Below are 576716 nucleotides of genomic sequence, written 5' to 3' on the forward strand. Positions count from 1 at the left end.
AGCAATCCTTCATTTTAAGTACTAATTTAGTATTTCAGTATTCCTTCATGTTGGCATTATGTTTCAATGCCAAATTAATAATTAAAAATTTGATGAATACTGTCAAATGCATTCTATATGACACGTGGAACACCTACATTAGTTTGATACAAACTAATGTACACCATAATAAATACACCATAAGATACTTAATATCATTTCAGTGCATACAATGAAGGAAATTCAGGAACCGTAGTCAAGAAGCTCACCTGTTGAAAAAAATACACAAGATAGAATAAACCTAACAGGATATTTTCATCCTACATACTTTAATACACCAGTGTTCAGCTTTGAAAAAGTTTCTATTTCAATTATTATTACAGATGTAGGAATTAAGGTGTGATGGATGTTAGTATATCCCAAGGTATATGTAGTGATTAAATGATAATGAAACCATTGGAGTTCATCACTGTAAAGCAAGCACACTTGGAAATGTAGTATTGTTATTATTATCATTATGACTGTGTTGGGAGGGGGTCAATTAATCAATCAAGCCTGTAGCCCTCTGATAGAAAGATGGGATTTGTAATAAGAGGTTTACTATTGGGTGGCAGATGTGGCAGGCAGCCCAGACAACAAGCTTGGAATGGTGACCCACACATCCCACTGGCAACATTTGTGGCACTGGAAGTGGTATCCATATGAACATAGCTACTCGGCAGAATAGAGAATGGGAGACAAATAAGAGTGCATGTGTGAATGGGATTATAAAGCAGTAAACCCCCTGGGTTATGAGTCAGCTTTCATAATGTACCCATAATTTGAAATTCAGTTTTGTCTCCTTGCAAATGCTAATAATGTAACATGCACTGCTTATAATATATACAGTGGTAATAGTATAACAGTAAAGATGTTTTTATTCAATAAATAGACTCTTATATAGTATGGCAGGCAGCCACTAAGATGAGCCCCTAGTGATCTCCACCTTCTGGTATCCGCATCCTTGTGTAATTCCCTCCCCTTGAGCATGGGTTGGATTTACCGACTCTCTTATAATGAATATAATATGACAGAAGTGATGAGATGCCGCATCTGCTATTAGGTTATAAAAATGACTATAACTTCCAGGTCTGGTGCTTGCTCTTGGACTTAATGTTCTGGGGGAAGTCAGCTGCCATCCCATGAGGCAGCCCTGTGGAGAGGTCCATGTCAATGAGCTTGAAAGTGGATCTTCTAAGGCCTGCCAGTAGTTAATGTGAGTGAGCTTCGAAGTGACTTCTTCCATAGTTGAGCCCTGGGATGACTGCAGCCTCGGCCAACACTTTGATTGCAATCTTGAGAGAGACTGTGATCAAAACCCACCCTGCTAAGTTGCTCCTGGATTCCTGATCTAAAGAAATTGTGAGATAAATATTTGTTGATTTCAGCTGTTAAGTTGGAGATAGTTTTTTATGCAGCAATAGATAACACATATAGTATTATTTAGTATTTGACCCTTCAATTGCTGTATCCGAAGCTTCAGAAGTAGGAGTCATTATTAGGAGGGTCTGGTTTTCAGTAAGGAGTGGAAGAATAGGACTAACCATTTCCCTTCTCTTTGTTTACATGCTTCTTTCCGAAATGATTTATATACTATGAGAACATTCTGATGGACAGAGTGAATTTACCTGACTCAGGAAATTATGTGTTTTATGGAAGCTGCCTGTGGGATTTTGCACATGTCCCCTAAATAGTCAGGGTGCTGAATGGAAGTTGTTGTTACTGCAGGATTTCACAGATGCATTTGTCTTTGAGTATCAATTTTACAAACGATTACCACCTGGTCTATGGTGAACGGGCATTTGATAACCAGCAGGAGGTAGAAGTCGGCAAATGAACCACTTAAAGTTACGGTGCTGCCCAGAAACCCTCAAATATCTCGAATGCCCAGTGTAAGGATCCAGTTGCCTCAAGCCTCTTAGGGCTGTGGAGTACCTCATGCTCCATTGGCATGCTGGAGTAGTTACATTCGTAGCCAATTAGCAGGGTGGCACACACTCTGCCAAGAAGCCCCAGTCTCTATAGACCCTGTATAGAGAGTGAAATTAGCTGAGACAAATACCTGTTAATCCCCTGTTCTTGGCTGGCGTGGAACGCCTACTGTGCAGTGCTAATAGTTCTGGGAAATCCCAATTCCCAGTGTCAAGAGTTGAACAGACTAAGTCTGTTAAATGAAGAAATTTACAGCGCATTAGCTTTGATCAAAAAATTCTAGGTGCAAGTTTCTTAAACAAATGAAAGCTGCTTGGGAATACAGGTCACCCTTTCTGGGAAGCTTTGAGAGAGTTTATCTTCACTCTCTTCTTTCCCATGTCAGGGTCAGGGGCTAAAAAGTGGCAATTTGAGTGGCTGGACCTGGGGGCAGTAGAAAACAGTTTTATTGAGATGGGAGGAGAGAACTGAGTGATCATACCAGAGTTTTGTCCAAGGAAGCAGGGAACTTGGATATGGTTTTTGATCCTGAGAAATATGTGACCAAAATTGTAGGAGCACTTACAGCTTCCACTGAAGGCGCGTTTATACTTGTATGTGTAAGCCGCGCCCTCTGCTGGCTGCATCCAGCCATGTCCCCTGTCCTCCCCCCGCCGTTCCTGGGAAAAATGTGTTGTATTTTCCCATCTAGATTACGTTTTCAGTTGCATTCTATCAGCCCGATGCTACCGATGCAAAGAATGAGTCAAGAAGAATTTAAATCGTGCCTTGTACCGTAATGCATGTCACTCAAAACTGCATAGCAGTTTTCAGAGAAGGGTGAAGGATTTGGGAATTCTTGGGGGCACACTATAAAATTGCAGCTTGTAATTCCTTGGCTAAGTTCTCAGACATCTAGGTTCCTTTTATGCAGCATAGCTTTTAATTTAACCTTTATTCTGTTGTGGCAGGCAGAACAATTGTTCCTTAGTTCTAAGACAGGGATTCTTAACAAGAGGCCCATGAGCTTGAATTGAAATGAAAAAAAACAAAACAAAACCCACAACATTATTCTTGTGGGGATGTGTTGGTGTGGGTGTGATATATTTATTAAATAGTATACAGTATAGTGTGGACTATAGTATAATGGGTCTGTGGTTTTCACACGACTGGCAAAGGGGTCCATGGAACAAAAAAGGTTAAGAACCCATGGTTTAGGAAATGCTTTTAATTTTAGACATGCTTTTAATTCTTGGTTACAAGAAATATAAGGGACTTTGGTTATTGCCTTCAACTCCGGATGAAGGTAATGGAGAGTGGATGAGTTGAATCATGGTGAAAGAGAATGGGTGGGCTGATGAGACCAGTAAACCAGGCGATCTTATGCTCAAGTTCAACTAACCATTTGTTAAGAGTTTCTTGGGCATAAAGCACTACCCTTTTTTTTCCGAAAAAAAGCGAAGAAAGAAGTATCCATACTAGGGAAGGCAGAGGAGAAAATATAGCCGTGTCCCCTGAGTTGAGCTAAGCATGCTATGGGGAATGTTGGTGGTAGATGGTGCTGTAGAATTTCATTTCTGGAAAGGCATATTCAAAATGTATTCCAGGATGTTTGTGAAAATGAACCGACATCATCCTAATCCCTCTGGACATTGGCATGTATCATTTAATGCTCTCTCCCCACCCTCTGCACAGAGGTTGGCATTGTTTGGTGTAGCTGGCAGGACTAAGAACCATGACAAATAGCACAGGTGCTTTTATAAACTGGGATTAAGTCACAGTCAGCAGAGACGTACAGCTGAGCTGTTTGGATAACCCTCTACCTCCTCCAGTGGGCTTTAGTTGATGAAAGCATTCCCTAATAACTGTGGCCACTGTATGCTCATTCCATTTATCCCAATTCTCAAACATTAAATCTACAGCAAAGAAGTTTCTGTTTATGTCGGGCCGTGGAAAACTTGCTTTCAGGCTGAGACCATGCGTGGGGGATGTTAAACCCTTACAACAATGGATTCCAGCTACTCGTGTTTACTAAAAGCTAGGGATCAGGACCTATGCTGTTATTCTACAATAAGATATGGCGACTGCATAGGGCCACTCCATAGACATGTTTAATCTGCAATTTGTAGGCAATATAAATTTCTGAAACCTTTCAGTTGCTCTAAGCCTTGCATAGTAAAAAAAAATCAAATATGTCTCTTGCCGTTTTGATTTTAAAAATTGTATTTTGGCACCTTATCCTATATGTGCAATATATTCAGGTCAATGATTGTGTGATACCATAACCCTTATAATTTGAAAGTTGTCCTTTCTATACCAAAGTGTTTTCCAGTAACTCCACCATAATTGTTCGAAGCCTGGATTTCAGAGTCAAACAGATCTGGACTTGAGCTAATTCTGTACTTAATAGCGGTGTGCTTAGATAAGTTTTTCATGTCCCTGAACTTTAGTGTCTTTAGTTATAAAATGCAGATAATTATAGTACCTACTCACGGAATTGTAAGGATTTAGTTAAATTATGAATAAAAATTTAGCTAGATTCTTGACTCATGTAACTTCTAAAAATGTTAGCTGTATAACAAGACTCTTGGAATAAAATCAGAAACCATCTTTTTTTTTCTGTCTCCCATTGTCCCTTATTTTGTTTTGTGGAAGAAGTTCTTCTTCAGCCACTGGATGAAAATCTGGTCATCCGCCAAGATTTTTTTCCTGGAAAAAAGCAAGTTCTGAGGTGACTTTAATTTGCAAACTCAGTCTCAATTCAGTTAAAATTGTCTAGGCCCAGATATTCCAAACCTGATTCAACATTAAAGCTCTCTTTTTCCCCTTGCTTCTCCCTCCCCAAGTTGCTGCCCAAGGTTTCTAATCTTTTTAGAATTGGAGTGTGGAAAGGGGGGGGGGGTGGTGAGAAACAAGAAAGTTCTTATTTGCTGGCCCTGTTTCAGACATTTAAAGATTTTTTTTCCTTTCAGAGTATTTTCGTGGGTTCCACAGAGACTCCTTACTGGACCTTCGTTGCCTTCCTTGATTTGGGCAGTGCTTCTTCTTCAGCCAGCTGTCTCCATCACCTTAGTCTCTTCCCCGGTGATACAGCTCACAGCCTCTTAGTCCTGGTACCCTGTACCCTGGCAGGCTGCCCTCTTGAGCAGGCACATATCTGGTCCCTGGGATTTGTACATATTTGACTTGTCACTGGAGGGTAATGTCGTTACTTCCTGGAAGCAGCCATTTAATCTGATGTCTGCAGCTACTTTAACTTCCTAAAGTGCGAGTCAGCCACCAGTTATGTGTGCCATCAACAGTGAACACGTATTGAGCTCTCCAAATGATGCCCCTGGAGCCCATCTCGCCTGGCTTGGGAATAGGAGGTAGTGGCTCCCCCTCCCTTCCCCCTTAGAGGACACAAAGGTGAGACTCAGAATTCAGCCCACTCTAAAAAGTAAAAAACTATCCTCCTATCTACCTTACAAATTCTCTCAGTTTCTAACATGCCCCTATTATATCCTTGATGTGGGTGAAAATATCTACCTGGTATATATCTCCCTACTATGAAATGTTTTCATGGTAGTTTGTCTTAAAACACACTTTGGTATCTGATTTTTAGTGTCTCAGTCAGGGCTCCCAACTGAACATCCTTTTATAGCTATTATCTATATGAAAGACATTTGATTTGATTTATACTTTTCTCTCTCATCCAGGCCCCATTGTGACTAAGTGGTATATATTTAAAGAAAAAAACACAACCTTTTTTGGGGAAACTTAATCATTTAATTTTCCCAATTGCTGTTGGTTGGCCAGTTATTTTAATATTAACCACAGGGAAAATGATACTTACAGAAAATGCATTAATTTGCTATATTTTCAAGGTGAATTTCGAGTAGTTTTATAACATTTGAGTGTCTCAGAAATAGGATGTTCATTGAAGTTTCATAATAATGAAAAAATGAAGACAATATAAATGTATAAATCTAGGTTAGGGTAGTGACTAGATTGAACAATAGAATATTATGCTATTATTTAAATTAAATTATTTTGTAGAAGAATGTTTAATGGCCTGGGAAAATGGTTATTGTTCATAATAACTTGTAAATTAAAAAATTAAAAATAAATTTCCATAATATGTTTTTTTAAGTAAAAATATTCATATCTACACAAAGGGAAAAAGATTGTACAGGTATATATCAAAATGTAAATGGTGCTGCTTTGTAAGATATTCTGGGTGTATATTATGCCTCAATAAAAAGTTAAACGGAGAGCAGGAGGATTGCATCCAGTACCCATGTGGATTCTAAGCCTCCTCTTTTTTTTTTTTTTCCTTAAAGATTTATTATTTATTTATTTAATTCCCCTCCCCTCCCCCGGTTGTCTGTTTTTTTTTCTGTGTCTTTTTGCTGCGTCTTGTTTCTTTGTCCGCTTCTGTTGTTGACAGCGGCACGGGAAGTGTGGGCGGTGCCATTCCTCGGCAGGCTGCTCCCTCCTTCGCGCTGGGCGGCTCTCCTTATGGGCGCACTCCTTGCGCGTGGGGCTCCCCTACGCGGAGGACACCCCTGTGTAGCACAGCACTCCTTGCGCGCATCAGCACTGCTCATTGACCAGCTCCACACGGGTCAAGGAGGCCTGGGGTTTGAACCGCGGACCTCCCATGTGGTAGACGGACGCCCTAACCACTGGGCCAAAGTCCGTTTCCCTCTAAGCCTCCTCTTGACATAGATGTGCGATGGACACAACCAATCCAAGGTCCATAGAGAAAATGTGGCATTGGTGTGGGAAAAGTGGCCATGGTGGCTGCTGGGTGCGGGGAATGGGAGGAAGAGATGAGATGTGGAGGCGTTTTTGGGACTTGGAGTTGTCCTGGGTGGTGCTTCAGGGACAATTACCGGACATTGTAGATCCTCCCAGGGCCCACTGGATGGAACGTGGGAGAGTATGGGCTATGATGTGGACCATTGACCATGAGGTGCAGCGATGCCCAGTGATATACTTACCAAATGCAATGGATGTGTCATGATGATGGGAGAGAGTGTTGCTGTGGGGGGAGTGATGGGGTGGGGGTGGTGAGGTTGAATGGGACCTCATATTTTTTGAATGTAATATTTTAAAAAAATGAATGAAAAAAAAAGAAGCAGCCTTGGGAAGTGGATGTGGCTCAAGCAATTGGGCTCCCATCCACCATACAGGAGGTCCAGGGTTTGATGCCCAGGGTCCCCTGGTGAAGGCAAGCTGGCCCATGAGGCAAGCTGGCACATGTGGAGTGCTGCCTCATGTGGAGAGCTGGTGCAGCAAGATGACACAAGAAAAAGACACAGAGGAGAGACAATAAGAGACACTGCAGATCAGGAAGCTGAGGTGGCACAAGAGAATGGTCACCTCTCTCACAATCTGGGAGGTCCCAGAATTGGTTTCTGGAGCTGCCTAATGAGAACACAAGAGACACAGAACACACAGCGAATGGACACAGAAAGCAGACATTGAGGTGGGTGGAGAAAGAAATAAAATAAATTAATAAAAAAAGAGTTAAAAAGTACATGGCACTTCTACTTTAGTAATGAGATTGTATATAATTTTTATGCCTTCTGCCTATGTATACTTTCTAAAGTTTTAAAAATATGCATGTTTTTCATAATATTTAAAAGACAAATATTGCTTGAAATAATACTTGGGCACTTCCATGATGCCCTGGTATAGGGTGCCCAGGCTGGTAGGGCAAGGTGAACCAAAAATGTCACCATGTTTTTCTGTAACCTAAAGCTTCTTTGAAGATAAAGCAAAAAAAGTAAGACACTGTGGGAACATATGGAAGAAATTGTCATTGTAAATAAAAGATATCAGATCTTATGGTGATGAAAGACACTATGAAAAATATTTTAAATTTAAATTTTTGTATTTTATGTCATTTTCAATTATTTTATTATTATTTTAGTTTATTTTTTTGGCTTTGTTTTTGGGTAGGTTTTAGATCACTGAAGGGTCACAACTGTGGCAGGGGAGGATCACTGGTGTGGGGTGTTGCTGATGGGGGGATGTGTGGGAAGGGGTACACCTGGGGCATGTCTCTATGGCATATGACTATGTTCAGCTGGTCATGGTGTATTGTCTTGGTGGGTGGAGACCCACACAATAACCAAAAGAATATTGAATTCCCATCCTGGGATGTCCTGCTACATTCTCTAATAGAGTGGCAAGAATCCTGCAAGTACATGGGCAGTGCCTAGTGAAGGAGGACAGACCATTATGCTAGACCCTTGATATAGATTGTTGTACTTATGAAGCTTTTCTTGTGAAATTGAAACTTAGCCCAACATTATGTATTGCCTAAGAGTTACCTCTTGAAAGCCCCCTTGTTGCTCAAATGTGGCCTCTCTCTAAGCCAAACTTATCATATAAATGCACTACTTCCCCACTCCCCATGTGGGACATGACTCCCGGGGATGAGCCTCCCTGGCACAGAGAAATTATTACCAAGCGCCGACTAGGAATGCATCTGGAAAAAGATTTTGACCAAAATGGGGAAATATACAATACAAATGAGTTTTTATGGCCATAATAGACTTCAGAGTAAGGTGGGAGGACTTTCCAGAGCTTATGCTTATGCACATTTCAGCAGGATCTCACTGACTATCACAGTAAATAGTCCCTCAAAGAGCAGGGCTCCTGAGCACTCTAGAGACATCTGGACACTATAGGCAGGGCAGACAATCTCAGGAATTTGGCACCCATCAGTGAGCCTTACTTTGGAATTTATGTTCCCCAATGTAACAGAGTTAGACTCATTTATTATTTCCCTACACATGGCTCTTCTGCCCCTTTTATTTGAACTTATAATTAGCACTATACTCATTAAATATATGTCCCAAAGACTTAAGTCTTTGGTCTGTTCATGTTCCGGTTGAGCCCTGAATCTCAGCAGAACTGCACTACCTACTCTCCAGTTCATTGGACTCACCCAGCACAACTAACAAAAGGATGGTGATGGCCAACACCCATTCAAAAAAACAGAGTATCTACAACTGCAAGCAAGACAGCTCCATTCATCTGCCCTGTGGGATCTAAACTCCCTCTCAATCAGAAACAGAGTGGGCATCACAACCCCAAAATTCTCAAGACTGAGGAATGAACAAACATGAGGGCAGAATGCAACTATGGACTCAAGTAGACTGATTATTATTCTAGCAATGGAAGAATTTGTGTCATTGATATAAAGGCAGTGACCATCAGAGGTACTAAGGGGAGGGAGAGGGAAGAATAGGTGTAACATGGGACATTTTGGGGATATTGGAGTTGTTCTGAATGACATTGCAATGGCAGATACAGGCCATAGTACATTTTGTCAAAAACCTGTAAAAGCATTTGGTGCAAAGTGTAAACTATAATGTAAACTATTGACTGTGGTTAGTGGCAATTCTTCAATATGTTTTCATCAATTGTAACAAATTACCACACTAACAAATGATATTGTTAAAGGGGAAAAGTGTGGGAGGGGAAGGTGGTGGGGTATACAGGAATCCCCTATATTTCTGATGTAACGTTAATATATCTAAAGCTTCTTAAAAGAAAAAGAACAAATAACTGACATAAAATATATGAAGGTGGCTTAAAAAAAGAAAAGAAATGTCACCACAAAGGCTCTGGTCTTGCTGTGGGCCCTTCTGGGCCTGTGGGTAGTCTTCAACCCTCCAAGAACAGGCGCAGATCACTCACAACCATCAGCCTATGGTGGAACCTTCTCAGTCTGGCTCCGAACTGGGGAGGTTTGCTGTTGGGTTTCTAGAACTGTGTGGAAAACAGAAGCTGCTCTGAGCATTTGTAGTACTTTATGAATCAAGCCTTGATTGTTGATTTTCAGCCTAAGTGAAGCAAAGACTGAGGTGCAGTCAATGATTTAGCCAATTACTTTGTCATTTGCCCTCTCTGGCTCATGGATACCCAAAATAGCATAATTCTTTGCTGTCTGCCCCTAATATCTGGAAGAGCTAGAAAAGAGAAGAGTAAGAGTAATTTGTTGAGAGAAGGAATCTGCCCTGCCTCAGGCCTTTGTGCACCGTGTGCACTCTGCTGACCATTTTCTGAAGCTCTGCAGGTTCATGATTCACAGCCCCACATGGGAAGGGGAAGCCTCCAGGTTGGTGATGAGGGGAGCTTTAGGTCATACCTAGGAGCAAGCGATTTCTCCAGGGAGCCTTTGAAGGATTTTAAGCTGGTTGAGTACACAGTCATGATTACTCTTTAGGTGGTCATTCTGAGTTTAAGGGGGAACATTCAAGCATAAAGATCTACTAGAAGGTGTGGTGAGTTGAGGCCTAGATTAGAGTGGAGGAAGTATTGACAGGAAGACATGGGAAGACTTTACTGTGAATTATGTGGAACAGGAAACATAGTAACTGGGGTAAATGCAAATGTGGTGTGAGTTTCATTCAATCCTTTGAAAATATGGATGGACTGCCCCTTAGCAGGCATTGGGTAAATATTTATTAACTCTGTGAATGAATTTTAGCCTAATAAAGGAGTGTAGCAAGGCTCTTTATACAAATGTGTTGCACAGCATAATTGTAACTTAGCTCTAAAACCAAAAGGGCTATTTTTAAAAAAACAGTCTCTTTTTCACCACAGTGTGTTTTGCATGCTGCCTTAGCTGGTCAACGTAGGAGGGTCCCTAGGAGTTGGGGTAGTGATCCTAGTGGGTGGATGGCAGAGAAACACAGTAAAAAGAGCTTGTCGAAGTGACCACTTTCTTGGCTCACATGTTGTTTTGTCCCTTTGCAGTCACATTCTGCCAGCAGTATTGCTGTGAAAATGTAATAGTCTTGCTAAAAGTGGCTTTCTGTGTGTGGGCAGTGGAATGGAGAAATAGAAGAAATTTCTTAGGATGCCATTTCAGCCATGTGAATGAACATTTGCTCATGTACCTGGGATTTAAAGGAGGTTCTTTACTTCTTTCTGATGATTTTCATGGGAATTAGGGTTTGCAAGAATGATGAATGGGTGGGTTTGCGTCCATACAGCATAGCTGTCTTGAGTGAGGCCACTGTCACTGGGTATCCACGTTGGAGCCAGAATTCTCTAGTTTTATTGTATACACTTATCAGGGTAACCAGGTGTTTTAGTTTCCAAGGCTGCTCAAAGGAAATACCATGAAATAGGTTGAGTTTAACAAGGGGAATTTATTTGCTAAGTTTTGAGGCCAGGAGAATGTCTCAATCAACGCATCATCAAGGCAAGTCTTTCTTTTTGTAAACCAGCTGCCAGTATCCTTGGGTCCTCTGTCACATGGCAAGGCACACGGCAGTGTCTGTTGGTCTTGCTCTTCTCTTTCAGGTTTCATTGACTTTAGCTTCTTGCTTTTGCGGCTTTCTCTCTCTTTGTTTGAATTTCATTCAGGATTCCAGCAATAAGATCAAAACCTATCCTGATTGAGGTGGTGTATTAGTCTGCCAAAGGGGTGCTGAGGCAAAGTACAGAAATCTGTTGGCTTTTATAAAGGGTATTTATTTGTACTAAAAGCTATAGTTACAAGGCCCTGAAGAGTCCAACTCAAGGCTGCTTTCTCACTAGAGTCAGTTGCCACATGTTGAAGCAAGATGGTGGGTGATCTCTGCTTGGTCTCTCAGGGCTTCCTGTATCAGTCTCTGGCATAGGGCTTGTTTTTTTTCCAGGCCTTCTCAGCTGCTTAGCTGCACTGTTCTCTTCAGCTGCAAACTATCAGGCAAATGGCTCCTCTCCCTCCAGGGGCCCCAGGATTAAACATGACAGAGCTCTCTCTTGTTTCCTTGTGTCTTCTTAAGTGAGTGTCTGTTTATATCAGCCCACCAAGGGAGCAGGGACTCAATCTGAGTCATGCCCTACTGACATGGTCAAATCAAAGCCCTAATCTTAACAGGCAATTCAAGACATGTCAGCTGAATCTAATGCATTCAAAGGGTATCACACCCAGAGGAATAGATTAGTTTATAAACAGTTTCTCTTTTTTGGATTCATAAATAATCTCAAACTGCCACAGGTGGGTCACACCTTAATTGAAGTAGCCTCATCAAAAGGCCCTACTTACAATAGGTTTACACCCAGAGGAATGGATTAGATTTAAGAACATGTTTTTCTGGGGATACATATAGCTTCAATCCACCTTCCCAGATACTATCAAATCAGTGGAAAGGTGGAAAGGATAACCTTGTTCTCTCTCTCTCTCTCTCTCTGTACACACACACACACACACACACACACACACACACACACAGCCTATGTGTGTTCGCCTGAAGGAATATAAATACTTTTAACCAAGTGATGATGGAGTAGCTTAGAGCAGCTGAAGAAAGTAGTGAGTCCAGTGTTTTGAGGACTACTGACTTTCTACAGGGAGCTACAGATACATGTGGGGCTCAATTAAAACATTAATCCGGCTGTAAGCTGTGTTATTGAATGCAAGAGGAAACAAATTGACAAGTTGGCTTGTTTTTGAACAAAGCAACTGGCCTATGATGATATTATTTTGATGTATCTGGAATTATCATAATAGCAAAGTCCAACAATAAATAGAAAAATGAATGGCAGTGAGATTCCAACAGAGACCGTTTCTCTAAGAATAGGAGTCAGAATATGCACAATTGTATTCACAGGATCATTAAAATATGAATAAACAGCAGCAACTTTTTATTATACAGTGAAAGAACCTCCTACAGGGCACTGAAAATTGGGTGGTGTGTATTTAGTAAATTAAAACCAACAAGAAATGGCTATTTACCAGGATGCAGGAAGAACTCAGAGAATAATGGGGGGTTATCCAGGGACATAAATGAAACATTTATTATTAGGTGATATTTTAAAGGTTTAAAATTTTTAAATTATAAGGCAAAATTGTGAGAGGAAGAGAGGGAACGGTGAGAGATGAGACTGTAAAGTTTAGCTGGTGCTGAATTATGAAGGATTGGAACACGACAAGCCAATGGGAAGAAGAGGGAGGTGGCAGTTTCAGCAATCTGAGGGAGAGGCAATAATGGATAAAGTCGAGAGAAATAGAAGGATGTTGAGAATTCAATAAATATTTAGGAGACAGAATTAACAGATCGTGGTGCTTAAGGATGTGTGTGTGTGTGTGTGTGTGTGTGGCTGCATGTGTGTGTGAGTATGGTTGGAATCAAGTATGCCATTCATATTTCTGGCTTGGGCTTCTGAGTGTAATTAGATTCATAACGGCCCCCCCTTTTTTAATCCTCTCCCCCTTGTTGTTGTTTGCACTCACTGTCTGCTCTCTGTGTCCATTCACTGAGTTCTTTCCATGTCTGCTTGTCTTTTCTTCTCATCTTTCTCTTTAGGAGGGACCAGGAACTGAGACTGGGACCTCTGGTGTGGGAGAAGGGCACTCAATCGCTTGAGCCACCTCAGCTCCCTGGTCTGCTGCGTCTCTCACTGTCTCACCTCTACATCTCCCTTTGTTGTGTTGTCTCACCATGCCAGCTCACCTCAGTGTAGGCCAGCTTGCTTTCACTAGGGGGCCCCAGGAATCAAACCCCAGGCCTCCCATATGGTAGATGGGAGCCCAATCACTTGAGCCACATCTGCTTCCCCATAATGGCCCTTCTGTGAGGGTTCTTTATTGATGCATTTTTGTAGCTGAATCAAACTAAGCTGAAAGGTTTAACCTCTACTTGACCCTACTGCTAAATACAAGAAAGGGAATTAGAAGTACAGATCTTACTATGTAGAGAAGATGCAAACAGGTTTCACCTATTCAAACTAATAACATTATTTTTTTAGTCACTAATATAAGTTTTCTGTGAACATTGATTGTACATCTTCTGTGGACTGAAATAATGGGCCATTATGTAGACAATCAGTTTGATTAGCCAAATATTTGTGGAATACCCTCTATGTCCAAGGCACTGGTTGAGGTTCTTAGGGCAATATGAAGAGAGATAAGATCTTGACTTGATAAGATTTGTATTTGGGAATGAGTAACATCTACAGGACCTGGTGAAAGGTTTCTCGTAATTTAGGGCTTTAGGTAAGTGTTGAATCAATGGGAACGATAATAGGGTCTTTAGAAGTCAGGAAGAGGAAGCAGGATCCGTATTTCAAAGATGTTTGGATAGGAACTGCATTCGTAGAGTGTATGCTCTGGATGATGAGTCAATTTTAAGTCAGTTTCTTAGTAAAGTTGATGCGTTTGGACTGAATTTACTTTTACAATTGAGGTATAAAAAACCAAATCTCAATAGATTTTTTTCTAGATAATGTGAATTAATGGATTTTAAGCCAGTTGCAATATATGTAGGATGCTTTATTGCTAGCTCTTCTGCTTTTACCAAAACTCCTTAATAAAGCCCTATTTAATATTTAAAATATTTTTACTTATACTTGTTTGCTATCGTGAAAATGTAACCTACGCTCCCCCTTTTTGGTACAAAGCACACAAAATAATGTGGAGGCCTGAAGCAATTAACTAATTCACCTTTTCAGGATCTAGGTAAAAAATGTAGATATTTGTATAAAATATCCAGATAACTAAGGAAAGTTTTTTTTTCTCATTTGTTTTTTCTAGAGAGTTGTTACAAGATTAGCATTGGGTCAGAGCTCCCAATGTGACCTTGGTTTTCTCTCTCTGATTTTCCTTTGTATTAATGTGGGCACTTTCCATATAGAAAAGGAAGTTGGGGCTTCTCCTTTAGCCACTGTAAAAATGCTTTGATATTTGCATCTGATGACTATGGTGCCCTTGTTTCACTTCCTAAGGAAAAATAAAACCTCTGTAATATTTAGACCATTCCGGTAGCTGCTAATGGTGGTGACAGATAATCAAATAATGATTGCTTATACTTTACATGCATTTTTAAATTCACTCCTCATAACAACTCTGTAATGTAGGCACTATTTTTATCCCCACTTTACAGAAGATGAAATTGAGGAACAGAGTGGTTAAGGTATTTCCCAAGGTTACATAGCTGGTAAGTGGGAAAACTAAGAATAAAACCTGTGGAAGATTAAATTATTGTTCAAAAATACTCATGTTCTCATCCTCACCTCCAGGGAAGGAGTATACTTGCCAGACTCATTGATATTGGGCTTTACTATGTGACTTGCTTTGGTTTCATAGTAGGTGGAGTGTATTTTCCCATTCCTTGCCTTTGAGCTTGATGAGAGATTTGCTTTGGCTACTGAGATATTAACAGAAATGATGCAAGCCAAGACTTGAAATGTACTCATGTGATGGATTTTTCCCAATAGCTTCTACTATTGTTATTAGAAGAATGTGCCCCAGTTAACCCACTGATCCAAGAAAAGAGAGAGACCAGTTAAGCACACCTAGACCCATCCAACAGCTTTGCGCCAAGCCCAGCTGAGCCCAGTCTAGATCAGCAGAGCTACCCTAGTTGACCCACAGATAGGTGAATAAGAACAAGTGATCTTTTAAGCCTCTGATATTGGTGCAGTTTGTTATGCAGCAAAAGGTAACCGATACAGAGCCTAAGCAGTCTAAATCTTGGAACCTGCACTATTAATCATTACTTATGCATCAAATTCAGAATTATTTATACACATACATACATTTCTTAGTCCTCAGATTCCAGTTGTAATCCACTTATGAGTTAGGGAACATGCCTGCCACTCTAAAAACAATATCTGAGATAGATAAGTGAACACATTTTTGAATGACACAAATGGTTTCCATCTACAGAAAAGCAATGACAGGGAAGGAAATGAAAAACTGGGTATTTACAATAAAAATAACTAACAATGTGAAGAGGTTTGTTCTGCACCATTGGGCCAGAGATGTAAAATTTAGATAGAGATCTGGACAATAGCTACCTGAGCAATGACAGACTTAGTTTTTTCACCTTTTAAGATGCGTTGATCTTCTGCATTTAAAACAGGGCTGAGAAACGTGGAAAACAGGTCAAGGTCTTGGTTTGAGCTTGCATATGTTCAATCTCTAAAGCATAAAATAGCATGAGAAATTATATAGTTTAGAAATACAAAGTGATCACCTAGCCTCCTCCTGTGACTCCTGCACTTATTTCACATTGTGTTTTCTGAAACATATTCTGAGAATTTGGAATTTTGTGGGCATATAGATTTTGCAAATGCATGATCACTCGAAAATGTAGTGTTTCTTTATTGCAGGACTTCTCATAGGTTTTAATGTACTAAGATGCATTAGGAATCTTCCAGAGAGGGGTGGAACATGCAGCATTTCCCAGGCTATTTATTTGTCTATGAAGCCTTTGTTCAAGGCATAACTCCCAGGGCTGAAGTGATATAGAACATATGTTGGGGGATTTTGCTGTAACATATTTCTCTAATGAAATTCTATTGCTTCAGGGACCCTGGCATATCACATTCTCATAACATCCATTGAGATAAGTAAGGACTAGGCTTTATTGGATGGATTCTTCTTGATGCAGGAGAGCCTGCCTGTTTGAATCTATGTGGCAGTAAGTAAGATGTAGGTTCTGGCACCTGACTGGATGGAATCAAATTCTGTCTTTACCAGTTCATAGTGGAGTAAGCTTGGGTGTCTATGCCTCAGTTTATTCATCTATAAATATGAATGATAATTAAAGTGCTTAACCTCAAAGGCTTGTTGTGAAGACTTAATGAGATAATAACTGTGAAACACCTAGCATAGTGCCTGTTACATGGTAGGTGCTTAATAAACATTATCTTAAATTATTATATATCTGATCATGGACTTGTATCTGATCATGGACTGATCATGGACTTGTAATATATAAATCTTTACAACTCAGTTATGAAAAGAGGAATAGCCCAATTACCCAAAATAGGCAAAGGATTCAAATAAGCATTTCTACAAAGAAGATACACAAACGGCCAATAAGCACAGAAAAGATGCTCATCATTAGTCATTAGGGAAATGCAAATCAAAACTTCAGTGAGATATCACTTCATACCCAGTAGGGTGGCTATAATAAAAATGACAGATAATAACAAGTGTTGGCAAGGATGTGGAGAAATTGGAATGCTCATACATTGCTGGTGGGAATGTAATATGGTACAACCACGTGGGAAAACAGTTTGGCAATGCCTCAGAGGGTTACACATAGGGTTACCATATGACCTAGTAATTCCACTCCCAAGTATATACCCAAGAGAAATGAAAACATACATTCACACAAAACTTATACATGAAAGTTCATAGCAGCATTATTTGTAATAGCCTAAAAGTGAAAACAATTTAAATGTCCAAACTTATGAATGAATAAAGAAAATATGGTTTATTCATACAATGGAATATTATTCAGGCATAAAAAGGAATGATATTCCGATACATGCTACAACATAGATGAAATTTGGAAACATGCTAAGTGAAAGAAGCCAGTCACAAAAGACCACATATTGTATGATTCCATGTATAGGAAATATCCAGAATAGACAAATCCATAGAGACAGAAAATAGATTAGTGATTGCCTAGGGCTTGCGGGGACTGAGGGGAGTAGGGAATGATTGCTAAGGGATTCATGGTTTTGTTTTGGAGGGACAAAAATGTTCTAAAGTTATACTTATTACTAAGCGGAATGGCCAATGCTAGGTTGTGGGACGTCTCTCCAATCTATGGTAATATTTAGTATCAGTTGGACCGTTCTCATAGCTCTAGTTATGCTGTAATAGAACCAAGAAATCTCCAGAGGGCCTGACAAATGAATTGGAGTGGCCGAGAAGTTGCTCCCTCTTTCTATGATTATGGTAGAAATTGTTTTTTTTTGGGGTGTGTGTGGATGGAAAAGTCTTCCCTTCCCTTCTTCAGCTATGGGGTTACAGAAAAGTCCTGCAGAAAGTACAGAGTTCCCATATACCCCTCTCTCTCATACACAGTTTTCCCTATTTTTTTTTTTTACAAAAACTAGTCATTGCCTTTATTTTTTTTCTTTAAAGATTTATTTATTTATTTATTTAATTCCCTCCCCCCACCCCGGTTGTCTGGTCTGTTCTCTGTGTCTATTTGCTGCGTCTTGTTTCTTTGTCCGCTTCTGTTGTTGTCAGCTGCACGGGAAGTGTGGGCGGCGCCATTCCTGGGCAGGCTGCACTTTCTTTCACGCTGGGTGGCTCTCCTTATGGGGTGCACTCCTTGCGCGTGGGGCTCCCCTACGCGGGGGACACCCCTGCGTGGCAGGGGACTCCTTGCGCGCATCAGCACTGCACATAGTTTTCCCTATTTTTAACACTTTGCATTAGTGTGGTATCTTTGTTACAATTGATGAAACAATATTGTTATTTTATTAACTATAATCCATATTTTACAGTAGGGTTCACTCTTTTTGTTGTACAGTTCTACTCTGGTAACATATATACAGCCTAAAATTTTAGCCACTTTCAAGTATGCAATTCAGTGGTATTAGATATATTCACAATGTTTTGCTACCATCACCACCATCTATTACCGAAACTTTTCCATCACCCCAAACAGAGACTCTCTACCAATTGAGCATTAACTCACCATTCCCCACCCCAACCCTGGTCCCTGGTAACCTGTATTCTAGTTTCTGACTCTCTGAATTTGCATATTCTAATTAATTTAATATAAGTGAGATCAAACAATCTTTGTCCTTTTGTGAATGGTAGCGTTTGGGGAGGTATCTTTCTGTCTGATTACAGTCTTGGTGTTTGGGTGCTAAAGGGCATGAGGCAAAATGTGGATGAGGCCAAAGAGATGATCATGCCCAGGTGTCTTGCACCCCACTTCTTGTTCAGAGAATTTTTTGTCATTTTCAGATTGGCCTTTGGAGAAATTTCTCCTGTAGAGTCCACAGCTGGGAAGTGACTGTCCTTTAGTTTGGTTATAAGGTCCTCTCCCTTTGTCTCTGGAAGTGAACTAATTATTTCTGGTTTGTAAAATAGAATGTAAGATCACTTCATTTCAACCAGCTAGTGGCATAGCTGGGTAAAGTATAGTTTTAGATTTCAAATTCAGGGTTAGATTGGGAATTTTTTTTCTTTATGCCTCTCCCTGCCTGCCCCTCTCTCTCTTTCTCTCTCTCTCTCTCTCTCCACACACACACACACACACACACACACACACATTCACATACATTATTTATGCTGAACTATTTGAGGAGTTTGATGCAGGTATCATGACATTTACCCCTAAATACATCAGCTGGTTGATCTTAAAAATAAGGACATACTCCTATTTAACCACAATGTAACTATCACCGCTCAGGAAATTTAACATTCATAAAACACTATCATCAATATACAGACCATATTCAAATTGTTTCTCTTGTAGATTGGGAACATTTGGAGAGCAGAGGTCAATATCTTTTCTCTCTTTTTTTTCTTAGGTCAGAAAGCTATGTAATCTGTAACTGAAGACATGTAGATGGGTGAATTTTAATAAATGAAATCTGGCTGTAGGTGGTGAACTTGGTCTCTCACAGGCAATGACAGCATTGGTCATGGGTCTGCACAACGCAAAATCACAGTGTAGGAGAGTAGGACATTATGGAAATTATCTGGGAGAACCAATGATGCTGGCTCAGATGTGGCACAGAGAATTAAAGTGATCTCCACATGTCTCGAATCACCCAATGAGCTCAGAAGGGACAGCAGATGAGGAGTCCATGGTCCTGGTAACCTGGCAAAGGGCATGACCACTGGTCATCATCTTATTATCCCATTATTTTAAGCTAAATGTCCCCAGTTCAGTGAGTTTCTCTTTGTTTTTGTTTTGGCACACTTTCTGGCAGTCTTATTTAGGTTGTCTTTGTACCTATCATATGTTATTTTCTATTCAGTTGCCATCTCTCTGCTGGGGTGTAAGTTCACAGATTTGTTCATGGTTGAATCCTTAGCATAGACTTGGGTACTGCCCATCCCTCTGCTCACACTGTCACCTAGTGTGCTACCCATAGTAGGTGTTCAATAAATGCTTGAGGAATTGGATTGAACTGAATATGATATGTTCCATGTTGCATGTGTACACATTGGTACTTCCAAATGAGTTGCCAGTGACTTTCCTTTCCTCTTTTAGATTTCTTGGATCATCACTGGACTTTTACATACAGCATCTCTCTTCAACACTCATATTATCTTTGGTGTAATTTTTGACAGCTTATGAAATAGTGGGAATAGAAAGAGAATGAGTGATGATGTAAGTGGAAGTGAAAGAGATGCTAATACCAGGGGAAGTTGGTATTTATAAGCTGGTGTGAATTGTTGTGGTGGCAAAGCTACAAAGTCACCAATGCTTTTGAACAGCTCAGGTGACAATTCTCAACCCTAGTTCCATGTTCTTTTTTCACAGATGTGATGTTATGACACTAGAATGGTTCCTAGATCAAATCAGACTGGAAGCAAAATATCCCAAAGGCTTTAAACTTTAGTCCTAGGTGGCAGGCAGATTTGTCATGGATAATCGATGTGGCTGTCAGCTCATCTATTTTGTCATTTTAGAAAGCCTGCAAGACTGTGATATTTTAAAGGCCTGTCAAGTTTACTAGTTCCATGAGCCATAGTTGTGTCATTCAAATTATGCTTCAAAGACAAAAGTGGTGAAGGAGTTCAAGAAAAAGAGAAACTTTTCTCAGCACACGTTTGGGCGCACATAGATATCTAATGTAAGTAATGTAAGTTACTTTGACAGGGTACTCAAGAATGAAATTAAGGAAAGGAATGAATATAATTCCGGAAGCTCCTGAGGTCCAGGTCAGTAGAAACTAGAATCCATTATTTTCAAGATGGTGACTTTTGGTTGAAGGAGATTGAGGCCTTTTTCATTTGCATCATCAATATTTATATATGGATGCAAAGGCCATGCTTGTCACAGTTTACTCATCTTCATCAAGTGGTTATGATGTGATAGAGGTTTTTTCCTATTTTTAAATGGAGAACCTAATACCCTATTAGTGGATATTTGGGTTGGTTCTAGACTTTGGCTATCACAAATAGTGCTGTCATGAATAGCCTTGTGCATATGCCTTTTTGTATTTTTGCCAGTATATCTTCGGATAGATGTGGTATTATTGGGCCAAAGATTAAATGTATATGCAATTTTTAAAAATATAGCTCCCACCTGTAGAGATTGTATCATTTTGTATTCTACTAGCAGTGTATGGGAGTGTCTGTTTTCCCACATCCTGGACAACAGACAGTGTTGTAAAACTTTGGGATATTTGCCAGCCTGATAGGTGAGAAATGATTGGGGTTGTTTTAATTTGCATTTCTCTGTCGTGATTGAGTTGAATATCTTTTCGTGGTTAGGAGCCATTTACATTCTTTTTCTGGGAGCTGTCTTTTCATAGTTTTTGCCCCTTCCTTTTAAAAAAGTGCTGTTTGCCTTTTTCTTCTCTATTTTTAGAAGATCTTTATATGTTAGATAATAATCCTTTGTCTATGATACTAGTTTCAAATAATTTTTCTCCATTTGTAATTTGTCTTTTTGTGTGTGTGTGTGTATGGTGTTTTTTAATGCCATGGAAAAGGTTGGTTGGTTTGGTTTGTTTTTAAAAGATTTTTATGTAATCAAATTTATCTGTCTTTTCCATTATTGATTGTCGATTTCAAGTCATAGAGGGTTTTTCTCCTTTCCCTGTTTAGAGTGAATGCTGTATTTTACCATCCAGATTCTTTTTCTGGACTGAAGGACTTATTTCCCCATGTTAGAAGTGTGATTGGTTGACAGTCTCAGCTCTCAGTCTTAGCCTAGAATTGCCTTCAGCTGAAGGGAATTGTTTTGCTCACAGTCATGCTCCCCTACTCCCAGGGGGAGCTAGCATCCAGTGACAGATACTGGTTGTAATTACTTCCATGCTCATCTCTATCTCAGAGTCTGCTAAGGGAACATGACCAGCAACATCCAGGCTATAAAGGAATTCTCTCATGTTTTCTTCTAGTTCTTCTATGGTTTCACTTTCAATGTTTAAATCTGATTTTAATGTTAAATCCCAAATGGTTGGGATTTATCCTGGTAAACAGTATAAGGGTGGATCCAGTTTTAACTTTTTCCATATGGCTATCCAGTTATTCTAGCAACCACTTATTAGAAGTTAATCATTTCTCCACTGCTTTTAGATACTGCTTTTATCATACATTAAGTTTCCATAAACAATTGGGTCAACTTCTGGATTTTTTATTCAGCTGGCTTGGTTGTTTTATTTTTACCATAAGCAAACTTTTTTAAGTTATAGAAGCTTTGTAGAGTGTTTTAATACTTGAAATACCTGATTTGCTGGTAAGTCCTCCATTTACTATTCTTTTTTAGATTTTCTGGCTTGTTTGTTCTTTCAAATAAATTTTATAATCAATTTATCAAGCCTCAGAAAAAATTCTGATGATATTTTTAACAGGACTGTATTAAATTGATAAATTAACTTTGAGAGTATTGACATCTTTATCTTGTTAATTCTTCCTAACCAAGAATGTGATACGTCTTTCTACTTTTTGACATCTATTTCTGTGTTGTTCAGGAGTATTTAAAAATTTTTCTCACATACAATTTTTTCCCCTGCTTTCTCTTCTTTATTTTCACATAGAATTCTTAAGGTTTTGGGCAGATAATTTTTTTAAAAGATTTATTTTATTTATTTATTTCTCTCCCCCCTCATTGTTTTTGCACTCACTGTCTGCATTCTGTGTCTGTTCGTTTTGTGCTCTCTTTGTCTGCTCATCTTTTTAGGAGGCACCTGGAACCAAACCTGGGACCTCCCATGTGGGAGGGAGGCACCCAATTGCTTGAGCCACCTCTGCTCCTTGCTTGTTGTGTCTCTCATTGTGTTTCCTTGTTGTGTCTCCTTGTTGCATTGTCTCCTTGTGTCATTTTGTTGTGTCAGCTTGCTGTCTTGCTCATCTTCTTTAGGAGGCACAGGGAACTGAACTCAGGATCTCCCATGTGGTAGGCAGGTGCCCAACTGCTTGAGCCACATCTGCTTCTGGTAGATAATTTAAAAAATTATAAATGGGGTATTTTCTTCCATTATGTCTTCTAACTAGATGTTATTTTATATATGTAAGCTATTGATATTTTATGTTAATTTTATAACTTTCTACTTTATCAAATTCTTTGTTTGTAGTAGTTTTTCCATTGATTCTTTGGATTTTCAAACTATATTATTATACCACCAGAAAATAAAGATAGCTTTATCTATTTTTTTCAAAATTCTTATGCCTCTAATTGATTTCTCTTGTATACTTCAATTGGTTAATATTTACAGCACATTATTAAATAATAGTGGAAATAGTTGGTCTTATACCTGACCTTAGCAGGAAAGCCTCTAGTGTGTTTATATTACATAAGATGCTGGATTCATGCATTTTCTTTCTTTTTTTTCTTCCCCTCCCCCTCCCCTGCCCTGCTGTTTTTGCTGTGTGTGTCCATTCACTCTGTGATCTTCTGTATCTATTTCTTTTTTTGTCTTCTCTTCTTGTCTTTCTCCTCTAGGATTCGCTGGGATTAGAAACTGGGAACCTCTGATGTAGAAAGGTTCCCTGTCAATTGCGTCACCTTAGTTCTTGGTCTCTGTTGCGCTTCATCTTCGCTCTCACCTTTGTCTCTCTTTTGTTTCATCATCATCTTGCTGTGTGATTCACTTATGTAGGCACTGGCTCACCACGTGGGCACCGGCATGGGCACTTGGCTTGCCACGCGGGCACTTGGCTCGCCACACAGGCACTCATGTGGGCAATTGGCTAACAGTGTGGGCACTAGGCATACCACGCAGGCACTCATGCAGGCACTCAGCTCACTGTGCAGGCACTCAGCTCACCATGCAGGCACTGGCTTGCCATGCAGGCATGCTTTCTCTTCTCTTTTTCACCAGGAGGCTCTAGGGATCGAACCCGGGTCCTCCCATATGGTAGGTGGAGGCCCTATCTCTTGAGCCACATCTGCTTCCCTTTGTGCATTTTTTAATGTTGGGAAAATATTCATCAATCCTATTATGTTTATTAATTTACATGAATATTGAATTTTGTCAAATGCCTTTGAACACTAATAAAAATGATTGTATGATATTTTTTTTTGTGAGTGGACTTCTCAAAATTGCATTCCCGGCAAAAGCCCACCTGGTTGTGTTATATATATTTTTAATGTACCATTTGATTCTGCTTGTTAATAATTTATGATTTTTACATTGCAATTTATAGTGAGGTTGATCTGTAGCTTCTCTCTTTTTTTAAAGATTTATTTATTTATTTAATTTACTTCTCTCCCCTCCCCCCCCCCCCCAGTTGTCTGCTCTCTGTGTCCATTCGCTGTGTGTACTTTTGTGTCCGCTTCTATTCTTGTCAGCTCCCGGGAATCTGTGTCTCTTTTTGTTGTATCATCTTGCTGCATCAGCTCTCCATGTGTACGCGGCATCACTCCTGGGCAGGCTGAACTTTCTTTTGCGGTGGGCAGCTCTCCTTATGGGGCGCACTCCTTGCGTATGGGGCTCCCCTATGCGGGGGACACCCCTGCGTGGCATGGCACTCCTTGCACACATCAGCACTGTGCATGGGCCAGCTCCACGCAGGTCAGGGAGGCCCAGGGTCTGAACCTTGAACCTCCCATGTAGTAGGTGGATGCCCTATCCATTGAGCCAAGTCTGCTTCCCTCTAGCTTCTCTTTTTGATACAGTATTTGTCAAGCACTAAAAAAAATTGAGGTTTTCTTTTCTGGAAGAGTATAAGTAGCATTGGGATCATTTGATTTTTAAAGTTTTGGCAGAATTACTCTGGGAAGCCATCTGGCCCTGGTGTTTTGTGTGTGTGTATGTGTGTGTGTGTGTTTGTGAGAGAGAGAGAGAGAGAGAGAGAGAGAGAGAGAGAGAGAGATTCTAACTGCTTTATTTCTCTTTTGGTATTTGCTTTATTTAACTTTCTGTCTCTACTGGAGTCAATTTTGACAAGTTGCACCTTTGTTGGAAATCCTTTATAAGTGTATAAATATATAAATCAAATTTATTTGTAGAGAATTGGGGAAAATAGTCTATGAGTTTATAGAAAGTTATATTTTATTTGATTGTTTCTCCCTTGTCTTTTCTGTATCTGTATATTGTGCTTTTTTGTTCTTTTTATAGCTTTTGAGGTTAATTTCTTTATTTTCCCTTTTATTGATAGAAGTATCTAATGACATATACATTTTCTTTTGATTACTGTTTTAGCTGTATTCCACATATTTCAATATATTTTGTTAAAATTATTTTAAGAAATTTTGTAGTTTCATTTTGCATTTCTCTTTTCTCCCAGGAGTTATTTAATAATGTGCTTTTCGATTTCCAAGTGGTAAAGCCTTTAAAATTTTTTTTTGTTATTAATTTTTCTTTTTATTGCATTATTTACTCCCTGTGATGTCTGTTTCTTGGTTTTGTAACCAGACGCTGATAAGACAGATTTTCTTAAGCTTCATCCCTCCTATCAGGAAGATCTGCCCAAGGTGAATGCACTGTACAGGATTTTTCATGTCTTACTGGGTCTCTGTCTTGTCCTGGGCTTTTGCTGGTTTTGGAATTCTGCTGTTTACAGGAATTTGGTTTTCCCTTCCATTTCTCAGCAGGCCTTTGTCCCAGACTTTCTGTCTCTAGTTTTTTATACTCTTCATTGTCTCATGCTGCTTTTGCCTGGAGGACAAATTCTGGGAGGAGGGTCGCCCCAGGGAGGACTTTCACAATAGTCTTTCCCAGCCACAACAGGGCCACAGATCCATGAAGGGGTCGCAGACCAGTTGAGGGAGTCAAGAAGGGTGCCAAAAACTTCTCCAAGGACTCTCCAAAGCTGAGCTTTCCTTGCCTGCCCAGCAAATGCAGCCCTTCAACTAACTTTCCCCTGCAATCCTGAGGAAGCGCTGTGTCTTTAAATCTTCAATGCCTTCACTCCTGCCTGGGGAGGGTTGAAACAATGGCTGCCACTGTCTTTGTCCAGGGTGGGAGTGAAACAATGTCTGCTACCACCTTTGTCTGGGGTGGGTTGAAACAATAACTACCCTCAGAGTAGGATATAGCCATCTGAATTTGCTGATCAGAAGCTGTGATCTGTAATTGGCTGTGCAAACCCCTGTTCTTGGGGAAGGGGATTTTTATGTCCCTTTGTGTCATCAGCTGCTAGCTAGGGATTGGACCTCATGATGGCCAGAAGCAAGAGTGGGGGATGGGCTCTAGAAGCTGCCACACAGAGAGAGCAATTTACAATTCTTTACCATAATTTATCAGCCTCTTCCTCCTGCTCTTCTCTGGGTGCTGTACAGTGTTCTTCTGGCTTCTGGAATTTCAAAATAGTTATTTCAGGCAGTTCCTGCCTGTTTAGTAAGTGTTTTTGTAAAAGGACTTAGTCCTGGAGCTCCCTACTCTGCCATCTTCCCTGAAAGTATCTGTTCTTTTACCTCTTGTTTCCAAATTTCCTTTTCTTCAATATCCTTATTGATGAGTTTTTCTAATTCTGATTTATGCTGTTCTTTCATAACTTCTATCCTTTTCTGAGTATTTGAGCTTGTTTTGAAATATCAGGTAACAGGTTTTAATTAGTTTTGTGGGCATGACTTTCTGTCCTGCCTTCTTTGTAGGAATGTTATTTTATTCCTTATTCTATTTTTTTTTTGTTATAAATATCTCTGTAGAGAGTCAAATGTGAATGTGGTTTTCCTTAGTTTTAGAAGTAGGGGTGGATCAGGTCCCTTTTCTGCCTCTGCAGATTTACAGCTCTCTCTTCTGATGCTTTTTCAAAGTGATAAAGAATGTGACCCCTCTATTTTTATCTGACCTTCTCATCATTGGTGTCCATATTGTCCCAGCCTTGCTCAATTTGGATTTTGCTTTCAGCGTTTTATCCTGATTATGGAACTTTGTCTTGGGAGGGAGGTTGGATTTGTTCAATGGGCCCAGATTGTTCCAGCACAGTCATATCTTATTGTACCAACATCCCCTTGAAGGCACTCACCCACAAATTTAATCAAGCAGAATCCATTTCCAAGTTTGGTGGCCATTCTCTTACTGGCCTGCTGCTGTGAATATTTGCTGATTTTGGGGTTCCCTGTTCTAGGGACACCAGAAACCCAGTTGCCTTCCCTCTGCATTCTTCTAATGAGATGCTGAATCCACATGGATTATGCTGTTGGACTTTTGCCTCTGCTTGCTTCTATTTGGGGGATTATAGAGGATAACTTTGACCCTTAGTTTTGTTGTTGATGTTGCAATGTTGTCAGTGGGATTTTGGTTTTGCTAGCCTAATTTTTATGAGGGGATCAAGGAGATTAAAAAATGGTACCATTCTTGGTTATAGTATTGTCAACGTAATTAATGTCACTGAATTGTACAAAAGAAAGTGGTTAAAAAGGGAAATTTTGTGTTGCATATGTATTAGCCCAGTAAAATAAAAAAAAAGGAAGAAAAGGAGAACAAGGATGTGGGATTGAATAATTGCTAAAATTATGCACTGTTCCTCTTAGCATTGTATAGCTCCAATCCATTGATGACAGCTTTGGTCATATGACTTATTTTAGTAATGAAATATAAGTTATTGTGACATGCACCACTTCAGAAATGAAGCTATAAGAGAACAGGTCTGCCATACTCCTTTTTCCTTCCACCATGAAACCAGCAATGACCCAGATAGGGGCTGCTCATTCAATCTTAGTCCTGAAATAAAGATGTATAAAGGAGCCACCGCTGACCTGTGATGCGTAGAATAAACAAATAAACTTGGTAAAATACCTGTTGCCATTTTTCTTGTTTGTTTTTTTTCTAATATCAAGAGTGAAATGGTGTATGGTTTAATTTGTTGAACATTTTTCGATATACTTATTGCCCACGTGCATTCTTTTTTGATCATGTTTTTAAACCCATTGTTCTTTGGGGGTTAAGTTTTCCCCTTCTGATTTATTAAAGATCTTTGTATTATAGGTGTATTAACTCTTTATCATATGCATAAAAAAGAAGAGGTCATACTAGATAATAGTGGGTTCCAATCCAATGACTGTTGTCCTTATAAGAAGAGGAAATTTTGAACACAGGCACAGGGAGAACACTATATGATGATGATGGCAGAGTTTGCAGTAACATCTACAAGCCAAGGAACACCAGAAATTGCTGGAAACCTCCAGAAGCTAAGAAGAGATAAGGAAGGATCTTTCCCTGGAGCCTTCAGAGAGAGCATGGCCCTGCCAACACCTTGATTTTGGACCTCAGACCTCCAACATTGTGAGAGAATAAATTTTTGTTGTTTTAAGCCACCCCCCAAAACCAACCCATCAACCAAAAAACAAACAAAACAAAACAAAGTTGCCATCACCCATTTTCTCCTCCTATCCTCCTTTTGTCTTAGTTCAGGCCTTAATAATTTCACTTGAATTCTGTAACACCCTCTTACTGATTTCCCTGACTTCAGTACCTTCCAGAAAGTCTCTCTAAAAATGCAAACTGCTTTATTGTCTCCTTTGTATACAGGATAAAGTCCAAAATCTATGCAGCACAGCCTTTTAGGTCTCTTTAATTTTCTCGCTGCCCTTGCCTCATCTCTCGCCATTTCCTGTTTCACACCAGCACTGTCCTGGTTGGAATTCTTACACATGCCATGATGGTTCCTCACTTCTGGGGTTTTGCTTGTGCTGTGGCTTCTGACTATGATACGTTTCCCATTTTCTTGCCTAACTCATGCCTTCAGATCAGTTAGTGGCTTCCCTCCTTCAAGAGGAAAGTCCCTGGACCACACCTCCACTCAGCCCGAGTTAGTTACTTCTCCTTTATGCTCCCATAATGCCCCATGCACTTTTATTTCATTGCATTTACCACAGTATATTAACTATTAAATGTCCACCATCTCCTCATCACCTAGCTTAGCTAATGACTCGTTGAACTCAGACTTTGTCTTACTCATTTGTTTCTCTAGTACTTTACAAAGAATGGTTTCCTATAAGTAGTTGTAGAATAGATGAATGAATAAATGTTTAGTTGGATATTTCAGGTCAAATATGAGAGATACATATGGAAAAGGTGGCTTTCCAATATGTTTCTAGTCATGTGGACAGAGGAGTATCTGTTCTGGTTGCATGCATGTAAGGTTGGCTCTCCTCTGTGAAATGTTGCTTTTCTATAAGATTATGGCTAAATTCAAACTCTTTTCTCTCCAAGTTCACAATCTGGCAAGAACAAGACCATGTGACCCTATTCTAGGTTTATAGGCAGGTGTGTGCATGTTGCGAGGTTGTCTTGTTACTGACCAGTAGTATCAAGGTAAATGTAACATAGAACAGATCAATTCAAAGCGTCGTGAAAACAAATGCCCACACGTGTGTAAGTATGTGTGCGATCACAAATGTCTGAAGCCAGATTAAGCAATGACCTAAAACCAGTAAAACTGAGCAGTTCCTGGACAAACATCTACCAGTTGTTTGAGGGACTGAATTTATATTTGTGGAAGTAACACATACAGGATGAAGACAAAGAAGGTGAAAGGGAGGCACAGACCGCCTCCCCCCCCCCCCCCCCCGCTGCCCCCCCCCCCCCAGGCAACTTTTCTTTTCAAAGAAATGATGGCCGCCAACATCTGCTCTAGAGTGTCAGAGACCATGCCAAAGAATATGGAACTTCTCTTAAAAACAGCTTCAAGTGAAAATGAGCCTGTTGGAGGTTCAGGTCCTTTCTTTAACATACCATGCACGGGATCGGGCCTCTGAAAGGTTAATACCAAACAGGGCGAGGAATGTCTAAATGAAGGTGGATAGAGTTGGAGTCAATAAATAGGCAAATTAATATACTGGCATTTGAAGCTATTGTTTATCCCTAGCAAATGTTTAGGTGTTCATTTGGGAAGAATCTCAGGTATACTTGCCTTGAAGGCAAAGACCATACTGTTATCTATTATAGGTTGCAAATATATCTCTATAAATGCTAAGAAAAGAGAGTATAGAACGCTAGAGGAATGGTAATTTGTAAGCTGGGACCATGCTATACTTATGAAATTATTCATGTAATTGTCCAACCAACAAGTATTTGCTGATTACTCACTATGGCGAGAAATGCGATGAATGTAACAAATATTGTCAGCCCTTCACCTTGAGCTTGGGCATAATCTTCTTAGCTCTCTGCTACTTATCCCTTTAACTTCTGTAACAAATACCTTCTAACCTCAGCCTATGTGTTCATTTCTTTAGCTTTGGGACCAAAGGTAACTGTAGGCAGGAGAATTTTAAGGAACTCTACCTCAAGAGCCATGACCAAGGCTCAACCTTTATAGCGTAGGCTCTTCTGTATCACTGATTAATGGAGACCACTGGATGCAGGCTGCCATACTGTCTAACTTCAGACTGTGATTGTCAGGCCCTGGAATTCTGCAGTGCACAACTTGTGCAGCCTGACATGGTAGTCCTGCATTGGGAGCAATTCTTACTTCCTTGTCTTTTCCAGAGAATCTACACTAGAGTGTCCTTATGTGACGATAGTAAAAAATATGAAAGCATTGAGGCCAATTTCTGGTTTGTTGTATCTCACAGAATTCACAATTTTATGAGAGACTCCTTGTGTATTCACTTGTAGAGAGGGCAGGCACTGTATCTTGGATAACCTTGAATCTGACTGAAGGTGTTGATGAAATTGACTTGGAACTAGAGTTGAATAATTTACCTTCAATTCATATGGTTACAAACCTGTTGAATACAAATTTCAGTGCAAAGTTTTACCTTTTGGGGAAAAGTTCAGGTGCCCGAATGGTATTAGAGAAAGTGAATTGAATTTCAGGTTACATACTGAGAGAGTGTGAACATTGACATTTTGATTTATTTGTATCAAATAGCTTTGGCTTTGTCCACTTCAGTTATCAGTGTAGACTCAGGTGGGGACAAAAACTGAAAGAAAAAAATGTTGTGCATGTATCATTCTAGCTATCCAAGTTCTTAGTGCCAGTAAAGGAGCCAGGCTTAATTTTAGCTGTGGTAGTGCTGAAAGTGCTTCAGCCCTGTGGTTGATAATTATGGGGACTACATATTTGACTAGGCCATGTGTGCTATTTGCAACAGTAATAAAAACGTCACATAAAAGTCATCTAATCCATGGAAGCTTCCCACAGCTGAGCAGAGCTTAATCTTAATGCTCTGCTAGGGGTTGTAGGGGGTTGTTAGGCATTGGCGTGTGTTTTCCCAGTGATCCAGACCTTTTAATGTGTCTTCACAAGGTCACTAAATCTTCATGTTTAAATCCACCTGTTTATACTGTCATTCCATTTAGGTGTCAGTCTTTGAAACATAGGAACTTCATGTTCTTGCTTACTTGTCCTAGAGAAATGTTGCATATTAGGTACCCAAGAAATATTAGATATTCAAAAATATGATCCAGGCCAACTGGGATCTTTAAAACAGCATCTTCACTTGCCTTCCAGGGTTAAAATAAAAATGCTGTGCTGGTAAATTGCTTGGACCTGATGCGTTGTGTCTGATGGCCAGAGCAGTAGCAAATCTGCTGACAGGTTTGGACAGAAAAAAAACACACATTGAAATGGCTGTGCAATGCTTCTTCAGGGAAATGCTATTTTTAAAGAAATGAAACACATTATTTAGGATTTGTGGACGTTATCCAGACCTTTGAAGTTGGGAAGAAGATCTTAATTAGAAAGAAAGGGGAAGATTGAATGCTTTTATGGAGAACCCAACTTTAAGAGGTATGCTTATCATAGATGCAGATGAAATATATCGCATGCTGGCCACAGACCTTCTTTGACAAAACCAAAGCCTTTAAAGTTACTGGAGTGCATCTGTCCACAAGTTTGCCCAGCATCTAATGAGCTTGCATTAATCATAGAAAACTTGGAGGCAGTTCATAGAAGGACAATGAAGATGATTTAAGGCTTGGAAAATAAAACCCATAAGGAAAGGTTAAAATAATTCACATTATTAGCTTGGCAAAAAGAAGATGAGTGAGGATTCCAGTCAATGCAAGGTTATTCTTGGTGGGATAGCATGCTTAATGAGTACCTATTCCACAGGAATTTAAAAATTTCTCTTTTGGTGGTCTTATTATAATAATATATTCATAGGAAAAATTAGAAAACACACTTGAACAAACAAACTTTATTACACAGAGGTGCTTACAAAGCTGAAATGGAGAAGATGAGCAAACTGTCTGGAGCTAGAGTTTTCACAGATGGAAAGTACAACATCCTGTTTTTTTGAGTGTGTGGTATTTCTCGTAATCACAATAAGCTAATTGCTTGTGTACTTATTTATCTAATGTCTATCTTCCTGGCTAAACTGTAAGTACCACAAGGGCAGGAATTATGTTTGTCTTTTCACCACTGTGTTTTCAGAGTATAACACAGAGCCCATCACATAATAGGTGCTTAATAAACCTTTTGTGGGAAGCAGACTTGGTCCAGGGCGTCCGTCTACCAATGGGAGGTCCGGGGTTCAAACCCCGGGTCTCCTTGACCCGTGTGGAGCTGGCCCACGTGCAGTGCTGATGCGCGCAAGGAGTGCTCTGCCATGCAGGGGTGTCCCCAGTGTAGAGAGCCCCACGCACAAGGAGTGCGCCCCTTAAGGAGAGCCACCCAGCTCGAAAGAAAGTGCAGCCTGCCCAGGAATGGCGCCGCCCACACGGAGAGCTGACACAATAAGATGACGCAACAAAAAGAAACACAGATTCCTGTGCTGCTGACAACAACAGAAGCGGACAAAGAAGACGACGCAGCAAATAGACGCAGAGAGCAGACAACCGGGGCGGGGTGGGGGGGAAGGGGAGAGAAATAAATAAATAAATAAATCTTTAAAAAAAAATAAACCTTTTGTGCACACATGGGGTATATATATGCATGTAATTTTTAAAAAAAGATTTATTTTATTTTATTTCTCCCCCTACCCCTCGTTGTTTGTGCTCACTGTCTGCTTTCTGTGTCTGTTCATTGTGTACTTGTCTTCTTTTTTTTAGGAAGCACCGGGAACCAAACTGGGACCTCCCATGTGGAAGGGAGGTACCTAATCACTTGAGCCACCTCTGCTCCCTGCCTGTTGTGTCTCTCATTGTATTTCCTTATTGTCTCTCTTCGTTGTGTCATCTTGTTGCATCAGCTCACTGTGCCAGTCTGTCTTCTTTAGGAGGCACCCAGAACTGAACTGAGAGGCGCCTAATCACTAGAGCAACCTCCATTCCCTGCTTGTTGTATATCTCATTGTGTTTCCTTGTGGTATTTCTTTGTTGTGTCATCCTGTTGCATCAGCTCACTGCACCAGCCTGTCTTCTTTAGGAGTGTGTCTCACAGTATTTCCTTGTTGTGTTTCTTTGTTGTGTCATTGTCTTGTGTCATCCTGTTGCATCAGCTCACTGCACCAGCCTGTCTTCTTTAGGAGGCACCGGGAACTGAACCAATGAATCACCCATGTGGTAGGCAGGCACCAACTGCTTGAGCCACATCTGCTTGCCTATGCATGTAATTTTAAAAACAACACTGTGTTCACACTGTAAACATTCTTTTGTAACTTCCTTACTTTTAACAAAATATGTTGACAGCCTTTACATGTCATTCATATTGTATACCGTAAATTGAATAGAAGCAAGGTGTCCTGCCATACGCATGTATTTGGTATTTAGTGATTTGGGGACATTTATGTTGTTTCCAGTATTTCCCCCTTTCCAACAGTATTGCAATAATGATAGTTGTAACTAAATCCTTCTCCAGAGGATTTTAAAAAGTAGACTATTACAAGAGATGGCAAGATGTCATTCACTGAAGGTCTTGAAAACATGGCAAAAATTGATTTAGCCTATTTTGCTGCAGTCCTGTATGGAAGCAGGGAAATGAATTTGGTGACCTCAGCATAGAATTGTGCTTGAACCCCTATATATATTTTACATGCCTGTCTACTCTAAGCTACTCACACACTCATGTTACTCATTGGTATGGTGAGTTTGTAAAATTTATGGAGGAGGGAAATACATTCTTTTGAGATAAGAGAGAAAATAAAGTATTTAAAAAGAGGAATCGCAGTATCCATCTGCTTTTGTCATTTAAGACTTATCAGCATCTGAGTGGCTGGTAAATTGAATCATGGTCCATAGGAAAGTATTGACTATTTTCTCAGACTTAGCTGAGTGTACTCTTTTTTTTTCCCACTGAAAACCTCAAGCCAAGTTCAATTTTTTCTTAAAGATGAAAGTAGGGATTTTTAGAAAAATTGTTCTTCCCAAGGTGCTGACCTATTCAATTTTAAGGAAATGAGTGGTGGTTCATAAGGCAAATATGTGTGTAAAAATTTCCATCTTTTCAGTGACTTTCATGATCAATTTGGAGATGTGTTCTGGTAAAAAAAAAAACACCACATTCAAATGTGGCTCTCAAAATCTATATACCAGATGCTGTTTTCTTCAACTCACATGTTTTTTACATAGGACAGATTGTCCTAATTGTTTTTCTGTGATCTTGGCCAGCTTTCTGTGATTTGTTAACTACCGTAGCCACAAAATCTCTGAGGCTAAGTCCTTATTTTTGGCTTATGTCTCTACACTCCTCTCTTGATTTAAAAAAAAATTTCCCATTGAACTATATAGGTTCTTGGCTGCTGCTGGGGAATGATGGTGACTGTTCCCCTTCTTTGCCTTCTGAAATGTGTGTTATTCCCATCACTACAAGTCTTTCTTGGCATGTTTTTCTCAATCCACATACCCTTTGCTTAAACAAAGTTTTATGTGTCCCTAGATTCAGTATGACTTCCTTTGGGACCAGAAGTGGGGTGGCATGGGAGATGCTGCAGCTTTCCTCCTGTTTTGGGAATCACACCTCTTATTGCAAGAAGTGACATTCCAAAAGTTAGAGTTAGGTAGAACAGGCTGAGTAAGACCTAGTCAAGTTATTCAGCTTTTGAAGGTCAGGGCAAGCCACAAAGGAGAATCTGATTGAAGACAATGATTCACCACAGGGCATTTGCACTTGCTGTTTCCCCTTCCCTCATTTATTTTCATGACTGCCATGAACTCTGAAGGGTCTGAGGTTTTACCCTGCTTGCAAGCTAACAAGTAAGCCTGACATAGTTTCATGAATGCTGGCAGAAGACACAAGACTCCTGGGTCAGAAAAAAATGACTCTATTACAGCAATAGCAGTATCCAGTATCAGCATTTGCTTGCTGTCGTTCTCCGAGCCTCAGTTCCCACAAGGAGATAGGAAGAGGGCTAGGTGATACCAGCATACATAGTCTATTGTTTCATAGGAGAGGAACTCTGAAATTAGGAAACCTAAGCCTTTTAAAATGGACAGTAAGCATGCCTACCCTTTCCTCCAGAGGGAAGCATTATTTTTATTATACTGGAGAGTAAACAAACCTGATCTTTACTTTGGAAGGAGGCATAATCTCTACCTTCCATGGATATTCACTATATAAACATCCTTAAAATGATATCTAGAACAAAGGTAGTCAATGCCTGTACTCCCAAGTTGTGAAAAAACATGAGACCCATGGAGAATGGTCTCCCAATAATGACTTGCTCTCTTACTTCCTTTGGATCTCTGTTTAAATGTCACTTTGTCATTGAGGCCTGTCTGAGCATCTTATAACAATTAGTCACTTATAGTTACTTATATCAAATAACTACTTATCAGGAAGCAGATGTGGCTCAACAGACAGAGTGTCCGTCTACCATATAGGAGGTCCGGGATTCAAACACAGGGCCTCCTGGCTCGTTTGGTGAGCTGGCCCATGCACAGTGCTGCCACACGCAAGGAGTGACAGTGCACGCAGGGATGCCCCCACGTAAAGGTGTCCCCCCTTGCAAGGAGTGGCCCCAGCACAAGGAGAGCTGCCCCATGTGAAACCGCAGCCCGCCCAGGAGAGGCACCACACACATGGAGAGCTGACACAGCAAGATGACGCAACAAAAAGAAACACAGATCCCCAGTGCCTCCTGATGAGACTACAAGCAGACACAGAAGAACACACAGCAAATGGACACAGAGAGCAGACAATGGGGGGGAGGGGTAAACAAATAAATAAATCTTTAAAAAACATAGCTACTTATCATCATGTGATATACTCAACTGTGTATATTTAGTTGTTTGTTGTCTGTTTCTTGACCTAGCTGTGAGCTCTGTAGTGGCAGGGGCTTTGCCGGTTTTTGTGTTTTTTTTGTGGTACTGGGGAGTGAACCCAGGACCTCCTACATGGGGAGCAGATACTCAACCATTGAGTTACATCTGCTCCCCAGTGAGAGTTGGCTTTTCCATTTGTTTGTTTTTTGTTTTTAGGAGGTACCGGAACTTGAACCTGGGACCTCATGCACGGGAAGCAGGCACTTGACCACTTGAGCTACATCCATTTCCTTTGCATGTTTTATTAACTCCTGTTTCACCAGAGCCAGCACAGTGCCTGGAGCATGGTAGACATTTAGTAAATATATGAACGAATGAAAGAATGAACCAGTCAAGAAAATTACAAGAAAGGTCTATTTTTACTTTTCAAATATGAAATTATATTAAACATGCTTCTTCCCACTTCACAATCTGCTTGCCCCAGCTCAGGCTGGGTGCCCTGTTCTACACATCCAACTCTGTCTCAACTTCTGGCTTTCTGGCCTTTCCCTGGGATGGGGCCTTCTCTCTCCTGAACTCTTGTCCCATTCCACACCTTGACTCTTTACCCTGTGATCCTTTCCCTCTTACTGCCTTCTGTCCCAATACAGACTGTGGCAGCCTATTTAAAAATCAGTCAGGGAAGTGGATTTGGCTCAACAGACAGAGCATCTGTCTACCATATGGGAGGTCCAGAGTTCAAACCCAGGGCCTCCTGACCCATGTGGCGAGCTGGCCCACACGCAGTGCTGATGTGGGCAAGGAGTGCTGTGCCACACAGGGGTCCCCCCCGTGTAGGGGAGCCCCATGTGCAAGGAGTGTGCCCCATAAGGAGAGTTGCCCCGCATGAAAAAAGTGCTGCCTGCCTAGGAGTGGCACTGCACACATGGAGAGCTGACGCAGCAAGATGGCGCAACAAAAAGAGACACAGATTCCCAGTGCTGCTGACAAGAATCCAAGTGGACACAGAAGAACACACAGTGAATGGACACAGAGAGCAGACAACGGGGTGGGGGGAGATAAATAAATAAATAAATAATAAATAAATAAATCTTAAAAAAAACCAGTCAGTGGTGTGCTGATAAACCAGCTCCCTGAATAAAGGATTTGATTTGTAGCCTTTGCTGATTTTCCTGGTGTAACTACTCCTGCCATGGCCATTTCAAGATACCAGCAGTGTAACAAGTGAATTGTAAAGTTCCCTGAATATTTTTAAACAATTGGTTCCCCCAAGTTGGCAGGAGTTGGCTCCAGCACACCATCATAATAGGAAAGTAACAACATAGATGTAGTATCTGAGGTTATTTTTTTCCCCTTAGCCCAATAGCATAAAGGTTTAAAGAAAAATGAAGTCTGTGGGCCAAGCTAGTCCCTTATGCTGAACTGGGTTTCTTGTTACCCCCTATTCCCACATCTTCTAGGGCAGGGGTTCTCAACAAGGGGTCCATGAACTTGAATTAAAATTCAAAAAGTCATTCTTGTGGCATGTGTTGGTGCGGGTGTGAAATATCTATTAAATAAAACACAATAGAGTGTGAACTTAGTAAAGGTTCAGTGGTTTTCACCTGACTAGCAAAGGGGTCTGTGGCACAAAGAAGTTTAAGAGCCCCTGTTCTAGAGCAATGGTTCTTACACTATACCCTGCATCAGAATCACCAGGAGACCTTGTTAAAACACAGATGAATAAAATATGGATAGAATGGACTTACTGGTATTCTACTATAGAACTATTGTGACTAGTAATGGAAGAAATTGTAGCATTGATGTGGAGAAAGTGGCCACAGTAGTTGCTGAGGGCAGAGAGAGGGAAGAAGAGGTGTGATGTGGGGGCATTATCGGGACTCAGAGTTGTCCTAAATGATATTGCAGGGACAGATGCTGGACATTATATATCCTGCCATAACCCACTGATGCACTGGGGGAGAGTATCAACTACAATGTAAACTATAATCCATGTGGTGCAGCAGTGCTCCAAAATGTATTCATCAAATGCAATGAATGTGCCACAATGATGAAAGAGGTTGTTGGTGTGGGAGGATCGGAGTGGGGTGGGGATGGGGTATATGGGAACCTCTTATATTTTTTAATGTAACATTTTTTGTGATCTATGTATCTTCCAAAAAATACAATAAAAAAAATCAAGCCAAGTGAGGAAAAATATAGTCAAGCAAATATTGTAAAACAAACAAACACAGGTGGCTGGGCCCCACCCCCAGTGTTGTTGGTTCAGTAGGTCCGGGGTGGGCCCAAGAATTTGGGTTTCTAACAAGCTCCCAGGTGATGCTGATGTTGCAGGTCAGAGACCACTTTGAGACCCACTGCCCTAATAGGATCACTTGCCAAGCATTTTGTTCAAAATCTGTTTCTGAGTGCTAAGTGGAAGAGGCAAGTTGTTGTAAATAACTGGGCTGAGGAGAGGCAAAGCCACAGAAGAAAAGAAACTCAAGATGCAGTTGGAAAAAACCAGATGGGAGTGCTCAGTACCTAAAGCTCACTGCTCCTGGACTTTGAGATACTCAAAAGTGAGTTTCCAGGTGTGCATAAAGAAATAATTCCTTTATAACTCTGCTGAAGCCAGTTTTGTAGTATTGGGTTTCTGAAGGATGAGGTAGGTATGGAAATGGTCCTGAGGAGGGCATGAATTTTGAGGCTTGCCTCTCTTTTAGATGAAACTGAGCACTAGATCACTTACTTATGGGCCTGCATCTCAAACAAGCTTGAAAAAATTATTTACCCATCACCATGTGGTACTCATGCAAATAAGAGGGCTTGGGCAAAGAGGGAACACTTAGCCTTGATTAGATGGGACATATTAGCTTCCTGAAATTTTCTCACCTGTTTAAGCAGCTCTCAATCACAAATCTTGACAGGATAGACACTCATTGTAGGAAGGATTAACAGGGCTCAGCTAAACCCAAGGGGTATCACACTTACCCTAAATCTCTGGGGGATTGTATGGTTCTCCATATCCCTCCAAGATTCCAGTTGCAAAAGCCCTGCTCTCCCTTTGCATTTCTCTTGGGGAATGATCCTGTAAGGCATACTTGTTCAGAGCCTGGCAACTTGCCACTGATTTAACCCCAGGGCTGGTTAAATCAGGGACAATAGGGAAAAACAAGTAGGAATGTGATTCGACGCAGGGGATGCTGGTGGAACAGGATGGCAGTAAAAGCCCAGTTTTCCTGAGTTCTACAGTTTTGTGCTTTGCTAGGGACGAAACCTGTCCTTGGTTCTCAGACCCAAACAACTTTGTGTTCACAAGCTTTATTTGAAAGAGGTAGAGAGGAAAGAAGTTCATTATTAGACATCTCCCAGGCATGATAGCCTCTCTGGCTGAATTATTATTTTTCTTTGGGGGAAGAAGAGAGTCCAAACTTCTATCTTGTTGGGTTTCTATGCTCTACCTAGAAAAATCATATTGATCCCTCTAGGGGTTTCTCCATGACATCTGTGCCGTCACTGTAATTTAGTGAGGACACTTCTCCCCTGGTTGCCCGATGTCATCACCAGTCTTTGTCTAACCCAAAGTGTTCCTATTCTGCTTCTGGAGGGGCTGAACTCCAGGGATCTGGAAGATTTTGGGCTTCCTGGAGGAAGCCACTTGACCTTTTATCTGATGGGATCTGCAGCCTGTATTATGATCTATATGTCAAAGGATCCTCTCTTCCAGGATGGTTCCTTCAAGTCACCTTTTAGATTTAACTGTTAGCAATGCCAAAGTGCCTACACTAGTGGTTCTCAAAATGTGGTCCCTGGATCAGCCGTGTCAGAATCACTTGGGAATGTGTTAAAACTGCAAGTTCTCAGGCCTCATCCAGGCAGATCAGACATTCTGAGAATGGGACCCAGCAATGTGTGCTTTAAAATGTCCTCAGGTAATTCTGATGGCTGCCAAAGTTTGAGAACCACAGGCGTATATGAACTTTAGCTCCCACAGGTATTCTGTAGCAGCAGACAGTGGTAGCTTTGAGGCATCTGAGATGAGCTGTTTCTTGGCAGTCATCCTTTACACTCTGTTTGCATTTTAAATAATGCTCATTTCTTCCCTGGCATCTCTGCTTAATGATAAAGTGGCACTCTGCCTGTTTAAAAGGTAAGTGACACTGTTTCTTGGTAAGTATAGATGTAAAGGCATATAAATAAAGGGAAAAAAGCTCTTTAGTATCCATCTTTTAGCTACTATGATTGTGTGGCTGGAACATTCTGATTAACTCTTCCTTCCACTCCAAATTGGAACATTTCATGTCTATTATTATGCACTCTTTATACTGTCTTGAAATCCCAGCCTGTGCTTTGCAGAATGTTTTGTGACTGCAACATGGTGCAGGCCTTAGTTTCTGATGTGTCCTTTGGATCTGGATTGATTTAGTGACCCATATGGAGGAGCACAGGCCTGTTAGAGTCTGTGACTCACCATGCCCCAATATAAGGATGTGTTCTCGAAGGTCAATCCACTGGTTGTAGACATCAGTACGACCTGGTGAAATGCTGGCCTTGGCTATAGAGCAAGCTCTCATGACGTTTAGGGGTACACTTTTTTTTAACAGGCCAGCCATGTAATTAATGATGATGATAAAGTAAAATTTTGGTGGGCTAGAAAATGGGTGGGACTACTAAGGAAGAGAAGAGCTTTTTTGAAGAGACAGAGAATGAGCCGGAGATTTACTTAATAGCTGTGTAATTGTGAGCAAGTTACTAGAAGGAGACCTCTTAGTTGCCTTATCTTTCCTTCTCTGCATACACCTTTCCTTATTCACTGTCACATTTACCTTAAGGCAGTTATTCCCAGGAGAAAGCACTAATATCTTTGGGATTGGTCATTTGCTACCATCTTGGCTCCTGCTGTGATTCAGGGGCTGGGGGGTGGGGGGTGGAGAACAACCAGAGCACTAGGCTCTGGAGACACAGTGGCTGTGGGAAAGCATCTGAAAATAGGAGTGGGTTATAGTTGGTGCTTGCTTTTTTCACAGTGTGCTCAGGGCTGTCACAGAGTGGAGGGGAGGGCACCCTGTCCTAGGAATGCTCCTAGTGGCACATGTTGACTCTTAGCTGGGCCTTTTCTCTGTCTCTGAGAATCTTGTCTCCCAGCACATCTTTAGACCTGGGTCTTCAAGTAGGTGAGCGTACACAGATGTCTTCACAAACCTGGACATCTCCCTCAGGGGCCTCGGCAGGTTCTACTCTCCTCTTTGTTCACCATACTCTAATGTCTTGGGTTTTATTTCAAGGTCTTCTCTTACCTCAGGGCCCTTGTACATGCTGTTTTCTCTGCCTGGAATACTCTTCCCTCACTTTGGGCCTAGCTAGGGTTCTCTTACCCCCCAGGCATTAGCTCAAATATCACTTCCTCTGGAATACTTCACTGGCCTTTCCCAGACGAGGATTGTATCTCCACTCTGTGCCCTCATTGTACTTTGTCCTTCTGAATATTTTAACCCTTATATCTGCAGAGCTTAACACAGTGCTTGGCACATTGAAAGTGTTAGTATTTGCTGTTGAATAAGAAGTGACTGTTATGTGGATGGTCAGTGTTGAGAGGAGGGGAGAAAGAAACTGACATTGGATCCTTTTATTATATTCTCCCCCATCCTGGTTCAAATTCATCCCTGGGCCCCTAGGATAGAAGCTCTTCAAGGAGAGGAAACAGCTATAGTTGGAAAAAAGGGTGTGTGTGTGTGTGTGTGTGTGTATTTTCACAGTTCTTGTGAATGTCTTCACTTTCCTTCATATTCTATGGCAAGACAAGAATCTCTTATCCCATCAGCCCTGGGGACTCAATTGTTAGCTTGTGACTCTGTGAAATGTATTTACCCCCAAAACTCAGTTGCAAAATGGGTACTTTATGAATCTTAGAAATAAATGTGCACTTTATCTTTTTTTCTATTAGCAGGTGGGCGCCCCAGGAATTTCTGGGGATTTGAACATTTCTTTCACAACACTGTACGGGAAGTGGTTTATCATTTTACTTTGCCTTGATGTTCCTGGTAATAACATTCACATACCTAGGATAGATGCAATTGTTTAGCTGTCACCCCCAAACTTAGTCATACCATTGATCTGACATCAGAAAGTACTTATCCCATTGATATAGTGTCAGATGGGTGGTATAACAGTAATAATGGACTTTGATTGACATCTTGAGTTGACAGATGATCAAGTCTTATTTTCCTACAGCCAAACTGCTGACAAGCTTGGAACTTTTCCTTGCTCACACAGATCCCCTTGACCTTTAACTTCTTGTTACATGTGCTAAAGCCAGTCCTCATTTAATGGCACTGGGAAAGCTCCCAATTTAGCTTATTTAAGCACACAGAAGGAGAGTCTAGAATTATTTAAACTTAGTCAAGAGCATTGCACTTAAGAGGTAAACAGCAAATATGCATTGATTGGATGAGTAAATGAGTTTAAATTTATGGCCTGTGTACCAACAGAGGTGGTCAGGTGACACTGGCCATGGTATCTGAGGCATTCAGGGGTGGCTGTCACAGCAGCTGGGCCCAGCCAGTGTCAGCCATGACAAATATTCAGGGTCAGCTGGGGCACTGACCGGAATAAGGAGGGCAGGCAGGGCAGGCCCTTATATGGCTTGAAATCAGGGGTGCCAGGTAGGCCTTCGTGCCCGAGGTCCCATTTTTGCACTTTAGTTCTGTGGTTTAAGGAGTTGCTCCACAGTATGGTTCCCGGGCTAGTGGCATCAGCATCCTAGGGAGCTTGTGAGAAATAGCAACTTTTCTGCCTCCAACCCAGTCCTACTGAATCAGACGCTACCCTTTCACAAGATTCCCAGGTGATTCTCATTAAATTTGGAAAGGCACTGGTTTAAGAGTCTCAGCCCTCTTAAGATGCCAGTATCTTGAAGATGCCTTTGTAGGACTCCAGAAGTTTAGACTCTAGGTCTTAGGTCTTAGAAGTTCAGAGTTCTTCACTGTAAGCAACAGAAACATTCTTGGGATGAACTAAGTAGAAAGGAATTTATTAGAAAGACTACTGTGTAGCTTTCAGTATTACTGAGAAGGGTGGGAAACTAGGCTGAGAAACTGAAACAAGAGCTGTTAGCTAGGACTTCAGCCAAAACTAGGCCGAATAATCAGTTTGGTGAGGCTACTGCTGCCACCATCATCAAGGGTACTGCAGGTAACTTGGTGGTGTCTGCATCTACAGGCTTGCGAGTGTCAATTGGGTGCTTCTCTTCCCAGTTTCACAATTTTGCACTATGGAAATCAGCAAATGCTACAAATCAGTGCTTTTTTTCTTCTTCTTCCCCATGTCAGTTCATAAGCACACCACTGCATTGGGTCCTTTACTGGTACCACTGGCCCTGCTTCCCCCGGAAACAGGATGTTGTTGCTATAGCCAATTCAAGATGTATATCTACCTGTCCCCCTTTTATTATGCATCACTAGCCTGAGAGGTGTCATGTGACCTGGGTCTAGCTCAGTGTTTCTTATCCTTGGCTGCATAGTGGGCTTACCTGAGGAACTTTACAAACACTAGTGCTTGACTTTCTAACCCCAGGAATTCCGACTTAACTTTTTGGATGAGGAGTTCTCAAAGCGTGGTCCCTGGACCAGCAGCACCGGCCTATCAGGAACTTGTTAGAAATGCAAATTCTTGGTCTCTACTCTAGACCTACTGAATCAGAAACTCTGAGTGAGGCCCCGTGATCTGTATTGTAACAAGCACCTTTGTTACAATGATTCTGATAGAACTAAAGTTTGAGTACGTGTGAAGCAGGTGTTCAACCACTGAGCTACATCCGCTCCCCAGTGAGAGTTGGGTCTTTTGTTTGTTTGTTTGTTTTTAGGAGGTACTGGGGATCGAACCCGAGACCTCGAACATGGGAAGCAGGCGCTCAACCACTTGAGCTATACCTGCTCCCCTTTGATGTAGTTTTTTTTTTAAGATTTATTTTATTTATTTCTCTCCCCTTCCTCCCCATTGTCTGCTCTCTGTGTCCATTTTCTGTGTGTTCTGCATCCACTTGCGTTATCAGGTGGCACTGGGAAACTGCGTCTCTTTTTTGTTGTGTCATCTTGCTGCATCAGCTCTCCGTGTGTGAGGTGCCACTCCTGGGCGGGCTGTGCTTTTTTCACACGGGGCGCACTCCTTGCGTGTGGGGCACCCCTATGCAGAGGGGCCCCTGTGTAGCACAGCCCTCTTTGTATGCCACAGCACTGCACATGGGCCAGCTCACCACACGGGTCAAGAGGTCCTGGGGATTGAACCTTGGACCTCCATACGGCAGGTGGACACTCTATCAGTTGAGCCACATCCACTTCCCTTGGTGTGGTTTTATTTATTTTATTTTATTTTATTTTTTTTAAAGATTTATTTATTTATTTAATTCCCCCCCTCCCCCGGTTGTCTGTTCTTGGTGTCTATTTGCTGCGTCTTGTTTCTTTGTCCGCTTCTGTTGTCGTCAGCGGCTCGGGAAGTGTGGGCGGCGCCATTCCTCGGCAGGCTGCTCTTTCTTTTCACGCTGGGCAGCTTTCCTCACGGGCGCACTCCTTGCGCGTGGGGCGCGGGGGACACCCCTGAGTGGCAGGGCACTCCCTGCGCGCATCAGCACTGCGCATGGCCAGCTCCACACGGGTCAAGGAGGCCCGGGGTTTGAACCGGGACCTCCCATATGGTAGACGGACGCCCTAACCACTGGGCCAAAGTCCGTTTCCCACCCCTTGGTGTGGTTTTAATGCTAACTGGCTCCTGGTCTCTGGAGGTGCAAAGTCCAAGAAAGGTTCAGGGTGAGTTAGGTTGACTAAGGCCTGGGGAAGGAATTATATTTAGATTAAGCTGTGACTGGTCACACTTGAAAGGTATGAAAAAATGAAGTAACTTTAAAAAAAAAAGCCCTAAAATTTGAAAAGCCTTTTGACATCTATCTTTCTCTGTGATGTAAGTAGGACAAGTATGATTTAATTTTATGAAGAGGAAACTGAGGCTTAAACGGGTTTTAGAATTTACCCAAGGTCACAGAAATCATAGAGTGGCAGAACTGACAGGAATTTCCTTGCACATCACTATACCTAACTATATATGGGGTTTTGTAAAGAGTTAAAGCTATTATAAATTGTGTATTTTTTGTTTTAATTGGTGCTAACACTGATTAATATTTACACTTAGTGATTTGAATAAGAGTATGTATTTTTTCTAATAGAAAAAGAATAATTGACTAGAGCACAGATTCTCAAATTTGGGGGCAAACTGGAACTTAAAAAAAAAAAACAAACAAAAACCATTGGCCCAGAAATTCTTCTAATCCTTTCCTTACAGGATTTTTGTCCCTACTGGAATATCTGCCCCAGAACTGTCAAGTGGTGTTTATTTTAATTCTACTTTAGGTGCACTATTATTCTTATTATTTCGAGATGCTCTCTTTCTTCGTGAAATAAGGCTGTTAAAAATGTGTGCTTTGGGTATTTGAATAAAATAGAATTTTCATCTCCTAAAAGTAAGAGCCAAGAGAAATCTAGAAATATTTCCTTTCTGACTTGCATGCTTTTCTTCTAAGACTCCATGGCAGTAAATAAAGAACATTGGAACAAAAAAAAAAAAAAAAAAAAAAAAGCTCCACTGCAACATGTCTTGTCACGTCTGCTCACCCCTACACCTGATTTCAAATGTAAATTGCACGGCATTTAGCGCTAATGAAAATACTCTAGTGAAGGAAATTGTTAAGATTTTCTGGTGCTCCCCTAGGGGTAATATTAAAACCCCCGTTACTAACATCTCACTCCAAGAAGACAAAAATGTGCACTGAGAATACAAAAGCCCTGTTGGCATCTAAATGTGGGCCAATTAATTTGCTGTTGTCGACGTGTAGGTTTATGAGGAGATGTAAAAGTCGGACCCAGGAAAGCAGTTGAGATCCCCGTATTGCAGGGCTCCTTGACCCTGGATTTTCAATGCTTGCTTAATCATGGCATTCTGCTTTCTATTTATTTATACAGTTGCCTCAATGAACAAATTAATAATTATACAGCACATTGACAAACATGCCGGGTAATATTTGCCAGATTTTAAATTAATTTAATTCAAGGGCCACTTCATTTACAGGATTCATCCGCACATCAGGCATCAGCCTTACCTCGTTGCTATTCATGCAACACCAAGATTTTCATCTTCCCTCCCCCCGCTTCTTTTCTTCTTTGCAGACAAAGACAGCACAACTTGCCATGCCAAATAAATAGACACTAACTGGCAGGTGGAAGACAGATAGATGACAGACAAATAGGAATATAGATAAATGTGCAGATGACATAAATTTAGAAGGAAGGATAATAGCTGTTACTATGATATGTGGAAAACAATTAGATTCCACTAAAATCTTGTATTTATTTTCATTTAGCTCCAATTTGCAATTTATCTTCTCTTGTTTCACACCCACAAGCCTTCTTCACAATCTACAGACTGGAAATTCAAATGAATAGCTTCTAGTTCCAGAAATGATCACTCTTCTTGGAATTAGAAAAACCATGTAAAAATGGAACCTCATGGGCTTGGGTAGCCAGGCAAAATTCTGGGTTGCTTTGTGTATCAGTGAGGTTTGAAGGAAGGTTAATAATGAGAATGAATTGTGTAGAAGGGGCCAGTTACCTTTAGAAAAATTGCAGTTTCAACCACCAGCCATAAATTGTATTTGAGATTGTAAGAAAGAAAAAGGGCTTTTAAAAAACTCAACCGTGGTATATTGCCATATATACAGTTACGGCTAAAGATGAAACCTTGGCTAATAGGAAGGAATAACACCAAGAAAAGAAGAAATCCATTTTCATTTATATGGCTTTGTTAGGTATGTCAGCATGTAAAAATATTGACTGAGCCTGGGTTTCTGCCTTCAGTTCAGGAAGACCTAAGTGTCAAGCACAGTTCAGGACAATCATGAAATCTGATGGAGTCATAAGAGGTTAGCTCAGACAAGAGAACCATAAACCAGACCCCAATTAGTGAGTTTGCAAATTATTTTTCATGCTGCTGGCAGTCTAAGATTTGGGGAATTAGCTGGTCATAGTTGATTCATAGGCTTTATAAACAAATATAAATCAGTTGGCAGTTCATTCTTGGGAGAGAGAAAAATTTTTCCTCTCATATCGTTCACAGGGTGTTATGTATTCTGGGTACAGATTAAAATCTATCACAAGACTATTCTAAAGTTGGTCACCATTTTGAGTGAAACCATCACAGGATATGGTGCTTAATAATTTCTACCACCGAAAATACAAACATAGATTAGTGTTGTATGTGCGTGTCAAGAGACGTTTGCTTTTTCTCCTTAATGTATTTATTAATTATAGTTGGTTTAGTGTTTTTCTTTCTTTTTTGGTGGGGCAGGGAATCCACAGGGTGGTGTTGGTAAGAATAAATATTTTCTTTTGGGGGAGATAAATATCGAATCTAGGATTATGTTACAGAATCAGAGAATACTCTGCAAATGTGTGCAGCTGCTTGTCTATCCTTAGTTAATTTTTCTTAGAATACTTCATTTTTATTATCTAAAAAGAGAAGCATATTAAGGTACAATGCTGTAAGCTGGATCTCTTTTTTTTTTTTAAACGGAGCAACCATTTAGAGAAAATCAGGCAAAGATTAGGCAGATAATTTTAGTGCAAGCTGGCTTTTGCTTCAATACCTGAGATAATTATCTCAATCTCCTTTTTACTCTGCAGGGTCACAGATGTCAAAAGGCATTCCCACATGCAAGTTGAAATTGTTCACTACGTAGTCCAGAAATTATGTCTTTTACTAAAAAGAATCAGGTAGACCTATATGCCATAATAATTATAAAAATTATACTAGCATTTATTTGGTTATATTAATATGCTATTTGTATTAACTAGTTTTACTAATTACCTAATTATTGCCCGCTAAGGTAATTACTCATCTTGATTAAATGAATGTTGAAAGGTGAACGCATAGGCATGAATTTGGTAATCATTTTCCTATCTAGAATAATAATGCTGAGGGCAGATGCTCAATCCATTTAATACTCTCATTGATTGTAGAGCTAGAAGGAGAGTATAAGGCATAATTCATGAAACTAGTATAACTAAATAGGAGACTGACGCAAATAAGTATACATTAGAAACACTTAATGGTGTTTCTTTGATAAAAAGGAACATTAAAATGTATGGTTTGAAAGTCACTTTAGGAAAGATGTAGTGGAAAAAGCAAAAAAGATTGGTGCCAGATGGATCTAAATTTGATCTTTAGCTTTCTGTACCTTGGGGAAAGCAACCTCACCTCTTGGAGTCTCATTTTTCTATTCTGTACAATGCAGATATATTCAATAATTAACTTCTAGTATTATTGTCAGGAGTGAATTACATAATGTTTGTAAAGTGTCTGGAACTAAGGAAGCATCTTTTAACTTTACTGTGGTTTCTTCTAAAGTTTGGGTTTCACAACCTTGACCTATTGCTTAACTATTAATAAATCAAATTTTGAAATTGGAATTATTAGAATGATTAGTGATGTGAAGAAGAGAGGAGTTCCCATAATGAGTTTGCTTCAATGGCTGAACTCCAGAATCAGCAGCTCCCAAATGTCCAGGTTAAATGAGACAGGTATAAATTTCAGCATAGGTGCCACCTTTTTGACTAGAAGCACCATGAAAAGTGGAGACTGGTTGCTTTTGTTTACCTCTCTATCTTCAGTACCTATCATAAACCTGGTCTACAGCTCATGCTCAATAAATATTTGTTGAATGAAGAAAGGAATTAATGGATGGATCTTTATAGAGGTTTGGGTAGTAAATGTGTCATATCCTTTGTGATCACCATAGCGCTGAAGGTCACTTTTGAGAATGCACCTGTGTTCCTAGGACAATATGATGTTTTCCCGATGGGCAGCTTTTGCACGTTAGCAGCTGCAATGGACTGCTGTGGTTTACACCACCTAGCGATCATCACCATAATGTTCAAGGGGATAATGAATATGTCCTGTCCCCCTCCCATCACCACAAGTATGCAATTTGTTTCCTACGCCAATTCCCCTCTGCTAGTCCGCAGCCGTGGGCCAACGTGGCTGGCTCTGAAACCAGTCAGAGACTGGGACCCACTCACTCCAGAGGGGAGGACAGAAAAGCCTTGTTTAGGTGGTGCAAGGGATAAATGATTGGAACCTGTGGAACCTCATACTCCCCAAAGGAGTCCAGTGGGCAAGACTATCAAACAAATGAGAGTGCTTACAACCATGTAATAAACAACTCATGAGGACCATGTTCAAGCTCAGAAGAGAACCTGTCCCAGACTTCCTGAATTGATCTATCAGGAGTCAGAAAGTCAACTTTTGAGTGTCTTTTAAGATGGAGTGCTTACTGGGTGGACAAGAGGGACAGGCTAGTCCAGCAAGTATACTGGAGAAAATCTACACCAGACCTCTCAAAGATATTGATCACAAGAAAACCTAGAAAGTGTGAGCACCAGTAGCTGTAAATAACATGCTCTTGGTGATGATGCAAAGTTATCTGCAAATACCACCACCACCACCACCACCAATACATATGCATCAGTAATTACAGTTATCACCCCTAACCCTGATGGATGGAAATTTGGAATAAAAAACAAGTTTGGGGTTTTCACTTGGATGATTTGTTTCATGAATATTTTTCTTTTTTATAAAGTAACCGTTTTAAATAGCAAGACGTTCCTTAGTGTATTTGGTGGTGAATAGGTTTGCACACAACATTTCAGTGACACAATGAGACTCGAAAATGAGGTGCATCCTCACAGTTGCCTGAATTCTTGTCTCATAAAAGGTCATAGAGGGCCCTCAATCCATGAGTCAGAAACACTGCTGGCAATTAGTTTCTCACTTAACCTACTGAACTGTACTCAGTCTTGGCTTCCAGCTTTCACACTCACACAAACCGAGCAGGACTTTGCATTTTATGCAATACAAGCAGAAGATGAAGAATTACTTTTTCTGTTTTTTTTTCAAGAGCTTTTAGGTGAGATTCCAATCATTTCTAATGCCATTTAAAAGCCTTTTAAAGAACAACTTTCTCTTCCAATAATTGACAGCCGAGACAACACCATGGGGGAAAGGAGGTGGAGAGGGACTGAGGTGTAGATGTACTTGACTGAAAGAGCCTCTAAATTATGTTGTCAAAAAATTATAGCAACACCATTTAAAATGCTTTTCCCCCTATAAAGCTCTTTCCTCCAATCCTAACGTCTCCACTTTTGTTTGTTTTGTGCAATCCACCTACAAGGTGAGGTTATGTTGTGTTTTGGGGGTCACTTCTTACAATGTTAAGAATGTTGGCTGTGAGTGTAAGAGACAGACTGGATTCCTGTTAGCCGTCTATCTTTCAGGTATTCTTCTTTATCTGTATTGAGGTATTATTATCTGCTAAAAGTACTTTGAGTTTATAAAGCAGCCATGATTTGAATTCTACAAGAATGCTTTCCTTGGATTATCCTCTTGGAGAACCTGGGGAAGCAAGAGAAATGGGTAAACTAAAGCAAGAGGGACTTCATAATTCACTGTATTTAGAGCCCTCCCATGGTAGCTGAGTCACCAAGGCACTCCTCAGTCTTGAATGAGCATCCTCACAGAGAACTTTTGCAAATAAACCATTTCTATACTCAGCAAGTGAGCAGAAATGTTGCCATAGTAGGGACCTTTAAGCCAACGCATTAGGAGGAAGAAAGACCTTAGAGGGTTAGATGCTACTGCCTGGGTTTTCACATTCTCAGAGACCCCAAGATGCAGACTGATGAGAGTCATGTGGACTTTGTGCCCACCTCAGTGGCCTACTGGTTAAGATTTTCTGCATTTGACCATCCATCCATCCATCCATCCATCCATCCATCCATCCATCCATGAAACATTGACTTCTACTATATGTCAGGCTTTGTGATGCATACTAAGTGCTCTGTGTTTCAGAGGCTTATAATTTAGAAGCCCAAGGCATCACAGATTTGATGGTTGCCAAATGAAGTTCAGGACTTCCAGTTGTAATCTATCCCTTAACGCCTCTTGTCAATACTTTGACTTATTGGTTTACTCTTCTCTCAGAGTTATTTCAACCCTTTGTTACTCTCTTTGAGCCCAATCCCCATCTCTGAACTTGCACATTTTCATCAAAGCATCACTAAATTCACTCCCCTACCCCATATCTTTGAGAAAATCAAGGCCAAGAGGTTTGTGGCACACTGGCTAGTTATTCACCAAAACATTCCCCTATTCTTAATGGAAACACATTTTCCAGTTTCACTTGCAGGCAGGTGTGATCATATACTTGAATTCTGGCCAGTGTAATGTGGGAGGAAGTGATGTATTACACTTTTAGGCCTGGTTTATAAAACCCGCCATTTTTTTTTTAACTTCATCTTCAAATGCAATGGAGAGGACTCCTAAGGACCTAGATGGAGGCAAAGCCATAAAACATAAGAAATCGTGGTCCCTGAGTCACTGCTTGGAGGAGGACTGTCTGATCAGGAGCGTCTGCATTGGACTGTTATGGAGGGAGAAATAAACTTTTCTTGTGTTAAGCCAATGAAATGTTGGGATTATTTATTGCAGTAGTTAGCATACTGCTAATGCACGATATTATTGCACTCATTTTTTCCTCCATATATCTTACTAGTTCATACATGCTTAGGTCTATTATTCCTGTCTCTCCCTGTTCTAAAATGCAAAGTTCATGAAGGCAGGGGTTTTTATTTGTCTTGTTCACCGACATATCCCAAGCACTTAGAACAGTAGGACATAGTGGATAGTCAATAAATATTTACTGAATGAATGCATATGCCCAAGAACATCATCTCTTCTTTTCTGTAAGTCTACCTCTTTCTCTTTTAAGTCCTTCCATTATCAAATATTCCCTCCCCCATGATTCTTTCATTTTATCCTTTCTATTAGCTCTATTCACTCAATACTTGGTCTCTTTCATCTTTAAAACATACTTTCTACATCTGATATTTTTCTCTAAATATAGGTAAAAAATTACCCTTTATCTGTCCCTTCCTCCATTCCATCCTTATTAAAGAATTGTCTACAACCACTGTCTCTACTTACCCATCTCCTGTTCACTTTGCAAGTTACTGCAGTTTGGAACCAGGCCTAAAAGCTCACTCAAATTATTCCTGATGGGGTCAGACCAGGTCATTTGCCTGTTCTGCTCTCAGATCTATTCTTTGATTTCTCCTCCTTTATTTTGTAGGGAACGGCCACCACTGCCCTCTGACTTCCAGGTAGGTTTGGCCTACGGGAGGCCCCGGCAGAAAATTGTAGGGCAGGAAAAGGGGAGAAACCAGGGTATCTCTCCCTTTCTCTCCCACTACCTCAGATGTTATCTCTGGTGGTGTCTCCTCTTTGGCTCCAGCTCCCTCACACGTTCCCCCCCATCTGTGGCCTCAGTTCCTTTAAGGGAATATCATGGTGTTCCAACCTCAGCTCTGGGATGACCCTAGACCTGGGCTAAGGTAACACCACTCCTTCCATTGGCCTGAAGCTCTAGGAATGATGGTGGCTTCCCGTTGTATTTAATCTCTGGGTTGGTTCTTCATCCTCTTCTTGGCTTCTCAACCTTTCCATAACATGTATTATATTCCCTCTATTTGAAATTCCTAAGTAGCTTCTCTTTTCCTGATTAGACCCTGACTAATACAATCACCAATAATTTTCAGTCCTTATCTTATTTTATCTTATTTTAATGCACTTGACCCTGTTAACACCCTTTTAACGATGTAAACTCTCTCTGGCTTCCATGTTGTTTGTCACCCTCTTTTGGTTCTCCTACCCCTCAGACCATTCCTTCTCTGTTTCCCTTCTGGCTTCTCCTCTTGTGACCTCTCCTAAATGTTCCCCTGGGTTTTATCCTTATCACTTGACATTTTATCTTTGGGTCACCTTATCAGACTCAGTGGTGTTAATCAAGTGATTCTCAAATCCCAGCTCCTGTTCAGATGCCTTTTTGGAGCTTTAGACTTCTATATCCAACTATCTCCTAGCTCTCGCCAGCTGGGTGTCAGACTTAACATATCCAAAATGCTCACTAACTTGTCCCCCAAACCATCACTGCTTGTGCTTTCTTTCCTCATGAATGAAATCACACAAGAGCCAGGAATCCAAAAGTTGTATATGGCTCCTGATTCTCCTGTCCCAACCTAAGCAACCATGTTCTAACAGGTCTTTCTTCTAAGGTTATCTCTTGAGTCTTCCTTCCAGACACACATCTTTTCTTTTCTTTCCTGGGATACTAATATCTGCTTTGTTCTCCCTGTTTCTAATCTTACTTTATCTCTCCATCCATGCTCCATACTGCTACCAGAGAGAACTTTCTTAAAAACAAATCTGATCAAGATATTCTTTGTATAAAACCACTCAAAGGTTTCCACTGTCTCATGAATGAAATTAGGAGTGGTAAATAAGGGTTTCTAGTATTTCTTGGTTAATGGAACTATACATACCTGTCCACCACCTCCTTAAACAATTAGGGCCTGGAGGAGGCTCTGTTCCATGCATTCAGGGATCTTGGTTTCTCTTGTCTTGTGCATCCACTCTTCCCTAGGTCTGTGGAGTCTTTTCCATTCAGTTAGATGGTGGATGGGGAAAGAACTTGAGAGTTGAGTGTAAGAGGACCAGGTTTGGAAGTGGTGCACATCACTTATAATATTCTGTTGTTCAGAACTCTGTCACATGGCAACATCTAACTGCAGGGGAGGCTTAGAAATGTAGTCTGGTCATGTTACCCAGAAGAGGAGCACTAGGTGATTCTGCCAGAGTCAGGCAAAGAGGAACAATCTTTGCCGCATCATCCCTTAAGAACTAGTCCAGGAGTCATTCCTCTCAGTCTTTCCAACACAAGATAGGCACTCGTTCCTTTGTAACCGCCTTGAACCTTACTCACTTCAGTTGTGTCGCTTATCATGCTGTGTTTCAGTTATTTCTTTACAAGAGTGGTAATTGGGGACCCAGTGACTTGAAGGCAGGGAGAATGTCTTACTCCTCATGGCATCCTTGGTACCTAGCACAGTGCCTGGACTGTGGATGGTGCTCAATTAAAATTGCTTGAATTAATTATTAACTGAATTTTAATTGTTTTTTAAAAAATATTTTTGCTTCAGCAGTAGATATCTTTGTAAATTAACAAAATTTGCTAATTTCCATCAAGTCCCAATAAATTGTCTCTGTTGATTTTCTTCTCATATTAAGTCCTCTTTGGGGCCTGAGAGCATGTCAAAAGAATATAATTCTCCCCATCTAACTTAGCTCACTCAAGAATTAGGTTTTGGGGCTAAAGGGAAAATGCAAACACATTTTATCATTCAAACAGAAAGGCAGCCATTAATAAAGGCAGCAGTTGGCAGTTGAGTAAGGAAAGACCTGGGTTCAGAGCACACACACTGATAGGTCAGGCCTGAACTGGTGCTCAGTTCACATGTCCTGCAGTGGCCACCAGAAGGCAAATGGGATGGCTGTTGGAGGAAGGGATCTGTGATTCCTCCTGGACCATAAGTACTCTGGTTTGAAGACTGTTTAAGTGTGATTCATCTGGTGTTCTTCAAACGACCTTCTCTTGTATTCTGAACCAGGAACACATAGCTTAATGCAGAGAATTAAATTATTCTCTAATTGCTCTGTGTGCATATGTATTTTTTCAACTAGGCTGAAAGTTTGGAAGTATGTTTATGAAGTGTCTTCATAAAATGTTTTCATTTAAAACTCTTCTACCGTTTAGCCCAGTAGATACTTAGGGCACAAAGGGATTTTCAAAATCACTTGGTCCTGTGATCGTCAAGTCCTGATGCCCAGAATTCTGCAGAGGTGGGTTTAGGGGTTTGGGTTAGGGGAGAAGAAAAAAGGGGTGGTGGTGGTGAATGGGTCTGATGGGATAAGGGTAAGGCCTGTCTGTCTGGACTTAGCCCCTGCAGCTGTCCTTTGGCATACTAGGGTTCTGGATAATATTTATTTTGAAAACAGAAAAGAGTTTCATTTTAGCAACCCCTTGTTTTAGAGATAAGGGAACTGAGGCTGAGAGAGTTAGTCACATAACTTGTTAGTGGGAGAGTCATTGGTGGAAGCCAGATTCTCTACTTTTCTAACCAGTGACCTTTCCACAAAAGGACACTGCTTTTCTGTCACTACCTGATGTTTGGAAGCAAATCAGTTTGTTTGAGGATGACCGTGTAACACAACTGTACACAATATATTCTTATTTCAGATCATGGGAAATAACACACAGCTGTTCTAGAAAAAAAAAGATGTGCACCCAACAATGAGCAGAATTTAAGCCCTTGGCAACCATGAGAGGAAAATTTAATTTGCTTTTAAATACCATTTAGAGATTGTATCCAACAACTTAAGTTATGAAACATTAAAAAGGCAACGGCTGTAGAAGAACTTTATGAAGCTGTTCAATTTCTCTATCTGCCATTACGGAGAGCCTGGCTCAGCTCTATAAATGTCCGTTTACTGCACTCAGACATAAGTTAAAAATAAGAAGTAAGTTTGCAGATGCCAGGGCCTGAAGGGTGGGTCACGCCGCCCTTGTCCCTCCTGTAGTCAGAGAAGTGCTTGGGTTGCTTGGCGCCGGTCATATCCCTTCAGCAATTAGCCACAAGGTGGCCACAGCTCACCCCTCCACCTGCTCGGAAACGCTTCTGCTGCCTTTTCTTTTTCTTCTTTTTTAAAAGATGTCTACCATGAAGAGAATTTTAAGTATATTAAGCAGTGTTTTTGGAAGACAAGAATAAATATGATTTCATCTTTAATCAGTGAATTTATGGTTTATCATGAAAGAGCTGAATGAAAAGCCATGGATAATGTTTTCAGCTGAAAATGGATGTAGCAAGACTCGCTTTCTCTCTCTTTTAAAATCTCACAGGCAGTTTTATTGGCTGTTTTTTTTTAATCCTGAAATGAGGAAAGGAGATGATCTGACATCTTTAAAGAGTTCATCTATACTGTTACATAATTTTCTGGATTTTTCTGTTTGTTTGTTTGTTTGCTTTTTGTTAGAGCACATTCTACTGTGGAAAAGGTAGGGATAACAGGGCAAGTAAATTTATCACTGACAGTATAATGCATGTCTCAAGTGGTCACTTAGAAATTCTACATCTCTACAGAACTCTATTTCAGTTTGCTTATGGTAGTTCTAAGGGTGTGAGCATTAGTGTCTGGTAGACATAGGTGTACATCCTGGCTCATAAACTTTGGCCCTGAGGATTAGTTATTTAACCTTGTTGAACTGTCTCAGTTTTATCATCTGTGAAATGGGATAACAGTGCCTGCCTCACAGAGATTAAATGTGATAATATATGTGAAAACTTCTAGCATGCTGCTTGGTACATCATAGTCATTTAATAAAATGTGAGGAAAGCAGATGTGGCTCAAGTGATAGTGCTTCTGCCTATCATATGGAAGCTCCTGGGTTCGACCCCTGGGGCCTCCTGGTAAAAAGAAAAAGAGAAAGCGTGCCTGCGTGGTGGGCCAGTGCCTGCGCAAGTGAGTCGTGCAGCAAGATGATGACACAATAAAAGAGAGACAAAGGGGAGAGTCAAAGTGAAGGGCAGCAGAGACCAGGAACTGATGTGGCGCAATTGACAGGGAACCTCTCTCCACATCAGAGGTCCCCAGGATCGAATCTCGGTGAATCCTAGAGGAGAAAGATGAGAAGAGAAGAAAAAAAGAGAAATAGATACAGAAGATCACAGTGAATGGACCCAGACAGCAAAAACAGCAGGGCGAGGGAGGGGGAGAGAAGAAAAAAATAATAAAATGTAAGTTCTTCCTTCTTTGAGTACAGAGCTGCTATTTGAGATCAGGGTATTTAAATGGAGGTATGCTTGAATAGAGCTACACTGTATTAAATAAGTCATGCTCTATACTGAGAGCGTGACCTTCCAGGCTTTTCCTTCATGTCTGCTTGGATATTAAGATCCTGTGTGGATAGCAGAATATCTACATTATTTCAGCTCTTTCCCATGGGATAAAATGAAATTAGGGCTGGAAGGGCAAAAAGAAGTACCATTGACTTGAAGAAAAATTGAATGATTTTTTTTTAGAGAAAGAGCCAACAAAAATTGGGTGTTTGGAATGTGGGTAAGGAGTTGGGATGGCAGACAGCAATTTGATGGTCAGGTTTCATTGCCCCCCAAAACGATTGTTTTGGTTGCCAACTGAAGAGCAACACAAGGAAATGGCCTGTAAAAGTAGGATACATTTTTGTTGAAGGAAATAATATTAGGTTGACCCACATGAAATTGCCATTTTTGAAGGCCAAAATCGATCAAATGTTGGCAATTTCAAATGATTCAACCTAATATTTTGTCTATTAGAAGACAAACATTGGAATGAGTTGCTACCGGGAAGCTGTGGGATTTTTACTCCTGAAATTATTTGAAAAGAGACTAGACAAGAATTTGACCTGGGTGATTTTTTTTCTCTATTTTTTTTCAAATGTTACATAAAATAAATATGAGGTCACCATATACCCCCCATATACTACCCTCAGCAGCTAGCGTGGCCACTTTCTCCACATCACTTTCTTCCATTACTAGTCACAATAGTTCCATAGTAGAATATCAGTAAGTCCACTCTAATCCATACTCTATTCCTCCATCCTGTAGGGAGAGGGAAGAAGAGATATGATGTGGGGGCATTTTCGGGACTTGGAGTTGTCCTGGGTGGTACTGCAGGGACAGATGCTGGACATTGTATGTCCGGCCATGGCCCACTGGTTGGACTGGGGGAGTGTAAACTATGATATAAACCACTATCCATGTGGTGCAGCAGTGCTCCAAAATGTATTCAGCAAATGCAATGAATGTGCCATGATGACGAAAGAGGTTGCTGATGTGGGAGGACTGGGGTTAGGGGGGGTGAGGGGTATATGGGGACCTCATATTTTGTCTAGTCTCTTTTCAAATAATTTCAGGAGTAAAAATCCCACAGCTTCCCGGTAGCAACTCATTCCAATGTTTGAATACTTTGGAGGCAGCAGAACACTATCAGGAAAAGTCAAACCCTTTTTTAGAGGTCATTTATGTAGAAATATTGAATGATGTCCTCTCACGCTGCTTCACCCTTTACATCAGAGGTGCCCAACCTTGGCTGCACATTCGAATCACCTAGAGAGCTGGTAAATATTTGAATGGGTGGGCTTCAACCCATAGTAATTAATTCAGAATCTTTAGTGATGGACCAGCCTAAGCATAGGTAATTTTAAAGTTCCTCAGCTGATTTTAATATGCAGCCAAAGTTAAGAAACTTAGACTTGTGAAAATTTACCATCCCAGGGAGCAGATGTGGCTCAGGCATTTGAGCACCCGCCTCCCACATGGGATATTCTGGGTTCAATTTCTGGTGCCTTCTAAAGAAGATAAACAAACAATGAGCAGACTAAAAGCAGACATTGAGCAGACATCAAGCAAAAAACAATGAGCAGAAAACAAGTAAAATCAATGAGCAGAGAACTAGCAAAAACAAATGTGCAAGGAACAGGTGTGGCTCAAGCAGTCGAATGCCTTCCTCCTACGCAGGTTTGGTTCCTGGTGCCTTCTAAAGAAAAAACGGACAAGCAGAAAAAAAAAAAAAAAAGAAGAACAGAAACAACGAGCAAACAGACAAGGGACCCATGGAGGGGGTGGGGGTTGGAATTTACCAGCCCTTCAAGATTCTTTCATTTCTCTAGGTCAGTGGTACTCACACTCCAGCGTGCATCAGAATCTGTTGGAGGGCTCTTAAAACAGATTATTGGGCGCCACCCCCAGAGTTTCTGTTCAGTAGGTCTGGGGTGGAGCCAGAGAATTTGCATTTCTAACAACCTTTTAGTTCATGTTGATGCTGCTTATCCAGGGATTACACTTTGAGAACCATTGCTCTATGGTTATGTTACCTCTGATGGCTTCTTGCATTAAGCATTTCTGACATTAAGAATTTCTGACACTGTCCTTTGTCTTGATTTTCATTGCTACTGCAATTTTCTATCATTTCTTGCTCTTTTGCAATGATAAGCCCTTTCCTTTTAATTCTCATTCACTCATTCATTCATTCATTCATTCACCCATCTATCTAGAGACAAATCCCAAGAACCTGATGCCGCGGGAGCAATACTCTTGTCTCTTTCTTTTCCATTAGGCCCCTTCTTTACAACCATGGCTCTAGCTTCTTTGCTGCCTCCATTCCTATTCCTTTAGTTTGATTTAGTATTTGCCCTTGGAGGTTGATTTTTACATTGTCATGCATTTCATTGTGGCAATCATGGCTGCCTGTTGAGTTTATTATTTACTTATTTTTCCTGAGGCATATTCAGTTCCTCCCTCTCTGTGCTTAAGGGCTGCATATAGAGGGTTTTTTTTTTTTGAGGAAAAAGTAGACACAGAATAATGGCCAGTTGTTAACCAACAATGCTGGCGGCAGGGAAAACGTTTCTGAAACATACATCAGGTCTCCCTTTTTCTAGACGGTTTGCTCTCAGATGCAGAAAGGTGTATGGGGTAGATGGGAGTGGAAGAATGTGTTCTATTTATATGAGGCTCTTGTTTCTTTGTTTCTCTGCTCACTGACTCTCATGGACTAGGGATCCATTTAGCAGGAGACTTCTATTCCATGGTTAATTCTTCATGGCTGTATTCGTTTTCTGTTGCTGTGTAACAAATTACTGCAAATGCGCAGGGTTAAAACAACACTCGTTCATTATCTCATAGTTTCTGTAGGTCAGAAATCCAGGCACAGATTAGCTGAGTTCTCAGATCTGGGTCTCACAAGGCTGAAATGAAGATGTTGGCCAGGCTGAGTTATCGTTCGGAGGTGCTGCTAGAGAAGGATTGTTGTTGCTGTCAGAATTCCTTTCCTTGTAGCTCTAGAATTCGTGACATCTTGCCTCTTCAAAGTTTGCAATGGACAGAGAGAGTCTTCAGCTGCTTCAGGTCTCTGACTTCTAGACCCTCATTTAAAAGACCTACCCAATTAGGTCAGGCCCACCCAGGAGAGTCTCCCTTTTGATGAATGCAAAGTCATCTCTGAGAGACTTTAATTATATCTGCAAAGTCCCTTCACCTTGGCCATATTCTATTGGTTAGAAGCAAGTATAGGTCCTGGGAAGGGTATTATGTAAGGGCATAGGTCAATGGGGGGTGTGTGTCATAGAATTCTGCCTATCACAATGGCTTTAGTGAAATGCTATAAAAAGCTGCAGAGTTCCATAGATACTTTAGAAGTATTCTAAAGGTTCTGTTCATCCATAAGACAGTTCTGTAAGTTCTATTAAGTTATTTTACTCATCTACAATAAAACCGGTTCTTGATTTATTCTGTGCTACATCCCACTTTTATTTTCAGTATATTTTTAAAGAACCAATTATACATTATATTATTATCAGCAAATATAAAATAGCCAACCCATATCCATTTATTCCAAAATAAAGGGGATATTTCATCAGCTGTAACAAAGCTAGTCAGACTGAAATCCATCATAAACCACTAGCCAGATTCTTTTGTGTATATGTAACCAGAAGGATGAGCTATTATATTAACAACCAACCCACATGTCCCAGCCAAAGTGAAGTGTGAGAGCAATCTTGCCTAAGACAACTGGAGATGCATTTAGTGGCCCTAGAATTTTCCCATTCTGTGTAGCCTGGGACTCTCCTGGCATCAGTGTTCTTGATGCAGGTGTGACCTGACCAATGTGAAGCATGATGGGCTCTCATGCTGTGGGCACTGAGGACTGAGGAAGAATTGGGTGATGATGGGGATAATAGGGTGGTAAGAAGGAAGCATGGAAGGTGGGCAGGGTAGTATGGAGGAGCAAGGGAGAGATGTGGTGACACAGGTGGGAAAGATTGGGTCAGTGAACACCATCCCAGCTTTCCAGTGACCTACTTGAGATTTCCAGATACCCTGCTCTTCAAGAGACAGTTCTGAAGTGAGCAGCTTGGATCTTCTGTCCCAATGAATCCAATCAGTGGACCAATCATTTCATATTACTTCTCTCCTGGCTTTAGTAGCATTTTGCTTTTATGGTATGATTTTTAACTGAGGCATGGAAGCCAAGGTCTCATTTCATCACTCAGCAATATTTGGTATATTTAGTAGTATTTCTAAGAGTCTCTGGACAAAAATCTCTTCCAAATGCTACTGGAAAAGGTGGCAAGATAGGTAATGCAAGATGTCCTTAAACACACATAAAAGGGATTCTGATCCTTAGGTTGATAGATATAATTGCAATGAAACCCTATCAAAGGACATTTCAGTCTTCGTACAAGTATATTTTACTTCAAGAAGCCTAGATGGGGAAACCGACTTTGGCCCAGTGGTTAGGGCGTCGGTCTACCACATGGGAGGTCCGCGGTTCAAGTCCCGGGCCTCCTTGACCCGTGTGGAGCTGGCCCATGCGCAGTGCTGATGCGCGCAAGGAGTGCCCTGCTACACAGGGGTGTCCCCCGCGTAGGGGAGCCCCACGCGCAAGGAGTGCACCCATAAGGAGAGCCGCCCAGCGCGAAGGAGGGAGCAGCCTGCCGAGGAATGGCGCCGCCCACACTTCCTGTGCCGCTGACGACAACAGAAGCGGACAGAGAAACAAGATGCAGCAAAAAGACACAGAAAACAGACAACCGGGGGAGGGGAGGGGAATTAAATAAATGAAAATAAATCTTTAAAAAAAAAAAAAAAAAAAAAAAAGAAGCCTAGATGAGCCCCCACTCTAATGATTATTTATTAATGATACCAAAGAATCCTTTGTTGCTCAAAAGGATTCACTCAAGGGTTCCTTTAAATAGTGCCTTTAAATGTTTGTTTATAAACTATTAACTACTTGAAAGAGAAGCAGGAAAACTTAAACTGTTGGGAGCCACCGCCAGTTGAAGATTAATCCAAAATGTAGATAAAGCCACTCTCTGATTATAATGTAAGTCAATGAGAAAATATAATTAAATTTATAAAAATTTAATCACCACAGAACTCTTCAGAGCATATCTTTTGCAAGAAATGAGGTACACCTGTGGAGTGTTTCTCTCAGGCCTACAAATCCTTTGAAATCCGTCTAAAAGTCATGGTTCCACCTCTCTGTACTCAGCCCATGCATTTCTCATGAGCATTGTTTACCAATATGCCAATACTTCACTGCTTTGCATTTTGCTGCCCTCACAGTGCCTGGCAGGCCGCCCGGATCACAACAGGCTCCCTGGTAGTTGTTTGCCGATTTGATATGAGATGTTCCTTAACAGTAGGCTAAGCTCTGGGCAGCACACATATGGCTTGGGTAGGGTTGTGATAAGTCCTGCTAGGATTTTCAAAGTCATTTTTGAAGCAATGACTGGGGTTTACCCTTCTGGACTGAGAGAATATAAGCATCAACCTGAACTGAATAAATTCAACATGCTCCTCTCAAGGACTATTCCCATGGAACTTCAACCCTACTGAAGTAGAAAAGAAGGCACATACTTCTGTTTATTTATTATGTACTTATTTATTTATGCAGTTTTTTACTGGAAAGAACAGACATAGGAACCTGGATGAAACAAATGTAAAGCTTAATGAATTGTTATGAGACCAACACCCTTTTAAATACTATCTAAGTCAAGAAATAGAATCCTGCCAGTTACCTAAGATGCTCCAAGGCAAACCAAGTGTCCCAATTCAACCCCAGCCATTTCCCTCCTCATTACGAGTAACTACTATCTGGACTTTTATAGTAATCACTTCCTTGCATTTCCTTTTAGTTTTTATCATCCAAGCATGCCTACCTAAACTCTACAGCTTAGTTTTGCCTTTTTTAAAAAATATGTCTTTTTAGTATCTTTTGATCAAAAGATTCCCTCTCCATCCCTGCCTTTTGGAGAAAGAAGAGGTCGTCACCATGTGTTGGGAAAGCCAAGGACCACCAGTAAGCCAGCACCAGAACGTTTTGGGGAGAAAGCAAGCTTTACTGATATCTAGATTTTTGGACTACTTCCAACCTCAAAACCGTGAGCCAATAAATTCCCATTAGTTAAGCCAATCCATTGTATAGTATTTGTTATAGCAGCTGGGCAAACTAAGACATAAAATATCCCTTAATTACTCATTTGCTGATCTCACATCACAAAATTACAGTCTCAGAACACCAATAACAATACTACCCCACCAACATGATTACTAAAATAATTAATCTGGTATTTAAAATATATATTCTTCCTATTTTCCTCATTTTAAAACAGTTGCCCTGGAATCCAGTTGTTGGAGAATATAGTTATTACATTCGATACTCTCTCCCTCTTAATCCTTATTTAGTCTGAGTTTGTATGAGATTTGACCTTGATCCTTTTCTGTTGCTCATTTTTACCTGAGATTAGTTTTCCTATGCTTTTAGCAGGAGGCTTGTTCAGGGTAGTTTTTCTAACTTTACAGAGTTCACTCATCCTTTGTTTTCATGTAGTATATAAAAAAGTGGTGGCCAGCTCTTGACATAGAGGGGGACTGGACATAACCATCCCAGGGTCCATAGGATGGAGGAAGAGTATGGATTAGAGTGGATTTACTGATGTTCTGCTGGGGAACTATTGTGATTAGTAAGGGAAGAAATGGTAGTAGTGATGTGGAGAGGGTGGCCACGGTGGCTGCTGATGGTCGGGAGAGGGAAGAAGAGATATGGTATGGGGGCATTTTCAGGATTTGGAGTTGTCCTAGGTGGCGCTGCAGAGACAGATGCTGCACGTTGTGTGTCCTGCTGTGACCCACTGGGTGGACTGGGGGAGAGTGTGGACTACAATATGGACCACTGTCCATGTGCTGCAGCAGTGCTCCAGAATGTATTTGCTGGGTTCAGTGGATGTGCCACAATGATGGAAGAGTTTGTTGATGTGGGAGGTGTGGCGTGGGTGGGGTGGGGGATATATGAGGACCTCATATTTTTTGAGTGTAACATTTAAAAGAAAATAAAGAAGAAAAAAAAAAGTGGTGGCTGGCTTTCTGAGATCTGCTGGCTCTGCTTCCCCTCCTCCCCTCACTGTTAGCTGGGCTTTCTCTTTTCCTTGCCTCTACTGTTCCTGTTATGCTCACTTTGGTTTCTGTATTCAGCAGTTGCCCCTCATTGTCTCTGTCCTGAAAGGGAACTTTGGGTTCTCTTGTTCTCTGCTTTCTTTTGCCTCTCCCTTCACAAATATTGATACCATGCACATTCTGTAAGTGTTGATACTCTGTCCGTACCCTCTCATATTAATTTTGGGGGGAATTGCCTTGTCACCTAGTTTTGTTACAGATGTTGCCCATGGATTTTTTGTTTGACTACAATTTTCTTTGTCTATTTTTGTGTGTGTGGGGTGGAATTGGGAAGAATATAATATATGCCATGACTGCTGCTGTCTTCCCAGAATCCCTTACATTTATTCAGTACCACATAATTGGGATTTAGGAAATTTCTATTTTTTTCAAGCTTTTCCCACATGGACCAGTATTTGTTTCTAAATCAATGGAACGTCATGAGAAAGAGGATGGATTTTTGAAGTAGGCTTGGGGGTCAAATCTTGATACTAGTTGTATGATGTTGGACAAATTATTTCATCCATTCGAGCATCACTTTCTGCGTTGGCAAAGTAGAGAGAATATTTGACTTGTAGGGTTTAACTGAAGGTAAAATGAGAAAACGTCTATTCCTTCATCAATTCAAGAAATATTTACTGTTGGTTCTGTACTAGGTACTATTCTGGGCCCTGGGTAAATATCAGTGAACAAAATTCTCTGTCCTCATGGAAGGAGACAGACAAACAAATGCATATGTAAAATAGATAGCATGCCAGATGGTGATAATTGCTATGGAGAAAAAGAAAACAGTGCAGGATGAAAGGGTATGCTGGCTTTTTCTCAGAATTTAAACATGGTAGTTTGGGGAGATTTCACTGAGAAGATGACAGTTGCGCAAAGACCTTAAAAGGGCAAAGAAGCAAACAGTAAGTATCTGGATGAAAAGCATTCCAGGCAGAAGGAATGGCAAGAGCGAAGGTCCTGAAGTGGGAGGATGAGTGCTGTGTTCAAAGAATAACAAGGAGGCTAATGTGACTCAGGTGGATTGAGCAGGGGAATATAGTGGAAGCTGAAGTTAGAGAGGTGTCTGTGGGAAGGATATTGTAGGGACTTGGCTTCTGAAAGGCCTTCGGCTTTTACTTTGAGTGAGATAGGAAGAAACTGGAGGGTTTTAAGCAGAAGAATGACTTATGCTTTCAAAAGGATCACTCTGACTGCTGTATTGAGAATAAACTGTAGTGGGAAAAGGCGATAGCACCAAGTAGACAAAGCAAGAGGTAATAGTGACCTGGAACATGAAGTTAGCATTCAAAGTTTTGAGAAATGATCAGATTTGAAGGTAGAGCCAAGAGGATTTGTTGATGGGTTTTATATGAAGAGCTAGAGAGAAGAAGATTCAAGGAAGACTCCAAGTTTTGTTTTTTTTTTTTTTTTTTTGAGCAATTGGGTTGGTGTAACTGCCGGTTACTGAGATGGGGAAGGCTATGAGATGAGTGGGCTTTGTGGGGAATATCAGGAGTTCAGTTAAAGACATGGAGTTACTGAGTTGGCAGTTGATTATACAAGCCTGAAGTTTAGGAGAGAAGTCTGGACTAGAGATCATATTTGGAAATCGTCAGCATAAGTATAGTATTTCAAACCATGAGACAAAATAAGATTATCAAGGGAGTGGATTTAGATAGAGAACAGAAGAGTTCCTGGAGCACTCCAATATTTGGAGGTTGGTAAATTGAGAAATTGAAATTAGTGAGATAGGAAGAAGTCTAGGAGGCTCTGGTGTTCTGGAAGCCAACTGAAGAGAGTTCCTTTTTTCAAGGAGGAGAGAGTGATCAACTGTGTCAAGTGCAATAGAGAGACAAGTTCTGAGAATTGAGCACTGGATTTAGCAATGAAGGGCTGTTTGTGAGCTTAACAAGAACTTTCTGGGTATACATGGGGTAGGGTGGAGGTGGGGAAAAACCCTGATTGGAGTAGATTCAAGAAAGACTTGGGAAGAGAAATAGAAATAGGGAGAGCTTCCCCAAAAGTCTTTGCTATAAAGTGGAGCAGAAAAATGAGGCAGTGCCTGGAAAGATATGTGAGGTCAAGGTAAGTTTTCTCCTTCTCCTTCTTCTCCTTCTCCTTCTCCTTCTCCTTCTCCTTCTCCTTCTCCTTCTCCTTCTCCTTCTCCTTCTCCTCCTCCTCCTCCTCCTCCTCCTCCTCCCCCCCTCCCTCTCCCTCTCCCTCTCCCTCTCCCTCTCCCCCTCCCTCCTTCCCTCTCCTCCCTCCCTCTCTCTCTCTCCTTTTCAGGAATGATTCAGTAAAAAGGTGAAAACTGATGATGCCAAGAGGAAGGGAGAATTTCTGGAAAGATGTTCTTGATTAAGCAAGAGGAATGGGATCTAGTACACAGGTGGAGGGCTTGGCTTTTGATCAGAACATGGACTCATCCATTGCATGAGAAGAGAAGGTAGAGTATACATAAACAGATGTAGGTAGGTGAAGAGGGGAAGAGAGCTTGTAGGAGTTCTCTTCTGATTGTTTCTATGTTTTCCATGAAGCAGGAAGCAGGGCCATAAGCTGAAGAGGCATTGAGATTTGAAGAGAGAGGAGAAAGTGTGAAATAGATGTCTGGTGGTAGAGTGATGGGTGGGGGAAATGTAGTGGGAGTGCCAGCTTTACTAAGGACCCGCTTGAAGTAATTATGAATTTAGAGTGAGACCAGTCATTACAGTTGTGGATTTTTTTCCCTCTGGCAATGCTTACACTACATGGATGCAGACATGGCATCAGCAGAGATCTGGATTTAATAAAGTGTGGGATTTTGCTAGGCAATTAGGATGAAAAGAGAAAGGGGCAATGGAGTTGAGGATGGATGCAAGGGAGTGATAGTGATAATTGACCATGGAGTTTATGATGGTTAAGTGGGAAAATAAGAACATGGTGGGAAGTGAGGGACAGTGAAGGGGTGGTAGCATCAAAGGATTGGACATATGTATGGGGTAGAGGGATTATTGTGGGACTGGGTACTTGAGGGAGTGAGCCAGCAAGTTAGAAAGTGGTGTTTGGGGAGTAGGATAATTGAAGTTGAGATAATGGAGGGGTACTTTTATTGCTAATGAGAACAGTCTAGAGTACGGCCAAGGGAGTAGGTGGCTGGGAGAAGACAACAAGCACAGTGCTTGGCACGTAGTCATTTGTCAATAAAAGTTCCGTCCCTTTCCTATTCCTTTACTGCTATTTGATTAGAATACCATAAATCTGGGGCACTACTTAGCAATGAATTCTCTCTTAAAATGAACCAAAAAATCCAATAGCACCTTTAAAATCCATGACCTACATCCCTTTTTTCAGATCAGGGGTTTGTATCTTACTTTTCGTAAATTATGGCAGTTAGCACAGATTTTTGGCACTGGTGTTTCCTTTCCCACAGCCATTGCTAATATTGATCCAAGCATGCTTTCTCTTTCATATGTCCTTAGAATCCTTCTCAGCACAGCATCCAGATCTCTACTACCTACCAGTAGGAGTTGGCATGTATGAGTAAATCTATTTGCCACCCTTGATCTACTGAAAAGGCCATTAAGAAATTATTTTAGTTTATTGATTTGGTGAAACGAAATGATTTCTAAATAAAGGTCTTGAATCATATTTAATTTTCCATCAAGGGAATAAACACTTTCTTAGGTAAGCTAGGAAAGCAGCTTTCAATTTCGAGTAATGACATTTTAGGTGCATGGTTTCTACAATGCTGTGCTTTCTCTAGGACAGCCCATGTAAGAATGCACTTTTTTTTTTTAGATTAGCTTAATAAAAAGAAAATGGTAGGAAATTAGTTTCTCTAGGACACTTTTATACCAGATCATTATTATTAGTTAGAGTTTGTCCTAAAGAGTGGCACTAATTTGAAATGTTAGGTTTTGAGCATGTATTTTAAATCTTTAAATTATAACCATTCAGATAATTGTATTGGATTATTTTAGTTTTATCAGAGAAAGCAAAATGAGTAATGCTTTAGGAACTATTTGTGTTTCAGAGTAACTTTGGATTTTAAGTGACTAAAAACATGAACTGTGTCTGAGTCACTTTGCTTTAACTATATTTTGGGGGTTGCTTGATTTATTTGATTGCCTTGAACAGAACACATTTGTGTCTTAGAGATGGCTCACTCTCCCCCTGCTTTCACGGGGGTGGAGCACTTTGGAGATGCAAAGTGATTATTTTTGGTTTCATCAGTCAAAAGGAATAGAATGAGACAAAAAAGCATTAACTTTTTTTTTCACTTAAATTTCCAGCATTTTCAAAAGACGATTGCTTCTTAGGAAAGAATAGTGGTAGAGTTTGATTGCAAAATTATCGGAATAGTTGTTTTGAAAGTGATCTTTTTGCCAAAGGTCCAATTAAATCTTATTTAATGAGTGAGGAATAGTGCTATGTACTGTGGGGATTGCAGAGAAGTATTATTTACAGTTTCTGCATTCAGTGTTTTCCAGCCTAGTTGGGAAGTCATGCTATACTAACATGAAAATGCAACAACTATGCAAAACTATAAATGTGCAGTGCTAAATATGTATGACTGATGGTAAGGGCATATGACTTCAAAAGGTGGAACCATTGTAGCTCGAGTGCTCGAGTGGGTAGGAGCTGGGGGTAGAGCTATGAAGAGCTGGAGCTGGAAGTTTCTGGGCTTGTTTCCCTACTCTTCCTTCTAAGAGCTGTGAGAGCTCTGGCAAATTAATTATCCTCTCTAGGCCTCATCTCTCCCCTTCTACAAAAGGAGACAATAGAAAGGCCTATCCCAGAAAGCAGTTATATGGATTAAATGAGTTAGTACAAAAACATCACCATGTGTATTGACTCGGTTACCAGTGCGTAGCATATGGAAAGCAATCAATAAATCTTAGTCATTTTTAGGGAATAAAACTCTCGAGTTATTTTCTATTTTTTTTTTAAAAATTAGAGCAGTTGAATGTTTACAGTAAAATGATGCAGAAAGTACAGAGTTCCTAAATACCCACCTCACACACGGTTTTCCCAATTATTAATGTTTTGCATTAGCGTGGTACCTTTGTTATATTTGATGAAACAATATTATTGTAATTATACTATTAACTATAGTGCATAGTTTACATTAGGGTTCACTGTTTCCATTGTAGACTACTCTGAGTTTTTAATGCATTCTGAGAACATATATACAACCTAAAGTTTCTTGAAATGTTAACTTCAATTTTTAAAATTAGTCAACTAATTTGCTAAAATCCAGTAGGTTTGGGGAAACCATAGTTCTTTGTTCTCCCTTCTTTTTCATCTTCTTTCTTTTCTACTATGTTTCTTAGATCCTTCTTCTTCACCCAACTTGCCTCTTTCTCTGGCTTTGGTCTCTGTTTTCTTATATTTTTCTCAGATTCCCCTCCTGCCATCACCATCCAAAATTTAGTATTTTGTAAGAAATCAGCCAAGACTGAATAAGCATCCTTTCAGTTGGGTTTCAGCATCTATGGCAATACTGAAGTGCAGTAAAGGTATAGCCCAAAGCGTGTCTAGGATCCACTGGCCAGTCTGCAGACCGGCTGTTCCCTATCCTGCCCCTCTCTCCATTGGCCCTAGGATTTCAGGGGCCTGGAGGCAGGGTCAGTCAGCAGGCAGCACCGCTCTTAGTGTCCTTTGAACAGTCTATGCAGGTACTTATAGTTTCAAGTTCATCAAGAAATGGCACCAGGGTTTCAAAGATTCACTGTGCGAACACACCAATATGACATCAATAATGACCTGGGATATATAAAATGAGAAGATCCTTCCAGTTCCTTCCCCAGAGTGATAGCTAATTAGGAATCCCTTTGCATAATTTTTTGCATAATTTTTCTTTTTATATTTAATTCCCACACTTGTTTTTTTCATTTGCATGGCTCCTTATCATTAAAGACAACCCTTAAGTATCTTTCGAATTGATTACATAATGCTCCATCGTATTAGTGTTCCATAATAATGTTATTGTTCTCCTATTGTTGATTGTTGAAGTTGTTTTGGAGTTTTTCACTATCAACAAAACTGAAATGACAGTTTTGTGAATATGTATTAGTCAAAATATCAGATTATGGCCTTAGAATAGACTCTTAGAAGCAGAGTTCCTGGGTTCAAGAATGTGAACATTTTTAAGACTTTTGATAAGTATTGCACACTCACCTTCCAGAAGGTGTAGTTCCTCGCCAGCCCTGAATAATTGCTATTCCCCCTTTATTTTGTCAACTTTTGCTGTTTTGATAGGAGAAAATGGCATCTCATTGTTATTTTGAATTGTACAATTTTTCTTTGATCACTCGTGAGATAGAACATTAAAACATTTCCTGGTAAAATAAAGCCTTGGAGTCCTTACCTAATTGTCACATATGATGCTTAGAAATACGGTTTTTTGGTACTTGGACTCTATTTATTTATTTTTTAAAGATTTATTTTTTATTTTTATTTATTTCTCTCCCCTCCCCCACCCCACCCCACCCCACCCCAGTTGTCTGTTCTCTGTGTCCATTTGCTGTGTGTTCTTTTTGTCTCCTTCTGTTGTTGTCAGCGGCGCGGGAATCTGTGTTTCTTTTTGTTGCGTCATCTTGTTGTGTCAGCTCTCCGTGTGGGCGGTGCCATTCCTGGGCAGGCTGCACTTTTTCTTTCGCGCTGGGCGGCTCTCCTTACGGGGTGCACTCCTTGCACATGGGGCTCCCCTATGCGGGGGACACCCCTGCGTGGCAGGGCACTCCTTGTGCGCATCAGCACTGCGCATGGGCCAGCTCCACACGGGTCAAGGAGGCCCAGGGTTTGAACTGCGGACCTCCCGTGTGGTAGACGGACGCCCTAACCACGGGGCCAAGTCTGCTTCCCACTACTCACTTACTTTAGAAAAGTTTTACAGAGCCAACAGACTTTGAACCCATCTTCTCTTCTATCACCTGATGTTTTTAATGCCTAAACACTGACCTGTTTCTATTGTGTTCATGCTTTTCAAAATATCATCATACTTAAAACTATTTATGGAACTAGTTTTAACAAAGAGTGTAGGATGGAGAACCTTCTTCTTATGGAAGGAAAGGGTGAAGGCTCTCGCTAATCCTCTTTCTCATCTAATGTGTTCTAGGAGCTGTGTGAAGGACCTCAAAATTTTGGTTTCTGAAATCCTTAAGGGATGATTCATCTCTTTTAGGCTCAGCAACACTTTTCTAACCTCTGATCCCCAGGCAGCAAACTGTGGTTTAAATATGGCATCCCAATGAGTCAGGAAATGACTTCATTTCTTACTGAAGAGCTTTTCTCTGTAATGGGAAGCCCTGAAATAGATGTGTCTCACATCCCTGCTGCAAGCCTTTGCTGTCATTTAGAGGAGCTATTGCTCTATCAGAACTCACACTGAAGCCTATTATTCCAGGGAGACAATTTTGTTATAAAGAAGTGATTTGTTATTTTAAGGCTTGGCAAATGAGCGTATGAGGGGGGGAAGTTCATTTGGAGAGATGGCAATAACTCACAATGAGGTGTGCTTATACCTTACTTTGTTTTGTTTTACATAACGGGCCAGGATTTGTCACAAGCTGAAATTCTGTAAAACTAATTTATCAGGCTCAGTCAGCTTTTGCTCATTGCCCTTGAAAATAGACCGGCTTGTCTTTTATACACCTACATGTGATACTTCTTCTGTTACTTAAGTGGGACACAGTTGGAGGAAATACCCAACAAAGCAGTACAAATGCCTTGTGATCGTAATCAGGAATTGGTAGAAGTTGACACATGACAAAATAATTTGTACTAAGTTTTCCAAAGCCATGCTATGTCTCACCAGTGATTGCCTGTGCTGACTTATCATTTATTCAAAGTCTCATTGGAAGCAATTGCAGACATTTTAGAATAGGCAGTCAAAATAACAAGTCATTTAGACTGGCAATTATGCATTATATGTAGTTGTCCTTACTATTAGAAGATGACACTATTTTTTTTTTTAATTTTTTTATTTTTTATTGACTTTGTAATAATATTACATTAAAAATATATATGTGAGGTCCCATTCAACCCCACCCCCCCCCCCCCTCTCCCCCCCCCCCAACAACACTCGTTCCCATCATCATGACACATCCATTGGATTTGGTAAGTACATCTTTGGGCACCTCTGCACCTCATATACATTGGTTCACATCATGGCCCATACTCTCCTCTATTCCATCAAGTGGGCCCTGTGAGGATTTACAATGTCTGGTGATTACCTCTGAAGCACCATCCAGGGCAGCTCCATGTCCCGAAGACGCCTCCACCTCTCATCTCTTCCTGCCTTTCCCCATACCCTTTGTCCATTATGTCCACTTTTCCCAATCCAATGCCACCAGAAGATGACACTATTGATGCCACAACCTCCCCATGTGAAAAGCATGTGGCCGAAAGATTGGAATGTGCCTGTCAGATTCTTCCCCTGGGATCATGCACATAGTCTGTCATTTTGTTGTGAACTCAATTGGCAGCCTACAGGTGTCCCGGCTTTTCTTCCCCACCTCTTAGCCTCATGGTTAGGGCCTAATTAGGCATTATAAACAGGCAGAGAACATATTTACAAAGTCCATTCCACATTGGAATTGGTGAAGAGGGCTCAGTGAGGGTTGTAGGCTCCAGAGTGAGTCTTTTGAAAAAAGTTAATTAAATTAAATTATATTTTTAAAGAGGCTTTGGATTACATAAATGATACATCGAAAATATAGGGGATTCCTATATACCTCACCCCTCCCCCTTCTGCACTTTTCCCCTTTAACAACATCGTTCATTAGTGTGGTATGTTTGTTACAATTGATGAACACTTATTGAAGCATTGCCACTCACCATGGTCAATAGTTTACATTATAGTTTACACTTTGCACTGCACATTTTTATAGGTTTTGACAAAATATACTATGGCCTGTATCCACCATTGTGATGTCATTCAGAACAATTCCAATGTCCCCAAAATGCCCCATGTTACACCTATTCCCTCTGCCTCTCCCTCCCCTTAGTACCTCTGGTGGCCACTGCCTTTATATCAATGATACAAGTTTTTCCATTGCTAGAATAATAATCAGTCTACTTTAGTCCATAGTTACATTTCCCCCTTACGTTTGTCCATTCCTTAACCTTGAGGATTTGGGGATGGTGATACCTGTTCTGCTTCTGATTGAGAGGGGGCATAGATCCCATGGGGCAGATGGATGGAACTGTCTTGCTTGCAGTTGTAGATACTCTCTGATTTTTTGGGATGGGCATTGTCTGTCATCATCATTTTGTTAGTTGTCCTGGGCTCCGAGGTGATTCTTGAGCTTTGACCCACTGATGATGCAGTTGACTTGGCAGATATTTCCTTAGGGTTGACAAAACAGGGATGCTTTTTACTAAGGCTGGGTGTCCTTCAGAACTTTAAAGTGATCATGTCTTAGTGGAGACTGTGAAGGTGTGGAATTTATTTGTCAAATTTATATTTGTGGAATGTGGCGGTCTAACTGTATTAAATGTGTTGACTGATTTGCAAACTCGGCTGTCTCCTTAAAAAATCAAGTTGCAAAAGGCTGGATCTTTCGCTGAGAGGCTGAATTAATAAGGAACAGCTGGGGCCGAGTGATGTCATGTGCCACCTGCATGAAAGGCTGCCCAGAGGCTCACGCTAAGAGAGTGCTCCGGAGAAGAGGGTTTTAAACCTATTTTTTTTTTTTTGGTAAAAATTTATTTTCAGAGGATCATTTTCCCCAATGAACTCCTTTGCAAAACCCCAAAATATAATCACAAAGATCTAAGCTGACTCCTGGGGTAAAGTTATGGAGGGGAGCCCAGGGTCCATTCAACCTTCCCATCTTACACAACAGTCCCTGGAGTTCTGCCTTGGAATGTTGGGGAGCAAGGATGCCCAACAAGAGTGAATTCAGTGGTGGGATGCATGTACTCCAGAAAGCTGACAAGATCCATTTGGGTGTTGGAAGAAAATATTAGCAGTTCGGTTTATATTATTTTCCTCTCAACCTTAAAAAAATTCTGTTTGTATATGTATTATAATGTAATGATAGACTGATGCTGGCACACATAATTTATAAATAAACAGCATGGATTGAGGAAGCATGCTCAATTTATTTTTCGACAGAGACATTCTCAAGAATATCTGGAGGCTGCTGATCTAGAAGTCATGGGCACAGTGTAGATGTTCATGGACAGATTGCAAGGAAACTGGCTGAGTTGTTTGCAGAGTGAGAAGCAAGACCTCGTAACCAGGGGTGGGTGGAATTTGACATTTGGGCCTTGTAGCGGCTGAAGGATGGTCCCAAAGATATCAGATCCTAATCCCTGCAACATGTAATTGTTACCTTATTTGGAAAAAGGGTCTTTGCAGATGTAATTACATGAAATATCTTGAGATGAGAAGATTATCCTGTATTATCCAAGTCAGCCCTAAATACCCTCGTAAGTATCCTCATAGGAGATTGTAGAGAGATTCAGTGTGAAGACAGAGGCAGAGACTGGACTGGGAGAAACAAGTCAAGGAACGCCTATAGCCACCAGAAGCTGTAAGAGGCAAGGAGCAAATTCTCCCCTAGAGCCTCTGGAGGGAGTGAGGCCCTGCTGACATCATGATTTTGGACTTCTGGCCTCCAGCATGGTGAGAAAATAAATTTCTGTTGTTTAAAGCCACAAAGTTTGTGGTAATTGTTTACAGCAGCCATAGGAAACTAATATGGGCCTTTTCCCCCCATTTCACAACAGAAAATAAGTTGGGTCAATAGCCCCTAATGTGCTTCCCAAACTCAAGTGCCAAAGGGGCCAGGAAGGGATTTACTACTGAGTTGTGTTTTAGGGAAGGATGGTCCAAGTGGTGAACTCAAGAGGGTGAGCTAAAGGCAATAATTTCAAATGCTTTAAAAAATTTTTTAAAATTTATTTTTAAAAGATACATAGATCACACAAAATGTTACATTAAAAATTATAGGAGGTTCCCATATGCTCCACTCCCCACACTCCCCACTTTTTAAAAAAAGATTTATTTTATTTATTTCTCCACACCCCCTGCATTGTTTGCACCCACTGTCTGCTTGTTGTGTGCTTTCTGTGTGCTCATCTTCTTTTTAGGAGGCACTGGTAACTGAATCTGGGACCTCCCGTGTGGTAGGCAGGTGCCCAACTGCTCAAGCCTCTTCTGCTACCTGCTTGTTGTGTGTCTCATTGTGTTTCCTTGTTGTATCATCTCGTTGTGTCGTCTCGTTGTGTCAGCTTGCCATGCCAGCCTGTTGTGTCAGCTTGCCGTCTTGTTCATCTTCTTTAAGAGGTGCTGGGAACTGAACCTGGGACCTCCCATGTGGTAGGTGGGTGCCCAACTGCGTGAGCCATATCTGCTTCCCTCGAATACTTTTAAGACTCTATGCTGACTAAACTAAATGGCTGCTTTGGCTAATTTCTGAAAATTTCTCATCTAAGCAGAAACGACTCATCACTCATTGCTAAGCTCTTCACTAAGGCTTAAGTAAATGAAACCTAGCCAGTCTATTGGCTGGGTCCCTTTGAGTTAAAAGATAATAGAAGGAAGATAGTGTGACCCAAAGATTTTAGGAGATTCAATGGATCATATGTCATGGTCTGGCTTGCAGTCAGGCAATATACTGGCACAAGTCTGACTCTGATAGGAAAAAATTCACAAACTTTTTACCAACCCCAAATTTGCACTAGACATAACCCCTAATTTATAATATATTTACTCAGATCTGTTCCTCCCATCACCATGGCCACCCACATAATAAAAACGGGACTGGGAACTTTTCATTCCTGTGATATTCCAAATAGGGTAGGGCCAGGTTTATTGGCACCTCAGGCCATAGGTAAAAGATTCTAAGTTAGGATATTTTATATATCAGAGTATGTTTGTCTATGTATACCTTCTTCACAGGGGTAGCTAGTGCAAAGCATAGATGAATTCAGAATTTAGCTGAAATGCTTTAAGGTAAGAAATTAACAATTGAAAGAACAACAGCAAATGCTTCTTGGAGGAGATGAAGTAAGATTGAGAGCAGAAATGGGGAGAGACACTGATTATAAAGTTTTTGGCCCATCTGGGATCACATCAATTTTGTCTGAATTAGCTCTTCTATGTTTAATATTAGGCCTCTGGTGCTTCAAGTCTCTAACTTAAAAATTTTTTTCCTCTTCTTTATTTTTTAAAAAATGTTACATTAAAAAATATGAGGTCCCCATATATCCCCCATCCCCCTTACCCCACTCCTCCCATAACAACAACCTCCTCCATCATCATGGGACAGTCATTGCACTTGGTGAATACATCTCTGAGCACTGCTGCACCACATGGTCAATGGTCCACATTACAGTTTACACTCCCCCCCAGTTCACCCAGTGGGTCATGGGAGGACATACAATATCCAGTAACTGTCCCTGCAGCACCACCCAGGACAACTCCAAGTCCTGAAAATGCCCCCACATCATATCTCTTCTTTCCTCTCCCTACCCTCAGCAGCTACCATGGCCACTTTCTCCACATCAGTGCTGCAATTTCTTCCATTACCAATCACATATAACTTTAAACTATTAATTTTTTAGCACTAGGGCATTTTAGTGAAATTATGTACAATATATACTTTTATAGCTATACTTTTTATATCCATTCTTTTTGTAAAGCAAACACCCATGTTAATTACCACAAAGAGAACATTACCAGCACCCCAGAAGCCCCTAAATGTCCCTTCCCAACATCAGCTCCAACCCTTCCCTTATCGGATGTAACAACCATCCTGCTTTTTAAAAATAGAACTTTCTTGATTTTCTTTATAGTTTTATCATCTGTGCATGCATCCCTAAACAAAATAGTTTTGCCTCTGTTCAAGCTTCATTTTAATGGAATCATACTGTATGTATTTTTCTGCTTCTTGCTTTTTCTGCTCAACATCGTGTTTCCACAATTCATTCATGTTATTGTGTATAGCTCTAATTAATGAATTTTCATTGCTGTGTAATAGTCTATTGTATGACTGTATCACAATTTATTGATCTGGTTTATTGTTGGTGGACATTTGAGTGATATCTAGTTTTGGACAATTATGAACAATAAACATTCCTGTGTATGTATATCCTGGTGTCAAGAACATGCATTTCTCTATGTTACTAGATAAGGCCAAAGTGTTGTCTAAAGTGGTTGAACCAGTTTACACTCTCACCAGCACTATGTGAGTTGATGTTCCTCTACATTTTACATCCTTGTAAAACTTGATATTGTAGGGCAATTTTTTTGTCAAAATGATGTGATATCTCATTGCATTTTCTTGAATTACTAATGATTTTAACCACATTTTCATATAGACATACTAAAGTATGAATGCATATGTATATATAAATATATATATACATATATACATACATATGCATATACATACATTCTTTGGCCATTTGGGTTTCTCCTTTTTTTCTTTTAATTTTTTTTGTAGTAACATATATACAACTCAAAATTTCCTATTTTAATCAGTTTCAAGTGCACGATTTAGTGATATTAATTACATTCACAGTTTTGTGCTACCATCACCATCCATTACCCCAACTTTTTCATCAGCTCAAGCAGAACTCTGCATTCATTAAGCAATATCTCCCCTTCCCCTTATCCCCAGACCCCTGGTAACCTGTAATCTAAAATCTATTTTATGAATTTGTTTATTCCAGATATTTCATATGAGCAAAATCATACACTATGTGCCTTTTTTGTGTTTGGCTTATCGAAGTTCCTGTTCAAGCTTGTTTTTCTATTGGTTTGTTTGCCTTTACCTCTCTTATATGTGGGAGTTCCTTTTATGTGTGTTGCAAAAATATTGTCTCCTATTTTGTGACTTGCCTTTTTACGGTTTTAATTATATCTTTGATGAACAGAATTTCTTAATTTTAATGTAGTCAAGTTTATTGATAGTTTACTTTATGGTAAGTACATTTTTCTTTTTTTCCTTATTTCCAAAATTATACACGTGCATCACAGAAGCTTTAGAAACAAACAAAAAAAGAACAAATAATCCATAATTCTACCCCCCAAAGATAACCAGGGTTAACTTTTTTTTTTTAAGGAGGTACCAGGGATTGAGCTGGGGACTTTGTACTTGGGAAGCAGGTGCTCAACCATTTGAGCTACATCTGCTCCCAGCATGTCTTTTGATAATTTTTAATGGCTAATATCTATGGCATGATATTTCCTTTAAGAAGGATCACAGTTGTATATACTCACACAAAAACTTAGTGATATATAGATGTAAACATGTTCCCTCTCCTCAGAGAGCTTACAGCCTAATAAGTCAGAGACAGGCAAGTTTATAAATATGTGCAATAAAGTGTTATAGCTATGATGATAGAAGGGTGTACAGGGTACAGCAGAGGCCAAAGTTGGAAGTGTTCACTTTTACCTAGGTGGGCTAAGAATGGCATCATAAAGGAGGTGCCATGAGTTGAGCAGGTGGGAAGAAGGGAGAAAGAGCATGTCCAGAGGCAACAGAGGCATGGTATGAATTGTGGTGGTCAGAGAACTGCAAATTGTCTATTGTAGCTAGAATGCAGGTTGTGGGGGGAAGATGAGGCATGGTGAGAGGAAGAAATGAAGCTGAGATAAAACTACCTGACATTGGATGCTGGCCTCTCATCCTAAACTGCTGTTTCTGCGTTTCCCTGGTCTCCTGTCTTGTAGTGGAAACAACCCAACAATTTGACAGCCTTTCTTTATTATAGGGTAATAAGTTGTTTTGTTTCCTTAATCTTTGGCTGAAAAATCTTCTCCCAGTTAACTTTAGGTTTTGGCCAAGAAGAAATTCCGGGGCTTAGTAAGAGAAATAGATCCTAATGAATAGTTGGATGCAATTGTGCAGGAGGTAAGGCGGGATTATATCCCTGGGGGTTGGTATAGCGTAGTGGTTAGGAGCACAGGCTTTAGAGGCAGACACATTGAATTTGAATCTTGGCTCTGCCACTTCCCACCTTTGTGGCCTTAAGTCTCTGAGCCTCAGCTTTCTACTATGTTGGTAGGGAATGATAATATTTACCTGTAGGGTTATTGTGAGGATCCCATGTGATAATTTATACAAATCGCCTAGGAGAATATCCATCATTTTATACCTTACAAGCTGCTGTTGCTATCATCGATTGTCAAAAATATCTATAAATCAATCTCTCTGGGATACATTAAATATCATTTTTTCTTTCTTAAGGAATGAAATTGAAATGTGGCATGGTTGGGTTTTTCTCCTTTATAATTATTTGTCAGTTGAAATGTTTGTGGGAGTGGATGTGGCTCATGCAGTTGAGTGCCTGCCTCCCAACGGGAGGTCCTGGGTTTGGTTCTTGGTGCCTCCTAAAGAAAACAGACAGACAAGAAGCAAAAAATGAGCAGACAATGAGCAAAAACAATAAGGAGACAATGAGCAAAAGCAAACAAGCAGGGAGCAGATGTGGCTCAAGCAGTTGAGTGCCTCTCTCCCACATGGGAGATCCTGGGTTCAATTCCAAGCACCTCTTAAGGAAAAACAGACAGACAACGAGCAAAAACAATGAGCAGGCAATGAGCAAAAAAAAATATTGTTTGTATCAATGTGATAATGCACATAGTTTTCAAAACAAAAAAATGTTAAAAAGTTAATAATAATAATAAATCGGGGAAGTGGACTTGGCCCAGTGGTTAGGGCATCTGTCTACCATATGGGAGGTCCGCGGTTCAAACCCCGGGCCTCCTTGACCCGTGTGGAGCTGGCCCACGTGCAGTTCTGCTGTGCACAAGGAGTGCCCTGCCACACAGGGGTGTCCCCCGCATAGGAGAGCCCCACGTGCAAGGAGTGCGCCCCGTAAGGAGAGCCGCCCAGCGTGAAAGAAAGTGCAGCCTGCCCAGGAATGGCGCCACACACACGGAGAGCTGACACACAAGATGACACAACAAAAAGAAACACAGATTCCCATGCCGCTGACGACAACAGAAGCAGACAAAGAAGAACATGCAGCAGCAAATCAACATGGAGAACAGACAACTGGGGCGGGGGAGGGGGAAAGGGGAGAGAAATAAATCTTAAAAAAAATAAGAAGAGCAATCCTCTACTCTCCCTTTTCTCTCTTGATAGGCCTGCTGCTCATTGGCAATCACTTTCAACAATTTTAGCTGTTTCTGATATCCCTCTTTATTTCTAAATGATAAACTTAAGATATTTTTTGATTTAATGATTTTATAACAATAGTCTGCTAACTTCCTGCTATGGTAGATGAGAATTTTGTTATACCATACACACATATCTATATATGCCATTTACGCATCTCCTTTCCTCATTTTTCCAATATAGTTTTGTTATAATTTTTGGATAACCCAGGAGTCAATATTTGCATTATTATATCTATATAAATATTGTTTACCATGGAGCCGGCCAAATGATGTCTGTGTTAACCTTTCCTTTCTTGTATAGCTTACTGGTTTTCTTGAAGTTAATAACTGACTTGTTTTTACTTACTTTTCTTTAAACTCTTTTTTTTTTCCTGCAAGCTCCAACAGATCTGTTATGTACCTATTGAAGTCAGAGTCCAAATGGAAAACTAATCTGTTGATTTTTTCCCCTTGGAGTTCTCTCTTGCAGAAGCCTCCATCCTCTTCTAGTCTGATTACTTTTTAGACCACTTGCACAGCTGACCTGTTTGGTCTCCCTGTGGGCTTGAAACAACAGTAATTTTATTGTCTCGTAGTTCTGGGAGCTAGAAATCTGAAATCAAGTTGTTGGCAGGGCCATGCTCCGTCTGAAGTCTGTAGGGAAGAATCTGCTTCCTGCTTCTCTCCTAGTTTCTAGTGGTGGCTTCTGGCAATCCCTGGAGTTCTTAACCTCAGCTGTCACATAGCATTCTCCCCTTTGTCAGTGCCACCTCTCCCCTTCTTGTAAGGGCACCAGTCTTAGTGGATTAAGGGCCCACCTTACTCCAGGTTGACCTCATTTTAATATGCCTAATTCCATCTGCAATCATCTTATTTCCAAAGAAGATCACACTCTGAGGTACTGAGGACAGGACATCAACATGTCTCTGTGGAATACAGTTCAACCCATAGTAACTCCCTTTTGTGTTAGAACACGTTCTTCCCTCTGTTGCTTCCTAATAGAGGATGCATGTGAGGTAAATGTCTACAATTCTAATCTCACACGTTAGTTTGGCTGGGTTTAGAATTTTGTTTGCAAATCGTTTTTCTTCACAACTGTCTCCAAGAATCTCCTATTAAGAAGCTTTATGCTATTCTCATGTCAATCTATTTTGAATCTTGTCTTTTTCCTATTCTGAATTTTCAAAAGATGAAGCTTAATTTGTGTCTTTAAAAAAAAAGTTCATTGTACTGAATTCTTTTTTTTTTTTTTTAAAAGATTTATTTTTATTTATTTAATTCCCCTCCCCTCTCCTGGGTGTCCGTTTTCTGTGACTTTTTGCTGCGTCTTGTTTCTTTGTCCACTTCTGTTGTCGTCAGCGGCACCGGAAGTGTGGGCGGCGCCATTCCTGGGCAGGCTGCACTTTCCTTCGCGCTGGGCGGCTCTCCTTACGGGGTGCACTCCTTGCGCGTGGGGCTCCCCTACGCGGGGGACACCCCTGCGTGGCAGGGCACTCCTTGCGCGCATCAGCACTGCGCATGGGCCAGCTCCACACGGGTCAAGGAGGCTGGGGGTTTGAACCGCGGACCTCCCATGTGGTAGACGGATGCCCTAACCACTGGGCCAAAGTCCGTTTCCCTGTACTGAATTCTTGAAGGCTTCTTTTATTCTAGAGAATTATGTGTCTCAATTCTGGGACAATTTCCTATATTAGTACTGTGATTATTCCTCCTGGCCATTTTTGTTCTTTTTGTCTGGAATGACAATTAATTGAATGTTGGATCCTCTGGATTGATCTTTTTAGGTTTCTTGGTCTTTTTCCTTCTATTTTCCCTCTCTTTGTAATTGTAAATTCTACTTTCTGGGGGAAATCTAAACTGTTTAACTTAAAAAATACTTGGATATAAAATTTTAATTTCTCAGAGCCTTTTCTTGTTGACTGTTCTTTTTTGTGCCTGTTCTTGTTTTATGGTTATAATATCTTCTGTTATTCTCTGAGGATATTAATTATATTTTTTGATATTTTATTCTGTTCCCTGCTTTCATCATGTTTCCTCTGGGTTCCTTTTTATGCTTTGGCTTATTTATTCCTTTTTATTTTCTTCCTTCTTCACTTCCTTTCATTCTTTCATTTTTATGTTCTTTTACATTTCATATTTTGTAAACAGCTTTGAGATATATTTTACATACCATACAACTCACCTATTTAAAGTATACAATTCAGTGTTTTTTAGTATATGCAGAATGTTGTACAACTATCAACACAATACATTTTTAGTACATTTTCATCTCCCATTTAGCAGTCAATCCCTATTCTCTTTCCTCACCTCCCTCAAGCCCTAAGCAATCACTAATCTACTTTGTGCTTCTATAAATTAGTCTATTCTGGAAATTTTATGAAAATGGAATCATACAATACGTGGCCTTTTGTGTCTGGCTTCTTTCCCTTAGTGTAATGTTTGCAAGGTTCATCCATGTTGTATCATATATTGTACTTCCTTTCTGCTTATAAATATTATTTATGCTGAATAATATTTCATTGTATGAATATACCACATTTTGTTTATTCATTCATCAGTTGATGGACATTTGGGTTGTGTCCACTTTTGGGATATTGTGACTAGTGCTGCTACGATCATTCATGTAACAGTTTTTGTGTGGACATGTTTTCTTTTTCTTTTAAACAAATCAATTTTATTGATACATATTAATAAAGCATACAGTTCATCCAAAGTGTACAATCAATGGTGTTTGGTATAATCACATAGTTGTGCATTCATCATTTCAATCATTATTAGAGCATTTATATTATTTCTATAATAATAATAAACAAAAAACAGACAAACACACAACAAGAAAATTCCTCACCACTCAATCTCTCTCTGTTTCCCCAGCTATTTCTGGCTATTCTTGCACAATTATGTATTTTTTTATTAATATGTTTTATTGAGATATATTCACATACCTATGAGCTGTCCAATGTATATCATCAATGGCTTTTGTATAATCACAATGCTGTACATTCATCATCTCAAAAATTTTAGAATAATTTTATTACTCTATAAAGAAAGACTCCACACCTCTTAGCTTTCCTTCCTCAGTCCTGCATAACCACTAATCTAATTTCATCTTTATAAATTGATTATTGTTTACATTTTATATAAATGGAGTCATACAATATGTATGTGTCTGGTCTCCTTTACTTAGTATAATGTTTGCTTTTTTGTCTGATATTAACATTTTGTGGTATTAACCTACATTTGTTCAGCTTCAACGAAAATTCTTATATATGTAATTTTACCCATGCAATATATTCATATTTCACATAATATATTCATATTTCACATAATATATTTCTATTTCACATAATATATTTAGTTCATAATAGCGTAATCATACAGTATTTGTTCTTTTGTGTCTGACTTGCTTCACGCAACATAATGTCCTCCAAGTTCATCCATGTTGTCATATATTTCACGACTTCATTTCTTCTTACCACTGCATAATATTCTATTGGGTGTATACCCCACAATTTGTTTATGCATTCATCAGTTGATGGATACTGGGGTTGTGTCCAGCTTTGGACTATTGTGAATAACACTACTGTGAACATCAGTGTGCAGATGTGTATTCGTGTCACTGCTCTCAGTTCTTTTGGGTATTTACCTAGCAATGGTATTGCTGGATCCCATGGCAAGTCTATATCTAACTTCCTTAGGACCTGCCAAACAGTACTCCACAGTGGCTGTACCACCTTACATTCCCTCCAACAGTGAATAAGCGTTCCTATCTCTCCACATCCTCTCCAACATTTACAGTTTTCCAACTTTTGAATACTGGCCAGTCTAATAGGTGTAAAATGATATCTCAGTGTACTTGTGGTTTGTATTTTCCTAATTGCTAGTGATGTTGAACATTTTTTCATGTGTTTCTTTGCCATTTGTATTTCTTCTTGGACAATTGTCTTTTCAAGTCTTTTGCCCATTTTTGTTTTCTGATCAATTGATCTCTTTTTACAAATCTTTTATCTTTTTAAAAAAATATATAGATTACACAAAATGTTACATTAAAATATATAAGAGGTTCCCATATACCCTCCTCCCCATCCCACCCCCACTCCTCCCACATCAACAACCTCTTTCATCAGTGTGGCACATTCACTGCATTTGATGAATACATTTTGGAGCACTGCTACACAGCATGAATTATAGTTTATATTGTAGTTTACACTCTCTCCCACTCCATTCAGTGGGTTATGGCAGGATATATAATATACTGCATCTGTCCCTGCAATACCACTCAGGACAACTTCAAGTCCTGAAAATGCCTCCATATCACATCTCTTCTTCCTTCCTCCTGCCCTCAGCAACTCCCATGGCCACTATCTCCACATCGGTTATAGAGTTTCTTCCATTGCTAGAGTCACAATAATTCTATAGTAGAATACCAGTAATGCCCATTTTTTAATCAGCTAGTTTTTAATCAGATATTGGAGTTGTATGATCTTCTTATATATCATAGATATTAAACTGTTATCAGATATGTGATTGCCAAATATTTTCTCCCATTGAGTTGGCTGCCTTTTCACCCTTTTGACAAACTCATTTGAGGGGCAAAATGTTTAATTTTTAGGAGGTCCCACTTATTCTTTCTTTTGTTGCTCATGCATTGGGTATAAAGTTTAAGAAACTACCGCCTACCACAAGATCTTCCTATATTTTCTTCTAGGAGTTTTATGGTTGTTGTTTTTATATTTAGGTCCTTGATCCATTTTTTTTTTTTTTCAGTTTGGTTTTTTTTTTTATTTTTTTTATTTTTTATTTTTTTATTGACTTTGTAATAATATTACATCAAAAATATATATGTGAGGTCCCATTCAACCCCACTCCCCCACCCCCCCCTCTCCCCCCCAAAACACTCGTTCCCATCATCATGACACATCCATTGGATTTGGTAAGTACATCTTTGGGCACCTCTGCACCTCATAGTCAATGGTCCACATCATGGCCCATACTCTCCTCCATTCCATCCAGTGGGCCCTGTGAGGATTTACAATGTCCGGTGATTGCCTCTGAAGCACCATCCAGGGCAGCTCCATGTCCCAAAGACACCTCCACCTCTCATCTCTTCCTGCCTTTCCCCATACCCATCGTCCACCATGTCCACTTTTCTCAATCCAATACCACCTCTTCTATGTGGACATTGGATTGGTTGTGTCCATTGCACCTCTATGTCAAGAGGAGGCTCAAATTCCACATGGATGCTGGATGCAATCCTCCCATTTTCAGTTGTAATCACTCTAGGCTCCATGGTGTGGTGATTGTCCTTCTTCAACTCCATCTTAGCTGAGTGTGGTAAGTCCAATAGATCAGATTGTAGGTGCTGGAGTCTGTTGAGGCTCAGGACCTGGCTATCACATTGTCAGTCCAGAGATTCAAATCCCCTAAATATATCTTAAATCCCAACGTTAACTGCACCTCCAGCACATTGGCATGAAAGTCTTATGAAGGGAGATCCCATCTGAGTCCAGATTCATCACACATAAACACCATTTCCAAAGAGGGGCCATCTGCCCTGGTAGTTAACCCCATCGGCCATGGCCATAACTCTCATGGGTCTCTTTAGCCTTCAAAGGAACCAATATCTGGGGGTTGTATCTGCTTTATCTGTCTCTCTGACTCTGCTCAGTTGTGCATGAGGGCAATCCTTCTGCCAGCCTCCAGACTCTTTTTTAGAAACTCGTAGCCATATAAACTCATTTCTCCTTTCCATTTCCCCCTTACTTTAGGTCAAACAGCATTTTAAAGTCATGTTATTTTATGTAGACATGGATATTCTGCTGATCCACATTGAACCTTCCATATAAGGTCCTTTTCCAGTTGCATCATCAGTTAGTATTTGATAGTGATCCCTTGTTGCCAGGGAGGCTCGTCCCCGGGTGTCATGTCCCACGCTGGAGGGAAGGCATTGCATTTACATGCTGAGTTTGGCTTCGAGACTGGCCACATTTGAGTAACATGAAGGCTGACAGGAGGAAATTCCCAGGCACAATGTTGCTCTAGGCCTTGTTCTTATTTTAGGTTTATCAGCTCACAAGCATAGTCATTAGCATCAGGGGCTCACTGTTGAACCCTCACTCCCTCCAGGTCCCCGCCGCTGTACCTGGGAGACTGTCGCTGCTCCCCTAGGGACCGCGACAGAGCACCACTGGCCAGGAACCCAGTACCCCCCCTGCTGTGGTTTTTAATTGTTGCCACTATGAGTATATCCAATCATTACGATGCCCCCTCGATATATGTTCTGTACAGCTCCCTGTCAGCCATATATCACCTGTCATTGGTATCCCATACCAGTATCCCTCCATTGCCATTGTTGAGACACTCTGTGGTCCAGAGCTCCCCGAAATTTGAAGCCCAATATAATGTCATGGTCCCTTACTAGGGAATGGCATATAGCGATGGGTTTAAAGGATAGATAAAGAACTTGGATAAAGTTAGATAAAGAACTTAGATAAAGAATGTTGACTTGAAAAAATTCCACATCCTATCCTTTTTTTTTTTCCCCCCCCTAATTATTCAGCATTTCTTCACAGGAGTCCTAGACCACAGCAATGCATATATATAATATACAGCACTCCCATACATCCACCACAAAACCTTTTTCCTTCCACAGCGATACTCTTACACCCTATTCACATCATATTTACTTAAGGTGATGTACAGAGTCTGAGATATTAGCTTTCTAACAAGGTAATATCTGTGCTTACATTATGGTGCATACTTTAGGATACACAGTTCTTTACATTTTTAGTTATCCTATGTTTACATTATGGTTTACATTATCAGTCTGTCATCTCCTATATGTTATGGTGTAATATTACATGTTTTATATCCATCCTTGTGTACTCTCAAAAAACTCCTCTCTTGCCCCCCTTTTACTTTGGTTCCACACATTTAACGTCCATTTTCCCTTCCACCTTGGTGCCCACAGTGACAGCCAACCTCCGTTTCCTGAGGAGCCACTTCCAGAAATAGATGGAATAGTGTTCAGGGCCTAACTTGCTCAACTGCCCCAATGCCCTGGGAGCCACCCTTTCTCTCAAGGGATACAGTTCCCTCTATTTGGTGGCATTAGTCCTCCCCAGGATGTGGGTCCACCCCCACTCTCACTACTTGGGATTCTACCCCATGGTGTCACCCACTCTGGCAGAATGAGCATTTAGGCATTCCCCAGGAGCCCGTCCTGTATCAGACCCTCCCCTCCGAGCATTCTAAACAGGTAACCCTCTTTATTATATTTTGATATGATTTTCTCGGCATTTTACTCTCCACCACCTCCTGACCCTCTCCTGTGTTTGTATGCTCCCCCTTCCTCCCCCCACTTTTGGGCAACGTTACCCAACCATCCCTCCCCAGCCACCCTCAAACCCGTAAAGCCCCAACCAAAGGCAACCCCTTGCCCCCATTTTATCTCTTCTTTGTGTTCATACTTACCACCATCTCGTCTTAAATTCCACCCCTGCAGACATCGGCTCATATCCTTCCTCCACCCTCCGATTTCCTGTAAGCCTGTCGTTCAGTCTCTTGCTATCTAGGGCAGCTTGTTTATTTCATATCATTGAGGTCATGTAGTATTTGTCCTTCAATGTCTGGGTTGCTTCACTCAACATAAGGTTCTCAAGATTCATCCATGTTATCACATGTGTTTGTAGTGTGTTTGTTCTTACAGCCGAGTAGTATTCCATTGTGTGTATATACCACATTTTATTGATCCACTCGTCTGTTGATGGGCATTTGGGTTGATTCCAACTTTTGGCAATAGTGAACAATGCTGCTATGAACATTGGTGTACATATATCGGTTTGTGTCCTTGTTTTCAGTTCTGCTGGGTATATACCCATTGCTGGGTATTGCTGGGTCATATGGCAAATGTATGGCTAGTTTTTTCAGAAACCGCCATACTGTCCTCCAGAATGGTTGGATCCTTCTGCATTCCCACCAGCAGTGGATGAGTGTTCCCCTTCCTTCACATCCTCTCCAGCACTTGTATTCTTCTGTTTTTTTCATAGCTGCCAATCTTATGGGTGTAAGATGGTATCTCATTGTAGTTTTGATTTGCATTTCCCTGATAGCTAGAGATTTGGAACATTTTTTCATGTGCTTTCTTGCCATTTGTATTTCTTCTTCGGAGAAGTGTCTGTTTAAGTCTTTTCCCATTTTTTAAATGGGTTGTTTATCTTTTTATTTTCAAGATATAGGAGTTCTTTATATATGCAAGTTATAAGTTTCTTATCAGATATATGATTGCCAAATATTTTCTCCCACTGTGTGGGCTCCCTTTTTACTTTCTTGACAAACTCCTTTGAGGTGCAGAAGGCTTTAATTTTGAGGAAGTCCCATTTATCTATTAGTTCTTTTGCTGCTCATGCTTTTGGTGAGATATTCATAAATCCATTTCCTATTACAAGGTCCTGTAGATGTTTCCCTACACTGCTTTCTAAGGTTTTAATGGTCTTGGCTCTTATATTTAGGTCTTTGATCCATCTTGAGTTGATCTTTGTATAAGGTGTGAGATGGTAATCTTCTTTCATTCTTCTACATATGGCTATCCAGTTCTCCAGACACCATTTGTTGAATAGGCCACTCTCTCCCAGTTGAGAGGGTTTGGTGGCTTTATCGAATATTATGTGGCTGTATATGTGAGGTTCTATATCAGAGCTTTCAATTCGATTCCATTGGTCTATGTGTCTCTCCTTATGCCAATACCATGCTGTTTTCACCACCGTAGCTTTATAGTATGTTTTGAAGTCAGGTAGTGTGATTCCTCCAATTTCGTTTTTCTTTTTCAGTATGTCTTTGGCTATTCGGGGTCTCTTTCCTTTCCAAATAAATTTCATAGTTAGTTTTTCTAGTTCCTTAAAGAAGGCTGCGTTGATTTTTATTGGGATTGCATTGAATGTGTAGATCAGTTTTGGTAGGATAGACATCTTAATAATGTTCAGTCTTCCTATCCATGAACAAGGAATAGTCTTCCATTTATTTAGGTCTTTTTTGATTTCCTTGAACAATCTTGTATAATTCTCGTTGTATAAGTTCTTTACCTCTTTAGTTAAATTTATTCCTAAGTATTTGATTTTTTAATTTACTATTGTGAATGGTATTTGTTTCTTGATTTCCTCCTGATCTTGCTCATTATTGGTGTACAGAAATGCTACTGATTTTTGCGCATTGATCTTATAACCTGCGACTTTACTAAACTCATTTATGTGTTCTAGAATCTTCGTTGTAGATCTCTCAGGGTTTTCTATGTATAGGATCATGTCATCTGCAAATAATGAAATTTTGACTTCTTCCTTTCCAATTTGAATGCCTTTTATTTCTGGTTCTTGCCTCAGTGCTCGTGCAAGTACTTCTAAGACAATATTAAATAGAAGCGGAGACAGTGGGCATCCTTGTCTTGTTCCTGAGTTTAGAGGGAAGGAGTCTAGGATTTCTCCATTGTAAACAATATTGGCTTTAGGTTTTTCATATATACTCTTTATCATGTTCAAAAAATTCCCTTGTATTCCAATCTTTTGGAGTGTTTTTATCAAGAAAGGGTGCTGTATTTTGTCAAATGCTTTTTCTGCATCAATAGATATAATCATGTGATTTTTTTCCTTCAATCTGTTTATATGGTGTATTACGTTGATTGATTTTCTTATGTTGAACCATCCTTGCATACCTGGGATGAATCCCACTTGGTCGTGGTGTATAATACGTTTAATGTGTTGTTGAATATGATTAGCAAGTATTTTGTTAAGTATTTTTGCGTCTAGGTTCATTAGAGAAATTGGTCTGTAATTTTCCTTTCTTGTGATGTCTTTGTTTGGCTTTGGTACTAGGGTAATGTTGGCATCATAGAAGGAGTTGGGTAATGTTCTTTCTGTTTCGATGTTTTGGAATAGTTTCAGCAGGATTGGTGTCAGTTCTTTCCGGAATGTTTTGTAGAATTCACCTGTGAAGCCATCTGGCCCTGGGCTCTTCTTAGTTGGGAGATTTTTGATAACCAATTCTATCTCTCTGCTTGTGATTGGTTTGTTAAGATCATCAATTTCTTCTTTCGTCAATATGGGCTGCTTATGTGTTTCTAGGAATTTGTCCATTTCCTCTAGATTGTTATTTTTGTTGGAATATAGTTTTTCAAAATATCCTCTTATGATAGTCTTTATTTCTTTGGGGTCAGTGGTGATATCGCCTTTCTCATTTCTTATTTTGTGTATTTGCATCTTCTCTCTTTTTTTCTTTGTTAGTGTTGCTAAAGGTTTGTCAATTTTGTTAATCTTCTCAAAAAACCAGCTCTTGGTCTTGTTTATCTGTTCAAGTGCTTTCTTATTTTCTATTTCATTTAGTTCTCCTTGATCCATTTTGAGTTAATTTTTGTATAAGGTATGAGATAGGGGTCTTCTTTCTTTCTTTTGGATATGGCTATCCAGTTCTCCTTGCAACATTTGTTGAATAGACTGTTCTGGCCCAGTTGGGTGGGCTTAACAGCCTTGTCAGAAATCTTGAGTAGTATTGCTACTCCAGCTCTTTTTTGGTTACTATTTGCATGGAATGCCTTTTTCCAACCTTTCACTTTTAACCTGGTTATGTCCTTACATCTGAGGTGGGTCTGGTCTCTTGTATACAACATATAGATGGCTCATATTTTTGGTTACTATTTGCATGGAATGCCTTTTTCCAGTCTTTCACTTTTAACCTGGTTGTGTCATTACATCTGAGGTGGGTCTCATAGACAGCATATAGATGGCTCATATATTTTTTTAATCTATTCCATCAGTCTATGTCTTTTGATTGGGGAGTTCACTCCATTATCATTTATTACCCTAAACGCATTATTTACTTCATCCATTTTGTCCTTCAGCTCTCTGTTATTCTATGGTTCTATTGTCTGTCTTATTATCCTTTAGTTTACCCTTCCTAATAATATTCATTTCTAAACTCCTCTCCAAAACTCTTACCCTTGGTTTTTCCTTTCAGGCTGCTGCACTCCCTTTAGTATCTCTTGTAATTCTGGTCTTTTGGTAACATACTCTATCAGTTTTTGTTTGTCTCTGAAGATTTTGAACTCATCCTCATTTTTGAAGGATGGTTTTACCAGATACAGAATTCTTGGCTGGCAGCTTTTCTCTTTCACTACCTTAAATATAACCATATCACTTTCTTCTTGCTTCTGTGATTTCTCATGAGAGGTTGACACTTAATCTTCTGATTTTCCCTTGTATGCACTGCTTTGCTTTTCTCTTGCTGCTCTCAGAATCCTCTTTTTATCTCTGATATTTATCATTCTGAATAGTAGGTGTCTTAGGGTAGGTCTATTTGGATTTTTTCTGTTTGGGGTGTGTTGTCCTTCTTGGATATTGATGTTTTTGTCTTTCATAAGGGTTGGGAATTTTTCAGTCATTATTTCCTCAAATATTCTTTCTGCCCCTTTTCCATTTCTTCTCTTCTGGGACACTGATAATGTGAATATTTGTGCATTTCCCATTGTCATTCAATTCCCTGAGACTCTGTTCCATTTTTTTGATTCTCTTCTCTTTCTGTTCTGTCTTTTCCAGTTCAGATGTCTTGTCTTCAAAATCACTAATTCTGTTTTTGAGCAATTCATATCTGCTCTTATGTGCCTTTAATGTATTTTTAAAAAAGATTTATTTTATTTATTTATTCCTCCCCTTCCCCTGCTGCTTGTGCTTGCTGTCTGCTCTCTGTGTTCATTCACCACACATTCTTCTGTGTCTGCTTTGTTGTGTCATATTGCTGTGCCAGCTCTCCACAGCATGGGTCGTCAGCTCTCTGTAGTGTGGGCCAGCTTGCCTTCAACAGGAGGCCTTGGGAATTGAACCCGGGTCCTCTCATATGGTAGACGGGAGCCCAATCACCTGAGCCACATCTACTTCCTCCTTTAATAGCTATATATTTTAAAAAGATTTATTTATTTATTTATCTCTGCCCCCCCCCCCAGTTGTCTGCTCTCTGTGTCCATTCACTGTCTGTGTTCTTCTGTGCCTGCTTGCATTCTTGTCAGGGGCACCCGGAATCTGTGTCTTGTTCTGTTGCGTCATCTTGCCTCCTCAGCTCTCTGCGCCATTCCTGGGAAGGCTGCACTTTTCTTCGTGCTGGGCAGTTCTCCTTATGGGGCGCACTCCTTGCAGATGGGGCTCCCCTATGTGGGGGACACCCTGCATGGCACGACACTCCTTGCGCGTATCAGCACTGTGCATGGGCCAGCTCATCACATGGGTCAGGAGGCCCTGGGTTTGAACCTTGGACCTCCCACGTGTTAAGGTGGGTGCCCTATTTGTTCGGCCAACTCCACTTCCCACCTTTAATCTTTAATATATTTTTAATCTCATCCATCGTGTCTTTCATTTCCATAAGTTCTGCTGCTTTCTTTGCAGGCTTTCTGCTTTCTTTGCAGGCTTTCAAATTGTTCTTTATGTTCACCCAGTGTCTTCTTAATATCCTTTATTTCTTTGGTCTTGTTTTCTTTAAATTCTTTGAAGTGATTTAGAAGAGTTGTGTGATTATCACTGATTGGTTGTCTTAAATCCTGTATCTCTTCAGGATATTTGTTTAGTTCCTGTGGCTGGGCCATCTCTTCCCATTTCCTAGGATGGCTTCTAATTTTTTGCTAATGTTTAGACATCCGAATTGGTGGATTTACTCTGATGGCCAGTTTATCTCTCTTGCCTATTTTTTTTTCATAGCTGTACTCTTCTTTGATATTTGATTCAGCTTATTCTCAGTCTTTAAAATTGCCCAGCTTAAATTTTCAAAATTGGGCCGGGGACTCACTAATGGGGCACAGATTTTCTCCTAGGGGTAGGATACAGAGAGTACCATAAACAGTTTTTTTTTTCCCTATCTGATTGTGTCATCATCTTTTTGGTGTGTTGCTTCACTGCATAGGGGCCTGCGCCTCTCTGTGCAGGTCTGGGATGCTTTTTTCCTTTCTTTCTTTTTTTCACCAGAAGATCCCGGGGATCCAACCTAGGTCCTCCATATGGTAAATGAGAGCTCATATGCTTGAGCCAGAGCCACTTCCCCATAAACAGTTTTTGTCCATGCAATTTCCAGACCAGCCAACAGATGGCATTCATCAATGCACATTTCCACAGAGGTGTTTCGGTCTGGGCTTTCCTATGTTCCTGTGTTGAATCTCCAGAGTGGAGATTCAGAGCAGGCTCTGCAGGTCCAATTCACTGGAGAAAAGCTTCCTGACTCCCCCTCCCTTTACCCTTGAAACAGCTGACAGGGAGGAAGATGTCTGTTCCCCTCTCAGCTGCAGTGAGCCAGGGGTTTTACCTCAGCTTACTGTCTTGTGGGTGGGTGAGGGAAGCCCTTCCTTGCCCTGTGGGGGTTTGACAATGCACGTTTGTCATTTCTCATTCTTTGTCTCTCTGTCCCTCATCCCCCTGAGAGTTGTGTAGTACTGTTCTGGTGTGCTGATGCCCAAAGCAGGTCGTTTGGACAGCTTTTGTTTTTTTCTCTGTTGTTTTTGTGAGAGTATTAAGCTCTGTCTCTTAGTCCACTGCCATCTTCCCATAATTCCTCTTATCTTTTTACATTTGTAGAATCTTTCATCACGACCATTTTTTCATGTATGACTTTGGATATTTATGCCTTCTCTCTTTTTACTTGATCACACTCCCCAGGGATTATCAATTTTATTAGTCATTTGAATAATCAAATTTTGGAGTTGCTGCTCCTTTCCATTGCATACTTGTTTTCTATTTCATTAATTTCTTCTTTTTATTGTTTCCTTCATTCTTCTTTCTTTGGATATATTTTTCTGTTCCTTTTCTAATTTCTTTATATGCTTGCTTAGTTAATTTTCCATTTTGCCTTTTTCCTAATATATAAATTTATACTTGTAAATCTTGCTTTTGTTTCTTTTTTCCTAAATGCCACATGACCTTGTTGATAATGTCTTATATAGTCAATGTTCAATTACTTTGACCTCATAATTACCACTTTTTTATTAGAGAAGTTGAAGTTTTATGGAAAAATCATACAGAAAATACAGAGATTACCATTAATTAAAAAAAACTTCATTCTTTCATTATATACCTTTCATTTGGAATCATTTTTCTTTTGTTTTTGAATTATTTTCTTTCAAATTTCCATTAGTGAAGGTCTGTGGTGATAAACTTTATTTTGTTTGTTTTTATTTTGTTTGTTTATTTCATCCTCATTCTTTTTTTAAAATTTTATTTATTAATTTTTAAAAAAATATTTCATTCAAAAAATATGAGGTCCCCATTCACCCCCACCACCCCCACCCCACCACTCCCCCCACAGTAACACTCTCCCCCATCATCATGACACATCCATTGCATCTGGTGAGTACATCTCTGGTCATCGCTGCACTCCATGGCCTGGGGTCCACACCATAGCCCACACTGTCCCACGCTCCATCCAGTGGGCCATGGGAGGACATACAATGTCTGGCAATTGTCCCTGCAGCACCAATCAGGACATTTCCAAGTCCCGAAAATGCCTCCACATCTCATCTCTTCCTCCCATTCCCCACACCCAGCAGCCACCATGGCCACTTTTTCCACACCAATGCCACATTTTCTCGATTATTAACACAATAGTTCATGAATAGAATATCATTAAGTCCACTCTAATCCTTACTGTATTCCTCCTTCCTGTGGACCTTGGCTTGGTTGTGTCCATTCCACATCTATGTCAAGAGGGGGCTTAGATTCCACATGGATACTGGATGCAATCCTCCTGCTTTCAGTTGTAGGCACTCTAGGCTCCATGGTGTGGTGGTTGACATTCTTCAACTCCATGTTAGCTGAGTGGGGTAAGTCCAGTAAATCAGAGTGTAGGAGCTGAAGTCTGTTGAGGCTCAGGGCCTGGCTATCATATTGTCAGTCCAGAGATTCAAATCCCCTAGATATATCTTAAACGCCAGCACCAACTACAATTCCATTATAGTAGCATGAAAGGTTTGTGAAAAGAGATCCTATCTGAGTCCAGCTCCATCACGCAGATATACCAGCTCCAAAGAAGGGCCAACTGACATGGCAGTGAACTCCATCTGCCATGACCATAAAACCTGTGGGTCTCTTTAGCCCTCAAAAGAACCAATACCTGGGGTTGTATCTACTTTATCTGTCTCTGAGACTCTGCTCAGGTGTGCATAAGGGCAATCCTTCTGACAACCTCCAGACTCTTTTTTAGAGACTCATAGCCATATAAACTCATTTGTCCTTTCCATTTCCCCCTTACTTTAGGTCAAACAGCATTTTTAACTCCTGTTATTATATGTAGACAGGGATATTCTGCTGGTCCGCGTTAAACCTTTAATTCAAGGTCATTTTCTAGTTACGTCATCAGTTGGTACTTGGTAGTGATCCCACGGTGCCAGGGACGCTCATTCCCGGGTGTCGCTGGGGGGAAGGCATTGCATTTACATGCTGAGTTTGGCTTTGAGACTGGCCACATTTGAGTAACACGGAGGCTGTCAGGAGGGAACTCTTAGGCACAGTGCTGCTCTAGGCCTTGTTCTTATTACAGGTGTATTGTCTCACAAGCATAGTCATTAGTATCAGGGGGTCACTGTTGGACCCTCATTCCTTCCTGGTCCTTGCCGTTGCACCTGGGGGACTGCTGCTGCTCCCCTAGGGACCATGACAGAACCCCCCCCCCCCGGCCAGGAACGCAATACCCCCCCAGCTGTTGTTTTTAATTGTTTCCACTATGAGTATATCCAAACATTTCCATGCACCCTGGACACATGCCCTGTATAACTCTCTATCAACCATATGTCCCCTGTCAATAACATCCCATACCAGTATTCCTCCACTGCCATTGTTGAACCACTCTGTGATCCAAAACTTCCTGAAAAGTGAAGCCCAATATAATGTCAGGTTCCCTTAGTAGTAAAATGGAATATAGCGATGAGTTTAAAGGTTAGATATAGAATACATATTGATTTGGAAAAATTCTACATCCTATCTTTTTCTTTTCTTTTTTCCCTAATTATTGAGCTTCTCTTCACAAGAGCCTTAGATCACAGTAATTCATATATACAATATACAGTACTCCCACATATCCATTATAAAACCTTTTCCCTTCCACAGCGATAATCTTTTAACTTATTCATATCATATTTACTGAAACTGATGTTCAGATATTGAGACAATAGCTTTCAAACAAGGTAACATTTGTGTTTACATTGTGGTTTATACTTTAGGCTATACAGTTTTCTAAATTTTTTAGTTATCCTATGTTTTACATTATGGTTTACATTATTAGTCTGTCGTCCCCTATATGTTTTTGGTGTAATATTACATGTTTTATATCCATCCTTGTGTACTCTTGTGAAACACTTCTTTTGCCCTCACAGTTACTTTGGTTCCATCTATTCAATATCTATTTCCCCGTCCCCTTGGGGCCCACAGTGACAGTCAATCTTCATTTCTTGAGGAGCCATGTTCAGAGATACTTGCAACAGTGTTGAGGGCCTGACCCACTCAACTGCCCTAATGCCCTGGGAGCCACCCTTTCTCTTGAGAGATACAGTTCCCTCTTTTTGATGGCATTAGTCCTCCCCAGGTTGTGGGTCTACCTTCACTCTCATTATATGGGTCTCTACCCAATGGTATAACCCACTCTGGCAAAATGAGCATTCAGATATTCCTTAGGGGGAAACGGACTTTGGCCCAGTGGTTAGGGCGTCCGTCTACCACATGGGAGGCCCGCGGTTCAAGCCCCGGGCCTCCTTGACCCGCGTGGAGCTGGCCCATGCGCAGTGCTGATGCGCACAAGGAGTGCCGTGCCACACAGGGGTGTCCCCCGCGTAGGGGAGCCCCACGCGCAAGGAGTGCACCCATAAGGAGAGCCGCCCAGCGCGAAGGAGGGAGCAGCCTGCCCAGGAATGGCGCCGCCCACACTTCCCGTGCCGCTGACGACAACAGAAGCGGACAAAGAAACAAGACGCAGCAAAAAGACACAGAAAACAGACAACCGGGGGAGGGGAATTAAAATAAATAAAAATAAATCTAAAAAAAAAAAAAAAGATATTCTTTAGGAGTCTGTCCTGCGTCAGATTATCCCCTTTGAGTATCTTAAACAGGTAACTTTCCTAATTATATTTTGAAAAGGTTTTCTCAGCATTGTACTCTCAACCAACACCTGACAATCTCCTATGTTTGTATGTTGCCCCACCCTCCCCCCAATTTCTTGGGCAATTTTACCCATCCGCCCATCCCTAGCCCCACTCAAACCCCCAAAGCCCCACCCAAAGGTAACCCTATGCCCCCATTTTATCCCTTCCTTGTACACATATTTACCTCCAGCTTATCATAGATTTCACCCATGTAGATGTCAGCTTACATCCTTCCTCTACCCCCCGATTTCCTGTAAGCCTATCTTCCAGTCTCTAGCTCTCTGAGGCAGCTTGCTTATTTCTTATCATTGAGGTCATGTAGTATTTGTCCTTCAATGCCTGGGTTTCTTCACTCAACATAAGGTTCTCAAGATTCATCCATGTTATCACGTGTGTTTGTAGAGTATTTGTTCTTAAAGCCGAGTAGTATTCCATTGTATGTATATACCACATTTTATTGATCCACTCATCTGTTGATGGGCATTTGGGTCGATTCCAACTTTTGGCGATAGTGAACAATGCTGCTATGAACATTGGTGTGCATATATCGGTTTGTGTCCCTGCCTTCAGTTCTGCTGGGTATACCCAGCAGTCATCCTCATTCTTGAAAGATATTTTGTCCATGTATGCAATTCTAGATAGGCAGTTATTTTGTTTCAGCACGTTGAAAATATCTTTCCATTGTGTTCTGGCTTTGATTATTGAAGGTAATTCTTGATCTAGCTGCTATCTTTTCAACGATATCTGCCATCCTTTCCTCTGGCTGCTTTTAATGTTTTCCTCTTTGCCTTTGTTTTCTACCATTTCATTTTATATGTCTAGGTGTGGACATCTTTTTATTTGTCCTGCTTGGGATTCCCTTAGCACTTGAATTTGTCATTAGTTTTGTATAAGTATCAGTCAGGTTTTCTTTGGATATTGCCTCTGTTTCCTTCTCTTTCTTCTCTGATCAAATTATATTTTAGACTTTATCACTGCGTATTCCATATCTCTTACTCTCTTTTCTATACTTTTCACTATTTTCTTTTTATGTTGCTTTCTCTTTAATTTCTTTTGATCTTTTTTCTTCTTCTGCTCTGTTCAATCTGTTGCCAAATACATTCATTGAGTTTTAAATTTCAAAATTGTAATTTTTATTTTAGGAGTTACTTTAGAAATATACTCTTGTCACTTTTTAGGTAGTCCTGTTCCTTGCAGATATTTTCAATGTTGGCATTTATTTCTTTAAATATTGCTGATTTTAAAATCTGTTTCTTGGAAAGCAGATTTGGCTCAACTGATAGAGCGTCCACCTACCATATGGGAGGTTCAGGGTTCAAACCCAGGGCCTCCTGACCCGTGTGATGAGCAGTGCTGATGCATGTGCAGTGCTGATGCATGCAAGGAGTGCCATGCCACGCAGGGGTATCCCCCACATAGGGGAGCCCCATGTGCAAGGAGTGCACCCCGCATGAAAAAAGCGCAACCTGCCCAGGAGTGGCGCTGCACACACAGAGAGCTGATGCAGCAAGATGATGCAACAAAAAAAGAGACACAAGATTCCTGGTGCTGCTAACTAGAATGCAAGCAAACACAGAAGAACACACAGTGAATGGACACAGAGAGCAGACAACAGGGTGGGGTTGAGAGAAATAAATATAAAATAAATAAACAAATCTTTTAAAAAATCTGTTTCTGGCAATTTCAGTATCTACAGTCTGTGCATATATATTTCTGCTGTCTATTGTTTATGTTGTTTCTAGCTCATGTTGTTTTGTTTCCTGTGTCCCTTATCATCTTTGACTGTTTTATGTGTTACTGATCTCAAAAAATTATTTGTGCAGTTCTTTGAATCCCAGGATGGATGTGGCCCTTCTCCAGGGGAGCCTTGGATTTGATTCTTTGAGGTGTTCAGATACATTACTAGAGCTTGAGGTTCTTTGGTTGACCCAAGTGCGAATCCATTTGAGGACTTTTCTGTGGCACAACATCTCATGGATTGTTTTCCCTCATCATTTTTCCCTCTACCAAGACATTCTTCTCTTTAGTCTCCTGGTTTGGGAGCCAATGTGCAACCCTTTGTGATTCCACCTTAATATGAAGAGGTGTCCTATAAGACTTCCCACTCTGGGTTGGCCCTGGGCCTTGATTTCAGTTTCCTCTGACGCGAGGCCCAAGTGTGTAGTGTGGTATAGGCAAATGCTCTCTGGCAAAAGTGGTTTTGTGCTCTGGTGGTACCCTTACCTCTCTGGATACTCTTTCATCTAAAAATTAGTCTTGGAGTTTAGCTATGTGATACTTTTAAGGTGATTAACACAATTTTATACATTTTTTTTTCTGTTTTCAAAAGATGGTTTACGCTGAATGAAGTTGCTGTTACTGGAAACATGGAGTCCTCCTTTGGTATTTATGTTCTCTTTGAGTGTAGAATATTAGTAATTATATTAAGGAGGTATATATTTAATTTATAAGATATTATTATACATAATTCTTTAAACCTTGATGGGTTTAATTAATTCGAGTTCTTCTCAGTTCTCTTTTCCCCATGTTCAAAGAAACTCTTGCCCACCAGGCATGTTAACTGCCATTATGAAGTACTGACACCCTCTCTGGCTGATTCTAAGACTTTTACTATTTTCATATTAATGCAAATGAAATGATTATTTAGTGCTACTTCAGAAAGCAAAGAACCCATTTTCAGGAAAAAGCCAGGAAGATTTCAGCAGGATTGGAAATGAGTAAGCAGTAGCCCTGGCAGCAAACCCTTCTAGGTGTTCTGGCAATAAGAACCCTTTTTGGAAGGGGTGGATGTGGAGAACAAGCTTAGATAGTGGGTTTGGAGAGGGATATGCAAAATGTACTTGTGAATGTGAATTAATATTTATTTAGTACTTACTAGGTGCCAGACCAGTGTAAGAGACTTTGCATAGGCTATTTCTTTTAATGAAGTGCTAGAGGGAAAGGATACGTAAGACATTAGTCTTAAACTACTTAATTTTGTCTTGGAGGTGGTAGCTCAGCTGTTTTATTGCTTGGTCCTAAAACTATTTCTCACAACTAAGGCTCAAAGGGGAGGCAAATATAGAATTGCCACATCTGACTTTTGATGATAACAGATATGTCTCCATTCATAAATGTGGCAAAGAAGAACTCAAGGAATGACCTCTATTAAAGACCCCTCTGGAGCTGCTAATAACTAACAGAATATTATTTGTTTGAATTTCATTTTGTTTGCCAATGCATAATCTCTCTAAAACCTGGAAAAATTATTCAAATGCCAAAAGTGGGCAGTGAGAAGGCTTGGATCATCCTCAGATTGCATATTCACCTTCTCAACTGTTATCAGTTTATAAGATTCATTTTCATGGTGGCCAAAGAAGGAGCATAGACCACAGACCTCACAATCGTAATGTTTTGGATCCATGGATATGTAGACCAACGTAGAGTCCTTGTTATTCTCACTGATATGATATTTTTGAAGTCAGTCTTCCATGACCCATTCCCATGTTATATTCATTTGGAAAAGAATGTGATTTTGAAAGGGATTTATGTGCCTATTAATATTTAGATTGAACATGAAATTATTGGTTCTCTATAGCATGATATTATTGGTTCTCTATAGCAGTGTTTCTCAAAGTGTGGTCCCCCAGGCCAGCAGCATCAGTCTTACCTGGGAGCTTGGTAGAGATGCACATTCTGGACCCTACCCCAGACTTACTAATAGAAACTCTGTAGGCGGGGTCCACTGAGCACTGTTTTACCAAATCTTCCAGGTGATTCTAATGCATGCCCAGGTTTGAGTTGTTAACATTTCTGATGGGAAGTGGAAATTTTACATTTCAGGCCTGTGCTTTTAAAGGAATTATGTGATTCTACAGATTGACATCTCATTTTGGTAAACAGGTTGAGGATCCACATCAGGGAGCATCAGTTTTAAGTGCCATAGAAATAACTCAGAAAGAGTTCTGAAAACTGCTCCCTTCATCCCTATAAGAAATGTCTTTTTGGAGGGAAAATTTCATGATTTCCACTGAGTCATTTAAGGTAGTACTGGAAGAAGAACTTGGTTGCTACTGTGTGCCATTTATTTTTACAAATGCCATGTCCTGTATTTCCTTCCATGTTTAGTTCCTCTAGAGGCTAAGCTACATGGATAATGAAAGAAAGCCTCAAGTGACTGGAGCCTCAATTGCTTTTATTCTTTAAGCCTCTTTCTCCAAACCTTATCCAAAGCACAGGTGTGTGTGCGCGCACACATCTTTTCCTCCTGGAACCTCTTATGGTAGTAAACACCACATCTGCAGATGTAGCTTTGTGTAAACTTTGGTTCTGACATAGGACAGGATTTGTACTATAGAGTCTGAATGGATGAAATGGCAAATGCAAAATTAAATGTTAGTGAATTCAGTCTGTCCGTGAGCAATTGCTTTAGCTTTCAATGACTAAAGCCTTCTGCTTTTTATAGCATTTATTGGAGATAAAGAGATGGTTCTCAGGAGAATACTTGCTAGAAAGAAAAGACAGTGTGGCTTGCCTCTTCAAAAATTTCACCTCTAAACCTTAGGCTGTCCTACCTTCTTGCTGTTTTTGTTCATTGGTAATTCCCCTTGGATTGTAATCATCTAGTTCTCCCCTAAGCCTTCCTCAACCATGTGTTGAACTGCTAAATACTGCTTCAGCTAATGCCACTATTCAACATAGAGCAAATCCTGTGCAGTTTCTAAAACTGTAGAAAAAAAAACAACCCACCTTGGACCTTCCCTTGCTGTGAAGACTACAATGATTTTGCCTACAAGTTTTAGGTAAAGGCAGAAATCACACAGTGAACTTTCAGGAGCTCATTGATGGCATGTATTTTGTCTTGACAGAATTGGTCTCTCTTCTTCAATTGGTTGTAACACCATCACTATTTAGATTTGTGCCTCGATCTTTTACCTTACTGGAAAAAACGCTAGAGGCTTTATATACATCCTGTTTGACACTGCAACATCCTATGTAGTAAGCATTATTCTCTCCATTTCTCAGGGGGAACCTGGGACTTGGAGCAATTTTAAATGGTAGCAGTAAGCTTCTATCCAAGTGCATTCTGGCTCCGACCTCTACATTTCTGTATCTGCTTTGCAACTCTTGCTGTCTATCTAAAAGATTTTTTCCCCCAGAAAATTTGCATCGTGAAAACAATATTGCAATAATTATCTTTCTGGGGGACTTCCTTATGGTTGACTTTCTGCAGTTTATGGTTGGGGAATTGTCAAGAGAACATGTATTCTTAGTACAGGGTTTCCTGGTTTCCTCATTAAAGGACAGAAATCGAGCCCATGGGTATCAGTGGTGATCCAAGGGAGGAAGTGAAGGCATGAGTAAAAATAGCTATAGCATGATTAAGTGGAATTTTAATTAGTAGACCCTTGCTTGGAGAGTCATTTAATTCTTTGAAAAAATAATTATTACGTACCTATTATGTCGTCATTTTGATTCTCACTGTGGGCCCCTGGGGCATCAAGAGAGTGCTCAGCATTGCCAAAGATCAAGCCAAAGCTGTATCCAACGCAGTATTCAGCTCTTTCGTGCAGGTCCATTACCAACGCCTCGCCACCGATGAGCCCCCTCCCCACCGTCCTCTTCGCCCTCTCCGCCCGCGAGACCTACTCTAGCCACTCCCTGTCATTTCCTTCCCCTCTAATAGGGGTTCTAGGGCATCGCAAGGCCGCTTCGCTGGCAAGGCTCGGTGTGCGTCTAGCGCCGGCACGCACCGACCCTGAGGGCTAATGCATGCATCCTGGCCAGATGCTATGTCATTCGTCCATAGCCAGCCGGTTTTGCCCCCTTACCCCTCACCTTCCCCCGCCTATTCCCCTTTTCCCCTCATTATTTCCTTCTTAAAAACAAAAGGAGAGCAATTGTTACTGCCTCCCTCCACCCCTTCTCCCAGCCGTTGTTATCTTCCCCCTCCAGCCGTTGCAGTCCTTCCCGCCAGTCTCGCCCACATTGCTAGCGTATAATCTGCCTCCTTCCTTAGACACTGTTTACCGCATAGCCCTCCGCCCACTTCCACCTATCCTCTACCACCTTGTAGCTAGCCCGCCCTAGCTCCAACCCCTCCCTCCACCCAACCCTATATAACCAAGTGTGTTTCCGCAATAAAGCAGACCTGTTCCTGCGCTCAGGCGGTCTCCGTGGTTCCTTCTTAACCGCGCGTCCCCCAAGCCTGGAAGAACTGGTGCTCCTTTCAGGAGTACCTCCCGCCGGTGGTTTGGCAGGAGCGAGCCCCCTCTGACTTTTGGGCATAAGCGAGGCCGAGCCCTCGCTCCAGACAACACTATTATGTGCCAGGCATTGTTTTAGCATTGAGGATACAACTGTGAGCAAAACAGATAAAAACCCTTACTCCCATGGTGCTTACATTAAAAAAAAGATTTATTTATTTATTTCTCCCCCCTCCCCCCATTGTCTCCTCTCTGTGTCCATTTGCTATGTGTTTTCTGTGCCTGCTTGTATTCTCATTGGGTGGCTCTGGGAACCGATCCTGGAACCTTATGGAGTGGGAGAGAGGTGATCATTCTCTTGCACCACCTAAGCTCCTTGGTCTGCTAAGTCTCTTATTGTCTCTCCTCTGTGTCTCTTTTTTTTTGTTGCATCATCTTGCTGCATGAGCTCTCCTGCATGGGGCAGCATTCCTGTGTGGGGCAGCACTTCACATGGGCCAGCTTGCCTTCACCAGGATGCCCTTGGTATCAAACCCTGGACCTCATATATGGTAACAGGAGCCTCATTGCTTGAGGCACATCCACTTCCCTACATTTTAATAGGAATAGGAGAGAAGAAGCCTATACATAATAATGAAGTGGAAAATGTGGTATATTAGATGGTGTTAAGTAGGGATGTACCAGCATTTAGCTTCTGCTCCACTACTTGGCCAAAATTGATTTTCTCTTTGGCCTGTTGTAGTCTAAATAGCTTATTTCCTTCTTCAATGCTTCGATGTCATTTCTGGCACTCCTGAACTTGTGTGTGATCCTTGATCATGTGATTGCATAGATTACTGTCATATATAAGGAAAATAACATCATTAAAATAAAAAGGCACACCATTTGTATTTATTACTGGTTTCTAGTGTTCTAGATGCCTTGGAGTATAAAAGCTCCTTATATTGGATATGTTGATATATTTAAATTCTGTCATCAATTGAAATGTATATGTGGTATTGCAAGAATAAGATGCTACAATAATTATGGGTGAATGTAATAAGTATTAATATTTGTTCAAACCAATTATTAAGATCTTTCAATTTGTTAAGTAGGGATATTGATAGATAATATGAATAGTACGAGTGTGCCAGTCAGATAACTTTAGAAAGACCAGGAAATCCTTTTTTGACCAACAGATATTTATAAATTTTTAAATAAAAATACAAATCATTACACTAGATTAAATTATCCAACCATGATAATATTTTTCTTTTTTTTTTTGTGGTAACATACATGGTATAAAATGTACCATTGTAAGCATTTTTAAGTGTGCAATTCACTGGCATTAATTACTTTTACAATGTTGTGCTACCATCACCACCTTCCATTACTAAAACTTTTTCATCACCTAAAACAGAAACTCTGTACCCATTAAGCAATAACTCCCCATTATTCTGTATATTTCATGTGAGTGAAATCATGCAATATCTGTCCCTTTTGTTCTGACTTATTTCATTAAACATGATGTCTTCAAGGTTCATCCATGTTCTGTCATGTATCTGAACTTCATTCTTCTTTACTGCTGAATAATATTCCATTTTATGTATAAACCACATTTAAAAAATCCATTTATTGGTCAAAGGACATTTAGGTTATTTTCACCTTTTCACAATTGTAATTAAAATTGCTATGAACATTGATAGAAAAGTGTCTGTTCTAGATCCTGCTTTCATTTCTTTGGGGTGGAATTTCCAGGTTATATGGTAACTTTATGATTAACTTTAAAATATATATATTTTTGTTACAGAAGTTGTGAGCTTATAGAACAATCATGTAAATGTGTGGAATTCCCATACAACACCCCTTCACTAACATGCCATACCGTTGTGGAACATTTGCTAATGATTATGAGATAATATCATCTGACTGTTACCACTAACTATGGTCCACAGTTGGCATATTTTTTCCATATCCCCCTATTATTAACACAGTATATCTTTGACATTGATCCAAGAATATTCCAGTATTGCTGTTAACTATAGTCCATAGGTTATATTAATTATATTTTTCCCATGCTTTTCCACATTCTAGTTCACAGGACATTCTTGCATTTGTACTATTAACCATAATTCTCATCCATCTCTGCATTCACTATGTTACTCAGTCCCTAGATTATTCTCTAGCTTTCTTTCAATTGACGTTTACATCACTAGACTACCCCTTTCAGCTCCAATCCCATTTATAAACCAGCTGCTACTCACTGTAATATGTTATCATCAACTCTGTCCATTTCCACACTTTTTACAGTCAAGTTAATTAAAATGTCTACATACATTAAAGCATCAGTACTCCTTTGCAGTCCTCCTCTTATTTCCTAATAACCCATACTCTAGGTTTTAACCCCATGCATCTATTCATATGATTAACTTTTTTGGGGGGAAACGTCAAACTGTTTTCTACAGTGGCTGTCCCAATTTACATTACCACCAGCAATGTACATGAGTTCCAATTTCTCTACATCCTTGCCAACACTTGTTATTATTTAAAAAATAATAATAGCTGTCCTAGTGAGTGTGAAGTAATAGCTCATTGTGATCTTAATGTACATTTCTCTATTGATTTTGAGCATCTTCTCATGTGCTTATTGACAATTTGTGTATCTTCTTTGGAGAAATGTCAACTCAAGTTTTTTGTCCGTTAAATTTTTTTTAAAGATTTATTTTTTATTTATTTCTCTCCCCTTCCCCTCCCCCCCCAGTTGTCTGCTTTCTGTGTCCATTCGCTGTGTGTTCTTCTGTGTCTGCTTGCATTCTTGTCAGTGGCACCCAGAATCTGTTTCTCGTTTTGTTGTGTCATCTTGCTGCGTCAGCTCTCTGTGTGTCTGGCGCCATTCCTGGGCAAGTTGCTCTTTTTTCACGCTGAGCGGCTCTCCTTACAGGGTGCACTCCTTGCATGTGGGGCTCCCCTACGTGGGGGACACACCTGCATGTCACGGCACATGCACGCATCAGTGCTGCACGTGGGCCAGCTCGTCACATGGGTCAGGAGGCCCGGGGTTTGAACCTTGGACCTCCCATGTGGTAGGTGGACGCCCTATCCATTGGGCCAAATCCTCTTCCCTGTTAAAATTTTTTTTAATGATTGAAGTGATGAATGCACAACTATTTGATTATACTAAGTCCCATTGATTATACACTTTGGATGAATTTATGCTTTATTAATATTTATCAATAAAATTGATTAGTTAAAAAATTTCGTCCTTTTGTTGTTGAGTTGTAGGATGACTTTATATGTTCTGAATATTAAGTCTTTATCATATATATGTTTTCCAACTATTTTCTCCCATTCTGTAGGTTGTATTTTCGCTTTCTTGATACTGCACAAATAATTTAAATTTTGATGAGGTTCAATTTATCTGTTTTTCTTTTCTTGTTTGTATTTTTGGTACCGTATCTAAGAATCCATTGTCAATCCAAAGTCATCAATATTTCCTCCTATGTTTTCTTCTAATAGTTTTATGATTTTAGCTCTTATGTTTAGGTCATTGATTCATTTCAATATGATGTGGGGTAAGGTTACAAAATCATTATTTTGCATGAGGATATACAGCATCACGATAATCTTTATTGAATTGCTTGGTATAATAAAATTCACAGCATTAAAGAAAATGATTTTTAAGAATGTAATGACTATCCTGATCTGGTGGCTTTTGGGTTGACAAAATGCTTTCAAGGAGCAGGTCTTTATTTGCTCCATATATTCCCAAAAGATTATGTCTTGTTTGGTACTATAAAATTCTTACATTTTTTGTGGTAGGTTGAATCATTGGTCTCAATATTTCCATCCCTTTGCATGGCCTCAATTTTGAGCTTGGCCATTGACTTTCTTAAGCAAATGGAATGGTACTGGACATAATACAAGCAAAAGATTTGAAATGTACCTATGTAATTGACCTTGCTTCCTTGAGCTCTTTCCTTTTTACCTTGAGAAGAATATGCTTCAGGGAGCTCCTTGTCCAAAAAGGAAGTGGGGTGTCTGGAGCATACACGGACCTATCTCAATGCCTTGTGTTAAGCTGAAATTTCATATAGGTGGAAACCAGCCTCTATCAGTAAAGCATAGCTCACCCACAGATGCATAAGCAAGAAATAAATGCTTATTGTTGAATACAATCACGATTTTTTTGGGTATTTGTTGCACAGTATTATTGTGGCAGTAGCTAACAGAATCATTATTCTTACAGAATATTTAAGTCTTACTGATTAATTTTATCACTGAAATTATCTAACAGGTTGAAGTATTACTGGTTATATCTGCATAGGGTTGAATTTCTCAGCCACTTGGCATTATCACTTATAGGTCACCAAGGTGATTATGAGAAATCTTTATCTTTTGGGGAAAGGAAAGGTAATATCCTGTTTGAAACACTATGACTTTTTCCTCTGGCTTTTCGTACTTTTTCAAATAGTTTTTCTTTAATAGGGGTTTCACTTTTTCAGAGTTATCATCATCAGCTGTACATGAAAAGCAACTTTTCAAAAGATTGCTCAAATACACTTAGGGGTTATTCACAGTGTGGTGGATCCACTGCTTTTTAGACTTCAGTAGCTTTTTGCTCCTCAAGAGCTCATCTTGATTACTTAAGGGTTGTAGTTCTCCACTTTTTCTTTGCAAGAAACTGTTTCTGAGTAAAGCATAAAATCAAAGAAAAAATGTGTTTTATTTCCTGTGGTACTTTAGTATGGGGTTTGAACAACAAATTCTAGTCTTGGTAAAGGGAGAAAAATGCTTTGTTAATCTATTTCAAATTCAAAAGGAGTTGCATTATGAAATGTTCAGTTTCCCAAGTGACAGGAGAACTGATTCTTTTCCTGGTAAGGCATTGATAAATGGTTCAAATACATGAGGCTTCTAGTTTGCAAATTCATTCTGTATATATGATAATTTTTCAACATATTATGTAGAGATGAATTACACTGTTGTACCAACACTTCTGGAATGGTGTTCTGAGAAATTTAGGCTTCTTCAAAAGATGTTACATTTATTGTATCAATTTTTAAAAAGCAAGTTATATAAGGAATGAAGGAAGTGATTTATTTAACGTGTGTAGATTTTAAAATAAATATTACAAACAAAATTCCTTGATTAGTGTTTAGAATAAAAAATAATCATCCTTTGTCATAGGTGTCTTAGAGAACAAATACAAAGATAAAAACATAACATGTAAAATGATAGAAATAAACAACAGTATCATGAAATCGTATTTATATAGCACCTCAAAATAATTTTCTCTTTATACAAATAATACATAGTTATGGCAGAAATTACAGGTAAGTAAAGGGAAATACGGAAGAAAGGAGGGAGGGAGAGATGGAGGGAGAGATGGAGGGAGAAAGGAAGGGAGGGAGGGAGGAAGGAAAAGATTCTACTCCACCCCCCCCTCCCCGGGACATTCACTGTTAAATTTGTAGCATAGTCCACCAGCATATATATGTAAAATAGATAGTTTCCCCCCAAATAGGATTATATTATACACATTGGTTTTATAACAAGTCCTTTTATTTTTAAAAGATACAAGTCCTTATTTTTAACAATGCATCTTAAGCATTTGTAATATTACGACATATTCTTTTACAATATCATTTTAATGGATGCATATTTCATTATGTGAATGCATTGTAATTTAACCAATTTCTCACTGTTGTAATTTAGATTTTCTACAACAATTTGCTACTATAAAGAATACTGAAAAAGCATTTTTATAACTAAATCTTTGTACATATTCTTAGAAATTTTTCTAGGTTAAATTCTTATAAGGAATTGCTGCTCCAAGGTTAATGTACTTTCTGAATCTTTTAATAACTTTTTTTCCAAATTATTTTCCAAAAGTTTTTGGCAATGAATAAATTCACCAGAAACTGCCTGTTTCACTGCACTAATGTCAACACTGCATATTATGTATATATATATTTTGCCAATTCAATAACTAAAAATTATGTCTTTGTTTAATTTTTCATTAGGAAGGTTGAGTATTTTTCGTGCTTCTAGGTCATTTGTAGATCTTCCTTTGAGGTTGTTTCCCCATTTTTCTTTGCCCAGTTTTACTTTTGTGTATGTGTTTTTACCGATTTGTAAAAGGTCTTTGAAAGAATTCCAATAAAGCAGCTGTCTCACTATATCCAACTTAATGAAGGTGATTTTTTCTAACTTGAAATGGTTACAGTTATTTTTTCAAAAATAAAATCAAACACACAAATTTGAAATGTGTATGTCCTTTGACACTAGGTATACTAACCAATAATACCCTTATCATATGTGTGCAAAGAAACATGAGCAGTTTATTGCAGTGTTGTTAGTAAAAACTAAAACAATTTGCCCATTAGTAGAGGAATGGGTAAATGAAATAATCATATAATGAAATACTATACAGCAGTTAAAATGAATGAATCGGATCTACATGGACGATGTTTTATTCTTCATGTAAAATTTTGAAACATACAAAATGATATTCTGTTAATGAATATATAAATGTACAGTAAAATCATCAAAGTATACATGAGAATGATGTGCAGCAACCTGAGTAGCTGTTACTTTTGGGAGAGCGGGAAGAGGAAGTGGGAAAGGTCTTTTTTTTCTGAGAGAGAGATAGTGATAGACATATCTCTAAAACAAAAAAGACAAATGGTAAGTGTGTGTGTTATATGATATGCTGCACTTCTCCACATGTTTTGAATAAATCACATGAAAGTTTAGACTTTAAAAAAAGTGATAGGGAAGCGGACTTGGCCCAGTGGATAGGGCATCTGTCTACCACATGGGAGGGAGGTCCGCGATTCAAACCCCGGGCCTCCTTGACCCGTGTGGAGCTGGCCCATGCGCAGTGCTGATGCGCACAAGGAGTGCCCTGCCACGCAGGGGTGTCCCCTGCGTAGGGGAGCCCCATGCGCAAGGAGTGCACCCGTAAGGAGAGCCGCCCAGCGCGAAAGAAAGTGCAGCCTGCCCAGGAATGGTGCCACACACATGGAAAGCTGACACAAGATGACGCAACAAAAAGAAACACAGATTCCCGGTGCCGCTGATAAGGATAGAAGCGGTCACAGAAGAACACACAGCAGATGGATACAGAGAGCAGACAAATGGGGCAGGGGGGCGGGGAAGGGGAGAGAAATAAAAAAAAGTGATATATGCTTTTGTTGGAAAATTCACAGGATTATATAATGTAGAGAGTAGAAATTCTTCCATAATCTTCCTTTCCTGAGGTACCTGCTGTAACGACTTAGGGTGGAGTCTGCAGGCACATAGCCTTTTCCCAAGAGTATGAAATATAGATATGCAAACATTAGGTATGCTTATATGTGTGCACGTATATAAAATACGTATATATAGTGTGTATATGTAAATATGTTTAGATAGGAATTTTTAAATTAAAATGAAAATGAGATATATAATGCCAAGTGTTCTACAAATTTTCTTTGCCCCTTAGCAATCCTTAAGTTCAGCATTCCGCCAGGAACATTGTTGCCAGCATATCTCCTTGTAGACAGGTTTCCTATGCTCCTTCTTGTCAAAACTGATGGCTGAAAGTTTTATGTTAATCAAAATTGTGTTCATGGAACTTCAAATGTTATCTTGTAAGGCTTTGCTATATTAATTCTTTGTTGACTTTTTTCTTTAAAGTAAAGATTTGACCCAAATGTATCTTTTCTCATACACTAATTTTTCTCATAGTGGGTTTGTTCAAAATGAAGCAGTATTTCTAGTAAGTGCTAACAGAGAAATATGTGGCTACTTTCATTTAACTGCCACTAAGGAACAGGGCAATGGTTCCCAACCAGGGACAATTTTGTCCCCCAAGGGACATTTGGCAACGTCTGGAGGTAATTTTAGTTGTCAGGACAGGATGGAGGGTGGGCTATTGATATCTGGTGGGTAGAGGTTAGAGATACTGCTGAACATCCTACAATGCACAGGACAGCATCCCACAACAAAGACTTACCTGGGCCCAAATGTCAACAGTGCTGCAGTGGAGAAACCCTGTCCAAGAAGCTTCAGGGCCCTTCTGGGTCTAGCCAAAACTTTGGCTCCTCTGTGGCTTGGACTTAGTGAAAATGCTCTCCAGTGATAGACATGAATGTTCTTTATTTATGAGTACCATCTTTGTGTTGACTAGTTTGGATTTCAGCGAGTTTGTTTTCACTCAGCTTTTTAACTTGAAAACTGAGTGAAACTGCTCTGACAAGATGCATACTGAGGAGCTGGAGACTTCAGTGACACAGTTCCAGTGGTTTCATTTTACACCATGAGCTCTTTATGATTTCTCCAAGGACCTAGGATTTCTCAGCAATATAAAATTAAAATGAAGTAAGTGTTTGAAGGGGAAAATCAACATATTAGAAGTTAACCAGTAAGCAGGACTAGGTAAATAAAGACTAAGCTTGGGAACTGTGGTGTCCGTATATCTCACATGTGTGTTATGTTCCCAAAACAGGGGTTCTTAACCAGGGCTCTGTGAGCTTGAATTGAGATTCAAAAGAACATTAATCTTGTGGGGACTTGTTGGTGCGGGTGTGATATATTTATTAAATAATACACAATGCAGTGTGAGGGGTCCTTGGTTTTTACCTGACTGGCAAAGGGGTCCATGGAACAAAAAAGGTTAAGAACCCCTGCTCTAAAGTGAGAGCTGAGTCTGTGTGATGGGTAGTGATAGTGTTACCGGATTTTGTTTAGGTTCTTGGCTATGCTGCAGAAATGAATTTCAAGAGCACGCCTGGTGAGTTAGGTCAGTAATTTATTCAGGTAGGAAGGGAAGAGAAATGGAAGAAAATAACAGAGTAGGGGTCCCAGGTAGAGAGGAAGAGGGTGAAAAGGGATAAAGCAGGCCTATTTACAGGCTACAATTCTCTATTATAGGTTATAAATCCCCAGGTTTACTTGCGTGGCCACGTGGCAGAGGAAAAATAGTGAGAGCGGCCTGCAGAGGGCAGGAACGGGTCCAGAGGCAAGAGAGCGGAGCATGCGCATGTGCTCAGGCCTGTGCCTGGCTTTCAAACTGTTAATTATTCCACCCCTTTGCTAATGGCAGGGGAGGGGTTCCAGCTGTTTGCTGTTTTGATTGATTATTCCACCCATCAGTCCCCCAGTGAAGACCCAATGATAAAGTCCTTGGGGAGTATCTGGGCTTTTTCCGTTCTTCCGCAAGAAGTCTTTGTTCTGGATAGCAGAATTTTGGGGGTGAGGATCTTCCAGCAGCTAGCTGGGAGGTTACTGATGTCCACATGGACTCTTTGCCAGGTTCCAGATCCATCTATTAAGTCCCTATCTTATTAGCCTGCTTCAATAGGAAAGGCAGTAATCAAGAAATGCTGTGGGATCCTTTTCCTTAATTTTGTTTTTTAAAAATACAATTCTTTATAATACCGTGAAGCTTTTACTTCTATGAAGAATTTTTTTATTCTCCCCCCCCCACCCTGCAGCTTGCTTTTTGTCTGTTCTCTGTGTCCATTCACTGTGCACTCTTGTGTGTTTGTTTTTTTTTTTACTTGTCTCCCTTTTTGTTGCATCAACTTGCTGAGTCGGCACTCTGCGGCACTTGTGGGCCGGCAGCTCTCTGCGGCCTGTGGGTGAGCCTGCCTTCATAAGGAGGCCCTGGGACGCGAACCCAGGGCCTCCCATATGCTAGACGGGAGCCCAACTGATTGAGCCACAGCCGCTTCACTTTGGTGAAGATTTTTAAAAAGTGTTTTTATTTTTTTTTCTCAGTATGACTGAATTTATATGGAAGCAAGCTTGCTGAATTTATGCATTGAACATTTGTTGAATATCTTGAGATTCAAACATTTGTTGAATGTCTTGAGATTCAAGGCCCTACTATAGACCTTTAAGAAAAGTCTTTGTTTTCAACTTCAACTTGATTATGCTTTTAATTTCATATCATTAAATACCCTACAGAGTGTTTCCATAGCTATTATCTCATTTGACGAGGACGGACTATGAATGGAGACAGCTAGAGAGGAGTGGTATATAGCCTGTTTGTCATAGCTGGGCCATCAAATTTTAGGGAAGAAGTATTGTTTGACCTGTTGGGTTAAACTAAGGACTGTGGGAAAGATTGAAACTTTATTTAATATTATCTACTTCCTCTTTTGTCTTAAAGTTTGAGAATCAGCTGATGGAAGCCCAATGCAATGGAAAAATAGACTATAGAGTAAAAGGAACGCTGATACTCAATAGTTACTCTACGTTCATATTATGTGGCAATTAAAAATCATGGTGTAGAATATTTAATGATATGAACTCCAATTATAAGAAAATATCTACCATATGATCCCAGTTTTAGAAAGCAAAATATATGTGTATATGTGCATGGAAAAAAGACAGGAAGGATCTGCATGAAAGTATCAACAGTGGTTATATTTGGGTTATTGAATTACAGTTATTTTAAAAAGTTATATATAGAATAAGGGAAATTTGCTGAATTCCAAGAGCTGAAGATGTCAGGATTGGACTAAATGTACCAATATATTATATTGCACAACACTTTGGCTAATATAAGTTTGCGAGCTGGTATGTAGCTTAGGTCATCTGGGTACAGTGATCTTTCCTCTATGCCACACACGAATGAAGGGTAAAAGTTGAACCTTAGGAGGCCAAAATCGTAGGTAATAGTGAAGGCATTGGGGTCTAAATAACAAATATTTTTGTATTTATTTGTTCCACCAATGTTTATACTTCTACTCTATGTCTAGTACTGTGTTGGATGCTGGAGTGGTTATTTAAGAAATAAAAGATGTGTACATTGTAGTTTACAGTCTGGTTAGGGTAGCAAAGCATGGGCCTGTGAGTAAATTAGTCCCTTAGCTCTCTACACTATATCTCATGATCTTGTCTCTAATGAGGACAAATTTGATGTCTGTCTTCCCATTTAGACTCTAATTTCCATGAAGATGGGATATGGACATTTATCATTTTTCTTGGTATTCCCCCCATAGGCAGGCAATAAACATTTTTTGAATGAATGAATGGGTGACAATGTGAGAGTTTAATGGGGGAGAACCACGCAGAATGAAGTGGGTGGGGGAGGGACCTGGGGAGAGAAAGAATTTGGATCAGGCCCATAAAATGAATGTGATTAGGAAGGAGCAGTTCATGGGAATGGAAGGGAAAGAATAGGAAGCATCTGTTTTGTAGACCCAGGTGGAAGAATGAAGACTCCAAATGACTGAGTTTTGAATTCTGGGTAATGAGGAGAAAAAATATTGGTATAAGAGATTAACCAAAGGAAAGTGAAAGCAGAACTAAAAAGAAAAAAAATTAGAGACTACCTGAAGAAAATACATTATGGTTTTCTTAAAAAGGGAAAAATGAAGAAATACTCAACGTTGTGACTCATTTCTTTAGGAAAGCTTACTGTATGAGTCATATTATTTGAAGAGTTGTAATGAAATTTTAAATGCGTATATAGTCAATGCCTTTTTAAAGTTCCAAGAATATTTGAAGGTGTTAGATGTTCATTCTTTCCTTTCAAACTGTTAATAAAACAGTAATTCGAGTGTTTAATAATAATGTTTTCTAATTGCGAGATGCTGTCATGAGTGATTTTAATATACTAACTTATTTTATCCCCACAATAGTCCTTTTATTCTCATTTTACATTTGAGGAAACTGAGACACAGAAAAGTTTCAATAACTTGCCCATGGTTACATAGCTAGTAAGGGACAGACCTTGGATGTGAATATGGCAAGTTTGACTTCAGAGTGTGAGCCCAACCACTGAATTATGACTCTACTTTATTATGCTTATGTTACCAATAGATAGTAGCAGAAACTGTAACCACTAATTTTAATTTAAAATAAACTTAAATCTTGTTATATGAACTTGAAAAGGTAAGAGGGAAGTCTAGGACATTTGAAGAGTGGATAAATATATTAAGATGGTATAGCAGTTTGATATGGTTATGAATTCCAAAAATAGATATTGGATTATGTTTGTAATCTGGACTGTACCTGGGCATGATTGAGTTATGATTGGGGCTTTGATTCAGCCACATCGTTAGGGCATTGAGTCCCCACCCATGGTGGGTGGGGACTAACAGATAAAAGGCAAGGCAAAGGGCAGAGTTGAGGGCTTTTGATGTTGGAGTTTTGATGTTGGAGTATGATGCTGAAGCCTCATGCTGGAGCCTCAGGAAGTAAGCTCACAGAGGAAAGAGAAGCCAGCCCCAGGAAGAGAGGAACCCAGGAAGCTTGAACCCTTGAAGCCTTTGGCAGCCATCTTGCCCCAACATGTGAAAACAGACTTCGGTGAAGGAAGTAACTTATGCTTTATGGTCCGGCATCTGTAAACTCCTACCCCAAATAAATATTCTTTATAAAAACCAACCAATTTCTGGTATTTTGCATCAGCACGCCTTTGGCTGACTAATACAGATGGAATAGTATATAAAAGAATGGCAGAGACTTTTATGTGAAGGAGCATTTTAAACCATGTATATTTGCTTAGAGCAACCCTATATAATAGAAATATAATGCAAGCCATAAATATAATTATAGTCTTTTCAGTAGCCACATTAAAAAAAGGGTAAAAAGAAACAGGTAAAAATAATTTTAATAATATATTTTATTTAACCAAATACATCTAAAACATTATCATTTCAACATGTAACAAATATAAAAATTATTAATGAGATAGTTTGCATTCTTTTTTTCATCCTAAATCTTCTTAATCTGGATGGTATTTTACACTTAAAGTACATCTCAATTTGGCCTGGCTTCATTTCAAATGCTCAGTAGTCATATGTAGCTCGTGGCTGCCAAACTGGCCAGTGTGGGCTTAGTGGACTAAAGGTCTTAGGAGTGCCTCTCTTAGTATTACTTTTTATGTTTCCATGCATTATTCTGAGCTTCATTGCTATTTTTTTCATGTATACCACACACTGTCATTTAGTTCAGCTAAAATTTGATGTGCCTTTTCCAATGTGTTATGAAACCTGATGTGTTAATAGCAGAGCCCAGAAATTCTGGGCTTCCTGCTGCTTTTGAAACTGTATAGATTTTTCTGCATGGTGAATATGATCTTGTTTTTTGATGGATCATTGTTTTTGGGGGTGTATACAGATGAATCACTGAGTGCTCTTTATTTTGTTTCAGAGCCTCTGCTTCCTGCTTTCTTTCTTGCAAAGGTAGCCCTTTTGGGCTAATGAACCAAATTCACTGGTCTCTTTTCCTCCACAAAACGTCTTCAAATCTAATTCTACTCTCAGGTGCATTTCAGCAATATTGATGTTTCTTCTTATAGGTCCCTAAGATCCAAGTAATTAATGCCTGTGGAGCAGTTCTTTTCCCTAAAGCTGCTAAACTTCTGTGGTGTCTATTTGTCAGAAGTTAGATTGAAGTACACTTAGTGACTTAAATCTGAAATGAGAGCAAAGGCATGCAGTAATGATAAAAACAGATTACAGAAATGAAGCCTGGAAATTCCATAAATATTGTATTTGTGTTGTATAATTCTCTTAACCACCAACTGAAGATGAAATGCAGATTTATTTTAAATATAGGCTTTAGAAAAAACATACATTTCTTCACTTGAATTTTAGGAAGTTTTAGGTGACAAGAAGCATTTCAGGTGGTAGACCAGGTTAAATTAAACAATTTACTGAGAATCAAAACAAATGTTGAAAGAATGTTGTTTGTAAAATTAATTCAATCTGGTTTTTGGGATTAAGAGTTTCTTTTGTTGCAATGAGCAGCACTGAGGTGGGAAGAAACTGTAGCAATCTTGGTAAATTAGGTAAGAGGAGACTTTGCTTTGTCAATTAACTACTAAAACAAACGACACAGATTGTTATCTCAAGGGAGTTAAAAGTGTATGACTCTCTTACTAAGTGATCATGGGTTGCCAGGAACATTTTTTTGGGGATATCCTAACCCCCGTTCACTGAGTTTGGACGGAGTTTTGGGTTAGTCCTGCTACCCACTGGATGTCACTGTTGCTGCACCAAAAATGTCAAGTATTCGAGCATTTTTTTAGTCCCCCAAAAAGCTTCAATTAGGAATATCAGTGATAATTCTGTGAGATGGAACAGAGAAGACCAGTAGCTAGGTTTTCAGACTGATAATTGAAGTGTTAGTCTATATCATTTTTAAAAAATTTTCACCACAATACAGTCAATAAAATATTTTCACCTTGAGACTAGAGACTTTTGTGGAGTGACCAAGCTGTCGTTGATAACACAGTGGTGTTTTCATCATTTTGAACCAGGGCAGATGTTTTTACATCTGTTCCTTCTTGTCCCAATGAGAGTTGAAAGGAGTCTTGCTTGATTGAGTCCTTTTAGCTAAGGAATATGGAAATTATATCTTTTAACCTTGGTGTGACCAGATTGCTAAGTAAAAAGTAGAAGAAAATATCTTTCTTTTGGTTGTGAAAGTTTTCTACTCCAGTGGTATAGAATTGATCCAAATTAGAGCTCTCAAATCTTTTCAAGATTTAAGAATACATTTTTTTTTGTTATTTTCATTTTCTTCATTTGTCTGCATCTGGTCGGTTCTAATGCTATTCCTTTATTGGTGCGTAACAGACATGCCAAAATGTAGGATTCACAAAAAGTTATGGTTCTTGAAGTTTATTTACAGTTTCCAAAGAATTTAAAAAGTTATATGGAGTTTATATAGGAATAGTTTTAGATTTAAAATATTAGAATTGGAAATTAATATATTTACCTTTATATTACAAGATGACCTTGCCTATCTGGTGTTGACTTTATTCAGCTTTCTAACATATGCTATACTTAAGTGGTTCAGTGAGAATTTGATACTTTCAGCTAAACTCCTTGAGAGCATGTTGAGTTTTTCTTATTCCTTTCAGCATCTCCAGGGCTCAGCATGGTAGCAATCGCACAGTAGGTATTCAGTAATGCTGGCTGGATTGGATTTGACAACATGCTAAGCAAGGGGCTGTTAAGATGGAATAGTGGATGTCTCTTGTAGCTTTAGGGATCTTATAATCTCGATAAGAAGAAGGGATACTGACAGCAAACAGAACTTTTTTTTTTCTTTCTAGAATTACCCTTCATCACAGTACTTTGATCTTCACTGCATCCGCTTGTGGGACTTATCTGAGTGGTGTCACAAGGTGTTATAATTTAAAGAGAGACAACAGGTTGGGAGGAGACCTTGGATGAAAACACCAAATTCATCTATTTAAAAAATATATAAAGTATTTTAAAATGTCTTTATGTGAGCTTCTCACTTTATTGTTTAACCTTGATTATTTGAAGTTTCAAGGGTGGTGGGTGGATGAATCCCATAGTGCTTTGCTGCTCAATGTGAAGTCTCTTGATGGTAGCATTGCCATTACCTGGGGGCTGGTTAGAAATGCAGAATCTCAGGCCCCACTTCTGACCTACTGAATCAGAACCTGCGCATTAACAGGGTAGTTCATATGTTCATTAAAGTTTGAGAAGCACTGATTTAAGGTATCTATTATGTGAGCAAGAGGTCAAGGAAATGTGGAAGCCTACGCCTAGAAGAGAACAGAGATTTATTGTCAGAACAATAAATCCTTACAGCGCTGTGGACTAGAGAATGATTAATGAAAGGAAACAGAAATATTGTTAGTGAAATTTTTATGGAGCCATTTGGAAAGGGCTCATCAGCACGTCGAGGAAGCTGTTCTATATCCACCAAGAACTGGAAAAGGTGTGTAAGTCCAGACTGATCCTTCTACCTCTCCAGCTGTTTGATTTCCACAGGGAGCCTCCTCTGTTGATACTCTAAGATCAAATGTGATTTTTCTTTTTCTTTTGTCTCTCAACCCTGGAGCAACAAAAGCTATGATTTTGTTTCATTGCCAGATGATTCTTTGGGAAAAGAGGTTGCTCACTTTGTATATTAATATTTGCCAACTCAACTCGCCTCCTCCCATGGATTACTTTCATAATGAGAGGACCAAAGACCTGTGGATTCTGCAGAACCTTCATTTGACAAGATGCTTATGAGTGGTGATGCACAGATGGGCTGGGATGAGCTTAAATCACAACTGCTCACACACTACAGCTTTGTTTATTATTAATGCCATGGCAGACATTTTCCTTAGCTCTGGAACCGAATAAAGCAATAACCTCACCATAAGGGAGACAGGAATTGGAAGATAATAAATATTTATCACCAAATCTCTCTTTCCTAGCAACTGCAAATGGAAGAGGAAATGAGCAACTAATTTTTTTGGAGAAAGCCAGTGCCAGGAAAATAAAAGATTAAAAATTTCATTAATCAAATAGTCTGATTGCTGTGGGTTTTAGAAATCTCAATAGAGTTTTCCAATAGAAGGAGAAGCAATGATTGAACACAATTGAGACACTCTTTGGGACCCACAATCTTGGCCAGATGCCACTTGCAAAAAATGAGTATCATCTACCAGGAGTATTAAATAATAAAATCTGGTGGATCTATTCACAGAACTGTATTATTTTATTTGTTTTCCTGGGCTAAGTAAATAGTACAATGATGAAACATGAAACTGTATTGCCTGACACAGCAAGTTGACTTCATTTCAAGGAATTTACTAATAAATTGAAATTGTGTTTTAAAGATGATGCATAAATAGAGATGTGTTATATATATGATATTTCGCTTTTTTTTTTGCATGGAATGGTGCCCCTGAAGGAGTCTAAGTTCTTCGAGCTCTGTCAAACCGCTTAGCTTCTCCAGGACCAGGAAAAAATTTCCTCGATTTATGCATTTCATTCTCATTGTTTAATGCTAAAGGGGAAAAGACATAGAACAAAAACTGGGATTCTGGTCTCATTGTTGTAACTTTGGACACTGCCACTCTGGGCCTCAGTTTCCTCATTTGGTAAATGATAGGATTGACAATAAGGTTCCCTGAGGCCCCACTTTATTTTAGAATTCTGACTCTGCAACTCTATTGCTGACCTTGTTTCTGTTACCTGAACTCATATTCTTGACCACCCCTATAATTTCAGCACCAAGACTGTCACGAATGTATTTCTTACTTATAATCTTGTTCCTCTCTACTCTTATCTTCTTTCTTATTCACCTGAGCTATATTTTACTTTTATTTTGTATTCATCAGTAAGCCATGAAATAACCATGATGTGGCATCTGTCTCAATGGATACATAATAACTTTAATTAGGGCAAGGAGTGCAACTACTTCTGGTATCCTACTGTTTTTGTGTGTGTGTGTGGTATATTTGTTGGATGCTTCATCCTTTTGGGAGCTAGGTCCTCACTGAATGATGAAAGAGCAGAAATCAGGACGCTCCGAGGAAAGAATCCCATGGTTTCTTCCACAAAGGAGGGAAGATGAAATTGATGACTGCTAGAGGTGGAATAGAAACAAAAGCCATTAGTTCTAACCATCCCTTGTTCAGCATTTGTGATCTAATAGCTTTTGAGGTATTAACTGTAGAAATAGTTATTAATGGGAGTATTTATCCTTGTGCACAAAAGACAAAAGGATATACTGCACACATTTTGCATACCAAATTAGTAATTTTCAATACATTGGATTAAATAATGGTCGGACCTGATTTCGTGGGGTAAGTGAACTGCTCTTGGCACAGCAGATACTGCATTTCCCATTTTCCTAACTTTGTTCCTGACCATTATGATGCTAATTTAATGCCCTGGAGATACAATTTACCAAATAGTACACTAGTAGACTGAATAAGTTAGTGCACCTCTCAAAATGTCTGCCTTACACCCAGAGAGCAACTAATTCTTCGTATTATCACATCCAGTATATTGTAGACATGTCAGTATGGCCATCACTATCAACATTGCACTCTTATTGTTTCTCTTCAACCATGTTATGCTATTAAAATATGACTTGCTTAACCAAAAAAGGAGGCAGGTTTTAGAAATAAGGCATATCTATTCCTATGGATTAGTATGAATTAGAGCTAGATTTCTGATTTGCAAAAACATGCATATTTTAATATTAAAACGTCTTGAATTTAGTACCATGAAAGAGTATTTAATGGTATTACCAATGATGATCATTGAACCAAAATACAGATCTTTAATAGTGCATTTTCATGGGTGGTGATTTGAAATGAATTTATTCTCCAACGTTCATTCAAATACCTGTGTGCAATTCTGGGCCAGTATTCTGTGCGGCTCTTGAATTTTCAAGATTCATTTTCTAATCAGTGTAGTCATTTACTTCTCTCAGATGCTAGGCCAGGAGTAATGGAGTTGAGAGCATCGTTAGCTATGACATTCTGCCTTTTCTTTCATCCTTTTGGGAAAGGCAGGAGAAAGAACACCTTAGCATCATTTTTCTTCACCCAAAGAGGAAACAGGCACTAATCAACATTCAATTCTGCCTCCAAATTCAGCAACGCAATTGTCCACAGTGTCACAGTGCTGTCTGTCATATGGGCTCCGAATCATAAGGTCTTACAAGAATGGCAGGTACCTTTGGTGTATCCCAGGTATGACCTGATGTACTTGCCCAGGACCATCAGAAGGGAGCAGTGATAAATGATGGGCAAAGTGGTGGCATCTCCTTAAAATTCCCATCATACAGTGCAACTTAGAGCCTAACAAAATGCAAGCCAGCATGTTCTGCTTTTGCAAGGATAAAATCAACATGTTTGAAAAGATTTACATTTTCATCAAGGGAAAGAAACATGGTAGATTTAGATTTCTAGCATTTTATTGTAAGCAACAGCATTTGTAAAAATTACTCAAGGAATTGAAAAATCGCTGACCCTAGAGCAATATCAGAAAACCAGATGAGATGAAATCTGGGTTGATTTATAGTTTTCTAACATTTTTGAAAGTGCAATATGGAAGCCTAATTTTTATGCATCTTTCTTTTAAGTCCTTTGCTCTTCGGTAAAACTTACAATTTGGAAAGGGCAGGACCATGAAATTGACAGTGTCTGGCTAACTGTATCTGAGGTAAATTCAATCTTGTCTTGCCATATCTTTCCCGTTAAATCTGACTGTTCTCAAATGTCTTTCATCAATCTTTAGTGGTAACCAAGGAAACACCACAAATGGGACCCATCTCTCTAGGGGTTGGCTCCCTAGAATTTCTACTTCTGCTAGGATTTCTGTCCTCTCATCAATGCTTATGGTTAGATTAGTACTTTTCTTTTGATGTTTACCTTTTGGAAAGACTACAGGAGGGCTTAAGGATTGGTTTAGAATAATATTGATTTTGTCAAAATTTTCTTTCCTCAGGTTGATCATTATCTGGCATTTTGGAAACTCCAGGAACTGTTTATTATTCCTGGTAATAGAAGGGGGATAGAGACACATGTAATAGAAAACCACAAGTAACCCACAGATTATTTTAATTTGATTTTTAATTAAAAAACGCAGCGTTTTCATCTAAAATGTTCTACATAACTCCACCAATACTTGTCTGGACACCCATCAATACTTGTGGTATCTTAATTTTCCTCCATTCTAGGTTAGGTCTCTTTATTATGGGCTTTTATGGCACCAAAGTTGTTTCCTTTCATAATAATTACCACTTTGTATTTTTACATTCATTGATTATTGTCTGTCCCCCCTCTCCCCCCATGAGTGCAGGATAGGATCTGTTTCTCAACATTGTTGTGTCCCCTGTGGACTCAGGCAGTGCCTGGTACACACTGGACTCTCAACTCTTTGATAGAGGAATGGAATGAACACTGTGTATAGTCTTAATATTTCATAACAACCTTGTTAGGAAATAACAAAATAAGACATACTTCTTGAGAAAATAGTGGAAAAAGAAGTAACACATCTTCCTCTGATTACAAAATGATTTAAGACATTTTGGAAAATATGTAAAAGAATGCAGGGAAGTAGAAAAACTACCCATAATTGTACCATTCAGAGATAATTGCTGGCAACATTTTGGTGTATACTCTTCAAGTTCCTTTCCTTTGCCTGAAAACCATCCATGCATACGTATATTTCCTCTCTCCCACCTATACAAAATATAATATCGATGAATTACTTTTTACTCTGTTTGTATTGTGTTTCTCTGTATTTTATTGGTTGTAAAGTATTTCCTCAAATGGATTTGCTGTGATGTATTTCATGCATCTCTCTAGTGGAATGTATGTATCACAGAAGGCAGTGTAAGTGCAAATGTAGCTTCTATTTCTCTTTTTGAAATAAAAATAAGAGGGAAGCGGCTGAAGTGATAGCTCTTCTGCCTACCATATGGGAGGACCTGGGTTTGATCCCTGGGCCTCCTGGTAAAAAAGGAGAAGAGAAAGTGTACCTGCGTGACAAGCCAGTGCCTGTGTGAGTGCCTGCATGGTGAGCCAGTGCCCTGCACAAGTGAGTCACGCAACAAGATGATGATGCATCAAAAAAGAGACAAGGGGAGAGTCAAGGTGAAGTTCAGCAGAGACCAGGAACTGAGGTGGCTCAATTGACAGGGAACCTCTCTCCCCATCAGAGGTCTCCAGGATGGAATCTTGGTGAATCCTAGAGGAGAGAAAATGAGAAGAGAAGACAACGCAGTCAGCAAAAACAGCAGGGTGGGAGGAGGGGAAGGGGGGAAAATAAATAAATAAATCTGTCTTAAAAAATAAAATAAGAATAAGGAATTAATCAGGCTTTGTTATTATTTAATATATATAAGTTGACATGGGAACACCTGTTTGGTTTACATATGAGATGATTATAGGTCCTGTGTGACCAGGGGTGGCCAGGGGGTAGAGAGAATTCCACCATGAGGAGGACTTAATGATGGCTTACTTGTTTGTTGTTTTAGTCTATTGTGATGTATTTTTATTGACTTGTATGCTATTTATGACTTTATGATTTATGTATTAACTATACTATATATTAAGTAATCTATTGGTCTGTAAATGGACCAATACATTTAAGGGAATTCTGACAAGAAACTGAGGATTAAGACACTACTAATAATGCAATCACAAGTGAATCACAAGGAAATGGTAGAGCTGAACCTTCTGGTCCTTGTGTGAGTTCTTCCTTAGGCACATTGTCAGGTATGAGCAATGATGCCCTAATCACATCCGGCAATAGAATACCTCCTAGTGTTTATATGTATTCCCTCTCTCTCTGTATATATATCTGTCTTCAATATAAAAGGGATGTTTTCGTACTGAGTGAGAAAGTAATTGCTTTAAAAAACAAACTGGTATAATAGAGAGTGAATTTTGGAAATAGATGTGTTTGGGAATATTTCCCTCCTCATGAGATTTTTGTTGCTGAAAACCAGTGTCATATGTAATTTATTACACACACCCAAACGTTGGAAACAGAATTTTCTAACACCTATAAAAATCTGCCAGAAGAAGAGTACTGGTGGAATTTGAAACACTTTAAAAAAATATAAAATTTCAGCACGTTCTGACTAGTTTGCAAGAATAACAGATTAGCACTAAGGAAGATAGAAATATACTGGTTTATTTGCCTCAAACCTATTGTGTATATTGGGAATAAAAACAGGTATCATGATTTGGTAAACATGGACAATAACACATTTCTTTCACTTGTAAGTACATATTTTTGTGAAATATCTTTGTCAGTTACAGCAGCTGTTAAAACTAAGAATTACAATAAATTGAACTTAGAATCAGAATCACTGCATTACTTCAAATTACTGTCAAACCAAGATTTAAACAGATGAAGCAAATTCAATCACAACATTCTTCCTAGAACAGTTCTAGAATAATATTTTTGGGAGAGAAAACAGATGTTGTACCATTAAGAAATAATATAAAAATTACTACAAAATATTGTTCTTATAATGTTTACCTCTTTTGTTGTAATTTCTATTTTTGCAAAGGTCATAATGTGTATGATATTTTTCAGTTGTATGTTATTCATGCATAAAATAATTATAATGGTATATTTAAGGTATATTCATATACATATTTTTTTCAGGAGGCACCGGGAACAGAACCTGGGGCCTCCCATGTGGGAAGTGGGTGCTCAATTGCTTGAGCCATATCTGCTCCCAATTAATATATTTTTAATGGTGAGTATGCAGTAAATATTTATGATCACTGCCGTACATGAAATGGAAATTAAGGCAGGAAATTAATAGACTCCCAGAGAAATTATAGGTTGTAACTGCATGCAGTAACTAGCCACACCAATTCTCCCAAGAAAATATTCTGCTAAGCAGTTTTAAGCCTTCACAATTTACAGCAAAATACATAATCTCTTTGGGCATTAGGAAAAAAACCAGGCACCCCCTGGATCTTTATCATCTCAATACCTGATCAATTCAAAGATCTTGATTTTGATCCCTCAGACATTACCGCTTCATCTGTGATTTTCTTCACATTCCTCCATTTGCTGAATGTGCTCTTCATCTGGTCTTTTATTCCTTTCTGTTTGTCTTCTTGTTCATCCTGGACTCAGCTGCTTCAAAGCAGCCACAAACACCTTAAACCTTCTGGCCTCCCTAACCAGTAGATGTCATATCAATTTCCAAGCCTCACTTACCGGCACTCTTGCTCTCAAACTAGAGAAGTTATAGTAAGTGTATGCTTATATGACTCTGCCAAACTGTTTTCCAGAGTGGTGGTACTGTTTTACATCCATGTCAGCAATATATAATAGTTCCAGTTGCTCTGGGATCCTCACCAACAAGTCAGGTTTTTGTTTGTTTTTTTCCATTCTAATAGTTTGTATAGTAGTACTGTTCTTTGTTGGGGTATTTCATAAATGTCAATTAGGTCAAGTTGGTTGATAGTGTTGTTAAGGTCTTCTATATCCTACCTGATTTTCTGTCTACTTTTTCTATCGATTACTGAAAGATTATTGTAGAAATATCCATGTTCATTTATGGATGATCTATATCTCCTTTGAATTCTTTCTGTTTTTGCTTCATGTATTTTGTGGCTGTATTTTTAGGTGCATACACATTTAGGATTGTTTATCTTCTTGGTGAATTGATATTATTATTGTTATATAATGTCCCACTTTATCCCTGGTAATATATCTTCTTCTGAAGTCTACATTGATATTCATATAGCAACTCTAGGTTTTTTGATAAATATTTGCATGACATATCATTTCCCATATTGTTCCTTTTAATCTATCCACGTTATTATATTTAATGTGGGTTTCTCGTAAATAGCTTATAGTTGGGTTTTATTTTTTTATCCAATCTGACAGTCTGTCTTTTAATTGCTGTGTTTAGATAATTTACATTTAATGTAATTATTGATATGGTTGGATTTAGGTCCACTATTTCATTACTTATTTTCTGCCTCACCCCATGGTTTTTAAGTCCTCTGTTTACTCTCTCGTGCTTTATTTTTGAATATTTTTCAGTCTTCAATTTTAATTGATTTTTGACCATGTTTTCATAACTTTTAGTGGTTACTCTGGAGATTATGATATGCCTATTTAGAATGAATATTTTATCATTTCAAGCAAAATGTAGAAACCTTATAAACATAGACCTCCCTTTACCTAACTCCTTTATGTTATAATTGTTATATATAACAACAATACTTTAAACTATACATTATATATATAACAGCTATATGCTGTTATATACATTGACTACCCAATCAAATGTCCTCCCTTGGTAGATCCCATCCAGGATCATGTATTGCATTTAATTGTCATTATCTCTTTAGTCATTCTTTCTTTTTTCTTCTTTCTTTAATTGTAGGGACATAAGCACAATATAAACTTGCCCATCTCAACCTCTTCCAAGCATACAAGTGAATGGAATTTATCACATTCACGGTGTTGCAATACCCTCACCATTTTCCATTACTAACACTTTCTCATCTCCCAAAATGTAAACCCTACACCCATTATGAATTAACTTCCCATTTCCTCTGCCTGGTGCTCCTGGCAACCCTGCACTCCAACTTCAGTATCTAGGAGAGGGGTTTTTAACCTTTTTTGTTCCACAGATCCCTTCGTCAGTCACGTAAAAACCATGGACCCCATACTAAGTCCACACTATGCTGGGTATTATTTAATAAATACATCAAACCTGCAACAACACATCCCCACAAGAATAATGTTTTTTTAATTTAAATTGAAGCTCACAGACCCCTTGTTAAGAACCCCTGATCTAGGAGCTTGTATTTTCTCTGATTTTTTTTTGTAGTTACCATGGCCCTCAAATTTCACATCCTAAATCTATAACAGTCTCTTTTGCTTTGAAGCAAATTAACTTCATAGTACATATAAACTATATTTTTATATCCCCATCCCCCTAACTTTATGTAGTTCTCGTTACAAATTACATATTTATTATGAGTCCATTTCCATTTGCCTTTTAGGTCCTGTAGGAAGTAAAAAGTACAGTTACAAACAAAAAATACAATAATACTGGCATTTATATTTACCCATGTCATTACCCTCATCAGACATCTTTATTTCTTCATGTGACTGGCATCTGTTGTTTACTGTCCTTTCCTTTCAACCTACAGAACTCTCTTTAGCATCTCTTGTAAGGCTTGTCTAGTGGTTATGAAATCTCTCAACTTTTCTTTATCTTGGATCGTCTTAATCTCCCTCATTTTGAAAGACAGCTTTGCCAGGTATAGAATTCTTGGGTGGCAGTTTTTGCTTTCAGTACTTTAAATATGTCTTCCTACTGCCTTCCAGCCTCCTTGATTTCTGATGAGAAATTGGTACTTAATTTTGTGGAAGCTCCCTGTATGTAACACATTGCTTCTCTCTTGTGGCTTCAGAATTCTCTATTGTTGGCATTTGACAGTCTGATTATAATACATCATGGCATGAGTCTGTTTGGGTTTATCTTGTTTGGAATTAATTGAGCATCTTAAATGTGTGTGTTCGTGTCTTTCATTAAATTTGGGAAGTTTTAAGCCATTATTTCTTTGAAATATCTTTCTCTCTCTCTCTCTCTTCCCCCCTCCCTCCCTCCCTCCCTTCTTTCCTTCCATGATGCATATATTGGTATGCTTGGTGTCCCATAGGTTCTTCAAGCTCTCTTTACTTTTCTTCATTCCTTCTTCTTTCTGCCTCTCAGACGGAATGGTTTCAATTGTCATTATCTTCAAGTTCTCTTATTCTTTCTTCTGCCATCTCCACTCAGCTGCTGAACCCCTGTAGGGAATTTTAAATTTCTGTTACACTGGACTGCAGCTCTGTTTGGCTCCTTTTCATAATTTTCATCTCTCTACTGATACTCTGTTTTTCTTCATCTACATTTTGATTTTCTTCATTCTTCACGGTTTTCTTTAGCTCTTTGAGCATATCTAGAGCCTTTTTTTGAGCAAATCAATTTTATTGATACATATTAATAAAGCATAAATCCATCCCAAGTGTATAATCAGTGGTATTTGTTATAATCACATAGTTCTGCCAGATCCTTTATGTTCTTGGTTAAGTTTATTCCTAAATGTTTTATTGCTTTAGTTGTTATTATAAATGGATTTTTTTTCTGATTTCCTCCTCAGATTGCATATCAGTGGTGTATAGAAATGCTATGGATTTTTGCTCATTCAGCTTGTATCCCATCACATTGCTGAACTCATCTATTAATTCTAGTGGCTTTGTTGTGAATTTTTCAGGATTTTCTAGATATAGGACCATATCATCAGTGAATAGTGAAAGTTTTATTTTTGGGTGCCTTTTATTTTTTTTATCTAGCCTAATTATTCTAGCTAGAACTTCTAGCACAATATTAAATAACAAGACAGGGCATCCTTGTCTTGTTCCTGGTATCAGCAAGACAACTTTCAGTCCTTTATCATTGAGTACAATAATAGCTGTAGATTTTTCATATATGCACTTTACCATATTGAGAAAGCTTTCTTCTCTTCCTATCTTTTGGATTGTTTTTTATCAATAAAGAGTGCTGTATTTTGTCAAATGCTTTTTCTGCATCAATTGATAGGATCTTGTGATTTTTCTTCTACAGTTCATTAATGTGGTTCATTACACTAATTGATTTTCTTGTGTTGAATCATCCTTGCAAACCTGGGATAAAACCCACTTGATTGTGGTGTATAGTACTTTTATTGTGCTTTTAGATTTGGCTTGCAAGGATTTGGTTGAGGATTTTTACGTCTGTATTCATTAGAGATATTGGTTGGTAATTTTCTTTTTTTGTAGTATTTTTATCTGGTTTTGGTATTAGGGTGATGTTGGCTTCATAGAATGAGTTTGGTAGCATTTTTTTCCTGTTCAGTTTTTTTGGAAGAGCTTGAGCAAGATTAGTAATAGCTCATCTTTCAGTGATTGGTAGAATTCACCTATGAGCTTTTCATCTTTGAGAGATTTTTGGTTTGTTGAAGTCTTCTATTTCTTCTAGGGTCATTGTAGGTGGTTCATGTGTTTCTAGGAATTTGCCTATCTCATCTACACTGTCTATTTTTTTTTGCATACAGTTGTTCATAGTATCCTCTTATGATCTCTCTTATTTTCGTGGGGTCAGTGGTAATGTCCCCCCTCTCATTTCTGATTTTATTTATTTGTGACTTCTTTTTTCTTTGTCTTTCTAGCTAAGGCTTTGTTGATTTTGTTGATCTTCTCAAAGAATCAACTTTTGGTTTTGTCGATTTTCTCTATTGTTTTTTTTTTTGCTGTTGTTGTTCTTGATTTCATTTATTTCTGCTGTGGTCTTTACTATTTCTTTCCTTCGTCTTGATTTGAGATTAGTTTGCTGTTCCTCTTTCTAGTTCCTCCAGATGTGCAGTTACATCTTGAATTTTAACTTGCTCTTTTTTTAAAATTTAAGTATTGAGGGCTATCAATTTCCCTCTCAGCACTGCCTTTATGGTGTCCCATAGATTTTGTTATGTTGTGCTCTCATTTTCATTTGTTTGAGGATATCTGCTGAATTCTCTTGTAATTTCTTCTTTGACCCACTGATTATTTGAGTGTGTTGTTTAATCTTCATATATTTATGACTTTTTCTTTTTTCTATCTATTATTGATTTCAAATTTCATTCTGTTACGATCTGAGAAAGTATTTTGTATAATTTCAATCTTTTAAAATTAATTGAGACTTGTCTTGTGACCCACCATATGGTCTATCTTGTAGAAGGATTCATGAGCACTTGATAAGAATGTATATCCTGATTTTTGGGGGTGCAATGCTCTATAGATGTCTGTTAGGTCTAGTTCATTTATCATTTTTCAAACTCTCTGCTTCCTTATTTATCTTCTGCCAGATGTTCTATCCAATTCTGAGAGTGGTGTACTGAAGTCTCCAACTATTATTGTAGAGACATAGATTTCTTTCTTCAGCTTTGCCAGTGTGTATCTCACGTATCTTGGGTCACTGAGGTTAGGTGCATAAATATGTAGTATAATTATTTCTTCTTGGTAAGGTGCCCCTTTTATTAATATATAAATCCCTACTTCATCCATTATAACAGTTTTGCATTTAAAATTTATTTTGTCCAATATTAATATCACTACTACACCCTTTTTTGGGTTATTATTTGTATGGAATATCTTTTTCCAACTTTTTCTTTTTAACCTGGCTGTGTCCTTTCATCTGAAGGGTGTTTCTGTAGACAACATACGGGTGGCTTATTTTTTTAAGTCCATTCTATCAGTCTATGTCTTTTGATTGGTTAATTCAAGCCATTAACATTCATTGTTATTACTGTAAGGCATTGCTTACTTTATCCATTTTTTCCTTTGGCTTTCTGTTGTCATATTGTACTTTTGTCTGTCTTTTTACCCTTTATTTTTTTTGTCTTTATTCATTTTTTTAATATTACATTAAAAGAATATGAGGTTCCCATATACCCCCTACCCTCCTCACCCCTCTCCTCCCCCCATAGCAACATTCTCCTCCATCATCATGAGACATTCACTGCATTTGGTGAATACATCTCTGAGCATTATTGCACCTCATAGTCGATTGTCCACATCATAGCCCACACTCTCCCACGTTCCATCCAGTGGGCGATGGGAGGACATACAATGTCCAGTAATTGTCCCTGCCGCACCACCCAGGACAGCTCCAAGTCCTTAAAATGCCTCCACATCTCATCTCTTCCTCGCATTCCCCACACCCAGCAGCCACCATGGCCACTTTCTCCACACCAATGCCACATTTTCTTCGATTACTAATCACAGTAGTTCATGAATAGAATATCAGTAAGTCCACTCTAATCCATATTCTATTCCTCCATCCTGTGGACCTTGGATTGGTTGTGTCCACTCCACATCTATTTCAAGAGGGGGCTTAGATTCCACATGGATGCTGGATGCAGTCCTCCTGCTTTCAGTTATAGGCACTCTTGGCTCCATGGTGTGGTGGTTGACCTTCTTCAACTCAATGTTAGCTGACTGGGGTAAGTCCAATAAACCAGAGTTTAGGAGTTGACGTCTGTTGAGGCTCAGGGCCTGGCCATCATATGGTCAGTCCAGAGATTCAGATCCTCTGGGTATATATTAAACCCCAGCACCAACTACAATTCTGGTAAAGTAACAGGAAAGGCTTGTGAAAAAAGATCACATCTAAGTCCAGCTCCATCACACAGAAACACAAACTCCATGGCATTGAACTCCATCTGCCATGACCATAGAACCTGTGTTTACCCTTTAATTTACCCTTCCTAATAATCTTCATTTCTATACTGCTTTCCAAGTCTTTCACCCTTTTTTCCTTTCAGGGTGTAGCATTCCCTTCAGTGTCTCTTGTAATTTTGGTCTTTAGGTAGCATACTCTATCAGTTTTTGTTGTCTGTGAAGAATTCAAACTCTATCTCATTTTTGAAGGACATTTTTGGCAGATACAGAATTCTTGGCTGACAAAAACTCATACTTTTTTCTCACCTCCAGGGTTTCTGATGAGCAGTTGGCACTTAATCTTGTTGATGTTCCCTTTAATGTGATGCTTAGCTTTTCTCTTGCTGCTTCTAGAATCCTCTCTTTATCTCTGATATATGTCATTCTGAATAGTAGCCTTCTTGGGGTAGGTCTATTTGTATTTATTCTGTTTGGAGTACATTGTACTTCTTGGATATTGATATTAGACATGTCTTTCATAAGGGTTGGGGGAAGTGGATTTGGCTCAATAGATAGAGCATCCACATACCATATGGGAGGTCCAAGGTGCAAACCCAGTGCCTCCTGACCCATGTGGTGAAGCTGGCCCATGCACAGTGTTGATGCGTGCAAGGAGTGCTGTGCCATACAGGGGTGTCCCCCATGTAGGGGAGCCCCCCACACAAGGAGTGTGCCCTGTAAGGAGAGCCACCCCACACGAAAAAGTGCAGCCTGCCCAGGAGTGGGACCACACACATGGAGAGCTGATGCAGCAAGATGATGCAACAAAAAGAGACACAGATTCCCGGCTCCACTGACAAGAATACAAGTGGACCCAGAAGAACACACAGTGAATGGACCCAGAGAGCAGACAACTGGGGTGGGGGAAAGGGAGAGAAATAAATAAAAAATTAAAAAAACTTTAAAAAACTAAGGAGGGGGGGAATTTTCAGTCATTATTTCCTCAAATATTCTTTCTTCTCCCTTTCCATTCTCTTCTTTTTCTGGGATGCCTATATGCATATATTTCCATGTTGTCATTCAATTCCCTGAGACCTTGTTCCATTTTTTCCATTCTCTTCTCTTTCTTTTCTCCTGTCTTTTCCAATTCAGATGTTCTGTCTTCAAAATCACTAATTTTGTCTTTGAGCAATTCAAATCTGCTCTTATGTGCTGTAATGTATTTTTAATCTCACCTGTGTCTTTTATTCCCATAAAGTCTGTTACTTTTCTTTGCAGACTTTCAAATTGTTCTTTATGCTCACCCAGTTCTTCTTAATATCCTTTTTCTCTTTAGTCATATTTTCTTTCAATTCTTTGAATTGATTTAGGAGAGTTGGTGATTATCATTGATTATCTTAAATCCTGTATCTCATCAGCATGTTTGGTTTATTTCTTTGGCTGGGTCATCTCTTCCTGTTTCCTAGCATGGCTTGTCATTGTTCACTAATGTTTAGGCATCTGAATATGTTGATGCATTTACTCTTTTGGTCAATTTCTCACTCTTGCCTATTGTTTTTTCCCCCACAACTCTTCTTTGATAGGTGGTTCACTTTGTCCTAAGTCTTTAAAATTGCCTGACTTAAGTTATCAAAATTGGGCCAGGGATTCACTAATGGGGCACAGATTTTTCCAGGAGTTAGGGTACATAGAGAACCCAAAGCAGTTTTTGTTCATGCAATTTCCAGACTGGTCAGCAGATGGTGCTTGTTGACGCACCTTTCCACGGAGGTGTTTCCATCTCTGTTTTCCCGTTTTTTTTTTTTTTTTTTGTCTGGTAGGGCCATTTTAAAAAAAGTCATTGTGTGGTGTGTCAAAGGTCTGGTCCTCATCATTGATGGTTTCTAATCTTTAGTCTTCTCCTTTGCCTAGGCCATCACTTCCTGTTTCTTTGTTTGTTTTGTAATTTTTTGTTGAAATCTGGACATTTTGATATTTTAATTTGTTATAATGGAAATTTAGACAATCTGTTCTTTAAACTTATATCCAGCTAGTGGTCACACATTTTTAAAAGAACCTAAGAGGAGAAAAACCTTTTGTTATGCTTGCTCAGATATTTGTCATTTATGTCGCTTTTCCTTCATTTCCAAAGTTCTTAGTTTTATTCAGCCTGAAAATCTTCATCTAGCTTTTCTTTTAGTGCAGATATATTGTTGACAAATTCTCTTAGTTTTTCTTGATTTGGGAATGTCTTTATTTCGCTGACATTTCTGAAGGATATTTTCACTGAATATAGAATTCCATATTGACCTTTCCTTTCATTACTTTAAAGAAATTGCTCTACTATCTTGTTAATTTCATGGTTTCTGATGAGAAATTTGCAGTCATTTGAATTCCTCTATAGGTAATGTGTCATTTATCACTGGCTGCTTTCAAGGTTTTTTCTTTAGCTTTTGTTGGATTGAAAGGTGGCAGCTGAAATGATGAAAAACGTTTGGTTTCAAGAGACATATTGGAGGTATTAAGTAGACTTGGTGATAAATTGGAAGCAGGGAATGAAAGGGAGATGTAAAAGATTATTCCTTTGATTCTGGTTTGAGAAAAATGGATGGATAGTGCTGGAATAGGAAATGTTTGAAGACAGCCATGTTTGAGTGTGGAAGAAAGGGCATGGACTGTTACATGTTTAGTTTGGCCATATTGAATTTGAGGTGCATTTGAGACCCCTAAGTGAAAGAAAGGTCAATAGGCAGATGTATGTATACACAGTTTTGGAACTTACAGAAGAGCTTTGACCTGGAGATATAATTTTATGAATTATCTAAATAAAGGTGGTAATCAAAGTCATAGTTATGATTTTAGGTCGGGAGTAATGGGAAGAGAAGAGGGGCCCAAAGCCAAGTTTTGGATGACATTTAATGAAGATAAACTATGTAAAGGAGACTTAGAAGAAGCGAACAGAAAAGTAGAAGGAAAACCATAAGGGAGGTGTGTTTTGGAAGCTAAGGAAAGAGAGTGTGAAAACGTTTGTTGGATCACTCTGTCCAATGTTCCTGCAATATCAAAGAAGGTGAAGACTGAAAAATATCCCCTTTGAGTTTAGCAATATGGATGTCATTGGTACAGACCACACAGTGGAGTTCAGAGATGTGTTAACCAGGTTAGAATGAATGGAAGAATGACTAAAAGGTGAGCAGATAGAGTTCACAAGTACAGAGAACTCTTGGGAGAAGTTTTGATATGAAGGCAAAGCTGGCGATAAGTCAGTATTTACATGGAGGCTATGGGATAGAAGGAGGTGCTTTTTAAATGGAAGAAACTTGAGTTGTCTAGAAAACCTATGAGAAAGATCCATTTGGGGGGGTTTGCATATATAAGAGGAAGAAGGAATAATGAAAAAGTAAGTTTCCAGGGAAGGTCAGAGGAAAATGTGATCCAAAGCATCAAGGGATTGACCTTAGATAGTTGGAAGCCTCAACTCTTTTATAAAGGGTCACGTTGGAGAAAACATCCATGCTGGACACAGCTCTATGTGAGCTTCAATGTCTGGTAGCAGGCTGTTGAGGGTGTCCCTGTCTGGTGGGCTCTGTTTTATCTGTGAATAGTTGGTGAGGTTATGTTTTGAGCGTTGAGTGGGAGATAAGGGTGTTGGATGAGGAGACAGAAACTCTGAGGTTTGAAGAAACAAACACCATAGAGAGTGGGAGTGAACTGTTCAAGGAAGCATAAATACAAGTAAGCAATGGCTTCTTTTAAGTCTGTGCCTCAGGCATATTGAACATTTAATTCTTGCAACCTGCCATGCACTGCTTCTCCTCTGAACTTTCACCTATATCATTCCCTCTGTCTGGAATATTCTTCCAGCCACCTTTATCCAATGAATACTACTCATCCTTGAGGTTTCTATTTATATGCCACTTTCTCTAAGAAGGTTTCCCTGACCATAGAAGAGGTTAGGTGCCTCGGCCATGTGCTTCCATATCTACCTCTACCTTCTTCACCACAGTTCACAGTCTCTTAGTTGCTTGTCTGTCTGTCTGTGATTCCCACTAAAAGATAAACTCTGTGAGGTCAGGGACCATGCAGATAAGAATAATGATAACACGGTTAGCCCTAACCTATAGCACAGGGCCTGCCACATTATAGGCATTTAAGACAGAGTTGCTGAATGGATGAAGTGATCTTTGCTTGACAAGAAAACTGGCAACATGGCTAGGAGGAGAGTAGGACTCAATAGTGATCTAGTGTGGCGGAAAAGTATAGTCTGTAAGAAGTGCTGTTTCATTAACTTGGACACTGGCCACTTTGAAGTTCAGCATGAAAGAAAATATTGAAGAGATTTAAGAATGTAATTTTTTTCTTTACTGGCAGTAAGTGCTGGGGGGAGCCTGAACCCATGCTTTTCCTAGCTGCTGTAATAACCTGATAATGCTGAAAGGGAGTGGGGATGGGGCACTGCAGGTGCTACAGGGTGGGGCCTCTGTCATTCAGAATGAGGCTCAGATTTGCATGGGACAAAATGTGGTTTTGAGTCTTGGTGGCTGATTTCAACTCTGTTGTTTAATGTTGCTCATTATTCCAACAACCTGAGACTAACAGCTGGACTGTGTGGGCTGAAAGCAACTTTTCATTGCAGGCAAATATATTATGGCAGTTCTCTTGGAGAAATATCACTTGTTAGTTTGCAAAAATAAATCCTCCTTTTTGTCTTCATTCTTAAAAATGCCACGTTTTAAGATGTGCTGGCATATGTGTAAGATGAGGCAAGGAAAAGTTTAAACTAGAGGAAATGCTTTACAGTTAGGATGCCTCTTCCTTAAAGGCTGATAAACTGCAAGTGCCATTTAGTCATTGGATTTAGTTACTGTTGTGTATGCCTTGAAAACTCATTTACCTTCAGGGGATACTAGTTCATGGAGAAAACAAACTAGTACTGAGAATTTCAATTACTCTCCTAAAATATCAATAGCCTAGCAGTAAGAAAGCCAAAACATCAGGCACCTTTCTATACTGGATGTATTCTCAAGACATCTATAACGCTTGCAACAAACAGCAGGAAAGTAATAGCTGTAAATGTTACTTAGTGGGAAAGTTTGGGGATGGCAGTGCCTCCTTCCAGCTTCCAGTGTGAAACTGTGACAGGTACCCCATCTCTTCACAGTGAGGGCTTCTCTGCCTGTTTCCCCCAGCCTTTCCCTTTGTTCTCTTTCTTTTTTTTAAAAAAAATACATTATGACTCGTTTTTCATGGTGGTTGGACCATTTCCTAGGTCTTCAGTATTTTCTATCAGTATTTCTGTTTTGTCTTGTTCCTAAAGTGACTTATCTTCCTTTAGAAGACTCAGTTTCATGTTTCCTGAAGAGCACCTGCTAAGTTGGGCATTTTTAGTGTTTCCGGGTCTGTTTTACTCCTCCTCAGCAGCACGGTAATGTAATAAGCTGATGAATCCCCTAGGAGAGCTGTGTTTTCAGGGTTTCTATTTCAAACGAAGTTGCTTAATAAATGCTTTTAGGGTTTTTATTTCAAACGAAGTTGTTTAATAAATGCATTTTGGGAGGTGTAGGGATTGATTACTGAAAGCTTTTTTTGAAGTTATCTGTCTTCTCCGTGTGACAGCTCTTCAAAGAGTTTGGAATGTGATGAGAACTTGTTTCTGAGATCACTTGCCTCACTGGAAAGGAAAATTTCCAAAAAAGAGCATGGTTTCAGGGAAGTCCTGACTTTATCTTTGAACATACACTTGGTCATTCTCCGTGGCTAAAAGAAATGGACTCATACATAATATGAGGAAGGATGCTAAGTGTTTCCATTAATTCCTTTCAGATTTGGAAATGGAAAACGAGGAAATCTGTGGTAAGTCACATCTATAACTGATGGCAGTGATGTAAAACTCTTACATTTGAAACTCTTGACTCCAAAGGGCAGTTCTATATAACAAGTACTTATTTATATCCTGTACATAAAGAGTAGGTAGTATGTCATAGTGGTTGAAAAGGGGGCTTTGGAGCTAGAGGGTCTAAGTTTGAACTCTTTGGCTAAAGGTAAGCCATTTGACCCCTGTAAGCCTCTATTTTATCATCTGTAAAATGGAGGGAATAATAGTACCCAGCTCATAGGGCTGTTGTAAGGATAAAATGAGATTATGCAATTAGTTTGGCACTTAATACTCGTTCATATAATTTAACAGATTTTTTTTGTGCTATTTTCTTTCCAGCCACCTTCCAAGGAAAGTAGAGCCAGTTATATAAAGGGCTATTTATTCTGCTGCACAACTTGATAGTTTGGTACAAGCAAGTCTGGGATTAGAGCTGGGGACAATTAAAATTCTCTGCCCACCCCTTCCCTTTCACTATTCTCTTACTTTGTTTTATTGATATTCATAGCACTTATCACTATCTGACATTATATATTCATTAATTGTCTTCTGTCTACTCCACTAGAATGTAAGCTCCATGAGGGCAGGGACTTGCCTATCTTGATCACTGGGATAAATTAGCGTAATGGATATTTACTGAATGAATGAGTGAATGAATGGGGACAATTCTGGAGGGAGGATGTGAGGAGCAGAGATGAAAAAAGGAAAAAGGGGAAGAAGGCATTGAAAAGGCAAATGACCATGAGTCTCAGATATACTAATTTACTACTGAGTGGATTTCTGGTGGAAGCTGGTGAAGGAGTTGAGTCTTGTGTCCAGTTGTATGTGTCAAGAAACAGAGACAAAACATGGAAATCAGAATCAGAGGAACTTGGGAACATAAATTCCTAGTGAGCAGAAATTGAAGGGATTGTATTGGCCTTTCTCAGGTCATGGAAGTAGTAGGGTCCAAGCCAATTATACCTAGATCCTCAAGGAGCAGGGGGCCAGCTGACATCTGGTTTACATTTGCACCATGTATTCTTCTAGAGCCATCCTCCATGTCTCCAACACTTTCCCACATTATTTATATCTTTATCCATTTCCTCTGAATTTTGGAAAGATTTCTCGAACTCCTCTTCTAATTCTCTAATTTATTATAGTTTTCAGTGCCATACCGCCTGGCTCCAGGATGTTATTTTCAACTGAAAGCAAACTTTCCTGACCTTAGGTGGTTTGGTTTTTAGAGATGAAATGTCATTTCAAATGTTATTATAAATCTAAATGACAGATTTTTATATTTTTCTCCTTTTAAAAAAGAAGTATCAGTTATTTTGTTCTGAGTTCTCAAAGATTCTCCATATTTTGAACTATTCTCATTCTCTGTCTGTCTGTCTGTCTCTCTCTCCAGTACATTTTTCTATTTGTTCTAATGTCTTTGCCTAACCATTACTGGGATTGAGATATCAGATTGTGTGGATCCCTGTAAAATATTTTAATCCAAGACACAAGATAAAGTACATATTTTCCATTGCTTTCCCTTGATAAGAGTTTCATTGGACTGGAAGGAGTATAAAGGGTGTTTTAAAAAGGGGCAGATATAGGGCAGGAAAGTGGACTGCTGGGCCAAGTTCTTTTTCTTCCATGTTGTAGAAAGTAAGCATCCTGGAACACCTCTCCCAAGATCATGACTGTCCTTGTTAACAGTCTCCTAGAGCAATGTCCTTGCTTTCTTTATCCCCCTGTTCTGCCAAACTGAGGCTGGAAGTGATGTCCACTGTTTTCTTTCTGCCTCATATGCCAGCACTTGTGTACTTCCAAAAATATTTGAATGTTCTCTTTCCCATATGGCCCATAGCTGACCTTGCTCCCTGTTAGAGCTGCTCTGACCTCGGGAGCTTCTGTGCAATCACATACATTATTCCCCATTGGTTGTCTCACTGGTGATGCCTTTCCTTCATACAGTCCCATCTATACAATCTGCCACCCTTCCATGTTTCCAAGAGTTGATATAGATTTTTGTCGTATTTTATATTTCTTTGTTTATTTTAATGGGGATTTTTAAGGAAAAGAAGTTAATTGTATGGGTTCAAGTTGCCATCTTGAAAGAGAATTAGGAGAATGATAAGGCAACTGGAGAATTTATAGAGGTGGTAGGCCTTATAGAATGGAAGGACACACATAACTTGGGGTCAGAAAGTTCTGGGTTTCAATCCCAGCATGGCCTCTCTCTGGTGTTGTGGTCTTGGCTATTTGACCTCTCAGTGTCAAAGTCTCTTTCTTACATCTGAGGAATGGAAAACATTTGTACAGGTAGAAAGGTAGAGGGAGGGCATTAGATGCTGAAAACAAGAACAAAGGCACAAACATTGGAATGAGGGTGGTCTGTAGTGGTAAGAGCAAGCTGGATATTGCATATATTGTGGTTCCCTAGACTACATTCATTGTTATTCCTGGATGGAGGAGCCTAATATTTTTCAGGTGTCTACCCTCTTTTACATGACTTTTGTAGTCCCTCTCCTCTTGCCAAATTCAAGCATGGGCATGTGATACAGTAGCCAGTGAATTGTGTGGAGACATGTACTGTAGGGTCTTCTGGGAAAGCGCTCCTTATTGGTGAAAAGAGAACAAGAGGCAGAAATGCCTTTTTTTCTTCCACTGGTTATTGTTGCATGTGATGCCTTGAGCACTAGGAGAGTAATACTGTGGACCAGACCCCTCTCTGACATGGGCTGATAGGCCAGGGGTGTTAGAAAGGAGAGGAAGAAACCAGGTACTTGATGATATTGTAGATACACCGAATTAATCAATCCTATAATTTCTGTCTCTTCAGACTTTTTTCGGTTAGTAAAACCAGTGGAGTTATGTGAGTTTTTCTTTTCTTTTCTTTGCAGCCCAAAGCATACAGAATGATAAAAGAGAGACAAGTGAATATTTGATTGGATAATGGATGAAAGAGTGTGGACTTAAGAAGACAAGTAAAACGTTTCGCAGTGACCCAAATATGAAACAACAGGGACTTGACCAAAGTCTTGTACTAGAGGAAATCACTGTGTACTTTGTTTAGATTTTTCCTTGTTTTTTTCTGTTCTCCAATAAGACCTGGTGGAGAAGAACTTCCTGTTAGTGAGACAGGGCATGCATTATTTGGGCAAAGTCCTAGGTGTAAAAGATGTTATCAGGAAGCAGGTTGGTTTGTCAAGAGGAGAGAGGAATGACCAGAAATCAGAATATGGACGATCAAAGAATTCTTTCTGAAATGGAAACTTCACTATCCTTATCTGCACTGTCTCTACTATTCCTATGGGATGGACACATGGAAATGTAAAAACCAAAGGGGAAGGAGAAATTGTTGCTCCCTGATGGCAGTTGGGAGCATCATGCAGCACATGATATCGGCTTCTTAGCTTGAAAAAACTCTTGGGTGGGAAAATCTACTCTGCTGTGGACTTTGGATACCATGTATACCCACCTATGTGATATTCCTTTATGAAAAACTTATTTCTAATTGTCAGTTTGATATGAAAACCTGTAAACAGGTCATGCATTCAGGTCCCACGTTAAGCTAACTTGATATGTGAACATTTGGATTTAAAAGAATCTGATAAATTAAAACAGTTTTTCTGTTATTTAAAAATGTTGTCTAACAATTTACTTTAAATAGTAACTTTTTCTGGTGTACATTAAAATATAATTAAATTTGCAGTTGATTTTACTAGCAACATGTCTAATTTGTAAAGTAAACTCTAAAGAAAGTTATTTTCATGCTCAGTAAAGATGCATTGTTCTAAATAATGATTACAGTGGAGAAATTAGAAGGCACACACAGCTTTTACTCAGCAGGGAGTGTATTTTGAAACTCAATAAATTTAAGCTAATCTGATTTTTTTAAAAGCACAATTTCTTCTCTATACATAATTGTATCAGTTAGGGATTGCATTTGGCAGAGAATCCCAGAAAAGCTGACAAACAGTGGTTTAAACAATTAAGGAGATGATTGTCTAATGCTTCAAAAAGTCTGGGAGAAAGCAGCCATGGACCATCAAGGAATAAGTTTTTTCCCCCCTCTTTCTGTTGTACCATCACAATTAATGCCTGTTTGACTTTGAGCATTGTACAGTTTCTAGACAGGAGGAAGAAGGAAGGGAGAAAGGAGTACTAATTAACTTCTAATTGTGTTTCACTGGACAGATTGGGTCATGGGTCACCCCTAGATATAAGGGAGTCTGAGGGTGAGCTTTCAGCTGTCTTTCCTTTATAGTAAAAGAACACACATAGGCAAGAAGACCAAGACGGTGACAGAGTAGGAAGCTCTAACAATCAGTTCATCTCACAAGGCAACTAATAACCAGCCAGGATATGTCCAGATCTACTGTTTGGGGGACTCTGGAGACCAGAAAGAACACAGTGCACCATCCAGGGAAGAAGAGGAAGAGGAGACTGACCATCTGTGGTGAAGATTCCTGAGTAGATTCCTCCACTTTGCAGAGGCAGTTGCCCAACCCCTACTGGCCATCTCTAGACCCATTCCCTGGCTGAAAGAAGAAGCTCTCTTTTATAAAAGCAGGGGAAGGGAAGTGGCCTGGCACCAACTACAGCTGTTGATTGGCAAATTTGGCACCTAGATTCCAATATTGAGCACAGCTGAGGTTTAAACCTGCCCAAGCCACCAAGAAGCCTGAAATATTTGTGCTTTCTCCACCCCCGGCAGGAGTGGAGGCAGGGGGTGACTGAAAAACACAGCGGTCCCCCGGGGCTGTAAGGATCAGATCTAGCATGCCCAATTTGGAAAGCCACTGCTTAGGCCCCCATACCCAGCAAGAGTGGAAATTGGGTGCAGTTTGAACACTTTCTCGGGGCAGAGCAGGCAGATTCACACTGGGCTCCAACACTTCCTGGAAGGAGGGGAAGCATGCACTCTGCTGTGGGCAGTGTGGGCAGACTCACCGAGCCTACCTTGAAGGACTGCTGCACACTGGGTCACAATGCACCCCTGGATAGAGAGGCAGTATGCACTCTCTAGCAGGCAGATTTACCCTGCCCATCTGGAAAGTCTGTTGCACACTGGCCCCTGAGGTGCCCCTGGGCAGAGAGGAAGCATGTAATCTTTAGTGGGCAAGGCTCGCAGATTCACCCTGCCCATCTTGAACAGCCACTGCACTCTCATCCCCAAGATGCCTCAGGAAGGAAAGGAACCAAGAGCTGTCTGATCACTTTCTCTCAAGACAGTGTAAGCAGAGACAACTTGCCCACCTGGGGGAGGGGGCTGGCAGTTGATCAGAGAACTCAGATCTCAGGGGTTGGGAGCTGTGTAATGGTTTCATTCTTGGTAGGCTGACAACCTCCCACCAGGAGCTAAGTCACCTGAGAATTAAAGGCACAGAATAACAGGGCAACAGGGAACAACTGGATAAAGAGTGCTACTTGCTGGGTACTTCAGGAAAGCCTAGATTGGGAGAGACATTAAAGAGAAGATTGCAGCCCTTTAGGGTCTCTTCTTTAAAGCACATTGGAATTGATCTACACTTCCTTCGTAGGGCCCCTTAGTCTGTTTTGACTGGGAAACCAGAGCTAGGAAGGTTGTCTCCAGAGGGACACTTCTACCAAAATCAGCTCTCCAAGAAATAGCAGTGAGAGAAGACAAAAGGAGTATAAAAATATACATAGGCAACAAAAAGCAAACAGAATAGACAAATATTCACAGAGGAGGAAGAGAGGAAGCTTTAGCAAAAAGTCAACCAATAAGAAAGCTGTAGGCTAACAAGAAACACTGAGCACAGAATAAACACATAAAAAATCAGATGCCAAGACATCAGCAGAAAATTATAAGCTATACCAAGAAATAGGAAACCAAAGGAACACATTAAACTTTCAGACAAAACACAGGATTTGAGACAACTAATCACAGATATCCAAACAAATCTCCTTAATAAATTCCATAAGATGGCTAAGGAGATTAAAGATATTAAAAAGACACTGGTTGAACACAAAGAAGAATTTTAAAGTTTGCAAAGAAAAGTAACAGATCTTATGGGAATCAAAGACACATTGAAAGAGATTAAAAATACATTGGAAGCATAAAATAGGAAATTTGAATTGATTGAGGATAAAATAAGTGAGTTGGAGGACAGTGCATCTGAATTTGAAAAGAAAGGAGAGCAGAAAGAGAAAGGAAGGGAAAAAATGGAATACTGTCTCAGGGAGTGAAATAACAATGTGAAATGCACAAACATATGCATCATTGGTGTCCCAGAAGGAGAAGAGAATGGAAAAGGGGCAGAAAAAATATTTGAAGAAATAATGACCAAAAACTTCCCAACCACTATGAAAGACATAAATATCCAAGGAGGGAACACACCCCAAACAAATTAAATCCAAATAGACCTACTCTGAGACATCTACTATTCAGAATGTCCAATGCCAGAAATAAAGAGAGAATTCTGCAAGCAGGAAGAGAAAAACAATTTATCACTACAAGGGATGCTTAATAAGACTAAGTGCTGATTTCTCATCAGAAACCATGGTGGCAAGAAGGTGGTGGTATGATATATTAAAGGTTCTGAAAGAGAAAAACTGCCAGCCAAGAATTCTTTATCCAGAAAAACTGTTCTTCAAAACTGAGGGTGAGTTTAAAGTCTTCACAGATGAACAAAAATTAAAGGAGGATGTCACCAAGAGACTGGATTTATAGAGATACTAAAGGGAGTGCTGTAGCCTGAAAGGAAAGGACAGGTGAGAGAGGCCTGGAGAAGAGTATAGAAATGAATATTACTAGCAAGGGTAGCAAAAAAGGTAAAAAGACAGATAATAGTAAGATATGGCAATGGAAAGTCAAAAGATATAATGGACAAAGTAAGTAATACCTTTATAGTAATAACATTAAATGTTAATGGATTGAACTCCCCAATAAAAAGACACAGACTGGAAGAATGGATTAAAAAATCCATTCTTTCTTTTAAATTTAATTTTATTTTTAAATTATATTTTTAAAAAGTTAATAGATCACACAAAACATTACATTAAAACACATAAGAGGTTCCCATATACCCTACTCCTCACCCCTCCACCCCATCATTTTTTTAAATTGTATTTTTTGAAGGTACATAGATCACAAAAAATGTTATATTAAAAATATAAGAGGTTCCTATATACCCCCTGCCCTACTCCTTCCACATCAATAACCTCTTTCATCATTGTAGCACGTTTATTGCATTTGGTGAATACATTTTGGAGCACTGCTGCACCACATGGATAATAGTTTACATTGTAGTTTACACTCTCCCCCAGTACTTTCAGTGGGTTATGGCAGGATATATAAGGTTCAGCATCTGTCGCTACAATATCATTTCGGATAACTCCAAGTCCTGAAAATGCCCCACATCACATCACTTTTTCCCTCTCCCTGCCCTCAACAACTACTGTGGCCATTTCTCCACATCAATGGTAGAATTTCTTTCCGTTACTAGTTCACAATAGTTCTACTGTAGAATATCAGTAAGTCCATTCTAATCTATATTTTATTCCTCCATCCTATGTACCCTGGGATGGTGATGTCCTTTTTAAAAGAGTCTCATCTTACATGCAAGGTCATAAATAGACTAAAACTAAAAGTTTGGAAAAAGATATTACATGCAAACAATAATCAAAAAAGAACTGGAGTAGCAATACTAATATTGGACAAAATAGACTTTAAATACAAAACTGCTATAAGAGATGAAGAAGGACATTATATGTTAGACAGACGCCCTAACCACTGGGCCAAGTCCGCTTCCCAGTTAATATCTTAAGATGAATGAAAATGAGAACACAGCATATCAAAACCTGTGGGATGCAGGGAGTGGATGTGGCTTAAGAAATTGAGTGCCTGCTTCCCATGTGGGAGTTCCTGGGTTCAAGCTCCCATGCTTCCTAAAACAAAACAAAACAAAACAAAAGAGAAAAAAAAACAACAAGCAAACAAACGAAAAACCGATTCGGGAGCTGATGTGGCTCAGTGGTTGAGCACTGGCTCCCCACATATGAGTTTCTGGCTTCAATCCCTGGCCCTGGTACCTAAAAAAAAAAAATCCAAAAACAAACAAATGAGCAACAAAACCTATAGGATGCCATGAAGGCAGTGCTGAGAGGGAAATTTATATCCCTCAGTGCTTACATTCAAAAAGAAGAAAAAGCTAAATCAAAGACATAACTGAACATTTGCAGGAACTAGAAAAAGAACAGCAAACTACTCCCAAAGTAAGCAGAAGGAAAAAAATAACAAAGATTAGAGCAGAAATAAATGAAAATTGAAAACAACAACAACAAAACAATAGAGCGAATTAAAAAAAAAACACAAAAGTTGGTTCTTTGAAAAGATCAAGAAAATTGACTATGGCTAAGAGATTTCAAAGTGAGTTGGGAGGTCTTTCCAGAGGTTATACTTAGGCACGTCTCAGCAAGATCTCTTTGACTGCCACAGTAAACAGTGCCTCAAGCAGTGGGGTCTCCTGAGGGCTCTAGAGACATCCAGACACTATAGGCAGGGTAGACAAGCTCAGGAATTCAGCACCCTGTCAGTAGGCCTTACTTTGGAATTTATGCTCCCCAGTGTAACAGAGTTAGACTCATTTATAATTGCTGTACACATGTCTCTTCTGCCCCTTTTATTTGAACCTATAATTAGCACTGTACTTGTTAAATTTATGTCCCAGGAATTCAAATTGTTGGTCCATCCATGTGCCAATTGAGCCCTGAATCTCAGCAGAGTTGCAACATCTACTCTACAGTTCATTGGACTCACCCAGGACAACGAACAAGGACATGATGGTGGGCAATGCCCATCCCAAGGATCAGAGAGAGTCTGCAACTACCAGCAAAACAGTCCCATCCATCTGCCCTATGGGATCTAAGCCTTCTCTCAATTAGAAGCAGAGTGGGCATCACCATCCCAAAATCCTCAAGATTGGGGAATGAACAATGGACTAAAGTAGACTTACTATTATTCTACTATAAACTTATTATTATTCTAATAGTGGAAGAACGTGTATCACTGATTTAAATGCAGTGGCCCCCACAGGTTCTAAGGGGAGGGAAAGGGAAGAATAGGTATAACATGGGGGCATTTTCTGGATATTGGAATTGTTCTGAATGACATTGCTGTGACAGATACAGGATATTATATATTTCGTCAAAACCTATAAAATTGTGCAGGGCAAAGTGCAAACTATAATCTAAGCTATAGTCCATGGTTAATAGCAATGCTTCAATATGTGTTCATCAAGTGTAGCACATGTACCACACTAATGAAAGATGTTTGATAATAGGGAAGAGAGGGAGGGGGTGAGGTATATGGGAGTCCTCTGTATTTTTTTTTCTAAGTGCATTTATTTCTCTTTATTTATTTTTTAAATATTACATTTAAAAAAATGAGGCCCCCATATACCCCCCACCCCCTCACCCCACTCCTCCCCCCATAACAGCAATCCCCCTGTATTTTTGATGTAACATTTATGTAATCTAAAGCTTCTTCAAAAATAAAATAATAATAATAAAAGAAAGAACAAAGAGTAACTCAAAAACTGTGGCTTGATTCACAGAAGAGGAGATTTTTAAAAAATCTTATTAAGTAAGAAATTCAAATAACTTGCAAAGGAGCACTTCGAAAACATTTGATGCTTCATTAACACTGCCTTAGGTCCACAAGGCTGCCATAACAAAAGTACCACAATCTAGGTGGCTTAAAACAGAAATTTATTGTCTCCATTCTGGAAGCTAGAAATCTGGAATCCAGAGGTTACACTTAGGCACGTCTCAGCAGGGTCTCTTTGACTGCCACAGTAAACAGTGCCTCAAACTGTGGGGTCTCCTGAGGGCTCTAGAGATATCCAGACACTATAGGCAGGGTAGACGATGGTACCCTGATGGTAGGGTCATCGTCCCTTTGAAACTTCTAGGGGAGAATCCTTCCTTGCCTCTTCTAGCTCCTGGTGTTTGCTGGCAGTCCTGCTGTGCTTCTCTCTGTCCCTGTGTCTCTTCTCCCCTTCTTACAAGGACACCAATCATATTGGAGTAAAGGCCCACCTACTGCAATATGACCTCTTCTTAATTTTAGCTAATTCCATCTTCAATGACCCTTTTTCCAAATCAGGTTACAGTCCGAGGCACTGGGAGTTAAGACAGAACATTTCTTTCTGGGGAACACAATTCAACTCCTAACAAATACCTAACAGTTTCATATCCTGAAAAGTACTTACAGGAGGAGGTAGCTATTGATTTTTACTAATCTTGGGGGGAGTTTCATGATGATGAGATGAATTCTATAACAAAGTTTTTCTTTGTATATCAGAATTATATAAAGGGGGTAAATTGAGTCAGCTGAAAAATGCTTTATAATTTAAATAAAATGCTCATTCCTTTTTGTTTTCTCATTATCTTCACACAGGCCTCTGAGGCGGGCGAGGTAGATCCAATTCCTGTGTTACTGATGAGGAATTGGATAAAAGGATAGATTAAAAGTTAGCTAATTACATGGTGGTGGAGCTGGAGCAGGAATCCAGGCCTCTTGACTTCTAATCCAGTGTTCTTTCCACTAAACCACTTGACTGTTTACTGTGTGCAGGGCATTGTACGAAGCTCAGTGGGAACTTCCAAGGAAATAATACTCACAATAGTACTTATATTTAAATGCCACTTTAAACTACCCCCTCCCACAAACATTTATTTTCTCTGCTGAAATTAGTATATATTAGATTACTCTTGTTCATGCTGTCTTGTTTAGTAGCTGTCAAGTGAATTTCTATACACTTGAATTTTACATTATAATCGATGTAACACAATTGGTATCTAGAGGAAAAGCTTTTTATCTATTAACTCCTCTTTCATTGGTTCCATGTTCCCAAAGAAATAGAGCTAAAGCAAAAAACCCTTTGTAATTTTAGGCTTTGACTAATAACTCTATATGCAAAGGATGCTTTAGACATTTTAAAGTGAAAATGGGAAAACAACTTCTTGACTTGACAGGTCATATGGGTTTTAAAAGGATGAAAAACATCAGTTTCAGTGATATTGGGAAAAAAGTATTTCACATGAGAGTCTCAGTTTAGAAGCTGGTCTAATTTACCTAAGTGGCAAACATGTAAAACGATTTAAAGAATTTATTTCTATAAGTTATCTTGCCATTCTGAAAAATGCAAGGTCTTTTTTTCTGATTATAAAGTTATTTATGCTATTTTGAAGAACATGGAAACTGCAGAAAGTTTACAAAGGCTTATGACCTACCAAAGGGTATTCACTATCAGTTAACATTTTAGTGTATTTCCTTCTCGGTAATTTTTCCTCTTGGACTATAACTTACATACACTGTAATCATGAGGAAAGGCTAGGGCCTGCTGCTGTAACAAACCACCCCCAAATCGCAGTAAGTTTAAACCACAAAGGCTTATTTCTCACTCATGCTCCAAGTCCATGACATGTAGGTTAGGAGCTCTGCTCCATAGTGCCTAATTTTTTTAGTGCCTACGCTGATGAGCAGCATTTATCTGGAACATTGTCAGTTGTTGTAAAGGGAAGAAAGCACTGGAGGCGCTTACACCAGAAATAGAATGTTCTGGCTGAAAGTGACATATATCACATATATCACTTCCACTCAAAACTTATTGTCCAAAACTACTTCTGGGGTCCAGGAAGTGCAATCACACCTTGTGTTCAGAAAGTAGGAGAACTAGAAAAAATTTGTAAACCACAGTGATGGTCATTTCACATACCTACAAACATAATGGCCTTTATTATTTTTTTAACTGTCTATCAAAATATTAGAAGCTTTCTCATTCCAAGAAAATACTTCACAAGTGGATGTACCACAGTTTATATAAACACTTACCATTGTTGGACATTTAGCTTGTTTCAAATATCTCAATATTATAAATATTTCATTTTTTCAAAAATGCCTTATGAATGCTTATGAAGAAAGATTTTTCATTTCTTGCCTGTTTTCCTTTGGTTCAGGGAAAGACAATGATGGGCTCTATATTTTAAAATCAAAATAATAAGGTATTTACTTTCATTTAGTTGTGCAAGAGATGAAATTTAGGAAGGTGTACATCAAAGTAATGTAACAGAAATGCCTCACAATGACTATTGAGAAGTGAATTAGCTCATATGATGACTTGGGTAAGCTTTGCAGATTTTCTGGTTAGACTCTTAGCACAGAGCTAATTTTTTCTCCTTGATAGGGGCAACTTGGGTTATAATTCCTTTCTTCTCTTTATAAGTATTTTACTTCTTGTCTAAATGGAAATACTACTTCACTGAAGACAACCTCACGTCATGTGTCAATATTTTATGTTTACAAATAATCTTGTTTCTTCTCATTAGGGTTATGTGTTCTGTGAGATGACTAGAGAGGTAATTTTTCCAGTACTACAGAAATATTTTTGACTGACAGCCCTGAAAAGAGAATAAAGCTGGTCTTTTTAGTTTGCCTTTAAATCTGTGCTTGTATTATACTGATGCATTTTGAACATCTTTTATTTTCATAGTGAGTTATTTAAAAGAGAGATTATCATGGACTTTTCCAGAGTGAATGGCAACTCCTTCCCTTTGTAGTGGCTTCCTTTTTTAACTGCTCATTTTCTTTTATGGTCTCCTTGAAATATTCAATATATTGAAATTTATTTTTGAGTGAAAAATCTGAGTGAATCTTGTGGGACACACACACACACACACACACACACATACACATCTTTAGTATAGTCTTTGCATGGTTTGGGCACCAAGGTCTAATATCCCTATATAGTAAACTCTTTGAGGGCTGTATTTTTTTAGAAATTTTATTTAGGAAAACTTACATAACATATAATTAACCATTTTAAAATGAGCAATTCAGTGGCATTTAGTACATTCACAATGTTGTGCATTTGCCACCTCAATCTAGTTCCAAAATATTTTCATCACCCCCAAAGAAATCCCCATATCTGGTAAACAGCTGTTCTCCATTCTCCCCTCCCCTGACCCCTGGCAACCACCAATCTGCTTTCTATCTCTATGGATTAACCTATTCTGGATATTTCATATAAACTGAATCATCCAATATGTGACATTTTGTGTCTGGCTTCTTTCAGTTAGCACAGTGTATTTGAAGTTCATCTACATTGTAGTATGTATTATAAGTTCATTCTTTTTTATGGCTGAATAATATTCCATTGTATGTATATACCATACTTTGTTTATCCATTCATCCGTTGATGGACATTCAGGTTGTTTCCACCTATTGGCTATTGTGAATATAGCTGCTATGAACATACGTGTATGTATATTTGTTTAAATCCCTATTTTCAATTCTTTTGGGTATATACCGATGGCTGTATTTTTACTATGACTGTATTCTCATTTTATGTATGAAATTTGTGAGAATTTTTCTCTTCTTACTCACCCCGCCCCTCTACGAACTTTCATAGAGGGTAATATCCTGTCTTCCCTATTTGTATGCATGCATATCATTGAAGATCAATTCACCAATAGTATGGCAAGGATTCTACTTCAATGCACAAAGAATGTGGCAGCTAAGTTGGAAAAACTTGGAGCAATAATTATGGATAATTACACATGAGGGAAGAACTCAAATATGTCCTTAGGCCTTTGAGGTATAGATGGAAGGACTCCAATAGTTTCTATTATACTCCCATAAGGCTTAGTGTCAGCATGACTTACAAGTGCCATTTTCTTTGGCTAGCATTTCCTCCTCCTCGAGCTAGTGGTCTTTACTCACATAGTTCCCGTCATTGGGAAAGAAATATCGAAAGACAAATGTTTGAATTCACATACTAATTTAGTGAAGCTAGATGAAGACTCAAATGAATGTTTGTTTGATGTTAGTCTTTTAGGGTTGCCAAGCCATCTGCCTCATTCAGCAGTGGTCTCATTATTTTTCAAGCTTATTCTGCATTTTGTTGATAGATTGATTTAATGGATTTTCAGGAGCTGTTTGCCAATCTTGTGCGCTCTTTCAAACACAACAAGAAATGATATATGTCATGGTCTTCCCTGCCTTCTAATGATGTCAGTAGGAGTGGGGTGGAGTCAGTTGAGAAGTGAGAATCTGAGAAATTCTTTTTTTTTTTCTTTTTTAAATCTTTATTTTGAAATAATTTCAAACATACAGAATACTTACCAAAATAATGCATATCCCTACTCAAGGTGGCAAAAGTGGCAGAATATTAAAATTGGTGGATTGGGGTATTTGGGGCTGAGAAATTCTTAAGATACCATTTTAGATTGAGTTATCTTTCAAGGAAGAAAGTTGACTGTTTAATCTGGGATCGAAGCTTTCCAAGGGTCAGTCTTATCTGCTTAATATGTGTGAGTTGTTGTAATATCTAGTCAGTCCAGTTCTGTGGAGTAAGTTGCTAACATCTTAGCCCTGAGTTTTCTTACAACTTAGGAGTTAATAATATTGTACTTCCCAAAGGAGCATTTAACTTTGTGCTGGTTGCTAGAATCAGGACAATTATTTTTCATTGTCTATAGATGTCTTTACAAATCTATTTTTAATGGCATTTACTTAAAGACTACTTATTTTCAAAAAAGTATTTAAGACAGATTACATGAAGTAAAATTGAAAGCTAGGGTAATTACAAGAAAAAGATAAGATCCCCAAAGTTAGAGAGGCTAATGAAAAAACAACAGTGTAATGTAAAATTATGGGATGGGTGGCATAAATTTGGAGATTAAGAATTTGTGACAAATATTTGATAAACTTATTTACCAAAAAGGATATTTTAATGTAAAATTTTGAAGTAAATGTAATGTTCTCATTAAAACTTTATTCGTAAGGTAGAAAGTCTATTCATAAGGTAGAAGTGGGTGATGGCTTCCAGAAAGAGAGAGGTATTTCTTCTTTACTACCTTTCTCCTGGAGAAGGTCAGACAGGAGGTTATTTCTCCCTTTGGGAAAGAAAATATGAAGTGATAGAGAGTTCCCTGCCCCCTCCACTGTCTTCACTCTGGACAATTTAGGGATGCAAAGTTAATTGAAAATGGAGAAATCTGTTTCCTAGTTATTTTCTTTGAGTTAGATACTATTTTGGTTTAACAATTTCCACATAAAAATTTAGATATCCCTAGATAATGTTAACTTTATTCATCATCAGCATCTTATGGAGTGTTGAGGGAGAGAGATATGATTTTGGATCAAGGGATTATTTAGGGAAAAAATAGCCACTGATGGGTGTCCTGTGGTTTGGGACCTTGGAGAACCAAACAGGTCATTAAGAGGGTGGGATGGGGGAACAGAGGAGAAAGGTGGAGGCAAAGGCAGAAGGAAAGATGATTCAGAAAGAGAGAAGGAAAGGCATCCTAGAAGAATTTACTTTGCATTTTTGCCTCAGACCTTGGAGATGGGTCAAGGCTGCACTTAAACCTGTGTGCTATTGAGAATCTGCTCAGTGCATCCCTTTGAATATTGCCAAAGGGCCTTGTGGTAATTTGATATTATTTATGAATTCCAAAAGTGATACTGATTTTATTTGTAAACTAGTCTGTTTCTCTGGGCATGGTATCCTTAGATTGTGTTAGATTCAGCTAAGACATCTGATTAGCCATCTGTTTAAATTATGTTAAGATTAGGGTTTGATTCAACCATTTCATTAGAGTGTGACTCAGGGTTGAGTCCCAGCTCCCTTGGGCTAATAAAATGGACTCTCACATGGAGCAGACACACAGAGAAGATGAACAGAGGATCTTGCAGTCTTGGGAAGAGAGATGAGCCTGATAGTCTTCAGCTGACCTTGTGAAAAGAACAGAGGAGCTGAGCATAAAAAGAAACGAGTCCTTGGGAGGGAGACGAGCCTTATGCCAGCCTACGCTGAGATGAGAATAAGCTGGACCCAAGGAGCTTTAAGAGGAAGAGGAAGGCTGAACCCTCACAGACATCACCCACCATCTTGCTTCAATACTTAGCAACAGAGTTTGGTGAGGAAGTAACCTTGAGTTGGACTCTTTAGGGCCTTGTGACTGTAAGCTTTTACCCCAAATAAATACCCTTTATAAAAGCGAACAGAGTTCTGGTACTTTGCATCAGCATCCCTTTGGCTGACTAATACAGGCCTCTTTCATCATGCCATGAGGCAAATTAGCCAGGCAGTCAACCACAGTATGCAGAACTGCTCAGAAATCAGTGTGGCTAAAACCCAGCCACTGGTGGTCTGATTGTATTTCCTGGTAATAGATTCTGGCAGTCTTAAATTGGAACAAGACCCTATATTGGAAGAGTGTCAGCAATCCACATGCTACTTCACCCTTTCCTTTCATTTGGGAAGCCCAAATGATCCGTTTAACGCATTGTTATACTTTCGGTGACGGTCTAACAACTCAATGCCTGATGGAAGAAGCGCATTAGGATTTTGACAGAGAACGAATAGCCCCAGTACCACTTACTTCCTTTCAAGAAGAACCATGGACATGGCCACCATTGAGAATTCTTTGGGAGAGCTGCAGCACTTATGATTTGTTGGGTGGCAACATCAGCACCATGCTAAATATAGTTTGTGGACTTATGAGCACAACAGAGGTTATGTTGCTTAAGGCTGTGTTTGGCTTATTCCCGTTTATAGTTCTCTTTCTCTTGTTGCAGGGTTGTTTTTATTTCCATTGAAGCTGGAAACATATACAGAGGTAAAAATGTTTTCTGAGTTTAAGAGGAGAATAAAGAATAACACTTGGGGAACTGCAAAAAAATATCAAAGTAAAGCAGATCTAATAACTTGTAAGCCCTAAGCAGTGCTCTAAGGACTGAAAAAAACCATGTTTATAGTCAAGTGATCCAGTTTGTGTTTCAATCCTGTAACTTTATATATATATAAATATATATATATATGTTGTATGTGTGTCTTCTGTGTGTATATATGTGTAGATGTATGGATCTCTCTCTCTCTCTCTCATCTACTATCTATCCAGACTCACAGCCACTCATGGAGTCAGAATAGACATACATTACATACAGGGTAAAAGATTAATTAAAAAAAAATCCAAACAGGATTCCAGAATATTTCTGCTTTATGTTTATTTTCTAGTCATATGTATATTCACATTTCTATATTCTGAGATAGAAGAGAGGAAAGGAAGCTTTACCAGATAGCTGCACACTTTTCTAAAAGAAACCTCTAGGATCTTTAACTGAAATGGTAAGGATTTATTCATACACTTATTCCTTTCACCAGCATTATTAAGTCAAATATATGAGCCTCTTGTTCAGGGTTTTTATAGGTAACTAAGAAAGGAGTTCTGCTTGACTAAGAATATTGACAATCTACCACTGGGTGAAATCCAATTTATCTGAATGAAAGACAGGTTTTAGCCCAATGGCTGAAAGTAAATGCATTCTTAAAGAAATATGAATTATTCTATTTGAAAGTGTGGTTCCTGGGGAACATGGAGGAGGGTGGCTTCAAAAGTTGACTAGCAAGTAGATTAATAGATATTTAGGCATCAAGGACCTCAGAAATCACCAAACCCTGTGACTTTAATAAAGAATGTGGGGAAGCAGACATGGCTCAACTGATAGAGCATCCATCTATCATATGGAGGGTCCAGGGTTCAATCCCCAGGGCCTCCTGACCTGTGTGGTAAGCTGGCCTGCATGCAGTGCTAACGTGCGCAGGGAGTGCTGTGCCATGCAGGGATGCCCCCGTGTAGGGGTGCCCCATGGGCAAGGAGTGCATCCCACAAGGAGAGCCACCCTGCATGAAAAAAGTGCAGCCTGCCCAGGAGTGGCACCACATACACAGAGAGCTGACACAGCAAGATGACGCAAACAAAAAAGAGACGCAGTTTGCCATTACTGCATGATAATGCAAGCGGACGCAGAGGAACACACAACGAATGGACACAGAGAGCAGACAACGGGGGTGGAGGGAAGGGGAGAGAAATAAATAAAATAAAACTTAAAAAAAAAAGAATGTGGTGCTTAAAAAGAACAACCCAATTACGAAATGGGAAAATGACTTGTATAGACATCTCTCCAAAGAAAATAAACAAATGACCAGAAAGCACATGAAAATATGCTCAACATCATTAGCCATTAGGGAAATACAAATCAAAACCACAACGAAATACCATTTCACACCCATTAGAATTGCTGTTATTAAAAAAAAAAGGAAAATAACAAGTGTTGGTGTGGGAACCCAGAGACTGGGTCATCACCCCCCCTCCCCCAAATGAAACACAGCCTAAAGCAGTAGCTGCCTGGCCTAACCTGGACACTAACTAGTTAAAAAGTAACAGGCCTACTGCAAACTTTAATCTTCTCAAAGCTGTGTACTCCCTTCCTGGCAATGACATCAACAAACACACTGTTTGTGTACCTCATATAGTTTTTGCAGAAACTGTTCTCATACCCTATGGAATGTCTTTGTCCTGAGACCCCTTATATTCCCCCTCCTTCCCTCACTTCTTTGTGGAATGCTAACTTCATTCTTTGACTAGCCACCATTGAAGCTTCTCCTGTTCATAAGTCCCAATAAAGCTCAGTTCTAACCATTTGCCTGATGCATTCTTTGATCTTATGGCTGCCCCAACTCATGCCCTTCAAAGTCGGGTTGAAACAGTTGGAGAGGATGTGGAGAAATAGGAATACTCATTCATTGCTGGTAGGAATGTAAAACAGTACAGCTACTGGGGAAGACAATTTGGCAGTTCCTCGAAGAACACCGATGTTCATAGTGGCATTATTCATAACTGCCAAAAGATGGAAGCAACTCAAGTCTCCATCAACTGATGAATAGATAAATAAATAAATATAATGGAATATTATTTCACTGTGAAAAGGAATGAAGCCATGATACATGTAACAATATGGATGAATTTTGAAGGAATCAAATTGAGTAACATAAGCCAGACACAAAAGGACAAATATTATATGATCTCACTGATTTGAAACAATTAGAATAAGCAAACTCATAGAGTCAGAATCTAGAATATAGGTTACCAGGTGATAGGGTGGAGGTAAAGAATGGGAAGTTTAAGGCTTGAAACATACAGGTTTCCTATTTAGAATGATGGCAATGTTTTGGTCATGAATGGTGGTGACGGTAACACAACATTGTGAATGTAATTAACAGTACCAAAATATATATCAGAATGTGACTAAAAGGGGAAATGCTTGATTGTATATATGGTGACAGAATAAAAACTTTGAAAAAATCCATGGGACTACATTACTCAAACAGTGAACTCTAAGTTAAACCATGGACAATTATAAATGGTTATTTATATGGTTATAAATGGTTATAAATGGTTATAAATGCACAACTTCTCTAATAAAGGAAAAAAAGAATATCTTGCTATTCTTAGTTTACCCTCCCAATTCCACTTCTTCTCAGAATCCATTCTCTGCCTGTTTCTGCCCTAAACTGTGTCCTAGAAGGATGACCACCAAGGCCTGCAACACCTAAGTTCCCTTTCAAGCTGGACTCCTATTGGGTTTGGCCAATGAGAGGCACCAATAGAAAACCAGACAGGAGAGAAATGGTGGAGTATTTCTTTCCTGCTGTTTCCCAGTTTTGGAATGTGTTTTTGGGATGTGTTTACCTGACTACAGCTCCTGCCAGGTAGGTGCTTCCTACACAACTCCAAATCTCACTGGGTTCCTGTAACACTGTCACATCATCCTCTTGCCCCTTCAGGACTAAGCACGGTGACAGCTTCCCAACATTACTAATGTCTGGATGTCTCAACCTCCCTTGTAGATTCCCTTCACTGTGCCCACACTTTTTAGAGTAGTCCCTTCAAGGATGTCTCTTGAACCAACTGACTTGAGTTCTCTTTCCTGCCTACCTTGACTAATATAAATGTGGAGTAACTTGTTTAAGATTGCACCTTGAATTTGTAGTAGATTTGGTAAAATCTCACCCAGAACTCCTGATTTTTTTGTCTAGTGCTCTGTCCATGACACAATCATGCTTGTTTGCTCTGATTCTTTCAGGAAGTTTTTGCAGGAAAGGCTTTGAGACTGGAGCGGCTTTGGCTGTGCCATGGTACTAGAGGCCTTACAGGGAGGGACGTGCTGCAGTGAGCTTTGTCTGCTGCAGCCCCAGAGTGCATTGCTACTCTTGCCCGGGTGTAATAGGGGAGAATGTGGCCTAAGCAAGGTTGGCGAAACAACAGAAAATGTATTGGGATGAGAGACAAAGTGGTTTGCCACTGGAGAGGAATTCCTCGAGTTTTTTTTCCTACCTACATTTTTTCAATTTTAAAAAATTAAGGTACAATATATATACAGCAAAATTCACTCTGGTGGTGTGCTACCACCACAATCAAGATACAAAACGATTCTGTCACTCCAAATAATTCCCCCCAGCTGCCTGTTTGTAGTCAGTTCCTCCGTCTATCTACAAACCCTGCCAACCACTGACCTGTTTTCCATGCTCATAGTTTTATCTTGTCCAGAATGCCATACAAATGGAATCATATAGTATGTAACCTTTGAGTCTGGTTTATTCCACTTAGAATGATGCACATGAGATTCATCCATGTTTTTGCATATATCAGTAGCTTGTTCCTTTTTTATTACTGAATATATTCCATTGACAAATGTACCACAGTTTGTTTACTCATTCCCCATTCCCAAGTGGAGGGAAATTTTGGTTGTTTCCAGTTTGGTGATTATGAATAAAACCACTATAAACAATTACTCACAGGCTTTTATGTGAACATAAATTTTCATTTCATCTAGAAGTGGAATTGCTGGGTCATATGGTAAGTTTCTTTATAAGAAACCACCAAACTGTTTTCCAAAAACCTTGTACTATTTTGCATTGCCACAGTTCGGTGACTTTTATTTATAAGGAGCAGCAGACATTAAGACAATACAAATAAATAATTTCCTAAAAGACATTTTAAAACATAAACAAACTTGACAAAACAAGTGCTAAATGTTCGTTATTTAGCGATGCTTGGCAACCACACAAGCACATTTACTGAACTTCTTTTTTTTTTTTTTTTTTTTTGTCTCAATACATATTTATTGAATGTCACTAATAATAATAGTCAACAACTACAGAACACATATGTGCTCTGAGCCAAGGATGCTATGCTGAACAGGACTGACATGGCCCCGACATACACGGAGCTTAGTGAAAAGAAAAACGCTAAGCAAATAAGACAACAGCTAGTACATTTGGGCTTAATACGTGACAAGCATTGTTCTAAGTGTTTTACATACATTCATTTAATCCTCACACCAGCCCTGTGAGGTAGACACTATTTTTATCTTGATTTTACAGATGGAGAAACCGAGACACAAGAGTAATTTGCCCAAGATTACACAGCTGATAAATGGTAGGTCTGGGGTCAAAATCCAGGAAGTCTAATTCCAGAGTGGGTGTGCTTAACTGCTATCGTTACTAACAGGAATCATATTATTCATGATTTCATGACTTCTGTAATCAATGCTACAAAGCAAAAACTTAGTTTTACTGAACTTCTTAACCTTGTTACGTTCTGTTCTTTGAAAAGACAACTCTCTATACCAAAAGAAGACCCTTTTGTTCTATAGGACATAAGGGAAGCGATGCGAAGGATGATAAAAAGCTGAGGGTCCTTTGAAAAGTAATACCTATTTTCCCATTTTTTAGAAAAAATGACATCAATGATTATGAATAACATAAAACTTTGGCTTCTTCTTCTTATTAAACTGCAAGAAATAGGAAAGACAGAACGTGGGAAATGGTGTTGATGGCACCAGGAATCTTCTCCCTTTTTGTTTGTCCATGGCACACTTGTTAGGAGGTTTTCAGGTGCTTAGAATGCAGTTGGTGCCCAACTTGTTTGTTCCTTAGCTTGGAGCAGCCTATTGATTTTGCAATTGTTGAGCTCCAAGGCCAGAGAAATGGGTAGTGCATGTTAACAACAAATCGCAACAATCTTCCCTTCCTGAGACCTGCTGCTGCTTGCTGTGTAGGGGGTAGCTGCCTAGTAGATGTGAATAATTGATTTTTCAGCTGGCGCCCCAGCGTCAGTCATTTTCATCAGCCAGCAGGCGACAGCATTCTGCAGCTTCTAACTGTCCTTGGTTCTGAGCATGTGATGTCTTTGCTTAAGAAGGCCCGTGATGTGGTGACTGTTAATTGCCAGCATTTATGAAGTGAATTTTCCTGGTTCTCATCCTCTCTCCTCAAACCTATTTGAAAGTACATTTCACTGGACTGAATTTTTTCCCTTGAATTGGATTGGCTGATGGACTCTGAGGAGCTGTGATATGTCATCTGTCATTATTTTCAGCTCTCAGATGACTGGTGGTTAGAAAGCTGACCAGGTAGGGGATGTGGTGCTGGAGGCCACAAGGCAGTGACTCCTGGGTAGTTCTGGATATCAAACCACCCTCACTGTGTAACAGTAAATGTTCTTTCTATGTTTCTAGCAAAATCTGTCACATAAGTGTTCACTGAGATAGGGAACAGGAAAGTCTTCTTGCTTGTAGGTTTTTCAAAAGGGAATCATTTTAGGGCTTGGGAAGAGTTTCAGTTTTCTAAACTTCTAGAAAGGAGGTGATTGGCTACAAGCAAACCCCATCTGTATTTGACTTTTCAAAATGCAAATCTATTCCCTGCTTTTTTTATAATTATAGAATTGGTACATGAAATACATGGAGAACACAGAAACTATAACATCATAAATGTATAAAAAAGCTCCATGATCCAGAAAGAACATATAATCCATATATAAACAGATTTTTAAAAAGGGATTATATTTGTTATCCAGTTTTTAAACCAACTGTTTTCCTTAACAATATCTAATGACCCTCTTTCCATGTCAGTAAATGGAACTCTGCACCACCATTTTTACAGCTAAATAGTACTCCATTTATGGATGAGTCATCACGCATTTAATCAATTGGCTTTTCCCATATTTTAGTAACTATTCTTAACAATGCTACAACACATTCCTTTAACCTACATTTTCATGTGCTTGTCTAATTATTTCTTTGGGAAAATTACCAGAAGTAAAATTGCTTGATCAAACTGAATACTTACTTGAATGGTTGAGTAGTATATATGTATATTAAAATTATACTCCAGAAATATTTTCTCAATTTCCCTTCCTATCAGCAAGCAAGTAATAACCCATGGGTATTATCATCCTTTTAGTCATTGCTAAACTGGCCAGGAGATAAATGGTGTTCTGTTGGGGTTCTTATGATTCCTAGTAAGGATGAATACCTTTCAAATTTTATAGGCCATTTACATTTACCTTTTGTGCATTGTCTGTTCATAGTCCTTGCCCATAGAAAATATTTTTTTCCTTTTTCTTTCTTATTTTCAAGAGTTTTTCTATGATATTAGCGTTCATGTTATGCATTTTGTTCATGTTTTCCTAGTTTTCTATATAGTATAGTGATTTAGAATTTAAGCTCTGGAGCCAAGAGTGTCTGGGTTCAAATCCTGGCTCTGCTAATTTCTAGCTGACCTTAGTATGTTATACAATTTGTCTGTGCCTTAGTTTACTCACTTAAAATGGTGAAAATAATAGTATCTACCTCATAGAATTGTTATGTGGATCAAATGAATTAAAATATGTAAACTACTTAGAACAGTGCCTGTTGTTTGTTAAACAAATAAGGACTTGCTATTTTTATTATTTGTGTGATGTGATATCTATTTTTTTTTTAAAGATTTACTTATTTATTTTTTATTTCTCTTCCCTTCCCCCCACCCCCAGTTGTCTGCTCTCTGTGCCCATTCGCTGTGTGTTCTTCTGTGACCGCTTCTATCCTTATCAGCGGCACCGGGAATCTGTGTTTCTTTCTGTTGCATCATCTTGTTGTGTCAGCTCTCCGTGTGTGCAGCACCATTCCTGGGCATGCTGCACTTTCTTTCACGCTGGGCGGCTCTCCTTATAGGGTGCACTCCTTGCGCACCAGGACTCCCCTACACAGGGGACACCCCTGCGTGGCAGGGCACTTCTTGCGCCCATCAGCACTGCGCGTGGGCCAGCTCCACACGGGTCAAGGAGGCCCGGGGTTTGAACCAGGGTTCTCCCATGTGGTAGGCGGATTCCCTATCCACTGGGCCAAGTCCGCTTCCCTGTGTGATATCTATTTGTAATACCAGGGTCTTAAATTTGTATATAGTTAAATATATTAATCTTTTTCTCTGTGGTTTATGCCTGTGGGTCATGCTTAATAAAGATTATTTTTAAAAACCTTACACGTATTTTCTACTGGTACTTTTTAAAAACAAACAAATCTAAAATCCATTTAGATAGAAAAAGCTCTAGCACTTCTGTTTATGGCATTGTGTATTGATTGTTCTGAGTTTATAGTCATCTTGGAAGTGTCTGGTGGTAATAACTCCTCAGTGTAATTCCTCAGGCAGCATCTTGTTTGGGAAGGTTATTAATGTAGTTGACAGTCACAATATGGCAAGCACCATGTTGTCCCTCTAGAAAACTTTGAGTTTGGTGTAACTGAAGGTTTTAAGTGTGCAAGTCTAAGGGATTTTAATATCACCAGTGTCAATTTTCATTAGATGTAATAGCAGAAAAGTAGATACCTGCACCTGAATCAGAGTTGTTATGGCTACAATGCTTTGCAGTTTATTCCATCTAAAGTTGGCGTCTATTTTTCACCCCTTGCATCTGGGTTGGCCTTACAACATGCTTTGAGAAATCGAATGTGGATGTGTGAGTTCCAGAGCTTAGGCCTCAAGGTGTTTATTAATTAATTTTTGTTGTACTCATGGCTAAGATTTATTACAACAATGGAGTAAAGATACACAGCCAGATCATAAGTGGGAAAAGATACAGGTGGAGGCTGTATCTGCTCCCTCCCTCCCTTTAGGATTACGCAGAGTGCACTCTTTTTTTCCTCCAGCAACAAAATGGTGTATGATATTTTTGCCCAGGGAAGCCTATTAGAGCCTCAGTGTTCAAGGTCTTTATTGGGCTTGATTATGCAAGTATCCTCTGCCTAGCTCATATCCAAATTCCAGACACCCAAGAGGAAGGCACATGTTCAGCATAAACTGAATGTATGGTGCAAATCGTCTAGGCACAGGAAGCTACTCTTGTCAGTTAACTGTTGGTTGAGAACATTCCTAAAACCAAGTTCTCAGAAGCCAGCCAGGGACCAACCTTACAAGCAGACCTTTCCATGGAAAACGGACCTGGTAATATCAGTTAACTCTTTTTTGCACATCCTTTAAGTCCCATCTATAGCTTCTCCTGCCACAGCCACAGTCTTGACAGAGAAAAGTTCCATCTTTTCAAAGGAAGATTGTGAAACCCCCTTCAGCCAGTCCTTAGAGTCTTTAGTTCATCACAATGCGTTGTCGGTGCTAAGTGGCACACTGAACTTGCAAAATTACAAACGTGCAATATCTAAACCTCCAACTTCATTAGACATATTAGCCCCACCTCCTCTGAATTATCTCAAACATTATAATTCAATTTAAAAATATTTACAAACCCCGTGGCTAATATTTAATTAAAAAATATATTTTTATTACATATATTGTGAAGTTATAAAACAATCATGCACATGTGTAGAATTCCCATGCAACAATGGTTCTTAACCAAGGGTCCATGAGCTTGAACTGAAATTCAAAAGAACATTATTCTTGTGGGGATGTGTTGGTGTGGGTGTGATATATTTATTAAATAATACACAGTGTAGTGTGGACTTAGTAAGGGGTCTGTGGTTTTCACCTGACTGGCAAAGAGGCCCATGGAACTAAAAAGGTTAAGAACTCCTGTCATATTACAGTGGACTTAATGATATTCTATTCATGAACTATTGTGGTTAATAATTGAGAAAATGTGGCATTGGTGTGGAAAAAGTGGCCATGGTGGCTGCTGGGTGCGGGGAATGGGAGGAAGAGATGAGATGTGGAGGCGTTTTTGGGACTTGGGGTTGTCCTGGGTGGTGCTCCAGGGACAATTGCTGGACATTGTATGTCCTCCCATGGCCCACTGGATGGAATGTGGGAGAGTGTGGGTTATGGTGTGGACCACAGGCCATGGGGTGCAGCGATGCCCAAAGATGTACTCACCAGATGCAATGGATGTGTCATGATGATGGGGGAGAGTGTTACTGTGGGGGGAGTGTTAGGGTGGGGGTGGTGGGGGGTGAATGGGGACCTCATATTTTTTTAATGTAATATTTTAAAAAAAATGAATAAATTGAGTAGAATTTGTAAAAAAAGAAAATAGCCAAATACAATTAATAAGAAAAAAAAAAGAACTCCTGTTATACAACTCTTTTTTTTTTAAGATTTATTTCATTTATTTATTTCTCCCCTCCTCCCTCATTGTTTTGCTCTCGCTGTTTGCTCTCTGTGTCTGTTTGTTGTATGCTCATCTTCTTTTTTTGTAGGAGGCACCGGGAAATGAAACTGGGACCATCCCATGTGGGAGGGAGGCACCCAATCACCTGAGCAACCTCCGCTCCCTGCTTGTTGTGCCTCTCATTGTGTTTCCTAGTTGTGTCTCCTTGTTGCATCATCTCATTGTTTCAGCTCACTGTGCCCGCCCATCACATCAGCTTGTTGTCCTGCTCATCTTCTTTAGTAGGCACCAGAAACTGAACCTGGGACCTCCCATGTGGTAGGCAGGTGCCCAACTGAGCCACATCTGCTTCCCTTTATAGCAACTCTTCACCAACACACCACACTGTTGTGGAACATATGACAGGTTATGATATCATCAGACTATTACCACTAACTGTGGTCCATAGTGTATACTTGGCATATTTTTTCCATACCCCCGTATTATTAACACAGTACCTCTTTGGCATTGATGCAAGAATACTACAGAATTACTCTTAACTATAGTCCATAGGTTACATTAATTGTATTTTTCCCATGTTTCTCCATATTCTCACCACCCTGCAATAGTGACATATGTCCATTCTAGCTCACAGAAGGACATTCTTGCATTTGTACTATTAACGAGAATTCTCATCCACCTCTGAGTTCACTGTGTTGTTCAGTCTTTTCTTTCAGTTGACATTGACATTCTTCCTTTCCAATTTGGATACCTTTTATTACTTTTTCTTGCTTGATTACTCTAGCTAGAAACTCTAGCACTGTACTGAACGACAGTGGTGACAGTGGGCATCTTTGTCTTTTTCCTCATCTCAACTGGAAAGCTTTCAGTCTTTTGTCATTGAGTACAATGTTAACTATGGGTTTTTCATGTATGGCCTTTATCGTGTTGAGAAAGTTTCCTTCGATTCCTACTTTTTGAAGTATTTTTTTTATCAAGAAAGGATGCTGTATTTTGTCTAATGCCTTTTCTGCAACAATAGAGATGATCATGTGATTTTTCCTTTGATATGTTAATGTGCTTTATTACATTAATTGATTTTCTTATGTTGAACCATCCTTGCATACCTGGGTTAAAACCCATTTGATCATGTTGTATAATTTGTTTGATGTGTTGGATTCAATGAGCAAATATTTTGTGGAGAATTTTTGCATCTAAGTTCATTAGAGAGTTTGGTCTTTAGTTTTCTTTTCTTGTAGTGTCTTTTTGTGGCTTTGGTATTAGGGTGATGTTGGAATCATAGAATGATTTAGGTAGTGTTTCCTCTTCTTCAGTTTTTTGGAAGAGTTTGAACAAGATTGGTGTTCTTTCCAGAGTGATTGGTAGAATGTACCTGTGAAGCCATCTGGTCCTGGGCTTTTCTTGGTTGAGAAGTTTTTGATGACTAATTCCATCTCACTACTTGACTGGTTTGTTGAGTTCTGTTTCTTCTTTCATCAATGTAGGTTGCTCATGTGTTTTCTAGAAATTCATCCGTTTCATCTAAACTGTCCATTTTATTGGCATATCCTCTTATGATGCTCTTTATTTCTGTGGGGTCAGTGGTGATATCCCCCCTCTCATTTGTGATTTTATTTGTTTACATCTTCTCTCTTTTTTCTTTGTTAGTCTAGCTAAGGGTTTGTCAATTTTATTAATATTCTCAAAAAAACAGCTTTTGTTTTTGTTAATTCTTTCTAGTGTTTTTTAAAAAAAGATTTATTTTATTTATTGTTCCCCAACCCCTGCCGTTGTCTGCTCTGTGTCCATTCACTGTGTCACACCGGGAATCTGTGTCTGTTTTTGTTGTGTCATCTTGGTGCGTCAGCTCTCTGTGTGTGCAGCGCCACTCCTGGGTGGACTGTGCTTTTTTCATGTGGGGCAGCTCAATGCGGGGCACACTCCTTGTGTGTGAGGCTCCCCTATGCGGGAACACCCCTGTGTGGCATGGCACTCCTTGCATGGCAGCATTGTGCATGGGCCAGTTCACCACATGGGCCAGGAGGCCCTGGATTTGAACCCTGGACCTCCCATGTGGTAGGCAGATGTTCTATCAGTTGAGCCATATCTGTTCTCTTCTAGTGTTTTTAAAAATTCTCAATTTCATTTAACTCTGCTCTAATCTTTGTTATTTCCTTGTTTCTGCTTGCTTTGGGATTCATTTGTTGTTCTTTTTCTAGTTTCTCCAGATGCGCTGCTAGGTTTTTTATTTTTAGCTCTTTCTTCTTTTTTTTAAATATAGGAATATAGGGTTATCAATTTCCCTCTCAGCACTGATTAAGCTGCATCTCACAAATCTTGATATGTTGTCTTTTCATTTTTCACTTTCAAAATTTACATTATAGTGAATTACTGTTTACAAAATACACATACTGTGAACAGATGTAAGTTTTGTCTTTTATAAGGTTGTTTGTAGAATGTTTTTAAAAATAGGTTGCTATAATTTAAAATTTTTCAGTTTTTTATCATTACTAGTAATGGTTAACTAATTTTTATTTGGTCAAATGTATATAAATGAAACTGAAAGAAGATAGGGAAAACTACAGATCCAAAACTTCCCTTTTATATTTCTTGAAATGCTACCATTACAGAATTTTTTTCTAACCAGAATGATCGGTTGTGATGTGCTGTTCCTAAAATTGTATTTCTAAAAATTGTATAAGGAAATGCTTAAATATACTGTAAATAGACTAAAGATTGAAGTATATTGGTGTGATTCAGTCTGATTCACAGAAATCCAAGTTTAATATGGAATAAAACAACTCTACTTACAGAGATGACAATTGAGGTAATTTATACCATGTGAGAGTTTGGAGATTTTGTTGCTGTTAGAATGGAAAATTTGGACATTTTACATCATCATATAATTTCAGACTTTAGTCTCCATATTTTTTTGGAAAACATGGTCATAGTAAGAACATAGACTATAAGTAACCTATATAAGATGCCATAGATGTAAAACTAGTATCTTTGGCTGTTAACACTAACAATGTTACTTATGTCTGTTTTGAAAACATGTATGTATTTAACAATTTTAACAAAGTATTGTCATGAAAAATAGATATACATTCTTATATCTTAAAAAAAGAATATACTGGGGGAACATACAGAAGAAAGTATAAGCACACATAAAAAGATAGATCTTATGATGATGAAAGGTACAATGCAAAAAATTAAAAATACACTAGAGGGAAGTGGATGTGGCTCAAGCAGTTGGGCTCTCATCTACCATATGGGAGCCCGGGGTTCGATTCCTGGGGCCACCTGGTGAAGGCAAGCTGGCCCATGTGGCAAGCTGGCCTGAGCGAAGAGCTGGCCTGAGTGGAGAGCTGGCTGATATGGAGTGCTGGCCTGCATGGTGTGCTGGCGTGTGAGGAATGCTGGCCCATACAGGAGTGCTGGCCCATGTGGAGAGCTTGTGCAGCAAGGTGGCACAACAAAAAGAGACACAGAGGAGAGACAATAAGAGATGCAGCAGACCAGGGAGCTGAGGTGGCGCAAGCAATTGAGTGCCTCTCTCCCATTCTGGAAGGTCCCAGGATTGGTTCCTAGTGCGACCTAAAGAGAAGACAAGCAGACACAGAACACACAGTGAATGGACACAGAGCAGACAGTGAGCACAAACAATGAGGGGAGGGGAATAAATAAAATAAATCTTTAAAAAAAGCCAACACTGTGCCAAAGACATCTTCATCATACATCTGTGTGAGCCATAGGAGGACCTGAAAATGTCATATTTGGTCTGTTAGTGTCTATGTTGGAATGCTACAAAAAGCAAACAGTAACAACAGAAACTTAAAAAAAATACACTAGAAGCACAGAACAGAAGCTATGAACAGGCAGAGGAAGGAATTAGCAATGTCAAAGATAGAACATCTGAAATCACACAGATAGTAGAAGAGATAGGCAAAAAAAAAAAGTGGAAAATATTCAGCAGGGACTCAGGGAATTGAATGACAGTATGAAACACACAAATATACACATTATGGGCATCCCAGAGGGAGAAGGGAAAAGGGGCAGGAGGAGTGTTGGAGGAAATAATGGCCCAAAATTTCCCAACTCTTATGAGGGACATGGATGTACATGTCCAGGAAGTGTAGTGTACTCCAAGCAAAGCAAATCCTATTAGACCTACCCTGAGACACATACTTATCAGACTTTCAAAAGCTCAAGACAAAGACAGAATCCTGAAAGCAGCAAGAGAAAAGAGATCCGTCACATGTAAGGGAGGCCTGACAAGATTAATGCTGATCTCTTTCAGCTGATATCTCATCTGAACCCCCTGGAGGCAAGAAGGCAGTGGTATGCTATAGTTATGGTGCTGAAAGAAAAAAAAAACCTGCCAGCCAAGAATTCTGTATCCAGCAAAATTGTCATTCAAAAATGAGGGAGAGGGCATAGAGGTGGGCGGGTGCTGGGGGCAGGTGCCAGCTCCTCTCCTGTCACTTCCTGCTAGGATGCATGCACCAGAACGGCTCTTCAGCATTTGCACTGGCGGTCGCTGTGTATCCCTTTCTTACCCTTTCTCTCACCTCCTGGCCCAGCAGCTTCTGCCCCCTTCATGGTCACTCCATATCTTCCTTCCTTCTATCCCTTCCTCCTTCCTCTTTCCCCCTCTCAAAATCGCTGACGCCACCCAGTACTACTGGCCAAGGGACAAGCTCAGGGTAGCAGCCAGCAGTTTCTATAACCTCTCAGAACTGAATCAAAACATTGTTCCTGGAGCACCCTCTTTAAGGTAGGATTTTAAACTTCATAGTACTGAATTAACCTGCACTGAAAGCTGTTTAACTAAAGTTGTTCACTTTTATTTAAAGTGACCATGTCTGAAGTTCAAGTGCAAGTTCAGAAGCCATTTGCTGCTCTCTCTGGACAAACTGGACAAGATCTAGTCTCTTCTCTCACAGGTTTTGATGAGTATTCCTTCTATTACTAGCTCTCTGCCCTCTGAAATTGCAGGTAGACATATTCAAAACTCTGCTTTACCCTCTGTATCGATTACCTTCTAACATGGCACACACCCAAGAGAAAACCCCAAAGTGTCTTGTGAATAAGTTAACCCATTTCAACAAGATTTAGCCTGAGTATAAGTTTTTGCATGAGCAAGGTCCAACTCACTGTAAGGTGTTTACAGTACAGCTAACACTTGTAAGACCTGACCCAGGGTATGTCTTCATCTTCTTACTGGAGTCTTTTATAAACATGGAGAGACTCACAGAGAGAAGAGACCCAGGAGCTCAGAAAGGAACCCACAGAAACTGATAAGGAAAGCCACGAGAGCAAGAAGCTGAAATCAGTGGAACCCGGGAAAGAGAAAGCCACAGAAGGAGCAGCCAGAAGCTGAAAGCAATGGAGCCTGGAGGAGAAAGCAGAGAGCAGCAGATGCTGCCATTGTGCCCTACCATGTGACAGGAGTGCAGGATCACCAGCAGCCATGGCTTGGGGGAGAGAGCTTTGCCTGATGCCTTGCTCTGGGCATTTTTCTCAGCTTTGGAACTGTAAGTTTATAAATTAATAAATCCCCATTGTAAAAGCTAGCCCCTTTCTGGTATATTGCCTTGGCAGACTTTAGCTAACTAAACCAGTTCTGGTTCAAAATTCCTAGACTCATTTTCTCTGAGGTTCTGAAATTTCCCTCTTGGGATTTAGAATCAGGAGGCCTTCAAAATGCAGTACTACTATGGTTTTTGGAGTGGATACACGTTTTTTTTTTTAAACATAGGAAACCAGTTCACCTTTCTAAGTCTCAGTTTCCTCAACTGTAAAGTGAGGAGCATGAAACATATGAACTCTAAATTCCTTTCCAATTCAAAACATCTGTGATTCTCCTGCCTATTGCATTTCTCCTGAGAATATTATAGGAGTTAAAAATGTTGCATAATGCTACTTGAAAGGTGGCGGACTTGGCCCAGTGGTTAGGGTGTCCGTCTACCACATGGGAGGCCCGCGGTTCAAACCCCAGGCCTCCTTGACCCGTGTGGAGCTGGCCCATGCGCAGTGCTGATGTGAGCAAGGAGTGCCCTGCCACGCAGGGGTGTCCCCCGTGTAGGGGAGCCCCACGCACAAGGAGTGCACCCCGTAAGGAGAGCCGCCCAGCGTGAAAGAAAGTGCAGCCTGCCCAGGAGTGGTGCTGCACGCACGGAGAGCTGACACAACAGCTGACGCAACAAAAAAGAAACAGTTTCCCGTGCCGCTGACAACAACAGAAGCGGACAAAGAAGATGCAGCAAATAGACACAGAGAACAGACAACTGGGGTGGGGGGGGGGGAATGGGAGAGAAAAAAAATGTAACTTGAGGCTTTTAACTTTAAAAATGTCTAATTCAATATTATTTCAATGTATTGCTTTCAACTTCTAATGTCCTGCTTGAGTCATTTCTTTCTTATTCTTTTTTATAAAAAAGATTTATTTATTTATTTCTCTCCCCTCCCCCTCCCACCCCGGTTGTCTCTTCTCTGTGTCTGTTTGCTGCGTCTTGTTTCTTTGTCCACTTCTGTTGTCAGCAGCACCGGAATCTGTGTCTCTTTTTGTTGCGTCATCTTCTTGTGTCAGCTCTCCGTGTGGGTGGCACCACTCCTGGGCAGGCTGCACTTTCTTTTGTGCTGGGCAGCTCTCCTAATGGGCTGCACTCCTTGAGTGTGGGGCTCCCCTACGCGGGGGACACCCCTGCATGGCAGGGCACTCCTTGCGCGCATCAGCACTGCGCATGGGCCAGCTCCACACGGATCAAGGAGGCCCGGGGTTTGAACCGCAGACCTCCCATATGGTAGACGGACGCCCTAACTACTGGGCCAAGTCCATTTCCCTCTTTCTTATTCTTTAGGGCAAATTAACTCAAATAATGACATGTATTCACTGTTAAGTTCATCATTTTTACCAAAAAAAGCCTCTGGAACATGTATTTTACTCTTTAAACTGATTAAAAGATACTCTGCATTTAATTGTGTAACAACCAATCACAAAATATAGTGGTTTAAACAAATTTGATCATTTCTCACACTTCAGTAGCTCACCTGGGTAGCTATTCTGCTCTGGGCCAGCATGGCAAGGGCTGTGTGGTTGAGCATGGCCTCATTCACAAGATGAACTGACCACAGGCTAGATTGGGCTTGTTTGCTTGATGGCATTTTCAAGGTTCTCAAGAGCAGTAAGAAAGAGCATGTTCCAATGTGTAAATATTTTTCAAGCCTCAGCTTGCATCACATTTGCTACTGTCCCCTTGACCAAAGTCAAGATGGCCAATCTCATATTTCAAGGGGTAAAGAAATATTCTGTCTCTTGATAGAAGGAGCTGTAAAGTCACTATTTTTATCTTTTTACTTGTGTAAGGATCTAACATTATAAAGAATAAGAAATACGCTCTTATATATCTCGGTATTGTGGCTACATGAAATGCTACACATATGTAATAAAATGTACTGATAAACTGGTGGATCCATTATTTTTAATACTTTTGGTTGGTTTTTCTCTAGAAAGTAAACATAGTGAGGTTTTTCAAAATGTGTTAGTTAGGGTACAGGCTAAATAAAAATATCCCAAAATGTAGTGGTGTAATTAAGACATATAAGGTAGATGGATAAGATCATCTATTTCGGTTTCAGATAAGTCCAAAGGTAAAATTTTTTTTCTTTCTTTCTTTTTTTTTTAAATTGATTTTGTAAAAATATTACATTAAAAAAAATATGTGAGGTCCCATTCAACCCCACCACCCCCACCCCACCACTCCCCCCCCAGCAACACTCATTCCCATCATCATGACACATCCATTGCATTTGGTAAGTACATCTCTGGGCACCTCTGCACCTCATGGTCAATGGTCCACATCTTGGCCCATACTCTCCCCCATTCCATCTATTGGGCCCTGTGAGGATTTACAATGTCCGGCGATTGCCCCGAAGCACCTTCCAGGGCAGCTCCAAGTCCCAAAGACGCCTCCACATCTCGTCTCTTCCTGCCATTCCCCATACCCATCAGCCACCATGTCCACTTTTCCCACTCCAATGCCACCTTTTCTCTGTGGACATTGGATTGGTTGTGTCCATTGCACCTCTATGTCAAGAGGAGGCTCAGATAACACATGGATACTGGATGCAATCCTCCCGCTTTCAGTTGTAGGCACTCTAGGCTCCATGGTGTGGTGGTTGTCCTTCTTCAACTCCATCTTAGCTGAGTGAGGTGAGTCCAATAAATCGGATTGTAGGTGCTGGAGTCTGTTGAGGCTCAGGGCCTGGCTATCACATTGTCAGTCCAGAGATTCAAATCCCCTAAATATATCTTAAACCCCAACACCAACTACAACTCCAGCACAGTAGCATGAAAGTCTTATGAAGAGAGATCCCATCTGAGTCCAGATTCATCACGCATAAACACCACTTCCAAAGAAGGGCCATCTGACATGGCAGTTAACCCCATCTGCCATGACCATAGCACCCATGGGTCTCTTTAGCCCTCAAAGGAACCATTACCTGGGGGTTGTATCTACTTTATCTGTCTCTTAGATTCTGCTCAGTTGTGCATAAGGGCAATCCTTCTGATAGCCTCCAGACTCTTTTTTAGAGACTCATAGCCATATAAACTCATTTCTCCAAAGGTAAAGTTATAGTTTAGTTTGGGAAGACATTTATGCATTTCCTAATCGTTGACCCAGGCTAGTGGGTCAGCTTTGCCATTTTCAAAATGTGACTTCTAGCCCTTAGTCCAAGGAGGCAGCTATAGCTGTGGCTGTTTCTCTGCCAGCAAGACGGGAGGAAGAGGAAGTCCCTGGAAACATCTTCATCTTTGAGGAGATGATCTGAAAGTTGAACATAATAAGGCTTCCTCTCATAGCCCATCAGCCTAAACTTAGTGAAACAGCTACACCTAGCTGTAAGGGTGGCCACGTACCAGATAAAACATCAAAAGGCTATATTCCAAAAAAGAAAGAGAAAATGGATATTGGAAGACATTTAGCAGCTTCTGCTACATTCACCAAATTGTTTATATTTAGAGTAATTTTCTTCCTTAAGCATGCAGCCCTACCGTGGTGAATGTCTTTTGCTTTGGTCTGCCTGTGTCCATTCCTCTCTGTTGGGGTAATAGCATTTCAGTTTTCATTTGGCAAACTCTCAGACCATGAGCTTTGGGTTGGACCAATATGCTTTCCCCCACCACACTTCTCACTACAGAGATAGATATGTGACCTTGTCCTGGTCTACAGAACTCAAATGTCAATGTTTTTATTGGAAATATGGAGAAGGTGATGCTTTCTTTTTCTCCTTCTGGGGCCATTGAACTGTTGGGGTAAAAGAAACTACTAAGAAAAACAGAGCTGATGAATAGAGAAATAGAAATAGATGGAGTCCTGAACACATTGTATGAGCCCCTGATTCAAACCATTCCTGAAGCGAGAATCTCTCTGGATTTTTTAATTACATAATTCAAAACTTCCATTCACTTTTGTTTTAGCCAGTTTATTAGATTTCTATAAATTTGAACTAAAAGATTTCTTATTAATTTATTCACCACAGTCCTTACTGAACTTCATTTCCTTTAGGTCTCACTGCTTTTCCATCGAGGAGTATTTGAATTCAAATCTTATCACCCAAGGTAAAGACTACATCCCAATATAGTCTCATTGACAGATTTATTTTTGAGTCTATTCCCATCTTCATGTGTTTGGTGGAATGATGCCATGGGTTCTGGTAATGGATCTTATGGGCCCCCAATTGTAGTTTCTCTCCTCTTCCCAATCCTTCCATTTCCTCCACCTAAAACAGGAATATAGAAGGGATGATGGGTATTGGGTAGGGGGAAAAGGGAGAGTCATGGTGAGAAAGGAAGAAAAACTTAAATATAAATAAAAAACCTTTTGAGCCTTTAACTTACCCTTGTTCCAATTCTCAATTGCAGTGATTGGATGGTAGAATTGGTCCAAAGAGTCAGGGCAAATTGAAAATTGTCAGTAAAAGTGATGCTACTGGTATTGTGAGTGGTATGAATAGAATGTTTAGAAGGATGGCAGTGGCATCCAGCAGAGACCAAGCTATTTGAGTGTCATTAAATTCATTATATGGCTTTTTGCGTTGCTTTCACTTTTATTCCATCTCGCAACAATTTGGGGGTTAAGGCCGGCCACTTCCCTGTACCTAGATTTCTTTTTGTAATGTATCTCCCATTACCATGGCATACCGAAATGCTGTTGATTCATTGCTAAGATTTCAGAACAAATCACTGCAAAATCTGCTATGACTTCGACTATGGTAGCTGATTTTTGATGTTCTGATGTAAGGCTATTCATTGAAACAGAACATAATGACTAATTAAGGGAATCACAGATTAGGTCATTCCCTTCTCTTTTCATAATGTTTATGGGAGTTTAGCTCTGAAAAATAATCACATGAAATTTCTGTTCTCTAGGATGGGAAAGTCAGTTACATGACATCGACTTCAAACAGTTTCCTGATAGGCAACCCTCATAAATCAACCAAAAGTTGTTATTGTCTTATAAAAAGGAGGGATAATGGTGAAATTCATAGGTAGTGAAATTACTCTAATCATGTTATTTGTTACATATCCATTATATACTGTGACCATTTCTGACCACTACCTATTGGCTATCTTCAACAACAACCTTGAATTGGGAGGTGGGTAAGGAGGGTGGGGGGAAGGAGTGGCTCAGATAATGAACATCTCCTTTAGACTGGTAATGCCCTTGGACTCTATTATTTTTTTTTATTTTTTATTTTTTATTTATTTTTTTATTGACTTTGTAATAATATTACATCAAAAATATATATGTGAGGTCCCATTCAACCCCACCCCCTCCACCCCACCTCTCCCCCCCCCCCAGCAACACTCTTTCCCATCATCATGACACATCCATTGGATTTGGTAAGTACATCTTTGGGCACCTCTGCACCTCATAGTCAATGGTCCACATCATGGCCCATACTCTCCTCCATTCCATCCAGTGGGCCCTGTGAGGATTTACAATGTCCGGTGATTGCCTCTGAAGCACCATCCAGGGCAGCTCCATGTCCCAAAGACACCTCCACCTCTCATCTCTTCCTGCCTTTCCCCATACCCATCGTCCACCATGTCCACTTTTCTCAATCCAATACCACCTCTTCTATGTGGACATTGGATTGGTTGTGTCCATTGCACCTCTATGTCAAGAGGAGGCTCAAATTCCACATGGATGCTGGATGCAATCCTCCCATTTTCAGTTGTAATCACTCTAGGCTCCATGGTGTGGTGATTGTCCTTCTTCAACTCCATCTTAGCTGAGTGTGGTAAGTCCAATAAATCAGATTGTAGGTGCTGGAGTCTGTTGAGGCTCAGGACCTGGCTATCACATTGTCAGTCCAGAGATTCAAATCCCCTAAATATATCTTAAACCCCAACGTTAACTGCACCTCCGGCACAATAGCATGAAAGTCTTATGAAGGGAGATCCCATCTGAGTCCAGATTCATCACACATAAACACCATTTCCAAAGAGGGGCCATCTGCCCTGGTAATTAACCCCATCGGCCATGGCCATAACTCTCATGGGTCTCTTTAGCCTTCAAAGGAACCAATATCTGGGGGTTGTATCTGCTTTATCTGTCTCTCTGACTCTGCTCAGTTGTGCATGAGGGCAATCCTTCTGCCAGCCTCCAGACTCTTTTTTAGAAACTCGTAGCCATATAAACTCATTTCTCCTTTCCATTTCCCCCTTACTTTAGGTCAAACAGCATTTTAAAGTCATGTTATTTTATGTAGACATGGATATTCTGCTGATCCACATTGAACCTTCCGTATAAGGTCCTTTTCCAGTTGCATCATCAGTTGGTATTTGATAGTGGTCCCTCGTTGCCAGGGAGGCTCGTCCCCGGGTGTCATGTCCCACGCTGGAAGGAAGGCATTGCATTTACATGCTGAGTTTGGCTTCGAGACTGGCCACATTTGAGTAACATGAAGGCTGACAGGAGGAAATTCCCAGGCACAATGTTGCTCTAGGCCTTGTTCTTATTTTAGGTTTATCAGCTCACAAGCATAGTCATTAGCATCAGGGGCTCACTGTTGAACCCTCACTCCCTCCAGGTCCCCGCCGCTGTACCTGGGAGACTGTCGCTGCTCCCCTAGGGACCGCGGCAGAGCACCACTGGCCAGGAACCCAGTACCCCCCCTGCTGTGGTTTTTAATTGTTGCCACTATGAGTATATCCAATCATTACCATGCCCCCTGGACATATGTTCTGTACAGCTCCCTGTCAGCCATATATCACCTGTCATTGGTATCCCATACCAGTATCCCTCCATTGCCATTGTTGAAACACTCTGTGGTCCAGAACTCCCCGAAATTTGAAGCCCAATATAATGTCATGGTCCCTTACTAGGGAATGGTATATAGCGATGGGTTTAAAGGATGGATAAAGAACTTGGATAAAGTTAGATAAAGAACTTAGATAAAGAATGTTGACTTGAAAAAAATTCCACATCCTATCCTTTTTTTTTTTTTTCTTCCCCCCCCCTAATTATTCAGCATTTCTTCACAGGAGTCCTAGACCACCGCAATGCATATATATAATATACAGCACTCCCATACATCCACCACAAAACCTTTTTCCTTCCACAGCGATACTCTTACACCCTTTTCACATCATATTTACTTAAGGTGATGTACAGAGTCTGAGATATTAGCTTTCTAACAAGGTAATATCTGTGCTTACATTATGGTGCATACTTTAGGATACACAGTTCTTTACATTTTTAGTTATCCTATGTTTTACATTATGGTTTACATTATCAGTCTGTCATCTCCTATATGTTATGGTGTAATATTACATGTTTTATATCCATCCTTGTGTACTCTCAAAAAACTCCTCTCTTGCCCCCCTTTTACTTTGGTTCCACACATTTAACGTCCATTTTCCCTTCCACCTTGGTGCCCACAGTGACAGCCAACCTTCGTTTCCTGTGGAGCCACTTCCAGAAATAGATGGAATAGTGTTCAGGGCCTAACTTGCTCAACTGCCCCAATGCCCTGGGAGCCACCCTTTCTCTCGAGGGATACAGTTCCCTCTATTTGGTGGCATTAGTCCTCCCCAGGATGTGAGTCCACCCCCACTCTCACTACTTGGGATTTTACCCCATGGTGTCACCCACTCTGGCAGAATGAGCATTTAGGCATTCCCCAGGAGCCCGTCCTGCATCAGACCCTCCCCTCCGAGCATTCTAAACAGGTAACCGTCTTTATTATATTTTGATATGATTTTCTCGGCATTTTACTCTCCACCACCTCCTGACCCTCTCCTGTTTTCGTATGCTCCCCCTCCCTCCCCCCACTTTTGGGCAACGTTACCCAACCATCCCTCCCCAGCCACCCTCAAACCCGTAAAGCCCCAACCAAAGGCAACCCCTTGCCCCCATTTTATCTCTTCTTTGTGTTCATACTTACCACCATCTCGTCTTAAATTCCACCCCTGCAGACATCGGCTCATATCCTTCCTCCACCCTCCGATTTCCTGTAAGCCTATCGTTCAGTCTCTTGCTATCTAGGGCAGCTTGTTTATTTCATATCATTGAGGTCATGTAGTATTTGTCCTTCAATGTCTGGGTTGCTTCACTCAACATAAGGTTCTCAAGATTCATCCATGTTATCACATGTGTTTGTAGTGTGTTTGTTCTTACAGCCGAGTAGTATTCCATTGTGTGTATATACCACATTTTATTGATCCACTCATCTGTTGATGGGCATTTGGGTTGATTCCAACTTTTGGCAATAGTGAACAATGCTGCTATGAACATTGGTGTACATATATCGGTTTGTGTCCTTGTTTTCAGTTCTGCTGGGTATATACCCAGCAGTGGTATTGCTGGGTCATATGGCAAATCTATGGCTAGTTTTTTGAGAAGCCGCCATACTGTCCTCCAGAATGGTTGGATCCTTCCACATTCCCACCAGCAGTGGATGAGTGTTCCCCTTCCTTCACATCCTCTCCAGCATTTGTATTCTTCTGTTTTTTTCATAGCCGCCAATCTTATGGGTGTAAGATGGTATCTCATTGTAGTTTTGATTTGCATTTCCCTGATAGCTAGAGATTTGGAACATTTTTTCATGTGCTTTCTTGCCATTTGTATTTCTTCTTCGGAGAAGTGTCTGTTTAAGTCTTTTTCCCATTTTTTAAATGGGTTGTTTATCTTTTTATTTTCAAGATATAGGAGTTCTTTATATATGCAAGTTATAAGTTTCTTATCAGATATATGATTGCCAAATATTTTCTCCCACTGTGTGGGCTCCCTTTTTACTTTCTTGACAAACTCCTTTGAGGTGCAGAAGGCTTTAATTTTGAGGAAGTCCCATTTATCTATTAGTTCTTTTGCTGCTCGTGCTTTTGGTGAGATATTCATAAATCCATTTCCTATTACAAGGTCCTGTAGATGTTTCCCTACACTGCTTTCTAAGGTTTTAATGGTCTTGGCTCTTATATTTAGGTCTTTGATCCATCTTGAGTTGATCTTTGTATAAGGTGTGAGATGGTAATCTTCTTTCATTCTTCTACATATGGCTATCCAGTTCTCCAGACACCATTTGTTGAATAGGCCACTCTCTCCCAATTGAGAGGGTTTGGTGGCTTTATCGAATATTATGTGGCTGTATATGTGAGGTTCTATATCAGAGCTTTCAATTCGATTCCATTGGTCTATGTGTCTCTCCTTATGCCAATACCATGCTGTTTTCACCACCGTGGCTTTATAGTATGTTTTGAAGTCAGGTAGTGTGATTCCTCCAATTTCGTTTTTCTTTTTCAGTATGTCTTTGGCTATTCGGGGTCTCTTTCCTTTCCAAATAAATTTCATAGTTAGTTTTTCTAGTTCCTTAAAGAAGGCTGCGTTGATTTTTATTGGGATTGCATTGAATGTGTAGATCAGTTTTGGTAGGATAGACATCTTAATAATGTTCAGTCTTCCTATCCATGAACAAGGAATAGTCTTCCATTTATTTAGGTCTTTTTTGATTTCCTTGAACAATCTTGTATAATTCTCGTTGTATAAGTTCTTTACCTCTTTAGTTAAATTTATTCCTAAGTATTTGATTTTTTTATTTACTATTGTGAATGGTATTTGTTTCTTGATTTCCTCCTGATCTTGCTCATTATTGGTGTACAGAAATGCTACTGATTTTTGCGCATTGATCTTATATCCTGCGACTTTACTAAACTCATTTATGAGTTCTAGAATCTTCATTGTAGATCTCTCAGGGTTTTCTATGTATAGGATCATGTCATCTGCAAATAATGAAATTTTGACTTCTTCCTTTCCAATTTGAATGCCTTTTATTTCTGGTTCTTGCCTCAGTGCTAGTGCAAGTACTTCTAAGACAATATTAAATAGAAGCGGAGACAGTGGGCATCCTTGTCTTGTTCCTGAGTTTAGAGGGAAGGAGTCTAGGATTTCTCCATTGTAAACAATATTGGCTCTAGGTTTTTCATATATACTCTTTATCATGTTCAAAAAATTCCCTTGTATTCCAATCTTTTGGAGTGTTTTTATCAAGAAAGGGTGCTGTATTTTGTCAAATGCTTTTTCTGCATCAATAGATATAATCATGTGATTTTTTTCCTTCAATCTGTTTATATGGTGTATTACGTTGATTGATTTTCTTATGTTGAACCATCCTTGCATACCTGGGATGAATCCCACTTGGTCGTGGTGTATAATACGTTTAATGTGTTGTTGAATACGATTAGCAAGTATTTTGTTAAGTATTTTTGCGTCTAGGTTCATTAGAGAAATTGGTCTGTAATTTTCCTTTCTTGTGATGTCTTTGTTTGGCTTTGGTACTAGGGTAATGTTGGCATCATAGAAGGAATTGGGTAATGTTCTTTCCGTTTCAATGTTTTGGAATAGTTTCAGCAGGATTGGTGTCAGTTCTTTCCGGAATGTTTTGTAGAATTCACCTGTGAAGCCATCTGGCCCTGGGCTCTTCTTAGTTGGGAGATTTTTGATAATCAATTCTATCTCTCTGCTTGTGATTGGTTTGTTAAGATCATCAATTTCTTCTTTCGTCAATATGGGCTGCTTATGTGTTTCTAGGAATTTGTCCATTTCCTCTAGATTGTCATTTTTGTTGGAATATAGTTTTTCAAAATATCCTCTTATGATAGTCTTTATTTCTGTGGGGTCAGTGGTGATATCGCCTTTCTCATTTCTTATTTTGTGTATTTGCATCTTCTCTCTTTTTTTCTTTGTTAGTGTTGCTAAAGGTTTGTCAATTTTGTTAATCTTCTCAAAAAACCAGCTCTTGGTCTTGTTTATCTGTTCAAGTGCTTTCTTATTTTCTATTTCATTTAGTTCTGCTCTTATCTTTGTTATTTCCTTCCTTCTTCTTCCTGTTGGGCTACTTTGTTGTTGTTTTTCTAATTCCTTCAAATGTGCAGTTAGTTCTTCAATTTTTGCTCTTTCTTCTTTTTTGATATATGAATTTATGGCTATAAACTTCCCTCTCAGTACTGCTTTTGCTGCATCCCATAAATTTTGGTATGTTGTGTTATCATTATCATTTGTTTCAAGGTAGTCATTGATTTCTTTTGAGATTTCCTCTTTGACCCACTGTTTTTCTAAGAGTGTGCTGTTTAATTTCCAAATCGTGGTGTGAAATCTGGGCTTCTGTCCCTTGCAAATCTCCAGCTTGACTCCACTGTGGTCAGAGATAATGTTTTGTATGATTTCAATCTTTCTGAATTTGTTCAGCCTTTCTTTGTGGCCTAGCATATGATCTATCTTGGAGAATGATCCATGTGCGCTTGAGAAAAATGTATATCCTGCTGTGTTTGGGTGTAGCGATCTATATATGTCTATTAGATCGAGCTCCTCTAATATACTATTCAGATGTTTTGTTTCTTTGGTGATTCTCTTTTGAGATGTTCTGTCCAGAGTTGATAGTGGTGTATTAAAATCCCCCACTATAAGTGTAGATGTATCTATTCTTTCACTTAGTTTTTCCAGCGTTTGCCTGATGTATTTAGAGGCACCCTTGTTAGGGGCATAGATATTTATGATTGTTCGATCTTCTTGAAAGATTTTCCCTTTCACTAAAATGTAGTATCCTTCTTTGTCTCTCACAATTGTTTCACATTTAAAGTCTATTTTGTCTGATATTAATATAGCTACTCCTGCCTTTTTTTGGTTATTGTTAGCTTGTATGATTGTTTTCCAGCCATTCACTTTCAATCTCCATGCGTCTCTGGGTCTAAGATGTGTCTCTTGTAGACAGCATATGGATGGGTCATATTTCCTTATCCAATGTCCCAGTCTGAATCTTTTGATAGGTGAGTTTAATCCGTTGACATTCAGTGTTATTACTATCAAGGAATTATTTGTGTTAGCCATATTTTGATTGGATTTGTGTTTGTCATATTTTGTTTGTATATATTTTTTTGTCTTTTTTTTGTTGTTGTTGGTCTTATACTCTCCTCCAACTTTGCCTTTCCTGTTTTTTCCTTTCTTCCTGCAGAACTCCCTTTAGAATTTCTTGAAGGGGAGGTTTCTTGTTGGTATACTCTTTCAGTTTCTGTTTGTCTGTGAATATTTTGAACTCTCCTTCATGTTTGAATGCTAGTTTAGCTGGATAGAGTATTCTTGGTTGGAAGTTTTTTTCCTTTAGTACCTTGACTATATCATACCACTGTCTTCTTGCCTCCATGGTTTCAGAAGAGAAATCAGCACTTAATCTAATTGAGCTTCCCTTGTATGTGATGGTTTTCTTTTCTCTTGCTGCTTTTAGGATTTTCTCTTTGTCTTGAGCTTTGGATAATTTGATCAGTATATGTCTTGGGGTGGGCCTGTTGGGGTTTATGACTTGTGGAGTGCGCTGTGCTTCTTGGATATGTACATCTGTCTCTTTCAGTAGATTTGGGAAGTTTTCAGCCATTATTTCCTGCAACACTCCTTCTGACCCCTTTCCCTTCTCTTCACCTTCTGGAATGCCTATAATACGTATGTTTGAGCGTTTTGCATTGTCATTCAGGTCCCTAAATCCTAATTGGATTTTTTCTATCTTCTTATTGACCCCTTCTACTATCTGTTTGATTTCTGATGTACTGTCTTCCACATCACTAATTCTCTGCTCTGTCTCTTCTAGTCTGCTGATATTTGCTGCAAGTGTATTTTTGATTTCTTGAACTGTGGTGTTCATTCCCATCATATCTGTTATGTTTTTGCGTATGTCTGCAATTTCCCCTCCAAGTGATGTCTTCATGTTGTTAACCTCTTTCATTACTGCATCAAATTTGTCGGTGATAAATGTTCTGAGTTCTTTCATTGCTTGTGCCAAGTTTTGCTCCCCTTCGTGATTATTGGTTTGTTGATTGGATTCAGTCATGTTTTCCTGGTTATTGGTTTGGTTTGTAGATTTTTGTTGCTTTCTGGTCATCTCTTTATTTTGACGAATTTAATCAGTTCCTTAGCTTCTTTGTCTGCTTTTAGAGGTTAATTAGTTGTTATTTTTGCATAGGTGTTATATCTTCTCTTTGTCACTTTTTTCTTCTTATTCAAGTTACTTGTTGTTGGTTAAGTTCACTTTAGAAGAAAGTATTAGTGTTGGGGAAAGGCTATTGTGTCAGCAAGGGAAAAGTGTAAAGTAGTATTAGTAATGTGTGTTAACAAAGCAAGAATATGAGATCTGGGAGGATGGAGGTTAGATTCATGTAGATTGTACAGAGTTATAGCTGTAGGTAGAGTACCTTTTATGAAGTACATGACTGAATATGGGCGGAATATGGTATGAACTACAAAGCTATTGTTTTCATGAGAGAGGGAAAAAGAAAAGAAAGGTAATAGTTTCAAGAGTGGATAACAGACAGAAAACAGAGCAAAGGTATTAGAAATTAAGAGTTAGACACTTTGTGGATCAAAGAATGGGAGGTGGGGGTTGGAATATAGTAGAGACAGTAGATGATAGTGGATATCAAGATGCAGGGGAAGTGGGATAGTGTAGGTAACCTAAATCAGTTCACACAGAAATGAGGCAGTGGAGGATGGGAAAACCCAGCAAATGTGAGGTGTTCCCTGTAGCACCTATTGTGTACTTGAATTAAAATAAAATAAGTGGAAAATGAGGGACAAGAGGGAAAGAGAAAATAAAAAAAAAACTAATTATAATAAAGAAAAAAAGAAAGACAAGAAGAAAGGAAGAAAGAAAAAGAGGATAAGCAAACGGTGGGGAACAGATAGGGGGAAGAGTGATACAGGTATACACGTGTCACAATTGCAACACTATCTAAAACAACAACCAAAAAAACCCCTAAATAACTGTATATAAAAAAAAAAGGACTTTGGGGGACACGCTAGGAGAAAAGACTAGGGGATAATGCAATATTAGCAATCAGGGCGTCAAAAAGAGTAAAAAATAAGATAAAGTGAAAATAAAAACAAAACAATATGAACCAATATAGATAAAACACAAACGTTAAGGTCCAAAGCACTCAAGGATCCCAGGTAGACCCCAGAGCGTGATGGATTCAGGGGAGGAAAGTCTGAGACACTGAAGACTCAAGAGGTGTGAGTCTGGGGTGTGGACCACCAGAGTCCAGGGGACCCAGACCTGGGAACCTCAAATCTGGTCCACGGAAAGCTTAGGAGCCCCGCAGTGCAACACAGCCCTCAGGGATCCCCGTAGCTGGGTGCCAGCCCCGTGGGGGAAGCCAGATCCGCGAATTCTAAATTGAATGTCTAATCCCTGAAATTCACCTACTCCTCAGGGTATCAGCCTTTGGACAGCTCGCTCCCTGTGCTCCCACGCAACGGCCACTTGAGGGCGCCTCTACACCACGGCCAGTTCAATGACCCAGATCCCAAGCCCCACCGGGTGGGGTGGGCTTCAGCTGGAAACGCGGAAAACAGACTCTAAGATCCGAAATCCCAAACTTCGCAAAATATGCCCCAATCAGCTTCCAGACGTGTCCTCCTCCCTCACTGCACCCTACAACAGTCTCCCAATTGTGTCCCCTTATTGCTCAAAATCCAATTCCATTGCAGATCGGCAGCCGGACCTGTGGGGATGGGGCTCCAGGCGGAAGCGCTTCCCCCCCTGTCCGGCGACTAAAACGTCCCCCGCTTCACAAGAAAACACCGTCTGTGTCCCCAAATCAATCTGCCAAGGAGTCTTGTCCCAACAATCCCCCACCAGCCAGCACAGTATCCGCGAATTTCTCAGCACCGCAAAGCCTCCAGAAAAAGGAAAAAAAAAACAAAAGCCCTGGCCGCCGCGGCTCCGGAGCTGCAAGAGCGCCCGCTACCGTGGCTCCGCCCTCCCAAGGAGGGAACTTCCCGCGCCCAGCTGGGATCTCCGTTTATATATTATAGACGTATCCTCTCTGTTACCTTCCCACTGAATTGACGTCCAGACACCTTCCAACCAGCAAAAATCCCCGAAACAACGCGGTCCTAAAGAGCCTTCAACGCTGCCCAGCCGCCCCCTGCAGAGACACTACCAGGCAAGCTCACGCAGCCACCATCTTGCCCGGTTCTTCGGGACTCTATTATTTGACATGCACTAGTAGAGCTCCCTGTGGTAATATTTTGAATAGACTTGAAACTTCATCCTCATGAATTATTTTCACCAGTGTGGGTGAATTTCAGCACTATATGAGCATGTTATAGACTTATTTTAAAAAGCGTTCCTCCCTTTACCCATAACAGATCTTTTAGCTGACTTTTTGTTATTTTCTCTTGTTATTGTGTCTTGGTGGGACCCATATTGGAGAAAATCAGCAGATCAACAGAATGCTGCTGGTGGGCTGAAGCTTTTGTTTGTGCCTATATGCCAGTGTAAACATGAGTAACATTTCATTCACACACCCCTCCAGGGCTTATTATTTGAAGCCATTTCCACAGCATGGTATCCTACAATACTAAGAAAAAGTTGAGTCCACTATTACTTGAATGAAACGAAATAAAAGAACCCATTTTTAGTGGTGAGACAATTTGCCCATGCTCAAACCAAAGGAAATCACCACAAATAGGCCATACTTCTTTTTATTATTGTTAAACCCAAGCAGACCTATTCGGTGGACTATAATATACTCTCAATCTTTGATTTTTCTGCATTTATCTTAGTTCTGTTGATTTCTTTTTTAACATATTTTTATTTCTATGAAGTTTTTTTTAGACTTAAAAAAACATCTCATTAGCATTTTCCAAGCCCTTAAATGTAACATGGCGTCTATATCCCTCTTTCATTTTATCTTCAAAGCTTATACCTAGAGGTCCTAAAGAATGAATGAAAATGAATAATGTGATTAAAAAAACAAGTCTTCCCTCTCATTTGAAGCTGATATTGGTTTTCTAAAATGTCCTTTTTTGTTGTTGGGAAATGAATTTTGTAGGACAACCCATATGTAGCCATTTTATTGTTTCTACTCACCCAATAAGAATCACAACAGGTAGGAAATCCTTTGAGTTTCCCAATAAAAACCTTCAATGCTTAGTATCATTATAACTCATTTTTAAAGAGAAGAGTGTTGTGGATTAAATCTGTTTATGGTTGGGTGTGAGTGCTAAGAGCAAACTGAGATCTGTTTTTGAAAGCTGTTAGCACCAAGAATAGTCCCAATTGAGGTTAACTCTATCCTTTTCAGGAAAATAATAGCTATTATCTTTGCAATGATGATGTTCTCTTTCAGTGATAACTTCTGAGATTGACATTGTTACTATAAATGCAGTACAACCAACTTTTATTGCTAATCTGTTATGCTCCAGCACTGGTAATGGGCTATTTAAAAAATCACAAGTGATGAGGTCAGAATTTGGACCTATGTCTACCCAATATTAAAGCCCATGTCTTTTCAGTACCTAATTTGCCTCTCTAACCATACAACATGTGCATTATTCCCAAGGAGAAGCTCTTGGTTTTGGCCGTGGCTCAGATATCCATTTTAGTGATGCTTTAGTGGAAAACATTCTGTAGGAACCAGAAGGTGGTAAGAGAAACATAAGCCATTCGGCTATTGGTATTCTGCGGAGTTTCTCTGTTGATTTCACTCCCATTTTAGAATATTGCATTTAATTACCTGTCAAACATATATCTTACCTTTCTGGAGGTGGGAGGGTCAGCCCAATTAGTGTTATTTTTGCTTTTAGTTTTCTGACTATACCTAATGAATTTTAAATCTGTCCTCAACAATAACAATTTCAAGTAGAGCTACTTAAGAGTAAATCTTTTAACCCTGAGAATAGTGAAGCAAATTAACTTAATTCTGTAGCCAAATTGGAGAATCCATAAGAACATACAAAGTTGGGATATTTTGACCCTCTTTATTTATCTTTCAGGGTAAACAAATGTAATTTCCTAATCTCTTAGGCCATGTTCTGTCCCTCCTTAGTAGAGTTTTTCCTAGAAACTGAATAAGTCAAAGAGCTTTGTAACTTTCTTTTTTCAGAATTGAAGTTATTAGTGTATAGGCTTTTTCCTACCTGCTCTTTCCTTTCCTCCCCATGTCAAGCTCTCAAAAGAGAGGAGCCTTTTGCTTATATTCTTGAAGGTCATTGGGGAAGGAGGGAGACAGCCTAGTTGGCTAGAGCATAATGTTGATGAGGCCAAGACAATACAATGAAGTTCAGAACCAGTTAACATTTTTGGCTTGGTTAGCAGAAATTGTTTCCAGCTGGAACATTCAGACTTCTAATGAACATGACCTTTACCAGGGTTTCTAGATTCCACCAGGAAGAAAGATCTCATTAGCTATTAGCTGTCTGTACTTGGGACACTATGTAGTTTACAAGATACCAGCTTGTCTACAACTTATTTGATGACTTCATTATTTCACACATTTTTTTTTAAATGAGGTTTTTTTTTTTTAACTTCATCTCTAGAAAATTATGTTCCTCTTATCTGCTGAATACATCAAACACCCTCTTCAAATACTCCCAAACCAAATGCTGGTTACTTCAGTGAATTTTTTGAATAAGCCCTGGGAATTCGTCCAGACACATGGTCCCATTTACCATCTTATTAAGTATTATCCTAGAATCTAATGTGTTTACTGGACTATGAATACAACTTCCTAAGGATTAGACATCATATTTGACTTTTGAATGCAGAAGTTTTGCTGATGGTTCAGCTCCTTTTCTATGGCTGGGATAAGTTCACTTTCATTTCTAAAATTCATTATGTCAACATGATATTGTATTGTATTGCAATTTGCAGGTTTCAAAAGCGTGTTCAAGGTTACTGTCTCATTTGACTCTCAAAACAACCTTGTGTGGTAGGTGCAGAGATACTTTTATATCATTTTTTATGCACAAGGAAACAGAAATAAGTGGGCAGAGACTTGGTGCATAAACAAAATCTTCTGACAGTTCATCTGGTGTTTCTCCACTTGTCAATCCAGTCTGATAAATCCTTCTTGTAAGTTGTGGTCAGAGGGGTTGTACTAGGGAGATGCTTTTATGAGATTTAAGGAGAAATATAATAAATTTATTCCATTGTGGTCTATTATAGTCCTTAATCTGATGTCAGGTTAACCGAGGACTAGGAATTATTACTTGAATACTTAAAAGATCAATGTTTTCAAGAACATTGTAGGTATTATTTTTCAGGTTCAAAGTTCTTGTAAAGTTCTTTGGTAGACATTGATCTCCTAAGTATATGATGTATAAATTCTTTATTCCTCTATAAACTTCTATGGTGACAGCAGCAAGCAGGCTATCAAGGAATTGGGATTTTGTGCATGATGTAGACTTTATGAAACTAGTTTAATATAAAGCCTTAGAACATAGAACATATTTAAATAGTAAAACTCGGTCTAGAATAGTGACTCAATTCATAATGAGTCATTGGTAAAAATGATCAATATGTGGAAAGCTCCTAATTGAAGCTAATTTGTACTGACCAAAAAGAAATATATGACCAAAGGTATTAATTATTTTAATATGAAAATTTTAACATCTACTATGTGCATAACACTGAGGTGGATATAAAAAAGCATGACTTTGTAACAATAAAGAACTTACTGTCTAGTCATAAATGCCTACACACAAATCATTAAAAAATAATGCAGCAGCCCTCAACTGATGTTTTTCCCTTATTGACAACTGACTGAACGGCTTGGGAAAAATAGCTCCAGTCAGTGGCAAGGAGCATCAGGGATTCTCTTTTCTAGAAATGTGCATTTTGAGATATCTCTTTTACCCCCTTTCTTGATGAGGTGCTGCCTGAGACCACCCCATCACTGTTTCTCACCTTACTATAAATTCAATCTTGGGCAAAAGTGAAGAGGAGGAAGATTTAGCCAGATTTAACAAATAAAAGCACAAGATTCAGAGTTAAGTTTGAATAGGCAATATTTGGGACATACTTATTGTAGCAGTTTGCTACTGTTTATGAATTCCAAAAATAGATATTGGATTATGTTTGTGAACTGGTCTGGGCATATTAGATTGTATTGAATTCACAGGTTTCACTTTTACTTGATTAAGTTGTGATTAGGACTTTGATTGGGCCATGTCAGTGGGATGTTGCGTCCTTGCCCCCTTGGTGTATAAATTTTTGGTGGGCAGGAACTCACAGAGAAAACCACGTGCCAGAGCAGAGAGTAGAGTTTTTGAGTTTTGATGTTAGAGTTTTGAGCTGGAGCCCAGAAAGTAAACACATGGGAGACAGACAGAGCCATTTGCCTGATAGAGAAGAGAGAACACAGCAACTGAGCCCAGAGAGAAACGAGCCCCAGAAAGAGAGGAACCCAGGAAGCCTGAACCCTTGGCAGATGTCAGCAGCCATCTTGCTCCAATACGTGGCAACAGAGTTTGGTGAGGGAAGTAACTTATACCTTCCCACCTTGTGACTGTAAACTTCTATCCCAGATAAATACCCTTTATAAATGTCAACAGATTTCTGATATTTTGCATCAGCACCCCTTTGGTTGACTAATACACTTGTGTGAAAAAAACCACTTTTGTTTATCTAAAATTTAAATTTAGCTGGGCATCCTGTATTTTATGTAGCAACCCTAGAAGTGAGGTCAGGTTCTTCAAACAATCTCCTCAGACAGCTAGCTCTGCTACTCTTCTCTATGCTCTGCTTTGTTGATTGACCATTCTCCATCCTCCATCTCTAGCCTCCAAGACTGAGTCACACTCAGGGGTTTGAGCTTGAGGAATGCTGGGCATGATGGAAACAGATATCAATTCTCCTGTACCAGAAGAGGTGTGCTCCAGGCATCTCAGATTGTTACCAATGTGCTTTCCTGTAGAAGTATGATGTTTAAGGATTTTACTACTTCTAATGCTCAACTTGAACCTCTTCTATGGCTAAATAGGCTTCTCTGGGTGGGTCTTGAGTCCTCACCACTATGTGTAATATGGTTTTGGTGGGAAAATTTGTTATGAATTCTAAATAATTTTCTTAAAAATATTCATTGTAGCTCACTTGTAGTGTAGCTGTACAAGACTAAACTACAATGATAAAGTGAAATCTTCATCTGTTAGTCAGCTATTGCTGTGATACTACTACATAACAAATTATCCCCAAATCTCAGTGGCTTTAAAAAAAAAGCATTTGACTTTTCTTGCTCACAAGTCTGTGGGTTGGATGGGTGGATCTGCTTCAGGCTGTGACTTGAGTTCAGGTCTGCTCCATGTGTTTCTTATTGTGGGGCCAGCATGTCTTAGGAACATGGTGTTCTTCTAATGGTTAGCAAAAGCTCAGTAGAACAAGCCAAACCATGAAAGCACATTTAAAGCTCATATGATGTCTGCAAACATTCCATTGGCCCAAATAAGTCACACAACAGAATCCAGCATCAAAATTATGAAGGAGTAAATATATTTTACCAGCAGGAGACACTGCATAGCAAAGGGCATGGATTTATATTAATGTAATGGGGAGGGAATGAAGAAATGGGCACAATATTCAAATCTACTACCCCTAATAAACAGATAAAAGTCAACTCTGAAAAATCTTAGCTAATGATGAAAAGTTGTGTTGGCATGTGACATGTGTCAGTAGCATGTAGCAGTAGTAGCAGTAGACTGGGCTAAGCTGTGACAAGCTATCTTTACTGCAGATTTCTAGTCATTCATGCAAGATTGAAGATAAAATGTTTCATCTTTATACAGGTTAAGAGGTAAAGATTATCTTAATCTTTATTCAGTCTCTCTTTCTGTCCTCTTTTCTTCTCTTGATGGAGACTCTCAGAGGTCTTAGTGTGTTTCTACTGTCTCTATATCCCCACCAAAACAAGAAAAGTATTGATATCAGTTATTTAGTATTATTAGTAAATATGTTACCTCCAAACAAGGTTTGTAGTCTGACACGTTCATTTTTAATTGTGGAATAAAGCACTCTGTTCTGTTTTTTTTAAAAAAGGGCTTAAGGCATCAGCAAATAGGTGATTAAAGTTGTTTTTCTTTTCATGTATTAGAGTGGGTGTACAAATGGAATGAAACCACATTTTTATACCTACATCTAGCAGTTAAGGTGTAGCAGTCAGCTGTTGTCACAATGATGCAGCATAACAAATTACCTCAAAATTCAGTAGTTTCCCTAACTCAACATACAAAGTCATGACCCTGGCATGGGACATGACTCCTGGGTATGAACCTCCCTGGCACTGAGGGATTATTACCAAGTGCCAACTAGTGATGCATCTGGAGAAAGACATTGACCAAAAGGAGGAAATGGTAGATGTAAATGAGTTTTTATGGCTAAGAGATTTCGAAGTGAGTTGGGAGGTCATTCCGGAGGTTACGCTTATGCATGCTTCAGCAGGATCTCATTGACTGCCACAGTAAACAGTGCCTCCAACAGCAGGACTCTTGAGGGCTCTAGAGACATCCAGACTCTATAAGCAGGGCAGACAAGCTCAGGAATTCAGCATCCTGTTGGTGGGCCTTACTTTGGAATTTATGCTCCCCACTATAACAGAGTTAGACTCACTTATAGTTTTCCTACACCTGGCTCTTCTGCCCCTTTTATCTGAACCTATCATTATCACTATACTGTTAAATATATGCTCCAGAGACTTAAATCTTTGGTCTGTCCATGTGCCAGTTGAGCCCTGAATCTCAGCAGAGTTGTAACACCTACTCTCCAGTTCATTGGACTCATCCACGACAACTAACAAGGAGATGATGATGGACAATGCCCATCCCTAGGAACAGAGAGTGTCTGCACCTGCCAGCAAAACAGTTCCATCCATCTACTCCCATGGGACCTAGGGCCCCTCTCAATTAGAAGCAGAGGGGCATCACCATCCCCAAATCCTCAAGATTGGGAAATGAACAATGGACTAAAGTAGACTTATTATTATTATGGCAATGGAAGAAGTTTTATCATTGATATAAAGGCAGTGGCCACCAGAGATTCTGAAGGGAGGGAGAGGGAAGAATAGGTGTAATATGGGGGCAATTTCGAGACATTGGAATTGTTCTGCATGACATTGCAATGACTGATACAGGCCATTATATATTTTGTCATAACTTACAAATTCTGCGGGACAGAGTGTAAATTATAGTATAAACTGTAGTCTGTGGTTAGTAGCAGTGCTTCAATATGTGTTCATCAAGTGTAACAAATGTACCAAGGATGTTGTTAATACAGGAAAGTGTGGGAGGGGAAGGAGATAGGGCATATGGGAATCCCCTATATTATGTTGCATTTATGTAATCTAAAGCTTCTTTAAAAATAAAAAAATTAATTAATACATTTTTAAAAACTTCATGGCTTCAAACAACAATAATTTACTATTTCTCACATATCTGAAGATCACCTGGGTGTCTACTGGTCTAAGCTTGACTGGACTGGGCGGGGCTTGACCTCAGAACTACAAGTTAGATACCCGTTACCACATATCTCTCATCTTTATTGGACCCCTCGGTTAGCTGGAGCATATTCTTATGGATATGCCAGAAATGTAAGAGGGATGAGCCAAAATACATAATGCCTTTTAGTATCTATGGCCTTAATTGAGCCACTGTCGTTTTTATTCACTTTTTGAAAAAAGATTTATTTTTTAAAATTTTATTTATTTCTCTCCCCTCCCCCCCCCCCCCAGTTGTCTGCTCTCTGTGTCCATTTGCTGTTCTTCTGTGACCGCTTCTATCCTTATCAGCAGAACCAGGAATCTGTGTTTCTTTTTGTTGCGTCATCTTGTTGTTGTGTCAGTTCTCAGTGTGTGTGGCGCCATTCTTGGGCAGGCTGCACTTTCTTTCGCGCTGGGCGGCTCTCCTTATGGGGCGCACTCCTTGTGCGTGGGTCTCCCCTACGCGGGGGACACTCCTGCGTGGCAGGGCACTCCTTGCGTGCATCAGCACTGTGCATGGGCCAGCTCCACACGGGTCAAGGAGGCCCGGGGTTTGACCGCAGACCTCCCATGTGGTAGGCGGACGCCCTATCCATTGGGCCAAGTCTGCTTCCCTTTTATTCACTTTTCATTGGCCAACACAAGTGTTATGGACAAGCTCGACATCAATTTCATGGGAAAATTCACTTTGCCTCTAGAAGGAGAAACTGTGAAGTAACATGACAAAGGGTATGGATACAGGAAGGGGTGAAATTTAGGAACAATAATTCAATCTGCCTCATACTGTAGTAAAGGGATTCACAGAGACTGTCTATGGACTGTTATCTTTAAGACCTCCTTTCCTAAGTGGAAGAACTGAGACCAGCTCCAGTACCGAGGATAGAGGTCTAACACTTCCTGGTGGTTGATGATAAATGATCTGTGGGTCCATGTCATGAACATCCAGGAACTTGGACCCATCCTGCCCTAACACAGGCTTACCCAAGGACATTTCTTCTTCTAGACACTTCCTTTCCTGCTTGGACTTAGTGTCTCCTTTTCATAACTTCTAACCCTCTTCTTTTCCTCTGCCATAGACTCTTTCACATGCATTAACACCTGGTACACTCACTGGAATGAAGGGTACATTTAGGGAATTGAATTTGGGTAAATGGTTTGGGGCCACCTTGTGAAGAAGGCAAAAGTGTTGGGACTTTAACCACTATGCCAAGGGAGCCCCTGAAATATGGTTTCTTATGGAAACTTAGATAGTTGGGAATTAAGTAAAGAAAATAGTTAAATGGTCTTTTGTATGTTAATTAATGATGATGCAAAACAAAGTTAAGGACATTTTTTACAGAATTAAAAATTTTAGTAAATATTTGCTTAACTTTACATTTACACTTTTGTTTAGCTAATATTCCCATGGTTCAAATCTCAAAGCAGTAAAAAAAGTATAAATTCAGAAGTCATGCCCTTGTCCAACCTGATCCCCACTCATGTCCTCTGTGAGTAACAACTTAATTTCTCATTTATTCTTCCAGTACTTATGCAGATACAATTATATTTCCTTTTCTCCTTTTTCTTACACAGAAGGTAGAATGTTGTATGCATTGCTCTGTATCTTCCTTTTTTTTTTTTTTTAACATTTCCTTTACGATATGGGGCAGTAAGCACATATCATAAATAAATAAAAATGCTTTATTTCTGCAGTGAAATGAATGAATGTTCACACCAAGTAGGATTAAAAGAAAAAACATACCATCATAGCCCCATGTCAGTTAATGTCAAGTTTTCTGCCCGAAGAGTTTTGACACCAAACTTACAAAAACATAAAATGAGAAGACAAGAGCTTGTTTTTCAAACTCTTGATTTCAGAATTACACATTTCTAATAGGCAAGGTGTATTGAATGCCTACTCTCTACCAGGCACTGTTTTCACTTTTTTTTTTTTTTCTAAGTTCTACTCAATTTAGTCATTTTTAAAAAAAATATTACATTAAAAAAATATGAGGTCCCCATTCACCCCCACAGCCCCCACCCCACCACTCCCCCCACAGTAACACTCTCCCCCATCATCATGACACATCCATTGAATCTGGTGAGTACATCTCTGGGCGTCGCTGCACCCCATGGCCTGTGGTCCACACCATAGCCCACACTGTCCCACGTTCCATCCAGTGGGCCATGGGAGGACATACAATGTCCGGCAATTGTCCCTGGAGCACCATCCAGGACAATTCCAAGTCCCAAAAATGCCTCCACATCTCATCTCTTCCTCCCATTCCCCGCACCCAGCAGCCACCATGGCCACTTTTTCCACACCAATGCCACATTTTCTCAATTATTAACCACAATAGTTCATGAATAGGATATCAGTAAGTCCACTCTAATCCTTACTGTATTCCTCCTTCCTGTGGACCTTGGCTTGATTGTGTCCATTCCACATCTATGTCAAGAGGGGGTTTAGATTCCACATGGATACTGGATGCAATCCTCCTGCTTTCAGTTGTAGGCACTCTAGGCTCCATGGTGTGGTGGTTGACATTCTTCAATTCCATGTTAGCTGAGTGGGGTAAGTCCAATAAATCAGAGTGTAGGAGCTGAAGTCTGTTGAGGCTCAGGGCCTGGCTATCATATTGTCAGTCCAGAGATTCAAATCCCCTAGATATATCTTAAACCCCAACACCAACTACAATTCCAGTAAAGTAGCATGAAAGGTTTGTGAAAAGAGATCCCATCTGAATCCAGCTCCATCACGCAGAAACACCAACTCCAAAGAAGGGCCAACTGACATGGCTGTGAACCCCATCTGCCATGACCATAGAACCTGTGGGTCTCTTTAGCCCTCAAAAGGACCAATACCTGGGGTTGTCTCTACTTTATCTGTCTCTGAGACTCTGCTCAGTTGTGCATAAGGGCAATCCTTCTGACAACCTCCAGACTCTTTTTTAGAGACTCATAGCCATATAAACTCATTTGTCCTTTCCATTCCCCCCTTACTTTAGGTCAAAAAGCATTTTTAACTCCTGTTATTATATGTAGACAGGGATATTCTGCTGGTCCGCGTTGAACCTTTAATTCAAGGTCGTTTTCTAATTACGTCATCAACTGGTACTTGATAGTGATCCCTTGATGCCAGGGAGGCTCATCCCCGGGTGTCATGTCCCACGCTGGGGGGGAAGACATTGCATTTACATGCTGAGTTTGGCTTCAAGACTGGCCACATTTGAGTAACACAGAGGCTGTCAGGAGGGAACTCTTAGGCACAGTGCTGCTCTAGGCCTTGTCCTTATTTCAGGCATATAGGCTCACAAGCATAGTCATTAGTATCAGGGGCTCACTGTTGGACCCTCATTCCTTCCTGGTCCTTACCGTTGCACCTGGGGGGACTGCCACTGCTCCCCTAGGGACCACGACAGAGCCCCCCCCGGCCAGGAACCCAGTACTCCCCCAGCTGTTGTTTTTAATTGTTTCCACTATGAGTATATCCAAACATTTCCATACACCCTGGACACATGCCCTGTATAACTCCATGTCAACCATATATCGCCTGTCAATAACATCCCATACCAGTATTCCTCCACTGCCATTGTTGAACTACTCTGTGACCCAAAACTTCCTGAAAAGTGAAGCCCAATATAATGTCAGGTTCCCTTACTAGTAAAATGGAATATAGCGATGAGTTTAAAGGTTAGATATAGAATACATATTGATTTGGAAAAATTCTACATCCTATTTTTTTCTTTTCTTTTTTCCCTAATTATTGAGCTTCTCTTCACAAGAGCCTTAGATCACAGTAATTCATATATACAATATACAGTACTCCCACATATCCATTATAAAACCTTTTCCCTTCCACAGCGATAATCTTTTAACTTATTCATATCATATTTACTGAAACTGATGTTCAGATATTGAGACAATAGCTTTCAAACAAGGTAACATTTGTGTTTACATTGTGGTTTATACTTTAGGCTATACAGTTTTCTAAATTTTTTAGTTATCCTATGTTTTAAATTATGGTTTACATTATTAGTCTGTCATCCCCTATATGTTTTTGGTGTAATATTACATGTTTTATATCCATCCTTGTGTACTCTTGTGAAACACTTCTTTTGCCCTCACATTTACTTTGGTTCCATCTATTCAATATTTATTTCCCCCTCCCCTTGGGCCCCACAGTGACAGTCAATCTTCATTTCTTGAGGAGCCATGTTCAGAGATACTTGCAACAGTGTTGAGGCCTTGACTTGCTCAACTGCCCTAATGCCCTGGGAGCCACCCTTTCTCTTGAGAGATACAGTTCCCTCTATTTGATGGCATTAGTCCTCCCCAGGATGTGGGTCTACCTTCACTCTCATTATATGGGTCTCTACCCAATGGTATAACCCACTCTGGCAAAATGAGCATTCAGATATTCCCTAGGAGTCTGTCATGCGTCAGATTATCCCCTTTGAGTATCTGAAACAGGTAACTTTCCTAATTATATTTTGAAAAGGTTTTCTCAGCATTTTACTTTCAACCAACACCTGATAATCTCCTATGTTCGTATGTTGCCCCTCCCTCCCCCCAATTTCTTGGGCAATATTACCCATCCGCGCATCCCTAGTCCCCCTCAAACCCGCAAAGCCCCACCCAAAGGTAACCCTATGCCCCCATTTTATCTCTTCTTTGTGCACATACTTAACGCCAGCTTATCATAGATTTCCCCATGTAGATGTCAGCTTACATCCTTCCTCTACCCCCCGATTTCCTGTGAGCCTATCTTCCAGTCTCTAGCTCTCTGAGGCAACTTGCTTATTTCATATCATTGAGGTCATGTAGTATTTGTCCTTCAATGCCTGGGTTGCTTCACTCAACATAAGGTTCTCAAAATTCATCCATGTTATCATGTGTGTTTGTAGTGTATTTGTTCTTAAAGCCGAGTAGTATTCCATTGTATGTATATACCACATTTTATTGATCCACTCATCTGTTGATGGGCATTTGGGTTGATTCCAACTTTTGGCAATAGTGAGCAATGTTGCTATGAACATTGGTGTGCATATATCGGTTTGAGTCCTTGTTTTCAGTTATGCTGGGTATATATCCAGCAGTGGTATTGCTGGGTCATAAGGCAAATCTATGGTTAGTTTTTTGAGAAACCGCCAAACTGTCCTCCAGAATGATTGGATCCTTCTGCATTCCCACCAGCAGTGGATGAGCGTTCCCATTTCTTCACATCCTCTCCAGCATTTGTAGTCTTCTGTTTTTTTCATAGCTGCCAATCTTATGGGAGTAAGATTGTATCTCATTGTAGTTTTGATTTGCATTTCCCTGATAGCTAAAGATTTGGAGCATTTTTTTCATGTGATTTTTGGCCATTTGTATTTCTTCTTTGGAGAAGTGTCTGTTTAAATCTTTTTCCCATTTTTTAAATGGGTTGTTTCTCTTTTTATTTTCAAGATATAGGAGTTCTTTATATATGCAAGTTATAAGTCTCTTATCGGATATATGGTTGCCAAATATTTTCTCCCATTGTGTAGGTTCCCTTTTTACTTTCTTGACAAACTCCTTTGAGGTGTAGAAGGCTTTAATTTTGAGGAAGTCCCCATTTATCTATTTGTTCTTTTGCTGCTCGTGATTTTGGTGTGATGTTCATGAAGTCATTTCCTATTACAAGGTCTTGTAGATGTTTCCCTACACTGCTTTCCAAGGTCTTTATGGTCTTGACTCTTATATTTAGGTCTTTGATCCATCTTGATTTGATCTTTGTATAAGGTGTAAGATGGTAATCCTCTTTCATTCTTTTACATATGGATATCCAATTCTCCAGGTACCATTTGTTGAATAGGCCATTCTCTCCCAGTTGAGAGGGTTTGGTGGTTTTATTGAATATTATATGGCTATATATATGAGGTTCTATATCAGAACTTTCAATTCGATTCCATTGGTCTGTGTGTCTCTCCTTATGCCAATACCATGCTGTTTTCACTACTGTAGCTTTGTAGTATGTTTTGAAGTCAGGTAGTGTGATTCCTCCAATTTCGTTTTTGTTTTTCAATATGTCTTTGTCTATTTGGGGCCTCTTTCCTTTCCAAATAAATTTCATAGTTTTTCTAGTTCCTTAAGGAAGGCTGTGTTGATTTTTATTGGGATTGCATTGACTGTGTAGATCAGTTTTGGTAGGATAGACATCTTAATAATATTTAGTCTTCCTATCCATGAACAGGGAATATTCTTCCATTTATTTAGGTCTTTGATTTCCTTAAACAGTCTTGTATAGTTCTCAGTGTATAAGTTTTTTACATCTTTAGTTAAATTTATTCCTAAATATTTGATTTTTTAATTTACTATTGTGAATGGTGTTTGTTTTTTTTTAAATTTTTTAAATTTAATTCATTTTTTTAAAAAATATTACATTAAAAAATATGAGGTCCCATTCAACCCCACCGCCCCCACCCCCCACTCCTCCCACAGCAACACTCTCTCCTGTCATCATGACACATCCATTGCACCTGGTAAGTACATCTCTGGGCATCGCTGCACCCCATAGTCAATGGTCCACATCATAGCCCACACTCTCCCACGTTCCATCCAGTGGGCCCTGGGGGGATCTACAATGTCCCGCAGTTGTCCATGAAGCACCACCCAGGACAACTCCAAGTCCCGAAAACGCCTCCCCATCTCATCTCTTCCTCCCATTCCCCACACCCAGCAGCCACCATGGCCACCCTTCCCACACCAATGCCACATTTTCTCTGTGGACATTGCATTGGTTGTGTCCATTGCACATCTATGTCAAGTCGGGGCTTAGATTCCACATGGATACTGGACGCAATCCTCCTGCTTTCAGTTGTAGGCACTCTTGGCTCCATGGTGTGGTGGTTGACCTTCTTCAACTCCATGTTAGCTGAGTGGGGTAAGTCCAATAAATCAGAGTGTAGGAGCTGAAGTCTGTTGAGGCTCAGGGCCTGGCTATCATATTGTCAGTCCAGAGATTCAAATCCCCTAAATTGTGAATGGTATTTGTTTCTTGATTTCCTCCTGATTTGCTCATTATTGGTGTACAGAAATGCTACTGATTTTTGTGCATTGATCTTATAACCTGCGACTTTACTAAACTCATTTAAGAGTTCTAGAAGGTTTGTTGTGGACCTCTCAGGGTTTTCTATGTATAGGATCATGTCATCTGCAAATAATGACATTTTGACTTCTTGCTTTCCAATTTGAATGCCTTTTATATCTGGTTCTTGCCTCAGTGCTCGAGCAAGTACTTCTAGGACAATGTTAAATAGAAGGGGAGACAGTGGGCATCCTTGTCTTGTTCCTGAGTTTAGAGGGAAGGATTTTAGGATTTCTCCATTGTAAACGATATTGGCTGTAGGTTTTTCATATATACTCTTTATCATGTTCAAAAAATTTCCTTGTATTCCGATCTTTTGGAGTGTTTTTATCAAGAAAGGGTGCTGTATTTTGTCAAATGCTTTTTCTGCATCTATAGATATAATCATGTGATTTTTTTCCTTCAATCTGTTTATATGGTGTATTACATTGATTGATTTTCTTATGTTGAACCATCCTTGCATACATGAAATGAATCCTACTTGGTCGTGGTGTATAATTCGTTTAATGTGCTGTTGAATACGATTAGCAAGTATTTTGTTAAGTATGAGATCTTAGGAAGATGTGCAACCTCTGGTTACTTATTTGCTATGATCCTGTGCTTTTTCATCTGTAAAACAGGAATAATAATATCTACCTGTTAGGAATTTTGGGAAAAATAAATTAAGGAATGTATGTAAAGGATTTAGCCCTATACCCACAGGATAATAAGTGCTGTACAAATGGCCACTAGTATTAGTATTATTACATCTGTATTTATAACGAAAAGGAGGCTGGATCTCTTACTACACTTCCAGTTTATTTTTCTCGACTGTTTCAAGTAAGACACAGAGCATAGTTAGTTACAACCTGCATTTCTAAAATTCCTGGAGGATTTCAGAACCAAATTGCAACATCAAACTTCTGGTATGAACTGTATAACTTCATTTAGATAGCATTCCTTTGACCTGCTCCTGTTTCAGCATTTAACATTACAGTATGGTCTTCCCATATAGACTCAAATTTTTGGAAGGAAGAGTAACTCCCCCCCGCCTCTTGTTTTTGTAACTGTGAAACCTGTATATTATAGTCCTGTCTTTGAGGAGAATTTTAGAGGATGGCAATTTGGGGAATAAAGGAGTTCTTTATAAATCTCACATTACGATTAAAAAAACAAACAAACCCCACCATCCTCTTAAATGTTCTCTTTCTCTGTATATTTGGTTTTCCTGATTTTATACCTTTGCCCCCTTCAGGCCATATATAGCCAGATGACTCTTCATTGAACTGGGAAGGAAATTCTCTCCACCAGATAGCCAATAGTTGAGATTTTTAAACCTAAGGCATTGTTATCTAATCTATAAATTATTTTTCTTCTCACTTATTTTATGTATCTTCTATTTTCTTGGTTTGTTCCTTGGTCATGTTATCAGAAACCTATGACTCCAGTCTTCTTGTCAGAATAACTTTAGAAGTCATAAAGCAGAACAATATCTTCAGGGTGATTAGTTTTTGGTAGATTCTTTTGATAGATTTACTCAGCACTGGACAGCAAGAAGAAAGATTTCTTAATTTTTCTACTTGTAACACACATAAATTAAATGGGAAATAGTTAGATAACCATGTAAATGCATTCTCTTATCTTACTGGCTCTTAGCAAAATTTACAACGTATAACATCTGTTCCCATTGCCTGAGTAAATCACATTTATACTCTTTTAACTTCAAGTTTATCAATAGAAGGTGGAGAAAAAGTAACAAGCAATTAAGTTACCTTAAGCTCCTTGCCTCAAGGCTAATCAAACACATACTCTATACTTTTGTAATAATACCTTGTAATTTGGTGAATACAAACCTTATATTATATGCCTTTAGTCATTTGTGATATAACTGCACTGAGTTTTGTTTATCAAGAAGGTTAAAGAGCTAATTTATTTTAGGTAATTTCATAACCCAAAAAAGAACTTTTCCTGCTTTTAAATGTTTCCATTATCTGCTCACACAGTTTAGAAATGGTTTTGTTATGAATTTTAGACCAACTTGATGACAATGGAACCAACAATGATGGCAAAATCTATCTCAATAAATCCTGATTTTGACAAAAGTAATGCAATTTAAAAATAATCATGGCGAACATTTAGTTTCTCCTTTGTTTCAGATACTGTTCTAATTGCTTTATATTAGGTTGGTGCAAAAGGAATTGCGGTTTCAGACTGTGAGTTTTTAAATTATTATAACTAGGCTCAAACACATCTTTATTAATCAAAATAGGAGCCATTACAAATCAACACATTTTCGCCAATGAGAAAAAGTTTGCTTATTCCTGTAGCATAAAAATCCATGCTTTGGGATTTGATGAACTCTTGGAAAGCATTTTCTGCATCCTGCTGGTTGTGGAAGCATTTTCCCTGCAAACAGCTGTGGAGATGTTTGAAAAAGTGGTAGTTGGTTGAGAGGTCAGTGAATATGGCGGATGAGGCAAAACTATATAGCCCAATTCGTTCAACTTTTTTTTTTTAAGATTTATTTTATTTATTTCTCTCCCCTTCCTCTCTACCTCCCTACCCCACCCCCATTGTCTGATCTCTTGTGTCCATTCGCTGTGTGTTCTTCTGTGTCTGCTTGCATTCTCAATAGTACTGGGAATCTGTGTCTCTTTTTGTTGTGTCATCTTGCTGCATCAGCTCTCTATGTGTGTGGCGCCACTCCTGGGCAGGCTGTGCTTTTTTCGTGTGGGGTGGCTCTCCTTGTGAGGTGCACTCCTTGCACGTGGGGCTCCCCTACGTGGGGGACACCCCTGCATGGCACAGCACTTCTTGCGTGTGGCAGCACACTTTGTGTGGGCCAGCTCACCACACAGGCCAGGAGGCCCTGGGTTTGAACCCTGGACCTCCTATATGGTAGGCGGATGCTCTATCAGTTGAGCCACATCTGCTTTCCTCGTTTAACTTTTGAAGCGTTGGTTGTGCAAATTGCGGTGGGGAGTTGTGGAGAAGAATCGGTTCCTTTCTGTTGACCAATGCCACCTGCAGGAGTTGCAATTTTCAGTGCATCTATTCGATTTGCTGAGCACACTTCTCAGATGTCATGGTTTTACCAGGATTCAGAAAGCTGTAGTGGATCAGACTGGCAGCAGATCACCAAACAGAGACCATAACCTTTTTTGGTGCAAGTTTGGCTTTGGGAAGTACTTTGGAGTTTCTTCTTGGTCCAACCACTGAGCTGGTCATCTCAGGTTGTCCTATAAAATCCACTTTTCTTTTTTTTTTTTGGTATATCTTCATAAGATGTTATTGTTTTACTCATTAATGTCCTCATTTTCACATGATAATCATTTAATATTTTATGCAGTAGTATCACAATTCCTTTTTTTTCCAAATTCTACTCAATTTATTCATTTAAAATCCACTTTTCATTGCACATCACAATTCCGTCAAGAAATGGTTCATTGTTGCATAGAATAAGAGAAGATGACACTTCAAAACGACGATTTTTTTTTTGGTCAGCTCATGAGGCATCCGCTTATTGAACTTTCTCACCTTTCCAATTTGCTTCAAATGCTGAACAACCATAGAATGGTCGACGTTGAGTTCTTTGGTAACTTCTCGTATAGTTTAAGAGGATCAGCTTCAATGATTGCTCTCGATTGGTTGTTGTCAGCTTCCAATGGCTGGCCACTATGCTCCTCATCTTCAAGGCTCTTGTCTCCTTTTTTAAAAAAAAAAAAGATTTATTTATTTATTTTTCTCCCCTTCCCTGACCCCTCCCCCCCCACAGTTGTCTGCTCTCTGTGTCCATTCGCTGTGTGGATCTTCTGTGTCTGCTTGTATTCCTGTCAGCAGCACTCGGAATCTGGGTCTCGTTTTGTTGCGTCATCTTGCTGCGTCAGCTCTCCATGTGTGCGGTGCCATTCCTGGGCAGGCTGCACTTTTTTCGTGCTGGGCGGCTCTCCTTATGGGGTGCACTCCTTGTGTGTGGGGCTCCCCTATGCAGGAGACATGCCTGCGTGGCACAGCATTCCTTGAGTTCATCAGCACTGCGAGTGGGCCAGCTCATCACGTGGGTCAGGAGGCCCTGGGTTTGAACCTCAGACCTCCCATGTGGTAGATGGATGCCCTATCCATTGGGCCAAGTCCGCTTCCCTCAAAACTTCTTGAACCACCACTGCACCATACGTTTATTAGAGGTTCCTGGGCCAAATGCTCTGTTGATGTTGTAAGTTGTCTCTGCTGCCTTATGACCCATTTTGAACTCAAATAAGAAAATTGCTCAGATTTGCTTTTTATCTAACAGCATTTCCATAGTTTAAAATAAGTATAAAATAAACAGCAAATAATAAGTCATTAGCAAAAAAAACATAAAGCGAGAAATGCACATTAAAATGATACATAACATAACCACATTTATTTAAGAATGTATGTCAATATCAAAGAGCAAATTTCAACAATGCAAGACTGCAATTACTTTTGCACCAACCTAATATATTTTAACTTATATGTCCTTATAAAAATACATTTATGTTCCCAATTTTTACAGAAAAGGCAATGGGGGCTTAGATTAAATGACTCGACCTGGTCTCACAGGCATTAAATGTGGAGTGGGGATGTGAATTCATGCCTTCCTGACTTCCCAGCTCGCCCTCCATTAAATACCGAAATTACCCTGTGTGAAAGGTAGCAGATTAAAATGATTTTGATATTGAGATGAGAATGTTGCTATCCTGAAAGGAAACTGTCTGCATGAGTTCCTCATAAAACTAGCCCAAAGAAGGCCTTCTATGAAGTTGCCATTAAACATCATCTGTGGAGACTGAGGTCCAAATGATTTCAGATTAGTGGACCCGAATGAAGTAAAAATCTTCAATAGACAATGAGAAGTGTGAGGACAGGGATTGTATTTATCTTGTTTGCCCATCTATTCCCAGGGACTAGCATAAGCCTTGGTGCCTAATAAATGCTCAGAAAAATATTAATAGAATTGAATTTGGAAAACTAATTTGGTCTATGTGCAACTTGGTTTATATTTTAAGAAATATCACTTCCTTTGTTTTGATAAAATTAGCATTTGATCATTTCAAAGAATTTCAGCTATACAGAAAGGAAAAGAAACCACTCTAAATCCTACTACCTAAAAACGATCAATGTTAATATGAGTGACTATCGCTCCAGACATTATTTTATGCACATATATAGAAATAATAGATAAAATACTTTAAATTGGATTATCCTACATCAGGTTTTTTATTAAATATTATTAATTTTACTTTCACTTGAATTGAACAAAATAAAAAGAAACTGAAATAGATCTAAAGGAATTGTTACAAGTTAAACAAATGTTTCTTCACCACAAATAATATTATTTTCTAAATGATGTTTGATTTCTCTTAGTTAAGACAAAAGAAATTATAAAAACTAAGGTTTAGTGTATGTTCAGTTACACATATATATGTTAGCTTTGCATAATATTAATTAAATTCCTGATATGAAATATGATGACATTAGCATGTTTATTCTTCCACCTGCCCTCTTACTCTGTATTTTATATTTTTAACTGTTAAGGTTTCTATTTTGATAATTCACAGTTATCCAGAATCAATCAGTATTTAAATGGGAACACTTTTACCAGCAATTCTTTTTTTAAATAAAATTTTGTTGAGGTTTATCATTCATACATGAACATCTGTAAACAATAAGTGTATAGCAAAAGTTGTGAATTTACAAAACAAACATGCATATCCTCATGCAAGGCTCCCATACACCTCCCCACCACCAAAAGTTCATGTTGTTATGAAACATTTGTTACAAACTATGAAAGAGCACTGTCAAAATATTACTACTAACTGTAGTCCGTAGCTTACATTTGGTGTATATTTTCCCCAACTTACTGGATTACTAACACCTTGATTTAGTATTATATATTGTAATGGTCCATGAGAGAATGTTCTCGTATTTGTCTAGCTAACCACAATCCATCTTCCACAACTGTATTCCCTATGTTATACAGTCCCATTCTTTGTACAATCCATTCAAAGTGTACACTCAGTGACTCTCGTTTTCATCAGACTTGTGTTGTCATCACCTCAGTCATTTTCATTACTCCAAAAGGAAAAATCCCATACCCCTTATACCCCCATTGTTTTCCCTTAGAACTGAAATATCTTCTTGCCATTGCTGCAAAATATTACAATGTTACTGTTAACTCTCGTCCATAAATTACATTAGTTGTAATTTTCCTGGGGAATCCCCGAAATCACCGTTATACACTCCCTAGATTATTCTCTAGTTTCTTTTCAATTGACATTTACATCCACAGACTACCCCTTTCAGCCACAACCTTAATTATAAATCAGCAGTGTTAATTATACTCACTATAATGTGTTACCCTCAACTCTATTCATTTCCACACTTTTACAATTAACCTTATTAATAATGCTACATACATTAAGCATCAGCTCTTATTCTCAGCCCACCTTCTATTTCCCAGTAAACTATACTTTAGAGTTTACCTCTGTAAGTTTACTCATCGTATTTAGTTCATATTAGTGAGACCATACAATATTTGTCCTTTTGTCTGGCTTATTTCACTCAACATAATGTCCTCAAGGTTCACCTGTGTTGATATATGCATCTTGATTTCATGTCTTCTTTTAGCAGAATAGTATTCCATAGTATGTATAGACTGTCCATTCATCAGTTGCTGGACACTTGAGCTAGTCCCACATTTTAGCAGTTGTGAATAGTGACACTATGAACATTGGTGTGCAAATGTAAGTTCTCGTCCTCACTCTCAGTTCTTCCGAATGTATTTCCAACAACAGGATTGCTGGATCACATGGCAGTTCTATATTCAACTTCTTGAGGTAATGCCAAACTCTTTTCTTCAGAAGCTGCACGATTCTACATTCCCACCAACAGTGAAGGAGTGTTCCTATTTCTCCATATCCTCTCTAGCATTTTTAGTTCTCTGTTTTTGTAATAATGCCCATTCTGTAACTTGTGAAATGATATCTCAATGTAGTTTTGATCTGCATTTCCCTAATAGCTAGTGATGTTGAGCATTTTTGAATGTGCTTTTTGGCCATTTGTTTTTCCTCTTTGGAGAAATGTCTATTCAAGTCTTTGGTCCATTTTTTAATTGGGTTGCTTGCCTTTTTATCATTGAGTTGTATGATCTCTTTCTATATCATGGATATCAAATCCTTATCTGATATGTGGTTTCCAAATATTTTCTCCCATTGAGTAGGCTGCCTTTTTTCTCTTTTTTTTTTAGCTTTTTAAATGTTAATATTTTTAAGTTATAGGAATATTTTACACAACAAAAGAATTTACCCTATAAAATGCATCATCTATCTATTCTATACCAACATTCCTATTAATACACATGGTATATTTATATATGCTTATTTGGGGTGGGATTAAGGTCCACACTGTTTTAACCTCTGGGTGGGCAAATGTGATGGCCTATTAGTTTGCCTTGCAGGTATAAAAGCTCTTTTGCTGTCTTCTCAGCTGCTGCCTGGGCCTTAGAAGAGTGAAGGAATAACAAGTGCCCTATAGCAGGAGCAAGTATTATGCAGCTAGGAAAGTTCTGCATTTTTATATTCCAGAGAAGGGGACTTCCTTTCTTTGAAAGGTTTCCCTAGGAATGGTGATATTCACACCCTTGCTATTTCTAACTGGCATATAAGTAAACCTTAATATGTTGATTCTAGATATGATTAATGCACATGGTGGCTCAGCACCCCCCCCGCCCATTCATCTGGCTGTAGTTTAAACGTAGGCAACCCCAAAATGTTGATGTTGATAAGATGTGGTGACTTCCTGGAACATAGGCAACTTTAATGGACTAGGACTGAGACTACAAGTCATAATTCATATACTGACTACCCCAGGCCTAAGGGTCTTTATCTATTGCCAAGGAGTTACTGGACCACAACCCCTCAGTAATTCCACAGGGCCAAAAGGGAAAGTGTGTGATCCAAATTTATATTTTACTGAGTGATTTCCTGTGTCTGGTCTTTAGCCGGCTCTACATTTACAAGGCAATGTGGTAAGGACCCAGCAAGGGATCTTGGGTGCAGGAGTAAGAGAGATAAAAGACCACTTAGAGTAGCAAGTATTGCTGCTCATTCTTAAATGAAGTCAAGGATGATTAGTATCACCAACCACTTATGGCCACCACTGCTAGAGTGGTACTGGGTCTGAACGTGGAGAAAATTGACCCAGGCTTCTCTGGTTTTCCCTTCCTCTCACAGAGGTTCAGGCACAAAGTGGGAGATAGTCTCTAGCCACACTAGGGAAGGGTTGTTTACTCATTGACCAGTAGGAAAACATCTGTCTACACTCACTCCCTCCAGCGATTTTCTTTTTTTTAAAAGCAGTTTTATTGAGATATAGTCACTTACTGTACATTCTATCCAAAATGTATAGTCAATGACTTTTAGTATAATCAGAGTGTTGCACACTCATCACCACAAAAACTTTTAGAACAATTTCATTTGCTCCAAAAAGAAAAACTCCCCATCCCTTAGCAGTTACTGCTCAATCTCTCTATCCTTCCCCCCTACATAACCACAAATCTAATTCCATCTTTATAAATTGATTTATATTTGCGTTTTGTATAAATGGAATCATACACTATGTAGTACGTTGTGTCTGATCTCTTCCATTTAGCATAATGTGTTTTTTGCCTGATATTAATATCTTGTAACATTAACATACATAACATTTGTTCAGTTTCAAAGAAAAAGTCTTAAATATGCAATATTACTCATATTCATATTTCACATAGGTTTTACTATGCTATATAGTCCCTGCTACATTTTTTAGCTTTCTTTTTAGTAATATACGTGATCTTAGACTTTCCCTTTCAACCACTGTCATGCTCATGTAATAGCACTGCTAGTTATAAACACTATGATGTGCTTTCAAATTTTCTATTCATTTCCAAATATTAAAACACATCTTCTTTTTACCAATTCTGCACTAGCTAACCCTCAGCTTTCCATTCTTTAACCTCATTCTAATTTCTGGTGACCCATAGTCTAGTTGTTAACTCCATGAGTTTACACAATATATTTAGTTCATAATAGCATATTCATACAGTATTTGTCCTTTTGTGTCTGGCTTGCTTCACTCAATATAATATCCTCCAGGTTCATCCATGTTGTCATGTGCTTCATGACTTCATTTATTCTTACAGCTGCATAATATTCCATTGTGTGTATACACCAGCTTGTTTATCCATTCACCTGTTGATGGACACCTGGATTGTTTACAATTACATTCACCTGTTGATGGACACCTGGATTGTCACAATTGACTTTTGGCAATTGTGAATAATGCTGTTATGAACATCGGTGTGCAGATGTCTGTTCATGTCACTGCTCTCAGTTCTTCTGGGTAAATACCCAGTAATGGTATTGCAGGGTCATGTGGCAAATCTATATTCAGCTTCTTTAGGAACTGCCAAACAGTCCTCCGCAGTGGCTGTACCATTCTATATTCCCACCAACAATGAATAAGTGTTCCAATCTCTCCACATTCTCCAACACTTGTAGTTTTCTGTCTTTTTAATAGTGGCCATTCTAACAGGTGTGAAATGATAACTCATTGTAGCTTTTTTTTTTTAAGATTTATTTTATTTATTTCTCTCTCCTTCCCCCCATTGTCTGCTCTCTGTGTCCATTCGCTGTGTGTTCTTCTGTGTCCACTTGGATTATCCGGCGGCACTGGGAAACTGTATCTCTTTTTTGTTGCATCATCTTGCTGTGTCAGCTCTCCATGTGTGCGGTGTCACTCCTGGGCAGGCTACACTTTTTTCACATGGGGCTGCTCTCCTTACAGGGCGCATTCCTTGCACGTGGGGCTCTCCTACATGGGCAACACCACTGTGTGGCATGGCACTCCTTGCACGCATCAGCACTGTGTGTGGGCCAGCTCACCACTCGAGTCAGGAGGCCCTGGGTTTGAACCTGGACCTCCTATGTGGTAGGTGGACTCTCTATCAGTTGAGCCACATCCGCTTCCCTCATTGTAGCTTTGATAAGCTTTGATTTGCATTTCCCTAATTGCTAGTGACGATACACATTTTTTCATGTGTTTTTTTGCCATTTGTATTTCTTCTTTGGACAAATGTCTGTTTAAGTCTTTTGCCTGTTTTTTCATTGAGTCGGTTGTCTTTTTATTGTTGACCTGTAGCATCTCTTTATATATTATGGATATTAAACCCTTATTGGTTATGTGATTTCCAAATATCTTCTCTCATTGAGTCGGCTGCCATTTTACCCTTTTGACAAAGTTCTCTGAGGCACAAAAATTTTTATTTTTGAGGAGGTCCCATTTATATATATATATATATTTTTGTTGCTTGCTTGTGCTTTGGGTATAAGATCCACAGAAACACCACCTACCACAAGACCTTTTTTCTTCCTGTCCCCCACCATGCTGTTTTAGCTGTCTGTGTCCATTCGCTGTGTGATCTTCTGTATTCATTTCTTTTTTTGCCTTCCTTCTCGTTCCTCTCCTCTAGGATTCACTGGGATTCGATCCTGGGGACCTCTGATGTGGAGAGAGGTTCCCTGTCAATTGCGTCGCCTCAGTTCCTGGTCTCTGCTGCACTTCACCTTGACTCTCTCCTTTGTCTCTCTTTTGTTGTGTCATCATCTTGCTGCGTGACTCACCCGTGCAGGCACTGGCTCACTGTGCAGGCACTTGGCTTGCTGCATGAGCACTTGGCTCACCACGTGGGCACTAACTCACCATGAGGGCACTCACGCGGGCACTCACCTCACCACATGGGCATTTGGTTTGTGATGCGGGAACTTGGTTCACCATGTAGGCACCCATGCAGGCACTCGACTCACCGCACAGGCACTGGCTCACCATGCAGGCATTGGCTCACCAGGCGGGCACTCATCTGGGTACTCTGCTAACCATGTGGGCACTCACGTGGGCACTTGGCTCACCACGCAGGCACTTGGCTTGCCACGCGAGCATTTGCATAGGCACTTGGCTCACCGCATACCACAAGATCTTTAAGATGTTTCTCTATATTTTCTTCTAGTAGTTTTATGATCCTGGCTTTTATATTTAGGTCTTTGTTCCATTTTGAGTTATTTCTTATTTAGGGAGTGAAATAGGTGTCCTCTTTCATTCTTTTGGTTATGGATATCCAGTTTTCTGGCATCATTTGTTGAAGAGGCTGTTTTGTCTTGTTAGCATGGACTTGATAGGTTCATCAAAAACCTATTGACCATAGAAGTGAGGGTTTATTTCTGGACTCTAAATTCTATTCAACTGATCAATGTGTTTATCTTTATGCCAATACCATGCTGTTTTGACCACTGTAGCTTTGTAGTATGTTTCAAGATCAGGCAGTGAAAGTCCTCCTGCATCACTCTTCTTTTTCAGAATGCTTTCAGCTATTCAGATGCACTTTCCCTTCCAAATAAATTTTGTAATTGCCTTTTCTATTTCTTTAAAATAGGCTTGAGCCTCAACAGACTTGCAACTTCTACACTCTGGTTTATTGGACTTACCCCACTCATCTAACATGGAGGTGAAGAAGGTCAACCACCACATCAGGGAGCCAAGCCTACAACTGAAAGCAGGAGAATTGCATCTAGCATCCATGTGGAATCTAAGCCTCCTCTTGATATAGATGTGGAGTGGACACAACCATTCTAAGGTCCACAGGATGGAAGAATAGACTATGGATTAGAGTGAACTTACTGATATTCTATTCATGAACTATTGTGATTAGTAATCGAAGAAAATGTGGCATTGGTGTGGAGAAAGTGGCCATGGTGGCTGCTGGGGGTAGGGAGTGGGAGGAAGAGATGTGATGTGGGGGGCGTTTTCGGGACTTGGCGTTGTCCTGGGTGGTGCTGCAGGGACAGTTACTGGACATTGTATGTCCTCCCATGGCCCACTGGGTGGACTGTGGGAGAGTGTGGGCTATGATGTCGACCATTGACCATGAGGTGCAGTGGTGCTCAGAGATGTATTCACCAAATGCAATGAATGTCTCATGATGATGGAGGAGGTTGTTGTTATGGGGGGAGGAGTGCGGTGAGGGGGTGGGGGGGTATATGGGGAACTCATATTTTTTTAATGTAACATTAAAAAAATAAATAAAGACAAAAAATAAAATAAGCTTGAATTTTGATTGTTATTGCTTTGAATCTACAAATCAGTTTGGGTTTGTAGACATCTTAATGCTATTTAGTCTTCCAATCCATGAACACAGAATATCTTTCCATTTGTTTAGGTCTTTTTAAAGTTTCTTTCAGCATTATTTTGTAGTTTTCTGAATGGAGGTCCTATACTTCTTTGATTAAATTGATTCCTAGGTATTTGAGTCTTTTGTTGCTATTGTAAATGTAATTTTCCCCCTGATTTCCTCCTCAGATTGTTCAATATTAACATACCAATATTAGTGTACTAATTTTTGTTCAATAATAGTGTGAACATTACTAATTATGTGTGTTGATCTTGTATCCTGCCACTTTGCTGAACTCGTTTATTAGCTGAAGTAGCTTTGTCATAGACATTTCAGGATTTTCTAAATATAGGATCATGCCAACCATGCATAGTGAGAGTTTTACTGTCTCTTTTCCTATTTGATGACTTTTCCCCCCCTTGTTTAATTGCTCTAGCTAGAATGTCTAGCACAATATTGAATAACAGTGGTGACAGGGGAAGCGGACTTGGCCCAATGGATAGGGTGTCTGCCTACCACATGGGAGGTCTGCGGTTCAAGCCCTAGGCCTCCTTGACCCATGTGGAGCTGGCCCATGCGCAGTGCTGATGCATGCAAGGAGTGCCCTGCCACGCAGGGGTGTCCCCCACATAGGGGAGCCCCATGCGCAAGGAGTGCGCCCCATAAGGAGAGCCACCCAGTGGGAAAGAAAATGGAGCCTGCCCAAGAATGGCGCTGCACACATGGAGAACTGACACAACAAGATGACACAACAAGGAAACGGACTTTGGCCCAGTGGTTAGGGCGTCCGTCTACCACATGGGAGGTCCACGGTTCAAACCCCGGGCCTCCTTGACCCGTGTGGAGCTGGCCACGCGCAGCGCTGATGCACGCAAGGAGTGCCGTGCCATGCAGGGGTGTCCCCCGTGTAGGGGAGCCCCACGCGCAAGGAGTGCACCCGTGAGGAGAGCCGCCCAGCGTGAAAAGAAAGAGCAGCCTGCCCAGGAATGGCGCCGCCCACACTTCCCGTGCCACTGACGACAACAGAAGCGGACAAAGAAACAAGACGCAGCAAATAGACACCAAGAACAGACAACCGGGGGGGGGAGGGGGGGGAATTAAATAAATAAATAAATCTTAAAAAAAAAAAAAAAGATGACACAACAAAAAGAAACACAGATTCCTGGTGCCACTGATAAGGATAGAAGTGGATACAGAAGAACACGCAGCTAATGGACACAGAGAGCAGACAACTGGGGTGGAGAGAAATAAATTAAAAAAAAAGAGTAAATCTTTAAAAAATACAGCAACAGTTGTGACAGTCAACAACAGTGGAAACAAGTCCTTGTTTTATTCCTGATTTTAGAAGGAAAGCTTTCAACCTTTCCCCATTGAGTATGATGTTAGTTGTGGCTTTTTCATGTATGTCCTTTATCATATTGAGGAATTTTCCTTTTATTCCTATCATTTGAACTGTTTTTATCAAGAAAAGATTCTGGATTTTGTTGAATGCCATTTCTTCATCGATCGAGATGATCATGTGTTTTTTCCCCCTTCAATTTGTTAATGTAGTGTATTACATTAACTGATTTTTTTTATGTTGAACCATCCTTGCATACTAGGAACAAATTCTATTTGGTCATGGTGTATAATTCTTTTGATATACTTTGGGATTCTATTTGCTAGTATTTTGTTGAGAATTTTTGCATCTATGTTCATTAAAAAGATTGGTCTGGGGTAGAAGATATGTCGCAAGTGATTGGGCTCCCATCTACCATATGGGAGGCCCCACCATAGAGAGCTGGCAGCCTGTGCCATGGAGGTCTCAGGATTGGTTCCCGGAGCCTCCTAAAGAGAAAGATGAGAAGAAAAAGACAAGCAGACATGGAAAAACACAGCATATGGACACAGAGAGCAGGCAACAAGAGTGAACAACAAGGAGGGGAGAATAAAACCACTGTTTAAAAAAAAGAAAGGTCTGTAATTTTCTTTTTTTTAAAGACACATAGATCACACAAAATGTTACGTTAAAAAATGTAATAGGTTCCCATATACCCCATTCCCTACACCCACCACTCCTCCCACCTCAACAACTTCTTTCATTAGTGTGGTACATTCATTGCATTTGATGAATACATTTTGGAGTACTGCTACACAGCATGGATTACAGTTTACATATCCATTCTATTTAGTGGGTTATAGCAGGATATGCTATATCCTGAATCTGTCTCTGTAATATCATTCAGGACAACTCCAAGTCCCAAACGTAATTTTCTTTTCTTGTGGTATCTTTATCTGGCTTTGGTATTAGGGTGATGTTGGCTTCATAAAATGTGTTGGGTAATTTTCCCTCCTCTTTGATTTTTTTAGAAGAATTTAAACAGGATTGGTGTTAATTCTTTTCAAAATGCTGGTGGAATTAACCTGTGAAACTGCCTGGTCATGGACTTTGCTTTGTTGGGAGATTTTTGATGACTGATTCAATCTCTTTAAATGTAATTGGTTTGTTAAGTTGTTGTATTTCTTTTAGAGTCATTGTAGGTTGTTAGTGCATTTCTAGGAATTTGTCCATTCATCTAGGTTATCTAGTTTGTTGGCATACAGTTTCTCATAATATCCTCTGTGATCCTTTTTATTTCTGTGGGTCAGTCATAACTTCTGCCTCTTATTTCTGATTGTATTTATTTGCATCTTCTCTCCTTTTTTCTTTGTTAGTCTAGCTAAGTGTTTGCCAATTTTGTTTATCTTCTCAAAGAACCAACTTTTGGTTTTGTTGATTCTATTGTCTTCTGTTCTTAATTTCATTTATTTCTGCTCTGATATTTATTATTTCTTTCTTTTGGCTTGGTTAAAGACAGACAATAGTGAGATATGACAGCAAAAATTAAAAGAATAAAATAGGTGAAGTATGCCTTTACAGTAATAACATTAAATGTTAGTGGATTGAACTTCTCAACCAAAAGACAGACTAATAGAATGGATAAAAATGTATGAGCCATCTATATGCTGTGTACAAGAGACTCACCTCAGATGTAAGGACACAACAAGTTGAAAGTGAAAGATTGAAAAAGATATCTTACTATTGTCTTTTTTCCTTTTAATTTACCCTTCCTAAAAATCTTTGTTTCTACACTCTTCTCCAAGTCTCTCACCTTTTCTTTTTCCCTTTCAGGCTGCAGCACTCCCTTTAGTATCTCTTATAATTCTGGTCTTTTGGTAACATACCCTATTAGTTTTTGTTTGCCTATGAAGACCTAAATTCACCCTCATTTTTGAAGGATAATTTTGCTGGATGCAGAATTCTTGGTTGGTAGTTTGTCTCTTTCAGTACCTTAAATACATCATACCACTTTCTTCTTGCCTCCATGGTTTCTGATGAGAAATTGGCTCTTAATATTTTTGAGCTTCCCTTGTATATGATGCATTGTTTTTTCCTTGCTGCTTTCAGAATCCTCTCTTTATCTCTGATATTTGTCATTCTGAACAGTAGGTGTCTCAGAGTAGGTCTTTTCCAATTTATTCTTTCTGGGGTGCATTGTCCTTCTTGATTATTGATATTTATGTCTTTCATAAGTGTAGTGAAGTTTTCAGTCATTATTTCCTCAAATATTCTTTCTGTCCTTTTTTCTTTCTCTTCCCCTTATGGGCCACTGATAATGCATATGTTTGTGTGTTTAATATTGTCATTCAATTCCCTGAGATTGTTCTTTCTTTTTCCAGTCTTTGTCCTGTCTGTTCTCCTGTCTTTTCAAGTTCAGATGTTATGTCCTTGATGTCACTAATTCTGTCTTCCATCAATTCAAATCTGCTGTTATATGCCTCTAATGTATTCTTAATCTGATGCATTTTATCTTTCATTCCCATAAGCTCTGTTACTTTTCTTTGCAGGCTTTCAAATTTTTCTTTGTGTTCACCCAGTGTCTTCTTAATATCTTATATCTCCTTGTCATATTTTCCTTCAATTTCTTGAATTGATTTAAGAGGTTTGTGTGATTATCATTGATTAGTTGTCTCAAATCCTGTATCTCATCAGACTATTTGGTTTGTTCCTTTGGCTGGTCATCTCTTTCTGTTTTGTTTTTTTAGTATGGCTTATAATTTTTTGCTGATGTTTAGGCACCTAAATATGTTGGTGAATTTACTCTAATGGTCAATTTCTTTCTCTTGTCTAGTTGTTTTGTTTCACAGCTCTTCTTTGATTTTTGGTTCAACTTATTCCAAGTCTTTAAAGTTTTCCAACTTAAGTTATTAAAATTGGGCCAGGGATTCATTTGGGGCATAGATGTGCTCCCAGGGGTTCAGGTCTAGAGAGACCTAAAAGCAGTTTTTCTTCTTGTAGTTTCCCAGCCAGTAAGCAGAAGGTTTTCGTCAGTGAATCTTTCCACAAAGGTGTCTCAACCTCTAGTTGCCAATGATTCCAGTCTAGGCAGAGTTGAGATTTAAAAGTGGGTTCTGGGGGAGAAGATGTAGCTCAAGTGGTTGAGTGCTTGCTTCCTATATATGAGGTCCTGGGTTTGGTGCCTGGTATCTCCTAAAACAAAAACCTGAAAACAAGAGGATAAAGAACAAGCAAGCACACAAAATGGCCTCTGCTTGCCAAATTCACTGAAGAGAATCCACTTTTCACCCTCCACTGCACCCTTCCACTTCCGAGGGAGGAAGATGTCTGTTTCCCTCTCAGAAATCTCCAGTAAGTCATGTGTTTTTTTCCAAACTCATGCCTTGAGGGTGAGGGATGGTTACTGTTCCCAACTGCCATGCAGGTTAGAAGCTCAGAGATGTCATTTTGACTCCTTCATCTCTCTGTCCCTTGCCCTCCTGGGAGTTGCATAGCACTGTCTTGATCTGCTGACTCCCAAAAGCAAGTCCCTTGGACAGCTTTTCACCCTTTACCTGTTTTTTTCTGTAAAAGTGTTGAGCTGTGCCTGCCTACTTCAATGCCATTTCCCCAGAAAGTCCCACCAGTTCTTTTTTTTTTTTAAGGGAAGAAAAATCTTTAATCAAATAATTAAATAATAACATAAAAGAATTCCTACTATGACTAAGAAGGACTAGTTACAATTGCATTTATTCATTCTACACATAAAAAAGACAAGTCAGGGTTCCCAGGGAAGTTACTCCAGGAAAATTCAGATTTAGGAAAAAAGAATAGATATGAAAACTAATGAGACATTTGGGCCTCTGCAGTGGAAGTGATGGGGGTGGGGGTGGGGGCTAGAATCTATGTATTGGCTGAATTATATTTTCTCCCACACTGGTTATGACCTTGGGTATTGGCATGGCCAGTGACCACATCATTATTTATGATAACCTCAGGAGCATTCCCACCAATTCTTTCACCATGTGTTCTTTACTCCTAAGTTCTTAAGTTTGATATATGTGTTAATTGGGTAGATTGCATATTAATGTAGTTTTGTTTTCCAAAGAAAGACTCGTGTGGGAAACGGACTTTGGCCCAGTGGTTAGGGCATCCGTCTACCATATGGGAGGTCCGCGGTTCAAACCCCGGGCCTCCTTGACCTGTGTGGAGCTGGCCATGCGCAGTGCTGATGCGCGCAAGGAGTGCCGTGCCACGCAAGGGTGTCCCCCGCGTGGGGGAGCCCCACGTGCAAGGAGTCCGCCCGTGAGGAGAGCCGCCCAGCGTGAAAAGAAAGAGCAGCCTGCCCAGGAATGGCGCCGCCCACACTTCCTGTGCCGCTGACGACAACAGAAGCGGACAAAGAAACAAAAACAGACAAAGAAACAAGACGCAACAAATAGACACCAAGAACAGACAACCAGGGGAGGGGGGGAAATTAAATAAATAAATAAATCTTAAAAAAAAAAAAAAAAAAAAAAAAAAAAAGAAAGACTCGTGGATATTGTATTCCTGGAGTTTTTTCTTGTTTGAGAATGTTTGTCTATTGTTTTTTAATTTAAATGTCATCATGGCTGCATATAGTATTCTTTGGCATACTTTCCTTTAGAGCTTTTGGACACGTTTCCACTGTTCTCTGTGTTTGAATGTTATTGTGATAAGATTGATAAAAGCCTGGTCCTTCCCCCTTGCCCCACCATCCCTTGTACTAATTTGTTTTTTTCCCTGAAAAATGACTTCTTTCTTAATCTTTGAAGTAGAAAAATTAACAGAATATGACTGCTTTGCATCAGTTTTTTTGGAAACTGTGTGCTTTTTCATTCTGCCTATTCATGTCTTTCTTAATTTCAGGAAAATTTTCTTTTACATCCTTTGAAACTTTTCTGATCTCTTTGATGAGTAATCTTAAGAATGCTTCACTTTAACTTCTTCACTTGTAATCATTGCATTCATCTGATTATCTAAAGTTTCTTTTCCTTTGCTAGTAATTGAATCTCAATCTTATCAATTTTGTGCTTTCCTCTCTCCATTTTATTTATTAGTTCTCTATTGGCATGTTTTTATCCTCAGTTATCTGCAATCTACCTTTCCTCTTTTTTTTAATCATCTTATCTTTAAGTTTCTGTTCATTTTTGATAACCAGAATTTATTTTTTAATTTAGTTTAAAAAAATAATGTGTTTATATTGTTTAGAGCTCAAAAAAAGTTCTATGTGAATATACCTTCCACTCTTACCTTCCTCCATCCAATTCATCTCCCCCATGTATCACAAGTATTATTAGTGAATTCTGTGTCCTTTTGAAATTTATGAATATTTAGGCAAAAATAAAAATATTATTTTTTAAAAAAGCTCTTGTTGTATGGGTTTCATGTTGTCTACAGTTTGGTTCTTTGTGAGGAATTTCTTTCTGGGCCTTGGATAATGTATTTGCTTCAGCTGATTGTCTTTTTTTTTCATTGTTAAACATTTTATTTATTTATTATTTTGTCTTTATTTTTTCAATGTTACCTTCAAAAAATATGAGGTCCCCATATATCCCCCACCATTCTCACTCCTCCCAGAACAACAACCCCTCCATCATCATGGGACATCCATTGCACTTGGTGAATACATCTCTGAGCACTGCTGCACCACATGGTCAGTGGTCCACATTGCAGTTTACACTCACCCCCAATCCACCCCGTGAGCCATGGGAGGACATACAATGTCCAGCATCTGTCCCTGCAGTACCACCCAGGAAAACTCCAAGTCCTGAAAATGCCCCCACATCACATCTCTTCTTCCTACTCCCTGCCCTCAGCAGCTACCATGGCCACTTTCTCCACATCAATGCTACATTTACTTCCATTACTAATCACAATAGTTCCAGAATAGAATATCAGTAAGTCCACTCTAATCCATACTCTATTCCTCAATCCTGTGGACCCTGGAATGTTTATGTCCACTCCACATCTCTATCAAGAGGGGGCCTAGATTCCACATGGATGATGGATGCAATTCTCCTGCTTTCAGTTGTAGACACTCTTGGCTCCCTGGTGTGGTGGTTGACCTTCCTCACCTCCATGTTAGCTGAATGGGGTAAGTGCAATAAACCAGAGCATAGCAGCTGCAAGTCTGTTGAGGCTCAGGGCCTGGCTATCACATGAACAGTCCAGAGATTCAGGTCCCCTGAGTATGCACTAAACCCCAGCACCAACCACAGGTCTGGTAAAAGTAACAGGAGAGGCTTGTGAACCAAGATCATATCTGAGTCCAACTCCATCACACTCAGGAACACAAACTTCAAAGTAGGGCCAACTGACATGGCACTGAAATCCGTCTGCCATGACCATAGAACCTGTGCATCTCTGTAGCCCTCAGAAGAACCAATACCTGGGGTTGTAGCTACTTTATCTGTCTCTGGGACTCTGCTGAGGTGTGTGTAAGGGAGACTCCTCTGATAACCTCCCAGCTCTTTTTTGGAGACTCATAGCCATATAAACTCATTTGTCCTTTCCATTTCCCCCTTTTATTCAAGGTCAAAAAGCATTTTTAACTCCTGATATTACATGTAGGCTGAGATATTCTGCTGGTCTGAGTTGGCCGTTTTATTCAAGGTCATTTTCTATTTACACCATCAGCTGGTACTTGGTCATAATCCCTCGGTGCCAGGGAGGCTCATCCCCGGGAGTCAGGTCCCACACTGGGGGAAAGGAATTGCATTTACATGCTGCGTTTGGCTTCAAGACTGGCCACATTTGAGCAACACAGAGGCTCTCAGGAGGTAACTCTTAGGCACTCTGCAGCTCTAGGCCTAGTTCTTATTTCAGGCACACAGGCTCACAAGCATAGTCATTAGTATCAAGGGCTCATTGTTGGACCGTCCTTTTTTTTTAGTCTTTGCTGTTGCACTTGGGGGATTGTTGGTGTTCCATTAGGGAATGTGAAAGAGCTCCCCTGGCTAGGAACTCAGCATTCCCTCAGTTGTCATTTTTTACTGTAACCACTATGAAAATATCCAAACATTTTTATGTATCCTGGATATATGGCCTGGAGAACTCCCTGCCAACCATGTGTCCCCTGTCAATAACATCCCACACCAGTATTCTTCCCCTGCCTTTGTTGAACCTCTCTGTGATCCAAAACTTCTTCGAAAATGAAGCATAATATATTGCCAGGTTCCATTAATAGTAAAATGGAATATAGTGATGAGTTTAAAGGTTAGATATAGAGTACATACTAATTTAGAAAAATTAAGGCATAAATAAATTGGGGTATCAAAAAATTAGAAAATGGAAAAGCTTTGTTTTTGATGTTTTGCCTTCCATCAGAGCAATAAGTGTTGCCCTGTATGAAAATTGGAAAAGCAACTTCTTCCATCTCTTCCTCAGTGTCTATGTCCTTTTTTTTTCTTTTTTCTTTTTCCTAATTATTAAGCTTGTCTTCACAAAAGTTTTAGATCACAGTAATTCATATGTACAATACACAGTACTCCCACATATCCAATATAAATCACTTTGTCCCTTCCCCAGCAATAATCCTTTTACATGTTCACACTATATTTACTGCAACTGATGTACAGATATTGAGACAATAGCTTTCAAACAAGGTTACACTTGGGTTTACATTATGGTTTATATTTTAGGCTATACAATTTTCTAAATTTTTAGTTATCTTATGTTTTACATTATGATTTACATTTTAGCCTATAGGCCCCTATACATTTTTGGTGTAATTTAACATGTCCTATATCCATCCATGCATAATTTTGTGGAACACTTCCATTGCCCCACAGTTACATTGATTCCATCTATTTAATACCTCTTTCCCCCTCCACTCAGGGCCCACAGTGACACTCAATCTTCATTACTTAAAGGACCATGTTCAGAGATACTTGCAACAATGTTGAGGGCTTGACATGATTGACTGCCCTAACCCATTGGGAGCCACCATTTCTCTCGAGAGATACCATTCCCTCTATTTGAGAACGTCAGTCCTCCCCAGGATGTGGGTATACCTTCACACTCATTGTATGGGTCTCCATCCAATGACATAACGCACTATCACAAAATGAGCACTCCTACACTCCCTAGAAGACTGTGTTGTGTCAGATTCTCCCCTTTAAGCATCTTAAACAGGTAACCTTCCTTATTATATTTTTGAAAAAGTTTTCTCAACATTATACTCTCTACCACATACCTGACAATCTCCTATGTTCATATGTTCCCCCACCCTCCCCCCAATTTCTTGGGCCATATTACCCATCCTCCCATCCCAAGTCCCCCTCAAGCCCACAAAGCCCCACCCGAAGCTATCCCTATGCACCCATTTTATCCCTTTCCTGTACAAATACTTACCTCCAGCTTATCATAGATTTCACCCATGTTGGTGTCAGCTCACAACCTTCCTCTACCCCCCATATTCCTTTAAGCCTATCATCCAGTCTCTAGCTCCCTGAGGCAGCTTGGTTTACTTATTTCATATCATTGAGGTCATGTAGTATTTGTCCTTCAATGCCTGGTTTGCCTCACTCAATGTAAGGTTCTCAGGATTCATCCATGTTATCACATGTGTTTGTAAAAGCTGAGGAGTATTCTATTGTATGTATATATCACATTTTATTTATCCATTCATCTGTTGATGGGCATTTGGGTTGATTCCAACTTTTGGCAATAGTGAGCAATGCTGCTATGAACATTGATGTGCATGTATCCGTTTGTGTCCCTGTTTTCAGTTCTACTGGGTATATACCCAGCAGTGGAATTGCTGGGTCATATGGCAGATCTATAGCTAGTTTTTTGAGAAACAGCCAAACTGTCCTCCAGAATGGCTGGATCCTTCTGCATTCCCACCAGCAGTGGATGAGTGTTCCCATTCCTCCACATCCTCTCCAGCATTGGTAATCTTCTGTTTTTTTCATAGCTGCCAATCTTATGCGAGTAAGATGGTATCTCGTTGTAGTTTTGATTTGCATTTCCCTAATAGCTAGAGATTTGTAGCATTTTTTCATGTGATTTTTGGCCATTTGTATTTCTTCTTTGGAGAAGTGTTTGTTTAAAACTTTTTCCCTTTTTAAAAAATGAGTTCTTTCTCTTTTTATTTTCAAGATATATGAGTTCTTTATATATGCAGGATATAAGTCTCCTATCAGATATATGGTTACCAAATATTTTCTCCCATTCAGTAGGCTGTCTTTTCAGTTTCTTGACAAACTCCTTTGAGGTGCAGAAGGCTTTAATTTTGAGGAAGTCCCATTTATCTATTTGTTCTTTGGCTGCTCATGCTTTGGTGTGAAGTTCATGAAGCCGTTTGCTATTACAAGGTCCTGTAGATGCTTCCCTACATTGCTTTCCAAGGTCTTTATGGTCTTGGCTCTTATATTTAGGTCTTTGATACACCTTGAGTTGATTTTTTTATTAGGTGTGAGTTGGTAATCCTCTTTCACTCTTTTACATATGGATATCCAGTTCTCCAGGCACCATTTGTTGAAGAGGCCATTCTCTCCCAGTTGAGAGTGTTTAGTGACTTTATCAAATATTATATGACTGTATATATGAGGATCTATATCAGAACTCTCAATTCGGTTCAATTGGTCTGTGTGTCTAACCTTGTGCCAATACCATGCTGTTTACACTACTGTAGCTTTGTAGTATGTTTTGAAGTCAGGTAGTGTGATTCCTCCAACTTCATTTTTCTTTTTCAATATGTCTTTGGCTATTCGGGGCCTCTTTCCTTCCCAAATAAATTTCATAGCTAGTTTTTCTAGTTCATTAAAGAATGCTGTGTTGCTTTTTATTGGGATTGCTTTGAATGTGTAGATCAATTTTTTTTTATTGACTTTGTAATAATATTACATTAAAAATATATATATATGTGAGGTCCCATTCAACCCCACCCCCCCCACCCCCCCTCTTCCCCCCCAACAACACTCGTTCCCATCATCATGACACATCCATTGGATTTGGTAAGTATATCTTTGGGCACCTCTGCACCTCATAGACAATGGTCCACATCATGGCCCATACTCTCCTCCATTCCATCCAGTGGGCCCTGTGAGGATTTACAATGTCCGGTGATTACCTCTGAGGCACCATCCAGGGCAGCTCCATGTCCCAAAGACGCCTCCACCTCTCATCTCTTCCTGCCTTTCCCCATACCCATCAGCCACCATGTCCACTTTTCCCAATCCAATGCCACCTCTTCTATGTGGACATTGGATTGGTTGTGTCCATTGCACCTCTATGTCAAGAGGAGGCTCAGATTCCACATGGATTCTGGATGCAATCCTCCCATTTTCAGTTGTAATCACTCTAGGCTCCATGGTGTGGTGATTGTCCTTCTTCAACTGCATCTTAGCTGAGTGTGGTAAGTCCAATAAATCAGATTGTAGGTGCTGGAGTCTGTTGAGGCTCAGGACCTGGCTATCACATTGTCAGTCCAGAGATTCAAATCCCCTAAATATATCTTAAACCCCAACATTAACTGCACCTCCAGCACATTAGCATGAAAGTCTTATGAAGGGAGATCCCATCTGAGTCCAGTGTGTAGATCAATTTTGGTAGTATAGACATCTTAATAATATTTAGTCTTCCTATCCATGAACAGGGAATGTTCTTCCATTTATTTAAGTCTTCTTTGATATCCTTGAACAGTGTTGTATAGTTCTCTGTGTATAAGTTTTTTACATCTTTAGTTAAATTTATTCCTAGGTATTTGATTTTTTAGTTTACTATTGTAAATGGTATTTGTTCTTGATTTCCTCCTGATCTTGCTCATTATTGGTGTACAGAAATGCTACTGATTTTTGTGCCTTGATCTTATAACCCGCGACTTTACTGAACTCATTTATGAGTTCTAGAAGCTTTCTTGTAGACCTCTCAGGGTTTTCTATGTATAGGATCATGTCATTTGCAAATAATGAAATTTTGACTTCTTCCTTTCCAATCTGAATGACTTTTATATCTGGTTCTTGCCTCAGTGCTTGAGCCAGTACTTCTACAACAATGTTAAATAGAAGAAGTGATAGTGGACATCCTTGTCTTGTTGCTAATCTTAGAGGGAAAGATTTTAGGATTTCACCATTGTAAACAATGTTGGCTGTGGGTTTTTCATATATACCCTTTATCATGTTCAGAAAATTTCCTTGTATTCCGATCTTTTACAGTATTTTTATCAAGAAAGGGTGCTGTATTTTGTCAAATGCTTTTTCTGCATCTATAGATAAAATCATGTGATTTTTTCCCTTCAGTTTGTTTATATGGTGTATTACATTAGTTGATTTTATGTTGAACCATCCTTGTATACCCGGAATGAATCCCACTTGGTCATGGTGTATAATTCATTTAATGTGTTGTTCAATATGATTAGCAAGTATTTTTTTGAGGATTTTTGCGTCTAGGTTCATTATAGAAACTGGTCCAAAATTTTCCTTTCTTGTGGTGTCTCTGTTTGGCTTTGGTACTAGGGCAATGTTGGCATCATAGAATGAGTTAGGCAATGTTCCTTCTGCTTCAATTTTTTGGAAGAGTTTCAGCAAGATTGGCATTGGTTCTTTCTGGAATGTTTTGTAGAATTCACCTGTGAAGCCATCTGGCCCAGGGCTCTTCTTAGTTGGGAGGTTTTTAATGACTGATTCCATCTCATTACTTGTGATTGATTTGTTGAGATTGTCAATTTCTTCTTTCATCAATATAGGCTGCTTATATGTTTCTAGGAATTTGTCCATTTCCTGTAAATTGTCCTTTTTGTTGGAATATAGTTTTTCAAAGTGTCTTCTTAATGATAGTCTTTATTTTGGTGGGATCAGTGGTGATAACACCATTCTCATTTTTTATTTTGTGTATTTTCATCTTCTCTCTTTTTTTCTTTGTTAGTCTAGCTAAGGGTTTGTCAATTTTATTGATCTTCTCAAAGAACCAGCTCTTGGTTTTGTTTATCTTTTCAAGTGCTTTCTTATTTTCTATTCCATTTAGTTGTGCTCTTATCTTTTTTATTTCTTTTTTTCTTTTTTCTTCCTTTGGGATTACTTTGTTGTTTTTTTTACTAATTTCTCCAAGTGTGCAGTTAGTTCTTCAATTTTAGCTCTTTCTTCTTTTTTTAAAAAAAGATTTATTTATTTATTTATTTATTTCCTCCTCCCCCCCACCCCGGTTTTCTGTTCTCTGTGTCTGTTTGCTGCATCTTCTTTGTCCACTTCTGTTGTTGTCAGCGGCACGGGAATCTGTGTTTCTTTTGGTTATGTCATCTTGTGTGTCAGCTCTCCGTGGTGGGCTGCACTTTCTTTCGTGCTGGTTGGCTCTCCTTACGGGGCTCACTCCTTGTGCGTGGGGCTCCCCTACGTGGGGGACACCCCTGAGTGGCATGGCAATCCTTGAGCGCATCAGCACTGCACATGGGCCAGCTCTACATGGGTCAAGGAGGCCCGGGGTTTGAACTGTGGACCTCCTATGTGGTAGATGGATGCCCTAACCACTGGGCCAAGTCTGCTGCCTCTTTATTCTTTTTTGATGTATGAATTTATGCCTATAAATTTCCCTCTCAGTACTGCTTTTGCTGCATCCCATAAGTTTTGGTATGTTGTGTTATCATTTTCACTAGTTTCAAGGTAATTATTAATTTCTTTTGAGATTTCCTCCTTGACCCACTGTTTTTCTAAGAATGTGCTGTTTAATTTCCATATCTTGGTGTGAAATCTGGGCCTCTTGTCCTTGCAGATTTCCAGCTTTACTCCACTGTGGTCAGAGAAATTATTTTGTATGATTTTGATCTTTCTGAATTCATTGAGACTTTCTTTGTGGCCTAGCATATTGTCTATCTTGGAGAATGACCCATGTGCACTTGAGAAAAATGTATATCCTGCTGTATTCAGGTGTAATGTTCTGTATATGTCGATTAGGTCTAGCTCCTCTAATATGCTGTTCAAAGTTTTTGTTTCTTTATTGATTCTCTTTTGAGATATTCTGTCCAAAGTTGATAGTGGTGCATTAAAGTTCCCCACTATAATTGTAGAGGCATCTATTCTTTCACTTAGTTTTTCCAGTGTTTGCCTCATGTATTTGGAAGCCTTCTGGTTAGGAGCATAAATATTTATGATTGTTCATTCTTCTTGAAAGATTATCCCTTTCACTAATATGTAGTGTTCATCTTTGTCCCTCACAATTGTTTTGCGTTTAAAGTCTATTGTGTCTGATATTAATATAGCTACTCCTACCCTTTTTTGGTTATTGTTTGCTTGTAAGATTGTTTTCTAGCCATTCACTCTCAACCTCCTTGAATCCCTGGATCTAAGATGTGTTTCCTATAGACAGCATATAGATGGGTCATATTTCCTTATCCAATCTTCCAATCTGAATCTTTTGACAGGTGAGTTTAATCTGTTGACTTTCAGTGTTATTACTTTCAAGGAATTATTTATGCTAGCCATATTTTCTTTGGACTTGTGTCTGTCATATTTTGTTCGTTTTTTTCCTTCTCTCTTTGTCTTTTTAGTTGCTCTTACACTCTCCTCCAACTCTGCCACTCCTTTTTTTTCCTTTCTTCCAGAATAACTCCCTTTAGTATTTTTCGAAGGACAGGGTTCTTGTTGGCATACTCTTTTAGTTTCTGTTTATCTGTGAATATTTTGAACTCTCCATCATTTCTGAATGCTAGCTTAGCTGGATAGAGTATTGTTGGTTGGAAATTTTTTTTCTTTTAGTACCTTGACTATATTATACCACTGCCTTCTTGCCTCCATGGTTTCAGATGAGAAATCAGCACTTAATCTTATGGAGCCTCCCTTGTATGTGATGGTTCTCTTTTCTCTTGCTGCTTTTAGAATTTTCTCTTTGTCTTGAGCATTGGATAATTTGACAAGTATATGTCTTGGGGTAGTCCTGTTGGGATTTATGCTGTTTGGGGTGCATTGTGCTTCCTGGACATGTACATCCATCTCCCTTAGTAGATTTGGGAAGTTTTCAGCCATTATTTCCTCCAATATCTCTTCTGTCCCCTTTCCCTTCTCTTCTCCTTCTGGGATGCCTATAATGTGTATGTTTGTGTGTTTTGCATTGTCATTCCAGTCCCTAAGTCCCAGCTGGATTTTTTCTATCTTTTTATCGATCAGTTCTATTTGTTTGATTTCAGATGTACTGTCTTCCATGTCACTAATTCTCTCCTTTTCCTCTTCTAATATGCTGTTATTTTCTGAGAGTGTATTTTTGATTTCTTGAATTGTGGTGTTCATCGCCATCATGTCCGTTATCTTTTTGTGTATGATTGCAATTTCTTCTGTATTCTCTCCAAATGTTTTCTTCATATTCTTAATCTCTTCCTTTACTTCATTAAGTTGGTCACTAATATATGCTTTGAGAGCTTTAATTACTTGTTCAATGTTCTGCTCCTCTTCCTGGTTTTTAGTTTGTTCCTTGGATTGGGCTATGTTTTCCTGATTATTGATTTGATTTGTAGTTTTCTGTTGCTGTCTGGTCATCATTTTATCTTGATGGGTTTAATCAGTTCCTTAGCTTCTTTGTCTAGTCTTGGGGTTTAATTAGTTGTTGTTTTTGCTTAAGCGTTTTGTCTTCTCTTTGTCACTTTGTTCTTCTCATTCTATTTTCTTGTTGCTGGCTAAGTTCACTTTGAAGGAAAACATTAGGGCCAGGGAAAGCAAAATGAGTAAGAAAAGAAAATGTATAAAGTAGTACTGATAATAAATGTTAGCAGAGGAACCAAGTGAGATCTAGGAGAATGGATATTAGACTCATGTGAGCTGTGTAGAGTTATAACAATAAGTAGGGTACCTATAATGAGACCGTCAAATGAATATGGGGAGGAATATAGTATGAATTAAAAGGCCAGTGTTTTCATGAGAGAGGGAAAGAGAAAAGAAAGACAATAATATAAAGAGTGAATAAAAGACAGAAAACATAACAAAGGTATTAGAATAACAAGTCAGACAATTTGGGGGCCAAACAAAGGGAGGTGGAATGTAAGAGAAACAATAGATGATGGAGGATAGAAAGATGTAGAGTAAGGGGATAGTGTTGGTGGCCAAAATCAATACACACAGAAAAGAGGAAATGGAGGATGAGGAAACACAGCAAATGTGAAGCGCTCCCTGCAGCACCTATTATATAAAAAAGAAAAAAAAAGATGAGAAAGGAAGAAAAAGAGAAAAAAAGGGGAGGGGGACATAAAAGCGGGGGCAAGCAAGAAAAAGAAAAAGAGAAAAAACTAAAGAAAAGAAAAGGACCTTAGGGGGATAAAGAGAAGAAAACACCAGGAGACAATGCAGCAGCAACAACAACAACAACAAGAAACAACAAAATTTCAAGCTAGGAATCCTCTTTGCAGTTAAATAAAGTGCTTAGCAATCTGATGTTCCCCTTTTCAGCCTTCCTCACTTCCCTCTCTCCCAGGGCAGCAGGAAAGCTGCATGAAGGGTCCAGTAGGATATTCAAGTGGGTCTTTGGTGAACCAACTCGACACAGAAGACAGTGACTCTTTATTTCCAGCGTGAGAGCACCTACACCTCACCAGAAACCTCAAATATGCTATTGGAAGCTTGGACAGCACCTCCTACAGTCCTTCCCCCTTAGGTGTGCTAGGGGAGGTCTAATTGATTTTCTGAATCCACCTTCTCCCAGACCAAGTTTCCTATCCCAGGACGTTTAGGTAAATTGGGCTTTCTCAGCAGATTCGCCTCTCCTTTCTTCCCAGACTCTCCCCAAGCCAGCTGGTATGCTCCTCCAAGCTCAAGGAGAAAAAAACAACAACAACAAAAACCGCGGAGGGCTAGGGTAATCACGGACCTCAGACGGATGTCCAGGTGCAGTGGATTCGGGGATGGGAAGTCCGGGTTATTGCAGACTCAAGGTATGTGAGTCTGTGGAATGTGGGCTACGAGGGTTTAGGGGATACGGACCTGGGAACCACGCATCTGGTAAACACGGGGCTTGGGAGCACCGCAGCACAACAGTTTTCAGGGATCGCTGCAGCTGCCAGCCCTAGGGGGAGGGGTCCCACCCACAACTTCTGACCTCCATGTCAGAAACCCAAAATTCCGCCTCTTGGAAGAACGTCTTCTGTCACTGTCTCACCAAATTGGCATCCAGACACTTCCTGCCCTGCAAGCCCCGAAACAGCCCGCTCCAGCAGGTCTCCGACCCTACTCAGCTGCTTCTTTGCAGGAGAGATTATGAGGTGCACTCACTCAGATGCCATCTTGCCCTGCCTCCCTGATCGTCTTTTTATTTCTGTCTTTCTGTCTGCCTTTTTGCTGTGATGTACTTGCATATTTTCCTTGCTATTTTTATTTTTCCTATATTTTACTGGGACAGGTCAATCAATAATTTTTGATTGTTCTCATACAGTATAGTCTCCTTATCACTTCACTCCTTATCTGAGATCAGTCTTATTTTTACTATAAGACGCAGTTGAAAAATGGGCATTTATTGCCTAACTTTTTATAATCTGGGGACATGGCAGGGTACTGGGGGGGGGGTTCAGTTAAGAGAATGTGTATTTTAATTAAAATACCTGTGCTTCCGCTATTTTGTTAAATGTTCTGAATCAGGTTTCTTCCACCTAGATAAGAGTTATATCCCATTCCCATGGGGGGATTCCGTAGTCTTTGGATCTGTTCCCCAATTCAACTTGTATCTCTGGGGCCCTGACTTCATCCAAAGTTTAGGCTCTTTATTTTAGGAGTTGTTTCTTTCTCTTCTTTTTTGTTTTTTTTTTAAGATTTATTTTATTGTTTATTTCTCTTGCTTTTCCCCTTGTTCTCTGCTCTCTGTGTCCATTCGCTGTGTGTTCTTCTGCGTCTGCTTGTATTATCAGCTGGCACTGGGAAACTGCATCTCTTTTTTGTTGTTGTTGTTGCATCATCTTGCTGTGTCAGCTCTCCATGTGTGCAGTGCCACTTCTGGGCAGGCTGCGCTTTTTTTCACATGGGGCGGCTCTCTTTGCGGGACGCAGTCCTTGTGAGTGGGGCTCCCTTATGCGGGGACACCCCTGTGGGGCATGGCACTCCTTGTGTGTGGCATCACTGTGCGTAGACTAGCTTACCACACAGGTCAGGAGGCCCTGGGTTTGAACCTTGGACCCTCCATATGATAGGCGGATGCTCTATCAATTGAGCCACGTCCGCTTCCCTGTTTTGTCTTTTATTTCACTTATTTCTTCCCAGCATCCATTTCCATTGTGTCTCAGTTAAAAGACAGTGATTACTGGCTCAGTTACATTATCTCCAGATTTTGGGATATGAGTGAGAATTCTCATGATTTTGATGACTTACAATTTAGCTTCTGAGGGGTGGGGAAAAATCACGTGGAAAACCTTGTCATCTCATGTTGGTTTGGTTTGGAATTTTTTTTCTTCCCCTCCCTATCAATTTATGAAGTTTATAGTATTGGAAATGTAATATTTTCCTTGTTTGATTTCAACTCATCAATTGTTTTGCTGTTTTTTGTTCTCTCTTTTTTTTAGGTATTAGAGAAGTGATTTCTCAGAAATCTTTGTTTTTCATAAAGGTGTTTGGCTTATATGGTTTTTTCTATTCCCTACATGTAATCAAATTTCAACATTATTTGGAAACTATGATTGGAATATATGCAAACAAATAATTCCTTTGTAAGACTAATGCAAAGTACCAGAACTCTGTTGGCCTTTACAAAGGTATTTATTTGGGATAGAAGCTTACAGTTACCAGGCCCTAAAGAGTCAAATCAAGATACCTTAAGAGGTCTTTCTCACCCAAAGTCTGTTGACAAGTGTTGATACAAGATGGTGGGTGATGTCTGTGAGGTTTCAGCCTTCTTCCTTCTTCTTAAGGCTCTGTGGTCCCAGCTTCTTCCGATCTCAGCTGTAGGCTGGCATAAGGCTCATCTCTCTCCCTGGGCTGGTTTCTTTCCAGGCTCAGTTGCTCTGTTCTCATCACAAGGTCAGCTGTAGACTACCAGACTCATCTCTCTTCCCAGGGCTGTGTCTGTGGAGCAGTCTCTCTTCCTGTGTATACGCTTCTGTGTTCTCCTTTTCCATGTAATTACTTCTCTGTCTTTGATTGAGCATCCGTTTATATAGCCCACAGTTGTAGGCTAGCTGTAGGTGGGGACTTAAACCGAGTCACCTTAATGACATGGTCAGATAAAAGCCCTAATTTTGATTTAATAAAGTAAAAATGAAACCTCTGAGTCTAATGCAATCTAATACACCCAGAGGTACAGACCAGTTTACAAACACAATCCAGTATCTGTTTTTGGAATTCATAAACAGTACCAAACTGCCACAAGTAGTAAATAAACGAGAGAAGTATTACCTTGTGTAAGTCTAGTCTGATTATTTTTTCCAAATTGAATTTTAGGTTTTTGGCGGGTTGGGATGTTTTGAAATTTCTTTCCCATGGTCTGCTCCAGAATAGTGAAGCCCTTCCAATCATTTATACCTCAACAGAGCTATCTTCCCCCACATGCTTTTTGTGACCCATTACTTCAAATGGCCAGAGCCTAGAAGCAGCTGGAAAATCTGATACCGGTCCTGCTTGGAGGATCGAGGGAAGGCCTTTAAAACGAACTCACACAATGTCATGTCATTTCCAAAAACTGTCTTGCCTAGCTGCTGAAAGAGGTCTGACTGAATCCACAGCTTTGCTTTTTCCCCAGCCACAGTCACAGCTACCCTAGACCCATTGCTTACAAAGGAACAATAGCTTGCTTCTGCTGCTGCTGAGGGCAAGCCAAGGTGGCTGAGGGAGAAAGATGGTTAAAAAAAACAAACCAACCAGTAGTCAGGGGAGTAGGAGTTGGAAGCATTCGAGAAAGGGAATGGAGGAACGCAGGATGGCATCTGGTGTCCTGCCAAGCCTTCTGGCACTGCAGGCCCTCTGCATACTGCTGTTACCTGCCAAGTTTTACCAACTGTAAAATTAATATTTCTACATCGTAATATGACATTTTACCCCAAAGGAGGATTAAAAGAATAAGTACGAGTTTAAAAAATTTCAAAAACAAATCCAACCAAGCTGGGATCTGAATCCCATGATTCAGAAACAGTTTATTTATTGGGACAGTATTTAAACATGTTTGTTTCCTGCTCCAGGTGCACAGTTTTAAAGGAGTAATGGATTGGGATTCCCTTTTCTTCTTTCCTCAGCTCTTTAATTTTGCTGGTGGAAGTTTGAATATTGTTGTTCAGCATGTGAGTTTCTTAATACCAAAATCTTATGTCCTTTCCCTGTTTGAGGAATTTGAAAGCTCCTGTTACTTTCCTATGTACAGATAAAGTGTATGTTAGCTGACATTGGTACTACTCCACTGTGATTGAGTTATCAATGACATAGAGCTAACAAGATTTTTGCCAATCAAACTTGGGGATAACAGTTGCCCACTGCTGCTCATTCCCTCTTCCCTAGGAAATAAAGATAGCCAGAAGGGTTAAATCATAAATATAATAGATCCTAGCATAGTTATGCAGAAATACTTTAAAGAAATTGGGTGGTGCCTTCTAATTGAAGCTAGACACTAGCCTTTCTAATGAAAACTGGATCATTGGGGTGGAGGAGTAGAGAGGATAGGGAGGGCTAATTGGTCATAAAGCATAGAAAACAGAGTGATGGTGGGAGATAATGACTGTGTCTCTAGCATGCTTTTGAGGCAACAGGTCCTGGCTCAGTTACTACTGAGAACAGATTCACATAGGGTGAATATCCAATTTATCATCTGAACCAGGACATTATTATGGAAAGCGAAAGGGGGGTACTATTAATAATTAAATCAGGGCACCCATGCAAATAGAATCATCCTAACCCAAATTCCGTTAACACTGGTACTAGGTTTACTAGGCAAAAATTTTTTTCCCAGAAAGGATGGGAAATTTTATTGATTATGTATTATATGTGCATACTAACTTACCTTATCCCATTTTCAAGATAGCACTGAAAATAGCATTGTTCTCTGTATTTAAATGTTTTTATTTTTATTTTTAAAGAAGCTTTAGATTACGTAAATATTACATAAAAAATATAAGGGATTCTCCTATGCCCCACTCCCCTCCCCTCCCACATTGTCCCACATCAAGAACATCCCTCATTAGCGTGGTACATTTGTTATGATGGATGAACACATACTGGAGCATTGCTACTAACCATGGACTACAGTTTACATTATATATAGTTTACACTCTGTCCTGCACAATTTCGTAGGTCATGACAAAATATACAATGGCCTGTGTCTGTCACTGCAATGTCATGCAGGACAACTCCAATGTCCTAAAAATGCCCCCATATTACACCTATTCTTCCCTCTCCTGTTCCTCAGAACCTCCAGTGGCCACTGCCTCCACATCAATGATAATAAGTCTATATTAGTCAATTATTCATTCCCCAATCTTGAGGATTTCGGGATACTAAGCAAACTTTTAATTACAATTGGCCTCCTTAAGAGATTTTGTCCAGAGAGATTATAATGATAATTCTTTCATTAAACCAATAGTTATCAAGCATAATCTAGGGCTTCACCTTCATGGAGCTCTAGTGGGGGAGAGTGATCAGTGTTGTGCTAGGGGAAGTATGAGGTTGCATAGGTGGGTCACTAGCAGGACTTGTAGGGAGAAATGAGCTTAGTCAAGCTTTCCTGGATGAAGAAACTAATAGCTGAGCTAAGACCTGATGTGTATTAAAGTTACTGAGCAGAGAAGGTGGGGTGAGAGTTTTCCAGGCCAAGGATGTACCCAGGCCATAGGCCAGAGACCAGAGAAAGGATTGTTTATTCTCAGTGACAAAAGATGTTAGTTACAGCTAAAACTTGGTGTGATGGAGGGGAACCAGGGTTGTGGTGGCAGAGATGGAAGAGGGCTGCTCTCAGAGAGCACACTCCACTTTGCTCACTTTGGGGCAGAGTGGACACACATCTGCCCATCGCCAGAGCAGGTACACACCCCTCTAAATTTTCTAAGCCAATTCAGGCTTGAGCTGGGGGAAGGGTGAAGCTTTCAATTGAATGGCACTTGAAAGTTTTGATTTAGATTAGATTCAAATTTTTAAGAACTGTTTTTTATTTTTATGAAAGTAATGTGCTTACTTAATTCAATTAGTTTAGATTTAAAAAGTACTATCCCACATAACAAAAACATAACTTTCTAAGCCCCACCTCATTCTGCTGTTTGTTTTCTCCTCTAGAGGTATTTGCTTTCAACTTGATGCTTTTAGTTACTTCTGGTATTCACTTCAATATTCCTGTTATGTCTCTATTTTTAAATTCGAGAATTCTCTATTAACTTTTTTCCTATGGCAAATGAGAATTTAGCTATCTTTCCTTACCATCCTTGTCTCCCCTTCTCCTCCCAACATACAAATGTACTCTCTTCCTCCTCCATCCTCCCAATATACTTATATTGTGATTTATCTACTAAATCAGTATTCCGTGTTTACATTAGGATGTCTCTGTAAAATTTGAAATTTGCAACTGAGTGAACTATATTTCCTTGTACTACTTTTTGTTCTTCCTGGTGTTTATATTTGCTTAGTTTTCTATATCACTTTCACAAATTGTGCCCCAGACTTTCTGACATACTGATCAATGTAGTCAGTATAGAAGCCTGCATATTGCATTTTTTTCCCTTCGGTACTATGTTGTTCTGAAAGCGCTTGTTTCTCTTTCAGGCCAAATAGTTGCTGTCCAGGTCCACTGGATAGTCCACATTCCAGAATGCCTTTCACAGTCATCCCGGACAGTCCTTTTTGCCTCTGTCCTGTGTCGGAGTCTCTAATTCATGTAATCTTTCCCAATTTAGACTGAACTTTTTACTGCCTGAAAATGAGACTATTCTAATATCAAAAGGGACACAACAAACTGAGATATCATCTAGAGGTAGGTACAGGAGATTGAGCCAACAGGGTGGGTCCAAAGATAATGGTGGGGGAAAGTTGATTTCTTGCTTTCACCCTACCAAGTCTGGTTTTATTATGAACAGACTGTGTTTTAGAAACATTCATTCAGCATTGTATATTTATCGGTATGTGTTAGGTGACAGGGATATAATGGGGGCCAAGACAAGCATGGGGCTTGCCCTCTTAGATCTAAACTCTGTTAAAGGATACAAACAAGTGGGCAATGAGAACACAGCACACAAGAAGGGCACCTAACTCTGAAGTAGAGAGAAGCATGGGCTGAAGAGGCAAAAATAGAGTGGAAGAGCAAGCAGTTAGGAGATTACTGTGATAGTCCTAATGTGAGATGCATCTTAAAAGTATTTCTTTTATTTAAAAAATAATATATTTACATACTTTTTGAGTAGGTATGCACATGGTACAAGCTTTAAAAAAGGACAAAAGTTTTTGAAGTTCAGAGTAAAATAAAAGTCTCCTTTCCTCCCCATCTCCCAGTCACCCATTTCCTTCCTGTACTGGTTTAAAGCTTTATGGCCCCCAGAAAAATATGTTCTTAAATTGAATCCAGGGAAGCGGATTTGGCCCAATGGATAGGGCATCCACCTACCACATGGGAGGTCTGCGATTCAAACCCTGGGCCTCCTTGACTGGTGTGGCGCTGGCCCACACGCAGTGCTGATATGCGCAAAGAGTGCTGTGCCATGCACGGGTGTCCCCCGCGTCAGGGAGCCCCACGTGTAAGGAGTGTGCCCCGTAAGGAGAACCACACAGCGTGAAAAAAGTGCAGCCTGCCCAGAATGGCACCACACACACACAGAGCTGATGCAGCAAGATGATGCAACAAAAATGAGACCCAGATCCCGGGTGCTGCTGACAAGAGTACAAGCAGACACAGAATATCACACAGCTAATGGACACAGAAAGCAGGCAACTGGGGGGGCGGGGGAAAGGGGAGAGAAATAAATAAAAAATAAATCTTAAAAAAAAATCGAATCCGTTCCTGTGGATGTGGACCCATTATAAGTAGGACCTTTTAATGAGTTTGCTTCAGTTAAGGTGTGGCCCACTTCAAATAGAATGGATCTTAATACTATTTACTGGAGTCCTTTATCAGAGAATGAAATTCAGATGGAGAGAAACCATGGAAATAAGAAGCTGAAATCAACAAAACCCAGAAGAGAAAGGAGAGACCAACAGATGCTGCCCTGTGGCTTGCCATTTGATAGAGAAGCCAAGGATTACCGGCAGCCAATCTTCAAGAAGAAAGCATTGCCTTGATTTGGACATTTTCCTGGTCTCAAAATGGTGAACAAATAAATTTCCATTGTTTAACTCAATCAGTTTCATTGTATTTGCTTTGAGTAGCCTAGGAAACTAAAACACTTCCCTAGGAGGAAAATACTCTTTTCAGATTCTTTCTTACGCATCTTGAGTCTATGCATAATAAGTGTGAGTATTTGTGTGTGTGAATGTATATGCATATATATATATATTTGTGTGTATATTCTAATATACACATATGTCACTTAAGAATCAAACTTTTGGGAGGCGGACTTGGCCCAGTGGTTAGGACGTTCGTCTACCACATGGGAGGTCTGCAGTTCAAACTCCAGGCCTCCTTGACCCGTGTGGAGCTGGCCCATGTGCAGTGCTGATGCGCGCAAGAAGTGCTGTGCCACGCAGGGATGTCCCCACATAGGGGAGCCCCACACGCAAGGAGTGAGCCCCGTAAGGAGAGCTGCCTAGAGCAAAAGAAAGGGCTGCCTGCCTAAGAATGGTGCCGACCACACAGAGAGCTGACACAACAAGATGACGGGACAAAAAGAAACACAGATTCCTGGCCGCTGACAACAACAGAAGTGGACAAAGAAGAAGACGCAGCAATAGACATAGAGAACAGACAACCAGGGTGGGGAAAGGGGAGAAAATAAATAAATAAGTAAATCTTTAAAAAAAAAAAGAATCAAACTTTCTGTAAACTGTAAACAAGTTTTGCATCTTGCTCTTTTCACTTAATATCTCCTAGAGCAGGCGTTCTTAACCTTTTTTGTTCCATGGATCCTTTTGCCAGTCAGGTGAAAACCACAGACCTCTTACTAAGTCCACACTATACTTTGTATCATTTAAGAAATGTATCACACCTGCACCAACATGTCCCCACAAGAATAATGTTTTTTTCATGAATTTCAATTCAAGCTCACAGACCCCTTGTTAAGAACCCCTGTCCTAGAGGTTGTTTCATATCAGCACATGGACTGTTGCCTCCTTTTTAGCAGCTTCATAGGATTCCATTATTGGATCATAACATATAACTAGTTCCCTATTGATGAATATTTAGATTTTTCAGTCTTTTGCTATTACAAACAATGGTATTGAATATATATATATATACAAATGTATACATGTCATTTTGCACAGATGCAGGCATGTGATAAGACCTTAAACTAAGGCAGTAGCTGCCAGAAAGGAGAGGAGATGGTAAGAGACTGTGAGAGAGAGTATGCCTGCAGGGAGGCAGAATTGATAAAATTGTGACTGATTGCATTCAAGAGGTGAAGGAGAGGGAGAATTTTGTATTAATGTTTATTTCCAGTCCTGAGCAGAGGGCAGGTGCTTAATAAATATTTTCTGAATGCAGCCACAAGAATGTCTTAAATTTTTCTAATATAAATTATGGGTTCCAGTAAATGAACCATGTTCACACTCACACTTGTTTTGTTTTTCATGACCTCTCCCCCTTGGCATTCCTCAAGAACTTTGGCTTGACAGTTTACTGAGAAGCAGTCAACCGCCTTTTTATATTGAGCAACGCATTAGGTGACTCCAGGTTCCTTTTGTGTTTTAGATTGTGGGCAGTGCAGCAGTTAATAAGTAATTGCAAATCTGATTGTGTCATGCCAGTGTTCATAAGCAGAGTGAGTGTTTTATGAATCAGAGCAAACATAATATTTATGTTTCCAGTTAATGTCAAGGTTAATGATATTAGCAAAATTGAAATATATAGTAGGCAATGCTTTTAATTAGTGCTCAGCTTTTTAAAAATTGCTACTTTCTCCATCTCTTAATACCAGGAAATGTTTCTGTATCTTGCTTTTCTTTAGAAAGTTAAATTCGTTTCTTCTCTGAATTCCCTTAAAATATTATTTCCTTCCTAATTAAACCATGATTTAAGGGTACTTTAAGATTGCAATTAAGGTAGTTTTGATCCCCCACACAATAAACACTCAGAATTTCAGTATATTCCTAATTTACTGTGCAATTTCTCAACATTAGTGATTGATATACTCAAAACCACCAAAATAACAATAACATTTTTACTTAGGAGAATTTGCAATTACAAACTTAAAAATTGTAGAGGGCCATATTTTGTGTTGGCATGTTATTTCTTATACTCAGTAGTCAGAAACAAAACTGATTAGTGATTAGTGTAAACTTCTTGCCTGTATGCATCTAAATGGCTGCCTATCTATCTATATTTATGTATCTATCTATGCATCTATCATCTATCTAAAATCATCATTTGTCTATCATCTATCTAACCAATCTTCTAATTTAATCTGTCATCATCTATCCCTCTTCATCTCTCATCATCATCATCATCATCATCATCTGCCTATCATCTACCTGTCTACCAGTCTACTACCTACCTACCTACCTATATTTATTCTCCCTCCTTCCCTCCTTTTCTCCCTCCCTCCCATCATAAATCATTTATCTGGTTTTGGCAACAAAGTATAATATTTCCACTTGTGTGGTTTTTATTAACTCTACCTAGGCTTTCTGAGATTGATTTACACATAGTGGGCCAAATCCAGCAAGTCTTTGGCTGCTATATAAGTAGAAGCCAAATCTGTCACACACTGTGAGAGCTTTTGTAGGCAAACCTTATGGTTAAGGAAATTTCCTGAAAATTGAAGTAAAACTTGAAAAGAAATAGTATTGCCTTGCCTCCTGCCATTTTAGTTAGTGAATTAAGCATTTTATGTGCTCAGAAATTGCGGCGGCTTGCTCGGTCGGTAGAGGTGGGGTCTGGCTGCGGACGAGGGGTCAGTCCAGCTCTGGACGAGGGGTCAGTCCCGCTTGGGACGAGGGGTCGGTCCCACTTGGGATGAGGGGTCGGTCTGGCAGCAGACGAGGGATCGGTCTCACAAGGGGTTGCGCGGTTCGGCTGACGGGGTTGCCCGGCAAAGCCGGCGATGAGGGGGTCGCCCGGAGAAGCAGGCGATGAACTGGGGACAAGGGAGGCCAGGCCCTTGTCGGGGGCTCTCAGGACTGGAGGACGCACGGCAGAAGAACTACCGCGGAGACAAGGTAAACACGCAAGTCCACTTTATTGAGGGAGAGGCAACAGTTTTATAGGGGCTGGGGAAGGCTGATTGGTCGAAGCCATGCCCTGTTCTGATTAGTTGCCGGCGAAAGGTCAGTGGGCGGTACTGGACGGGGGAGGGGTGGTGGTTAGGGATTGGCTGTAGCTGTTGCTGGGGGAAGGGGCAGGGTTTAGGGATTGGTGGCTGCTGTTGCTGGGGTGGAGGGCAGACTTGAGTTTCCCGCCCATGCCTGGCTGTTGCTGCTGTCGGGGGAGGGGAAAAGGGCAGACTGGAATTTTCCGCCCTGCGCCTGCGCAGGGAGAAAGAAGAAGAAGGGTGCTGCCCCACAGGCATCGTGTGGCGCCATCCGGGAGGAGGGGCGGCCGCGGAAGCATGGCTGCCGAGAAGGGGAGACCCGAGGGCACTCTGCGCCCATGCCGAGCTCCCTTCAGGGGTGGCGGTGAGTCCGACCAGCCACCCTATTATGGGGGCAGCGGCTTGGCCTGCCGCGGCTGCTCCCCCGCCAGGCCAGCAAACCACACTTCAGCCCGAGGGGTGACTGCAAGAAATCTTTATTAATACCTCAAACAGTTCTCAAGAAACATTACAAAAAATTCTAGTAATTTGATTGAGGTTCCTTACTTCCTTCTTTTTCCCCAATCCTTTCCTTCATTGTCAAGTTGTTCTCAGGTAGGGTATACAAAGTCATGGTCTTACCAGCAGTGTAGGAGAAGCTGTTTTTCCCATAGTCTCACCAACATATTGCAGTATTCAATTGCTTTTTGTGAACCACCTTTAACTTTATTAGATCTTTTCTGAAGTTTAGTGACTAGACCATCATCATTATATTGTAGACCAATTGCTATGGAATCAGCTTTAATGTAGTTAATGAGGTTGGAGAAAGAAGATAAGGAAGCTTTTAAACATCATATTTTATATAATATCTACAAATATATTTTATTATAAAATATTTGAAGCATGCAAAAAAGTATAAATAATGCTAGAAATTAACATACTTGTCATATGCCACGCAGCTGTATTATGTCTTATCTTTTTTGCAACACTTGCTTTAGAGCCTTTTTTACATGTGAAATATTACATATAGATTTGAAGCTGCCTGTACATACTTTGCTGATGCCATTTCCCTCCCCCTTTCCCCAGAAATTTTATTCGCAAGCATATTTTTACTTTTACAATGTATATTATTGTTCTGTGTGTTTCAGTGGTGCTGTGTAAATTCTTCTGTCATTTATTTTTTCCTCAACGTAATATGTTTGAGATTTATTTATGTTGATATCTAAGTCATTTATTTTACTGCCTTTTAGTTTTATATAACTATATTTCAATTCATTTATCCATTCTCCTGTGGATGGGCATTTGAATTGTTGCCAATATTCTACTACTGCACGCAATACTGCAATGAATGTTCCCTAATCAGGTATCTCTGTCTCTCTTTTAACATGGATAAGGATGTATGTTGTTCCAAAAAATACTGCATCCATATAGAAGAGAATTGTTGGGTCATAGGGAAAGCAATTCTAGGAAGGTAGTGTGGTGTAGGGGAACATTCCAGTGTTTCTGGAACACAAAGGTTCTTGTTATTTCTGAATGTGAACTGTGCAGATGGGAAGACCATGAGATGAGTATGGAGAGGTAGATGAGGTGAAAGGCACAGTATGTTGCACTAAAGTTATGAGGACCTTAGAGTGACTTTAAGTGGGGGGATCACATCATCAGATTTTTATATTAGAAATTGTTCTGGTGGCTTATGTGGAAGATGACCTGGTGTTGGAGCTGGTATTGGTTAGTACCCTTTACATGGTAAGTAATAGAAAACCCAACTCAAATTGAATTAAATAAGGAGGGAAATTATTGATACACATAAGTGGAATTTCTGGATATAACAAAGTAGGTTTGACCTTGTAGCTCAATGATATCACCAATGATACATTTTTTACTCTGCCTTCCGTGGTATTTCTGCCACTTCCTGGTTGCAAGATGGTGGGCAACATCTCTTGGGGCTATCTATTTCATTGTCCATGTCCAAAATGAGAGCCTGAGAGAGAGAGAAACACGCAAAGCATCTCTCACCCAATAGTCATACCAAAGTTCTGATTGTACATGCCCACTACTGAAACAATCACAAGGCCATGGGAATGGAACTATTCTGTTTGGCTTATTCTGACTAGGACTCTCCCCCAAGGCTAGAGGATGATTTTATTCCCACTTAGACATCAAGGGTGCTACATCATTGAGAGGGGTGGTTCCCCAAAGGGCAGACTCCCCAGAGGCTGTTAGTAATGTGGAAAGGAGAAGTGAATAAGTATGGAGTAAGAAACATATATAAAGGGACAGTGGAACAGTGGAGCAATAAGGGCTTTGGTCATGGCAGTAGGGAGAGGAGGAGGTGAACTTGAGAAATGTGCAGGAAATATGGTGATTTATGATGATGGGGAGATAAAGGTAGTGTATTAGATAGGCTAGGCTAAACTGCCATAACAAATAGATCCCAAGATGTAATAGCTCAAACACAATCAAAGTTTATTTCTTTTTCAGAGTCAGAGTGTGTTCTATGCTGCTGATATTGTTGGTGGGGTGAATCTGATTCTCTTTTCATGGACCCCCGTTTGCTTTCACTTAGGCTGTCTTCCTAGATGGGCTTTGGTCATTGCCATTCTAGTCCTTAGGAAGTGGGAAAGTACTTGGGGGTTTGAGCACTGGAGACTTGAGGACCAGGCCTGAAAGAGGTCCCCATCACTTCTGTTCTCATTTCATTGGAGAAAACCCTTGTCCAAAGACCACCCCTAAATTGCAAGGGAGACTGAGATATGTGGACAGCTGGCAGTCTCTGCCACAGGTGGGAAGGGGGACAGTGATTCCCATGTTTCTGGCTTGAGCAATTGATGAGTGATGGTAGCAGCAACTGTGTAAGGGAGTACAGGAGGAGAATTTGAAGTAGGGGAGAAGGGCAGATGAAGAGATCAGATTGGGACATTTTGAGTTTTATGTGTGTGTGGACTATTCTGGTGGAAATATATAATTGGAAGATGGCTGTACAAGCTTGGACTTCATGAGGGAGATCAGGATTAGAGGTATAACTCTGAGAGTCATTCATTATTAAGTGGTTGATTCTTGGGATAATTTTTGCTTAAAAGCATTACCTGGCACTCACCTTGAAACCCATATGCCTCTTTCCTGCTGCCCACTCCTTCAATCGTGTGATATTTTCAGGCAGTGTATCCCCAACCAGTTTGACAGCTTAGTACTTGGAAAAGCTAAATTTATTCTTCAAATCTGGTGATGTCTCCCTCTTGCAGATTGTTTATTAAAATGTCAAAATAATATCAGTGCTAGCATGATGGCTAGGGGATCCCATTGTTAGCATGACTCCAACTAGATAAGTGCTTTATAATCACTGCCTTTGATTGCCTGTCTTTAATTCTGCTCTCTATGCTTGACAAACAGTTACGATTTTAAACAAATTATCTATGAGTTGCCCCTTATTCAAATGCTTATTTATCCTAGTAGTGTATGAGTTTTCCTTAGAGAAAACTATGTTCCCAATTTTCTAATAAGTTATGAGTAATGATCCTAGATTTGTAATTGAGTTTGAAAATTTGACTTGTAGGAGATGGGACTCGGTTGTCAGGGTTATCGATACTGCACATCTTATGGAAGAGATTGTATTCCTAGAAAACTATTTCAGGGAGAGGAAGAATTGTTGCAATGTTTTGGCTTTGGCAAGTATTCGATGTTGGAATTAAAGAACTGCAATGTTTTCCAGACATTTTCATCTATTCTACTGCATGGATTCTTAGCCTTGAAAGGGATCTTGAACATCATCCCCCATTCACAGTGGTGATCCCTATTATCACTCTTTAGATAAGCCTATACGTTTTGTTTGAACACTTTTGGCATTGGGCAGCTTAATACTTTTCTGGGAAGACTGTTTGCTTGATGGAACAACCCTAAGGTTTTTTTTGTTGTTGTTTTTTGTTGTTGTTAAGCTCAAATCTGCCTGCTTCTAATCCTACTCTTTAATTCTAGAGTAGCAGATGTCAGCCTTTTTGTGTTATGGTCTTTTAGCCTCATGGGGTTTACTGTGTGACATATATATGGGAATATAGATAATATAGGTAAGTGGGTATGCATATAACTATACCTCTGCACTGTTCAAGAAAACAATGAAATGCAAATTAGGGAAAGTGATAGTCTTCATAACATTGAACCCTTTCTAGTTTATATAAAAGTAAATCACTTGCAAACATCCACACTTTAACTATTATTAATAGCACATTACTTGCCACCCGTGTCTAGAGTAAAATATGAGTTTGTTAAATGTTTGGAGACAGCTCTAACAGCCTTCCTTAGTCTTTTCATTGTGGGCCACCCGTACTCTTGTTTTCCTCCCCATCATTTCTTATATACTGTCATCTCTAGACCCTCACTGTCCTGGTCACCCTCCTCTGTGCAAATGCTTATTTGTCAATGTCCTTAAATTGTGACATGTCTAGGACTGAACATGATATTCCATGGCACATTACTCTCTGGGAACAATATACTCTAAAGCACCAGAAGATTGGGGGATATGATAATGGAAATAAGAATATTTTTTCTGAGCTTTTAAATGTTAGATGCAAAGACTTCAAGCTGTGTGTGTGTGTGCGCGCGCGCATACACGCATGCACACGCGTGCAAACTCTAACCAAAAAGTATTTGTTATTAGCATGGGCCTGTTAGAAATCTTTCCAATCTGAGTGTTTGCTAATTACTGCCAAAGGCTTTGAATTATCAAACCCATAATAGGGAATAACAGAATTCAAGATTATTGTTCTACCTTGAAAACATAATTTGTTAGCTTCCATTAAATGCTATGTATTGGTTACAGGTATCAGTAATTCAATATACCCCAATTTTGAGTAGTTGAATATAGTATCTGAAATATTTTCCTAGTTGTAAAATGTTCTCTCATCATTCCATGCCTCTCTGAAGGCTGAAGGCCACTTCAAATGCTACTGCCACTTTACTCTGCTCTTTCAATTGGAAGTGATTTCTTCTTCATTTGAATTCTTTTCTTTCTTTCTTGACATTTGTCCCATCCTACATCATATTATGGATATTTGTATAGGTGTTTAATCTTCTGTGAAAGAATACAGATTTTTAAAAGAGATCTAATAGGCTTTATTCATCCTTGAATGCCCCCGACAGCCTAGCCCTGTGCCTTGAGTCTAGTTTGTGCTCAACAGTCATTGAACAAATGCATAAATGCAAGAAGCCTAAATATTTAAAGATAAATTTAATGCATTCATGGCTAGTAATGAATTTGATTAGAAGTAAAGCATGTAATATAAAACAAAAAAAGAATATATTTGATAATAAAGTACAAAAGTGCTCAATTAATGAATTAACTAATTATAATTCTCTGATGTGGGACCCATTTGTTGGGATTGCTTATATTTGCTTCCATTGCAAATACAGTGTGTATTTGGAAAGGAAGAAAAGAAGAATTACACAGGGAGAATATTCCTAGCATCATCTAATATACTGTATACAAGACCCAGTCCTTTCAGATTTATTGATACCTATGTGGGCATTCTAAATGGTGAGTTTAAAAATTAACTTTTACAAACATATTTGTGCTTGGGGAATGACGTATCACTCCAGGGAGTGACTCTTATTTTACCTATTAATAGCATCTTCTTATCTAGAAGAAGCAGGTATAAGAAGCTAGGCAAGAGTAAATATTCTTGATCTTGCTGACAATAATCTTTAAAAGACCTAAAATTTGTTGAGGTTTACTGTGTGCTAAGGCACCTTATGTGCACTATCTCATTAAATCTTTACCACGATTCAGTGAGCTAGAGTCTATACTTTTCCTTATTTTATAAATGAGGAAACAGAGAGACAGAGATTGTGTAAATTGTTCAAAGTGCAACCAGTATATTTGATCCAGAATCTAAACTCTTAAATATGATATTCTTCTCTTGTGTGTTCTTATTATCAAACCATTCTAGAAATACAAATTGTACTCTTAATATGTGCAAGGTGCTTTGTAGGCATTGTCATGATAAACAAATAAGGCAAGAGATATAAAACAAGATTTTTGTTCTTATGGAGCTTAAAATTTTTTCTGTGAGGCCCAGATGTCTTACTAACAGAATACAAGTATAATCCATACAAAGCACCAAGTGACATTGGCGTAGTGTTCTCTCGGAATTTGGGGCAGGTCACGAAAACTTTAATGGAGGAGGCCAGGCTTTAGCTCACTTCTGAAGGAAAAGCAGAATTCATTATCGGCAGGGATATGGAGGAGAATAGCAAAAGGTAAAGGAAGAACACAATGTAAGCCAAACACAGGCTGGGAAAAAAAAATCAACGTATGGTTAGGGGATCCCTGTGTACATTGTCAAAATTATTTTTTCAGACTTTCATCTTAAAAATAATAATGTATTGATGGGTATAAATTATTTTTATTGGAAGAATTATACATCATCACATTTTTACAACTGGAAATATCAGAAGCCAGGGTTCTTATAGGAAAATTTTATTAGGGGAAAGAACACTCATTCAGGTTTTCAAAAGTGGAAAAATACTACAAATTGGCAAGCAGGAAAATCTGTCGTTATCATCCATATTATCTATTGTTGTTTCATAGTAGTGGAATATGGTTTAAATAGGCTTTCAGTATGAGGGATGAGAAAAATATTTGAAAGCCCTTTCCCAAAAAACATGTGAAAACAATACACTTTTCTACCAAGAAAAAAATGTTATCTTGTTCTAGGAACACAAATCAAATATTGAAGCGATTCTGTGTAAAACTGCAATAACACAAGTTTGGGTACTTGAAAGGACTCAGGAGTCTACTCACCTAAGCACTAAGAAAGGTAAGGGATACAAAAAGTTCAGGAGAAAGAAAGTGCAGATAATCATAGAGAGGGCCAAGCCTTCCAAGTACAGCTCCCAGGGCCCTCTCTCAGTTGCAAAATACATATCTTTATTTCTTATTTTTTAATTTTTAAAAATTAAAAAAAATTTTTTCTTCTTTATTTTCTTTTAAATGTTACATTAAAAAAATATGAGGCCCCCATATACCCCCCACCCTACCCACGCCACCCCTCCCACATCAACAAACTCTTCCATCATTGTGGCACATCCACTGCATTTTTTACTATAAACTACTCAGGTATGTGTGAAGTACCTTGGTCCCAGGGGAGCTAAGGCACAAATTTAATGAAGGATCTTTTATACCCTGCTGGTCAAAAAGTTAAAACCAGGCTGGTAACTGGTTGACAAAAAAGTATGAAGAAATGAACGGAGATGATAATTTGGGAGAGTGGTTACTTTTGCAGGGAGAGAATGTGATAATTGAGCAGTACAGTAATTGTATACAGAAGGTTTTATTCTACTGCTCTGGAGGCTGGTACATGGTTGTCATAATATTCTCAATTCTGTTTTGTATGTCTAAAGTGTTTCATTATGAAAAGTTTGGGTGCAAAACTGTTCCTCCCGTCATATAATAGTAAGCCTATGCTTATTTTGTGTGTATGAATTGCAGGAGCCTAAGTGATTTCTTCATGGTTACAAAACTCTTGGGACTCAATATATTTATCTCAACATCTCCCTTTACAAAAGTATGCTAGAGATCACATCTTTCCTCTTAGTCAGTGTTTCTCAACTGGGGGCGATTTTGTCCCCAGTTTTTGACAATGTCTGGAGACATTTGGTTGTCACAACTGGGAGAGGAGTGTTACTGGCATCTAGGGAGTAAAGTCCAACGATGCTGCTAAACATCCTACAATGTACAGGACAGTTCCCCATAAAAAAGAATTGTCTGTTCCTAAATGTCAGTGGTGTCCAGATTGAGAAAATTTGATCTCAATTATAAAAATCTCTTTGTGGTTTCAGCATTTTCTCAATGAGTAAAGTAATACCTCTTCATTTTAGAAAATATGGAAATTACAGAAAACACAAAGAAGATATAATTCACACATAATTGCATCCTTCAGAAATAACCACTATTTAATATGTTACTACAGTGACTTTCCAATCTGGCTTTACCTATGGATCTTTCAGAAAACATGGCGCTCAAATCCTGGATATTCTGATAAATTAAATTTCCTTCATGTTTATATACTCTTATGTAACTTACCCCCTCCACTATACCTTGTGAGCATTTTTCTGTGTCAGGGGTTCACCACCTACAGACCAAACCTGACCTGCCACCCTGTACAGCTCATTAGCTAAGAATGGGTTTTACATCTGTAATGGTTGAGAAAAATAAAAAGAAGAGTATTCCATGACACATGAAAATTATATGAAACTTAAATCACTGTGTCCTTAAAGTTTTAGTGGAACACAGACACCCCCTTTCTCCTACCTTTCTCATGATTCCTTTCCTACCCTTTAAACTGGCTCCTCTTTCTTGTACCTTTGCAATTGGACATTGGTCTTCCCCAAGTCAGTCTATGGTTGTCCTCTCTTCTCTCTTCACATCCTCTTCCTACTCAAGGCTTCAGTCTTTGCTTATACACCGATGTCTCCTCCACGTACATTCAAAGAGAAATGCATATACTCTGCTACCAGGAGGAGCTTCAGGGAACACCAAGTCCACCCAGTATCTCATTTCAAAATATTTATGAAAAATATTTAATTGATCTCCAAAGACATCACATTAGTTTTCTTGCTAAAGGTATAAAATGTTAGCTGTGGCCTAGGAGGGATGGAATTTGGGCAAGCCAAATTTTATTCAGGATCCCTCATAACATTGAAAATATACCTGTCCCAAAAAACTGAACTTAATAATTTTCAAACTGTGATTAGGCTCCTATTATGTGTATAACACTGTAAAGAAGTTCCCAGATATTACTGTCACATTTCACTCATTCATTATCACTTAATTAACACATGTATATGTCCTCTGCTTCTTTCACAGCCGTCTTAATCCTACTTATCTTTCAAAACTTGATATGACTCTTTTTACTTTTCGTAGAGTCTTGGAGTCGGAAGGGATTTTAGAAATCTGGTTTTAGTTCAACTTCATGCAGGAATCTTTTGTTCAGTTATTCTACTAAGTGGTCTACCAGACTTGTTTTAACCTCCTTCTTTCCAAGGCAGTCTGTCCAATATTTGGGAAATTTTAACTGGTAGGTTCAATTCATGTAACTTTCATAGAACCTTGATCTGACCTCTAAAGAAATCTAGAATATAATTATTCTTTCCTCTGGATGACACATTTCTCAGTATTTGAAGATAGCTGTTATATTCTTGAAAATTCATTCCCCCCCAATTTCAATATCTCAATTCCCTCAAATTACCTACCAAGGCAGGATAATTAGACTTTCAACTCTCTTGGATACCAGTAGGCCAGAGTCCCATGTAAACTGACTGTAATAGTCCAGCCATTGTCTGACTATACAGGAGTACAGAAATGGGACTCTTTCTTTCCTTGACTTCAGATTTCATTAGCTTTACAAGCAATCACATAGCCCTGTTGTCCTCTGTGCCAGTTATTAATCATTAATTTGTTGCCCCTCAGCTCCATATCCACCCTTCTACATTTCTTCGGCCAGATGGCATAATGCTAAGCCTTGTCAGTAGAGGGTGCTGTAAGCACAGCACAAGAAGCGGTTTCTCTTACTGGTTTGCGGTGCCTTTACTTCTTGTTCTTATAACATGGCTGCTAGCCATGTATGAAAGACCCAGTGGCACTCAACATCCAGCGAGTATCACCAACGCCCTCGTAGGTGGTTTCTTGCCGGCCATTCCGGACCACTGGCTGTGAACCAGCAATCTCTGCTATCCAGTGGCAAACCCTCTCCAATGGAATCAAAACCTCAGCCTTGGAAGGGGACGGGCACTTTTCTGAGTCTGATCCTTCCTTAGAGATTTCCTTCAGCCCTAGAGGTAGTAATGCTTTCTGTATCCTTTAGCATTCTCTTTTGCCCCTCTAGTAGTTAACCGCCTGGTCCTATTTAACAGTTCTTTATATTGAATTTCCCCTTCGCAGATTGCTGGTATAGTTTCTGTCCCCTGACTGGAATGACACCGCTTCTTTGAACTTTTGGGTTAACTTAAGCCTTGAGTAGATTTTTGTTTGCCAACTGAACTGCTATGCTTGGGTCTGAGGGGAAGAGGACTAGAGTGTGCTATGGCCACAGTGGTTTCAGGCTCAGTGAAGGGCTTAGGTGACTTGGCCGGCTAAGTAGGTGAAAGAAGGACAGGACCAATTGGCATGTGGTGTGAACAGGATCTGCCCTCAGGGTTCTGTTCTCCAGATGTGGCTTGCAGGGGAAGTTGGTTGCACTATTTGCGTTTGTATGGAGCTCAAGGTAATTAAAGAGGGAGAGCCTTCTTGAACACTTGTCCCAAAGAAAATGGAACAGATTAGTGAGTCCAGGTGAGGTTAGGGCCTCAATTAAATCATGAAAAGCCCCTGGAGAAGCCCTGATATTCCATCTGCTCTAGCCTCTCTGTGACTGGCTGCCTTCTCAGGAAGAGAGAAGCTCCACAGCCCTGAAGGGGTTTATCCTTCTGTTGAGCAGATAAGCTAAGGTATTTACAGGATATTGTTTAAACATTACAATAAGATACAATGTATTAGGAAATGGCTTGTATTAACTGTACATATTGATTGTTAATATTAATAAACTGCATTATGAGTTTGTTGTCCTTGGTGCGTTTACTCTCTCGTCCCCGGGGATGCGGATGAGGAAAGTGTTACTCTGCCTTGCGCCTGCTGGCAATGGCACAGGTGCACATCTGTGGGCACGATGAATCAAGCACCAATTGCATCACTGCTGCCTGTGCTCGGCTCGGATTGCTGTCAGTGGAAGAAATGGAATTCATTAGTTTTCTTTCAGGCCATATGCAAACACATGGGCTTCATAGACTGTGTGATGGCAGCGAGGGGAAATGGGCAAAGCTCATCCTTTACCTCTCCCTGCGCAGCTCTCGCAACAGATGACCCGATGAGCCTTTGGAAGTAGGGTTTTTGTCAGTAGATGTTTGAGGAGAAGGGATCACTGTGGCAGAGTGCTCTCTTAACTGATGACAATTTTTAATTCTCCCCCTGACCTCTTAAGAAAATATCGATTTGCTTAAGAATCCAAAATGGTATAAAAGCTCTCAGAAAATATGACCGAACACTCCAACAACCATTTTAAATGATTTAGATGAAAATCAAGTGCATGAAGATACTTTCCTGACCTGTGTGATGGGCTATCTAGCGTGCTGAACCCAGAGACTCTGCATTCATGTCTGTTTTCCTTTTGGCATATTGTACACATCTAAGGCCATGCTAATGCCATTGGCCAGTGTGGGGCTCTCGTATGATGAAAGAGTACTGAATTTGCAGAAAATATAGATTCTTTAACACTCAGCTAAGATGGAGTTGAAGAAGGACAACCACCACACCATGGAGCCTAGAGTGATTACAACTGAAAATGGGAGGATTGCATCCAGCATCCAGGTGGAATCTGAGCCTCCTCTTGACATAGAGGTGCAATGGACACAACCAATCCAATGTCCACATAGAAGAGGTGGCATTGGATTGGGAAAAGTGGACATAATGGACAAAGGGTATGGGGAAAGGCAGGAAGAGATGAGAGGTGGAGGCGTCTTCGGGACATGGAGCTGCCCTGGATGGTGCTTCAGAGGTAATCACCGGACATTGTAAATCCTCACAGGGCCCACTTGATGGAATAGAGGAGAGTATGGGCCATGATGTGAACCAATGTATATGAGGTGCAGAGGTGCCCAAAGATGTACTTACCAAATCCAATGGATGTGTCATGATGATGGGAACGAGTGTTGTTGGGGGGGGGGAGAAGGGGGGTGGGGGGGTGGGGTTGAATGGGACCTCACATATATATTTTTAATGTAATATTATTACAAAGTCAATAAAAAATAAAAAAATTTAAAAAAAAAAAAAAAAGAAAATATAGGTTCTTTAAAAAAAATATTTCCCCCAACATTCCTGAGATGGATGGGGTGAGGCACAAGCTTAAGCTAAGATCTAGCTTCATGTTTTCCCAAACTAGCCAGATCGTGGAAATTTTGATTGGGAGTCGATGATGGGACCCGGGAATCTGTGTTTTTAACAAGCACAAAAATTGCAAACTTTATTCTACCGGTTTGGCAAACATCATTCTTGTGTATATATTCAAAAGTGAGGTTTTTTTGTTTTTGTTTTTTATATGCATTTAGATTTCCTGCTTGTCTAGTCAGATTTAGGTTGGCACGACACACACATACACACACACACACACACACATTTTTAGTCTTGGGAACATAGGTCCCAGCAGTTAGGAGAAAACATAAAAAAAAAGCACCAAACACCTCTCAGTATAGAATCAAGCAGCTGAAAGGCAAACACCTGGCCTTTTCTTCCTAATTATGCTGCTTCGGCTGGTAGACTGGGATGAAATATATTCACATCAAAAATAATTCTTTTTGCACCTTCTTGATCTTTACCTCTCTTTTTTCCATTTTAAAACATAACATTTACTGCCTTTTTATAATTACAAAAATAATCCATTCTCAATGCCAAAAATCCCAATGAAAAAAAACAAGAAAACCTGTAATTTCACCACCCAGAGATAACCTTGCTATATGTTTTCTAAAGACACAGAGGTGTGTGATTCTCTAGGCTTATAATTGCAATATATTATGGCCATTTACTGAGAAGAAGCAATTGTAAGTTAAAACAGGAATGTTAAACGTAACCTATAGAAAGTGGAAATTCACTCTGCTACATTTCATACTTTAAGAAATGCTCATATATCAAATTGCCCTTAGAATTCTGAGAGAATCCGTATTTTTAGAATTTATAAATACTGTATTCTATTCTAAAATTGTCATAGTTTAGGTATATAAGTTTTCTAGCCTTTTTTCTCTTTTTTTTCTTAGAGAAATGGTGAGTTTACAAAACAATTACGTATACTATACAGAATTCCCATATATCGCCCTATCACCAACACTTTGCATTGTTGTGGAACATTTGTTACAAATGATGAAAGAACATCATCAAAATATTACTGCTAACGATAGTCCACATGTTACATTTCATGTATTTTTCCCACAAACCACCCTATTATTAACACGATGTATTAGTATTGTATATTTGTTATAATTCATGAGAGAATGTTCTCATATTTGTACTGTTAACCACAGTCCATTTACCCTTTTTTTAACCTTTAGATATCTATCATTCAATCATTCATTCATTGAATACTTGTTGAGCATTTATTATGGGGATGCAACATCTATCAAGACTGACGAAGTTCCTGCTTCAAATGCTTATTTTCTGTGGTAGAGGCAAGAAATAATAAACAAGTAAACAAATGAAGAAGACATTTCCAGATTCTTTGGATTGGGTAGCTAAGAAAAGCCACTTGAGGAGATGACATCAGAGTTGAGACCTAAAAGATGAAATTAATCCCAGCTTTGGGAAGACTGGGAAGAAACTCGGCCTTGGGAAATGAGTGTCCTCACAACCTTGACAACAGAATGTGTTGCCAAGGTTTTTCTCCCTTTTATTATTTAATCTGCTAGGTGAGAAACAGCATAGATTTAATTTGCTTTTATCTCATTTTGAGTAAACTTTAACATCTTGTCATATGTTTAAGGGCTATTTTTTTAGGAGGTACCGGAAGTTGAACCCGGGACCTTATAGATGGGAAACAGGTGCTCAATCACTTGAGCTATATCTGCTCCCTTGAAGGGCTATTTTTTTTGAAGTTCTTGTCCTTTTTAATGATTAATTTTTTTTAAAAAAGGTACTCAGATTACATTAGTGTTACATAAAAAGATGTAGGGGATTCCCATTATCCCACTCCCTACACCTCCCACACTTTCCCACATTAACAACATTCTTCATTAGTGTGGTACATTTGCTTTGATTGAGGAACACATTTTGTAGCATTGCCACTAAGTGTGGATTATAGTTTACATTATAGTTTAAACTCTCTCCTGCACAATTTTGTAAGTTATGACAAGATATATAATGGCTGGTATCTGTCATTGCATTGTCATTCAGGACAATTCCAATGTCCCAACAATACCCCCATATTACATCTATTTTTCCCTCTCCCTTCCCTCAGAACTTCTGGAGGCCACTGCTTCCACACCAATGATACAAGTTCTTCCATTGCTAGAATAACAGCAAGTCTATAATAGAATAACACTAAGTCTATTCTATTCCATCATTCATTCCCCAATCCTGAGGATTCTGGGATGGTGATGCCCATGCCGCCTTTAATTAAGAGGGGGTTTAGATCCCATGGGGCAGATGGACAGGACTATCTTGTTTGCAGTTGTATACTCTCTCTCTTCCTTGGGATGGTCGTTGTCCATCATCATTTCCTTGTCAGTTGTCCTGGGTGAGTCCAATGAACTGGAGAGTAGGCATTGCAACTCTGTTGAGATTCAGGGCCTGACGCACACATGAAAAGTCCAAAGATTTAAGTCTCTTGGACATAAACATATCAACTCAAGTACTAAACTATGAGTTCAAATAGAAGGGGCAGTCTTGGTCTAGAGGTGGAGAGGGCAACACCATACCAGGATCCACAGAATGAAGGAATAAAATATGGACTAGAGTGGACTTACTGATATTCTACTATAAAACTATTGTGACCAGTAATAGAAGAAATTTTAGCATTGAGGTGGAGAAAGTGGCCACAGTAGTTGCTGAGGGCAGGGAGAGGGAAGTAGAGATGTGATGTGGGGGCATTTTTGGGATTTTGAGTTGTTCTAAATGCTATTTCAGGGTAAGATGCTGGACTTTATATATCCTGCCATAACCCACTGAATGTACTGAGGGAAAGTGTGAACTACAGGGTAAACTATTATCTATGTAGTGCAGCAGTGCCCCAAAATATGTTCACCGAGTGCAATGAGTGTGCCACAATGATGGAGGAGGTTGTTGGTGTGGGAGGAGTGGGGTGGAGGGGTGGGATATATGGGAACCTATTATATATATATATATATATATTTTTTTTAAAAAGATTTATTTATTTATTTAATTTCCCCCCCTCCCCTGGTTGTCTGTTCTTGGTGTCTATTTGCTGCGTCTTGTTTCTTTGTCCGCTTCTGTTGTCGTCAGCGGCACGGGAAGTGTGGGCGGCGCCATTCCTGGGCAGGCTGCTCTTTCTTTTCACGCTGGGCGGCTTTTCTCACGGGTGCACTCCTTGCGCGTGGGGCTACCCCACACGGGGGACACCCTTGCGTGGCAAGGCACTCCTTGCGTGCATCAGCGCTGCACATGACCAGCTCCACACGGGTCAAGGAGGCCCGGGGTTTGAACCGCGGACCTCCCATATGGTAGACGGACGCCCTAACCACTGGGCCAAAGTCCGTTTCCCCTTATATTTTTTAATGTAACTTTTTTTTGTGATGTATGTATCTTAAAAAAATACAATTTACAAAAATGATAAGGTGGGCGGGTGGGGAATGGGTTATATGTTTTTTGTTTTATGTTTTTTAATGTAACATTCCTTGTGATCTCTTAACTTTAATTAAAAAAAACATAGAAAAAAAACAAATAGAAGGGGCAGAAGAGCCATGTGTAGGGAAACCACAACTGAGTCCAACTCTGTCACATTGGGGAGCATAAATTCCAAAGTAAGCCCACTGGCAGGACATCAAACTCCTGTGCTGTCTGCCCTGCCTATAGTGTCTGGATGGCTCCAGAGTCCTCAGTAGCCTCACTATTTGAGGCAGTATTTACGGTGGCAGCCAATGGGATCCTGCTGAGATGTGCATAAGCATAACCTCTGGGATGACCTCCCAACTCACTTTGAACTCTCTTAGCCATATAAACTCAGTTGTCTTTACCTTTTCCCCCTTTTGTTTCAAGGTCTTTTCCAGTTGCATTGCTAGTTGGCACTTGGTAATAATCCCTCAGTGCCAGGGAGGCTCATCCCTGGGCGTCATGTCCCACACTGGGGGGAAGGTAATGCATTTATATACTGTGTTTGGCTTAGAGAGAGGCCACATTTGAACAACAAGGAGGCTTTCAGGAGGTAACTCTTAGGCAACCTGTAATTCTAGGCTAAGTTTCAATTTCAAAAGAAAAGTTTCATAAGTATAGTCATCAATATCAAGGGCCTGTCAGTGGTCCATCCTCTTTCACTAGTCACTGCCCCCGTACTTGGGGGATTCTTTCTGTCCCATTAGAGAACATGGCAAAACTCCCTAGGATGGGAATTGGATATTCTTTGTTATTGTGTGGATCTCCACCCACCATGACAGTGTTCCATGAACAATTGAACTCATTCATATGCCTTATAGGTATGCCCCAGGTGAACCTCCTCCCATGCATTCCCCCATCATTGACACCTAAGGGCCATTTTTGTATCTTCTTTTTGTGTGAGTGTGAATTTTTCCTCTACATCTTTTGCTTTTTTAAAAATAGTTTTTGGCCTTTTTATCTCCTCAAATTTTGAGTTCTTTATATATTAGTGTTACTAGTTATTGTCTGTGATTTACATTGCAAATATTTTCTCCGAGCTTTTTTAAAACTTTGCTTATATGTCTTTTTGCTATGCAAATTTTAGAAAAAGTTTTACTCAAATTTATCAGCCTTTTCCTTTTATTGAATTGTAGTTAGGAAGCCTTTTACTACTCCATTATAGAGGAATTCGCATATGTATTTGCCTTGCACTTTTTTCACTTGTATGATATAGTTTTTCACTTTTGGCTATCTGATTCATTTTGCGTTTATTCTTGGGTAAGGTATGAGATGTGGATCTAATTTTAACTTTTTCACAAATAGTTACCCTGTTGTTCCAGCACTATTTATTAAAAAGTTTATTTTTTGGGAAGTGGACTAGGCTCAGTGGCTAGGACATCCGTTTACCACATGGGAGGTCCACAGTTCAAACCCCGGGCCTCCTTGACCCATGTGGAGCTGGCCCATGCGCAGTGTTGATGTGCGCAAGGAGTGCCGTGCCACTCAGTGGTGTCCCCGCATAGGGGAACCCCACGCACAAAGAGTGCACCCTGTAAGGAGAGCTGCCCAGCGTGAAAGAAAGTGCAGCCTGCCCAGGAATGGTGCCGCACACATGGAGAGCTGACACAACAAGATGACACACACATACACCAAAGAAACACAGATTCCTATGCCACTGAAAACAACAGAAGCAGACAAAGAAGAACACACAGCAAAATAGACACAGAGAACAGACAACTGGGGTGGAAGGGGGGGGAATTTTAAAAAAAGTTTATTTTTGACCAAGTGATTTGAGATGTCATCTGCATCATATAATACATCTTCATAAAAACAGCAACTAATTAAACCCCAAGACTAGACAAAGATGCTAAGGAGCTTATTAAACCCATCAGGATAAAATGATGACCAGACAGCAATAAAAACTAAAAACCAAACCAATAATCAGGAAAACATGGCCCAATCCAATGAAAAAACTAAAAACCAGGAAGAGGAGCAGAACATTGAACAAGTAATTAAAGCTCTCAAAACATATATTATGGATCAATTTGATGAAGTGAAGGAAGAGATTAAGAATATGAAGAAAACACTTGGAGAGAATACAAAAGAAATTGCAATCATATGCAAAAAGATAATGGATATGATGGTGATGAACACCATAATTCAAGAAATAATAAATACACTCTCAGCAAATAGCAACAGATTAGAAGAGGCAGAGGAGAGAATTAGTGACATGGAAGACAGTACATCTAAAATCAAACAGATAGTAGAACTGTTCGATAAAAAGATAGAAAAAATCCAGCTGGGACTTAGGGACCTGAATGACAATGCAAAGCACACAAACATATGCATTATAGGCATCCCAGAAGGAGAAGAGAAGGGAAAGGGGACAGAAGAGATATTGGAGGAAATAATGGCTGAAAACTTCCCAAATCTATTGAGGGAGATGGATGTACATGTCCAGGAAGCACAACTCACCCCAGACAGCATGAATCCCAACAGGCCTACCCCAAGACATATACTTGTCAATTTATCCAATGTTCAAGACAAAGAGAAAGTACTAAAAGCAGCAAGAGAAAAGAGAACCACCACATACAAAGGAGGTTCCATGAGATTAAGTTCTGATTTCTCATCTGAAATCATGGAGGCAAGAAGGCAGTGGTATGACATAGTCAAGGTACTAAAAGAAAAAAATTTCCAACCAAGAATACTCTATCCAGCTAAGCTGGCATTCAAAAATGATGGAGAGTTCAAAATATTCACAAATAGAAGGAGGGGGCAAGATGGCGGCTGAGTGAACATCCCTGTTAGGGTCCTCTGCAGGGAATCGGCTGGGCGGCATTGGAGACTCTTTGGGACCGGATTGTTTCGGGATTTTTGCTGATCCGGAGGTGTCTGAACATTGTTTTGGAAGGAAGGTAACAGAGAGGATCCGTCTGTGAAATATACACGGAGATCCCAGCTACCTGTAGAGGATTCCCTCCTTGGGTAGGTGGAGACGAGGCATCTAGCCCCGCTCGGTGGGGCTGAGCCAGGCCGGGCCAAAGCGGCGGACGCCGGAGCCGGGCCGGGCTGCGCCGGCGGCGAGCGGGGCCGGGCGGGGCCGAGCCGGGCTGAGCCGGGCCGCGGCGGCGTGCGGAGCCGGGCGGGGCCAGTTCAGGCCGCGGCGGCGGGCGGCGGACGCCGGAGCCGGGCCTGGGCCGCTGTAGCGAGTGGAGCCGGGCGTAGCCGGGCCGGGCCGCGGCGGCGTACGGAGCCGGGCGGGGCCGGTGCAGGCCGCGGCGGCGAGAGTCGGACGCCGGAGCCGGGCTGGGCCGCTGTAGCGAGCGGAGCCGGGCGTAGCCGGGCCGGGCCGCGGCGGCGTATGGAGCCGGGCGGGGCCGGTCCAGGCCGCAGCGGCGAGAGGCGGACGCCGGAGCTGGGCCGGGCCGCTGTAGCGAGCGGAGCCGGGCGTAGCCGGGCCGGGCCGCGGCGGCGTACGGAGCCGGGCGGGGCCGGTCCAGGCCGCGGCGGCGAGAGGCGGACGTCGGAGCTGGGCCGGGCCGCTGTAGCGAGCGGAGCCGGGCGGAGCCGGGCCAGGCCGCGGCGGCGTAAGGAGCCGGGCAGAGCTGGTCCAGGCCGCGGTGGCGGGAGGTGGACGCGGGAGCCGGCTGGGCCACTGTAGCGAGCGGAGCCGGGTGAAGCCAGGCCAGGCCGCGGCGGCGTAAGGAGCCGGGCAGAGCCGGTCCAGGCCTCCGCGGCGGGCGGAGCCGGGCCTGCGGAGGGATTTCTGTTCTTTGTGTTGTTGGTTTTTTTTATTTATTTATTTTTTATTTTTTTTATTTTACTTAATTTTTTTTTTTTTTTGGAGCATCTGCAGTACTGGGGAGTTCGTGGGCCCTGGGCGGCCTTTTGGGGGTTTGTGGGAAGGGAGGTGCTTGCAGACCCATTTGGGCAGACAGACGGGGGATTTAGGGCAAAGCGGGGGGAAGTTGTTGATTTAGATAGTGTTGCAATTGTGACACGTGTATACCTGTATCTCTCTTCCCCCTATCCGTTCCCCACCGTTTGCCCATCCGTTTTTTCTTTCTTCCTTTCTTCTTGTCTTTCTTTTTTTTCTTTATTATAATTAGTTTTTTTTTTTCGGTTTTCTCTTTCCCTCTTATCCCTCATCTTCCACTTATTTTATTTTAATTCAAGTATACAATAGGTGATACAGGGAACACCTCACATTTGCTGGGTTTTCCCATCCTCCACTGCCTCATTTCTGTGTGAACTGATTTAGGCTACCTACACTATCCCCCTTTCCCTGCATCTTGTTATCCACTATCATCTACTGTCTCTCCTATACTCCACCCCCCACCTCCTGTTCTTTGATCCACAAAGTGTCTAACTCTTAATTTCTAATACCTTTGTTCTGTTTTCTGTCTGTTATCCACTCTTGAAACTATTACCTTTCTTTTCTTTTTCCCTCTCTCATGAAAACAATAGCTTTGTAGTTCATACCATATTCCTCCCATATTCAGTCATCTACTTCATAAAAGGTACTTACCTACAGCTATAATTCTATACAATCTACATAAATCTAACCTCCATCCTCCCAGATCTCATATTCTTGCTTTGTTAACATACATCACCAATACTACTTTACACTTTTCCCTTGCTTACACAATTGCCTTTCCCCAACACTAATACTTTCCTCTAAAGTGAACTTAACCAACAACAAGTAACTAGAATAAGAAGAAAAAAGTGACAAAGAGAAGATATAACACCTATGCAAAAATAACAAGTAATTAACCTCCAAGAGCAGACAAAGAAGCTAAGGAACTGATTAAATTCGTCAAAATAAAGAGATGACCAGAAAGCAACAAAAATCTACAAACCAAACCAATAATCAGGAAAACATGGCTGAATCCAATCAACAAACCAATAATCACGAAGGGGAGCAAAACTTGGCACAAGCAATGAAAGATCTCAGAACATTTATCACCGACAAATTTGATGCAGTAATGAAAGAGGATAACAACATGAAGACATCACTTGGAGGGGAAATTGCAGACATACGCAAAAACATAACAGATATGATGGGAATGAACACCACAGTTCAAGAAATCAAAAATACACTTGCAGCAAATATCAGCAGACTAGAAGAGACAGAGCAGAGAATTAGTGATGTGGAAGACAGTATATCAGAAATCAAACAGATAGTAGAAGGGGTCAATAAGAAGATAGAAAAAATCCAATTAGGATTTAGGGACCTGAATGACAATGCAAAACGCTCAAACATACGTATTATAGGCATTCCAGAAGGTGAAGAGAAGGGAAAGGGGTCAGAAGGAGTGTTGCAGGAAATAATGGCTGAAAACTTCCCAAATCTACTGAAAGAGACAGATGTACATATCCAAGAAGCACAGCGCACTCCACAAGTCATAAACCCCAACAGGCCCACCCCAAGACATATACTTGTCAAATTATCCAATGCTCAAGACAAAGAGAAAATCCTAAAAGCAGCAAGAGAAAAGAAAACCATCACATACAAGGGAAGCTCAGTTAGATTAAGTGCTGATTTCTCTTCTGAAACCATGGAGGCAAGAAGACAGTGGTATGATATAGTCAAGGTACTAAAGGAAAAAAATTTCCAACCAAGAATACTCTATCCAGCTAAACTAGCATTCAAACATGATGGAGAGTTCAAAATATTCGCAGACAAACAGAAACTGAAAGAGTATACCAACAAGAAACCTCCCCTTCAAGAAATTCTAAAGGGAGTTCTGCAGGAAGAAAGGAAAAAACAGGAAAGGCAAAGTTGGAGGAGAGTATAAGACCAACAACAACAACAAAAAAGACAAAAAAAAAATATACAAACAAAATATGACAAACACAAATCCAATCAAAATATGGCTAACACAAATAATTCCTTGATAGTAATAACACTGAATGTCAACGGATTAAACTCACCTATCAAAAGATTCAGACTGGGACATAGGATAAGGAAATATGACCCATCCATATGCTGTCTACAAGAGACACATCTTAGACCCAGAGACGCATGGAGATTGAAAGTGAATGGCTGGAAAACAATCATACAAGCTAACAATAACCAAAAAAAGGCAGGAGTAGCTATATTAATATCAGACAAAATAGACTTTAAATGTGAAACAATTGTGAGAGACAAAGAAGGATACTACATTTTAGTGAAAGGGAAAATCTGTCAAGAAGATCGAACAATCATAAATATCTATGCCCCTAACAAGGGTGCCTCTAAATACGTCAGGCAAACGCTGGAAAAACTAAGTGAAAGAATAGATACATCTACAATTATAGTGGGGGATTTTAATACACCACTATCAACTCTGGACAGAACATCTCAAAAGAGAATCACCAAAGAAACAAAACATCTGAATAGTATATTAGAGGAGCTGGATCTAATAGACATATATAGATCGCTACACCCAAACACAGCAGGATATACATTTTTCTCAAGCGCACATGGATCATTCTCCAAGATAGATCATATGCTAGGCCACAAAGAAAGGCTGAGCGAATTCAGAAAGATTGAAATCATACAAAACATTATCTCTGACCACAGTGGAGTCAAGCTGGAGATTTGCAAGGGACAGAAGCCCAGATTTCACACCACGATTTGGAAATTAAACAGCACACTCTTAGAAAAACAGTGGGTCAAAGAGGAAATCTCAAAAGAAATCAATGACTACCTTGAAACAAATGATAATGATAACACAACATACCAAAATTTATGGGATGCAGCAAAAGCAGTACTGAGAGGGAAGTTTATAGCCATAAATTCATATATCAAAAAAGAAGAAAGAGAAAAAATTGAAGAACTAACTGCACATTTGAAGGAATTAGAAAAACAACAACAAAGTAACCCAACAGGAAGAAGAAGGAAGGAAATAACAAAGATAAGAGCAGAACTAAATGAAATAGAAAATAAGAAAGCACTTAAACAGATAAACAAGACCAAGAGCTGGTTTTTTGAGAAGATTAACAAAATTGACAAACCTTTAGCGACACTAACAAAGAAAAAAAGAGAGAAGATGCAAATACACAAAATAAGAAATGAGAAAGGCGATATCACTACTGACCCCACAGAAATAAAGACTATCATAAGAGGATATTTTGAAAAACTATATTCCAACAAAAATGACAATCTAGAGGAAATGGACAAATTCCTAGAAACACATAAGCAGCCCATATTGACAAAAGAAGAAATTGATGATCTTAACAAACCAATCACAAGCAGAGAAATAGAATCAGTTATTAAAAATCTCCGAACTAAGAAGAGCCCAGGGCCAGATGGCTTCACAGGTGAATTCTACAAAACATTCCGGAAAGAACTGACACCAATCCTGCTGAAACTATTCCAAAAAATCGAAACAGAAAGAACATTGCCCAACTCCTTCTATGATGCCAACATTACCCTAGTACCAAAGCCAAACAAAGACATCACAAGAAAGGAAAATTACAGACCAATTTCTCTAATGAACCTAGACGCAAAAATACTTAACAAAATACTTGCTAATCGTATTCAACAACACATTAAACGTATTATACACCACGACCAAGTGGGATTCATCCCAGGTATGCAAGGATGGTTCAACATAAGAAAATCAATCAACGTAATACACCATATAAACAGATTGAAGGAAAAAAATCACATGATTATATCTATTGATGCAGAAAAAGCATTTGACAAAATACAGCACCCTTTCTTGATAAAAACACTCCAAAAGATTGGAATACAAGGAAATTTTTTGAACATGATAAAGAGTATATATGAAAAACCTAAAGCCAATATTGTTTACAATGGAGAAATCCTAGACTCCTTCCCTCTAAACTCAGGAACAAGACAAGGATGCCCACTGTCTCCGCTCCTATTTAACATTGTCTTAGAAGTACTTGCTCGAGCACTGAGGCAAGAACCAGAAATAAAAGGCATTCAAATTGGAAAGGAAGAAGTCAAAATTTCATTATTTGCAGATGACATGATCCTATACATAGAAAACCCTGAGAGATCTACAACGAAGATTCTAGAACTCATAAATGAGTTTAGTAAAGTCGCAGGTTATAAGATCAATGCGCAAAAATCAGTAGCATTTCTGTACACCAATAAGGAGCAAGATCAGGAGGAAATCAAGAAACAAATACCATTCACAATAGTAAATAAAAAAATCAAATACTTAGGAATAAATTTAACTAAAGAGGTAAAGAACTTATACACCGAGAACTATACAAGATTGTTCAAGGAAATCAAAGAAGACCTAAATAAATGGAAGACTATTCCTTGTTCATGGATAGGAAGACTGAACATTATTAAGATGTCTATCCTACCAAAACTGATCTACACATTCAATGCAATCCCAATAAAAATCAACGCAGCCTTCTTTAAGGAACTAGAAAAACTAACTATGAAATTTATTTGGAAAGGAAAGAGACCCCGAATAGCCAAAGACATACTGAAAAAGAAAAACGAAATTGGAGGAATCACACTACCTGACTTCAAAACATAGTATAAAGCTACGGTGGTGAAAACAGCATGGTATTGGCATAAGGAGAGACACATAGACCAATGGAATCGAATTGAAAGCTCTGATATAGAACCTCACATATACAACCACATAATATTCGATAAAGCCACCAAACCCTCTCAACTGGGAGAGAGTGGCCTATTCAACAAATGGTGTCTGGAGAACTGGATAGCCATATGTAGAAGAATGAAAGAGGATTACCATCTCACACCTTATACAAAGATCAACTCAAGATGGATCAAAGACCTAAATATAAGAGCCAAGACCATAAAAACCTTAGAAAGTAGTGTAGGGAAACATCTACAGGACCTTGTAATAGGAAATGGATTTATGAATATCTCACCAAAAGCACGAGCAGCAAAAGAACTAATAGATAAATGGGACTTCCTCAAAATTAAAGCCTTTTGCACCTCAAAGGAGTTTGTCAAGAAAGTAAAAAGGGAGCCCACACAGTGGGAGAAAATATTTGGCAATCATATATCTGATAAGAAACTTATAACTTGCATATACAAAGAACTCCTATATCTTGAAAATAAAAAGATAAACAACCCATTTAAAAAATGGGAAAAAGACTTAAACAGACACTTCTCCGAAGAAGAAATACAAATGGCAAGAAAGCACATGAAAAAATGTTCCAAATCTCTAGCTATCAGGGAAATGCAAATCAAAACTACAATGAGATACCATCTTACACCCATAAGATTGGCGGCTATGAAAAAAACAGAAGAATACAAGTGCTGGAGAGGATGTGAAAGAAGGGGAACACTCATCCACTGCTGGTGGGAATGCAGAAGGATCCAACCATTCTGGAGAACAGTATGGCGGTTTCTCAAAAAACTAGCCATAGATTTGCCATATGACCCAGCAATACCACTGCTGGGTATATACCCATCAGAACTGAAAACAAGGACACAAACCGATATATGTACACCAATGTTCATAGCAGCATTGTTCACTATTGCCAAAAGTTGGAATCAACCCAAATGCCCATCAACAGACGAGTGGATCAATAAAATGTGGTATATACACACAATGGAATACTACTCGGCTGTAAGAACAAACACACTACAAACACATGTGATAACATGGATGAATCTTGAGAACCTTATGTTGAGTGAAGCAACCCAGACATTGAAGGACAAATACTACATGACCTCAATGATATGAAATAAACAAGCTGCCCTAGATAGCAAGAGACTGAACGATAGGCTTACAGGAAATCGGAGGGTGGAGGAAGGATATGAGCCGATGTCTGCAGGGGTGGAATTTAAGACGAGATGGTGGTAAGTATGAACACAAAGAAGAGATAAAAGGGGGGCAAGGGGTTGCCTTTGGTTGGGGCTTTGCGAGTTTGAGGGTGGCTGGGGAGGGACGGATGGGTAACGTTGCCCAAAAGTGGGGGGAGGGAGGGGTAGCATACGAACACAGGAGAGGGTCAGGTGTTGGTGGAGAGTAAAATGCCGAGAAAATAATATCAAAATATAATAAAGAGGGTTACCTGTTTAGAATGCTCGGAGGGGAGGGTCTGATGCAGGACGGGCTCCTGGGGAATGTCTAAATGCTCATTCTGCCAGAGTGGGTGACACCAGGGGGTAGAAACCCAAGTAGTGAGAGTGGGGGTGGACCCACATCCTGGGGAGGACTAATGCCATCAAATAGAGGGAACTGTATCCCTCGAGAGAAAGGGTGGCTCCCAGGGCATAGGGGCAGTTGAGCAAGTTAGGCCCTGAACACTATTCCATCTATCTCTGGAAGTGGCTCCTCAAGAAACGGAGGTTGGCTGTCACTGTGGGCACCAAGGTGGAAGGGAAAATGGACGTTAAATGTGTGGAACCAAAGTAAATAGGGGGTAAGAGAGGAGTTTCTTGAGAGTACACAAGGATGGATATAAAACATGTAATATTACACCATAACATATAGGAGATGACAGACTGATAATGTAAACCATAATGTAAAACATAGGATAACTAAAAATGTAAAGAACTGTGTATCCTAAACTATGCACCACAATGTAAGCACAGATGTCACCTTGTTAGAAAGCTAATGTCTCAGACTCTGTACATCACTTTAAGTAAATATGATATGAATACGTCGTAAGAGTATCACTGTGGAAGGGAAAAGGTTTTCTGGTGGATGTGTGGGAGGTGGGAGTGCTGTATATTATATATATACATTGCTGTGGTCTAGGACTCCTGTGAAGAAAAGCTGAATAATTGGGGGGGGGGGGGAAATAAAAAGAAAAAGATAGGATGTGGAATTTTTTCAAGTCAACATTCTTTATCTAAGTTCTTTATCTAACTTTATCCAAGTTCTTTATCTATCCTTTAAACCCATTGCTATATGCCATTCCCTAGTAAGGGACCATGAAATTATATTGGGCTTCAAATTTCGGGGAGTTCTGGATCACAGAGTGTTTCAACAATGGCAATGGAGGGATACTGGTATGGGATACCAATGACAGGTGATATATGGCTGACAGGGAGCTGTACAGAACATATGTCCAGGGTGCATGGTAATGTATGGATATACTCATAGTGGCAACAATTAAAAACCACAGAAGGGGGGGTACTGGGTTCCTGGCCAGTGGTGCTCTGTTGTGGTCCCTAGGGGAGCAGCGACAGTCTCCCAGGTACAGTGGCGGGGACCGGGAGGGAGTGAGGGTTCAACAGTGAGCCCCTGATGCTAATGACTATGCTTGTGAGCTGATAAACCTAAAATAAGAACAAGGCCTAGAGCAACATTGTGCCTGGGAATTCCCTCCTGTCAGCCTTCATGTTACTCAAATGTGGCCAGTCTCGAAGCCAAACTCAGCATGTAAATGCAATGCCTTCCCCCGAGCGTGGGACATGACACCCGGGGATGAGCCTCCCTGGCAACGAGGGACCACTATCAACTACCAACTGATGATGCAACTGGAAAATGACCTTATACGGAAGGTTCAATGCGGAGCGGCAGAATATCCATGTCTACATAAAATACCATGACTTTAAAATGCTGTTTGACCTAAAGTAAGGGGGAAATGGAAAGGAGAAATGAGTTTATATGGCTACGAGTTTCTAAAAAAGAGTCTGGAGGCTGGCAGAAGGATTGCCCTCATGCACAACTGAGCAGAATCAGAGAGACAGATAAAGCAGATACAACCCCCAGATATTGGTTCCTGTGAGGGCTAAAGAGCCCCATGGGAGTTATGGTCATGGCCAATGGGGTTAACTACCAGGGCAGATGGCCCCTCTTTGGAAATGGTGTTTATGTGTGATGAATCTGGACTTAGATGGGATCTCCCTTCATAAGACTTTCATGCTAATGTGCTGGAGGTGCAGTTAATGTTGGGGTTTAAGATATATTTAGGGGATTTGAATCTCTGGACTGACAATGTGATAGCCAGGTCCTGAGCCTCAACAGACTCCAGCACCTACAATCTGATCTATTGGACTTACCACACTCAGCTAAGATGGAGTTGAAGAAGGACAACCACCACACCGTGGAGCCTAGAGTGATTACAACTGAAAATGGGAGGATTGCATCCAGCATCCATGTGGAATCTGAGCCTTCTCTTGACATAGAGGTGCAATGGACACAACCAATCCAATGTCCACATAGAAGAGGTGGCATTGGATTGGGAAAAGTGGACATGGTGGACGATGGGTATGCGGAATGGCAGGAAGAGATGAGAGGTGGAGGCGTCTTTGGGACATGGAGCTGCCCTGGATGGTGCTTCAGAGGTAATCACTGGACATTGTAAATCCTCACAGGGCCCACTGGATGGAATGGAGGAGAGTATGGGCCATGATGTGGACCATTGACTATGAGGTGCAGAGGTACCCAAAGATGTACTTACCAAATCCAATGGATGTGTCATGATGATGGGAATGAGTGTTGTTGGGGGGGGGTGGGGGGTGGGGCTGAATGGGTCCTCACATATATATTTTTAATGTAATATTATTACAAAGTCAATAAAAAAAAAAGGAAAAAAAAATAAAAGTAAATCTAAGGAAAAAAAATATTCACAAATAAACAGAAACTAAGAGAGAATGCTGACAAGAATCCTGCCCTTCAAGAAATACTAAAGGGAGTTCTGCAGGAAGAAAGAAAAAAAACAGGGGAGACAGAGTTGGAGGAGAGTGTAAGAGCAACTAAAAAGACAAAAAGAGAAAAAAAACCCAACAAAATATGACAAACACAAACCCAAAGAAAATATGGCTAATATAAGTAATTCCTTGAAAGTAATAACACTGAATGTCTATGGAATAAACTCACCTGTCAAGAGACTCAGACTGGAAGATTGGATAAGGAAATATGACCCATCTATATGCTGTCTACAAGAAACACATCTTAGACCCAGGAATTCAAGGAAGTTGAAAGTGAATGGCTGGAAAACAATCTTATAAGCAAATAATAACCAAAAAAATAGTAGGAGTAGCTATATTAATATCAGACAAAATAAACTTTAAATGAAAAACAATTGTGAGAGACAAAGATGGACACTACATATTAGTGAAAGGGATAATCTTTCAAGAAGAAAGAACAATCATAAACATTTATGCTCCTAACAAGGGCACTTCCAATTACGTGAGGCAAACACTGGAAAAACTAAGTGAAGGAATAGATGCCTCTACAATTATAGTGGGGGACTTTAATACACCACTATCAACTTTGGACAGAACATATCAAAAGAGAATCAATAAAGAAATGAAAAATTTGAACAATATATTAGAGGAGCTGGACCTAATAGACATATGCAGAACATTACACCAGAATATAGCAGGATATACATTTTTCTCAAGTGCACATGGATCATTCTCCAAGATAGACCACATGCTAGGTCACAGAAAAAGTCTCAATGAATTCAGAATGATAGAAATCATACAAAATAATTTCTCTGACCACAGTGGAGTGAAGATGGAAATCTATAAGGGCCAGAGGTCCAGATTTCACACCAAGATATGGAAATTAAACAGCACACTCTTAGAAAAACAGTGGTCAAGGAGGAAGTGTCAAAAGAAATTAATAACTACCTTGAAACTAATGAAAATGATAACATATCAAAACTTATGGGATGCAGCAAAAACAGTACTGAGAGGGAAATTTATAGCCATAAATTCATACATGAAAAACAAAGAGCTAAAATTGGAGAACTAACTGCACACTTGGAGAAATTAGTAAAAAAGAACAAACTAAACCCAAAGGAAGAAGAAAGAAAGAAATAATAAATATCAGAGCAGAACTAAATGAAATAGAAAATAAGAAAGCACTTGAAAAAATAAACAAAACCAAGAGCTGGTTCTTTGAGAAGATCAATAAAATTGACAAACCCTTAGCTAGATTAACAAAGAAAAAAGGAGAGAAGATGCAAATACAGCAAATAAGAAATGAGAAAGAAGATATCACCATTGACCCCACAGAAATAAAGACTATCATAAGAGGATACTTTGAAAAACTATATTCCAACAAGAAGCACAATTTAGAGGAAATGGACAAATCCCTCAAAACACATAAGCAGCCTATATTGATGAAAGAAGAAACTGACAGTCTCAACAAACCAATCACAAGTAAAGAGATAGAATTAGTCATTAAAAACCTCCCAACTAAGAAAAGCCTTTGGCCAGATGGCTTCACAGGTGAATTCTACTAAACATTCCAGAAAGAACTAACACCAATCTTGCTTAAACTCTTCCAAAAAATCAAAACAGAAGTAATATAGCCTAACTCATTCTATGATGAAAACATTGCCCTAGTACCAAAGCCAAAGACACCACATGAAAGGAAAATTACAGACCAATCTCTCTAATAAACCTAGATGTGAAAATCCTCAACAAAATACTTGCTAATCATGTTAAACAACACATTAAACAAATTATACACCATGACCAAGTGGGATTCATTCCTGGTATGCAAGGATGTTTCAACATAAGAATCAATCAATGTAATATACCATATAAACAGATTGAAGGAAAAAAATCACATGATCATATCTATAGATGCAGAAAAAGCATCTGACAAAATACAGCATCCTTTCTTCATAAAAACTCTGCAAAAGATTGGAATAGAGGGAAACATTCTGAACATGATAAAGGGTATATATGAAAAGTCCACAGCTAACGTCATTTACAATGGTGAAATCCTAAAATCTTCCCCTCTAAGATCAGGAACAAGACAAGGATGCCCACTGTCACCCCTTCTGTTTAACATAGTCTTAGAAGTACTTACTGGAGCACCGAGGCAAGAACCAGATATAAAAGGCATCCAAATTGGAAAGGAAGAATTCAAAATTTCACTATTTGCAGAGAGAAACCCTGAGAAGTCTACAATAAAGCTTCTAGAACTTATAAATGAGTTCAGTAAAGTCACATTTTATAAGATCAGTATGCAAAAATCAGTAGCATTTCTGTACACCAATAATGAGCAATATCAGGAGGAAATCAAGAAACAAATACCATTTATAATAGTAAATAAAAAAATCAAATACCTAGGAATAAATTTAACTAAAGATGTAAAAGACTTATACACAGAAAACTACACAATATTGGGAAACGGACTTTGGCCCAGTGGTTAGGGCGTCCGTCTACCATATGGGAGGTCCGCGGTTCAAACCCCGGGCCTCCTTGACCCATGTGGAGCTGGCCATGCGCAGCGCTGATGCGCGCAAGGAGTGCCGTGCCGCGCAAGGAGTGCCGTGCCACGCAAGGGTGTCCCCCGCGTGGGGGAGCCCCACGCGCAAGGAGTGCGCCCGTGAGGAAAGCCGCCCAGCGTGAAAAGAAAGAGCAGCCTGCCCAGGAATGGCGCCGCCCACACTTCCCGTGCCGCTGACGACAACAGAAGCGGACAAAGAAACAAGACGCAGCAAATAGACACCAAGAACAGACAACCAGGGGAGGGGGGTGGAATTAAATAAATAAATAAATCTTTAAAAAAAAAAAAAAAAAAAAAAAAAAAGAAAACTACACAATACTGTTCAAGGAAATCAAAGAAGATCTAAATAAATGGAAGAATATTCCCTGTTCATGGATAGGAAGACTAAATATTATTAAGCTGTATATCCTACCAAAACTGATCTACAGATTCAATGCAATCCCAATAAAAACCAACATAGCATTCTTTAATGAACTAGAAAAACTAACTATGAAATTTATTTGGAAAGGAAAGAGGTCCCGAATGGCCAAAGACATATTGAAAAAGAAAAATGAAATTGGAGGAATCACACTACCTGACTTCAAAACATACTACAAAGCTACAGTAGTGAAAACAGCATGGTATTGGAACAAGTATAGACACACTGACCAATGGAACTGAATTGAGAGTTCTAATATAGATCCTCATATATACAGTCATCTGATATTCGACAAGGCCACCAAACCCACTCAACTGGGAGAGAATGGCCTCTTCAACAAATGGTGCCTGGAGAAATGGATATCCACATGCAAAAGAATGAAAGAGGATTACCAACTCACACCTAATAAAAAAATCAACTCAAGATGTATCAAAGACCTAAATATAAAAGCCAAGACCATAAAGACCTTGGAAAGCAAAGTAGGGAAATATCTACAGGATCTTGTAATAGGAAATGGCTTCATGAATTTCACACCAAAGCATGAGCATCCAGAGAACAAATAGATAAATGGAACTTCCTCAAAAATAAAGCCTTCTGCACCTCAAAGGAGTTTGTCAAGAAACTGAAAAGACAGCCTACTGAATGGGAGAAAATATTTGGTAACTGTATATCTGATAGGAGACTTATATCCTGCATATATATAGAACTCATATCTCAAAAATAAAAAGACAAACAATCCATCTTAAAGATGGGAAAAATATTTGAACAGACACTTCTCCAAAGAAGAAATGCAAATGGCTAAAAAGCACATGAAAATATGCTCAAAATCACTAGCTATTAGGGAAACACAAATCAAAACTACAGTGAGATTTCATCTTAGTCCCATAAGACTGGCAGCTATCTAAAAACCCAAAGACTCCAAGTGATGGAGAGGATGTGGAGGAATGGGAACACTCACCCACTGTTGGTGGGAATGCAGAAGGATCCAGACATTCTAGAGGACAGTTTGGCAGTTTCTTAAAAATCTAGCTGTAGATTTGCCATATGACACAGCAATTCCACTGCTGGGTATAAACCCTGTAGAACTGAAAACAAGGACACAAACTGATATATGCACTCCAATGTTCATAGCAGCACTATTCACTATTGCCAAAAGTTGGAATGCCCATCAATAGATGAATGGATAAATAAAATGTGGTATATACATATAATGGAATACTACTCAGCTATAAGAATTAATGTAGTACAAACACATGATAACATGGATGAATCTTGAGGACCTTATGTTGAGTGAAGCAACCCAGGCATTAAAGGACAAATACTATATGGCCTCTCTGATATGAGATAAGTAAACCAAGGTGTCTCAGAGAGCTAGATACTGGATGATAGTCTTAAAGGAAGTTGGGGGGTAGAGGAAGGTTGTGAGCTGACACCTACATGGGTGAAATCTATGATAAGGTGGAGGTAAGTATTTGTACAGGGAAAGGCTAAAATGGGGGCATAGGGATACCTTTGGGTGGGGCCTTGCAGGCTTGAGGGGGACTAGGGATGGGAGGATGGGTCAGATGGCCCAAGAAATTTGGGTTAGTGTGGGGGGAACATTTGAATATAGGAGATTGTCAGGTATGTGTTTGAAACTATAATGTTGAGAAAACTCTTTAGAAAATATAATAAGGAAGGTTACCTGTTTACCATGCTTAAGGGGGGGCATCTGACACAGGGCAGGCTTCTAGGGAGTGTGTGAGTGCTCATTTTTTTCATAGGGGGTTATATCATTGGGTGGAGACCCATACAATGAGAGTGAAGATATGTCCACATCCTGGGGAGGACTGATGTTCTCACATGGAGGAATTGTATCTCTTGAGAGAATTGGTGGCTCCCAATGGGTTAGGGTAATCGAGTATGTCGAGCCCTCAGCATTGTTGCAAGTATCTCTGAATATGGTCCTTCAAGTAATGAAGATTGATTTTCACTGTGGGCCCTGAGGGGTGGGGGGAGAGGTATTGAATAGATGGAATCAGTGTAACTGTGGGGCAATGGAAGTGTTCCACAAGATCATGCAATGATGGATATAGGACATGTTAAATTACACCAAAAATGTATAAAAGTCTATAGGCTAATAGGTAAACTATAATGTAAAACATAGGATAAATAAAAAGTTAGAAAATTGTACAGTCTAAAATATAAACCATAATGTAAACCCAAATGGAACCATGTTTGAAAGCTATTGTTTCAATATGTGTACATCAGGTGCAGCAAATGTAATATGAACATGTAAAAAGATCATTGCTGGGGAAGGGACAAAGTGTTTCATGTTGGATATGTGGGAGTACCATATATTGTGTATGTGAATTACTGTGATCTAAAACTTTTGTGAAGACAAACTTAGTAATAAGAAAAAAAAGAGAAAGAAAGGATGTTGATACTGAGGAAGAAATGGAAGAAATTGCCTTGCCACTGTACATACAGGGCAAAACCTATTGTAGTGATGAAAGGCAAAATATCAAAAACAAAGCTTTTTCATTTTTTCATTTTTTGATACCCCAATTTATTTTTACTTTATTTAATTTTTCTAAATTAGTATGTATTCTATATCTAACCTTTAAACATGTCACTATATTCCATTTTAATATTAATGGATCCTGGCAATATATTAGGCTTCATTTTTGAAGAAGTTTTGGACCACAGAGAGGTTCAACTATGGCAGGGGAGGAACACTGGTGTGGGGTGTTATTGATAGGAGGCCAATGGTTGGGAGGGAGTTCTCCAGGGTACATATACAGGGTACATAAAAATCTTTGGATATTTTCATAGTGGTTACAGTTAAAAATGACAACTGAGGGAGTGCTGAGTTCCTAGCCAGGGGAGCTGTATCACATTCCCCAATGGAACAGCAACAATCCCCCTAGTGCAATGGCAAAGACCAATAAAGAGCCCATGATACTGATGACAATGCTTATGTGCCTGAGCACCTGAAATATGAACTAGGCCTAGAGTTGCAGGGTGCCTAAGAGTTACCTCCTGAGAGCCTCCATGTTACTCAAATGTGGCCACTTTCTAAGCCAAACTCAGCATGTAAATGCATTACCTTACCCCCAGCGTGGGATATGACTCCTGGGGACAAGCCTCCCTGGTGCCGAGGGATTACTACCAAGGACCAGCTGATGATGTAACTAGAAAAAGACCTTGCATAAAAGGGTCAACTCAAAACTGCAGAATATCTCAGCCTACATGTAATATCAGGTGTTAAAAACTGCTTTTTGACCTTGAATAAAAGGGGGAAATGGAAAGGACAAATGAGTTTATATGGCTATGGGTCTCCAAAGAAGAGTCGGGAGGTCATCAGAGGGGTCCTGCTTACGCACACCTCAGCAGGGTCCCAGAGACAGCCAGAGTAGATAAAGCCCAGCTACTGGTTCTCCTGAGGGCTACAGAGACCCACAGGTTCTGTGGTCATGGCAGATGGCTCTGGAGTTCAGTACCATGTCAGTTGGCCCTACTTTGGAGTTTGGGTTCCTGAGTGTGATGGAGTTGGACTCAGATGTGACCTTTCTACACATGCCTCTTCTGTTACTTTTACTGGACCTGTGGTTGGCGTAGGGGTTGGTGTATACTCAGGAGACCTGAATCTCTGGACTGTCCATGTGTAGCCAGGCCTTGAGCCTCAGCAGCCTTGCAACTCCTACCCTCTGGTTTATTGGACTTACCCCAGCCAGCTAACAGGGAGGTGAAGAAGGCCAACCACCACATCAGGGAGCTAAGAGTGCCTACAACTGCAAGCAGAATTGCATCCATCATTCATGTGGAATCTAAGCCCCGTCTTGATGTAGAGGTGGAGTGGACATAACCATCTCAGGGTCCACAGGATGGAGGAATAGAGTATGGATTAGAGTGGACTTACTGGTGTTCTCCTGTGGAACTATTGTGATTAGTAGTGGAAGAAATTGTAACATTGATGTGGAGAATGTGGCCACGGTAGCTGCTGAGTTTAGGCAGAGGGAAGAAGAGATACAATGTGGGGGCATTTTCAGGACTTGGTGTTTTCCTGGGTGGTACTGCAGGGACAGATGCTGGACATTGTATGTCCTGCCATGGCTCACTGGGTGGACTGGGGGAGAGCGTAAACTACAATGTAACCATTGTCCATATGGTGCAGCAGTGCTCAAAATGTATTCACCAAATGCAATGAATGGTCACGATGATGAAAGAGGTTGTTTATGTGGGAAGAGTGGGGTGAGGTGGGTGGGGGTATATGTATATGGAGACCTCATTTTTTTTATTATAACATTTAAAAAAATAGAAAAAATACATATTCATATGTAGTTAGGTCTATTTGTGGACTTTCTGTTCTATACACTGGTGTGTCTGTTCATGCAATTGTGCCGCATTATAGAGGCTTTATTGTCTGATTTAATATCTGGTAAGCCTAGTCCTCCCTTCTAACTTTTCTGTTTTAGAGCCTTCCTAGCTATTGTTACATTAAAAAATTTCCCCTGTGAACTTTTGTATCAACTTGTTTAGCTCCAGTATTTTATTTTATTTAGTTTGCAGTAAGTTTACAAATTAACTTAGGGAGAAGCGACATCTTTTTAAAATATTTTTTTTCTGTTTTATTTTATTTTATTTTTTATTGACTTTGTAATAATATTACATTAAAATATATATGTGAGGTCCCATTCAACCCCACCCCCCCACCCCCCCTCTCCCCCCCCAACAACACTCGTTCCCATCATCATGACACATCCATTGGATTTGGTAAGTACATCTTTGGGCACCTCTGCACCTCATTTTTTAACATTTATTTTTAAGAGATACATAGATCACACAAAATGTTACATTAAAAAAAATAAGGAGGATTCCCATGTGTCCTACTCCCACACCCCCCACTCCTCCCACATCAACAACTTCTTTCATTAGTGTGGTACATTCATTACAATTGATGAATACATTTTGGAGCACTGCTACATAGCATGGATTATAGTTTACATTGCAGTTTACACTCTCCCCCAGTCCATTCGGTAGGTTATGGCTGGATATATAATGTCCTGCATCTGTCCCTGCAATATAATTCAGGACAACTCCAAGTCCCCAAAATACCCCCATATCACACCTCATTTTCCCTCTCCCTGCCTTCAGCAACTCGAAGAGACATCTTTATGGTGCCAAATTGATCTGTACAAGAACAAGGAATGCATTTTACTTCTGCATCATTCAGCAGTGTTTTTTCTTTTTAGCTACCAGGGACAGGGATTGAGCCTGGGACCTCCTATGTGGGAAGCAGGTGCTCAACCACTTGAGCCACATTTCCCCATTAAGGAGTGTTTTAAAGTTTTACTCAGATAGGTTTTGTACATTTCTTATCACTTCCTCCACAAGTATTTTATTTTTGTTTGTTGCTATTTTAAATGGAGAGTTCCTTACTACTATATGTTTTAACTGGTCATTGTGTGTATGAAAGCTTATGATTTCTGTATGTTAATTTTATATCCTGGCAGCGGACTTGGCCCAGTGGTTAGGGAGTCCAGTCTACCACACGGCAGGTCCGCGGTTCAAACCCCGGGCCTCCTTGACCCGTGTGGAGCTGGCCCATGCACAGTGCTGATGCGTGCAAGGAGTGCTGTGCCATGCAGGGGGTGACCCATGTAGGGGAGCCCCACGCGCAAGGAGTGTGCCCTGTAAGGAGAGCCGCCCAGCATAAAAGAAAGTGCAGCCTGCTCAGGAATGGTGCCGCACACACGGAGAGCTGACACAACAAGATGACACAACAAAAAGAAACACAGATTCCCATGCCGCTGACAACAACGGAAGCGGCCAAAATGAAGACGCAGCAAATAGACACAGAGAACCAGACAACCGGGGTGGGGAGGGAAGGGGACAGAAATAAATAAATAAATAAATCTTAAAAAAAAAAAAGAAGAGCAGTTGATTCTGCTTAAAAAAATTTTTTTAATATCCTGCTATCGTACTGAATTCTTTTATTGTTTGAGTTAGTGTTATCATTTGTTCTCTAGATTTTTCCAGTACACTACCCTGTATTCTGCAAATAGAGATGGTTTTAGTTCTTCTTTTCCAATTCTTATGCCTCTAATCAATGGTATAGTAGTGGAAATATTGGGCACTTTTTGCCTTCTTCCTGATCTTAGTGAAATATAGAAATAGCTCTAGAGTTAACGCATTAAATAAGATGCTGGCTATAAATAGGAATATATATCTCTATATAATGTAGAGATATTTATTCATGATGATAAGGAAGTATTCGTAATTCTTATTTTCTTGTGTGTTTTTTTAAAATCAGGAAAAGTATTGAATTTTATTGAAGATTTTTCAGCATCTGTTACTATAAGAATATGAATTTTCTCTTTAGATGTATCTATTCATGTGGTATATTATATCAATGGATTTCATAATATTAAACTAGCATTTTATTCCTAAATAAATTCCACTTGGTTATGGTATATTATTTTACTAATGTGGTGTTGGATTTTATATGTTAATATTATATTTAATATATTTGCATTGCTATTTATAAGAGACATTTCTTTGTAAATCTTCCCTTTTTTGGTACTTCTTATAAGATTCATGTATCAATGTCATACTTGCTTCATAAAAAGCATTTGAAATTCTTCTTTCTCCTCTTTAAACACTTGTTTTTTTGTGTGTGGGGTAGTTTCTTGATAATTTTCCCTTTTTGTACAAAAATTTTTCTATTTAAACTTTTTCTCTCCAGTGAGGTCACTTTTGGGAAACTATATTTTCCTAGGAAATTACCCATGTAATCTAGATTTTCATAATTATTTTGAAATATTAAATTCATTAAATTTATTAAATTAAAAGTATTAAGAGAGACTCATGATTTAAGATAAATTCTTTTCACTGAATGGCTAGCCCCACTATCATTTCTTATTTTGTATATTTTTAATTTCTTCCTTTTTCTTGATTAATTTAGCTAGTGGATTGTCCATTTCAAGATTTCAATTTACTTATATGTATTGCTTTTCTAAACTGTACTTGATTATTTTCTGCTGTTATGTTAATTATTTTCTTCCTTACCCTTTCTTTTAGTTTATTTTATTTACTTTTTGAGTTCAGAATTTAACTCATTTATATTCCTTCATGCTCATTCTGTAGATTCTAACATGTATTATTATTATTTTTAGAAATTCTGTAAGTTGGTTTATGTGTGTCATTTCATCTAGGAATTGTTTAATAAAAGCTCTCCAAATTCCCAGGTAGAAGGCCTTGTTAACCTTGTTAAATTTACCAAAGGTGATAAATTTTTGTTATTAATTTTTCTGTGAATTACATTTTGATCAGAAAATGTTATATTTCTTTTCATGAAACAGTGGCACTATTTTTACAACCTAATATAAGATAAATTTAAATTCATGTCTTTAATTTCTTTCAGCAGTGGTTTGTAGTTTTCAATGTACAAGTCTTTTACTTCCTTGGTTAAATTTATTCATAGATATTTTATTCTTTTAGATGCCTTTGTAAATGGAATTGTTTCATTAATTTTTATGTCAGATTGTTAATTTCTAGTGTATAGAAACAGCATTGATTTTTGCATCTTAATCTTGTACTCTAAGTTTGCTGAATTTGTTTATTAGCTCTAGTAGTTTCCTTTTGTGAATTCTTTGGGATTTCCTTAAACAGGATCATGCTATCAGCAAATAGAGACTGTTTCACTTTTTCATTTCTAATTTGGGTGCCTTTTATTTCTTTTTCTTGCCTGATTACTCTGGCTAGAACTCCCAGTACAATGTTGAATAGCAATGGTGACAGTGGGCATCCCTTGACTTATTACTGATCTTGGGGGGAAAGCTTTTTTTTTTTTTTCAGTCTTTCACCATATAGAGTATGGTGTTAGCTGTGGGTTTTTCATAAATGTTCCTGGTTTTTGTTTTTATTAAGAAAGGATGTTGGATTTTGTCAAGTGCCTTTTCTGCATCAATTGAAGATGATCATATTTTTTTTGTTCTATTAATGTTGTGTATTGTGTTGATTGCATTCCTGGGATAAATCCCACATGGCCACTGTATATAATCCTTTATAAAATGCTATTGGATGACTGAAAAGGGTAGTCTAGGGATGTAAATACCAATTGAGAGAAAGCTAGAGAATAATCTAGGGACTGAATAACAGTCAACCTACAGGTAAATGCAAATTGTAGTTGATAGTACAGATGCAAGAGTATCCTTTGTAAGTTAGAGCAGATGTACATCACTACTGCAGGGTGTTGGGAATGTGGAGAAGCATGGGAAAAATACAGCTAGAGTGACCTATGGACTGTGGTTAATAGTAATAATGTAATATTCTGCAACTAACCAAAGATGTGCTGTGTTGATAATGGGGGACTATGGAAAAAGTGTGCCAAATGTACACTATGAACCTGATAATAGTCTGATGATATTATCTCATAATCTGTAACAAATATTCCATATGGTGTTGTGTGTTGATAGAGGGGTGTTGTATGGGAATTCTTCACATGTACATGATTGCTTTGTAAGTTTACAACTTCTGTCATAAAAATATGTTTAAAAAATAATAAGGGTGGGTTTGGGGAAAAACACACCAAAAGTAAGATACTTTGATTGGTAGTAATATTTTGAGGATGCTCTTAAACAACTCATTAAAAATGTTTTACAACAATGCAAGGTATTGTTGGTAGGGTGAGGTATAAGAACCCTGTATGATGGTGTGTATGTATGTTTTGTATGTTCACAACTATTACTATACATTTATTGTTTATGATGTTTATATATGAATAATAGACTTCAATAATTTCCCTCCTTCCCCTCCCCCCTCCTCCCACCCTGCTGTTTTTGCTGTCTGTGTCCATTCACTGTGTGATCTTCTGTATCTATTTCTCTTTTTGTCTTCTCTTCTCGTTCCTCTCCTCTAGGATTCACCAGGATTCAATCCTGGGGACCTCTGATGTGGAGAGAGGTTCCCTTTCAGCTGCGCCACCTCAGTTCCTGGTTTCTGCTGTGCTTCACCTTGACTCTCCCCTTTGTCTCTCTTTTGTTGCGTTATCATCTTGCTGCCTGACTCACTTACGTGGGCACTGGCTCACTGCATGGGTACTCAGCTCACCACACGGGCACTCAGCTTGCCGCGCAGGCACTAGTGTGGGCACTTGGCTCACCATGCAGGCACTGGCTCGCCACGCAGGCATGCTTTCTCTTCTTCTTTTTCACCAGGAGGCCCCAGGGATTGAACCCAGGTCCTCCTATATGGTAGGCAGAAGCCTTATCACTTGAGCCACATCTGCTTCCCTAAATTAAACAAAAAAATTTAAAAATGTTATTGAATTTGGTTTGCTAATGTTTTGTTGAGAATTTTTGCATCTAAACTCATATGGGAAATTGGTCTGTAATTTTCTTTTCTTAGGATATCTTTATTTGGCTTTGGTGTCAGGATAATGCTGGTCCCATTGAATGAGTTAGAAAGTGTTCACTCATCTTTTTTGGATGAATATGAGAAGAATTGCTGTCAATTTTCATATTATTTTATGTTTCACTCACTATATATACCATATTATATTTTCTGTGTTTCTCTCTCTACATAATGTATTTTCTTGGCTCTTTTATTAAAAACAATTTAGTGTAGGGTTTCCAGATAACATATAGGATGCCTAGTTGAATTTGAATTTCAGATAAATAACAAGTAATATTTTTTTTTAAAAGATTTATTTATTTATTTATTTCTCTCCCCCCACCCCGGTTGTCTGTTTTCTGTGTCTATTTGCTGCATCTTCTTTGTCCGCTTCTGTTGTTGTCAGCGGCACGGGAAACTGTGTTTCCTTTCGTTGCGTCATCTTGCTGTGTCAGATCTCTGCGTGTGTGGCACCACCCTCTTTCACACTGGGCAGCTCTCCCCACGGGGTGCACTCCTTGCGTGTGGGGCTCCCCCACGCGGGGGAGACCCCTGCATGGCAGGGCACTTCCTGCCTGCATCAGCACTGCGCATGGGCCAGCTCCACACGGGTCAAGGAGGCCCGGGGTTTGAACTGCGGACCTCCCATGTGGTAGAGGGACACCCCAACCACTGGGCCAAGTCCACCGCCCAACAAGTAATGTTAAGTGTAAGCATGCCCCACATATTGAAACCAAAAATTATTGGTTGTTTATCTGAAATTCATATTTAACTGAGCATCTTTTATTTTTATTTTCTAAACATGACAATCCTATTTTAGTGTTTAGGAATGTTTGTATTTTTGTTCTACTGGTTATATTTGTACTTACATCTTTAAAATGCCCTTTCTTAATTCCTTACTCTTTTACTATATAGTTTGTAAGTTGTTTTAAAAATTTTTTTTCTTTCTTTTTTTTCCTTTATCTTTCCTCTCTCCCCCTCCCCCCAGGGCTCACAGTGACAACCAAGCTTCACTGCTTAAAGGACAAGATTAATAGATACTCTCCTCTGTTTGAGAACATCTGGCCGATGGAGTTACAATACCTTCCCACTCATTGTATGGTGTCCATCCACTGATATAACACCTTATGACAAGATGAGCATTCACACACTCCTTAGAAGCCTACCCCAGGTGCACCTTGTGCCAGATGCCCTCCGTCTAACATCTTAAACAAGCAGGTCTCAGGGGGACTAGGGTTGGGAGGATGGGTCAGATGGTCCATGAAATTGGGGGGAGGGTTTGGGAGGAGTGGGTGAATATGGGAAATTGTCAGGTACATGTTTGAAACTACAATGTTGAGAAAACTCTTTAGAAAATATAATAAGGAAGGGTTACTAGTTTGTAAGTTTTTAATAACATCTTTAGTCTCACCTTTTGTCTATTCAACAGTTAATGAGTTTATTCTACTTTTGATTTATATATTAGTTTCCCTCCCTCACTGCAACCTTTGTTTTTAATATTGGATCTCTGATTAAATATAGTAAATGTTTACAGTCAGTTAATTTGCTGATATATTTCTCTAGTCATTTCCTGGTTGATTGAAGCTTATCCTTTAGTATATTAACTTAAGAAACACTCATAGGAACAGCATTCCCTTATCTTTTGCATTAAAAAAAAAGATTTATTTATTTATTTTTAAAATTTATTTCTCTCCCCTCCCCCCCCAGTTGTCTGCTCTCTGTGTCTAGTCGCTGCATGTTCTCCTGTGACTGCTTCTATCCTTATCAGCAGCACCGTAAATCTGTGTTTCTTTTTGTAGCGTCATCTTGTTGTGTCAGCTCTCAGTGTATGCAGCGCCATTCCTGGGCAGGCTGCACTTTCTTTTGCACTGGGCGGCTCTCCTTATGGGGTTCACTCCTTGTGTGGGGGGTTCTCCTACGTGGGAGACACCTGTGTATGACATGGCACTCCTTGTGCTCATCAGCACTGCACATGGGCGAGGTCCACATGGGTCAAGGAGGCCCAGGGTTTGAACCTTGGACCTCCCATATGGTAGGCGGATGCCCTACCCATTGGGCCAAGTCCACTTCCCATCTTTTGCATTTTTAAAATAGCTTTTTACTAGCATCTTGTCCTTGTAAGTTAGTTGATCTTTTTGCCTAGAGGAAATGTTAATTTTTTTCTTTATCTTTAAAGTCTAATAGGTGTACTATGCTATGTCTTGGAGTTACTCATTCTGGGTTTATTTTCCAAGGCTCCCAGTGTGACCTTTCAATGGTAGATTCAGTTATTATTTGAATTTGGGAAGGATTTTTTTAATTTAAAAATTATTATTCTTTTTCCTTTCCATCCCTTCTTAGATATTCCAATTATACATATGCTGGATCTTTTGTTTTTCCTGTTCCATTTCAACCACTTTCTCTCCGACTATTGTGACTTCTTTCTGTATCTCATTTTCACTGTCTTGTTTTCTTGATTTTCTTCAATGCTCCTTGTTATATCTTCCTTTGATTCTGCTCCTTCTCAGGCAGCCTGTACCTTAGCCTTTATTTTTTTATATGAGTTTGTCTTTTATTTCATTTATTTCTGTAATTCAATGAAATGTCATTTAATTTTTTACTTCTTTTGTTCATTTAATTTCTGATTCCCAACATGCTTGTTTAAAGATATTTAATTCAATTTACAATGTTGTTTTAGCTTTCTGTTGCAAGACTTTTTTTTTTGGAGGGAATTTTCCTCAGTTAAATTATTTTATTTCTGATTTGGCTTTTTTCTTATTAGTTTTGTATGGATGAAAACTACCTGTGTCTATACAGTTCATTGTTAGGTCTGGCCATTTTTTATGGTTTACAAGTTTCCTAGTTTAAGCGTGACTTCTCCTATAGAAAAATTCAATTTATTTAAGGAATACCTTTTTTAGGGATGGGGCATTGGGAGAGGTTGGTTGGGGTTATGCACACTCTGAGTTTTTGATTCTCTATTTGTGCTGCAGTATTTTGAATATCTTTCTCTTGTTTTTTTTTTCCTGTCACTACCCAGTCTCCAAGGATACCAGTCCCTTCATTTTTACCCTTTTCTCCCAGAAGCATTGCCGTTTTGAGACAGCCAACTCAGGTTCCATTTGATTTTAAGCTCCTTCCTTGTAGATAGTGCTCTGATCCACATGGATTCTCTTTCAATCTTTTCACATATAGTATAGACTTTGTCTTTATGGGATTGATTTTAGCTCAGTCTTAGGTCCTTTGTTGTCTTCTCTCTTTTGAGCATTTTTTCTAGATCACCCTAGATTTCTGCAAATGCTTATGGTGGGAGCTTAGAAGATAGCTCTGATGGAAATTGGTATTTATTTTTCTACTTATAGGTAATTTGAAGTTTAAAGTATTTTCTGTATTCTAGTTATGCTGAGAGCATGAGATTTTCATGGTTTCATATTTTCTTCCTATTGATCTGTACAGTTTTTTGAGGATGTGCAAAAAATTCTAGTTTAAGTGGTTACCATTAGTTCACTGTATTTCCATTCTTTTAAAGCATAAACTTCAGCTCACATCAGAGACAATATTGTTCTCATAGAAAATCTCTTTCCAATAACACAAAATCTTTTAACCTTTTCTTACTTTGATGAGAGCAGTACCTGGTAGGAAGACAGAGTAGTAGAACTTGGGAATATAAGACCAATATAAAAGCTCCATACAGTATCTCAGAAATGCACTAATTTGCCAAGTGTGAGTACGAGTAGTAAATATTTTCTATAATGGGATTAATATTTTCTAGCAGGTCTTTTAATAATTTACCAATTTTTATATACTTTTCAAAGAGCTTTCACAGGAACTAAATTATTTGCTTATGACTTAGGTATTAGTTCTTATAGGTCCTTGGCTATCATGTAGTACAAAGACAAAATGTGTAATTCAGGCAATATCACTGTATTCCTAAGGGCTTGTTTGCAGTCCCTCTAAACATTGGCTAGAAATTATTTACTGTGTCTGGTTTAACATGTATTTTAAATGGGAAAAGGAATTGCTCAAATGACATGTCTGTGGGAAAGTGTCTTTGTGTTACTAGTTGCCTTTGGGAGTGTGAAAATAATGGAACGTATTGGTATACTATTCCTTTATAGCATATTATTATTTAAAATAACATGCTTTTTTGGTAACATTAGTCTGATAGTTTTGCTTATTGGAATACCAATAGAATAATTGTCTTCCTGAAAGAATTAGTGTAATAAGATTATATCCTTAATGTGGTGAACTTGTAACTTTAAGAAAAAATTTTGTACAATTGAATCTTATAAACTATGAGGAAGAGAAAATGGCCATACTAAGTTGATTAATAATGGGAGGGTGACCAATAAATTGTGCACTACTAATTTAATTGTGATTAATATTGGCAATGACCAAAAGTTATTTCCAATTTATTGCCTTTTGTGGCCATTGGGTTCTAGAGTTAGTCACAGTCTCTTTCATAAAATAGAGATAACCCATCATAATTAATACTAAAGGCCAGTGAATTAAAGAAATACATCCTAAACTTATCTAGGAGGAGAAATAAATATGAATAATTTTAATAAAATATTTTATTTAAATTATTAATAGATAAATTTACTTCATCTGTTGTTGCACAATAGGGTGAGAGATTATTTGTTTTTGGTAATTCTGGCATGTTGCAGATATTCTTGACTCAGAATCTTTTGATTTTTAGTGTTCATTAGTCATGGATTTTATGAGACCATTAAAGCTCTATGTAAGTTATTCTGTTTAAAGCCCTATGGAATTAATTTGAATTCATTTATCCCATTCCTTAATGTGTTTAAGGAATAGTGAGGCTACATTGATGTTGAGTGAGTAATATGTAATATATATGCCTGTTCTAGAAGCCAAATGTCACTTCCAAATAGTCACATAACTTGGAGAAATAGAAATGGAAGACATATTATAGACCTTAGACAAATGGATTTATTGGTTTAATAAATTCCTGTCATGATGAAATTCAAGACCTGGAATCATTTAAAAATATCTGCTTCGTGTCTTCCTCTTCAAAAATTTCTCTCCTTGCTAACATTTCAAGAGAAGAAGTAGAAGAAGAAGGAAGGAGAGGAGGGGAATTTTTTTCATGATCAAATTGGGGTAATTAGGGAAATATGTGATTTCTGAGATAAAGAAGACATTAATATTTCAGAGGTTGGATATATCAGTTTCTTGTAAGCTAAGTAAAAACTCCCAATCATTATACATGTTTGTCAAGCACAGAGTAATAGGATTGGACAAAAGGGTTTTCTTTTCCTATTTAATTATTAGGCACTAGTATTATTTAAATATGAGTGTATATACACAATGAATGTTGTAAGTAAATAAATTTTGTGAATATTGAGTTTGCATCCACTCAGTACCACAGAATAATCTAAAAATTTGAAGGTGGAAGTGATATCAAACATGGTGACATAAGATATTCCCTGGAAAAGTCTCCCCTCAGAATCACTAATAAATGGACAAATCCCACTTGCTTGAAACTGTGGAGGCTGATAGACACTGGAGAAGAACTCTACAAATGCTAAGTTGAAGAAAAAGAAAAAAAAATCTCCAAGTTTAGGTAGGAGAGTTCTTTCCTAGATCTGCCAGTCTGGCTACCTCCCCTTCACTTAGTCCTACAACAGTTTAAGTGTTGTACAGAGGCAGCATGGCCCAGGTCCCTTCTGCCATGGATACAGACTATAGGCCACTCACAGCAGCAAATTATATCCCCAAACATATCCAGGCAAAGGGACCCACGTTTGTAGAGACCCAGTGTTGAACACAAGCCACTGAAGAATGCCATGTATAAAAGTGCCCTCAGGGAAAAAAAGAGACAGTGGCAGAACTGTTAACAAAACATGTACACTGTCAATCTGGTCCCTATTTGCTGGAATACTTAAAAGTAAAACAAACCTTTGTGGATTGACCTACCTTGTTGTTTTGACACCATCTGTGTCCCTGGTGCGGGATACCCTCACAGGGAAGAAGTGGAGGCAGAAAAGCCTTACAGAAAATAAAAGGGGGGGGGGGGGAGGGGAATGAGGAACTGAGCTGTTGTAGGACAGGACAGGTCCCAGAACTGAAAAATGTAAGGAAAAGGGGACCACTGAAAGAGGGAGAAAATTTCAAAAAATTATAGAAGCTGGGGAGAAAATTCTGGACAAAAACAAAAGAATAGATCAAGATTCCCAGAGAAGGAACAGAGGGAGGAAAGTTTCTCCTGGAAGTGAAATAATTGCACAAAAAGTGCAGTCTTACAAACTGTACCACATATTCAGGGCAAAAATCAGATGAGGACAAGCTGAGAAAATCTGAACTGTTAAACACGAGCTACTCTAAAGGTCCACAATAAATTGGACTAAGTATCAAAGAAGAGCTTTAACACAAAGCCAATCAACAATAAAATCCTAGACAAGAGAGAGAAACTAACTTTCAGAATTAACACATCAAAGTAATCAGATGACCAGACATCAGCTAAATATTACAAGCAATACTAAGAAACAGGAAGATATGGTTCAGTCAAGGGGACAAATTAAAACTTCAGAGGAGACACAGAATTTGGAACAACTAATCAAAGAAGTTCAAACAAATCTCCTAAATCAATTAAAGAAAATGAAGGAAAATATAGATTAAGAGTTAAAGGATATTAAGAAAACAATATATGATCATAAAGGAAAATTTGAAAGTTTAAAAAGAAATGTAACAGAAATAAAGAAGATGAAAGACATGATAATTGAGATAATATGCACTAGAGGCATACAAGAGCTGATTTGATCAGGCAGAAAAATGAATCAGTGAACTAGAAGACAGGATAATCAAAATCATACAGTCGAAGAACATAGAGAGAAAAATTAGGCTGTGTCTCAGGGATTTAAGTGAAAGAATGAAGCGTACAAATAAATGCATCATGTGTGTCCCAGAAGAAAAGGAGAAGGGAAAGGGGGCAGAAAATTTCTCAACTCTTATGAACGACATAGATATACATGTTCAAGAAGCTTAACATACTTCAAACAGAATAAACCCTAATAGGCCTACTAATCTAGAATGTCAAATGTCAAAGATAAATAGAGAATCAAGAGAGAAGAAAGAGAAGAGCAATTAGTCACATACAAGGGATTCTCAATAAGACTAAGTGTTGATTTCTCCTCAGAAACCATGGAGGTGAGAAGGCAGAAGTACTATATATTTACGGTACTGAAAGAGAAAAAATTCCAGCCCCAAATTCATTATCTGGCAAACCTGTCCTTCAAAAATGAGGGAGAGTTTAAAATATTCACAGATAAACAGAAACTGAGATAATTTACTAACAGCAACAACAAAAAACCTACCGTACAAGAGTTACTAAAGGAAGTTGTAAAAGTTGAAAGGAAAACACAGGAGAAATTGGCTTGGAATAGTAGGAAGAAATGAAGATATTCAGGAAAGGTAACTATAAGGGTAAATGCAAATCCTGGTAGTACTGTATTTTCAATATACAATTCTGCTCGTTAATTCCTATAAGAATCAGAATACAAATGCACGAAAAGGCATATTTTGTTCTAATGAACATGCAAAATATGAAGAGGTAAGGTGAGACAAAAACAACATAGAGGAAACAGGGATATGGTAGCAGAGAACATGTATACTATTGAAGCTAAATTGTTATCTTTTCAAATTAGTAGTTTATAATGTATGTTGTGTAACACAAACCCTAGAATAACCACAAAGAAGTTATTTAAAAAACATACAGAAACAAAAATTAGAAAGTTATCATGTACATCACAAAAGATCAACTATGCAGAAAAGGAGGTTGCAGTAAAGGAAAAGAGAGACATAAAAGGATATTACATATAAAAACCAAAGGACAAAATGGCTGAATTAAGTACTGACTTTTAGTAAGAACACTGAACATTAATGAATTAAATTACCCAATCAAAAGACAGAGATTGTCAGAATGGATCAAAATGTATGATCCAAATTTATGTTGTTTACAAGAGACTCACCTTAGACCCAAAGAAAACAAATAGGTTGAAAGTGAAAGGATAGAAAAATATATTCCATACAAATAGTTACCAAAAAATAGCTGGGTTAACTATAAAAAATCAGACAAAATAGACTTTAAGTCAAAAGCTGTTACACAAGACAAAGGACACAATGTATTAATAAAAGGGTCAATCCATCACAAAATAACATTCATATATACTTAGGCACATAACCACAGTGCCCCAAAATATATGAGACAAACACGGGCAAAACATGGGAGAAATAGTCACCTCTACAATACTATTTAATAGTCAAAGACTTCAATAGACCACTCTCATCAACAGATGGAACATCAAGAGAGATCAATAAGGAAACATAGGACCTGAATATTATGATCAAAGAACTAGACCTAACGGACATATACAGGACATTACACCCCAGAACAGCAGGATATACATTCTTTTGAAGTGCACATGGATCATTCTCTAGGTCAGGCCAAATGCTGGGTGACAAAATAAGTCTCAGTAAATTGGAAAAACCCTGAAATTATACAAAGCATCTTCTCTGAACAAAATGGAATGAAGCTGGAAATCAGCAAAGGGCATAGAACTGGAAAATCTGCAAATATATGGAAGTTAAATAACCCACTCATACAATCAGTGCATCAAAGAAGAAATTGTGATGGAAATTGGGAAGTATATTAAGATGAATGAAAACAAGAACACAACATATCAAAACTTATGGGATGCAGTGATGGCAGTTCTGAGAGGGGAAATTTATAGCCCTAAATGCTTACATTAAAAAAGAAGAAAGAGGTAAAATGAAAGACATACCTCCACACCTGGAGGAACTAGGAAAAGAGCAGCAAACTAAACCCAAATCAAGCAAAAGGAAATAACTAAAATTAGTGCAGAAAAAATGAAATCAGTATGAAAATTGTAGTGTTTCTATAAACTAATAATGAGCAAGCTGAGGAGGAAATCAAGAAAAAATTTCATTTACAATAACTCAAATAATCAAAAATTAAGGATAAATTTAACCAAGGATATAATGGACTTATACATGGAAGACTACAAAACTTCGCTAAAAGAAATCAAAGAAGCATGCTCATGTATTGGAAGACTAAATATTGTTAAGATGTCTCTTCTTTCCAAAATGATTTACAGAGTCAGTGCAATCCCAATCAATATTCCAGCAGCCTTCTTTGCAGAAGTGAAAAGCCAATTATAAAATTTATTTGAGGAAGCAGATTTGGCTCAACTGATAGAGTGTCTGCCTACCACATAGTAGGTCCAGGGTTCAAACCCAGGGCCTCCTGACCCATGTGGCAAGCTGGCCCAAGCTCAGTGCTGATGCGTGCAAAGAGTGCTGTGCCATGCAGGGGTGTCCCCATGTAGGGTAGCCCCATGCGCAAGGAATGCACCCCATAAGGAGAGCCGCCCCACATGAAAAAAATGCAGCCTGCCCAGGAGTGGTGCCGCACACGTGGAGAGCTGAAGCAGCAAGATGATGCAACAAAAAAGAGACACAGTCTTCCAGTGCTGCTGACAAGAATACAAGTGGACACAGAAGAACACACAGCGAGTAGGCACAGAGAGCAGACAACGGCGGGGGGGGGGGGGGCGGGGGAGAGAAATTAAAAAAAAATTATTTGGAAGGGTAAGGGTCCCTGAATAGCCTTAACCATCTTGAAAAAGAAGACTGAAGTTGGAAGATTCACACTTCCTGACTTTAAAGCATAGTACAAAATGTACAGTAGTCAAAACAGCATGGTCAGGATTGTGGGAAGATGGCAATGGACTAACAGACAGAGCTGAATGCTCTCACAAAAACAATGGAGAAGGAGCCAAAAGCAGCCTGAGGGACCTGTTTTGGGGGTCAGCAGATCAGGACAGTGCCACACAACTCCCAGGAGGGTGAGGGACAGAGAGATGAAGAAGCCATACAACAAATGTGAGTTACAGAGCCTCTGTGGAAGCTGGGAAGGGCTTCCCTCCCTCACCCCCAGAGATATTAAGCTGAGGTAAAACCATTAAGAGGGGAGCAAGCATCTTCTTTCCTGTCAGCTGTTTCAAGGGAAAAGGGAGTTTGGGGAGGTCAGGGAGGTCAGCGTGTTTTTCTTCAGTAAATTCTTCCAGCAGAATCTGCTTTGAGTCTCCAATCTGGAGATTCAAGACAGTAACACAGAAGGCCCAAACTGAAACACCTCCATGGAAAAATGTGCTGACTAGTGCCATCTGCAGGCTGTTCTGGAAATGCAGGGACAAAAACTGTTCTCCATGCTCTCTATATCCAAACCCTGGGAGAAAATCTGTGCCCCACCAGTGAGTCCCTGGCCGAATTTTGAAAACTTAAGCTGGACAGTTTTAAAGACTGAGAATAAGTTGAGCCAAATATCAAAGAAGAGCTGTAAAAAAATAGATAAGAGAGGGAAATTAGCCATCAGAGTAAATTCACCAACATATTCAGATGCCTAGACATCAGCAAAAAATTGTAAGCCATACTAGGAAGCAGGAAGAGATGACCCAGCCAAAAGAACAAATGAAATATCCTGAAGAGATATAGGATTTAATACAATTAATCGGTGATAATCATATAACTGTCTTAAATCACTTCAAAGAATTTAAAGAAAATATGACTGAAGAAATAAAGTTTATTAAGTCACTGACAGAGCATAAAGAATAATTTGAAAGCCTGCAAAGAAAACTAACAGACCTTCTGTGAATAAAAGACATGACAGATGAGATTAAAAATACGTTAGAGGCAATAAGAGCAGTTGTGAATTGCTTAAAGACTGACTTGGTGATTTCCAAGACAGATCACCTCAACTGGAAAAGACAGAAGAACAGAAAGAGAAAAGAATGGAAAAAATGGAACAGAGTCTCAGGGAACTGAATGACAACATGCAACACACAAATATTCACTTTATTGGTGTCCCAGAAGAGGAAGAGAATGGAAAAGGGGCAGAAAGAATATTTGAGGAAATAATGACAGAACACTTCCCAACCCTGATGAAGGACATACATATCAATATCCAGGAAGGACAATACCCAAAACAGAATAAATTCAAATAGACTTACCCCTAAACACCTACCATTCAGAATGACAAATATCAGAGATAAGGAGAGGATTCTGAAAGCAGCAAGAGAAAAGCAAAGCATCACATTCAAGGGAAACTTGATAAGATTACCTGCCGACCTCTCATCAGAAACCTTGGGGGAGAGAAAAAAGTGGTAAGGTGTATTTAAGGTACTGAAGGAGAAAAACTGCCAGCCAAGAATTCTGTATTTGGCAAAGGTGTCCTTCAAAAAGGAGGGTGAGTTCAAAGTCTTCACAGACAAAAAAAATTGATAGACTATGGTACCAAAAGACTAGATTTGCAAGCCTGAAAGGAAGAAGAAGGGTCAGAGATTTGGAGAAGAGTTTGGAAATGAAGATTATTAGGAAAGGTAAACTAAAGGATAAGATAGACAATAGCACAATATGGCAACAGGGAGTTTAAGGACGAAATGGATAAAGTAAGTAATGCCTTTACAGTAATAACATTCAATGTTAATGGATTGAACTCCCCAATCAAAAGCCTGGGAAGCAGATGTGGCTCAAGTGATAAGTCCTCCACCTACCATAAGGGAGGACTCGGGTTTGATCCCTGGGACCTCCTGGTTTAAAAGAAGAAGAGAAAACGTTCCTGTGTGGCAAGCCAGTGCCTGTGCGGCGAGCTGAGTGCCCACATGGGTGCCCACATGGCGAGCTAAGTGCCCACACAAGTGCCTGTGTGGCAAGCCAAGGGCCCACACAACAAGCCGAGTGCTTGTGCAATGAGCCGGTGCCCACACAAGTGAGTCATGCAGCAAGATGACGTTATAAAAGAGAGACGAAGGGGAGAGTCAAGGTGAAGTACAGCAGAGACCAGGAACTGAGGTCGCACAATTGATAGGGAACCTCTGTCCACATCAGAGGTCCCCCAGATTGAATCCCAGTGAATCCTAGAGGAGAAAGAGGGAGAGGGAGAGGGAGAGGGAGAGGGAGAGGGAGAGGGAGAGGGAGAGGGAGAGGGAGAGGGAGAGGGAGAGATACAGAAGATCACACAGTGAATGGACACAGACAGAAAAAAAACAAACAAAAAAAACCCCAAAACATCAGGGCAGGGGAGGAGGAGGGGAAGAAGGAAAAAAAGACATAGACTGATAGAATGGATAAAAAATGTGAGCTGTCTATATGCTGTCTACAAGAGACCCACCTCAGACTTTAGGACACAACCAGGTTAAAAGTGAAAGAGTGGAAAAAGGTATTCATGCAAATAATAACCAAAAACGAGCTGGAGTAGACCAGATAAATGTAAAATAACAGCATTATAGTATAAGAACAATAATTACTCAGTGCAGCTGGCAAATTCTTGTGATCAGTATTCTGTAATTTTTTTTCAAACAAAATAAACACTTGTGTTTAATTGAGGAGAAGAGATATATTTTTGGAGACTTCATTTTTCTTTAATCCTTTATTATTCATACTTTTTAATTAAAATAATCTATCTGGATCAATAATGATTTAGCATGACTACTGTTGAACAAAATTTTGAATTTTTCTGACTCATAAAATTATGAGTTGGTAAATTGTTCTCTGCTGTAATTCATTACAGTAAGATGTGAAGAATTTCCAAATAGGAATTTGATTATCTAGAAAGAATTATGGCCTAAATGGAAATTAAATAACTAAACCAATAATTTATTTCATTATTAGAGATTATTATGTCCAATAGATAGAGCTGTAATATAAAAGTTAGAATTATGTTCTAATTAATTTCTGTGATATTTGAATTAGTATTTACGTTTATGTTTGTTGCTATGCTATTTTTTATAATTGAGTATATTAAATCTAATCTAGCCTTGCACTCTTGTTTAAAATTTGTAATTTCTTTTGATCTATTTTTCTATTTATTTTACAATTTTACAATAAGGGACTTTTTTTTGCTTTAAGATTATTAAAATTTATTATTTTATGTATATATATTTTATTTTTAAAGAAGCTTTAGATTACATAAATGTTGCATAAAAAATATAGGGGAGTCCCATATGTCCCATGCCCTCCCACTTCCACACTTTCCCACATTAACAACATCCTTCATTAGTGTTGTACATTTGTTACAATTGATGAACCCATATTGAAGCATTGCTATAACCATGGACTATATAGTTTACTTTATAGTTTACACTTTATCTCACACAATTTTGTAAGTTACAACAAAATATACAATGGTCTGTATCCATCACTGCAGTGTCATGCAGGACAAATACAATGTCCCAAAAATGCCCCCCCCCCATATTACACCTATTCTTCCCCCTTCCATCCTTCAGAACCTCTTTTTAACAGCTAAATAAATGCCATTGATTATACACTTAGGATAGATCATATGGAATGTGATCATATCTCAATAAAACTGCTTAATAAATAAGTAATTGTGCAAAAATAGCCAGAAATAGCAGCTGTGTATAGCAGGGGAAACAGAGAGATTGAGGAATTTTCTTGTTTGTCTGTTTTTCTTTATCATTATTGAAATAATGAAAATGAATTAATAATGATTGAAGTGATGAATGCCAACTATGTGATTATACCAAATACCATTGATTGGACACTTTAGATAAATTGTATGCTTTATTAATATGGATAAATAAAATTCATTTGTTTTAAAAAAAACAGCATGCTACTGGCACAAGAATAGATATATAGATCAATAGAATCAAATTAAGAGTTCGGAAATAACCATCACATCTATAGCTGATTGATTTTTTTTTCACATTTATAAAAGATTTCATTTATCTGCAATAACCATAATAGGTACATTCATAGAAATGGAAAGATTAATAGTTGACTGGGCTTGAGATTAGTAGAGAATGTGGAGTAACTCCTTTTGTGGGTATGAGGGTTCCTTTGGATGTGAAAAAATGTTCTGAAATTAGATAAAACTGATGCAAAACATTATGAATGTACTATTAAAATAGTTAATTTTATGTTATAATACATAACAAAGATGTGCAGCTAATCACAAATGCTGAAATTGCATAGGATTTTATTCAAAGAAATCTAATTTTCTCTGGAATATAACATATACATGTAGTGTATAAATGTTAATATAAACATTAATAGCTCTAAATTTTGAGAACACTTACTTTCTTATATATCTTTTTCATACAAACATAATGCAACAATCACTGTTAAAAAATAAAATTGGCAAATTAAAAAGAAATCCTTGAATTCCTCTCAATTATTTGTACAATTCAATTGTCAGTGAAATGGAATAAAATTATGTCCTGCATTATGTTATGTACAATAATTTTTATATAATTTTCCCTTATCAAAAAATTTGGCTTCCAATTTTTTTGGGGGTAATTAGTACCATTTTTATCCTATTCTAGGGAGTACATGTAGCTTCTACCCTACCACTTCCATCCTTCATTCTTCATCCCAGTAACCTGTTGTATTTTTGTCACATCATTAGGCACATTGAAAATATTTATACTTATCCATCTTCCATTTATTTTCTTTTACAATTCAAAAATTTTATTGAAGTATATCATTCATAAATGAACACACATAAACAATAAGTGTATAATAAAAGTTGTGAACTTGCCAAACAAAGAGCACAACATCATCTAGCGGTCCCATACATTACCTCTCCACCAACACCTTGCATTGTGGTGAAACATTTGTTACAAATTATGAAAGAACATCATCAAAATCTTACTACTAACTATAGTCCATGTCTTATATTTGGTGAATTTCCCCCCCAAATCACCCTATTATTATTTTTTAATATATTTTTATTACAGAAGATGTGAACTTACAACACAATCATGCACGTGTAGAATTCCCATACAATACCCCTTTACCAGCATACCACAGCGTGCTGGAACTTTTGCTACATTTGCTGATTGATTTTTTGGCAAGGTTGCCAACTCCACTCATTTGGGAAATAATAGTCTTTTCAACAAATGATACTTTGAGAACTGGACATCCATATGCAAGAGAATGAAGTGGACCCATCTTATCTCAAACCATATACAAAAATTAACTCAAAATGGATCAAAACCTATATATAAGAATCAGGACCATAAAATTCCTGGAAGAAAATGGAGGGAAGTATCTTTAGGATCTTGCGTTAGGTAATGGTTTCTTAGACTTTACATCCAAAGCACAAGCAGCAGAAGAAAAAAACAGATAAATGGAAATTCATCAAAATTTTAAAAAATTTGTGCATCAAGGACTTTATCATGAAAGTGAAAAGACAACCTACTCAATGGGAGAAAATATTTGGAAACCTTGTATCTTATAAGGGTTTAATATCCAGAATATATAAAGAAGTCTTACCACTTAACAATATACAGCAACCCAATCAAAAAGTGGCCAAAGACTTGAATATACATTTCTCTGAAAAGTATATACAATGGCCCAAAGGCACATGAAAAGATGCTCAACACCATCAACATGATCTGCAGATCAGGAGAGTGCTGCACATTGTCCAGGAAGGAGAGGGACAGAGAGAAAAGCTGAAATGAAAACTGTGAGTTACTAACCCCAGTGGCACCCATCCCCCACCCTCAAGGCAACTAGCCTGAGTAAAACCTGTGGCTCACTACTGCCCACTGGGAGGGGAACAGACATTTTCCTCCCTGGGAAGAGGAAGGGTATAGGGGAAGGGTAGAGAGTGGTTTCTCTTCAGTGAGTTTGGCCAGCAGAGCCTGCTTTGAATCTCTACTCTGGCAAGAACAGTGTCAGGGCAAGTGGAGGTTTAAAGACACAGGTCTATGGAAAGTCTAATTGAAGAGCACCATCTGCTAATGGACCAGTAAACTGCAGGAAGAAAACACTTCGGAGTCTCTCATGTCCCAGATCCCTTGAATCTGATCTGTGCCCCAACAGTGGGTCCTTGGCCTTATTTTGATAACTTAAGCTGGGCAATTTTAAATTTCTTTATTATTTTCTTCTTCATTTTCTTTAGTCTTAAGTTGGGAAATTTTAAAGACTCAGAATATGTTGAGCCCCAAATCAAAGATCAGCAATGAAACAAAATCACTAAGCAAGAGAGAGAAATTGACTGTCAGAGTAAATTCACCAACATAATCAGACACTTAGACATCAGCAAAAAATTTCAGGCTATACTAAGAACAGGAAGAGATGGCCCAGCCAAAGGAACAAACCAAAAATCCTGATGAGACACAGGGTTCAAACAACTAATCAATGATAATCACACAAATATCCTAAGCAATTCAAGGAGTTGAATGAAGTTATAGCTAAAGTGATAAAGTATATTAAAAAGACACTGAGCTGATGACAGCACAACTCCATGATGTAACTGAGAGCCACTAAGGGTACAAGGTAGGGGACCATATAACACAGTGAACCCCGTGGTGAGTAATGAACTGTGGTTAAGAGTACAAATATGGGAATGTTCTTCCATGAACTATAACAAATATAGAATACTAATACATGGTGTTAATAATAGTATGGTTTGTGGGAAAATTATACCAAATATAAGGTATGGACTATAGATAGCAGTCATATTATGACAATTTTCTTTCATCAATTGTAACAAATGTGTCACAACAAAGTAAGGTGTTGGTGGTGTGGGAATCCTGTATGGTATACATGATTGTTTTGTAAATTCACAACTTCTCAATTAAAAAAAAAAAGAATGAAGTTCTGATTCATGCAACAGCATGGATGAACTATGTTGAATGAATAAACCAGACACAAAAGGACAAATATTTTATGATCTAACTGGTATGAAATAATTAGAATAAGCAAACCCATAGAGTTAGAATCTTGGTTATTATAATAATCTATATTATAATAGGGATGGTAGGGATTGGAGAGTTAATGCTTAATTTGTACAGAATTTCTATTTGTGTTGATTGTAAATTTTGGAAATGGATGGTGGTAATGGTAACACAACACTGTGAGTATCATTATCAACACTGAATTATATATGTGAAATTTGGTTAAAAGGGGAAATTTTTAGGCCATATACAGGATACTAGAGTAAAAATGAAAAGATAAAACAGGATTCTACAACACAGTGAATCCTATTGTAAATGATGCAAACTAGTTAATAGGACAATTATAAAACTGTTTTTTCATGAATTGTAAGAAATGTACTATACTAATGCGAGGTGTTAGTAATAGGGTGGTATATGTGGAAAATCCACTCTAATGTTAACTATAGTTAATAGTACAATTATAATATTCTTTCATCATTTTGTAACAGTTACCACACTAATGCAAAATGTCAATAACGGGGGGTGTATATGAAAACACTGTATTTTTACATGACTTTTCTGTAAACCTACATCTCCTCTAATTAAAAAAATAAATAAAAATATAAAGTAGAACTGAATTTGGGAATATTAAAGAGCAGTAAGTGTGAATCACATGAAAAAAGCATTAACATAAATCTTAATATATATTGTTGAAGGAAATGAAAGACAAGATTGATAATTTCAGAAGCAAACTGGAATTCTTTATAAAGAACCAAATGGAAATATTAGAAATCAAGACTATAATAACTGGAATTAATAATTAGGGATGGGTTTACTAGCAGAAAAGATACTGTGAAACAGTGAATTAGTTAATTGGAACATAAGTCAGAAGAAAATATCTGTGAAAAAAATTTTCATGAAAATACTGAACAGAAAATACACAAAAACGCATAAAATACAAAGGGTTCAGCAAAAATTTCTTACATACATGTAATTGGAATCCCAGAAGGAGAGAAGGTATTGAATAGAGTAGAAAGAGTGTTTGAAGAGATATTGGCTGGGATTTTTTTTTAAATTGAGGAAAGCCTCAATCCAGGGATTCAAGAGGAACTATAAATACTAACAAAGATAAAACTACACTGAGGTGTTTAATGGTAGAACTTGCAAAAACTAAAAACAATTAGAACCTGTTGAAAGCACCCAGAGAAAAGGAATATAAGTTTCAAAAAGAGCTATGATAATAGTAACAGCTGATTTTTCAAAGAAACAGTTTAATATAATGGAATACTATCTTCATAGTGTGGAAAGAATAACTGCCAATCCAGATATCCTATTATCAAGTGAAAATATTCTTCATAAAGGTAGGGGAAATAAGGACATTTTCATAAAAATAAAAACCAAGAGAATTTGACACCAGCACACTCAAACAGAAATAGGAAATAATCTTTTTTTTTGAGCAGAAGGAAAATTATCCCAGAGAAGAACTTGATAAATGCAAGAAGGAATTCAGAACAATGGAAAGGGTAAATATATGTGGGGAAATCTAAATGAATATTGGATTATCAAGTCATAATAGCCATATCCTGTGGTGCTTAAAATATATGTGGAATTAAAATGCACAATGATAGCTTCATTTGGGAGTAGAAAATATGGAATAAAATGTTCTACAGTTCTCCCTTTGTCTGAGAAGTTTTAAAAGTACCAGTTTATATTAGACTTTAATAAGTTAAGGATACATGTTGCAATTTATAGGCTAAACACTAAAGGAAGAGTAGAAGATTATATAATTTCTGAACTATCACAGGGGAAATAACTGAAAAAATTCTCTTTCTATTCAAAAGAAGGCAAGAGAAAGGAAAGGAAGGGAGGGGAATTTAGACCTAGTGGGACAAATAGAAATCAAATAGTATAATGGTATGCTTATAACTGAATATATCAACAATTACTTAAAATGTAAATGGCTATATTTTCAATTAAAGTAAAAGATGATCAGACTGAATTAAAGGACAGAACCCAACTATAAGTTGCTTAAAAGAGATATAACTAAAATATAAAGACATAAAAAGGCTTAAAGTACAAGAATGAAAAAATACACCATTAAAACACTAGTGCCCCTTTTCCTACATGCACACACAAAAGCTGATATAATATCAAAGTAGAGGTTAAGGCAAAAAAAGTGTTAAGGAGGATATTGAATAATGGTAAAAATTCCAATTATCTAGGAAGATATAAAAATCTAAATCTGCTTATACCTAATAACCAAATGTTCAAAATACATAAAGAAAAAAATGACAGAATAATGAGAAGAACTGGATAAATTCACAATTACAATGGGAGATTTTTTGAACATACCTGTCTCAATATCTGATTTGCAAAAATTAGCAAAGATATAGAAGATCTGAATATTATGATTAACAGACTTGATCTAAATTAAATATATGAAACATTGCACCCAACAGCAGAATACACATTATATTCAAGTGCACATCAGTTATTTACCAAAATTGACCATGTGCTGATTTATAAATATAGCAAGTGTCAATAAACTTCAAAGAATTGATATCATACAGAGTATGTTCCATGACCAAATAGAATTAAGCTAGAAATCAGTAGCTAAAATCTAATTAGAAAACCTCTGTGGGTTTTGAAATTGTGAAATATATTTCTAGACATTCCTTGAGTCAAAAACTGACAATGGAAATTTGAAATTATTTTTAATTAATGATAAAGAAAACACAACATGGCAAAAGTGTGGGGTGCCACTAAAGCTATTCTTAAATGGAACTTTAGACTTAAATGCATGCATATATTAGAAAAATGTTGACAATTAGTGATCCACTTAAAGAAGTTTAAAGAAAAAGACTGTAAACTTAACCTAAAGAAATTAAATGGAAGGAAATGAAAAGAGATAAAAGCAGTAGTTAATGAAATAGAAGAAAATTCTTTGGAGAAGAAATGCAATTCATAAATGCAATTCGGTGATCAAAGATATTCAAATTAACACTAAGAATTTTCTCATCTGTTAAGTTAGAAAAATGATAACGAATAGTATTGGTGAATGTATGGTGAAGGTGATATTGTAATACAATTGCTGTTACTGTTGAAAACTGGCTAGACTCTTCATTAATAAAAAGTAATTTGAATCAAGAACCACTACTGTGTTCTTTCCTTTATTGTTAGTAATCCCACTCTTGTGGAGCTAGCCTAAGAAAATATTTCTAAATGTAATACTTTAAAATATGAAAGCAATGCATGTTGATTTTTATTATGATCTTACTTACAATAGCAAACCTATGTCCAAAGTGATTTGATGTAACTGTCCAGGAATATTATATAGCCCTTAAAGATTATAAAACTGAAGATCCTTTTGCAACATGGAATATATGCAAAATAACGTTGTGTGAAAAAATATTGAAAAAATGGATTGTATGTCATGGGTATAACTATATGCATATATATGAGTTAATAAAAAGTTGGAAGGAAATCAACCAAACTGATTACTAGTTTATGGTAAAATAGTAGGGTTTGGGGTGTTATTTTGATTGTTCTCTCAAAAATTTTCAACAATATTGCTTTATTAATTTTAAAAAATTTAAAGAAGCTTTAAATTACATAAATGTTGAATCAAAAATATAGGGGATTCCCATATGCCCCCCACACACACTTTCCCACATTAACAACATCTTTCATTAATGTGGTACATTTATTACAATTGATAAACACATATTGAAGCATTGCTACTAACCATGAAATATAGTTTACATTAAATTTACAGTCTGCCCTGTCCAATTTTATAGGTTTTGACAAAATGTTTAATGGCCTGTATCTATCATTGCATTGTCATGCAGGGCAATTCCAATGTCCTGAAAATGACCCCATGTTACACGTATTCTCCCCTCTCCCTCCCCTCAGAACCTCTGGTGACCACTGCCTTATATCAATGATAGAACGTCTTCCATTGCTAGAATAATAATCAGTCTAGGGAAGCGAACTTGACCCAATGGATAGGGCATCCACCTACCACATGGGAGGTCCGTGGTTCAAACACTGGGCCTCCTTGACCCATGTGGAACTGGCCCATGCGCAGCGCTGATGTGCGCAAGGAGTGCCGTGCCACGCAGGGGTGTCCTCCGCGTAGGGGAGCCCCATGCTCAAAGAATGCACCCTGTAAGGAGAGCCGCCCAGTGCGAGAGAAAGTGCAGCCTGCCCAAGAATGGCGCCGCACACATGGAGAGCTGACACAACAAAGATGACTCAACAAAAAGAAAACACAGATTCCCGGTGCTGCGGATAAGGATAGAAGTGGTCACAGAAGAACACACAGCGAATGGACACAGAGAGCAGACAACCGGGGTGGGGGAGGGGGGAAGGGGAGAAAAATAAATAAAAAATAAATCTTAAAAAAAAAAAATATATATATATATATACTAGCTGGTGACAAAAAAGGCTGGAATGAAATTTTAAAAAAAATCAGTCTACTTTAGTCCATAGTTGCATTCCCACTTTATGTTTGTTCATTCCCCAATCTTGAGGATTTTGGGGTGCCAATATCCACTCTGTTTCTGATTGAGAGGGGCTTAGATCCCATGGGTGGAACTGTCTTGCTTGCAATTGTAGATACTCTGTTTTTTGGGATGGGTATTGTCCATCATCATCCTTTTGTTAGTTGTTCTGGGCGAGTCCAATGAACTGGAGAGTAGGTGTTGGCTGCAACTCTGCTGAGATTCAGGCTCAACTGGCTTATGAACAGCCAGAAGATTTAAGTCTCTCAGACATACTTTTAATGAGTATAGTGCTAATTATAAGTTCAAATAAAAGGGGCAGAAGAGCCATGTGTAGGGAAATTATAAATGAGTCTAATTCTGTTACATTGGGGAGCATAAATTCCAAAGTAAGGCCCACTGACAGAGTGCCAAATTCCTGAGATTGTCTGCCTTGCCTGTAGTGTCTAGATGTCTCTAGAGCCCTCAGGAGCCCCCCTGTTTGAGACACTGTTTACTTTGGCTGTCAATGAGATCCTGCTGGGATGTGCATAAGCGTAACCTCTGGAATGACCTCCTGACTCACTTTGAAATCTCTTAGCCATAAAAATTCATTTGTATTTAATATTCCCTCCTTTTGGTCAAGTCTTTTTCCAAATGCATTGCCTAATTAGTGCTTGGTAATAATCCCTCAGTGCCAGGGAGGCTCATCCCTGGGAGTCATGTTCCACTCCAGGGAGGGGGTGCGGGGGTGGGGGGGAGGCAGTGTGTTTTTATGCTGCGTTTGGCTTAGAGAGAGTCCACATTTGAGCAACAAGGAGGCTTTCAGAAGGTAACTTTTAAGTAGTATATAATGCTAGGCTAATGGAGTGTCTTTAAATTTATATAACAATCTGAATCTATTGCTTTCATACTGTATTTTTTCTGGTGATGCAGTTGCACTATAGTGATCTTAAAAGAAGATATATCATAGTATTTTTAAAATAACAAATCTATTTTATTAATACATATTAATAAACATACAATTCATCCAGAGTATACAATCAATGGTATTTGCTATAGTCACATAATTGTGCATTCATCACTTCCATCATTAGAGCATTTTCATCATTTCAATAATAATAAACATAAAACAGACAAACAAGAAAATTCCTCACCTCTCAATCCCTCTATGCTTCCCCCACTGTACTGCTGCTGTTTCTGGCTATTATAATCAAAGTGTATACTCAATGGCTTTTAGTATAATATAATCACAATGTTGTAAATTCATCATCTCAAAAATTTTAGAACAATTTCATTACTCTAAAAAGAAAGACTCCTTGCCCCTTAGCATTCCTTCCTTAGACCTACATAACCCCTAATCTTTCATTTTTATAAATTGATTTATATTTACATTTTATATAAATGGAATCATACAATATGTAGTACTCTGTGTCTGTTCTCCTTCACTTAGTATAATGGATTTTTTTTGCTCTGATATTAACATTTTGTACTATTGACTTACATTTGTTCAGCATCAAAGAAAAATGGTCTTATATATGCAATTCTACCCATATTCATATTTCCTATAATATATTTATATTTCACATAATATATTTGTTCATAATAGGGCAGTCGTACAGTATTTGTCCTTCTGTGTCTGGCTTACTTCACTCAACATAATGTCCTCCAGGTTCATCCACGTTGTCATATGTTTCATGACTTCATTTCTTCTTACCGCTACGTAATTTTCCATTGTGTGTATACTCCACAATTTGCTTATCCATTCTTCAGTTGATCGACACCTGGGCTGTTTCCAACTTTTAGCTATCATGAATATGAACATCGGTGTGCAGATATCTTTCATGTCACTGCTCTTAGTTCTTGTGGGTATATACCAAGCAATGGTGTTGCTGGGTCCCATGGCAAATCTATATTCAACTTCCTTAGAAACTGCCAAACAGTCCTCCACAGTGGTTGTACCATTCTACATTCCTACCAACAGTGAATAAGCATTCCTGTCTCTCACGTCGTCTCCAACATTTACTATCATAGTATTTTGAAGGAGTTAAATGCAATTGGAATCCAGATTAGATCCGGCAATCCTTTTTACCTTTGATTTTGTAATAGCTTAAGATGCCCAGTCATGGAATGTTAGCACTCAAAAGCTCTTGAGCTCTGTTTACTCTAACAACTTTTGTTAAACACTCAACAGTTATTAACATAAAAATGAATACAAGAAATGACAGTTTAAAATATATATACAATATCAAGCACTTTAGGAGTATGAGAGCAAAGAATAAAACTACTAGAAATGCCCTAGGAAAAGGACCATTTGAGTTTTGAACCTTTCCAAGTTTAGTTGCAAGAGTAACCATATACTTTACTATTTTCATTATTTTTAAGAAGAAAAGCCAACATAATGAAACATCCTAAAACTACTGAGAGATTTAAGCTACTTGTTCCCATATTCCATTTATACCCCTGTGAAAGGGCTGATAGGTATTATATGGTGAGGATAATTGTAACATTTTATCAAGTTGGCAGGTACCCAGTAATCATTTTTGTCCCCATTAGGCAATGAGATACAAAATAAAACCAAGGCTTGGCACACCTGCTGGTTTCCTTACAACTGTGCCTGAATTGAAAGGCACACAGCACTCAGCATTCCAATGGTGGGTGACTCAGAGAAGCTTTGACATTTTTCATGATGATAACCTGCTTATAAATACTTGGATCATTCCTGGAGATTCCCACTGCCCAGCTCAGTGTTTCTGTTTAGGCATTTCCTTCTCCTGCTCTATTTTTAAGTGCCAGATCATTTATAAAGAATTAAATAAGAATTAAATTCAGTAATCACAATTCACTCCAATATTATTTTTGCAGCTGTGAGACAAGGCACAAGAAGCAAGTGTTTTTAAACTTAGGAACGTATTATTTTTTTATTTTATTTTTTTTTAAATTAGAATTTGTTATATTATTGCACACAAACAAACCAAATTGCAAGAACCAAAAAACATTGGATTGTTTTGGGATCACAATGTAGTAGTAAAAGGATAGCAAACAATTACAGGATATGATATGTGACCCTAAAGTGTAAAGTTGGCCCAAAATATTTCTTAAAAATGTTTAAGGCCTGAAGTACAACTTTTAATATCATTTTGCTATCAGCATATTCTGAGCAAAGAAAAACTGCATTTCTTTATTAAAAATTGAATATCTCTGTATTTCTGGAAAGTTAGTGGACAATCAGAACAAGAGGAAGTTTAGCTTATTCATTCTAAGGATGTTTAAGTAATTTCATATTCTTTGGATCATTTATACACTTTACACATGTTTATTATTTGCCTTTCATATGTCAATTCCCAAAATTTAGAAAACTAACAAATTTCACTATATGTTTTCTCATACAGGGCTCTCTTGTCTCTACCAAGAGAAGGGCCCTGCTGAAGGTGGGGCCAAAATCTATCCTTAAAAAAACCTGTGAATCTAACCAAATGTTCAAAATCAATATTTAAGTGAGAACGCAGAAATCTCCATCACAAATCATGAAAAAAATGATATCAACCTAGAGCATTTTATTTTATTTTTTTTTTAAGTCTTTTTTTTTATTGATTTTGTGATAATATTACATTAAAAATATATATGTGAGGTCCCATTCAACCCCACCCCCCCCCCCCACCTCTCCCCCCCCCCCCCCCCCCAGCAACACTCGTTCCCATCATCATGACACATCCATTGGATTTGGTAAGTACATCTTTGGGCACCTCTGCACCTCATAGTCAATGGTCCACATCATGGCCCATACTCTCCTCCATTCCATCCAGTGGGCCCTGTGAAGATTTACAATGTCCAGTGATTGCCTCTGAAGCACCATCCAGGGCAGCTCCATGTCCCAAAGACGCCTCCACCTCTCATCTCTTCCTGCCTTTCCCCATACCCATCAGCCACCATGTCCACTTTCCCAATCCAATGCCACCTCTTCTATGTGGACATTGGGTTGGTTGTGTCCATTGCACCTCTATGTCAAGAGGAGGCTCAGATTCCACATGGATGTTGGATGCAATCCTCCAACTTTCAGTTGTAATCACTCTAGGCTCCATGGTGTGGTGGTTGTCCTTCTTCAACTCCATCTTAGCTGAGTGTGATAAGTCCAATAAATCATATTGTAGGTGCTGGAGTCTGTTGAGGCTCAGGACCTGGCTATCACATTGTCAGTCCAGAGATTCAAATCCCCTAAATATATCTTAAACCCCAACATTAACTGCACCTCCATCACCTTAGCATGAAAGTCTTATGAAGGAAGATCCCATCTGAGTCCAGATTCATCACACATATACATCAGTTCCAAAAAGGGGCCATCTGACCTGGTAGTTAACCCCATCGGCCATGACCATATCTCCCATGGGTCTCTTTAGCCCTCAAAGGAACTGATATCTGGGGGTTGTATCTGCTTTATCTGTCTTTCTGACTCTGCTCAGTTGTGCATGAGGGCAATCCTTCTGCCCGCCTCCAGACTCTTTTTTAGAAACTCGTAGCCATATAAACTCATTTCTCTTTTCCATTTCCCCCTTACTTTAGGTCAAACAGCATTTTAAAGTCATGTTATTTTATGTAGACAGGGATATTCTGCTGATCCACATTGAACCTTCCATATAAGGTCATTTTCCAGTTGCATCATCAGTTGGTAGTTGATAGTGGTCCCTCGTTGCCAGGGAGGCTCATCCCCGGGTGTCCTGTCCCACGCTGGGGGGAAGGCATTGCATTTACATGCTGAGTTTGGCTTCGAGACTGGCCACATTTGAGTAACATGAAGGCTGACAGGAGGAAATTCCCAGGCACAATGTTGCTCTAGGCCTTGTTCTTATTTTAGGCTTATCAGCTCACAAGCATAGTCATTAGCATCAGGGGCTCACTGTTGAACCCTCACTCCCTCCCGGTCCCCGCCGCTGTACCTGCGAGACTGTCGCTGCTCCGCTAGGGACCACGACAGAGCACCATTGGCCAGGAACCCAGTACCCCCCCTGCTGTGGTTTTTAATTGTTGCCACTATGAGTATATCCAAACATTACCATGCACCCTGGACATATGTTCTGTACAGCTCCCTGTCAGCCAAATATCACCTGTCATTGGTATCCCATACCAGTATCCCTCCATTGCCATTGTTGAAACACTCTGTGATCCAGAACTCCCCGAAATTTGAAGCCCAATATAATGTCATGGTCCCTTACTAGGGAATGGCATATAGCGATGGATTTAAAGGTTAGATAAAGAACTTGGATAAAGTTAGATAAAGAACTTAGATAAAGAATGTTGACTTGCAAAAATTCTACATCCTATCTTTTTTTTTTCCCCCCCCTAATTATTCAGCTTCTCTTCACAGGAGTCCTAGACCACAGCAATGCATATATATAATATACAGCACTCCCATACATCCACCACAAAACCTTTTTCCTTCCACAGCGATACTCTTCCACCCTATTCATATCATATTTACTTAACGTGATGTACAGAGTCTGAGACATTAGCTTTCTAACAAGGTGACATCTGTGCTTACATTATGGTGCATACTTTAGGATATACAGTTCTTTACATTCTTAGTTATCCTATGTTTTACATTATGGTTTACATTATCAGTCTGTCATCTCCTATATGTTATGGTGTAATATTACATGTTTTATATCCATCCTTGTGTACTCTCAAGAAACTCCTCTCTTACCCCCCATTTACCTTGGTTCCACACATTTAACGTCCATTATCCCTTCCACCTTGGTGCCCACAGTGACAGCCAACCTCCGTTTCCTGAGGAGCCACTTCCAGAGATAGATGGAATAGTGTTCAGGGCCTAACTTGCTCAACTGCCCCAATGCCCTGGGAGCCACCCTTTCTCTCAAGGGATACAGTTCCCTCTATTTGGTGGCATCAGTCCTCCCCAGGATGTGGGTCCACCCCCACTCTCACTACTTGGGTTTCTACCCCATGGTGACACCCACTCTGGCAGAATGAGCATTTAGACATTCCCCAGGAGCCCGTCCTGCATCAGACCCTCCCCTCCGAGCATTCTAAACAGGTAACCCTCTTTATTATATTTTGATATGATTTTCTCGGCATTTTACTCTCCACCAACACCTGACCCTCTCCTGTGTTCGTATGCTACCCCTCCCTCCCCCCACTTTTGGGCAATGTTACCCATCCGTCCCTCCCCAGCCACCCTCAAAGCCCCAACCAAAGGCAACCCCTTGCCCCCCTTTTATCTCTTCTTTGTGTTCATACTTACCACCATCTCGTCTTAAATTCCACCCCTGCAGACATCGGCTCATATCCTTCCTCCACCCTCCGATTTCCTGTAAGCCTATCGTTCAGTCTCTTGCTATCTAAGGCAGCTTGTTTATTTCATATCATTGAGGTCATGTAGTATTTGTCCTTCAATGTCTGGGTTGCTTCACTCAACATAAGGTTCTCAAGATTCATCCATGTTATCACATGTGTTTGTAGTGTGTTTGTTCTTACAGCCGAGTAGTATTCCATTGTGTGTATATACCACATTTTATTGATCCACTCATCTGTTGATGGGCATTTGGGTTGATTCCAACTTTTGGCAATAGTGAACAATGCTGCTATGAACATTGGTGTACATATATCGGTTTGTGTCCTTGTTTTCAGTTCTGCTGGGTATATACCCAGCAGTGGTATTGCTGGGTCATATGGCAAATCTATGGCTAGTTTTTTGAGAAACCGCCATACTGTCCTCCAGAATGGTTGGATCCTTCTGCATTCCCACCAGCAGTGGATGAGTGTTCCCCTTTCTTCACATCCTCTCCAGCACTTGTATTCTTCTGTTTTTTTCATAGCTGCCAATCTTATGGGTGTAAGGTGGTATCTCATTGTAGTTTTGATTTGCATTTCCCTGATAGCTAGAGATTTGGAACATTTTTTCATGTGCTTTTTTGCCATTTGTATTTCTTCTTCGGAGAAGTGTCTGTTTAAGTCTTTTTCCCATTTTTTAAATGGGTTGTTTATCTTTTTATTTTCAAGATATAGAAGTTCTTTATATATGCACGTTATAAGTTTCTTATCAGATATATGATTGCCAAATATTTTCTCCCACTGTGTGGGCTCCCTTTTTACTTTCTTGACAAACTCCTTTGAGGTGCAGAAGGCTTTAATTTTGAGGTAGTCCCATTTATCTATTAGTTCTTTTGCTACTCGTGCTTTTGGTGAGATATTCATAAATCCATTTCCTATTACAAGGTCCTGTAGATGTTTCCCTACACTGCTTTCTAAGGTTTTTATGGTCTTGGCTCTTATATTTAGGTCTTTGATCCATCTTGAGTTGATCTTTGTATAAGGTGTGAGATGGTAATCCTCTTTCATTCTTCTACATATGGCTATCCAGTTCTCCAGACACCATTTGTTGAATAGGCCACTCTCTCCCAGTTGAGAGGGTTTGGTGGCTTTATCAAATATTATGTGGCTGTATATGTGAGTAGGAACGTATTATTTCAGTTTTCAGGCATATAGCTGCACAATATGCTTAGAACCAGGTATAGAAAATTCATTCATGAGGAAATGGCAAGATCATTCACCATTGTGAGGGTTGGTTCGTTGTTTAACTTGACATGGATTTGTATACCCACATAGTAGAGATGATAAAAAAAAGTGGAATTATCCCATTTTATTAGATTTTATTGTAGGAAAAAAAAAAGAAATAAGATGTTTAAAAATACTCTGAATCTTAGACATCCCAATAATCTTATTGTTTAATGATTCATCCTGCGAAAAGATACTTATTATCGGATGTTACCATTGTTTAAACATTTTTGAGGCTCATTTGCTGGAATTTCCCTGAAGCCAGCTTATGTCATGCAAGAAAGAATAATCATACCTTATATATTAGAGAAGTAGTGAAAGGATATACTGATATATCTTATGAAACTCAATCACAATTTTCCAATCTTTACAAACAAAAAGTCACTTGGAAGAATTCTTTATTTTAAGCTTAGTAATTATAAGTTGAAAGCAGTAAAATCGTATCTAGTTAGCTTTCTCTATTTTCAACTAATTTCTAGGAATGTCTATGTAAATTAGTGAAAGGTTTGCATTGTTGCTATTTTAAAACCATGGAAATTGAGAATACTGAGGTAGTCTGGACATAGAATAAGCACTGTAATCTAATATGTGTCTTAATTTAATAAAGAATAAGTTATATATTACTAGAATACTAGAATTCAAATTAGGTGTGTTTGATTTCAAACCCATATTATACTAGAGGTTTCTTGAATCAATTAATTTTAAGAAGCTAAAAATTCACTTATAATTTTGTTTATATCATAAATTTGCTTAATAAGGCTCTTTCTATAATCAGTACCAAGTGATACTTCAGTTCAGTCCTGGCCCAAATGATTAAAAGTATGGAATGCAGACTAGATGACACAAATTGCCCTGATTCTATATTCTTGTTTTGTGTTGAAGATTCTCACACCCGTTTGTTGTCTACTACATATCTATATATGAGCTCTCTCTCTCTCTCTCTCTCCACACAGTTCTATAGTTCTTTCTTTGTATATAGATCTACTCTATCTCGATCAATCATACCTATCTATCTGTCATCTATCTGTAATTCTTGGCATGTGCAGAAGTTGCAAAATGATTGTAGCCAGATTTAATTTTATTTGATTTGCAGAATATTCGCCTACACGGTATTTTAGGTTTGAATTATTTAAAAACGTTTTAAAATCCAGCTTTCTGGCATCCCTTGACTAGGCAGGCAGTCTGGCAACACTGTTCTCCTTATCCATGTGCAGCAATCAGGTAGAACTGAAGGGAGGCTACTCCTTTGGTATGGGCCTTGAACTCTGTCATTCACCATAGTTCCTGACCTACAGGCCTAGCATAGGTCATTTATCATCTAATACCAGGCTTGAGTTTGAAATTCTTGATGAAAGTCCCACTAAAGATTTTGGTTTTAATCTTAAAATCAATGGCAGAGGGTTTTAAGAAGGGAAGTGGCCTGGCTTGGGGTCATGGCAATTCGACTGGCTTATTTTGGGGAGATTATTTAGCTCCTGTCAGGAAAATGTGTTTATTTGCACATGGTAGCTTCTTCCAACTAGATTTACTGGTTCCTTGCTGTCTGGCAGCTCTGTGATTCTCTCCCTTCGTATTTTTTTGGCCAGAAAGGATTCACATGGACTCTAGTGGCTCTTTACCAACCTGCTTTGGGTATTTATCTATTGAGTATGATTTTTCTTTCTCCTGGGGCTGCAGCACATTGTGGAAAAGTATGCTGTTGGGCTTCCTATAGCTGTATAAACACCAGAGCTCAGTACAGGGAGCCTCTCAGATTGCCAACAAGTATGAATTGAATAACAATACTCTTCCCACTGTCTTTCTACCATAGCTTTTTAGACCTAGCCATTAAACATTAAGGTGACAGAAATAAAATTAATGTGACAGAATGACAGTGTTGCTTTTGCTGGAACTAAATGATGCAAATGTTCTTAATTAGATTCAATTCCATATGCCTAGAGAGTAAACTCTTCTTCTAAAAAGATAGAATACTAATGTCTTGCATTGATCAAAGGCCTTTCATTCTGGAGTTTTCCCACATGGTTTACAAACCAATATGGCACAGTAAAAGCAATGCAAAGACAACTTCAACCACCAATGGAATGTAACAACTGCTTAATAGTCTATAATAAAACAGTAGACCTAAAGCTATAAAAAACTGTTAAAAAATATTGTCAATAGTTACCCTATAGGGTAAGTTTTACTTAATACATGAGTTTAAATTTTTAAGAAAAGTATGTTTCTGGAAAGTGAGACTAACTGTATTAAGCTCTGAGGACACAACAAAGGCAATTGGAGACTTTATTTACATTGATGTCTGTATTAGTCAGCCCAAAGGATGCTGATGCAAAATACCAGAAGCCTGTTGGCTTTTATAAAGGGTATATATTTGGGATAGGAGCTTACAGATACCAGGCCATAAAGTATAGTTTACTTCCCTCCCCAAAGTCTATTTCCATGTGTTGGAGTAAGATGGCTGCCGATGTCTGCCAGGGTTCAGGCTTCCTGGGTTTCCCTCTTCCCAGGTATTGCTTCTTTCCAGGCTCAGGGTTCCTCTCTTCCTGGGGCTTACTTCTCTTTCATCTGTGTGCTTACTTCCTGTGGCTCCAGCTTAAGACTTCAGCATCAAACTCCAACATCAAAACTCCAACATTAAAAAGCTCTAACTCTATCCTTTGCCATTGGCCTAATCAGAGTCCTTCTAATGTGGCCCAATCAAAGCCCTAATCATAATTTTTTAAAGATTTATTTATTTATCTCCCCCCCCCCCAGGTTGTCTGTTCTCTGTGTCTATTTGCTGCATCTTCTTCTTTGTCCGCTTCTGTTGTTGTCAGCGGCACAGGCATCTGTGTTTCTTTTTGTTGCATCATCTTGTTATGTCAGCTCTCTGTGTGGGCGGCGCCACTCTTAGGCAGGCTGCACTTCCTTTCTCGCTGGGTGGCTCTTCTTACGGGGTCCACTCCTTGCGCGTGGGGCTCCCCTACGCGGGGGACACCCCTGCGTGACAGGGCACTCCTTGCTTGCATCAGCACTGCACATGGGCCAGCTCCACACAGGTCAAGGAGGCCCAGGGTTTGAACCGCAGACCTCCCATGTGGTAGACAGACGCCCTAACCACTGGGCCAAGTCCGCTTCCCCCTAATCATAATTTAATCATGCCCAGGTACAGACCAGGTTACAAACATGGTCCAATATCTATTTTTGGAATTTATAACTATATCAAACTGCTATAATGTCTTTAAAGAATAGATGCTGGGGGAAGAAGAGTGAGTGAAGGGGAGAACGAAGACATATCTAGTACTTCTTATGTTCCAGTCCTTACAATGATATTGTGAGGTATATATTACTAAGGACGTTGTAGAGATGAGAAAACTGGTGCTCAGAGAAGGTGAGCAACTTACTCAAGATTACTCAGTTATTGGTGAAACTAGAATTAGGGCTGTTTGATTTCCTACTTTTTATTGCAGCTGTTGACACCTCTTTTACTCAAAAATAAATCCTCTGCCTACTATGTAACAGATCATTTGTCTCCCCCACAAAAATTTCGATTAAATTTCTTAGAAGCATATGAAGTAGTTGGTCTTGTGACACCTCCATATGCTTCCTTTAACTAACGCTGGCTTGTGCTCCCCAAATCACGGACGTATCATTTTCAGCTTCTCCTTACTACATGGTTAGCTCCTTGCCTTTCCAAGGGTATCTTTTCCAAGTTATTCAAGTGTTTGGGCATGTGGCTCATTGCCTGGGAATGTGACTTACAGTTCCCAAACCCTATGTATCATTCTTGCAGATGTTTTAAGGTCCTAATCCAAACAGTTTCCTGTGTGCATATGCCAGGGGCATAGAAGGTTTTGGTTGCTGTCTATTAGTTTTCCACTATGAACAATATTAAGTAAGCTAGAAGCCTCATTTTGTTTTCCCACCTTTTCCTACAATGTCTATTCTAAGGTAATTTCCTTTTACTTTATAAGGTAACCAGAAAGCTTATTCAGCTTTCCTTAAAGTCTCTCCCTGGGAGCAGATGTGGCTCATGCGATTGAGTTCCTGCTTCCCATACAGGAGATCCTGGGTTCGGTTGCTGGTGCCTCCTAAAAAAACCTCAAAACAAATAACAAGCAAAACAAACAAACAAAAAAACCAACTCAGGGAAGCCAATGTCACTCAGTGGTTGAGTGCTGGCTTCCCACATACGAGGTCCTGGGTTCAATCCTCAGCCCCCAGTATCTCAAAAAATAAAATCGCTCTCTTTCCCCCAGTTTTGATAGATGTATTATGTTTACAATGCCAAAGCGTATAACAATTATGTGTTTTCCTGTCACCTTTATCCCCATGAAAAGGAGAAACCTAAAAAAAACCCAACATCTTTATGTATCGGAATGAATCCTTTTCTTCTACTCAGGTTTAAGTGAGATACGTTTTCCTCTTCTTTCACAAAGAGGTTCCCAAGAATATGGGCCAGGATAGCATTCCAAGCTTCAGAGCTCTTGGACTCCCTCTTCTGTTGTTACTGTAAAGTACTTAAAAGAAATACGTTCTCTCAGTGTGGCAGTCTGTCCAGTAATTTCTGAAAATTGCTTCCATTGGCCCTTCTCCTCCACCTTCCACTATCCTCAGAATCTGGACCATCTTCCCCCCCACCCCTGAGTTCCTGTCCTGGGGTATATCCTCAGTGTGTCTTTTCAGAGAGATTTCCCTACAGCACCTCTTCCCCTCATCTCAAACAGGAGTCTGAGAAGTCTCTTGCTGTTTCAATCATTATTTTTTCCTCTGTCAGATTGGCCCACTGAGTGCTCCATTCCAAGGAGGGACTCTGCTGGCAATTTCTGGGCCCCCTAACTCATAGGACCTTTTGTGCAGAGCTGCTGCAACCACATGCATCAGAATACATGCCTGTATTCTGGGTATGTGGAGACTTATTTGTCAGACATCCATTATTTAAGTTTTCTCCTTTTTTTTCTTATGTTGCCTAGCTGCTTTACTATTTTTGAGAGGAGCTTGGGAATATTAAAAATCTATGCTGTTTCCACCATGCAGTATCTTGCCAAAGGACAAAAACTTCTTGATTTGCCTCCCTGTTTCTATCCTCACCACCATAGTCTATCCTCAACCTAGAATAGGCCCATTAAAAGTAAGTTAGACCAGGTATGGCAGTTTAATATTTTTTATGAATTCCAAAAAGAGGTATTGATTATGCTTGTAAACTGTTCTGTTCCTCTGGGTGTGATACCCTTTGATTGTATTAGATTCAGCTGAGATGTCTTTGATTAAATTATGTTAAGATTAGGGCTTTGATTGGACCACATTACTAGAGTATAACAGTCTCTGTCCCCTTGGTGGGCTATATAAATGGACGCTCAGTCAAGATACACAGAAGCAGAAAGAGAAGAAAGAGAGAGTGCTCCGTAGACATGGAAGAGGACCCAGAGGCCCTGGGAAGAAAAGGAACCATTTGCCTGATAGTTTATAGCTGACTTTGTGAAGAGACTAGAGCAGCTGAGCCTGGAAAGAAATAAGCCCCAGGAAGAGAGACAAACCTTATGGCAGCCTACAGCTGAGAGCGGAAGAAGCTGGACTCATGGAGCCTTAAGAAGAAAGAGGAAGGCTGAACCCTCACAGACATCACCCGCCATCTTGCTTCAACATGTGGCAACAGAGTTTGGTAAGGAAGTAACCTCAAGTTGGACTCTTTAGGACCTTGTAACTGTAAGTGTTTACCCAAATAAATACCCTTTATAAAAAACCAATAGATTTCTGGTACTTTGCATCAACACCTCTTTGGCTGACTGATATACCAGATTTGCTGAAAACTGCTGTAGCTTCCCATCTCATTCAGAGTAAAAGCCAAGATCCTTACCAGTATCAATAAGCCCTCCGTGAGGTGACCCCTTATTACCTCTTTCACCTCATCTCCTACTTCTCTCCCCTCTTCCTCCTGTGCTCATACTGCTTCTTCATTCTTCCACAAAAATTATGGCATGTTTTAAGCTTGGAATTTTGCAGTTGCTATTCCTGCTGTGGAATGATCTTCCCTAAGAGACCCACTTTGCCCACCCCTTCACTTGCTTCTGGTCTTTTCTCAAATGTCACCTTTTCACTGAGACCTTCTATGTCCAACCTATCTAAAATGGCACACTCCAAAACATTCGATAGCCCCTTCTCTGTTTAATTTTCCTTCTAGGCACCTGTAGCTCTCTAATCTCCTATACATTTTACATATTGCTTATAGTTTATCTCCCCACTAGACAATAATTGATGTCTATTTGATTTACTGCTATATCTTCAGTCCCTGGAGCAGGGCTTCTTAACCCTTTTTGTTCCAAGGACCTCTTTGCCAGTCAGGTGAAAACCACGGACCCCTTACTAAGTCCACACTCTACTGTGTATTATTTAGTAAATATGTCACACCCACACCAACACATCCCCACAAGAATAATTGGTTTTTTAAAAAAAAATTTAATTCAAGCTCACAGACTCCGTGTTAAGAACCCCTGCCCTAGAGCAATTCCTGGCACATAGTAGGTACACATTGACCATTAGTTGAGTTCATTAATAAGGGCAGGAAAATAGATCAATTGTGGTATAAAAGTTCAGAATGAGGAGTGATTGTATCTGGCTAGGTATAGGGGATGGGGTGCTGACTTTAAACTAATTCTTGAAGGATGAATAGGATTTAAACAGCCTTACTGGTGGCTGTGCTTTCACAGACGTCTGCACTTGTTTAATACAGGTGTGGGATGTGTTAAGGAGGTAGAAATAACAGAGTGGGAAGGCAGACAAAGTTGTTGAAGTTGGGTGTGAGTGATTTGGAGGAGGAGAGGTTTTGAAGGGACATGTTAAGTTTTGATTGAGCTTTGAACCTTTCAGGTCAGGCTATCATCAGCAAAAAGGAAATTTACTGGAGAAATCAGAATTGATACAGAATGGATAGGAAGTTTGAAGAATCAAATGGTGGGCAACAGGAACTGTAGTAGAAACAACCTTCCACCACTCTTTCCAAACTGAAAATTAACTTTCAATGTTTCCCAATCTATTCATCTGTTTTCCGGCCAATGGACATTTAGGTTGTTTCCATATTTTGCTATTACAAACAATTCTCTTATCAGCGTTTGTAGACTTGTCTCCAGGCGCAGGTATACAAGCTTCTCTATGGGGTGAAATTGCCAGATTCTAAGATACGAGATATGCATTCTCAACTTAAAAGATGATGTCAAATTGTTTTTCAAAACTGATGATAGTAATATATACCCCACAGAATTGTATTAATGTTTCTTTGCTGCACATCTTCATCCACATTTTGCATTTTTAAAATTTTATTTTTAAATTTGCGTATGGTAAAATTTACTCTTGTAAATTATGATGGTTCTGCTGATTTTGACAATTAGATGTATCCATGAATGCAGTCAAGATACAGAAGTGTTACATTATCCCAAAATATTCTCTCTGCCTCCTTTTGTAGTCAATCCCTTCTTCCAATCCTCAGGCTGCAACAATCATTGATCTTGTTCTCCATCCTTATCGCTTTGCCTTTTCCAGAATGTCATATAAGGAGTCATGCAGTGTGAAGTCGTATGGGTCTGGATTCTTTCACTTAGAAAAATGCCTTTGAGAGTCATCCATGTTATGTTTATCAGTAGTTTATTCTTTTTTATTGCTGCATAGTAGTCCATTGTATAGATATACCTCAGTTTGTTTACCCATTCCCCAGGTGTGGGTCATTTGGATTGTTTCCAGTTTTGGCTATTAGGAATAAAGCTATTATCATTAGTATACAGGTTCTGGCATGACCATGTTTTCACTTCTTTTGGGCAAATACCTAAAAGTGGGATTGCTAGATCGAATGTTAAGCATATGTTTAATTTTATTTTATTTTATTTTATTTTTTCTTTTTTAAGCTATAATTTTTTTTATTGATTTTGTAATAATATTACATTAAAAATATATATGTGAGGTCCCATTCAACCCCCCCCCCCCAGCAACACTCGTTCCCATCATCATGACACATCCATTGGATTTGGTAAGTACATCTTTGGTCACCTCTGCACCTCATAGTCAATGGTCCACATCATGGCCCATACTCTCCTCCATTCCATCCAGTGGGCCCTGTGAGGATTTACAATGTCCGGTGATTGCCTCTGAAGCACGATCCAGGGCAGCTCCATGTCCCAAAGACGCCTCCACCTCTCATCTCTTCCTGCCTTTCCCCATACCCATCAGCCACCATGTCCACTTTTCCCAATCCAATGCCACCTCTTCTATGTGGCATTGGATTGGTTGTGTCCATTGCACCTCTATGTCAAGAGGAGGCTCAGATTCCACATGGATGTCGGATGCAATCCTCCCACTTTCAGTTGTAATCACTCTAGGCTCCATGGTGTGGTGGTTGTCCTTCTTCAACTCCATCTTAGCTGAGTGTGATAAGTCCAATAAATCATATTGTAGGTGCTGGAGTCTGTTGAGGCTCAGGACCTGGCTATCACATTGTCAGTCCAGAGATTCAAATCCGCTAAATATATCTTAAACCCCAACATTAACTGCACCTCCATCACCTTAGCATGAAAGTCTTATGAAGGAAGATCCCATCTGAGTCCAGATTCATCACACATAAACACCACTTCCAAAAAGGGGCCATCTGACCTGGTAGTTAACCCCATCGGCCATGACCATAACTCCCATGGGTCTCTTTAGCCCTCGAAGGAACCGATATCTGGGGGTTGTATCTGCTTTATCTGTCTCTCTGACTCTGCTCAGTTGTGCATGAGGGCAATCCTTCTGCCAGCCTCCAGACTCTTTTTTAGAAACTCGTAGCCATATAAACTCATTTCTCCTTTCCATTTCCCCCTTACTTTAGGTCAAACAGCATTTTAAAGTCATGGTATTTTATGTAGACATGGATATTCTGCTGATCCGCATTGAACCTTCCATATAAGGTCATTTTCCAGTTGCATCATCAGTTGGTAGTTGATAGTGGTCCCTCGTTGCCAGGGAGGCTCATCCCCGGGTGTCCTGTCCCACGCTGGGGGGAAGGCATTGCATTTACATGCTGAGTTTGGCTTCGAGACTGGCCACATTTGAGTAACATGAAGGCTGACAGGAGGAAATTCCCAGGCACAATGTTGCTCTAGGCCTTGTTCTTATTTTAGGCTTATCAGCTCACAAGCATAGTCATTAGCATCAGGGGCTCACTGTTGAACCCTCACTCCCTCCCGGTCCCCGCCGCTGTACCTGGGAGACTATCGCTACTCCCCTAGGGACCGTGACAGAACACCATTGGCCAGGAACCCAGTACCCCCCCTGCTGTGGTTTTTAATTGTTGCCACTATGAGTATATCCAAACATTACCATGCACCCTGGACATATGTTCTGTACAGCTCCCTGTCAGCCATATATTACCTGTCATTGGTATCCCATACCAGTATCCCTCCATTGCCATTGTTGAAACACTCTGTGATCCAGAACTCCCCGAAATTTGAAGCCCAATATAATGTCATGGTCCCTTACTAGGGAATGGCATATAGCGATGGATTTAAAGGTTAGATAAAGAACTTGGATAAAGTTAGATAAAGAACTTAGATAAAGAATGTTGACTTGAAAAAATTCTACATCATATCTTTTTTTTTTCCCCCCCCCCTAATTATTCAGCTTCTCTTCACAGGAGTCCTAGACCACAGCAATGCATATATATAATATACAGCACTCCCATACATCCACCACAAAACCTTTTTCCTTCCACAGCGATACTCTTCCACCCTATTCATATCATATTTACTTAACGTGATGTACAGAGTCTGAGACATTAGCTTTCTAACAAGGTGACATCTGTGCTTACATTATGGTGCATACTTTAGGATATACAGTTCTTTACATTCTTAGTTATCCTATGTTTTACATTATGGTTTACATTATCAGTCTGTCATCTCCTATATGTTATGGTGTAATATTACATGTTTTATATCCATCCTTGTGTACTCTCAAGAAACTCCTCTCTTACCCCCCATTTACCTTGGTTCCACACATTTAACGTCCATTTTCCCTTCCACCTTGGTGCCCACAGTGACAGCCCATATGTTTAATTTTAGAAGAAATCGCCAATCTGTTTCCCAGTGCAGATGTAAGCCATTCACACACAGCAATGAGCATTCCAGGTGCTCTGCATCTTCCCGTCCTTGTCTGCCTTTGGTATTGTCATTTAAACAAATTAGTGGGGAGTGGAGTGTATGGGAACCTCCTTTATTTTTTAATGTAACATTTTTAAAATTTTTATTTATTTATTTTTAAAAAATATTACATTAAAAAAATATGAGGTCCCTATTCACCCCCACCGCCCCCACCCCACCACTCCCCCCACAGTAACACTCTCCCCCATCATCATGACACATCCATTGCATCTGGTGAGTACATCTCTGGGCATCGCTGCACCCTATGGCCTGTGGTCCACACCATAGCCCACACTCTCCCACGTTCCATCCAGTGGGCCATGGGAGGACATACAATGTCCAGCAATTGTCCCTGCAGCACCACCCAGGACAACTCCAAGTCCCGAAAATGCCTCCACATCTCATCTCTTCCTCCCATTCCCCGCACCCAGCAGTCACCGTGGCCACTTTTTCCACACCAATGCCACATTTTCTCGATTTTAATGTAACATTTTGAGTGATCTATTATCTTTTTAAGAAAAGATAATAAAAAAGTAAAAAAATAAAATAAATTATTCTAAGAGTATATAGTAGTATCTCACCATGGCCTTAATTTACATTTCTTTAATGACAAATGATGTTGATCATCTTTTCATGTGGTTATTTGCCATTCATATTTCTTCCTCAGCAAAAAGTATATAGATAAGACACTAAATGCATGATCCATAAAAGGAAAACATTTGTTAAATTGGACTTTATAAAAAACCAGCCAATTTTAGGTAGCTATGAGAGGAGAACAATAGAGTGAGACAAAAATCTATATTCTGTGATCTGCATCAGTTAAAACATTTTGGTGGCACAAATGTCACTAGGGGCCCAGCTTTTCTTGGAAGATAGGGAAACATTAGAGACTGAATACCAGTTAAGAAAAAGAAAAGTGGAGCCAAGGGATGTGGCAGGTTGAAGGACAGGTAACTGTGCCTCGAGATGGTAGTTACTGAGCTGGCAGCAGTGAACTGGAGCTGAGTTTCAGGTGATGCCAATACCTGTGAAGCAGCCACGCTTGGGAGTGAATGCAGTGGCATGAAGATGAAGATGCTTAAGGCTTAGGAGATCCAGGGCTCTGAGGCCAGGAGGTAAAAAGATGAACTAATACAATGATGAAGGAACCAAACCCATGAGCAGAGAATGAAGTGGGCAGATTATGATGTTGAGACCATTGAAGAAGGTGGGTTAGTGTCTCCCACATGTGAAAGTGAGCAGATATCCAGTCTGTATACATCCTGCTTAACCCATTCTTGTCTTCTTCCTCAAATGTTTCCTTTTTGTCCATAAATATATTTCTGGAGAACCAATAATACTCAAAGAAACAACTCAAAGGGCATTAATACTTTTCTCATAATTAGCAGTATTCTTTAGGGTGGAAATTTAAATCTCCCCTAAGTCTGACTCTATGAAAAAATTAAATATTGACAGCCAGAACATAAAGCACAGTCTTTTATGTTATAATCAAACATCTGCTACATCAGAAAACTTGACATTGCAGTGCTCCCAGCCTTAGTGCCTTAGACTGCCCCCTTCATGTTTTTCTTAAGAACTGGGTGTCTGTACATAGAATGCTGCTTATTAGAGTAACCTGAGAAGTCATGTTCCTCAGATATATAAGCACCTGAATGAGTCAACTTGATGCATTTAAAGATGTATATTTTGCAAGGTTATTTTTTTAATAGGTTTTTTTTCTTTCTGCTTTATTGGCCTGAAGTAAGATGCCAGAACCTATCAGTAAACCGATCCTACACTGTATTAGTGTGTTATTTTATAAAGTTAGTATTGTGTGATTATGTTTGAAGTCATTACTTTTATTAAGAAGATATGTCACTTCTCACATATGTTTTTCTATGATTTGTCCAGATCTGTGCCAGGTTGTGAGAAGGGATAAATACAATACATGTTCTTTGGAGGATTATAGTCTAGTTGGGGAGAAGAGTAGATGCCTGTAGCAGCTAGATTTAATACTATAGAGTTTAGACCTTAATTATACACTGTCATATTGTTTCTAATCATTTTGTGGGTGTTAGAGGCAGTATATGAACCCGAGAATCACTGAAGTATTTGTGGAAGCTTTGCTGTGGAAGTTTGATTTATATAACTTGGGATGAGGGGGAAGAACATTATAGAATGGAAGAACAAGGGAAAAACACAGGGATAAATATGTGGGCTGGTGGAGGGAACAATTGAGGAACTGATGGCAGAAGAGGTAGAAGATAGAGGATTTGAGAGTTTGATGTCATAAAGTGTTGAAACCCAAGTTCAGTGGGAAGGAAGAGTGGGTAAGGCGAGGAGGGAGGAATATGGTTTCAAAGGAAGCATTTTGTTGTTCAGGATTTGAGGGAAAATGATTTGTGATGAGGCCCAATGATAAGTTTTTATTTTCCTCATGGTTAACTCCTAGGCTTACTTCCTCTATAGTATCTTTGTAGGTAAATCTCTGGATTTGTCCCTTTTTCTGAATGGTGTTTATGTTCAAGTGTACATTGACTTAGCATCCAATGATTTAAAATATGCTAATTTCACCTCCTAAAATAGATCTAAGAGTCATATATCTATATTAAATATCATAGGCTATTTTTGAAATTTGATTTAAAAACTGATTGAGAAGTCATCTAGTCCAATACCCTCTGTAGTGACCACTAATCTCCACCCAGACTGCTGACCCTCCTGCAGCTTCTGAGTTCTTTTGTTTCTAAAGGCTTCCACCTTTGCCTCTCTTCAGAGGAATGTCTTTGGGCTACTAGAGCCACTTTGCCCAAGGGCAGTGAGCTGGAAGTGCCTGGGAGTTTATAGTATCACAGTTCCCACCTGAGGCCTGCCCCTGCACCAAGGAACCTTAGTCAATGAGGTTGACAGGTGTGAGGATGAAAACTCACTTCCCTTGAGGAGCGGCAGCATTGAGGGTCTGTTGTTTTTTTCCCCCTCTCTCTTTATTTGTTTTTTAAATGTTACATTCAAAAACTATGAGGTCCCCACATACCCCCCACCCCCCTCACCCCATTTTGATCCAGAGCTCAGGCTGTGAGTTCAACTAAGATCATACCCTTGTTTGGCTCCCCGAATCCTTGCTGTCTTTCTTCCTCCATTCTCTCCCACCAGTCTTTTTCTGGGAGCACTTCCTTAATAAGTCACTTGCACATGAGTCTTAATGGGGGTTCATTGGGAGCACCAATCTAAGACACCCTTATTTTACTATAGGGAAACTGAGGCCTACTGTAGTTAACTAATTTGCCCAAAGTCATGCAGAGCCAACTTTGGGACCAAATCTGATTCCATGTTCTTTTGACTTCCCCATAGTAGTTTTTGGTGTAGACTAGACATATAATAGTTGCTGATTGAATTGATGAATACATGATGAACGCACTTATTGTGTCCAAGGCATTTTGCTGGATAATAAAGGAGGCATGAATTTAAGATGTAATTCTTACCCTTCAGAAGCTTAAAATAACAGAATGGATAAAAGTAATATTTATTAAATGGAATAAGAAGGGCAGATGAATTGCTATTGGAATTCAGAAAAAGGGAGGGAGCGATTACAGCAGGGGGAGAGAGAGAGTGTGCGCTTCAGAGATACTGTGGCATCTGTACTGGGGCTAAGAGGGGTTAAGCTTTAACCAAAAATTATTTTCTATTAATGGCATGAATACCTGGTTATTATAGAAAATTTGTCAAATGGAGGAAAATAGAAATAAATAAATAAATTCACCATGAAATAACCTCTGCTATCAATTTGGTATATATTTTTTATTTCAAAGTTGTTGGCATTTAACAAATGGGTAGAGTTTATTTAGTTTCATGTCCTAATGTTTTCTCCCATCACTGGGAACATTTTCACATTATCATGAAAAGGCCTTCCAAACCACTTTTTAATGACTACCCAGAATTTCATTGTATATAAATACATGGAATATATTTAATGATGCCCCTATTATTAAATATTTAGATTTCCCTAAATTTCTGTTAATGGAATGACACCGAACTTAAGATGTTTGTACATAAATATTTGCTTACATTTCTGAGATTATTTGCTGAGTATAAATTATTGGAAATACAATTATTAGATTAAAGGGCAGAAACTTTTTAGAGAATTCCTGAGAAATATTGCCAAGTTGCTTTTCAGAAGAGATTTCCTATGCCAGCATGTAATTTCTCAGTGGCGTATAGTTTGTAGCTTCTCCAGAAGTTCTAGTCATTTATTGATTTATTCATTAATTCATGCAATATTTACTGAGTGGGTGACCACAGGCTAGGCATCACATATTATTATATAGACTTCCTTATTATTATTTTTCCTTCTTTAATGTATTAGTCAGGGTTCTCTATGGAAGCAGAACCCACAGGATATATATGTAATGTAAATATTATGAGATTTTAAAATAGAAATTGTCTTAGCAACTGTGCGGATGGGCAAGTCCAAATTCTGTAGAGCAGGTGGCAAGCTGGGAACTCTGATGATAGTTTTCCATAACTTCCCCAGGAGAAGCTGGCTGACTGAGGTAGAGATGAAAATGATCTCTTCCTACTGCTGGAATCATCACTTCTTTTAAATTTCAATAGATTGGATGAGACTTTTCTCAGTATTGAAGACAACCTCCTCAGTTGATCATAGATGTAATCAGCCATAGATACAATCAACTTACTGATGATTTAAATCCACGAAATATCCTCACAGTAATAATCAGGCCAGGGCTCACTTGACCAAACAACTGGATAACATAAACTGGCCAAGTTGACACATGAGCTTAACCATCACATCTACCTTTTTTTAAAAAATCCTCCACTCAGCAATATTCACGTTTTGAATTTTTGTCTGCCTTACCAGGACCATGAATACATTCGTTTCCATTTTGTATTATTTTCTTAGCTCTAGCCAGGACTTTTTCCATTCTCTATTTTTCTTTAATAGCATTCTGTTCTTGTTCAGGGTCACAATATTCTAAGTACTTTTACATTTCTCACAATAATCCCATAAAATAGATTCTTTTATTATTCCCATCTTATAATTTGCCAAAGGCCTCATGTCCAATAAAGATTAGAGCTAGGATACCAACCCAGAGAGGTAAGATCCATAGTCTGTGCACATAACCACCATGCCATAGTGTCTGCTTGCAAGCTTTGTCCTGGGTGGTTGCAGGTCAGGCTGATGACTTTTCCCTTGCTTTGATTAGACTTCCCCTGCAGACCCTGCCTGCCAGCCAGGGCTTTGGGATCTGAGGGCAAAAGAAAGCTGAGGGTCTCAACATTCAGGACATCAACTCTCCTTTAATCCAAATTCCCATCCTGCTTGCACTATAGTGCTCTGCCATCAACTGGCCTGCTGTTACCCAGTCCACAGGCCAACAGATTTACCCTCACCAAAGAACAAGTCTCCCATCTTTAGAAATTAGGGGAAGAGGTGGTGTTCTAACTGACAAACAAAGGAAGATATCTGGGAGTCTGTTTAATTACTTCTTAAAAGTAAAGTAAAAAATATCTTTATTGAGCTATAATGTACAAAAGTGTACAATTCAATGGTTTTTAGTATATTCACACAGTTGTCCAACCATTTTCACAATAAATTTTAGAATATCTCTGTATCCCCAAAGCAAAATCTCATACTGATTAGCAATCACTTTTCATTCTCTCCCCACTGTCATCTCAGTTCTAGGCAATCACTAATCTATTTTTTGTCTCCATAGTTTTGCCTATTCTGGACATTGTCCATAAATGGAATCATACAATATATGACCCTTTGTGACTGGTTTCATTCACTTAGGATAATGTTTTCAAGGTTCATTCTTTTTGTACACTTATCAGTACTTCATTCCTTTTTATGGTATATTCTGTTATATGGATATAACACATTTTGTTTATCCATCTATTGATGGATATTTGGGTTGTGAATAATGCTGCTATGAGCATTTGTGTATAAGTTTGTGTGAATGTATGTTTTCATTTCTCTTGGATTTATACCTAGAAATGGAATTTCTGAGTCGTATGGTAATTCTATATGTAACCCCTTGGTACGTTCCCATCTGTTTCCTAAAGTTGCTGCACCATTTTACATTCCCACCAGCAGTGGAGGAGGGTTCCAGTTTCTAACTACTTCTTTATTTTATTGTAAAGAAACTTTAGATTACATAAATGTTACATAAAAATATTCCCATATGCCCAACTCTCTCCCCCTCCCACACTTTCCCATATTAACATTGTGTACCACATATTAGTGTGGTACATTTGTTACAATTGATGAACACATATTGAAGCATTGCCACTAACTATGGATTATAGTTTACATTATAGTTTAAACTCTGTCCTGAACAATTTTGTAAGTTATGACAAAATATATAATAGCCTGTATCCATCATTGCAATGTCATGCAGGACAGTTCCAATGTCCCGAAAATGCCCCCATATTGCACCTATTTTCCCCTCTCCCTCCCCCCAGAACCTCTCGTGGCCACTGCCTCCACATCAGTGATAAAAGCTATTTCATTCCTATAATAACAGTAAGTCTATAGTAGAATAATAGTAAGTCTACTTTAGTACATTGTTCATTCTTCAATCTTGAGGATTTTGGGATGGTGTTGCCCACTCTGTTTCTGACTGAGAGGGGGCTTAGATCCCATGGGGCAGATGGATGGAACTATCTTGCTTGCAGTTGCAGACTCTCTCTGTTGCTTGGGATGGGCGTTGTCCATCATCATCACCTTGTTAGTTGTCCTAGGTGAGTCCAATGAACTGGAGAGTAGATGTTGCAACTCTGCTGAGATTCAGGGCTCAACTGGCACATGAATGGACTAAAGATTTAAGTCTCTTGGATATACACCTATCAAGTATGGTACTAACTATAGGGTCAAATAGAAGGGGCAGAAGAGCCATGTGTAGGGAAATCACAACTGAGTCCAACTCTGTCACAAATTCCAAGGTAAGGCCCACTGGCAGGGTACCAAACTCCTGAGCTGTCTGCCCTGCCTTAGTGTCTGGATGTCTCTAGAGCCCTCAGGAGCCCCACTATTGGAGGCAATATTTACTGTGGCAATCAATGAGATCCTGCTGAGATGTGTATAAGCATAACTCTGGAATGACCTCCTGGGCTCACTTTGAAATCTCAGCCATAAGAACTCGTTTGTATTTACCACTTCCCCATTAAGGTCAAGGTCTTTTTCCACATGCATTGCTAGTTGGTGCTTGGTAATAATCCCTCGTTGCCAGGGAGGCTCATCTTAAAGAGATTTTCAAACAATGGTTAAGCCCTGCTTTCCAAGTCACTGCCTGAGTTATCTGAGTTAAGCTGGTGTGTTTTTCAGCTTTTCTCATTGCTGGCTTAGCATGCAACTTTCCTTGATCTTCAGCAATATCACCTTCTACTCATCTCTTGGCTTTCTATCCTCCAAATGTTGTTCTATTCTTTCTTCCCCACCTTCTTTTTCCTTATAGATGTGCATTTATCTCTTTTTCACCCACCTGATCTCATTTTCATGAAGTTTCAGGATGGATTGGAGGTAAATGCATGTTTTCAGCCTTCTGGTTGAAAACTGGAAATCTCTTTAGTTTCTTTTCTTTCTCGCCTAGAGTGCCTACAACTGAAAGCAGGAGGATTGCATCCAGTATCCATGTGGAATCTGAGCCTCCTCTTGACATAGAGATGCCACGGACATAACCAATCCAAGGTCCACAGAGAAAAGGTGGCATTGGAGTGGAGTGGGAAAAGTGGACATGGTGGCTGATATAGGTATGGGGAATAGCAGGAAGAGATGAGATGTGGAGGCTCCTTTGGGACTTAGAGTTGCCCTGGATGGTGCTGCAGGGGCAATCACCGGACATTGTAAATCCTCCCAGGGCCCACTGGATGGAATGTGGGAGAGTATGGGCCATGATGTGGACCATTGACCATGAGATGCAGAGATGCCCAGAGATGTACTTACCAAATGCAATGGATGTATCATGATGATAGGAGTGAGTGTTGCTGGGGGGGGGAGTGGTGGGGTGGGGATGGTGGGGTTGAATGGGACCTCATATTGTTTTTTTAATGTAATATTTTTACAAAATCAGTAAAAATAAATAAAACATAAAATTTAACACAGCTTATTATATACAACATTTTTCGAAGTATGTTCAGTATCTATCAATCAATCTGTTCCTACTTATATTTCCCTATCTATTACTCTTTCTCTCTTTATTCTATGTATATACCTACCCATCTCTTCATTCCATTTCCACAGATATAGAGTGAAATTTAGCATTTGGGGTAATTTCTTTATAATTGTTTACTGTATTACTTAATTGATAAATTTTACAAAAATGATAAAATCATTATGTAAAAATAAAACAAAATATGATGCCATGGAACGTGGGGGAGTCAAATGCCTCAGAGAGAGTATAATATCAAATAGAGCAGAGAAGTTGAAGAGAATGAAGAATGAAATCAGGTTATTACTCCAACTGTAGGCTCTACATCTTTATTTTCATTTGGCAACTTTAATTTTGATCTCAGAGTGTATCATATGTATACTATACATATACTGCCTCATGCTTAAAAATAATAAGTAAAGAGATACTTATGTCCCTAGAGACTCATGTGCAGCTCTCTATGAGGTTAATGAGAACAGCATTTTATAAAAATAAAGCTAGAATTTGACCTAGTTTCTCAGAATAGGATTAAAAAAACACGTAAGGGAAAAATTTCTCAACTAAAATCCTGGGATTCTCAGTGTGACAAATGCCAATATGAATGTACATGTCTTGAACATATTATGCCAATAGATAAATGCTACTTGGGAGAAGAAATACACTATCAGCCACTCAGAAAACTTTCTGTCCCAAGGGCAAGGAGAAATTGAGCTCGATAGGAAGTGACAAATGAGAATAGAACATTTTGTTAAGCATGAACATCACCTTTCAGCTTGGATTAGTGTGGGGTCACACCTTCCCAGCTCCGAGTCTGGGCTTAGGAAAACAAAGTAACTTGGTCACTTCCCAGTTGAAAGTCGGAGGCAGGAATTCACTGTCATGTCTGCAGGCCTGCAATCCCAATGTTGCTCACCCTGAGTAAGAGCAGCGCAGTTCATCTCCCTTCTACTTCCTTCCATCTACTTTTATTTGCTTCTGAACATGGGCTTTGCCACTGTCTTTTCCTCCAATTCCAATTATTTCCTTTATATCAGCAAAATAAGTTGTCATCTATCATGGCACTGAAAGACTGGTACAGGAATTGCCAACATTGGCCTCACTTGGGATCTTTTAGAAATGTGTTTTGTCAGTCCTCACTCCAGACCTACAGAATCAGAATCCCAGAGGTGGAGCTCAGGAATATGCATGTTTATTAGTTCTGTAGGTGGGACCCAGCAGTCTACAAAATATTATTTGGGGTCTCTGGTAAAAATCTCTCCCTGAATAACGTTGAAAGACATTTGTGTGGCAAAGAGCCTTGAAAAATAAGAGTAATGTCTCCCCCTGGAGCAGAGGGCAGATTATTTTACCATCCAGTATAATGAAATTATTTCTCCCAACAGAACAAAGGGCAGCCATGTTTATTGGCCATTAGAAAATCTTGGGATTTCTCAGTTGTGATGTGCACCCACTGCATCCATCGAGGCCACTCTGTTTCACCTTGTGGGACATGAGGAGTAAGAGGAACTGGCAAAAACATGATGCTCATGCTGCTGGCTGTGCTGTGAGTAATAAAGTCCTGTGATTTTGACATAGGAGTCTCCTATTTTCTGCCAACATCTATGAACCTGTGGCAGGTTAACTTGTTAGCTTGTAAATAATGTAAAACTGCATACCCTTCACAGCTCTTGATATAGTTCTTCACTGACCTGAATTGGTACAAGTCATCTGTGTTTGAAAAACCTACTGCTTTAAGTTAGGATATTGCATCTCCAGATGTTCTCTATTGGAATATAAGACTATCTGGAAAGTATGATGTTAGCCTTTAGTCCCAATTAACTTTATCAGATGAAATAGCAGGGCTTGAGAAGATGAAAGATGGTTTTGAAGAGTTGAGAAGGAAGGGGTGTTTGAACAGAGGTACCTGGGAAATGGTCTGCCTCAAAGGGATACCACATAGTGGGAAAGACCCAGAAGATAAACTTTTGTGCTCTGAAATTTTGCCTGTAGCCTGCTCTGTCAGCATCCATCTCAGCTGGACACACAATGCACACTGATTTCCTATAATTCCCTTCCTCATTCACAGTGAATCAAGGGCATCTGCTGGCAACACTGTGGATTCTGTTGTTTGCAAACAGCAAGTAAACATCCCCCATTGTATGGGCTTTTTGGAATGGAAGTTGTTATAACATGGGCAGTAAGAAGGTTTACCATGCAGGGAGAGAAGTGGAATCAAAAAGAGCTAATAAGAACCGAGAAAAAGACAATAGGGGAATTTATGCCATTACCAATTTGTGCTGAAGCAAAATTGGCCCAAATCCATTCTTGGTAATTCCTTTGTTTTGTTTGATAAGTCTACATGTGAAGTGACACACAAGTGATGCACTAATATTTCTTTTAAAGCATAAAATAGATACTTAAGTTTGGAAGCGTAATCCCAATGACCTGGAATGGAGTTTCTGGTTCATTACACATTCTAATTAACTGAGGATGCACAACTAAATATGGAGACCATAATTTTCCATCCCAAATTGGGTACATTGCCTGACAAATATATATCTACTTAAATAACAATAGAAAATGTGAAATGAGATAGTCCTGAAAAATCCAGAATGGTCATGATACAATTAAATCATACACGTTTTAACAATGCTGAAATTATTAGATGATAAATACCCTTAGTCCTAAAATACAGTACACTATTTATCTGTTCATTCACAGATCTCAGGGAAATAATTTTTTTTTGTATCTTAAGCTATCTTAGTTTATACTGATTCTGGTTAATGATACTTCAGTGGGTATAACCCATTTTGGTTCTTTGGTTATAATTGTAGTTGTACTTTATGTCTGAATGGTTCTCTGAAAGATGATGAAGATTTTCATTGGCAAGCTTTTCACCATGTTTAAGGAGTTAGTTATAAATTCTTAATTTCTGATTTAGAGTCTGTATCATAGGCTTTCCAAAATAACTGATCTAATAGTAATAATAGTAATAATAAAAATAATACAGGACTGTCAGTGAAATGAGATGGAACTATCCTGTATACATATCATCTCTCCATTTTGTACACCCCTGCCCTACAGTAGTCATTCTCACCAAACCTGGGCTTTTTTGGAAGATGAGTTCTCATGTAGTGAAGTCCTTTAATTAATTGCCTTGGTGGTAATAAACGGCAAACTTCTCACTGAATTCATCGAGTTCAAAAAGGACTCTCAAAGAACCATTATTTCCTAGGAAAAAACTTGGGAAATGACTAATGTTTAAAATCCCCACCTTGTGTTATATTTAAAATTCAAGAATTTCCAAGATTGGTATTCTAAACATTCAGAAGACTATGATATTTCAGGATAATGCTTGCAATGTTTATGTCTTTATATACCACATCAACATAATTATTCATTGATTTTTTTAGTCAACAAATATTGATTGAATTCCTATTATGTGCCACTCTTGGTCAACATTAGGGACAAAAAGATTAATGGGACAAAAATTCCTGCTCTTGGATAACTTAAAATTTTGGTGAGAAAACAATGACATAAACAGATTATTACTATATGCTATGACAAATGCTGTCATATAAATATGATCAAAGTTCTGTGAAACCAAAGAAAAGATGAATAATTCAGTCTGGGGATAGGGCCCATAGAGGAGGTGACATCTGATGTCTGAAAAGGGAGCACCGTTCAGGATCATCCTAGGAAGTGTAAATTACTCATTATGTAGCAGCAGGAGTAGAAGTAGCAATAACCTTGAGAGCAGCTATTAGTTACAGGGCATTTACCAAGTGCCAGGTGAAACACTAAGATTTTGGCAGGGACTATCTTCTTAGAATCTATCTGCCAACTGAAATGATAGATATTGTTAGTGCCATTTTACAGAGGAGGAGGCTGAAACTTTAGGAAATGAAGTAACCTTCCCAAGAACACATGTGGGAAACAGTATATTTTTGATGAACGAGTGAGTGAAATCACTTAATGTTCATAAATCTGGAATTGAAGTATCTCACCATCAAATTATAATCATTTGAGTGGTATATAACATTGTCCAAACAACTTTAATGGCACAAGCAATTTCAGAAAAGTTAGCACTTGTCACTACAAAGCATTCATTTCTGGCCATCACACCAACATCTGCTCCCAGGGTCCTAATGTCCTGAGTGGGATGGAAGCACCTTCCCTTACCTAGACCTGCTCAAGTCAAAATGGGCATTATTTCTTCTCTCGTGCCTGAATATCATTTTCTGCTTTAAAACATAGGACTTTGAGCTTAATAGCCCCACTTGTTTGCACATAGGATATTTAAATGTACATTATAAAATGGCCACCTCCTATTTCTTTACTTTGTAATAAACCGCAAATAAAATTTCCAACATTTATTTTAACAAACATTCGCTTATCTGCCATGTACCTAGTAGAGATTTAAGATTCAAGAAACATCTGTTGAACTCTTAAATTCAGTCACAGCTATTATAATATCCCTTTTAATCCTCAAATGAACTTTATAAGGTGGGTTTTATAATTATTTTACAATGGGAAGAACTGGGTTTGGACAGTTTGGTGTTTGGTTCAAGGTCATACTTGTCCAAAATCATAGATTCAGCAGAACCAAGGTTAGAATTCAAATAATTTGATATACCATGTCCTCGGCTTGGGCAACTCCTTTCAAATGGATGGTCAGTATCTTGTCATATCAAAAGGTATGAACCATTTGAATTAGTTTGTGGAGAAGTTTTTCAATGTTTTTTTAACATTGACTTGAATCCTTTATGGAATGAAATAGTATGAAAATAAAACCTTGAAGGCGAGCCTAGAGCTATTTTAAAACCCATGTTGATGTGCAGAGAACCACAATGGTGGCTCCTCAATTTGATGGACGGTGGACAATCTACCTATAAAAACATGAGGTTATAGCTTAATGCAGGTTAAACAAGGTATGTGTGATGGCAGGTATACACATGAAAATATGACCTTACTTTGTTTTTAGTTTTATCTTGAATACAAGCATATTACAAATTCCACTTGCAGTCGTTTTTCTCAGCAGTTCATCCATTGACATGCACACACACGCATGTGAGCAGATGTTTTCTAGTACCTTTGGCAGAAGAATTTAGTGCCTTGTACACATCACACCTGCCATGTCATGCTTATTGATTGAACGATTCAGCTCGCTGAAAGGTACTGGGTGAGATATTAATTTTAAAATGAAAGCCTTCACATCTGCTAATGCCTGTCAGTCTCTGGAGTGAATGTGCCATTCGAGCCAACGGAAGTGGGCAGAGGCAGCCTTCTTGGGTAGGGCTGACAAGTTATTTTGAGTCTGCTGAATTACCTTTATTATTGCCTAGTACTTACAGGCAGACCTCTCCTTCCATTAAACTCCAGCGCTCATGGTCTTCTGAAAATAGCTCTAGTGGTTTGGAACCCATCTTCCTAGGTTTTCATATAAAGGGAATATTTGTGGTAGTTGAGCGATAAATGGTGAGATAATGGTGTTTTACAGGCAGTGAAATGACAAGGTCAGTTTTAATTAAGCTGAGATCAACCTCAGTCTGTATTGCACACTTCTGATTAGGTTATTTTAAATTAACATAAGTTTTTGGAGACTTCTCTGAAGTCAGTGGTGTTAAACACCAGCTGTGCTGGCAGAGAAGCGTGGGATATGAGAAGGAGATAGCATTCACATTGAAATTAGCACTTGGCACAATATAATTCTCTGATTGCAAACTATGTGGAGTTGCCTGTGCTAATTGGTTGATTTTATTTGAAGCAGATGTTGTTAGCTTTCCCACTAATGATCTGGAGAGAAATTCTTTTGAAAGACATGCCATGTTAGGATCTCTGCAGTATAATAAGCTAATTACAACTTTAAGTACTTGCAGTAATTAGCACAATGTGTATAAAGTGTTCCTGATCTTTTCACCCTGCCGCATTATTGTCAGGGCAGCTTGAAAAACAAAAAGAAATGCTAGCTGGATTGAGTCTCCCTGGTCTAGCCTCTTCGTTTCCCAGACTTCTGCACTAAAGAGATAATGAACTCGACTTAAATCCTTCTCTTTCAGGCCTGCCAAAAAGGTTTAGCACCAGCCCCCACCTCTAACACCCCAAAAATGGAGAGTAAAATTTGCCAAACTAAAATGTTACCTTGCACACAGATGCTTTAGGGCCCATGAAGTCCTCATCACGTTAGCAAACCAAGGTATCTGAGGACACAATGAGCACATTTATCTCATGTTTACCAATCTGGTTCAGGGATCAAACCTGTACTTTATTTACGAACATTGCTCTACCACACTCCCAAGTCAAAACCTCTAACTTCCCTGTGTAGAAAGCTTTAAATGCTTGATGTTTCTGTAAGTCTGAAATCTAATCTCTCTATCTTGACAAACTGTTGTTACAGTTACATATTTTGCTTATATGAATTATAAGAGTGCAGATGCAATAAGGGTAGGTGTGCATGGGGCTGGGGAAGAGAACGGGGAAAAAACGAATGGGAAGGAAAGAATCCATAGGAGCAGATTCTTAACACAGCAAGCAAAGTTCTCAAGGCAGCAGCCTGCTAGTATAGGAGCAAAACTGACATTCGAGGCTGGTATCTCTAAGAGGCTAAATTGATCATTAGAAAATAATTTACAGTAAAATGGCATCATTTCAGTAGCTCTCTGTGGTCCTTTTAAGGAAGTTTCTGAGTTTGGAATTTTAAGATCCAAAATTTGGGCTTCAGAGTAAAAATGTTGCTATTCATAATGGAGCCTTTTCCTGGAACGATTGAATGTATCTAGCGCTTATGTTTTCTTATGGCTCTTCTTTTGGTTTCAAGATACTTCTAGGGGATGCAGAGACTGAGCAAACTCTCCTTTTGAAGTACATTTGAAGAAGTTGGCTGGCTCATGCCCCTTGGTTCTAATTTCTGGGAATTAGGCAACCTCATCTTCTATTCTGAACTTGCTGCAGAGACAGGGTAGAAAAGTCCCTTCTTTGCACTTCTAGTCTGTTGCCCCCGTAGTTCTGAAGTTGAAAGCTGGGATTTCTGTGATTGCTGGATTTACCTCTACCTCTGGTGATGTAGAATTCCATAATATATAGCCAGGCTTCTGATAACTTCAATAGGTTATGTCCTAAAGGAAGAAGGAGTAGAATGAAAATATAGCTATTTTAGAAAAGCAAAGATTCAGAGGGCTGGTAGAGATTTGCCCTCTCCAGTTGTTAAAAGCAAGCAAGAAGATCCCAATACTCTGAATGTTCTTCAGAAATAGAAATAGACTTTTTGTGGTTATGAAAAGTTATTGATGTAAGTAATGCAAAATCAAGCAGAAACGACTTTGCACTTTGGTTTTTCCTAAGTCTACAGAGCCTCACGTGCTCAGTGGAGCCCAATAAGAAAGAAAAAATTATGCACAGGCAAAACATTCAAGGACAGAATTTAGATCTGGTGCTGACATTTTATATGTGGGGCAGTGTCTGGCACCTCTTAAGCATCTGATAAGTGGATGAATGCTTTTTGGTGAAAAGTTAGTGATTCATTTTTTTGATGTGCTTCCACACACCCCTGGAAGTATTATCTTGAATTGGAACTACTTGAAATATACCATATACCATTATTTGTCTAAGTGGTCGCAAGATACCCAGGGGTGCTTTAGTACAAAAGGTTACAGACTAACACCAGGTGCTTAGAGTTTTAACATCTAGCATCCTTATCGATAGAATTCAAAATTCTTATTTGCCTATGGAAGAGATCAACCCACTTAATAATGGAGTATCTGCTAGAGTAACACGCATTCTTTGACAATAAAGCAATGGATTTTCATTGTTTTGTCAGTAAAAGTCCTTTATTGTTACCTTGTTTTTGTTTACCTAAATCCAAAGTTTCTATTTCTGAGCCCCTAATATAATACTATGGTCATAGAAATATAAACTAGGTTCCCAAGAGCATATTTTTTTCTCTCACTAGAGATAATCTGCATTTTCATAAGGTTGAGAAAACTAGAAATTGTCACACTATTGCTAGACGTTTGAAATATAATAGTATATATTCATAGATGTTATATATTTATTATGTTAGATATAGATGCATATTTAGCATTTTATTTATACCTGAACTTACATATTATGCTATAAATGATCTATTATATAGCTTTTAAAAAGCTGCCTATCAGTTAATCAAGGGAGTTCACCATTGAAAAGACTATAACCAGAGCATATGATTAATTTTATAATATTAATATTACTGTGTTTTGGTAATACTTATTTGGAAACATTTAATGGCTAATCCATGATTTTTTTTCATACGCTTTTTCGTGAACAGGAAATAGTCTGACTTTTCTAAACCTTTCTGCTTTCTAGAACTGAGTTTTCCTAAAGAGAAGAGCCCCAGCTTTCAGGGGAATCAGATTGAATGATGACCTTTTATAATGTGTCTGCTCACTGCCAACCTCTTGTTCCAACATGGCTCTCCGCTGTCCTGTCAGGGTCTAATGAAGCATATAACTCCAGGTGACTTTTTCCTGAGCTGCCCGCAGAAATGATCATTTCTCTCACTTCTAAATATGCAAAGTGGGGACAAGGAACCCTTTTATGATTGTTAGAAAAAAATTAAAATCTACCTCCAGATTTTAATATCAAAGAACTGAGACTGTTCTTTAGAGGATTCAGTATTACATATCAAAGTCTCCTTCATATAGGATTTTTAAAAAAAGTCAATTGCATGCATATGTCATAGGTTGCTGGGATAGGGTTAAATAACATCACTTTCAAGAAAAGATCCCCTCCCCCATTTCCCAATACGTTTTTCTTTTTTTGCCATGGAAAGCTTGAAAAACAAACTCCCTGAGGAACCAGAAGCAGGAGCAAGCAGGGTGGTTTGGCTGCAGACCAGAGCAGCACAATGGGTTTCTGCTTCCTTTCTCTTCACCACTCCCCCCTTTCCACCAAAGCACGCACAAAGCTCTGCATGACTTTCTGGTTTCGAGCTCCAGTTTGGCATTTTTTTCCACCGTGTGTTGGGTAGAAATTGAAATGCAAAATTATATCCTCTGAAACAATCATATTGTGTGGGGGACATAGGAAGCAGGAGAGGTATAGGGATGAGTTGTTTTTTTCCTTAAAAAAAAAAAAACACAAAACCCCTATGAGCCACAATACCTATCCCTTGCTGTTCCATGAACCTCTCAGGTTTTCATTTTTATAACTCTTATTTAATTTTGCAAAAATGTAGCTTAACCACTGAGAAAATTGTGCAGGGGAAAGAAAATTTCTTCCTGATGAGGGATTATGCTCAGCAGAGATGCAATAGAGTACTGTGTTGCTTGTTTCTATCCGCTATTTTCTCTCCTTTGGGCATACCCCACTTCACATATACATCCAGCAAGTCATTGAATTGAGAATTTGGCACACCCAGAAATGGAGACGGGGAAATTCAGCTCTTGTCTTAGCAGGTGATGGAGTTGAGAAAGAAGGTTTCCATATTACTTCAAGGAAGTTGAAAATGACTAATGCAATGACTAACAGTAACATCTAAAACAAAAGTACAGTTCTGCACTACAGTAAGAATGAGTGACCTTCTTGGCTTGGAAGAGGGTGGGAAGAGGGTGGAGGAATCTTCAGGAGGAAGATTTCAGAACAAATAGAACTATAATGTTGGTATTTAAATGTAATTTACTCACTCACTTAAATAGATAAAGTCTTAATATGCATGTCATCTGTGGGCAGAGCCTGAAGAATTGCAAGCATTAATTTGTTTTAAATAATTTGAAAAAGAACAGTTTTATTAAATACTACAGTTATCCAAGTGAAAATTTAAGATAAAGCACTTTTATCTCTCATAAAATAATCTCTGCCTCCAGGGTTTTTTTTCAAGTTGTAGGTTTACAGAAAAATCATGCAGAAAATGCAGAGATCCCGTACACCTGCTCTCACACATAGTTGTCCATACTACGAACAATTTGCATTAGTCTGGTAACTTTGTAGCAATTGATGAAACCATGCTATTTATTTATACTACTAACTATAGTCCCTAGTTTACATAGGGTTCACTGGTTTTGTTGTAAAGTCCTGTGTTGTTATTTTTTAAATTTTATTCCTATAACATATATACAACCTAAAATCTCCTCTTTAACTAGATTCAAGTATATAATTCAGTGGCGCTAATTACATTGACAGTGTTGTGCTATCATCATCAATATCCACCACCAAAACCTTTCCATCACCCCAAACAGAAACTCTGTACCAATTAAGTGTTAACTCCCCATTCCCTACCGCCACCCAAGCTCCTGGTAGCCTGTATTCTAGTTTCTGATGCTTTGAATTTGTTTATTCTAATTATTTCGTATTAGTGAGATTATATGATTTTTTTTGTGTGTCTGGCTTACTTCCCTCAACACAATGTCTTCAGGGTTCATCCAGGTTGCAGCCTATATCAGAACTTCATTCCTTTTTATGGCTAAACAATGTTCCATTGCATGTATATACCACAATTTTGTTTATCCATTTATTGGCTGAGGGATACTTGGGTTGCTTCTATCTTTTGGCAACTTTGAATAATGCCTTTATGAACATCGGTGTGCAAATATCTATTGGACTCCCTGCTTTCAATTCTTTGGGTTATATTCTTAGAAGTGGGATTTCCAGGTCATGTGTTAATTCTATATTTCCCTTTCTGGGGAACCACCAAACTGTTTTTCACAGTGGCTGCATCATTTTACATTCCCAAGCTATGTGCTTGGCAGTAGTTGATATGGCTAATTCTTGAGCTCTGCTTTTCAGATTGAATTGTCCAAGGTTGCAACTGACTAGATTTGGCTCATGGAATTCCAGATGCTCTGGTAATTATAGTGCACGACTAAATTTTCTGTTCTCATTTGTCCTTTTAAAACACTTTCATTCCACATTTGGTCTCTTTCACCCAGTGTTTAGGGGTTATAACTTCTATGGGTAAAATTTAGTTTTAAATGGAAGAAAATTTAGCTCCTGCTACCATGGTACTAGTTAATCATAAGTTCATAAAAATGCTAACATACTGGGTCATAGAGCCAACATTAAAATTTGATGTGTTTGGGGAAAATAAATTAAAAAGGTCTGGTAGAAAGCTTGCACTCTAGAGCTTTTTCTCTGCCGTCTGTCATTTGAGGCATAAACCTGTGCCCTCATGTGTACCCAATTGCAATGTATCTCTTCTATCTAAAGCCAGATAATTACAAGGTTCCACAGTCCCTTGGCAGATTGAATAAAGGGTTACTTTAATTTCTTTTCTTAGGCTCTAGATGTATATTGTGTTCTGTAATGATACTATACACAGTTCTGTGGTAAGGCTGGTTGGAAGAATTGTATATATTAATATCTCTCTTTAGCTAATAGTAACCTGAGGTTGCCTCAAAAGTGCACAGTGTGTGGTTATCTTTAGGATGTGGCATACCTCTGCGTGCTTTTGTTAATCTTCATCTTCATTAAGAAGCATCCCATGCAAATCAAGTAGTAGATACTCATCTAGTGTTCCAAGCCCAACATAAGGAATATATAGTCATCTAAATACCCATTCAGTGAGAGGACCAATAACTCATTACCATTATTTATAAGCAAAAGAGAAATGTCTTGTAGAGTGGTGAAAATGGCTTCTTTCACTAAGGGACATGTTATGTCACTGTTCTAATTAATCAGAGTATATATTAGGAAAAGGTTGGGACTTCAAAAGCAAAATGGAGGGCTTTGAGAACAAGTTCAGTATTTATTGTATTCGAGGCAGGGAAGAAGGGTGTTGTTGACTGAAACATGTTCTCCACATAAGGCAGGTTGAGCTCCCAACCCCTGGTCCTGTGGGTGTGAACCCATTTGTAGATAGGATCTTCGAAGTGGTTATTAGTTAAGGTGTGCCCACACTGAAATGAGGTCGGGCCTTGATCCAATATGGCTGAAGTCCTTAGAAGCAAAGGAAATCAGACCCAGGAAGAGAAGCCATGGGGAGCAGTCAAAGGAACCCAGAAAAAAAAGGAGAAGCTGCTGCCATGTGCATTGCCATGTGATGAAAAAGCCAAGGGCCCCAAAGTTGCTGGCCAGCCAGAAGATACCCACCCCGGGAGGAAGCAAGCCTTCTAACTTCTGAAACTGTGAGCCAATAAATTCTTGTTGTATGGTATTTGTTTTAGCAGCTGGGAAACTAAACCAAAGGGACTGTTGAGAAGGTTTCAGTGGTGAAGGCTCAGAAGAAAGTGAAGGCCAGTTTATTTTACAGTGACTGTGAGGTTTAAATTGGCAGTAAAACAGTACATTTTTCAGATATGACAAAGTAAAACATCTCCGCTGCCATTTGGCCTTTTTGCCTATAATTCAAAAAAGCAAACAAATGGCAATTATTTCTTCATTCTGAATTCATTTAAAAATAATATTTGGAGAGCACTAAACATACTCAAATGACATGAAAATGAATAAAGAGGGGTTGCAAAGCACCTTCTGGTTGTTCAATAAATACTAAGTATGGTGGTAATGAAAAAATAATGAAAATAATTGAAGGACTGGGAAATTCAAGGGATGACACAAGATTAATGAAATTCTCATTGTTTTTCTTCAAGAAGAGAAGGATGGGGGATGCCAAGGTTGCTGGACTCAAGTCTGGAGATCAGTCAGGTGAGTGCTGGTGAAGGATACTTTTTTAGCTCTGCTGAGAAAGGAACAGATGAAATGTTCTTACTCTGTAGGCTGCACATTTAAATCATTTTTAAAAATTGGTACCCAAATAAACCTGTTTTAAGTATAGTTTTTGGATGAGTTTTGACAGTTGTATGTACCCATGTATCCACCACCACAATCAAGATCCAGAACATGAAGTTTCAGACCCAGTACTTGCAAATTAGGTCTAGTATGGTCTACGCCATTAAAGGAATACACTGTGCTCACCAATATAATTGAATGTTTAGAAACACCAAATGGTTAATGTAGTGATATATGCACTTTTCTTTTTACAAGGCAATCACAGATTGCAAATTCTATAGGGTTGTGGAAAAAAACCAGTAATCTCTATTTTGGAGTACCAAGAAACAATAAGGAATTTAGGATCTCTAAGATTGAAATACATGGCAGAGATGTATTCACTCCTCGGTGAGTATGGATTTTGGGTAAGGCTTAATAAACTGAGGTGAAAATTTCAATATATCATTGCCTGTTGCTTTCAATAAGATTGTCTACACAAAATTCCATGGGTAGAGTTAAAAGTATAGTTTACATACTGGTGATATACATAGAAGTGTGCCACTGAGTGTGCTACTGCAGGATTAAATGAGAATGTGATTTTAAAGAAATACTATGATCCAACACGGAGGAGAACCTCCCTATACTTGCTCCATAGTTTTTTTTTTTTTTTAAACACAACCCTATTTTAAAATATCTTTTGGATAAATAGTATTCCTGTTACACTGCACTTCATCTTTGTTAAGCACCATCAACCTATCTCCTTGGGACACTAACACAAAACCAATAATTGGTCATTAAGTTTTAGTTCAAGGCTTTCTTGGGTCTGAAACTTCAAGAGCAATGTATATGAAAACCAATCTGAGCCTTGTATTCTCTGAAATAATTATTGCTTTTTAGATGTTGAGATGTTAAATAGAGGGGTTCTGCATTCATTTCAGTGCTGTGTGGAGGCAAAATTCGGCAATAATTTCTTTAAGTTGTAAAGTTACTTTATTGTTGTACCTTCCACTGGACCATAGTCCTTGAAATACTCCAGTTTTGTGGTTTTACTATACCTGTAATTTTTACTTACAAATTTACCTTTTTGTGTTATGTTTTAAATTCTGTTAATTTGGGCTTGATTTGAAGGCTTTCCTTTTAAATAGAAGTCCCCAGTCAGTATAATGGAAATAGACTAACTTGACTGTGAATGTTGATGTATGAATTTGGTTTTGTTTATATGATGATCCTTGATGGGGTTGTTTTATTTTGAGGGAAATACCTTGGAGTAAATATTAGGTTATGTAGCTAAATTGTTTTAAACGAGAAAATGGATCATTCTAAACTTTGGAATGATTCCTTATACATTTTTTAAAATTAAAAACAAATGATTAGTTATGTGAAAAAATTTTTCAATGAAGGCGTCAGCATTTTATGAAAAACCAGAAGTTATTTTGATGAAAGCAGTAATTGAATCTTTAAACTATACTTGATTATGCATAAACAATTTAAGTATTTTTTTCCTCTTAAACTGAAAGTAAATCTATATGTTAGAAATAATGTAGCCAAAAAATGTGAATCTGAAGAATTTTTTTGCCAATACTTTATAGCAAGTTTATGAACCAAAGTGATTTGAGGTTGTAAAAATGTAAAATAGTATGAACAAAATTTGCACTATACCAGATTTGAACATCTGTGAGATTCACATTCACATTGTTTTCCACATTGTGTTCTTTTTGCGTTCATTTTTTTACTTTTATTAAAGTTTCAAAACCAAAAAAAAAAAAAAAAAAAAAAAGAGATACAGAGCATTTCCAGGACCCAAAATGTGTCCTTGTTGCTTTTTCCTAGTCAGTTCTCTCCCTACTCTTGGCTCCAGGAAACCATTTATCTGCTTTCTGTGTCTCTAGATTAGATTTGCCCTACCCCCCACCTCGTTCTTTTTTAGAGTTTGACATAAATTAAATCATCCCATATGTACTCTTTTGTGTCTGGATTCTTTTGCTCAGCATAAAGTTTTTGATATTTATCCATGTTGTTGCATGTATCAGTTATTCATTCCTTTTTATTGTCCAGTAGTTTTCCATTGTATATAGATATACCACAGTTTATCTATTCACCTACTGATGAATATTTGCATTCTATAATTGTATGATGAAATCTAAGTCATGTGATGGATTATTAACTCTGGGCTGTGGACTTCACAAACGCTTCTTCAGTGGTATAGCTCTTTTTCTTCCCTCCTTAGGTGAAATAAGAATGCTAGAGGGGCCTGGAGTGGGACAAACGCCTTTTTCCCAGCTGAGATAAGGCTCTGGCAAAATCTTTTCCTTTGCAGAGTAGGGCTCGGTTATGTAGAAGGCTCTGTGCATATTTCACACTGATTACTCTTCTCTTCCCCCCGCCAGATTAATCAAAATTGCCATTAAGTGCATTAGCCTAACCTGAGTGCCCCATCTCTGAGCTCTTGACTGATACAGAACCCTCAGCTAACAGAGAATTAGAGTTTTCTGTGGATTTAATTTAATGAGTAATGGGATTCTGAAATTAGTTTTAGATGCCTTCTTTTGCTTCTCAGACTTTAGGCTTTGGGTGACTTTTCCTATTTACATTTTTTATTACATTTTTTAATACTCATGCCTGCCAAGGATAGTGAAATAATTTTATTTTGTTACTGGAAAAGAAATGATAAAACAACAAATATTACATTATACTGCCCATGCAATGGGATCTTTTGGGTAATCACATTCTAGTTAATGGAGAGTTATATTGCATACAGGTAATCATTTTATTTGAGAAAAATCAGAATTTACATTTCATAGCACAGTATAATCAATTTCAAAATAAAGCCAAATCAATGTACTTTTCCCCTTATAATTTAAAAGACACTTTAGGATTTTTCATAAGCTCAAGTACATTTTAAACATTATTTATCATAGTATTATTGAGATAGTTATATGTTCTGGTTAAGAGAGGTTGCAAGGGATACTTTAAGGTTTTTAAGAAATGAAATGGGTTCTGACACTGTTTTGGTTGGAATACCTTTCTGGGTGCTTTATGAGAAATGGGGGAAATGAAAGCACTCAGCTGGCATTTCAGGGAGAAATCATTTCTCTTTTCCTTTCTCTGTGGGCAAGGAACATGAGATAAAAATAATCAGAATAAGTTCCTTAGGTATTGAGAATTTATTAGAATCAGAGCACTTACTAATTCACAGCAAATGAGATCTATAGATCGTTAATTGTAGCTTGGTGTCTTTTATAAGACTGCTTCATGTAGCGAGCACATTGTCCCTTCACTAAATGAGTAGTGATTATCAGGGAGATTACTGTGATTTATAAGCTCATTTTCTTCATTTTGCCTTACATGTGCCAGACACTGACTCATACAATAGAAAAACAAAACAAGCCTGATTTTTAGAAATTAAATGCTTTATTGGTTATTATTGTTCACAACAGAAAGTTATAATACATGCAGTTTTTTAGTTTATGCCATGTAAATTATAAACTTAAAATCACATGTATGGAGGGGGAACCATTTTACTATGAGATACAGATGATAATATCCAATTTTGGTATACTACGTTCCTGCCAGAATCTAGAGTCCCACCCAAATGGAGGAGAAATAATATTAATTATTGTTATGGAAGGAGCAATTATTTTTTTGAAAAAAGATTCCACTTTACCCTGAAATATACTCTTTTGAGGTAAGCATGACTTCTGTATTAACATGTGGAAAGTTATATCTTTAATCTCTATGGAGAAAAAGAGCTGTAAACAAAAGTGTGGCGAGTAATCAGGGAGTCTGAGCTGCAAGTAACATGCTGCTCCTTATTTCTCAGTAAATAGTTTTTTAAAATTAACTTTTTATTGTAGTAACTGATATAGAGCACAAAGTCTCCCATTTTAACCACATTCAAGTATACAATGCCATAATATTAATTACGTAGTCACAGTATTGTGCTACCATCTCTGACATCCATTATTTCTCCTTTTTATCTCCTCAAACAAAACTATTCACTCATTAAGTTATATGTCCCTCTTCCTGCCCCACTCCTCCCAAACCTGGTGACCTATAAACCACCCTCTGTCCCTATGAAGTTTGCTTCTTGTAGCTATTTATAAAAGTGAGATCATGCAATATTTGTCTTTTTGTGTCTGGCTTATTTCACTCAATATGATGTCTTCAAGGTTCATTCAGGTTGCAGTCTATATCAGAAATTAATTTCTATTTTTGGTGGAATAATGTTCCATTGTATGGATATACCACAATTAGTTTATCCATTCATCCACTGCTGGACACTTCAGTTGCTTTCACCTTTTGGCTATTGTGAATAACGCTGCTATAAATATTGGAGTGCCTGCTTTCAATTCTTTTGGGTATATACCAAGAACTGGAATTGCCAGGTCATATGGTAATTCTATTTTCAATTTTCTAAGGAACCACCAAACTGATTACTGCATTAGCTGCACCATTCTACAGTGCCACCAGCAATGTAAAGAGTTCCTATTTCTCTGCATCCTTGTCAACACTTATTATTTTGTTTCTGTTTTTTGTTTTTTAAATTATAGCCATCCTAGTGGGGAAGAGACATCTCATTGTGGCTTTGATTTTCATTTCCCCCATGATAAATGATGTTGATCATTGTGCTTATTGACCATTTGTATGTCTTCTACAGAGAAATGTCTGTTCAAGTCCTTTGCCCACTTTAAAATTGGTTTAGTTTTCTTTTTGTTGTTGAAGTTTAGCTGTTTTTATATATTCTGAGTATCTAACCCTTATCAGATATATGGTTCTGTTATTTTCTCCGATTCTGTAAGTTGTCTTTTCACTTCCTTGATAGTATCCTTTGATGCACAAGAATTTTTAATTTTGACAAATTCCGTTTGATCTATTTTTTTTCTTTTGTTGCCTGTGCTTTTGGTGCCATATCTAAGAAATCACTACCAAACCCAAGGTTATGAAGGTTATGCCCTATGTTTTCTTCTAGTTTTGTGGTTTTAGCTCTTATGTTTAGATCCTTGATCCATTTAGAGTTAGTATTTGTATATTGTGTGAAGTACAGGTCTAACGTTACTCTTTTGCATGTGGCTATCCAGTTTTCCAAACACCGTTTGTTGAAGAGACCGTTCTTTGCCTAATTAATGTACTTGATATCCTTGACAAAAAATCAGTTGGCATAGATGAATGGGCTTATTTCTGAACTCTCAATTCTATTCCATTGTTCTATGTGTCTATCTTTACGGAAGTACCACACTGTTGTGATTACTGTGGCTTTTTAGGAAGTTTTGAAATTGGAAAGTATAAGACCACCAACTTTGTTCTTCCTTTGCAATATTGATTGGACTATTTGCTGCCCCTTGTGATTCCATATGAATTTGAGGATTGGTTTTTTTTAATTTCTAAAAACAAGGCTCCTGGGATTTGGTAACTATTGCACTGAATCTGTACATAGCTTTGGGTAATATTGAAATCTTAAAAATATTGCCTTCCTGTCCATGAATAGGTTGTACCTTGCAGTTTATTTAAGTCTTTTTTACTTTCTTTCAGCAGTGTTTTGCAGTTTTCAGTGTACTAGTCCTTTACGTCCTTGGTTAAATTTATTCCTAGGTATTTTACTCTTTTATGAACTATTGTGAATGGGATTGTTTTTTAAATTTCCATTGCAGAATATTCTTTGGTGGTATAAGGAAACACAACTGACTTTTGGGTGTTAATCTTGTAGCCTGCAACTTTGATGAACCTGTTTATCACTTCTAGTTCTTTTCTTGTGGATTTTTGGGAATCGTCTATATGAAGGATTCCACCATCTGCAAATAGGGATATTTCTATTTCATCCTTTCAGATTTGGATGCCTTTTATTTATTTTTTTCTTGCCTAATTACTTTGGTAATTGCTTCCTGTACAATGTGGAATAGCAGTGGTGAAAGCAGGCATCCTTGTCTTGTTCCTGATCTCAAGGGGAAGGCTTTCAATCTTTCACCATTAAGTGTAATGTTAGCTGTGGGTTTTTTTTTATACATATATATGACCTTTCTCATGTTGAGGAAGTTGCCTTCTATTCCTATTTTTATGAGTTTTTTTTTATCATGAAAGAGTGTTGCATTTTATCAAAATCTTTTCCACATCAGTTGAGACAATCATGTGATTTTTTCCCCCTTCCTTCTGCTAATAAGATGTGTTACATTGATTTTCTTATGTTGAATCACCCTTGAATTACTGGGATAAATCCCACTTAATCATGGTGTATAATTCTTTTAATATGCTGTTGCATTTGACAGTATTTTATTGAGGATTTTTGCAATTATATTCATAAAGGAAATTTGTCTGTTGTTTGATTGTCATGTCTTTATCTGGTTTTGATATTAGGGTAATGTTAACTTCCCAAAATTGTTCTCTCCACTTCAATTTTTTGGAAAAGTTTGAGAAAGATTGGTGTTAATTCTTCTGTAAATATTTGGTAGAATTCACCAGTCACCGACATCCTGTTTTCTTTGTTGGGAGGGTTTTGATGACTGATTCAATCTCTACTTGTCTGTTGAGATCTTCTTACTACTTGAGTCAGTTTAGGTAATTTGTGTGTTTCTAGGAATTTGCCCATTTCTTCTGGGTTATCTAATTTGTTAGCATACAATTGTTCATAGTATTCTCTTTTAAAACTTTTCATTTCAGTGGGATCCAGGTTTAATGTTCATCTTTTCATTTTGGATTTTAGTTATTTGTATCCTCTATCTTTTTTCCTTTGTTGGTCTAGCTAAAGGTTTGTGAATTTTATTGATCTTTTCAAAGATTCAAATTTGATTTCAGATTCTCTCCATTGTTTTTTTTCTATTCTCTAATTAACTTCAGCTCTAATCTTTATTATTTCTTTCATTGTACTTAATTTAGGTTTAATTTGCTCTTTTTTTCCTAGTTCCTCCAGATGTGAAGTTAGGCTATTGATTTGAGATATTTCTTCTTTTTAAATGTAGGTATTTATAGCTTTACATTTCCCTCTGACTACTGTCTTCACTTTGTCATGTAGTTTTGGTATGTTGCATTTTTGTTTTCATTTCTCTCAGGATATTTCTTATTTTCCTTGTTATTTCCTCTTTGACACATCAGGTAAGAATGTGTTGCTTAACTTTCATATATTTGCAAATTTTCCAATTTTCCTTCGGTTGTTTATTTATAGAAGTTCTTAACATTTTTTGTTCCATGAACCCCTTTGCCAGTCAGGTGTACACCACAGACCCCTTACTAAGTCCACAGTATACTGTGTATTATTTAATAAACATATCACACCCACACCAACATGTCCCCACAAGACTGTTTTTTTAAAAATTTCAGCTCAAGTTCACAGACCCGTTGTTAAGAACCCCTGATTTATAGCTTCATTCCATTGTGTTTGAAGAAGATGCTTTGTATAATTTTTTTCAATATTTTTAATTTATTGAGACTTCTTTTGTGACCTAACATATGCTCTCTCCTGAAGAGAGAGCCAAGTGTACATGAGAAGAATGCATATATTGCTGTTGTTGGGTGTAGTGTTTTGTATGTCTTTTAGGTCTGGTTCATTTATAGTATTGTTAAAGTCCTCCATTTCCTTATTGATCTTTTGTTTAGACGTTCTGTCCATTGATGAAAGTGACGTGTTGAAGTTTCCAGCAATTACTATATATAAGTTCCTATTTCTCCCTTCAGTTTTTCATCGTTTGCTTTATGTATTTTTGGGTTCTATGATTAGGTGCATATATGTTTATAATTGTTATATCTTCTTGGTGTACTGACCCTTTTTATTAATATATAATGTCCTTCTTTGTCTCTTGTTAATAGTTTTATACTTAAAGTCTATTTTATCCAATAATGTTATAGCCACCCAAGATCTCTTTTGGTTAATATTTGTATGGAGGACTTTTTCCATCCTTTCACTTTCAACCTATTTATGTCTTTGGGTCTAAGGTGAGTCTCTTGTAACAACATGTAGTTGGATCATGCTTTTTATTAACACATTCTGTCTGTGGCAGGCAATCTGTCTTTTTTTTTTTTAATTCATTTTTTAAAAAATATTACATTAAAAAAATATGAAGTCCCATTCAACCCCACTGCCTCCACCACCCACACCCCCACAGCAACACTCTCTCCCATCATCATGACACATCCATTGCATTTGGTAAGTACATCTCTGGGCATCGCTGCACCTCATAGTTAATGGTCCACATCATAGCCCACACTCTCTCACGTTCCATCCAGTGGGCCCTGGGGGGATCTACAATGTCCCGTAATTGTCCGTGAAGAACCACCCAGGTCAACTCCAAGTCCTGAAAACGCCTCCACATCTCATCTCTTCCTCCAATTTCCCACACCCAGCAGCCACCATGGCCACCCTTCCCACACCAATGCCACATTTTCTCTGTGGACATTGAATTGGTTGTGTCCATTGCACATCTATATCAAGAGGGGGCTTAGATTCCACATGGATGCTGGATGCAATCCTCCTGCTTTCAGTTGTAGGCACTCTAGGCTCCATGGTGTGGTGGTTGACATTCTTCAACTCCATGTTAGCTGAGTGGGGTAAGTCCAATAAATCAGAGTGTAGGAGTTGAAGTCTGTTGAGGTTCAGGGCGTGGCTATCATATTGTCAGTCCAGAGATTCAAATCCCCTAGATATATCTTAAACCCCAACACCAACTACAATTCCAGTAAGGTAGCATGAAAGTCTTGTGAAAAGAGATCCCATCTGAGTCCAGTTCCATCACGCAGAAACACCGGCTCCAAAGAAGGGCCAACTGACATGGCAGTGAACCCCATCTGCCATGACCATAGAACCCGTGGGTCTCTTTAGCCCTCAAAAGAACCAATACCTTGGGTTGTATCTACTTTATCTGTCTCTGAGACTCTGCTCAGGTGTGCGTAAGGGCAATCCTTCTGACAACCTCCAGACTCTTTTTTAGAGACTCATAGCCATGTAAACTCATTTCTCCTTTCCATTTCCCCCTTACATTAGGTCAAACAGCATTTTAAAGTCATGTTGTTATATGTAGACAGGGATATTCTGCTGATCTGCATTGAAACTTTAATTCAAGGTCATTTCCTAGTTGCCTCATCAGCTGGTATTTGGTAGTGATCCCTCGGTGCCAGGGAGGCTCATCCCCAGGTGTCATGTACCACGCTGGGGGGAATGCACTGCATCTAAATGCTGAGTTTGGCTTTGAGACTGGCCACATTTGAGTAACATGAAGGCTGTCAGGAGGAAACTCCCAGGCACAGTGCTGCTCTAGGCCTTGTTCTTATTTCAGGCATATAGGCTCACAAGCATAGTCATTAGTATCAGGAGCCCACTGTTGGACCCTCATTCCTTCCTGGTCCTTACCGTTGCACCTGGGGGACTGACGCTGCTCCCCTAGAAGCACCCCCAGCGAGAAACCCAGTACCCCCCCCCAGCTGTTGTTTTTAATTGTTTCCACTATGAGTATATCCAAACATTACCATGCACTCTGGACATATGCCCTGTATAACTCCCTGTCAACCATATATAGCCTGTCAATAACATCCCATACCAGTAGTCCTCTGCCACCATTGTTGAACCACTCTGTGATCCAAAACTTCCTGAAAAGTGAAGCCCAATATAATGTCAGGTTCCCTTACTAGTAAAATGGAATATAGCGATGAGTTTAAAGGTTAGATCTAGAATACGTATTGATTTGGAAAAATTCTACATCCTGTCTTTTTCTTTTCTTTTTTCCTAATTATTCAGCTTCTCTTCACAAGAGCCTTAGATCGCAGTAATTCGTATATACAATATGCAGTACTCCCACACATCCACCATAAAACCTTTTCCCTTCCACAGCGATAATCTTTTAACTTATTCATATCATATTTACTGAAACTGATGTACAGACTCTGAAACAATAGCTTTCAAACAAGGTGACATCTGTGCTGACATTGTGGTCCATACTTTAGGATATACAGTTTTCTAAATTTTTTAGTTATCCTATGTTTTACATTATGGTTTACATTATTAGTCTGTCGTCCCCTATATGTTTTTGGTGTAATATTACATGTTTTATATTCATCCTCGTGTACTCTCGCGAAACTCCTCTCTTGCCCCCACATTTACCTTGGGCAATCTGTCTTTTGATTGGAGAGTTTAACCCATTTATATTCAGTATTCAGTAAATGTTTTTTGGTGGCTTCAGATAGCAAAGAAATTTATTAGATACTTAAGTTATTTATCCATTTAAGTTAAGTGGAGAATTGCTCACAATTATTCTGATTTTCGAGAGGCAATAAAACATGGTGATAAGACCCTAGGCTCTGTAGCTAGACTGCCTGGGTTCTGAACACAGCTCTGCCACTGTGATCTTGGACAATTAACTTAACCTCTTTATGCTTGGTTTCTTCAACTATAAAATAAGGTCATTAATATTACCTACCTTGTAGAATTATATGTATTAATACACATAAATAGAAGAGTGCCATGCATAATAAGCATGGAATAAATGCTATTACTGTCATTCAGACAAAAAGACATATATTTCTAGATTTGGAGGTTGATCTTTGTTGACCAACTGAATTAAATTGGAATTTCAATATTTTGAAAAACAAATTGAAGCAGTCCATTAATTTATATGTAATAATGTAGTGAAGAGCAATATGGTAAAGTGAGAAAGGAATCCACTCTATTAGAAGAAACATGGAATTTGAAGTCAGACAAACAAGTGCACACATTCCATCTTGTTCCTTGGTGTGTGAACTTGGGAACATTATTTAAGCTTATTAAGTCTCAGCTTCCCCATCTTTTAAGTAGAGGTAACACTACTTTGCCTGTGGGGAGGATTTGCAATAATGACTATAGAGTTCTCAGCATAATACTGGACACCACCCAGTAATTAATGGCCCTCCTCCACCAACTTGGAAACATAGCTCTTCCAAATCCTTCTCTGGATCAAAGTGAGTGGAAGGAGAGAAGAGGGTACTTCTGGGGAAGATGGTAGAGCAGGGAGCTCCAGGACTCAAGCCTTCCACCAAACCAAATATTAAACAGGAAGAAACTGTCTGGGACAAATTTTGAAACTCCAGAGGCTAGAAGAACACAGTATAGCATCCAGGGAAGAGTGGGAGGAAGAGGCTGATAAAAAATGGTAAAGAATTGTGAATTGTTCTCTCTGCATGGTGACTAACAGCTCCCATTCCCCTCCCCCATGCCGTGCAGCAGACTGCTATGGGGACCAGTCCCTGTCTAGCTGCTGCTGATAGAAAGGGACATAAAAGTCGTCTTTCTCAAGAACATGGGTGTGCATTGCTGATTATTAATTATTGCTTATGATCCCTGGGTCCCAGCTTTGATGGCAGCTACTGTTTCAACCCATCTCAGACAAAGGCAGCAGTAGCCATTGTTTCAACTCTGCCATGGACAGGGCAGAGGTGGCGGGTATTTAAAGGTGCAGGGCTCCATCAGGACTGCTGGGGAAAGTTAGCTGAAGGGACACATTTGCTGGACAGGTCAGGAAAGCTCAGCTTTGGGAAATTATCAGAGAAATGTTTGACAACCTTCCTGACCCCTCCACAGCACACTTTCAAGCCAGTCTGCACCCCCTTCATGGGTCTTGCCCATGGCTGGGAAAGACTGAATTGGGAAAGTCCTCCCTAGGGTGACCCACTTTCAGAATTTCTTCTCCAGTCTAAAGCAGCATGAGAAAATGAAAGGAGTGTAAAAAACTGTAGAGGCAGACAGTCTGGACAAAGGCAGAAATACCTGGGAGAGGGGGGTTGTCCCCTGGGAAACAGAGGAGACAACCATATTCCTGTAAATAGTTACCTATTTACAAGAACTAGCAAGCAAAAGACCAGAACAAGACAGAGGCCCAGTTAGACAGGGAAAACCTTGCACAGGCCATTAATCTTGGGCACACTTACCTGATAGGAAGGCTGAAGCACAAGAAAATATCACTCTTACCATCAGCTGATTTCAAACCCAGGAAACAGACATCCCAGGGAGTAAATCCCAGAGTTAACATTTTACATTATTAAAATATACAGCATGGGACAAAAAAGTACAAGAAAAAGAAACAGAAAATAATGCCTTTTCAAAGGAAGAGGATAAAAATACAAAACAACAACAACAACAACATCAAACCCAAAACCACACCAAAACCCAAAAAACAAAAAACAAACAAACAAAAAATGAAGATGAGAATGTTGACATACCCTCCAAAAAAAGCCTTTAAAAATGCTTAAGGAGATGAAGGAAAGAACAGAGAAAAAACTACATTATATCAGGAAAACAAGGAATGAACAATATGAGAGCCTAAGTAAAGAGACAGAAATTTTAAAAAGGAACGAAACAGAATTATTGGAGTTGAAGACCACAATAATTGAAATGAAAAAATTCCCAGGAGGGTTTCAAGAGCAGAATGGAGCTGGCAGAAGAAAGAATCAGTGATCTTGAAGATAAGACACTTGAAATGAGTCAGGCTGAGGAGGTCAAAGAAAAAAGAAATATTCAAAGCAAAAATACCCTAAGACAGCTATGGGGCATCATCAAACACAACCATACATGCATTATGGGAGTCCCAGAAGGAGAAGAAAGAGAGAGAGGGCCAGAAAGAAGAGTCAAAGAAATAATGATAGGGAACTCTCCAAACTTAGCAAAATACTTGAATATGCACACCCAAGAAGCTCAAAGAACACCTAACAGGATAAACATGAAGAAAAATATACCCTATCATATACTTATTATACTATGAAATGCAAAAAGAGAGAACTCTGAAAGATGTAAGAGAAAATATGTTACAGTCAAGGGAATCCCAATATGTTTGAGGGCTGATTTCTCATCAGAATCCATGGAGGCAAGAAGGCAGTGGGTTGAAATACTTAAATTGCTGAAGGAAACAACTGTCAGCCAAAAATTTTATATCCAGTGAGAGTCTCTTTCAAAAATGAGAGCAGGGTTAAGACATTCTTAGACAAACAAAAGTTGACACATTACATCACCACTAGACGTGCCCTACAAGTAGTGCTAAAGTGAGTTCTTCAGACTGAAACAAAGGAAACTATTCAGTGGTTCAAAGGAGCATAAAAAATAAAGGCCTGTGGTAAAGGTAACTATTTGAGTAATTATAAATGCCAGTATTATTGTATTTTGTAGTTTGGTATGTAACTCTACTTCTTACTTCCAACAGGTGCTAAAATGCAAATGCATAAAAAGTAATGACAAATGTAAGTTTGGGGACATACAATGTACAAAGATATAAGTGGTAACAAATACAAAAAATGGTAGGTGGACAGAGGGATATAGGAAAAGCTTATGTGCATGCTACTGAAATTAAGTTGCAATCTAATCAAATATAATTGTTATATATTTAGGATGTTAAATTTTAACTCTATGGTAACCACAAGGAAAACAGAGGAAATACATATGCAGACAGAAATGAGAATACACTCAATATGGTACAACACAAGAAAACACATAAATGAAAAATAGGCTTTAGCAGAAGTGAGGGATAGAGTTAGAAGACTTACAAAGGCTAAATAGCAAAATTTCAAAAGAAAGACCTGTATTATCTTTGTAACACTGAATGTAAATGGATTAAATTCTCCAGTCAAAAGGCAAAGTTTCGTAGAATGAATAAAAAAGCATGCCCCAACTGTATGATGTCTGCAAGAGACTCACCTAAAGTCAAAGATGTAAGTAAGTGAAATGATAGAAAAAATGTACTGTGCAAGTAGAAACCAAAAGAGAGCTGGGGTGGCTATACTAATATCAGATAAAATAGACTTTCAGTAAAAAAACTGTTACAAAGGATACAGACAGTAATTACAAACTTATAAAGTGGACAATTCAACAAGAAGATGTAACAGTTGTAAATATATATGAACCTAACAGCAGAACCCCAAAATGTATGAAGCAAATATGACAGATTTGAAGAGAGAAATTAATAGCAGGAGACTTTAACACCACACTCTCAATAATGAATAGAACATTTAGTCAGAAGATCAATAAGGAAGTACATGGCTTGCATGATACATTAAACCAACTACACCTAACAGACAAATATAGAACACTGCACTCTACAAAAACAGAATACACATTCTGCTCAGGTGCACATTCATCATTCTGTAGGCTAGACCATATGTTGAGTCACAGAACAGGTCTCAATAAATTAAAAAATCATGTAATGTATATTCTCTGAACATAGTGGAATAAAACTAGAAATCAATAACAGAGGGAGAAATATGTGGAAATGAAACAACATATTCTTAAACAACAATATGTTAAATAGGAAATCAGAAGCAAAATTAAGAAATATATTCAGACAAAAGAAAATGAACATATAATGTACCAAAACTTATGGGATGCAGCAAAGGCTTTATGAGAGGGAAATATATGACTCTAAATGTTTACATTGAAAAAGAAGAGAGGGCGGCACTTGGCCCAGTGGTTAGGGCATCCATCTACCACATGGGAGGTCCGCGGTTCAAACCCTGGGCCTCCCTGCCCTGTGTGGAGCTGGCCCATGTGCAGTGCTGATGTGTGCAAGGAGTGCCATGCCACACAGAGGTGTCCCCTGCGTGCCACACACAAGGAGTGTGCCCTGTAGGGAGAGCTGCCCAGCACGAAGGAAAGTGCAGCCTGCCCAGGAGTGGTGCTGCATACACGGAGAGCTGACACAAAAAGATGATGCAGCAAAAAGAAACACAGATTCCCGTGCCACTGACAACAACAGAAGCGGACAAAGAAGATGCAGCAAAGTAGACACAGATGAGCCCTTGATACTAATGACTATGCTTGTGAGCCTGTGCACCTGAAATAACAACAAGGCCTAGAGGTGCAGTGTGCCTAAGAGTTACCTCCTGAGAGCCTCCGTGTTGCTCAAATGTGGCCAGTCTTGAAGCCAAACTCAGCATGTAAATGCATTGCCTTCCCCCCAGCTTGGGACATGACTCCCGAGGATGAGCCTCCCTGGTGCCGAGGGATTGCTACCAAGTATCAGCTGATGATGTGGCTAGAAAAGGACCTTGAATAAAAGGTTCAACTCTGACCAGCAGAATATCTGTCTACATATAATAACAGGAGTTAAAAATGCTTTTTGACCTGAATCAAGGGGGAAATGGAAAGGACAAATGAGTTTATATGGCTATGACTCTCCAAAAAAGAGCCGAGAGGTTATCAGAGGGGTCGCTCTTATGCACACCTCAGCAGAGTCCCAGAGACAGATAAAGTAGATACAACCCTGGGTATTGGTTCTTCTGAGGGCTGCAGAGACCCACAGGTTCTATGGTCATGGCTGATGGAGTTTAGTGCCATGTCAGTTGGCCCTTCTTTGGAGTTTGTGTTTCTGTGTGATGGAGCTGGACTCAGATGTGATCTTTTTTCACAAGCCTTTCCTGTTACTTCACCAGAATTGTAGTTGGTGCTGGGGTTTAATATATACCCAGGGGATCTGAATCTCTGGACTGACCATATGATAGCCAGGCCCTGAGCCTCAACAGACTTCAACTCCTACACTCTGGTTTATTGGACTTACCCCACTCAGCTAACATGGAGTTGAAGAAGGTCAACCACCACACCATGGAGTCAAGAGTGTCTACAACTGAAAGCAGGAGGATTGCATCCAGCATCCATGTGGAATCTAAGCTCCCTCTTGATATAAATGTGGAGTGGACACAACCAATCCAAGGTCCACCGGATGGAGGAATAGAATATGGATTAGAGTGGACTTACTGATATTCTATTCATGAACTATTATGATTAGTAATCAAAGAAAATGTGGCATTGGTGTTGAGAAAGTGGCCATGGTGGCTGCTGGGTGTGGGGAATAAGAGGAAGAGATGAGATGTGGAGGCGTTTTTCGGGACTTGGAGCTGTCCTTGGTGGTGCTGCAGGGACAATTTCCGGACATTGTATGTCCTCCCATGGCCCACTGGATGGAATGTGGAAGAGTGTGGGCTATGATGTAGACCATTAACCATGAGGTGCAATGATGCTCAGAGATGTATTCACCAAATGCAATGAATGTCTCATGATGATGAAGGAGAATGTTGCTGTTGGGGAAGAGTGGGGTGAGGGGGGTGGGGGGTATATGGGGACCTCATATCTTTTGAATGTAATATTAAAAAAATGAATAAAGACAAAAAATAAAAAAAATTAAAAAAACAAAATATACACAGAGAACAGACAACTGGGGTGGGGGTGGGGGGAAGGGGAGAGAAATAAATAAATAAATAAATCTTTAAAAAAAAAGAAAAAGAATAGAGACTTCAAATGAGAGACTTATCCTCAAAACTAGAAGATCTAGAAAAAGAAGAGCAAAATAAACCCAAAGCATGCAGAAGGAAGGAAATAAAGATTAGAGCAGAGATAAATGAAATAGAAACAAACAAAAATAATAGAATCAACAAAACCAAAAGTTGATTCTTTGAAAAGATCATCAAAATTGACCAAAAACCTTTAGCTAGATGGACAAAGAAATAGAGAGGATTCAAATAATGAAAATCAGAAATGAAAAAGGAGACATTACTACCCTGCTGAAATTAAAAGAACTATAAGTGGATACTGTGACCAACCACATGCCAATAAATTAGATAACCTAGAGGAAAAGGACAAATTCTTACAAACATTCGAATTTCCTATACTGACTCAAGAAGAAATAGATCTCAACAAACCAATTACTAGTAAAAAGATTGACTCAGTAATCAAAAACCTCCCAACAAAGAAAAGCTCCAGACCAGATGGATTCACAGGGGAATTCTACCCAAATATTCAAAGAAAACTTACTTCTACTTCTGTTCAAATTCTTCCAAAAAATTGGAGAGAAGACAACACTCCCTTAGTAATTCTATGATGCCAACATCACTTTCATATGAAAGCCAGATAAAGATACTGCAAGAAAACAAATCTATGGACCAATCTCTCTTATGAATATAGATGCAAAAATCCCCAACAAAATACTAGCAAACCAAATGTGATAGCTCATTTTAAAAATTATGCAACATGATCAAGTGTGATTTATCCCTGGTATGCAGGGTTAGTTCACGATAAGAAAATAAATTAATGTAATATAGCACATTAACAAAAGGAAGGAAAAAAACAACATGATCACCTCACTCGACACAGAAAAAGAATTTGACAAAATACAAAATACTTTCTTGATAAAAACACTTAGAGCACTAGGAATAGAAGAAAACTTCCTCAGCATGATAAAGGGCATATATAAAAATCCCATTGCTAACACCCTATATAATGGTGAAATACTAAAAGTTTTCTCTTTAAGATTCGGAAAAAGACGTGTATGCCCACTGTCATCACTATTTTTCAATATTGTACTGGAAATCTTTAACAGAGCGATTAGGAAAGAAAAAGAAATACAAGGCATCCAAATTGGAAAGGAAGAAATAAAACATTTGCAGATGATATGATTTTTATATACACAAAATCCTGAAAAATCCACAACAAAGTCCTAGAGCTAATAAAGGAATTCAGACATGTGGCGGGGTAAAAGATCAACATTCAAAAATCAGTAGTGTTTCTTTGCATAAGCAATGAACAAGAAATCAAGAAAAACTTCCATTCACATTAGCAGTTAAAGAATCAAATATCTAGGAATGAATCTAACTGAGGATGTAAAGGACTTGTACGCAGGAAACTACAAGCATTGACAAAAAATTTAAGAAGTCCTAAATAAATGAAAGGATACTCCATATTAATAGATTGGAAGACTAAGTATCATCAAGATGTCAATGCTCATTGCAATGACAGATACGGGCCATTATATATCTTATCATAACTTACAAATTGTGCAGGAGAGAGTTAAAACTATACTGTAAACTATAATCCACTTAGTGGCAATGTCCCAATATGTGTTCATCAATTGTAACAAATGTACCACACTAATCAAGAATGTATTTAATGTGGGAAAGTGTGGGAGGGGTAGGGAGTGGGGCATATGGGAATCCCCTACTTTTTTTTTTTTTTAAGATTTATTTATTTATTTAATTTCCCCCCCTCCCCTGGTTGTCTGTTCTTGGTGTCTATTTGCTGCGTCTTGTTTCTTTGTCCGCTTCTGTTGTCGTCAGCGGTGCAGGAAGTGTGGGCGGCGCCATTCCTGGGCAGGCTGCACTTTCTTTTCATGCTGGGCGGCATTCCTCACGGGCACACTCCTTGCGCGTGGGGCTCCCCTATGTGGGGGACACCCCTGCGTGGCAGGGCACTCCTTGCGCGCATCAGCACTGCGCATGGACCAGCTCCACACGGGTCAGGAGGCCCAGGGTTTGAACCGCAGACCTCCCATATGGTAGACGGACGCCCTAACCACTGGGCCAAAGTCCGTTTCCCCCCTACATTTTTAATGTATCATTTATGTAATCTAAGTATCTTTTAAAAATAAAAATAAATTTTAAAAAGATGTCAATACTACCCAAAGCAATTTGTCAATTCAGTTCAATCCCAATCAAAATTCCATCAATCTTCTTTGCAAAAATGGAAAAGACTATCATCAAATGTATTTGGAAAAGTGAAGAGCCCCAAGTAGCTAAAGCCATCTTGAAAAAGAATGAAAGTGGAGGACTCACATTTCCCAATCTTAAAACTTATTACAGGGAAGCGGATATGGCTCAAGCAATTGGGCTCCCATTTGCCATATGGAGGGTCCTGTATTCAGTTCCTGGACCTCCTGGTGAAAGTGAGCTGGCCCGCACAGCATGGAGAGCTGGTGTAACAAAAAAGAGACACAGAGGAGAGACACTGAGAGACACAACAAACCAGGGAGCTAAGGTGGCTCAAATGATTGAGTGCCCATGTCAGAAGGTCCCAGGATTGGTTCCTGGTGCCTCCTAAAGAGAAGACGAGAAGACAAGCAGACACAGAAGAATGAGCAGTGAGTAGGCACAGAGAGCAGACAGTGAGTGGAAGCAGCAAAATGGGGTGCAAATAAATAAATATTTTTTTACAAAACTTACTACAAAGCCACAGTAATCAAAACTGCATAGTACTGGCACAAGGACAGACATAGAGACCAATGGAATAGAATTAAGAGCTCAGAAACCAACCCTCACATATATAGCCAACTGACTTTTTTTTTTAGCTACTGGGACTAGGGATTGGATCTGGGACCTTGTATGTGGGAGGCCAGCACTCAACCACTGAATCACATTGGCTCCCCTGAGTTGGCTCCCTCATCTGTTAGCTTGTTTGCTCATTTGTTTTTGCTCATTGTCTGCTCGTTGTCTGCTAATTTTCTGCTCATTGTTTTTGCTCATTGTCTGTTTGTCTTTCTTTAGGAGGCACTGGGAACTGAACCTGGGACCTCCCATGTGGGAGGTGGATGCTCAACTGCTTCAGCCACATCTACTTCCCTGGCCAACTGAGTTTTGACAAGGTGGTGAAGACCACTCAATTGGGAAAGAATAGTCTCTTCAACAAATGGTGCTGGGAAAACTGGATCTCCATTTGCAAAAATAGGAGAAGGACCCCTACCTCACCATATACAAAAATCAACTAAAAATGGATCAAAGACCTAAATATAAGAGCTAGAACTATCAAACTATGAGAAGAAAACACAGGGAAGCATCTTCAGGACCTATATTAGGCAATGATTTTTAGACTTTACATCCAAAGCACAAGCAACAAAAGTGAAAAATAGATAAATGGGACCTCATCAAAATAAAAAAAACTTTTGTTCCTCAAAGGACTTTATCATGAAAATAAAAAGACAACCAACACAATGTGAGAAAATATTTGGAAATCACATATCTGATAAAGGATTGATATATAGTATATATTAAAAAATCCTTCAGTGTAACAACAAAAAGACAAACAACCCAATTTAAAACTGGGCAAAAGATTTGGACGCCTCTTTGAAGAAGATATACAAATGGCCAGAAAGTACATGGAAAGATGTTCAACATCCTTAGCCACCAGGGAAATGCAAATCAAAACTACAATGAGATACCAATTGACACCCATTAGAATGGTTGCTATTAATAAAAAACAGAAAATAGTAAGTGATGGAGTGGATATGGAGAAATAGGGACACTCATTCACTGGTGGTGGCAATGCAAAATGGTGCATCCACTGTGGAAGACAGTTTGGCGGTCCCTTAGAAAGCTAAGTAAAGAACTGCCATATGACCTGGCAGTCTCACTACTCGGTATATACCCCAAAGAGTTGAAAGCAGCAGCTCGAACAGATTTTTGCATACCAATGTTCGTAGTGGCATTATTCACAATTGCCAAAAGATGAAAACAACCCAAGTGTCCATCAACCAGTGAATGGATCAATAAAATATGGTATATACAAACAATGGTAAATTATTCAGCCATGAAAAGTAATCATGTTCTGATACATGCGACAACATGATATATGGATGAACCTTGAAGGCATCATATTTAGTGGTATAAGCCAGGCACAAAAGAAAAATATTGTATGATCTCACTGTTTTGAAAGAATTAGAATAAGAAAACTCATTGTCAGTATCTAGAATATAGATTACCAAGAGACAGGGTATGAATAGGGAATGGGAAGTTAAAGCTTAAAAGTACAGGATTCCTACTTAGAAAGATGGAGATGTTTTGGTCACGGATGATGGTGGTGATGGTATCACACCACTGTGAATGCAATTACCAACTCTGAAATATATATATGAATATGATTAAAAGAGGAAATGTTTGATTGTATATATGGTAACAGAATACAATTTTTAAAAATCCATGGAACTACATTACACAGTGAACCTTTAGTTAAACTATTGACTATAGTTAATAGTGCAATTATAAAAATGTGTGCTATCATCAATTGTAACAAATGTTCCACACCAGTGCAAGGTGTTGGTGGTAAGGTGGTTTATGGAAATTCTGTATTTTATGCCTGATTGTTCTCTAAACCCACAACTTCTCTAATAAAGGAAAAGAAAAATAAGTAATTTAGCAGAGTTCACATGGACCTTTAAACATAACACTTGTTCTGGACTTTATAAAATAATAAATACTGCATTTTATCATAAAAAATAAAGGAAAAGTCCTGTGGAAACCATAGGGTTTTAATTTTTGTTTTCTTTTCCTTTTTCAGAAATGGAGGAATACCTATGATGTATGAGTGTGGAAGGCAATCCATGGGGAGATCCAGTCAGAGTCATTTCAAGAAGATTTTAGGGATAGTTCTCAGTAGGACTACCCAGTGTTTTGGGGTAAGCACTGGTATACAGATCCAGATTCATATGATGTGGAACTGTTGAGCCAGAGTGGAGCATGATGTCCCAAGAATGTATCAGGAGAGTACATCAGTCATATGTCTTGCCGCATCCAAGGGTCACATGGAAGCCAGTATTTGGAAAAATCAGAGATTCAAGTAGGCAGGAGATGTTGCTGATTTTTGTCACCAAGATCAGGGGCCCAGCCCCATGGCTAGTATATCAATTCAGAAGAGCAAGGTAAAGTTTCAACTTTAGAGGTTTCAATACACTGCCCAGATTCTCAAAGAAAAAGAAAAGAAAGATGCAAGTTGTGCAAATTAACATTTATCCAGCATCTGCTGTGTGCCATACATACAATATGCTATGTTTTCTATGTGGTAGGTATTATTATCCTGCATTTTAAAGATACTAAAATTGAAGTTTGAAAAAACTAAGGAAGTTGCTCAAAATAACAACTAAAATGTGATAGAGCTGAGAACCAAACCAAGGTCTTGCTTTGTCATTTACCTAGGTTCTCAGGGATTCTAGAACCAAGGAATATGTTGTGCACCCAGTTCCTAGATCGAGGATACTGATAGAAACTTGATGTCTTGAGAAAGGAAGAAGCCCACATATTATAATGAGACACACTGTTACACAAAGCCTGCAACATAAGGTGACCTGATCCTGTGTCACAGTGATATGCTATAGTACCTTAAATTTCTGCAGGCTGAGGTCAGGATTAATCTGAAAGCCTGGGGCTCAATGAGTCTTCAGACAGAGGACAAGTTATCTCAGCTCTGGAAGAGGAGGGCCACAGGGAAGTAATCTCACAATTCATTACCATGAGCAACCCCCTGCAGTACCCTAAATGGTCCCCCGGAGTCTGCAAAGTGCAAAGCGTTAGTGTACAGCTCTAAGTGCTTTTGCTGTCTAATTTGTTATCATGAAGTGACCAAGTAATATTTATGCTGAGCAACAGGGATCCTTAAGTTAGGAGTGTAGAGGTATATTGGCAGTGTTTTATGTAGAAACTTTCTGTTCGCTGAATTTCATTAAAATAAATCATGGTCAGAGCCTTCTGTTTCTAAGCAAAGTAGGAAGACAAGAATCGATCACAAGGGTGAAAACAGAGATGTCTCTATCACTGAGTTGTGCCAAGAAGTTCCATATTTAACCACTTATTTTAGGACCACAGGACAGAAACTAGACACTTCACTTAGACAAATAAAGAACTGTATGAAAGTTGGAGTTTTGAAGATATTAAAGTCAGAATTTGATCCCATCAAACCCATTATTCTTTGAGGCTACCGCAAAGGCAAAGCATTTTATGTCACACTCAATTATGCGATTTCTAACATGTTCCTACGTGCCTCACAGGATTTGTTTAACATAAGGGGAAGTAAGGAACAACTTGGGACCAAATTGCATATTCTCTATCATGAAGTAAGCTGCTTATGTTCTGGGAAGGCTTGTGTGGACTTAGAAATATCCTTAGATCAGACAATGCTCCTCTGGGTTGTCAAAATTTGGGGGTGGGGATATTGTTAAATTGAAATTTTAAATAATCCATGTATACATCCTTTTTTGTAGATTGTGAAACTGACAGATGGATTGGCACAGCCATACTAACCCAGCTCCATATAAAACCTTAGAATATATTTTTTAAATGCTTAGGAACATACCACCTCAAATCAAACAAAAACAAACGTAAAATTATTTTTATTTCTTAAATTTACTTCTGTCTTTCAGTCTCTGCCTACATGCATGCATAATAATCTTTACATTTTAATAGATAATTTTTAATTACAGCATCATGCAAATTTCATGAATGCATTCTCATTATAAAAATTCAAATATGGGGGAAGCGACTGTGGCCCAATCAGTTGGGCTCCCGTCTACCATGTGGGAAGCCCTGGGTTCACGACCCGGCGCCTCCTTGTGAAGGCAGGCTTGTCCACATGCTGCGGAGTGCCACTGGCCCACAAGTGCCAAGGAGAGCCGACTCAGCAAGGTGACAACAAAAAGGGAGACAAGTAAAAACACAGAAGAGCGTGCAGCGAATGGACACAGAGAGCAAAAACAACAAGCAAGCTGCAAGGGGCGGGGATAAATAAAAATAAATACAGACACACAGAAGAATGCACAGTGAATGGACACAGAGTGCAGACAGCAAGCAAGCCACAAGGGCAGGGGGGAATAAAAAACATTCAAATATGGAAGTCTATAGACGAAGAAATGAAAATCACCTTTATCTACCCCTTTCCTATTAAACTTCACAATCCTTGTTAGCTCATCATTAACCATTATTAAAGGCTTAACGTGTCCATTTAATTCTTTCAATGTAATTTAATATACATATGTACACATACAAATAGGTTTTTAAACTATACCAAGTGGACAACAACTTTCTTCATTTAATAATATGTGTTTGAGATATATTTACATTGAAATCTACCTCATTTTAAAAACTGCTGCTTAGTATTTCAAAATATAGATGGAGCATCATATAGTTAGCCATTTTTCTACTGATGGACGTTTAGATTCTCACTTTCTACATTACATTAATATTCAGGGTTTACATTATTATGAATAAATCAGTGGTTTTCATCTTGATACACATTTAAACCACCTGGGGATCTTGAAAAAATACTGGTGCTATTTTTGGTTTAATTGATCCAGGGTGTGATTTGGGCAACTGGGTTTTTAAAGTTCCCTAGGTGATTCTAATGTTCAGCCCAGGTTGAGAACTAAGGAAATGTTATTCACAGCTGATTACTCTATTTCCTTTTCCTTTCTAGAAAGCCTTTTAATTTTCCTTGGATCTAAAAATGATTTCGTTTTTTATTTGCTTAATTTTCTATGTTCTTTGCCCTAATTCAGCCCCAAATGCCTCTCAGTACAGTCATGTGTATCAAGTATTTAATCAGCTTCATCTTCTTGAAGAAATCACTCATGGAGCCTTCTGACCATTTCCTATCTGGATTGGTTGCTCTCTAGGCTGCTCCAAATATTCCTCTCAGGTTCCTACTCTACCATCCTCCTGGGAGTTCCTTTCTCCTCGTACGTGTGGGAGCCTAGTTTACTGGATCCCATGTCTTCCTCTCTCTTGGTTTACTACTTCCTTGTAGTAGAACATCTAGCTCATCAATGCCCATGGAGACAGCCGTTCATAGAAGGTGGATGTTTGGAAATTATCCTTACACTTACAGTTTAGTTAGCTATAGAAAGGTAGTTGGAAATATTTTATTTTATTTATTTCATTAGAATTTTAAAGTCAATGCATTGTGGTCTTTTAATTTCCAGTGACGGCATTGAGAAGTCAGATGTCATTCTGGTTTTTTATGAGAACTATATTTTCATTCTCTGAAAGTTTTGAGGATCTTCTCTTTATTCAGTTTTCTGGCATATCATGGTGAATTGACTTGGGGTCAAAATTTATTTTTATCTTGATGAGTCCTTTCAATCTGAAAATTCATGTTCTTCAATTCTGGGAAATATTTTTGAATTAAAAAAAATAATTTCTTCCTCTCCAGTTTCTCTTTTTTCTTTCTGCAACTCCTTTTATTTGGATGTTAGTCCTCTTGGAAGGGCCCGGTAATATTTTTTTCTTTTCTCTCCTTTTTTCCATCTCTTTGTCCTTTTGCTGTGCTATATAGGAGATTTCCTAAACATTATTTTCAATGCTTCTCTTAAGATTTTAAAAAATCTATCATTTAAAAAATTTCCAAAACCTCTTTTTGTTCTCTGAATATTCCTTTGTTTATAGCATCCTTTTCTTCTTTCATGGATGCAGTATCTTCTCATTTTCCTGTGAGGAAAATAACAATAGTTTTTAAAAAGTTTCTTTCCTTTGTGTAATTTATTTCTTCCAAATTGTTTTTTATCTATCTATTTGTGTGTATATATGTATGTGCTTCATATTAGAGGCCTTACAAAAATGTCTGGTGATTTTTGACTCTCCACTTGTGTTTAAGAGTTGGGCACTAACTCATTCACTGGGGACCTCTTTGCGGGTAGATGAGACTTGTCAACTGTAGCTTCTGGCCAGAACCTTTTGTAGAGAAATTCTAAAAGGTCAGTATTTTTAGTACATTTCTCTTCATCTGGGCAGAGTTCCTAGAGAAAATTCCTTCAATTCTCTGCTTGGAGAATATAAGCCTGGTTACCATATTTTGAGATCTGAGTGGAGGAAAAAGTTGCAAGTCTTAACATTCAGCAGATAAACTTTCACTTAATCCTACATTTTCAAGTATAGTACCCCATTCTCAACTGTGCCTGAAAATCCCTCAGGCCATAGAACCTGTATTTTCTCCTTTCCAGAGAATAAACTCGTCTTATGCCAGAGTAAGAGAGAGAACTCACCTGGCTGCATGGAATGAGAGGGGGAGATCTTTTTTCCCTGCTGCACTCAAGTTGGCAACCATTTGTTTTATCTGTTTTTTAGCTTCCGAAATTTTGTTTCTCTTTGCCCATCTCATCTTCTGTTTCATTGGAAAATCATGACTTAAAAAAAAATAATCCCTTTACTGTCGTTTGAATGGGAGTTTGCAGGAAATCACTAGGAATTACATGTGCTAGGTGCTTTATCTAGAAATTATTTAGTTCTGTTATTTTCAGAGAACATTTTGAATGATTTCAGTCATTTTAAATTTGTTGAGATTTGTTTTATGGCTCAGAATATGGCCTATCTTGGTGAATGTTCCATATGCATTTGGAAAGAATATGTATTCTGCTATTGTTGGGTGGAATGTTCTGTAAATGTCAATCAGATAAAATTGGTTGGCAGTGTTGTTCAGGCCATTTATATCCTTATGATTTTCTTTTGAGCTTCTCTGAATGGAAGTTCTACTTTTAATTTTATAATTATTTCATCTACTTTTTGGTATTTTTTTTTTCTAGCATCTTAGATGATGCTCTTTTCAATGTTTTCTAATTAATGCTTTTAAGGCAATGACTTTTCCTCTAGGTATCACTTGCCTTGCAACACAAGTGTTTTGATAGCATTCTGATTATCAGTCATTTCTGATGGTTTGAAATACAGTGTTTCTATGCATCTTATTGCAAGAAAAGTATTTTAAAATTTAACTTTTAGTAAAGTAACATACAGTAAAATTGACATTTTTATTGTACTGAATCTCTTAATGTGCTAAGATTCATAGAAAGATATTTTTAAATTTTTAGGAATTATAAATTTGTATTTATCCCCTGTGATCTAAGAATTTGGCCTGAATGTTTGTTTGAAAGTTTCCATATGGCTTAACACATGGTTATTTGTAAATATTTTATGACTATTTAGAAAGATGGTATATTTTATGCTTGTTGGGAACTAAAAATATTCTAATATATCTATTTGATGCAGCTTCTACTGTTACTCAACTCCTCACTCTTCTTTCTTGTCAACAGAATTTCTGAGAAAAGTGGTTAGAGTCTTCCACTCTTTCATGACTCATAATTTAACCCTTTAGTTTTATTTGTTTGCTTTATTATCAGTAGTTCTCACTTAAATATTTTGAAGCTATGTAGTTAGATGTATAAAAATTTATGGTATTTATATATTATATAGTTACATATGTATTATATATAATACACAAAATTAGGTATTTATATATTTTTGTCCATTTTAATGTTTCATCTTGAATTCTACTCCACTTTTCATTTACAGAATATTGGCTGGGTTATCATTTTCCATCCCTTTATTTTAGATTATTATTTTCATTTTAAGAATGTCTTTTGTAAACAGCACATAACTGGAACTTATTTTATTTTTGTCTTTGTCCTGAGAGTCTGTGTCTTCCAATAAGGTTATTTAACCACTTTACATTTATCATCATTACTGATGTCTTGGATGAATTCTTGCCATCTGATTTTATATTTCCTTTTAACCATGACTTCTCTTTTGTTCCCCTAGACTTTTTTAAAAAAGATTTATTTATTTATTTATTTATTTCCCTCCCCCCTGCCCTGGTTGTCTGTTCTCTGTGTCTATTTGCTGGGTCTTCTTTGTCGGCTTCTGTCGTTGTCAGAGGCACGGGAATCTGTGTTTCTTTTTGCTGCATCATCTTGTTGTGTCAGCTCTCCGTGTGTTCGGCACCATTCCTGGGCAGGCTGCACTTTCTTTTGCGCTGGGCAGCTCTCCTTACAGGGCACACTCCTTGCACGTGGGGCTCCCCTATGCAGGGGACACCCCTGATTGGCACAGCACTCCTTGCCCGCATTAGCACTGTGTCTGCACTGCGTCTGCACTGCGCATGGGCCAGCTGCACACGGGTCAAGGAGGCCCGGGGTTTGAACCGTAGACCTCCCATGTGGTAGACGGACGCCCTAACCACTGAGCCAAGTCCGCCGCCCCCCCCTAGACTTTTGTTGTACTTAATCTTGTTTCATTTTTATCTCCAGTAGTTTTGTAATTGCATGCACTATTTGTAGTCTTTTATAGCTACCTTTAGAATTTACCACACATTTAAGCAAATTTTTCTATTTCTATCACTTCTAGAGTCATTTAGTATTGCTATACTTTTCTTAGAATATTTTCATAACTATAGTAAATCAGAGAAATATTTTCTTGATTATTAACATGGCATGTACATGTTCATTGTTGATAAAGGGCTATCATAATTGTTTTAATATGTGTTTAATATGCTATTAATTTTTCTAATTCACAATTTATAACTGCTCCTCTATTGTGAGTAATTTTGGTTATTTATTGATTATGATATCCAATGTTGTATTTAATATTTTTGTGCTTGTAAATGTTCAATTTCAGTGCATATTTTTAGGGCTAATCCTCTGGATTGAGTTTAAGAGACAGGACCACTTTCTTATGAATAGGAAAAGTTTTATCTGCATTGCATAAAATTCTTTTTGGTACATAGTGTAATAGTATTGTGGAGATGATGTCATGAGTTGGGTATGGCTGTAAAGGAGAGTAGAATTGATGAATGGCAGGTATAAAGCAGAGAACAGGGCTTCAGAGTGAAGTCTGGGCAGATAAACGGTGGAAATTTCAGTTAGAATGTGTTCAGAAATATCAGGGCATCAGGGGAACTAAGTAGAAACAGAAGTGAATAGGAAAGGTTAAAAGGTAAAATGATGTCTTTTCTCCATTTATTTGCAGAGGGCAGGTAATAACACTCAGAGGAGAGTAAAACTGTTGAATTCAGAAAAAGGTTTGCAGTGACTGTCATCCCAGGTAGCAGCTGAGGGTCTGGAGCCCGTATAAACTCAATGATTGGGTTGAATTCCTTGCTATGTAAGTAACAAGAGGGCATTTTAGTTGACTTTACACATAAGGTTATGGACTGGATTAAGTTAATAATACTTCAGAAGGCTACTGAATAATGCCTACATATTTGCTTACTTTAAATGCTTACTTTAAATGCCTACATATTTGTTTACTTTAAGTGCTTACTTTAAATGTTTACTTTTAATGCTTACTTTAAATGCTTAAAATGAAAATTTTATCATTCTTTTAAGTTCAGTGTTTAAAGATAAGATATATAAAAGTATACTTTTCTTCATTTCAGGTAAACTACAACTTCAAAAATGAACTATTACTTTTACAAGAAGACTATGACTGAAGCAAGATAGCAAAACTTGCCAGCTTATCCTAGGTGAGGCAAGAAATAGTCTTTTTAATGCAGAAGTATTAGTATGACTACTAAGTCACAATTATGATGAATCCTGAAGGGATATCAAGTTGGAGAGGAACTGCTACCTCTGCATTTATAAAATATTGTCTGCCCACTTCCTTGCCTAGCTTACAAAAGATGGCAGTAAAGAAAACTGGACCAGGGAAACGGACTTGGCCCAGTGGTTAGGGCGTCCGTCTACCACATGGGAGGTCCGCGGTTCAAACCCCGGGCCTCCTTGACCCGTGTGGAGCTGGTCCATGCGCAGTGCTGATCCTCACAAGGAGTGCCGCACCACGTAGGGGAGCCCCACGCGCAAGGAGCGCGCCCCGTAAGGAGAGCCGCCCAGCGCGAAAGAAAGTGCAGCCTGCCCAGGAATGGCGCCGCCCACACTTCCCGTGCCGCTGAGGACAACAGAAGCGGACAAAGAAACAAGACGCAACAAATAGACACAGAGAACAGACAACCGGGGCGGGTGGTGGTGGTGGTGGTGATTAAATAAATAAATAAATAAATCTTAAAAAAAAGAAAGAAAGAAAGAAAACTGGACCAAAGAGAATTGAATAGCTATTATGTGCAGTATATTCCAGGAACCTTGGGGCTTAAAGATACAGCACCTGTTATGGTGAACCATATAAAATTGCTATTTTTTTGGTTAAAAGATTGTTGGATATTGGCAATTTAATATGGGTCAACCTATTAAGTTATGCTGGAGTTTAGAAAGTATCATTATAGAGATTGCCAGCAATAAAAGGGAGCATATTATAAATATAAAATAAGAATTACTTGCATCTTAAAGGATGGCCAAGATTCAGGAAAATCCTGAGAAATCACAGGTGTTTTGGGGGGATAGTGAAAGTAAGAAACTCACTGGAAAGATATATAAGTCCATGCATAGGAGTTAGAAGGAAAATTCCAGAAAAGGTACTTTTTTTTTTAAAGATTTACTTTTTATTTATTTTTCTTCTCTTCCCCCCCCCTCCCGGCCCCAGTTGTCTGCTCTCTGTGCCCATTCCCTGTGTGTTCTTCTGTGACCACTTCTATTCTTATCAGCGGCACCAGGAATCTGTGTTTCTTTTTGTTGCATCATCTTGCTTTGTCGGCTCTCTGTGTGTGTGGCACCATTCTTGGGCAGGCTGCACTTTCTTTCGCGCTGGGCAGCTCTCCTTATGGGGCGCACTCCTTGCGCGTGGGGCTCCCCTATGCGGGGGACACCCCTGTGTGGCACGGCACTCCTTGCGTGCATTAGCACTGCTCATGGGCCAGCTCCACACGGGTCAAGGAGGCCTGGGGTTTGAACCGCGGACCTCCCATGTGGTAGGTGGACACCTTATCCATTGGGCCAAGTCCACTTCCCAAATTTAGCATATTTTTTAAAAATCACCACCTCAGTCCTTGAACCAGCTTCCTTTCTTACCTTCTTTATTTTTATTATTATTAATGCCCTTCTTAAGTCCAATCAAATGCAAAACCCTAGCATCTTCTTTGTCTCTACCTCCTTTTTTTTCCCCAAAGTTAGTGAATTTATTTTTGATTATATCAAAGATTACAAAAATAAGTACTTAAAGCTATCAGGCAATTAGATCTTTGCTCAGGGAAAACCAGAATTTGGACTAAATTACCATTTCCACAAATAGTAGCAGAATCACTAAATGCAAACACAGTGTATTGCAAAATTAAGATAGTATTGTTCCTCATGTGATACTGTACAACAGAAACTTATCTCCATTCCCAATTATTTTCGATGAAGATATCATTAAGTATTTTGACCCAAATCCAGGGATGGATATAAACAATAGTTACAATACTGTATAAGGCTTAAGGTAACAATGTTGCCCTTGAATTACATAATTTTTTTACAAGGAGTTTTTACCTTAGTTTCATGAATTCTGAATATAAGTAGATCATAGTCTGAATCACAGGGTGATGTGAAAAAAAGATGCATGTTGTGTTTTTACTTGCTATCTATTAGAATGTTATGGGGGGGGAAACAAAGTTATGGGATATTTTCTTTCAATAGTATAGTTGGAACAAGTATTTTGTTTTTATAATGATATTGCTAAAAAGCTCCTTTTATAAATCTCTATCCATCAGTAATTTAAAATATTGCCGGATTAAGTTGTTTCAGACTAGTTTATTTAGGCATTCCACTTTCACTCCTCAATAGATTTTATGTATTTCTCATATGCTTCTTCAGTCATTAGTTCATCAAGTTCTGAAGGATTACTCAGTGTCAAATACACAGACAAGCATGAATGGATAACAACAGAAAACAGTACTGGAACAGTGGGAATCAGTAATTTTGCACAGGAAGCATTGGGAGATGTTGTTTACTGTAGTCTTCCTGAGGTTGGGACAAAGTTGAACAAACAAGATGAATTTGGTGCTTTGGAAAGTGTGAAAGCTGCTAGTGAATTTTGTTCTCCTCTGTCAGGAGAAGTAACAGAAATAAATGAAGCTCTTGCAGAAAATCCAGGACTTGTCAACAAATCCACCTCCTTTTAATGCAATTCAACCTATCACTCTGCTCTCTCAGGTGTTTCCCAAACCACCTCTTCCTTTCCCTTTCCACCCCCACCACTCCAGTCCAAGCACATGTAACATTAATGTTACCTGGCAGTAATGGCTTCTTAACTGGTCTCCAGACCTTCAGTCCTATACTTGCTAATCTACCTGCATGCAAAATTGGACTTAATAAATATTTTGCTAAATAAACAAATGACAAATTATCTTAAACCATCACTTTCATCACTTCACATCATTCACTCTGCACAGCCTTTGACAATGCACTCTCCAATTTCATAAGAATAAACTAAAACTCCTTAGTCTGTTATTGAAGACCTTTCTGACTATATCCTCAAGAACCTTTTCTAGAGGGGGAAGCAAATTTTGGACACAATGTAAAAAAAAGTTGTAAAATGAGTGTAAATGCTTAAGAGCAGTGCCCTAGTTCATTCAAACATTGAAGTTTTGTATCTTGTTGAACCATGGCTTTTTATCAAGTGAAAAAACAGTGGGTTAAAAGCACAACGCAGGTTTTTCAAAACTGTATCTCTATTTTTAAAAACTAATTTTTCAATCGTTAATTGGTTAAATTAACAATGGTTAAGATCAATTGTCAAAATTCCTCCCCAGTCACCAAAATCCAGTATATTAGGCCTGCTATAAAGTTTCCATCTTATATATTTTTCTCTCTTTTTTTTCTAAATAAAGAGATCTTTTTTTTTTTTCCCCCAGCACTAAACCAGGAGAGAGACAAGGACAAACTGGGTCCTCTTCACAAGCTTGCAGACTGCCCTGCTCCAGGCAGCAGCAGGAAACATCAGGTATCCTGATTGAATTCATTTCTTCCATGCACCAGCTGGCATCGTATTCTCGATCTTGAGATTCCCAGGGTTCATTTATCTTCACAATTTCTTACTTGACAAAGAAAAGAGGACTACCAAGCTTATTATGCATTTAATGGACTATAATGCCAATCTTGATGCATTGTTTTATGAATTATAGCTAAAAGAGCTTATACAGTATCTGACAAAATGACAATTCTGCACTTGTTTGTGAAGATAGTTAATCAAAAGAGGTAGGAGTGTGACAATGCTATTTTCTCTTCTAATTTAAACATAATTTTGTGACCAAATTATATAAAATTGAAATCAGCAATCAGCCAGCGTTCAAGACAGAGGTATCAGCTATTGATGAAAAGTTAGTGGGAGAAAGTAAAATTTACTTGCCTTATATTATCACATATGAGGAATAATGGCAAAATGGCACTACATAATAAACTTGCTTTGGGTATTTCCTTTATTATAAATCCACATTTTAGAGTTAAGTTTATTATCGGTATTTTTAAATGAAATATGGGGATATAATTGTAGCACTGTCATTATATTCTTCTCTGAATCAAATATATACTATTCGGAAAATGAAATCATGGATGATGGATTTAAATTGTCATTTGCCATTTGCTGTATTTCCATATGCTGGTAACTCTTACCTGGGAATCGGAAGATGAGCATTGGGCGGTGGTCACATTAGCAGCTAGCTGAGTGAAGCCAGATAAGGACTTATGAGGGCTTTGACCAAGGTGATTTCTAAGGGCTCTTTATGTTTAAAGTCTTGTGCCCTGTGATGTTAAGTGTCTATATGGACCCCTTATGGGGAATGAACAGAGAGAGGAGGAGGAGAAGGGAAGGGAGGAGGGGAATGGAAGGGTGAGGAGAGAGAGGTAGTGACCCTTTTTTAGGATCCCTTTGCCAATCCACCCATTTATATTAAGGTTACGGCAAATCAGTGTTGAGTGAATTCCAGAGTCTTCAAAACTGTCACATTTTACATTTCTAACATTGGCATCTGTTCTGTTGGTTGAAGAAAGCAATTGTATCCGTATATATGAGGACATCCCTTGATGAAGCTGCAGAGATTTAGCTTAACAATCTCTGGCTGTTGACATTTTTTTCACATTAAAACTTCCATTTGCTATTCATTCTGAGTAGAACAATTGATGTTAAGAAGAATAAGGAAGAACATCTTTTCTCTCTCCCTTTTCCTCATCACTGTACTTAATGTATGTTCTCCTGGGGTGCCAAGCCCCCACAAATGTTTAGGATGCACTAGATAATAGTGTTTAATTCATCGATGTGTATCCCAAAGTGCTCACTAGTTTGGTGGGTAAAGGAGAAATTATTCCTTGGCCAGTGGCAGAGACCGGTAAGGTATTCCAGCATGACAATAATAATGATAGGGGCCTGCAATCTGTGGATGATTATATGAAGGGATGGTAGTAAACATGAAACGAGCAAGGGTCGATTAGTTAGCACAACACCCTGGGATGATCCCAATTTAGCTCATTACAATAAGCACCTTGGAGAAATGAAAAGTCCTGTTGAGTCACATGGATCCAACGTATATAGTTTGATAGGTACAATATATGTGGTGAGCCCTCCATTTCAGTGGGCTGAGTCCTGTGAGTTCTAAGATCTAGGAAAATGCTCACGTTTCTCTCTAATACTTGTTATCCAAGTTTCTCTTTATAGGCCTAACATAAGTGGTGCACCCTCCATTTCAGTGGAAGAATCCCTATTCCTCACCTATAATACCCTTGACATTCCTGAATCACCATTATATTACATGATTCTCCTCAATAGACTGTGAACATTGCAGTAAGTAGAAAAATAACAAACCCAAGGTGAAAAAGAATACTGGGCTATAGGCCAGTCTCATAGTACATGCAATTTAAATTACTCTTCAAGGCAATGTGAATTATTCCATGTAATAGATAGCTGGTGCCTTTTAGGAAGAGTTGAAACTGTTCGTTTTAGATCTGTGAATGCCTGTAGTTTACTGGAGTTTCTATATCTTAGAGTGCCTAAAAGAGAAAAGTGGACATTTGTTTACATACTCATAACACCACTGCAGATGCCAGGATGTTCCTTGTTTCAAACATCAAACTAAAGTTTTCTCATCTTCAGTTTGGGCAATTTTTCTCCTTCGCTATGTATGCTCTTGAGACGTGCACATGTGTATGTCCTTTCATCTCCTTGTGTGTCAGTATATGTGATTTCAAAACCAGACAAATCTAGTTTGGTCTTTTGACCCAGCCACTTATTAGCTATGTGACTTTGGGCAAGTTACTGGATCTTTCTAGGCTTCCTCAGTTTTCTCACAATTCGTTCCTCACAAGGATTGTATAAACGAATCTGTATACAAAGCCTTAATGGGTTAAATAAAGTCATGTGCAATGTAGTGCTTGGTACAAATTAGGCACTCAATAAATAATGAGCTCTTAATTTTGTTAAGTAGGATTATAATTCACCAATATCATGGATTTATTGGAGCTCATTCAAAATATTGCTAAATAATAATACTCTTTTCCAAAATTTTAGCCTTCCTTTAGTCCAAACAGGGGGACTAGTGTTTGTGTGTGTATAGAGTGCTTGTGTGAGTGTGCATGGGATTGCTTGTGTGAACTGGAAATGCAGATGAAATGGTAAATAGACCCAAGTCCTAGCCCACTTATTATGATTCATGAGCTGGCTCTAAATCAGTCATTCCTAACTCAATTCTAGATGTATACTGAAATGAGGGATTAGGACTAATATTTGGATAATCCAGGCTATAAATAATTTTCTTTTCTTTCTGAGCCAAACTGTCAGGTAACATCATATTTATAAAACATTCCTTCACACCAGATTTGAAGTTTAAAGTAGAGGAGAGGGGCAAGTGGACATGGTTAAACTGATAGAGCATCTGCTTACCATACGGAGGGCCCAGGGTTCTATACCCAGGGCCTTCTGACCCGTATGGTGAGCTGGCCCATGCACAATGCTGCCGTGCTCAAGAAGTGCTGTGCCATGCAGGGGTGCCTCCCTGTAGGGGAGCCCCTTGTGCAAGGAGTGCACCCCACAAGGAGAGCTGCCCTGCGTGAAAAAAGCACAGCCCACTCAGGAGTGGTGCCAGACACATGGAGAGCTGATGCAGCAAGATAACACAACAAAAAAGAGACAGTTTCCCAGTGCTGCCTGATAATGCAAGCAGACACACAAGAACACACAGCAAATGGACACAGAGAGCAGACAAAGTGGGGGAAGGGGAGAGAAATAAATAAAAAATAAAATCTTAAAAAAAAATAATACAGTAGCAGCAGAGAAAGTATATTTTCTTTAAACTTACTGTAAATAACAATGGGGCATAGAAAGCTGTTATTGCAACTCCAGTATTCCATCTATTGTGAAAACAGAGGCCAGAGAAGAAAATACATTGATGTCAATCATCAGGAAGCAAGTTGGGAGGCTGAATTATCCAGATAATTGCCCTAATTTTTCATCCTGGCTGGTGATTGTTTCCTTTTCCACGGCCTTACACAGTCTTGCCTTTACTTTGTCCTCATCGTTTTGCACTTCCTGACATCCTCTGTGTCAGCTGGCTATGTTATTGACTTCTATTTTTGTTGAGGTCACTTCTGCAGGAGTATCTCTTCAGCTTCTGATTGTCCTTAGTGGTGAGGCATTTGAATAAAAATGTATGACAGATGCTATTGAGGTAGGGGAAGGGTTCGCTGGTGGAGAGGTGACTCATAATGTGAAAGCTGTATAACTCAATCCCCCAAACACCCACTCCAATTTTGGCTCTTTGACAATGCTGTCTCTTTGAGAAAGAAGAACAGTTTGATCTGAATTCTTATTAGGTTCTGAGCCACCAAATTAGAATCAAATAAGCTCATTTGGAAGGGTTTCGAATTAGCTTAAAACAGACCCACGCTGAGCTCATAGAGGAGACCGTCCTACTCTTTCCAGGCAACCTATAGTTTGTAGACTTAATTTTCAAAGCTCTTCTTTGTCTCTTTTCTCATCTTATGCCTGTGCTTGCTTCTTCTTTCAAATTCACTACTTCTCCCTTTATCCTACACTTCTTGAGCAAACTGTAACAGACGTTATTTGAAAGATTCTTTAAGAATATCATGAATTTAGAGAGAAAACACTTTTTTTCAATACGAGGGAAATTTAACTTTTGAAATCTTCCAGTTTGGCCTCCTCCAGGAGTATTAGTTATCTTTGAAAGAGATATAGTTTGGCGTACATGAAAATATTCCAAAATACTAAAATGTATCACTACCTTGCTTGCAGCTGTATAAACAAGTTTACATTTGTTTAGGAAAATGAGAGTCGGGGAGCCTTTGATGGGTAGGAAGGGGAAGAAATAGTGTTGTGGTCAGCCTGTTGGACATCTGAGGAAATGAAAGAAGTAAAAGGGGGAAGGGATAGGAGCTGTTATGACGTTATTGGGCTGTGGTTAACCCATTCAGTGTGTGTATACATATATCACTTTGTACTTGTGCAAGTTTATCTGTAAGGTTAATTCCCCAACGTGGAGCTGCGTGGTCAAAGGGAATGTGCCTTCTTAATTTTCACTGCACTCCATGTTGCGGATGAGAATTCTGATTTTAGTCCTATTCTCATTTCAAAGTATCTAACTTGTTTTACCTCTCAGGAACCTTTTTGATGTTCAGAAATGTTACCAGTACTTGCCTATGTTTTTGCCCTTTGATTGCTCCTGCTTGACACTTGGTGATTTTTACAGTCTGAAGTCATGTTTCCTCAGCTCAGTAAACATTTTCTCTTTTATTTCTTCGATTATTCTTTCAACTCCATTCTCTGTTTTCTTCCTCAGAAGCCCCTGTTAATCTGATATTGGAAGCACTGAGTGGACCCTGCAAGCCTTTTAGTTTTTATCTTTCGACATTGTTCTTTTGCATTGTATTCTGGTAGAAGCTCTTGGTTTGATGTTCCTGCTTTTTAGTATCGCCTCAGGCCATCCACTGAGCTTTTAAAAAGTGGCCATGCCCTGTTAAATTCTCAAATACTATGGTTTTTTTTTTTTTTTCAGAGAATCCAGTTGTTTCCAAATGAATAGGTTATTCTCTCAAACCTGGCTGATAAACCTACTTAAATTTTTCTTCTATTTTATGTACTAACACTTTTTCTTTTGAAGTTAATCTTCTGTTTGTTGAGCTTGGAGGTTTTCTTTCATTCTCTTGATTGTCCTTACATAGTTCAGGGTTCTGGGTTATCTGTCTAGCTTGAGCAGCATTAGTTGTCCAAGGGAGAAACCTGCTTCCCTGGCAATGAGTAAAGGTTTGGATAATAGGGATCCTGAGTGCAGTGTTAACGTGGGGGAGGCAGAGGGCACATGGCTGTGCACCTTTCACTTAGGGCCCCGGGTAGCTTGCTTCCTAGGTGTGGAGTACGTCCCTTCCTTCTTGATGACCTTACATGACCAGAGGCCCTGTCCTGCTTCTCTTGCCTCAAGAGACACTCTGAGAGTACTTGTCAGAACTACCAGTGTTAAGTGTAGAGCTGTTCTGAATGCTTTAGTCTATGTAGCAAATGCCACTACCACAGTTCTGTGCTTAGACAACCAGTCCAGCTCCTTTCCAGTCCTTTTATGAATCACCTGGCTGCCCATTTACTGTCTGTTTCTTTTCCTAGCGTACTCCCCCCACCCCGCCCTAGCTTCTAACCTGGGGATTATTTCTGCTGTGAAAACTCATTTTTTTGCCAGTGTTTTTTCATATTCTTTTGTTTTGGGAAATTTATGAATTCCCCAGCAATGTTGGAGTTTTCTGTCAATTTGAGTTGCTCTATGTCTTTCAGAATTTCCTCTGTTCTGGAATTCTGATAATACCCTTCTCAGCTTTCTAGCATTAACATGGATTTATTTGTATTGTATTTCTGTCTTTTTAATAGGATTTGAGGGTAGAGGGTGTATGTGTGTGCATCAGCCCTCTTGACCCATCAACCCTCTTGACCAAGAAGTTCTTTGTGTAGATTGAATTATGTACCCCAGTTTTGATATGTTCTTTTATTTATTTATTTCTCTCCCCCCCCCCCCACCCCGGTTGTCTGTTCTCTGTGTCTATTTTGCTGCATCTTCTTTGTCCACTTCTGTTGTTGTCAGCGGCACGGGAATCTGTGTTTCTTTTCATTGCGTCATCTTGTTGTGTCAGCTCTCCGTGTGTACAGCACCATTCTTGGGCAGGCTGCACTTTCTTTCGCACTGGGTGGCTCTCCTTACAGGGTGCACTCCTTGCGCGTGGGGCTCCCCTACGCGGGGGACACCCCTGCATGGCAGGGCACTCCTTGAGCGCATCAGCACTGCGCATGGGCCAGCTCCACACGGGTCAAGGAGGCCTGGGGCTTGAACCATGGACCTCCCATGTGGTAAATGGACGCCCTAACCACTAGGCCAAGTCTGCTGCCTTTGATACGTTCTTAATCTGGAGCTGCATCCCTATGGGTGTGAATCCATTGTAAACAGGATCTCTGGAAAATGTTAGTTTTAGTTAAGGTGGTGCCCGCTTGAATGAGGTTGGGTCTTAATCTGGATTATTAGATGCAGCCCAGCTGACTGTTAATAAATCTTCCTTCTCAGATTCTTGCGTCCTGGCCTTCAATACTGTGATCACCCGACTTCGGTCAGCTACAACACTCCTAGCCTCAAAACTGTGAGCCAATAAATCCCTGTTGTTTAAGCCAATCCATTGTGTGGTATTTGCAATAACATCCTGGCAATAAAAGACATTCTTCAATTAGCTTTGAGCTTTTAGGTATTTTTACTTTTCTGCCACTTGCAGAGTTCTAGACTCTTTTAATTGTCCCATCAAATTCTGTTTGTTTGTGCTCATTGAACTTATTACTACTGAAATAATTTTGGTATTTTAATTTGCAGTTATTTTAAGGAAAATATGATCATTTTCAGGCCAGTCTGTCTCTCTTTGTACTTTCTGAGGTAGTATTTTAAATTTGTCTTCAGATTACCCTGAACATAAATTGAAAGCACTAATTGTGAAACTGATAATTCTTCAGTGGAGTGGCAGTGTCAGAATTTTACCAAGATCGCTGTCTTTCATGTTTTATGATCTAAAAAGTGAAATTTATATTGTACATTCTTATTTCACAGTTGAAATGCCAAACTTGAGGGATTCATTTCTATTATAGTTTTTAACCATGTTTTTTGGGGAAAACACCTACTCGCTATTCATTATTTTAACTTTCTGTAAGTACTTGTTAATTATCATCTATCACAATTTAGAAGGAAGAAAGAAACCAAAATCGTGAACCCTTCAATTCATATTGTCTTGTGATAATATACTGGTTCAAGATTAGATTGCAGTTTATTAAGATGGTCTTTTGAGGAATTGTCTCACTTTTTTTTTTTAAAGCAGGCAAAGCTTCTTAAATCTATGAGAGATGCTAAAATTATGATTGATTCTTATGCCTTAAAAATATTCAATCTTTTTTCTCATTTTGAACTCTGCAAACATATTGGCTTTTTTCTCTGAAGATGTGGGAACATATGAATTTTAAATTTCAAATTTCAAGGCCAGTTCTTAGTCAAAGGGTGAGAGAAATTTAGAACCAAAAGACATCTCCAGATAGCTTTGTGGTGAAGTGTGAAGAGCAGAGAACTGAAGTCAGAAAACCTGAGGTTGGGTTCCTGCTGTCCACTTCCTACCCTGTGACCCAACTCAAATTACTTAAATTCTTTAAACTGCATTTTCTTGTCTGTAAAAGGAAGATAGTCCTTGCCCTGTTAATTTTATTGCTTTTTTGTAAGAATCAAATAAGACAATATACAAAAAATATATTGGGAAATGTGAAACTGCTGTTCAAATGTACAATGTTTATTTTTTTTCAAGAAGGTAAAAAGAAACTCTTGTTTATTAGGGAATGAGCCTAAACTCACCAGCTAATTAATGGTAGATCCAAGTCTCCTAAATCAGTCTGATAAGATTTCTACTGGAGTATAATATTTAAGACTTGCTCATCTGCCTGGTTGGAGACTCATAGAACTTACCAGAGCTCTAAAATTATGACAATCTTCATAAAACATTGTTAGAAAGAAAGCTGTAGCTGTGAGAGAATAAATGCTCACCAAATTGTGGAGGAGAAAAAAATTTTATTAACGATCTTGCAAGCACAGGCGCAACAACCAGAATACAGAGGTTGGCAGCACCATGTGGCAGGACTCAGCAGAATTTATTCCCTAAGCCTGGCATGCAGATCCCTCCCCTGTTTCTCCATTGGCTGGGTACTCCAGTACAGCCTATCTGAGAGAACTACTAACCCACGTGAGTCTCCCCCACTCCCCCCGCCTCCATATTTTTACCCATGTAAGGAGTTGGTGCCCCTTTCAAACTTGGCACCACTTTCAAACTTGGCACCAGAGCTGTTAGAACCTTTTCCCATCCTTCCATTAACTGCAGTGCCAGTTTTAGCTAGTTCCCTTATTAGGATGTGGGTGGCTGATGCAATAAACAACGAGGCTGATTTTAGTTTCTATTTCCCGGAGTCCACGTCTCCATGTGAAAGCTAAACTTAACCCTTTTCTTACAACATGAACTTCTGAATTTTTAGCAATTTCTTATTCTGGATGAGAGGAAATAATTGATTTATTTTCACTTACCTTGTTCTGTCTGTAGTAGTGGAATAAATACCTAAAGCTGGTTCTGTTTTTACTAGTTGTGCTATGATTAAAATCTCCCAGATTTCTACTTAGAATGGAATTTCCCTATCTTAAATCTGCCCTTATCATAACTTTACAACATGCTTCTTCTGAGGAACTATAAGATTAATTTAGAGGCACGCACTGCAGTAATGACTTTTATTTTTGTTTCTTATTTAATAAACTATACAGAATTTCCTGTCCTCGTTTTTCTTTGCCAAATGACTGTGAAATTCTTGATTGTTCTGTTTCCTTTTATAGCTGCTTCTACAAAGTATCAAACAGCTGGAGGATGACTTTCTCTTAGTCTAAGGTCAGCTGGAACAAAGTGGTACTGATTCTCTTCCATAATACTCAAGATAATGAAAAGGAAGCTGATTGTCTCATGTTTAATAGAATCATTTAGGTTCATTAAATAAAAGCATCCAAGATAAAGAAATTGAATATTCAGATTTAAGATACAATTAATTAAAACTCATAATATTATTCACTTAGGCAGATGTAGGAAAATAGGCAATAAGTCATTTTCAAATAGGGAAAAGTGAAGATTCATATCCATTTAAAGAGAAGAAAGGGAGAAGAATATATGAAAACTTTACAGTCACTTCATATAATATTTCCAGGAACAAGAATGATATAAATTAGAAAGTATCAAAGCTATTAAAACAATAAGAATGCTTCAGAATTTGTAAAAAGAGCAACCAATTTTTTTTTCCTGAAATGTATTTTATCATTAATCTATGGAGAAGGCTGGGCATGTAAGTAATTTGGACATCTGCTTATTATTAGGAAGAAAGACAGAATTTTTAAGGACTAAACTTTTAATTTTAGAATACTTTTAGATTTACAGAAAAGTTGCAAAGAGAGTTCCTGAATAGCCTACATCTATTTTTCACTATTGCTTTTTTTATCTCAATATTTGAGTATAATGTGACAAATTTTTTTTAAAATTGAAGTTAATAGATCACAAGGAATGTTACATTAAAAAACATGAAAAAAAAAAACATAAGAGGTTCCCATATAACCCACTCCCTACCCCCCACCACATCATTTTTGTAAATTGTATTTTTTTAAAGATATATACATCACACAAAAAATGTTACACTAAAAAATATAAGAAGTTCCTGTATAGCCCCCACCCCCCCACCCCACTCCTCCCATACCAACAACCTCCCTCATCATTGTGGCATACTTATCACACTCAGTGAACACATTTTGGGGCACTGCTGCACTACACAGATAATAGTTTACCCTGTAGTTCGCAGGATATATAAAGTCCAACATCTGACCCTGCAATATCATTAAGGACAACTCAAAATCCCAAAAACACCCCCACATCACATCTCTTCTACCTTTTCCCTGCCCTCAGCAACTACTGAGGCCACTTTCTCCACCTCGATGCTAAAGTTTCTTCTATTACTTGTCACAATAGTTTTATAGTAGACTATCAGTAAGTCCACTCTAGTCCATATTTTATTCCTCCATTCTGTGGACCCTGGGATGGTGATGTCCTCTCCACCTCTAGATCAAGAGGGGGCTTAGATTCCACATGGATGATGGATGCAATTCCTCTGCTTGCAGTTGTTGGCACTCTTGATTCCCTGGTGTGGTGGTTGACCATCCTCACCTTCCTGTTAGCTGACCTGGGTAAGACCAACAAACCAGGGAGTTAGGAGTCGCCACTCTGCTGAGGCTCAGGGCCCAACTGGCACATGGGCAGCCCAGAGAGTCAAGTCTTCTGAGTATGGACTATCCCTAGTGCCAACCACAGGTTCAGTAAAAGTGACAGAAAAGGCATGTGTAGAAAAGTCACATCTGAGTCCAGCTTCGTCACACTCAGGAGCACAAATTCCAAAGGAATATATCCACTGTTGTTAATATCTTACATTAGTATTGTAGATTTTTCACAACTTATGAAGCAATATTGATACATCATAACATTATTATCAACCGAAGTCCATACTTTACTCAGATTTCCTTAGTTTTTCCTAATGTCCTTTTTCTGTCCCTGGATCCCATCTGGGATACCATATTACATTTTGTTATCTCTTTAGGATACCCTAGATTGTGACAGCTTCTCAGACTTTCATTGTTGTTGTTTTTTTTAATGACCTTGGCCATTTTGAAGAGTTCTGGTCAGCTGTTTTGGAGAGTGTCCCTTAATTAGGATTTGTCTGATGTTTTTACTCATGATTAGGCTGGGATTATGATTTTTCTAAGAGGAAGACCACAGAGGTAAAGTGCCATTCTCATTTCATCATATCTAGGGTACTTCCTGTTGACATGACTTATCACTGTTGGTGTGAACCTGGGTGGCCTGGCTGAGGTAGTGTTTATCAGGTTTCTTCCCTGTAAAGTTACTCAATTTTCCCCTTTTCCATTCTGTACTTTTTTGGAAGGAAGTTGCTAAGTGCAGCCCACACTTATGGCGTGGGGAGGAAAGACCTAATTTTAATTATGATAAAAAATCATCATTGTTGGCAAATATTGTAATCCTTAAAGTGATCAGCATCATAAGTGAATTCAGCAGGTCTCTTTGCTCGGTAGCTTAGAGATGTGTGATTTGCAGCTAACATCTTGGTAGGCAAAGGAGTAGCTATGCTTTGTAGAGCAGGACCTTCCCTTAGGGCAGCTTTCTCTGGGAGATGGCTGGATTTATAGGCTCTGAAAACACAATAGAAAACTATATCTGCTACGGCTTCTCTGGCATATTCTAATTCTCCTGCATGTACTTGAGTCAGGTTAGAAGACTGGTTCTCACACTTGAGTGTGCATCCAAATCACCTGGAGGACTTGTGAAAACACCAATTCCAGGACTCGGCCCCACCCCTCACCACCAAGTTTCTGACTCAGTAGGACTGGGCCAGGCCCAAGAATTTGCATTTGGAACAGGTTCATAGGGGTGCTGATGTTAGAGTCTGCGCTTGGCGAATTCACGGGGTTAGATCATGGAGAGGCAGAATACCTGAGGCCACATTATTTTAATCTTTTTCTGAGGTGCCACCACAGAATCACAGTTTATTGTTAGGTTTTTTATCTTTCACGTAAGGCAACTCTAAGAAACAGCTGTTGAATAGGCTTTTGTGTGAAGCTGATTCTCAGGAGACGGCTGTTTGACTCAGTTTCTTTTATAGAATGCCCTATGTGAGGCCCTCTACTTTGAAAACCTTTTGTCTTCACTAAGAAACTGGCATAGGAGCTCTTCTTGGGGAAACAGGGTCAGGTAATATGTTGCCTTGGTCCCCAGGAGGCTTAGAGGCAACTTACGAGTCTCTGCTAACATGTCTGCATTGATTCCTCTTGTTGCTATTTCTTTATACTGTGGCTTCCACCCCATTTTGTTCAATTTATTTTTGTGTCTATACTGTTCATAGGTGGCATCTAATTCTTCTTGGAAATTCATTAATCATATTAACTGGCATATACTAAACACGCGTTTAACCTTTGCATCCACCCTAAGAGTTAAATCTGTTATTCCCATTTTACAGAGGAGGAAATGGAGAAATAGGCTGAGCATCTTCCTGAAGGTCTCTCAGCTATGAAGTGGTAGACTGGGGGCTGAAACCCATGTCTCTCACTCCCAACTGGCGCCTCTCAGTTCTCCTGAACTTATGAAGAAGAGGCTACATGGTGTCGTAGAAAGAACTCTGGAATGTGCTACTTATTCTAGACTCAGTTTCCTCATTTCTAAAACGGGGCATAATAAGACTTTTTTCATAGGGCTGTATTAAGTACTGAAGAAAATTATGGATATAAAGTACCTAGAACAATGATAGGCTCTTGGCAAGTACTCAAATATGTTCTCTCTTTCCAGGCAACTTGCCCACACAAAGTTATTTCTGTTTCATTTAACTGTGTAACTAATAGCATTAAGTAAACAAGAACATTCTGTTTGTAGAGGAATAAGTTAGGAATGAATGAAGACAATATTTCTAACTTTACTCATATTGGTCCTGAAGTTTGCCTCTATACTTAAAATTCTTTTTTTTTTGAGTTCTTTGTTATTATACACAGATTTTTTTAAAACTAAAGTTTAAAAGATTGAGACAACAACTTAGAAAGGCTATGCAACTAAATACAGGATGGTCATTTTATCTTTAGGTAAAATAATCCCAATGTCTGAAGAACATAAGTTGAGATGGTGTCCCTAGGTCAGAAAGCTGAGTAGAGTATATCAGACTATGAAATTTGTGATTAACTACCACTCTTTGAAGTTGTGTAGTCAAACCATCAATTATCTGTCTTGTGGCTCTGTGTAAAATTTTACCCGTGGAATTTGGTCTTTACCTTTAGTGTTTTTCTATAACACATATTGAATATCAAGATATATTACATTTTATTGTCGAGTAAGTCCGTTCTCGTTCATTATCACATCTGAGCTGCAAAACAATCTCTTTGTTTCCTTATATTGATTTGCCGTTTTCCCTTTCTTCATCTACTTGTCACATTGCTTATGCCTAGCTTGACTTTTCTTTGGAGCAGTGATATGTTCCTAAAATAAAATTAGTCTTGAGATGTGGGGATTTTGGTCTCACTGGTCCTTGTCATCAGTCTGAGCATATGAACTGATTTTAGGAGAAATCAAGTAGAGGCTAGAATGGAAACTTCAGTAAATGGCCTCCAGTGCTTCTAAATCAGGTCTGTCCAGCATGGAATAAATTGCCCTTTAAAAATATTTTTGAAGTTAATGTCTAGGAAATAAGACTCTATAATAATTCAGATGTGACCAAAATGCAGTCCAAGGTCAAATATAATTTTTAAAAGGTCTGTACCCTGGTTTGTCTACACGCCCTCTCTCTTCTGTTATTATAAGCAATCCAGAATTGACTAACGATGTTCAGTGTCCCTCTCACTGCTTGTAAATCAGACATTTGCATTCATCATTCCTTATCATTCCTTCTTGATTGGGAGAGCTGGCTTATTTCAGTGCTAAAAATTCCTGGAGATTTCAAATGCTGTTGGGTTTTTTGTTTTGTTTTGTTTTGTTTTGCTTAGGCTCTTATCTGATGAAAAGATTTTCTTGAAGTTTTGATAGCTGCAGAAAAAGCAATACAGTAGGAAGAGCATAAGCTCTGAGGAAGATAACTAGCTTTAAATTCCTGAGCAAGCTACTCAAATTCTCTGCTTCCATTTCCACATACGTAAAATGACGTACAAATAGTACATATCTGGCAAGGCTGTGGTAAGGGTTAAATGAAATAATGTACATACAGAGCCTGGGATGGTGTCAGGCACATATGGATGCTCAAAAATGTTAATTTCTTTTCCTTGGAAGTAATATGTATTAAATGCCATTAGTTCTATATGAAAATGCCTCAAAGAAGGATGCTTTGTAGGATTTTCAACCTGAAGGAAACGGGAGAACACAACTAAGAGCTCTTATAAGAGTCAAAACATCTCACCCCTTACCATCATGCAGAAATGACAGATGTCATTAAATGATAAACTGATAGGTACATTTCCCTTCACAAAAATTATACTATCTAGAGGACTTGTAAGAGCCTGAAGTCCAGTTAATACTCTATGACTAATATTTAAAATAAATAATAGACAACAAAATTAATAGCTGTAATTTTTCACCAAATACCTTAGTTCCCTAAGCCATGAGCTGTCACCTTACGTAATTGGTAGACCAGTACTGTACTACACTCAACATTGCTGAAATATTCTATAATACCTGCAGACAATTCTCTGGCCTATTTTTGGTGCTCCATTTAACTTTTTGCCAAATCTGAATTACTAGGGTTTGAACTATTCAAATGCGACCTCATGCTAGCTTTCAGATTGATCCTAATTGCGTTAATTGATAGTAATTTCCCCATCCAAAATTTTGGGGAGTAATTTAGTCTTGGTAAGACTTCTGAAGCCACTAAGGTGCCACCACCTGAAGACTCTATGCACTACCGTGACATAAAAATGCATGCTAGAACTCTGAATTTTAAAAAAAGATTTATTTATAAGCTGTATCTTTTGTGACAGCACTTCTCTGAGATTTTTGGTAAATGATATTCCTATGGATAGATATAAGATGTGAGAAAATAGTAAAAAAACACAACTTTTATTGAGTATAGAGTTTTCCTAGATAACCTATAGAACCCACTCACCTCTCTCATTTCTCCTGTGTTCTCATTCCCCACTCACTAAATCAACAAATTCTGGAATGCTCCCTATGGGTCGAGGAGTCTATCAGACTTTGTGTGCTTATGGAAAAAAAGTATAGATAAGGTAGAAAAGATAGGGTTCTTGCTCTTGTATCACTTTACTTTTTATTTTGAGACATAGCTTCCACTCCCCAAATAAAAGTAAAACAGTAGCAAAGAGTACTAGCAAAGTGAATGTGTAGTCGTTCTCATAGGTAGCTGGGAGGTATGTAAGTTGATACAACCTGTTTGTAGGCCAGTTGGGCAAAATTTTCAAAGAATTTAAAAGTACGTAGCATTTGACATATCAATGGAATTTGTTCTATGAATATATTTACATATGTATGCAAAGATTTATGTGAAAGAATATTCATGAATGGAGGACTGGTTAAACAAATTGTGGTCCATGCAGGAATAGAATACTCTATACCTGTCAAAAAGAAAGAGAGCACTATATGGACTGACCTGAAAGACATCCAAGATAAATTTTTAAAGTGAAAATATTTTGCAGAAAGGATGTATATTATGGTCCTATTTCTGTAAAAAAGATATGTATGCATATATGCATATGTATATATATTACCCATAAACATGATTATATAGAGAGAATTTCTGGAAGGATAAGCAGTAAAATTTTAGCAATATCTCAATAAAGTGGGAATAGAAGGACAGAAAGATTTGGATATTTTAGTCTTATTTTAGATCCTTTACTGTTAAATTATTTATATAAGTATGTCCAGAGTACTTATTATGCCATAGCTTAATATTTGACATACATATTTTATTTAATTTGTCGTATTTGCAAATACTGATTTAAGGATAGGGAATCAAGGCATTGAGAGGTTAAGTAATTTGTCCACGATCCCACACTAAATAAATGGCAGGGTCTGGGTCCCAGACTCCAAAGTTTATGCTATTAAATACTAAGCTATGCTTCCTTCCTGTCTTCTACAATGTTCTCTGTTCCTGTGATGCTTGAGAATAAGCAACATGTATCCTTGGTCTCAAGTGTTTAGGCAACTGAAACTAAAGAGAAGTAGAAGGAAGGGATGTCCCACTTCCTGTTTTGGAGCAGAAAGACAGGTATCTATGGTGTTGTTCCTCTGAAATCATCAATATTTTAATAAGGGATTTTTATGCCCCAGCTTTTATATTTTCACAGCTTTAAAGTGATTTATCAGCTTTCATGGGTTGATCACTTTGCTGCACATACATGCTCATAATGTATTGAGGAGGCAGCTTTGGTAGCTTAGGTACTGGTGGAGTGGAGGATGAGCGCCATTCTAAGCATAGATAGGCATACATTCACTCCACCTGACCACTAGTTTCACAAAGAAAAGATGAGTTGAATTGGGAAGGAAGGTTCCTTTGCTTCAAACCAACACTACAACCTGCCATCTTGGATCCTACTTTGGAAACACAGCGTCCTTCAGCTTCCAGTCACTTCTCATTGCAGAAAGCCTTCTGCTGAAGAAGCAGGGAGCCTTACCAAGAACTTTGCCCATCCACTGCACTGTGCATCTTCTCATTTCCATGTCCTCTCATTTCCATAGATATCAAAGAGTAATTAAACCCACTTATTTTTTCATAGTATAAACCTAATTTGGCTTTAAAATATGTCACACACAAAAAAGCTTGTCCGAAAACACAGACCAATGCAATCAAAACCAAACGCAACTATGAAATCACCTTACTCTCTGTATATTTTAATACTTGAAACAGCATTTACTACCTGCTTGTTCAAAATCAAAAACCCATTACAATGTCTACTTTCTGTGATGTTCCATGAGATATGCAGATGCTTGCAATTGCTTTCTTATATGGTTTTCCTAATTCCTTGCAGCTGCCTTCACTTTACTCATGTTTCTCTACCTAGCTCTGACACCATTACTTCTTGGTTTTTACCACGTTTTCAGAATTCTTTATACGGGGAATGGTATATTGGGGTTTACTTTAGATTGTTTCTAGGTTCTCACACAAAACTTCACTGCATCTTTCCTTTGGTCTTTCACATAACCTTTGTGAATTATGCATGTAGATAGTGAATGCAAATTTTTCTTAAAATCAAGCCATATACTGTCATAATTTACCAAAATGCTTATAAACTTTTTCATTATGATTACTAATAGAAAATTTTTAAAAAGTTTTATTTAGTTTTCTCCCCTTCCCCCCCATCCCCCACCCTAGTTGTCTGTTCTCTGTGTCCATTTGCTGCGTGTTCTTCTTTGTCTGCTTCTGTTGTCAGCGGCACGGGAATCTGTTTTCCTTTTTCTTGCATCATCTTGTGTCCGCTCTCCGTGTGTGCGGCACCATTCCTGGGCAGGCTGCACTTGCTTTTGCACTGGGCGGCTCTCCTTACGGGGTGCACTCCTTGCACTTGGGGCTCCCTTATGCGGGGGACACCCCTGAGTGGCAGGGCACTCCTTGCGCGCATCAGCACTGCACATGGGCCAGCTCCACACGGGTCAAGGAGGCCCAGGGTTTGAACCACGGACCTCTCATGTGGTAGATGGACATCCTAACCACTGGGCCAAGTCTGCTTCCCTATTAATAGAAATTTAAAAGAAACAGGGACACTCTTCTTTCCTCTTGAATCTGGCTTAATGTGATAAAAAGGAGACTGCCCAAGCAGATTTTTATTAATGTGATTGCATTTCCTTGGGTAAGCATCTTTTATACAGCTGGGTGATGCTCTAAACCACACAAAAAGCATTTTGATTGGTTTAAGGATAAAGAACTATAAGACCATGAATTGCAATTTTTTTGTATTTTACTTTTTACTTTATATTTTCATTAGTATAGCACCTCACATAGTTAAAACACTATCAAACACCCTCTCTTTAAATCTCACAGGATGCTATATATTTCATGTAAAAATTGGAACCCATCATCTGTTACTTCCCTATTTGATGATAGGGAATTTTAATTTGGGATGTATTGGAGCATTTGGGAAGTGGGATTGCATAACTCTAAGTATAGCTATTCTTAGAGGTTTTTTTCCTGGACTGTGGTTAATTGCATTAATTGCTTTCAATATCCATTACTTTACTGGTAAATTAAAGGCTATATAGGCAGTGAAACTTTATTTATGGCTGCTTTTCTTCTTTGTATGTGCCTTTTTGAGTTTTTGAACATTTTTGACTATTAGAATAAGGGCAAATACCTTTATTTTACTGTTGTTTTTTGTTTTGTTTTGTTACATTTAGTTCATAGTGCTAATATTGTATATATGATGTTTGGTATGATTTTAAAATCATTTCATTTGTTCTTGAAACTGTTTTTTGTTGTTTTCTCTCATCTCATGAATATATTTGATCTATTTCACAAATTTACAAGAAGAGTATTGTTTGGGGAAGATGTCAAAATATCTTCAAATATCTTCCATTATACTCTTTGTTGCTCAGCTGTATTTTCGTTTCATTTCTGTTTTATTATTAAGAGGTTTTCTTTTACTTGAAGGATTTGAAGTCTGTCAAAACAGTGCATTAAATGATTCTCAATCATCATGATCCAAGGTTGCATTTTCTTCTTCTACAGATGGGCAGCCAGAAATGCATGACTGGTGTGTAATTGTGACATGACTATAACCTCTGTACATCCTGACTAAGAGAGGAGTCAAGCCTCTGGGCTTGATCTAGGGCTACAGGTTAAGAAGTTACTAAGGATGGGTAAGAGTTTTCTGGAAAGCTTGATAACTTCTGCTATTTGTTTGGAAGCATGGCATTTGATGTCTCCTGTGTATTTTTAGCTAGTTGTATACAGAACATTAAATTCTTCTTTCCACATTGTACATGGAAAATATCCTTGTTTTCTGTTGGTTCACAATTTGGCTGACAGAAAAAGAGCAAATAAAAGTCTGTTTATACAACCTGTATTGATTTTCAGTTCAAAATATGTAAATCATATCAGGGTTATTCCACGTGAGGGTCTGTCTATTGTACCACTGTGCTTTTTGGAAAAAAATATTTTGAATGGCGGAAGTATCAGTTGGATTTTAGCAAATATGTTTGGGTCAGCGACTGGGTCATCTAAGCTCTTTGCCTTTTACCATTAGAAGAGTGTTACCTTTAGAATTAGCTTTTACTACTGACATCCCATGGTGACTAACTCGTTTCCCTTGAATTGAGCTTTTGCAGCAGATGGCGTTGCATATATGCATATATTTTTGCGATCAATGTCAAGTTGAAGTCTGAGTTAGTACAGTAGTGTGTAATGGTAACATAGCTGTAAAGTGTTAGATTTGGGTGTTAGAGTAATTCACTGCCATCTGTCTTTATTTTGCTTATCCACTTCTGTGGTTACCATGCAAGGATTGTTAAATTCTTTTTTCAAAACTTGCTTCTTGACCCACATGAATGTTGTTAAGAATGAGTACTTGATGCCTGGAAAGTTCCTTGAATTCTTAGAATAAAAGATGCCATCTAAATACAAAGTTTTACATTATCGATTGCTTGCTAAGTGTGCTTTGTGTGTATCCTGTCCAACGTAATTTTCTCACTAAAAACTTTGCCATCTTCCCTGCTGAGACTTCCTTTTCACTACTTTGTGCTGGCTTCTCTCCTCTCTGCCCATGCTGTGATAAAATCACTGTGGTTAAAGCTAAAGTCAAACCTTTTTAAAAACCTAATTAACTATTGTTTTTTCCTATCTATGATAAAATATCACTGACCAGAAATCTAAACAGCATCAGCGATAAAAAACCATAAATAACTTCCCAAAATGTAAGGACACACATCGGTAAAGAGAAAGACCACCCCTTGAATCATGCCACCATGCTGGGGTACTTTCATGAGGCTTATGTATAAAGTGGTACTTTTATAGCCCCTGGTCAGGACTGTGATTGGAATAGCTGTTGCTGGTAGTACTGCTGTTATCGCTGGCATCTCAAAATTAGAATCGCTTTTTATCTCTTTACCATAAACAGATACCAGAGCAAAAATGGATTTATTCATAAACCCCATAGTTTTGAGAAAGACCTCAAACTGAAAGCAGGTCAGCTTCAGCTTCAGAGGTTACCATTCCTGAGCATTTCAGGATAAAAAAGAGCTTTTCCAGAAATTTAGACAATTTTGGTGAATTATGCAGTCCTTGAACTATTGTTGAGTCTATAATTTTTCAGGAGGCTGGAATGTTACCAAGAAAATGACTAAGAAGACTTTCAATGCATTGCCATATAGTTGCTAAAGTTCAAGTGGTAAACAAATAAGGAAATGTCATTCTGGTTTCTAAATATATCATAATTTTTATGAGATTCCTCTTATCAGGAAACTTCCGTCCTTAGAATTCTTTGACATCTAATTTGTTGAGTTGTTTATAAAACATAGAAATGTGAAGATTCATTAGATGTTGTTTACAAAACATCCATGGGCCAATCTAGGAAAAAAATACACTTTGACCTAATTTTTAAATATAGTCTGATCGTGGTTTGTTATTGGGGGGCTTGCTTTGCTGTTTCTTTTTTTTAATTAATTAATTTATTTATTTAATTCCCCTCCCCTCCCCCGGTTGTCTGTTTTCTGTGTCTTTTTGCTGCGTCTTGTTTCTTTGTCCACTTCTGTTGTCGTCAGCGGCACGGGAAGTGTGGGCGGCGCCATTCCTCGGCAGGCTGCTCCCTCCTTCACGCTGGGCGGCTCTCCTTATGGGTGCACTCCTTGTGCGTGGGGCTCCCCTACGCGGGGGACACCCCTGTGTGGCACGGCACTCCTTGCGCGCATCAGCACTGCACATGGGCCAGCTCCACACGGGTCAAGGAGGCCCGGGGTTTGAACCGCAGACCTCCCATGTGGTAGACGGACACCCTAACCACTGGGCCAAAGTCCGTTTCCCCTGCTGTTTCTATTCCTAGGAAAATTTTGACATGAGACTACTGTCGACTTTGTGTGGTAAATTAGATTATTATTCGGCAAGTAGTTACTCTTCTCCTCTCCACCTCCATAGAAAGATGATGCTGGGCTTGGCCATGTGAGGCTTGAAATGAGCTTGTGCAGTTGAGCTTGCTTTCTTGTGTCTGTACTTCTGCCATGAAAAATACATGCTCCAGCTAGCTCTCTGGTCCAAGGAGCAACACACCCATGACAAACCGACCTGAACCCAACCTGTAGCTTAGAATCAAGTCTAGCTGGGTCTAATCTAGATCAGCTGAACTCTGGCCACCTCGTGGATGAATGAGCAAGAAAGAAATGCTTATTGGTATATGTCAGTGAATTTGGAGTGATTTATTATACTGGAAAAGCTGACTGATACAGTTAGCTTTAGTGGTTTTAACAATTACAAATTCAACTCTACTCACACAAGTCCATGAAATGGAAAGAGTTGAATTTTGCTACAGAAGAAATAGAATTTTGAGGACTTATCTACTAAGTGGGGCTAGCACTTCCTTCTGATTGTAATTTTGTTTCCTATTCATTGAAAATTTATTTTACGGGTGGGGGCAGTATTTTTCTAAGGTGGTATTTGAGAATCAATGCTTTAGTACTTATCCTTTGTAAATAACCAAAGTTTGTCATACATTTAACTTTAGGGTAGAAGGTCTGTGATTTACATTACTTAGCTGTACACATTCCATTTGGCATAGCAGATTAGAAGAGCTCATTGTCCAATTTTTCTTCATTAATATAAATGATGAGGTGTTTATGTGTAAAAACAGAGGGAGAATGTGGAGAGCTTTTAAGACTGGGTCATACAATAGAGTAGCCCAAATTTCCTAAAGTAGACACATCTATAAGTTAGAAAATGTTATACCAGAGCATCTTTGAGATGTCTTTTTAGTTCATTTCTTCTCAAATGCTGTTTATTTTCTCATTTCTTTTTGAGAAGGCACAGAGATAATGTGGCAGACACTAGTGGTACAGATGCCTACAGCACAAACCACCTTAACACCTTTTATTAGCGTGCCTCCTTTTGCTGTCTCATTTCTACTCCCTCACAGGGTTTTTTGGTATCACCTCCAAAATAAACTTCTTGCACCAAAATCCTTGCCTCTGGCTCTGCTTTTGAGGGAGCTGAAACTTCTAGATTGCATTCGATTGAAGTCATGTGAGTCCTATTGAGTGGAAGAGAAAACAGTCTTTGTTTCATCATGGGGATTTATTTTTTAAAACTTAAAACTCTTAGTCAATTTTAAGAACTAGAATAAAAGTCACCTTTTAATATCAAGTATTACAGAAGTATCAGAAATAAGCAATCATCCATTAATAATTCAACCTGTATTTGTTTATTCCTTTCTACTTTGCCATTTGGGTGTATAGTCCCCATGCCTATTACATAACTTCGTAAAGGTTCTAGACTCAGTGAATAAAACAGTGGATAGAACATTTTATTCCTTCAGGAGCTCACAGTGTGGTTTTAAACATGCCACAGCAATGTGGTGTGTGCAGTAATGGAGGAGTGAATCAGGTGCCATAGGAGCACAGAAGAGGTGTAACTAACTCAGTCTTCCCAAAGGAAATGATAGGTGTGGCAGTTTATTGTTTATGAATTCCAAAAAAGATATTTGATTGTGTTTGTAAACTGGTCTGTTCCCCTGGGCCTGATACCTTTCATTGTATTGGATTCAGCTGAGATGTCTTTGATTGATTTGTGTTGAGATTAGGGCTTTGATTCAATCACATCATTAGGACAGGCAGGGTTGAGTCCCCACCTCCTTGGTGGGGATAGAACAGACTCTCACATAGAAGTAAATACACAGAGAAGCAGATTCGTGAAAGAAGAGAGAAAGGTCCATAGACACAGCAGAGGCCTCGGGAAGAGAGATGAGCTTGATAGCCTACAGCTGCAGCTGAGCCCAGGAAGAAATGAGCTCCTGGGAGAGAGAAAAAACTTATTCCAGCCTACAACTGACATCAAAAGAAGTGGGACCATGGAGCCTTAAGAGGAAGAGGAAGGCTGAACCTTTGCAGAGACTAGCAGCCATCTTGCTCCAACACGCGGAAACAGACTTTGGTGGGGGAAGTAACTTACTCTTTATGGCCTTGTGACTATAAGCTTCTACCCCAAATAAATACCCTTTATAAAAGCCAACAGAGTTCTGATACTTTGCACCAGCACCCCTTTGACTGACTAATCCAATGGGTAAACTGAATCTGAGAGGAGTTAGCTTGACACACTAGGGTATGGGAAAAGAAGTTCCAGACAGGAAGAAGAGAATGGTTAAAGGTATAGAGTTCTAAGAACATGTCACATTTTGGAAATAGTAATTTTTTTGTATGACTGGAGGATAGGGTTATATATTACAGCATAAAGAAATAAGGTGCACCCAGGCAACTGGGGCCCTTGCCTTGGGCCTTGTGCTTAGAGTGCCCCTATTTTGGGTCCCCCTATGGCTAATGCCCTCTTCCTGGTATGAGAAGTCCATGAAACTAATGGGATATGCACACCCAGAATTGTGACTTCCCCTTCTTAACCATGCTTCAGGTACCTGAGTTCTTGAATTTTCTTCCCAAATGACTTCAGCCCACTTTCAGAGTTGCTCAGTTTTTTCCCCAAGGTTTGTATTCCTGAAGGAGGACTATGACACTGGTGTTTGCACCTCTAGGCTTGAGGGATGGCCAAGAATCATCTGTTTGGGGAATATGGAGGGAGCTTAGAGATACAGTTGGGAGGCTCATTGTGGTTTGGGGAGGATCTGATGTGGCCCCTCTCTATGCCAAACACAGCATATAAATTTACTACCTTCTCCCTGAAATGGAACATGACTCCCAGGGATGAACCTCCCTGGCACTGAGGGATTATTACCAAGTGCCAACTAGTGATGCATTTGGAAAACGACCTACATCAAAAGGGGGAAATGTTAAATACACATGAGTTTTTTAATACTGCACTTTTATTTCAATCGCACAAATGAAATTAGTTTGTAGGAAATTTAAATGAAACAATATGGTAAAAATAGCAAAGAGCTAAAAAAAGAAAACTAAAAAAGGAAGTGCACCCAAAACATGAGAATTGAACATTTATTAGTGTTTCATTTTCAGTTTTGATTGACACTTGATGCTTGCAAATTTTTAAACAAACAAAAATCACAATGACTATTCTGAAGATATTGCAGTACTAGCACAAAGGTTTGTACATTCAGTTTGTTTGCAATTGACTTGTGAGCCATTTATAATAGTATATAGTACAGATTTGTCACAGATCAGATCACTGTGTTGAGGAAAGTGGTACCCTCCTGTAATTAGAAAGGATCCCCTAAATCGTACTCAGCTTAAGATATCCAATGTGCAAAAGCACGAAGACCATCATTATAACACAGTTCCAAAGAACATAGTTTTGGTAATAAGAAAAATAACTTAAGCTTCTGTTTTCCGTTTTAATGATTGAAATCTCTAACTGACACAACTGTCAATTATGACAGCGAATGTATACAGTAATTCAATCAGAGTTCTTGAAAAGGACACATTAGTAATCTGGGATAATGCAAAATGATGAAAAATATAGTGTAATTCAACACTGGTTCTTTTTTTGTCATTTTCCACAGACATTGTGTTAATATTAGACCAAGGCACAAAACGTTTAATGCATAAACCAGTTTCTTTTAAGGTCTAGGATTTTATTTTAGTCTTTTACCTTACTTTGGACCATTGTACCCAGTATCATACTATAGACTATTTAGCTTAAAAAGTTAAAAAGTCAAATGAGTTTTTATGGCTAAGAGAGTTCAAAGTGAGTTGGGAGGTCATTCCAGAGGTTATGCTTCTGCACTTCTCTGGAGGATCTCACTGACTGCCATAGTAAACAGTGCCTCAAGAAGGGGTGCTCCTGAGGGCTCTAGAGACATCTAGACACTATAGGCAGGGCAGATATCCCCAGGAAATCGACACCTCATCAGCAGGCCTTACCTTGGAATATATGATAACCCATCTTTTTAATGTATCAGAGTTAGACTCATTTATAATTTTCCTACACATGGTTCTTCTGTCCCATTTATTTGAACCTATAATTAGCACTATACCCATTAAATATATGTCCCAGAAATTTAAATCTTCCAGCTGCTCATATGCTGGTTGAGCCCTGAATCTCAGCAGAGTTGCAACCAACACCTACTCTCCAGTTTTTCAGACTCACTCAGGACAATTAACAAAAGGGTGATGATGGACAATGCACATACTAAAAATCAGAGAGTTTCTACAGCTGCAAGCAAGGCAGTTCCATTCATCTGCCTTATGGGCTCTAAGCCCCTTCTCAATCAGAAGCAGAGTAGGTATCACCACTCCCAAATCCTCAAGATGAGAAATGAGCAAACATAAGGGGGGAATGCAACTATGGACTAAAGTAGACTTATTATTCTAGTAATGGAAGAACTTGTAATATTGATAAAAAGACAGTGATCACCAGAGGTTCTAAGGGGAGGGAGAGGGAAGAATAGGTGTAACATCAGGCATTTTGGGGACACTGGCATTGTTCTGCACAGTATTGAAATGACGATACAAGCTGTTATACATTTTGTCAAAACCTATAAAATTGTGCAGCACAAAGTGTAAACCATAAGGTAAACTATAGACCATGCTTAGTAGCAATGCTTCAATGTGTGTTCATCAATTGTAACAATTGTACCACACTAATGAAAGATGTTGTTAATTGGGGAAAGAGGGCGGTGGACTTGGCCCAGTGGTTAGGGCGTCCGTCTACCACATGGGGGTCCGCGGTTCAAACCCCGGGGCCTCCTTGACCCATGTGGAGCTGGCCCATGTGCAGTGCTGATGCGCACAAGGAGTGCCCTGCCACGCAGGGGTGTCCCCCGCATAGGGGAGCCCCACACGCAAGAAGTGCGCCCCGTAAGGAGAGCCACCCAGCGCGAAAGAAAGTGCAGCCTGCCCAGGAATGGCGCTGCACACACGGAGAGCTGACACAGCAAGATGACGCAACAAAAAAGACACAGATTCCCGTGCCGCTGATAACAACAGAAGCAGATGAAGAAGAAGATGCAGTGAATAGACACAAAGAACAGACAACCCCGGGGGTGGGGGGAAGGGGAGAGAAATAAATATTTAAAAAAATGGGGGAAAGTGTGGGAGTGGGAAGGGGTGGAGTATATGGGAATCCCCTATATTTTCCATGTAACATTTATGTAGTTTAAAGCTCCTTTAAAAATAAAGGGAAAAATGCTAAAAAAAAAAGTGAATTACAAAAAAAAGAATTAAATGGGGGATAGGCTATAGCTGAAGGCCTCCATTTGAAGGCCCTGGGCCCTGCAGATGTCAGGAGTGGCTTGCATTAGCACTTTGTAGCCCTTGCTATCATTTGAATTGTGTCACCCCCCCCCCCCCACCGGAAGATATGTTGACATCCTAATCCCTGGTACTTGTGAATGTGTCTTATTTGGAAAAGGGTCTTTGCAGATGTAACTAGTTAAGATGCAGTCATACTGGATTATGAAGTGTTCGTATAAGAGGAGGAAAATTTAGACACAAAAATATACAAGCATAGATGGAAAAAGGCCCTGTGAAGATGGAGGCAGAGATTAGAGTTAGGTTGCCACAAGCCAAGGAATGCCTGGGGCTGCCAGAAACTGGAAGAGACAAGGAAGGATCTCCCCTTATTCCCACAGAGGCTGCTAAGGGAGAATGGCCTTCCCAACACCTTGATTTCAAACCTCTAGCCTCCAGAACTATGAGAGAATAAAATTCTATTATTTTAAGCTACACGTTTCTGGTAATTTGTTACAGTAGCCCTAGGAAACAAATACAGCTGTGAATCCAGAGAAATGTTTGCTGAAAGAGGATAAGAATAAGAGATGGGTTTCAAGGACAGTGATAAACATTCAGAACAGGTTCTGTAAGAATGAAAGCAAGAGCAGATTAGGGATTTATAGGATTGCTGAGAGCCACTTGGAGACCATGACTCTGTCATGAAATCTATCTGTGCAGGTGTCTTTCCTGCCCTACCTCCTTCTCAACAGACTCAATAAGCTGCGTATAAAAGGAGAGAAGATGGCCCCTCGTACTCATGAGAGGGCGAGTGATGTCAATGTCAGTACCATCGAGTACCAGGGATTGAGTGAGTTGGAAATGTTGGCAAAAAAGTGATTGAAATGATTCTTCAATTAGTTTAGGTTTTACTAGGGAAATATGTGGAGCTGCAAGGGCGACCTGGGTGAAAAAGGAAGAATGAAGGTAATATTGGTAATAGTCCTGGTTAAATTAGACAGTAGGTATAGTGGAAGAATAGACTTTTCAGCCAGGGGGAACTTGGAGTTTGGTATATTTCAAGTGGAGAATTTTCCAAAAAAATGAATGTCCAGGGTATGTCTTAGGAGATGGTAGCTGAAGTAGAATGGGGTTGAAGCAATAGAGGATCTTTGTGGCTATAATTTGCATGATATTAGACTTGCCCTGCATGATAGCAGGGCTCTGGATTGAGGGGAGGACAAGTTTTCATTGAATGTGGAAGGAGTTGCTCAAGATGCAGATGTGACTGTAAGAGGGAGATGCCCAGGAAGTAGAACCGGATGACATGATCTTGAAAGCAGACATGTTTCTGCAGGAGGGTAAGTAGAACAATGGTGTCTGAACAACAATGGGAAACAAAGAGAATCCATTGGATGTATAAAGATTAATGGAACATGGTTCTTGCCCTCAAGTAGCTTTCAGGCAAGTGGAGAGGCAGATGCATAACATAATTTAATGGGGTGAGATAAATGAGGATAGAATTATGCATTGAGTGTTATGATGGTATACAGGAAATGCGTTCCTTCAATGTAGTACTTTAAAAGGTTTCCTAAAGGAAATCTGTTACAGAAATATGGTAAATCAACTACTACCACTTGAGAGGGGTGCTAAATAAATGGTGGCCAGATTTTAGCTGACTGATTAAAAACTAGTAATGAAAATAAGAAACCTAATTTGTGAGAGCATAAGAAAATATCTTTGGAATTAGACCAATGGCATGCAGGTAAATGTTTGAAAACGTGAACTTTATTTTTAAAAAAAAACAACCCTGAGTTGTAGCATTTGCCAATTACCACAGTATAAACATCTCCACCATGCCTGATTTCAAGCTACCAAAATGCTACTACTGAATGTGGAATTGGGAGATGTGTACAGTTTGCTCTAGCAAGATTGTATAAGCCAACTCCAACACGTCAGTGAATCAGAGCTCCAGAAATAAATATTTTGGAAGAAAAGATTTTTGGTAGAAGAAAGAGGTTGTGGGGGTGGGAAGATGGTAGGGAGTGAAAATAAACAAGGTTAGGTGACTAAAAGGGTTTCCTTTTACAGAGCAGTCAAGGTTGTCAGGGACGGAGGCTTAATTGGATCAACTGTCCTTGAGGTCCCAAAATGGTACACCGTCAAACCTGAGTCTTTTCTCAAATTGCTAATGGAACTTTGGTGAAATTTCATTTTGGGATCTCTGAAGAACTTTTTGCCTAGGCTAAGGAGGAGGTTACTTTTCAATAGCATCAACAGCAATGTGGAGGCCTCAAAGGAAACAAGAGCTGTGTTTATTGAGCACCACCAGACAACCTCATATTGTTGTATACAAGAGTTGCTGGCTGTGGGGATTGTTGAGGGCTGCCATTGAATCCAGAGCTGCAGCCTTGCACTGGTGGAGCAGCATATGCCCAGAAGGGCACTGTTGGAGAAAATATGACTCTTACTAGGACATGGAGACTGTTGACCATAAGCAAAGAATTTATTCATTGAGACGCTCTCCCAACGGAGGGGGTCTGAAGAACAGACTTCAGTCTCCCCACCAGCATGGTGGGGGTCTGAAGAGAGACTTCAGCCCACTCCTGGAAGGGTGGGACTTGAATTTATACAGAACTTTCCTAGGCAGGGAAATGATAGTCAGTGGGAGGGGGTTGAGGGTGTAAGTGAGGTAGTGGGAGGGGCTTGAGGGAGTCTATAGCTTCTTGGAATGCGGCAGGAGCAGATGTTTCTTTTGATCTGTAGGGTTTTAAAGGGTTTGTAAATAGTGAAGGTTGCAGCCTACTTCTCCCTCTGATATGCGGGTAGAGGTAGTAAAAGATTTCCATCTCCCTCTGATATGCAGATGCTGAAGATCTCTGTCTCCCTTTACTCTTGTCTCTATGGGGTTCCTTTGTTTAACCTGTGGGAAAGTGCCACACAGGGAAGGGAGTTTACCTTTTCCCCAATGGATATCAGGGGAAACTGAGGTACAGCTTATTAATTATTGCCAACCTGTAACAGGCACTATTTTCTAAATCACGAGAAAGCATCATATATGGGAGCTGCAACCCTGAGTATATCCCTTCCCAGGAATATTTGCATTTTTAAGGAGACATCTGGAGAGAATGTCTATTGGTGGGAATTTAGGCACTGTGGCAGGATGGTGAATAAGATGTTTTTTTAGTTCTGCCATAGCCTTCTAACGATATAGAGTGTTTATTCATATAGTTGACTCTGCTAATTGTCTTTGTCCTCGTAAAGCTAGCCAACTCCAAACACAAATTGAGTCCTCTTTTTTGTTCACTCACACAAGTGGGTGATTAGTAATTATTTGAAATATAAAACAAAATGTAAGCATAAAGATTTCCCTCAAATTCTTGTAAGGTAGAGGGCTGACGAGCTGAGTGATGGAATCAGTATATCTAAGATCCTCCACTGCCATGTAGAAACCCAGGTCTCACAGAATTCTTTTTGGAGACATTTTAGAATTGGATCGTCCTCGCTCATGGTGACTCTGCTGATATCTCTTCAGTTGATCTTTGCTGAGAGATTTTTAATCAATGTTGCCTTGCTGGATGCTTGACTCTTAGGATGTGCCAAGTTAAATTTGTTGTTGTTCTGCCGGATTACTAAGTGTCATTTTCCTATTTGCTTTGAGATGTTTTGTTTCTGGAGCAATAAAGTGAAACTTGGTTATCACCCTTCTGGCATCTGTGCGCCAGGATTTTTAAAGTATGTAATGATAATTAAAGACTTTTTTTTTAGGATTATAGATTTTTTTTGTCTTTATTTTTTTAATGTTACATTAAAAAAATATGAGGTCCCCATATACCGCCTCCCCTTCCCACTCCTCCCCCCATAACAACAATCTCCTCCATCATCATGAGACACCCATTGCATTTGGTGAATACATCTCTGAGCACTGCTGCACCTCATGGTCAATGGTCCACATCATAGCCCACACTCTCCCACAGTCCACCCAGTGGGCCATGGGAGGACATACAATGTCCAGTAACTGTCCCTGCAGCACCACCCAGGACAACTGCAAGTCCTGAAAACACCCCCACATCACATCTCTTCCTCCCACTCCCTACCCCCAGCAGCCACCATGGCCACTTTCTCCACACCAATGCCACATTTTCTTCGATTACTAATCACAATAGTTCATGAATAGAATATCAGTAAGTCCACTCTAATCCATACTCTAGATAATTACAGACTTTTAAAGTGTAGTTTGATCTTAGATTCAGAGTTGTCTCATTCACTGAACCCTGGTGTAACTGGATTTTGTCTAGGTTCCTGACTATGCTGCAGAAATGAATTTCAAGAGCAGGCTGGGTTAGTTGGGCCAGTAATTTATTAAGATAGGGAGGGAAGAGAAATGGAAGAAAATAACAGGTCCTGAGAAGGGGCTGAAAAGTGATAAAGCTGGCTGATTTACAGGCTACAATTTCCCATTATAGATTATAAATGCCCAGGTTTTACTTGTGTATTGATCCAGGCGGGGATGAAGAAGCCAGAATAAGGCGTGAACAAGCACCGGGACCGGGTAAAGCCAAGAGAGTGCAAGAGAGAACAAGCACGACTTTGTGTTTGCTTTTTAAACCACTAATTATTCCACCCCTTTGTTAATGGCAGGGGTGGAGTTCCACCTGTTTGCTGCTTTGATTGATTACCCCACCCATCAATCCCCCAGGAGGACCCAATGATAAGGTCCCTTGAAAATATCCAGGGCTCCTCCTGGCTTCCAGAGGAAATCTCATTCCGAATGGGATTTCTCACAAGAGTCTTGAGCAGCCATCTTGGGGGATACCGAATGATACATGGACTTCTTGCCAGGTTCCGGATCCACCTATTGATTCCCCGTCTTACCAGCTGGCTTCACTGGTTTTAGGCTAGATTCCAAGTAAGCCCTCTGCCTCTACATCACACACACACACAGATGCTTGGCTTCTCAACCAACAGTTGACTGCTGTTCCATTTGATGAGGAAAACCTGGAATAGAGGTAGTCCAGGTAAATTAAACTCTAAGTCTTTATGATGGAACAGTTAAGCTATTGGTTCATTTTTATGTTGGTATATGAAGACAATAAATTGCCCAGGTACTTAAAAGCATGAGTTCTAAGAGCCAGGAAATACATTTTCTGTTCATGCAAATCAAATAAATAGTAGTATTAGATAGTTAATATCTAAAATTTAACATTAAAGAGTAGCACCAGTTAAACCAGAGGCTTCAAAGATGAATTTGGCAGGAGATATTTATAATATTGATATAAACTCAGTCTGCATTTATAAAGAAAAATTTAATTATCATGGAAATGTTAAATATTTACATTGTCCTGCCAATGATGGATGTAGTTTTAAAAATGGTGTGGATAGTGTGATATGAAATTTTAGAAATAATCAAGTCAAAATAGTTGCCGATGTTAGTCACTACAATGCCCTCTAATTAATAGTGCCTAAACAATTATGGTAAATTTTCTTGTGGTAGGTTTTGAAAGGTAGGCATTCTTGAATTGCAAGGAGGGTTTGACAGTACGGTAAAAATGTGCTAGCATGTTGGACCCCTGATGCTTGGTCACTTTTGTATCCTTAGCTAAATAACATGTCTCTCCCATTAGGAACAGTTTTTTTTTTAAAAATCAATTAGAGAACCCCAAGAGAAATGCACGTGAAAGAGGAAGGAAACACCTTCAAATCAGCATATTCACCAAATCAACCCTTGTGATCTATGGAGTGGCTTTTGTGGCAGTTAAATTGCTCTCAAATCCAGCTGACTGCTTTAGGGATGAAAGCATTTATATATAGACTGCCATTTATATGATTTTGTACTATAAATGCTTTGTGTATATAAATGAAAGACTTGTTCAACTACTCATATGCTCTTCTCAACTCTTTCTTCAGTTCCAAATATAGTATGTATTCTCTTTCCTTTAAAATTTGATATTCCAATGAGTTTCTTTGTATGTATAGCTTACTTGATGGCACTAGTTTTGTTTATGAAACAGTGATATCTAAACTCAGGGAAAAGTCCTCTTCCATGTTCACCCCAAACTCAATCCCCACCCTAACAAAAACCTTGTCAACTTTAAGAAGCACTGAGAAAAAAATATAGTTGTTTGGTCCTTCCTAAAGGAATTGGAAAGCCAAATCATACTAGTACCTGAATTCCATAGGTAACTCTCATTTGTTATATAGTTTGTGAATTAAAAAAAAAAAAGTGCATGAAGCATTTACTACACAAATACTCTTCTAGTACCTTCTTAATTCTAGAACTCCACTATTCTTTAGACAGAGTGATGTGACCCCATGAAACATTGGTTGGGGGTAAAATATGGATTTTTATGGGTACAATAAAATTCATATTATGTAGGTTGATAGATGTTTTTCATTTCCAAAAGTCAATTTCCTGTTGGATGGGAAAAAAGGAATGTTCAGTGGGCAGTAAATAATTGAGTGGAATAATACTCCTTCAGCTCATGAGAATTCATCTGTTTGATCACTTTTTAACCTGGGCTTCTTGACAGGGAGAATGTCTTCAACTCAAACCTTATTTTCTGGTCTAACAAAAAATGGGTAAATATACTAACTCCTGGGAAAATATGGCAACGTAGGCATTTTTATTTCTATTTTAGTATTTCTAGATATATGTATGCAGTGTAGTCTTTTTTTCTTCCTCTCCTAACCACATCTGTCCTAACAGCATTACATTTTAAAGTATAATGTCCCCTTTCAATCAGTGTGACTGCTAACTTTATCATCTGTGAAAGCTTCCCCAGAGGTTGGTCTCTTCAGAAGCAAAGATTTTCCTTAGCTGGGCCATCAAGATTTTTTTGATCAGGGAATTTGCCTAAAAACAGAGGTTTTGCATTTTTCCCCCCTTACACACTTTCTAAGCGGTGTGGGTTTTGCCTCAGCACATTTCCTTCTTACCCATGGGTATTCTTAGAGGTTACTGGAAGTATGGAGGCCCCTAGAGTATTCCATGGCCTCAGATTCATTGTAAGCCACTTTTGCTATTTTCAATATAAAATGATGTGATTAAAAGCAAGGTCTAGTGAAAAAAGCTTCCCTGATTTTGTTGCAGTTCTGCTATTACTGTGCAGAAAAAGAGCACAGCTGGGTTGAGTTTTGATGCCTGTAGGTCTTGATTTTTTGATAAATATGAAGGAATCTGTCTAAAAGATTTTATTGATAATTTACTTTTCCCTGTGAGTAAGTAGCACAGTGGACAGGTGCTTTTGTCATGCAGAGTAGCAATGAAAAAAATGACACAGAGGGTATGCTATAGAGTGAGGGGAATAATCATAAGTCAACCAAGCACATTGATATGATCTAGGCACACCTCTGGAAATAATGCCTACGATGTTGAACCATGGACAATAGATGGGTGAGATCCAAGATCTGTCTGAGGATCTTTCTCCCCTCCAATCTTGGGAGCACCCTCTACAACTAATAATATGAGATTTAAAAGTACCCCACATGCATTATATATGGAACTTTTATACTTCAGAGTGTCACCTTGAAGTTGGTTACTTCTTAGACCTACACCATCCTCCTTCCTCCCCCAACTTGTCATTCACTTTCATGGCCTTCCCAAATAAGTTAGAAATTCTTTTGAGCACAGGAGCCAGGATCTTTCTTGTTCCTCTCTACCACCTGGCGTAAGGGTTTGTACCTGCTAGACATTCAATAAAGGTTATTAAAAGAGCAGGGGACTGGGTGTAGTGTAGCTCAAGTGCTTGAGCACTGGCTTCCCACATACAAGGTCCCAGGTTCAATCCCCAGCCCTGGTACCGCAAAAAAAAAAAAAAAGCATATAAAATGAGAATGATTTTACAATTTTTGGAAATCATGCAGGGGATAAACTCTTGTGTTAAGTGATACCTGCTTTTGGTGAATGACTGAAAGTGTCTCACATTTGTCTTATCTATTTTCGCTCTTCTCATTCTCCATTTTTTCTCCTAGAGAGCTCATCAGCTCCCATAACTTTCATTAATCATCTCCAAGTTGATGACTCTCAAACGAAGTTTAAGACTTACCCTCTGGCCTAATTTCTATTTTCATTTCTTGCCACCACCTCAAATACAATCATGCTGAGAGCTCTCACCAGAAAAAGCTTTGCCTGCTAAATTTTGTGTTGGCCAATATTTTTGCTATTCCTCAGTTTTATTCCTCATTACTGCCTGCCTGACTTAAGTTTCACTACATTTTGTGTGCTTGTTATCTCTTACAGTAACTTCTTTATTAGTCTGTTGTCAACCACTACATTTAGAACATAACGTAAAGCCTAATTTACTTTGCAGCATTCTAATTAGTCTTTCTTACTGTCACTTACCTCTCTAGATCAGTGTTTGAGCAAATTTTCCTGTAAAGGGCTAGATAGTAAATATTTTAGGCTCTGCAGTCCATACAGTCTCTGTTGCAACACTCAACTCTACCATAGACAATATGTGTATTTATATATGTATGTATATATAGAATTTAAATGCATGGGTTTTGCTGTAATGGAGAAGTTGGATCAAATCTCATCTGTAACACTTATCAGAGTTTTCTAATCTGGTAAGCAAGTTAGCCCTTCTGAACCTTACTTAGTTTACTCATCTGTAAAATGGGCTAATTGTCCACTCACAGGGTTTTTTTCCTAAAGGTCTAGATAAGGTAATACACAAAAACTCTCAGCATAGTAAGTGAATTTCAAGTACTCCATAAATGCTATATGATGATGATGATGATGTGATTCATCAAATAAACCAATCACATTTATTGGTCTTTTGTATGCCCCAAATTGTTATAATTGTAAAGGGCACAAAGATACCAACTACCAACAGGTATCCTTCCTTTTAGAGGTACTTAGACTATCAGGAGAGGCCAACTTTAGGTGGTTAATTACAGGGCAATAGAGACAAATACTAAAATAGAATTACATAAAAATATTATTAAGAGGCAAGAAACCTTTGAAAAAGGAGGCAGAATTTGAGTTGGGTCATGAGGGATGAGTAGTTGTTCACCAGGAAGAGAAAGTAAAGGAGAAGTTCCAGGTAGAGGATAGCAGAAACAAAGGCATGATGTTAGTCCAGATATGCATGGGGACAGTGATGATAAGTTCAGTCTGTTGGAGATAAGGCTGGTCAGGAAGGCTGGCCAGGTGGTGAGCAACCTTTCAAAGCACGTATTTGCTTATGGAGTTGTGACATGTCTTACTATCACTATATTTTTAAAAATTACATCAATTTATATTTTAAAGAGAATCTAGTTTACACTGTTATAACTATGAGTGGGCAGTTACATACTTCTGTGCTTTGATAGTTCACTTTTGCTCTTTTTATCTTCTTAGTGCAGGGGTTCTTAACCTTATGGACCCTTCTGCCAGTCAGGTGAAAACCATGGACCCCTTCTCAGAATGTAGCAGCAGATAATTTTATTACACTCGACATTGTCATGTCTTTATAATTTACAATTTAAATTTTCATTTTTTATGTTTTGGTTATTAATTATAACATCATAACTGTGTTTCTTGGATATTATTGGTTACCTAAAAGCATGGCTGACTTCATGGTTAAATTTTCAACACAAGTGGCTCAGTGGAAATTGCTAATAATCACTCAGCACTTGTTGAATGTGTTACGTATTTCAGATGTGTTTTATTTTGTGAAATCATATTTTTTGCTTCGTATTTTTAAATTTTTTGTTATAGTTACATTGATTGTAACTGTGCAGAGTGAAATTTTCTTAGATAACTTGTGCTGACCCTGTGATTTATCCTTGCAAAATGGCACCCCTATACTTCAAAAGATCAAAGACACCACTTGGGAGATCTCCTTCTGTTTGTTATCTGTTCTGTGTTGCCAGATAGTTGGCCAACTATGTTGCAAAAGAGTTTGTACACAACAGGACTGTGATCACATGTGGTCTAGTGTCGGGTCTAACAACTAGCATAATTTCGAAGTATGGATGAGCGTAAGCAATTTTTTGAGACGTGCAACAACTGTAATATAAAATGAATACTACTGTAATTTATTGCTTACATTCACCAGTGGAAGAAATGCTAAAATTCACTTGGAGGTCAGAGAAAATAAAAATAATAAGTTGTTTTTTTACAATTCAAGCTCACTGACCCCCTGAAATCTTTGATCCATGGACCTCTGGTTAGGAACCGCTGCCTTAGTGGTTTGTTCAGCAGAGGATCAAGCTGGCAGGAACCAAAGGACCAAGTGAAAGGTAATAGAGAAAAACTGTTGGAAAAACCACAGATTAGACATTTGGGGCTATAGTGACTGAGTATATATTCCAGGGAAGAGAAGCACATAGGAGTCAAGATGGTGTAATAGAATATAGTTTTAAAACAATGAAAAGCTGAAATATGAATAAAGAAATTGAGTTTCAGTTGTAAAGTTTACTTGTGGTCTCAAAGGCTCAAAGAGCTATTTTTGTGAGATGTACATGTAATGTGCATCTTTGTAATGTACATCTTTGCCTGGGATGGAAGTGAGGCTCACAGACCCACTTTTTTAAACAGATCAATTTTATTGATATGTATTAATAAAGCATAAAATTCATCCAAAGTGTACAATTAATGGTATTTGGTATATCACTTCAATCATTATTAAAGCATTTTCATGATTTCAATAACAATAATAAAAAACAGACAAACAAGAAAATTCTTCACCTCTCAATCTCTCTATACTTCCCTGGCAGTACATAGCTGCTATTTCTGACTATTCTTGCACATTTATTTATTTATTATGAGTCTTATTGAGACACATTCACATACCATACAAACTATTCAAAGTGTATAATCAATGGCTTTTAGTATAATCACAATTTTGTGCATTCACCACAAAAGTTTTAGAACTATTTTATTACTCCAAAAAAAACCCCTCATATTCCTTAGCCCTGAGCCCTACACAACCACTAATCTAACTTCATCTTTATAAGTTGATTTATATTTACATTTTATATAATGGAATCATATAATTGTAGTACTTTCACTTAACATAATGTTTTGTCTGATATTAACATCTTGTAACATTAGCATACATTTGTTCAGTATCAAAGGAAAATGATCTTTTTTTGCAATTTTATCCATATTCATATTTCACTTATGGTTTTACTATGCTATACAATTCCATGTTATAATTTTTAGCTTTCCTTTTAATAATATACATGATCTTAGACTTTCCCTTTAAATCACTTTCATACCTGTGTAATAGTACTACTAGTTACAGATATTATGTTGTGTTTTCACCTTTTCTATTCATTTACCAAAGATTAACACACATCCTTTTTATCAAATTTGCCCAGGTTAAACCTCAGCTTTCCCTTCTCTAACCTCATTCTCTTTTCTGGGACCCATATTCATGAGATTACACAATATATTTAGTTCATAGTAACGCAATCATACAATATTTGTCCTTTTGTGTCTGGCTTGCTTCATTCAACAAGATGTCCTCGATGTTGTCATGTGCTTCACGATAGCATTTCTTCTTATAGCTGCATAATATTTCATCGCATGAATACACCACAGTTTGTTTATCCGTTCATCGGCTGATGGGTACCTGAATCGTTTCCACTTTTTGGCAATTGTGAATAATGCTGCTATGAACATCGGAGTGCCGATGCCTGTTCATGTCCCTGCTCTCAGTTCTTTTGGGTATATACCTAATAGTGGTATTGCTGGGTCACGTGGAAAGTCTATATTCAGCTTTCTTAGGAACTGCCAAACAGTCCTCCACAGTGGCTGTGCCATTCTACATTCCCACCAACAGTGAATAAGTGTTCCTGTCTCTCCACATCCTCTCCAACATTTACAGTTTTCCAACTTTTTAATAGTGGCCAGTTTAATAGGTGTGAAATGGTATCTCATTGTAGTTTTTTTTTGTCTTTATTTTTTTAATGTTATATTAAAAAAAATGAGGTCCCCATATACCCCCCATCCCCCTCACTCCACTCCTCCCATAACAACAACCTCCTCCATCATCATGGGACATTCATTGCACTTGGTGAATACATCTCTGAGCACCGCTGCACCTCATGGTCAATGGTCCACATCATAGCCCACACTCTCCCACAGTCCACCCAGTGGGCCATGGGAGGACATACAATGTCCAGTAACTGTCCCTGCAGTACCATCCAGGACAACTCCAAGTCCTGAAAATGCCCCCACATCACATCTCTTCTTTCTACTCCCTACCCTCAGCAGCTACCATGGCCACTTTCTCCACATCAATGCTACATTTACTTCCATTACTAATCACAATAATTCCAGAATAGAATATCAGTAAGTCCACTCTAATCCATACTCTAGTCCTCCATCCTGTGGACCCTGAGATGGTTATGTCCACTCCACCTCTATATTGAGAGGGTGCTTAGATTCTACTTGGATGATGGATGCAATTCTCCTGCTTGCAGTTGTAGGCACTCTTGTGTCCCTGGTGTGGTGGTTGGCCTTCTTCACCTCCCTGTTAGCTGGCTGGGGTAAGTCCAGTAAAACCAGAGGGTAGGAGTTGCAAGTCTCTTGAGGCTCAGGGCCTGGCTATCACATGGACAGTCCAGAGATTCAGGTCCCCTGAGTATATATTAAACCCCAGGGCCAACCACAGGTCTGGTAAAAGTAATAGGAGAGGCTTGTGAACAAAGATCACATCTGAGTCCAACTCCATCACACTCAGGAACACAAACTCCAAAGTAGGGCCAACTGACATGGCACTGAACTCCATCTGCCATGACCATAGAACCTGTGGGTCTCTGCAGCCCTCAGAAGAACCAATACCTGGGGTTATATCTACTTTAGCTGTCTCTGGGACTCTGCTGAGGTTTGTGTAAGGGAGAGCCCTCTGATAACCTCCCAGCTCTTTTTTGGAGACTCATAGCCATATAAACTCATTTGTCCTTTCCATTTCCCCTTTTATTCAAGGTGAAAAGCATTTTAACTCCTGATATTACATGGAGGCTGAGATATTCTGCTGGTCTGAGTTGACCCTTTTATTCAAGGTCATTTTCTAGTTACATCATCAGGTGGTACTTGGTAGTAATCCCTCCGTGCCAGGGAGGCTCATCCCCGGGAGTCACGTCCCATGCTAGGGGGAAGGCAGTGCATTTATATGCTGAGTTTGGCTTGAGACTGGCCACATTTGAGCAACATGGAGGCTCTCAGGAGGTAACTCTTAGGTATCCTGCAGCTCTAGGCCTAGTTCTTATTTCAGGTGCACAAGCTCACAAGCATAGTCATTAGTATCAAGGGCTCATTGTTGGACCATCCTTCTTAATTGGTCTTAACCATTGCACTTGGGGGATTGTTGCTGTTCCATTAGGGAATGCGATAGAGCTCCCCTGGCTAGGACTCAGCACTCCCTCAGTTGTCATTTTTTACTGTAACCACTATGAAAATATCCAAACATTTTTATGTGTATATGCCCTGGAGAACTCCCTCCTAACCATGTGCTCCCTATCAATAACATTCCACACAAGTATTCCTCCCCTGCATTTCCCTCATTGCTAGTGATGTTGAACTTTTTTTTATGTGTTTCTTCCCCATTTGTGTTTCTTCTTTGGACAATTGTCTTTTCAAGTCTTTTGCCCATTTTTTAATCAAGTAATTTGTCTTTTTATTGTTGAGTTATATGATCTCTTTAAATATCATAGATATTAAACCCTTATCAGATATGTGATTGTCAAATATTTTCTCCCAATGAATCAGCTGGGACCCCTACCCTTCCAAATAAATTTGATTATTTGCCATTTCTGCAAAAAAGGCTGTTGGGATTTTATTGAGATTGCATTGAATCTGTAAATCAATTTGGGTAGAATTGATGACAATATTTAGTCTCTCAATCCATGAACACAGAATGTCCTTCCATTTATTTAAGTTTTCTTCAGTTTCTTTTAGCAATGTTTTCTAGTTTTTTGAATTCAGGTCCTTTATATCTTTGGTTAAGTTTATTCCTAAATATTTGATTGTTTAGTTGCTATTATAAATGGAATTTTTTTCTGATTTCCTCCTCAGATTGAATAGCAATGGTGTATAGAAATGCTATTGATTTTTGCATGTTAATCTTCTATCCTGCCACTTTGCTGAACTCATCTATTAATTCCAGTAGCTTTGTTGCAGATTTTTCAGAATTTTCTAGTTATAGGATCGTATACTCAGCAAATGGTGAAAGTTTTACTTCTTCCTTTCCTATTTGTGTGCCTTTTATTTCTTTATCTAGCCTAATTGCTCTAACTAGAACTTCTAGCACAATATTGAATAACAATAGTGACAGTGGGCATCTTTGTCTTGTTCCTGATCTCAGCAGGAAAACTTTCAGTCTTTCATTGTTGAGTATAATGCTAGCTGTAGAATTTTCATATATGCACTTTACCATATTGAGAAAGCTTCCTTTTATTTCTATCTTTTGAAGTGCTGTATTTTGTCAAATGCTTTTTCTGCATCAGTTGAGAGGATCATGTGATTTTCGTCTTCAATTTATCAATGTGGTTTATTACACTAATTGATTTCCTTGTGTTGAACCACCTTTGCATACCTGGGATAAAACCCACTTGATTGTGGTGTATAATTATTTTAATGTGCTTTTTAATTTGGTTTGCAAGTGTTTTGTTGAGGATTTTTTAAAAAAAAGATTTATTTATTTATTTAATTCCCCCTCCTCCCCTGGTTGTCTGTTCTCTGTGTCTATTTGCTGCGTCTTGTTTCTTTTGTCCGCTTCTGTTGTCGTCAGCCGCACAGCGGCACTGGAAGTGTGGGTGGCGCCATTCCTGGGCAGGCTGCACTTTCCTTCGCGCTGGGTGGCTCCCCTTATGGGGCACACTCCCTGCGCGTGGGGCTCCCCTATGTGGGGGACACCCCTGCGTGGCAGGGCACTCCCTGCACGCATCAGCACTGCGCATGGGCCAGCTCCACACGGGTCAAGGAGGCCCGGGGTTTGAACCGCGGACCTCCCATGTGGTAGATGGACGCCCTATCCACTGGGCCAAGTCCGCTTCCCATTGTTGAGGATTTTTGCATCTATATTCATTAGGGATTTTGGTCTGTAATTTTCTTTTTTCATAGTATCTTTATCTGGTTTTGGTACTAGGGTTATGTTGGCTTCATAGAATAAGTTTGGTAGCGTTCTTTCCTGTTTAGTTTTTGGAGGAGCTTGAGCAGGCTGGTATTAGATTGTCTTTGAATGTTTGGTAGAATTCACCTGTAAAACAATGCTCACAGACCCATTTGAGTTTACCTGAAAGCCAGGCAGAGTGGGTCTAAAGGAGACCATTTGCAAGAAGGAATGTGGTAATCTTTGGGAGCTTCAGATAATAAAATCCCCAAGGCATTACAAGCAGTGTAGGTCCAGTGGGAAATGGTTTGACCATTGTGATAGAGAAGAAGGCTAGGTACCTTCACACAGCTTTGCCACGAGTGGGGGCCTCAGCAGTCATCTCTGAAGGGGACCAGTTCAAAAGATTAAGGAAATAGTGTCAAGTGTGAACCAATAGGACTCACTTATGAGTTCATGTGAGACAACCCTTGGGAATCCTTAGAAATAAATGGTTGGGCAGCATGTGGCAGGGAGACTTGTAGGGGGCTATAAGTTTTAGAGGGATGATGAGATCCAGAAAAATTCAGTTCTCTGATGTTAATGGGATTCTACAGGCTGATGAGGTTGGAAGATCCATAGGGTAGAGTAAAATTAATTAAGAAACAAAAGACAGATCCTATGATCAGATTTTGCTTTAAGTGTGGGTATAATCTAGGAGTCAATATATACATTCTGTGCTACATTGGATCATTTAGTTTTCTCAATAGCACAGATTTTCTGGGAGGCCTGTGCTTCTGTTTGGTTGGTCATTAGCCAGTCTTGGGCTATAGAAATGCTTAGCAGCAGGAGCACCAATGCTGTTTTCATGGTTTGTGAAGAAGCAGTGATAGGTAGCATTTCATTTCATTTGCAGTGAGTGTAGATGGCTGGATCCTCTGAGTAGATGTTTATGGAGATTCTCAATCCTGGTTCAGTTCAGAGAGGGAACTCAAATGAGGGCTCAGCTGAAATGGCTAAAACCACATTAGCCATTAGCAATTTAGCCAGATCATCAAAGTTTAAAAGCTAATTATATCCTGAAAGATGGCCCTGAAAAATGGAAGGTGGTGAGAAATTGCTTTGTAGAAAATGGATGCCTTGAATCTTGATCAACATACTTATAGTTTATAAAATCTGCCAATTTTTCCTAACTTAGGCAGATATATTAAGTTTAATTTCTGCCACGTGAAAGAATCTTGACATGTCTTCCAAAGAATGCTCTATAGATAAAATTTAAAAAGAGGGAGGAAAAGTATTTCTTCCTTTCACAATATCCATTTACTTTTTTTGAATATAGAAAAGATCAGTAAAACAGTACTGAACACTGGAGAAATTCAAGGCCTAATGTTTATTTCCCTTAAAAACAAACTTGTTTTGTTTGTTCAGTAGGACAAATTTATAGTTTTAAAGATGAAATCACATTCATAATTGATCCTCTTTGCTCCCCTCATTTTCTTTTTCTGGTCTTTTTTTTTTTCACATGATGAGCTCACCGTTCATATAGACATTAACTGAGATGCCTGGGAGTGATTTTTGTCTCCCCTCTTTCCCTCCTTTTTACCAACATCAAAGTAGCCACCAAGCTTTATCTTTCATGTCTTCTAAGATTTTGTTGACTCCATTATATCTTTTCCTGTCTAACAGGCTATCAGGATTTCAAGCCCTCATAATCTTTCATGTGAGCTCATTTCTTCTGAATTGCACTCCCAGCTTCCACACTCATCACCTTCACCAACTAGAATTCATCTTTACTTGGCCATCAGAGTCACTGTTCTCAAATGTAACTCTAATTCTGTCAGTCTCCTGTTTAAAAAGCCTCTGTTTGCTTCCCATTCAGTACCTTCAGCATAAAGTTCAAGGTCTTGCCCTTTGTGACAGATTAAGGATGACTACATGTTGAGAAATGGAATCCACTTCAGTTGGATATGGGTGGGCTCTGTGACTGTTCTATTTAAAAATATGTCTGAAGTAATGCTGTGCTAGTCTCTGGGCTCAGGAATTAAGAAATTGGCTGTTTGTACTTCCTTTTTTTTCTGGAGCATTCACTCTTTATACACTACCTTTTGTAACCCAGCCTCCATGCTGTGAGAAGTCCAAGTCATGTGGAAGGGCCACATGGAGATTGTTCAGTTGACAGCCTCAACTGTGATCCCAGCTAACAGTCAGTATCAGTTTCCAAGCGATGTGAATAAGCCATCTTGGACCTCCAGTCCAATTGACTAAGTCTTCAAATCACTGCTGTCCTAGCCAACATTTGATTACAAAAGCATGAAAGACCCCCCCTCCAAAAGGAACCATATTGCAGAGTCCAGTCAATCCCCAGAGACAGGAGAGAAAATAATGAATCGTTGCTTTAAACCACTAAGTTTTGGGGTGGCCTGTTATGCAACAATAGGTAACTGGAAGATCCTGGCTTAAGACATGCTTTGTGATCCTGGGCTTTTATTTATTTTTTCCAATTAGAGAAGTTATGGGTTTAGAGAATAATCATGCATGAAACCCAAGGTTCCCATATACTCCCCTATTTTTAATATCTTGCCTTAGTGTTGTACATTTGTTACAACTGATGAAAGCACATTTTATAATGTATTGTTAACTGTAGTACATGGTTTGCTTTAGAGTTCACTGTGATGTAGAGTTCCATGGATTTAAAAAAAATTATTCTAACATATATGCAACCTAATACTCCCCCTTTAACCACATTCAAATATATACTTCAATGCTCTTAATTACATTCACAATGTTGTACTACTGTTACCACCATCTATTACCAAAACTTTTCCATCATCCCAAATAGAAATTCTGTGTAATTTGCACTTTAACTCCCTGTTCCCTCCCCCCACCCCATCCCCTGGTGATCCTGTTTTGACTTGCTTTTCTAAATTCACATCCCCCAATTATTATACAAGCACACTACATTTCCACCAGTTCTGAATACTTGGTGAGTTCTTTTGTGACTTGATACGCTGTGCCTTTTTCCTGGAGTACCCTTCCCCTCCATGCCCACCTAAAACTGTATTATTCCTTTCATGCCTCAGCTTGTGTCACCTCTTCTGTGAGGACATCTTTGGCTTCTTCTGGGTAGAATTGGTTTCTCTGTGTGCTGAGCTCCCACCATAGCCTGGATTACAGAATGTATTATGCTCTATCATAATCATTCGAGTCACTTTGTTCCTCACTCCCTTCTGAAGGGTTGTGATCATGTTGACTATAACTCTGTGTTCCTAGAACTTAGAAGAATTCTGGCATAGAGTGTACTGTGCAGCTGTTTCTATGTGCCTGTGTGTGTATGTGAAGGGGCAAGGTTTATTTGTGGGCCCGGGGTGGAAAAAATGTAAACCTAATATTAGACTATATTACGTTTTCCTCTTTTTTTTTTTTTTTAAGGTGAAATGTGATCCAGTGAATTGATGACTAGAGCCAGAAATTCCTCGGGGTATATTTGAGGTATGCTTTCAAATTAAAATTTGTAAAGGGTAAATCTTAATAGACGTGTTCATAAATTTTAGAGACTTTTTTGGACTGGGGAATCTCTGTTACGGTTATTATATAATTTATGAAATTTGCATATAAAACCAAGTGTTATTCAATGTTTAGATGCTAGCCATCTTAGTAGTTTGGGCTTGTGTCAGGTTTCCTGAATATAATATTTGCATTTTCTCTGTAGTAATTGCAGGAAAAAGGGTCAAGGTGAGGAAACAGTAAGTACAGGAACATCTGTGTCCTATTGTGTAGTTATCATTAGTGGCACCATTAATCTTTGAGATCCTCACCCCCATTTACTAATAAACATTGAGTTCATCCAAAGTAACACAGCAATCAAAGTTAAGTGGTGAAGTTAATTGGAATCCAGCAGACTCCTGTATTCCCAGTCTGCAGTCAGTCCTCTGTGTTAAGTACAAAAGTGTTCAATGAGGCTCACTGTGTTTTTGACTAAGAAAGGGAGATTGAAAGAAGGGATTAAAAAGAAAAGAGTGGATTTCAATTTTTGAGTTCAGGTTTAGGGCTTCCACCACTGTGGTTTGAGGGGAAAATGGATCAGGAATCCTCTGGTGCTACTATTCCTTTCTGGTGGCTCTATGACATGGAAAGGCAAGATTCAGCAGCCTCCTATGCAGGGGAGAATGATGGGAGGAGATAAAAGGATAGGATGGAAGAGTGAAGCCTCATGGCCTCCCTGAGTTTCTCTCCATCCCACGCATATGTTATATAACTTTTGGACTTCATTACCTTGAATTATTTCTTAAGGTGACTGGTGTGCTTCTTACCCAAGCTTTCTGTGGGGGCATGCACCATGTAGGAAGAGTAAAACTTGAGATATCAGGCTATTGGCCAGCTATCCTTTTCTTCTGTCCCCTGGCTGAGTCTCACAGAAAGAGGGGCCATGCACAGGCATGTGGTTATCCCACTCAGACTCTGTCCACATCCTATGAAATACCTGCCCCACATCCTATGAAATACCTGCTACAGCATGGCCAGCCTTGGGGAGGTCACATTCAAGGAAAAGACCTGTTGTAGGCTTTGGGAATTCCAGGCCTCCAGTATCCTAGAGTGGCAGGAGAGACTGGGTTCTAAGTGGTCATGTCCTCCACAGAGAGTTACAGCAAGAGAAAGACCAGAGGTGGTCCCTCTAAAATTGGAACCCAAGGCAGGGGTTCTTGTTGCCCAGGTCTAAGGGCAATATTGGTGACCATATTATGCTTTGAGACATCTCAGCTGGAAACAGCAGGTATTATTTAAACTAGGCAAATACAAAAACAGTAGGGGAAAGCAGTTGAGCTTGCTTCTCTTGAGTTTATATAAACTTCATTCCAAAGATAACATGGACATTACCAACCCACTGAGCCGCTCTACTTCCGCAAGTAATGAAGAGCTGTTGATATTCTAAAAGTTCAAACTGCATGTGTTTGCCTGTATTTTCTCATACTTTGGAGAAACCCTGGAGTAATAGTTTACAAATAGAATACTAGGTTACAAATTAGGTAATCACCTAGAAAAAGAGTAGCGTTATTATGTATGTTGGAATAGGTATTTATATTATCGTCTAAGTAATTTTTCAAAAAGGTGACATGTAGCCCTGTAATTTTTTCTACTTCTGCTAAGACAAAAGCTGAATCAAGAGAAGAGGAATGCAGGGAAACAGACTTTGGCCCAGTGGTTAGGGCGTCCGTCTACCACATGGGAGGTCCGCGGTTCAAGCCCCGGGCCTCCTTGACCCGTGTGGAGCTGGCCCATGTGCAGTGCTGATGCGCGCAAGGAGTGCCGTGCCACGCAGGGGTGTCCCCCGCATAGGGGAGCCCCACGCGCAAGGAGTGCACCCGTAAGGAGAGCCGCCCAGCGCGAAGGAGGGAGCAGCCTGCCGAGGAATGGCGCCGCCCACACTTCCCGTGCCGCTGCCACTGACGACAACAGAAGCAGACAAAGAAACAAGACGCAGCAAAAAGACACAGAAAACAGACAACCAGGGGAGGGAAGGGGAATTAAATAAATAAAAATAAAAATCTTTAAAAAAAAAAAAAAGAGAAGAGGAATGTAAACGTCTGTCAGAAGACCTTTTTTTTTAGCTTTCTCCAAGAGAGACCCTAAATTGAAATCAATGTAGAGACTTCTCCTTTAATAACTATAATTAATGTTGCATGTACTATGGCCCATTAGGAAGGCAGAGAATGGCCTTGAATCAAGGTTTCTGACCTTTATGAGATAATCCTGAAATGTGAAAACATTATAGTACATCAGTGATATGCCTTTTACTCCCCTTACACTGCTAATAAAAGAATTACCATCCTCCTTCATTCATTTCTATGTCTTTTAGCTATTCATTTTAATGTGATAAAATAATATTTTTCTCTTTCTGCCAGTTGCACAAACTTTTTTCTCCTGCTTCATTTTGATAAGGACTCCTTTTAGCATTGTGCAAAAATAGAATAATAGAGTTAGAGGAAACTTTGGATCTGATCTCAATCAACTCCCTAACTAATGCAAGTTTCATTTGCGGTAGCACTAACAGACAGGTGCTTACTTTCTCTCCTTGCATACATCAAATGATGCCCCACCCCCCCGAACACAAAAGTCAGGTGACTCAGGAGGAAAATGGGAGTCTTTCTTTTTTTCTGGAATTTGTCTGAGAATTCAGAGTAGTGGGGGTGATGTGTGCCTACACATTCTGAAGAGAAGGGAACATGTAGGCAGGATTTGCTAAGGGGTGGTCAATCTAGTCTTTCCACTATTTACTTCCATTACCCACCTGAAGGAGGATAGAGAATGCAGGTAGAGAACTGGAAAAGATAAAGCTTCACAGGTAGAGAACACCAGAGATCTGCAGAGGGTCCCCTTCGAGACTTCAGTTGACTACTAATAAATGTATGCTTATAAATAAATGAGGAAACTACTGGAGGGTATGGATTAGAGAGAACAAGTCCCATGGTTCACAAAGGGCCAGAAATAGTTCCTACTCCTACCATCCAGAGTGAAAAACCTCATAATTCATGAGACATTGGGTAAAGTACTCAAAAGTAGGGAAAATTTAGCCATAGACTATAAAAAATGCTCTGGTCCCAATGAGCAAAGCTTAAAAGAAAGTCTAGCATGAAAAACAATAAACTAGAAAAGAAGAGCAAGTGAAACCCCAAATAAGTGCAAGAAAGGAATTAATAATGATCAGAGTGGAAATCAATGACATAGAAGCCAAATAAAAACCAGTAGATAAAATCAATTAAACCAAAAGCTAGTTTTCTTTGAGATCAATAAAATCAATAACCCTTTAGCCAGACTTGTCAGAAAAAAAGGCAAAGACACAAATTACCAGTATCAGGAGTGAGAAGTGGCATCACTACAGATTCTACAGATAGCAAAAGAATAATATGTGAATGTTATGAAAAGCTTTATGCCAATAAACTTGATGACTTTAATTCTATATTTATTAAAAGGTTCTTCTTTCCCCATATCCTGTCATCAGGTTTTAAAAATTCTGACCCCTAAATATCTCTAAAACCTGTTAACTTCTCTCCATCCTTTGCATCATATTCTGGTTTAGGGCACTATCTTATCTCATTGTCAGAACCTCCTAGCTGAATACAGTGTCTTTCCTTGCCTTACTCTACTTTTATATATATAGAGGCAAGGGCAATTTTTAAAAAGTGTAAACTTGATTATATTATCCATCTTATTCATGTTTAAATGGTTTTCTAATACCCTCAGGAGAAGTCCAAACTTCTTCACCTGATTAACTCTCCCAGCTTTTTTTCCATTGCTCTCCCTTTACATTCTATGATTTAGCAACAAGCTATGCCCTTTGTTGCCTCTGAGCACATGCATTTCCCTTCTGCCTTTAAGTCTTTTCTTCTCCATATTAATTTGGCTAACTTTTACACTCTTTAAGGTCTTAATTTAAAAATATGTTCTTTCAGAAGGTTTTCCCTGATTATTAATATCTGAGATAAATGCTCCTATGTGCTGTCAAGCTCTCTTCATATCTCCATCCCAGCACTTACTACCCTATGTCATCACTGCCTGTTTACTTCTCTGTAACTCAGTAGAATGAAAACTCATCAAGACAGGGAAATACCTATTTTGTTCTTTGTTCTGACTCTTCCATATGACAGAGGCACATAATAGGCTATTTATAAATAATAGAGTGATGAATTAAATTTTACTCTATTCAAACCTCAAATCCAATGGCACTCATTTTTTGACAGAGGTTCTTTTAGTCAGGATACAAACAATAAGTTCTTGATTCCAACTTCTGATTGTCTGCTAGTGCATACTTCATATTGAAAACATAATTTTCTCCCTTTTAAATTCCCCTGATTTATATGTATTAACATTATCAATCTATTATTCAAGAGTGAATACTGGTATAGTTATTCAATTTAGACTTTTGTGACTATTCATAAATGATGAGATGGAAGTAGAGAGCTTTCAATTGGATTATAACATTTTATTCAATCTAAAAGTGTATGATTGATTGAGCAGTATAATATACTTTATGAAATTGCTTTTGCTTTCTGTATTGCTCCAAAGTGCTTTTCCTTTACCTTTGTCCTTTTGACCAAAGTCCTTTCCATGTTCACACAATACTAAGTAACCCACGTTCCAGGGGCGAGTCCTTTGCCATTGCTTCTACATTAATTCTTGTATCAGTTCTCTTCTATTTTAAAAATCTGTGATGCATTTTTATCCAAACACAACCTTTTTATGCTTACCAGAAAGTAACTCATCGATTTCTTTCTCTCATTTATCTCTTCTCCTCATCTTCCTTATCATCATATTGCTGAAAATTTCAAATATACATGAAGTTAGAAGGAGGAAAATAACGTTCAGAGATGAAGAACTGTTAACATTTATTTATATTTTTCACATCGCTAAACAACTTCTTGTTTGAGTTCCTTATAGAATAAGAATAGTAATCCTTTGCCTTGGTTGCTTAAAATATTTACCCCAATTTGCTTTTAACTTTTGCTCTTAAAATGTGGTTTTAATATTTTAAAAATAGAGAGTTTCCTTTTTATCAAATCTATTGATCTATTTATGTTACCACTTCTATGCTTAGAAATTACTTGTTCACATAGAGTACATATATTTGCCTATTTTCATCTTGTTTTTTTTAAAAGATTTATTTATTTATTTATTTATTTCTCTCCCCTTCCCCACCCCCCACCCGGGTTGTCTGTTCCCTGTGTCTATTTGCTGTGTGTTCTTTGTCTGCTTCTTTTGTTGTCAGCGGCACAGGAATCTGTGTTTCTTTTTGTTGCATCATCTTGTTGTGTCAGCTCTCCATGTGTGTGGCACCATTCCTGGGCAGGCGACACTTTCTTTCGTGCTGGGCGGCTCTCCTTATGGGGCGCACTCCTTGCGAGTGGGGCTCCCATTCGGGGGGGACACCCCAGCGTGGCACAGCACTCCTTGCGCGCATCAGCACTGCGCATGGGCCAGCTCCACAGGGGTCAAGGAGGCCCGGGGTTTGAACCGCAGACCTCCCATGTGGTAGATGGATGCCCTAACCACTGGGCCAAGTCTGTCACCTCATCTTGTTTTTTAAGGTCTCAGTATAATTTTATAGTTACCTCTGTAATTCACGTGTAATTTTTTCATGAGTATACTGATTATTTTCCAGTAATTAATATTCTTTAAATTATATAGACATTTGAGTCTTGTGCTCATCTTTTCCATTAACTTGCAATGTTTATATAAACAAATTTAAAGTCTTTTATATACTAGTATCTGTTTATAAGCCATTAATTCCACATGTTTACATGATTGTCTGTTCTTGTGCAGATACAACCCTATTCTTTTTTCTTTATTTTTAAAGGAGCTTTAGATTACATAAATGTTACATCAAAAATATAGGGATTCCCATATACCACCCTCCCCCCTCCCACACTTCTCCCCATTAACAACATGTTTCATTAGTGTGGTACATTTGTTTCAATTGATGAACACATATGGAGCATTGCTACTAGCCATGGTCTATAGTTTACATTATGGTTTACACTTTGCACCACACAATTTTATTGGTTTTGACAAATTGTATAACGGCTTGTATCCTTCATTGTAATGTCATGCAGCATAATTCCAATGTCCGCAAAATGCCCGATGTTACACCTATTCTTTCCTCTCCCTCCTCTCACAACCTCTGGTGATCGCTGTCTTTATATCAATGTTACAAGTTCTTTCATTGCCAGAATAATAATAAGTCTGCTTTAGTCCATAGTTGCATGCCCCCTCTTATGATTGTTCACATTACTGTTTTAATTATTATAATTTGCATGTCTAATATTTAATAAGGAATTTCCTATATAACACTTTCTTTCCCTTGGATTTTGTTACTGCTGTTATCATCACATGGTCTAAACAATTATTTGTTAAATGAATTGTTTCCATTCCCCTGTTTATCTTTTGGAGAAGGTGTTAACATGAAGTAAAAATCCCCAGGGGAAAAAGAAACAAGATAAATAAGGGATTATTGAAAGAAATCTTACAGATTAACTAACTGACCTGTGAGCATTTTGCCATAAATAATTCATGAATCTTTGAGGAAGGAGCAGGGTCAGCCTAATGGTTGTCGACCTGAGTCATCTCAACATCTTCATGGCTCAGGATACTTTTTGGTATTGCCGTTTTTAATTCCTCTCAGTCTAGTCTAGTGGGTAGGGTAATTTCTACATTAATGCTAACTTGAATGAAAATTTATGGGAACACATATTTAGTAAATAGTCTAACTATCCAGCAGTCCCTCTTCCCACCCCATGATACTGGGATCCCTGCTCCTGGCCTGTCCTCTTTAATGTCCCTGATACTTGTTAACTTTAGCTCTGGGCTTGTCCTCCGCTTAATGTACCATGGGAAATTCTTCCTGAAATCACTGAAGTTCTTCAGTTTCCCTCTGACACATTCACATTAATTCAGTTTATTCCCTGTTTATGTTTACATTCAGATTAATTTAGCTTATTCCCTATTTGTGCTCACTTTTACCCTTTATATTTGCTTTAGTGCCTCAGACTTTGCACAGTATTGGCCATCTTTCTCTAATAAGGCGTAACAGTCACCCACAACTTTTTATTTAGTCTGAAGTGTCAGCATGTTTTTCCTCTGTCCTTGGACCACTTGTTTATTAGAAAAATGTTCTCAGGTTGTTCCTGAACATTTTTTAACAGCCTGAGCAATTAGGAGATCTAGAGCTTCCACAAAGCTGGTTGGTCAAGAATACCAGGAATTCTAAGATGGACTTGGCCTTAGTACTGTTTTTTCTTAAAATATATACATAGTCTCGTGGGCTTATCATATGCTGGTTTTGTTAAAATAAACCTTCCTACTTTGAGTGCTAAACTTAGAAATGAAGTTTGAATAAACAGTGAGGTTCTAAGGCTCAGTTTGTTTTCTTGTCAAGATCTTTAATAGCTCTTCTTTTTTTTTGTATGAGTGCAGTTGACTATTATAATAAAATCCATCTAATTAGCTATCAATATTTGACAGAGTACTTTTTAGCAATGCCATTCATTCGACTCAACAGAGCAGTCATTTCAATCAAGGAAACCACAGCAGCCATTCAAATGGGAGAATACTGCCAGAGCTGGATTTCATTTTAATGGGCTCAATAAAGAAAATAAAACTTTGGGGTTTCTATTAGCCAATATATTCCATTAATATTGTGACTGGGACTGTCAGTATACATTCTCAAAGCCATCACTGTTTAGAATTCTCCTGAATAGATAAGACAACAGGGAAAAGAAAATAGACTTTATTCATGTTATTTTTCGTCTAGCAACGTGTAGATTTCTCTTGTATTGGCAACAAATATATCACGCATAACCTCATAAAGGCCACTGGCCTTTTTTTCATTATCTCTTACTTTTCAGAACAGGCAACTATAGCTCTGTTATTTAATTTCTGGGAAACTGTGAGCACATTACTTACTTCTCTGGGTCTTATTCTCATTCGTGCAAAGTGGGAATGATTACGTTGGCAGTACCAGTCAGCTTTTGCTGTGTAACAACCAGCTGCAGTGGCATACAGCAGTACACTCTCTTCCTGGCGTACATGTCGGTGGATCAGCTGGGGTGCAGCTCATCTAGGCTGGGCTAGGCTGGGCTTGGTTCCAGGCTCCAGGTTGGGTCCAGGTCTGCTTCCCACGTTCTTCATTTTTCTGAGACCAGCTCCCAGAACTGGAGCATGCTTTCCTAATGGCGGTAAAGCCCAAGGGAGCAAGCACATTTCAAGCCTTTGTTAGTGTCATGTCCACTAATATCCCATTGGACAAAGCAAGCCCCTTGGCTAAACTCAGTATCAGTGTAGTGAAGTGGGGTGGGGTAGGGAGTGAATACTTTCTGAACAGTAATCTAATCCAGGGGTTCTTAACCTTCTTTGTTCCATGGACCCCTTTGCCAATCAGGTAAAAACCACGGACCCCTTGCTAAGTCCACACTGTACTGTGTGTTATTTAATAAATATATCACACCTGCACCAACACATCCCCACAAGGATAATGTTATTTTGAATATCAATTCAAGCTCACAGACCCCTGGTTAAGAACCCCTGATCTAATCTATCGCACCTACCTCACAGGGTGATTGGGAAGATTCTATGAAATTATGAATATGAGAGCACTTTGAAAATGGTAAGATGCTATAATAACTGTGATATTTATCAATGCTCTGTCATTATAAAATTCTAGGAAGATTCATATGGACATTGACCTACCCGTTTCTGAACTTTCTACTAAGAAAAGTCATATACAAAGCTTATTAGCATCTCTTGACTCAGTATACTAGGTATCATTGCACGTTATTATAGTGGGAGGCTAAAAATCAGGAGTATCTATTACAGTCTAGGATGTTTAAACTACTTCTTGGCTTACCATAAGACTTTAAATTCAAGGAGAAAGCAAGCCAAGGAAAGAGGATTACACTTGAGCAGTCTTCATGATAAAATAGTAGTAATTAGTTTGAGCAAAATCCCATAATAGTTTTTTTTTTTCACTTTGCAGGAAACCAAATGGCAGACAGATAAAACAAATTACTTTACTTGGGGTAATTAGCAAGCGATTATAAGGTTCTTCCTATGTTCTCCCATGAGTACAAAGATCATGCCCTGTTTTTCCAAGAACTTTATGTTGCTTAATACCTAATCCATTTAAACTCACTGCAAAATTTGACAGCACCCTTACCTGAAACACTGAATTACCCAGAGTACCGGGAGGACAACAGCCATGCTCATTTCATGGCAAGAAGGGAGGAGGGAAGTAGAAACATGATGGTTTTCTTTTATTTATTATTTCCTTGTTGTGCCATCTTTTTTTTAGCCCCCAATTCACATTTCTCTTCATATGGGTCTCACAATTCCTAAGGACTAGTGTCTACGTAGTATGCACCAGGGTCTAGGATTGTGAACTAAAATCCTACTGTGTCTTTAAGTCCAGAGCATTACATTTGAGAACAATAACATCATTGAAAAAGAGAATTGTCCCCTTGCTAGAGGTCATAGAAAATTCAAATTAATTCCTAATCAAAGATGACTCAGGAAAACAGATAGTTCACATAATGTTTTGATTGAAGGACACTGAGACCTTCAGGATAAGGTTGCTGCCAACTGATAAAAATAAGGGCATCTCTCTATACAGGAATTGAGGGAAAGATAATACAGCAATGCACAGTTCAGTTTGGACATAAGGACATATGACCCAGCCACGTTAGGCTTGGAAAACTCGTAACACAATCACATTTATTTACTGATATGCATTATTTTTTAAAAAAACTGCTCTAATTCACATATTAACGGAAAAGGAAAATAGACACATAGAGTTTTACATTGTATTTGGATTAATTTTTTTCTCTCTTTCTAATGTATGCTTTTCTGGGAATAGTTTGAGTAATGACTAAATTTTGTAATTCTCTGTCTTGGAACTTCTTTATTCAGTATAGTGATTTTGTTTTCAGTCAAGTCTTCCTGAGTTTTCATGTTTTCATTTTTACAAGCAGTTGTATTTTACTCTATCTCATAATTTCCCTTAGATCTTTGCAGACTCAAAATGTGTTTCCATTCCATCCTGATTTTCAAGTGCTCTCTATTATACACGTGCAGATTTGTTTTTCACTTGAAGAGCCAAAAGGTTTGAGGTCCCAACATCTGGGAACCATTTGAGAAAGTGGGAATGCCTCATAGGATTGTTGAGCACAATCCTTGCCAAATAGACACGGTTTTGCATAGGGGTTAAGAACCAGTTCAAGATCAAGCTTTGCTACTTTGTTTTTGTAAACTAACTGGACAATATATTTGATCTTACTAAGACGCAGTTTTTCATCTGCAAAGTGGAGTCAGTGATACTGTCTACATTATGAGAGGCTATTGTGAGCATCAAGTGGGATAATGTACATAAAATAAAACAGAGTTTGTGTACAGTGAATTTTATTATTAATAGATAGATGACAGCAAGATGTACAGGCATATACCGTTCTGAAAGAGCAAATGGTTTGGTGATGAGAGGAAAGAGAAAGGCCAAAAATCTTTAAAAACCCAATCCTTAGAACATATAATTGATTGGGTAAAGTATTAACTTAACCAAATAAAGAGGTGGCTGTTGACTGTTTTCCCCTTCTAGAAGTTAGAGTTGAAATTGGATTTTTCTTTTAGCCACTAAAGTGAATTGGTTATGTTTCTATGTGAAATCCATGAGTTACACTGTAAAACAGTGAAATTAAGTTTTGTTTTTTCCTATTTATGTAGACATTGGTAGATTGATTGCATTTCAGGTTCTAATTTCTCATGCCTCTCTGTATCCACACCCTGTGGCGGTGCCCACCCACCCTGACTCTGGGCTTAGTCATGTGACTTATTTTGGATAATGAAAAATAACAAGCCTGATTCAAGCAGAGACTTGAAAAAGTAGTTGTGCATTTTTGCGTCCTCTTTTGGACCCACTGCCTCCACTATGAAAACATGCCTGGGTTAGCCTGTTGGCAGACTGTTCGAGAAACATGGAGGAAAGCTGAATTTTCTCAGGCAAGGCCATTGTAGACTAGCCATTCCTCAGACAATCCCACCAGCTGACCAAAGATACCTGTGAGCAGGCCGGGTTGAATTATGCAGAGCCCAGCCCAGGTCACCAGCACCACCCAATGACCTATTGTCTCATGAGAAACAATGAATTGTAGACGGCGGTGGACTTGGCCCAGTGGTTAGGGCGTCCGTCTACCACATGGGAGGTCCGTGGTTCAAAATCCGGGCCTCCTTGACCCATGTGCAGCTGGCCCAGGCACAGTGCTGATGTGCGCAAGGAGTGCCCTGCCACGCAGGGGTGTCCCCCTGAGTAGGGGAGCCCCATGTGCAAGGAGTGCGTCCCGTAACGAGAGCCGCCCAGCGCGAAAGAAAGTGCAGCCTGCCCAGGAATGGCGCCGCCCACACGGAGAGCTGACACAGCAAGATGACGCAACAAAAAGCGACACAGATTCCCGTGCCGCTGACAACAACAGCAGTGGACAAAGAACAGGCAGCAAATATACACAGAGAACAGACAACCGGGGGAGGGCGGGGAAGGGGAGAGAAATAAATAAATAAATCTTTAAAAAAAATAAATTGTAGTATTAAACCACTAAATTTGGGAATTATTCAGCAATAGCTAACTGATAACACATGAAGTTTACAATGTAGACTACTATACTTTGAGTTTATTTAGTTTAGAAAAGAGCTAATTTAGTGTTGCTAAGAAATGGCAGATTATATATATATATAAAATCTTTTGTTTAATGTTTATTTCAACAGCAAAAAATAAAATAACAGCAAAAAAGCTGCTTAACAAATTATGGAAGCATTGCTTTTAAAAAATCCAGTCCAGGCACATCTATCTTATTTAATCCTAAAAACAAACTCATCTGTTTCCCCAGTGTTTCAAAAAATGAATAAATGAACATAGATTTGTTAAATGATATGACCAAGGTCTCCCTGTTAAGAAGAAAAAAGCTTGATCATATTTCACATATCATAAAACTAAATCCTATATTCTTATTTTGACCTTTAGCATTGATGTAGTACCTTCTTTGTGTTTCCTACAAAAATACAACAATATTACTGTTAAGTAAAGTCTGTAACTTAAATTAGTTGTATTTTTCTCATGTACACCTGTAATAAAGGAATATTCTTGTGTTTGTATTAGTAAATAAATCTTTACCTACCACCAAATCCACTATATTATACGATCCCTAGATTATCCTCTAGCTGTCTTTCTTTTTTTTTTTAATTCATTTTTTAAAAAATATTACATTCAAAAAATATGAAGTCCCATTCACCCCCACCGCCCCCACCCCCCACTCCCCCACAGCAACACTCTCCCCATCATCATGACACATCCATTGCACCTGGTAAGTACATCCCTGGGAATCGCTGCACCCCATAGTCAATGGTCCACATCATAGCCCAGACTCTCCCACGTCCATCCAGTGGGCCCTGGGGGGATCTACAATGTCCTGTAATTGTCCGTGACTAGCTGTCTTTCAATTAACATTAACCTCCCTAGAGTACCCCTTTCAGTCATAATAACATTTATAAATCAACAGTGTTAGTTATATTCATAATGTATTACCATCAATTCTATCCATTTCCATATCTTTACAATCAACATTATTAAACATTCTACATACATTCCGCATTACCTCCTCCTTCTCAACCCACATCCTGTCTCCTACTAACATACTCTATAGTTTAACTGCATAATTTAACTCATGGTATTTAGTTCATATCAATGAGACCATACAATGTTCATCCTTTTGTGTCTGTCTTATTTCACACAACATAATATCAATATGGTTGTTGTTAAAATGAACAATCCCTCATCCTAAACAGAACAAATGTTTGTTTCTGTACTGAAAAATCATGAAATCACAAATTTTTAAATCTGGAAGTTACCATAGGGAATATTTAGTCTAAACCCAACAGAAGGCAATTTTATTTTTCCCCCAGGGTACTTCCCTGGTAATCATTTTATGTAATACATCTTTAGAAACAAATTGTATTTCTCCCATGAGAACATTTAGCAAAGATAATTTTGACTTTTCATTTTCCAATTGATAGTCAACCCATTGTGTAACATTCATCAAAAAACCATTTCCAATGGATCCCCCACTTAACCTGATTAAACAGTCCCTTCACAATCTGACCGTATCCTATTTCAGTAATTTCATCTGTCACAACTAATTTAACATTTATATTCTAGCCTACTATTTTGAAAAAAATTTCCTGAATATACAATATTCTTTCTTACCTTTCTGCCTATTTACGTATTATTTCCTTTACCTTGAAAACTCCTACTGGTACTCTAAATCCCAATTTCAATGTTCTCTACTACTTTTCTCCCCTTCTACCAAGAAGAGCTGGTTGCTCCATCTTCTATGCCTCTCATTGCAGTTTGAGTAAAACTGTGTTATAACATTTACCACAGGTATTTGTGGTATTTGTTGAAACTCTTAATCATCATTTAATTTTCTTTCTTCACAATGGCAAGCACAATGCCTAGTAGGGAAAATATAATTGTTAAAAGTTATTTAGTATTAAATGAATAGATGATATTCCTAGTACTGTGTTTTAAAAGCTAAGATGCAATTTGTAAGCTTCTAATTTATTGAAACTTGAAAGATTTACAACTAAGAGAAAAATTAAAAATCAGTTAGGCAACTATATTGTACAGATGAGGAATCAGTTTAACTTTAGTTCTATGTTCAAATTGATTCAAAATCCACCCTTAGAAATTTCATGATATGGCTTATTTGATTCCTCTCTTGTTTATCTGAATTTTAGCCCTGAGGCTATATTTGCAGACCCAAGAGGTTTGACAAATAGTCTTCTTTTGTGATTTTAAATGAGTATAATATTATTGGATTACATTTTTTTCCCCCATCAGAACTCTCTGGACTCCTGGTAGTGGAAGGAAAAGTCAATATAGTTTCTCCTAGTTGTAGATGATTTGCTTTTTCTGCTGGATGCCCATAGAATTCTTTTCTTATCCTTGAAGTCCAGTAATTTCACCAGGCTATATCTTTATATTGATTATTTTTATTACTATTTTTTTGTAATACATTTTGTGGATGTGGGCTTTGATAATTTCTATTGTTTGATTTTTTTTATTTTTCTGTTTCTGGTACAATTATTTTTATTATCATTAATATCATCATCACTGTCACCTGGAAATTAGATTTCCCTTGTTTCTTTTCCTTCTGCTCTTCATTCATTTGCCTTTATTGTCTGGACTTTGTATTATTTTTTCATGCCTTTTTTTCATATTGTTGACTCTTTATCTCAGCAGAATATATTTTACTTCTCATAGTTTTTATTTTTATTTTTAAATTTTTTTTATTGTGGCACATTCATTGCATTTGGTGAATACGTTTTGGAGCACTGCTGCACCACATGGATTATAGTTTACATTGTAGTTTACACTCTCCCCTAGTACATTCAGTGGATTATGGCAGGATATATAATGTCCAGCATCTGTCCCTGTAATATCATTTAGGACAACCCCAAGTCCAGAAAATGCCCCCACATCACATCTCTTCTTCCCTCTCCCTGCCCTCAGCAACTCCCATGGCCACTTTCTCCACATTAGTGATACAATTTCTTCAATTGCTAGAGTCACAATAGTTCTATAATAGAATACCTGTAAGTCCACTCTAATCCATATTTTATTTCTCTGTCCTGTGGACCCTGGGATGGTGATGTCCACTCCACCTCTAAATCGAGATGGGGCTTAGATCCCACCTGGTTGATGGATGTGATTCTCCTGCTTGCAGTTGCAGGCACTCTTGGTTCCCTGGTGTGGTGTTTGGCCATCTTCACCTTCCTGTTAGCTGACCTGGGTAAGTCCAACAAACTGGAGAGTAGGAGTTGCAACACTGCTGAGGCTCAGGGCCCAGCTGGCATGTGGCCAGTCCAGGGAGTCCTCCTGAGTATACACTAATCCCCAATGACAACCACAGGTTCAGTAAAAGTGACAGAAGAGGCATGTGTAGAAAGGTCACATCTGAATCCAACTTCATCACACTCAGAAACACAAATTACAAAGTAGGGCCCTCTGCCAAGGCACTGAACTCCAGAGCCATCTGCCACAATCATAGAACCTGTGTATCTCCTTAGCCGTCAGGAGCACCAGTCCCTGGGGTTGTATCTACTTTGGCTGTCTCTTGGATGCTGCTGAGATGTGTGTAAGCACAACCCCTCTGATGATCTCCCAACTCTTTTGTGAAGAGCCATATAAACTCATTTGTCTTTATCATTATTTCCCTTTTATTCAAGGTCTTTTTCTAATTGCATCACCAGTTAGTGATTAGTAGTAATCCCTCTGCACCAGGGAGGCTCATCCCTGGGAGTCAGGTCCCATGCTGGGGGGAAGGTAATACATTTACATGCTGAGTTTGGCTTAGAGAGTGGCCCCATTTGAGCAACTTGGAGGCTTTCAGGAGGTAACTCTTAGGCACCCTGCAGCTCTAGGCCTAGTTGAAATTTCAGGCACACAGGCTCATAAGCATAGTCATCAGTATCAAGGGCCCATCATTGGACCATCCTTCTTCATTTGTCATTGCCCTTGCACTTGGGGGATTGTTGCTGTTCAATTGAGAAAAGTGACAGAGCTCCCCCAGCTAGGAACTCCACGCTCCCTCAGTTGTTTGTAACTGTAACTACTATGAAAATACCCAACGAATATCCGAACATTTTTGTATATCCTATATACATGCTCTGGAGAACTCCCTCCCAACCATGTGTCCCCCATCAATAACACCCCACACCAGTGTTCCTCCCTTGACATAGTTGAACCCCTCAGTCATCCAAAACTTCTTCCAAAATGAAGTCTAATATATTGCCAAATTCAATTAGTAGGAAAATGAAATAGTAATGGTAGACTTAAAGATTAGAAATAGAATACATAGTAACTTAGAGAAACAAAAAAATAAAGTGAAAAATAAATTGGGGTATTAAAAAAGGAAAATATCATAAAACTTTGTTTTTGACATTTTGCCTTTCATCACTGTAATAGGTGTTACCCTGTATGTACAGTGGCAAGGCAATTTTTTTCATTCCTTCCTCAGTGTCTACAACCTTTTTTTTAATTTTTAATTTTGTCTTCAAAAAAGTTTTAGATCACAGTAAAGTCACGTATGCAATGTAGGAGACTCCCATATATCCAACATCAAACCCTTTTCCCTCTTCCCCAGCAATTGTCTTTTTACATATTCATGTTATATTTGCTGCAGCTGATGTACACATATTGAAACATAGATACCAAATATGGTTCCATTTTGGTTTACATTATGGTTTATATTTTAGACTGTACAATTTTCTAAATTTTTAGTTACATTATGGCTTATATTTTGGTTTATGTTTTAGCCTATAGACTTATACATTTTTGGTGAAATTTAACATGTCCTATATCCATCATTGCACAATCTCGTGGAACACTTCCATTGCCCCCCAGTTACCCTGCTTCCATCTATTCTGTTCCTCTCTCCCCCAACCCTCAGGTCCCACAGTGACAACCAAGCTTCACTGCTTGAAGGACCAGATTCACAGATATTTGCAACAATGCTGAGGGCTTGACACACTAGGCTGTCCTCCCCCATTGGGAGCCACTAATTTTCTTGAGAGACATAATTCCCTGTGTTTGAGAACATCAGGCCTCCCCAGGATGGGGGTACACCTTCCCACACATTGTATGGGTCCCCACCCAATGATATAACACACTATTACAAGATGAGCACTCACACATTCCCTAGAAGCCTGTCCCTTTGCCAGATGCCCCCCATTAAGCACCTTGAACAGGGAATCCTTCCTTATATTTTCTAAAGTGTTTTCTCAACATTATAGTTTCAACCACATAACTGACAATCTCCCATGTTCATCTGTTCCCCCCATCCCTCTCCCTAATTTCTTGGGCCATCTGATGCATCCTCCCAAACTAGCCCCCCTCAAGCCTGCAAAGCCCCACCCAATGTTATCCCTATGCCCCCGTCTTATCCCTTCCCTGTACAACTACTTGCCTCTACTTTATCATAGATTTCACCCATGTAGGCATCAGCTCACAACCTTCCTCTCCCCCCTAATTTCCTGTAAGCCTGTCATCCAGTCTCTAGCTCTCTGAGACAGCTTGGTTTGCTTAGCTCATATCAGAGAGGTCATGTAGTATTTGTCCTTTAATGCCTGGCTTGCTTCACTCAACATAAGGTCCTCAAGATTCATCCATGTTATACCATGTGTTAGTACTGTATTCCTTCTTATAGCTGAGTAGTATCCCATTGTATGTTTATACCACAATTTATTTATCAGTTTATCTGCTGATGGGCTTTTGAGTTGATTTCAACTTTTGGCAGCAGTGAATAATGCTGCTATGAACACTAGTGTGCATATATCGGTTTGTGTCTTTGTTTTCAGTTCTACTGGGTATATACCCAGCAGTGGAATTGCTGGATCATATGGCAAATCTATAGCTAGTTTTTTGAGAAACTGCCAAACTGTCCTGCATAATGGCTGGATCCTCCTGCATTCCCACCAGCAGTGGATGAGGATTCCCATTCCTCCACATCCTCTCCAACATTTACTTGTAGTCTTCCTTTTTTTAAAGAGCTGCCAGTCTAATGGCAGTAAGATGGTATCTCATTGTAGTTTTGATTTGCATTTCCCTAAAAGCTAGTCATTTTGAGTGTCTTTTCATGTGCTTTTTAGCCATTTGTATTTCTTCTTTGGAGAAGTGTTTGTTTAGATCTCTTGCCCATTTTTAAAGTGGGTTGTCTTTTTATTTTCGAGATATAGTGTTTCTTTATATATGCAGGATATTAGTCTCCTATCAGATATGTGGTTCCAAATACTTTCTCCCATTGGGTAGGCCATCTTTTCACTTTCTTGACAATCTCCTTTGAAGTCCAAAAGGCTTCAGTTTTGAGGAGGTCCCATTTATCTATTTGTTCTTTTGCTGCTCATGCTTTGGGTGTGAAGTTCATGAAGCCATTTCCTATTACAAGGTCCTGTAGATGCTTCACTACATTGTTTTCCAAGTTTTTTTATGGTCTTGACTCTTATATTTAGGTCTTTGATTCATCTTGAGTTGATTTTTGTATAAGGTGTGAGATGGTAATCCTCTTTCATTTTTTTTGTGTATGGATATCCAGTTCTCCAAGCACCATTTGTTGAAGAGGCCATTCTCTCCCAGTTGACTGGGCTTGGTGGCCTTGTTGAATATCAGATGACTGTTTATTTGAGGATCTATATCAGAACTCTTAATTTGGTTTCATTTGTCAGTATGTCTCTCCTTGTGCCAATATCATGCCGTTTTCACCACTGTAGCTTTGTAGTATGTTTTGAAGTCAGGTAGTGTGATTCCTCCAGTTTCATTTTTCTTTTTCAATATATCTTTGGCTATTTGGGGCCTCTTCCCTTTCCAAATTAATTTCATAGTTAGTTTTTCTAGTTCATTGAAAAATGCTGTGTTGATTTTTATTGGGATTGCATTGACTGTGTAGATCAGTTTTGGTAGGATAGACATCTTAATGATATTTAGTCTTCCTATCCATGAACAGGGAATGTTCTTCCAATTATTTAAGTCTTTTTGATTTCCTTGAACAATGTTGTGTAGTTTTCTGTGTATAAGTCTTTTATATCTTTAGTTAAATTTATTCCTAGGTATTTGATTTTTTATTTACTATTGTAAATGGTATTTGTTTTTTTATTTCATCCTCAGATTGCTCATTATTGGTATACAGAAATGCTACTGATTTTTGCGCATTGATCTTATAACCTGTGACTTTATTGAAATCATTTATAAGTTCTAGAAGCTTTGTTGTAGATTTCTCAGGTCTCTCTCTCTCTCTTTTTAAAGATTTATTTTTAATTTTATTTCTTTCTCCTTCCTCCCCTCCGCCCTCCATTGTCTGCTCTCTGTGTCCATTCTCTGTGTGTTCTTTTGTGTCTGCATGGATTCTTGTCAGTGGCACTGGGAATCTATGTCTTTTTTTGTTGCATCATCTTGCTGCATCAGCTCTCCATGTGTGTGCCAGTACTTCTGGGCAGGTTGCACTTTTTTCACGAGGGGTAACTCTCCTTATGGGGCGCATTCCTTTCTCATTCGGCTCCCCTATGTGGGGGAGACCCCTGTGTGGCTCAGCACTCTTTGCATGCATCAGCACTGTGCATGGGCCAGCTCACCACATGGGCCAGGAGACCCTGTGTTTGAACCTGGAGCTCCCATGTGGTAGGCGGACACTCTATCAGTTGATCAGTTGAGCCAAATCTGCTTCCCTCTCAGGGCTTTCTTCCTTTTTTTTTAAAAAAAAAGATTTATTTATTTATTTTATTTCTGTCCTATTCCCCCACCACCACCCCAGTTGTCTGTTCTCTGTGTCTATTTGCTGCATCTTCTTCTTTGTCCACTTCTGTTGTTGTCAGCGGCATGAGAATCTGTGTTTCTTTTTGTTGCGTCATATTGTTGTGTCAGCTCTCCGTGTGGGCAGTGCCATTCTTAGGCAGGCTGCATTTTCTTTCGCACTGGGCGGCTCTCCTTATGGGGCGCACTCCTTGCGCATGGGGCTCCCCTATGCAGGGGACACCCCTGCATGGCACAGCACTCCTTGTGTGCATCAGCACTGCACGTGGGCCAGCTCCACACAGGTCAAGGAGGCCCGGGGTTTGAACTGTGGACCTCCCATGTGGTAGACAGTTGCCCTAACCACTGCACCAAGTCCACTTCTCTCTCAGGGCTTTCTATGTATAATATCATGTCATCTGCAAATAATGAAATTTTTATTTCTTCCTTTCCAGTTTGGATGCCTTTTATATCTGGTTCTTGTCCAAGTGCTCGAGCAAGTACTTCTAACACAATGTTAAATAGGAGGGATGATATTGGGCATCCTTGCCTTGTTCCTGATCTTAGAGGGAAGGATTTTAGGATTTCACCATTGTAAATGATGTTAGCTGTGGGTTTTTCATATATACCCTTTATCGTGTTCAGAAAGTTTCCTTTTATTCCTATCTTTTGCAATGTTTTTATCAAGAAAGGGTGCTATATTTTGTCAAATGCCTTTTCTGCATCTATAGATATGATCATGTGATTTTTTTCCTTTGATCTGTTTGTCATGTATAACATTAATTGATTTTCTTATGTTGAACCATCCTTGCATACCAGGAATGAAACCCACTTGGTCATGGTGTATAATTCATTGAATGTGTTGTTGAATATGATTAGCAAGTATTTTGGTGAGGATTTTTGCATCTAGGTTCTTTAGAGAGATTGGTCTGTAATTTTCCTTTCTTGTGATGTCTTTGGCTTTGGTATTAGGGTAATGTTGACATGAGTTAGGCAATATTCCTTCTATTTTGATTTTTTGAAAGAGTTTAAGCAAGATTGGTGTTAGTTCTTTCTGAATGTTTGGTAGAGTTAATCTGTGAAGCTGTCTGGCCCAGGGCTCTTTTTAGTTGGGAAGTTTTTAATGACTGAGTCTGTCTCTTTACTTGTAATTGGTTTGTTGAGATCGTCAATTTCTTCCTTTGTCAACGTAGGCTGCTTATGTGTTTCTAGGAATTTGTCCATTTCTTCTAAATTGCCCTTCTTGTTGGCATATAGTTTTTCAAAGTATCCTCTTATGATATTCTTTCTTTCTGTGGGGTCAGTGGTGATATCCCCTATCTCATTTCTTATTTTGCATATTTGCATCTTCTCTCTTTTTTCCTTTGTTAGTCTAGCTAAGGGTTTGTCAATTTAATTGATCTTCCAAAAATACCAGCTCTTTGTTTTGTTTATTTTTTGAGTGCTTTTTAATTTTCTATTTCATTTAGTTCTGCTCTGATCTTTGTTATTTCTTTCTTTCTTCTTCCTTTGGAATTGGTTTGTTGTTGTTTTTTTTTCACTAATTCCTCCAAGTGTGCAGTTAGTTCTTTGATTTTAGCTCTTTTTTCTTTTTTGATGTATGAATTTATGGCTATGAATTTCCCTCTCAGTAGAGCTTTTGCTGAATCCCATTAGTTTTGATATGTTGTGTTGTCATTTTCATTAGTTTCAAGGTAGTTACTGATTTCCCTTGAGATTTCCTCCTTGACCCACTGCTTGTCTAAGAGTAAGTTGATTAACTTCCATATCTTGGTGCCTAATCTGGGTCTCTGACCCTTGCAGTTTTTATTTTGAATTTGCTTTACTATCATCTTCAATTCCTTTCCTCAGTTTTGCCAGATAACTTTTATCTGCTGCTTTATTTATTATTTGTGCTATTTCTTCCAATAGTCTATCTTCCTTTACTTTCTTTGAGGTTACAAAGATAATGCTTGTCTGGACTTCCCTTTGGTTTCTTGGGGCTAATGACATATATTTTTCATTCTATTTGCTTGCTGTGTTAATTCACTCCCTTGTTTTTATAGTATTTATGTATACAGGTCAGGTTGAATGCTTTCTTCTACTTCCTTATCTGTGTGGAGTAGAATTGCCAGATATAACAAATAAAAATACAGGTCATCTAGTTAAATTTGTAATTTAAATGAACAATGAATATGTTTTTAGTATTATAGTTATGTCCCGTGCAATGCCTGAGATATACTTACACTAAAACATTACTTCAGTATAAATCTAAAAGATATTTTTTCACCATTTCTGCTTTTGTCTCTTGCCTTGGGAGCACATCTACCCTCAGAGATTCAGAAACCAACCAAGGTAGAACATCTCAGCTCACAGGCCTTTTATTTGACTAGTTAGTATGTATTCATCTTTGTTCATAAGACTTTGCTGTGGAATCAATTGGCATTCAGGTCAGAAGAAAAACAATGGGAGTGGAAATTTGCAATCCCTTCTTCAATCTGCCTCCCATGCAGTTCTGCATCAGGGACCTGGACCCCTCAGTTCCTTCATGTCCTCAGTTCTCTCATAGCACAGTCATGTTCACAATCTTCACTGGTTCTAGTATAGATGCCTCAGTTTAGCCCCTCAATGTCCTGTAACTTTTAGGATCTCTGCATACCACCAAGATAGGTGGGTCTTGGCTTTTGGAATCCTTCATTTAAGTTCAAAATTCACTGTATTTGGCAGATATCTTTTACAGACTGTGGGTTGGGTTGTTTACTCTTTCCTACTTTCATTTAGATGGATATTTTTTCAGATATTCTGTTTTATGGGTTTCAAAGATGTAGAGTTAATATGGTCTTATGATAACCTCTTTTTTTAATTAGTTTAAAAATTTTTTAGAGAAGCTTTAGATTTTATAAATGTTACATAAAAAATACAGGGAATTCCCAAAAACCCCTTCCCTCCCCCTCCCACACTTTCCCACATTAGCAACAGCTTGCATTAGTGTGGGACATTTGTCACAGTTGATGAACACATATTGAAGCATTGCTATTAACCATGGTCTATAGTCTACGTTATAGTGTTGTCTTTGTCCCACACAATTTTGGAGGTTATGACAAAATATATAATGGCCTGTGTCTGTCATTGCAGTGTCATGCAGGACAATTCCAATGTCCTGAAAATGCCCCTATATTCCACCTATTCTTCCCTGTCCCTTCCCTCAGAACCTCTGATGGCCACTGCCTTTATCAATGATAATAGTTCTTCGATTGCTATAATAACAATAGTCTACAGTAGAATAATAGTAAGTTTACTTTAGTCCATTGTCTTGAGATTTTGGAATGGTGATGCCCACTGTTTCTAATTGAGAGGGATGTTAGATTCTATGGGGCAGGTGGATAGAACTACCTTGCTTGCAGTTGCAGACTCTTTGTTCCTTGGGATGGGCATTGTCCATCATCATTTTCTTGTTAGTTGTCCTGGGTGAGTCCAATGAACTGGAGAGTAGGTGTTGCAGCTGCTGAGATTCGGGGCTCAATTGGCACATGAACAGACCAAAGATTTAAGTTTCTGGGACATATATTTAACAAGTATAGTGCTAATTATAGGTTCAAGTAAAAGGGGCAGAAGAACCATGTGTAGGGAAACCACAAATGACTCTAACTCTGTTACACTGAGGAGCATAAATTCCAAAGTAAGTCCCACTGACACGGTACTGAACTCTTGAGCTCATCTGCCCTGCTTATAAAGTCTGGCTGTCCTCATCAGCCCTGCTGTTGGAGGCACTGTTTACTGTGGCAGTCAATGAGATCCTGCTGAGACCTGCATAAGTGTAACATCTGGAATGACCTTCCAACTCACTTTGAAATCTCTTAGCCATATAAAACTCATTTATATTTAAAATTCCCCCTTTTGTTCAAGGTCTTTTTCCAGATACATCACTAGTTGGTACTTGGTAATAACCCTTGGTGCCAGGGAGGTTCATCCCTGGGAGTCATGTCCCATGCTGGGAGGAAGGTAGTGCGTTTATGTGCTGAGTTTTGGCTTAGAGAGAGGCCACATTTGAGCAACAAGGAGGCTTTTAGGAGGTAACTCTTAGGCAGCATATGATCCTAGAGTAAGTTTCAATTTCACAAGAAAAGGTTCATAAGTACAATTATCAATATCAAGGACCTCATAATGGTCTGTCTTCCTTCACTAGGCACTGCCCTTGCACTCAGGGAATTCTTGCTGTCCTATTAAAGAATATAGCAGAACTCCCTAGGATGTGAATTCAATATTTTTTTGGTTATTGCGTGGATCTCCACCCACTGAGACAATGCCCCATGAACAGTTGAACATATTCATATGCCTTAGAGGCATGACCCAGGTACATCCTTCCCCACATATCCCCCCATCACCAACACCTTGTACCAGTAATCCTCCCCTGCCACAGTTGTGACCCTTCTGTATCCAAAATCTCTCCAAAAATGGAGCCAACAAAATAATCAAATAAAATTAATAAGAAAATGTAATAATAACAGTTTAAAATAATAGCACATAAAATACAAAAAGAAAAAAATTGGAAATAATATAAAATTTTTTAGACACTGTCTTTTATCACTGTAAGATCTGTTGTCTTATTTGTACAGTGGCAGTTTCTTCTGTATGTTCTCCGAGCATCTTATTTTTTTCATTTTATCTTTAAAGTAGCTTTATGTTTCAGAAAAGTCACAGAAAATATAGGGGATTCCCATATAACCAACATCCTCTCCCTTTTTTACTCTCCCCTATTAATAACATTTTACATGCAGATGGTACGTTTGTTACAATTGATGTACAAATATTGAAGCATTGCTACTAACCATTGTCAATGGTTTACATTATGGATTATTTTTTGGACCGTACACTGTTATAGGTTTTGATGAAATTTTAAAATGTCCCAGATCCATTATTGCAAGATCGTGCAAAAACAATTCTAATGCCCTGAAAATGCCCTATGATACCTCTATTCTGGTCTTCCCTACCCCTCCCCTCAGAACCTATGGTAACCACTGAGTTTCAATTTTTGAAGAATAAGATTCATAGTTACTTGCAATAATATTGAGGGCTTGAAATATTGATCTGTTTTCTTTTATTGGGTACTGCCTGTGTGCTTGAGGAATTCTTGTCCCTCTAATTGAGAACATAGCAGGACTCCCCAGGATGGGAGTTTAGTTTTTTTTTGTTTATTGTGTGGGTCTTCACCCACTGAGATAACACACTACGACAAGATGAACACTTACATATTCCATAGAAGCATGGTCCAGGTGTGTTCTGTCCCGTATATCCCCCCACACCTGATGCCCTACACCAGTAACCCTCCCCTGTCATATTTGTGAAAAGAACCTTCCCAACATTGCAGTTTTAACCACAGACCTGCAAATCCCCAGAGTTCACCTGCTCCTTCCTCCAGTCCTCCTCCCAGTTCCATGGATAGTCCAACATACACCCCTCACAGACCAGCACCACCGAACCCAATCACATCACTGCACCACTCTCATGCCCAGCCACTGCCCAGCCACACCCTTCCACCTTATTATAGATTTTGCCCCTATGGACATCAGCTCACCACCCTCAACTCCCTTTCTGTCTCCTGTTAACCTATCTTCCAGACTCTAGCTCTGTGAGTCTACTCAATTTGCTTAAGTCATATCAGTGAGATCATGTAATATTTGTCCTTCAATGCCTGGCTTAATTCACTCAACATAGGGTCTTCAAGATTCCATGTGTATCATCATGTGTGTTAATAGTATATTCCTTCTTGTATATAATAATAGCTGAGTAATATTCCATTGTATGTATATACCACAGTTTGCTTATCCATTCATCTGTTGAAGGACATTTGGGTTGCTTCCAAATTTTGGCAATAGTGAATAATGCTGCTCTGAACATTGGTGTGCATATATCTCCTTGTGTCCCTGCTTTAAGTTTTCCTGGATATATACCTAGCAGTGGGATTGCTGGATCATATCTCAGATCTATAGTTAGCTTCTTGAAGATCTGCCAAACTGTCCTCCTCAATGATTGCACCATTCCACATTCCGACCAGCAGTGGATGAGGGTTCCTGTTCCTCCACATCCTGTCCAACATTTGTAGCCCTCTGTTTTTTTAATAGCTGCCAGTATAATAGGTGTAAGATGATATCTCATTGTAGTTTTGATTTTCATTTCCCTAATAGCTAGTGATGTTGAGCATTTTTTCATATGCTTTTTAGCCATTTGTATTTCTTCTTTGGAGAAGTACCTATTCAAATCACTTGCCCCTTTTTCAAATGGGTTCTTTGTCTTTTTATTTCAGAGATATAGGATTTCTTTATATATGCTGAATATTAGACCTTTATTGGATAGATGTTTACCAAATATTTTCTTCCATTGAGTAAGCTGCTTTTTCACTTTCTTGACAAACTCCTCTGAAGTGCAAATGTTTTTAATTTTGAGGAGGTCCCATTTGTCTATTTTTTTTTGTTGCTTGCATTTAAGTGTAAAGTTTATGAAGCAATTTCCTTCAACAAGATCTTATAAATGCTTCCCTACATTATCTTCTAGGAACTTTATAGTTTTGGCTCTTATACTTATATCTTTGATCCATTTTGAGTTAATTTTTGTATAGGGTATGAGATGGTGATCCTCTTTCATTCTTTTGGATGTGGATATACAGTTCTCCAAGCACCATTTGTTGAAGATGCCATTCTTTCCTAGTTGAGTGGGCTTGGTGGCCTTGTCAACTATCAGGTGACCTTATATGCAAAGATCTATATTAGAACTCTCAGTTCTGTTCCATTGGTCAGTATGTCTATCCTTGTGCCAATACCATGCAGTTTTGACCACTATGGCTATGTAGTACGATTTAAAGTCAAGTAGTGATGCCATTATCTATCAAAACTTTTTTGGATGAATTCTTTGGGTGGATATTGATACGTCCAATAATAAACAAATATGTTATTTAGCACTGTGCTAAGCATTTTATGTGACTTTAAGCAAAACCAAACTATTATTATGCCCATCGATTTATATAAAAAGAAACAAAAGTTTGGCAAATCTAGCTAACTCCTCCACAGTCACATAGCTATTAAATTAGGCAGAGACAAGATTTTAATCTGTTTCCAGCATCTCCTCATACTCCTATGTGATCCTGCTTCCAACATCAGAGCATGGCCTTTATAAAGAGAACTTTTTAGGTTCCAAAATCATCAACGCTGTGGCATTTGGTAAGTTAAAACGTAAGATGGAAAAAAGGGTACTATAAATCAGATAACATGGTCGTTGAGTGGTTGGTAGTTTCAAGGTCTGGATGTGTCTATGGGGATCCAGGTGGACCACTGTATTTCACTTATTTATATGTGTGTACTGTCCTTTACTCAAAGGACAGAAGCTCCAATATTGTGGGGATCCAGCTAAGGAATCTCGAGGAGACTTAAGAAGTTCATTCTGAAAATTCAATATTTATGTAACAACTTTGTGGAATTGACTCAAACATTGTATTAACTATGTCTTATTACTCTGAAATGGTAATGAATATTTGAGATCGCTGCATAACTCACAGGACATGCTGTAATAAAGACAAGTTAGGGAAAAAATCAGATTGTCTGTGACCTACTTAGTCTGTACTTCACTAGGAAAAGGTCAAAAACTGCATCCAGTGCCAATGTTGTATTCATCCTTTTTGCAAACCCTTTCAAAAGAGATTAGGTTCTTATTACTTTATTACGGCAATAAAATATACAGCCAGAATTCTAGAATGAAAGAACTGCTGCTACAGAAGCTGTAATAAAAGAAGCCGTAACTTAAGTGTAGGTTTGAAAAATTGCCATAAAGGCAATCTTTTATGGAAAAAAAATACCTTCTCACTGCAGAATATGCACTGCCAGATATGAAACATCATGGATGCTGACTTCTTTCAAGAGTGACCCACACAATATTTTCATGTGAAAGCCATTCTGTATATTATTTTTGTAACACAAAGGAGGGCACCAATAATTACGGTTACTGTTTCTCTTATGATGTAGCTAGTAGTTAAACAGTTAATACTGGGTAAATACAGTGCTTCTTCAATGAGCATAATTTTTACGTTTTTGCTTCTGGAAAGCAAAACCTTTTTCATCTTATTCCTGTCTTTCTCTTTTGATTCTCTTCTGTATCTCCTTCTCATTCATTTCAGAGTAGACCCTCCTGTCCCGAAGAACTCGTAGGGTAGAAGGGGCACACCCATTTTTTTGGCCATCTTTTTTCATTTATAAATATGCAGCACAGATGCAGGTGCTGGGTGAACTTTAGGTAAAGAAAATCATAGTCAGGGTCATATATCCGAATTTTCATTGGAGATCAGGAACATTTTCATGATGTAATCCACTGACATCATCTAACTAATTTGCCTTTGCAGGCTAGAGACACTTGAATCACATATTTTTCTATGCCTGAATTGTCTTCAAAAGCCTCTATGGTATAAAAAACAGAAACAATTTTGCTCATATATAGGATATGTTGTTTCAGTTGCTATGAAAGAAACTATGAGGCAATATACAACAGCCAATAATATCATATTTTAATATTATATCTAACACAATATTGTTTGTACTAATGTAAATTGAGCCCACAGATTCAAGCCACTTGAATCCTTTAATATACTGTTAAATCATGTTATGGCATGAGCACCAAAATTAGGCTTTTATTTTATTAAGACATTTATAAGGGAGATATTTTTACCTTGCCATCACCATAATCTCCATCATCCTGTGTAATCTCTCCCATTTGAATTACCTTTTTTCCAGTTTACCTAGTTTAATGGCCTTCCCTAATTTTCTCCTCACAGCAATTTAAGCACATGGGAAGGGAAGGCATGTCTATTTCCATTTTACTAATGCAGCAATAGAATCTCAGAGAAGTTATCTGAAAAGTCAGAAACCAGACACTCAGGGTTTCTGGATTGTATACCAGAATAGACTAAAAGCAGGGGATCGGTTGGCTGAGAGAATCTCATCACCTCCTCATGCTCTTGCTGGGATGGACGTCATTGAGGGGGAGGCTGGTTGCAAAAAGGTCTCTAGCCTATGCCATTATTTCCCTCTTGGGAGTGTGGTACAACAGGGGTTTGGATATTATATAAAAGACAAAAATTTTCCATCTGAAATTGCAGAGCTGTCTGAAGTGATGAAAATTCAGAAAAGCATTTCATCAGATGCTACTTTATTAAAACCTATGTAAACCCCAGCTTAAATTATTTCACCTCTCAATTTATTCATTTGGATGATATGGTAATTGACAACTGAACCCACTTGTAAATGTCATTATGTCAAAGCAGCTGCAGATAGCCTCTTCATACTTGCAGGGGTGCCTTGACCCCCATGGGTGGAATTCACCTATATGTTGCTGGGTTCAGGCCGGATTGGATGGGTTTTACCAGTATTTTAATCAAGAATTTACCCCTGACCCCCACACTGGAGATTTTGGGAACCAGGTGAACCAGTTAACTGCCCAGTTTACTGACCTCCCATATTACATTCTTCTGCTTCTGTGTTTTTTCCAGGAAATCTTTATCCCTTCTCTTGGGGATTGACTCCTGCCCCCTACAAAAGGCATGTTCAGATCTTAATCCATGTTCCTGTGGGTGTGAACCCATTTGTAAATAGGACTTTCTGAAGATGCTATTATTAGTTAAGGTGTGGCCAAACTGAATGAGGATGGGTCTTAATCTATGACTATAGGCTTTATACAGAGAGGAAATTCAGATGCAGCCTGTGGAAGCTAGAGTCAGAAAAAGTCCAAAGTCAGCAGAAGTCAGAAAAACAGACACAAGGAGAGAATGTTCACCATGTAATTGCGGCAGAGATGTAAGCCAAGGAATCCCAAGGATTGCCGCGATCCAGCACCAAAATGCCACTGACTGTAGCAGAAAGTGGGGCTTGTTGAAGACCTTGATTCTGGATTTCTAGCCTCAAAATTGTGAGACAGTAATTTCCTGTTGTTAAGCCAACCCATTTTGTAGTATTTGTCATTGCAGCCCTGGTTGACAAAGACACCTTCTTTTATTTTCTCCTCTTCTCCTACTTCATTGTTCCATTCGAAGTTCCATCTTCTCTTGGAAATCTTCTCAATTCTAGCTCCCAAATAGAAGAATTAGATGAAAACTCATGTTAAGTAGTTTGAGAGGAATTTAATAAAAAGACTCTGCAAAGGTGTGGGAAATGTGGTGGAAACTGTGAGGCAGTCTCCTGGTTAGTAAAAGCATTATTTCCTATAGTCTCAAAAGGGTGAGTAAATGGAGTGGTTTCTGAAACCTAGAGATAGAGCAGTGGAAGTGGGGCCACCTGGCAAGAGCTATGACCCAGCCAGCCTAAAGTGACCCCACAAGAAATAAATACCTTGTCTCACTCTTCTCTCACCATCTTACATCTTGCTGATGATCCTTATTGGCCAAACTCAACCTAAAGCCAGGGGACAAGTAAACCCATTAAGTGTGATTCCAGCCCCCACTTGACATAGATGTGCAATGGACAAAACCAATCCAATGTCCACAGAGAAAATGTGGCATTTGTGTGGGAAGGGTGGCCATGGTGGCTGCTGGGTGCAGGGAATGGGAGGAAGAGATGAGATGGGGAGGTGTTTTCGGGACTTGGAGTTGTCCTGGGTGGTGCTTCACGGACAACTACGAGACATTGTAGATCCCCCCAGGGCCCACTGGATGGAAGGTGGGAGAGTGTGGGCTATGATGTGGACCATTGACTATGGGGTGCAGCGATGCCCAGAGATGTACTTACCAGGTGCAATGGATGTGTCATGATGATGGGAGAGAGTGTTGCTGTGGGGGAAGTGGGGGGTGGGGGCGGAGGGGTTGAATGGGACCTCATATTTTTTGAATGTAATATTTTTTTAAAAAATGAATTAAAAAAAATGAAAAAAAAAGTGTGATTCCAGCAAATAATTTTCCAGGGCACAGAAGCAGACTGTAAAATAGTGAAGGTCAGATCACGGGGGACAAATGGATGATATTCAGTATAAGCATCATTTCATTTCTTACACTTGTTTTTTGTATCCCTCTAGTTCCTAGCACATTTTGGAGCTGACTGACAGTTTGTAGACCTAAAATGGCAGAGCTATGAATGCCAAGCATTGCATACAGCTGTTATAATCATTCACCAAGGAGACTCCTTTGGAGTTTTCTACACATTTCCCACTGAATAGTACTTTGATTATTTATCAAAAATTTTGGTTACAGCTAAAAAAATATAGAACCATCATTAGAAATATTATCATTAAAGAGTGAAAGGAACAAAAACTATTGGGTATATAGCCATGACTACATAAGTGGGTGGCATGTGGCAAGATCTAACTAGGATGATTCACTATTTCATCTAAAACAAGTTTTATGGCTTCTTGTATTTCTGTTATTCCTTTGGAAAGGTATCATTTCGTTTGGAAATTTTGCTTGGCTCCAGAAAAAAGTTTTATTTTTATGTTCATATTTCCTATCATTCTTATTTCAACTGATGCTACTAACCCTCCCACAAAAAGACTTCCTTCTGGCACTGTAGCTCTTTGTCTCCTTTTGGCAAAATGTATCAGGGAAGATCTCAGGCATCTAAAGCATCAACATCAAGAAAACATTTTCAGTTAAGATTCAAATGGAATTGATCTGAATTGAAATCTGTCGATCTATGTAATGGCAAAGAAAACGATTTTTAGCTGGTAAAACCTTGGGATTGAAAGATACTACAATACTGTGGATCATGTACAAAAGATGTCTGAACAAATGCTGTGGAACATCAAAGTCACTTGAAGTGTCAACTATTTTGAGAGAATTTAAAGAAAACCTGGGGAAGCAGACTTGGCCCAGTGGTTAGGGCGTCCGTCTACCACATGGGAGGTCCGTGGTTCAAACCCCGGGCCTCCTTGACCCGTGTGGAGCTGGCCCATGCGCAGTGCTGATGCGCGCAAGGAATGCCCTGCCATGCAGGGGTGTCCCCTGCGTAGGGGACCCGCACATGCAAGGAGTGCGCCCGTAAGGAGAGCCGCCCAGCATGAAAGAAAGTGCGGCCTGCCCAGGAATGGCGCCGCCCACACGGAGAGCTGACACAACAAGATGACTCAACAAAAAAGAAACACAAATTCCCGTGCCGCTGACAACAACAGAAGGGGACAAAGAATAACACCCAGCAAATAGACACAGAGAACAGACACCTGGGGCAGGGGGCAAGGGGAGATAAATAAATAAAATAAATAAATCTTTTAAAAAAATACAGAAAACCCGGTGAACTTCATCCTGGGGTTAAGTGAAGGAAAAAACTTTGCTAGAGATAAGGAAGGAAGAAAAGTGGCGAGGTCCTAAGACCTCGAGGCGAGGTCTTAAGACCAGGGCTAGGTCCCTGGACCCCAAGATAGTAAAGCTAATAAAAAATCCCAAGTGGCTGAAACTAAAGAAGGTATTAAATTCAAGGTTAAATAATGTATTGTAAATTTTTATTAATTTGCTCATAAACACCGAAGTGGTATTTCTCATTTGGATTGCTCATTTTAATTTAATATATGAACCTGCTATTTCTTGTCAGGCAGTTATTATACCTGATAGAATGATATCAAGATAGCAGAACGAGAACTGTTAGAAATGATAGTTTACAAGGTGTACTGATTTAAATATGTATTGATTTCCACAAATGATGATTATTTTGATAGTATCTGCACTTAATTGGTGCATGCATGAGGAGAGGGAGGCCCAGTTGTTCTTAGCAGCATGAGATGCTATTTTTCTTCTTTTATCAAGCAAGTTCTCTCTTCCATCAGTACTATGTACCTTGGTTTCATGTCTCTGTCTTCTAAGAACTAGGGATCCCATAGGAACTAGACATGTGATTGAGATTTGTTTTAAATTCCAGATCTCGTATCTGGGTAAGAGGGTACTCACTTCTCAACCTTCAGGGTATTCAAAATCCATTTATGCAACAAATATTTATCAAGTATATCCATGTGCCAGCTCAAGAAAACTGGAGATGGAGGGGTGAACATGCAGAAAAGGTCCCTACCCTCATAGAATACACATTGGAATGTCAAGATATAGGCAATAAACAAATCGATGAGTGAGATTTTTCAGTGTAATGAAAGATGTGTAATGTTGTTTAAGCATAATGAAGAAAACAGAGTATGGTAATGTGGTAGAGAGTAACTGTGTATGTATGTGTGTGTGTGTGTGTGTGTGTGTGTATAAGCTATTTTAAATTGAGTGGTCTTAAGGGCCTCTCTGAATAGGGAACATTTATGTTGAGACTTGAATGACAAGTAGAAACCAGGTACAAATAAATGAACACAAAGAAAGTTCTAGCTAAATGGAAAAGCAAGTGCCAAGGCCCTGAAGTGGGGACATGCTTGGTGTGTTCAAGGAGTGCAAGAAATGGTGGAATGCATGTAGAAGAAAGTCTACAGTGATATTTTATTTGGCATTTAATAATTTTATTGGTTTAAACTTATACTATTAAATAGTCCCAAAAATTTAAAGTTGATTGATAAAAATTCTAATCTGATTAGAACTTTTGAAATGGGCTGTTGCTTAAGCATACTTCAGATTGTTAGGGAGCAAAGTTATTTTTCACAAATTGTATACTTTATTTGCAGCAAATCAATCAACTGACATTCACTGAGTACCTATTAGGAGCTTTGTGTATCATGAACAAGCTCTATAAGCAATATACAAGGTAACACAAGATATGACTTTTACCTCCAAATTGAGCAAAGTTTGGTTGCTGGATGAACATATAAGCCCATGAAGTGATAAAATAATGATACAAGGACATCCTAATGACAAATAAATCATGAAGTGATAAAGAGGAAAGAAAACTGCTTACAAATCACAGCACTCAGGGTGGCTTCCTCAGGAAGATGGGATTTGAACTGGGAGGGAGTAAGAGTTAAATAGATTGGGGCTGGCAGGGTTTGTGGTGATGAGCAGAGCCAATGGGGAGCGAGCAGTGACATATCAAATTCTTCTTATAGTTTTTCTTTATTTTTCATACTACGAAGTTGGATGAAGTTTAAAAATTTTTTATTTTAGTGTTGGCATGATCAAAATGCACATTTAATGCATTAGGAAATAATGTGAGGCTTTTTCCTTATGGAAATTCTATGGTATTTATTTATTTATTTACTTATTTTTATTTTTTAAAAGATTTATTTATTTATTATTTCTCTCCCCTCCTCCACCACCCCGGTTTTCTGTTCTCTGTGTCCATTTGCTGCGTCTTCTTTGTCTGCTTCTGTTGTTGTCAGTGGCACGGGAATCTGTGTCTCTTTTTGTTGCATTATCTTGTTGTGTCAGCTCTCCGTGTGTGCGGCACTATTCCTGGGCAGGCTACACATTCTTTTGCGCTGGGCGGCTCTCCTTATGGGGTGCAGTACTTGGGTGTGGGGCACCCTTATGTGGGGGACACCCTTGCGTGGCAGGGCACTCCTTGTGCACATCAGCACTGTGCATGGGCCAGCTGCACATGGGTCAAGGAGGCCCGGGGTTTGAACCGCGGACCTCCCATGTGGTAGGCGGACGCCCTAACCGCTGGGCCAAGTCCGTTTCCCTCTCTATGTTATTTAAAACAAAGTTTCAGGGAGCAGATGTAGCTCAGTGGTTGAGTACCTGCTTCCCATGTACAAGGTCCTGAGTTCAATCCCCAATACCTCCCCCCCACAAGAAAAACCTAAAACAAGGTTTCCTGTCCTATTAGATGGAAGCTCCACACGTGAAAAAAAAATTATCTCTAGTCCCCAAGGGGCAAATATTTTATTTTTGTGATAATTATTGCAAACAAGGGAAACAAATACAAATTTATTTGGTATTGGCAAATAAGAGGGATATGGTGTAGTAAATACCAATTGTTGGTATCTGTTGTCTTTCTTCTGATGGTGAAGTTGATAACTTGGGGTTGGCCACAATTTACAGTGTCTTCTAAGTAGTGTTCCTTTAGGACAATTCAAGATGGTAGATGTATCCAAAGTTACTAGATCGTCTCTGTGGGACCTTCCTTGTACTTGGAAAAAGGACTGAAAGCAAATTAAAAAAATGCAGCTCAATGAGCTGTTAAATCCATGGTATAAATGGAATCTTAGCGCCTCATTGACTTTCACTGGTCATTGAGTCAGGTTCATGTTTATTGAGGGTCAATCAGTAACTTTTTCTTCTTCTTATCATCTGCTTGTTATTTCTCTCTTTTGTGGCAACAGCTGCTGCAGACTGTCTGAGATGTTACTGTGTATGTGTGTGTATGTATTTTTGAGATCTTACTATGACTCTTAGACCTGATGAATCATTACAGTTACTTGGTGGCTTTTACAAAATCCATATGTTGGGGACACGCTTCAAATCAGTTAGATAAGGATCTCTATGTGGGGGCCCAGGCAGCAGTGTATTTTTAAACAGCTCCCCCCACCAGTGCATCTAAAGTTTAGCCAGTTTTGAGATTTGCTGACCTCTCATGACCATTAGCGAGAGGACAGATGCCTTGATTTGTATGCATGTGTTTCTGTCGGATGCTTTAAATGAAGTCATTAACCAAAATCCATTCCCAGAGTTCGGGTCATTGAGTTTAAAATCAAGTGAAATGCATTTCTTGGTGATAGAACAGTAAGGACATGAAGAGAACTAAGGCGATGTTCACAGATGTAAACAGTGTCTTCGATGCAGCACAGATACTGACCCAAGAAAAGCTAGTGCTCAGGTCACAGCTGTAGAGACACATTTAAGAAGGATCAGTGACTTCACAATGTCATTACATCAGATGTAAAATGTAAGGTGTAAGGAGGCCACCAGCACTCCACTTCTTGCCCATGATCAGGAGCTGGATCTTTATCCAGCCCAAAAGGCTAATCATGCTGTACTAACCTGCTAAAATGGCTGATGAGAGGTTCAGATGAAAAAATATAGTACCGATTCATTTGTGGACTAAAGTAAGGATAAAAGATTAAAAATAAATAAATATTTTGCATGTAAAAGTCCTTTCTATCTGTAAAGTTCTGTGTAAGGATAAGGATTCATCCTCCTTGGGGCAGTGCAGGTACTATGTTGGTTCTGCTTTTTTCCAACCATTGTAAGTGGTAAAACGTACTATAGAATTTGGGCTCGGATATCAGATTTAACAGTGGCTATACCTCTTACTAGCTGAGTGACCTGGGGCAAGTTCTTTGACTTGTCTGAACCTCTTTTTCTTTAAAATATGGACAAATACAAGGCTGGTGTGAGGAGTAGAGCTACTATGGTCATAAGTTCATTCAACAAGTATTACGTGAGTACCTACTAGGTTGTGTTCCAGGCACTAGAAATAAAGTAAAGCAAGAAAAAAAGAGTCCCCAGCCATTACGGAACTTTCAGGGGTATAGAGGAACAAAGACAATAAACAGATAAGCAAAGACATAACATTCCATATGGTTGGTAAGGGCTTTAGAGTGAAAGGCAGCAGGGTAAATGAGATAGGAATTCCTGGGGGAAGGCAGGGGTGCTGAGATTTTATAACAGGAAAGCCTTATTGATTAGGTGATACGGGAAGTGAGTCCTGCGGGAATTAGGGCAAGTGAGCCAGGTGGATATCTGGCAATTTCACTGCAGGCAGCAGGCATAGCAAATGCAAAGGCCCTGAGGTTGTATTGCATGCTGAATGCTTGAGAAATACAAAAAGGCCAATGTGGCTGGCACAGAGTGAGAAGAGGGAGACTGGTAGGAGATGAAGTCAGAGTTCGAAAGAAGGCCAAGTCAGGAAAGCAATCCTACTCTAGCTTTCTTGTGCACACGAATGCCCTCGGTGATCTCCTTGAAGTGTGGATTCAGATTCAGTAGGTCTGGGGTGGGGACTGGGGTTCTACGTTTCTTCCCTCCCAATGCCCGGCCCCCCCCCCCCGGCTGCTCCTTTTTTTAAAAATTTAGAAAACACCTGGAACTGAACCCCCCAGACCTCCCATGTGGGAAAAGGGCACTCAACTGCTTGAGCTACATCTGCTTCCCAGGGTTCTGCATTTCTAACCCCTCCCAAGTCGGCAGTGGTACAGGACTGTGTAAGCCATTGTAAATAAAGACCTTAACTTTCACCCTGAGTGAGATGGCAAGCCATTGGAAGGTTTTGAGCAGATTAGCATCTTAAAGCAAACACTCTGGCTGCTGCAATAATGCGGTATTAGTACTAGGCATGGAAGTGGCCAAGAGCTCAGGGGCTGGCTCTGCAGACAAAGTGTCTGGGTTTTGAGCCAGTGCCCCCACTCACTCACAGTGTGTCTTTTGGCAAGTTGCTTAAACCTCTTTTTCTCCCACAAATTTTTGTTTTTAAAAATGTTAAAGCTAGAGAAAAGGTGAAAGAAAAGTACAATGAACACCCCTATATCCTTCACCTAGATTGACCAATTGCTAATACTTTGCTTTACTTTATATCTTGCACTCTGCAAGTACATTCAAGTACATATTATGTCTATTCTTATTATATGAACAATTGAAGAATAAGTTGTTGGCATAAGGACCTCTCACCCCTAAATATTTCATCATGTACCTTCGAAGAATAAGAGTAATCAGTGATATAACTACAATCAATTATCAAATTTAGAACATTTAATATTGATACAATCATTAAATATAAAATCTCTCTTTAAAATATAATACATTCCCCCCAAAATGTCCTTTATAGCAGTTTTCTTCCTGTGATGTGGCATCCCATCCAGGATATTATATTACTTTCATTTTTATACTACTTTTAGTTTCTTGACCCAGAGCAGTTCCTCAGCCTGGGTTTTTTTGTTTGTTTGTTTGTTTTTGCTTATCTTTTGTGCCCTTGCTACTTTTTAAAAAGATTTATTTATTTATTTCTCTCCCCTCCCCCCCCCCGCCCCCACCCCACCCTGGTTGTCTGCTCTCTGTGTCTATTTGCTGCGTGTTCTTTGTCCGCTTCTGTTGTTGTAAGCGGCACGGGAATCTGTGTTTCTCTTTGTTGTGTCATCTTGTTGTGTCAGCTCTCCATGTGTGCGGCACCATTCCTGGGCAGGCTGCACTTTCTTTTGCGCTGGGCGGCTGTCCTTATGAGGCGCACTCCTTGCGCGTGGGGCTCCCCTATGCGGGGGACACCCCTGTGTGGCAGGGCACTCCTTGCGCACGTCAGCACTGCACATGGGCCAGCTCCACACGGGTCAAGGAGGCCCAGGGTTTGAACCGCGGACCTCCCATGTGGTAGACGGACACCCTAACCACTGGGCCAAGTCCACTTCCCTGTGCCCTTGCTATTTTTGAAGAGTCTAGGCAAGTTGTTTTATAGAATGTCACTTGATTTCGATTTTTAATCTTTTCATGATTAAACTATGCAATTGCTGGCAAAAATGCTACGTAATCAATATTGTGTCTGATATCAGTTTGTGCACAATACCTGGCACATAATATGTGCTCAATAAATGAATTTTATTCCAACTATTTTCAAGGCAGTATAAGTATGGAACACATGACTAGATATTTCAGGTAAAAAATTGGGGATAGCAGTAGATGAGTTTAGATGTGACTTACAGTGTCCTCTGAGGGAAAGCAAAAGATTTCAGAAATAGGTCCAGAAACATCTACTTCATCCCTTGAGGCATAGATGAGCAACAGTTTGCCATCACATGTGGCATTTTAGCAAGAGTTACCAATCTTGTTCTTAAGTCCTTATGCAAATAACATAGAAAATAAACCATATTCTCAAATGAATGAATGAATTCGTATTTTGGATGATGTGGGAAGAGACATAAGACTTTTAATCTCAAAGCATTTTATTTAAAATTATTTGCAAACATTTCTTTAAAAAGGGAACTTCACATGGAGAGAAATTGGTCCTGTTTTGGCCTAGAAATAGAACCAAGGAACATGAGTACATAGTAACAGAGTGTGAGAGTGAAAGGGAGTTTGTATTTCACCATTGCTGATTTTTCTGGCCTTGAATTATCATCCTTTGTCTGAAGAGTTGGTCTTCATGTGTGTGAATATTGTCTTAAAATTACCTTTCATTTTTCTTTATTATACAAGTGAGACATGTTCTTTGCAGACACAGTGGAAAATACAGATAAGGAAAAAAATCATTATCTCTCCACCTAAAGGTGACCATAATTAACATTTTAGCCAATGTTACTTTTCTGTATAATATACATTTATATGTGTATATATCATTTACATAGAACAGACAGGTGCTGATGCTGCAGGTAAGTGTCTTTTCTTTAAATAATATAAAAAAATCATTTCACCTCAATAAATATTCTATCACTTCATTTGCGTGGGTCCAAAATAAATAGTTATATAGTTGCATAAAAATTTATTCAACCAACACCTCATTACTGAGCATTGTTTCTAATCTTTTACTATTAAACCTCATACCCTTTTTCAGGCTTACTTAATTACAACTTCTTTTCATCTCTTCCATTGAACAGAGAGCTGCTTGAAAACCTGCAACGTGTCTTGTTTCTCTAAGTCTCCCTAGCACCTAGTTGGCACATAATAAATATTTCTTAAACGTATAATTCTATAAACATCTCAAGCTCATTCCTATCCTTAGAAGTTTGTGTTTGTGGTGGTGGGATGCCTGGTGAGAGGAATCTGAAAATAACTTTAACAAAGGAAACTGGATTCTGTTTCTCCAAGGTGAAAGGAGCATGGCCTGGGAGTAGAGGTTGCCTGAATCTTTCCTGAAACCCTAAGTGGCATTTTAGGTATGCAAATGGAAGGTATAGAGGCACCCATAATCTTTCTATGAAGCTGATAAAAGTTGCCTCTCACAACACTGGTAAGCATAGTTGTTCACTGGGGAAAAGGGGGGCAAATTTGCATAGAGGCAAGGAGCTCTGTGGGAGTAAGATGCTGATACACGGCCCATTTCCTTGCTACCTTATCCATTAGGATCCAGGGCAGGGGTTCTTAACCTTTTTTGTTCCATGGACCCCTTTGCCAGTCAGTTGAAAACCACAGACCCCTTACTAAGTCCACAGTATACTGTGTATTATTTAATAAATATATCATACCCGTATCAACACGTCACCACAAGAATAATGCATTTTTGAATTTCAATTCAAGCTCATGGACCCCTTGTTAAGAACACTTGCTCTAGGGAAGTGGATTTGGCCCAACGGATAGGGCATCTGCCTACCACATGGGAGGTCCAAGGTTCAAACCCAGGGCCTCCTGACCAGCTGGCCCATGCGCAGTGCTGATGCGCGCAAGGAGTGCCATGTCACGCAGGGGTGTTCCCTGCGTAGGGGAGCCCCACACGTAAGGATTACGCCCTGTAAGGAGAACTGCCCAGCGTGAAAAAGGCGCACCCTGCCCAGGAGTGGCACCGCACACACGGAGAGCTGACACAATGAGACACAGGTTCTGGGTGCCGCTGACAAGAATACAAGCGGACACAGAAGAACACACAGTGAATGGACACAGAAAGCAGGCAAGGGGAGGGGGCAGGGAAGGGGAGAGAAATAAACAAAAATCTAACAAAAAACAAAAAACACCTGCTCTAGAGGATATTGGAAGAGGCCTGGCTCTCCCATAGCTTCTGATTAAGGCTTTGCAATCCACTGAATTCAGCTGCTTTGGCCGAACAATTCTGTGTTGAGAACAAAAGGTAAGTGTGGAAGTAGACATTTTTTAAAAAGCTACAATTTTGGGGATTCCAGGGATGTGGTAATTTGAGTACTGCTTAAATACCTGAACTAGTATGGATATCACTGCTATAGTGAAAAAGATAGCCATTGCTGTGGGACAAGTTTTCACAACAACAGAATGTAATGGTGGTGGGGACAGAGGAGGCTGGAAAACTGAGGGCACCTGCTGCACTGCGGCAATTCTAGGGCTCTTTTAGCCTGATTTGCACTGAGCCAGTGACCTTAGTTCTTGTACAAACAAATTGGGTGATGCTGGCTTCTGATGGGAGACACCAGAATTCCTGCTAACACGGCCTCGTGAAGTAACGAGTAATTGGAGAAATACAAGAAATGCAAAATATGTTTGACACTGACAAAGCACAGAATATCAGAAACAAGTGACTTCATATTGTTTTACCTACTACCTATTCACCGAATGTATCACCCAGCTCTCATTTTGTAATAAAACTCAGTGGATACAATAATTTTCTTTCACTGGCATCAGAGTGAGTTGCCTAATCTAGACTGAGCTCAAATGGATGGCTCTACTTCAGTCTGCAAGTCCAGCAGAATTTGGGGGCAGAGAGTTGAGCTCAGGTCTGCGCCACATGGTTTCATTCTGGGGCCTCTTTCCATGGGGATATGAGGAGTGCCGAAGGGCATGTCTGACCATGCGAACACATTTCCAGCCTTTGCTTGCTTCTTGAACTTATGAGGCAGAGAAAGATACTCCGTCTCTAAAGCGGGAACTGCAAAGTCAGAGGTCAAAGCCTGTGGCTCCAGCTTGGGGTGAAGAATGGGGATGAGAAATCAATCTGTTGTTCCAAGGTTCCCGATAACCACTGCTCCGTGCTTTGTCTATTTCCATTCTCACTGAAGTTGCTCTCCTCAGAACTCATCTAGAAATAACTTTATCTTAGGATTTAGCTGAATTTGGCCTTGTTGTTTGTGGTTCTTAATCTTTCCTCTTCAGTTCAATTGTAAGCAACTTAGTGATGGAGACTGTATCTTATGCTTTTTGTAGATTTCCTGCATTACAACAGTGGCACACATATGCTTATATTAAATACCAGTAGAAACCTAAATAATATACTTATAGCAGTCAGATAAGACACATTTCCTGGAGAAAAATAAATCTTATAATTGCTAAGATTTTAATCTAAGAGCCTTATGAAAGGTAAGCTATAAGCATACAACACCTTCTGAAAGAATTTGGCATAAGCTACACTGCCTAGACCTTTCCTTCAAATAAATACAACGCTGAAAGCAGGAGTTGTATGTTTCTGGGCTTCCTACTGCTGTAATATTAACTATTTCTGGTATAATGGCAGGCTGTCTCCTCTGTAATCAAAGGGAAATGTACAGATTGACAATTCTTCCAACGATTCAAATGTCTCTTAAAAAATAAAACTGATGGTAAGTAACTGGCATTTTGTGAATGCTGGTTATTTTGACCCAAGGGATTTGCAAATTTCTTATGAGCATAGGAAATAAAAACTACAGCTTATTATGAAGTAGAAACCTTGTGTGTAGCAAATGAAGTCAATTTTTTTATTTATTCATTTGTTTGTTTGTGCTGTTAGAAAACCGCTCTGCAGTGAGTGTGAAGGAGAATACTTATTAGGTTAATAACAGCAAAATCATAGAAATAAAGGAGGTAGACAAATCTGCCTATAGAAAATAATGGGGAGTTACAGAAGGTTAAGAATCTCTAAAGCTCAATGGATGCAAAGAACTAAAAATAGATAAGCAGCATGTAGGAAAAAAATAAAGAGAAAAAGAAACACCAAGAAACCAGTAATAGTGCTTAGGATGGCCATTTTGTCTTGGCTCCCTCTTCAAATTTCCTAAAACTTTGTTAAGAGACATTGAGAAATTCCTCCAAATGGATTGTTTTTCATTATGCTCCTGTGGGTATCTTTATTTTCCACTTTAGCAGACAAGTCACATATATACACACACAAACACATATATGTGTATGTGTATGTGTATGTGTGTATACCTGCCTTTTTGACTTATATAATGAGGTGCATTGTCAAATTATGAGTGTAACTAATTCAGTAAAAAGTGTTCATGTGAGTAATAAAAACTAAGGATGTTTGTGACAGGTAAAGCTTGGTTCATAAATATAATGCTTGCAATATCCAAATGGAAATTATACAACTATTCTTGTAACAACTTCATATAAATTGGGAGACAATGTATCACACTTTCTTTGCAAGAAATGCAGATGCTTTTTTTTCCTTTTTGCTGATGATGTTTTTCTTTATTTTTAAAGGATCTTTAGATTATATAAATATTACATTGAAAATATAGGGAATTCCCCTATACCCCCCCCACACACACACACACTTTTCCCCATTAACAGCATCTTTCATTAGTGTGGTACATTTGTTACAATTGATGAGCACATATTGAAGCATTGCTAATTAGCATGGTCTATAGTTTACATTCTGGTTTACACTTTGTACTGCACAATTTTATAGGTTTTGATTTTTCACAAAATGTATAATAGCTTGCATCTGTCATTGCAATATCATGCAGAACAATTCCAACATCCCCAAAATGCCCCCATGTTACACCAATTCTTCCCTCTCCCTCTCCTCAGAACCTCTGGTGACCGCTATCTTTATATCACTATTACAAGTTCTTCCATTGCTAGAATAATAATAAGTCTACTTTAGTCTATAGTTGTATTCTCCCCTTACGTTTGTTCATTCCACAATCTTGAGGATTTGGGGATGGGGATGCCCACTCTGCTTCCAAATGAGAGGGGGCTTAGATCCCATGGGGCAGATGGATGGGACTCTCTTGCTTGCAGCTGTAGATACCCTCTGATTTTTGGGATAGACGTTGTCCATCATCACCCTTTTGTTAGTTGTCCTGGGTGAGTCTGAAAAACTGAAGAGTAGATGTTGGCTGCAACTCTGCTGAGAGTCATGGCTCAACTGGCATATGAACAGCCAGAAGATTTAAGTCTCTCGGACATATATTTAATGGGTATAGTGCTAATTATAGGTTTGAGTAAAAGGGGCAGAAGAACCATGTGTAGGAAAATTATAGATGAGGCTAACTGATACATTGGAGAGAGGGTTATCGTATATTCCAAGGTAAGGCCCACTGACAGGGTGCTGAATTCCTGGGGTTGTCTGCCCTACCTATATTGTCTAGATGTCTCTAGAGCCCTCAGGAGCACCCCTGCTTGAGCACTGTTTACTGTGGCAGTCAGTGAGATCCTCCTGAGACATGCATAAGGGTAACCTCTGGAATGACCTCCAGACTCACTTTGAAATCTCTTAGCTGTGAAAACTCATTTGTATTTAATATTTCCCCCTTTTGGTCAAGGTGTTTTTTCCAAATGCATTGCTAGTTGGTGCTTGGTGAAATGCAGATGTTTTGATGAGAATTTTTCTCCTCATTTTATCTCAGCTTTCAGTGGAGTATGAAGAAACATGTTTGCTCTTTTTAAAAGCAATTTTATTGAGACATATTGACATACCATTCAATCCATCTTAAGTGTACATTCAGTGGTTTTTGGTATGATCACAGAATTGTGCATTCATCATTGCAATCAATATTAGAGCATTTTCATTATTCCAAGAAGAAAAATCCCCTACCCCTTAACAGTTAGCTCTGAATCCCTTTGTCCTTCATCTGCCATACCTATCTGCTAACCTGATTCCATCTCTATAAATTGATTTATATTTACAACTTATATAAAAGGAGCCAAACCATCATGTTTGCTCTTTAAGAAGTCGTCTATTCAAAGTGAAACAGGAAGACATTGGCATAAAACCGGGCAGCTTGGTTTGTCTACAGACATCTCCATGTTTTATCCCTACTGTCCCAAATCCCAAAGGAATCCCAAAATTCCTATTCTGTGTTCTATCCTATATGATCCTAGGCCTCTAATACTCATAATTTTTTTGGCCCCAACCTGTAAATGTACAGCCCATTTGGAAACTTGAGAAGAAATAGTGAAACATGATTTTTGGGTGTATTCATTTGCCCTTGCTCTCCCACCATTATTTATTATTATGTTGGTGTTCCTTTCATATTCTCACTCTAGCCAAGGTCCTGACTTGTGATCTTGGGGAAGCTGGATGAAGACTGGGATCTATTTGGCATGCCTTTCACCAACATGGTCTTTATCTGTAGAGAAAAATCTGTTTTAAGCCACAGTTTTCTGAATCACATCCATGTAAATATTTGTGGTTCAACATATGGTTGGCAAGCCAGAAGTGCCTCAGGGATTTTAAAAAAATGCTTTAGACAGTCCAATTAGATATTCCAACACACTGGTAGGTAATCCAGTCCTATTTGGCAGACTGCCTATATTTCAAGTTTATACCCACACTGAATAGATATGCTTTTTTCCCATCCTCTGCTCTCTATACCACCCCAGTCAAGTAAGACAAAATGATTTGGGGAAAAAGATTGTGAGCAAAAGAATCAAGGAGAAACCCCAGATTCTCTTCCTAAAACTTCTCTAGGCTTTCATCTAAAGCACCCCTTCCACCCCCCGAAAGATCTATTTTCACAGTGGGAATGGCATAACATAATTCCTTTATCATTTAGCAACTCTCTTAGCAGTCTGGCCACAAATATCTGAGATGTCATAGTTCCTTTCTCTCCGTCCCTTTTTTCCCCCCACCCTCCCTCCCTCCCAACCCTGCTACCATTCTCTTGACCCTGTAATTCTCTAAATAGTTCACACATACAAGGAGGCAGGGTCAGCCTCGGTAAACTGATTGCTAATGCAATTCATTTACCAATCAACTTTCCCTGATGATCACCGCCAAGTCATCTGCTGAGGGCATTGAAGTTAATGAGGACATGGAAATTAAGAGGAGCAGGGAAGGGTGGTGGTAAGTAAAGAAGCTGAGGGATTGAGAAGCGTAGGGGATGGGGGCAGGCTGTGACCTGTGAGGGGCACATTGGACACAGAAGCGAGGGAAAGAATGAAGGCTTTTCCTTGGGACCCTCCCTGCCTTAGGATTCAGCTGATCACTTCATGCAATTGGATTTTCTGACAAAATCTCTGTTGAGGCAAAAATGTTATTTTGAAGATAATATGTGTATAGGAATGATTATATGGCTTTGGTATGTTATTTCCTTGCTGCAAAGAAGAATATTTTATTTATTTATAGAAGTGGTACAAACCTCACACAATTTCCACAGGTATGAGGGATAATTTACAAAGTATTCAAATCTATAACTGTAGAAAGCATCAGGATTGTAATGGGGAATCTGCTTTTTATTTTTATTTTTATTTTTAGCAGAACGAAGAGTGCCAGCATGTCAGTTGTTTGCAGGTCATGTTGCTCTGCAAACTGGTCCAATGCTGTTAAGAAGGAATTAGGAAAAGTGCATTTGTTTTTCTGCTTGATGGCCAGAAGTAATTTTAATGGGTTCCTGAGCTTTGTCCCCACGCAAGCCAGGAACATATGGAAATCATTTTTAGTTGTTAATTTTGTTTCTGATGGGAATTGGAAAGAGGATCTATTTTAATCATTTTAGGACTTATTTAAAGGAACTTAATGCAGGGGGCCGGGAGGATTAATTACTTCAGGTGTGTTCACTAATAGGCCCACGCGAAAGTAGGATTTTTTCCTGTCAGGAGACAACATACCCACCCCGACTGTCCCGATAGCGCAGGTGTTAAAGGAGCCTGGGACCCCTGCCAAAGTCAGAAATCGAAGCCTGGTGATAGACCAATAAACACTCTAAAACGCCTCTCATCGTTCTGGACATTTTCTCAGCCAAGTAAAACACACCAAAGCAGTATGGGTCTCAGGTTCAGCACAGGAACTTATTAATTGTATGGTCCTGAGTAAATTTCTTCACTTTTCTCTGCTTTGGTGCTGTTTTTTTTTTTTAATGTATTTTTGTTTTTTAAAAACATGCTTAAACAAAATTTTACACGCAAAAATATAAGGGATTCCCGTATGCCGCACTCCCCACCCCTCCCACCCTTCCCCACATCAACAACTTCTTTCATTAGTGTGGTACATTCATTTACATACATCACTTATTTAATCTTCAAAGTGCCCTGAAAAGATAGGTGCTAACCTGCTTTAGTGTCTTTGTAGGCAAAAATGGAGATAACAAAAGCACATACCTACTCAGGGCACTTCGAAGATTAAATAAGAGAATGTATGTAAATCTTACAGCACCAAGCCTGACACCAAGGGAGCGCTCAGGAAATTGAAATGGTTCTCGTTAACATGTTGCTGTTACTGTTACTCTTACATTCTGTGTCTGCTTCATTATATGTGTTAGAAAAAGAAACCCAAATTTAAGAATATTGACATGAGCGTAGGCCTGGTTGATGGTATACCTTGCAAAAGAATGGGTCTGTGGTTTGGGAAATAGAATTTACAACATTTTCTGTATGAAAAAATTCTTCATGTTCTACCTCTCTCTAGCTTCTTTAAGTCTGTAGATATCACCACCATATAGATTCAGCCATGCTTTTGCTTATTTTCCTTTGCTTGTACCTTTGCTACTACGTAATAGTGTTCCTATCTAAATAGGGGGTTGTGATATTTTCTTTGGTTATTTTTAAAATGTAAAGTTTATATGATCAGATTCGGCCTTTTAAAACTTTTATCCAGTCTGTTTCCTAAAATTAAATATCTGTAAGCTTTCCATTGAATAAATAGTGTTCATGCGGTATAATTATACAGCAACTTTATTTTTGTCTCCCACTGTCTCTTTAAATTTATTTGAAGGGCCTGGCTCTCTTGTTCTCCTTGGATGGAATTTAAGGGAAATCCCATGATTTTGATGGTCACTTTTAGGTAATGACACAACTTCTGGTCAGAATTAATCTGTCCTGAGAAAACATTAAATTTCATTTGAAGGTAAAGCTTCTGTCTTCTTCTAGTCTGCTTGCTGCAGGCTGGTTGCCAGTGGGTGGGTGGGTGGGGATTCTAGTTGGCTTGTTTTCTTTCCCCTCTTGCTTGTTAACCCCTTTTCCCCCAAAGCAATTTCAGACCACTCAAGGGTTAGAGCTGGGGAAGGCAGAAGGGTAAAGCGGGCCAAAACATTCTCACTTGCCTGCCATTGTTTGGTGATCTACCACCAGTGCTCTCTAGATCTGGCAGATGTTTAAAGCTGAGTCTTTTGGGAGTGCCTTCATGAGTTCATCAGAGTGATTCAAGTCCTCTCATCTCTTTCCATCTCATTTGCTGGGGATCTCTAACTCTCACTTTTCGTTCCTTTGATGGGGCAAATGCATATCTGCTTTCCCGTGGCTGCCTGGATGGTTACTTACTCCTTTCTCAGCTGCAGTTATCTTGTGGCATATTCAGCATCTCTTTGTCCCTTCAGCGGACTCTCTTGGATAAGACCCGAGATGAGTGCACAATAACTCTCATGTGTAGACTGCATGTTTCCCCCAAATTACTCTGGGACTGCACATGACCCCCGATAAAGCAATATGGTTTTCTTTCACTCGTTTTAAGGCTGCATACTAGCCAGTTCTGGACTCCTTACTTTGCTTACGGATGAGTCTAACTCTTATCCAGTGTGTTTCTCAACCTGCATGGGAAACCGATGAAACTGTTCAGGTAATGCAAATGCAAAATGAAAGAGCTCACAGCAAATCAAGTTTATTCCCTCAAATTCCCCTTCTAATCTTCAACTACTTTCAGTCCCTTTCTGCCCTCAAGTTGGGTGAGGGGGTAAGAGTAGAATAGCAGGTTTGGTTTTTTTTAATGGAGAAGATCGTGGATTGTCTTTATTTTCTTTCTGTGCTTATCCAATTTTTCTTTTTCTTTTAAATTTATTTATTTTAAAGAAACTTAAGATTACATAAATATACAGGGGATTCCCATATGCCTCACTCCCTACCCCTATCCACACTTTCCCCCATTAACAACATCCTTCATTAGTGTGGTACATTTGTTACAACTGATGAACATATATTGAAGCATTGCCGCTAAGTGAGGATTATAGTGTACATTATAGTTTAAACTCTGTCCCACGCAATTTTGCAAGGTATGACAAAATATATAATGGCCTATATCTGCCATTTTAACGTCATGCAGGACAATTCCAATATCCTGAAAATGCCCCCATATTACAACTATTTTTCCCTCTCCCTCCCCTCAGAACCTCCGGCGGCCACTGCCTCCACATCAATGATAAAAGTTCTTCCATTGCTAGGCTAACAATAAGTCTATAGTAGAATAATAGTCCACTCTCGTCCATTGTTCATTCGTCAGTCTTGAGGATTTTGAGATCATGGTGACCACACTACCTCTAATTGAGAGGGCGCTTAGATCCTATGGGGCAGATGGATGGAATTCTCTTGCTTGCAGTTGCAGACTTTCTCTGTTTCTTGGGATGGGCTTGGTCCATCATCATCACCTTGTTAGTTGTCCTGGGTGAGTCCAATGAACTGGAGCATAGGTGTTGCACCTCTGCTGAGATTCAGGGCCCAATTGGTACGTGAACGGACCAAAGATTTAAGTCTCTTAGACATACACCTATCAAGTATAGTACTAACTATAGGTTCAAATAGAAGGGGCAGAGGAGCCCTGTGTAGGGAAACCACAAATGAAATCAACTGTGTCACACTGGGGAGCATAAATTCCAAGGTAAGGCCCACTGGCAGGGCACCAAATTCCTGAGCTGTCTGCCATGCTTATAGTTTCCAGATATCTCTAGAACCCTCAGGAGCCCTGATATTTGAGGCACTGTTTACTATGGTAGTCAATGAGATCCTGCTGAGATTAAGTTCTTTAAAAGTGTTCTGGTTAGAATTTAGTTCGTGAGATGCTTACTCAAGCAGCCTCATGTGAAGGGAACTGGTATTATCTGGACAGACATGACCAACAAGAAGATAGAATCTCATCAAAATTCAATTTCAGGAGATATAATGGTGCCATGGCTGGTGGAGATTAACATTGGAAAAGGAGAGGTAAGAACAGAAGCAGCTCTTGAAAACCTTAGCTTCATGAGTCTCCATTTCATGGCTACCCTATTAATAGGACTTGGATTTGCTAGTCTGCCTGCTTCCTTTTGGAACTGATAATATCTGCTTACTGTTTTCCTCGCTTCCATGTATCATTTCTCAGTGCATCATAATTTTGGTTTTCTCACAGTTTCTGGTTCATAATAATTTGCTTACTACCTTATGGCCCTGACGAACTATAACTCCAGCTCGTTCACATGCAGCAAAGTGCCTCAGTCTCTTGGTATTATCTAATTTAATTTTTCAAGAGAAGAAATTGGATTGTCTTTGCTTATTTTTTAGTACTATGTGGGCACTGCCAGCTGAAGGATTGGCTTTCCTTGGATCAAAATGTAGACACATATGGCTTCCTCTTGAGCAAAGGCTATCTGGGTGGGGTTCCTGAGGAGGGGCCCTGGATATAGAAGGCAGCATGATTAATTTAAGTACTTAATATACAAATGTTTTGTATAATGTTTAAATAAAAATAAGTACTTTTCTCTATAGTCCCTTTTTTCCTTTACTATTTTATGGAAAAGAACAGGAAATATTATAGGAAAGGGGTGCTAATAAAGGCCCTCTGAGTACAAAAGATTGAGAAAGATCTTTGGAGCTTCTGACTGTAGTGGATTTTTTGGGGCTTGTTTTTTGGTTTGTGTTCCCCCAGCAGCAGACCCTGAGAAAGGATGCTAGTGAAAATAGTTTATTTGGGAACAAACCACTAATTTTTAGATGCTTCTGGTGAAGAAAGTGAGGAATTAGGACAGGAGAGGGAAGGCAGCCAATAAAGGGTATACCTCTGTGGCTAGTCCCACTGAAGGACTCTGGGAAATGTCATAGAACCCACCTCCGGGTTATCCCAAATGAAGACCAAGCAAACTGCATATTTTTCACCTTCCCATCTGTCATTGTTCAAGAGCTGCTTCAGGGGCAATAATTCTCTGTCACTTCTGCCTTGTCCTGTATACTGCCTAGAGCTCCATGACCAGTAAAAATCTCTCAAGTCAGGAGACATAGGGGTTTGCAGTCAGCAACCTTTAATGTGTGGAGGACGGAGTAGAGGGTATGTGGGCCAGAAACTGACAGCATCTTCCCAACACCCCTTCCAACTTTCTTCTTTGTTGAATGAAGTTTGATTTCATTCAGGTGTTCACCCCTTAGGGGAGCCTGATCCTATCTAAAGCTCAAGGGTAAATTTTGATTAATTTTAGCCAATCTTGGAGATTCCATTTTTCATGCCAGTTTTTGGTGTAGGTGTAGGTATATGATATAACCGGGTGTGAATTGTCAGATGAGGTCTACTGGAGGGCTTCTGGGAAAGGTTTCTTCATTCTTCTAAAGAAAGAATGAAGTGAGAAAATTTTTGAACTTTGGAAAACTTTTATCTGTGAAAGTGATAGACCATTTCCCAATATTTAAAGAATTTTTTGATGAGATGCTGGGGAAGTCAGGGGCACAGTTAGCAGCCTTCTCCCAGTCTTCCCCTACATCCCCTCCTTTTCTATTGTGTGCAGATGCTTCGGTAAGTTTCCATTTCCCTGCCCAGGGGAGATGTTAGGTCTAATGAAAAGGCTTAACCATACCTTTTTTTTGGTCTTTATTTTTTATTTTTTTTAATGTTACATTAAAAAAATATGAGATCCCCATATACCTCCCACCCCCCTCACTCCACTCCTCCCCCCATAACAACAACCTCCTCCATCATCATGAGACATTCTTAAACTGGGAAACCCAGAACAGACAACCCCAACTGCTTATAAGGGCAGGCACTCTCAACGGCAGGGGCCCCCATTCCCTTGGGGTTGTATAAATACCTCACCTTAGAGCAGCACAGATTTGTCCCTCTTCTCTGAGGTGAACTGGGGTGGAGCTGTATCCAGCGACTTTGCAACGAGCAGTTTCATCTTCCTGTTTGGCCAATATGGGATCTCTTCCCTTGCTCTTTTGGACCCTTTGTGCAGTGTAAGTAGTAAAGTGGTCGTTTGCTCAAGGTTTTTTTGTGTCTGAGTCTGTGTTCCCATGATATAGCAACTCATTCCACATGAGATTAGCATTGATATTAACAGATGTGAATTTTGATATTGTATAATGCATGAACATTTGGAACATTTGGAACATCTTCATGACTCACTTTTTCATATGAGTGGTAACTCTTATTTTTCAGATGAGTGATGCATGATGTTACAAAATTATGCATGGGTAAAAGATCCATTTGAAGTGCAAGGCGGACCAATGGATTTTAATGTAACAGTAATAGATTTATTAATATGATTTCAGGTTCCACATTGCAACTAATTTTTAAGAAACTACCATTTGCTGAGTTTTGATATAGAGTGACTATATCAAACTATCCACCATTATCTGAAAAGAGTCTTAAAATACTCCTCCCTTTTCTAACCACATATCTGGGTGAGGCCAGATTTTCTTCATATACTTCTGAAATAGCACATTAAAACAGATTGAATACAGAAGCAGATACAAAAATCCAGCTGTCTTCTATTAAGGTGGGCATTGAAGAGATTTGCAAAAATGTAAAGTGATGCTACTCTTCTCACTAACTTTTTAAGAATTAGTTTTTTTCCATAGAATTATGAAAATTATGTTAGCATGTTATTTTGAAATGAATTAAATAATTTTAAAATTTTGGTTTTAATTTCTAATACTGCAAATACCGGTCAACGTAACCCATGTAAACAAAAACTTTTGAGGGTGGTTAATAATTTTTAACAGTTTAAAAGGTTCCTGTGACCAAAAAGTTTGAGAACAATTTTTAAAGGGTATAGTGGACAGGGTTCAGAAGTTGGGTCTTGGTGGGGCGTAGAAGCAGAAGAGATGAGTGCCGAGTCCTACAGTGATGATGAAGGTTCAGAGCATTGAGGATCAATCAGGAGACTTAAACTGGTGATTGACACAGGTAGAAGGAAAGAGTATGGCAGGATTAGAGTTAATGCTCTTGTAGGAAAGAATAATGGAGAGGTTAGGAGGTTGGGGATGAGGAGGGGTAGGGGAATTTCTAGGATCATGGGGGTCCTGGTGTTCCCTTTGACCCTGTGGATGCAGGTATGGAGATCAGTCCAAGGGAAGAATAGACCTGGGTTGAAGGATTAATATTTCCTACATTGTCAATGTTCTTGATGTTTATAAGCCAACAATGAACAAGTAGAACAAAAATAAAACACTTAACTTTAAAAGGACTTTCTTCAGAAATGAGCATATTTAAAGTATTTAAATTTTGGGGCTGGAGAGTGGACATTTTGCTCTTTCAGTAGGGACATGAGCTTTACTGAGAAATGGGGAGTATATTGGCCTGTCTGAATGAATGAATTTCAGATTGCTGTGGAGAGCTCTGCCCCATGTGCTAAATACCAGTGAATGTTCCAGACATGTTTCAGCTGTCTAGACTTCAAATAAAAACTGAGCAGTAGGTTTTTAGAATGAGTGGTGCATTCCTCAGAATGAAGAAAAGCATTTACTGAAATAGAAAACCCTAGGATTTGGGGTTCAGAATCCACAATGTCCAGCTTGAACCTTGATATTGTACCAGTTTTATTGTAGGATGCATCATCCTTGCCCCTTAGATGACAAGTCTTGTCTGTTTGATATTTAAATTTCAAAATGTAGTATACTCCTTGGAAGACATTTTGTTGATTATTTGCCAGTGGAAAAACAATGATGGGTTAAAGTAAATACATGCTGTCAAGATATCAATGGTTATTTAACACCAGTATGTACAGGAATGAACCATGTTAAACTATTCCAAATGAATTAAAGACAGAAACTACATTTGCAAAGAATTTCTGGAGTATACTTATTATATATATAATAACATCATATCTAATAATAGAATATAGACAATATATTATGCTCGTATGTATATATGTTTGACAAGGAGGTTGGTAAAACCACTACCAAAACCAAAATATATATTTGAGAACAAATATGTTTATTTTAAAACTAGTTGGGAAATTGAGGGAAGGGAAGGGAGGTAGGGAATTTGGCAGATGATCTAACATTTATGAATGCCTCCCCTGTTTCAGACCCTCTGTAACTTCATTTAATCCTTCTACAATTTCTGAAGGTAGTCTTTTTTATTGCCCCACATTTTTACAGATGAAGAAACTAAAACTCAAGAAAATTTTGATAGATTACTCAAGATCAAAAATCTAGAAAGTTACATAACTGAGATTCAAACCCAGATATCTTTGTCTTTGAAGTCCCTTTTTTTCATGATTTCTTGAAAACTCCAGCTCTCAGATCCTATTAACTGTAGGGGAACATGAAAGGAGAGCATATTGCGGCAACTATTGTTTCTATTTCATACCACTTAGTTTATTTATAAATGTCTTAGTCTACATTTTTATTGACCATTGAATAGTGAGAAATAAGTACATATTCTTTTGGAAAATAAACAAAACAAAAAACACAGTTTGAGAGGATTTTAGAGGTTGACGCTATATATCAGCAGCAGAGCTGCCAGTTGCTCCTTTGCCCATTGAACCGAAACTTTTTCACCTGGATATTGTATTGGGTTAGAAGACCTAAATTTCCCTTCCTAAACATAGACGAAATAATATAAATTCTATGTGGTTCACGTTTTACACTGTTAAGGAGGGAGAGACACTACCACTCTCCAAACAGTTATCCAGAGTATACATAGCTCTACAGTATGGGCTTCAAAGAAAAGATTCTTCTTGAAGAGCTATGAGCTCTGTGAAAGAAGGCACATAAACTTAACTTTTCTTTAATCGTTACCATGGTTCTCATTCTTGAAGGAAGTTCTGAGGGTAAGTCAAAATTCTTATCCACTTACCTAATTTGCTCCTCTGTTCTCACATGATTCTACTTTGAACTTAACTAATGCTCTGTTCTTTGTGGTCCTTTTAAGATTCCCACAGTACCCCTAATTAGATTTTCCAGTTCAGAACAAAATACTGGCACTGCTTACCATGAATTAGATAAATTCTTTATGTCTTAGTTTCCTTGTCTGTAAAAAAAATACTTATCTACTGCAGTTGTCAGAAGTAAATGAGATACTTGTAAGGCCATTTCTCAAGCTCAACTCAATAAATGCTTATTACTATTCTAATTACTGAATCATATTAAAAACAAGCCCAATTTTATGTTGTTTTATTTTGTTGAAGTGTTTCTTTTTTTTAAAGAAAATGTTATACCATACTTGCAAAAAGAATTTGAGAAGGCTTACCACAAAATGTATATAAAAATAAGTCTTTAATAATAAGAATAAAAATCAAAAGTCTGTCTAAGTGAACTGCCATAGTCAATCAAGGCCACAACTGACTCTTGCCATAGGCATTTGTTACTTGGCCCAATGGATAGGGCGTCCGCCTACCACATGGGAGGTCTGCGATTCAAACCCCCTGGCCTCCTTAACCCGTGTGGAGCTGGCCCTGCGCAGTGCTCATGCGTGCAAGGAGTGCCCTGCACACAGGGGTGTCCCCTGCATAGGGGAGCCCCATGCGCAAGGAATGCACCCTGTAAGGAGAGCCGCCCAGCACAAAATAAAGTGCAGCCTGTCCAAGAATGGCGCTGCACACAAGGAGAGCTAATATAACAAGATGACGCAACAAAAAGAATCCTGTCACAGAAGAATACACAGTGAATGGACACAGAGAGCAGACAACGGGAGGGAAGAGGGGAAGGGGGAAGGGAGGAGGGGAGGGGGAAAGGGGGGAGGGGAAGGAGTAAGGAGAGAGAAATAAAAAAAAATCATAGGCATTTGTTTTTTTTAAAGATATTTTTTAAAATTTATTTCTCTCCCCTTCCCCCCAATTGTCTGTTCTCTGTGTCCATTTGCTGTGTGTTCTTCTGTGACCGCTTCTATCCTTACCAGCAGCACCGGGAACCTGAGTTTCTTTTTGTTGCATCATCTTGTGTTAGCTCTCCATGTGTGCGGCGCCATTCCTGGGCAGGCTGCACTTTCTTTCCTGCTGGGTGGCTCTCCTAATGGGGTGCACTCCTTGCATGTGGGGCTCCCCTATGCGGGGGACACCCCTGCGTGGCAGGGCACTCCTTGCGCATATCAGCACTGCACATGGGCCAGCTCCACATGGGTCAAGGAGGCCCCGGGGTTTGAACCGCGGACCTCCCATGTGGTAGGTGGGCGCCTACACTCTCCATAGTCCGCTTCCCTCTCCATAGGTATTTGGATCACTTCTTTTCTTCAGAGGACTGATGGGAATGATTCCTTTGGAGAACTGGACAATGCTGCCTTCTTTCATCTGTTCTCTTCTCCCTTGACTCTCATCACTCCCATCCAGCTTAAATCTTTCCTCTTGGCCCTCTAAATACTCATTTCATTGTGTCTTCAGTCTCCTCACAAAAGTTTCTTCTACCACGTATCCTCCAAAAGTGTTGCTTTCCCTGCAGCCCTCTCCAGTAAATACTAATAAATAGTCTATACCTACTTATTCAGGTTTGGGTTATTAGTGTTGGCTTCTCTGGTAGAGATTATTTTTTTTCTTTCACTTTTTTAAATTGATGTTAATAGATCACAAAGAACATTACATTAAAAAACATAAAAAATATAAGAGGTTCCCATATACCCTGCTCCCCACCCCCTACCCCATCATTTTTGTAAATTGTATTTTTTTGAAGATACATAGATCACAAAAAATGTGACACTTGCACTTAGGAAGCATATATTCTTTTTTTTTTCTCTCTCTATTTTTTAAATGTTACATTCAAAAAATACAAAAGGTCTGCATATACCCCCCATGTCCCTCACCCCACTCCTCCCACATCAACAGCCTCTTTTATCATTGTGGCGCATTCATTGCATTTGGTGAATACATTTTGGAGCACTGCTGCACCACATGAATTATAGTTTACATTAGAGTTTACACTCTCCCCCAGTCCATTCAGTGGGTTATGGCAGAACATATAATGTCCAGCATCTGCCTCTGCAGTATCACTTAGAACAACTCCAAGTCCTGAAAATGCCCTCGCATTACACCTCTTCTTCCCTGCTGTACCTTTGTGCCTGCTCCTTTGGTGCTCAAGTCCTCAAGCTGTCTCACCCAGTGCTCTTCTTGTTGCTGTGGTTCTTGGACTCATTATCCATGCCCATTCCATCATTCATTGACTACCTGATGCCTGGCTCACAGCATTATTTTCTACCCTGCTATCACAGTGGGTAAAAGCAAAGAAGATCTAAATAACAAATAGGTCTCTTACTAGTATGACTTGCTCTCCTCCAATGAACTTGACTTCAATCTCACTCAACCTCCTACTCTCAGGAAAATATCCTGAAACTTGTTACCACTTTCAATAGTTTCTCCTCTGAAATCTTAAAAAAATTTCACATCTCATCTTTCCCCCATACCCTACAATTCTTCCAGTTCTCTGTATCTGTTCCTCATCTCCCCTTTTCTGTGCCCGTTGAGGTCTTTGATCCCTTGAATCCTCTGCTTTATTCTTCTCACTTCCTTTATTATCAAGCTCCTTATCCATAGAGATTCACTTCCTCTACTCTTGCCAGTATCCTTTATTCATTTCACACCATTGGGGTTCCATTGTGTTCACCAAGAAGAAACAAACCAAATAAAAGTTTGACAGCCCTCTCTGTCTATTGTCAGAGGTTTAAATCTGAGCTTCTATACCTACAGAAAATTTCAGTCCTATAGCTTGTGCCCCTAAAAATGTATGGTTTATCTCCTCAGCTGGCTGTCAACATTGACTCACTATCTCACAGTCCCCCATTTATTTCAGCATCTGTGTATCTCTCCATTCTACTTAAACTTACTGCCTCACCATCTCTTCACTCATTTCACGTACAATTCTGCCTACTTCTACACTCTTCATAAGAGAAAATGGAAAACAATTTCTTCTGCTTTTGTAAACACACTTAGTTTGATGAAAAGTTTTGGCATGTCTTAATGGAATGTGTATCTCTCATAACTAAAATTCAGCCCTTTGCCCATACTCTGGATCCCAGTGACTCCTGACTTCTTAGGAATTTTGTTTTCTTATTTTTGCCTGCTCTCCTGTATCTCATCCTACAATAAGCTAAATAACACCCCCCAACCCTCTCTTGACAATTTTCTCCCTTTCAGTCACTATATTATCCATATTCTCCCTTTCATTGCCAAATTTCATGAAAGAGTTATTGATATCTAATTGCTTCACTTCCTTATATCTCATTAGCTCCTCAAACCATTTAGGCACTAATACAAAGGTGTTCCTAGAATTGGTTTTGAGCTTCTAGGCTGTGAAGATTGATGGAAAAGAGGGAACAGGGACTTACTCTGTTTTCAATGACAGATGAAAGGAAATTCTTGTTCAAGAAGAGAGAAAAACGTTCTGTCCCTGAATTTGAAAATAAACTTATTGATTTGAAACTTTATAATAGCGACATTGATCAATATTATAGAATTTTACAGATATGAAGAAATATTTTGCATTTATATCCATTGTTTTGACTAGCAACTGGACAACATTGAGTGTAAGATTGAGCTCCCTGGTAAGAGACCTCAAAACGAGTGTGTGCTGTTGAGAGGAAAGCTATGTTCATAGCTAATATTAGAAGACCTGCAGGTGGGAAATGTTTGTTTTGACACTGAAAACACCTGCATTTAGTGAAGAATTGGTGTACCAGTAGAAAGAAAATTAACTTTCCCAATAAAACAAGAAATTGTGAGTTTGTAAAATTTCCTGAAAACATGGAAAACATACTGGAAAAAAATTAAGGGCAGATGTCACCAATTGCCTGCAACTTCATTCCCAATGACAATTATTCATTATTTTGAGTGTGTGGATGATGAATAAAAGTAAAATAAGAACTTATTTAAGAAGAAGCTTCAATATTTATATATATTTTCAAAAATAGTGTAAAGGACAATGTAGCAGTTTGATATTATTGATGAATTCCAAAAAGAAATCTTGGATTATGGTTGTAAACTGGTCTTTTCCTCTGGGCATATTAGAGTATATTGGATTCAGAGGTTTTATTCTTACTTGATTAAATAATGATTAAGGCTTTGATTGGGCCATGTCAGTAGGACGGTTAGTCCCTTCCCCCTTGTTGGGTGGGGACTCACAGAGAAACTGCACCACAGAGAAGGGAGGTGGGAGTTTTGAGCTGGAGCCCTGGGAAGTAAGCATACAGTGGAGCTTAGTTGTGAGGAAAGAGAGAAGGCCCTGGGAAGAAAGATGAGCCATTTGCCTGATAGTTTGCAGCTGCAGAGACCAGAGAATGAGCAGCTGAGCCCAGAGAGAGACAAGCCCTGGGAAGAGAGGAACCCAGGAAGCCTGAACTCTTGGCAGACATTGGCAGCCATCTTGCTCCAACATGTGGAAATAGACTTTGGTGAGGGAAGTAACTTATGCTTTATGGCCTGATAACTGTAAGCTTCTATCCCCAATAAATACCCTTTATAAAAGCCAACAGATTTCTGATATTTTGCATCAGCATCCCTTTTAGCTGACTAATATAGACATGATTCCTAATATTTAAAATGTTGATGTTATGAGTGTTGTAATTTATAGATGGAAGTGACAAAATGTCTAAGGACAGTTGATTGGGCCTGGCTATGACCTTGCTCAGGGATAGTTTTTTTTTGGGGGGGGAGGGGGTAAATGTACACAAGATGGAGATAGGCACCAGGGTACCATTGACTACGTTCCAATGAGAAATAACATCAGAGCACTGGGATACTCAATGTCTGCATAAATACATCCTCACCTGTGGTCAATTCAGTGTATAATTAAAGTTTGCTGAGTATGAAACAAAGCTAAAGTTGATGTAATGAAAAGTACCTCACTAAAATACAGTCATACCTTGGTACTCAGCTGCTGTGAAACTTGGTACTTGATGTATTTTGACATGAAAATTTTGTCCCGGTCTCATTATATGTTTGGTACTCGACATGCAAGCTAGAACTTGTTGGTGTCAGTTGCCTCATGACTCTACCCTTTCCAGCTGAAACAAAGGGACACATGTTAGTCATGTGGTAGCTCTTGCTTGCCTGTGCACACCCCACTGCAGTCGTATCTTAGCTTCTGTGGTTGTTTTGTGTGTTTTTTTTCCCTCATCATGGGTCCTAAGAAAATGAGCAGTGATAGTGCTGAGCAGAAAAGAAAATTACTTGGCACATCATTGAGCCCAAAAAAAGAAATAACAGGCAAATATGAGAGTGGTATTTGCATTACTGATCTTGCTAGGGAATACAATATACCTAGAACAACTGTCACCACCATCATTAAGAATAAAGAAGTGATAAAAAAGGCTGATGTTGTGAAAGGAGTTAAAGCAATAACAAAGCAGTGTTCCCAAACACTCAGGGAAGTTGAAAAGCTATTATTAATTTGGGTAAATGAGAAGCAGTTAGAGGGCAACTGTATCAGAAGCCATGATATGTGAAAAAGCCAAAGTGTTGTGTGCGATCCTTTGGAAAACAAACCAGAACCGAATGATCAATGTGTTGAAGTTTTTAAGGCCATCCATGGCTGATTTGATCATTTTAAAAAGAGGATTGGCATTCATAGTGTCTTGAGGCATGGTGAGGCAGCGAGTGCTAATAAAAAGGCTGCTGCTGAAGTTGTCAGTGAATTTCAAGACTACATAGAAGCTGAGGGTTTTATTCCCCACCAAGTTTTTAACTGTGATGAGACCAGAGGTTTTGAAAAAAAATGCTGAGTAGGACCTACTCACAAAAGAGGAGAAAGCATTACCAGGCCCCAAACCAATGAAGGACAGGCTCACTTTATTGTTGTGTGGGAAGGCTAGTGGGGACTTAAAACTCAAGCCTCTGCTAGTCTGAGTGAAAAAAACGTAGAGTTTTCAAGAAGCATAATGTCATAAAAAGCAAACTCCATATGATGTGGAAGGCAAACAGCAAAACTTGAGTCACCAGGCAATTTTTCACCTAGTGGATAAATTAAGTGTTTGGTCCCTCAGTGGAAAAACATGGATTGGAGAAAGATTTGCCTCTGAAAGCTCTTCTACTTTTGGACAATGTGATGACTTACTGGAGGAATTCATCTTCGTCACTGTGAGGTTCCTGCCCCCCAACACAACACCTCTCATCCAGCCCATGGACCAGCAGGTCATTTCAAACTTCAAAAAGTTGTACATCAAGGTGCTTTTCCAGAGGTGCTTTAAGATCACCTCTGACACTTAGTTGACCCTCAGAGAATTCTGGAAGGAGCATTTCAATATCCTGCACTGCCTTAACCTTATCGATAAGACCTGGAACAAAGTCTCTTATAGGACAATAATTCAGCATGGAAGAATTTGTGACCGGAAGCTGTGACTCAGAGAGACTTTGAAGGATTTGAGGCTGACCCCAAGCCTGCAGGAACAGAGGGTACAGTTGTGCAGGATATTGTATCTTTGGGTCAATCCATGAGTCTGGAGGTCAATGCTGCTGATGTTGAGGAGTTAGTAGAGGAGCATTATGAAGAGCCCAGCGCTGAGGATCTGCAGCAACTATAGAAGGAGCAGCCACAAGAGGTGGCTGAAGAGAGTTCTTCAGGTGAGGAGGAGATAAGGGAGAATGTCCTGAGTTCCTTGACAAAAGTAATGTGTGCAAAATGGATAGAAGTTGAAAACTTTGTGGAGAAGTACCATCTGGACAAAGCTCTGACAAACAGAAATGTGAATTTATTGAATGACCAATTTCACACCTGTGAGGAATTCTGAAAAGAAGACAGAAGCAGTCCTCATTGAATAAGTTTTTAGTGAAGGTGACAAAGAGTGTGTCAGAACCTGTGGTGCAAGTTGAAAAAAGGCAGAAAAGAGAAAGAACACCTGAAGTGTAAGTGCCCGATGTTTTATTGGAGGGGTCTGTCCTTCCAAGCAGTGCTCCATGTGACCTCTCCTCCTCACCACTCTCCTCCCACCATCCCATTAGGCCATGGGCTCTTCTCAGTACAGGTAAAGTGAAGTTTTTTATTTTATTTAATCTAAGTATTTATTAATTTTTAGGTTCATTTCTCATGTAAAGTAATGATGTACAACCCTATCTTTTTCATATTGCCTTAAAAATGTACATTGTCTTTGGTTTGGGAATACATTAAATTTATTTATATTATTTCTTATGGGAAAAATTTGTTAGGTACTCATTGTTTTTGGTATTTATTGCAAGTCCGGAGCCAATTAACGAGTACTGAGGTACCACTGTAGCTCAAGAAATATTCCTGCTTGAGTTGCTTTACTACTAGAACCAGAATATTTGAAGTCCATTGGCCAACACTTCTTTCTTTGACAGAGCTGTGGACCCATCGTTGGATGTTCATTTTTATTCACTTTATCTTCATGCTTCATTTAATGTTATATAGATACTCACTGTATCTCTTGGTAGTTGCAGTTCTGGCACACAGGCATTCCTGATTTGCCTGGGGCAGTGGTCCTCAATGCTGGCTGCACACTAGAATCACGTTGAGAAATTTACATATATCAATTCCATCAAAAGCTCTGGCATCTGGGGCTTGGCATTGGCAAGGTTCAACTACCCACCCCTACCGCCACTCCCAGGTGATTCCAATGTGCAACCAGGGTTTGACCCCCTGGGCTAGGACCTTGGAGAAGGCTGCTTATTTAATTTTTTCAAGCTGAAGGCAGTCTGTTATTTCCCAAGCTCTTAGGACCATCTCTTTGTAGCTTCAAAGAACAGTCAATAATAAATAAATGCTATACTTTAATCATGCCACATTAGGGCTTTTTTTATTGCTTTTTCTAGTCAACTCTGACTGCACTTTGTAATCACCCCGGGAGCTTTTAAAAATACTGATGCCCTTTGTAGTAGGTTGTATTATGTATTATGTACTCCAGAAGAAAACATGTTCTTAATTCCCTTTCTGTGGGTGTGAACCCCTTGTAAATAGGCCCTTTAGAAGAGGTTATTTTAGTTAAGGTGTGGCCAGCTGAAGCAGAATGGTCTGAAGCCTATTACTGGAGGCCTTATAAAGAAAAAGCCATGGGGAGGAGCCAGAATACAGAAGCCAGTGGGAAGCCAGAAGAGAGAGGAAGCATCACCATGTGATAGGAAAGCCAGGGAAACCAGGGATTGCCAGCCAGCCCGAATGCTTCCGACCCTGGGAGGAATAAACCTTCTAGCCTCTGAAACCGTGAGTCAGTAAATTCCTGTGGTTAAGTTAACCCATTGTGCTATATTTGGAAAACTAAGACACCCTGACTTGGTCCTATCCCCAGAAACCCTGATGAAATTGGCTTAGGAGGCACTCGGACACTGGGAGTTTTACAACTCCCTAGGTGGTATTATAATAGGCTATTAGCAGACAACTCTCTTGTAAATATTTTCAAGGTAGGTAAACTGTGTTAGGTCAATGATAAACAAGTCCAAAATTAATCCATGGTCAAACTGAGTCTTAAAACTGAGCAGTTCCACTGGTATCCAGTCAACATGGGGATCGGTGGGGTCAGGGAGCCTTAAAAATTACCGATACCTGTGTCCTAGCCCTTGTGATGATGATGTAATTAGTCTGAGGTGTGGCTTGGGTTTTGGGATGGTGAAAGGCTTTCCTGGTGTTTTTTTTTTCTTTCTAATTTTATCCTTTATTGGGAATATAGGGCAACACTACAGTTTCGGATCATTAAACGACAAACTTGGTGAGTGCTGACAACAAATGTGGCCTGAATTCTGGGAGTAAGTGGTTTTTCAGTTCAGGGGGTAGGAGAGTGAACATGTGCAGGATCTTCTCCCAAGGAGATGGGAAGCATATTAGTCAGTGAGTCACCAAAGGATCATGGCTCCTAATGGCTGGAAGGCATGCTGGTCCTGGTAAACCATCAACGACCTTCATCACAGTGATTCTTATGTACAGAAAATTTTTAGAACCACACTTTAGCCTGGCCTACCAAACACATAACTATGCAATTTAATTAGTTTTTCATATTAAGACTTTTTTAAAAGGAGCTTTCATGTAAATTTCATCTGCTGGAACTGTCAATGACTTAATAAATTGATTGTATAGTCTTATTTCCTTTCTGCAAACCACAACATTTGTATTTCAGAGTAAAAGACCAAAACTGAAAAGTGAATCTGGTATAGAACCCTACAGTTATTGTTTTAAGTTAGTGTGCATGCCTCTGTTACTGATATTTTTGCTTTCTTTGTTCTGATTTCTTTTTGCCTTTTGTTGAGTTGAAGATTCTAGAGGGCAAGCCCAATCCCTTTAATTCGTTTTGTTGACTATTTAATATGCATGTATATCTTTCCAGGGTTCAACTGGATTATCATGTGACATACATATATAGCTTACTATTAAATTCCCACTAAACGTGACTCTCAGAACCCAGTGGCCACTCATGGGATGCAGGTGAACCCAGGTTTAATATTAGCTTTTGTTGTTTTTTTTCACCCCTCTTAGAAAAGAGAAAATACCATTGTTGGGCAGGCCTTTCAGAGGATCTCCTTTGAAAAGAAAAACCACGTGTTCTAGTGACAATAAAATGGAGGAGAGGGTATTGATTTATTATTTTTTTTGGAACTAACGTACAATTAGTTTTCATTTCAGTTCAACAGAATCACCTATCTCCTTAAAGAAAGCGCTGTAATAAAATAGACATCCTTAGCGTTCATTTGCAGTCAGTTGCCACTGGGGGTCACCATTACAATTGCTAAAGGTTGCCTGCGGTTCTCCAGCAACTCCCCTGAAACGAGGGGGAAGATGGGGGAAGGACTGATGTCTTTCCAGCGGCTTCTTTACCTTACCGTCTCAGGCTTGTTCGGGTACAAAGATAAATATTTGTGTTTTGCAGGTAGGATACTCACCTGTGGTAAGAAGGGATTCAATAAATTTTCTTGTCTAATAGATAAAACAACTCTTCATGGTTATAGCTCATCTCCGAGGTCACTGCCATCCCTCAGAGAGGGTGATCAATATGGACTTTTCTGCCCTTCTGAATTTTTCAGAAAATTAACTAGGATTTGTCCACAGCATGCTTGTAAATCACTGCCTTGTTTTCTTTATTTTATGAGTACCAACACTCTGTCTTTTATGTTATTAGTTTGTAGACTGTTTTCTGCCTAGAAAATCCCTTCAGCTGTTTGCTGCTTGCCATTGCCAATACATAAGGGAAATATAATAACTAATCAAACCAACCCAGAGTTCCCTAGAGCATGAGTCGCTATAAGACAAACAGGGCTTTTTGATAATGTGAGGCTATGTGTGGATCCTGCAATGCAGGCGTTCAGGGAAGGCGACTTAGGTAGGAGAGGGGGGATGACAGCAGATGGCACTCCTGCCTGTCTTAAAGAGACCATCTTAACCAGAGAGTGAACTCTACTTAGGTTAAACTCCTGTACAAGACTTCCTTTCCATATAACCCTTCTGACCTTCACTGCTCACTTAATACATCTGATCAGCATTTACCAAACATTGCCTTGGTGGGTGCCATGATTCAAAAGAGGCATTTTTCAAGACCAGCTTCCTGGGCTTATGACCTGTGTGCCCAGGGCTCTGGTCTGAGAAGTGCTTCCCCATCTCTCTCTTGAAATTCTTAATCATTTTTGGAACAAGATTTTTGCACTGTACTCTGCAAATTGTGTAACTGCTTCTGACTGCCCTGGAAAAATTCACTCTGTACAGGGGCTGGGGGTGGGCTAGGGAGGAGACAAAATCCAATCAGTCATATAATACTAATATGAGCTGTATGAACAAAATAGCATGGCAAGAGTATTGTCACGTCTGCAGGGGAGTGAAGAGAATATAGGGTGGTTTTTATTCATGATTCACATTGAGTACTCCCTATGTGCAAGGCACTGTGCTAAATGGTTTAGAGAATTCAAAAATGTATTGGTCATGAGGTTTGCCATCCATCTCAAGTTAACTCAGAGTATGAAAAACAAATACATGCGGTGGACTTGGCCCAGTGGTTAGGGCGTCCGTCTACCACGTGGGAGGTCCGCGGTTCAAACCCTGGGCCTCCTTGACCCGTGTGGAGCTGGCCCATGTGCAGTGCTGATGTGCGCAAGGAGTGCCCTGCCACGCAGGGGTGCCCCCGGCGTAGGGGAGCCCCACGCGCAAGGAGTGCGCCCTGTAAGGAGAGCCGCCCAGCGTGAAAGAAAGTGCAGCCTGCCCAGGAATGGTGCCGCACACCCAGAGAGCTGACACAACAAGATGACGCAACAAAAAGAGACACAGATTCCTGTGCCGCTGACAACAACAGAAGTGGACAAAGAAGACGCAGCAAATAGAGAACAGACAACTGGCGGGGGGGGAGGGAAATAAATAAATAAATGAGATCTTTAAAAAAAAAAGAAAAACAAAAACGGGGCAGAATGGGTTTGATATAGTAGGTAGGACATGGGACTGGGGTGGAATGTTTGTGTGAATGATTTATCATTTCTGCCTTCATGCTTTCTTTCCCTAATCCATCCCACTCACTTCTGCTGAACAAATAGTTCTAAAACACTCCTACTTAGAATACTCATAAGTTTCTCATTGATTCTTTTTAAAAAATATTTTGTTATATTTAGACACTTTAAATTTATTATATATATTTTATTAGAGAAGTTGTGAGCTTCCAAAACAATCATACATAATGCGCAGAATTCCCACACAGCACCTTTCCACCAACATCTTGCATTGTTGTGGAACATTTGTTGCAGATTATGAGAGAACAACATCAGACTATTACCACTAGATATGGTCTATAGTGTACACTTGGTATATTTTTTCCATACCCTTCTATTATTTTTTTTATTTTATTTTATTTTTTATTGACTTTGTAATAATATTACATTAAAAATATATATGTGAGGTCCCATTCAATCCCACCCCCCCACCCCCCCTCTCCCTGCCCAACAACACTCGTTCCCATCATCATGACACATCCATTGGATTTGGTAAGTACATCTTTGGGCACCTCTGCACCTCATAGACAATGGTCCACATCATGGCCCATACTCTCCTCCATTCCATCCAGTGGGCCCTGTGAGGATCCACGATGTCCGGTGATTACCCCCGAGGCGCCATCCAGGGCAGCTCCACGTCCCAAATACGCCCCCACCTCTCATCTCTTCCTGCCCTTCCCCATACCCATCGTCCACCATGTCCAATTTTCCCAATCCAATGCCACCTCTTCTATGTGGACATTGGATTGGTTGTGTCCATTGCACCTCTATGTCAAGAGGAGGCTCAGATTCCACATGGATGCTGGCTGCCATCCTCCCATTTTCAGTTGTAATCACTCTAGGCTCCATGGTGTGGTGATTGTCCTTCTTCAACTCCATCTTAGCTGAGTGTGGTAAGTCCAATAAATCAGATTGTAGGTGCTGGAGTCTGTTGAGGCTCAGGACCTGGCTATCACATTATCAGTCCAGAGATTCAAATCCCCTAACTATATCTTAAACCCCAACGTTAACTGCACCTCCAGCAGATTAGTATGAAAGTCTTATGAAGGGAGATCCCATCTGAGTCCAGATTCATCACACATAAACACCATTTCCAGAGAGGGGCCATCTGCCCTGGTAGTAAACCCCATCGGCCATGACCATAACTCTCATGGGTCTCTTTAGCCTTCATAGGAACCAATATCTGGGGGTTGTATCTGCTTTATCTGTCTCTCTGACTCTGCTCAGTTGTGCATGAGGGCAATCCTTCTGCCAGCCTCCAGACTCTTTTTTAGAAACTCGTAGCCATATAAACTCATTTCTCCTTTCCATTTCCCCCTTACTTTAGGTCAAACAGCATTTTAAAGTCATGTTGTTTTATGTAGACATGGATATTCTGCTGATCCGCATTGAACCTTCCATATAAGGTCCTTTTCCGGTTGCATCATCAGTTGGTATTTGATAGTGGTCCCTCGTTGCCAGGGAGGCTCATCCCCGGGTGTCATGTCCCATGCTGGAGGGAAGGCATTGCATTTACATGCTGAGTTTGGCTTCGAGACTGGCCACATTTGAGTAACATGAAGGCTGGCAGGAGGAAATTCCCAGGCACAATGTTGCTCTAGGCCTTGTTCTTATTTTAGGTTTATCAGCTCACAAGCATAGTCATTAGCATCAGGGGCTCACTGTTGAACCCTCACTCCCTCCTGGTCCCCGCCGCTGTACCTGGGAGACTATCGCTGCTCCCCTAGGGACCACGACAGAGCACCACTGGCCAGGAACCCAGTACCCCCCCTGCTGGGTTTTTAATTTTTGCCACTATGAGTATATCCAATCATTACCATGCACCCTGGACATATGTTCTGTACAGCTCCCTGTCAGCCATATATCACCTGTCATTGGTATCCCATACCAGTATCCCTCCATTGCCATTGTTGAAACACTCTGTGATCCAGAACTCCCCGAAATTTGAAGCCCAATATAATGTCAGGGTCCCTTACTAGGGAATGGCATATAGCGATGGGTTTAAAGGATAGATAAAGAACTTGGATAAAGTTAGATAAAGAACTTAGATAAAGAATGTTGACTTGAAAAAATTCCACATCCTATCCTTTTTCCCCCCCCCCCCCCTAATTATTCAGCGTTTCTTCGTAGGAGTCCTAGACCACAGCAATGCATATATATAATATACAGCACTCCCATACATCCACCACAACACCTTTTTCCTTCCACAGCGATACTCTTACACCCTATTCGCATCATATTTACTTAAGGTGATGTACAGAGTCTGAGATATTAGCTTTCTAACATGGTAATATCTGTGCTTACATTATGGTGCATACTTTAGGATACACAGTTCTTTACATTTTTAGTTCTCCTATGTTTTACATTATGGTTTACATTATCAGTCTGTCGTCTCCTATATGTTATGGTGTAATATTACATGTTTCATATCCATCCTTGTGTACTCTCAAGAAACTCCTCCCTTGCCCCCCATTTACTTTGGTTCCACACATTTAACGTCCATTTTCCCTTCCACCTTGGTGCCCACAGTGACAGTCAACCTCCGTTTCCTGAGGAGCCACTTCCAGAGATAGATGGAATAGTGTTTAGGGCCTAACTTGCTCATCTGCCCCAATGCCCTGGGAGCCACCCTTTCTCTCGAGGGATAGAGTTCCCTCTATTTGGTGGCATTAGTCCTCCCCAGGATGTGGGTCCACCCCCCTCTCACTACTTGGGATTCTACCCCATGGTGTCACCCACTCTGGCAGAATGAGCATTTAGACATTCCCCAGGAGCCCGTCCTGCATCAGACCCTCCCCTCCGAGCATTCTAAACAGGTAACCCTCTTTATTATATTTTGATATGATTTTCTCGGCATTTTACTCTCCACCACCTCCTAACCCTCTCCTGTGTTCGTATGCTACCCCTCCCTCCCCCCACTTTTGGGCAACATTACCCAACCGTCCCTCCCCAGCCACCCTCAAACCCGTAAAGCCCCAACCAAAGGCAACCCCTTGCCCCCATTTTATCTCTTCTTTGTGTTCATACTTACCACCATCTCGTCTTATATTCCACCCCTGCAGACATCGGCTCATATCCTTCCTCCACCCTCCGATTTCCTGTAAGCCTATCGTTCAGTCTCTTGCTATCTAGGGCAGCTTGTTTATTTCATATCATTGAGGTCATGTAGTATTTGTCCTTCAATGTCTGGGTTGCTTCACTCAACATAAGGTTCTCAAGATTCATCCATGTTATCACATGTGTTTGTAGTGTGTTTGTTCTTACAGCCGAGTAGTATTCCATTGTGTGTATATACCACATTTTATTGATCCACTCATCTGTTGATGGGCATTTGGGTTGATTCCAACTTTTGGCAATAGTGAACAATGCTGCTATGAACATTGGTGTACATATATCGGTTTGTGTCCTTGTTTTCAGTTCTGATGGGTATATACCCAGCAGTGGTATTGCTGGGTCATATGGCAAATCTATGGCTAGTTTTTTGAGAAACCGCCATACTGTCCTCCAGAATGGTTGGATCCTTCTGCATTCCCACCAGCAGTGGATGAGTGTTCCCCTTCCTTCACATCCTCTCCAGCACTTGTATTCTTCTGTTTTTTTCATAGCTGCCAATCTTATGGGTGTAAGATGGTATCTCATTGTAGTTTTGATTTGCATTTCCCTGATAGCTAGAGATTTGGAACATTTTTTCATGTGCTTTCTTGCCATTTGTATTTCTTCTTCGGAGAAGTGTCTGTTTAAGTCTTTTTCCCATTTTTTAAATGGGTTGTTTATCTTTTTATTTTCAAGATATAGGAGTTCTTTATATATGTAAGTTATAAGTTTCTTATCAGATATATGATTGCCAAATATTTTCTCCCACTGTGTGGGCTCCCTTTTTACTTTCTTGACAAACTCCTTTGAGGTGCAGAAGGCTTTAATTTTGAGGAAGTCCCATTTATCTATTAGTTCTTTTGCTGCTCGTGCTTTTGGTGAGATATTCATAAATCCATTTCCTATTACAAGGTCCTGTAGATGTTTCCCTACACTGCTTTCTAAGGTTTTTATGGTCTTGGCTCTTATATTTAGGTCTTTGATCCATCTTGAGTTGATCTTTGTATAAGGTGTGAGATGGTAATCCTCTTTCATTTTTCTACATATGGCTATCCAGTTCTCCAGACACCATTTGTTGAATAGGCCACTGTCTCCCAATTGAGAGGGTTTGGTGTCTTTATCAAATATTATGTGGCTATATATGTGAGGTTCTATATCAGAGCTTTCAATTCGATTCCATTGGTCTATGTGTCTTTCCTTATGCCAATACCATGCTGTTTTCACCACCATAGCTTTATAGTATGTTTTGAAGTCAGGTAGTGTGATTCCTCCAATTTCGTTTTTCTTTTTCAGTATGTCTTTGGCTATTCGGGGTCTCTTTCCTTTCCAAATAAATTTCATAGTTAGTTTTTCTAGTTCCTTAAAGAAGGCTGCGTTGATTTTTATTGGGATTGCATTGAATGTGTAGATCAATTTTGGTAGGATAGACATCTTAATAATGTTCAGTCTTCCTATCCATGAACAAGGAATAGTCTTCCATTTATTTAGGTCTTCTTTGATTTCGTTGAACAATCTTGTATAATTCTCGTTGTATAAGTTCTTTACCTCTTTAGTTAAATTTATTCCTAAGTATTTGATTTTTTTATTTACTATTGTGAATGGTATTTGTTTCTTGATTTCCTCCTGATCTTGCTCATTATTGGTGTACAGAAATGCTACTGATTTTTGCGCATTGATCTTATAACCTGCGACTTTACTAAACTCATTTATGTGTTCTAGAATCTTCGTTGTAGATCTCTCAGGGTTTTCTATGTATAGGGTCATGTCATCTGCAAATAATGAAATTTTGACTTCTTCCTTTCCAATTTGAATGCCTTTTATTTCTGGTTCTTGCCTCAGTGCTCGTGCAAGTACTTCTAAGACAATGTTAAATAGGAGCGGAGACAGTGGGCATCCTTGTCTTGTTCCTGAGTTTAGAGGGAAGGAGTCTAGGATTTCTCCATTGTAAACAATATTGGCTTTAGGTTTTTCATATATACTCTTTATCATGTTCAAAAAATTCCCTTGTATTCCAATCTTTTGGAGTGCTTTTATCAAGAAAGGGTGCTGTATTTTGTCAAATGCTTTTTCTGCATCAATAGATATAATCATGTGATTTTTTTCCTTCAATCTGTTTATATGGTGTATTACATTGATTGATTTTCTTATGTTGAACCATCCTTGCATACCTGGGATGAATCCCACTTGGTCGTGGTGTATAATACGTTTAATGTATTGTTGAATACGATTAGCAAGTATTTTGTTAAGTATTTTTGCGTCTAGGTTCATCAGAGAAATTGGTCTGTAATTTTCCTTTCTTGTGATGTCTTTGTTTGGCTTTGGTACTAGGGTAATGTTGGCATCATAGAAGGAGTTGGGTAATGTTCTTTCCGTTTCGATGTTTTGGCATAGTTTCAGCAGGATTGGTGTCAGTTCTTTCCGGAATGTTTTGTAGAATTCACTTGTGAAGCCATCTGGCCCTGGGCTCTTCTTAGTTGGGAGATTTTTGATAACTGATTCTATCTCTCTGCTTGTGATTGGTTTGTTAAGATCATCAATTTCTTCTTTCGTCAATATGGGCTGCTTATGTGTTTCTAGGAATTTGTCCATTTCCTCTAGATTGTCATTTTTGTTGGAATATAGTTTTTCAAAATATCCTCTTATGATAGTCTTTATTTCTGTTGGGTCAGTGGTGATATCGCCTTTCTCATTTCTTATTTTGTGTATTTGCATCTTCTCTCTTTTTTTCTTTGTTAGTGTTGCTAAAGGTTTGTCAATTTTGTTAATCTTCTCAAAAAACCAGCTCTTGGTCTTGTTTATCTGTTCAAGTGCTTTCTTATTTTCTATTTCATTTAGTTCTGCTCTTATCTTTGTTATTTCCTTCCTTCTTCTTCCTGTTGGGTTACTTTGTTGTTGTTTTTCTAATTCCTTCAAATGTGCAGTTAGTTCTTCGATTTTTGCTCTTTCTTCTTTTTTGATATATGAATTTATGGCTATAAACTTCCCTCTCAGTACTGCTTTTGCTGCATCCCATAAATTTTGGTATGTTGTGTTATCATTATCATTTGTTTCAAGGTAGTCATTGATTTCTTTTGAGATTGCCTCTTTGACCCACTGTTTTTCTAAGAGTGTGCTGTTTAATTTCCAAATCGTGGTGTGAAATCTGGGCTTCTGTCCCTTGCAAATCTCCAGCTTGACTCCACTGTGGTCAGAGATAATGTTTTGTATGATTTCAATCTTTCTGAATTCGTTCAGCCTTTCTTCGTGGCCTAGCATATGATCTGTCTTGGAGAATGATCCATGTGCGCTTGAGAAAAATGTATATCCTGCTGTGTTTGGGTGTAGCGATCTATATATGTCTATTAGATCGAGCTCCTCTAATATACTATTCAGATGTTTTGTTTCTTTGGTGATTCTCTTTTGAGATGTTCTGTCCAGAGTTGATAGTGGTGTATTAAAATCCCCCACTATAATTGTAGATGTATCTATTCTTTCACTTAGTTTTTCCAGCGTTTGCCTGACATATTTAGAGGCACCCTTGTTAGGGGCATAGATATTTATGATTGTTTGATCTTCTTGACAGATTTTCCCTTTCACTAAAATGTAGTATCCTTCTTTGTCTCTCACAATTGTTTCACATTTAAAGTCTATTTTGTCTGATATTAATATAGCTACTCCTGCCTTTTTTTGGTTATTGTTAGCTTGTATGATTGTTTTCCAGCCATTCACTTTCAATCTCCATGCGTCTCTGGGTCTAAGATGTGTCTCTTGTAGACAGCATATGGATGGGTTATATTTCCTTATCCAATGTCCCAGTCTGAATCTTTTGATAGGTGAGTTTAATCCGTTGACATTCAGTGTTATTACTATCAAGGAATTATTTGTGTTAGCCATATTTTGATTGGATTTGTGTTTGTCATATTTTGTTTGTATATTTTTTTGGTCTTTTTTGTTGTTGTTGTTGGTCTTATACTCTCCTCCAACTTTGCCTTTCCTGTTTTTTCCTTTCTTCCTGCAGAACTCCCTTTAGAATTTCTTGAAGGGGAAGTTTCTTGTTGGTATACTCTTTCAGTTTCTGTTTGTCTGTGAATATTTTGAACTCTCCATCATGTTTGAATGCTAGTTTAGCTGGATAGAGTATTCTTGGTTGGAAGTTTTTTTCCTTTAGTACCTTGACTATATCATACCACTGTCTTCTTGCCTCCATGGTTTCAGAAGAGAAATCAGCACTTAATCTAATTGAGCTTCCCTTGTATGTGATGGTTTTCTTTTCTCTTGCTGCTTTTAGGATTTTCTCTTTGTCTTGAGCATTGGATAATTTGACAAGTATATGTCTTGGGGTGGGCCTGTTGGGGTTTATGACTTGTGGAGTGCGCTGTGCTTCTTGGATATGTACATCTGTCTCTTTCAGTAGATTTGGGAAGTTTTCAGCCATTATTTCCTGCAACATTCCTTCTGACCCCTTTCCCTTCTCTTCACCTTCTGGAATGCCTATAATACGTATGTTTGAGCGTTTTGCATTGTCATTCAGGTCCCTAAATCCTAATTGGATTTTTTCTATCTTCTTATTGACCCCTTCTACTATCTGTTTGATTTCTGAGGTACTGTCTTCCACATCACTAATTCTCTGCCCTGTCTCTTCTAGTCTGCTGATATTTGCTGCAAGTGTATTTTTGATTTCTTGAACTGTGGTGTTCATTCCCATCATATCTGTTATGTTTTTGCGTATGTCTGCAATTTCCCCTCCAAGTGATGTCTTCATGTTGTTAACCTCTTTCATTACTGCATCAAATTTGTCGGTGATGAATGTTCTGAGTTCTTTCATTGCTTGTGCCAAGTTTTGCTCCCCTTCGTGCTTATTGGTTTGTTGATTGGATTCAGTCATGTTTTCCTGATTATTGGTTTAGTTTGTAGATTTTTGTTGCTTTCTGGTCATCTCTTTATTTTGACGAATTTAATCAGTTCCTTAGCTTCTTTGTCTGCTTTTGGAGGTTAATTAGTTGTTATTTTTGCATAGGTGTTATATCTTCTCTTTGTCACTTTTTTCTTCTTACTCAAGTTACTTGTTGTTGGTTAAGTTCACTTTAGAAGAAAGTATTAGTGTTGGGAAAAGGCAATTGTGTCAGCAAGGGTAAAGTGTAAAGTGGTATTGGTAATGTATGTTAACAAAGCAAGAATATGAGATCTGGGAGGATGGAGGTTAGATTCATGTAGATTGTATAGAGTTATAGCTGTAGGTAGAGTATCTTTTATGAAGTAGATGACTGAATATAGGCGGAATATGGTATGAACTACAAAGCTATTGTTTTCATGAGAGAAGGAAAAAGAAAAGAAAGGTAATAGTTTCAAGAGTGGATAACAGACAGAAAACAAAACAAAGGTATTAGAAATTAAGAGTTAGACACTTTGTGGATCAAAGAATGGGAGGTGGGGGGTGGAATATAGGAGAGACAGTAGATGATAGTGGTTATCAAGATGCAGGGGAAGAGGGATAGTGTAGGTAGCCTAAATCAGTTCACACAGAAATGAGGCAGTGGAGGATGGGAAAACCCAGCAAATGTGAGGTGTTCCCTGTAGCACGTATTGTGTACTTAAATTAAAATAAAATAAGTGGAAAATGAGGGACAAAAGGGAAAGAGAGAACTGAAAAAAAAAACCACTAATTATAATAAAGAAAAAAAGAAAGACAAGAAGAAAGGAAGAAAGAAAAAGAGGATAGGCAAGCGGTGGGGAACAGATGGGGGGAGAGAGATACAGGTATACACGTGTCACAATTGCAACACTATCTAAAACAACAACCAAAAAAACCCCTAAATATCTGTATAAAAAAAAAAGGACTTTGGGGGAGACGCTAGGAGAAAAGACTAGGGGATAATGCAATATTAGCAATCAGGGCGTCAAAAAGAGTAAAAAATAAGATAAAGTGAAAATAAAAACAAAACAATATGAACCATTAAAGATAAAACGCAAACGTTGAGGTCCAGGGCACTCAAGGACCCCAGGTAGACCCCAGAGCGTGATGGATTCAGGGGTGGAAAGTCTGAGACACTGAAGACTCAAGAGGTGTGAGTCTGGGGTGTGGACCGCCAGAGTTCAGGGGACCCAGACCTGGCAAGCTCAAATCTGGTCCACAGAAAGCTTAGGAGCCCCGCAGTGCAACACAGCCCTCAGGGATCCCCGTAGCTGGGTGCCAGCCCTGTGGGGGAAGCCAGATCCGTGAATTTTATATTGAATTTCTGATCCCTGAAATTCACCTAACTCCTCAGGGTATCAGCCTTTGGACAGCTCCCTCCCTCTGCTCCCTCGCAACGGCCACTTGAGGGCGCCTCTACACCACGGCCAGTTCAGTGACCCAGATCCCAAGCCCCGCCGGGTGGGGTGGGCTTCAGCTGGAAACGGAAAACAGACTCTAAGATCCGAAATCCCAAACTTCGCAAAATATCCTCCAATCAGCTTCCAGACGTGTCCTGCTCCCTCACTGCACCCTACAACAGTCTCCCAATTGTGTCCCCTTATTGTCCAAAATCCAATTCCGTTGCAGATCGGCAGCGGACCTGTGGGGATGGGGCTCCAGGCGGAAGCACTGCCCCCCCTGTCCGGCGACCAAAAACGTCCCCCGCTTCACAAGAAAACACCGTCTGTCTCCCCAAATCAATCTGCAAAGAAGTCTTGTCCCAACAGTCCCTCACCAGCCAGCCCAGTATCCGCGAATTTCTCAGCACCGCAAAGCCTCTAGTAAAAGGAAAAAAAAAACAAAAACCCTGGCCGCCGCGGCTCCGGAGCTTCAGGAGCACCCGCTACCGCGGCTCCGCCCACCCAAGGAGGGAACTTCCCGAGCCCAGCTGGGACCTCCGTTTATATATTATAGATGTATCCTCTCTGTTACCTTCCCACCGAATTGACGTCCAGACACCTTCCAACCAGCAAAAATCCCCGAAACAGCGCGGTCTCAAAGAGCCTTCAACGCTGCCCAGCCGCCCCCTGCAGAGACACTACCAGGCAAGCTCACGCAGCCACCATCTTGCCAAAAAGCCTCTCCTTACCCTTCTATTATTAACACAGTACCTTCTTTGACATTGATGCAAGAATATTATAATATTACTATTAACTATACTCCATAAGTTACATTAATTGTATTTTCACAAGCATCTCCATATTCTTACCACCTTGCTCATTTGTTCTAGTTCATAGAAGAACATTCTTGTATTTGTACTATTAACCACAACCTCATCCACTTTTGGGTTCACAATGTGAATCCTCATTGCTTTTAAAATAAAGTCTAGACCCTTTAGCATGGTTTTCAAGACACCCTGAAATATGGCTGCAACCTTCACTTTTATCCTAATGTTTTATTATTCACCTCTGTGGTACCCTCCATTTTGATCAAATTGGGCTCTCCAAAAACCGAATGTATTAGTTATCTCTGGCTGTGTAACAAAATACCCCCTAAAACTTAGCAACTTAAAACAATAAACGTTAATTTTCTCTGTTTCTGTGGATTAGGAATCTAGGAGCAGCTTAGCTGGGTGCTTCTGTACTTGACAATAGAAGGGGAAACAGAGCCAGAATCTCAGACATAAATGGGAGCAAAGATGCTACCAAGTTCTCCTGGTAATGAAGAGTTGAGTCACATTTGGTGAAGAATCCCGCTCCTTGAAATGCTGGATGAAGACAAGGGGCTGTTGAATGGACCATGAAGAAGGGCCATCACGAAATAATAGCTATGGTCTTGCAGTCACTTGCAGAAATGAGGGCTGTCAAGCTATTTTTCTCACTTGCCATAGGGATATTTGGATTTTAGGACTTGTTGCTATCTTACTACTGTTCTTTGAGTCTTGTATCATTTAGACAATGGGTGTAGTATAATAAGAGCTACCACTTGGTTAGAATAGTGACAGAACTCGGGGAGAAATGTGTATCCCCTGGGAATCATGGACTCTGACAAGTTTTACACTGGTTCCCAAGCAACTCTCTGGGATGAATGGCTGTCACCTTATAGGGGAGAACAGAGTATGATCATAGTTATTTAGAGGCTATTTTGCATCCATGCTTGTCTGGGCTCATGTTTGAGGTTGTATTTCCTAGGAGGAAGACTGTTCTGTTCTTGCTGGCAAGAAAAGCTGAAATGTACTAGTACACACACTGCCAATGTAAAATATTTGATCAGGTCCAGAACCCACAAACATGTCATTGGAAACTCTCTTTATGTTCACACAATACGTTAATCTACCACCCACAAATAGGAGTACTCAACCTTTGAATCACCCTAATACTAATAAGCACTAATTCTTCTACTTGGTCCATAAAGATATTATAATACTAGTTAAATCCAGAAGTGGAGTGAGGAGAAAAGAACAAAGGAGGTGGAGTGGAGTGGGAGCAATGTGATCCTTTTGAACAAAGTGGTCTCTGGGATGATGGGTTCTCCTTGATCCTGGGTATCTGGCTCTCTGTATTTATCTTTAATAGTTGTCCTCAGACAAGCTTGTCTCTATGGGGATGGGAGTAGAGGTACATTTTCTGAGGAGGAAGATGGCTTTAACATTTTCAGTCTTTTCAAATAATGGCCTGAAATTTTCACACAGTGTTCTGTGACACATCTCCTGTGGCCTTGCCCTAGTTAGAACTCTGGAAGTGAAGTGAGTTTGCTGTCGATTAGGATGATAGAATTGCAGGGTTGGAAGGAATCTGAAAGGTCATCTTGTGTAAGCCGTGCCTGAATTCCCTTTAAAATCAGCCCCTGTCACATAGACAAGTCTATACTTGTGTAAGATGATTACTGACAGGAAACCTTTTACTGCACGAAAGTCCTGCTATGTATTGAACTGAATTCTATCTTCCTATGGCTTTTTCCCACTGGCCCTTTGAAATTGTAAGGAGGAAACAATCTCTCCCAAAAGATTTCTTTAAATTTTTCATAGAGCATGATTCCTGAGCACAACAGCCAAGTACATCTGCACTCTCTTGATGAAACAGTGAAAAGATCCAAAGTTTTTAAACTTTAAAACCTATCCCTGCCAAAAATGTGACTCTACTGTGCATAACTTAGATCTCCTTGGTGCCTACAGTCTAGTTTCACCACTGCAGCTAGAGTTATCTTTTGAAAAATTAAGTCAGACCATGCTATTCCTCTGCTAGTCAATGACTCTGCATCTCAGTGCAGGGTAAAATACAAATTACTCACAATGACCTACAAGTCCCTTACATGATCTAACCCCTAATACACCTTATTACCTACCTGATCTTCTCTCCCACTGTTCTCCCCCTAGCTGGCCCTACTCCATCCACACTGATCTACGTGTTGTCCCTGGAACACACCTGGTTTCCTCCACATTGGGGTTTTTAGTTGTCTCCCGGTTATCTGCTTGGCTCACCTCTCATCACCTTCAAATCTTTCCTCAGATCTCACCTTCTCAATGAAGCTCACCCTTTCTAGTCTATTTAACATGCAAACTGTACCAATTCTGACTAGTACTTCAGAACTCTTGGCCATTTTCCCCATAGACTTATTATCTCTTTTAACTCTTTACTGTTTAATTTACTTATTCATTATCTCTACTATCCTCCTTCCCTTCCTCCACCAAAGAATATGCCCTGTGAGGGTGGGAACCTTGGCCTGATTTGCTCACTAATGTTCCCCAAGTACCTCAAAGAGTGCCAGGCAGGCATAGTACATGCTCATTAATGTCAAGTGTACTGAATTTAGAATTTTATTACCTACCCCCAACCCCCTTCTTAATGGGTATTGAGCTTTCCATTCTGTGGGCTTAGGAATTGATCTTTGCTTCTTTTCTTGCAAATTATAAGTGCGTCTTCGGGGGTATTTTAATTTTTTTCCCAAGGAATAATAATAATTGGGAGGGTTGTATGTTCATAGTTACACATTATTTATGGTAGAAAACATTATGTTCCAAGTCTGTTATAGCATGAACTTGGAAATGCCTGACTCCTCAAGGGTTTGAATCTTGACCTCACTACTTACTAACTCTTCAACACTAGGCAATTTACTCATTTTATTTGGACTCGAGTTTCATTATTTATAATAAGAGGAATTAAAATCTACCTCATAGGGTTGTTGCAAAGTTTAAGTGAGATGACATATATAAATCTCCTGACATGGTTATTTAACCAGTGTTTTGAAATTTTATGTAAAATCACCAGAGAATCTTGTTACAGTGCAGATTCTGATATGGCTGGTCTGGAGTGGGCCCTGAGAATCTGGTTCTAACAAGCTCCCAGGTGTTGCTAATGCTTCTGGTCCATGGCCTATAGGAGCAAGATCCTAAATTGAAGGAGCTGCTCAATAAATTTCCCTTTCTCATCCTTTTTTCCCCATTTTCCCTATACTGCCTCCAATTATTTAGGGCCCAGAGACATAAGCTCATATAAAGTGGCTCTCACTTTCTTCTTTACTCACTTTGGACTTGAATTTCCTCTTAATAAAGTATGTTCTGCCTTTTCCAATTCGATAATTTCCATTGATAGGAAAATTGGAAGTAACATTAGGAATGGAAGTTTTCTTTTCTCATTCTCTTTTGAAGTCTATTCTAAGAACTTAGCTTTTCCTTTCCTTGTTTTTTTCATGCTTCAATTATTGCAGACTTGGTCATCTGATCCTGATTTTCAAGAGTCTCTTCTACTCTTGATGATACTCATTGGCTTTGTCCTTCTCTTTCAGTTTTAAGTGTATGAACTTATAAAATATGAATCTGAGAATACCCTTTGCAAAGTTAAATAGTATATCTTCTCTAAACTCAGTATCAGTATCAGACATGAAAAGTTTAAACCAAATCACTAATGGGCATAGGATTCTGATTCATTTTATGAGTTTCTTAACCACAAAGTTAGTTTATCCCTTTATTCCTTATACCTCCTCTCATATACAATAACACTTTCCCTCACCGCCCCCCCCCACACCATCTCTTCCCAGAAGAACTTGTTCGTGTAATAAGTGAGAGGGGTTGTAATCTCTAGAATGCCCTAGGAAGTTCTTTTTCCTTGGGTAGTTTCTGCAACCCCAGAGATATTGCCAGGTCCTCTTTGTATATTCCTAGCTGCACTGGTTTTGAAGATCTGGAATTCATATTAAGTATTGCAACACACTCAATTCAATTCTATATTGCCAACCTTTACAGAGCCCCTACTCTGTGCCAATCACAGTGTTTGTAGTTGGCATTTCAAAGATGTCCGTGAATCTCCCTCTTGAGGGCCTCCTAATCTATTACTGGAGATAAGCGAGGACATTGTAGTATAATAAGTGCCTGAAGTGCCGAGAAAGGCATGGTGTAGGCTTAAGTGGAGAAGGCCTCAGTGGATTTTTAAAATTTGAGTGAGGGTGAGGCTCTTTTTCCATTCGATGACATTGTAGTGGAAGGAGAGCAGGAAAACTAAAATTCTGCCTCCACTCATAATCAGATAGGAAACTCAAAGTGAAGAGAATTAAGGACAAAAAAAGATATGGAAAGGTCACCTTTGTCTTCATTGGTGACTACAGCTGGCCTGTAGAAGTTGTGTAGGAGCATGTGTTTCTCCTCTCTCCCTTAATTCTCAGGTCTCCAGGCAGCCTCAGTTGATGGTATCTCTTGCTTTGAGTGCTCCTGTGGTAAGAAACAAGAGCCTCGGTATCCCCAAATTGAGGGTGTGCCGGAGAGTACAAGAAGGCCCTACAGGACAGTGTCAGGGAGAGAGGGGAGAGAGGAAGAAGCCTGGGATCAGATCATCTTACCTATTTAGTCCCTTGGAAGGAGGAATTAGGAAATATTGCATTTAGATAAGTGACCTTTTACCCTGCAATAGATTGTTTGCAAAATTTGCCGCAACAATTCCTCCCTGTACAACATGACTTACCACACATTGTATCAAGAAGTGGAGTTTATTTGCCCATCCCTTCAATCTAGGCTGACTTTGTGACTTACTTTGACAAATACAATGTGGCAGAAGTGGCACTGCATGGATTCTGGAGCAGAGGCCTCAAGAGGCTTAATAGCTTCCGTTCCTCCTTTCTTGGAGCCCGAGGTTAAGTCAAGCTAGCCTCCTTATGAATGACAGGCCACGTGGAGAAGAGAAAGGCCCACCTGACAGCCAGCACAAGCAACCAGACATGTGAATGAGGCCATCTTGGACCATCCAGCCCTCACTGAGCTGCCATTTGACTGTTGTTGCCTGAGCAAGCCCAAGCAAAACCAGTCATCGTAAAGCCATCGTGCAAATTTTGTACAATTTCCAAAAAAATGTGATTGTGTAGGTAATAGCTTTATCTTTTTTTTTGGATGCCAGATCTGTGGAGCATGTTGTCACATGGTGAGCAATGGGCACATAGGCTCAGGTACAACAGAAACTTTGAGCAATTGACCACTTTTTTACTTACATAGCACAAAGGGTCCAAAAGAGCAGGGGAAGAGATCTCATCATGGCAGGCTTCCCGGAGAGGCCAAACTGCTCTGGTCAGGGTTGGTGGATGGCAGTGCTGCACACTGCACTTTGCGTCCAAGGGGAGAGATGCCTGTATTGTGCGAGGGTGGGGCATCTGTACAACTTGGAGACGGCGCCCTGAGCGTTCCCACCCTCATGATTGGCTGGGGCAAATAGGGAAAGGAAAGGAATAGAATATAGTTTGTATTAGGTACTCATTAAATGCCATGCAGATATTACCTCCATTTCAGAGAAGAGAAAACCAAGGTTTTAAGGAGGTTAAATTTCCCAGGTGCATGTTATTAATAGCTGGCCCAAAGAGCATTCAACTTAGCCTTGTCTACTTCTAGAACCTTTGTTCTGTTTACTCTGATATGCTCAGAATCGAGAACCATTTTTTTCCCAGTGACATTCCATTTTAGAATTTGCAAATTTGCCTTTCTCTTCTATTTGTATGAAATATTCTTAGTAGTAACCAGAGTAATACAGGATATGAGGGAATCATCATGGTGGTTGTTGGCACATATGCTAGCTTTGATTATTTTTCCATCCCTTTCCAAGTGAAAACACCAAAATATTATGCCTAATCATAATATCTCTGGTGATTATTTCCTGCTTGGAAAGTTCATTGTTCTTAGAATGTCACCTTTGATCAACTGTAAAATTCTGGGTCATTCTCTAAGAGTCTTGGTAACAATCAATACATTTTTAAACTATTGACTTTCTGAAAGCTTGTGGTATGGCCGAATGGCTTTGGATGTAATCAGAAAAGCCAGGCACTATTTTTCATTTTTTGCTATGCAGAACTTTGCTGGCTCTTTCTTTCCTTCATCAGCATACCACATAACACCTTCAAGGACAGAAAGCAAGGTGGAGGTTTTGGAACATTTTCCCTTAGTCTTGCAAGAAACCTTTCACCTTTTGGCAGTGAAAGTTCTGAGGTTTGTAAGACTTCCTTATGAGCAGCCAGCACAAGAGGAGATGAATTATTGCTGTAGTTTTTAAAGGTCTACAGACCACAATAAAGCACAGAACCCTTCTCCTTTAGAATTACACACATATTACATCTGTCTACATTGCCCACATGACAGAATTTCTGCCTGCATCTTCAGGGGAAAGACACATTCATCATTTCCACTAATAACAAATGTGGGATTTCTCTTTGTTTTTCATATTCTAACTGCTAAGTATTTGGTCAAATTTGTCCTCCTCCTCCTTGGCAAATTAAAAAGCAACTATTTCTATTCTCTTTAGACTTGTATGGCATTAGTTATATGTTGAAAGTCATTGTGTTCTCTGGATCAATATTAGAATAAGCATGTTTAAAGAGAGGACTGGGAAGGAGGGCAGAGGTTTAAGGGTGCTAAGGGATAATGTATAAGGGAGAGAAAGAGAAAAAGAAAGTGAGCAGAAGGAAGACATGGGGGAAGAAGGGAGGGAGACCTTGAAGGTAATTAATTTGATAGATGGTAGACAGGTATGCAGAGTTTGAGATGACAGGCCAATTACTTTCTTGGTATGACATTTTTAGTGTACGTTTTGGCCCTTAGAAAGATGACCACCCATTATGCAGGTCTGAAGACATATGCCTACAATCTTGGGCATAAATGATAGTACTACTGAAGACTGAATTAAAACCCTTTTTACCTAAACCGAATAGAGAGAGTAAAATGGATGGAATGTATCTCCTTCCTCCCACATTTGTTTCCACCCTTATCCTTCAAGTTGTATGTTGTATGACTTATTTCCCATTTTAAAACCCCTTGATGTTCTTTTCGACATAATTTCACTCAGAAAAAAGTTACGTATAAGAGAGAAAGCAGAAGCCACAATGCTATGTATCCAAATTCTTTAAGGCTGCCAATAAAATGTCAACGTAGAAGAAAGGCAAATAAAACCTTAACAACCATATAGAAGAAAAATATAACTTAAAAAATGAAAAACTGTTGCTATAATTTTCCCCAATTTCCAAAATATTTGAAGTCTGTTCTAATCTGTTAGGAGTAAAATCTGTGCCTTTACCAAACATAAAAAATTTAATATCCTTTTGAGCAATTTATTAGGCTAGGAGAATTTTATATTCTATGATTGATTTCTCTTATATATCCATTTCTTTTAAGCTAGCATCGAGACATACCTATACTTGCCTGGTTCTCTCCTTCCAGGGTTAGAAAATTCAGTGGACAACCATTCAGTTATAGTGAAGGCAGTCTTCAGAGGGAAATTTACAGCTGGGAAGTTGCTCAAATGTGACCATTCTCTAAGCCAAACTCAGCATGTAAATGCATTACCTTCCCCCCAGCATAGGACGTGACTCCCAGGGATGAGCCTCCTTGGTGCTGAGGGATTACTACCAAGCACTAGCTGATGATGTAACTAGAAAAAGACCCTGAACAAAAGGGTCAACTCAGACCAGAAGCATATCTTAGCCTACATGTAATATCAGATGTTAAAAACTGCTTTTTGACCTTGAATAAAAGGGGAAATGGACAGGACAAATGAGTTTATATGGCTATGAGTCTCCAAAAAAGAGTCAGGAAGTGATCAGGGGGCGATGATGCTTCTGTATGCTTCAGCAGGGTACCAGCGACAGTCAAGGTAGATGGAAACCCACGTATTGGTTCTTCTCCTGAGGGCTGCAGTGACTCACAGGTTCTTTGGTCAAGGCAGATGGCTCTGGAGTTCAGGGCCATGTCAGTTGGCTCTACTTTGGAGTTTGTGTTCCTGAGTGTGATGGAGTTGGACTCAGATATAACCTTTCTACACATGCCTCTTCTGTCACTTTTACCAGATCTGTGGTTGGCATTTGGGTTGGTGTATACTCAGGAGACCTGAATATCTGAACTGTCCATGTGACAGCCAGGCTCTGGGCCTCAGCAGACTTGTAACTCCTACCTTCTGGATTATTGGATTTACCCCGGCCAGCTAACAGGGAGGTGAAGAGGGTCAACCACCACACCAGGGAGCCAAGAGTGCCTACACCTGCAAGCAGGAGATTGCATGCATCATCCATGTGAAATCTAAGCCCCCTCTCAATATAGAGGTGGAGTGGACATAACTATCCCAGGGTCCACAGGATGGAGGAATAGAGTATGGAAATCGCGTGTACTTACTGATATTCTATGATGGAACTGCTGTGATTAGTAATGGAAGAAATTGTAGCATTGATGTGGATAAAGTGGCCGCAGTAGCTGCTGAGGGTAGGCAGAGGGAAGAAGAGATATGATGTGGGTGCATTTTCAGGAGTTGGAGTTGTCCTGGGTGGTACTGCAGGGACAGATGCTGGACATTGTATGTCCTGCCATGGCTCACTGGGTGGACTGAGGAGAGTGTAAACTACAGTGTAAACCATTATCCATGTGGTGCAGCAGTGCTCCAAAATGTATTCACCAAATGCAGGGAATGTGCCACGATGATGAAAGAAGTTATTGATGTGGGAAGAGTGGGGGGTATATGGGGACCTCTTATATTTTTTGAATGTAACATTTAAATAAAAAAGAGAGGGAAAAAATGGTCAGAAACAAAGCTCAATTTATTTTCTTTCTTTGCAAGGGCAAGCCATGCCCCTTAGGTATGCACCAGCAGGTCTCTGAGAAGAAATCGGAAGTGTTAAGTTATGTAGGGGAAAGAGCAAATATGGCAGCCAGTTCTCTAGTTGATTGACAGTGGCCTGTGAACTATTGTTTGAGTTTTCTCTTTCAGATTTCACATCACCGATGCAAGGAAATCTGGTTTCAGAAGTGTCTGGGATGGATATGTAAAATCCATTGAGGCTGGGTCATTCCATGAACAGCCTTGTATTTACATGCTTGCAGCATAGCAAGGGTTTTCTTAACACAGAAGAATAATTCAATTGGTCAAGTATATTTTTATTGACATTTTGGATGGGGAATTGTCACAGCTTATTTTAAGACCCCTCTTCCCAAGAAAAACAATTTTGAACACTTAATATATCAAATGTGTTACAGACATATTTCACTTAATTCTTGCCACAGCCCAATAAAGTACAATTAACCCAGCAAAGTACATATTCCTAAAATGGACTTGTTAGGTTAGTCCAAATGTCTACTTAGAAAGGTAAATCAACTAACATTAACAACAGAAAACAATAACCTGGTGCTTGGAGGCCCACTCAAGTAGAAGCATTGGAGACTGAATGAAATTTCCATTCTGTCTGATTCACGTTAATGGAAATCTGTTTCAGAGAAGCAGGCTTGACCTGCATTTGCTATGGCCATTCAGTTACATTGAGCATAGGAACTGTTTTCCATTTCAGAAAGGATTATTTTTACTCTAGTCCAAATTTCTTCCTTGTATTATTGCTGCTTATGACTCATGACTTGTCTTTCCTGTTAGTAAGACAGTAAATCCCTTGAGGCCAGAGTCTTATTTTCAGTGATCGTCCCACTGTGTCTTTCGGTAGAGGTGTTCAACAAATGTTTGTGGAATGAAGAAATGAATAGTCCCAGACTATTAATTTATTCAAATATATAATGCAAGCTTACTCTGAGATTTGTGTTGGCTGTAGTGGCTTGCTATTGTGTTCTCTGTTCAAAGCAACACCTCATGTTTCCTAGAAAATGTTCTGTTTTTCACTCTAATTATGTGGTTCAAATGGAGGTCCCCAAATCTTTATGAATGGTCTTTTTTGCCACTCTTGACAAATCTAGTATTCCCCAGTGGTCAAGAACATGAACTCTGGAGTCGGAATTCTTGAGTTTGAGCCCTGACTTTGGCACTTTCTAGTTGTATGACTTTGGTTAAATTACTTAACCTCTGCAAGTCTCAATCTTCTTACATTTAAAGTGTTCATAATAAATAGTACATAATTTACATAATAGACATGTAAAGCATTCACCACCAGACCTAGGGCATACTAAATATATACCGAGAACCAGTTATTAGTGTTATATCATTGTCACCATCATCATCATTTGAGTCAAGGAGTTGCAGGCATCCACGTTCCTGGATGTGTGGAGTAAGTCAGTATAAGAGATGAAAGCTGACTTTCAGAGAAAGGTGGATACAGGAAATGGAGAGATTTGCTGAGTCCAATCATCCACGAATCCCAGTTTGGCCCCCAGCTTTCCATGCTTTGGGTACATGATCTGAAAAATTCTTCTTGCTTAACTGGTTTGAGTCAGATTTTTGTTTTTACTTGCATTCAGTAGTCCTAACATAATGAATATAGAAAGCATAGAAAATTTTAAATTCCATGCAAATTAAGATGTAATTACTTTAAAACTTTAATGTGTTCGGGACATTATTTATAAAACTCACATTTCTCTTCCAAATATAGTTTAATTTCTTTCCCTCAGTGCCATGAGAACCACTGCAGATAACTATAAGAACTCAATAGTCTAACTGTAAACATATAGGGTAAAAGCTGAATCAATATTGTGACCTCCATAGTTTCACTTTCTAAAATACTTTGCTGACACTTATAAATTTCATGCTACAGGAAAACAGAAGTTTTAATGCTAAAATATCCTTGTGTTAAAATGTATTTCTCAATACAGAATGGAAAGCTCTTTAAATATATTTAATGTGCAAAATGGAATTAAGTAACAAGCAAACTTTATAGAATATATCTTATGTTAGTGGTTCTAACATAAAGATTTAGCCTAAAGAAGACCAAACTAAGGTATCTGTCAGCTTTACATTTGGCTATATTGTTTAAAGGGAAAAAGCACAGGCTTTAAAAGATAAATTTTACATGCTTTCTGTCACATAATTATTTTGCCAATGCTTCTAAATACATTACTTTGTCTCCCCTCTGGTTTAACCAGAATGCTTAAAAATCAGTCTTTACTGGTTAAAAAGGTCTACTCATTCACTGATGATGGTAGCATAATTACTTTTGAAGAGGAATAAACAACATATAAAGATATTCATACCTTTTAAAATAATAACTCCACTCCTAGGAATATCATACAGAAGGAAAAGATATGCACACGAGAATGTTCATTAAAGTCTTATCTATAGTAGTCATAAGTTAGAAGCTATATAAATGCCCAACCTTAGAGTAACAATTTATTAAATTTTGGTATCACACATACGAAAAAACAACTATTATGCATCTATAAACATGACTATGCATATAATGTAGAAACTTGAAAAATAATTGATTTAATATAGAAAAAATAGAACAGTGCTGAAACTATGTAAAAATGAATTTTAAAATATGGAAATTAAGCTACAAAAGTTAAAACAGAGGTCTTAGTGGTGGTTGGTAGGACCTTAAAAAAATTAGGTACTAGTTATTAAGATATTCTCTCTGAGCTTCAAACTGTCCATTTTTACTCTGTGATACTGGGCCTGGGATTCTGTAAATACCATTTCTGTTTTGCCTACTGCTCCCTGTTGGGCTCTACCACTGGCAGTGTTAGAGAGATGGGCTGGAGAAGGGAAAAGGGCTTGATTTTGCCTGTTTGTTTCTTGCTCTTTTGAGTCATCCCAACAGTGATTCTTTACCCCAGCAGCAGAATTGAGTCCCAGTTTGTTGCCTTTTCACATACCCAGAACTAGCCTCATTGTACCACCTCACGGGAACTTACACTAGATGGCCAACATCTCATCTCCATAGGGCTGAATCCCAACTCCTTGAGGTTCTTCCTCCAAGTGCCTGTGTGGTTTTTTTTTTTTTAAGATTTATTTATTTCCCTCCCCTTCCCACCCCCCTCACCCCCGCCTTGGTTGTCTGTTCTCTGTGTCTATTTGCTGCGTCTTCTTTGTCCGCTTCTGTTGCCGTCAGCGGCATGGGAATCTGTGTTTCTTTTTGTTGCGTCATCTTGTTGCGTCAGCTCTCCGTGTGTGCGGCGCCATTCCTGGGCAGGCTGCACTTCTTTTCGCTCTGGGCGGCTCTCCTTACGGGGCACACTCCTTGCATGTGGGGCTTCCCTATGTGGGGGACACCCCTGCATGGCAGGGCACACCTTGCGCACATCAGCACTGCTCATGGGCCAGCTCCACATGGGTCAAGGAGGACTGGGATTTGAACCGCGGACCTCCCATGTGGTAGACGGACGCCCTAACCACTGGGCCAAGTCTGCTTCCCTTAATAATCCCAATCTCTTCCCTTCCCCCCCCTGTAGTTACAGGAGAAGTAACAGTTTTCTGCTGTTATTACCCCTGGGATACTTTCCTGTCTGTACTTTGCTTTTTCGGTTCTCTAAAACCTGATTAACAGTTCTTTCTACTAAGTTATGTCAGTTAAAATCATTGTGGGTTTCTTCTGCCTGGACCTTGATTGATGAACCTTTCTTTATATTATATTATTTTTTTAAAATAAACAGGAAACACATCACATCTCACAAATACTAGGCTGGTGAATGAAAAACAGTTTAAATATTTAACCAAAATGCTTTTACTTTCTAGAGAAAAGCAAAAACAAAAAATCCTCTGGTACTTACATAGTCTTACTAAATGCCAGATAACAATATTGAGTACTTTTGATCTTCTACAGGTTGAATTTGGTGTTTATATTCATTGTCAAAGTAACCCATGGACCTCCTGATCTGGAATTCCATGCCATCAAATGGCACCCTGAGCATATTAATCTGCCACTCTGTCAATTCAGCAAACAATTATAGAACCCCTTCTATGGGCCAAGCTCTGTGCTACATGATGGGATGCAAAGACATAAAACCTAGCTCATACCTACAAAAACAATCCTGTTTTAACTAGACCATGAGATAAGAGCAGTGATAGAAATAGGCCCAGGTAAACAGAATAAAAGTCATCTCTTGTATGTTTAGACCACTTCTCTGGCACCTATTGCTTGAGCGGATGGATTCATGCATAGTGAGAAGGTTTGAACCTGGTGCAGAAAGAGCAAGAAAAGCATTGTAGGGGATATCTCTCACTGATAAAGGGAATGGAGATGTGAAAGAGTATAGTATACTTGAAGATCTGTGAATAATTTATGGCAGGAACAAGGTTGACATGCAGAAAAGATAGGCTTTATTCAGCTGGTGAAGGTATTTGAGCCACTGATTTTTTTTTAAAAACAATCGGCTTGATACTTTGATACTTCCTGCCTAGCATGGTGTGATGACTTGGGGCTATATAGCCCAGAAAAAAACTTGTTCTTAAACTTAATTCATTCTTGTGGGTGTGAGTCCATTATAAATTAGACCTTTTGATGAGGTTACTTCAATTAAGGTATGGCCCAACTGAGTCATGATTGGTCTTAATCTTATTACTGAATTCCTTTATTAGCAGAATGAAATTCAGACATAGAGAGAAAGCCTTAGGGAGCAGCCAGAATCTGGAAGTCAGTGGAACCCAGAAGAGAAAGGGGAAGCTAGGAGAGACTGCCATGTGCATTGCCATGTGACAGAAAGGGCAAGGATCAAAGATTGCTGGCATCTGGCCTCAGAACATTGTCTTCTGGGAGAAAGCATCACCTTGATGATGCGCTGATTTTGGACTTCCCCTAGCCTCAAAATTGTGAGCGAATAAATTCTCATTGTTTAAACCAACCCATTGCTTGGCATTTGCTCTAGCAGCCAGGAAACTAATACAGTTTTGGGTACCAGGAAGTGGGGTGCTTCTATTTCAGACACCTAAAAATGTGGAAATAGCTTTGGAATTGTTTAATGGGTAGAGGTTGGAAGAATTGTGAGGACTCAAGAAATGACTGAAAGCTGTAGAGAAGGTTTGAATCTTCATAAAGAACACATAATTTGTCATGAACAGAATGTTGGTAGAAATGTTAAAGGTATTTCTGGTGAGGCCTTAAAAGGAAATGGGGAATGTGTCATTGGGCATTGGAAGAAAGGCAATCCTTGTTATACAGTGGCAGAAAACTTGGCAGAATTGAGTTCTAATGTTGAATGGAAAGCAGAACTTGAAAGCAATGAATTTGGATATTTAGCTGAGGAAAATTTCAAGCTGTATGTGGAAGGTAGAGCCTGGCTTCTCCTTGAAGCTTATAGTGAAATGAGAAAGGAAAGGGATAATCTGATAAAAGAACTCTTTAGCACAAAGAAACCAGAAATTGATGGTTTGGAAAACTGTGAGCATATCCAGATAGTGTGCTCCAAGACTAGGGCCAGAAGTGTTGGCTCTATCAGGGACCTCCTGGAGCTTCTAGAAAGTGAGTCCCTGGAAAATAGGGCTCTTTGTGAGGGTTTAACTGAACAAGAATCCAGTCAGCCATTTCAGGGGAAGTCAGGATGGGAGGTGCAACTAGGCAGGAAGGGTCTGTGGAAAATTCTATTGTCTGGTAGTCTGGACCTCTGTGTACTGCATGGAAAACCAAAAAGGTTTTTGTGCAATTTGTATGAGCAGAACCACTGCCAGCCTGAGCTGAAAGAGATAAAGAAGAGATGAATTGAAAGAATGACTTCAAGGACAGAACCATGGAAGCTAAAGACAGGGCCAAAGAGATCTCCTTGGGCCAAGGGAGCAGGGCCCCACCCATGTGTGTGGAAAGGGCAGGTTCACTCCTGCATTTGGAGGGGACAGGCCATCTGTCACAGCACTTGAACAGTGCTTTGCACCCTGTTGTTCAGGGAGAATGCTGCTACTCCAGTGCTCAGAGGTGTTGGACCTTGGAGTCCAGCATTTGTGGAGAGGCTAGCCATCATTCAAATGCTTAGAGAGAGTGTTGCCCCCACCCCAGTGTTCAGGGAAAGTATAGTCACTGGGAAAATGTTTGGAAGGGGTGGAGTTGCTGTTGCACTGGGTCTAGAGCACAAAATCTTGATCCATAGATGACTCTGAGTCCTGGAAATTTAATGGAGTTTACCCTGCTGAGGTTTGGAATTGTTTGGAGCCTGTGGCTCATTTTCCTTCCACTTTTTTTCCTTTTGGAATGGGAATATTTATTTTATGCCTGTCCCTCCATTGTATATTGGAAGCAGGTAACGTGTTCTCTCTGGGTTTCACAGATCCACAGACAGAGGTAATTTATGCCCTAGGTCAGATCACATCCATAACTGATCTTATGAGATTTTGTACCTGGCATTTTTAGTGAAAGGCCTTAAGGCTTTTGGGATGTTGTGATGGAATGAATGTATTTTGCATGTGGGAAGATGACTTTTTGGGGTTCAGAGGGAGGATTGTGGTAACTTAGAATTGTATACTCCAAAATTAACATGTTATTAAACTTAATTCATTCCTGTGGGTATTAATCCACTCTAAATAGGACCTTTTTGGTGAGGTTACTTCAGTTAAGGTATAGCCCAACTGATTCAGGATGGGTCTTTTTCTTATTACTGGAGTCCTTTTATAAGCAGAATGAAATCCAGATGCACACAAATAGAAGCCTCAGGTAGCAGCCTGAAACTGGAAGTCAGTGGAACCCAGAAGAGAAAGGAGAAGCCAGAAAAGAATGCCATGTACATTGCCATGTGACAGAAAAGCCAAGGATCAAAAAATTGCAGAAGATCACAATGTTCTGGGAGAAAGCATTACATGATGATGCCTTGATTTTGGACTTCTACTAGCTTCAAGTCCATTAGCCAATAAATTCTATTGTTTAAACAAACCTATTGCATGGTATTTGCTTTAGCAACCAGGAAACTAAAACACATGGGTTTTGACAAATGGCTCTGTGGCCTGCAGTCTGTGTATGTGGGAGTTATCATTGACTGGTTCATAAACTGCCTTTCATCTACTTGTTCCTCAATCCATTCTTGCTTGCCCTATATTGATTGCTGTTTTGTGTCTCCATCTCATTGTTTACTTTGGCCTTTATAGTTTGACACCTCTGTTGATTATGTGTTTTTTTGTTTTTGTTTTTTTTAACTTTTTCTTTTTTATTTTCTTTTAAATGTTACATTAAAGAAATATGAGGTCCCCATATACCCCCCACCCCACCCATTCCACCCCTCCCCCATCAACAAACTCTTCCATCATTGTGGCACATCCACTGCACCCAGCGAATACATTCTGGAGAACCGCTGCAGCACATGGACAGTGGTCCACATCATAGTCCACACTCTCCCCCAGTGCACCCAGTGGGCCATGACAGGACACAAAACATCCTGCATCTGTCCCTGTAGCACCACCCAGGACGACTCCAAATCCTGAAAATGCCCCCACACCATATATCTTCTTCCCTCTCCCGACCATCAGCAGCCACCGTGGCCACCCTCTCCACATCACTACTACAATTTCTTCCCTTACTAATCACAATAGTTCCCCAGCAGAACACCAGTAAGTCCACTCTAATCCATACTCTATTCCTCCATCCTGTGGACCTGGGATGGCTATGTTCAGTCCCTCTCAACATCAAGAGGGGGTTTAGATTCCACATGGATGATGGATGCAGTTCTCCTGCTTGCAGCTGTAGGCACTCTTGGCTCCCTGGTGTGGTGGTTGACCCTCTTCACCTCCCTGTCAGCAGGCCAGAGTAAGTCCAAGAAACCAGAGGGTAGGAGCTTTAAGTCTGCTGAGGCCCACGGCCTGGCCATCACATGGACAGTCCAGAGATTCAGGTCTCCTGAGTATGCACCAACCCAAATTCCAACCACAGGTCCAATAAAAGTGACAAAAGAAGCATGTGTAGAAAGGTTATATCTGAGTCCAACTCCATCACACTCAGGAACACAAACTCCAAAGTAGGGCCAACTGACATGGCTCTGAACTCCAGAGCCATTTGCCTTGACCATAGAACCTGTGGGTTGCTGCAGCCCTCAGGAGAACCAACACCTGGGTTTCCATCTACCTTGACTGTCTCTGGTACCCTGCTGAGGCATGCATAAGCATCACCCCCTGATAATCTCCTGACTCTTTTTTGGAGACTGTTAGCCATATAAACTCACTTGTCCTTTCCATTTCCCCGTTTTTATCCAAAGTCAAAAAGCAGTTTTTAACACCCGATATTACATGTAGGCTGAGATATTCTGCCGGTCTGAGTTGACCTCTTTGTTCATGGTCTTTTTGTAGTTACATCATCAGCTTGTGCTTGGTAGTAATTCCTTGCTGCCAGGGAGGCTCATCCCTGGGAGTCATGTCCCACACTGGGGGGAAGGCAGCACATCTACATGCTGAGTTTGGCTTAGAGAGTGGCCACATTTGAGCAACATGGAGGCTCTCAGGAGGTAACCGTTAGGCACCCCACAGCTATAGGCCTAGTTCATATTTCAGGCACACAGGCTCATAATTGGAGCCATTGGTATCAAGTGCTCATCATTGGACCATTCATCTTTATTGGTCTTTGCCATTGCACTTGGGGGATTGTTGTTCTATTGGGGAATGTGATAGAGCTCCCCAGTCAGGAATTCAGCACTTTCTCATCCATCGTTTCCAACTGAAACCACTATGAAAATATCAAAACCTTTCCATGTAGCCTGTATATGTGCCCTGGAGAACTCCCTCCCAACTGTGTGCCGCCCACCAGTGACACCCCACACAAGTGCTCCTCCCCCGCCATAGTTGAACCTCTCTGTAGTCCAAAACTTCTTCAAAAAGGAAGTCCAATATATTGCCAGGTTCCATTAATAGAAAAATGGAATATAGTGATGGGTTTAAAGGTTAGAAATAGAAAACATAGAAATCTAGAAAAATTAAATAAAGGAAAAATAAATTGGGTATCAAAGAAATGAAAAAATGAAAAAGCTTTGTTTTTGACATTTGCCTTTCATCACTGCTACAGGTGTTGCCCTGTATGTACAGTGGCAAGGCAGTTTCTTCCATTTCTTCCTCAGTGTCTGCCTCCTTTTTTTTTTCCCTGATTATTAAGTTTCTCTTGACATAAGTTTTAGGTCATAGTAATTCACATATACAATATATGGTACTCCCACATATCCAACATCAAACCCTTTGTCCCTTCCCCAACAGTGATCTTTTTACATGTTCATATTATATTTGCTGCACCTAATGTACAGATATTGAAACAATAGCTTTCAAACATGGTTCCATTTGAGTTTGCATCATGGTTTATATTTTAGACTATACAATTTTCTAAATTTTTAGTATCTTATGTTTTAAATTATGGTTTACATTTTAGCCTATAGATTTTTATACATTTTTGGTGTAATTTAACATGACCTATATCCATCATGGCATGATCTTGTGGAACACTTCCACTGCCCCACAGTTACCCTGATTCCATGTATTCAACACCTCTTTCCCCCTTCCCTCAGTACCCACCATGACAGTCAATCTTCATTACTTGAGGGACCATATTCAGAGATACTTGCGAAATTGTTGAGGGCTTAACATACTTGATTGCCCTAACCCATTGGGAGTCACCAATTCTCTCAAGAGATACAATTCCCTCTGTTTGAGAACATCAGTCCTCCTCAGGATGTGCGTGTACCTTCACTCTCATTGTATGGGTCTCCACCCAATGATATAATCCACTATGACAAAATGAGCACTCACACACTCCCCAGAAGCTTGCCCTGTGTCAGATGTCCCCCCCTTAAGCATCCCAAACAGGCAACCTCCCCTATTAAATTCTCTAAAGAGTTTTCTCTGTGCCACAATTTCAACCACATACCTGATAATCCCCCATGATCAAATGTTCCCCTCACCCTCTCCCCAATTTCTTGGGCAATCTGACCTATCCTCCTATCCCTAGCACCCCTAAAGCCCATGCAGCCCCACCCAAAGTTATATCCCTCTGCCCCATTTTATCCCTTCCCTGTACAAATACTTACCTCCAGCTTATCATAGATTTCATCCAAGTAGCTGTCAGCTCACAACCTTCCTTTACCCTCCAACTACCTTAAAGTTTATCATCTGGTCTCTAGCTCTCTGAGACAGCTTGGTTTACTTATTTCATATTAGAGAGGTCATGTAGTATTTGTCCTTCAATGTCTGGGTTGCTGCACTCAACGTAAGGTTCTCAAGATTCATCCATGTTATCAAATGCGTTTGAACTGTATTTGTTCTTATAGCTGAGTAGTATTCCATTGTATGTATATACCACATTTATCCATTCATCTATTGATGGGCCTTTGGGTTGATTCCAATTTTTGGCAATAGCGAATAGTGCTGCTATGAACATTGGTGTGCATGTGTCAGTTTGTGTCCTTGTTTTCAGATCTTCTGGGTATGTACCCAGCAGTGGAATTGCTGGGTCATATGGCAAATCTATAGCTAGTTTTTTTTTTTTTTTTTTTTTTTTTAATTTTTTTATTTTTTATTGACTTTGTAATAATATTACATTAAAAATATATATGTGAGGTCCCATTCAACCCCACCCCCCCACCCCCCCTCTCCCCCCCCCCAACAACACTCGTTCCCATCATCATGACACATCCATTGGATTTGGTAAGTACATCTTTGGGCACCTCTGCACCTCATATACATTGGTTCACATCATGGCCCATACTCTCCTCTATTCCATCATGTAGGCCCTGTGAGGATTTACAATGTCCGGTGATTACCTCTGAAGCACCATCCAGGGCAGCTCCATGTCCCGAAGACTCCTCCACCTCTCATCTCTTCCTGCCTTTCCCCATACCCTTTGTCCATTATGTCCACTTTTCCCAATCCAATGCCACCTCTTCTATGTGGACACTGGATTGGTTGTGTCCATTGCACCTTTATGTCAAGAGGAGGCTCAGATTCCACCTGGATGCTGGATGCAATCCTCCCATTTTCAGTTGTAATCACTCTAGGCTCCATGGTGTGGTGGTTGTCCTTCTTCACCTCCATCTTAGCTGAGTGTGGTAAGTCCAATAAATCAGATTGTAGGTGCTGGAGTCTGTTGAGGCTCAGGGTCTGGCTATCACATTGTCAGTCCAGAGATTCAAATCCCCTAAATATATCTTAAACCCCAACATTAACTGCACCTCCAGCACATTAGCATGAAAGTCTTATGAAGGGAGATCCCATCTGAGTCCAGATTCATCACACATAAACACCATTTCCAAAGAGGGGCCATCTGCCCTGGTAGTTAACCCCATCGGCCATGACCATAACTCCCATGGGTCTCTTTAGCCCTCAAAGGAACCAATATCTGGGGGTTGTATCTGCTTTATCTGTCTCTCTGACTCTGCTCAGTTGTGCATGAGGGCAAACCTTCTGCCAGCCTCCAGACCCTTTTTTAGAAACTCGTAGCCATATAAACTCATTTCTCCTTTCCATTTCCCCCTTACTTTAGGTCAAACAGCATTTTAAAGTCATGGTATTTTATGTAGACATGGATATTCTGCTGATCCGCATTGAACCTTCCGTATAAGGTCATTTTCCAGTTGCATCATCAGTTGGTAGTTGATAGTGGTCCCTCGTTGCCAGGGAGGCTCATCCCCGGGTGTCATGTCCCACGCTGGGGGGAAGGCATTGCATTTACATGCTGAGTTTGGCTTCGAGACTGGCCACATTTGAGTAACATGAAGGCTGACAGAAGGAAATTCCCAGGCACAAAGTTGCTCTAGGCCTTGTTATTATTTTGGGTTTATCAGCTCACAAGCATTATAGCTAGTTTTTTGAGAAACTGCCAAACTGTCCTCCAGAATGGCTGGATCCTTTTGCATTCCCACCAGCAGTGAATGAATGTTCCCATTCCTCCACATCCTCTATAACAATTGTAGTCTTCTGATTTTTTTATAAGTGCCAGTCTTATGGGAGTAAGATGGTATCTCATTGTTGTTTTGATTTGCATTTCCCTAATAGCTAGGGATTCTGAAAATTTTTTCATGTGTTTTTTTAGTCATTTGTATATCATCTTTGGAGAAGTGTCTGTTCAAATATTTTTCCCATTTTTTAAATGGGCTGTTTGTCTTTTTATTTTCAAGATATAGGAGTTCTTTATATATGCAAGGTATAAGTCTCCTATCAGATATATGATTACCAAATATATTCTCCCATTGTGTAGGCTCTCTTTTCACTTTCCTGACAAACTCCTTTGAGGTGCAGAAGGCTTTAATTTTGAGGAAGTCCCATTTATCTATTTGTTCTTTTGCTGCTTGTGTTTTTGATGGGAAGTTCATGAAGCCATTTCCTATTACAAGGTCCTGTAGATGCTTCCCTACTTTGCTTTCCAAGGTCTTTATGGTCTTGGCTTTGATCCATCTTGAGTTGATTTTTGTATAAGGTGTAAGTTGGAAATCCTCTTTCATTATTTTACATATGGGTATCCAGTTCTCCACACGCCATTTGTTGAAGAGGCCATTCTCTCCCAGTTGACAGGGTTTGGTGGGTCTTGTCAAACACCATATGGCTGTATATATGAGGATGCATATCAGAACTGCCAGTTAGGTTCCTTTGGTCAATGTGTCTATCCTTGTGCCAATACCATGCTGTTTTCACTAGTGTAGCTTTGTAGTATGTTTTGAAGTCAGGTAGTGTGATTCCTCCAACTTCATTTTTCTTTTTCAATATGTCTTTGGCTATTCAGGACCTCTTTCCTTTCCAAATAAATTTCATAGTTTCTCTAGTTCATTAAAGAAGGCTGTGTTGATTTTTATTGGGATTGCATTGAATCTGTAGATCAGTTGTGGTAGGATATACATCTTAATAATATTTAGTCTTCCTATCCATGAACAGGGAGTATTCTTCCATTTATTTAGGTCTTCTTTGATTTCCTTGGACAGTGTTGTGTAGTTTTCTTGTGTATTAGTCTTTTACATCTTTAGTTAAATTTATTCCTAGGTATTTGATTTTTTAATTTACTATTGTGAATGGTATTTGATTCCTGATTTCCTCCTCAGATTGCTCATTATTGGTGTACAGAAGTGCTACTGATTTTTGTGGATTTATCTTGTAACCTGCAACTTTACTGAACTCATTTATAAGTTCTAGAAGCTTTGTTGTAGACTTCTCAGGGTTTTCTATGTATAGGATCATATCATCTGCAAATAGTGAAATTTTGACTTCTTCCTTTCCAATTTGAATGTCTTTTATGTCTGGTTCTTGCCTCAGTGCTCAAGCAAGTACTTCTAAAACTATGTTAAATAGGAGGGGTGATAGTCGGCATCCTTATCTTGTCCCTGATCTTAGAAGGAAAGATTTTAGGATTTCACCATTGTAAATGATGTTAGCTGTGGGTTTTTCATATATACTCTTTATCATGTTCAGAAAGTTTCCTTCTATTCTGATCTTTTGCAGTGTTTTTATCAAGAAAGGGTGCTGTATTTTGTCAAGTGCTTTTTCTGCATCTATAGATATGATCATGTGAGTTTTTTCCTTCAATCTATTTATGTGGTGTATTACATTATTTGATTTTCTTATGTTGAAACATCCTTGCATACCAGGAACGAACCCCACTTGGTCATGGTGTATAACTTGTTTATTGTGTTGTTGAATACGATTAGCAAGTATTTTGTTGAGGATTTTTGCATCAAGCTTCATTAGAGAGACTGGTTTATAATTTTCCTTTCTTGTGGTGTCTCTGTTTCGCTTTGGTACTAGAGTAATGTTGGCATCATAGAATGAGTTAGGCAATGTTCCTTATGTTTCAATTTTTTGGAAGAGTTTAAGCAAGATTGATGTTAGTTTTTTTCCGGAATGTTTGGTAGAATTCACCTGTGAAGCCATCTGGCCCAGGGCTCTTTTCAGTTGGGAGGTTTTTAATGACTGATTCTATCTCTTTACTTGTGATTGGTTTGTTGAGATCATCAGCTGCTTCTTTTGTCAATGTAGGCTGCTTATATGTTTCTAGGAATTTGTCCATTTACTCTAAATTGTTGTTTTTCTTGGAATATAGTTTTTTCAAAGTATCCTTTTGTAATAGTCTTTATTTCTGTGGAATCAGTGGTGATATCTCCTTTCTCAGTTCTTATTTTGTGTATTTGCATCTTCTCTCCTTTTTTCTTTGTTAATCTAGCTAAGGGTTTGTCAATTTTATTGATTTTTCTCAAAGAACCAGCTCTTGGTTTTGTTTGTTTTTTCAAGTGCTTTCTTATTTTCTATTTCTTTTAGTTATGCTCTGATCTTTGTTATTGCTTTCTTCTTCCTTTGGGGTTAGTTTGTTGTTTTTTTAACTAATTCCTCCAAGTGTGCACTTAGTTCTTCAACTTTAGCTCTTTCTTCTTTTTTGATGTATGAATTTATGCTATAATTTTCCCTCTCAGTATTGCTTTTGCTGCATCCCATAAGTTTTGATATGTTGTGCTATCTTTTTCATTAGTTTCAAGCTAGTTATTAATTTCTTTTGAGATTTCCTCCTTGACCCACTGGTTTCCTAAGAGTGTGTTGTTTAACTTCCAAATCTTGGTGCCAAATCTGGGTCTCTGGCCATTTCAGATTTCCAGCTTCATTCCACTGTGGTGAGAGAAAATGATTTTGTATGATTTCTATCTTTCTGAATTCATTGAGACATTTTCTGTGACCTAGCATATGGTCTACCTTGGAGAATGATCCATGTGCACTTGAGAAGAATGTATATCCTGCTGTATTTGGGTGTAATGTTCTGTATATGTTGATTAGGTCCAGCTCCTCTAATATGCTGTTCAAATTCTTTGTTTCTTTATTGATTCTCTTTTGAGATGTTCTGTCCAAAGTTGATAGTGGTGTATTAAGTCTCTCACTATAATTGTAGAGGCATCTATTCCTTCACTTAGTTTTTCCAGTGTTTGCCTCACATATTTGGAGGCACCCTTGTTAGAAGCATAAATGTTTATGATCTTTCTTTCTTCTTGAAAGATTATCCCTTTCACTAATATGTAGTGTCCATTTTTGTCTCTCACAATTGTTTTGCATTTAAAATCTATTTTGTCTGATTAATATAGCTACTCCTGCCCTTTTTGATTATTGTTTGCTTGTAAGATTGTTTTCCAGCCATTCACTTTCAGCTTCCTTGAATCCCTGGGTCTAAGATGTGTTTCTTGCATTTCTTGCAGACAGCATATAGATGGCTCATATGTCCTTATCCAATCTTCCAGTCTGAGTCTCTTGACAGGTGAAGTTAATCCATTGACATCCAGTGGTATTATTTTTCAAGGAATTACTTATATTAGCCATATTTTCTTTGGATTTGTGTTTGTCATATTCTGTTTGAGTTTCTTTTTCTGTTTTTGTCTTTTTATTTGCTCTTACACCTCCAATTCTATCTCTCTTGTTTTTTCCTTTCTTCCTGTAGAACTCCCTTTAGTATTTCTTGAAGAGCAGGATTCTTGTTGGCATACTCTCTTAGTTTCTGTTTATCTGTGAATATTTTGAAGTCTCCATCATTTTTGAATGCTAACTTTGCTGGATAGAGTATTCTTGGTTGGAAATTTTTTCTTTTAATACCTTGACTATGTCATACCACTGTCTTCTTGCCTCCATGGTTTCAGATGAGAAATCAGCATTTAATCTTTGGAGCCTCCTTTTTATGTGATGGTTCCCTTTTCTCTTGCTGCTTTTAGTATTTTCTCTTTGTCTTGATCATTGGATAACTTGACAAGTATATGTCTTGGGGTTGCCCCATTGGGATTTATGCCATTTGGGGTGCATTGTGTTTCCTGGACATGTACATCCATCTCCCTCAATAGGTTTGGAAAGTTTTCAGCCATTAATTCCTCCAACACCCCTTTTGTTCCCTTTCCCTTTTCTTCTCCTTCTGGGATGCCTATAATACACATGTTTACATGTTTTGCATTGTCATTCAGGTCCCTAAGCCCTTGCTGGATTTTTTCTATCTTTTTATCGACCAGTTCTACTATCTGTTTGATTTCAGATGTACTGTCTTCCATATCACTTATTCTCTCCTCTGCCTCTTCGAGTCTGCTGTTATTTGCTGAGAGTGTGTTTTTGATTTCTTGAATTGTGCTGTTCATCACCATCATATCCTTTATATTTTTGTGTATGATTGCAATTTCTTCTGTATTCTCTACAATTGTTTTCTTCATCTTCTTAATCTCTTCCTTCACCTCATCAAATTTTTCCCTAATATATGTTTTGAAATCTTTAATTACTTGTTGGATATTCTGCTCCTCTTCCTGGTTTTTAGTTTTCTATTGGATTGGGACACGTTTTCCTGATGATTGTTTTGGTTTGTAGGTTTTTGTTGCTGTCTGGTCATCATTTTATTTTGATGGGTTTAGTCAGTGGCTTAGCTTCTTTGTCTAGTTTGGAGTTTAATTAGTTGTTTTTGCCCACGTGTTAAGTCTTCTCTTTGTCACTTTGTTCTTCTTATTCTATTTCCTTGTTGTTGGCTAAGTTCACTAGAAGAAAAATATTAGGGCCAGAGAAAGCAAAAGGAGTAAGAAAAGAAAATGAATAATAGTAGTATTGATAGTAAATATTAACAGAGTAACTAGGAGATCTAGAGAATGGATATTAGACTCATGTAAAGTATGTAGAGTTATAACAGTAAGAAAAGTAGAATGCATAAAAATCTGAATATGGGAAGGAATACAGTGTGAATTAAAAGGCCTGTGTGTTCAGCATAGAGGGAAAGAGAAAAGAGAGGACAATAATATAAACAGTGAATTTAAGGCAGAAAACAGAACAAAGGTATTAGTAATAAAAAGTCAAAAAAATAGGGGGACAAACAGAGGTGTAATGTAAGAGAAACAATCAATGATGGAGGATAGAAAGATGTAGAGGAAAGGGAATAGTGTTGGTGGCCAAAATCAATACACACAGAAAAGAGTAAATGGAGGATGAGGAAATACAGCAAATGTGAGGCTCTCCCTGCAGCACCTAATGTAAGAAGAATAAGAGCAGAGAAAGAAAGAAAAAAGGGACAAAAGGGGGTGGGGAAGTAAGCAGGAAAAAGAAAAAGAGAAAGAAAGAAAAAAGGGCCTTGGAGGGATAAATAGGAAGGAAAAACAAGGAAAAACCAACCAAATACTAGGGAAAGTTTCAAGCAAGGAATCCTATTTGCAGTTAAATAAAACGCGTAGGGATCTGACATTCCCCCTTTTCTCCCTTCCTCACTCCCCTCTCTCCCAGGCAGCAGGAGATTCAAGTGGGTCCTTGTTGAATCAGCTCCACACAGAAAACAATGACTCTTAATTTCCAGAGAGAGAGAGCACCCACACCTCACCAGGAACCCCAAATATGCTATTGGAGGCTTGGAAAGCAGCTCCTACAGTCCCTCTCCTTTAGGTGTGCTATGAGAGGGCTTGTTGATTTTCTGACTCCACCTTCTCCCAGGCCAATTTTCCTATCCCAGGGTGTTTAGGTGAATCGGGCTTTCTCAGCAGATTCGCCACTCCTCTCTTCCCAGACTCTCCCCAAGCCAGCCGGTATGCTCCTCCAAGCGCAAGAAAAGAAAAAGAAGGGGGGGGGGGACACCAGAAAATCGAACCCGCACTAGCCAGGCCCCCCTACTGCACCCCCCCACTGAATCCCTCCCACCCATGGAGTCAGTCCAAAACCGGAGGGCTAGGGGAATCCCGGAACTCTGGGAGTGCTGGACTTGGAAAAAGGAAATCCAGTACTCTGCAGACCCAGGGCATGTAGGTCCGTGGAACACAGGCTATGGGGGCTCAGGGGACACGGACCTGGGGACCACATATCTAGGGACCATGGAGCCCAGGAATGCCACCCACAACCGACAGATCTCAGGAAACACAGCCGACGCCAGCCCCAGGGGGAAGGGTCCCGCCCGCCCATAGCTTCCCACCTCTGTACTTGTAAGTAGCAATTCTATCTTTAGCAAGCACCACCTCCTCCACGCTCTCTCCAAATCAATGTGCACACACCCTCCGCCCTGCAAGCCCCCAAGACAGCCAGCTCAGGCAAGATTCCAACCCCACTCAGCCGCCCCTTCGTAGGAGAGACCTAAGGTGCACTCACTCAGATGCCATCTTGCCCCGCCTCCGATTTTGTTTTTTCGGCCTCAACTTTTTTTCCCACTTATGGCTTGCCTCCTATTCCATGGTGCTGGGCTTGTCCTAGACATCACTGCTCCCATTTGATCTCTTCAACTTAATCCTGTTAGACCTTCTTGGTGGTCTACCCAACAGGCAGCCATGTAGAGTTAAATTCAGTGTCTTAGACTCCATCTACCACCTGATCTTGATTCCAGAGAACCTGCCCTTCAAGAAATTTGTGGCAGAGGGAGAGATGTGGAAGTGGTGTTGGATTTGGAGCTAAAGAGATGAGTTTGCATCTCTGCTGCAACACTTACTAGTTTGGTAGACATACTGTTCACCAAATATTTTATTTGCAACCCCTCATTTCCAGCATCCCTTCCACTAAATTGATATCACATGAATTCTTCTGGCCAATGGGCAAGGAGTTAAGAATGGTGTCCCTCGTCCATTACTTCCATCTCCACTTTCATGGAAACCTGTTCCAGATAATGCAGGTACAGGGTGGCAAAGCCTCCATTATCTTCAGTCCCTGAGTAACTACATAGAGCAGAGCCACTCACTAACCCACATTGGATATGTAATATGGGCTAGATTAACATGCACAATAAGACTTTATTGTGTTAAACCGCTTAGATTTCAGGGGTTATTCTTACCCTAACCTAGCTTGATGAATACATCAATTATGTGGCTTTGGACAAGATATGTAACATCTTTAGTCCTCGGCTTTCTCATCTAAGAAACCTAATTGGGCTGGATAAATTTCTGCTACATGTGTTTCTGTAACATGAATTATGCAATTGACAAATAAGGGAATGATGTATAATATGGAAGATCGGTTAGTCTACAAACTATTTTTCCCAGCATTGTGATGTTTTGTCAACTGAGTAATAGAAGCTAAACACTAAGTATACTACATAAGAGATGAATACCAGAGCTGAAACTAAGTATTGGTTAACTCCTTCCTTGGCTTTTTTCCTATGACTCTCTTAGACCTACATCTTTCTGGCATATTTCAGACTTTTTTTCATTTCTCCTAATTCCTTTCCTACCTCTTTGAGTTTGAAAAAGCTAAAACATTTGGATATTAGATTCCTGTTTTGTCCTTGATCTATAGCTGTCTTCTTATTTCTGGCATGAGGCTTGTTTTAGACCTCCTTGTGTCTTAGGTCCTTAGGTCCATTCTTGTGATCTGGACCTTGGATAAGTGTCTGGATTATATCCCCAATATAATATTAGGTAAGACATACAGGAGGAAGAAGCTAGAGGAAGAAGCTCGGGCACAGGTGGAGTGAAGAGTTGTCACATGCAATTGTAAGTGGAGCTAATTGTCCACGTAGGTGGGAAATTAAGGAAAAAAAATAAGGACTGGGGGTATGAATTAGATTTGGGTAACACTGTTTCAATCTCTTTACTGGTGATTGGTCTGTTGGTCTTCTAGTTCTTCTGGGATCAGTGTGGGTTGTTTGTGTATTTCTAGGAATCTGTCCATTTCATCTATGTTGTGTAGTTGGGTGGTGTATAGTTGTTCATAGTATCCTCTTATGATCTTCTTTATTTCTGCGGGGTCAATAGTAATGGCCCCCTCTCTGATTTCTGATTTTATTCATTTGCCTTTTCCCTCTTTTTCCTTTGTTCATCTTGATAAATGTTTGTTAGTTTTGTTGATATTCTTGGTTTTGTTGAATCTCTCTTTTTATTCTCAATTTCATTTATTTCTGCTCTAATCTTTCTTTCTGCTTGCTTTGGGATTCGGTTGCTGTTCTTTTCTATTTCCCCCAGGTGTGCTCTTAGGACTTTGATTTTAGCTCTTTTTTAAAACTTTTTAAATTGAAGTATATCATTCAACATGTACATACATAAACAATAAGTTTATAGTAAAAGCTGTGAACTTACAAAACAACCATGCATACCATACAGGATTCCCATACATTGCCCCCCCCCCACCTTACATCATTGTGACACATGCTACATATGACAAAAGAACATCATCATAACATTACTCCTATCTATAGTCCATAGCTTATATTTGTTGTGCTTTCCCCACAAAGCATCCTATTATTAATACCATGTATGCTATTAATAATGTTGGTATTACATTCATGAACATATGGTATGAACATTCATGAACATTCTCGTGGTTTGTACTATTAACCACATTCATCATCTACCACCGAAATCACTGTTGCACAGCCCCTAGACCATCCTCTAGCTTTCTTTCAGTTGACATTAACCTCCTAGACTAGCCCATTATACTTACTATAATGTGTTATCATCAATGCTATCCATATCTCCACATTTTCAATCCACCTTATTAAACATTCTACATACATTCAGCATCAGTTCCTCCTTCTCAATGTACATTCTATCCCCTAGTAACCTATACTCTAGAGTTCAACTCCATGAGTTTACTCATCATATTTAGTTCATATTAGTGAGCTCTTATTGTTAGAGTAGTAGGAATTTCCCAGGTGAGGAAGTTTAATATCTGTTTTTCCCAGTCGTTTAAGGGATTTTACAAACACCTTTGTATCTTATGCCCAAATCACTTTGAAATGCATCAGGGTATTAAACAATTCTGTACAGAATATCACAATCTTAGGTTCCATGTTAACTATGCTGTTTAAATAAGTTGACTAGATAGGTAACATTAGATAGTGCTCCGTAGGAATTTATTTTTATTTTTTAATAGCATTTTTTCTTTTTTTTTAATGTTACATTAAAAAAATATGAGGTCCCCGTATACCTCCCACCCCCCTCCCCCCACTCCTCCCCCCAAACAACAACCTCCTCCATCATCATGAGACATTCATTGCATTTGGTGACTACATCTCTGAGCACCGCTGCACCTCATAGTCAGTGGTCTACACCATAGCCCACACTCTCCCACACTCTACCCAGTGGGCCATGGGAGGACATGCAATGTCCGGTAACTGTCCCTGTAGCACCACCCAGGACAACTCTAACCCCCGAAAATGGGAATTTAAAGAATTTTCTTGACAAAATACATTTCTTATTTCTTGTCTCCATAGTACTTAAGGTTTTAAGGGAAGCGGACTTGGCCCAGTGGATAGGGCGTCCGTCTACCACATGGGAGGCCCACGGTTAAAACTCCGGGCCTCCTTGCCCCGTGTGTAGCTGGCCCATGCACAGTGCTGATGTGTGCAAGGAGTGCCGTGCCATGCAGGGGTGTTCCCCGCGTAGGGGAGCCCCACGCGCAAGGAGTGCACCCCGTGAGGAGAGCCGCCCAGCGGGCGAAAGAAAGTGCAGCCTGCCCAGGAATGGCACCGCCCACACAGAGAGCTGACACAACAAGATAATGCAACAAAAAGAAACACAGATTCCCGTGTCACTGACAACAACAGAAGCGGGCAGAGAAGAAGACGCAGCAAATAGACACAGAGAACAAACAACAGGGGTGGGGGGCGGGAAGGGGAGAGAAATAAATAAATAAATCTTAAAAAAAAAGGTTTTAAAATACTGATATTACTTTTTAACTTGTATCCTGATTCTCCTTAGTCTTTAGATTAGCCCCATTTACTTTTTAATTGAAATCTGAGTCTTTAAAAACTTCAGAGTGGTAATGCAATATGGATCTCTGCAAGAATAAAGTGTCTGAAATAGGAGTTTAACACTGGGTTTAATATCATTTTATAAATAATAGTTCCTTTAGCAGTAAATGTAAGTCTACACACACAGTAGTCCTAGGAAATAAATCTCAACATCGTGCTCAGAATAAAATGACTAAAAGTTAGAACATTTCTGAAATAACATCACACTTTAAATCTTCTACAATTTACACAAGTATTATCAGTCTCCAGTTTTGGAATATATTTTTCCATTGTGTATTAAAATACAAATATATTGAAAAGGTTAATTTTCATAAACATATATTTTAACACCTCACTTTTTACAAGGTGAAAGAACAAATTCTTTGTAGCAGTTTGAAATTAAAGCTATCCTTAAGGATTTTATTAGATTATTAAAAGTTGTCAGGTTTTAGCATTATATTTAAACAGGCCTCTATTTATTACCATGACTAATACATTAGTAAAATAGGAAGACATAACTTCCAAAATATCAGCAGCTCTGTATTTTTTAAAAACCATTAAGGATATAGTAAGGCCAACACAAAGTGCAAGAAGCCATTCTGATTAGGTACAAACTCTTTGTTTTTTATATATTTATTTCAAAAGGACTTTTTATGTCCTTCCACTCAAAACACACCATCAATTTTGAGAAAATTGTTACTTTAACAGGGAGAAAATAAAACTTTAGTTTTATACCAGTACACCATTTGGCAAACAAGTCCAAGTTAGCATTGATCATAACAGATTGAGGTGGTGTCCAACAGGTTTCTCTGCTATGAGGTTACTGTTTGTTTTCAATATCGCCTCATCGATTTCTACTTAATAATAGCCTCCCAGAATCAGCTATTTACATTGAAATCTCTCTTGTTAGAAAATGCTTTTACAAACTTTCTACAGCCTATAATTTCCTATAACCTCTCATAACTATTTATAATCCTATAGACTAGTTACCTCACCTTAAGACAAGTTTCACCTTTAAGTAAGCTTATTGCATTATAGTCAGCAACACGTGAAATTTACTTCCACAAGCCTTTTACAACTATTCATATCCATTAAGTTTCATCTTATACCCCTCATTCTGTTCTGTGAAAAACTAGTCATTTTTGTAGTTTTGCCTACATTCCCATCTTCAACAAAGCATATTGTGCACACTTTACACAAATATCTACTGCAAAATGGTACGTAAACCAGCATCATTTTAATTTTATTCTAGCTGGGTGTAATCTCCTAGGTTTATATGGGTACTAATATGTCAGCATTAAGTCTGTTAAATCTTTAAGATGATGAAAACTTTAAGAAGTTTTTTGTTAATGAAATTATTTTTACAAACATTTTAAAAGTATAAAGTATGCCAGTGTATAGTGTGTATCCCATCAGTTTTGATATGTTATGTTCTCATTTTCATTCATCTCATGATATTTACTCTTTTGCCATTTCTTCTTTGACCCACTAATTATTTAAGCGTGTGTTGTTTAATCTCCATATATTTGTGTGAATTTTTTCTTTTTCTGCCTGTTATTGATTTCCAGCTTCATTCTTTTATGACCAGAGAAAGTACTTTGTATAATTACAATCTTTTTAAATTTACGGATGTCTGTCTTGTGACCCAATATATGGTCTATCCTGAAGCCAATGCAGTGTGCAGGGTCCTTCCTGTCTTTTCCAGTCCTGTGTCTTGTCCTGGACTTTTGCTTGTTTGTATTTTTGGAGTTCCCCTCTCTACAGGAGTGTGAATGCCCCCTCTGTTTCCTAGGAGACAGACCTCCCTGTCCCTGGTGTTTAAAGCAGGTAGGTCTGTATAATCTAAGTATCTTAAAAATAAAATAGAGAAAATAAAAACGCAGGTAGGCTTTTACTCCAGACTATCCACATCTATAGTTACTCTCTTTCATTTTCTCAAGCTTCTTTGACCTGGAGGGTCAATTCTCAGAGGGGGCATTATGCCCAAGAGGAGTTTCCCAAGTCTATTCCAGCTGAAACAGGGCCAAGGACCCATGAAGGGGCACAGATATGCTCCAAAGTGTCCTGGAAAGGGGTTCAGGAGGGACACCTGGAGCTTCGTGTACAGCTACCCAATGTTGAGTTTTATTAACCTGCTCAACAAATGCAGCCCTTCAACTAACTGTTCCCCACAGCCCTGAGGAAGCATAGCATCTTTATGTCTCCTGCTGACACCTTTGGGGAGCATTGTAACAATGCCCACCCTCAGAGCCAGCCCCCAGGGATCCAAATTTACTAATGAAAAGCAGTGATTGGTGATCAGATGTGCCCACCCCTGGCCTTGGGGAAGAAGATTTTTATGTCCTTCTTTGTCACCAGTGAGCTAGACAGGGGCTGGACCCCATGGCGGCCTGCCACAAGCATGGGGGATGGGTGCCAATTACTGCTGCACAGAGAGAACAGTTTACTGGTTTTTACTGTAATTTACCAACCTCTTCCTCCAACTTGTTCTTGGATGTTGTACAGTGTTTTACTGGCTTCTGGAGTTTCAAAGTAGTTGTTTCAGACAGTTCTTTCCTGTTAAATAGTTCTGGTAAAAGGATTGAATCCTGGAGCTTCCTACTCCCACCATCTTCCCAAAATTCCAAACCTCTCTCCTACATTTTTTGAAAGACAATTTCATTGGATATAAAATTCTTGCTTTGCAATTTTTTTCTTTCAGCACTTTAAACATGTCATCCCACTCCCTTCTTGCCTCCATGCTTTCTGATGAGAAATTGGCACTTAATCTTATTGGGGCTCCAATATACATAACATGTTGCTCTTCCCTTGAGGCTTTCAGAACTCTTTGTCCTTGGCATTTGATGGTTTGACTACTATGTATATAAACATGATTCTCTTTGTATTTATCTGTCTGAGTTTCATTGGGATTCTTGAATGTGCATATTCATATCTTTCATTATATTTGGGAAAATTTCTGCCATTATTTCTTTGACTATTCCTTCTTTTTTTTTTCTTTCTCTCTTCCCTTCACCTCCCCTCCAGGAGTCCTATAATCCATAACTCATATATTAGTACTCTGGATATGGTCCTACAGGTTTCCTAGGCTCTGTTTGAATTTTTAAATTCTTTTTTTTCTTGTTCCTTGGCCTGAATCATTTCAATTATCCTCTTTTTTTGAGTTCACTGTTTCTTTCTTCTGCCAGGTCCAATTTTCTGTTGAAACATTCTAGGAAAATTTTCATTTCAGTTATTGTAAACTTCAACTCCAATATTTGTTTGGTCCTTTTGAAAATCCCTATCTCTTTGATATTCTCATATTCATTTTTTTCCTGATGTCTTTTAGTTCTTTGTATTTTCTTTTATCTCCTTGAGCATACTGAGGATCATATTTTTTAAGTTTTTGTCTGGTATATCCAAAAATCTTATCTTTTATTGATGGTTTCTGTATTTTTATCTTGTTCCCTTTAATGGACCATAATTTCCTGTTACTTTGTTTGTGAGGTAATATTTTATTACACACTATTTATTTTAATATTTTAAGGTGTTGTTTTTGGGATTTAATCCCTGAACTGTCCTTTAAGTTTATATCCAGAGATTTCCTTGAGTGCTAGGAACTAATAAAAACAAACAAATCAACACCAAAAATATTTTTCACTGTCTTTGCAAATTGGCTTGGCTTTGCATTGGCTGGTGCTCACCTTCAGAGTTTAGCCCTCCTATGAAGAAGATCTGCTTGAGATGTATGTCAAGTACAGGGTGCTCTGTCTTTTCTTAGCTTGTTTCTTCTCCTGTGTTAGTGCTTCTTTGTGGCCTTTGCAATTGCCCTGTTTACATGAATTCAAATACCCCCTCTACTCCCAATGAAATAGACTCCTTCCCCTCCAGGTGCTCTGTTTGAGGACTTAAAGCAGGCAATTGTTTGTCCAAGGCTGCTTTGACTTAATTGGTGCTTATACTGCTTTACCTGTCCACAAGCTGCTTCTGTTTGCAGGGCAAGTTCTGGTAGGGTGAGCCAGAGGTGTGTGTTTTCATCTAATCCTTTAGGCTGCTGCCCAATAGATGAACATGGACATACAGGCACCCCAGTGTGTACATAGGGGTTACTCTGTTCCTTCTAGGGGCAATAGGGTTAGACACCTACAGTGGGAGCAGAGGTTTGTTCCCTGCTAAGCTGGGGAAGCAGGTGGATGAGGGTCAGCAAGGGCACCATGAGCTTCTCTACTACTTTTAAAGCTGTGTTTTCTTCATTCAGCCTTCTCCCAGGTACTGCAACCCTTTAACTGTTTTCTTGAGTTTTGATGAAGATGGCTGCATCAGTTTTTGCTAGTTTTTCAAAAATTTTGGGGAACAGCACCCTGGAATGTCCTTTGCTGTCTTTAGGTCAATTGGATGTTAGAAGTTAATGTTTTTGAGAAAGGAGATCCATGCCTAAAGAAATAATTTCATAAATTAAAGAGGGAGCATGTCATTAGACATTTGGGAAATTTCAGAAATATTTATATTTCCAGTAATTCTTATTAGAACTTTGAGATATAGACACTGGGAATACATCCATGTTTCTTTGTGAAAATTTCTCAACTTTGGTCAAACAGGATTCAAGTGGAGGATGGAATAGGAAATATTGAATATGACCAAGAATTAGTTTCTGTTATGAATAGTTTGCAATATTTCTGTCATTGAGAGAGGGCTCCAGAGGGCTTTGGGAAGGACTTAAGACTAAAGTTTATTGAGCTATGTTCTGTTCAAGGCTCTGAATATCTTTATTTAGGTATGTCAGGTTGAATAATTATCCCAATAATTAGAATATTCTGTCCCTGTAGGCAAGCTACACCCTGAGTCAGATTACAATGAGCAGGCTGTTTGGTGAGTGTGGAACCAGAACAATAGTGTTGATTTTAAAATCTGAATGTTTGTGACAACTTCCCTGTTAAAGCCATGTCTGCACACATAAAACAGAGAGGTTGCATCCTCGGCTCTGATCTACCTCAGTTGTGGTTGGAAACTTGGATAGTTACATTTGCCTTTCAGACATTTTCTTTTATATGGTTCTGTGAGTTTGGGAGACATTGGCTTGGTAGAAATTGTTTCTTAAAGATGTTCACAACTATTACTATACACTTACCATTTACGTGTGTTTGTGTGGGTTATATATTTCAATAAATTAATTTTTTTAAAAAGATGATTTTAGTCACTTCTTACCGTGAAACAACTTGAAAATCTCAGTGCCTTATAGCAAAAATCAATTTTCACCCTCCAGGGTCTGAATGTCAGCCATGATTCAGCTGATCTTGACTGGGCGTGGCTGGGCACCTGGTTTCTGTTCCTTGTGGCTTTTGCAGCCAACACTGGAGGGGCTATGGCTGCCTGCGGTATGCTTTCCTAATGGAAGATCACAGAAGCACAAGAAAGTGAATAAAAGTGATGTTTTAGTAAGGCCTAGGCTTGGAACTGGCATATGGTCACATCCCCCACACACTATTGACTAGAGTAAGTCATATGGCCAAGCCCAGCATCAATGGAGTAGGGACGTATACTCATAGAAAATGGATATAAACCTGTAAGGAAAGGGAGAAGTAAAGAATTAGGAATATCGATCCTGTCTACCTCAGTGACTCTGAAGTTATGTAATCTAATCCATTATGTGCTGACTTCATAGTTTAATACTCAGAGTTCCTTTAGATTATTGGGGGTGGCAAAGGAACATGGCATCTCAATTTTGCCTTCTGTTCTTACGTGCAGGGAGGAGTCATGAATCAGTCTTCTGCTTTGCCTTTGAGCATTTTCTCCCTGAGCCAAATAGACTCCTCTTCCTGGCTCTAGGTATTTTAATGCTATAAAGAATTGTACAAAAGTTCGGAAACCTAGGGGAATGCCTTACTTGGCCTGATGTCTGTGTAGGTGATAAATTCTATCAAATCAGAACCTTTTCCCTTTCCTAGTAAATCAGCCACATCTATCTTTGCTAAAGTTAATTTACAGACCATTCCAAGGCATTGGTGATGTTTGGGCATCTGTGTTTCAGGTATATTGGTTTCTTCTGCAAATTAGATTGATAACTTATTTCACAAAATAGATGAATTTTTTCATTCTGAAATTGTGAAATGTAACATACACACAGGCAAATGTATAAAACCCACTCACAGATTAAGGCTAATTATGAAGGTATTGAGTATCCTAATTTATGAATATAGCAAATTTTATTTCTCTTCTGTTGATGAACAGTCAAGTTTTTTCTCCAGTTTCCCAAAACTGAGGCAAAGGATATGACCAGTGAATCACTTATCTGTTTCTGTGTAACAAACCACCCCAAACGTAGTGACTTAAACAACTGCCATTTTATTTGCTCATAAATTCTGTGGGTCAGCATCTTGGGCTGGGTTTCAGCTAGAGCATTCCTTTTCTGGTCTCTTCTGGGATCTTTTGCATGACTGTAGTCATCTGGCAGCTGGACTAGAATGAGAAGGTCCAAGATTGCCTCATTCATATGTCTGGAAGTTGGTGCTGGCTGTTGACCAGACCTCTTTCTCCACATGGTTTTCTTTCTTTCCTCAAGGTTCATCCTTGTTTTCTCATTTAGCAATCTTCAGCAAGAGAGCAAGAATGAAAGCTGTGAGGCATGAAAACAAAATTTAAAAGCTTTTAAGCCTTTATTCCTATACCATCACATTCACCTCATTCTACTAGTCAAAGCAAGTTATAAGGCCATCCTGGAAAAAAGAGGGTAGAGGGATAATCTCTACCTACTAATTAGAGGAATAGCAAAATTATATTGCAAAGAGGAGCATTACTTCAGGAACGGGAAGAATCTGTGGTCATGCTTTGCAATCCACAAGATAAATCTTTAACTTTACTAGGTAATGATGAACGACTTTTCAATGTGGGTGTACTTTAAAACTTATGCACCCACTGGTAGTGAACGAGAGTTTTCATTACTCCACTTCCTTCACAATTTTTGGTCATGTTTGACTTTTAAATTTTGCTGATATGTTAAGCATTTATTGGATCTCTTTGTGGTTTTAATTTGCATTTTCTTAATTATTAATGAAGTTGAACATCTTTTCTTATGTTTATTTACCATTTAGATTTCCTATTTTATAAGGTGCCTATGTCTTTTAGATCATTTTTCTATTAAGATTTTTTTCTTGGTTGACTCATGAAAGTTCTTTATATATTCTGAATATCAGTCCTTTCTTGGTAATAAGGCTTGTGGATTTTTCCTTCTTTGTATGGTATCTTAATGAACAGAAGTTCTTAATTTTAAGTAGTTCAGTTCTGTCAATCTTTTCCTTTGTTTAGTGTTTGTGATGTTTGAGATTTATAAAAATTCTACCTTACTCTGATGGCATGAAGATATCCCTTACATTGCCATCTAAATGCTTTAAAAAAAATTTTTTTTATTTCTCTCCCCTCCTCCCCCCAGTTGTCTGCTCTGTGTCCATTTGCTGTGTGTTCTTCTGTGACCGCTTCTAGCCTTATCAACAATACCAGGAATCTGTGTTTCTTTTTGTTGCGTCATCTTGTTGTGTCAGCTCTCCGTGTGTGTGGCACCATTCTTGGGCAGGCTGCACTTTCTTTTGTGCTGGGCGGCTCTCCTTACAGGGTGCACTCCTTACATGTGGGGCTCCCCTATGTGGGAATATCCCTGCGTGGCAGGGCACTCCTTGTGCGCATCAGCACTGTGCATGGGCCAGTTCCACATGGGTCAAGGAGGTCTGGGGTTTGAACTGCGGACCTCCCATGTGATAGGCAGATGACCTATCCATTGGTCCAAGTCTGCTTCCCTCTAAATGCTTTTAAATTTTGTCTTTCATGCCTAAATTTTCAATCAGTCAACTTATTTTTATTGTTGTCATAGCTAATTTTTCAGTGGTGAAAAATCTTGTTTGCATTGAGATTTGAGGGAGTTATTCCTTTCTCATCTGAAAGAAAGGTTATGGAGTTAGACAAATGGAAGTGAAAACGCATCTGCTTAAAATGATCAAAACTGGTGCATTTATGTGTGTGTCCTGAGAATAGGGCCTTTTAAAAGAAACAGTCCTGGGAAACTGGATCCCACATATTTCTCCCAATCCCACCACTTTGATAAGAACAGTCTCCTCTCTCCCTTGAGGAGGAGGCATGTGTGAGTTGGCATGGAGGAAGAAGCCAAGTGGATACCTTCCTTTTTCTTTATTATTGTGGAGTGGAAAGTTTCTTCCCTCTGGAGAAACTTGGGATTGCAGAATAAAATTTCTCCCCAACCTCCCACCCCAAATATTTATCTTCATCCTTAAAAAGAGAGTCAAACTGAGCAACTATTATCTCACCCCTCTGTGTTCATATGAATGAGCTCCTTTTGTAACTCCTCAACCAGGCAAGGAACTAATGAATTGCACTGACATTCCAGGGTGGATTGTAAAGCATGATGGCTAGGTAAGAGTCAGGAGGCTAGAGTTCCAGGTTCTGCGGCCATCGATGGTGAATTGCCTTCGGTTTTGGGGGCTTTCAGATTAATTGCCTGTAAAATAAAGGAGTTTGTGAACTTTAAGGTCCATTCCATCTCTGACAGTTGTTCATTCCATTATGGCATTCAGTTAGGTCTGTTAAGATGTAGCATGTGCAGAAATCTTTTCTGTAGCGGCCAATACAGTAAAACCTTACTAGCATGGATAGTTCATGGAGCATGACCGACAAGACTCTTATGATCGTAAATTGGTTTTTGATAACAGCAATTTATATGGAACACAATCCGATATTTTTAATGGATCCACACAATAACTTAGAACACTTCTCCCTAAATGAATGAAAATAAGCCTTTTTTTGTAGTATCATAATCTCTCTTTCTTAGAGTCTGATACAATATTAACTTGATCTTATTGCTGTAAATATAAACAATTTTTTTTTAAGTCTGAAAATGAGTATAAGACACTGCCTCACTTATCTGTTGTAATGTGTTGGAAAGATGATTCATGAGATCTGGCTTGTGACTAAGGCTTCTTTGGGGCTTTCTGAGGAGACTTGGGGGTTGTAGACTCTTTTAAGAGAATGGCAAAGCAATAGAATTTGATTAGTAGATATTGTTTTTTTCCCCCTTTTACCTAATGATTAAGGCAAGTGAGATTGTTGCGCCCATTAAAAGCTCAGGCAGTCTTTCCAAATTACTCTGTGGAATATTTAACTAAAACGAAAACAAATAAAGTCCTGACTTAGTATTTATTTATTTTCAAATGCTTGTTTTACTTTTTGATGCCAATATAACCACACTACCTGTAAGTCACAAGAATTGGAATAATTAATGACTCAATTCCAGTTTTCTTTGTCATTGGGCACTTCTAGCCTCCTGGAAATCCAAATTTATGTCATCAGAAACAAAATGAACTTCTGGTATTATAATAATTTCTTCAGCTACAGTTGCTTATGGGAAGACATAAAATTTTTCAAATCACCATTTTGGTTTCCATTTATGAAAATTTTTACTCTAGCACTTTAAAATGGAAAATAAATAGGATTCATTCAGGTTCATCACTTTAGACATTACCGGGAGGGGCTTGTTAATTAGCCAAGGAAACACAGTGATGCAATATTAAGGGAATAGCCTTTAGTTTCAGAGTGACCCCTTTTGAACCAGCAGTCACTAACAAGTTATTTGACTTTGGCTAATTTATTTAAACCCTCAAATTCAGTGATTTTTTTTCCCCAAATTTGAGCCTGTATCATAATCACCAGGAGGCCATTTAAAACACCAGTTCTGGGCTTCAACCCAGAATTTGAGTCTGTAGCTCTGGGGCAGTGCCTGAGAATCTGCATTTTTAACAGTTTCCAGATGATGCTCCTGCTGCTGGTCCTGGGATCATTCTTTGAACGTCACTGCCCTAAGTCACTTTCAAGGGGGATAATCATACCCTCTAGGATGACAGTTACTTTTGTCATGGTTAAGTTTATTTGTCATCTTGGCTAGGCTATGGTGTCCTGTTGTTTGGTTAAGTAAGTACTAGCCTGATTGTTACTGTGAGAGTATTTTGTGGGATTTAAGTCATTTGATTGCATCTATGGCTAATTGCATCTACAATCAACAAAGGGCATTGCTTTCAGCAACAGAGAGAATTCTCATCTAATCAGCTGAAGAACTTAAAGGAAAACTAAGGATTCTTTCCTTAATCATCACCTAAAAAGAAGAATTTGTTCTTTACTTCAGCCAGCCAGCTTCTCCTGAGGAATTCATTGAAACCCTGACTGGAGTTCCCAACTTGAGCCTGCCCCATGGAATTCAGACTTGCCAATCTCCATGGTCATTTGATCCAATTTCTAGAATAAATATCATATTTATACTATATATATTTCATGTTGGTTCTGTTTTTCTGGCTAATATATGAAGCAAATCCCAAAGTGTCTGACAAATAGGAAACTTCTAATATTAGTTTCCTTTTTCCTCTCTGCTCCCCTTTTTCCTCCAGTAATCACCAACTAGGTGCGATATGATGGACAAGTAGGACATGGACTCTCTCTTCATAGAGACTTTTATTAAGTAAAAGGACAAATGAGCACATAAGCAGCAATTAAGAAAAAATAAGGATTATTAAACAATTAAATGCTAAGTTACATTTAAGACTTTGTCGTCACTTGAGGATTCCAGAGAAGGTAGATATGCCTGGGGGCTGTTACTGGTCAGGTAAGGCCTCACTGCATAGGTGAGATTTAGTTGCTTGAGCAAGAAATTCTATATTTCCTACAGACTGGTAACAGATTATGAAGGTGTAAGGGTTTAGACTGGCACTGGTTAGCTGTAGGATGAGAAAGTATTTTAGGATTTTGAATAGAGGAATAATATAACGAAAGTGTTTCCTGGGGAAGACAAGCCTGAATGGAATGTGCAGTAAGTCAGGATGGGAAAACTGGCACTGCTCCCTCCTGTGAACAGGCTGCTACAGCAATGTACACATTGGCCTGGCCTGCAGGGGGAGCAGTTGGAGTGAAGGCTTGGCTAATTTTATAGGAAGGGCTAACGCAAAATGTTTCATGTCTTTCTTGTACATTACATAGTTGTTTGCTCCCCAACTAGAGTTGGGGCTGATTTCTTTGAATTCCTCAGTTTGTCTTAATGTGCCTTTCACAGACAAGTGGGTGTGTAGTAAATGTGGGATGCATTAAATGAACAGAGATTTGAAGTCTTGGTAATGACTGATTATGGGGAAGAAAAGTTTCCTTCAGACATGCTTCTGTGATGAGGAGAATGATAGGTCTAAGCAGGGTTTTAAGGTTAGACTTAATGTTATGTATAAGTGGGAAGCTGTGCACAGGCAGTGGATTGGGAGGATATAAAGATTTTCCTTATGGAGCATTGATATAATGGCCAGGCATCCATATGGAAATGTGCAGAATATATACCGCCTATGCCCAGGACAGAATGGAGGATGTGAATGTCATCGGAATATAGAATCACAACTTGGGAGGAGTCTCCATTTTGTTCCAATACCTTACCCAATGTAGGTGCTGCCTCTGTACCTTACTACTCAAAATGTAGTTTCTAGATCTTTTACACTGGCAATCTCTGGAAGCCTGCTAGAAGTGAAGCATTTTAGGCCCCACTCAAGACCTAATGAATTAAAATCTGTATGTTAACAAGATCCCCAGAATATTTGTGTGCACATTAAAGATTAGGAAGCACTGCCAATCCTGATTTGCATTCCTTGCTTTCCTACTTCTTGTGGTGGAGACTTTATTCATAAGGTAACTCATTCTCTTTGGACCCTTTTTAAAAAAAAACAATCTTATTGAGATATTATATATTCATATACCATACAATCCATCCAAAGTGTACAATCAGTGGTTTTTGATGTAATCATTTTGTTGGGTATTCACCACCACAATCAATTTTAGAGCACTTTCATTACTCCTTTATGGACAATTTAATTATAATAGTTTAGACATAGACATGCTCTTTGGGGAAAAATCTGTAGATAAATGGTTCTCAACCTTGACTACATACTATAAACACATGGGAAGATTCAAAAACTCCTGATGCCTACCCTACCTTGCAATAGAATAGCTAAAATTTAAAAGACTAGCACTTCCAAATATTGGCAAGGGTGTGGAGCAGCAGGGACTCTCATAGATTGCTGGTGGGACTGTAAAATGGTACAACCCACTTTGGAAAGGTGTTTGTAAAGTTAAATATACACATATATATGCCCCAGAAATGCCCTTCCTGGCTATTAGGGAGATAAAGTATGTATGCCCAAAAAAGTTGTCCAAGAATGTTCAGGGAAGCCTTATTTATAAGAACCCCAAACTGGAAACAACTCATGTTTATCAGCAGAAGAATGGATAAACAAATCAAGGTATATTCATACAATGGAATGCTACTCAGCAATCAAAAGGGAAAAAACCACTGATACACAGCATGGAGGAACCTCAAACACATGTTGCATGAGATACGAAAGGTATAGACTATGATTCCACTCATGAAGTTTTAGGATAGGCAAAACTAATCTATGGTGCTTAAAAAATCAGAACAGTAGTTGGGAAAGGATAAAGGATTGACTTTAAAGGGACTTGAGAAAACTTTCTTGGGTGACAGAAATGTTCTATATTGTGATAAAGGGGGTTACACATGTAGATGCATTTTTCAAATTCCAATGCCTAGATCCCACCTCAGGTTTTGATTTAATTGGTCTGGGGTATAGTGTGGGCATCAGAATTTTAAAATTTCACCAGGTGATTCTATCAGGAACACACATTTGAGAACCTCTGGTTTAGGGGATGTGGAGAAACACAATCCTTGAGCCTCTGGGTATGGGAAGAAAGTGGAGGGGCAAGAGAGAAAGGAAAGGAGTAGTTGGAGAAGCAGGAGGCAAACCAGAAAAGGGTAGCATCATGGAAACCAAGGGGTATTTCAAGGAGAGAATCAACAGAGAAAGAAGTACTCTAGAAGTCCATTAGAATGAACATAAGACAAAAGTCCACTCTCAGAAGGTGACTTGAATAGAAATATGGGGATAGAAAGCTGATTACAGAGTAAATTTGTGATAAGGAAAAGAAAACAACCAAAACAACTTAAAACTGAAATGACCTTACCCAGTTTGTGCCTGTACTAACCAAATTTGATTTTTATCCTCTCAGCAGTGATGAAATATTCCTATGGAATTCAGGTGTCCTGGAAATGTTTAGTTGTCAGATTTATGCTTGAGGGACACCTGTTTCCCTAAGTAGACCCTAAGTTTCCCTAAATAGATCCTCCATATTTGGCTGGTTACAGGGGAAGTCTAAATGTTTTTCTGGCATTATCCAAGTATTAAATGTCTTTTCTTGTAAGGCAATTTCCAACTATAAGTTGATCCCATAGCAAGGACCCTTGGAAGAGAGTTATTATAAAGGTTTCAGAAGATTTTATAACTTGTCCTGTCATTCCTAAATAACATTGTAAATATTGGCTTCTGTCAACCTTTAACTGCATGCTCCTACATCATGTGTCAGAACTAAGTGTTATTTTCCCCATAGTCTTTTGGGAAACCATAAAAAATCGTGTCCTGGTTATGTTTTGCAGTGGAAAAACTCTGAATTCTAAACAATAGCTAGAGAATTTCCCAGGGGAAAAATATGTATGATGGAGAGGTTTGAGCCTAATGGTTTTTGTTACCCTTGTCTCTTAGCTAATCCAGGGTCCGCTGAATTAGATGCAGGTGAAACACCCTGAGCCCCCCCACCCCCCCAAGTGGGATTTTCTGTCATAGTCCTTTGACCTAACCATGAGGGAAATCGCTACAGATACTTGTGGTGAGAAATCCTGTGCGCTCACATTTCAGTTCTCTCTGGGCACTGAGCGACTGATTTGGGCCCTCTAAGAGGAAGAAGGATGAAGCATTTCATCTATTATGAATTAGTGTTTCCAATTCACTGTTCAGTGTCAGAGAAGCAGAGTCCTGCTCATCAGCATCCTCTCCTGAAGCAGCAAAGACCACAAAAACATTTGGACAGCCTGTACCCTATCAAATACCCTTCCCTGAGTCCCATCACTCTTGTTAGGACAGTTCACACAGCAGGTGGTTCAGAGTAATGAGCTTTCTGTCTCTGAGGTTGATCTCCAGCATGCTTGTTGTATTTGCAAGCTGGTGTGTCCAGAGACAGCAGAACAGCACAACAATAAGGGGATCTTAAAGAAATTTGCCTTCTTGACAGTGACAAATTAAGGTATTGCCACTTCTGGTGGAATGATGGACCTTGAAGCAATATTAGCTTAAAAGCTTTGGCTTACAGAAATTTACAAAGTGGAGCTCTGTCCCCTGTCACAGGTGAGCTTATCTTACAGGGAGAAGACATTTTGGTTAATAAGAACCAGAATTTCTTCCTGTATTCCTGTCTCCTGCTGCAATGCTATCCAGCCCATCCCCTTCCCCTGCCCTCACAGCCCCAAGAAAATTTTGGGATATTTCCCTTATGGCCTACTGCTTATTTACATCACAACTATGGCCTGTCTGTGAATAATAAGCTTGAAATGTAGAAATGATGGGGAAGGTCTAAATATCTAAGGTTGAGATGTTTTAGATATGACAAGAAAGTGAGAAAGGAAAAGCTACTAGCTCAAAGCTATAAATACAAAAGTTTACTTTGTGCTTTATTATTATTTTTCAAATGTGGAAAGGGAATTTCAGGGTATTTGGTACCTAATGAAGTCTGATATTGGTATGAGGGTCAACTGCATTTCACATTCCATGCACGTTACTAGTTTGTACATTCTGCTCATTTATGTGATTCTATTTCTTAAAGGCAGGAAATATGTGCAATCCTGAGGTTCTGGAATCAAAGGCATGACTGAGATGGGTACTAGGAGGAAGGAAAAAAGGGAGGATTGAAGTTAGTTGAACTTGGAAAAGTCATGTATCACTTGGTTCATCACTTCTCCATCTTCTTTAAAATATTGTTCTCTAATTTGTGCTTCATTGGGATAATAAGGGAGTCATAATACGAAGAAGTCTTTGGGCTTCTAAAACAAGAGACTGTACATGATGCAAAGGGCGTTTATTTTCTTATGTTTGTCCATGGTCTAAGATGTATCATTCTAATGGTGTAAAGGTTTTTCATTAATCTTCATTTAATGACATCTATTTCTGCTAGGTTTTCCTGTTTGTTTTTGAGTTATCTTCCTCTTGCCAGGTAACCCATTTCTCTCCACTTTGACAATCAAAATCTTACTCTTTATTATTTGAAGACCAGTATATATCCCATTTACCCCATGAAACTTTTCCTAAAAACTCTATCATAAAATTACATTTCTTACTCTACATTTGCTACATGACTTAGAACCAATCCTTTTTGCTGTCGTCTATTCTACTCCTTAAATATTCATCCACCTGAATGATATAACTGGATTATGTGCTCTTTGGTGAAAGCAATCATCTCTACCATTCCTCTTTTAGTTTCCATCTCTAAAACAGAGCTCATACTGGTGCATCTGACCTGATTTGATCTGATTCTAGATATTTGCTTGGATTCTTATAATCCCACAGTGTCAGCAGAAAGGCTCTGTCCAGAAACAGAGAAATTCATTGATAAACAAAGGACTAAACTTCAAATGTTTTAGACCTTAAAATTATGAAATTAATCCTTGAGGCTGCTGATTTCCTAAATACTAAACCAATTTTACTCAAAGTGGAGTTCTTTCATTAGATTTTGTCTTTCCCACCTTATTAAAATATTCCCTACCTAATATGTATTAAGTGCCATCAACTTGATGGAATTGTGTTAAGAGTTTTGTGGAAATTGTAGAGATATGGAAATGTGGGCATATGTGATCTTTTCCAGTCTCCTTTAGCTTATAAATCATCTTAAGTACTATTATCCTGGTTGTACACCTTTATGGAAGACAAAGAAATATTGTTTTACAATATAAAGCAAAGAACTTTGTTGGCTTAAAAGGTTTACTTAGTAAGAGCAAAAATAGAGACTTGCTCTCTTGGGTATAATAATAACATAAAGGTACAGATGACCATGGGCAGGCTCTTGAGCCTGATGTCAGGATACTTGTTTTATTTTCCCTAATTAGCAAAAATAATGCCTATTTTTGGCATTTTGGATGTTCCTAATTGCTTTTGTGATAGCCGTTGTTTATATACACTGATAAAATTGCTAAAGAATTTTCCTTTAGTCCTTCAGTGTCACCTCTTATAACCCTCTTTATTACGCTCAGTGAAAATGCTCCCTCAAGAGAGTTTTGGCCATTGTGTCACTTACTTATTACTGTGTAACAAATCACCCCCATGTCTTAAAACAAAAATCATTTGTTATTTCTAATGAATCTATGGTTCAGTGGAGGAAGCTGGCTGAACTGAGCTGGGGTGAACTGAATGTTTCTGCTAGACTTACTTGCATATCTGTGACTGGCTGGGGCTTGGCCAGTTCAGGCTGAGCTTGGTTAGGAGTGGTTCTGTTCTAGATGCCTCTTACCATCTTCTTTGGAAGAAGTATAAGTGCTGTATACCACTGGATTAGCTGGCCATGTCGCTTCTCTTGGCAGTGCAGAGGTACCTGAGAGCAAACCTACTTCAAAAGTGCTCTTCTGGGAAGCAGATATGGCTCAAGTGATTAAGCTCCCACCTACCATATGGGAGGTCCCAGGTTCGGTTCCTAGTGTCTCCTAAAGAAGACAAGACAGTGAGGTGCTGCAATGGGCTGGTGCAGCTAGCCAATGCAACAAAACGATACGACAAGAGACACAAGGAGGAAAAACATAATGAAAGACACAACAAAGCAGGGAGCAGAGGTGGCTCAAGCAATTAGGTACCTCCATCCCACACAGGCGGTCCTGGGTTCAGTTTGTGATGCTCCCTAAAAGGAAGGCAAGCACACAATGAACAGACACACCAAATGCAAACAACGAGTAGGTGGGGAAAATAAATAAAAATTTTTAAGTGCTTTTCCAAGTGTCAGCTTGGGTCACAACTGCTAACATTTTATGCCTAAGCAAGTCATATAACCTAATCAAGAATCAGGTAACAGAGAAATACTCTCTAGCTCTTATTGGTAAGAACTCAAAGCCACATGAAAAAGGTCATGGATACAGGGAAGGGTGAAGAATTGGGGTCATGTAAACTACTAAAGTCACCTTCTGTTTTGACTCGACTGAAACATATTATTCATATACTTTCTAATATTACTCTAGGAAGACGATTTAGAATTTTTCCCCCTTCAGTACTTAAATAACCTTCCTTTAAGGTAAAGGTTAATTTATCCAAGATTTAGGCTCTGCAGATTGGTCTCTCAGAAAAGGGGATTGTATGCCAAGGTCCATGGAATTTAGCTATGTGTATATGACATTCAGTCTAGATAGAAAAAAGGCTGGCTTTGATCCTTGCCACTCCCATCTTACCCAGGTAAAGGGGAGTGATAGGTACTTCCACAATTGTGGTGGTTGATGTAGTGAATCCTACCACAAATATGCTATGTCATTTAGCTGCAACCTCAAGGCTTATATCTCGCCTCCTTGATCCAACCAGCAAAGATCGTGGTGCTACTCCCAGTCATTAATGCTGAGCTGACAAGACAGGGGCTGGGCATTTCCCTAATTGGGCTCAGAGTCTGATGTCCGGCCCTGTTAGATCTCCATGGGCTTCCCTAGGATGAATGAACAACGTGGGATCTGCAAATCTGCTACTGATCCTTTCTCTTTGAGTTGTCCCCAAAGAATGTTGTACCAGCATACATAATGGAGGTGCTGCTTGGCCATTTACCCTTGTTTACACGTGGCTTCTAGATTCCATTTTACTCCAAGGCAGCACTTGTGTCAATTTCTTACTGAAACTGAACTCTATTCTTGATGAATCTATTGGTCCCTAATCGTAAAGTTTTTGGTTTTACCACTTAGAGTGCCATCTTCCTTCCTTGGGGTCTGGAGCCACTTCCACCAATGCTTTTTTCTAGCTCCTTTCATTCTTAAAGCCCTCTTGAAATTTCATGTATAGCACATAGCCTTGTTTTTGTAGGTTTCTAGGTGAGTCACGTAACTAAAAACGCCTTTTCTGTTCCACAGTAGACATTTAACTTGTATCTAATGTCTAAGTTCTTACCTTCTATCCCCTCCATTGAGATGGTTAAATATTTAAGGAAATGTTATTGAGTATATGCCAATTTTCATCTTCCTCATTGTTAGAACGTAAACCTCTAGAGCAGAGGAACTGTGCATATGGTTATTATATAATTCTGTATGTGTCTCTGAACTCTCATTTGAGGAAGTTGAGCACAGGTGCAAGTAGGCTTTGAGTTTCTGGCACTTTCTGTCTCTGCCCAGTCAGATTGTCTGGTTTACTTTTACGTTAGTCAATACAAGTTGGAGTAGAATTAGTTAAGTGAACATTGGGAACTTGCTCTGGAGAAATAAAGATAATTTTTCCAGAAGCCATACAATCTTATTAATTCGGACAAGACTATGCTAGCATGAAAGAAGCCTTTTTCTGACCACTTATAACAGACTCTATCTCCCTTTACTGAAGTCCTGCATCTTATATTTTAGTTCTTGAGTACAAACCACCTCACTCTGTTGTCTTACTGTTGCACTTAAGTGTCTGGTTTTCTCAAGCAGGTTCCAATGCCACTGAAGACAGGAACTCCTATGTTGAAAAATATGTGGTATGAAAGGGAAGTACTCCCACCTTTATTCTGTTTTCTTTTAGATAAGAGAGTATTCTTTTCTCAAGTCAGACCCTTCAAACTTTCACATAGGCCAACTCTCTCTTCAAACAGCCCTCTCACCAATCTTTTGTGCACTCTAACTTTTTCAGCCCCATGCAGGCTGGGACTATCATCCTGAGTGAAGCTCTACAGATGATTTTGTGGCTGTAGTTCTTTCTTGATAGCTAATCCCCGCCCCCCTTTTAAGATTTATTTAATTTATCCTCCTACCTGTCGTAGTTTTGCGCTTGTGCTGTCTGCTCTCAGTGTCCATTCACCTTGTGGTCTCTGTGCCTGCTTGTCTTCTCTTCTCATCTTCTATTTTAGGAGGCACCTGGGAACCTATCCCGGGACCTTTGATGTGGGAGAGAGGCACTCAGTCGCTTGAGCCACCTCAGCTCCCTGGTTCATTGCATCGCCCATTGTCCCTCCTCTGTGTCTCTGTTGCATCATCTTGTTGCACCCGGTCTCTGCGTGGGCCAGCTTGCTTTCACCAGGAGACCCTGGGAATCGAACCTGGGACCTCCCATATAGTAAATGGGAGCCCAATTGCTTGAGTCACATCCATTTCCCCCAATTTCCTTTTAAAATGATGTTTCATTGATCAATAATAACAATAATAACAGTAGGCCTGGGAAGAGAGGCCCCTGTACTGGGCCCTCAATTTAGAGGGCTTTACTCTGGCTCTCCTTCAGCTGTGCTCTGTCAATGCGGCAAGGGGTCTATGGGCCCAAGGAGACAGGCTCGCTCAGAATCTGTACCCTTTTTCTATACCACGCTCCGGTTACCTACAGAGGGCCTGTTCAAAGAGCCTGAAACCTGCTTCTAGGGCCTGTGTGGGTGTCTTCCCCAAGTCCATCTTCTCAGGAGCAGATAGTGACGCTAGTGTATACCCTATAGGCTCAAGGGTTCACCAAAGGATGATCGTTTGTGGCGGTTTGGGGCAGACCTGAAGTGTGTAGTCTCAGGTGTCCACACACATGAATGCAAATTGGCAACACAGGGTGGGGAAATGTCAATAGAAAGAAAAGGGATCAGGCCATGGGCTTTCCCCGTGTGACTGCATTCTTGTTCAAAACATAAGGTCTTCCAGGATTATAAATTCCAACCTGGCTTCCCATATTGTTACCAAGGTATATTTGTCAAGCTTGGAGAATAGAACATATTTTACCAGTTTGCTAGCTTGAGTTTGACCTTTTAACTATTTAGACATATAATTTGTGGGATTCCATCTGTACTCTTGCCCTGACCCTGCAAATGTTAGGGAAGGACCAGTCAGAATTAATCCCAGAATTCCATGTTTTCTTTATATTTGCCTGTGTTTTGTTCTTGTGAAATAGCAGTCACAAACATCACTCCTTCAAAGTAATGGGATAGCATTGTCCAGCCAGGATTTTTTTTCAATGATATGTCTTGGTGCCCAGCTGTTGGTAAAGTCCAAGTTTAAGCAGATCATCTTTTCCCATCTTATCCCTTCAGGATAGCTTGTGAAAATAATGAACCTGCCTGGTTTCTGATGCTAATCTGATCATTTATGAACAGGGATTGAGAGAAACAAGTGATTTTTGAAAAAACGATTTTAGAATTTTAGGTGATTTGATTTAACTGGCATTTCTTAGGCATGTTAAAGAGTGAGATTTTTCACAACGTGTAAAAGGAACCTTATTCATGATATTTAAGAAGATATCAGCAATGATAGCTCAGAGAAACATTATAAGGAGAAAGCTAAAGACAAAGCAGGGTGTGTCATTTAGTAAAAATGACTTAGAGACAAAGCAGTCCACTCACCTTGAGTGGAAAGCACTATGAAGGATCTCACAGTTCTAACATTTAATCTAGCTATACATAAGCAATTATGTTGCTGACCTTCCTGTTCAGTAGTTGTTACCAAGTTAGTCTCACTCAATTGAATTTTTATTATTATTTTGTCCCTGCCCTCGACTTTTAGAGAGAAGATTTCCCCCTCCTTCCATTGCATCTGTTTTTCCCCTAGCACATTTTGTTCTAGGGAAATGTTTTATGGCATTACCACTAGCTTTTTTCACTCCAAAGAGAAAAGCATTGTAGTTGATTCATCTTCTTTGTCTTGTCAAACACTTCACTCATCCCGACATTTGCAGAAGGCTTCAAAGGTGTGTCTTCTATCAGTAATATTAAATTGTAATTGCTCTCATAATTTTCAAGAGAGTTTAAATAGGATGCAGAAAATTACTAAACTATCTGATTTGGGCATTTGTTAACCGAATGATGCATTGTCAACAACCTTGGCTTTTTGTTCTGTTCTGTTCAATGAAGAAAGAAAAGCACTCTGAAAATAGTATTACTTTATTTCTTTAGAACAAACATGAACAGACAGTATTTGCAGTGTTGTCTTTGATTTCTATATATCTCCAGGCTTTTATACTGTAGGCTTGTACACCAAGTTATCAGACATTCCCTTTTTTTTCTCTTTTTTAAAAAATGTTACATTCAAAAAATATAAGAGGTCCCCATATAGCCCCCCACCCCCCTCACCCCACTCCTCCCACATCAACAACCTCTTTCATCATCATGGCACATTCATTGTATTTGGTGAATATATTTTGGAGCACTGCTGCACCACATGGATAATGATTTACATTGCAGTTTACACTCTCCCCCAGTCCACTCAGTGGGCCATGGCAGGGCATACAATGTCCAGCATCTGTCCCTGCAGTACCACCCAGGACAACTCCAAGTCCTGAAAATGCCCCCACATCATATCTCTTCTTCCCTCTCCCTGCCCTCTGCAGCTACCATGGCCACTTTCTCCACATCGATACTACAATTTCTTCCATTACTAATCACAATAGTTCCATAGTAGAATATCAGTAAGTACACGCTAATCCATACTCTATTCCTCCATCCTGTGGACCCTGGGATGGTTATGTCCAGTCCCCCTCTATATCAAGAGGGGGCTTAGATTCCACATGGATGATGGATGCAATTCTCCTACTTGCAGTTGTAGGCACTCTTGGCTCCCCTCCCTACTCCTCAGCATGAACTTCCTCATAAAATAGCATTGAAATTAGAACAGTAGCCTGGAGAAATTCTTGTTATAGATATAAAATGTTCATAGCAATATTGTTTTTTATTATGAAAATTGGACATTACCTGAAAAATATTAGTAGGAAAATAAATCTATTAAGATATAGGCATACAGTGGAATACTGTACTGCAATGAGGAGGAACCGACTTAACCTACACATATTAACATGGACAAATCACAAAAACATACTGAGAAAACAAGAAACTTGTGAAGGGAATCACACAGTATGTCCTGTTCTCAACATCTGATTCTTCTCTTCTATGGGGAACATGGGGGGCTTTTATTTCCCTGCTCCTATTAAGTTGGGTGTGACTGTATGACATGCTTTGGCTAATGAACTGTGAGCAGCAGTGATGTCCACCACTGCACGAAGCATTTAAGTTCTGCTTGTTGGTGCAGAACTCTTTTCTTCTTCCCCTGCACTAGTGAATGGGGAGGCATATGGATGGAAGTAATTCACCTTTGTGGCAGTTAGAAGCTTTTTCTATCTCCCAGAAAAGATAATTTTCTTGGGGCTAGTACATTCCTGTGGGACCCTTTGATTGAATTGGATTCAGTGTGGGTGTGGGGAGCTTTGATTGGATTACTTCAGTGAGGCATGACCCAGGGTGGGTCTTGGTCCTCTTGCTGGAGTCCTTTATAAATAGAGGACTAAAAGCACAGAAACACAGAGAAAAGAGAAAAATCCACAGAGATGGAAAGAAGGAACCCAGGAACTCAGAGTGGAACCAGAAAAGAGGAAGCCACAGACAGAGCAGCCAGAAGCTGAAGCAACAAGACGCGGGAAGAGAAGTGGATGCCTCCATGTGCCTTGCCACATGGCAGGAGTCCAGGATTTCCAGCAGCTGACCTTTGGTGAGACAGCCTCTCTGATGATGCCTTAATTTGGACATTTTCACAGCCTTAGAACTGTAAGCTTTTAACCTAATAAATCCCCAATTATAAAAGCCAACCCATTTCTGGTATATTGCTTCCAGCAGTTTTTAGCAAACTAAAACAACCTTTGTTGTTTTAAGCCACTGAGATTGTTCCACTGAGTCTTGGGGAAGTTGAAGTGTTTATCCATTGTTATGGATGGAGTCATGTTCCTTCCAAAGAAATGCTCAAGTCTTAACCCTGGGTCCTGTGGATATGAATCCATTTGGAAATAAGATCTTTGAAGTGTTACTAGTTAAGATGAGGTGAAACAGAATCAGGGTGGGCCTTAATCCAGTGTGACTGGAGTCTTTACAAGCACAGGAATTTGGACACAGTAAGAAAGGACAGATTTGGAGACAAGTGATAGAGGGCCTATGACAGAGGCAGAGATTGAGTTATGGATTTCCATAAAGCCACCACTGGAAAGCTACAGACTTCAGAGAAAGCATGATCTTACCAATACCTCGATTTTGGACTTCGAGCCTCCAAAACTGAGAGACAATACATTCCTTTTGTTCAAGCCAACCAGTCTGTGCTCTTTGTCATAGAAGAGACCTGGCAAACTAAGACACCTACCAACTTCCATTCTTTATTGGTTGAAGATATTAAATGCCTGGCACTTCCAGGCTGGCCAAGCTCCTACACTGGATAAACCCTCAGATGGAGTAACCAAGGAACTTGGGTGGTTTAAAGTGAGAAGTTGTTGGTGTGCATATGAAGTCTATTGCAACCCTGGGTGAAGTCATAGGTGGGCCAAAGGAACATGGGTAGTTCATCATCAGCCTCTGCTATGGGGTCAGACTGTCAAATATGCACACATGCTAGTTATTAGCAGCTACAGAGTGTTTTGTTAAAACTCTTTTGCATGGTGGTAATTGAATTTTGGAAGTGTCAATGATAGAATGGCAGGTAAACAGGGAAGAACATATTTTATAAGTGAAGGAGGAAAGAAAATAGCCCAAAGAAAGAAAGTAAGTAATATAGACAAAAGTGATGGGAGGGGATTGGGGGGTGTTCTCATTTCATAGGTATATTTTTTAAACCAGTAATTAAGGAATAAATTGTTTCTTCTTGAGCACTCTCCCTGAATTTATGTAATGTTGTCACCAGGAGAATTATAACACATTATGTATGGTGTCCCACACCTGGAGATTTCTCATAAGCTCAATAGTGCAGCAAAACAGATCAGTATTCCTTTCTGTTAAGTTAAAACTTATCTCAAACCATTCTAGCCCAAGTATCTTTTAGACTTCAAAATTATCTTATATTTTAGAAAGTTAATATGGTTCATGTACTTTATATTACCTGATACCCCAAGGGGCTTTGGAGTTATACCACCTAATCAAGTTTATTTCTGAGGAGATTGTTAATGAAAATAAGGCATGTGAATGAACTACTTTGGAAGTAGATCCTTCATCCCCAGTCAAGCCTTCAGATGACTTATAATACACAGTTTTATAAAACTCACTTATTATTTATAGTACTTAGATGAAAAACTATTAAAGCTCATTCTCCTATTATCTTAATGACATGAGAGTCAGCCCACGAAAGTGGATCTCTCTGTTTAAAAAAGAGCTATTATGTTTTCAAAATGATTGTTACTTTCCATGTAGACTTCTTCTTTCACTTCAAGATCAGAAAGAGAAAACTAGCAAACAAACAATATTGTATTCTGAAGATAACTTAAAGGAAAGAAAAGCCTTCTTTAGAAGTTAAGTAGTTAGCCATTTCAGATAACTCCTATTCCTGATAATGAGCAATGCCATTAAAGAGTTTTCTGTACTCTAGCTCAACAGGGTTGGCATTTTAGTAGGTATACTAAGATTCTGGAATACAAGGGATCGGCAAACTTTTTCTGATACAATTACTGAACTCTGCTGTTTAAGTGCCTAAGTGGCCATAGAAAATATGTAAATGAATGAGTATGGCTGTGTTCCAAGAATTTTATTTACAAAAGCAGGTGGGTTTGGCCCACAGGCTATAGTTGTCAATCCCTGTGATATATTTAACTATAAACCACTGTGTGTTTTTTTTCTCATTGGATTCACTGACTTCAAAAGATGTTTCATATACAACCCATGTTATATTTAAGGATATACTGATTATGTCATGCACATAATGATGGTTGCCCACTTTGTTTGAAGGAATAACTAGAAGGGCAATTCAAACATGGAACAGATGCAGTAATGCTGGGTCCCTAATGAACAAGAAGGCTTCTGTACGTTCTGATATTCATTGCTTAGCCAAAAGGACAACTTCTCAATGACCCAAGTGACCCTTGAGTCAATTGACTTATCATGAACCACTTTTACCTTTCTCCAAATCTAGTAACCTGGGCTTTATGATTGTATTTTTCTTCTTTAAAGAACATTTTTAGTCAAACTGTAAGTAGGTTGAAAAATATCCAATATCTGAGAAGATAATGCTTTATATTTATGTAACATTTTTCAGGTTCACAAAGTGATTTTATACAGATTATTTCATTTAATCCTCAAAATAAACAGAGAAGGACACTAAAAATCAAAGACCCTAGGACTTTGCATTTTTACATCCTCATCCCTCACCAACAGGATTTTGATAAACCAGTGTACATAGATGAAAAGAATAAAACTTGCCCACTCAATGTTGTTTTCATCTGCTCAGGAGAATTTATAGTAACCCTGATGCCTTCTAGCTCAAAAGCAAAAGAACAAGTACAAGGTCTGCTTAGGGCAGAGCCAATGAGTCTGTGCCCTGTCACTCTAGCAAGTCACAGTGATCTAAGTAGGATTCAACTTCTGACCTGTGAAAAAGAAGGTCTCAGACTTTTTGATGAAAGTTATTTCCAGTGGCATCCAATTTAGAAGCTGCCGAAACAAGCCCAGACAGATAATTGGAGAAACAAATAAGGGAACCCATAAATACAAGAATAAATGATATATAGGGGTAAGGGATATCTAAGCTGGTTAGTCATGGGAAGACCAAGGCCAAGAACTCATTTCAGATAGATAATAGACATAAACCAGCAAACTTGTAACGATAAACTTTGTATGTATCAGTTTTCCTTCCATACATTTAAACACATACATAATTAGTGTGTACGTGTATACATATGTACATAAACGAATAGAGTTCTAATTGTATAGTTAGAAACTAAAATCCAATATGCAATGGTTTACTTTGACAGAGAAAAGTATAAAAAAAATCATGGAATAAAAACGTTGCATGAACCAGAAAGATTACGACTGCGTTTTGATGTCATTTTCTGCCTCTGCAGCAGCAGCTAGATTAGAGAGCAATGCTGCAATCACAGAACTTGGGCGACGAGATCTATGAGTCAGGAAATGGAAAACTAGAGAAGGAATTTCACAGCTGAGAATCCCATTATGAACTGAAAGGGCTCTAAAATCCTCTTCCTTTGTCAAAAGTCAGGAAAATGATGGTATAAAATATTTTCTTCAAAAAGTGTAAATGGAATGGTTGCTAATTACTGGTTCCCACTAATAACAAGTGAAAACATATTCCTTTTTTTGGCAAGCATGCAAAAGAAGTAAAAATAAGGAACCTCACTGCAAGGTAACAGTAAGGGAAGAACACATGAGGGCCAAGCATTTACTGCTGATGTTCTTATCCAGACTCAGGGAAGTTTAGGAAAGAAGACCCAAATAATGAAGAGGAGTACCAACTGATGCGAAACCTATAGCAAATTGGAATAGGAGGCTAATAAGAAAAGCCAACTGGTGTCAAAGTGAAAGATTAATAAATCATTTAACATGTTAGTAGAAGGGAACTGAGGATGGATATAGGGTTAGCAACTTGAAGCAGATGAAAGAAGAAAAAATGAAGAACCAATAAATAGAAGGATTGAGAAGAGCAATTCTAAATACATTGGATATATTTTTATGTCACTTTTTTATTAGATGATTTTTTTAATGTAAAACAAATATTTCTACAAAAGCTTATTGTAAATATCTATTTCCTTGGTTTTAGGACAGCATGTGACATAATGGCATCACTAATAATAGCAAAGATTTATTTAACACCATTTGGTAGGTAAACTAATGTGTGTGTATATTCCATCTTATAAACATCAAAATATGTCTAGGTTGGTTATTTCTTCTACAGATAAGTAAATTGAGGTACAGGGAGGGGAAATAAATAAATCAAAGCTGTTGTTTTTTTTTTTTTTAACCAGGTGTCCTGGCTCCAGAGCCTTCATGTTTAGTTGCTAACTTTTACTTTCAATTTTTGTATAAATGACAGACTGAATATACATTTATTTTGTGTTCCCTTGAAATCCCTATAAAATGACAGTACAGATATAAAAAGCTAAAACCACAAGGACAAAGAATATCGTTGAAGATGAATACAACAAAAAGTTGGCAGCTGAAAAACAGGATTATTGGTAATTGGACTTAGTCTTAGCTGAATCCTTAATTGGCAGAGGGGGATGTTGAGAAGCAAATAGATTTACACCTTGGGATCCTCAAAGGTCTCAAGGATTGGTGACACCTCCTAAAGTGAAGGGCAGAGGAAGGGTTGAAAACAGGAGTACTGGATGTAATTCTGTTTGAGCAGGTAGAGTACAGATCCCCCAATGTCCTCTTCTACTCTGATATAATTCTGAAGTTTATTCTCGTGAGAAGTAAAACAGAAGGTCCCTTGTGGGCAAGCTGCCGACGTCTTGTTAGACGTAGGAAAACCTCTCTAACTATAAGGCCTTTGGAGTTCCACCCAAAAGATGGCACCGAGGCATGCGGCGGACATGCCCGGGCATGTCCCTTGGAAATCTGCCTTCCCCCTAGCAACTAGAGCGCATGAACCAATCAGCCTCACTAAATTAGCATAGCAGGTAAGCTGCTTGCACGTTGTCTCACGGTCTATGAAAGCTACTACACTTCCTCAATAAATCAGACCTGCGCCACCAGCCTGCGTCTCCAGAGCGGTTACTGTGTGTTGTCTTGCTCTGCTCGTCCTTACCTCTTCGGGAGCAGAGCCGCTGGATGGCACCGCAATAGTCCCTGTTTTTCTCAGCTGCTGGGTTTTGCTAAATTTTCTAGTCCACCATTATCTGCAAGAGAAACTTACAGTCTATGGTGGTTTGGAGCTCTGTACCCCAGAAAAACATGTTCTTAAACTTAATCCATTCCTGTGAGTGTGAAACCATTGTAAGTTTCACAATGGTTACTTTTGATGAGGTTACTTCAGTCAAGGTATGGCCCAGCTCGATCAGGATGGGTCTTAATCCTATCAATGGAGTCCTTTATAAGCAGAATGAAATTCGGGTATAGAGAAAGAGGAAGCAAGAAGCTGAAGGACAATGGAACCCAGAAGAGAAGGGAGAGAAAAGGAGAAGCCCAATGTACATTGCCATGTGAAAGAGGTGCCCAGGACCAAGGATCATTAGGAGCCAGCCCTAAAAGCCAATCTTTGTAAAGAAAGCATCACCTTGATGACACCTAGATTTGGACTGCTTCTAGTCTCAAAACTATAAACTAATAAATTCCCATTGTTTAAGCCAACCTATTGTATGGTGTCTTCTTGAGCAGCCAAGTACACCAAAACACGTTCTATTCGCAACAGAATAACCAGACTGATCCCTAGGAAATACCTTTCCATATATTCACAGATAAGAGCCAAAGTCCTCTCAGTGATCCAGAAGGCTGACATGATCTTCCCGTCTCCCTTTCTCCAGCACTTCCCCTCTGATTTCATCTTCTACCTCAGCAGCACATACCCCTCACTCCTTCATCTCCAGTCATGCTGGAGCCCTTGCTCTTCCTCAGACATGGAGGCCATTCCCTCCTTGTGTCATTCACACTTGCTCATTTCTCTGCATGGAGTGCTCTTCTCCCTTATTCTATAAGGCTCATTTCTTTACTTCCGTATGCTATTTAATCAAACTGCACCTTTTCACAGAAGCCTTAGATCAATAGATCTAAAATTACCACATTTCCCAATACTTCCTGTCCCTTCTTACTGCTTTATTCTTTAGTTTAGCATCCTATTTAACCCCCCTGTGCCTCAGTTTCTTTATCTGTAAAAGGAAGAATATAACAAAACCTACTTTACTTATTTTTTTCTATCTGAAAGAATGTCACCTGCACAAGGGCAGGATTTTTCTGCATCTGGTTTGTTAACTCCTATATCCCTAATACTTGATTTATAAATAAAAGGATTTGATGTATAGTCAGGGAAATCTCTTGGAAAGTAGGCAAAAAAAAAATCAGCGAAAGAAATTAGGAGATTGGAAAATTTCAGGTCAAATCAAGGAGGTCCATTATCAATTTCAGAAAGGAAAAACTGAAAATACTGGATGTATATCAGAGAAGTGACTCAAGAAAATGTCCCAAGGCATAAGTTTCCAGTTTCAAACAGCTCACTTAACACCTAGGCCAAAAATACATCCACACCAAGGAACCTTAGCAGGACATTTCAGAATACTGGAACAAGGAAAGAATTCTAAAGTTTCTTTAAAAATAAAAATATCTATATATATTTTTTAAATTCTAGGAAGCAGATGTGGCTCAAGCAGTTGAGCAACTGCTTCCTGTATGGAAGGTCCTGGGTTTCATCCCTGGTACCTCCTAAAAACAAAAAGCAAAACAAGTAAACAAGCAAAAGAATCAATTTGGGGGAGCCGATGTGGCTCAGTGGTTGAGTGCTGGCTTCTTGCATACGAGGTCCTGGGTTCAATCCCTGGCCCTGATACCTCAAAAAATCTAAAAATATGCAAAAAGAAAAATTCCTTATAAAGGATCAGTAATCCTAATGTCCCCAGACTTTTCAGTAGCAGTACGGAAACTAGAAGTAACACCTTCAAAATTCAGAGGGAAACTGAATATAAGCCTAAAATTCTGTGCCATGCCAAGCTGTCAAATAAATGCAAGTCCATTAATAAAGATACATTCAATACACTGAGTCTCCTAATATTTACTTCTCTTGCATCCTTTCACATAAAGTTGGTAAACATGAGTCACAATACAAGGGTATAAATGAAAAAAGTAGAATATATGCTATTCAGGAAATGAGATTCTACGTGAGAGAGCTGAAGGGAATCCCTAGGGGCCCTGCCATGCAGTCTGCCCATTGAACAACCAGTCCAGAAGGGGGCAGGTCAGAAGCTTTTAGAAAAATTTCTCCAAGTAAAGGAGGAAACGGATAAATGCCTGAAGTGATTGAACATGTTGAGAGGGATTTTACATACTTAAGGGACAGTTTGGGGGTAAATTAATGATTAGTAGATAGAGAACTAAGGAAAAAATAAAATTAACTCCAGGCCAAGGCAAAGTTGTGTAAGAAAAGTAGGCATGGTACACTAGTTGACTCAGCTATGAATATAATTTATAAGTCAAAATAATGGAAATTTTGAGTATTGATGTAACTGAGATTATACTATAGAAATGTTAGTATGATTGCATCTTGAAGGGGGGCTGGAGGGCAAGATGTAATTTTCATAGTCTGATGTCAATAATGTCTAAAATGAAAAAAATCTAGATGTTGTATTGTGTAGGCTTATGGGGTTAACTTTTTAAAAAAAATTTATTGAAGTATATCACTAATACACAAACAATAAGTGTATAATAATTGTTGTGAACTTATAAAACAAACACATGTAACATCATACAGGACTCTCATGACTCACCCTACCACCAATAACTTGCATTGTTGTTAAATCTTTTTAACTAAGGTTAAAGAGCATTGTCAAAATATTACTACTAACCAAAATATATTCCCCCCAACCAACCCTATTATTATCTTTATATCATTTATATATGAACATGCATAAACAATTAAGTGTATAGTAAAAGTTGTGAACTTACAAAGCAAACATGCACAACATCATACAGGGGTCCTGTACATCAACCCTTCACCAACACCTTGCCTTGTCATGAGACGTTTGTTACAAATTATGAAAGAATATTGTCAAAAATCATACTACTGGGAAGTGGCTGTGACTCAAGCGATTGGGCTCCGGTTTACTGTATGGGAGGCCCTGGGTTCACATCCCAGGGCCTCCTTGTGAAGGCAAGCAGGCCCACACCTGTGGAGAGCTGATGGCCTGCACCCGTGGAGAGCTGAAGATCTGCACCTGTGCCTGTGGAGAGCTGACGGCCCGCGCCCGCGGAGAACTGGCACAGCAAGATGATGCAACAAAGGGAGACAAGCAGACACAGAAGAAAGCACTGCAAATAAGACACAGAGCAGGCAGCAAGCAAGCTGCAAGGGGCAGGAGAGGGGGATGATAAGTAAAATAAAATAAAATCATACTACTAATCATAGTTCTTATCTTACATTTCATGTGTTTTCCCCCCAACCCACCCTATTATTTTTTAAATATATTTTTTATGACAGAAATTGTAAGTTTATAAAACAATCATGCATATGTGCAGAATTCCCAAGCAACACCCTTCCGTCAACACACCACACTGTGGTGGAACATCTGCTACTGATAATAAATATCATCTGATTGTTACCATGTCCATAGTGTACATTTGGCTCACATTTTCCAGACTGCCTCATTATCAACATAGTACATCTTTCACATAGATGCAAGAATATATTACTAACCACAGTCCAGAGGTCACTCCAGGTTTATTTTTCCCAAGCTTCTCCACACTCCCACCACCCTGCAGTAGTGATGTACATTTGCTCTAGCTCACAAAGACACTCTTGCATCTGTACCACCATCCACAATTCTCATCCACCTCTTGGTTTACTGTGCTATTCAGTTCCCAGATTATTCTCTAGCATTCTGTCAACTGGCATTTACATACCTAGACTACCATTTTTAGCCACATTCCCATTTATAAACTAGCTGTTATTCACTATGTGTTAGTATCCACTCTATACATTTCCACACTTTTACAGTAAAGCTAATTAAAACCTCTGCATACATTACACATCAGTAGTCCATCTCAGTCCTCCTCTTATCTCCTTTAAGAATCCACCACCTACTACTAGGTCTTGAAGATATTTTCCAACAATTTCTTCTAGAAGTTTTATGGTTCTTGCTTTTATTTTTAGGTTTTGATCCATTTTGAATTAATTTTTGGATAAGGTGTGAGATATGGGTCCTCTTTCCTTTTTTTGGCTATGGATATCCAGTTCTTTCAGTGCCATTTGTTGAATGAACTGTTTGCCCGAGTGTTGTGGATTTGACAGGCTAGTCAAAAATCACTTGACCTTACATGTGAGGGTCTGTTTCTGAAACATCAGTTTGGTTCCATTGGTCTACGTGTCTGTCTTTATGCCAATACCATGCTGTTTTTACCAGTATAGCTAGGTAATATAATTTAAAGTTTGGAGATAGGGGTTCGCTTTTCCTTTTTATGATGTTTCTGGCACTCAGGACCCCTTACCCTTCCAAATAAATTAGATGATTGTGTTTTCAATTTTTTTTTAATGCTGATGGAATTTTATCAGTATTGCATTGAATCTGTATATCAATTTGAGTAGAACTGACATCTTAATGATATTTAGTCTTCCAATCCATGAGCATGGAATGTTCTTCCAGTTATTTAGGATTTTTACATTTCTTTTAACATTGGTTGCAATTTTCTGAATACAAGTGTTCTACATCGTTGGTTAAGTTTATTCCTGACTGTTTGAGTTTTATCTGTCATGTTTTTTTCCCCCACCCTTTTGATGCTTGTAGTTACTTTTATTGAATAATCTTCATTTCTAGTCTCTTCTAGGCCTCTCTCTCCTGTTAGTATTTCCTGAAAATCTGGTCTCTTGCTTAGAAATTCTCTCAGTTTCTGTTTATCTGTGAATATTCTAATCTTGCCCTCATTTTTGAAAGATAGTCTTGCTGGATATAAGATTCTTGGTTGGAAGTTTTTCTCTTGTAGTATCTTGACTATATCAGACCATTGTCTTCTTGCCTCCATGGTTTCTGGTGAGAAATCAGCACTTAATCTTATTGAGTATCCCTTATATGTTATGCTTTGCTTTTCTCTTGCTGTTCTCAGAATTTTCTCTTTGTCTTTGGCATTTGACATTTTGATGGTATGTGTCTTGGAGTTGGTCTATTCAGATTTTTTTGAAATGGAGTACGTTGTGCTTCTCGAACATGGATATTTATGTCCTTCAATAGGGTTGGGAAATTTTCTACTGTTATTTCTTCAGATATTCCTTCTGACCCTTTTCCCTTCTCTTCTCCTTCTGGGACACCCATGACATGCATGTTTGCACACCTTTTGCTGTCGTTTAGTTCCCTGAGACGTTGTTCAATTTTTTTCATTCTTTTCTTCATCTGTTCTTTTGTATGTTCACTTTCAGAGGCCCTTCCTTCAAGCTCACCAATCCTTCTGCCTCCTCAAGTCTTCTAGTATATGATTCCAATGTTTTTTTAATGCCATTTATTGCACTTTTCATTCCCATAAGATCTGCTGTTTTTCTCCGTATGCTTTGTGCTCATCCAGTGTCGTCTTTTTTTTAAAGATTTATTTTTTATTTATTTCTCTCCCCTTCCCCGCCCTTCCTCCTCCCCCAGAGTTGTCTACTTTCTATGTCCATTCTCTGTGTGTTCTTCTGTGTCCACTTATATTCATGTCAGCGGCACCCGGAATCTGTGTCTTTTTTTTGGTGTGTCATCTTGCTGCATCAACTCTCCATGTGTGTGGTGCCACTCCTGGGCAGGCTGCACTTTTTTTGTGCTGGGCAGCTCTCCTTACGGGGTGCACTCCTTGTGTGTAGGGTCCCCTATGCGGGGGACACCCCTGCGTGGCAGGGCACTCCTTGTGCACATCAGCACTGCATTGGGGCAGTTTGTCACATGGATCAGGAGGCCCTGGGTTTGAACCCTGGTCCTCCCATGTGGTAGGCAATGCTCTATCCATTGAGCCAAAACCGCTATATCCTTAATCTCTTTAGCCATCTCATTGAACTTATTAAGGAGATTTGTTTGCACATTTATGATTTGTTGTCTCAACTCCTTTATGTCATCTTGGATACTTATCTTGTTCCTTTAACTGGGCCATGTCTTCCTGTTTCTTAGTGTGGATTGTAATTTTTTGTTGGTGTCTTGGCATCTGACTTACTAGAGTATTTATTCTGAGTGTAGTTTTTCTCTTTAGTTTATGGCTTCCTGCCCTTTCTCCCTTGCTGCTTGTGCAGTAGGAGCCAAGGTTATAATTGGTGCTGTAAGTTGCGGACACTCAAGCTGCCCCAGGGACCAATGAAGCTTCTCCCAACTTTCTCCTTTGCCAGGAGTAGGGACAGAGTCATACCTGTGTGGAATAATCCAAGTCGTGGAGGCCTAGATTGTCCTTGCTCAGAGAGACTGATGAAGCTTCACGCCCCTTTCTCCCCCACCTGGGGCGGGGATGGAACTGCAGGTGTGGGCAGCAATCTATGCAGTGTGCATCCAAGATGACCGCAGTTGCTTATGGGGTTAACTTTTAAAAAGTCTCAGGTACAAGTGTTGAAAAACGCTTGTCTCTATGGCCTGGGAAATGTGGTGTGAGGAGAGGACTATTGTTTCTCTGGAATAAGACTTATAGAACTAGTTGAGCATTAACCTATGTGATGAACAACTTCAATGAATGTAAAGAAAAATAGAACTACTGTTAAATATCTCATTAACTTGGAAAGGAAGGATTTTTCTTTGATAATTTGGCATGCGCCAAGACCCCTTCTGACTCCAAGTGAGTCTATCCATGCCTACGAAACTGCCACCTCAGAGAGGTTTTCTTTGAAAGGCTTGGCAGACCCTTTGCTTCCCACCCTTTCTGGATTGTTCTCTAGGCACAACTCAGAAAACCACAGCACCTCAAAACTCTTCGTTTTTGGCTGTGGTCCTAATGTCACACGACTCAAGGGCAATCTTAAACAACTTGGTATTGGTTTCTAGTCTGCTTTTTTCTCCATTTAAAAGATCACCTACTTTAAAGCACTGTCATGTTTTTAAACACTAAAAAAGAAATTAGGAGGCCTAATGGGTGGGAAATATTTTGAAAAGGTTGGGAAATGATGTGGAAATGTAAGTGGCTGTGTTTGCAGAAATATCCATGAATCGTGTGACCAACAAATCAGGGTTTGCATGAAACAGTGCCTGAGTCCTGTATTTCAAGTAGTTACAAGTGCACTCCTAGAAATAGCTAGGTTATAATGAGCGTAACAATTTTTAAGTTAGGGCTTGAAAGCATAATGGAAATATCACTAGTGCCATTGACTGAAGAAAAGTTTCATGGTTAGCACTACATCACGGTTTGAATATTTTCTTGAACATTTCCAAGACTTATATGAATTTATTTTCCTTCTTGTTACCTAGCTGAATTTAAAATGAAGCTAATATAAACCCATTATTTAAAATATACTATGTAAGTATCTTATGCTGGTCTAAGTTACTTTTTCAAAAGCTCCCAGGAATTTAAAGAAGATACTACGCTTGAGATATAGCTGAAATTTCATGGGAACACTGTACAGACATTTCTGGCTACATTTGTTAATTAACCACTAATTTTCCGCAAACCAGTTTCATGGTGACAAGAAACATACGCATTCTTTGCAGCTTATACATTCTTTTGTAAAAGGCAGTTTTAGGTTGATGTTGCATATACACATTAAGCTTTACCCTGATCTCTTAATCTAGCTGCAATGATGAACCTGTAATTAGAATAACCTTTCAGTTTGTTCATTTGAGAGGCTACTATGGCATGTGGAATTTAGTATTTACATTCCATCTATTTGATGTAGTCCATAGATTAGAGCACCCTGGAAGTTAGGGCACAGAAGGCTAAAAATGAATCTAATTTTAAAAAGTAGAAGAGGTAAACAATGTCAGTACCAGAGCTAAGCAGATTGTAGAGCATGAGAGAAAGTGTTTTTCCAAAGTTTCTCAAAGTAAAGCTCCAAAAGGAAACAATGTTTTCTGACAACACAATGCCCATATATAAATCTACAGAGATGAAATATTTCCCAGGCAAAATTGACACTCCTGGCAGCCAGAACAGAAAAGGACATGCAGAAATTTGAGTATAAATGACATTGTCAACATGGAACTACTACCTTGAATTATAATTTTAGGAGTCTGAGGCAGCAATTCTGTTTTACAAATGATTTTCGTGTCTCCTCTCTATAAAAAGTAGTAGGCAAAGCCATCCGATGAAAGCATTTTTGGGGGGACTAGAAGAAAGCGATTCAGTGACAAGCATGATCACTATTAGAGAAATGAGCAGGTTTTGGCTAATGCAGGGTGATTAAATGTGAAGGCATGGCTGGGTATGGGTTTTCTGGATCTAGCTACAGAAAGCTGTAAGCCTGAGGCTAGGTCAGAATATGAGGTCCAAAAAGTGTTTTGGTGCGTGTGTGCGCACGCCTGCACGTGCATCAGTGTGTGCATGCACATCTGATAATAGAGGGAAGAGAAGGCAGAGGAGAAAGGGCAGACAAAGCCCTAAATTCAAGAGGTGCCTGGAGAGTTGTGTGAATAAAAGCACTCATATAGTAATGCAAATGAGGAATGACCTATTGGCCTGGAGTCCAGGGCTCCTATATGGGAATGGTAGGGGACAACATTTGAGAGGTATGTAAGGAACGACGGAAAACTTGTGAACAGGGCAGTAACATGATGAAACCGCTGTTATCACAATTAGTGTGGGAATCAACTTAGGCAGTAGGGTACTGAGATAGACCAGGGATGCATGGAAGGTGATGCTGGTGGGAGAGTAGTGAAACTTGTAAGACATTTGAAAGGAAGACTCAATAGGCTTGGGACTAGTGACTATGAGGACAGAAGAGGAGAGAGGAATCAAGGGCCACTCTAGCCTTTCAAACCTCAGATGTGAGCTGATGAAGTGACATTTGTACCAATGGTGAAGTCCATATGGAAGATAGTTTGGGAGGATCAATGATGAAGGGGGTAGTTTAGGTATATGGAGGCATGGTATTTGGGAACAAAAGTTTTGACTTATTCTAACTTAATTTCCCCAGCCAATTTTCCTTATTAACATTTTCAAATATACCAAGAAATTGAAAGATTAATATAATAAATGCCTCATGTACCTCCCCATGTCTATATTCAACAGTTTGCATTTAGCCATGTTAGCGTGCTTCCCTTCTTTTTCCCTCTTCCTCTCTTCCTTTCTCTTCTTCCTCCCCTCTGCCCCTCCCTACCTCTCTTCCCCCCATCCTTCCATCCTTCCATCCCTCCCTTTCTCCTCTCTTCCCTCCCTCATCTCTCATCTTTTTACTGAACCATTTGCAGTAAAACTTAAAGGTACAATTAAACTTCATTCTTAAACATTTCAGCATGCATCTCCTACAGAGGTCAACTTCAATTTTGAAAGTAATTAAGACCAAGGACATCTCACTTAGTGGGAAAGATTGTATTAGACCCTTAGGTTACCTGATGGTCAAATTCACCATTCTTGTTTCCTACCACATGTTACCTTCCATATTTATGTATGGTGTTTGTTGTGTTCAGAAATATAACCTCGATTAAGGCAAGGAACAATATAAGAGAGGATAAAATAGGTCTGGTAAGGTTTTTTGGACAGGAGATTTTGAGAGCTGAGAAAGAAGATAAATGCAAACAGAACAGTGGAGGAGTGATTCTATTTGTGGTAGAGAAATCTGCAGGAGAGAAATCTGATGACAGGATCCAGTGGTCCTTGGTGACGTCTGACCAAAACTGAGTAAATGACCTTGGGAATTGGAAGGCAGGCCAAGATCATGTTCTGAGGCAAGCGTTATGGACCACCTCCTTTGTTTCTTATAACAACTACAAGTCCCGCTAAAGAAAACGCTATTTTGGATTGACATGTAGACATATCATGGTGGTGATATTATGTTGCTACTAGCTTAGTAAAAGCAAACAAATAATTATTATGCGATTATGGCAAATACGGGGTCTAAAGGAATATTTGGGGTCTATGACAAGGCTGGAGGAATTTCAAGAGTGACCCTGAAATCTTTCAATGGATTACAGCTGTGTTAAGTGCTGTGCTACATCTGAGAGCTGTTGGAACAAACATGTTATGATGGGTAATTGAAATTCTTGGTTTTTCTATTTCTGTTGTGATCCAGGAGGACGTGGCTTTTTGGGAATGTGTGATTTATATATTTAAAACAGGGGAAAAAAATAAAACAGGAGAGAAGTTCCATCATGTATTCAGATATTGTTAGTGCATTTACCTTTGTAAATTGTTTTATGTCTTTTATTCATTGTTTGTTCATTCAGTACAGACTAGGTGTTTGGAGAGTAGCATTCAAAGCACATGGAGGCTGTCCTCCAAACCTTAGTCTAAGACAGGGGTTCTTATCCGTTTTTGTTCCACAGACCCTTTGCAAGTCAGGTGAAATGAATAGTACTGTAATTTATATATTGTGTATATTCATAAGTGAAAGAAATGCTAGGTGTCAGTTAGAGGTCAGAGAAAATAAAGATAATAAGTAGAATTTTTTCAATTCACACTCACGGACCCCCTGAAGTCTTTCCATTGGACCCTCAGGGGTTAAGAACCTCTGGTCTAAGACTTGTACTCTAAAGTCATAAGATTCGTAACATTTAGGTGTTTTTGTTCATTTCTGATGAAAGTAGTCTGCGAGAGAATTTGAAATACTGCACTAAAAGTGTACAAGTAGTCTAAATCCAAATGAAACACTAGTTCCTGACTCTGAAAATGCACAAACAGAAATCAATTTACTAGTTAATTCAGCCATCAGGAAGTGTTAATGAACAAAAATATAACACATTGTTCTATGAAATGAAAGAAATGATGCCAACTGTGAAAGAAGCCAAGCTTACTTAAGCAGAGACAAAAATTTTTGCTCATGAATTCTTCTCATTTGTTATATTAACTTTTTTGGGGGGTATATAGTGTAATGGATGCTTTCTTAGTGAAAATTCACCATCTCAGTGTTTTCCTTTTCTTTCAATACTCAAATTCGAGGCTTACATATTCAATACTCAAATTCGAGGCTTACATATTTTTATGAAGATAATATAGATGCCATATTTAGAGTATTGTAAAATGGTCTTCATGTTGATTTTCATGATCCCACGTGATCAGGTGGGAAGAAAATGACTTGACAATTTCAGAAAAAATATCTGCCTACTGATATTCTATTCATGAACTATTGTGGTTAGTAATCGAAGAAAATGTGGCATTGGTGTGGAAAAAGTGGCCATGGTGGCTGCTGGGTTTGGGGAATGGGAGGAAGAGATGAGATGTGGAGGCGTTTTCGGGACTTGGAGTTATCCTGGGTGGTGCTGCAGGGACAATTACCAGACATTGTAGATCCTCCCATGGCCCACTGGATGGAATGTGGTAGAGTGTGGGCTATGATGTGGACCATTGGCCATGAGGTGCAGCGGTGCTCAGAGATGTATTCACCAAATGCAATGAATATGTCATGATGATGGAGGAGAATGTTGCTATGGGGGGAGTAGTGGGGTGAGGGGAGTGGGAGGTACATGGGGACCTCATATTTTTTGAATGTAATATTTTTAAAAATGAATTAAAAATAAATAAATAAATAGTGGTCTCTTGGTCTCTGATGCTCAGTTTTCCCTCTTCCATATAATGCGAGCAACACCATTGTGACATTATGAGCTTCTCAGTCAGTATAAATTCAAAGCAGCATTGATGTACTAATATTTGATGGAGTTGTTAATGATATAACATGCAATTTTTCCCTTGGTCTCATATCTGTTTTCCATTTCACATTTTTAAATTCTTGCTCAGAGGTTCTAGCTCTTTCCATATCTTTGGTGCTTCTGACTTTGGAATGATATTCCCAGCATCTTCATGACTCCCCTTGGGTAAGCCTCTACTCTCTGGCACCTCCTGTATGTTCTATACTGCAGCAGTAGCAGTGGTGGGCTACTTTTGGCTCAGGTCTCTGGCCTCTAAGTTGATGATTTAATCAAGGATGCAGCTGGGTACTGGCCTTAGTTCAGAACTTCTGGTTGAGCCTTCAAATATAAACCTGCCTATACGTTTTGTCCCTTTGTTCCAGGGGGCTGACATAGTTTGGCTTCATGCCAACTCTGATGCAGAATTCAGTCCTTTCACTGGCTTCCACAACAAAGGCATTTATGCCAAGCATATCATAAAGATTTGCAGGTCACAGAGTATAGCCTTAATTGTGTGCTTTGAAGAAAAAAAAACACCACATTACCCTTGCGTAGCAGTTTGATATGGTTAGGAATTCCAAAAATAGATGTTGGATTATGTTTGTAATCTGATCTGTACCTGGGCATGATTAAGTTATGATTAGGACTTTGATTGGGCCATGTCATTAAGGCGTTGAGTCCCCACCCCTTGGTGGGTAGGGACTCACAGATAAAAGGCATGGCAAAGGACAGAGTTGAGGGTTTATGATGTTGGAATTTGATGCTGGAGCCCCGGGAAGTAAGCTCGCAGAGGGTAAGCAAACCCCAGGAAGAGAGGAACCCTGAGCCCAGGAAGGAGTAAGCCCTGGGAAGAAAGGAACCCTGAACCCAAAAAGAGGCAAGACCCTGGAAGGGAGGAAACCAGGAAGCCTGAACCCTGGCAGACATCAGGAGTTGTCTTGCTCCAACACGTGGAAGTAGACTTTGGTGAGGGAAGTAACTTATGCTTTATGGCCTGGTATCTGTAAGCTGCTACTCCAAATAAATACCCTTTATAAAAACCAACCAATTTCTGATATTTTGCATCAGCACCCCTTTGCTGACTAATACACCTTGTATCTTCTCCCAGAAGTTTCCAGCCTTTATTGCCAACTCAGGTTACTTTCAGATTGCTCTTCCCCTGTGCAGTGCCCAGTCTATCTGGCTCCCTTACCATTCTGCTGAGATTTACCCTTTGTCCCCATTCTCCTACTCCTTCCTCTTAAATCTTAATTATGCCTTCTCCCTGTTATCAACCCAAGCTTTTACTTCCAAATGTGTACATGGCCAACCAGCAAACAAGGAAGTCTTCCAGGTAAAGCAGCTAGTGCTCTTAAAATATTATGACAATTTTTCCCTTTAAAGTTATGACACTCCATGCTCTCTGAGTTGTTATTTTAAAATAAGATTAATGTCTTTATTTTACTTTTAGGAGGTACCAGGGATTGGAACCTGGGACGTTGTACATGCGAAGTAGGCACTCAGTCACTGAGCTACACCCACTCCCTCTGATCTCTTTTAAAAGTAGCCACAAACAGGGGAGCAGATGTGGCTCAAACGGTTGAGCAGCTGCTTCCCATGAGAGGTCAAGGTTTGGTCCCTTGTGCCTCCCAAAAACAACAACAACAACAACAAAAAACAACAAGCAAACAAATGAAAAAGCCAACTCAGGGGAGCCCATGTGGCTCAGTGGTTGAGTGCCAGCTTCCCATATACGAGGTTCTAGCTTTAATCCCCGGCTCCGGTACCTCAACAACAACAACAACAAAAAGCCACAAACACAGCAAACTCACGGAAAGAAATCACCGTATATTAACTTCTATGCAGAGTTCCCATTCAATATTAACAAAATTCTGTGTGGTGTTTTTAAAATCCAGAGAGTCCTGGCACATGAATTTGAATCAGGTTTTATACTGCCAATTCACTAAAAAACATATTTAGGAGGATGTGACTTAGGTATAGTCAAAATCAATTCATCTTTCTGAATTATCATGCTAATTACTCTTTAATTGCTCTTTGGTAATCTAATAAATAGAAAATTCTGAACACCGACTTGTCTTTCAACAGTATAATGTCCTGAATTGAATGGCATTCAGAAGAATTTGGCTTCTGAATAGCAAATGGTAGCAGTGGTCCTTCGTGCAGCAAGGCAGTGTTTCTCCTTGGGAGAGAGAGTGATGGTCACCTTCTGCAGTTACATGTGCCTTAAAGCATAGGTTGTTAGTTATTTCCTGGGGAATTGATTCTACTTATACCTTTGCTTTCTGATTTTGGAGGGCACTTACTGGTTTTATAGGCTAACAGGACCACCTTTTGCCAATATGAAGTGTCTGATATTCTTAAATACTTTGCTAGTTTCTCCATGTGGCTTCACTCCAGAGTTTCCTGCATTATGCTCTAGAAGTGTTTCTTTTGCTTGCTTTGGGTGATATTAATTCAGCCAGTTAACTGTAAAGGGGTTATAAGGGATTACTACAATTATTCATTTTTCTTATGGAATTACTGAGCTGGATCAACTTTGAAATGCTATAGTTTTAATACCAACATCTGAATATGATCAAAGATTTAAAGTAGGGAATCTTCTTGTGTCATTTTATACTGTTAGACTGATTTTTTTTTCCCAATGGTGGCCATTCCAGATGGTTAATCCTTGAAGACAATCGGGCAAAAGCACAATTTGGCCAATTTTGATTTTTTGTGGTCATGCCAGTTTGTTATGATGCCCTACCAGGCATCCCAAAGGCTCTAAACTCCTCATTTTCCTAATCTGAGGTTTAACCTCCTTATCCAAATGCTACTTTATGGTGAATATTCTTCCAGGTGACCTTGCAACAATTTTAAGTTGCCTGTAAAGTTTGTTTTGGGTGGGTTAAAATATAATTTTCATTTTATTCAAGTTGAGTAAGCATGTATCTCTTGTGCTGATGGAGAAAAAATGAACATTTTTCAAGTGTATAGGGTTCCTGATCTATTCTATACACTGGAGGATTATGAAATACCAGTGTTACATTCACTGAATAATTGGAAATGGTCTTCAGGAAAACAACATTCTAACCATGGAGGTGGAAAATGAATGGAATGGAAATGACCTCACATGAACAAGCAGATGATCCAATCAGCCAATAAAACCAATGACGTGGATCTGCTCCAACTGTGACAATGAATCAAATGGACATCACATACTTTCCTGCAGTATACACTCCTGATCTGACATATTAACAAGCATAGCCACACCTGCTCTGGTCTCCTCAGCACTATTTAAGTCACAATTGCTGGCTGCCCCCAAAGACAGTCATGCCATTCAGATATTCCTCTTTGTTTGTCCCAGCTTACTGTATAGGAGAGGGGCATAGGCTCCAAATGAGAAAAATCTGGGTTTGTATCCCTGCTCCATGGCTAACTAGTTGTGTTACTTCAGTTATAAGACTTCTCTGTACCTCAGTTCCTCACCTGTCACATAGGAATAATAATATCTATTGTGTAGGGTTATTGTTATAGGATTATATGAGGCAGTGTCCATGAAATAAAATAACACTATGCCTAGCACATAATAGCCACATAAAAAATTTTGTTCCTATCCTTTCTCACTCTTTCTTCTCATTCTGTTTTTTTTTTTTTTTAAGATTTAAAAAAAAATTTCTCTCCCCTCCCCTTCCAACTCCCTCTCCCCAGTTGTGTGCTCTCTCTGTCCATTCGCTGTGTGTTCTTCTGTGACCGCTTCTATCCTTATCAGCGACACGGGGAATCTGTGTTTCTTTTTGTTGCGTCATCTTGCTGTGTCACCTCTCTGTGTGTTCGGCGCCATTCCTGGGCAGGCTGCACTTTCTTTTGCACTGGGCGGCTCTCCTTACGGGGCGCACTCCTTGCGCGTGGGGCTCCCCTATGCAGGGGATACACCTGCGTGGCATGGCACTCTTTGCGCACATCAGCACTGTGCATGGGCCAGGTCCACACGGGTCAAGGAGGCCTGGGGTTTGAACTGCGGACCTCCCATGTGGTAGACAGACGCCCTATCCATTGGGCCAAGTCCGCTTCCCTTATTCCTTTTCTATAAGCCCTAAACTTTCACCTTAGATCATCAAGATAGGTTCTCATGGGTTTCCTTCCAGTTTGGTGCGCTCTTTGGCTTGGGCTGTCAAGGTATACAAACTTTGCTCATGCCTTGTGTGGCTTGGAATGTCTTTGGGCTGAAACCTATTTAACCTGCTAGTACACACTGCACATACCATTTGCCCCTCCGGTCATGTCCCTTGTCTTAGCCTCTTTGTCATACTTATACATTCTCTTGAATCCAGGCATTCTTAATAATAATGTTAACAAACCTCCCAAAGGCACATTTTCATTTCTCAGACAACTGGGGACAAGGAAAAGATTATCTGCTTCAGAGGTACAGAGAGTGCTTCTGCCAGCAATGACTGCATTAAGATGTGTGTGTGTGTGAAGCCTGTTTGTGGAGTTAAAGACTTTAAACCAATGTAGGAGAGACTGGGTGGGGGCAGTGTATCAAAATTTACGTATTTTGATAATTGAAACTTTTAGTGTGCATATGGCATTGAAGACGCCATCAGAGCTATGGTTGGCATGTGGGGTTAGAAGTATGTGGGACAGTACGGTATGATAAAGTATATAAACTTTAAGCTACATATTTTCAATTGATTAAAAAGAGAGCATTGCAATGATTCTGGTTTGGGGGATGTTAAATGATTTAATGGTTATAGAATGATTAGCATAGTGCCTTGAACTTAATAAGTGTTCAGTGAAGATGGGGTGTTGTTATTATCCAAAGTTATCAAGAACAATAAGCAAAATAATGGAGAATGCTGGGAGAACTAAAGTCATTTGCTCCTCAATGGATCCGTTCAACTCAGCCATTTTTCTTTGTTTTCAATATGGATTGAAATCTGTTAGCTTCATTTACTCATTGTAAATTCTTGTTTAAGACAATGAAATAATTTACAACCAGGTCATTTTTAATAGTTTGGTGTTAAATCACACAGGAAGAATATGCTACATTCAGCTAATGTTCTTGCATTCAAATGGTTTATAACTATCAAAAATGTTTTGTTTAAATTTATTAAAATCAGAAATGGGAAAAACCACATACATATTTTTTACATTTGCTAAGATGATGGGTTTTGAATAAAGAATTAACTGGCCAACTATAATTTTTTTTAAATTAACAAAGTTATGGGTTTACAGAAGAATCATGTGGAAAATACAGTGTTCCCATATACACCCTACCATTATTAATACATTGCTTTAGTGTAACACCTTTGTTGCAATTAATGAAAGAATATTATAATTGTACTATTAACTATAGTTCATTGTTTACAATAGGGTTCACTCTGTTATATAGTCCTATGTTTTATTGTTTACTTTTTAATCTAGTGACATATATATGACTTTAAATTTTGCTTTTTAACTGCATTCACATGTATAATTCAGTGCTATCAATTACAATCGCAATGTTGTGCTACCATCACCACCATCCATTTCTAAAAGTTTAAATATCAACCCAAATAGAAATTTCTGTACAATTTAAGCATTCACTCCCCATTCCCCATTCCAGCCCCTAGAAACTCATATTCTAGATTCTAACTCTTTGTGTTTGCTTATTCTAATTATTTCTATCAATGAGATCATACAATATTTGTCCTTCTGTATCTGGCTTATTTAACTCAACATGTTTTCAAGGTTCACCCATGTTGCATGAATCAGAACTTCATTCCTTTGTAATAATGTATAATACTCCATTGTATACCATATTTTGTCTATTCATTGATTGGTGGACCTTTGGGTTGTTTCCATCTTTTGGCAACTGTGAATATCGCCACTATGAACATTGGTGTGCAAAAGCCATTTGAGTCCTTGCCTGAAATTCTTTTGGGCATATACCTACTAGAGAGATTGCTGGATCATATGGTAATTCTATATTGAGCTTTCTGAGGAACTGCCAAACTGTCTTCCGTAGCAAGTGCAACATTTTCCATTCCCACCAGCAACTAATGAGTATTCATATTTCTATACATCCTCACCAACACTTGCAATTTTCTTTTTTCTAATAGTAGTTGTTCTAGTAGGTATGAAATGCTATTTCATTGTGGTTTTGATTTTCACTTCCCCAATAGCTAATGATATTGAGTATCTTTTCATGCGCTTTTTAAGCCATTTGTGTATCCTCTTTGGAGAAATGTCTGTTGAAGATTTTGGCCTATTATTTAATTGGGGCTTATTATTGTTGAGTTGAGGGATTTCTTTATATATTGTGGATATTAAACCTTTATTTGGATATGTGGTTTCCAAATGCTTTTTTCCCCATTGAGTAAGTTCTTTTCACTTTCATGGTAGTCATTACTGCCAACTATATCCTTTTTGTTTGTGACTCAGTACCTAAAATTAAGCGTATAGTAACTTCTAATTTTCTCGATTAGAATTTTATCACTGCAGTTCTTCTTTGACCCTCAAGAAAAGTCCTCATATTTTTCAGAAAGCTAGAAAACTTTGGGAAAACACTTTTCTCTATCTCATTCTCTTCCTCTCCCCCACTCCCTTTTCTTCTTCTTTCATTTGATGTAGAAATTTTCTGTAAAAACTTAGGCATGAATTGCTTTGTGCTGGCTTCTATTTCAAGAGGTATCATTAAGTGCATTTAGAAAAGTCATTAATAAATTGCGATCCTCTCACAACTTTTTTTTTTTGTTTGCAGTTTGGTTTCAGGATCCTGAAAGAAACATTTGGCAGCTTGAATATATTTTTAAGCACTCTGCTTTGTGTCTGGCTCTTTTGCAAATTCTCTCTCTACCTCACCTGGAGAATTCATTCTTGTGATAAAAGTGAGCCTCCAAAGGATCTTTAGAGTGAGAACTTCAGACATACGTGTCATGGAAGAAATGGTAAAAATCATTTAGCTATCATGAAACCCTTTGTATGCTCATATGCCAGGAAGGCGAGGAGGCAGTGAACTTCAAAAATAAGATTGTCTCCTCAAATCCTCTGGGGCACAGTGGCCTTGATCACAGAAAACAGAATTGTTTGTGGTGCCAGAGAAGATGAGCAGAGTTTATGGTAAGCTTTCAGGTTGCCAGGCCTAAATACAGAGATACATTGCACCTCAGTTAAGCAAAATATCTACTACTCTGGCTAAGCCAGTGGTGTTGCCTTCTGTAGTTAAATGCATGAACACTTGCTCTAAATCTTGGCGCCCCTGAGGTGCTTCCAGCAGTAAAGTCTTCTATAATTAATTGCGTGTGTATTTCCATTCACGTGGGAGGCAGGTGATTACTTGCCTGGGTGTTACTCTAAGACATTACAATATCAATAGCACTACTGATTTTAATTAAAACTTCAAAATGTATGCCTGTTGAAATATTCATTATTGCACCCTTGATTGTGTGCGAGAATGCAAAGTCTTCTATGCTTAATTTTTTCGTATAGTAATACTAAGGCCAATTAATAGGAGACAGACTTTGTAGAATATTTTTCTTCCATTGTAAGACAAAGAAATGTTTGTGTGTGTGTGATATTTTTGGCATGATTCTGATTGGACTTTTTTCATTGTGCTCTGAAACATTCTGTTGATTGTCATAGCTGACAAAAGGAGACAAATGCAAGAGCAGGGGTAAAAAGGCAGAAAGCATGGTCCTTTCATCAGCTGGTTCAACTGTATTCCAATCTTGGTCTAGTTGTGAAAAATCCCATAGTTCTGTGCTCTCTGTAACAAATGTTGATCTTTATTGTAAAACCACACCCGGTTTTGCTTCATGAAGCTATCCAGAGGAAATAGAAAGGGTGCTAGTGCTGCAAAATAATGGAGGAAAAGCTGTGTGAAACGGTAAGCTGTTGATGGGGCCGTTTGGGTTGTGGACACATTTTAAGGCCCTTTCTGGCTTATGGGCCAAATGCATCAGGGACAAACTTCAAGGCACAGTAGAGATGATCCAGGCTAGTTCCTTCATTTTCCAGCTTGTATTCACAATCATCTTTTCTGGTAAGTCTTATTTGAAACACTGGAGCTGAAGAAACCCTCAGTAAGGTATACTATCTTAATAAATCTGGCATTAGGCTTCAATCCAAGCTTTTCAGCTCTTCCAGAAAAAAATATAGGGGAAGTTGCATGTGTGAGTGTGTATGTGTTTTATAGTGTGTCTCCAGCCTTTGTGGCCCTGTTTGGCTTTCAGGCATGGAAAATAGGGTTCTGAAACTTGGTGAGAAGCTGGCCATTAAACTATTACTGCTGTTTTTGAGGAGTGTCAATTGCACTGTGGCTTTCTTCCCCCAAAGCCCCTAATATAGAGTTATATCTTTTATGGCATTGAAATTTTGGGTGACTCCATTAGGAACACTTCTAGTGAGGCTGAATCATACTCTGGATATCACTTCTTTGCTGGGGAAAGAACAATAAAAAATTATTGCAATAAAAACCATACACTTTAGAAAAACAACAATGAACGGCTTTATTTGAACGGATATTCAGTACTTACGCGGTGCAAATTGGAACAGGTAAGCTGTAGTGTCACTGCAGATTCCTTTACAGGACAGAAAAACTGGCCTTGATTACTTCAACTCTATGCTGACTCTGGAGAGCAATTTCAATTAAAACTTCCCCCCTAGCTTCAGAGACAAAGCTTTTTCCTCTTTATTAAAGCTGGTTTGGGGATAAAACTTTTGAAACCAGAAGCAGTCATATGATTAAGAGTTTAGATTCAGTGTGTGGAAAGTAAGATAAAAATCCAGAGTTCCTTTGTAGGTTTCAAGTGAAAACAATACTTTAATTATAGCAGTATTTGTACGTAAGATAAGCAAATACCCACAGCAGTGGCACCTGATTTAGAGCATCAGATTGGAGCCCTGACCCAATTTGTGATTTGTTTAATGATGTGGGATGAGTGTCATTCATCTTTTGACTTCAATCTCTTAACTAAATTGGTGACCACCCTTTCCTCCCTTTATGCTCTTTTTCTCCCATCTTCTGAGCCAGAATTTCTTTCCACAAAATGACTGTTTTCAGGATGGCACCAGACATTGAGAAATCCTTTGATCCCCTACTTTGCCTTTAACTTGAACCAAATTCAGTTCTCAGGATTGAGAAATGGCTGTTCATCCAGCTGTTTCCCAAGAGATATTCCTGACACTTTTATCTTTAGCCTAAAATTTTCATTTATTTTCGAAAAACGCCAAAAGAGGTGCTAATTTGCTCTTCCTTTTTAATTCATTCCAATATTTAACATAACTTGGGTTTTCTTTCTCTTCATTTTTTGAGTTTAATATTTATTTCTATTTTAAGATAACATTTACATACAGAGGGATGTGTAAATATTAAGCATATAATTTAGTGAGGTTTGCCAAATCCACGCAGTTGTATAACTCATACTCCTAACCGGGATATAGAAACTTCCATCACCCCAGACAGGTTGCTTATATCTCTTTCCAGTTAATCCCCAACCCAAGAAGCAACCACTTTTCTGATGTTTTTTGCCATAGGTTAATTCTTCCTGTTTATAGTTCCAGGTAAAAGGAATCAGATCTTTTAAGTCCAGCTTTCTTTTGCTCAGCATAATATCTGTGAGCTCCATCAATGTTTTAGCAAAAATCAGTAGTTTGTTCCTCTTTGTTGCTGAGGAGAGTGCCACTCTATAGATATATCATAATTTATTTTTCCATTCTCCTACTGATGCATATTTGGATTGTTTATATTTAGGGCTATTACATAAAAAGCTGCTATGAACATTTCTGTTCAAGCCTTAGGTTTTAGTTTGTTCCTTTAATTTGCTTTTTGCTTTTGGTCTACATGGTACTAATGTGGCCCCAAAGACGACCCCCACCTCCTGCTGTTCATGCCCATGGGCTGGATTTCTTTTATTTGTTTTTTAATACTTTTTTAGAGAAGTTGTAAGTTTTTATAAAAATCATGCAGCAAATAGAGTTCCCATATCTTTCTCCTCTCCCCCATTATTAACACCATGCATTAGTGTGGTACATTTATTACAATTGATAAGAGTATCATTATAACCGTGATATTACCTGTAGTCCATGGTTTACATTAGGGTTTATTGTATTGTACAGTTGTATGTTGTTGTTTTTTTAAAATTCTAGTAACAAATAAATACAACCTAAAATTTCCCTTTTAAACCACATTCAAATAGATACCGCTGTGTTAATTACATTTGCAATGTGGTGCTACCGTTACTGCCATCCATTACTAAAAGCTTTCTATCACCCCACCTAGAAACTCTGGGATTTTTTGACTCAACTTCTAATGAATAGAATATGAGAAGTGATAGGATGCCACTTTTGAATTGGGTGCTATTGCTATCTTTTGGACAGCTTACTCGGGAGAAAGGTAGATATAATATTTTGTGAGACAATCCTATGGAGAGGCCCACATCAGTCATTTTGGAAGATGATCTGCTGCAGTCTTGTCAACAATGATATAAATGAGCTCAGAAGCGGATTGTTCACCAGTTGAGCCTTGAGAGGATGGCATCCCTGGCTAACTCCTTGATTGTAGCAGCATGAGGCCCTGAGCTAGAACCACCCAGCTAAGCTGCTCCTGAATTCCTGATACCCAGAGACTGTGAGGCAATAAATGTTTGTTGTTTCCAGCAGTTAAATTTGGGGATGATTTGTTACACAGCCGTAGGTAACTAGTACAGTCCACTCCAATGTCTATGGTTTTAGATTGGTCCTCCTTGATTGATTCCTCAATGGAGGACAGTTGCCTAGGAACTTCGTGTTTTTCCGATGCACAGATGCTAACAGAGCTTAGGGTAATGTACAAAGAAAACTTTATGTAATCTCTTCATGCATTTTTTGAGGGTGGCTAAAGACCTTGTTTACTGTTCTCAAAATGGAGTTATTTTTTCTTTATTGTGAAATAACACAAGTTCACTATAGAAATATTTAGTCAATAAGAAAGGAATAAAGGAAAAAGGGAAAAGTATCCATAAAATCACTGCCTTAACACAATTACTGTTAAAATGATACTGTTCATGTCCCTCCCCCAAATACATATGAGCATGCACACATTTTTGAAAGAGGTCCCATAATACACATGCTCTTTTGAAATCTCATATTCCTCTTCACAGTGTATCCTGATGTTTCAATCCCAATAGAGACCCAGGGAAGTGGATTTGGCTCACCTGATAGAGCATCTGCCTACCACATGGGAAGTCCAGGGTTCAAACCCCAGGCCTCCTGACCCATGTGGAGCTGGCCCATGTGCAGTGCTAATGCACACAAGGAGTGCCCTGCCATGCAGGGGTGTCCCCCACCTGTAAGGAGTGTACCCGTTAAGGAGAGCAACCCCATGTGAAAAAAGCACAACGCGCCCAGAAGTGGCACTGCACACATGGAGAGCTGACACAGCAAGATGATGCAGCAAAAAAAGAGATGCAGTTTCCCAGTGCCACTGACAAGAATACAAGTGGACACAGAAGAACACACAGTGAATGGACACAGGGAGCAGACAATGGTGGGGGGGGGGGGGCCGCAGCGGGGAAGAAATAAAATCTTAAAAGAAACCAGACAGACCCAATTGATCATTTTAATGGTTATGTAGTATCATCATGAATCATAACTTGTCCTAAACAATTTTGTTTTTCCCTTTTGAAAATGATTATATGGATTGTATGCCTTATATCAATATTAAATTTCTTAAACCCGGTAGCTATACTTAAGGTGGTTACATAAATGCATGTTCCTAGTCCAAGGAAATATACTGGCAGTGTTAAGTATTAGAGGAGAATGATACATGCAACTTACTCTCAAATGTTGAGAAGGTAGGTAGACAGAAGACAGATCAGACAGATATAGATAGATAAATATAAATGAAAGGCAGATATAATTAGATCAAATGACATATCAAATATTACAGCAAAATGCTAATAGTTGGTAAATCTGGGTACCTGCATGGCAGTGCATTGAGTTCTATGTATTGTTTCTGCATTATTTTTGCAATTCTGTAAGTTTGAAACTATTTCAAAATAAAAAAATTTTAAAGATAATTATAAATGGCCATTGACAACCACCCCTGTTCATTCATTTTTTGCACTCACCTTACTCACCTTGTTATTTCTTTAGCATACTTCATCAAACACAAGGGTAGATGCATTTCACGGAACTTGGATAAATACTATAAAATTGACGTTCATATAGGTCTGACTCTCCAGTAGACTATGAGAGTATTTCTCTCCCCCATAAACAAGCTTGATAATACTGAGCATTAGCAAGCTTGATAATATTTGGCAATGTGATGAACAAACATATACCATTGTTCTAACTTGCTTTTCTTTGAATGAAAGTGAGATTTAATATCTTCTTTTATTTTTTGCCTATGCATTTTATGAAATGTTTGTCATCCATTAACTTTTTACTATAGCAGTGTATTTTTTCTTACTGATCTGTTCTCGCATGTGTGTGTATACACATATATATATACATTTATATATATTTGCCTTTAGTCTGTCACATAGTACAAATATTTCTTTCTCATTTTATCTTGACCTTTAACTTTGATAATAGTGGGTTTTTGGCAAAGAAATTTTAAATATTAAAGTAGTCAAGAGTATCAATTTTTAATGGCTTTGGCATGATGCTTAGTAAGTCTTTTCCCACCATCCAAATATTATAAAAATACTCACCTCATTATTTCTGGTTTTAAAAATTACGGCTTTGTTACATTTTACATCTGTTTTCCAATTTTTACATTTTTGAAATTTATCACCTTTATATTTTTTAATATTTAATTTTTTAATTGACCTAAAATCTATAAGATGGGAGAGATACAATTCAATTATTCCCCAAACTGTTGGTCAATTATCCTAACATAATTATTAGGTAATCTTTTGTTTTGTTTACCAATACTTTTAAAGCATATCATTATTACTTCCTAATTAATGTACATTGTGAGTATGCATCTTCCCTCAAATATCCCCCTCAGGGTTAATTAGAATTTTGCATGTTGATTAATAAATTTGCATTTTGAATTGTAAAAATGTGATTGGGCCTTCATTTGCATTTTCTCCATATCCTACAGGTGGGAAAGTACAACTGAAACTTACCTTACAGTGTCTGCACGTGGCTAACGGTGTATCTCAAGCCTTATCCATAGGTTGGATATTATTTCCATATGTGTAATAAAAGGATTCTTGACTGTTGCCATGAATGGGGTATAGAAAATAAGTGAATTTTCAAAATTGCATGCTAATTAATTTTACTTTAAATTTAGAATTGGAAACGTTGAAACTCCCTTTTTCTTTAAGTTCCCCTTTGGAGGCATTTCAGTGACTTTAAATTTTATGCATAAGATACAGGTAGACCTCAGTTTTCAAATATTTGGCTTTTAACCACCTCCATTTTGCACATTAGGTATTGACAACCTCACCATGCTTCAGTGATGAAATTGATATTTTTGTACATGAATTGATGAACAAACACTTCAAGCTGTATAGAAAGATGACTCGCCCTACCAGGCAGCAGTTTGCCTCACACCAGCTTTGTCTCTTATTTTAGGAAATTATTTCAAAATTACTCTCTATTGTATTTTGCTATTGGTATTTTAAAATGAGAAAAAATTAAAAATGCTGATACTATTGATGCATTAGTCTTATAAACTTAGTATATTTGAGACAACAATGGAAATGTGTCAAAAATGGTGACATTTTTGCACTAAGCGCATGCTCGTGGATGTATGCCAGTGGGCTATCTGTGACGAAAAGTAATACAACTAAAGAATATATACAATATGTGAGAAGACTGTGTCTAAGAGGCAAAAGGCAATTAGTCCTTCTATAATATTTTCAGTTTCCTAGGGTCGGTAAGTCCAGTGGACTTGTTCCTGTTCTCATTTTACTTTGATCTCTTTCGTGTCTTGAAATACTTTCTTCCCTTTGCTTCTGTTCTTCTTATCTTTTTGGTCACTTCTCTTTTTCTTTGTAGTCCATCCTCTTCTTCCCAAATTTTAAATATTAGAGTTCTTTAATGCTCAAATCGGGGCCATTTCCTCTTCTCACTCCATGCCCTCTCCCTTTATGATCTATTCTAGACTTGTGACCTCAAGGATACTTTTTATACAGATGATTAACACATCTGAACTATAGCACAGATGCCCCCCCTGAAATATAAATCTTTATGTCCAACTGAATAGCATTTTCTTGTTGGCGACTCCAAAGACATTCCAAATACCTAATGTCCAACCAAATCTGAATTCCAGTTTCCCTCCCAAATCTCTATCTATTTTAGGGTACCTTAGTTTGGTGAACCATCCGATTATACAATCTAGAAACCTGGAGTCATTCTTTATAACTTCTTCAACTCCATATCAATTCATCACCGATCCTGTTTATTTTACTTTCCCAGTATCTTTTGGGTCTGTCCACTTTTCGTGTCCCCAGCTAGCATTTTGTTCCCTGCCAATTTGTTCTTCACATTGAAACTGAAAATTTCCCCCAAATTTCAAATATGGTATCTCATCTCATTGCTTCAAACCCTTCTATGATTTCTTAATTCTCTTAGGATAAAAGCAAAGGTGGTTGTTCTGTTTTTGGCTTTTTTAAAAAACTAGGCCTACAAGTTCTGTAGTGGTTTGGTTTCTACATGTCTCTTCAGTCTCTTTTTTCACTTGTTTCTCCCATGATCTCAGGGATCTAGCCATATGATCCCTTATTTTTTTCTTTCCCTGGTACTCACCATGATTAAGCCACAAAATTTTGCAAATGATGTTGCCACTGCCTGGAATATTGTTCTCCCCCTTCTTTCCATAGCTAACTCCTTCCCATCTTTGGATCTCTACTTATGTTATTCCTCAGAGAAACCATCCCCAGGGAAGTCTTTCCTTTGTCTCTTCTCAAAAGTCTCTCTTCTTGTCCTTACACACATTTTCTGAAGATTCCCAGATCTTGCTTCATTCTTGTCAGTTCTCACCACCTTTACTTCTCTTCTTTGCATATACAGAACAATTTAGTTTGGCTCTACCTAATACCTCTAAACTTGCATACGTCCAGTCATTTTTTGTTGTTGTTTATTTTATTTTTAATTAGGGAAGTTGTGGGTTTACAAAACAATTGTGAATAAAGTACAAGATTCCCATAACCACCCCGATACCAACACCTTGCAGTGGTGTGGAATATTTGTTACAGTTGATACCACATTTTCATAATTGTTACTTTTATTTAAAGTCCATGGTTTAACTTAGGGTTCCCTGTTTGTAGTTAGTATAGTTCCATGGATTAAAAAATTTTAAATTCTCTTACCATATAAATAATCTAAGATTTAGCATATTCAGTTGTATAGTTCAATGTTGTTAATTGCATTCACAATGTTGTTTAGGGAAGGGATGGTGTTGATGGTAGCACATTTCCATCATCTCAAATAAGTACATTGTAAAATGTAGCTGTAACTTCCCATTCACTATGTCCACCCTTGGTAACCTATATTCTAGATTCTGACTTTGTGAGTTTGCATATTCTAATCGGTTTGAATCACTGATAATTTGTCCTTTTGTGTCTGGCTTATTTCACTCAACATGGTGTCTTCAAGGTTTATCCATGTTGTCCCATGTATCAGGACTTCCTTCCTTTTTACAGCTGAATAATAATTGTATGTTGTTATCACACTTTATTTTTCCATTCATCAGTTGATGGACATTTGGGTTGCTTCCATCTTTTGGAAATTGTGAATAATACTGCTATGAACATAGGTGTGCAAATATCTGTTCGAGTCCCTGATATCAGATTTTTGGGTATATAGCTAGAAATGAGATTGTCGTATTATGTGATAATTCTATACGTAGCTTTCTGAGGAACCCACAAACTGTCTTCCACAGCATTTAACATTGCCATCAGCAATGAATAAGTGTTCCTATTTCTCCACATCTTCTCCAACCCTTATTTTCCATTTTTTATTTTTTTTAAAGATTTATTTTTTTATTTGTTCCCCCCCCCCGCCAGTTGTGTGCTCTCTGTATCCATTTGCTGTGTGTTCTTCTGTGACTGCTTCTATCCTTATCAGCGGCCTGGGAATCTGTGTTTCTTTTTGTTGTGTCAGCTCTCCGTGTGGGCAGCGCCATTCCTGGCAGGCTGCACTTTCCTTTGCGCTGGGTGGCTCTCCTTACGGGGTGCACTCCTTGCACATGGGGCTCCCCTACGCGGGGGCACCCCTGCGTGGCACAGCACTCCTTGCACTTGTCAGCACTGTGCATGGGCCAGCTCCACATGGGTCAAGGAGGCCCGGGGTTTGAACTGCGGACCTCTCGTGTGGTAGGCGGATGCCCTATCCATTGGGCCAAGTCCGTTTCCCTCCATTTTTTAAAGAGCAGCCATTCTAACAGAATATCTTGTGGTTTTGATTTGGGTTTCCCTGATGACTAATGATGTTGCACATCTTTTCATGTACTTTCTGGCTATTTGTATATCTTCTTTGGAGAGATGTCCATCCAAGTTTTTGCCCATTTTTTTGAATTGTGCTGTCTTTTGGTTAAGTTCAAGGATATCTTTGTATGTTTGGGATATAAACCTTTATTAGATATGTGGTTTCCAAATATTTTCTCCCATTTAGTAGGTTGTCATTTTACTCTCATGATAAAGTCCTTTGAGGAGCAAACGTTTATTTATAAAAACTTTCTATTTATAACCCTATATCATATTTGATTTGTTACCAACTTAACTTC

This window comes from Dasypus novemcinctus, chromosome X (genome assembly GCF_030445035.2).
Source record: "Dasypus novemcinctus isolate mDasNov1 chromosome X, mDasNov1.1.hap2, whole genome shotgun sequence".
In the NCBI taxonomy this organism is placed as follows: domain Eukaryota; kingdom Metazoa; phylum Chordata; class Mammalia; order Cingulata; family Dasypodidae; genus Dasypus; species Dasypus novemcinctus.